This window comes from Sesamum indicum, linkage group LG6 (assembly GCF_026168435.1).
Source record: "Sesamum indicum cultivar Baizhima isolate 11 linkage group LG6, ASM2616843v1, whole genome shotgun sequence".
NCBI lineage: Eukaryota > Viridiplantae > Streptophyta > Magnoliopsida > Lamiales > Pedaliaceae > Sesamum > Sesamum indicum.
Window position 1 is genome coordinate 27,543,530 of NC_142662.1, and position 448,231 is coordinate 27,991,760.

A 448,231-nucleotide genomic window follows, 5' to 3' on the forward strand; every position below is an offset into this window, starting at 1 on the left:
TAAACTTTAACTTGTAGAAGTTTAAACTTATGCTTATGTTCCCTTCAAAATTTCTTTCCTCGCACCTAACAACTTTTTATGAGAGTTTTGACGAAAAAAGCTGAAAATCTGAAACTAATAAAAAAAATTACATAAAATTTTAATTTTGTCCATCATGTAATATTTTTATGTACATTTTTATACTTTGAAAGGGATAAAGATAATATATATATATGGGGATTGTGGTTAAAAATATTATATTTTTTTCTTATAATTACAAAATTATTTATATAAGCATGTTAAATGCGCAATAAATTTTAAAATTTATGTAAATTTTTTGCTAACGTCAATATTTTTTGTTCAAACCTAACAAAAATGGAGTCAGATGTAAGCAATGAATTTTTGGAGGAGCGTAAGTGTAATTTTAAAACTTATTTGGAGAAAGATATAATTTTACATTTTTAGCTTAACCCTAAATCTATTTTAATATTTAATATAATGATAAGATAATTATTTTTCCCCAAGTTAATTGAATATATTAGCGTTTATTTTAGTATATTTGTATTATTAAAATACTTCGATAACTAAACACCAATCGGTTCTAACTCAACAATTGCAGTTTCTGCTTTGAACCGGTTAGTATCGGTGCCAAGGCACAAAAATATTATATTTTACAATTTTAATAAAATTAAACATTATAAACCAAGTGTTTTTACAATTATACTTGTAAAATTTTAATTTATATAAAAACTTATTGCCCTTGGATTTACTTACCCTTTTTTTAAGTATATAAACTAAAGAATGAAGTATATGTCATCATGCCACTATTGTAGCACCCTCTAACAGACTATGACTATATCTCTCCTAAATATCATACTTAAATCATATTTATATTTGTAATTGTGCACATAATGCAATCCCTGCGGAGTATATATACAGACAAACACATAATCCCACCATCACCACAAGCGCAATTGACTCTCCATTCACAAGATTATATATATACATATAAAACATAACAAAATAAAGTTTTTATAATTAGTTTGCCACATCACCCATATTTTATGACTTTATACACTCCAATAACGTAATTTTCATTTTTACTATTGACTACGAAGAAAACTGTATAATGATTCGACCTGACTAAAATGCAAGGTTTGGACTTAGCCCTCGCTGGTTAAAATTTATATCTGAAAAAAATGTTAGCATCTTAGCTTGCAACTCAATAAACAAATAACTGACACTATCTTACATCAAATATAGTCTAGATAAAACAAAATGAACAACATATATATAATATAGTTAATTTAATTTTAGCATAATCAACTTTATCACATATCAAAACCAACTCATCACAAGGCAATACTCATCTTTTCCTAATCTGTTTACCAGAAGGTAATGTATTGTTGTTCTCCACCAACTTAATTTCACCATTTATTATATAATGTTTTAGTAAATCCCTTGACATGTTACGAAGGGTCATCAATCTTATTTTGCATCATAGCTCTTTCAATTCCTATCGTAGCTTTTTTTCATATATCATAGTTTTTTTATATAGCATCATAGTCTTTTCTTTTCAACTAGTAGACTTAATGCAAATAATCGGTCCAGCAGACCTAGTCCCAATGGCCCATGAGCAAGGTATCATGCCCATAGCCCATCTATTATACTAACATGGCAGGCTAATAAGCCAAATCCAATAGGATAACTCGCCAGATATTAGAGATGATAAGTTATACGTATTTCTAACACCAATGGGCAGAATGATTCTTAGAACAGGCCCACTTTAAAACTAGTTGGGCTTTAGCCGAGCCGAATAGCAATCAGGGTGGCCCAATAATGGAGAGAGTGGGATGATCTTTCAGAACAGGCCCATTTTGGAACTTATTCGGCTTCTGGTCAAGCCCATTAACAATCTCCTCTGCCCAATACGCAGAATAATGGGCCACGCTATTTTTTAGCATAGGCCTATTTTGAATTCTTGGGCTTTTAGTTATACCCATTAACAATCTCCGTGACCCAATAAAGGAGAGTAATGGGCTGCAATATTTTCAGACTTGAGGATTCTCTAAAAGAAACCGGACGTGAGCTTTAACAGCCACGCTGGCGATCCTAGATAACCACTAACCAACCAATGAGGATCGAAACTTATGAAGCCACGAGCAATCCGCGTGAACCACACTTCCACCGATAAGAAGACAGGTTATATCCCATATAAAATAATAAATATTTTTTTACGCTTTAAAATATATTATACATAATAATCAAATATATAAATTAATATATTATAATAAATAAATTAACTTAAATATATTATCGACCACAAAAAAAAAAAAGATATAGTTTGTTGTGGGTGAAAAATATATATATTTCTAATATATTAGTATAAAAGAGATATAGATGGAAATTGAGGTGAAGTGGTTCAAATATATATAAGGAATATTTTGATAAATTTAAAAAATTGATGTTGCAGTGTAAGTAATCAATTTTTGTGAGTAAAAATATTTTATTTTTTTACATAGTATAGATAAAAAAGTAGTTTAAATTACTAAAACTCCTATAAAGTATCAAAATGATTCTATTTGTATAATGAGATCCTTTAATTATTTGACATATTTATTTTTTAATTGGATATATTATTCATTTTCTAATTAAGGCTTGGTTTACTTTGGAAATCGACTAAGAATTAAGCTTAATTAACTAAATAATAAAATATTAATATTAATTATAAGCCATTTGTGTAGTTGTATAATTGGGTCCAACAGTCCAAGTAACCCAATCCACCAATTTTGGGGTTTTGTAACGGATCCTATTTACCAAAGTTAAACTATACTATGGGATAAGTAGTTTAGAGGGTGAGGACTACTATAGTTTAATTTTTTGTTAGAATTTCTTTTATATTAATTAATGGTGTGCATGCAGACTTAAATGGTTAATTATACCGTATTCCTAGATAATAAGAAAGAGATTAGGTTTGATGGAACATTTTATTATTTGATTAATATTAATCCAGGTAATTGATTTCATGACAAGATCTCATTAAATAGGGATGTATCTCAAAACCAAGTAAGTTTCCTTCTCAGTCAAATTTCTTATAATATTTGAGGATTCTGGTTGTAAATAAATATACAGTTTGTACATGTCTTTTTGAATCTTGGAACAAGAGTCATCCCTCAATCAAACACTCAAATCCTGCCCTTCCCTACTACTTCATCTTCTTCTCTTTCTCTCTCTCTGCTTACACACAGAAATCCCTGACAGCCGCAATAAGAATGCTCCCCGTTGCATGTTTTAGCATACTGTAAGAAGGCCAATTCTTATTCTTCTTTATTTCACCATCTTTATGTGATAACTATACACATACAACACACACACACATGAATATTTGATGATTGATCAAATGCTGATTCTTGGTTTAAACAGCAGTGGAATATGTAGCCCACATGGATATTTGTTTTTATGTATATGTGGAAATTGGATTTTCCTATGAAACTAAGTTTTTGGATGGAGATGCAGGACGGTATTTTTGAACTAGTTGATGGTGGTGATCAAGTCTGAGATGAGACGACGAAGCTCGTGCATAGTGTTGCGCCCTGTTTGTTTTCTCATTTTTCTGGTATGGTGCCTTCTTGCGACTAATTCTTCATTTTGTAACTCTTTTAGCTTACAAGTGCACACAGTAAGGCTTGAATGAGTGCTCAAGATTAGCACCCTTCTGCTTTTAATTAATTGTGTATACCATCCAAACATGCAGATGCTTGTGGTGTTGTCACTAGCTGGTTTGTTGATTCCATTGTGGATCAAAAGGGTTGCAGGAATTGAAAATGAAGTCAAGTTTATTGCCAACAACATCAATCAAGAATTACTCTCTGGAGTTCAGAGAACAGCTGCATTGTTCTCTCCTATTAATGCATCAACCATAAACTTAGCGCGAATGTTAAAATCGTCTTTGGGTAAAAATGACAGTCGTCACCACTCCAAGGCTGAATCAATGGTTAGTGTACAAGTATTCAGTTTCCATCAAGAGAGAAGAATATTAGACTTAAACTACATTTTGTTCTTTTTCTCCTTGTGAGTCTGTATTTTGGGTTCAACAACAATGCAGGTGGCCTCTACATTATTTCAAGCTTTATGGACAATTCCGAACCTAAGGCAGATTTCTTACATTGGGTTAGATGGCTTTCTCTTCGCGTACTATACCGACCAAGGGGATCAACCTTATGCATTGTACTCAAATTCTACATTTTCTTCTACACAAAATGACACAAAGAACTACACTTGGTACATACAGCCTGTAAATCGTGACACTGGAAAGTTATACGGTGAAGCAATTAAGTCTGCTCCATCAGCAGTAGTTAACTCAAGCTGGTTTCAAGAAGCATTGAAGAGTACAAACGGATATGCCTCAGTAGGGACCGGGTGGGCCAATTCTCAAGATCTTCTATTGCTTAGTACTGCTGCTATTGATGGAGGAAGTGCCGCTTCTTCAGGGTATTCGATGAAATCTCTTATCGACTTCTTGATTGGTCAAACAGCCTTTTATAATGGAAGCTTGTATTTGGCTACAAAGGATGGGAATGTGCTGACTCAAGGAATTCCAAACACTCGTATGATCTTAGCTGACAATAAAGTTTCCTTTCAGTTACTAGGACATGACGGTGATCGAGATAGTGCAGTGGGAAGCATTACGTGCCAATCCCACGACGCTGAGTCTATAGACACTACATTAAGCATCAGGGGCAGGAAGTATGTGATTAATTGCTCACCTGTTGAAATTGCAGGACTTCAACTGGTAAGTTTTCTCTTCACAGTAATTGGGCAATAAATTAGTATATCACTGATTCTCTGAACTTCTCTTCTCTATTCTTGTAAACAAACTGGATTCTTATTGCTAGTTTGAATATATATATCTAATCGCTGCATAAGCTTCTTCATCTGGTAGTGTTTGAATAGTTCTTCTCATTAGTATAATGTGAAATATTTTTATCTACATGTCTAATTATCTCTCTTTTTTTAAGGTATACGTGTTGGCACTGCCACACAACGGATTGTCAAGCTTGATTCACAAGAACATCAGATTGGCATTTGTTCTACTCATGTTGATGATTTGTGGTATGGTGATTACAACATGCACTTTCGTGTATATGATTGTTGAAGCGGCGAGAAGGGAGATGTATTTATGTGGTGCACTGATAAACCAAATGGAAGCAACCCAACAATCAGAAAGGAAAAGCATGAACAAAAGTCTTGCTTTTGCAACTGCAAGCCACGACGTCCGTGCTTCTTTAGCAGGCATCACAGGTCTGATAGAAATATGCCGGAGTGAAGTTTCTAAAAGGGAACCCTTACAATCAGAGTTGCTGACAAATTTACTGCAGATGGAAGCTTGTACGAGGGATCTTTTAGGTTGGTTTTTCTCCTTGCAGTGTTTACAAACACATCCTATGTATCATTTGATTGACACTAGTTCTTTGACATGTTTTAGGCATATTGAACTCCATTCTGGATACAAGTAAGATAGAAGCCGGAAAGATGCAGCTCGAGGAGGAAGAATTTGATATAGAACAGCTACTAGAAGATGTGGTTGATCTGTATCATCCTGTTGGTATGAAGAAAGGGGTGGATGTAATACTGGATCCATATGACGGCTCTATCACTAAATGTTCTCATGTTAGAGGTGACAGGGGCAAACTAAAACAGATTTTGAGCAACTTATTGAGTAATGCTGTGAAATTTACATCTGAAGGGCATGTGACAATTCGAGCATGGGCAAGAAAATCGAGTCTTGAAAATGAAATACTTGCTTCCAATCAAGAAAACTCAATGAGTTGTTTATGTTACTTGTTGTTTAAGAGTGAAAGAGCATACACTGAATCAGAAGTTGTGAATACTATCCAAAGGGATCCAAATCACATGGAATTTGTATTTGAGGTGAATGACACTGGAAAAGGGATTCCAAAGGAGAAGCAAAAATCTGTTTTTGAAAACTATGTTCAAGTCAAAGAGACGACACTTGGGCTAGAAGGCACTGGTTTAGGTCTTGGCATTGTTCAATCCCTGGTAAGCAACAATTTTTTTTAAGTAACTTTCAAGTTTGTGTTTAATAAGACAACTAGTGAGATAATATCTATTGTAAAGGAAACTAAATATGTTAGATCGACTAATAAATTGTATTTTGATTATTCAATTTCTAATTTTGATTGCATCTAGGTTCGTTTGATGGGTGGAGAGATAGGAATTGTGGATAAAGAAATTGGCAAAAGAGGAACTTGCTTTAGATTTAACGTGTTCTTCTTCAGTACATGCGAGCCACATGCTTCAACTCATGCAAGAACAACTGATATTGAGGCCATCTCAAGCGATTCTTTTCAGCACTCTGGGTCTATTTTCCGTATTCACAGCCCCAATACTGAATGGTCCCAAGTCATACTCTTCACTCAAAGTGATAAAAGGAGTAATATTTTGCAAAGTTTCATGCAGAGACTTGGAATAAAAGTGCATGTTGTCAAGAAACATGAACAACTTTCTCCAATCCTCAAGAGAATCAAGCAAAAGCTGAACCTATCCCACCATAGCTCGTCGAGGAAGTCTGAGGGAAGTTCAAGAAGTGATGAGCACACATCACGGGCGTCTAGTACACGATTCAAGGAAATTCCTCTGAGCACCTTGGATGGTATGGACAATATTTTACCCTCTCTAAAGAAACCTAATGTGTGGGGTGGTACATTTGCGTTCATTTTGATCGTGATTGACACAAGTAGAGGCCTGTTTAGAGAGATCAGCAGGGCTGTGGCTGAATTTAGAATGGACCTTAATGACAAATGTTGTTGTAGGGTTGTTTGGCTGGATAGACCAGATATGAGCAACACAAATTTTCAAGGTGTCGATGAAGATAAACTACCTGCATCGGATTTGGTCATCAAGAAGCCATTCCATGGATCCCGTTTGTACGAAACTATTAGGCTTTTGCCTGAATTCGGTGGGATGCCACCAAGAACAGGAGAATCCTCACATACTGTTGGAAAGTTTAATGTTAGAAACATTAATACTCTTGAAGCCAGCACGTCGTATGTGGTAGGTAACAGAAAGCCATTGATGGGGAAAAAAATCTTGGTGGCTGATGATGATCTTATAGGAAGAAAAATAGCCGAGCATGTGGTCTCACAGCTCGGTGCAAATATAGTTTCATGTGAAAATGGGGAAGAAGCTTGGAGGCTAGTCTGCAGAAATCTCATCAATGATGGAACAAATGGTGCTGGAGTTTCCAAGCTTTCAATACCTTTTGATTGTATCCTAATGGACTGTCAGGTATTAACATTACAAAATCTCTTATGTTTTAATCTTTTTCTTTTTTCTGTGTCGAAGAATTTGATTTATTAGTACTGAGATGATGAAAGTTATGTTTTGGTAGATGCCAATGATGGATGGGGTTGAAGCAACTAGGAGAATCAGAGAAGTGGAGAAAAGATATGGTGTTCACACACCAATCATAGCATTAACAGCGCACGACAAGGGAGAGGAGATGAAGAAGATGATTGAGGTTGGCGTAGATGATTATGTAACCAAACCACTCAATAGAGATAATTTTTTGAAAGCCATATCTCAGCTAATCATCAAAACATGAGATAGAATGTATTTTCCTTCCTTCCCAGCACACACTAGAGAAAGAATTAAGCATACTTTATTTTCATGATACCGTGTATGTATTAACTGTTATATATATTTATCTCCATCTATATCAACGTACCTCACACATAAGAGTAGTATAATTTGAAATGAATTATTTAACGCTGATGTTAAAAAATATCAATTAATCATTGATTAATTGCTTTAAATTTTTTCAACAGTACTTTTAATTTAATAAAATTGAGCAAATTTATGTGGGCTGTCTTTGTATTTTTTTTATTAAAATTTAAATGAATATTTTTTCACAATAAAAATAAGTACTTATGAGATTCATGCTTTTATAAACACTAGTAAAATAAACGCACATTGCCCGTGAAACATAATTCTTAACTTTTAATATTTAAATTTTTTTCTCCTTCCTATAATGTATATATAAGTAAAAGATTTTAATGAGAAATTTTGAAGAGAATATTGATATCTGAAATTGATTATTGACAATGAATTCCAATCTAATACTTATACATTTGGTTCTTCAAAATCGACGGTGAAGATTAATTTTGATGGTATGGTGATAAGCTTTCAAAAACTCTTTTGAAAATGTTATAAAACCTTCTAGACTTATACATAGAACATTTTTAAAACTTCTCTCAACTTTCATATTTGTCTAAAACTTTGCATCCATTTGTATGTATATAAAATATTCTAATTCTTTTTAATACTCTTAACTTCATGTTGCATTTATAGTGTATTATTAACCTCTAATTTGTCGTAGACCCTTTAAAACAATCATCTTGAAAGTTTTATTTTTCTACAAAAAAAAAATCTTATCAGCTCAAAATGTTTAAAATTCAAAAAAATTGAGTAATTTATATAGTGTAAGAGAGGCAAAGGGAAATGATATCATGTTCAATTGATCTGAATATAAAATTAATTATTCCATGATGGTAAGATCATGAAATCAATTTTTATGAAAATTTGTGTATGTATATTTTACCTTTTATCAAACTTGCTTTCTTTTGAAAAATTATATTGATATTTTGCATCATTTCTATAAAATAGATAATATTATCAAGGATTATAATACTTAAAAGACAATTTTCAATTTTCTCCCACAAATCAATATAATAATAATAATGACGCTCTACGTATTAATTAAATTATTTTAAAGTTTAAATCATAAAATTAATTTGAAAAAATCCATCATATCTTTTGCATATCCAATTACATCTAATCTAGAAATTTATGAATACTTTTGAATAAAATGTTGTTTAAAATATTGAATATATATATATATATATAGATTTTATATTGACTTGCATCTAATAATTCATTGCTCAATCAATTTTGTTTTGAATTGAATTCGAGTATGAAAATAATTCTTTAATAGAATAATTATAAAGTTACTGAGAAAGTATTATATCCCTGAAATAATAATAGGGATAATACTTTCCTCCCATGATAATTACACATAGAATTTTTGTAGTTTGAGAAATTATATGTAGTACCCTTAAAGTTTGCTTTCGTCTAACAAATAAGTCTCTTAGTTGGTCAAAATTCACTGAATTTGTTGATATTAACAAAAAAACTGAACGAAAATTAATGTTTACCCTCGATTGATTTATTGCAAGTCAAACAATTTTTTTCAAACTAAATTACCCTTATAACAATAAAGATATACCTCCTCATACGTGAAACTTATAAGAGTAATTTGATCGTAAAAAAATTTATTCAACTTGCAATAAGTCAGTAATAAGTCAATTGGGGGAAAATATAATTTTTTTATTTATTTTTTGTTAATATCAACAATCTCGATAATTTTTGACTAATTGAGAAACTTATTTGTTAGACGAAAGTAAATCTCAAGGGTGTTAGGTGTAATTTTTCAAACCACAAAGGTCTACATATAATTACACCAAATTTCATAGGAGAGAAGTATAACTATCCCATAATAATATACTTCCAAAATATGTAAAACACATCATGATTGCAATTACAGACAAAGAAGCAAGTTGCCTTAAAGTATTTGAAAAAAAGATGGTAATAAGAAAATATGATAAACTTAATAGTAAAATGCATATAATTTACTGCGACCTATACAAAGATTAAAAAAAAAAACTATTTCTCCTCAACCTTGTCATAAAAAAGTAAAAAAATTAAAATTACAGTCCCAGTAAATACAAAAATAATTGACTTAGTAATATAAAAACAAAGAAAATCGAGGAAAAGAATATAAAAAATAGAATTAACAAAATTCAAACAAAAGTTATATTAGATTAATTAAATGGTAATTATTGATCACATTTTGCAGAACAATTAGATTCTGAAACAAATTTATGACTTGTACAATTATTTCTTCAAAAAGTTAATATACCTAAAAATAAAACAATGTTAGTCATCCAGTTAGGCGTGGACCTCACTAAATAGTAGCAAGAAAGACTTATTAAGACTTGGACAAATGAAGAATCACACAACTAAAGTCAGACCAATGTTCATACTCTCTTAAAACTTGATATGTGGTCCTACAAAGTTATGAAGAACTAACAGTAGACAGTGATAATAAATTGACAGCAACAATTAAACAAACAGTTAAGGTGGGCGTAGGAGGAACCGGTTTTATATTGAGTGAGCGTAATAAGCACGGTGTTACAACTTTGAATATCAAGGTTCTTGCATTCCTATAGACAACAAATTTAAGATGTCTTGAGACTAGCCTCATTTCCTCTACCTTCAACTGCTTCAGACTAATTAGGATCTTATCATAATTGAGTACTCAGAGTTTTACAACACAGCACATTATCATTTGGATATTTTGTATTTAAGCCGGGGCCGAAAGATCGATGAGACAAAACTGGATCTGTGGGCTCCCAAGAAGAAAAGCTAAGAAGAAGGCATGCAGACCACTACAAGTCTAAAATGTTCTGAGTGAACCAGCTTGACAGGCGCTTCATCTTTCGCAAAAGCTCTGTATTTTTCTGAAAGTAAGATTCGGCATTTGATAGCATTACCTCAATGTCATGGTTCATAGCCTTCAGGCTTCTATAATAATTGTTTTCTACCCTTGACTTGATTATGTCCGGAGATAATGGAACAGGAAACCTGCAACATTTTCACATTCAATATATGGTTCACACACATGAAACACAGCATAAAGTTCTACCTGTTCATGAAATCCAGTTTCTGTGCGACTTCATTCAGTTTTATGATACCGTGCCTATCCTGTAACATCAACAAAATTCAAACAACAGACTCAGAATTCTTCATCTATTATTATAGAAAGATGCAAGTGTATCAGATGGGAAAGAAATACCTTATCTTTACTGGCTTTCTGCATCAATTCAGTTAAAGAACTTAGGATCTCCTCTTTCCTTTCATCATCAATGTTGGGTTGCTCCCATGACATGTCCGGATCATGCAGTTCCCAAGGAGAGTGACGACGGAAATCAGTATTGTCATTCTTGTATTTGACAAGATATCTTTCCCATGGACTTCCGGGGAAACCACTAGATTTGTCTTTGATGGCAGTAATGCGGCCCTCCCACCAAGCACCACCTTGATCACTCTCATCTCTCCACCACACCAGGCATTTATCCCTACTTGTCCAGCTTCTCTCCATAGCTGCTTCGTACCGTGTTCTTTCAACAATAAAATCCGGGAAGTCATCCAGCTCAGGCAGCATCAGTTGAAACTTTTGGCCGACTACACGAGAAGAAGTATCTATGAATCTAAGTTTGATGTCACAACAGCTCTCTCCAGAACCAGAATGGGTGGTATACTTGAGGTCTTCAACCAAACAAACTTCAACAGCTCCAATCTTATCTCCATACCTTAGCCAAGGACCAGGTTGAGATGTCTTACTCAACTCTAAGTAGTCCTGATGGCCCTAGATATTTTTAAAAGCCAAAGAATAGTCTTAAGTCACTTAGTTAACGAGAAGAACGAAGCATAAACAAAACTGAAAATTGACACAAAGTTAGTCTCTACCTGTTGCAAGTACACAACTTCATCTCCTAGCTGAGGGATGTAACGATATCCATCCTCCTGCTCTGACAACAATAGCCAATTTGTTTTTTTTGGCATACGGTGCATGTTTTTTTCAATCAAAGAACTCTTGTCTCCCCTATAGTAATTTTCTCTCTTGTTCCTAGAAGACCTAGATCTTCCAGCATGTCTGGATCCCTCTGCTGGGAAATGATCAATGGCTTTCTTGGAGGACTTCTCTGCACTTCTTGATGTACCTGGTTGTAGATATTCAGCACCCGTCTCCAAGTTACGGTTTGAACGACTAGTGTCCCGTGATGTAGCCTTCAACCTAAAGGATCTGGCTCTACGAGCTGAATCAGTGGCCATGTCAGGTGATTCTGCTCCTGTCTCTTGGTCATGGAAGCTGACATTTGGGTCACTTTCATAAACTTCATCACCATTGACATGGAATTGAGGCATACAATTTGGTTCATCTGGAGCATTGCCTGCCATTGGCACTCCAAAAACTGGTTTTTCCTCAACAGTAGAAGGCCTTTTAGATGTTGACTCACCTGCAGCACCTGAGGTGGCATCTGACTTGGTCTTGCCTTGAAGATAGGAAGGAGAGTCCCCTGGAAATTTCTTTGATTTTATTTTTACAGTTAACTTCTTTCTCAAATTGTTCTCTGGTACGAGAGAGTGTTTTGTGTCAACAGTAAGGCTATTAGATCCATGAAGATCAGAACCAGGTAAGTCTTTTTCCCCAATCCCAAAAGTTTGCTTGTTAAAAGAATCATGGTTCAACTGCGGATGAGGAGTTAGGACAGATAATGAAGGCTTATCTTCACCTTCTATCAGCGAGCATCCATTAGGTCTTACAGCATTCACATTCATTGGCACGAGATCTCCCAACTGTGTGCCATTTGACATGCGTATTTTGAACTTCCCCCAACTCACATTGGCATCACGGCCACTTGTGGATGTCCCCAACTCATTGCCAACTTCTGTTCGTTCTTCAACATCTCTGAGCTGAATTCCATAATCTTCCTTATCAACCACACCTGCAGAAGATGAACCTAGATCCCCTGATCTAGGATTAACCCTGTCTTCTTCCGGCTTTTCTTCGCAGCCACTCAAAGTTGAAGATGCAACACTCCCTTGACTCTTCAATTTGCCTACATTGTTCTCAGAAAGTGCAGGTGTTGTGCGACGATGAAGTGAAAATCTCACAACCAATTTCTTCTTGCTTCCAACACTGACCAGGGAATCAGGATGCTTAAGAGGTTTGACTACATCTTCAGACCCATCAGAAGACACCCTTTCAGAAGTTGAACATATATTTTGCTCATTCAGCAGGTTGTCACCACGTTGTCTTCTCTGAATGGCTAAACCTTCCATGGATGACTCACTATCTGACAAGTCACCTACTGAGCAATCTTCATCTTCTTCGTCTGCAGAAGCTTCTATCTGCGAAAAGTTATGGATTGCATTACGTGCGGCAACTCTCTGAGGTCTCAATGACTTTGATTTTGTAGACTTCCTTCTAGAGTTCTTCTGACCACTTTTCGATTTTTTATATCTTTTACTTCTGGATGAGGTCCCCTCTTGTTCATCCGAAATTCTCTTCTTAACACGTCTACCCGAAGAAGTCATCAACTCAACCTGAAAAAGAACATTTAACTTAGACAAAGCAAACCAAAAATATTTGATACCTCTGGAAATCAAGCTTACTTCTAGCAAAGCTTTCTTTCTTTTTGACCGGCGCATATTATCTTTTTGATTTCGTCTGACCTTTTCTTCACTACAATCTGAATCACTCAATTTGCTGTCACTAGGACAAGTTTGCTCATCACTAAAATATTCTTCAGTAATGTTGTACTCTGAGTCATTATCATCGTTCATGCCATCATTTTCAGGTTCCCAGTACATAGCATCCACATAATCTGGGAGTGGCTCAAGTACTACATCCAAATCTGCCAAAGGTAATATGTGGAACTCTGGGCCCATCCCAATATCTGTGCCAATAGCAAATTTTATGGATGAAGGACGCCACTCAATTCCCAGAGCGCCAAGTCGACGTCGCTGATACATACTCTGGTAAGGTTCTGGGTACGGAAGCATGCCTGTGATAATGAAACCATTAGAAGAATACGTTTGAAAGGAACCGATTACTGATTAAGTGTACTGGCAAATACACACACATATAATCACAAATATGCATCAGAGAAGTCATCACATACTTGAATCACACAACGGATCTTGCATATTTCTCCTGTATGGTGGAAGTTGTGTCTCCTGCATCAGATGCAACAAATTGAGATATTAAATAAACAAGAGGAAAAAGGAGAGGTTGGAGCCAAGATTAAATCTTTAACCAAATTACTCTGACATAATCTCAGCCCTCAGATATTCAAACTTGTCAAGCACAAAGGATGTCAAATACATTTCTTAACAAGTAATTTGTGGATACAGAATTCCAGTTCAAATAATGTTATTAACCAAATTCTTCCTCTTCTCTTTTGTACGAGGAAGGGGTGGGCGAGAATATCATCAATGTCTAGAATGCGGTATTGCATTTACACCTATCTTAACTTGGGAAAAGATAATACAGATGCAACTGAAAAATAAAGTTAAGTTCAGCAGCAGGTAAGCTTCTTCCTATTAGACGAGCAACAGGTTACAGAAGCAAACAAACAGAAACACGAACAACATAATTCAACTCAAATGGTAATTCTAAGAAACATATACTTCCAAATTATATAGTAGACATTATTCATTAATAAGTCACTTGGATCATTCACATTCCAAACAGCACGCGAACTTATCACTAAGATGCCCACCAGTCAGGCCTAAGTTAACTAGTCCATATGGACCTGGTTGAGCAAAAAATAGTAGGAGTGGAAGTTATTAATAGACTATCTTTTCTGAAGCTATGCCAAAAACCTCTCAAGAATCTATCCCCTTAACCTTTAAGTTTGCTTCTTTATATTCTTCTGAATTTTGTTGTGTGTTCCGAGTTACAGATGTAAAGGGGTCAGAGAGACAGAGACAGAGAGAAAAGTGAATGCTCCAGAATCTTAACAAAGAAGCTCCAAGAGTGACTGACTGTCAGGAGACTAGAAGTAATTTATATGACATTGTCTAACAGCCATCACGAACCAATAAGATTGTTACATAGTTTATTCCCCCATTTGAAGTGCCAAGGCCGCTATAACAAAAAGGACACCAAACTTAATCCTAAGAAACTGCAAAAGGACTGGAGTAGAAAAGAAAGCAAATGTAACATGATGTACAAGGCAAAAATACTAGTGAAGTACTTTAAATTGGCAAAAAGAGGAGGAGTATTGTCTTCAAAAGCACAATGACAATTAAGTTCAATCACCTGATCAACCACATTGCCATGAGTGTCCTGGGTAAGTGGGCGGTAATCCCCAAGGAAGAACTGTTTGGATATACAAACACAGAGACATAAGCCAGAATCATCATAATTGAGTCTATAAAACCCAACGAACAACAGAAATTAAAGTACCATTCCCCATACCTGATCATATTTGGCGTCTTTCTGGGACTCCCCTTCACCTGTGTTTAGCAGATATATTTGTCCTACATCATCTGAAAGCACTATTGATGTGCCATCCCTAGATTACCAAGAAACACCATTTTTAGTGACAAGGAGAAAGTGCATATGCATTCATGAGTTCAAATCATAGTTAGAGCAGACATGCGATTCAGCAGAGCAAACATGAAAATGTATTAGCGAACAATAGGGGATCAAGACTCATTGTACTGACTACTGAAAGAGTAATGCAAAACAGATCTAGTTCTCATAGATGTCACATCGGTAGAAAGGAAAACAGAAGGATCTAGAACAATCTATGAAGAAAGAAATTAGATGGTGTCACTTACTGTGAAAACTTCCCATCAACCAGCTTAAAGCGTCCGCCTATGTCATACACTCTTATAGGAATACCCTCCCATATCTAGGAATACATCACAGGGAATAGATAAAGATAGAAAGAACTAGGATTAAAGATTGCTGGATACGAGAGAACATGAACTTACATCCCACAATATAGTCTTCCCATCATACCCAGCACTCATAGCAATTCTTGGGTTAAAAGGATGGACATCCAAAACATAAGTCTGACATACAACAAAACAAAATTCTGAGAAGCAAGCAAAGGTTAATTGAAAACGATTGTCTTTGCAGAGACTTTTCTTAATTGAATAAGAACTGATGTGGCAGTTGGTGTGTGTATGATAATTATCCTCCACAAACACATAGTTATAGTATTTCTCCTCAATACTTACAGATGCTGTATGACCAGCCAAAGAGTGCACCAAGCTACCATCATTAGCATTCCAAACACATATCCTGTTATCTGTAAAGATATCTCAACCATAAACAAAGATTTCTAATCCTATAAAGATCAAACAGAAGAAATAAAAGCTTCATTGTCCAAACAATTAATTTTATTGGAATGAGAAGACTAATTTATTTATATTGTTAAACATTGTCAGTTAGAAATAACCATCTTTCTCTAATCTGTGATGGTATAATAAAGAATGCATATTTATGAAGCGTTAACACAGTTGCATCAATCAATCAACTACCATACAATTAAAATGTGGAATATATATAGCTTTATGTGCATATACATATACCTATATATATATATATAGAGAGAGAGAGAGAGAGTATAACTAATCATTTGATGTCTGGCAGTAATTCAAGTCGAGTAAAAGTTAAAATTATTAGGAATTTAATGATTGGTTCGTCTACAATAGGCATTTCTATGGACATGATGTTGATCATAATGTGACTTAACCACATAGTTGAAGCAAACTCAAATTGTCACTCTTCAGCACATAATCTGCAGATGTTGTTCAAGGATAAAGACATTAATACGGGCAATTAAAGATTTCCCATGTAAAATAGAATACCCATGATAGCAGCCAGCACAAAACGATTATCCAGGCTCCATATGATCATATTAACACCACGAGGAGTTGGAAGAAATCTCTGGCGTGGACCTCCTCTAGGGGGTTGAGGCGGCATAGGTGGAGGAGGAACTTTAAGATGATACGCCCGAACCCAGCGTCCAACCTTACCCTAAAAGGAAGAAATATTTCAGAAGAAAAACCAACCTTGTAAAATATACAGTGGTACGTCCACGTAAAATGTGAAGATCAAAAGTAAAACAGAAACATTTGCTAAAAGCATTTATTCAAAATTTTAAACTTATTCATACATTAAGCACTAAAATCTTAAGAGCCAGAAGAACTAACATGATATCTCCTTGATCTAGGTACCCAAATAATTGCACTGCCATCACGTGAACAGGTAACAATGTTGTCATGATTAAACCTGAGATTATGAAGGATGAATAACAAGTTATTCACAGGTCATAAGAACAAATAAGCTAAGCTAGTGAATAACCTGCACAAGAAGTGAAGCAAATGGAAGCAGTGTAATTAATGTGGATAGGCATATGAGTAATAACAAACCAGGAATTTTTAAATTTCGGAATGCTATCCTCAATAAAGGAATCAGATGGAGAAGATCGCGAAGCCACAGCACAGCCACTGTATGGGAAAGAACCAGTGAGACAACTGAAAATTTCAGGAGCCCTTAAGTAGTGACTTACTGACCTGAACTGAACGTAGTTTACATCATTCTCATGGCCAGCTAGTATGTCAATTTCATGACTTGGTTGGTCAGGATCTTCTATACTGGGTTTACAAGCACTCCAAACCTGCTTATTAGAAAGGGTCTTACTAATTTCTTCGATGCAAGGATTTGAATGAAGCAAGGGGGCAAGAAGAGAAGCATAAATCTAAAAGCTGTGTTCATATCATATTACAACATGCAGAATTTCACAATCTATTGACAAACATAACCACATGCGTCCACTTCCACAAAATTTGAAAGTTTATCATATAACTCCACTATAACATACTACATGCAAGCACAAGGACCCCAGATATACAAAGTACAACAAAAAGTTAACACTGAATGTCAAAACTTACTAATGTACTAGTAACTGTACACTGATTAAATAAATGCTTATTGTTAATAAGGAAAATATTTTGGCATTCACATTGTTCATGTCCAGGTAGCCAGGCACATAGCACAAACAGGAGGATATTATTCATACCCTTGCAAAAGTATCAGAGCTCCCAGTAACAAAGACAGTTCCATTAGCATTGAATGCACAACACAATATTTGGTGGCATGGTGAAGCAGCACTTGATGATGCACTAGCTGAAGGCAAAGCACTGCTCATTCCTACAATAATATAAGGTTGAATGTGTCCAATTATATTGGCTGCCAACAGAAACTAGACTTTAGACAAGGCATCATTGTACCAGTAGCGGCCTCTGTGGGCTTTGGGAGGTAAACACGAGGACGGCACTGGGAGTGTCTAGCATCCCAAATCCGACACGTTCCATCATCAGACGACCTAGTGAAAATAGTTGATTAATAAATAAAGGGAACTTCATGATAGCGCCATGTTAGAAGAGCATTTTATCCCCTCCTAGCTAATATTGAAAAGCAACATCATGTTCATGAATATGATATAGAAAAGAATCAAATATTCACAGCTCCACATAAGTTCTAAACTATTAACATGCCATTCATAATATATTGCATATTAAGAATAAGGAAAGCTAATATCTATCTAACACAAAAGGCAACTTCCTATTAAACAAAACACACTTCTTTTTAGAAAAACTTGATTTTAGCACTAAAGTAACAACAGCCAACTTTTTGTTATGTTATGTTGCACAACTTCCTTTATTTTTCCAGAAGTACATCTGGAGTCAAATCACCCACTGTATTATTATACTCTAATTTGACTTCCTGGAAAACACATATGACATACACTAGCATCACTTGGTGCAACTTCTTATGAAGTCTCTCATGGTAGTACCACAAAACTTCATCAATGGTATTGCCTTAGCGCACATGCTATAAATGGGCAACTACTCAGTCGTCAATTGGAGGGTTATCATATTGAAAAGCATTACAAAATTTTGCTTTACAAAATTTAAAAATTAATTTAAAAAAAATATGACACAGTGCTTGCAGTTAACAGTTTTGCTTTACGATATATATTATGCATATGATATATCACAATCCTACTAAAATTTCCATGAGGCACAATTATGCATATTATGAGAGCGTGCTGCGAAAGTTATTTTAGTGGGTCAAACTGAAGGGGATATTGTAATACCCCAAGTACCAGATCCTAATCTCAACTCAAAAAGAGGTACCTTGCAAAAGAAAACTAGGAGAGGCTGCACTAATATTGAGAAAGCCAAACAAGGGCAATTAAGGAGGATGACATGAAGTAATAACCAACCTCAGTGAGAGCTAAAGGACGACAGATCTCAAGATGTCAAGGAAACTACAGAAAAGGTGGACTTAACCTAATTGTGACACTTACTCAATGCCGATCTCTCAATCACACAATCATGCAAAAAAGATTTTGTGTGATATTTATGATGACCTATCTCTTTGTACTCATCAGTTCAGAATTTGAATCTGAAATTTATAACTCAAAATTTCAGGGAAATTACTCTTCACAGTTATGATTCAATAAAGTCACTATCAACAAAATAAATGCAGAAGATTCTGGCAATTCTCTCAGCACCGAAAATGAACTTGGCAGGAGATGAAAACAACAGTAGGTACATTAACTAATAAATGAGGACATAGAAGTCAAAGCAATAGCCATTAACTATTAAAGGCCAAAGCCAAATGCTTAAACAACTTCAGACTTCATTGAATTAAATGAAATGGTGGTAAAGTCATAACGAGGCTCACGATAAGAGATGATAGATAGCATTCGCCCTGGGATTAAAGGCAATGGCAGTAACAGCTCCGCTATGTCCACGAAGAACTGAAATAGGGTACCCATCTGGCAGTCGCCACTGTGAAAGATGACAACTCAGTTATTGAAGAGCTAAAGAGACTAAATGTTATCCTGGTTGGGGGTAAGAATCTTACAACTCGAATAGTGAAGTCATTTGATGCCGATGCCACTAAAGCATTATTGGAACTGACAGACAAATCTGTAATGTCGCCCTAGTAGTAATTAAAGGGATAAAAAAGGTTAAGCAAGCTAAAAGTGAATTGAACAAGTACCAATCTACCGGACATTTACCAAATATTCCATGTGTTTCATACTTACTTCATGCCCACGGCAGCTAGCTAGGCAAAATGCAGTTTCCATTGACCAAATCTTTACCAAACGGTCATCCGAACCAGTAATCACATAGCGACCAGAGCGATCAAATATTGCTACAAAATCCAATGTAGTGATGTAGCGAAACAACTATTGCATCATGGGAAAAGAAATTAACTGAATACCATTATGGCAGATGACTGACAGAAACGGGAATTGACTAAGTCATCATCTACGGGATAAAAGGCCCATCCATAGATGATAATCAGATGCCCTGGCAGTTGCTGTTAATTTGCTTCAGAGTATAAATGCATGAAAAGATTGTTGACCATTTGATGACTGGATTCTAAAAATATGCAATACATCCATTCAAAGTTCCAAAGTAAAACATACCACAATACACAGCATCCCTATGTCCTCTTAACTTCTTCATATTTTGCATCTTCAGCACCATAGTGGATGGTTTAGCAATGGCATAACATGCAAGGCGGATAGATGGAGAGCGATGGTGTTTGGAAAAGCCACCTCCAATTTCTCTCAAGCTAAGCCCTCGAACCTGATCAGCTTGCATATGAGGCCACCGGAGGTAAGATGGAAAATTCCTCGCTTGCTTATTTACTTTATTTCTCTCACCTGAATAGCATGTAAAACTGCTCAGAAATATATTTCTTCAATTTGCATGTATTTCCCCTCCTTTTTCTTTTTTGGGTGGGGGATTCAAAAGTTCATAATGAGTAGATTGCTTCAGCAGTCGTACAATGAAAAGTGATGAGACAACACTGAAAATTTGGATTTCTAAATGAGTTAATTCAGTCTGTGGTTTCATTAATCTCATCACGATTATGCTAAGGAATCTCAAATTAACAAAATAATGGATTAAGATGGGACCTCCCTCCCTCCCTCCACCTCCGGTCAAGTGTTTGAAATGAATCATCTTTGATACTAAAATTTCTAAATTACACGAATGATATTAGAATTGAAACTCTAAAATAAGATACATTAGACAATACTGTGAGATACATGCAGTTGGATTGCGTAATAATTGCTGGGTCAGCATGTTAGTTGGTGCATGTATTTTCTTCAATGAACTAAAACTATATTCCAAAAGCTGTGGTCACGATAATAAGTTTCAATTATAAGTACTCAAACTATTAATTGTTCCAGCAAATAGCAATCTATATAGTGCAAGGTATCAACCACCAGTCAGCCAGAAAGCCAAGTCAATAAGTCTGCAAACTAATGCATCAACAAATGATCCATCATTGACTAGAAAAGGAAAGCCAAATATTTTTCAATTGCTGAAGGAAAAGTAAACAAAATAAAACTAGGTCAAAGCATGAAATTGACATACATGACAACAAAGAAAAGGCCCCAGTTCCAAGTAGTGTAGGAACATCAGCAGCAGCTGGAGCAACTTTCCCCACCATACACCGTAAAGGAGGGGATGTTGTCAGTATCAGCTGTTTGAGCAGCTTGACCAAGTGATCCTTTTCAATGTGAGAGTACCTGGTAAAAGATCAAACGATTCAGTCAAACGAAACCACTTGCTTGCGGATAAAATCTTTCACCTTATCAAGGTATGGTTCCATTATTCAAAGGAGAGATGAAATATGCTAGAGGATGCTACTACTCATGTGACTTTCCTTCAATTGATACAAGCTAAATATCAGCATCGTAAGTATAAACATTAAACTTGTCTTGTGCCTGAATGCACACACATTCACAAAGAGAAGCTCCTAAAGAGAAAATAGTAAATATTCTACAATTGAGGGGGAAAAGCCAAAGCCATTTTCTTGAGGAGATGGAATTCCGCTTTGATCAAACTATTAAGAGAACTAGATCACTGTCAGATACAAGAAAAATATGGAGTATAAATTCACCTTCCGGCCAAATTGTCATAATTTAGAGGGAAGGAGTTCCCATCATCATTTTCATCCCTGCAGACTGAACCACTTCTTGAATACCAAGCATGATATCTTCTGGGTAAGAGGTCGTGTTCTAAAAGCTCCACCCAGAGTTGTCCAAATGTCTTTTGGCATGGCCCAGCAGATAGAAAATGCATGATCAAAAAATAAATTTCTCGGATGTCAAGGTCTACATCCATGGAAGCACAATCTGCAGGTTCCTCATGAGCTTCCATTTGAGCCTTTGTGTGTAACTTATTCAGAAGATTTACTGTACCCATGCCCACATTAGGTGCATCACCAAAACAAGTGTATTTCCTAAACTCCATTATATATGTAAAACCTGAAGCATATTAACAAGAATTCCTTCAGAAAATTTTATTCAAGTAAAAAGTGATGATTGCTGAACGAAACTAGCACAACAAAAGCAATGGCAAAAAAGGCAACCAAGTACATGAGAAGTTAAACTCTAGACAGATACTTGTGTATACATAGCAACCTTCAAAATCATATGATTATAAACTTAACCTAACTAGTCAACGCAAAAACCAAAATTTCTGTGACGGCGAATACAACTAAAAGATGTTGGAAAAGGTTGTCTGTGCTATTAATGAAAACCACAAGCCTAACCCTGCCAAAAAAGTAAATATAAACTGATACCAAACAATTAAGCGAATTTTCCTTTTTTTTTTTTTTTTGTGAGTGCATTACTATCATTCTCTCGACACATGTTAATAATACCAACCCATACAAACATAAAGTGTCAATATACGTTCATTGCAAGATTACATAAATATAAACATGATCATAACGGCTACATGAAACCAGAACCGTATAACTAACAAAAAGCCTCGTTTCAAACTAAATAGACTTCAACTAATACTTAAGTTTACGCAAGTAGATAGTCATGATACAGCAGCGCAAGTCTCTCCATGACGAAACCGAGCATTCGATCATTTAAATCCCATTCAAGGATACCTAAAATGACAGTTTATTACCATACTAATGCAGAAACGCATATTCAACTCCATCACAACTCTCATCATCAAAAAGCAAAAATTATGCAACTTTCTTGACTATCATGGTTTCACAAGTGTCAGCATACTATAATACGTAACTCAGGTAGGGCTTTTACTTCAATGAAGTACAAAGAGACTCTAGATTGATAAATCTATAACTATTTTCGCCATAAAACCCCACAATTTCATCAGAAAAATAGATTAACACAAAAAAATGTTGGCACTACAAACAATAGCACATAAAGATCTAATCAAGAAATGGATTAAGCTCTCTGATAAATCCCCATCGTTAGCTGCTAAAAAAAAACAAAAAGAAAAAGAAAGTTGGATGCATTCTCACTATACAAGCAACAAACTTCCACATAGACACGGACGGCCATAAAATTCGAGATTTTCGCGTCAGTTTTTGCCGCAAAATAAGAAGGAAATACTCCGAAAACAAAACGATTCTATTTACCGTAACAGTAGTTCAATAAAGAAGAACAGAGAAAAACGGATTCATATGCATTTGAAATCGGAGCACCGGAGGCGAGGTTCCGGTGGAGGAGGAGGGGTGAGGAAGGAGGTGACGAAATTGTTAACTAATAAAACAAAGAAGCGGAGATAATTTGATGAATATGATATTACTATTTGGTATATGGAGTTGGTCATTTTCCTTCCTTTGAAAGAGAGAACCGGATGGTGGTTCACAGGGTTATATTCGTCTATTCGGCAGTGGGTATGAATTCGAAGTAGCAGTTGAAACCCAAAATAAGTTTCAGGACAGAAATCCCAGGTACAAGAGGGAAAGTGAAAAGTCGTTATAATTTGGAAATTTTATAAATTAACATTAACATTAACATTAATCTGGTAATTTGCATAGCATTTCAACCCTTTTCTCCTTCCTTTTTCCTTCAGCCCATTATAAATATTACTAATACATTCTTTTTCAAAAATAATATTCAGTCTGCTTTATAAATTTTTGCCCCATTTCTCATCAACAACAAACAAAATAACATACGACTTAAAACCAATTAATAAGTAGGAACTAGGAAGGAGATAATAACAAAAATTGCTGTTTAACATCTAATTTCTGCTCCAAATCTTACAATCTTTGTTTGGGCTTTACGACTTGGGCCGCATATGATTGGACCTCCAACTAACATGACAGATTATGATTTATGCACAGTTGGCCGATAGGATTGGGCCTCCACTTGTGGGATCATGATATATGTAAGGCTGTGGCCACTAGCTCAGCCCATTATAAGGAATGCATATACAATTTCAATCATTCAATGTAATCTCGGTAATGATTTCCCTAATTAGTTGAAGTCTTGGTGACATTCATAACCACTCATGGCTGAATCAATTTTCTGATATTCTGATGGCCTGCACTGATCATGGATTAATACTAAAAAACCAGTTACGCATTCAAAGTAGAAACTGCAATTCACCGTCCACTCATTGCTCACCATGACACCCAATGCTTGTATAAAATAGTAAATAAGGCACACGAAGATCTTGAGCAAATTTTATGCTTATAAAATAGAAAAAGGACTGCACAGGGCATATGAATATGAACCAGTGCTTCAACAGCCTATCAAGTTCAAACCATTACAATCATTCGCCTACAGCTATTACAGAATGTTGCTAAGCTTGTCACCTATAACTCGTTCTAATAGATAACAATGTCACAGAATTACAATCATTAGTTATACACCTTGGAGGCAAACATCCAAGTCTTTGGCTTCAATCTGCAGAAGACCACACGATCTTGCATGTGGCAGCTGTCTTAAGCATCAATGAAACGGATGTCAAATGTGTTGGGATGGATCTGCCACACGTTCAAGGCTGCATATTCCTCCAAGCATTCTTTCAGCTGAGCTTCACTATATCCCTGTTGACAGCAAGTCATCAGGTTTCAGCCAATTAAAAGCAATATATAACCATGGTACATAGCAAGCTCTTAGGGATACGCAAAGGAAAACAATAGTTTTTGTGTATTTGACAAGCCTATTTCCTGCATGCTTTACGCATGGCATGAGATAATGTATATGATATTTTGACAAAAGGATTTATTCCATTACATAAATAAAGGAAATTTTAGTAATTAAAAGGGAAAAGCGAATGTATAATGATCGAGTTTCACTATTTACTGCTCCACTGACCAGACTAGAATAAAAGAAGTTGCGTTTCTATTTTCTAATTTAGTCTGAAATAGTTTTGTTTTTGCTGTCTTTGTTATGATAATAAATTACCGGTGTGGTTGAACCATGAGCCCGCCCACTCAGATAAACTAACTTCTCCTAGTTACAAGATGAAAATATGAGAGACCACCTCAATAAGCAGATCCCACCAAGTCCATAAACGTCTTGTCAGGCTTTTAGAAACATACCTTTCTTGAAATCCAGTTGAGAGCATGGGCATAGCTCACATCCATCCTGTTAGTTCTTGCAGCTTCATCACGTAAGATTGAATAAATATCAGAAATTGCATCCAGACCAGATTTTTGGCGGTCATCTGAATACAAAGAAAACTTCGACATTTGCATTAGCCTAAGTGCCTCATCCACATCACTCTGAGCAACATATTCGGAGAATCTGAGTCTTGCCAGAGCCTGAAAAAAAGATGAAAGTTTCATTAGCAATGGAAGTTCTGAGGAAAAGATGTGGTACATGATGATTAAACAAGTTCTCCATGAAAGGACACTGTATTAGTCAGCAGTCCACTTGAGTGATTAAATTAAATGTACATAATCTCATACTGCTTTTGACCCAAAACAAGATAAAGATGGCCATTGTCTTCTCAATGCTGTTAACTAAGGGGCAAGACCACTTAATTATTCTTGTTAATACACATTGGCCAATCAATAAACTAGGACGTACTGATGATATTTTAGAATTGTTGTTGACGAGAGCCATAACTAATGAATAGCACCTACCCATCAACACGGATTGGTTCATAAAATAAAACTTACCGCAGATATCCTAAGAATGCTGAGGAGAGTCCTAACTGTTGTATAAGAGTGGGGAGTGTTTGATTTCGCCTCTTCCTGCCTAATACTGGAATATGCACTTGCTATATATTCCTCCAACTCCCTTGGTACAGCAGGTGACAGTTTTCTTGCAGCCGAAATATATGCTCTAGTAGTCATGATAAGAATTCAGGTCCATGTGAGAGCATTTTCAACTCGGTTTATGATCAGGATACACATAAATGTGCAATAAAGAATATATACCCCTTTTTTCAAATTTTATTAAACTTAAATTGGGTATGAAGTAATTCAGAAGTAAAATATTTGTGGCTGATTTACCTAAGGACAGAAGGTTCAAGGGGAGTAAATCCAAGGTCTGGAGATTCCTTGGCCTGGTGGACATGGAGAACATGCCGGGCCATTTCAAGATCAGTATCCATATCTGCTCGGTCAAGAATCAACCACAGGAGATCAAATCTTGATAGAAGGGCAGGAGGCAGATTAATATTCTCTGCTGGTGTTCTCCTTAGATCATACCTCCCCCTAAGGCAAAAGGAGAATGTTGAATAATTAGACATGGCATGCAAAGCTTTAAGCAAGCCAAAAAGGGGGATCATACATCATTGCAACAATCCGAATGAGATTAGACTTGCATCTTAGCACAAAACCAAGGTTGCTATGCTGAGTTTATGAATAGTTTACCAGGCTGGATTAGCGGCAGCAAGGACAGCAGTCCGTGCATTCAGAGATGTAGTGATACCAGCTTTAGCAATACTAACAGTTTGCTGCTCCATTACTTCATGAATTGATGTGCGGTCTGATTCATCCATTTTATCAAACTCATCTATGGCACATATACCCATGTCCGCTAGAACCTGATGCAAGTATTGGAGCTTATGGTACCCTTTTAATGAAAGAAAGGCAGGAACAAGTGAAATTAGTAATACAAAGCACCCTCACCAGAGCTCCACCTTCCAAAACCATTTCATTTGTCACGGGATCCTTCTGAACAGCTGCAGTCAGACCAACTCCACTACTTCCTTTTCCAGTTGTGTACACACCTCTAGGTGCAACATTGATTATGTGTTTAAGAAGCTGACTTTTTGCAACACCAGGATCACCCATCAGGCATATATGTATGTCTCCTCTAATCTGCATTATCACATGAGAATACTTATTACAGTAGACATGGTACAAAAGTGTAAGATTTATAAAATGAAAACAGCTGCTCAACATATTTAATACTTCAAATTATGTTCAAAGATTTTCTTCTGCTACAAGACTACCCGCTAATTGAGGAGGAACGACAAAAACAACTATTATCAGAAACTCAGCATCCTCAACAGAAATACAGAAGTAATGCACAGAAAAAGTATTTCTATGCATTTACCTTCATCCCATCCTTTAATTTTCGATGAGGAGCACCAACTAGGAGAAGAAGAAGGGCCTTTTTAACATCTTCATGCCCAAAAATTTCTGGGGCCAAGGAGCGTGCCAATTTGTTATAAATATCACCATCCTCGGCTAAGCAAGCAATTTGTTCTTCTTCATCACCTCTAAGTTCGTATCTACACTTAAAAATCAATTAGTTCCACCAAAAAGCTATTCATCAGAAATTATGTGCTTTCATTAGACAAGAAACTGGAGTACATGCCCTATGAATGAGAAAAGACACTGATTTCAGATGGAAGTTGAGGATAGTTATCTTGACAGACTGACAGGAGAAAGAACGAATATATACACAGAACTTGATCCAATTATGATCATTAATCACAACTATTTTTCATATATAACAGACCCAATCAAATGAAATAATAATTTCAATAGGAGTCTTATGTGAAAGCCATTAGATTAATGTTTTTCTTTTCTCTCTCAATTAAGGTAAGATGGGATAAAATGGATTTCTCATTCTTTCTGCAACCTTATTCACTAACAATCCTTTATTCTTTCCGTGAATAATGACCTGGAGATTTAATTACAGTATTAGAACGGTGCTGGTTTTCAAATTGCAGCAGCCTTTCATATCTGTTGTTCCAAATTTGTTGTTTTCACAAAATTTAATAACTTTAACCAAGAGTAAGCATAAACAGATGAATATAGCAAATGTCTTACTCTTCATATTTTTTCTTGAAATGGGTGACAGACATGGCTTCCAAGTATGTATCTGCAATTAGTCCAGCCCGCATTGCCCTAAATCCAGTGTATGGGATTGGAAGAAATATTCCTGACAACTCAACAATGTCACCAGGAGCAACCTGCAGTATTAAGGACAACTTAGAGAGAAAAGATAATGACCAGATGCTGAAAGACGGTAAATGACCAGTAAAAAACTTTTCAACTGCTCTTGTCCAAGCATTGAGCTCTAGTACAAATAAGATTACTTGGAGAGTAAAAAATATGCCATATGGTTTTAGTAGATTAATGCATCCAAAGAAGACTTAACAAAGTATAGTCCATATTTTGATGCTTAAAATACCATGTTTACATTTGGTTCACACAGATGGGTATGGTGCACCCTTGTTTCCAAATTTGAACGAGCATATTTTGTACAGAATATTAACTAGATATAACTAGTTAAAATAGGTATGAACAGGCATTTTCTACAATTTTTAATAATTTGAGAAACCATCTTACCTCATATATAATATTTTTACCAAGTTTAACTTGAAATAACTTTTAAGTAAGCATGGCATTTGAACATTTACCAATACTAAGACCTCTATCCAGGTCCCATAATATTTGGCGCAAGTCATATCTAGTGTACTCAACTACATGATCCAGGCTCTCTCACTCTGTATTGTAGAGGTACACCAGATAGGTTCTGGAAACACTGAAAGAAAAATGACATCTGAAGACTTGCCCACTCAAGGAACCAGGTCCTGAACTTGTGTGATGTAGGCATGCACCAGAAAGGTTCTACAAACACCTAAAAGATTACAAATATCACTAACCTTCCTTGTTAGCTCTCCCCTGAAATGAACAGTCATTGTCCGAGGAATGTGACCTTTAGGGACATGTTCAGCTAGTTCTTGAATTTTTGCCTAAAAACAATGTTAAATTTTAGAAGAAAATTTTGGAAAGGACCTCCTGAATTTAATGGACATCGCAGGAAAATATTGACATATTCCAAACCTCCTGAAACTTCAGAAACTTAGATGCTCTGAGCTGCGGGATGAGGTTGCCTTTAGCATGATTTACTTTACATTGTTCAGATGGGCAATCAAATAGAGGCATATAAACCCGAGCAGTTACCTCCTGTTTCATATATAATAATAGGATTCTTATTTACCATATAAAGTTTAAGGATACTGAGAATCGACATTAAGCAGAGAACAAAACACAAAACCTGATAGATTTCAAATCCACACTCCTCACATGTATAGACAGCCACCTGCATCAGCGGTTTGACATCTGAGCGACGTGTCACAATGCCAGATATTCGCACAAGCTGCCCAATATATGAAGCCTTGACCTCCCTAATCGTGAAAGGTCGCCCTTTTGAAGATGCTCTAATATAAACTTCACTGGTTCCACAAAGAGACATTGTTAGTGGCCCTTCTCTTTCCTCAATAGATTCCTAGAAAAAGAATATACATTTCTCTATTTTCATTTTGGGTGTGTGCTATTTCGATCACATCAATTTTGGCATTGCTAGTTCATAAACATTGAAAAAGACATGTGATACAACACTATAAGCAAAAGTGAACTATTCCATTACCCACAAAACTTATTTATGCTTCCATAATCAGGCAATTAGTCGTTTCCATGTCCAACAGTTAATTTAACTAGCTACTAACCAAGACTTTGTACCAATGACAAATGTTAATAGTTTACATTTGAAACATCAATTTGATTAAACAATAGGAGCTTCAGGCTGATCCCAATGATTCTTACTAAAATCTTCTGATCTCTGGAGGCATCTTCTTTTGCGGATCAGAGCCACCACCATTTTCAGTTGTTTCCTCCGCCCTTTGAGTCATCAGAATATCATGGTCGTCATCCAGAAGCACCTCTGTTGGCTCTGGCAGTAGTTCATCAATCGCATTTGCAAACACATCAATATACCTCCGAGTATTTTCAGTGACTCGCCTCAAAAATTCTTCATCCAAATCCTTATACTAGTTTTTCCTCAAACAAAACAAGAACCTAATCAGAGATAATCCTTCACCTAAATTAGATAAGATACAACAGAGTCAGCAGTTGTGAGATTTTACATCAATTAAGTCTTCAAGCTCGATCTGGATGGCCTTAGTTTTCCGATTAGCAACATCTTGCTGAATATAAATAAGGAAAGAAACCAGCAATTAGGAAAGGCCAGATAAATTAATTCATTTTTTGATAGCTGAGCTACAAAGGAAGTAACTTACGAGGATGTTGATGTATTTAGCCTCGCCGTTTGGACCTGCAAAGTTTGTGAGGAAATCTTTCGCAATTTCTGCATCCAGGAAAATCCAATAATAATTAGAAAATATATACCCACACACATGCATGCATATACACACACAGAGAAGGAGATTTGCCGCTTGCCTTTGTCTTGTTTGAAGTTGAGGTCGTTCATGTCTCCGCTGTCAACTCCTCTCAGTAAGTGTGTATGCGTGTGTGAGTAAGTGAGACTCCGAGAGGGAGACTTTTTGAAAGGTTACTTCAAGCCTCCTCTCCTTATTCGAGAAGAAATTGACAAATTCGAGGGATGCGTTCAATCGGAGATTGCCTTACTGACTGAACACCTTCCCCATCTCTATTTTAGACAGATAGAGTTTTCACACAAACGCCTTGACTCGCCTATCCGAATCTGAATCCTCTACTTTCCTTGTTCGGGAGAGGGAGAGGGAGGGGCAGGGATTGGGCGGGGAGTTGGGGATTGGCGGCAAAATGAAGGGGATGGGGTATTACAGGAGGCTTTTTGGCGGGAAAGAGGAGAAAGCAACAAATTGCAATCGAGTCCTTCAAATTTCATTAATATCACATTGAGCCCAAGAAAGCTCTGAAAAGTGCCCTATTCTAATACCAATTTTTAAATATTCAAATTTATACTTTAATTCAATCAATTTTCTTCAATAAAATTCAATTATAATAGCAATTTTAATATTTTCTAATAAACTCATATTTACAAAGTTTTTTTTATCTCTTACATCACCCGTATTTTTTTCTAAACTTTTTTCTTCTCAAATTTCTTTTTTTTATTCTTTTCTCACACAATGTTGTTTCTTTTTACAAACTTCTGTTTTCTCCTTTTCTCATATCTGTACAACAGAACCTAGTGTATGATTTAAAATTGATTACTGCACCCCTTGGAAAGGAAAATTAATGACGAGAGTTGGGAAATTATACCGACCAAGGCATGAAACATGTCGCATTATGCTCTTGAAAGAAAAAGTTCGTGTACCTTTAAATAAGTTAAATATCAAACATAATAGAAATTAGATCAAACAAAACGAGGAGGGGAAATCGTTTTATACGTCGCACCATAACTTGTACTCAATTCTTAAGTTTTATAGGAGTAATACTATAGAGTTTCAACTAATTTTCCAACAATAATCCCAGATCAATTTTATGCACCCAGCGATGAAGTGTCCCACTGTATAGCAAATTCAGAAAAGCATGTACAACACAGGAGACAAATTTGGATATAAAAATGAAAAATAGCAAATTACAATTACAAAAAGCATACATATGTGGTTACAGATTTTGACACATCTATGTGCTTATAGCTTTTCTTATGCTACAAAAGCAAGCATATCATATCCTCGCTGAGACGTCCACCAATTAGATTCAGCAGTCCTCGACTTATCACAAATAGTTCAAGCATGCTGGGAATTCATTGCTGTGGCATGAGCAACAACTAGTTTGACATGTCCCCAGAATGCTCGATCCTAACTTGTATCAAATAAATCAAGCCAAGATTTGAGGGGAACATTTATGCTCAAGTTGAGTGACTAATACTTGAGAAGAATCATCATTCAAACAACAGTTAAGTGCATGACAACACTTCCTAATTTGACCTTTCCTCCTAAGAAGGCATGCTTTGCTCGGAAGTCTTGGCCAGCTTTGTTTGCACAAGTCTGTCCAAGATGGGAGGTTCCAAAGGAACCGGATCAAGACAACGCTCGGCAGTGCTAACGATAACCTGCTCAGTCAAAGTACATGAGTGTCTCGTGCAAATTTTAACATAGAAGCATTTTGGCAAAGATCAATGGCCTGAAACAAGGGTTTTTACCTCATCAAGCAGGAAATCAACAGCAGCTTCATCCTCAGCAATACGCTTTAAAGTAGACTTCAAAAAGTAAATGTCCAATTGAATTTGCTGGAATCCACTGCGGTTAAATGTCTGGAGCCGCACAAACTCTTGTAAACTCTTTAAGGAAAGTTTCACGATTGTTGTTACGACAGATTCCTGCATTTAAAAGCATTGTAAATACTGTTTTCTACCACATTAATATGCTTTACTTCTGTACAGGCTAAAATGCCCCAAACCTGTGTCTGCTCAACTTTTGTAAAAATTTCCATCTTCTGCTTGAACAGTTTAGCTAGATGTGTCTCTAGAAGTTGGCTTCTCGCCTTCTGTGTGTTTGACCTGTTCAGTCTATCATCCCTCAAAGGATTACTGCGTGAGGATGCAGTGCTCCCATTGCTGTCAGTACGTCGATGCTTACGAAGGATGCCTTGAGGCAAAATTTGCTTTACTTCAGTTCTTATTTCTTCAAACTGAAATGTGAAATCAATTTAAAACTTAGTTCAACAAAGATTTATTAATTGGTATAAAAAGCTTACTTTCGCTACTAAACAATTGCACTTATTGAAGACGAAGTTGAATAACAGGACCAGAACATTGCAAATGAATTATGAAAGATACAAGGCATGAAACACCAGTTGAGATTAATTACCTCTTGAAGAAGTAAATCCACAAACATATGCACTTCCCTTGGTTCTTTGTGCTAAGAAAGGAGGATTGGAATACATTATGAGACACATATTACAGAAGAAGAAAAGAAAATTCAAGAGATAAAAACTCACCTTGATCCAGTTGGGCGCTGCGAACCTCTTCTTCAAGAGAACTGATATTTTCTGAGTTCTCATATTTATGTACTGAAAACAACAGCAAGGTGTTAAAAGAGCTAATGCAGCTCCCAATCAATAGGAGGAAGCATTCATCAAAACAATCTCAGTAATGTGCAAATGCAATGTCCAGCTTGACCTTTGAACAATCATCACAAATTCGTCAATCGGTAAAAGCCGAAAAAAAAGAAAACAACTTACTGCAGAACAAAATACCAATTTAAAACTTAAAAAGCATTAAACTCTGTCCACCAACTAGGAAACTGAAGCAAGGCACTAAAGTACTACTATGGCATTTCGGCAAGCATTATGAAGAACATAACATCCTTGTTAGATGGCATATTGATGCACCTCAATCATTACTGGTACGTTAGATTTTGATCCAGATGTGTCAGTATATAGATGTATAAGATATAACAAATGTAAATTGATATCATTGCGTAAGATTTAGATCAAGAAAGCTCACAAGGTGCAAGAACATTTCACCAGCTGACCGAAAGATACGACAAATTTCTGCAGGAACAAATGCTGGACCATATTCAGACCCTCGAACACCACCACCAGAAAAAGAGGATGCTATTTCCTGAAAATCATATTAGCAATGTCATAGATGTCCAGAGCCTATTGAGGAATAGACATTTTAGACTACATAAATAAAGTTGGTTCCTTGCCTCAGTAATTCTTGGGATAGCACTTTGTTCAATAAAAAGAGACAATTGAGCCAGCACAAGAACAAGACCAGCAGCAATTTTATCGCCTGGCATCCGCTCTAGCAAATTCACTTCTTGACTGGCTACAGTACTCTTTCCAGAGAGCAAGCAGAAATAGTCATCAAGTTTCCTGAAGAAATCTTGAAAACCTTCTTGGACCCAATCAATTGTTAGATCTCTCAACTTCAGTAATAATTCTGAGTTTTCATCAAGAAGCCGTCTGAATTCCTGCTCAGAAATTATTCAGAAATTAGTTGGCCCCAGACATTTGAGATAAATGTATGAGTCTGAGAAGTAAGAGAATAAGACACTCCACTGAAGCGAAGCTGGAAATTCAGTGCACCACCATAAAATCATAAGACTGGCATTAACATGGAGAGAAAAGGATATCTTTCCAGTTCAAACACCTATTTTACTGATGCAACATTCTAATTCTTTTTCTCCCATCAACATATATCACATACTTCCCAAGTTTATGTGAAATACTAGCCAGTTTCTTAACCTAATATTCATATTGTATATTAACAAGGGGATCGGATCATGATACGATTTGACTTGAAATGATAACCCCTACCCAAAAGGGAAAGAAGAAAGATCTAAGCTCTCTAACAAACTTTTGATAAAGATAACAAGGAAAGGGGTTAATTCTTGATAAAATAATATAATTGTAACTTTGTCTTACCAGGAAGATATTCATACTGCCATGTAGAACTGCCTTTTGGCTGGCCTCAAGAGCTGCCTGCAAAGGATATTCTTCCTCTATTCCCTCCTTTTGTCTACCTTGGACTTTCATTACGGCATCTTCCAAATAAAGGGAAACCATAGTTGGTAACGACTAAGATGCAACAAGCTCATAATCTCCAAACTCCAATAATTAGTATATGTTTAGTCCATAACCAGATACAATGAGCAAATTCAACAAGTTAATAATCTCCAGACATAGTTCGTATACCAGGATTTTTTTTTTTTTGCCTGAACTAGCTGAAAAAATTACTATAAAACCATACTTAGAATCAAACGCACAAGAAATAAATATTTTAACACTTGTATGGTTTTAGTACTCATATTTTCTGCTCAGTACAAAGATGAGTAGAAATATAAAATATGATGTCCGTCATAGAGAGAAGGCTAGCAAAAAGAAATGCAGACAGAGATGTGCCTTTGAATTACTAAACACTTTGACAGTCTTGATATACAGCAAACTCGGTATAAACTAGCATCAGCACATAAGTTATAATTCTAATCTGAAAAGCTCAAATACATCCAATAAATGGAATAACTTGATCTACAATATATAAAAATAGAATACCTGAAATATGAAGCAGAAAATGACTAAACGCGCTAGATATATAGTCTTTGACAGCAACACGAGCAGACTGAAACCAATACGACAATCAACTTATCATAGTTTATACGATGCTTTGACCATGCCAGGTATATTCTCAGGTTTTAAGCATTGACAATGAGACCTGCAAAGCAAAGTCAGGTAGAGAAGCTTCAGGTAGCACTTCATCCAGCAGAAGCACATCACTCCAGATGACTCCTGGAAAATATAACAATTGTATTCATATGAGAAGTTCAGAACATGAACTAAATGTTAATGTCTTATAGTTACAAATATATATAATTCTTCATATAATGACTTAAAGGAAGAGGAAGACTGAGGTCAATCGAAGACTGAGGTCAATCAATAATGTCGTCACGGGGCATATAACTTTTGCGAAAAATTCCATGCATAGAACTAATGAAGATATAGTCAGGCCTCAAATTAGAATAGAAGGCAAAAGTGCTTGACCTTGTTTCATCTATGCTACTGAAATGGATCGATCATCAAAGAGTTCATAATTGGGGAAAAGGAAACAGAGGAAGAGCTGCTGAATAGAGAAAAGTGAGAGCTTAATGATCCTGTGGACCATAAGGAAGCCACATCCATGGTCAAACACAAATAAGTTAGCTTCCATACCCTCACTCTATCAGTGTATCTTGTGTCTAGATGGCAATATCCAATTTTCTAGTGGCCACTTAACCTTATGCAGAGTAGGTGGCACGCAACTAAAGAACGCCACTAAAGTAAATAAAGACGCCAAGACATGATTCCGGCAGAAAAATTATGTGCATTAATAACACATAATGCTTCAGTTTCCTTTCTGAAAATTTGAAAGAGTAACAAATGCATTTTAAATCTCTTCTGCATAACCTTGAGATTATAGCTCCGACTATTGAGCATGCTTAAAACATCTACAGTCCTGTCAGCATATCTTATGGTTTTTTGGCTTTTTAGTTCATTCATGCAAGCAAGACCCAAAAATAAACAGCTATAAGATTCGGAGCATTGAAAGTAGTAAGCATGAAGAAATGTGGTTAACTTACGAAGGATTGTCGTAAGATCTGCAGAGTGCTGCTTCTCAATTTGTTGATGAGTAGCCTCAAAGTGCCTAAGATTTAAGCAACACAAACAAATTCAAGCACAAACATAAGAACACCACCCTAATTCCAGCGTAAATGATGTACCCAAATGAAATTGATTAAGAAATGGGAACCATACTTCCTAACAAAGTCTTGTGCGAGTTTAGATAGTTGTGGTTCTGAATCCAAGAAAATTACTTTATAAGCACGAACAGCTTCCGCAAATTCACGAACAGAAGCCTGAAAAGTAATGTTTAGAAACTTAAATTGCAATGAGCAATAAAACATGGGAAAACAAAGGACCATCATTAAGATAGAAATTGGTAGTGTCCAAACTTCTTAAAAGCAAGAACAATAACAATAATTCTTCAAGTGCCTTGGGAAGTGTCAACTTTCAAGAACACCTCATTCTATCTTCTTCCACCAAACTGCGAGCTATACTTTCTAGAGAAGTGCTCATATCTGATGTATCCGATGCAGGCAAGTTTCCGCTTACACATTCAACCAAATTATTGAACCATTATCCAGAATTTCAAATATATGATAAAATAAATCAGGAGATGATATTTCCTTTATCACCTCATGTGCAGTGGCAGGAGCCGCATCAGGAACTCTTCCTGTGTCAGGAGACCCATTAACATCCACCGAAGAATTTGTCAATTCCTTGGAATCAAGGTTCAGGTCCACAAGGAACTGTTCCAACTTCTCAAACAATTTAACCTTCACGCTTTCAACCTATTCAAAGATGCAAAACTCTCAACAATACCACCACAATATAGATAAATTAGAGAGTGTGGGAATTCAAATTCTTTCTCATAACCAACACTATATATAAAATTCCAGAAAAAAAAGCCTAAGCTTAACAATCAAATATAATTATATTAAATTTGTAATGCAATAAGTGTGAGAACTAAAATTTTCTGATAATTGAAAAACAATCAATAGTATGATATAAAATTCTGAAATCAGTCTAAGTTTCACAATCAGATATACTAAGTTTGTAATGCATAATGCATAGACGAATCAGAAATGTCATTGAGAAGCTCTGCCAAAGATACAAACCGGAAAGTCCAACTGCTTAAGAAGCATGACAGCCTCGGCTCTTGCTTGTATGGACTCAGCATCTGAGAAAACCTTCCCCTGAAAGCAGTAGTAAGAAAATGAAATGTAATTTTTCTGGAAAATAACAATCTGAAAGGAGGTTCCATTTCAACCCATCCACCCCTATGCATGCACATACCCACGAGGAATGGTCCATATTCTTATACCTAAACGGAGCCTGCAGGAAACTATAAAGAGTAACTGCAGAACTCCAATGTTTAAGGAAGAATACTAAAAATCTGTTAGCTAATTTTAGCATTGAAATCAACCCGAATTTATTCTCTTCTATACAACAGACAGTCCCTACTCCATGCACCAATTACAGTTGAGGCATCAGAGTCTAAATAAGGTGCATGTGACCGATCCCAACTGGAAGGCATAAAATAGTTTCAGGGATATTTAATTTTTCATTTTTCTTGTCTTTCATTTCTTCAGAACCCAAAAGGCGGAGTTATGTACCATGTAAATTTGTTCTTCAACACTAGTTTTTTATTTCTATTACACAACAAGGACCAAAAGCACTTGCCAAAATGAATACTCCATGTCAAATTATGTTAAGTTAATTCTAACTGTTTTGGTGAGATAATGTCATTGGTCCTTCTCTCATTTTTTTCATGGATAGCCAGGATTTGTAACTGGCAACATCATTCGATTGCTTTGTTATGATTAGAGACCACTTTGAATGCTGTTGCCAACATTGTCATAACAATATAGACACCATGAGCTGGATAACACTTATCCATCCTCAATATGGATTGACAACTGACCATCCTCAGTTCAAGTGGTGAAGACTGACAAGTAAAAGAAAAGATGCCATACCTCCAAGTTGTTTATAATTATAGCAACTGCCTCTTCAGATTGTCGCATACAGTCTTGAAAAGAAGAATCTCCATATGCCTGGTAACATTATGAAACAGGTTAGAAATAGAATATTTTGATGAAATAAAGTTCAACATGATGACAATTAATATTACAGGCAAATAAAAATTGTTACAAGCAAACAGAATTCCAGGTCCAAAAATATGCAGTAAGAATATACCAACCTTGAAAATCGGCATGGCTCCAGTATAATACCTGACAGCATCGGCATAGGCTTCTGATTTGATACACTTCTCAAGTCTTGCAGGTAGATCATATATAAACTGCTTAACCATAAAAGATAAGTTTCTGTAACTTATATGGCAATTCACTGTATATTAGGATGAAAAACAAAATCTTCACAGATGGGAAACATAGAGATTCAATTCTTCGATTATTCCAGTCAATGCCTGATGCAGAGCAGGTTATTTCATAAATGAGGTTTGCCACAATTATCACATAATTTTCATCCTTGCTATACAAGTAACAGAACTTTTTTTGGTAGAAGTCATCCACCAGTTATTTTGTAAAATTCTATACCAGGCCACTGCATAGCAGGATAAGTATGGATAGAGTTACTAAACCGCGCGAATACCTGAACTTTGCGTAGAAGATTGCGGGTGCGATGCAACTTTTCTATATGCTCTCTCTTTTTAAAGAGAGAGGTGTTGACCCCATCACTTCTAGATTGCACAGACATTATCTGGAATATAAATCAGATACTTGATTGTCAGCAAATGGTGTTCCTTGCAATGTATCCTAAATTTGTATATCCAAAAACTGTCATTTGAAAGAAATAAAAAAAACTCTTTACCAAACACCTTTTCAAGAAGCCGTTCCATGTTTGTTTCCATGCCAACAATATTACTTTTCATCCTGGAAGCAGAGAAGATATTGGATCGGCATTGTAAGGAGATTACCATGCAAAGCAAAGTCATAAAAGTTTATACAAAATATTAGTCAACAAAAGAGTTGAGACTGTGCCCACTTAACATTCAAATTAAATTAGATAATTACCAAGAACTCATACTGATAGAAATCACAAAAATTGCACACATGTTCAACAAGTAAACTTAAACCACAATACAGAACTTTAATTCACTGATAGAACACCTTAATATTGTATCAGAAACAGGAAGATTACCTTTTGATTGTATCTGTTGCACTGATGAACTTGTTGTAATTCTCATACACCAACATTTGCAGGTCAGTGTCAAGATTTTTTATCTCAGCAGCCATTTCAACATGCTTCTGAAGAAGTCCTTCCATATTGGACTTTTGTACCTACACAGCCATTTAGAAACATAAGGGAAAACAATATGGATATAGAAATCTTAGCTTTCGGAATGTATGAGACAGAGCAAGTTCGAGGTGAGGGAAGAACAAACATAAGTGAATCACGCATATAAATGATCAATACTACCACATGAATCGAATGGATGAACCAATCCTTCACTTTCTCATCACAATAACTAAGATCCTGGTAAATGAACCAAACCGCTAATTTTACTACCGGATTTCACTCCAATTCCAAGTTCACAGATCCATGTATCTAGAAGACCACGTCTGCAAGAGACCTAAACAAATTCTCTTTTTCTTCCATTTTATATCCTCGGTACTCTAGCATTGCCACCGCGATTTAGCCAATCACACATACATAGGATTCATGGCTACATCCATCCAAATTTGAAAGAAAACACAAATTTCTGCCTCAATAGTCAACAGGTGATGCTTTAAGTCAAAAGATTTCCTCATGGACAAAGTCATTTGGAGTCATTCCTAAGTCCCAGCGACACACCGAAGCCAGAAGAAAGTCTTCCTAATCAACTTCAATTAGACAGATACACATTAAAATACAGCTGACAAAACGAAACAAATCATATTGCCAAGAAACATGACGATAATTGGTGAATCTCACGCATGAAAGCATTAACATTAATTAGAAGTTCCAGTTATATATTATGTCACTTAAAGTGTCTTCCAGATCCAAAATTCAAGCTGATGAACCAACATAAACCAAATTTCATCTAAGAAAGACGGAGCGAAGCTAAGATTGAGCATACGAGGAGATTCATGTACTGGTCGGCGTCAAATGAGGCGGTGTTGATGGTATCAAGTGTCGCGAATCTGGAGGAAGTGTTCGGCTGCTGCGATGACGCGGAAGAAGGATCCGGAGAATAGAAACTCGACAGGAGATCCCTCATTCTCTTGGCCTTGTCGTCCAACGTCGCTCCTCCTTCTACCTCCATTTTTAGCCCCTTAATTCTTTCTTCAGTTTCGCTTTCTTACTCAGGGGCAGGGACTTCGAAGTCTACCGCCGGCGGGATAAGTGAGGTACACGCTGAATTCATTTGACCGGACGGACTTAGTACTTCGTTTTTCATGATGCAGCAAATGCGACTTTTTTATTTCCTGAAAACGATTTTTACTTGCGTCGTGCGCTTACTTCAAATTATGCTTCAACACGCTCATTAGTCTGTAGCTCTTTTTCTTACTCTTTCTGTAACTCTTTTTTAGTATAATTACATTTATATCTTTGATTTATAATTTATTTGTATTAAATATTTTAATTTTTTTATAATTACAAAAATCACTTCTATCAAATAAAAAAAATAAAAATAATTTACGTACTATTGTTGACTTTTTATAAAATGTATATATAATTTAAGAAAATAAAAATAATTTGCATAAATAATGTTGATATTTCTAATAAGTATATTAAAAATAAATATCAAAATAATTTACATAAATAGACAATAAGATGCAATTATTCTTTTATGTTTAGATCTTAATTTCAATTAATTAAAGATATTGTATCATTTGAATTTTGTGGATTATTTTCCTTTTTCCCTAACGATTGTCTGAAATTTTAAATCAAAATGTATAGTTAACCTCGATTCTTCAGCCTTAGTTAAGTCCATCTTCCAATCCTATTAAATATGATATGTGGACTCTTTGGTGACTTGAGAGGCTTTGAATGCCTTAAAAATAATGTGAAACATATTTGATGGGCCTGAGGACAAAAAAGATTATTTCTTCCACAATTAAATAATTACTTCTATTAATTAATACTCAACAGGACGATATATGAGATGCTTGAGATTTCAGCATCAATCATATAATGAGTAAAACCCTAATTTTGTTTTAAAAAAATTATTTTGTCTCTGAAAAGCCTTAAAATTATAGTTTTACCTGAGATATTAGCGCTTTCCTTATTGGGTCGGGTCACGATTTGGGTTGGGTCTAGCTAGCAACCCAGGACACGTAGAAGACATCTATCGAACTAACAAAACCCCCAGTGTTACACTATAAATACTTCATGTCAGTGTATTTATGGTACACCATTTCTATTACTCTTTACTTTAGATCGTCAGGCTCGCTAACTCGTCAGCGACCTGCTTACATAACCTTGATACCAAATATTGACTTAAGCATCGGAGGGTTTTAGTTGGGGCCCACCCCAGCAAGCCTAACAATCTGCTTCTCTTTTCTCATGGCTCTTTCATTAGTATGAGAGAGATAGCGACCTCGAACCGCTTGGAGAACTAGTTCATCTAATCAAGGAGGTCGTGTAGATTTCGACTCGAATCGCCATCAAGGTTCAACTTTGACGGATCAAATCATTTTCAACCTCAAATCACATTGTATTATAAGTTAATATCAAATTTAAAGTATTTTATAATAAATTATAGATACCAATGAATATATGTTGCGCTCAAACTCATATGACCAAGCGTAGAAGTACAATAAGAGAATAAAAATTATGCTTGCAGTATTATTTTCTTTTCATCTCATTCGAGCAGATTAAGAGTCTATTTGATTGATGCAAAATATTTAGATCTAAAACAAATAAAATATATCTCAAACACATTTCTTTACTATACATGAAAAATATATATTAGATTAATTATTATCATTAATTTTTTTACCCCACACGTTTTACACATTTATCTCACAAATAATTACATATTTGACTTGGAAGGGTATGAATGATAGTTAGGATATACGACAAAGAAGCCTACATCAGCCTTCACGCCCTTTCAATTCAGCCCACCTTTTGATTGTTGCTACCACGGCAAGAAAACCAGCTTCCCAATTTTCAGCTGCACCGCGACTGTTGATTGTTGGACCTGCCGTCTGGCCGAATTGTTAACAATTGACGGAACTAGGCCACATAACGACCACAAACTAGAAGACAAAGGGCTCGTTTGGTTCGTGTGATAGAATTAAGTGTTATAGAAAATTAAATAATTATTAATTTTATCTTACATTATATAATGTTTGATTTGAGGTATTGCATGTGAGATATCTTATTTGATAATATAATTAGTGTTTGGTTGAAATGATTATAACGTATGATTAAATGAATACTATAAATGGTATCAATTTTTAAGGTATTTATATTTTTATATTATAGCTTGTGAATGGTTTAAAAAATATTAAATTATTTATTAAAATACAATTGCTTAAAATAAAATTAATTTGTGAAATATTTCCTTTTCTTTGTCAATATTTATAAAAAGCTGAAGTTGAGATATGTATTCAATTAAGTAAATAATGATAAAAACTCAAATATTTTTTAAATATAAAAAGAAAAAGAAGTAATATTTTTACTATATTTTATTAATCGAATTTTGATCATGAGAGAAAAGGGAAGGAATAAGCGTCTATTGATAATACTATTTACTCGTTGTTTCAGTCATCCACCGGCAACAAAAGAATTACACCGAGAGAATACAGAATTTGCTGGATTTTGATCAAAGAAATATGGGTGAAGGGGAGGAATAAGCACCTATAAAGTCACGAGGAAAAGAAAGAGAAAATGGGAGAAAGAGGGGAGAGGGTGGAGATGAGGACAGAGTCATAGGGTAATTTAGATAAAAAAAATAATTTTAACATGTAAGATTACTTATACCAATTAAATAGATTTGATTCATAATATTATGTATTGTGATTAATAAGATTAGGCCCGATATTGATTCATAACATGTAAGAGTTTAAGGAAATGATTCAATTTTTGTGAGATAAGAGAGAAATCAGTATATTTATTGTCCTAATTTCCTTCAACAATTATTTCCTCCTCTTAAATGCAGTTATATTTTTCTTAAAAAATGGTCTCAAGCTGAAAATAAATAATTTTTCTTTTCAACCAAAAGTACTTAACAATCACATATTAGGTACGTGCGATATACTATTAAATACCAAAAGTACTAATTTTTGTAAGTTACGAGGCTAAAAATACTAATTCCGTAGTGAATGAGACAAATAATGAAACGGGCATAACTAATAAAATAAAAAAATATTATTTTCTCAAAAATCGTACAACAGTTAAAAGTAGTATTTATATAATTATTGAATGGTTTTAGGTGGATATTTGATTGCGGAATATTTTTTTATTAGGGAGGGACTCTATATTTTTTATTTAATTGTATAGTATAAAAAGTAGTAAAAGGTGTGGTGAGAGGGAGAGCAGTAGATTGGCGGAATGAACCACATGTTCAGACCTCCTAGTATTAGTTTATCCTTTGGTCAAATAAGTAGATTTGGTTTACCGGTCAGCATAAGTAAACTACCATTCCTGAATTCCACAAAAAGGTAATAGTAATTTGAAGATTTTTCTGTTGTTTCAAGTTTTAACAATCTGATGCAATTGGGTTGCACTTTATATTAAAGGAAAAGTAGCGACATAGGAAAGTGCGCGTTCAAAAGATAACCTTTTCTTAAAGATAATGCTCCCTGCCTTACTGTACTGGCTACTATTTTAATTACACTTCTCTTTGCCCTTGTATAAATTAGTTGTTATGCCATTATCCATTTCAGATGCATATAATGAATAATTATTTAATTTTAAAATATATTATAAATAAAAATAAAATATATAGATCAAAATATTATATTTAAAATAAATAAATAAATAGAATTAATTTAAAGACAGTTCATCCTCCACACACACTGCTCCCAACAAAATATTTCAAGCTGAAAACCTCTCTTTTTCCTGTTGATTTATATTCTACAGAGTTTTTCTAAATATTTCTGATTTTTAGTAAATTTTAATTAAATAAATTATTCAACATTCTGACAAGATGGAGGGCAATTTTGTAACTTTAATATTATGGTAAAACAAGAAATTAATAAGTAAGTAGGAGTAAGGAATTAAATTAGAATAGAATATTACAAGGGAAGATTCCTAGTCCCAACCAATGGGCTTCAATTGCTTAGCTGTATTCCTATTAATATTCAGAGCGCACCCCACCCACCACTCCCTCTGGCGCCACTTCAAAACTTTTAATTAATCGTTTAATTTGATTCTCATTGATTAAATAATTATTTTCGACAAGCTACAAACCCCTCTTCCCTCACTATAAATACCCCCTCTCTTCACGCCAAAAACCTCTTTCGACACACTCCGGAGGCTTCTATAAGGTTAGAATTTCCTTTTCCTTTGCTTTCGTTTCTCATTGTTTTCCGTTTCATTCGTTTTCTTCTTTATTATTTCTTTTTTCTTTTGTTGGTTATTTACTGGTTTGATTTTGCTTTTGGTTTTTGATCCGCTGTGTTAACTTTTTTTTTTTTGTTGTTGATTTTGTTTTCGTCCGCAGATTGATCGGGAACAGATCTAGGTTTTTTGTACCGTAACTGCGACTAGACATTTAGAATTTGAAGACGTTGAATCTTGAGCATCGTTTCTATGTTTCTGTACTTTTGTCTGCGTGGGTTCTTATGACGTACGGCGTCCTGATGCGTCGAATTAGAATTCTCCACTCCTTCTCAGTAGTATTCCTGTACTGGTTCTATGTGTTTTCATGAACTAGCCTTCTGATCCTCTGTAACCTTGATTTGATAGCGTTAAGATTTAATTCTGCTGACCAATCGAACTCCTCAATTAGCCCTCATTTCATTAGAACAAAATCAACTGTACATACCCAATCAATTGTTCATTCATTTCTGGGAATGGCTTCAAAACAGCTGCCGACAAGCCCAGGTTCTGACCTGGATGAAAGAAAGAGGAAGCGGAAGTTGTCCAACCGGGAATCCGCTCGTAGGTCCCGGATGAGGAAGCAACAACACTTGGATGAGCTGATTGCCCAAGAGAGCAAGATGCAGGAGGAGAACAAGAAGCTCAGGCAGATGATTGATGGTGCTTCTGAGCTGTATATTAATTTTGCATCTGAGAATAATGTGCTGAGGGCTCAGGTGGCGGAGCTAACTGACCGCCTTAGATCGCTGAATTCTGTACTTCAAATTGCATCTGAGGTCAGCGGCCTGGCATTTGACATTCCGGATATCCCGGATACTTCGCTTGAGCCATGGCAGCTGCCTTGTCCGGTACAGCCCATCCCAGCTTCTGCTGATATGTTCCAGTACTGAAAAATGGTGGAAAGGATAATTGGTTTGAACGGCCCTTCTGATTCTCCAATGGTGGTTTTGAGTATATTAGTCTTAGTTATGATATTTGCTTTTAATGATGAGTCTGAGATCAGGTAGTGAGGGTTCTTGTATTATTAAGAAGTCTGTTAATTTAGTTTTGGAGTTAAAATATGTTTGCGATGGGCTTTGTCATGTTGGATGGATCTCCCTTGTAGCTATTATAATTTGTTTCTTGATTGATGGCTCACAAATAAATTTGTTTTAAGTTCTAAATTATTACAGTGATGGCGCACAATAAATCGAACCTGCTACATGGTTTGTTACTTGTACTCGTGTGTATGCTGGTTGATGGCATCTTTGTAACAAAGGTATTGTGTAATTAACGTGTTCCCCTTATCGTATTATGATATTTCTATAGATATTGTCCTATATTCTTGGGACTATCCTCAATTTTCTGCTATCTATGTCATAAATGTCGCAATGTTGTTTCTTTTAAGCTCTATAACGTGTTACTCCTTATTTCAACCAACATTTACCTTCTGCATCTATGCCACGCATGAAATAGGTCGAGGTTAAACACCCTAGTAAATTCAGACCACTATATAGATTATCAATCAGTACTATGAATTGTTTCTTCAGTTTAGTTGTGGAATTTCTGATATGGATTCTGTTCGGTTGTACAAATAGCTGTAAATCTAAATTTGGAATATTTCATGTAATTTGTAGTATAAATCATCAAACAGATTAATCACCAATAGCACTTACAGAGTATTGTATATGCTTTAATTAATCATCCCAAACGGATCCAAAGTGCTGTCACTAATACCTTCAAGATCAGAGTCCCAGACAACAGGTTTATACCCAAACCCATAACCACAATAACAGACTATAGCAATAATCAATTATCATAAGTGCGGCACTCATCGGTCTCCGGGTTGTCCTTGCAGAAATTCTCCAATGGATCCGACTCCTTCTGCTTGTCCCTCGCATGGCTGGCCGCCGCGCTCAGCTCCTCCACCTCATCCCACGCCGCCGCGCACTCGCCGCTGACGGGGTCGTCGGAGCAGGCTTCCTGTGCATTCTTGATGCTCTGCTCCACCTTATCCGAGATCTGATCAGGCGCAGCTGCCACTGGGCGGACGTACATCCGGCCGTGGCTAAATTGGGTGGTGCACCTCTTCCATGGGCTGTTGAGCAACGAAAACTTGACTGCATGAGGTTTTGAGGAATCTGATAGCTTGGCGAAGACTTTTGGGGTTGTGATACTAACTCCGGCCACCGCTGCCATTATCGAATTCTGACAAACTGCTACTCCTTTCTTCAGTGGTAAAGCGCCTAAAATCTTGTGAAGGTATATGATACTTGTTTCGGTGGGTCTTGCGAGGGTATATAATTGGGGAATGTGGTGAACTGTGGGCACATATTTCTTATCATTTCAGCACCAATCACAGATTTCCACGTATATCTCATGACGAGATATTATGTACAGAAATATCTTTTTTTTCTGTGTGATTGGTTTCTCTAACCAAACCTTGGTTCTTCATCATCTGTGCTGGTTGAGGTCTTTCTTTGGTTAATCATTCATTTTTCAAAAAGAGAAAAAAAAAAAATCTAAATGTGAACAAGAAAAGGAGGATATCAATTTGAACAGGCAAGTCAAAAACCTGGTCACCTTAATTTTGAGATGATTAAATTGTGAAAAAGAAAAAAGAAAGGGTGGAAAGTTTAATAGCAATTCCATTTCCACACACGTGTTACAATTGACAACACTTGCATTAGGATTCTTCTTTCATCACCCAAAACTGTTACCATCATACAATTGAGAATACGATAGAGTATACTGTAACAAATATCTCATGCATACTGGAAACTTGTCATTCTTCTTTTCTATTTATCTTTACTTTGGGCTTGGGCTTAGAAGTTTGCATTAATGTCACTAAGCCCAACCCAGTCAATCAGTTCCTTTATAGTACTTAGGAGTTTGACACACTGAGAATGTTATGCATTTCCTAGCTCTTTATTATCTTTCTCAATTCGTACCTGACGAAAATCAAACTTATTTTATGTTTCTATGTGGAATAATACAAACTGAGTAGCCTGTGTTTTCTGGTTTCATCTTTCTATACATCAATCTACGTGGTCTCTACGGGTATATAATAAATATTTTTTATATTATAAAATATGTTATAAATAAAAATAAAACATATAAATCAATATCTCGTAAATTAAAAAAAAATTAGTTTAAAAATATTATCAACACACCAACAAGTGATAATATTGGTTAAAAAATTAGCAGTTTTTATGAAGGAATAGATAAGATAGAAAAAATAAGCCAAGAAGAAACGGAAATATCTTAAAAAAGTTTTTGCAGTTCGAGTCATGTCCAAAAACCAGTACCAACTCTTGTTCAGTGTCATTGCAGGCCTCTGCCCGCTGCGGCCGCGCGTACCCAATCAAACCTCGCCGCAAAAGAGATTCCAAAAGGATTACACAATTACACCTGTGCTTTTTTTAACGCCATTATTACTTCATACTTGTACCTCCACACTAACACTAACATGCGCCTTCACAAAGTCTACCACCGCTTCTCTCTCTTTCATTTCCCCAAACCGCCTCTCCTCCTCTCCTCCACTCCTCACTTTCTCTCTCTAAATCCCTCTGCCCCTCCTCCGCTTCAATTCATCAGCCGTTCTTCATCAACTTCATCAGCTGCCCTTAGAGCCAAAGCTATGAGATTCCGGAACGTCGTTCCCGTCAACGCCTTTGAGAACGACGGCGCCTCTAACGGCGCCGCTCGTTCTTCATCCTCCACCACTGACTGTGAAGGTACCTAGTGGGTGGCAGACATGCCTGTCTTTTCAGCGTATCTAACTGCATTTTGAGAATACTATTTGCTCGTCAGCAGTTGGACTTGTATGTCGTTTCAGCTGAATTTCGATTGAATGTGCTGACACAGAGTGTATATAAGGAGAATATCGTGTTTTCTCTGGGAATTTGTTGTTTGTTTAAGCTTTTACTGCTTACTTCTGATCAGCAGCTCTTGATCTTGTTTTATGTAGTTAAAAAGGTTTATTTGATGTCTTCCTTTCTTACTTTATTTGTTCTGACTGTGAGCTTTTTTGTGTTGATGATTTTATCTTACTTGGTAGTGTCAATGCATTCTGCTTCATCTTTGCGGAGACACCTTTAATGTAGTTGATGACTGTTATTGAATCCATATGAATAAGAGTATTGCTAGAGGTAGTTCTGTCTTTCTTTGAAATAGTTCGGCTGAGTGTATTTTCAAAGTTTTGGCAATTTACCTCAGGAGGGCATGAGAAAGTTTTTGGTTGCTTTGCCTTGATCCTTGGTGGAATCTGTATGTCAATCGATACAGAATGATGTTCTTCTATTGGTAAAATCCTATGGATAGATTCTTATTTGTACTGCCTGGTGCATGGTTTTGCATTTCCAGAATTTCCGCAAGTCATGGAGCCGTCATTCTGTTGTTTCTGGATTGTCGGAACTGATGAGATTCATTAATACCATGCCCTGGATTTGTAGAAGGCATATTCTTGTCGTCAGCATGTATTTGTGTTTTAGCTGCATTATGCTTTGTGGAATACAGTGGCCTTAGCTGTTGGAAAATCTGCACTCTCTATTTGATTGGTCATAAGTAGGGTTTTTGCAAGGAACATGATGCGTCACTTACAGTCGTAATCTCATATCATCACCAACCTTCTATAACTATCTCTTTTACAAAATGCGTGCCAATTCATACTCTATGTTGCCATTTGGTATTGCTTCTATTGCATATCAATTGTAAATGCGCGTATCAAATACACCACCGATATCAGCATTTCTTCTGTCTTAACCTCCATCATCTCGATTTCTTAAACTTCGCATGCTTGCAGATTCATCCTCGGGAAATGGATATTGCCTTCCTCCACGGGAGATTAGAGATATTGTTGATGCACCACCGCTTCCAACACTATCATTCTCTCCCAATAGGGATAAAATACTATTCCTTAAGAGGAGGTCGTTACCTCCTTTGGCTGAATTGGCTAGACCCGAGGAAAAACTTGCTGGCGTCCGCATTGATGGAAAATGTAATTCGCGAAGTCGAATGTGAGTTAGAGAACACTGCTTGGACCATCTTGTGACCAAATCAGTGTTCTTTTTCACCAACCAACAGTGTGAAGGGCTTACGTATTGCTATTTTCTGGTTAACTCTTTTTACTGCTCTATATCAAGGACACTGACATTCATTTTCAGGTCATACTATACTGGCATTGGAATCTACCAGATAATGGATGATGGTACCTTGGGCCCTGAAAAAGAATTATCTGGGCTTCCAAGTGGTGCTAAAATCAATTTTGTCACATGGTAAGCTTGAAATGTTATGGTTGGTTTGTATCTTTGTCAAATTCATTTTTGGTCTCTCAAATGATTTTTGATGTTTGAGCAAGACATGCGCTTGTTTTATTTCAAACTAGCTGCCGTAGTACGCCTCCATGTGTACATATAATCAATAATATTCTATGTTTTAAACTATATTATGAATATATATAAACCAATACATTATATTTCTAAAAAGAAAAAAAAGAGAGAGAAAGAAAGCAACAAAGAGAAAAAGAAAATCAACTTAGGGGTATAATTGGTATAATGATAAAATTGGTGTTGCAGTGTCATAACCGTCGTTTGTGAGAGGAAAAGTCTTTTTCTTTTTATATAGTATAGACGAACTGGTACTATACACATAAATGTTAATTTCTCTTTTTGTCTGATGTACGAAGTCTTTCTTGTCTTCATTGTCCTCATGTCATTGGTAACTAATGGAATTCTAACAATCGAATAATGTAAAGTTTTTGTTCATCCTTTAACTCATTTTTCTTTTGCTCCAACAAGGTCAAATGATGGTAGCCATCTGGCCTTCAGTGTACGAACAGACGAGGTAACTTATTCCATTTAGTAATTCGTTGTAGTCTATAAATGTATCAATGTGCCTTGTCCATCTTGCTCAATAACTTCTTACTTTATGAGCAATGATTTTGTAGATACACCTACTTACTTGTTTTGCTTAAATGGCATGAATTATCTAGAATCTTGGTTCAACATAATCTTTGAATGTTCCAAATAAGAAGCAAATTCACTGATTTTTCTTGCTAATTCTTATCTTGTTTCATTTTTTCCAAATAAATGGCATGTCCTCTGACCGCTGATCTATGACTTTTACAACTAACCCTTGGACAGGAGGACGGCAGGAGTAGCATGCTAAAAGTATGGGTAGCTGATATTGAAGCGGGGCAGGCTAGACCCCTTTTTGAGGCACCAGATATTTTTCTAAATGCAGTTTTTGACAAGTATACTCCCATACATTTACTTAGATTTTTTACAGGTCTTTTCACTTTCTAATTTTCTCTCTTACTTTTTCTTCCCAGCTTTGTGTGGGTAAATAACTCAACCCTGTTGGTTTGTACTATTCCTCTATCTCGTGGAGGTCCTCCAAAGAAACCTCTGGTTCCTTCTGGTCCTAAGATCCAATCTAATGAACAAAAGGATATCATTCAAACAAGAACATATCAAGATCTTCTGAAAGATGAGTACGATGAAGATTTGTTTGATTACTATGGGACTTCACAACTTGTTCTGGTTACTCTGGATGGATCAGTTAAGCCAATTGGATCTCCAGCTATATATACGTCATTAGATCCATCTCCAGATGAAAAGTATATTATGATTAGTTCGATGCACAGGCCATATTCTTTTACTGTACCGTGTGGGCGATTCCCCCGAAAGGTTGATCTCTGGACAGCTGATGGGAAATTTCTAAGGGAACTTTGTGATTTACCGCTTGCTGAGGATATTCCCATTACACATAATAGTGTTAGAAGAGGAAAACGCTCAATCCATTGGAGAGCAGATAAGCCGTCAACACTTGTCTGGTATGCAATCTAGAGATTCCTGCATGTGGTATCTCTTTATTTGGAATAAGTCTGTAAACTTAATGAACTTCGCATTGAACTTGTGAAACTTCCAATGACCGACAATAGTCTATTTTCTTCCTTGCTATTGAAAGACATTGCTCTTTCAAATTGAATGTTTTTTGTAATTTGTTACTCATGGTTGAGCAGAACTATGATGTGCTAGGACTTCAAAAAGTTATATGCAGGTATTTCACATTTCAGCATTCATCTGAGTTAATGCAATAGGAGAAGATACAGTGCTCGTTGGCACAATAGTTTCTGCTTGTTTGATGGCGATTCCTCTATGAATTGATGATTTATGAAATTTCCAGTTCATGTAGTTTAATAGAGTTAGCAACGGAAGTAGACACTGATTGAAACTGGAACTCGACATTTTCCTATAAATTTTGGTACTTGCATCTGAGATTCTCCTTTGAGATAAAATATTTTTTGTCAATCTTTCTAGGTCTGTTGTTTATATAGGCCTTAACCAACCTGTTGATGATATTCCACATGATGACTAGTAATGCACAGTGATTTTGAATGGTTGGTGCATCTGACTCATTTTTTTACCTTATGAATAAGGGTTGAGACACAGGATGGTGGTGATGCCAAAATTGAAGTCTCTCCACGTGATATAATTTACACAGAACCTGCTGAGCCAAGGGAAAATGAGGAGCCAGTTGTTTTGCATAAACTCGATTTTCGCTATGGGTATGATTACAGTCTAATGTTTATCCATTACACTTTGGCTCACTAACTGGTAGATCATTTCGGATCCATGCATAACTGTAATATCTGTTTTATATTTGTTTTCGTAATGTGCATCATATAAGTGAGGCATGTGGACATCGGATCTGACAAGCTTCTTATGCACGCTAAGTATAATGACATATATATTTGGCATTGGACTCTTTTGCATAGTTTCAATAAAATAACACTATTTAATTTGCTGGAATTGTACTCCGACTGCTTCCTTGCTGATGCATTGCCAGACCACCCATACCACCATTTAATGCAAACCGTATCTTAAACTTCATTCGTTCTATTTTTTCTTTTAAATTTTGGATGAACTGTGAATGTCACGGTTCAATGATGCTAGTTACTAATTTTTGTGGACCACTTTTCTAGGAGTAGCCTAATAAATTATGTGAGTGACTCTGACATAGTCACATTTTTTAGAAATTATATCATTCTTTTGTTTGTTATATCATATGCTGACACCATCATTCTTGCTGATCCACAACTATTTGTGCTTTTAGGGGGATCTCATGGTGTGATGATTCTCTTGCATTAGTTTATGAATCTTGGTATAGAACACGGAGATTACGGACCTGGATTATATCACCTGGATGTGAGAGTGCGAGTCCTCGGATACTGTTTGATAGGTCTTCTGAAGATGTTTACTCAGACCCTGGTTCTCCGATGCTGCGGAAAACTTCTATAGGCACTTACGTGATTGCAAAAATCAAGAAGGAAAGTGATGAAGGCACATATCTCTTATTAAATGGAAGCGGTGCTACTCCACAAGGGAATATTCCCTTTTTGGATTTATTTAACATGTTAGTTTAACGTTTCTTTTGCTATTTATCCATCATTAACATCATAATGATCTCAATCTGACACGAGGAATTTCAGAAATACAGGTAATAAAGAACGAATATGGGAGAGCGACAAGGAGAAGTATTATGAGACTGTTGTTGCTCTGATGTGTGATCAGGATGAAGGGGACATATATGTTAATCAGTTGAGAGTATTAACTTCTAAAGAATCTAAAACTGAAAACACACAATATTTCATACTTAGTTGGCCAGAAAAGAAAGCAACACAGGTTACAAATTTTCCCCACCCGTATCCTCAGTTGTCTTCATTAAAGAAAGAGATGATTAGGTATCAGAGGAGCGATGGGGTTCAACTTACTGCGACCCTATATCTTCCACCTGATTATGATCCTGCAAGAGATGGACCCCTTCCATGTTTAATGTGGTCTTATCCTGGAGAGTTCAAAAGTAAAGATGCAGCTGGACAAGTACGTGGTTCTCCAAATGAGTTTGCCGGCATAGGTCCAACATCTCCCATGCTTTGGCTAGCAAGAAGGCATGTTTCTTTCCTTTTCACTTGCTTAAAGTCCTACCTCTTTGTTTCTAGCCAAGTTGCTCCGTGTTGACCTGTCCATCACACTTTTAATCTTACAGTTGGCATATTTGTGATCACTGCTTATTCTGCAGGTTTGCTATCTTATCAGGACCAACAATCCCTATCATTGGAGAGGGGAATGAAGAGGCAAATGATAGGTATCATGTTTTTATTCTGTTTCTGTTGAAGGCAATAGAAAATTTTCTTTCTTTCAAGAGTCCTGCAAATACTTCTATTCCTTCATGGATAGTGTACAAAGATCTTACTGGTCAATCAAACGTTTTAGGAAAATCTCATAGGAAATGTCCGACCTACCTCAAGGGGTACAGAAATAGCAAGGTTGTAATTCCTAGAATACTGATAACATGGTCGAATCAATTCTATTAATTCTAATCAATTGGATATTGTGTGGCTTTTGCTCTATCTTACAGCCGAAGTCTATATGGCTTACTGCCTTCTAGCTTTACACACCGTGCAAAATTCTTGTATTCCCTTAAGCAGCCATCGCTCCCAGTCATAATTTTCTTCAATCTTGAATTCTAGTTTCCATTTCCTGAGTTTTTGGCTTTGTTTTGGAAGATGCAAAATTGGAAGAATAAATATTTGTTTTATAGTTCCTGTGATATAAGTTACGTATTGGTTTTGGGCATTCAGGTCTTTTTCTGCATCACTATTGCTGGTTGCAGCAACAGCTGCTATGTATTAGTTGCTTGTAGCCGTTAACCCATTTTGTTAGAGCCGTCTGTGGCATGTATGGCATTCATAATCAATTTTATTGTTCATCAGGTATGTAGAGCAACTTGTTGCAAGTGCAGAGGCTGCAGTTGAGGAAGTTATTCGCCGGGGTGTATGTTTCTCCACTTCTCATATTATGGTAGCAATTTTTAAAGACAAGTAACACATTCTATGAGTATTTTGCTCTCTAGGTGGCTCATCCAGACAAAATTGCTGTTGGTGGTCATTCCTATGGGGCTTTCATGACTGCAAATCTCCTTGCTCATGCACCTCATCTTTTCTGCTGCGGGATTGCCCGCTCTGGAGCATATAACAGAACGCTTACACCATTTGGCTTCCAGGTAGTGCTTTAGTTTTGGTTGGTAATTATACAGTTTCTGCAGTTTAGTTAATGAATTGTGGTTATGCCTCCTCTCTCTCTCTCTATTTTTTTTTCTTTTTTGGCTTTATGCTAGGGGTTCCTGTGTTGCTATTTGATCTTTATTGTGTTCTTTTGTCCTGCATGATCTGGTGACTGTTGAATCTTTCCTATTGTAGAACGAGGATAGGACACTTTGGGAGGCCGTTGATACCTATGTTGAAATGAGCCCATTTATATCGGCTAATAAGATTAAGAAGCCTATCTTGCTTATCCATGGAGAAGAAGACAACAATCCAGGAACCTTGACAATGCAGGTGGGATATGGAAATAAAACTTCTCGGTCTTGTTCTGTTTTTAACACCCGCACTTGCACAGAACTTTTCTAGACAAGGGTGAGAATTATGCCAGTAATGCTTTGCAGCCTTTTTATGTTTTGCATTATTTTCTTTGTTCACATATTCAGAGTTTTCCCGTGCATTTTGCTACTTGTAATTTGTGCTGTTAAGAACTTGCAACTATCCTATAGCTGTTACTACTTTGCTGACCTCTCTTATTAAGTTTCTCCTTGCCCACAAATTCTGAGTTGAGTTATGTATTTAAATTGAACATGATGCAGTCAGATCGTTTCTACAATGCATTGAAAGGTCATGGTGCACTTTGTCGCTTGGTTATTCTTCCATTTGAGAGCCATGGCTATGCAGCACGAGAGAGTGTGATGCATGTCCTCTGGGAAACTGATAGGTGGCTGCAAAACTACTGTGTGACGGCTAATTCATCAGATGCTGGTGAAGACCCTAATGAGCATGAAGAAGATGCAAGCTGCAGCATATCAGATGGAGAAAGTAAAGTTGGTGCAGCTGGAGGAGTTGCAGAGCGGCCAGATCATGAAATTGATAAAATTCACACCATGCACAGGTCTTCATTGTGGTAACACTTCATCTCCTTCAGTTTTCAAAATTAACAGAATTGTTTCTTGGAAGCTTGTGCTTTAGGAATGATTATTTTCCAATGATTTACTGCTCCGTTAATATTTACTAACTGAAAAACAAGTAACTGTGTCAAAAAAAGCCGTGCAAAATCTTAGTATCAAAAGATCAGCTGTTCCCCCACATTCACTATCACATAGCAATCATGATAGGAACTGATTATGCCGTGATGATGATCTATCTTAATTGTTTTGGTCTAAAATATGGAAATAACACCAAGCGTCAGCATGTACTTTACTCAAATGATCTATGCTATTTTCATCTTTCTCTCCACCCTCATTGCTCGTGATCAGTGGCCCATATATTATTGTTAACTTTGCTGCTATCTAACCGCTGGTTTCTTATCTGAAGTTTTTGATATCCAAACTCTTATGCAGATACAATTGATATGATCCAGAAAAACTGATACTCTAAAGCTCTTGAAGCTTAAAGTGGATCAACTGTAGTTAACCCTACAGGTGAAATGCAGCTTAAGTTCTATGATATAGCTCCACTAACCAAATACTTGTATGTACCAAATAATTGAGGTTCTTCTCTTCTAAAATGATCTTTGCCAAAAAGGGGCAGTCCATTACCCTCTTCAGGATTTTGCTTTGGGTTCATCAGCAAATATTTATTGCCGGGAAGCAAATAAGTGGATTGAAGTTAATAATATTTATCGTCATTGATTTATGCTTTTGTAGTTGTCAATCCTCCATTTGCGTTGCGTCACTTTTGTCTTTTCGTTTTTGGAAAAGGGAACTGGAAGAACCAAAAGATAATAAATCGAAGTTGGGGGATTTCCTGTTTGAATAGCTTTCCTCATAAATGTACTCGCTAACAAGATACTATTGCAGTTGGGCGGACCCCGACTTGGTCGTCCACTATTTCACATTTGAATTTGTCTTGGGTGACACAAATGGACTTCATTTTGGGCGCGGCCTTAGGAGTTTCCATTGATACGTTTAGTAACTAAGCCCAAACCAGTCGAGGTCTTAGATTCTTGAATTTTCTATGCATATCTTCAACTTTTGGGATTATGCTTTCTTTCTCAAATTATTGTCTAAAAAAGATATTATAGTCAAGAATTAAATACTAATAAAAAGAGCCATTTCCTATTTGTTAAACACGGCTTTCAGATATTTCCTTTTTCATTTTGGGTTATCTTTTGTGTCTTCTTATCTACTCCTTCACAAAGGTTGTTTTTATCACCATAATATTTTGGGTGAATTATATTTTGCCATTCGAACTATGATTATTTTTATACTTTGGCATTAAATTTTTTTTTTTGTTGTCATTTATCATATTGATTTTACAAAATTTACACTTGGTCATTTATAACTATTTTTTAATTAAATTTTTATTCAAAAAACAATCGCATGCAATGCACATGAGATATTTAAGGGTCATATGATGTGATATTTTTCATATATGTGCAACATGTGATGTTTTTTTGGCAAAAAAATATTATATATGCTAAAGTGTAAATTTCGCAAAGTTGAGATGACTAGTTAATTCGAAAAAAAATTTCGATGTCAAAATATAAAAATGGATATAGTTCAAATGTCAATATGTAATTTAAACCACCCCAAATTTGTGATGAAGATGAATAGTTTGTATATAAAGAGATGAAATAAGCAAAATAGCAAATGAAGATAAACTTGCCGTGAAGCCCTCAACTTAAAAATGTTTTTTCTAACAAATTTAAAGTTTTTAAGCAACAAGCTGAAAAGTGATTTTATAAAACCATCGCAAGACTCCCTAACTGCCAGACGATAAAATACTAGACGAGAATGCCATACGTCCTGTATATGTAAAACCTTGTTTATGTAGATAAGTAATGCGTGTAACGTAATTAGATGATAATGACCTTTAGAAAATGAAGAAAGCAACAGAGGCGCGCAATGGGAGACATACTGACTAGCTTTTGCAACTCATTCATCAAACTCTGAAAAGGGCAAATACTTTCTAATGAACTTAGTCGCTTAAATCTTTTGTCAACTTCCATTGTATGTTCTTTCATAAAGTCCAGATATTCGGAAAAACCATACTGTAAAAGTTAGAAAGCAAATCAATGTAACTTTAGGCTATTGATTATTATTAGGACATCTCACAATTAGAGTTTGAGCTCTTTCAGCATCCAGTTGCCCTTACAAACACTAATCCCCGCGCCTTCCATCAACATATCCCTCGATGATAAAAACGAACAATTTTATGAGTAGCAGACTATCTCTAACTTTAAGAAGCAGCAAACAAGTAAATCCAACTAGCTCAGATCATCATCATTGACTATTCTGCCACAACATGGTGATTGTCTTGACAATTTCAACACCACGTAGACACGCCATACACACCCTACTTTTGATCAACAAAATATGTAATAACAAACATCCATCAATTAAGGAGATAAATCAAGCAGAGACGTCCAGTGACTCATTATGCAGTAAAACAGAACGAAGTAGGAACCAAAATCTGCTAGAACCCTTATAAGTCGACATGCAACAAGGAAAACAACATCAAATAATCAGCATTCCGTTACTTTGCATTTTGTGGAATGGGCTATTAGATGCATAAATTGATAACTAAGATGTAAACCAATTCTTCGTAACTCTTGAGTTGCGATCAAGAATTGTGCCTTATTCAATGGAATTGATGAATCAGGGCCATAATATTCACTAACTGCCACGCCTCCGTACCTGTAAATCCTAGCTCGCGTGAAATCAATTCATAGCATCGACGAAATGTCTGAGTACAATCACAAGGGACGCAAAACTGCCATGTCTGAGTACAACTCATACAACAAACAAATCAACAATAACTATACTCAAAACCCTGACTCTAAATCAGATTTAACCCAAAAGCAAAGAAGATTGAGCTTGAACGGAGCATCATATCATTTTAGCCTGAACTAAACTAGATTACTTTGCAGCCATGTATTAACCTCACCCAACCACTAAATTACATTTAAGCAAATCTGATTGTGTGGCAGGAAACATGAGCATGTACCTTTCCAATTAGACTCACAAGAAACAAGAAGACAATTGCAAGTTCTCAAGGAGTCCCATTGTAGAGTTCTGTCCCAACCACCCCCAACATCTATTGAAATTGTGTTCTCCTTGCCAAAGTTAACACAACTAAAAATGGAAAGAAATATAATCTAAATAGGTAACAAAATTCAGAATGTCTACATCAAAATGAAAACTATAGGGAATTCCTATTATTGAGAGGATAGCATCGGAGATCTGAAGGCTAGAGCGTGCGAGCAGCGAATAGAAATTCACTTCAATTCGAGAAACCATCAAATTGGTACTAAGATATCAATAACCCAATGAAAATTTTCATTTAGGTTTTGGCATCTCCTCTTTCTATAAATAGCCGCTCCAAGCCATTTCTTTCAATAGTATCTCAACGGATCAAATCTCCCAACACTTTCTCTCTGAGTTACCGATATTAACTTTTGCAATATTTAAATCATTAACCTACAGTAGTATGATTTAATCAGCATATTGAAACACACATGTTTGTTACCTTTTGTACTACAGCTTCTTACCGCAGGCTGTATGGCGTCAAGTGCATTTGGATGCCCCCTAACATATGAGAATAACTTGGAGCATGAACATAACACGAATTTTCCATGATAGGAGCAAGGGTATGGCCACAGTCATCACAAGTTGCCTAGATGCATTTCTACCATCCCCGCAATATAAAGCTTTAGAAAACATCATTATTTGCATGAATTTCATTAGAACTTGATATAATCCGCCTGACTTAACAAAATGAATCATTGCTTTGAAGCCATTACAAATGGAACATCAGGAATACTGGATGTAATTTTTTAACCTATAATTATATCAAATATCATGAAAGAAAAGTATAATTACCCCTAAAAGCATTGAAGGGTTGTTGAAATTTGAATAGATGAGCAATAAAAGCAGTAATAGTAATGAATAGAGTGAAGTGGTAGTTGTTGGCAGTCATATCCCCAAAATCAACTAATAATAATTAATTAATAAGAGTAAGAAGAGGAGTATAAAAATAAAATCCAGCATAGACATAGACCAATGACCACCAAAAATATCCAAATCTCTTTTCTCTCAAGTATAAAAGTCCAAACTAATACAGCCCATCATATTGGAATCTCCCCCTCACCCACCCACCCCCCTCCCCATAATTTCTCTCTTCACTCCACCTACTCGCTTAAACCATCCACAAAAACCAAATCTCTTTTTTTCCTTTGTCTCTGAAGAGAGAAAGAGAGAGAGAGAGAGAGTAGAAAATAGAAAAGAAAAGAGAAAAACTCCACACTCTTTTCACTCTCTATTTATTAAAGCCAAAGGTATTGGGAATTCGAAACATAAACAGAATACTTCTCTCTGCATTCATTCATGGCTTCCTTCCTCTGTTCCACCAAATTCTTCCTTCTCCTCATTCTCCTCTCCGCAGTCCCCATAGCTTACATTATTCACTCCGAGACGTCGCCGCCTCCCACTCACCTCTACCAGTACCACGCCCATGGATGGCTCCGGGAGTGCACCAAGTGGGACGATCTCAACCGTCGCTTCATCGTCTCTTTCTTCGAGGGCGGCTTCGGGGTGATCCCTGTCAAGGAAGACCAACCTACTGGCCTCGTCTTGGAGGAGATTCCCGTGGTCAACGCTGCCTTCGGGAAGAATTCCTCGCTCGGTTTGGTCGTTGACCGCCCTAGGAATCGCATGGTCTTGGTCATCGCCGATGTGATGGGAAACAAGTACAGCGCGGTGGCCGCTTATGATTTGACTACGTGGGATCAGCTTTTCCTCACCCAGCTCAGCGGACCAGGTGATTGATTCTTCCTTCCTGCAAGGCTGCAACTCTATGAATTTGTACTCTGAATGATGAGTATTTAATTATTTTCGTTAATCTTCAACTATATGCGGTTGGTACACAATTTTTCGCGATCATCTACTTGTGCAATATATCATCATGTCGGTGACCACTGATTAACGATTACTTTTTGTCGTGGTCGTCCAAGACCAAGATATTAATTTACCCCTTCATATTTGGGTTGAAGCATAGAGCTAATTTGACTAAAAATCAGTATAGCAAATTAGGGAGGCTAGTTGGCTTCCAAAATTTCTGAATGTTGTTATTTGCATGAACACGAGTTTTTTCACAACACGTTTTTTCTATATGTAGTCCTTCCTGACCCCCGAGTCACCAATAGGGGAAGCTGACCTCTATCCTACTAGGTGGAAGTTATTCCTTTGATCAAGAACGAAGTTATTCCTTGAATGCTGTTGAGCAATAGGGTCCTTCAACTAATTACACGGTGTTAATTAATTGTTCCTTTAGTCACCAGTGCTTACCAATAGGTAGGTCCATCCTCACCAAATTAATGCAGAGTCGGTGAAAGAAATGAATGATAGGGTTGATGCTGATGCTTGGTGTGGTGTATTTTCTTAAACTTCCACCTATAATGTCTTCATTTGGACTTGTTCTTTGGCAGAGAGTCTAGAGAATATGTTAATGTGGTCCTGTTCTTCCCAATGTTTTGCTCGTTGAAGATCTTTCCGAAACCTGGGACCTTTGTGATGGTCGCTTTTTGTACTATACGCCAACTTTTGTGCATTATATGACAAACAACATATGGTTTGATTGGCAATATGTAGGATATCATATGACTAGAAAGCTAATTCTGAGATATTATGGTAGTGTTAAAATAAATGTTTCCAATTAAACTAATGGTGTTGCTTTATCTGCAGAGGATGAAAAAGCATTTGCCGATGATGTAGCTGTTGATCCAGAGGGCAATTCATACATAACAGACACCAAGGCAAACAAGATTTGGAAGGTTGGAGTGAATGGAGAACTCCTGTACACCATTAAAAGCCCCCTCTTTGTTCCAAAAGAGTGGTACTATAACTTGGTTGGACTCAACGGAATTGTCTACCATCCAAATGGATACTTACTCGTCGTTCATACTCTGTCTGGCAATCTGTTCAAGGTTGAAATAGGAAAGGCAGATGAAGTCAAGGTGGTGAAGATAATCGGGGGTTCTTTGATTTTTGGAGATGGATTGGAGCTGTTGTCGCCCACGAAGCTTGTGGTTGCTGGAAACCCTTCAAGATTAGTCGAAAGCTCTGACGATTGGGAGACTGCTAGTGTTGTTGGCAAGTTCACCGGTGCCACTCACCGGATAGTCACTGCAGCAACAGTGAAGGATGGCAAGGTGTATCTAAACCACTTGGTTGGTTTGGGGTACCCCAAGAGAAAACATGTGCTTATTGAGGCTGTTTTCTCTTCGTAAAATGAGGTATTGAATGTGATGGTTAATAGGGTCAATTTGCTCAACTTTTTGTTAACAGGTAATTATGTTGTTTATGGGCTTGGTTCTTTGCCTTCTCTGAGTAATGCATAAAATATGTATGTGAATTAAGACGGCTACATTTTTCACATGCTTCCGGACTTTTTATCATACAGTTACTGTATTTTGTTTAGCACTAAATTTTTGGCAAAATTGAATCATACTATTGGTCAGCAGGGGGGCAAAGGGAGAGTGCTGGTCCAGTGGGCTAATAATATTACTGGTCAACGAGTTCAGTATATTTTTATCATATATTTGCAATTTATCTTCTTCTGGATTTGCCTAAATTTTGAATAGTATGTTAATATATTCTTAAAATCATATTTGAATTTATTCTTAGTAACTTTCTTCAATGTGAAATACTTATTCAATTATTTTTATTGATATATCTCTTCGTATATATTGTGAATTTTAATTTTTTAATATTTATGCAATATAATTTGAAGAATAAAATTTATTTGTATTATTAATTTAAAACATTCCTTTAATTTTTTTAAACACAGTTAAAAGTTTTATAAAATTAGTAAATAATTTATTTCACGTATAGCACGGGGACGCGGCAGTACATAATATATTTAAAAAATGATGCATTGAAAAGGAATCTAATCTATATAGATTAGATATGCATCAATTCGTAGCTTTTTAGAGCATAATTAACAGAACAAGTACGACGCCGTTACCTTCTAACCAAACGTGTGGGTGGGTGGGTGTTTTTTTCCCTAAGTTCCTCATCATTATCACTACTACAATACGCTTTTCTTATTATTAAATTTAAAAGTAATCAAATAAAAACCAAAATCATGTTGTTGAATGACATCGAATTGAATTTTTATTTTATTTAATATTTATTTTTTAAATTAAATACTTAACATAATTTTACTACATATAGAATAAAAAATATAGTATTTTTAAAATATTACGGAATTACATTATTTGGCCCAACCCACTTTAAATTCGAGGCATCTCTACTGCTGAAATTACTCCAGAAAAAATAAAATAGAAAATATATCAAACACCGCATTGTCCGTCTTTCGTATCTCATCACCATTTCTGTTTTTCTCAACAAAAACAAAAAAAAGGGAAAAATGAAAGGTGTTTTTATGGTCTGGGACAGGTCATGTGGCTTACAGCTTGACGCACGAGTCACGACGGCGTTCCCTGCAAAGAATTATCCGCCGGTACTTTCTCTACCAAAGAAATTCAGCAAAACTCCTTTCCATCTTAACACAGCTCTTCTCACAAACTAAAGAAATCGCAGTAACATTAGATTAAACAGATGTCAAAACTCTCTCTCCATCTTTGCCTTTCTCTGTTTTTATGGCAATCATATTTTAATATGGGGTTTCCTCACTTTACTCCTCCAACTTTGATTCTTTACATAACCAAATCTTAACAACTCTACAACTACTACTACCCATTTCTTCACTTAATTTCCCTTTCTCCAAACACTCTTAAGCACCACACTCACACCCAAGAAGGGAAGAAGAGATGGAGAAGCAGAGAAGTTTTTCCATCAAGCCCATCAGATTCTTGGTCTTCGCATTCACTCTCTCCTTCTCTGTAATCTTTCTCATTTTCTTCTCCACTTGGGTTGTTAAAACCCCCCCTTCACTCCACCTCCCAACCCACAATCTCGGTTTCAACACTACTTCTCTTTCTGTACAGACCCTGAGAGAGTTCAACACCACTTCTCCCGAATATCTACTGAAAACTTCAATCTTGTTAAGATCCCATTTTGAAAGAGATGAAAACTCTTCTCATATCGCTGATGTTTCAAGTCTTGAGGATGTTCAGAAAAGGGAAAGCGAAATTACAGTGGTGAAAGATGCAGAAAGCAGAGTCAGTTTGGTGACTGGTAATTCTAGTTTGAATCCTCTTGGTAGTAATCTTTCTGTAGATGGTGTTAATTCTTCATATAGTACTAATTCCACTGTGGATGATACTGGAGAATTGGGTCATGTAATATACACTGTTGGTAGTAACTCTTCTGGTGAAGAATTTCAAGAACTGAATGATGTAATAGACAGAGGTAATGTAGTGTTTGATAATTCCACTTCCGGGAAACAGGATATAGTGTCTGATAGCCCATTCGAGAGACAACATATTGAACTCAGAAATGATGTTGCGGAGAAGGATAAGTTGGATTGTGACATCACAAGAGGGAGGTGGGTGATTGATGGAAGCTATCCCTTGTACACAAATGTTACATGTCCCTTTATAGACGAAGGATTTAATTGTGAGGGTAATGGAAGGTTGGACAAAGATTACATGAAATGGAGGTGGCAGCCTCATGATTGTGACATTCCTAGGTAAGGCCTGGACCTCTTATCTGAGTTCAACTTTTGGTGAAAATTGTGGACAGTATTTAACTCTGATGAAGATCGAATGAGCCAGGTGAGGAAATTTTGAATGATAGTTATTGTGTAAATGCTTGTAGGTTCAATGCAACTAAAATGCTGGAGTTAATCAGAGGAAAGAGGTTAGTTTTTGTTGGTGATTCGATCAATAGAAATCAATGGGAATCCATGCTTTGTTTGTTGATGGGAGCAGTCAAAGATCCAACGAAGGTATACGAGACCCGTGGGAGGAAAATAACTAAAGAGAGGGGAAACTATTGTTTCAAGTTTGAGGTAACTGTGGTGAAAAATTTCACCAGACATCCTAACTTTGTGAAAATGGCAATATCTGTTCTGTATGTTGAGGCCTGAGGGCGTATTATTTCTTTTTCCTTTCTGCAGGATTATAAATGTACAGTTGAGTATTATCTTTCACATTTTCTAGTTCATGAGAGTAAGGCAAGAATAGGCAAGAAGCGAGGTCAGACGTTGCGTATTGACACTATAGATAAAGGGTCGTCAAGATGGAGAGGGGCTGATATTCTGGTATTCAACACTGCACATTGGTGGAACCATCACAAAACAAAGGCCGGGTGAGCCTCGTTCTTAAGATAAAACTCATTAACAACTGCAGAATTTCTGTCCATTTATAACTCAGTATATATAGTTATAATTCGAACCATCTCCAAAAGAATGATAGATAGCTTGTGATCCGCTTTGACTCTCAATAGTGTCAATGTCAATATGTTACTTCTGATATATACTTGACGAGATACTTAACAAACCACATTAATGCTTTATGTTTATACCAAGGCCTGTAATGTGTATGATGATGGGAATGTTGTTGTATCTAGAGTTTGTTTCCCTTTGAATTTGATTCAAGTTCATTGCAAGAGGGTTCCATGATATGATTCTTATCTGAAGCATTTGGTCTACATCCTTTGATCATAACAGGATTAACTACTACCAGGAAGGCGACCTAGTCCATCCTCGACTTGATGTTGCAGAGGCCTTCCGACGAGCTTTGTTGACATGGGCATCGTGGGTGGATAAGTACATAAATCCACGCAAAACTCTGATTTTCTTTAGAAGTTCTGCCCCTTCGCATTTCAGGTTCGTTGTGTAAATACTGTCAAAAACTCAAAATTTTGTTGTTCTCTTGATATCTAATTTGACTTGTTACCTTCCTGGACAGTGGGGGTCAATGGAACACTGGTGGCCATTGTAGAGAAGCTTTTCAACCCATTAACGAGAGTTTTACGTCTAATTACCCAGAAAGGAATTTGATTGTGGACGAAATAATACGACAGATGAAGAATCCCGTTACTTTACTGAACATAACACGTTTATCCGATTATAGGCCAGATGCTCATCCGTCCATATACGGGCGACAATCTGTGAATCCAGGTGTTGAAGATTGCAGCCATTGGTGCCTTCCTGGTGTCCCAGATACCTGGAATGAATTGCTGTACTATTATTTGCGGTTGAGAACAAAGGGCAATTTTGTAGACTAGAAATTACTTTTCTTATGTTCCTATTCTTTGATTCTGGTTTTGGCTGTTGCAAGAAAAGCCAGTCTATTTGCACACAGAAATTCCTAACTTTGAGTTGCTTCACTCTACCGACAGTCTCTCATTCTTTCTGTCTTTCACTGCTCTCAAAGCAATACTCATTACAGTACAAATTCTGATCCAAAATCACTTTAAGAAAATCCATGTAGAATTACAATACAAAATGTCAATTTCACTTTCTCAAATTTAAGGTCAAAACTTCTTTTGACAATTGAGAACTTTCAAACACAAAACTTGAAGGGAAAAATAACAGGCATCCATGGAATAGAACCAAATCCGTTAAACTCCATTTTAAATATATGAAATTACGTTTCATCAAATTCAATCGTATAATAAATTATATTTTTTTATAATTTTTTACTATATGATTAATTCAATTCCACCAAACTGAATGGAAAAATAAATAACCACCCTAAAGTTTGACTTCAAATTTTGATGTGATAAAATATAAATGGGCAACCTTATTCTATTTTAGGTCCTACCATCTTTTTCGCTGGCAGTGTCCCCTTGCCTAGCTGGGCTTACCCGATATCCAAGTATCCATGTCACCATCCATAAGAAACCTTTGACCACCCTAACCCCCCCTATCGCCACCGTCAAATAATACAACGACCACCCCAGAACATCCGCCACCGCGACATCCATCTTCAGTTCCGCCGTGACCCGAGGCAGCACCACCAGTGCCTCCGCTTCCTCCCTCAACCTCCGCCACCACAGATTACCAAAAGCAACGGCCAGCGCCATCTTCTCCGCCCACCAAAAACCCTCTCCTGAAAACCCGAAAATCGTCTCATCCACCACTGGTTTTACCACCATTTCCCGCCAGAAAACCGTCGTTTCATGCAATCCCAAAGCAAAAATCAATCTTCTGGGCAGAACTAATCTTCCCACTGTATAGCTATTTATTTCGGCTTCAACAGTCCCTTGAATCCCCAAACTCAAACAAACTTGCATCAAGAAAAGCAAAAGCCATGCGGCGTATAAACGATGGCGTTGGCTGATGATAAGCAACGCGTGTTTATGTCGAGTTAAGATCAAATGTGTGATTAGAGCTGCAACTGTAATGAGAGAAACAAGTAAACTGAGGACTAACGTTGTCCCGCTGTACAAGAACAGAGAGGTCAAAAAGGAAACTTCATTTTGTGGCTGGATTAATATATAATCATCGGCGAGCCCGACGGATAAGAAGTAGCGGGCGGTGGAGAGACGGGCGAGGAGGAGGAAAGAAAGGGGGAGGAGAAGGCTGAGGAAGGTGGTGGCGAGGACTCTGCAACCCTCTTTCAGGACGGCGGCGGCACCACCCCTTAGTTTCTGTGGGTGTTGATGAATGGAAGGCATTGGACAATGGATCAAGTAGCTAGATTTGTTTGAGGTTGAGGTATTCTGGATTGTCAGAATTCAACTGGTTGACATTTTCACAAGATTAGAAGGACTGATAATAATATTTGTAATTTCTGGCGTGTTAACCAACATTTAATCTGAACTGAATGCGTACCCGTACCCCCACTAAATCCTACAGACTTTAATTAATAATAATAATAATAATTGTTGGAATGTGCAAAATTTATATTCAAAGGTTGTTTAATTTAATTCTGCCACATTATCCCATCCTAATTATCACTTAATATACATAAATATATATAGAGAGTCAACAGAAACAAGAAGCGGATCGGCAGATTCATGACTTGTTAAACAAATTATATATATGTATGGATGTGATGCGATGAATTATAGATCTGATCTGACCTTCAAATTTAGATGTTCATTTATGCGTATTCACACCGCAAACACCATTTTCACAAAATACAACTACAATTTGCATATAGATATTATTAGAGTTTGAGTAGTCAATATGTAATTAAACTCCATCAACTCTTGTTAATTTCCCTGAAAATAGGATTGGGACCATACCATCCTACTTACATACAGGGCAGTTATCATACATAATATTTTCAAATTACTCCACCTCTTCTACAAGTCTTGTAGTAACAGGATGAATCTCGTATGATGATTTTGGCTCCTCACAGTATTGTACAACATGATTTTTGAATCAATTTTCTATAATAAGGTCATACATGTCTTTGCTTTTATAGCAACTTGTGTTTCATTCTTATATATATATATATATATGTCTAATGTATATGATGATAGATATAACAATACTTACTTTGTAATTAATCATTATAATCAACTTATCTGCAATTTAACTGACTTAAACTCAGCTAAATCGGATCTATGAACTCCGTCGAGAAAGGAAAAAGAACAGAAAAGAAAACCGAGTGCACAGATAAGTAATCCATTAGAGAGAGAGGTTTTGATTTGTATGTTTATGGAATAGAGTGGGTGGGAATATCCAAGTATTCTCTGGCTGAGGGTTATGATTCTGATTCATCCAAGGTTCTGCACGTGATTCCCCCAAATACCACTACCTTGTGTTAAACGTTCATCCATTTTTTCTTTTCTATTTTCAATAGTTTACACTTCCATTTGCGAGGTTGATGGAATAAACCAAACAAGACAATGCATGCATCTATCTGCATGCTGTTTCTCCTAATAACCTTGAAAACTGCCAGATTTTTCACATTTATTTATAATATTAGAGAAAGGTAAAATTACTAATTGATTCCCTTCAAATTTATCATAGTTATAATTATTTCAAAAATTACTACATCTCAAAATATTAATAATCATTTAACAAGTACTCTTCATGATATTCCATTGTAATGGTACATTTGTTAGATGATCGTTAATTTTTAGAGAATATTTGTACTTTTTTAAATAATAAAAAGATATTTATAATTATGACAGATCTTAAAAAAGTCCATTGTAGTTTACCCTTTAAACAATCTACTATCTTTTTTTTTCTTTCTTTTTTCGGCTATAGTATTGGAAATTATTTTATTTGATCTTTTATAATTAACAATAATTTTTTTTAAAAAAAAAGAAAGAAAAAAAGAAAGGAGGAGGCAGCAAGTATAGTAGTGGATATGGATGCTAGTAAGCCAAGAGTCCCTACTTGTTTGGAACTACCTAGTGTGTCTGCATTCCAAGATCCCATTATACATAGAAAGCAAGATTGAGTGATGAAGAATTGACAAACACAACTCCAAAATCATGCCATTCATTCTTTTTTGCAAATGGGATGGGACCTCATCTCATCTATTTTATTGGAAAACCCCACCAAATCCACTCACATAGAATGTGCACCCAATTTATGAAAATTTTGGCATTTTGCTTAATCATGGACAATATAATAATATCTTTTTGTGTGCAAATTTGTATGTGAATTACTACTCTTATTGGGGATGGTGGGTGGCGTGAAAAAGCACACTCATATCTGTGCGTGTGTGTGTGTGTTTCGTGTGGGGGAGGATCTTTATATTTATTGAGTGAAGAGAAAAGAGAGAAAGCAACTTGTGGGGTTTTGTCATCAATCTACTTATCTCTCTCTTTTTCTCTCTCATAATCAATTCAGTGCCTGATTTTTGATCTATCTATCTCTCCCCCTCCTCTCTTTATTGCTACTGCTGCTCCATTTTCTCAAGAAAATATCTCTTCCTGTGATCAAGCTTTCATGTAGAGTGAGAGTGAGTGAAGATAATATCCTGATACAGAAATCATGCAGGAAATTGATCAGACCGAACTGGAATCTAATTTGTCATCAAGAACAGAGAATCATGCGTCCAAGAAAAGGTAAGAAGAATCATTCTTTTCTAATTTCTGAAGATTGTGGAAAGTGATGAGTGTGTGTGTTTTGCAGAAAGATGGGTGAGAGGGTTGTGGTGGCTGTGAAAATAGCAGAAAATGATAAAAAGCAGCAGAGAAATGAAGGGCCGCCTTCTGATTGTTGGTCTTGGAGAAAATATGGTCAGAAACCCATCAAAGGATCGCCTTATCCTAGGTGTATTTTTCATTCGCAATCCTCTGTTTCTCTTCTTGCTTTCAACCTCCTTTACCATGGTGCTAAAACAGATCTTTTTCCAATTGAGTTTTCTTTCCATTTCCTTTGTCCCCCCCACCCCCCACCCTGCTTTACCTTCTACTTTTGGGCTTTCAAGTACAACCAACTTTCTTGATTGTTGCCTCTCCAAAAAAGATCTTTTTACAACTTGTATGGAATTATGAACTAAAATCAATTCTCCTTTTTATGTATTATTTCAGCTTTCCATACTTCCACCCAAAACACAAAACATGCAGAATATGTACAATCATCCTTGTCTGCAGACTAAAATGGAGTTTTTCATGCATTGCAGGGGATACTACAGATGCAGCACATCAAAGGGTTGTTCAGCTAAAAAACAAGTAGAAAGATGCAAAACAGATGCATCAATGCTCATAATCACCTACACATCAACCCACAATCATCCTGGCCCTGATTTCTCTTTACCCACCAATCAGAAACAAGAAGAGAAGGAGACTGATTCAGCCCCTGAATCCACTGATACTCAGCCCACAACTCCAAAACAAGAACAAGAAGCAGAGCTGATGCCTCAGGAAACCCCAGTAAGCAACTCTGAACATCAGTTCCAATACTCCCAATCTCCATTCAATTCCACCACCACAGACCACATCATTGTGAATCAAGAAAACCCTTTTCAAGAAAATCTGGAAACACATGGTGGGGTTTACAGTGAAGATCCCAAATCAGTGGTTTCTCATGATGCCGTCGAATTGTCATCACTCCTGAAACCAGAGGAGAATGACTTCTATGATGAGCTTGAGGAACTGCCCTCGTCTTCATTTTTCACAGCCTTCATGAGAAGCAGTTTCTGTGAGGAAACAATTACAGTAAACCCTTCTTGATCGCTGCGTGCATTTCCAAATTCCGTAGCTTTTCAGTCCCTAGAGATGTGTATATTTAGATTTTTAGTTCGCTTGTTCACATGGAAGAAACCCAGTTGCCACTGGCGGTTAGCTCAATTTCTGGCCCTGAACCTGACCCTGACCGTGACCCTTAGTGCTTTTGCTTTCTTTCACTTGATTCACGTGAAAAAAGAAAAAAACAAATTCTAACTCTGGTTTAGTAAGGTGTATATATATATATATACATACAGAGAGAGAGAGAGAGAGACAAGGAATCAGAAGCAAATAAAGCTATAAGTAGTAAATTTATGTACTCGTACTTTATTATCGTCTTCCAGACCCCAAAAGTCACAAACAGCACGAGGCTCACAGGATGTGCCCACTGCCCAAAGGATCTAATCATTTTTCCTAATATCTTTCCCCTGCTGTGGATCACTTAGTGGAGAATACTATATTCTATTCTCTTACAAAGTGGAGACAGTTTTCAGTGATCTGATGTATGACATCAGGAGATAGCTAACTGTTAAGCATCGAGTTCTGTAAATTCTGTTTCATTTTTACATACACACATATAAAGTAAAACTACAATTTAGAATAATCCAGACTGAACGACGATTACACCCATCAGTTTGAATCCTCTCAGCCCTTTGTTAATGTAGAAGCCACCTGTATTCTTGTGGATTTCCACATTGATCCAATGCCAAGTGCAACTCTATGCATCAACCCCGACAACCATCCGTGCCTTTCTATTCGCTTATCAAATTAGCCTCCCAAATATTCGTCATATCAAACATGTGCATCACCAAATCATCACAAAAGAACCTCACAGGAAAGAGAAAGACTGTATTGTGTATGGACCAGACTTGGCCAGGGCGAAGGGTTGCAGGGAAGATCTAGTGCAAGGATGCCACAGATGCAGGCATTATTCAGATTAACACAATCAATGTGTGTGCAGTTTTTGACTATAAAACAACAAAACTCGCAGCCAAGTGGGAAGCAAACTAGGGAATAAGAAACCAAGGTAATGATGGTGAAAACTCCACCGCAGAAATTCAAATCCATATCACATATAGAAGAGATTCATCCATTCCACGGGACTCCACTAAGTTGAGGATACTAGAAATTAACAATAGCCGCAAATGCAGTACGTTGACTTTCCTGAATTAGAAGATGCAACATTATGGCAATCATTCTATATTCTCTAGCCCTGAATTGAATCAAAATAACCTGCAATTTTGCTTTTGCGTAAAATGTGTTGAAGATTGAAGACCAAGCCCCTATTATTGCTCTGCTGCTGCAGCAAGTGGTTGAAGAGCTTTAAGAGGATTCAGGATGACACCGTCTATAAGACCATACTCTTTGGCTTCCTTAGCACTCATGAAAAAGTCACGATCTGTGTCTTGGTTGATCTTCTCTAGGCTTTGACCAGTGTGGTAGGCCAAATAACCATTTAAATTTGCTTTGTGATGCAACATTTCATTCGCCTAAGCACCAAGAATGGTCAAGACAAAGAATGAGAAGAGCGCTTGGTTTTAATGAAACAAAATGTTAAGCTGCTATTATAGAATCCATCGGATGACATATCCACCTAACTGGCAAAATTGTTCTGAGGTTAGTTTCAGCTGGTCTGAATATACATATATGTTCTACCCATTTGTTTCCCTTACTTTCTGTCCTTGATTTGGTATGAGTCGCATGATTCACATGTAGTATTTTGTAAGAAGAAATCACAGATGTAAAACCTAATCAAAGATAATTGTCAAACATTAATTACAAGACACAGTTACCTGAATGTCAATGTCAGTCTGCCCACCTTGTGCACCACCAAGAGGCTGATGGATCATTATTCTTGAATTGGGAAGGCTATATCTTTTTCCTTTAGTGATCATCAGGAAGAGGAGAATATAATAAACTTTGAGAAAGCAAGATACTATTATTGAAAATCAAACTCCTCAAATGCATTGAATCATATACCTTTCGTACCAGCACTCAATAGAAAAGCTCCCATGCTGCACACGAATACCGGGGATACAGTCAGTTTAAATCACAAAAGTACCTTGATATCATAAATCATAGAAATAGAGAACGCCAGAGGCCCAGTAGTGATTTCAATAAGCATTTAACAAGACTTGAAAGGTAAAATATACATCTGTAATACAGTAAACAATATTATCAAGTTCTCCAAAATTGATATAGAAGAAAAACATATATCCAGGTCTAAAGCTTTATAAACTCCTTGTGCGTGATGAAGCTAGAATCAAAATAATAATAATCTGAAGCTTTTGTATATGACCGCTCAAGAAAATCTAATTCATTGAATAGTGTAACAGAAACTTACAATAGCAGCATTTTGTTAAGGCTTGTAAGTTAAATTAATTGTTCAACAACTAGGTGCCCGTTAAAATGAAAGAATCAATCAGAATTTTGTTTTGATAGACGTAAATTACAGCGAATTATCCAACACAAGAGTCAATGCATCTTCACCTAGCTGCTAGTCCGACGCATACGGTTGAAACATCAGGCCTAATATGCCTCATTGTGTCAAATATAGCCATACCTAGAAGTAAGAGAAGCAAATGAGATATCGGAAAACTCAGCAACTAGAAATAATGATATAGAACAAGATGTATTACCAGCTGTAACCGATCCACCTGGAGAGTTCACATACATGACTATATCCTGTTCAATTACACAACATACTGATCAAAGTATTTACCTCATAATGATCTATATACAAGGAAATGTTCCACCAAAATGGCACAGTTTCTTGTGTCCATGTGGACCAAATGAGAATTTATATCAGTAAACTAACATGGGTTGGAAGCTTGATCGTAAAGCAGACTAAGAGGGAAACTATCATAATCACTACACTGTCTAGTTCACCAATCTTATTTTAGCATAGAATGTGATGACACAACTAATATGCTTCTTTCCTCTCTCTTTTGACTGATTTTATGGTTGTTTACTATGTCAGTTTTATCTTCCACTTTCCGGGGTGAACAATCATAAGATTGATTGAAATCAAGTGAAAGCACAAATATTACGTCAACATATTAACCCCTGAAACAGAAATATCAATGAAACCAATCAGAATTAATGGCAGCTTCGAGGCAATCAAATTGCACAGCATTTAACTTATTCTACAACCTTAATTGGTTATGCAGGTTAACTTAAAGTGAGCAAGTGTCCAATTTTATGCCATTTAAGGCCCCTTTTCGAACCCCTCTTTATAGTTTCCCTTCAATACCAAGAATTCAGAAAGTTACATGTGAAATAAAAAAAGAAAAAGATAAAAATATATACCTTAGTAGGATCCACAGCATCAAGATAGAGCAACTGGGCAACAATAATGTTAGCCATATCATCATCTACTGCTCCACCACATCGTATTATCCTCTACACATAAATTAGTTCAAACTTCAACATCAAACCACGGAAGACATACCAATAACTCAACACTTCTACTCAACCAAACGAAAATTGTCTCACATATTGAAAAAGTTGGCTGATAACACTCATAAAACGCTCTTGCACCATTGGAGGCGGACCCTGTGCCCCTTGTGCATATGCTGGAAAGTATGGTGATGAAGGAATTTGCAAATCATCCCTAGAAGCAACCAAAACACAGTGATTACCCCTTCATTATATAGTTGCATATGAGTGTCCTGCACCCTAGAGTGTAAAATTGAACTGTCTGATTTTGACAAATTCACTGTAACACCATGAACCAGATCATTCTAAATGCAAGTAACTCTGTTTATTACAAGCTAATAACTTAGTTTTCTGATTGCCCTTGAATCCCCTGGTTTCTAAAGTCAAACGGTGTATTCTTTTGAATAGTTTATTATACTGACTTTCCATAGCACGAAACATTTAAATTGTAACAGTATTTGTTATATTTCTGGAATAATATCATTCAAATGCTTTTCAACAAACTAACTAATTATTCACAGTTAAATTTGAGGGAGAACAACTGATTGGTGAAACAACACCGAGAAACATCCAGTCCGGAAGTCGTATAAACCGAAAAACTACATAAAAACCTTACCTAATCGACCAAATTCCATGGCGTGAGCTCTTCTCAGGTGCATAACGCTCTGGAGCGTACACAGCCTTCACCGTGGAGCTCCGGGGATTGGATTCCTTCAATTTCCCGGATAAGTCATACCTGGAAGGGAGGGGTTGGAAGGGGAGATAGAAGGTTTTGGATGAGTAAGGAGAGGAGTTGGGTTTCGGAGAGGAGAGATAAAGTGAAGACGTGTTAAATCTAAGGGAAGAAGAGACGCAAGAATGCGCCATTTGAGAGAGAGAGAGAGAGAGAGAGAGAGCGGGAGGCCTCTGCAATTAACAGCGGCGACGGTGAGTGGAAGAGAGGAAGATAGAGCGGGAGCGTGGGAGAGATTTTTTGTTGAGCGCCCGCTTCCGCTTAAACTCAATTATACTTTCTCTATGTGAAATTACTGGTGATTATTGTTTTTCATTGAGTACAACGCGACAATTTGGATGATTATAGCAATAATACTCACGCCACAACTTCAATGATAAAAGAATTCGCCAGAACCCATAAATTATAAGGAATTTACCAAGTCAAATTTTAATATTAACAAAGATCTCTTTGTTTCTCAAGTTAAAAAACAAGGCAAAGTCGGATTTATTTTTAAGATGAATGAATTCTCACGACTTCTTGAGAAAATGCATGGGACACTGATAATTGCTACATAACCAATACCAAGAGAAATGAAGCTTAATAACTCGGAATTTTAATACCAGAATAATGGCTCAAATAGATACAAAAAAAAAAAAGCTTCCTGCAAATATTAATTTTCGCAAAGGTCCATCTCAGAGTCGAAACTATTCTAATTCCTATTTCTACCTCGCGGCGTCTGAATGTAGAAATACGATTCAATGTGCAGGAATACTCGCATCAATCTAATAGAAGACAGCCACATTTTTAGCAGGCCTGCTCAGTATGCATCTTTTCATTGATTGCCTTGTAACACTGGAGACTGCAGAGCGGAAGCTTTGACTTGGAATCACGGTACTTATAAGCATTGGTACAAGCAGGACCGGCACACTTCTCTCGTGGAGGAGGATAACTGAAAATTCCAAGTCCATCAAAAAATAAGGGTCAATACATTGAATAATTTTGAAAAGTAGTAATGTTTTGAGAATGACCAACGCTTTTACCTGCAAGGCTTGGGATCAAAGAGTTTTGGCAAGCCCATCTCTTGTGGAAATGTGACAGTCGTCCCAGTGGGTCCCATCACCATCCGAATGGTGTTTGATGCAAGCATTTGAGCACTGACTGCCTTCTCCTGTTTTTATTTGTTTTTGTTAAAGCAAAGATATTCATGATTAATTTTCGTAAACACATCAAGCATAGCATGTTCCAAAGCTTTCACAGTACCTGAGCCAGCTCTTCCTGGCGCTTCTTTATCTTCTCCTCTCTCTTCTTCCTACTAGAATCTTGACCAAGTATTTTTCTAATTGCCTCTGCCTACAATTATAAAGTTACAGGTTCAGTTTTCGAAGTTAACTTTTGAAAATCTAAATAAAATACAGAAATAAAATGGTGTATAACATAAAAGTGAACCTCTGATTCACGGGCTGCTTTCTCGTTCTGCATTCTACGCCTCTGAGCAGCCTCAGCCTTCTTCAGTTGTTGCTCCACTTCTGACAGTTTCTCCTTTTGCTCTGTGTCACAGGAAGTCAGCAGAGACAAATTCAAATGAGCGATTCTAGGAAGAGATCCAAAGGTCATAAGACAAAAGGACTTTATACTGACTTCTAGGTGGAGCTGGTGGTAAACCATTTGGGAACTCGATGTGACTTGCACCAGATCCAGAAGAGGCATCCTTGCTTAGAAGGGCTCGCTGACGTGTTGTAAGAGCAAGTTCCCTCTTGTTTTCTGTTGGTAATTCCGACAGATCCTTCTTTTGTTTTTTCTTCTTCTTCCCTTCAGGCTCACCATCTGATAATTCTTCTTCCTCCTCGTAATCCATGTCACCCGATCTGGACTTCCTGGCATCTCGTCCAGACCTTCCAACATCTTCCATGTTGTCACACTTACCCCCCTTCTGAGGTTTTCTGGTTGACTGCATCTCTGAGTCCTTATATCCTGTTATCTTTGAAGTCTTAAGTTTCTCCAGGTACCGGATCTCATCATCTTCATCATCATCATCAAATTCCGCATCCAAAACCCGCCTCTTAGGCACCCTTTTGCTCTTACGAACTGAATCTGATTTATCTCCTTGCTTCTCAAAGGCATTCCTACCCAAGGTCCTTCCCATATCGTCCCTCACAGTACTGAAAGTACCTTTGGCGAAATCCTTCCACGGGATCCCTTGCAGGCCACTCTTCTTATCACGAGGTGGTGAATGATATTCATCGGAACTTTCCTGAAATGAACATGGAAAAAAAGGTAAAAACATACAATGAGTCAGCCACATAAATAAAATTTGTTAAATCACAATCATCTGTCTTGAATGCAGGAGATCCGTTTACCACACAAATATTAAATTCCCCTTAACGAATTAATCTTATATGCACTAAGTATATCAGCATGCATAAAATCCCAACAGAGACCCAATAAATTACATTTGCATTCTCGCCATCATCATGAAAATAATAATTTGAGATTATGAGAATATAAGCAATCTGGTAGAATATTCTAAGGATAAACTTCAATTAAAGACTCCTTTCCGAGGACAGTTTATATTTGAACATCACAACCAAAACACAGTTTTCATACGACAAAGTATTTGCCACTCAATTAAGTGACATGCAAATTCATTTGTTAAATGCTGAAACTCCAGCTGCATCGGCTCAGCAATTTTATCATCATCTCACTCGATAAGTTTGCTTATAATAGAATCCAGATTCTGCAGCTCTTAACAATGAAGGAACATCCACCTTGTTAAGTGCATAAAATTTTTGCCTATTAATCATAAATAAAGCAAATAACAGAGATGAAACCAACACCAGACCCAGTTGAATCAGTTTAGAAGATGAGTGTATGCCAAAAAGTTGTGATATCATAATCAGAGAAGAAGCAAAGATCACAACCTGAGGGTTCAGCCTCTGTCGTGGTGGCCGAGCATTATCTGACGATTGATTGGTCTTTGCTGAAGACCCGCTGCCTGATGCCCCATTAGAACTGGATTTGGTCTGAATTGTGCGTGTCACACCACCAACCTTTAACTTAACCTTTTTCAGTTTATTCTCATTTCCTGCTCCATCACTTGTTCCATTACTTAGAATCACATTTGATCCACTGTCTGATGCACTAACTGGTAATGATCTTGATACACACTGATTCAAATTGAACATCTTCCCCCCCGAGTTACCATCTCCAATATTCTCATCACTCGAAACCTTACTCATATCATCTGAGACCGGTGTTGATGACAAAGGGGATTGGTCAGGGAGCGACTGCGCCTCAGGTCTAGGTCGGCGTGATGTTTGGCTTCTCTTTTTCTTTATAGCAACTCCAATACCCTCCAATCGAGGAACCCTAGATTGATCCATTTTACTAAGATTCTTCAATACCAATATCACCTGTTGCCCACGTGCCAATTAAACCAGGTAGTGCATCAAGGTCTCTGTAAAGTGTAGACAACTTAACCATTAAACCAGATAAACACTCAATAGTGATTAAGCTTGCTTGTGGTAATCAAAATACAACAACAATAGAAGTTGTTTCAATGTATTGGAAGGAATAATAGTGCATGTAGCATAGGTAGGCCAAGTCTGCAATGACAGAACGGAAGGGTGTAACAGCAATCAAAATTATCAACCACAACAGGATCAATTAAACCAAACAATGGCTACAGCACTAATACCAAATGAACCCTTGGTAATTCAACCCAGACATCAAAATAAATCCCTCCCCCCTCCACCACACACCCAACTAGACACCAAGTAAAGAACATCAAAAGTAGCAAACCAATGCTGAGAGAGAGAGAAAGAGAGAGGCTCAACATACAAGAACAAAAGTATACAAATCAAATACACAAAAAAAGAAAAAAAACGTAATACACTGTGAAAAAAGTAGTTGATAAACAAAAACATCAATGCCTTTAATCCCACCTACAAATGTGTAAGAAAACAAACCGAATGAACTGTGCAAGATAAATCCAGAAATGGCCAATCCAAAGTCCCATATCGATAAGAAAGCAAGCATCAAAACATGTCATCACAACAAAGAAACCAAAAAAAGAAAAACTCGCAACATAACCCAAACTAACAATTAAATGCATTCCACTTCACACCCCCCATATAAATTCAGAGAGCCAACTCACAAAAAAAAAAAAAAAAAGTATGCACAGAGAGAAAATATAAAACAGACAGCCCCACATTGAGCGATCACGGCGAACCCAGATGCAAACACAGCTCGAACCAACAAATTCACCAAAATCCCCGAAATCCCACCAGAGGAAACTACTCAATTAAGAACCCCAGATAGAAATTATAAAAGCAACAGAAACAAAATAAAAAATAATAATAATAAAACAGAATTTTACCTAGCGACAAGAGAGGCGGAGAAGAAACAACAGTATGAGAAAGGGAGAAGGTGAAAAGAGGGAATAGAAGAAATAATTGAGGGCAAGGGATAATGGGTCGGTGAATAGAAGGACACACATAAGTGTATGTATTTTAGAGAGAGAAGGCGAGGAATATTAAGCGCTGTTTGGATGTTTGTGTTAGGGTTAGAGAAGATAGAGAGGATAGTGGTGTTGATATGGGTTACTATAGTAGTAAAGAAGACTCCCAATTTCTTCTCCATTTTTTTCACGCCTGTTTGTGTGTGAAATTTTTGTGTGTGTTTCTTTTAGGTGGGGGATATTTCAACTCGGTTTCACGACTCAGTAAGGTCCAGTCGAGTTGACTCTGCTCTTCTGTTTCTCTCTCTCCTCTCTCCCCCCTTTATTTTCCCCTCCTCTCTTCTACAATTTTGTGCTGCAACTCTGCGCGAAGGATAAGCTCCTACGCGCCCCCGGCCTATTTTAGTGACGTCTTGTCCCTTGCACGTGCAAGTTTTGACCTCCATCCAATATTTTTATCTTTTATATTTTTAGGAAAAATGAAACGCAAAATTATTATGGAATGCCCCCTTAATTTTAGGTTTTTCCAATTTTTGCCCCATGAACCTTTTTCTCCCTTTGCTAGAGAGTTCGCTATTTATTAGTTTACAGAAAAGAAAAAAAAGATAATATAATTAACTTGTTATCTTTTAGTATTGTATTCTTTGAATTATTAAACCAAACCCTCCTATTTATAGGGCATCAATTTCATTATCATACAAATTAGAAACAGTACAAATTCTATTTGAGTCAATCACTTACAAATTACCTTAGTTGAAGACTTGTTTGAGCATCAAATATTTTATTTTATCTTGATTTAGAAAATCCAATTGAACCATCTAATATCTTTAATGATAATATATTTTTGCAATTAACTGTAGTTTTTATTATTATCATATACATCTTTTGAAAGTGTTAAATATGAATCTATCAAAACTATACAATTCCGAAATAAGTAATAATTGAGCATTATATATATCCGATATCATTTTCAAAAAAATAAATGATTTGAGTTTCTAATATCATACATGTATAATGTTCTGGCACTTTGTTTTCTTTTTCTCTATTTGTTTTAGACATAACATTAAAATTATTTTGTAGATGGTAGACACGCTAATTTTTTTTATATTTTTACATAGGCTGCAAAACTAATTTAGATAAATTTAAGGGATGGATGAATAATATATTAAGATCCAATTTAATTAAGCTGATTAGGTTGAATAAGATTAACGAAACCCCAAGTGAGAGATGAAGTCCGTTACTAAATAGTATTGAGATGGGTTGAGTAGCTCAACTCAAATACTAAAATTGAAAATTACAAAATTGTCCATGATTTTCACCACCCAACCCTCTCGCCACCCCCTTTCTTCCACCTTTGGACATCTAAAAAAGATGAACGCTATAAAATATAAATGAATTATCAAATATTATATTGTATTTTTTATATGAAGAAATTTTAATTATATATTTAATTCAAACTTATTTTATTACCCAAATATCTCTTACCACCAAACCAGACGACAAGTACATATTAGTAATGGATTCAAGAAAAAAGAGGCAACCCCATAAACCCTGGTCCAGCTCATCCGGTTAAGCCGCCTACCTAAACGATTTCACCGCGCTGCTTTACAATTTACAGCAGTAATAATCAGTATTTTTGTACTCCTCTCCCAAACCTTTGCCACTGCCCTTAATCTCATTATACTCCCCCCAAATTCAATTCTAGGGTTTATTATTTCCCCGAGATGTCGAAACGAAAATTCGGATTCGAGGGCTTCGGCATTAATCGCCAAGCCACGTACAACTTCGAGCGATCCCAACCGCCTCAACGATTATATGTCCCTCCTTCCTCTCGCGGCGGTGGCGGGGATGACGACGCCGACCTTGACAATATTGAATACGCCGAGGACCGTGACACGTTAGACGACGATGTCCCTAACAACAACAACAACAACAACGGGGCTGCCGCTGATGAAGACGAAATTGATCCTCTGGACGCTTTTATGGAAGGACTGCAGGAGGAGATGAAGTCTGCGCCGCCACCAAAGGCGAAGGAGAAGTTGGATAGATACAAGGACGACGTGGAAGACGATCCAATGGAGAGCTTTCTGAAGGCGAAGAAGGATGTGGGGCTGCAATTGGCTGCAGATGCGCTGCACGCAGGATATAATTCAGACGAAGAGGTTTATGCTGCTGCAAAGGCGGTGGATGCAGGGCTGATTGAATATGATTCTGATGATAATCCTATTGTTCTTGATAAGAAGAAGATTGAGCCGATTCCCGCCCTTGATCACAGCTTAATTGATTACGAGCCATTTAATAAGGATTTCTATGAGGAGAAGGCTTCCATTTCAGGTAACTGAAAGTAAGCTAGTTTTTTCGCATATTATTTTACTTCTCTGAGAAGCTTCGCCTTTCAGGTTGTTGAACTAGTACTCTTAACTTATTCGTGTCAATCCTATTTAATGCTTTGATCTGAGATGGAAGTCATAAGCAAGTGTAAGGGGTTATGTTTAATTGCATTTTTTGTTTAACTGGCTTAAATTAGTAGTGGATTTTCTTTAAGTGATATGTAGTAACAAGTGTCAGTGAGACTGATTGATGAGAATGAACGAGAACACTTTGGAGTAATATTTATCCTACTAATAAGATATTGTAAGGCATTCTGTTGTGCTAGCAAAAAAGGGTCACGGTTATTGTGCTATATATAGATGGTGCTGCTGAAAAAGGGTCATAGTTTTTAAGGTTATTATGCATGGCTAACAAATCTTTTGTGCTTATTTGATTTCACTTTTCATATGGAGAGCATCTCATTAATGATCTTCTCAGGTATGAGTGATCAGGAGGTTGCCGAATACAGGAAGAGCTTAGCTATCCGTGTTTCGGGTTTTGATGTGCCACGGCCCATCAAGACTTTTGAAGATTGTGGATTTTCTGTGGAGCTAATGAAAGCCATAGCAAAACAAGCATATGAAAAACCCACACCAATACAGTGCCAAGCTTTACCTATTGTGCTTTCTGGAAGAGACGTAATTGGTATAGCAAAGACTGGTTCAGGAAAAACTGCTTCATTTGTACTTCCTATGGTTGTCCATATTATGGATCAACCTGAACTTCAGAAAGAGGAAGGCCCCATTGGAGTGATATGTGCACCTACTAGGGAACTAGCTCATCAAATATACTTAGAAGCTAAGAAATTTGCCAAAGCCTATGGTATCCGTGTCTCTGCAGTTTATGGTGGAATGTCTAAGCTCGAGCAGTTCAAGGAACTAAAGGCAGGATGTGAAATAGTCGTGGCTACTCCAGGGAGACTGATAGACATGATAAAAATGAAGGCACTGACAATGTTGAGAGCAACTTATTTAGTACTTGATGAGGCGGACCGAATGTTTGACCTTGGTTTTGAGCCACAGATAAGGTCGATAGTTGGCCAAATAAGGCCAGACCGCCAGACATTGCTCTTTTCAGCAACTATGCCTCGAAAAGTTGAAAAGCTAGCTAGTGAAATTCTCTCTGATCCTGTAAGGGTAACTGTAGGAGAGGTGGGTATGGCCAATGAGGATATTACCCAAGTTGTTCAAGTGATTGCATCAGATACAGAAAAACTGCCTTGGCTGCTTGAAAAGCTTCCTGGCATGATCGATGAAGGGGATGTTCTGGTTTTTGCTTCAAAAAAGGCCACGGTAGATGAAGTTGAATCAGAACTTGTGCAGAAGGGTTTTAAAGCTGCAGCACTTCATGGTGACAAAGATCAGGCTTCTCGTATGGAGGTACTGCAAAAGTTCAAATCTGGAACATACCATGTCCTTATTGCAACAGATGTTGCCGCACGCGGTCTTGACATCAAGTCAATTAAATCTGTGGTCAACTTTGATATTGCTAAAGACATGGACATGCATGTACACCGAATTGGAAGGACAGGTCGTGCTGGAGACAAAGATGGAACTGCATATACTCTTATAACACAAAAGGAGGCGAGATTTGCTGGTGAATTGGTTAACAGTTTGATAGCTGCTGGTCAAAACGTGTCGACGGAGCTCATGGATCTGGCTATGAAGGTAATTGGCAGTTTTAGTTTTACAGTTTTTAATTTGTTGAAAATATATGAACATAGACAAATCATATATTTTGTGCTTTTGGGATTTAAGATATTCCGAGGAAATGGTTATTTGGACCAAATAAGGGGTGGAAATTGTTCATAGGCATCTTCGCTTTTGGTGTAGGATTTTCCGAATTAAAATAAAGAAGCTTTTCTGTAATCTTGAACACCCCTCGGTTTCCTTGCTGAAATTGTAGCAATTGGTCATTTACTACAAACCATAATTATGATATAGGCAGAAGTTATAAGAAAAATGGGAAAATTGCTCAGTACTAGTCCAGCACACACTGGCTTTTTTTTTTCCCATGAATGGAGGCTTCATTTTTGTGCAGGAGGTTACTTCATTTAGGATCCATATGAAAAAGAGGACAAAAATGGAATGCTGCAGCAATTTATATATTTTATTGAGTGCAAAATCTAAGCAGCAGTCTTTCCTTTGTACTTATAGTTTTGTTCTGCAAGTATTTATGGTCTCCATGATGAAGATTTTTTTCACTACTTGTTGCATCCTTGGTTTTCGTGTTTCGTGGTTGAGTGACATTTGATCTGTAAATCATTAGGATGGAAGGTTCAGATCCAAACGTGATTCACGAAAAGGAGGTATGGAGTTCCGTTTTATATAATATGCTTATGATTCACTTCATATTGTTACAACAAGTTCTGGATTGTGGGAATCAACTAGTTCTTCTCAATAGTGCTTGTGTCAGTCCTTTTCCTGTGGTGGAGCTTATGGCATGATTGGTATATGGGAATAAGTTAGGAATGGAACAAGCATTCCTAAACTCATTCCAAAACACATGTTTGGTATAAATCATGATTAGGGTTACCTATTCCCTTAGGAATGCCCATTACCATAAGTATGGGATTAGGCATTCTCCTTCTTACCCATGGTTTTAGCTATTCCCAATAGATTGAGAATATATTATTTTTTATATTGCTAAAATAACCTTAAATAAAATTATAGTTAGAAGATTTGTAGTCACAAAATTATATATTATTTTAAATACGTTAAATGTAATGAGTATCAACATAAAATATTTAGGTACATGTTATCAAAATATAAAAGTATATAATATAAATAATTAAATTTTTAAATGTCTTATTAAATCTAAAATACCAAGTTAGTTAAATATTTATATGTATTTTACCAAATATTTAGTGTAAGTACAAAATATATACCGTATATTATTATTTATTCTATATATATATATGTTGGATACATATGCTAAAATTTATAAATCATAGGTATTTATTAGAAACTTAAATATACGATAACATCCATATTGTAAATTTATAATGAATTTAACTACCAAAATAATATTTCTATGTAATGAGAATTTGTGCAGTTGTGTTAATTTTTGAGTTTCATTACTATTTAGTATTCAAGAAACATATAAATGAGTAATTTGGAAAGTGTTTATTTAATTCCTTTTCTTATTCCTTTGGCATACCAGACGTATACGTGATATACTAAAATCATTCCTTCTCTACCTTTATTCCATTCCTATATTTATTCTTTTCCCACCCAAATTCATTCTTACATACCAATCGCCTCCTTAAAGATATAAGATGAATCAACCTGTATCTTATGCTACTGTTGCAGGTGGGAAAAGAGCTAAAGGAAGAGGAGGTGGTGGTAGAGGTGTTAGGGGTGTGGACTATGGTTTGGGCATCGGGTATAGTCCAGACTCAAATGCTGCATCCAGTGTCACTCCTACTCGTTCTGTAGCAGTTAATTCACTGAGGACTGGGATGATGGCACAATTCAGAAACAACTTTGTTCCTGCATCATCAAACTCCCAGAATCATTTTGTACAGAACAGTACAGGCGTACAAACCAATAAAAGAATGGTTTTACCTGGGTTTGTATCAGGTGGGACAATTGGTGGTGACATGCATGCTGTACAAATAAACAGTACAACCAGTGCTGCTTCTGCATCAAACACTATCTTGAATTCAAGAGAAATTGCAAAACAAACCCCCTCTGAAAGGTGACTTTCTTGTGGAGCTTTTCTTGTTTACTGTTTTGCCTGTGTGGATGATCATACATATTACAGCTCTTTATATGGCTTCTAGATGCATGGAACGTCCTAATTCAACGTCCACCATTCTAATGAAAATATGGGAGCTTGCTTGCTCGCTCTTGTGGGAATCTGGAGGAATAAAATGTTCTTTTTTTTTTTTTTTTCTATGTTCTGTTCAGTGAATATACCTACCTATACAATTGAAAAATGCTCCATGTGCGCTATTGGCATTTCTTGTCATGCGTCTCTTTTTGCTGCCAAATTAACTTCTTTTGTTGCTTACCTTCAGAGATAAAGCAAGAGAAAGAAGGAGACCCTCTGGCTGGGATCGCTAGTACGTAGAGGAATGAGATGTTTGTCCATAGAAGCAAACTGTGTTTTGGCTAAGTTCCATTGATGCTGTTGTATCTGTATTGATGGCCTGTATGTGCCCTCTGTGTTACGCATTTATTGTTTGGTTTAATTTTGCTTGTCATCCAATCTTTTTTATTAATAGGATATCTATTTACCAAATTATAGGTCTGGAGGGGTTATATGGGCTTCTGGCATAAATCATTAGGTAATTGAACTCCGCAAGTAGGAATGGCTATCAAAGTTATTTGCTTCACAAGAATGAACATGGTTCTACGATATTTCTACAATTGTCATTGAAACGGGCTTCTGCATCCAGTCTGAGTATGAAGACTTGTTAAGGAGCTTCTTTAACCAAGTTTGTTGGTCACATTGATTAATCTTTGGGAAGGTGAAAGTACGTATGATATTTGGTAAATCTTTATTAAGGCGAAATGTGTGGTGATTGTGGAGCTAGGGCAACGGTTTGCCTTAGTCATCTATAAGGCTTTAGATACTGAACTGAATGCCGTTTATATGCTTGGGAGTGAAGGAATTAAATGCTACAGTTATGTATGGGATTGGAATGGTGTGTGCTTCAACATCGCTGGTAACATGTGAACTAACAGCGATGTTTGTGTATTGCTCTCCTAATTGAGCATTATTCTATACTCTAATAATACAACATTGAGGAGTATTAGACTTTACTATTCAGCAGTCTAAGCCTTTGGACATCTTGACACGTCCATGGCAGCATTGACTTCTTTGCGTCGATTGGCAGTTGGGCATATGTGAAGGCATGGCTCCCTGAGTGCACTGTCATCTTCTGGTCGAGGAGGCGACACTCCAAATTTGAACTGACACAATGAACACATCCCAGATTGAGTAGATGATTTTGGTGAAATTTCACTTGATCATACTGTTCACTAAAACTACCATTTCCTGAAGATCATCATGTTTGTTTGTGACTTGTATGATATGGGTTGGACTTCATGCAAATGCAAACAGAACAATCATTTGTATATTCCTAAACCAAGATATCTGGAGAGATGAATATGCTTAATAGACTCGGGAACGGTTGGCTCATTTACCTCTTTTGGCTTACAACCGCCATAAGAGCAGTAGACTGACAATTTTCTTCATCTAGTCAAAATTGTGCCCGTCAAATAGTTTTCTTGGCTTACAATAGACTTTCAACCAAGTCCTTAGACCTCTTGGCTTATAGACATGCTTTAAGTCAAAGTCTTTAGCCGCAACAGGACTGGTAGCATCTTACCCCATTCTTCGATAGTGCAGAAGCTTATCTATTTTTAAAGTCAACAAAGGTAGAAATGTTACCTGACAACTATAATCGCTGAAGTTGGGCTCCATCACTAAAGGAACTCCCATGTACTCGTTGAAAAATGTCTGGCATGAAAACAAAAAATTCAGTAATATCATACGAAAATGAAAATGTATACCAAGAGAACATAGTACACGAGGAAAAAATATTTAAAATGGACAATGAACAAAAGGTCAGCAATGGTCATTTCCAATTTTTGACATTAGGGGTCTAAGTCATCACAAAAGGAAATGAAGTTTTATTGAGGCGAAAATGAAATGAACTTGGGAAGATAATAATGTGCAACCGACAGTTACCAACCTGCGTAGGAAGCTTACAGGTATTGATACATACACCTACACATTTGCTTTCCTCCAAATACTTGCATTTCTCAACGAAGACCTACATGGATGAATCCACCTCAGACTCGGATCAAACAGCTGATATCGGTATGTAAACAAGAATGTTAAAGTACTACCCCGCTAGACCACGAGGATCCATTAGGCAGATCGACCGAGTTAACAGTACATGTTCCCATGAGCCATTGACAAGAAATTGCAGTCACCCTTGCTTCCAGAAACTCAAGAAACCGATTCAGTTACACATCTTAAAATTCCATGAATCAGTAAACCACTCAAGTAAGCTCTCAGTTTCAAAAATATAGGCTGGATGTAGACTGCAAATGGAATTGGAAGACTCACCAACCATTTCAGCTGCCACTTTGCCTCCGGCAATGGGTGAAATAAGCATTTTATAGAGGTCTAGCAATAATGGAGGAAAGAGCGATCTTAATATCCGTACCTACCACACAAAGATATCATCATGGACAGCATAAAAGCAGTGACTTAAATTATAAAAACACAAAATTTAAAGGGATTTCAGGCAAGAAGATTGAATACTGCATCTAATCAGATTTAGAAACCTTCAACCACAGAGGTGTATGTAACTCATTTACCAGAAAGAGATAATACAAATAAGAAAACATAGTTAAGAAACAAACAAAAGGGGGATACCGAAGCTTTGGTAGCTTCAGAGTTGGATCGGCCAACCATTAACCGATGAGCGGCATCAATTAATCCATCATATCCAGGCTTCTCAGAGTCCCATCCAGTCTCCTGGCCATCAATTTCACAATTATTAACTCTAATCACCTGAACTACACATTACTCATCATATACAGAAAAGAACCATTCATTTAATCCACACGAGAAATGAAAGCACTAACCTCCACCATTTTGCTGCGAAACACGTTCATGAAAATATCATCAACCACCCCAGGCACATATTCTTTCCTTGAAGACTTCAACTCAACCGCATCTACCTGCAGGAAAAAGAAATTTGTTGAAGTAAACAGCAAAGAAGAAAGTCAAATTTAGCAAATCTCTGTCATTTTCATCATTCTATTTAAGAGAAGAGTTGAATCAAGTTTACGGAATTTGACCGGGCGGAGAAGCATGAAACTCGAGCAGAAGGCTTGAGTCTTGGAGAATGGAGTGAGGGGATTGAGAGGAGGGGGCGGTGATTGAGAAGCGCCATAGCCGAGAGAAGAGCGAGACCTTCAACCTGGTTAATACAATACAGTGGATATATAAAAATATATAATGTGTAAATTGAGATCTGACTTTGGGGAAATTTTAGTTGTGGATGGATTGAGGCATACTTAATTAATTATATGATAAGTGGAGACAGGGCCACGTGGATACAACACAGATTTAAAATTGCTAAAGTTAGTTTAGGCTTAGCAACAACAAACGCATTTCTAAATCTGTGTAAAGTCGCTAGACCTCTGGAGAAGACGACACTCAACTAGTTTCGCCTTCTTTCACTTCTAGCTCAATAAACCCTAACAAATAAACCCTTGCCAGGTAACTTTGGTATTATAGTGGATGATGATGGCGATTCCGAGCCGCCGATTCGCCACCGGAGCTTCTTCCTTCGTGCGGTGGCTCTCCACGGAGGCGAAGCCGGCCGCGGCGCAGCTCCAACAGGAGGACAGTCTGTACCGGAGATTGTCTAAATTAGGGCGTAATGAAGGAGCAGTAGCAAGTACCATAAATGAGTACATAAGGGAGGGCAGACCTGTCAAAAAATTTGAGCTCGATCTCTGTGTCAAGGAACTCCGTAAATACAAAAGATACAGCCACGCTCTCGAGGTGTGCACTCGTCTCTCTTTATCTGGTAGGTTTTGTAAGTGATTTTAATCTACTTGTTTAAAATAGTATATATGTAGAAAGGTGGGATACTTCTATTTTGTTTTTTTATTTTTTACAAGTCATATTGGAATATGACTTGACAGTTTCAGATTACACTGAGTTCAATGAAGGATTGCTGGTCTCTGGTCTGGCTGAGAAAGGCAATGCAATATTAGTGCTCGTATTGAGCCCGATGTACTTACAGTTGCTACGTTTTGTGTTTACAATTTTGAAGTAGTTTGTCTTTGTTTTCTTGTTTTGGTTTCAATTGGTTGATTATTTCATTTGGAGGGTTAAAATGATCGCTTGGAATGCATTGAGTTTGGTGTATTTGCCTGAATTACTGAGCTGGTTTAGCTTTCTTGTCTAAGCATTGCTGATGGTTTAAGTTTCCTTTCTGTGTTGATGTTGTTTCTCAATAGAGACTGATCCATTCACTGTGTTAATCCAGATAATAGAGTGGATGGAGGCTCGGAAGTTTAACTTTGGTCATAAAGATTGTGCAGTGCGCTTGGATCTGATAGGGAAAGCTAGGGGATTAGCTGCAGCTGAAAATTACTTCAGCGGCCTCTCTCCGTCTGCAAAAGTCCCTTGCACTTATGGATCACTTCTAAATTGCTACTGTAAGGTGAAGATGACTGATAAGGCCCTAAATCTCTTTAGTAAAATGCTCAAAGAGAACATGATATCCAAAGCACTGCCTTTTAACAATATTATGTCCCTGTTTATGAGATCAGGGCAGCCCGAGAAGGTGGCTTCCTTAGCAGAAGAAATGAAGAAAATGAATATTAAGCCAGACACCTTTACTTACAACTTATTGATGAATAGTCATTCTTGTTTAAATGATATTGAGGGAGTAGAAAGAGTTTTTGAAGAGATGAAACAAGAAAATGAAAAGCAATGTAATTGGACGACATATAGTAACATGGCAGTTCTCTATAACAGGGGTGGGCATCGGGAAAAAGCTGTGTTGGCTCTGAAAAATCTAGAGAAGGCAATGAGTTTGAAAGATCGTGAGGCATACCATTTCTTGATAAGCTTGTATGCTGGACTTTCTGATCTTCACAATGTTCATCGTATTTGGAAGTCCTTGAAGTCGTCAATGAGAACAGTGACAAATATGAGTTATCTTATCATGCTTCAAGCTCTTAGCAATCTGAATGACATAAGCGGGATGAAGAAATGCTACGAGGAATGGAGGTCAGTCTGTTCCAGTTATGACATTAGGTTGGCTAAAGTAGCTATTGGTGCTTACCTGGCACATGATATGCTTGGGGAAGCTGAGTCAGTCCTACAGGATGCACTTGAAAGATCAAACGGACCTTTCTTCAAGGCATGGGAAACATTCATGATTTTCTTTCTGAAAAAACATCAAATACAGCAAGCTTTGCAGTTCATGGAAATTGCTACATCTGAAGCTTGTGACAATGAATGGCGTCCGAGATGTGATACCATTGATGGATTTCTTAACCACTTTAAGGAACAGGGCGATGTCACTAGTGCTGAGGAATTCTACCAGTTCATGAAGAGGATAAATTGTGTCGATAGCCGTGTTTATGAATCACTACTTCAGACCTATGTGGCTGCTGGTAGAACACTGTCTGATATGCGTGCAAGGATTGAGGGGGATCGGGTTGAGATAAGTAGTAAGCTCCAAGATTTGCTTGCAAGTGTTTGCCCTGAATGATAATGCATGTATGTGGCTTCTTATCATATTCTCCAAGCCCGTGTGAACTCGGGATGGAGAGGATTCTGATGTCAAAGTATAGGTATTGAGCAATGAAATCGCATTCTTTAGAGATTTCACATAGGCAGAGTCAGGTACCAATAGCAAATTAGGTTCTGAAATTTTCACCAAGAACAAAAGTCTGAGTTAGATATCATGCACCTAAGTTGGAATTTGCGTGCTCATCAAGTTTGGGGGGTTCTCGAAAAGTTGACATTGCTGAATACTTGAATTGAGATTTTGGATTATTATTGTGGAATTCTCTGTATAGCAGCGACACTGTTTATCTTAAGCATAACTTGATAGTTGCAGCTTAAATTACACCGCACAAACATGAGAGACAATTTGAGCAGGAATATCCAAATGACAGAACCAGAAAAATGGATCGAATGACTTATATGCGCAAAAGTTATACTACTAGGGAACAAACACTTGCTGGATGACATCAAAATCTTTCCAAGCGCCACCAATGCATTTTGAGAAGAAAAGATAGTAGAAAACAAAAAGAAAAAGGAAAAAGCTAAAGCAAATTGTACAAATCGAGCAAATGAGCCCCTAGTGCACCAGAAGCAAGGACAGAAAGCTGCAAAAGTTTAGTGAAACAAGAAACCGCAGATGATAATGCCAAAAGGGCAGAGTAACTCAATGACGAGAAGCATTTTCTGATACCTCAGATGGCTTAATCCTATAAGGCTAGATGCTACCATGAAGTCACAGACATTAGTCATTACAACTTTTGCTTTAAGGTCACTTCTGTGATCCCTATGGGCGCTTTCGGCCGATAATGCTCATCCGTGTCTACTTCTTCAATTTCCTGAAATCCACATCATAAAATGATGCATTTAGTGTAGAAGTCCTCAAAGTTTCATTATTAACAGCCAGCTAAAGCAAAACGCACAAAAATTAGTTGTCAGCATAGGATTGAAGAGATATTAGCTTCTTGCCAACCCTATGTGATTTAAATTAGCGCAAGATATAAGATATAGGCTTGGGTTTAGAGGTTTCCAGGAATAATTCACAGATTGCTTTTGCAGCCTAAAATTTCAGTTCTGGTCAGTATCCGATTAGAAATTTAAAAACTAAAAACAAAAGTCATGAAACTGGCAAAAAGTTTACCTGGACAATATCTTCACCCTTGATAACACGTCCAAATACATTAATTTTCTCAGTTAGATCTGGGATTGGTGCTGTTGTGATGAAAAGATCGAATCCCCCACCATCAGGTTTCACCTTGGACGTGCCCAGCATAAAAGCTTCATGCTTCAGGCTAAAACAAGTAAAGAAGTTCAGTAGACATGGTTTATAAAAACAGAGGGTTTGAGAGGGAGAGAGAGACCTTGTATCAAGTTGATTGTAATGCTTTCCCCTTGAAGTCCAATCTTCAGTAGTTACGGGTCTATTAACATCACCTCCTTGAATAACAAAGTTCTTTATTACACGGTTAAAGAGCATTCCTTTGAAGCGTCCTTTCTGGCTGCAAATTATATTGGATAACAGAAACCATGCTAATTGAGGTTTTTACAACAAAGAAGCAACATAACCAGAATATGTTAATCGGTAAATCGAGCAGAAGATTTTCATTAACATAAATCAGAATAATAATTACAGCAGGGAGGGCGGAAAGACAGGCACTACAAGCAATGTATGCATAGAACAATGCAATTTATTTGGTAAATAATGAGTATAGTACATACCATGACTCAATAAATTCATCAACGACTTCAGGAGAACCTTCCTTGTAAAGTTCTACAGTTATTGACCCTTTTGAGGTGTTTATGACCTGCTAACGTGTGTTAGAATGTTCCTCGAAAGGAAAACATAAATACCAAAAAGAGCAGACAGGAAATGCAAGTGCGGAAAACTGCCAAAACAACCACGCCAAAGAAATCTAACCAGATTTTGGAACGAAAAAGTTATGAGCAAATAACTATACCATGATAATAATTGTTTTTAACTTCAATACTATAAAGCACTAGCATCACAATGGAAATTCAGTGCAAATTGCATGGAAACTACAAGGTATGAGTATAGGAAGTTCAATGTTGGGAATACATATTTTGATCTGTTTCATGCAAGTAATATATTCAATAAATCTATCAAGTGAAAAATCCAAAGAGATTCAATCCATCTATGAACTAGCATGCCAAGAAACTTACTGCATATTTGGGAACATCCACTTTCTTGGGTTCAGGAAAAGAACTATCATGCTGCAAAAGCAGAAAAAGACTATTCAGAAGAAAATGAAACGAAATGAACATACTGGCATAGTTCGCACTTGCTACCCTGGATGAATATTGACACGTATTTTTAATATTTAACAAAGTACAGTAGAAATCGAGGACTACATAATGGGCATTATAACTTGGAAACCCCATTTGCTGCCGTGAGAATCTAGAAAATATATGATGTAGGTACTGCAGAAATAATTACGGGGACAACCGTACCTCTACACCTGATAATATATCTTCTGCTTGAAATTTTGACCTGAGAGGATAAAAAGAAGGTTATCAGAAAATGCAATAGTTATTTAACAACCTTCTGTTTAGCATAAACAGATAAATATTTAGACCCATCAAATCTTCAAACTAATTCACCAACAACTATTCCTATGACTTATTCAAAACTGTTACTCCATGAAAACATCATTTGCTCTCTGTTTGAAGGGATGCATATTTTGGGGAAATCACTTCATCGTAATAATCTGTACAACCAAATGTGAATCCAAGCAATATATACAAACAAGGAGACTGCGGTACATTTAATAGTACAGTGAAACTAATATAATGTCTACTCTAAATATTACATCTTCATAAGACCATCAGCTCCAGAGAAATTCAAACCTAGTCTATGAACAATTCTCTGGTAGTTCTCTACTGAACACCCCTCAAATAATATTAAATCAATATAGTATCACGAGATTCATCTAGTTCTCAATATTCAATACAGAAAGATCACAAACAGATTAAGAAATTGGAACCTCGGTGTTCAAAAGAAGCAACATTATAAAATTAACAGAAAGAAAAATCATTCATAAGGAATTATTCTTGAAAATAAGAAAAGCACCTTCGAGTCCAGTGTCTGTAGGAAGCGAAAAGAAAAAATGCCATGACAACAATAATCAGGCCATAAATCACAAAAGTAGCAATACTGATTCGACTTGGTCCCTTCTTCTTTTTACTCTGTTGTAACAGAGCTTGAGGTTTGATCCTTGCCATTATGCCTTGACTCTAACTTCAAATCTTAAGCTCTAGAAAAGACAATCACGCATCAGGAACTGGAATTAGAATGCATCGGATGCTCAGGGCATAACCTTAGATTCAACAGAACCATACAAAACATTACATGGAAAACATCGAAAATCAGCAATATGATTTTTACGAAACTGTACCATACAAATCAAATACTCCGGAATCAAATTAACACTAAGAAACTCTAGCCTCAAAAGTATTAGAAGTTCAGCCGGATAAGAAACGCAAAACAATCGTAGATAGAAGCTAAAATCAATATCTAAATTTACATGAAAAAATAAACAGCAAATCAATTAAGTGGAAATGAAATTATGAATACAATAACGAGAAAGAAACAATACCTGATCCTGATCTATGCTAGGGCAAAGACGAGAAACGATTTCCTCAGTACCTCTGAACAAAATTATCGTCGAATCCCAGAAATCCTCACTGTTCTAAATTCCGCTTCAGGAATTTCTACTCTACTGTCCACTGCACACTATAGAAATTGAAGAGTTGAGATATATATAAAAATTCAGAAATGAATCACAGGCACAGCCATCGCGTGCGCGTCATATATGGGGTTCAACCTTTTTCTATTTTACCCGTTAATGACTAGATTGTAAACGACGGCGTCTTATGGAGGGACTTAAATTCCACCTTTGCCCTCTAAGATAAAGATAGTTCCTAATTCTCACTTAAACCTCTCCGATATTCAAATAGCAAAAAAAAATGTTGACTCGGATCGGATCCATCTACTTGTTCAAACTTCAATTTCTAGAACCCTTTTCTATGTTGAATTATCAAAATTAATTGTAAGTGTGATAATATATAACAAGCATATTATTTATTATCATGACGTATCATTGCATTTCATGCAAATTAAATATGATTTTATTGCTCTCAGTTGAATTATATGTGTCTATTCCTTCTTAGTTCTGATTCGTATAGACAGAAAATTGATTTGGGCCGAAAGTGCTCAAGATATATTTAAATAAATACAATTTTAACCAAAACCAACTTCTATATACATTTCATTTCTTCTTTTTTCCCACTATTAAACTAAATTGGTAAGTTTATTCATGATGTAGATCCAGCTTTCATTATTATAATCTACTGATGCATTCCTGTCAACAAGTTTTGAACATCTAAGTTTGGCTTGCCGCTGTTGAGCAATGCTCCAGATTCATTAACACGTACTGGAAAAACAGCAATCTCGTGACCAAATCTTATTGCCCTCATCAATTTGTGGTTGTTTTCTGAAACGAGCCACAAAGCATTCGTAACAATTGAACAGATCAAATGTGAATTTCAAACAAGGAAAGAAAACACAGCCAAGAACCAAGCCTAGTCTAGAGCAAAAACGGCTACACTACTCGTGTGCATGTAGAGTAAACCTAAAGAGTGTTCGTTGCTCTTATGTTAACCTACAGATTGTCCATCGGTACGAAGTTCCCAGTCCTGTTTATTCTTGAAAGCCTATGCACAATGAAAACGGTCATGCAGAAAGCCAACACCGAAAAGAGGAGAGAAAAGGCAGTGGCAACATTCCATGGGCTTCCATTGTTGGGCTCAGAACCGCCTGATATGAAATCAAGAAGAATCCAGTCACAGCTAATGGAATAATGAGCAGATCCATGCCATCGTCTGCCGAACATCGGATACCATAATGCAGCCGACATCTTACTAGATTTCCCGATTGTGAACTGAACATCCTGTGCCAATCAATAATGTAAACTATATAACGAAAGCTTGGACACAAACATAAAGATTTAGTCCGACGGCCACATGTTTCAGTAACAAAAGATCTTGAGTAAGTGGAATATTCATCTAAGCATGTAAGTATCTTTGGTAAAGGATATAAAGTCTCAATCAACACACATCCAGGAAGGATAACAAACAATTCAAAGCACGCTCACTATGGTGCATTCGATTTGTCAAGATGTTACCAACAAGGAATTACACCTTTTCTCTTTGTTTCAGTGTTGGTTTGAACTTGCTGATTAGCATCAAAGGAAGTTACCTGTTGAAGACGATCCATGGTTCTCAGAGGCCTCGAAAATTCAAAATAGTAAGTTCCCGTTCCATCACCCCCCGATGCATATGGGCTGTCATCCTTTATGAAGCCTGTGTGACGGAAAGTTAATAAGAAATTAACATTGACCCTGAGCATAAATCATCTTCAGGCAAATTGACAGTAGCAGACCTATTAGCATAGACAGGTTAACAGAAGCACGGCTATATGCCTGCAAACCATCCAAAACAGCCGTTAGGCAAAAGTGATTCTTTGTCTCAACGATTGCACCATGTCACAAAAAGGAAGGTCGGTGCTTTATCAACATGGTCCAGTTATGGAATTCATCCGAGGAAGATGAAAGTTGAGGCGATCTTCAATTTCAGATGAAAAAAGGAAAGAAAGAAGTGGGCTTGACTACTCTCTAATCTTCGGCTAGAACTTTTCAGATTGACTTGGCACCAGCACAATACACACAAAGAGACATGCATATATACAATTGTAGAGGAGTATGTGATGTGACCAATACAGTTATTTCAATTGATGAAAGTTTCAGAAAAAAGACCAAAATGGAGAAGAAAACATTTTATTTCTGGTACACTTACCTGAGTGATCAGTTAAGCTACTGTGCCACCATGATCCTTGCCAATCATTCTGTGCAGTGGTGTCATTACCTAATTTAAAGGGAAAAGAACATATCTATCATGAGAAAAGAGAAAAGTTACAAGGATTTAATCATCCAGGCATTCTTTAGTCTAGGACCTAAATGACAGAGTTAATGAGAAATACAGCAGGCAAACATATGAAACTAAACCAAATTTTGGAGCTAATATGCATCAGCAAATGAAGTCTGCCTTCATATTAACAAGTTACAATCTGGATGCATGATGCAGCATATGATTGTCTGCCTGCCATTGTCCAAAGGTAAGTTGCAAACACACCTGAGGGGCTCATCCCATCAAGGAATCGACAGTGTGGGTTCCAAGCATACACATCTACCAAATGGCCAAACCTGTTTTGATGACCAAAACATTGATAAAATGTTGGACTAAAGTAATCCACTAACCTACCACTTAGGAGAATATAGCATTAAACTACAGTACCTGTCACCTCCATATCCTTCTCTGTTGTCAATTGGATTTCCGCCATAGAGACGTCCTGGAATAGCATTGCCTAATGAGAAGTGCATAATGTCTACTTCATGGCCATGGCAAGTCTTGTTCGTGCAAGTACCTGGTCCTTGTTCACAGCCACCCATCTTACAGTAGATTCCTTAGTTCAATATATAGATCAATCGAAAAGTATAAGATTATAAGGCTAAACAAGGTTGAAGAGTAATTACTGACTTACTTTATGGTAGGATGCATTTTCACCAATTTGGAACATTAGAGCAACAGATGGACATTTCCTGCTGTCTCTGCATGAGACAGGAAAGAGAGAGATGAAGCTTCACATTAATATTGGCAAAGAAATTATTAATGATTAGGTCTGAATGAGAATAAGAGTTGAAGATTCAAGTAATAAGTCATAACCTTAAAATAATCTCAGAGAATTCATAACCAGTAGTAATCCAAATAATGAGAACAGAGATCATAATTTTGCAGGACAGTTACGATTTAAAACCTAGTTTGTTAACAACATCATAATTAGTCTCTGTGGCAAAAACAGGGGTCAATCAATTGTTTTAACCAATCCATCAAAACTCTCTAAGCAAATTAAGTGAGCAACAGTAAAACATAGCACAATTACTATACAAAAGGAAGAAAATAAACTATTAGACACTTGAAAACAATTCAACCTAATTAACCTTTACACTGGAATCTAGAAATCCATAATACATACACTAAAGAAAACAAAAAATCACCTGAAAAGCACTGAAATTACGGTTTCAAGAGAACAACAAACGACCAACAGAAGTCAACAATTACATTCCAAAACTATTCTCTAATCTTTCAATTTATTAAAAAAATAACAACAAAAAGAAAAAGAGCACAGGAACATAGATACACTTGTCGTATATAAGTATTTCCACTCAGTTCTAAATGAGCTACTGAAAATTCCAGAAATAATACCCTTGAGTATATCTATAGTATCCATTAACTTGTAACATGAAGTAGGCCTCTTTCCCGTCATGCACTGCCTAATAACGAAGGAAAACCACACAAATTAATACCAAACGACAAATTTGAACATATAAGTTAGCAGTGATTTTCCGAGCTCTGATCTGCCACCTTGAGAGTCATTTTTCCCTCACTATATTCTTTATCAGCATCCGGGTCTAAGGCGGGTAAGAGGGGGAAATTCGACCCTTCAACGTCCTTCCAATCGTCCACTTTCCCGTCGACTGTGATGATGCCGGGTATGAATTGAGCCCGGACACGGATCCCCGAGCCTTTATCGCAGTGCCAATCCCCGGACTCCGTGTGGGAGTTCACTCGGCCGAAAACTGCGGTTGCAATGAGAAGCGCCAAGACTCGAAGGCGAAGCATAGCCGACTTGGAGGAAGAAAATTCAAAGGCTTGGCGTTGGATTGCCGTTTTTATGTGCTTATTTGATAGTTTAGTTTCCAATTACACCTTCCAGAATATTTCATACCAGACCAAGAAAACATGAAAATAGCATTTTCTACCTTATTGTCGGGAGCTTTTCGAATCTAAACCCAAATCTTCAAATTTATATCCAAATTCCAAATAAAATAAGAAATTATACCAATCCTAATTATTCAAAATTTTTGGCAGGTAATGAATTGAGTACCAAATCTATTTAATATTCAGCTTCTAATTTTCGGAAATTTTGATATTCAATGTCAATTAATTAAATTGTACAGAGTATCGAATTATTTTTTTTCTATATTTTATAACTTGTCATTATATATATATATATATGTCTTTAATTTATAATATTACTTCAACTATTTTCTCAACCCTAAGTTGGGATATTGGATAATATGTTTGCTATTTTTTATTATTATCATAAATAATTGAGTTTAATGTAAACCCTGTGATATTGTAAATAATTAAATTATCTCTATTGAGAAAAAAATAACAATTTAACTTCCTATATTTTTTAAAATAAAGCAACTTGTCTCCCTGTCTTTGCTTTCTTTAAAAACACAGGGGATAAATTATTGTATTTTAAAAAATACAAACGACTAAATTACTATTTATTTTTTTTATAGGGAGATAATTTGCTCATTTACAATATTAAATGGATTGCTTGCGTTTTTTTTTTTTCTAAAATGATTACGCACTTCTATTTTATAATGAAAAAAAAAAAAAGAGTAAAACAACTGGGGATTTGACTTGTAATTGATAAGGAGGTGTAAGCGTTCTAATATCATAGATTGTTTTTGTAACTCATTACAAAAATGAGACATTTGATTTTATAAACCACTAAGTTCCGAATTCCTTATAGACAAAAAATGTGGAATAGCAATTCAAAGTACAAGCACAGGACAGAAAAGAATTAGGATACGTACAGAGATTTGAGAAAAGCTAGAAATACTAAACTATAAAATACAAATTTTAATTGTAAGCTGGGGAAGCAATTGTTGTGTTCAGCATGGGTGTGCTTATTAGTTGTATATATACATATCCAGTTTTGGTTTGAATTAGGTAGAGACAAATGGTTAATCTTTCCATTTCTTGAGAATGAGAATATATATGAGCATAATTTAGAGGTGGAAAGGATTTCAGGTCAGAGACAACACAAGTTATAATTGTAACATATTACATAACATATTAATTGGGTAAATAATTAGGTTTGTCTTTGATCAGTAGCCTTGGAGAGGATTGGTGTTTGGGAACAAAAGTAGGATGCATATTGCATAATGATGATGCTGCCAAACAAATATAATATAGACCCTAATCTTCCCTCTCAGATCCACTTAATTTGGCAGCTACGCACTACTGAGTTCCATCTTAAATTCAACGCCCTTTTTGATCGACGAACATTGAGAAAATATCTTCAGTGGTGTCACTTGTTCTAGTCTTGTGTTCCTCATCGTCGTCTCCAAGACTTAAGGTACTCCGGTGCATGGCGATGAGGCTATTCTGATCCATTTTTGGTTCGCTGTTTTCAGGATTATTTTTTCTGTTTTTCGTCCTTGAGGTTGTAGATCCCCCTTCATGGTTATCCTGGAGTTGAAGTGCCAATTCCAGGCTCCAAAGCACGTCACCCATTGTGGGCCGGTCGACCCCATGATCCGCCAAGCATTTCTCTGCTGTCTCCGCAAATTTCTTCAGACACTCCGGGTTGATCTTTCCTTTGAGTTGAGGATCAATGATATCTTCCAAAGTCTTGTTCCTTGCACATCGAAGAGCCCAATCTGCCAGGCTCACTTGCTCTTTTGGAAGGCTTGGATTCAGGGCTGGCCTAGCGCATAGTACCTCGAAGAGTACCACTCCAAATGAATAGACGTCCGACTTTTCTGTTAATTGTTGCCTTCTGAAGTATTCAGGGTCTAGGTAGCCGAAGCTGCCTTTTACCACAGTGCTAACATGGCCTTTGTTCATGTTGGGGCCTGTTTTTGAGAGCCCGAAATCAGAAACCTTGGCGACCCATTTGTCGTCCACGAGAATGTTTGTGGTCTTCACATCTCTATGGATGATGGTGTACTTTGCACCCGTGTGGAGATAGTGGAGGCCGCGGGCCGCCCCGATGCAAATCTCCAGCCTCTGCTTCCAGGAGAGGGTGGTTTTGTTTCCCTTGTAAATATGCTCCCTCAGTGTTCCCTTTCCCATGTAATCATAAACCAATATCATTTCTCCGTTGTCTTCACAAAATCCGATCAACGACACCAAATGCCTGTGCCTGAGCTGAGAAAGCATCTCGATTTCGGTCTGGAACTCGTTCACTCCTTGCTCCGAAGACGGGTTCGATCTCTTGATGGCCACTTGAGTATCGTTGTCAATGATGCCTTTGTACACTTTCCCGAATCCACCAACTCCAATGACGTTCGACTCGTCAAAATTCTTGGTGGCCGTCTTGATCTCCGCTAAGCTGAAGTAGCGGCAGTTGCTAGCAGCGTCATTTGAAATATAGACGCCGCCTTGACTTTTGCCGCCCATTGTAGAGGATTTGGACGCGGAATTATTGCTGGAATTCCAGGATATTGGCAACCAACTAGGCCCTGACGCCGGGTCTGCTCCAGGGACTCTCCTCTTCCTTTTGTAGGCCACCAGAATTATAACGGCTGCTATCCCAACTGCGGCGGCTCCTCCTGCTGCTCCGGTGATCACGACCGTCGAAGTTCCTGATTCTTTCTGATCAGATCCGAAAGACTTTGGCTCCATTTCAGCATCCTGATATTTCTTCATCAAATCTGACATGACAGGGTTAGGTCCCGCGAGATTGGATTTTGCATTGTCACTGAGCTTGAATATTTCTAATCCATTGAGAAGGGCATCAGCAAATTCAGGTTTCGATGCTTTGTAAGGATGAAGCGCCAGCCAGAGCTGATCGGTGTTGTTGTTGACATGAACTACATAATCCCTCTTGGTGGGAGCTGCGACCGAACCTGTCAACGCAAATACATCAATTTCACTTGCTGCAGTTTTGTTATTAACGAACACGTCGAAAACTCTCTGGTTGGTTCTCGTCATATCTGAATCACACCAATGCAACCTGAGAAGGTACATGAAACTAGGATCCACTTGGAAAATCCATGTCAAGTTGGCTACCGAGTTTACAGTCGCCTCAGGCCCCATCCTTCGGTAAGTCCTATAAACATCTAATGGTGCCATATAGGAAGGCAAACCTTTGTAATTCACTGTTACATTGGCTTGTGTGGCAACCCCATACCAGGCCCCGTATAAGTAGACGGTATCATCATACCAACTCCGCATCAGCCCATCGGAGTCGTTTGCCGGCGCAATATATTGCCCCCCCACGTTTAACCTAAACATGGTTTCCATGCTGCTGGCCTCGATGGGCACCGTTGAGGCTTGTTGATCATCATTGATGGATCCTGCAGCTGTGCCAGCCAAAACGGGATCCGCATCAAAAAGAGCAGGCGCAGAAATGACCTCAATGCCATTCACAAAGGCGAAAGAATTAGCATATTTATCAGATGGCTTGAAGGTGAGAGTAAGAGTGGGATCTTTGCCTGCAGCCAGATAGTATTCTTTGATGAAGTAGGCCTGAGAAAGTGCTTGGGCAGCCAAATATGAGCTAAAATTGCTCAACAAAGTGACCCTCCCGGCAGTGACCGAGAAATAAGAGTTGGATATGTTGAAATTGGGATAGGAAGAAGGATAGAAATGGAGGCGAAGCAAAGTGCGAGAGGTTGAATTCTGGAGGGGTAATAAGTAAGCTGTCTCGGATTTGAAAATCCTGGCGGTCATGTAAGGAACGGTAGAAGGTAATGAAGGGTCTTGGGTATCAGACTTGGTCATCACACCCTTATCAGGGGACAAAATGTATTTCTCGTCGGTCTCCCATGTTCGTTCATCGGCATCTTTCTCGCTGGCGGAAGAGCCACAGTTGAGGATCAATGCCTTGAGGCGATGATGACCATGACCAGGACCATGATGACCAGTACCATGAATACCGTTGAGGAGAAGAGAGAGGCTCAAAAGAGAAAGAAACAGTATGTGATTCTTGGCTTTCATTGCCACAAGATATTATATTAATTAGAAAAGAAGAAAAAGTGGCATACAGAAATTGGGCGAAGCTATTCCTGTATGCCTGAATTTTGTTTTTCTTTTTGGTTGTGGAACTTTTTCTTATTTGTTTTTTCTGTTTGGTCTTGCTCTTACGGATTTGAGTTTGAGACAGACCCTTTGTTGGTCTCCATGAAGGGATTCAAGGGTGGGTTTCCAAGACAACCTCCAAATGTTGGGAAATGTACAGTAAAGTAAAAAAGAAGAAAAAAAATTGATGTGTTTGATAATTCCTGTGGCTTTGTCGTTTCTGACATGGCTGTCTCTCTTCATCCATTGATGGGGTGAGATAAATTAGGCAGAAACCAACGAAGAGGAGTAAAAATCTCCACCCTTTTGAGGTTCATAATTATACTAATTTTGGGTCGTTCACAAATGAGGAATTCAACTCCATTCCTCAACCTTATATTTTGTTTTCTCATTAGTATTCTTGAATTGTATAAAATATTTTAATAGATATGATCCAATTCCAGGTTTTGTCATAAATATGAACATACACTTTAATTTAGTAGGTATATCCTTTATGGAATTTGACATATTTATACGTAATTTGATATGAATGTATTTATAAATATATGATAAAGCTGATCTATGGTGAATATAAAATTATAATTCAGCACAATCAATTAAAACTTCATTTGAGTAGATAGAATTATATCAAAATTAGTATAAAATGCTTATAATTTCAATGTAAATTTCTTTATTAATTACCTCTATTCTCATCTGCTTCAAGTTTCCCATTGCCCGATACATCATGTATGTCTTATCTTACAGAGCAAGAATGTGATCTGACCGTTAGTTTGTCCAGCGGGTAAGATACACGACCAGCCTGAGCGAGTATCGCAGAATCCAAAACTCAATTCTCCTTCTCCATATATTTAGGGCAAAATAAGAAGAGGCGGATAATACAATGTCCGAATATTGAAATCAGCAGCTGACTCATCTTCATCACTCTTTACTCTTTCCAAAAACAAAGGTTAAAATAAAACCAAAGAAGAGTCCTTTTGGTCACTGCTCTCTTTGTATGATCTTTTGCTCAATTTCTCTCTCTGGAATCTTTCATCTCTCTCAGTAGACTTAGACTGACAGACAAAAAAGGGTTAAATATTCCCCACCTTTTTATCTTCTCTCTTATGCAATGGCCTCCTCTACTCCGCCCCCGCACTGTACTCTGACCACCACCAAACCCTCCCATAACCACCACTTCCACCACCTCCAAAATCATCAGCGCCACCAGCGTAGTTCCTCTCACCAGCACCACAACTGGACCCCTCAAAAGTTTTCTTTGATCAACCATGCTTCTCATGCCGCTTCCCCTAGGCCTCCTCCCCCCTCCGCCACTGCCGCTGCCGCAGTTGGAAGCCCTAACTTCCCTTGTCTCTCCGCCGCTGATTTCACAGGTCGCCGCTCCACAAGATTTGTCTCAAAAATGCACTTTGGCCGCCCTAGGTCCACTGCCTCCAGCCGCCACTCCGCTGCTGCCGAGGAGGCGCTCTACCAAGCTATTAATTGTAATGGCGAGCTAAAAAGCATGGATGATATTTTACTTAGTTTTGAGTCGAAGCTTATTGCGTCTGACGATTATACCTTTTTGCTACGAGAGCTGGGGAATAGAGGGGATTGGTTGAAGGCGATGCAATGTTTTGAGTTTGCAATCAATCGCGAAAGGAGAAGGACTGAGCTGGGGAAATTGGCTAGCTCGATGATTAGTACTCTTGGTAGATTAGGCAAAGTTGATTTAGCCAAGAAAGTTTTTGAGAATGCAGTGCATGAAGGGTATGGAAATACTGTTTACGCTTATTCTGCTTTGATTAGTGCTTATGCAAAGAGTGGATACTGTGATGAGGCTATTAGGGTGTTCGAGAGTATGAAAGACTCCGGCTTGAAGCCAAATTTAGTGACTTATAATGCTTTGATTGATGCATGTGGAAAAGGGGGTGCAGATTATAAGAGGGCTTTGGAGATTTTTGATGAGATGTTGCAGAATGGGGTGCAACCAGATAGGATTACCTACAATTCACTTCTTGCAGTCTGTAGTGGTGCGGGGTTGTGGGAGAGCGCGAGGAGTTTGTTTGATGAGATGGTTTATAAGGGGATAGATCAAGATATATATACATATAATACCCTTTTGGATGCTGCATGTAGTGGTGGGCACATGGATGTGGCTTTTGATATAATGGCTGAGATGCCTGCAAAGAATATCCTGCCGAATGAGGTAACATATAGCACTATGATTCGTGGGTGTGCCAAGTCAGGGAGACTGGACAGGGCTCTGAATTTGTTCAATGAGATGAAGTTTGCGGGTATTAAATTGGACAGAGTGTCTTATAATACGTTGCTTGCTATTTATGCTAGTCTTGGCAGGTTTGATGAGGCTTTTGCTGTTGGTAAGGAGATGGAGAGCATTGGGATTAAGAAAGATGTTGTGACTTACAATGCTCTGCTGGATGGATTTGGTAAGCAGGGGATGTATGATAAGGTTAAGGAACTGTTTGCAGAAATGAAAAAGGAACATCTCTCTCCTAACTTGTTAACTTACTCAACATTAATCAGTGTTTATTCCAAAGGAGGTCTATACAAAGAGGCAATGGAGGTATACAGGGAATTCAAGCGACATGGTCTGAAGGCTGATGTCGTTTTCTACAGCAAACTGATTGATGCCCTGTGTAAGAAGGGGCTGGTGGAATCATCTGCATTCTTGCTTGATGAGATGATGATGGAAGGCATCCAACCTAATGTTGTTACTTACAACTCAATCATTAATGCCTTTGGTGTGTCAGAAAATGTTGATCTTTTAGAGTCTCAGATAGAATCCTCCAAAAAAATGGTGATTCAGCATATTCCCGACAGTGAGATCGAAGACAAAGAGGACAAAATAATAGAAGTTTTTAAGCAGTTGGCTTGTGGAAAATCAGGTCATGAAAAGCGTGATCAGAGGGGGCGAAAGGATTTCCGATGTGTTTTGGGCGTTTTCCGTAAGATGCATGAGATGGAAATAAAGCCCAATGTCGTTACCTTCTCAGCAATTCTTAATGCTTGCAGGTATCCTTGTTCTGCAGATTTTATCTATCTGTGCTAACTTGTGTAATTTTGCTACTAATATTCTATATTGTATTCTTCATGATACTTATTTCTTGTTTCTATCGAAGAATGAGCAAGTGGTACTTACTTCTCTATAGACACTAGAGTAGTTCTTGTTGGAGAAAACTATAAAGCATACATGAATCAAATTTAAGGCTTCAACTGGTTGTCTGCATCCTTGCAAAAACTATAGATTCCAGAATTTTATCAGTCAAGAGTTTCATAAATTGTCTGTGGTTGCAGCCGTTGTAATTCATTTGAAGAAGCTTCATTGCTACTAGAGGAATTGCGTCTCTTTGATAATCAAGTTTATGGAGTGGCACATGGGCTTCTCATGGGTTACAATGAGAAAACTTGGTCGCAAGCTCTATTGCTTTTTGATGAGGTGAAGCGAATGGACTCTTCAACAGCCTCTGCTTTTTACAATGCTTTGACTGACATGCTATGGCACTTTGGCCAGGTAATGTTATACAGATCAAATGCTGATGCTTGGAAATAATTATCTTAAGACGTTATTACAACTGTGTGGTTAATGCCCCTCCTGGGGTTCCCAGACTACCCTTTATTAGGCCATTGTACGCAGTTCAAATTCTTATTTCAAACTTCAATTTAAAGTTACAGTGATGAAATGTTTTAGTAGTTTAGTAATGAATGATAAATTTTTGATTCTTAAGATTATGAGATGGAGAGGTCTAAACTGACTGTATCTTTCTTTGCTGCGTTCCTAAAGTCAATGAGTCAAAGAACAATTTGTTTAGCGAAAGAGTTTAAAGAACAATTTCAGGTGCATGTTGGTCGTGAAAGTGGTACCTTGGCAGTTCAGCAGCAGAATGGCATCCTGGCAATTAATCATGATGAATTGTTAGCCTGCATCATTGTTAACAGTGAAATCTAGCCATTTGCCTCTGCTACCGTTCTGTCTTTGTTTGGTAATTTGTTTCTTATGGATTCTTAGATGGATCATATGTGCTAATACTCTTCTAATCAGGGGAATGGACATTGATTTTCCTGTTATACTCTGAGAATATATGAAGCATGGGAGCTCGGAAGATATTTATCTTTTTTGTTTGACTTAATACTGTAATACACTACTTGATGGTGAATTTTATTTTAGACCAGACATTAGAATTAGAACAGTAGTACGCATAAGGATTGCTGAAACAAAATATGATTTGAAATTTTCTTTCTATGTTCATTTTCCAGAAGAGAGGTGCTCAACTTGTGGTGCTCGAAGGAAAACGTCGAGAAGTATGGGAAAATACTTGGTCTGAGTCATGCCTGGATTTGCATCTTATGTCCTCTGGTGCAGCAAGGGCAATGGTTCATGCCTGGTTGCTGAATATCCGCTCTATCGTTTATGAAGGCCACGAGTTGCCAAAGCTGCTGAGGTATTTCTCTGAATTTATCAGACTTGTGATGGTTTCAATTGTGTGTTAAACAATTGGATTGCATTTTCATCAACTTGCAGCATATTGACGGGGTGGGGCAAGCACAGCAAAGTAGTGGGTGATGGTGCACTTAAGCGCACGGTTGAAGCTCTGCTCCTCAGCATAGGTGCGCCGTTTCGTGTTGCAAAGTGTAATATTGGGAGGTTTATATCAACTGGAGCCGTGGTGGCTGCTTGGTTGAGGGAATCAGGCACACTAAATGTGCTGGTTCTTCAGGATGCCAGAACCCATTCAGGCAGCAGAAGGTTTGACGTTGTCCCAAATTTACAAGAGTTACCATTGTAGTTATTAATGTAACTATTATGTATCATGTTACCAAGATTTTTATTGTGTAATAAATGTAAATTTAAAGTATTTTCTTTTGTCTTTGTCGATTTCAACGTCTTGTGATTTGGGTGATATGGAGAAATATGAAAAGAAAAGGCAACTGATTTTGTTCCAGAATTCCCACATAGAAAGAAATGAATGAACAACCTATACCAGCCGGTTTGCCCAAAAATGGGTCAATTATTCAGCATTAAAGATCAGGGCTGGTTGATGTCATTCCCCACAGGCCCGAAGCTATTAGACTGAGCAATGGATCAGTATAGCCCAAGTGGTTAGGCAAGATGTCAATGTGTACATGGCCTCTTACTCCTCCTTTATCCACCAGCCTTTATTCAATTTTCTCTTGGGGGACTATAATACATAAATCTTGCTGGGCAGTTGATTGTTTATGAAGACATATATGCCAGTACTGTACCTGGTCTCTAAATTTACCAGAAAGGGGTAGTGGAAAAAAAGAAGATTGTTTTTTAGAAAATCTGTTATTAATAGAAATAGATGAAGACTTAAGTTATTGAGCACGGGTTGTACCAGGGCTAAATGTGCAATTAATACGTAAGAAAAGTAAGAGTTGATTAAGTCAGACAACAATTCTCAAATACCCAAAGAAGGGAATATTTTTGTAAAAATTCTTATCCCAACTAAGTTTGGCGAACCATATTAATTATATAGCAATTGTGATACACTTATTTTATAATTGATTGGTTTCTTAACTATACATCAACCACAAATATAATTGATTCATGTTATATCAAATTTAAATTAGATTAGAATTTCTCTTGGAATTGGTAAATTTATGAACAAGTAAAGTCATCAATGAAATAAGAGATGAATACAATTAGTTTTGGTATATACATATATAGTAATAGTAATAACTAGATAGAGACTGTCGGTACAAGCGCTGAGATTGATATTTATTTTAAAAATTTTAGTAGTATGTATTTTCTCCTCCAATTGATGTATCTATGAGTATGAGAAAGGAGAGAATTATTAATCATTGTATGGTATACACCTATCCTATTAATTAAGGTTACGGAAAAGTCATGGGGGACAGAAATGAAGATGGGATGTTTATGTTGAGCGAAAATGATTAGTAAGGCATTGGGAATTAAGGTGGTTGAGAGTTAGAATGCAATAATACACATACATATATAAAATACACCGCCACATGATCAACGTTAAGGCAACTTTGAAAATCTATGTTTTATTGGTCGGAAAACGGGAACAACGTCTCTGTCTCAACTGCATGCATTTATGAAACATGTGCTGCTGTGCTCTATATATTCCACCAATCAGCTGATGTATTCTAAATAGCTATATCCGGGTTGCTCCATCACATTATTATTTCTGAGTAAAAGATGGGGAAGCCTAATTTCAAAAATGGTGGGTTTTTTGTTATGATCTTGTTATTGGGTATGTTTGTGGTGCAGAATGTTGATGGACGGAAGATTGAGAAAGAAACCTTTGGTGAAGGTGGCCTTGGTGGTGGTGGTGGCGGCGGCGGCGGACTAGGGGGAGGTGTTGGAGGTGGTGCTGGTGGAGGATTTGGCAAAGGTGGTGGACTTGGAGGAGGGGTAGGCGGTGGTGGTGGTGGTGGTGCAGGTGGTGGATTTGGTGGGGGAGTAGGTGGAGGTGGGGGTGCTGGTGTTGGAGGTGGTTTTGGTGGTGGAAAGGGTGGAGGTCTTGGGGGTGGAGCTGGTGGTGGTGCAGGAGGAGGATTTGGAGGTGGCAAGGGAGGTGGTGTTGGTGGTGGATTTGGAGGGGGCAAAGGTGGTGGCGGAGGCCTAGGAGGTGGATCAGGTGGTGGTGCAGGAGGAGGATTTGGCGGTGGTGGCGGTGCTGGTGGAGGATTTGGAGGTGGCAAAGGTGGTGGTGTTGGTGGAGGATTCGGTGGTGGCAAAGGTGGTGGTGCAGGAGGAGGATTGGGCGGTGGAGGTGGTGCTGGGGGTGGTGTTGGTGGAGGATTCGGTGGTGGCAAAGGTGGCGGTGCGGGAGGAGGATTAGGTGGTGGAGGTGGCGCTGGTGGAGGATTAGGTGGTGGAGGTGGCGTTGGTGGAGGATTTGGTGGAGGAGTAGGTGGTGGTGGAGGAATAGGAGGAGGCAGTGGTGGTGGTGCAGGAGGAGGATTTGGTGGAGGAGCTGGTGGTGGTGGAGGTTTCGGAGGAGGAGCTGGGGGAGGTGGAGGCTTTGGTGGCGGGCACTAGTTGGTCATTGTAAGCTTGGCAATTGGCATAGGACATAATAACGTCCAAAAAAGAGTGAAGAGTGCATGCATGGCGCGCTGCCTATGATGTGTTACTAATTAAACTTGTAATTCAGTTATCTTAAATAAAGTGATGGATGGATATGAAATTAATGGACCAAGTTTATTTATATATAGGGCAAAATATGAGTGCATTGTGTGTGATGCCTATGCTATCATTAACTTAGAAGATTGAATCATGAGAGGGAGAAGAAGTAATGATGCATGCAAATTTTTGTTTGCGGAAAGGCAAAAAAGAAAAAAACAAAGTATGAACCTATTCTAATGAAAAGCAAAGTCCCTTTTCAAAAGTAGATGGGCAGTGGCATCGGATTCCTCAAACTGCTCTAAAAGACAACAACATTAGGAACTATATATAACATAACATTAGTAGTGTGTGTGTCTCTAAAATATACACCTTGATGACATCATATTATGTATATTACATTCCAATAGTTGAGGTGAGGAAGAGGATATTCTTGTACGTTTTCTTCTTTGGTTGAGGAATTTATACGCATTCCATCCACTTGCATAAGAAATGTAGTAATAATGATGCAGAAAGGAAGGAAGTGAATATACCAAATGCAAAAGAGAAGAAGAGATATATACCCTCTGCACTGCACAACACACACAACTTGATCAAATATCAGCATCTTTTTTGTGGAAGAATATATATAATGGCCTAAAGAGGAGAATAACCTTGATTCTACTCTTTTTTCAAGAATTTCCAAAGATTCTTATTCAACTCATGTTCCGTTGAATTAAGTTAATTATGGATCAAATTTAAGTATATTGTACTTCTCATATAATTAGTTTAAATCCGATTAAATCTAATTTGAGCTAAATCTAATTCTACTTCCCACCGTTGCCCTTTCCTGGGCGATGCCCATGGTTTGGACGACGAAAACGTGAAAACACTCTTTTAGCTGTAGCTGGTCATGACCAAAAAACCACCAGTTTTGCTTGGTGGTCCAAAAATGCCCGACTTATTAATTTACTCGGTAAACTACTAAGGGCTTGTGTAGTTCATGCCGGATCAATCGTATTTCTAGCTAGAGCAATTGCGGGTCATCGCCTTAGTTTTTTTAATTTACTTCAATTTTATTTGAAAGTAACCTAGTTTTTAACTTATTATAAACTGAATTAATATATTAGATGATTAAAAAAAATGAGTTTATAATTAAACAAACTTAATAAAAATAATTGTTTAACTTCAAAAGTTTAACTACACACACAAGGAGTGTGCAGACTGCCCGTACAGTGTAGAGCCCAACCCTTAGGATAATTGTAATGCAAGTGGGCTCAAGTCATGAAAGCATAAAGATAAAGTTGCTAATTATATAGTGGGAAATGTTTCCTTAATTACTTAGGCCCAACAGAATAAATTCCACACTAGTATTATTATCACATTTAAAATTGAAAAAAAAAAAAAAGATCCTAAAATAAGTAATTTTAGATATAGATATTGAGATACAAAATGTAATATAGTAAAGCCGAGCTTTTTAATAAGATTAATCAAAATGAATTATCAACATTTCCTACGAAGCTAATAAATTATTAAACAAAGTGTTGGTATATTTCAGAAAATAGTTATTTGTTCATTTCCAACTATATAATAATGGGTTTGGTTGAGTTGAATTGAAGCATGTAATGTTAGAATATATATTTATATGTATTCCAGTTAGTGTGGAGTGTGGTGGGATTAGAAAACCACTAGAAAGTATTCACAACTTTGTTTTTAATCACTTCACCTTTTCTTCTTCTTCTTCTTCTTCGCTGCCACACATTCCATTTACTTCAAATTATTATTAGTTCCCAATGTTGAAACTGAAAATACACATTTTCTATCCAAAAACGCACTCAATTTCTTGCTCATTTCCTAATATTTGGTCTTGTTAGATATAAATCTTAAAAATGGAGTAAGAAATAATACTCGCCTCAATTTAGAACATGAAAATAGAATAACAAATCAAGAAATGGTCATACATAATAAATGTTTATATATATATATATGCGCCAATGAGGAGGTCACAAGTGTCAATAAAGTAATAAGCATGGTATTCAATTAGCCAAATCAGAGCTGATTCAGCCACCAGCCCCCCACCTACCACTATTAACTTAACCAAATCACTTACTTCATTTGCCTTCCTATATTCCCCACCCCACCCAAATAAATGTCATTTATAGGTATATTGAGATTTAAAAGAAATTATAAATAAAATGCATTGTCTTCAAAGGTGCAGTGATTGGGGATTCCAAAACCACATTAAATAATATAAAAATATGGTATATGGATTATGCAATAATTAGATCACATACTATTTGACTTTCCAACACATACAAAATTACAAATTTAAATCAAATATGTGACAAATGAAAATAATATTGTTTACTTGTTTGATTCGCCCAACTTAGTGCATAAAGTAGCAATTCCAAAATTAACATCTTTCATAAAATGATTACTTCTATTTGATTTGCACATATCAAATATTTCAATTCTGTCCATCAATCAATCTTTGATGTCCCTCATATTCCTGTTTGTTTGTTTGTGTTTTTATTTTTTATTTTGAAATTATTAAAATAAAAACTATGCTCGTTTATATAATATATTAATTTGATACTATAATTTAATATAAAATACAATGTCATCAACTAAATTAAATACATTCTCATTTCTCATAAAAAATTAAAAATGTTTAATAAACTGAAAATGAAGTGAAATATTATGATAATATAATAATTGTTTAGGGGTTTGATTAATAAATATAAAGCGTGGTACAAGAGTTGAGTTTCAAACTAATTAATAGAGAAGTTTCCAGTTTTGTGCAGTCCAGCAATTCCATCTTCCACACGACACTTCTCATACACTTCCCACCGCACACCTCCAACTCCTACCATAAAAATAAAATTAAAAATTAAAACTACATATTATGGTGAAACAAAATGGTGGGAAGTTGCTGGAAGAATGGGATGCATGCATGCATGGATGGATGGCCATCAAATGTTGAACCTCTCTCTCTCTCTCTCTCTGTCTGTGCTTAAGAATTTCTTTTGAAGCCAGTCATTTTCCAACTACTCCTCCGTTTCTCTTTCAGAAATGGTATAAAGGAGGAAGAAAGAAGCAGAGAGAGCATAAATAAAGCGCAGATAATAAAAATACCCAAATTTCATGCTCATCACCAACCGCCCTCTCTCTCTTATCTCTACACCTTTCTACTGATTCTTTCTTCTTTTTAATAATTCATTTCTTCCTGCACTTGCTCTTGCTCTTGCTCCTGGCCCCCCTCCCTACTCCTATTTTCTCTTTTTTCCCTTCCCCAACTCTATATATATCTCCCTTCACTTCATATTTTCATATGTGTTCAAACACACACCTCTCTTCTCTGTTTCTGTCTTCTTTTCTCTCTACTCTCCACTTGTTGTTGCACATTTCCACCTTTTGTACTCTCTTTATTCTTTTGAAGTAAAAAAAACCAACTCTTCTCCAGATTCCTCTAGTTTATACTTGTGTGTTCAGTGAGTTGAGTTGCTGTTTCTGATTTTCTGGCTTTTTGAATAAGCTTTCCTGTTTCGATTCATAGTCTCTGTTTCTTCCCATGGCGCCCCCCAGTGACCCCGTCAACTCAACTTTCAGCGTCCTCAAATCCAGCAAAACAGACAGTTTTTTTCAACTTCGTGATGGAAAACTCTCCGTCCGGGATTTTCCTTTACTCACTGAAATTCCCAGCAATGTCACTTTCAAACCCTTCTCCTCCGTGTGCCAATCCTCTGAGGCACCCCTTCCCCTGTTCCAGCGCGCCCACTCCCTGTCTTTCAAGGGCGGATTCCTCGGGTTCAGTCAGAACGCCTCCGCCGATCGCCTGACGAATTCCCTTGGTAAATTCACTGGCAGGGATTTCGTCAGCATTTTCAGGTTTAAAACCTGGTGGTCCACTCAATGGGTTGGGAAATCGGGTTCCGACGTACAGATGGAAACACAATGGGTGATGTTGGACGTACCCGAAATAAAGTCTTATGTTGTCGTAATCCCAATAGTTGAAGGAAAATTCAGATCGGCTCTTCATCCTGGTAAGGATGGCCACATGTTGATTTGTGCGGAGAGTGGCTCCACTCAAGTGAAAGCGTCGTCTTTCGATGCAATTGCCTACGTTCATGTCTCTGACAACCCTTACACTTTGATGAAAGAGGCTTACACTGCTGTTAGAGTTCATCTCAATACATTCAAGCTTATTGAAGAGAAAACACCACCACCCCTCGTGAATAAATTTGGTTGGTGCACTTGGGATGCCTTTTACTTGACTGTGGAGCCTGCTGGAATTTGGCATGGAGTAAAAGAATTTGCCGATGGAGGAATGTCTCCGAGGTTTCTGATCATCGATGATGGCTGGCAAAGCATCAATCTCGATGGACAGGATCCGCATGAGGACGCCAAGAACCTTGTACTAGGGGGAACTCAAATGACTGCCAGGCTTCACAGGCTTGATGAATGTGAAAAGTTCAGGAAATACAAGGGTGGATTGATGTTGGGGCCTGATCGTCCCCCGTTCGATCCCAAGAAGCCAAAGATGTTGATTTCTAAGGCTATTGAGATTGAAGTTGCTGAGAAATCCCGTGACAAGGCAGCTCAATCTGGGGTCACCGATTTGTCTCAGTTTGATGCTCAGATTGAGAAACTGCAGAAAGAATTGGACGAAATGTTTGGTGGTGGTGGAGAAGAAAAGGGTTCGAGCAAAGGGTGTGCAAGTTGCTCTTGCAAGTCTGAAAACTTTGGTATGAAAGCATTTACCAGAGATTTGAGGCAAAATTTCAAAGGGTTGGATGATATATATGTTTGGCATGCATTGGCTGGTGCCTGGGGAGGGGTCAGGCCTGGGGCAACTCATCTCAAATCCAAAATTCAGGCCTGCAAATTGTCTCCCGGACTCGATGGGACCATGACTGATCTTGCAGTGGTGAAAATCATCGAGGGCTCGATCGGACTTGTGGATCCCGATCAAGCTGATGATTTCTACGACTCCATGCACTCTTACCTTTCCAAAGTTGGGATTACAGGAGTGAAAGTTGATGTTATTCATGTAAGTACTTTGTATTCACCATCTTGTAAACTTCTTTCCCAATTCTGTTATTTCTGCCTTTATTAAGTGATTAAACCGATGATTCACATATTTTTCCAAACAGATGCTTGAATATGTTTCTGAAGAATATGGAGGCAGAGTTGAGCTGGCAAAGGCTTATTATAAAGGGCTCTCAAAGTCCCTTTCCAAGAACTTCAAGGGAACTGGGCTCATCTCCAGTATGCAGCAATGCAATGACTTCTTTTTACTTGGAACGGAACAGATATCCATGGGAAGAGTTGGTAGGAAAGCTTTCAACTTTTCCCCTTTTTTCTACTGTCACTCTGTGAACTTCTCTAAACTTTTCCTCCTTTGTGTATGTGTGCTTTTTATTTCTAAATAAATAGGGGACGATTTCTGGTTCCAAGACCCCAATGGTGACCCCATGGGAGTGTATTGGCTACAAGGGGTCCACATGATCCACTGTGCATACAACAGCATGTGGATGGGGCAATTCATCCAACCAGATTGGGACATGTTTCAATCTGACCATCTGTGTGCAAAATTCCATGCTGGCTCAAGGGCTATCTGTGGAGGTCCTGTTTATGTAAGTGATTCTTTGGGTGGCCATGATTTTGATCTTCTGAGGAAGCTGGTTTTCCCTGATGGTACTATTCCCAAGTGCATCCATTTTGCCCTCCCAACTAGAGACTGTCTCTTCAAGAACCCACTCTTTGACAACAAGACCATTCTCAAGATTTGGAACTTCAACAAGGTATAACCACCCTTCTCTGCTGCACAGAACAACTTGTATTCTCTAATCAAATTAACACAATGAGCCTAATTGTTTGTATTCGTTATAATTTAACAGTATGGAGGTGTCATTGGCGCTTTCAACTGCCAAGGAGCTGGTTGGGACCCCAAGGAACAAAGGATAAAGGGATACTCTCAATGCTACAAGCCGCTATCCGGTTCAGTTCATGCGAGTGACCTCGAGTGGGATCAGAAGAAAGAAGCAAACGAAATGGGAAAAGCAGAGGAATATGCAGTCTATCTGAGTGAGGAAGAGAAACTATTCTTAACAAAACCGGATTCTGATCCCATCTCAATCACCCTTCAGCCCTCAACGTTCGAGATCTTCAGCTTCGTCCCAATCAAGAAGATCGGTGAGGCTGTCAAGTTTGCGCCTATTGGACTAACCAACTTGTTCAATGCCGGAGGAACGATTCAGGGAGTTGTTTACGATGAATCCATAGCGAAAATTGAAGTGAAGGGCGAAGGAAACTTCTTGGCGTATTCAAGTGTTAAACCTAAGAAATCGTATGTGAATGGAGGTGAAGTGGGTTTCAAGTGGTCGGAAAATGGGAAGCTAGGATTGAACATTCCTTGGTATGAAGAGTGTGGTGGGATTTCTAACGTAACTTTTGTTTTCTGAAGGTGGAGGATGGGTGCCTGTTGCACGGGCTAACTGATGCTATGCCATATTAATTTTTAGTTTTGTATTGATACTATAAATAATTTTCCCATCTGAAAGGCCAAAAGTTGCCGTGGGAAATGGATGCTGATCAGTTGGGAGTTCTGTTATACAAGAATTTTCCTTTCAATTATTCTCAAATTAATTGTTATATGAATCTTGTGTGTGTTCATCAAACATATATATATATATATATATATATTCTCTCTCTTCTTTTCGGAATATCGATGATGAAGACTTGGCTTTTAATTAGCAGCTAGTACTAGTAGTTTGTGTGAAGAATTCTTGTATTCAGTTTTGTAGTGTGGGGCTTGCATGCTAGAGTTCCCAAACAAATGGACCATGAAAAGGAATTGGAAAACGAAATACAAGTGGGAGGTAATCCTGTTCTAACGTCTATTATGTTTTCTACTTCATTCAACATATAGGAATAAAAAATGACCACTATTGAGTTCTTCTGAATATTAATAGTGATGAGTACAATTGAGATTCCCATATTTTAGGGGAACATTTTAGAATCAAAATTAGTGAATAGGTTATAATTACAAACTGAGGCTCATGCTACATTCTTATGTCAAATCATCATCAACTAGCTTTTTCCTCTTACACAAATTTGACTAAAGTAATAAATACTACTCTTTTTTATTTCTATTTATAAAACTATATTATCAATTCTTGTATCTTAGTTGATCTAAATATTGATTTTATGTATATTAATTAAAATAATTCATATATGTATTCTACCTTTAGAAAGAAAGAAGAGAGCAGAAAATAATAGTCAGCTAATTAAAATCTTTAATATGTGGTTGGTTAATGTTTGGCAGTTGGTATACATACCAACCTAATTCACTAGAGAAAACGTAAGCACATTCAATTGTTGTTTGCTATGCATGTCCGGATGTTGATGCATGTGCCTAATTATTTACCCTTGGATCATATACCTAGCTTTTCTTTTCCCCCTAATATAAAAAAGAAATGAAAGCAAATTACTTGACTTTACCTTTATTTTAGTAGTTGCTGTAGTACTATTCTACTTTTAATTTCGTGCAATTCAAGAAAATTTAACAAATCTAGACAATTTTTTTACTAAAGCTAACTTGTAATATAAACCATAATTAATTAAGTGGTTTGAGTTCATAAAATCTTGAATTGATCATTACTCAATGTTTTAGTTTAGTAATCGGGACTAAGATTGAGGTCTCATGAAAAAGTTTGAAATTGTAGAATTGAATCCTACAGGACGTGTGAGAATTTATGTAAAAGTTATCTACTATTCTTAATATACTATTGTATAGTTGAATTGATGTAATAATTAAAAGAAAAAAAGATAAATCTTCACAAAATCTTGGAGAGATAATTAGCAAAGTGTCGGCAAGTTTATGTCGTGGGTTTGAAGTGGGACTGTTATGTTCAAAGAAAAAGTGTCATATATTGATAGGATATGAGGAGTGAGGACCCATCATAGAAATCCCACCAACTGTATAAAGGCAGTTGCTTCCAATAAATAAACTAGTCCTATGTTAGAAGAACAATCCGTCATTAACTAACATAACCGACACTTTATCCATAAAACAACTAACCTTAACCGACCTATTGACGTATATATATTACTTTTCCAACTTCTTCCTCAAGATATGGCTTTGATTTTGCACAAAATTGGTCCCATTCTTTTACTGCTTCTTAGACCTATCTTAAATTGATTGTTGTGCATGACACATATGCAAACCCAAGATCATGGAAAATTTAATTAACTTATTATATAATAAATATATTAATAATTTTGAACTTGAAGGTTTACTGTTTTTTTTTTTTTTTGAAAAAAAAAATCATGTCGGAATAAACTTGGATTTAATCAAATTTAGTTAGAATAATATCAAAAAGTTTTAATCTTGATCGAGTTTGTGGACTAAATACAGATCAATTATATGACAAGTGTAATATACTTAATATATGATCGATTTGATTCGATCAAATTGAATTCAAGTAAGAACTTTCCAATAACATCACTTGTTTAATCCTCGACAACTATCTTAAATAATTGTTTCTTGGTGGAGTTTTGGTTCTAGACATGCTTAAAGGCAGGGGTGGGCATGAGGGTGAATTGGTGAGGTCTTGTGTTTAGAAAAAGCAAGACAAACTCTACTCCCCAATCAAAAAAGGTGTAAGGTGAATTGGAGGAGATCAAGATTAGATTAACTGAATGTTGTCGTTTGGTACCTCTTCCACCTTCCCAGGAAACGAGTCAAACAGGTGTTTGCCGCTTATCCACTTGGTCAAGCTGTATGTGTGTTTTCAATTTCTATATACGTGTTTCATTTTTGTTTTCGGGTAGCAAAATTCAAATGTTCAGACGTACCAAACACAACATGCTCCCAACTAATAACTAACCAACGACTAACGTTAAGTAATATATCATGTCATTTTGATCTTTCTTTCTCAATCCATCACCCAATTGCATTTTAAAAAAAGGAGGAAATAAAAATCTAGGGTCTATCAGCTCAAAGAAAATCAAATATTCTAACACTAATATGACATACCAAAGAAATATTTTTCAATAAGATTTACAATGAATCCTTAATTAGTAGCATATGTACGTCTTTTTAAAATAAAACAGTACCGCAACAATCATTCATTTATTTAATATATTGGATAATTAGGTAGTAGATATGGGCTTTTACTGTTTCCGGGAACATAAAAATTCAGCCAGCCATTTGTATATATTAAAACTTTAAAGAGGCCCACCTGCAGATGAATTCAAACTGTATGCACATTATAAGACTTGAGACATATCGAGTCCATTGATTTTCTTATAGGACTCGTGAATCAATGCATTGGTTTATGCTTAAGAGTTAAAATGGTGAGCAAGAATTTGATGCTAAGTCGAACTTTGTTGGTTGTCCGAGTGAAGAGAAGTTGTCTTTGTCCAGAAGTTTAGAAGGAATGAAATGCTTCAAACTCCTGACACAATCAACTACTATAAAATATCTCAACTTAGTCATTATTATTCCATTATTTACGAGATTGAGAATTACATCATGAATCACTAGTCGTTCCTATTCAATTAGTTTTTCGAGTTTCATCAATGATCAAACAACATAATTAAATGGATCAACATCTTCCATCAGCGTCCAACATAGAAAGGAGAAAAACCAATTCTGAAGACCTAGAAATTAAGAAGATATTTGGGGAGATAGAAGAGATAGAGGATGCAGTTGAACGGAGTTTCAATCGTTTCAGGAACTTCGACATAATTAGCCATCCTCCTCGTGATCACCATTACTTGAGTTACAGGCCTCACGGTTTGGAAAAGACTGTTTGTGGATCTAATTTCAGCAGAAGGATTGAACAAGAATGGAGTCTATTGGCTGAAAACATACCGAATTCTATTTTCGTAAGGGCATATCAACATAGGATTGATCTACTGAGGGCAGCCATTATTGGCCCACCGGGCACTCCCTATCACCATTGCTTGTTCTTCTTCGACATATGTTTCCCGAGAAACTATCCATCTACTCCACCAAAGCTCCATTACCGCTCCTATAACCTTGATTTGAACCCAAGCCTATGGCGTGATGGCAGGGTTTGCCTTACCCCTTGTGAAACATGGTTCGACCGCCTGAAGCAGAATTGGCTAGGAAACAATAACAAAGGGAAGTGGAACCCTAATGAGTCTAATCTTCTGCAAGTTCTTAGAGGGATTCAGGATCTAATCTCGAGTTCAAGCCCACATTCTCTGGAGCATTCTCGTTTCATGTCAACGTGTGAGAAGATGATTAGGATTTTAAGACAACCTCCACAGGATTTTGAAGATTTCGTGGCGGGACACTTCAGGAAAAGGGCTCATCCAGTTTTGCTTAAATTCAAAGAAAACAATTATGACAGCAAGCTTATGATCGATCTGTTCGTGAGTTTGTTTAAGGCGTTTGAAACGAATGGAGCTTATTGCAAGCACCATCTAGATTTCTTGAGACCAAGAAACCAGCAAAATCAGTAATGCAAGATGTGGAAGCAGGAATCAGGAATAGCAAAGGCCATGAATATAGCGAAGAAGAACCTCCTAGGTCTCGTTAGACTCAAATTACTTTGATTTTACTGTTAGATTGGAGACTAATTAGTTTCAGGTTTCTGAATTCTATTTTATCTTGCAGTGATTGTGCATAGACTAGATCCTTAACATTGAGTTAGTGCTTCAATGTCTAAATACTAAACTTGATCAGTAATTTTAATCCTCTTAACTTGGACTTGGTGCTTCTGTGTGATGTGTTACTTTGACTTCATAGCCAATTACATATCTGCGATAATTAATATGTACTGCTTCAATTTGAAGCAGATTGTTAATATTAGTTTCAGTCTTTTGTTTGGAAACATAGCACTGATAAAATCAAGATTACCAAACAATATATATCCCTGCTTTTCCAGAACCAAGATAATTGGTCTTTGCCCAAAAGAATTGATTCTTGAGTCCTCATTATCAATATTTTCTGTTGAAGAAGCCAACAAAGATATACCACACCATCTCCTCTACAGAGTTAGTTTTAGAGTAAATTACAACAGGCTTTCCTAAAACTTATCATAATTATAAATACCTCCCCGTTGTTTGAAAAATTACAAATTGCTTCTTGTTGTAATCTACCCTTAAGATCATAAACTACACCGTCAAGTAGAAAGCATGTTTTCTGAATAGCACAGGGAAACACTATCTTTGCTTGTTTTGCAAGTTTTCTATGATTAAAATCAAATTCTAATTTCCTCAGTTCACTCAAGAAGATGGCAATAAACTTTCCACGACATAATCCATCAGAAGCGAAAAGAAATTCAATTATATCATATTTGGTGATTGATTATGAGTTGTTGGCAATTAAACCACAGAATACTCAGCTTCAGCTTCTGGGCAGCAAAGTAAGAGGGAGCAAACCAATTCAACTAGGTATCCAATCCACCGATAAAATTAAGACAAAGATCAAAACTTTGGAAAAAAAAGATGCCAAGTTCAATCCAACCATCCAATCCTCGTAAAGTTCCCCACAATTAGTGTAAGTAATGAATAATAAGAAAAAGGAAATGGAAGACCATAATCAGCACGGGTATCGGGTATTCATATTAATTAATTGTAGAAAAGAAATCTCATTCCCAAAATTTGTATTCTCCCATCAGCAACCGATCAAAGAATTCCATCAACAAATCGAATCAGATACAAAACGAATCAACAATTGATTATTACAATTAACACCAGGAAAAATTAGACTCGGAACCGGAGAACAAACCAGATCAATGAAAACCCTCCAAAGACAAAGACTTTCCTCTGCTACGGTAGCTGAATTGACGCGAACTGGCAGATAGGAGGAAGAATTGAATAGGCAAGCTCAAGAGTATCATTCGAAAAGACAGATTGCGAGTTTGTGCGTGAATCTAACATATATCGACGCCATTGAATTACAAGAGACGGGAAAATTGAGAATCCAAATCAGAGTCCCCCATCATAGGTATGCACTAAGGACGTTAGATTCACGCACAGACCTGAAATCTGCCTCTTCAGTTATCCATGTTTCCACAAACAAAGAGTTGAAACTAGGTCGCAGGATTGGCGACTGTTGGTAGCCAATATCTCATGCACCAAATGCGAAGCCCTAAAGCAGGTGATTTTCCCATTTATTTGGACATGGATGTTGGTATACAACTTTTTTACATTGCTATTGCTTGCTTCTTACCCTTTCTAAAATTGGGTGTTTGCCAGTGAAGAAGAGTAAGTCTGGGAAAGTCTCATGAACGAACATTCAACCGCTGAACCCAATCCAATTTTTAATACATCATTGAATATCGAACTAAGCCCACCACAGCCGGACCAATTAGAATTAAACTAAAGTCTTGGGTCCAACTGAATACGAAACAGGCTGTTCACCAATTGCATTTGGGCTGGATTAGCCCATACAGTCAAAATCTGTATTTGGATCGAATCTTAATTTGCTTGTGTGTCGATTCCAGTATTAAGTATCTTCAAATTCTGCAAATAATTTTATAATGGGTATTTTTAAATTTATTATAATTATAAATATCTATTAATTGTTTAAAAAATTATAAATAATCTTCTAAAATTAACGATCATTTAATACATTAGTTGTTTCGAGGGGGTATTTGTTAAGTGATTGTATCTGTAAGAGAGGTATTTATAATTTTTTAAATAATAATGGAATAATTGTAATTATGATAAATTTCAAAAAATTCCGTTATAATTTATTTTAACCCCCCACTCCCAATAGAAAAAAGAAAGAAAATACGAAATTATTTGCACCCCCTTCCCAAGATAGAACATTGATAGGTGTCTCCCTGTTCATGTTTTCACACTGATTATACCTTAATTTAAGAATCAGTTAAGTAATGCAGAATTTTAAATATTGTGTGTGTATTTTTTTTCTTTGGAAAATTTATGCAAGAAATTGGGTTTGTTAAAGAGAAAATGAATAATAGAAGAGGGAGGGGGCGGGGATGAAAGGAGCACAAACAATGGGGATATAATTAGATAAAGTTTGTTAATTGGGACCCAAAAATAAAATAATGAATGCTACTAATCTTTTATGTTATTTAAAAAAGCATGTGCATTAAGATGAATTAATAAGTAATGATGATGAATGGGTCTGAATTATAGTAGCTACAATTATGTTATCCTCATCATCCACTTTAATATAATAAGCTCATCATCCACCTCTGCTTCAATTCTCACCATCATGGCCCCTGATTTGTGTAGCAAAGTGCAGGTGGAGAGGAGGAGACGTCGTCCATACAGTATTAGGCCTCCTGGGCTTCAAAGGAAGGTGAGAATCCTGATTCCTAACTCTGAGTCCACCATGGGAATGGAAAGGGCTCTCAGAGACACAGCCCATTACATTTTGGCATTACAAATCAGAGTTGAAGTGATGAAGATTATGCTTCATCTGCTTCTGCTTCTCATCATCATCAACACTACTCCATACCTGCATACGTTGGACCTCCATTCTTTTTTCTTTATTTTCATTTGTTTTAATTGATCATGATCATGATACATATATTTCATGGTTTTGCTATAATTATTGTGTTGTTAGTTTCTTGTCTTGTTAATAATGATACTATAAAAGTAGAGACAAAGCAAAAAGCAGGTAAAAATGAGCATTATAGAATTAAAGCCACACTATATGTGAATATACTACATCTTCTTCATGTTTTCTAAATGGAAGAGATTATGGGGCATAAGCAACAATAATTTTAAGGTTGTAAGCCCAATTATATATATATGGGGCGGGGCAACAAGTTGCGACATTGATAATTAAATTGGGGATCCATGAAAACGTAATGGCGATGACTGAATCTGGTAGTACAACAGATATGAAATGGAGATTAGTCAACAGAAGAAGAATGTTTTTGTGGTGGAGGATGTGGGCGACATAATATGTTGTGTTCAATTGAATGTCCATGCAAATTAGTGTGTCATACAGTAGTAATGTATGGGGCGGGGAAGGCTTTGGTTTTCACGTGTAAACGGTCAACAATAGCAGCTGCTGGGGAGTCGTGATTCTGATTAATGAAGCTAAATAGAAAAAATGGTGACCCAATCTTACTTAAAATCCGGCATAATGAAGGGGGAGGCGCATCACACTAATATAATAACAACAATTTAAATCCCTTTACACGCATCCATCCACTATGCTATTGCTATTGCTACCCTGTCTTAATTACTACTATAGAAAACAAAACAAAACAAAACCTCTTAATTTGATTTGTTATTTGTAATTTTCTCCATTATTTCTCTTTCCTACTCCAAACCAACCCTACAATTCTACTTTATTATTTCAAATTTCAATTACTTGTATGTATTTCTGTGGCTGTCAACACACAACAACAACAATACTCATGCTTTCATACTCACCAACTCCATTCAATTCTAAACCCCCCATTGCATTCTTAATTCTCTTTGTAACAACAATAATTCCAACAATATATAAACATATAATTATAAACTCAACAAGTTCAAAATGTTACCATTTTATGAGTGAAGTGATTTAAAATGCTCCTCCTTTGATTTAAAACAAAATTATTATTATTATTGCCCAAATTGATGTCTTAGAATCCAAATTTTAATTTTGAAATAAAGTCACAATAATATAATAAAAAGTTGAAAAATGAATAGAGGCATGAGCGAGCCCTCTAACCCAACACACACTAAGCTAGGAGTAGGTGAAAGTCCATGTACAAATGAAGATGGGATGCAGAGAGGGAGGGAGCGTAGAATACAAGGCAAGGCAGAGAGGGGCACCCACACCCCCACACCAGAATATTCCCAAAACGCGTTAATAATGCATGGGTATTGGGTTACGGGCTGATGATGTCCACCCACTTATGTTTAATTTAATTATGATGATAATGAATTTTGTATTAGGAATATGTGATACATACATAACTGCACCTTGTTACTTATATTAATTAGGGATGATGAGAGAATGAGTTATAACCCATTCACAAGTAGATGGGAGGGGAGGGGAGGGGAGGGAAAGGGAAGGGGGGATTCACGCGTTTAAATTTGAATAAGTTAAAAGTTATTTGGAAAGATTTGGTTTTTAAATTGAACACGCAAAAAGGGGCCCTCTCTCTCTCTCTCTCTCTCTAGATATATATAAATAAATTAAAAAAAAGGGAGGGAGTGATGTGGAGTGTGTAGGCCATATATAATGAGCCCATTCCCATTCACTAAACATGCATGCCATCATATGAAGGAGGTTTCAACATTACTATTATTATTATGATTATGATTATGATTTTATGAGAGTTGAGTTTGAGGATTGAGGAATAATGAGCACTGAGGACTGAGGACTGAGGAGGAGCACATCAAACCAAATACTACTACTACTACCACCACCACCTTATACGTACCACCGACTCCTACTGATCATCACACCATTACAACACTACTCTCTCTCTCTCTCATGATTTATTGCTACTCAACTACCAATTTCCACCTCACTACATCATCATATATTCAAATTTACAATATTCTACACCTCCTCCTCTTTCACTACATTCAATTACCAAATACACAACACATTACTAGACCTTTATAGCCCAAAGTTGCGATTTCATATGGGGTGGGGGTGGAAATGGATATATGTTTCGGTGTGTGAAAGCTTGCAAGAAATAATATATAATAAAGGTGATGCAAAATCTTGACAGAGCACATGGGAATACAATGGAAAAAAGAGGAGGAGCCTTTTTTGCCGTAATCAGCTCATGTGTCAGTCGATCGCGTTCACACTTTAACTGGCTTACCCGTCAAAACTAACCTTTGAATTCAATACTCTACTCTTTTCTCCTGCACCTTCCCCTTCCCCTTCCATTTATTAATGCTTTTCTACCCTTTCTCCACACCCCAATATACCATTTTTACCACTTCCACTCTCCTCTTCTCTTTTCTACTTCCACACCCCCAAAATTCATTTCCTTCACTTTCTCTCTCTACCACACCCAAACATTAAATGAAAGACAGATTTTCAAGGTGAGTAAAACAGACTACTACTACTACTACTTCCAACACTCATCATCATCATCTATCTTCAATTCCTTCTTGGATCATTATCCAAATATGGAGTTGTTAGAGTACGGTGAAGCTGAAAAGAGCAGCAGCTCATTAGGGTTCATGGAGCTGCTGAGTATGCAAGACTTTGGCCCTTCTCTCTTTGATCTCTTGCAAGGGACTCTTATACCATCTGTGCAACTGCAAGTGGAACCCTTGCCTCAGGACCATTCACCTGAGCTGTTCCTCAATCCACCAACCACACCCAATTCTTCCTCTATTTCTTCAGAATCAACTGCTGGCCAGAATGATGAACAGACTAAAGAGATAGTGGATGGAGAAGAAGAGGAGGAGGAGGAGGAGGAGGAGGAAAATCACAAGACTAAGAAACTGTAAGTATATATGTCCTTATGCGCATACACATATATGGATATGGATGTACTTCTCTTGAACATACCTTAAATAATTAGCTACACATGTGGGGATATATGTATGTGTTTTGTGTACGTGTTGGTTTTGTTTCTTTTGACATCATGATGTGATTAGAGAAACACTTAACTGATATTATATATGTTTGCTATTTTGGGGTATGTGGGAACAGGTTGAAACCCAAGAAAACAGCGAGTCAGAAGAGGCAGAGAGAGCCAAGATTTGCTTTCATGACAAAGAGCGAGGTTGATCATCTGGAAGATGGCTACCGATGGAGAAAGTATGGCCAAAAAGCTGTCAAGAACAGCCCTTTTCCTAGGTGGGTACCTTCCGTTTCTCCTTCGCCCTTCATTATTAGTTAAATCTTCACCTGCTACCTAGCTAGGTGGAAATTACAGGAGATTTTCAGATTTAATTAGACCTTTATAGGAAACCCCACATAGACATATATATACATATATGTGTGTGTGAGTGTGTGTTCTTTCTATTATTAATGTAGTTTCTTATTGTCACATTTTTGCAGGAGCTATTATAGGTGCACAAGTGCATCATGTAATGTCAAAAAAAGGGTTGAGAGATCTTGCAATGATCCTAGCATTGTCGTCACAACATATGAAGGTCAACACACGCATCCAACCCCAGTAATGCCGCGGTCCCCTGCCGCTGTCCACGCGCTACCACCCTATTCCGCCTTCTCGGCCCCAGATGGTCCGTCTGCAGAAATGGTTCTATCTCATCCTCAACAACATTTCAATTTCTCAGTTCTCTTGAACTGTGGTTACACTCATGCAGGTCCCACCAACAACACTGTTAGTTCTGGTGGTGGTGGTGGACAAAGTTTGCGCTTTTGCTCTGATCAGTCTTCTGCTTTGCTGACTGACCATGGGCTTCTTCAAGATGTTGTGCCATGGTCGGCAACCAAAAAGGAAGAGTAGTAAACACTGAAGTTGATTTTGTATGATATGTCTTGCCTCTCATTACTGACCTATAGTAGGAAAAGTTTGTAGATTAATCTCTAGTATGTAGTCTTCTTTAGTCAAGACATGAGTAATCTTCTAGTACAAAAGTTGCAAAACCCTAATTGGTGAAGTATTCACCATTCGTTTCCATTATATTATACAAATGATAATTATGGTAGGGCGTTGTGCAATGCGGTATCTGATTCTGATGATTGATGGATAGGCCAAGAAACCTGAGATTTTCTTCTCTTAATTCCATAATCTTGTACTTTTAACTTCCACATCCGTGTCTTTCCTTTTATGTAGAGGGGAAGCGCGTTTAGTCTTTTGGCTCTGATGCTGAATATGGAAGGCTAGGGCTTCAGTTTCACCAAGAAGCTTTGTTCTAGTTGTCTGTGAACTGCAACGGTAGAAAACTCATTCTTAAAGAAGTGGGATCTCAGAAATATGATGAGAATTATGAGGGGAATATATAAGTAAAATTGAACATTACAAGTAGTGGACTTGGACCGAAAAGGTATCAGATGTCGATAACCAAGCTACCATTTTCATCTTTTTCTTTTTCATTTTTTGATGAAAAGGAACACTACAATGAAGAAAGAGATGATAGTAGAAGAAGACTTCAACAGCCAGTGCTGGATGCCGCCTCCTAGACAGCGTCCTTATCGTGCACACTCCTCGTGCTTGCCTAGTAGGACTTTCCTAATGTAAAAACATCTTTGCTGTTCTCGCACTGCAGTTGCACTTTGAGAAATTCATGCAGTGAAACATTTTCTTGTCATACACACACCACTCAGATATGTCCAAAGTAGTATTTCCGCTTGGAGGTCATCATCAGGAATGAATTATTTAACTCACCAATGACCCATCACTTACTGAAACAACGTGAAAAGATTACCCATTAATCGCTAAAAAGATCATGACCATCCACCATGTCCAAGTCATTCAGTACTTGTTTGGAAGACACTCGTACCTACCATGGCTATTTTTGACTGCTCAGATAAAATTAAAAATGGAAAGATCAACTGTTTTTGCAACTTTACTATCAACAAAGTTCCAAGAGTTCTTCAGCAAAGAGTAACTTCAACCAAATTAGTTAGACTTCATCCAGATATAGTAGTAGATTAATTCATGTGATGTTGAAGTGCTGTCAAGGGAACCCATTATCCATTGCTCGAGTTGGGTTTGAAAAAGTTGGTGAAAGAAATAGAAGCCTGGATACTTTTAGACCAAGCATGTTCCCATCCTAGGCATTTGAATGTTTAAGCTGTTATAGTAGAATGAATCATCATATAGGCTCAGGCACCCACATTCAGGCCGCATTTGCCTTTGCAATTGAAAGGTATTACTAATGCAAAGAGACACCTCACCTGACCGACCAAGCCCATAGGAAATCACTCCTCATGGAAATGCATGTCGAAGATTGGATGTGATGCATAAGAAACAGTATGAAACCTTTTGTAATTGGCAAGTGGTAAGAATTAGCAAGACACATGCCAACACAGTAGATAATATAACATAAATATACAAGTTGCCAAAACAACCATTATAAGTGAGCATGTCTAGGTCTTGTTGTTAAGAATCAGTGAAGGTTGCAATTAAGTGGGCATCCAGATAAGTACAGTGCACTTCCCCTCAATTTCACCAATTCCAGTAAAATGTTCACCACAAAACTTCTTCCTGGTCCATTGCTGCATGATAACACAAAAAGATTTTAGCATAATTTGACAAATTGGTAAATTCAGCTGACTCAACATTAAGGTGTCTTTATACCAAGTGAAACTTCTTAGCATCACAAACAGGTAAAAAGCAGTCGGTTCAAACTAACCATAGCAGGTGAAGGAGCTATATCTCAGGATGGCAGTAGACCCTGCTGCAACTCTTGTCATCGAGTTTCTGAGCTTCAGCTATGCCTTTTGTGCTTCAGACACCTCTGGGGAAGAATGGACGTGTAGTTTTGATTCCTGCAGCTGTTGTTGCTGGTCTTCAAAATTGTCCAGTTCTTGTTCATAAAGTGCATACTCCTCAGGCTTCTCCCACTAATGGCATATTATGGAGCCATCACAATCCAAGATAATCCAGATAATGGAGAACAAAAACTTTGCAGAAAGAGAAGGAGTTCTTACTCTGCTTTCACATGTTACACAATTATAATAATACAAGTCTCCATCAGGTGAGACATGCTCGCTCCAGTCACATTCTATAGTGTGTTCTATCTCGGCAACTGAATCACATGCATGAGACACAGGTGTAGTACCATTGCTTGTAATTGTTGTCGTCTTGCATCCTGAATGTGAAGACTGAAAATATACACGACAGGCATATTTACAACATGGAGTGAAGAAGTCAATGCAAATCATCTTTTTTTTGTTAAAGATGTTCCTCAAGTCACATTCATCACAAGACAAGAGACAAGAAGAAATCTCCCAGAAGCCCAGCACAGCAGACATGCAATTGAAATAGAATCTTTAATATAACTAGTCAAATCAATATGCAAGCATCAAGAACAAAAACATCAGAGTAAGTTGCCAACAAACCAATTGCAATTCAAATACTCCTTATAATAGATTAACCACAAGGAAAAAAATGCTTGCATGAAACACAACCCAGCACCACAACTTGTTAAGGGGAATAAACAACTTAATGCAATAGAGAGCAACTTAGATATCTTTATATGAAAACTAGCAGCAGAAGAAAGTTATATAAGTTTTATACACAGATCAGTAATTCTAGGTCTATGATAGGAATTCAGAAAACACCAGCACGTACAATTTCGCAAAATGTTAAGCTTATTGTAAAAATGAGTAACATATCGGAGAATGAGTGATATATCTCTTCCGCAGGCTATGTATGACCAGCAATAATATGTTACCTTCACGTGTTGTTTTTCATTAGATTGCATAGGCCCATTAGAAGGATCATTCATATATGGAGCAGGCCTGCAGAAAACGTACACAAAGCAACACGTAGATGAAGACCACAACAAAGATCAGTGACAAAAGAGGTATAATGCAGACAATAGATAACATATATGTAAATACAAAACTTTTTTTAATTTGTTTAGACTGTATTAGGCATTTCTCAAGCATGCAATCAAGTTTCTTGACAATTCTTATTTCTAGAATCTGTTATCTTGGTTCAAAAAAAGGATTATCTTTACAAAGAATTTAATCACTGTGTTTTACTACATCAGTGTAACTCTGTAGTAACTTTTATCAACATAATTGATGGTTTCCAAATATTATCAAATGCATTTTTTTTTGTGTGTGTGTGTGTCTGCATCCATTTTGTAATGGGAGAAAATCAGCTGTTAAACTAAAATGCTCAATTTGCCAGAACGGACCATTGGCAGTCCAGCAATTCGCAAAAAATAAGACGGTTACAAAAATTGCACATCTCTTCATCTTGGAAAAGGAATGCATACGATTACAGACACAAGACAACACTTTTACAAGATCTGCAATTGTCATCAGAAAAAACATCAGTTGCAAGGATTGCCAAAATTCATGGTACCTTGAATCCCCTATCCTTGGCTTCTTGGGATCTGCAAACCGAACTATCAGCGGTTGATCACATCCCTAAAGAAAAAGTATCTCAGGAATAACTTATTAACTATGAAGAAACAAAATAAAATAGAAAAAATTGCACACACATACACACGCATGCAAACATAGAAGGCTTACTCTCATCACAAATTTTCCATGTAAAGCCTGAATTGCAGCAGCTGCCATATGTCTAGAAGAAAATTGGACGAATGCACATCCTTTGAAGCCAGAAAAAGTTCACATGAGGAAAAAGTATAGAAAATCAATAGCGACAAGCAAGGATTTTCAATGTGCCAGAATCCAAGAGCCACAATAGCCAGAGCGACCAATGCGGACCAATCACAACAAAATGTAAAAGGATGGCTCTTTTCACAAATTCAAGATTTATATTGAGGCATTGAGAATAGACAGGAAAATAAACTAGTGGGATGGTGGGAGCAACCCCAATTTATTAGTCAAGCATTTTCTCAAGCCTCATGCAATCTCTTAACAAACTTAGCTGTGGAGTGCGAGAAATTACAAGGTACACACCTCGGTTTTGCTTGAATTCATCCCGGACAATGAAAATCTCTTCAATAACACCAAATGGCGAAAATATCTGGCGGCAAAAACATTCACTCAGACCTTTATTATCTAGGTTTCAAAAGTGACAAAGAAACAAAAACAATGTGTATCTGAAGTATTTATCTTAGTCTTAATCAAAAGCATGCAGAATTTTAAAATACAAACAAACAAGACCCTTTTTGAACAGAAGAACAGATTTGTCCTGCAACTGTTATAGCCAACATACATTTGAAACTAAGAAATGTAGCATCCCCACTAAACATCATGCCATTACAGTACCAACCATATCAGCAGAAAATATACAAATAGAGAAGTCATAGTCATATCCTGTTTTGGAACTTGTCCATGTGGACTGCTTAAAGTCAAACAACAAGCAAGGGCTACGTATAATTCTTATCAAGCTACAAGGGGCAAACAAGACAAAGGAGTAATGCAAGCCAGTGTTAAGCTGAGTGCACAGTATACGAATATAGGCATAATCATCAAAATGAGACAAGGTGTGAGACAGCAGAAAAGACCAGACCGCAACAGTATGTATAGGCAAATATCAACAAAGAAGCGACTAAAAGTTACATACTTCTTCAATTTCCCATTTTGAAGATTGTCTATTCAAGCAGCCAACATACAATTTGTGGACATGTGCACCAAAGCTCCCTACAGACAGAGAAAGGAATCAAACGGCAAGAGGCAAAAGAAATCTTTTTAAAGTCAGAAAGCATGCAAGCAGAAGTACCACTGCAAGCTTGTGTAAGAACTCACAATATGCAATATATAAAGTTAAACAAATGAAAATTTTAAATCATAATGGATGAGCATAATATACACTATTCATAGGAAAGAAATTCAATTATGAAACCTTAAGATTGGAAGAAGGCTGCATTCTCAATGCTGATAGCCCGATAGAATGGCTAGTGGCATGAAACTTGATAGATCTATTCATTTATCAAATTTCAAACAATAAAACAAATGACAAACAGGTTGTGACTCCACCAAGTGCACAAGAAACACTTTGATCCAGAAGAACATAACCATTTGGAGAGAAGGAATATAGACAAAGCAACACAAGAAAGAATATCTTCACATCACAAATATTCCCACCAGATATTCGGCAGTTAGATGGTGCACAAGAAATGATTCACAGATTTCCGCAACAATATATGTGGGGCATCCTAAAAAATCCAAATGAAATTCAGTTTCCAAAATGTTTCATCCTAAAGCATTAAGTAAAACCAAGTCAGAACGGCATTGCAAGAAAATCATGACAAACAAGACAGTAAAATTGTCATAGAGAAGATAATCACCAAGGCGTTCGCGTTCCCCGTCTGCATATTTAACTTTTATAGGAATCAATGCCTGGATAACATTGATGTATCACATAAATCAAAGGTATCTGGGGGAAAGCATCCATACTCTCGGAATCTGCAAGAAGTATGAGACAACTTACCCCAGGAAAAGTATATTGACTGTGAAATGCACCAATAGCTCGTTCAGCTTGCTCTATGGTTGCATACTTCACAAAGCAGCACTCTAGAAGAACATAAGACCAAGAAACTTAAGTTAAATACTTCGATATTGGAAAGAATGTTAAATTGTCCTTCCAGGTTTAGCAACAAGCGAGAATGTGCATACATTAAACAGCAGAGCATACAGCATCAACAGGTAGATAAGTAAGCAAAAGAAAACAGAATAGTCATGCATACAATAAAAAACATGGCAACAGTAATCAAAAGTAGATCATTCTATTAGAAAGAAGGCATGGGAAAAGCACCCAACTTAATTAAGTTTTCGAGGATTATTGCACGCGGAATTTTCCAACTCTTAGACATAAAGTCTGGTCAAGAAAGAGTATTCTGAGTAATCTAAACAGTTGAAAGAAACTTTATCTCTTCTGCATTTTGAAGGCAAATGATGCACATTCCTTGGATTAATGAGACAATAGGATTTTCTCTTCTACATTCTCCCATAGTTTATATGCTTCCCTTAGCATAACATAATCAAGATATTTAATCAATCAACAGATAGGAGCTCTAGGATACATTTGCAATGAGAACATATGAAACAAAATTGATGTGAAATCATACATAGATGTTCCACAGAATTGCCATATCATGGTAAAAGCATGATGAAATACTTAATCCAATAGTGATTTCCATTTAATTTCAAGTATCAAGGTCTTGTGAAACACTATTGTCTCATACCCTGCTGTAAACCGGTCCGTTTATCCTTGAGAAGAACAACCTCAAGAATGTGTCCATATTCTCCAAATACAGCGCCAATCTGAAAGTAAAAGATATCATTTATTTATACTCAGAAGTGCTAAGCATGATAATTTGCCAATATAAATATATTGAAAAGAAAAAACGAGATGAAACAAAATCAAAATTAAGTAATGCAACATGAACTTGAGGGTTAATTTAGGTCAGCAGTACTACTTACATCTTGTTCAGTAGCTTCTCTTGGAATTCCTACCACGTATAGCTTCACAAAACCGCCACAGTCAACACCGTCTGCAGAAGATTACAGTTAAAAATAGGGAGAAAACGAGGTTAAAAATCAGTAATTCAAAAACTAAAAGTTTTGTATTACTAGGGTGAGAAAGTAGTCTCTTCTGGCCCGAAAGGGGAAGCGAGTGATTGGAGCTGGCGTTGAGGTGGTAACCAGTTGAAGCATTCTGCTCGCTGTTCAAATTATGGTGGTGACGGTGGTCGGGTTGGTGGTAGTGATGGGCGCCGTGCAAGTGGTCTTGGCGAAAGTCGTGATAGTAGTGGGCACTGTCGGTAGGAAAAGATGACGTGGTAGCTAAGTGATCGGCGCGCCTCTCCCCTCCGTGTCTGTCCATCAATTTCCCGGAAGTATAAACAATCAGGTAAGTAGTATTCCAGCAGCCCTACCACAAGATTGGCCACAAACATACACCCACCCCACCCGTTTGAAGTTCCAATACTAATTATATACTTTTACATTTATTCTTTTCCTTTTTCATTTTTCAAAACATTCTCAAAAATTGGGAAAAAGGAGCTAATAAATCAGTAAATCACGCATATATCTCCTAATTATATATAAAAAAGAATATTAATAAAACATCATATATTAATTAATTAAAAGTATATATATTGTTAAAATAAGCTTCCTTCAAGCTTGAAGCAAAATTCGAACCCCAAACTTGATTGAAATTGAACCAATTATATCACAAACACAATGTATTTGTGTTTATAACCTAACAAAAATGACTAATCACACATAATATGATTGATTTGTCTAATTTAGAGAAAATTTTGTCTGAACTAACTAATGCTTCTTGCAAAAGATCAAGTCCTCCTTCAGATTCCAAGAAATACATTGAATGAGAATTGTTGGAAAATGTACATGCCTTTTAATCTTCCCATGAAACTTAAATAAATTATGCATTCACTCTCTTCACTATTAAACCTTTCTATAAATAGTGGTTAACGTCAGTGCAAAATTGTACGAAGATCAATTAATGGCCTCAAACAAATATGTGATTTCATTCTCAGGCGTTAGAATTGAAACGACGGTAACGGACAAGGCAGCCAGCGTCACCAACTGGGTGCAGGAAGTGCTTTCCATGTACGGTGGACAAAGTATCATAGTCGGCCTGGACTGCGAGTGGAAGCCCAACTCCTACGCCTTGGAGAACAACAAAATTGCAACACTCCAGCTCTGCGCGGACACCAAGTGTCTCATCCTCCAACTCTTTTACTTGGATTTCATTCCTCAGTCCCTCAAGAATTTCTTGGTTCATCCCAGTGTCACGTTTGTTGGAGTTGGAGTTGAGGATGATGCGTACAAGCTTCAGAAAGAGTATGGGCTGGTTTGCCCTGCTGTGACTGACATTCAAGAAATGGCTATGGCAAGTCACCCATTGGAATTCATTCGTAGGCCGGGGCTGAAGGACCTGGCTAGCTGGTTTGTGGGGCTTAACATGGCTAAGCCCATTCATGTTTGTCGGAGCAATTGGGAAGCTAGGAACTTGAGTCTGGACCAGATTGAGTATGCTTGTATTGATGCTTATGCTTCTTACAGGATTGGCCGTAAGCTTCTCAATGGACGTTGATTACCGATGTTTGTTTATGTTCTAATTCTCTATCTTTTCTGCTTGTTTGGCTGAATGATAAGAAAGGAAATGGAGTAATTTTAAGATATTATTTTCGTGTTTCTTATAATGATTTATTTAGAAAATAATTGGAATCTAGACAAAAGGAACATCAAATACTATCCAGGTTGGGCCTATGGGAATATTGGACCGTTGTTCATTTCGGTGACCCCATACGTTTGTCTGCCGCTTCGGCCCTACCGGGGATTGTGTTGCCCATATCCTGCTGTCGACCATCATCCCTGTTGACCAAAATTGTTTTTTAAGGTTGACTCATTTTCAAATTTTTGTTTAAACATTTGTATTGTGTATTAAAGAGGGTCATCTTAACAATTGTTTGTGAGCCTGCTAAGCTTGTAACTCATGTCCGCATATGCTGGTGATTATATTGCGACTATGTCCAACTTTGTTTAATTTAGATTCTATTTACGAAAACGGGATATGCTTTTCAAATAGATTAAATTTATTATTTAAAAAAAAAACATTCAAGATAAAAAAACCACCTTAGAATTGCTTTAATTATTCCAATGCATCAGACTTTGACACAACCTTTCAAACCATTATTCCTACATCAATTATATAAAAATGTAATAATCGAGATAGAAAATCTTAAGAATCTTAGATTATGTGGAAAAATAAAAAAAATAGTTTTAATTTAAAAACAATAAAAATTTATGTGTGTTCTTTTTTTTTTTTGTTTTTAATTTCTATAATGATAAAAAATTACTCAAAGCGGAGAGAAAAATAAATGAATACAAATACTAACATTGTGTTTGGATTCGTGTGGTGTTTTAAAAATAGAAAAAGAAAAATAGAGATAAGTAAGTGTGTGTTGAAAATAGATAATATGTTTAGATTTGTGTTTTGGGATTATTTAAAATATTTTAAAATAAGTGGTGTAGGTATAATGTTGAGATTTGGGAGATAAAAATCACGTCAAATCATATATTTTTATATATAAATATTTTATGTTTACTGTTGTATGTTTGGGAGACAAAAAATACTATTTATTATTAAATTATATCTGTTTTATATTATGTATATATATTATATATAAAAAATTGAAAAACAAAAAAATACGCAAATAAGATATAAAAATAAAAAAATAAACATTGAATGTACTTTATCTTATGTCGAAAAAGGCGATAATACAAATCCAAACAAAGCCTAAGGTTTTCAAGCTTTGGGAAATTTGGGTAAAATGTTTGAAACTTGTGGAAGAAATGAACGCAGCAAATTCTGGAATTATGGTTATTGGAAATATTAGGAAAAAGCAGTGGTGAAAAAAAAGAAAAACAACAACTCATAGCCAACGTGGAATGGATAAAATATGAAGTTTATAAAACCTCGACGTATAAAATGGTCCGGCCCAGCAATCGTCGGGCTACCCGACAAAGGTTGTCTGGTTGTTGCCTCTCCTCGCTTCATGACGTCATCTTCTCCTCTGTATTCATCCAATCCATCATTTCATACTTGTCCGTCCCGACGGACGTAAATATATTGAAGGGGAAAGAAGAGGCAATATAAGGAAAGTTGAATATGGGGGGTGGATAACTTCTTTCTCGAAACTTCACAAACCCTCCTTTTTTCCGTGCCTTGTCGCTGAATTTTGAGGTTTCCAAATATTGTTTCATAATTGGTACGCCCAATTTCTCCGTAATTTTATCTCATGTTTTTCTTTTTCATTTTCTTTTGGTATTTTTATTGTTCCTTTGTGGATTTCCGATTTCCAGCTGCATTATTTGTTTGGACAAACACTTGATGTTGAGTTTTATATGTTGTATTCTTTCGAGGGAAATTAATTGTCGAATGTTGTCTTCTTGGAGGCTCCTGTCCGGAATCCTGACATTTTGAAAGTTTTCATGATTTTTTAATTCCAGGAAATTTTGTTGCTTTGGAATTCTGCTGGGTTTTTTCTGAGCCCTGTTTATATTTTGGAGGTAAACTGAACATCTTGATAGGAAAAGTGAAAAATTGAGATCAGTGCATCCATTTGGTTGTTACATGCACGCTGTATGATTTGGACAACATAGAGAGATAATTTCAGGGGGAGAATTGACGAATTAAGCCCAGATAAGTATATAAATTAATGGAAAATGGAATATAGCAACTCAAAAGCAAAAGACGTCGTAGTTGATATTGAGAGTGGTGACGCAAGTCATGGAGCTAATGTCAAAAGAGATCCCGTTTCGAGTAAGGCGAAGAAATCATTGAACAGGCTTGTTGGTGGGATTTTGGGATACAATAAATCAGCCGAAAGTGAGCCCAGCATAAAGGCAGATGCCAGTTCTGCTGGAGGATTGGTTGAGGATCCACATGAGACGACGGCATTGTTGGCGGATAACAATCCAGGACAGCAGCCGTGTCAGGGGCTTTTTCCGCTTGCTGAAAAGGACCATGAGAAAGAGAGAAGGAAGGCTGGAAAAGTTAAAAAGGCTCCCAAACCGCCTCGGCCTCCTAAAGGTCCCTCCTTGGATGCTGCTGACATGAGGTTGATCAAAGAGATTTCTAAGATTGCTATGAAGAAGCGGGAGAGGATTGAACGTCTTAAAGCATATAAGAAGATGAAAGCAGCTAGATTGCCGCCACCCTCATCATCATCATCGTCGTCATTTTCACCATCTTCTGGTGGCACTATATCGGCCATGGTCATCACGATTCTCTTTATTCTTGTGCTAATCTTCCAAGGTATATCATCATATTCTCTTAGAAGTATTATATCTGCTGAATTCATACACAAATGGGAAGTAGTACATTCTGCTGATGTTGAAAACATCCTCCAAAATGGGAAGTAAATCAAATATATGGTGTACGACGCAAACCCTTCTTGAATGACTTCGTTATTCATATCTTGAAATCTTAATTTATTTTCATGCATCAGGGGTCATGAGTTGATATGTTTCAGAAGTTGGGAATTTGATGTTTCAGATGATGAAAACGTTTTACGTTTCGCTTTAGGAACTCCATGTCTAGACGTCACCTTGTGTTTTGATTTTCATTTTTATTCTGTATCCGTTTCAATTGAAGGCGGATGAACAGATAGATCTTAATGAGTTGTACAATTTGATTGTGTTAAGTTATGTCATGTCATTACTTATTAAGTTCCTCAAAGGGTCTCCCCATTTTGTCTGGTTTGGTGCTTGTAAGTTTTCAGATGTTGCACATTTATGCACCCAAGATAGATCAATTTTCACTGAGATAACATTGGGACAAAGAGGTTTTGCCTGCTGATATTTTTCACGGGGATTATGTTGCAGTTGACCTGAGCAAGAACAAACCTGGAATGGGTACTGCATTTTCCCTTTCAGGAACGTTACAGTTTAGACACTGGCAGGAACTATTGTTGAATATTTTCACAGTAGTGAAACTAGCAAGAGAGAGTTTTTTGCATATTTGAAATATGCTTGCTGAGATACCTTGTTGTTAGATAAAAAAAGTTAGGGCTTTGGTCACATTGCAAAGAGTCTCTCAAAGTAACCAATTTCTTGTGTGGTTTGCATGCCATCTATCAAACTTATAGAGCATCAAGATCTTGTAATCCATCCAAACACTCTGATGCTAAACGAAGCTGATAGTTGGCCTATCTTTGTATATTTGAATAGGTTGTTACAATGATGAATAATGTTGTTAGCTTTTGTGGTCAATTATTTCTCTGCAGGGCTTGGTTCCCTCGGTAGTTCAAATTTGGCACTCACGGAGGCTCCTCAACCAGCACCAGAGACAACAGACTTGTCGCCTATCCAGCTTTACAAAACTGTTATGTCGGATGATGGTGCTGCATCAAGTTTTCTGCCACCCAAGTCCGTACTACTTTTACCCCCCATTTTTCATTACTTGCTTCTCGTAAAATAATTAAATCCATCATTTATTTAACTTTGTCGATGCAGATCTAACAACTAGCTCTCTGGTTTTGGAGTTGTGTTTGCCTGGTAACAACGGATAATCTTGAAGTAGAAGAAAACAATTGAAGCCACAAGACACCGTTTCTGGAGACCAAACTCTAACTGAGGTGCAAATTGTTGCTCTGTGTGTGTATGCAGCAGCTGCTGGATTCTTGCAGTTGTTTTATTTTATTTATTTATTTTACAAGTTAACTTACGGAATATACGGAGGGGAAAGATAAGTTGTATTAAGAAGTTGAGAGTTTTCTTCTGAGGAGCAGAGTAAAATTACAAAATGTGATAGTGAGCTAAGGGTGCAAGGATGTGAAGATTAGGGAGAGTACAAAGCAACAGGGCACGAGTGTTGTCATAATTGTGAAGCTGATAATTGTTGTATTGTCCATTATCTCATAACATACTTTCTCTACACCATATCTATACTATATATTATTAATGAAGAAAAAGAAGAAGAGTGTGACTTTGATGTCTTGGTCTCTCACTTTTATTTTTGTCTCTCCATCTTGGTTGGTTTGGATCTCAAACTCGTTTATGGTCTTACAAAAAATTACAGCTTCTAATAGAATTAAATACAGAAACATAACTTCATCTAAAATTAAACATTGAGAATGGAAATAAAATCAAACAAAACTATTAATTTCTACAATAAAAAATAGTTTCCAATTGATAGGTGTTGAAGAGTAGTAAATGTTTGCCCAACTCGGAAGAAGCATGGACCAATGCAATTTCAATTTCATGTTCACCCATCTTTTGGAATAGTCCAATTGGATAAGGGGTAAAATTACTCCCTTCCTCGTGCCTTCTTCCCCTCATCCCCCCATGATGTCTTTGCTAAAAAAAGTCATCTTCTTCTCCAAAACAAGGTTTCTTCAAATGGCACCACAAGACCTATAATTTAACATGAATATTTATTTTTTTAATACTACTTTTTTATGATTTTGAATAAATATTTCTTAAAATTTTGACATTGTCATTTATTATGCATAAAGGATGGTAAAAATTAAATTACCAGTTATTCTTCATATAAATAAACCTGAGTTTGATCATTTTCAAAGATTAATTTAAATAAATTGTCTATAATTAATATCAATTTTATTTTTTTAATTTTATAGCAATTTATGGTTATCATTTGAATAACTGAATAAACGATACCTCAACCTCAAGCAATCCTTAGCAGTCACATCACAAATGGGCTTCGCTATTTGAATTTGGGCTGAGGCCCAAAATTTAAAAATGTCGGTTGCTTGGTAAACGCTGATAATAATAGGTTTATTAAAAATCCAGAAGCTCCCTCCGTTTAACGTAACTATATATTGGCGACCGCAAACCCTAACCATTCTTTTAGTTTCTCTCTCTAGGGTTTCGTCTTCCCCATCGGACCTTCTATATTATCTTCCGCTCTCCCTATTTGACGGACAAATTTATTGCCACGGCATTGGAGGAGGAACCTTAGGTAGATGGGAACGGAGAGGAAGAGGAAGGTGAGCCTGTTTGATGTAGTGGACGAGACGGCTGTTTCCGGGAAGATGTCCAGAGCCAACGGCGGGGGAACGGCCACTGCCGCGGTCGCTTCGACGATTAACAGGTGGAATGGAAGGCCTTATTCCCAGAGGTATTATGAGATTTTAGAGAAGAGGAAGTCTCTCCCTGTCTGGCACCAGAAAGAGGAGTTTTTGCAGGCGCTTAGAACCAATCAGACCCTAATTCTTGTCGGTGAAACTGGTAGTGGTAAAACCACTCAGGTTAGTATTCATGCACCTTATAGTTTTATGATGTTATATTTGAGTTCATAGACCCCTATCGTTAGGGATCTCAAGCTTTTGGAGCTAAGTATTTGCTTAAACCGCTGGCTTTAATGAAGCCTCGCATTATCGAGAGGATGTCGCAGTTTTTCATCTCCATATAAAACCAGCGAATTCCTGTGTTTTCTGGTTTGCGATTGCCAGCAAGTGGGAAACGTTTTAAGACGGTGGCATGAATATTTGTTTTTTTTCCCCGTGTGAGAGGCGGTCCCCTTCTCAAACCTTTGTGATAAGACGAAGTTTACAAGTTTGCATTTGCCACAAAGAGCAATGCATGGTGGAGATGGGGAGCTGCCTCTTGCTATCTATTGTGGTTATGGCAAGGAAAAGTATTTCCGGTTCATCCCCTTTTCAGTTCTCACACTTCCTATAAGTTTAATACATTATTCTCTTTCATCTCCTTGCTTACTTCTCCAACACCTGCAATTCTAAAATTAGCTTTTCTATTAATTGATTCTGCAACTTTATGACACTTCTCTAATTACGTTTCTACAATAACTTAGGTGGATTTTGTCTTATGCCAATATTTCCTTCCTTGAACTAATTAGTTGAGCTAGGGGATTGTATTTTAACGTTTTGGTTTTGTCACAGATTCCCCAGTTCGTACTGGATGCTGTAGAGATAGAGACTGCAGATAAACGTAGGAAGTTCATGGTTGGATGTACACAGCCTCGCAGGGTGGCTGCAATGTCTGTTTCAAGGAGGGTTGCTGAAGAGATGGATGTGACAATTGGAGAGGAAGTAGGTTATAGTATACGTTTCGAGGATTGTAGCAGTGCACGGACTGTATTAAAGTAAATTTTTTCATCATTTGGACCCTTCCTTTTTCAGTTTGTTTGTTGGAGTTCTTACTTGTCTTCCATTGCGATACTTTCCTGATACATCTCCTTCTATGTTTCAGGTACTTAACAGATGGTATGCTTTTAAGAGAAGCCATGACAGATCCATTGCTGGAGAGATATAAAGTGATAATTCTTGATGAGGCTCATGAGAGAACTTTGGCAACAGATGTTCTATTTGGGCTTCTGAAGGAAGTGTTGAAAAACAGACCTGACCTGAAACTAGTAGTTATGAGTGCCACTCTAGAGGCTGAAAAGTTTCAAGGCTACTTTTTTGGTGCACCACTCATGAAAGTTCCTGGAAGGCTTCATCCAGTCGAGATCTTTTATACCCAGGAGCCTGAGAGGGATTACCTCGAAGCTGCTATAAAGACTGTATATCAGATACATGCGTGTGAACCTCCTGGTGATATACTTGTTTTCCTGACCGGTGAAGAGGAAATCGAAGATGCATGTAAAAAATTAGCTAAGGAAATAGCTAATGCTGGGGATCAAGTAGGACCAGCTAAAATAGTGCCACTGTATTCAACACTTCCTCCAGCAATGCAGCAGAAGATTTTTGAACCCGCTCCACCTCCGGCTGTGGAAGGTGGTCCTCCAGGAAGAAAGATTGTTGTTTCTACAAATATTGCTGAAACCTCTTTGACAATTGATGGCATAGTTTATGTCATAGACCCTGGGTTTGCAAAACAAAAAGTCTACAATCCACGAATTCGTGTTGAGTCTCTGTTGGTTTCTCCTATATCAAAGGCTAGTGCCCATCAACGGTCAGGACGTGCTGGAAGAACGCAGCCTGGAAAATGTTTCAGGCTCTACACTGAAAAGAGTTTCCACAATGACCTTGCACCGCAGACCTATCCAGAGATATTAAGGTCAAACCTTGCGAACACTGTTCTAACTTTGAAAAAACTGGGGATAGATGATCTGGTGCATTTTGATTTTATGGATCCACCTGCTCCGGAGACTCTGATGAGAGCATTGGAGGTTCTGAATTACTTAGGAGCCCTCGATGATGATGGGAACTTGACCAAGTTGGGTGAAATCATGAGTGAGTTTCCCTTGGATCCTCAGATGGCGAAAATGCTGGTTGTCAGTCCAGAATTTAATTGTTCCAACGAGATCCTCTCTATATCTGCTATGCTTTCAGGTATGCAACTTTACTCTTTGTCTCAGTCTTGAGTATTGCCCCATATCTACAAAGAAGTAGATCCTCTTTGTCGAGTCTGTGCTTCATCATGTGTGAAGTCTGTGCTCTGGTTGTCATATATCTGCAGATATGGTTCCGCGGGTGGCAACCACAGATACTTAATTGCATACATGAGTGCAAAAGCACTCGTGTATCTTGTTGGTATCTGAGTGTCTGTTTAGGTTGTCATCAGCATCTCTTGTCTGGGTTTCATGCCTCCATTGGCATGTACCAAGGATTTCTAAGTAAGTGCTGATGCAGATAGTTGCAGTTTCTCAGTATTCTCTCATGAAGCAAATGGTGTCGTCTGGCCTCTATACATCTGCTGACCTTCCGTGGGCCTCCTCTGTGATAACCAATTTTTTCTCTAGTACCCAATTGCTTTGTCCGGCCTAGGGAGGCTCAAAAAGCTGCAGATGAAGCAAAAGCTCGTTTTGGGCACATCGACGGAGATCATCTCACGCTGTTGAATGTGTATCATGCTTACAAACAAAATAGTGAGTGATAGTTTCAATATCTCTTCATTTGGTTCCCCTTTTCTTGCTATATGTAGTGGTGCTAATATTTGCTCATAAATGTTGATGTGTAGAGGAAGATCCACAGTGGTGCTATGAGAATTTTATCAATCATAGAGCACTGAAGTCTGCAGACAATGTCAGACAGCAGCTAGCTCGCATTATGGCCAGATTCAATTTGAAGCTATGCAGTACAGACTTTAACAGCCGTGATTACTATGTGAATATCAGGAAGGCTATGCTGGCTGGATACTTTATGCAGGTTGCCCATTTAGAGCGGACTGGGCACTATCTAACTGTGAAAGACAACCAAGTATGTGCTCACAACAGTGCCCAATATTGCATTTAAAATGTCTAATATGTGTTCTACCATCCTGATCTTTTTATATGTTTCCTTCACCAATATTTATGGCATGAATTAACGTTGCAGGTTGTTCACTTACATCCTTCAAATTGCCTGGACCATAAGCCGGAGTGGGTTATCTACAATGAATATGTCCTAACAAGCAGGAACTTCATTCGTACAGTAACGGATATTCGTGGCGAATGGTCAGTTTCTGGTCACTATGTTTTGTGCTGTTGCATGGAAAATAGATTGCCACATGTGATATGTACATATTTTCTCCTTCTTGCAACTGTTATTACGAGGGGCTATAGGAGGTGATTGATGTAACCAAAATGTGCTGCTTTCTCCTCATGTCCATAGAATCTAGTTGAGTGACATCGTGATATGTTGATGCTTTTGTTTCTGATGGAGAAGGAATCATAAGTTGGAGTTAGAGTTGCTACTCCCTAATTTGTATAGAATGTCATCGACACACTCGACTTTAATCTTTCATTTCTTTCGAGGCTCTTATGGGTGTCTGTTGACTTTTCCCTTCTTTCATATTGGTGGAAATGGGTTGGTAATTTTGCGCTTTCAGTGTCCCCTTTCTACACCTTTTGTTCAGTTTCTTTTTGGTAGGCTGTTATATTCCTTTCATTTTTCCATGGAGTTCCATGATGATATTTCGTGTATATTTAAATATTTTTTCTATAGACTTCTGGTACTTGAGTACTTGGTGGTAACAAAGATGTTTTTTCCTATAGACTTCTGGTACTTCAAGTACTTGGTGGCAACAAAAATGAGAAAATTGATGAAAAGAGAGATAGATTAAAGGGGCCATTGTTAGGTGTGGTTTTTGCTCAAGTTGGTTATAGGAGTGAGTCTCTGCAGGATGGTGCATGATGGTCATGTTTGCTTCTTTTCATATTCTTTAAAAAAATCTGGGAATGGTTCTGTGTGGCAGGTGGTTTCCAGCACTTGTTTTCATATTTGTGTTTTTTGGTGAAATAGTAATTAAATTTTAATTTCGTCAGTAAGTGGTCTTGATCTCCATGATATGCTTTTTTGTTATTATATTCCATTTTTAAAATCTGTTTGGATTTCTTATTGTTTGTAGGTTGGTTGATGTCGCACCGCATTACTATGACCTTTCCAACTTTCCCAATTGTGAAGCAAAGCGCCAACTAGAGAAACTGTATAAGAAGCGGGAGAATGCGAGGGAAGAGAGCAGGAATAAGAAATGAAGTGATATGCGTGGAGGAAGACCTGAAGATCTTCATGGAAGTCTCCTCCGCATTTTGGTTGAGCACAACCCCCCCCCCCCCCCCCCTGGTGGAGCGCGCTTCAATGTTTCAAGTTCAAAGAATAGTGGCATATTATTGTAACATTCACATTAATCAGTTTGTATGGATGCTAAAATTGTGTACCCTGTGGTAATGAGTAATACAGCTTTTAAGTTTGGTGAACCCTGTTACAAAACAAACTACTTTAGCATCAGAATTGTCATTCCCACAATGGTAGAAGTGAAAAATGGAGTGATAAATGTGTAAGATGCCTGAATTGGGTACTCGTCTGTAGAATGATTCGGCGGATGGACCGGGAAAGGTGGCAAGTTCCCGAATATTCATCGGCCGTGTTGTGTTTATGGGTAGAAGAACTAAAAGGTAGTTCCATGGCTGATGTTGGGAATTTGTTCCATTAGATGTTGCTTAATGTTAGGCGACTGCGACTTGGGCATTTTCTTGTAATCATTTTATCTTTGATGCCATTATCTGACGGCTGATAATTTAAGTTGAATTTATGCAACTGTAGGCTGAATGTGGAGAAGTTATGATTTGTGGAATAGGTAAATGAGGGGGCATTGATGTTTGGGTGGTTTTGAAAACTACTTTAGTTGATCAGTGGTGTTATGTCAAATGTTTTAATGATTCATGTAGGATGTCAAAAACCATATGCGTATGAGAACATATATGAACGCCAATTACTAACCATGATTTTCTTTATTATATGCGGGGTAAGAAATTAAAAGATGTTTAAATAATTGAACCGAGAATATTGGTGCTTTCTGAGAACGTTTCGTGAGTTGCTAAAAGTTGAATTATTATTAATTGATATATTTTTGATAGTTATGGACATGTAATTTTTGTTATGAAGAACGGAAGACTTTAGATGGCTCATTCACCTTCACCACATAAATGTAATTTTATTTAAGAGAAGCAAAAGGCAGCCTTATATGGTCCAGTTGGCCCAACTAAGCATAAGTAGGCCCATCAAATTTGGATTTTGGTCTTATTCTGGCCCAACATAGATAGATAGATAGAGAGAGCTATTGGTATTGGAGTTTTCCATGAATAAAAGCCCACTAAGCCGAAGCGCGCTTAAATGCTCCACACTCTCCACAGACTCACTGCACTATACTGCTTGTCCGAATCTCCACCAAGTCCACTCCGCCGCCGTTGGCTCACGCCGGTGATTAATTCTACTTTGGATTTAATTTCGTTCTAGGTATTTCCTGTACACTTTGTAGTTCTCAGTCGACCTTGTGGTTGTTGCGTTGACCAGTTTAGGATTTTCTGCCCGGGTTACCCGGCGCCCCGCCCGACTCTTTCTTCCTTTTCTCTTATGCTTCGTGATTCACGAGATCGTTCGCTTCTTAGCTTCTGTTTCTTTTCAATTTGTTTCAATCTCTAGATTGTTTCACATTATTATTTGTATTTAGTCTGTTCTGTAAGTTTATTTGTATTTTTTGGCTTTGCCATTTTTGTTTCTAATGCGAACTGGGTACAGACTGTGGCGGGTTTAAGGCGTTTATGGGTTTGCATGTTATATTGTTCATGTGAAGGGGTGTCTCATATAGCTGTTTATTAAAATCCCGCATATTTTAACATCTCAGTACATAAAATTTGTCGACTGCGTCAACCGTAAAGGGATGGCTCAATTGCATGCAATCTCTTCGTGTTCTTCCACCAATCTACTTTTCAATGGTTCTCAACGAGGTAGTATTAATTATACGTGAATGGAGCTGAGTGAATAAAATACTTTTCCTCCTTACATGCGGTTTTAATTTTAAGTCTGTTCGTAATTTCTTAAAAATGTAGATTCAGCTAGAGTCTATGGCAGAGTTCACTGCCCCAAGAAAACGGCTTCAGAACAAGAGGTATTCTATATTATTTCCTATTGAGTTAATTGATCTTTTATGAATGGTATTATGATGGGCTGAGTTGCTGATATTTTTTCATTCCTCTTGTTGCCAGCTAGGAGTGAAAGCCAGCGAGTTTCACGGTCTTGCGATCTCTCAAAACAGAGATCACTTTGGTCTTGCTCGTGGCAATCATGGTATCAGCCTCATAGGGCCACACACCTTGTTCTATTCATCTAATTACCTTTGTTTCTTGGTTGGTTTTGGTTTAATGTCTTGCGAAACTATGTAAAGTTCTTCTAAAGATCAGCATGAGTTGAGAGAGCGGATTTTTCTAGTTTTCTACACAATGGTTGCATGTGTTGAAGTAAATCGCTCTGATGAGACCCCAGTTTCTTTGTGCATGTGGATGATTCTTTCAAATGTATCATGTACATATGCTCTAAAGAACCAGTGCACATATGTAATTATAAGATATGTCTGACCTTTGTTATTCCTAATCTCCAATGAAATTCGATGCAGCTATCCAAGCAGTTTTGGCTAGTGATAAGGAGGCTGTGACTTCTACTGGTGTAGATGGAAAATTGCTGGGTAAGAAGTTGAACAAAGTGGTCCTGGCCTATAGTGGTGGTTTAGATACCTCTGTTATTGTACCCTGGCTTAGGTATGTCTGTGATTCTTTGACGGCCAATTCTTTCTTCTTTTTCACTTTAATGTATACGAAATCGCATAATGATAGTTCAATATTGTACACTAGAGGGTGCTTCTACTATTTGTATTGTTGTTTGAAGATGGATATATTATTTTGATTCCTTCTGTGCCATTTTTCTAATCATGGCTCATTCTTTTGCGTCATATATTCAATGCCTGTGCAATAGAACTCTCAAATCCACATAAATGAGTTGCTATCTTGGTCCTACTTTGAAGATTGAGGTATTGATACTTACTAAATTATTTGAAGAGAATTGGTAGAACAAAATATGTCCCTGAATTTGAAGACATCATATCACAGACACATTCTAAGCAAGATGGTTGTTAGCTTTATGCAACTCCATTCTTTTTTCTGTGCTAAGAGGCTTCAGGCATATGATTTACAAGTCGTATAACCCCATACTTGGGAACAAGTGTGTCTGTGCAAAATGCCTTGGTGAGTAGTGTTAGCTGGGTCAACTTTTATGATGACTTGGTTAATTTGAGTGTTTGTTATTATGCTCCTTGGTGATTAATTCCGGTGATGTCCTTATCTGTGAGCCCCCGAAGTTAAGAAGTCTGAGATTGTATACATCAAAGACAAGAATGACTATTAGAATAAAGAACTCTATTCTTATCATTAAACCGTTCTATCAGGATATCCGTAACTTAGTGACTGCAGCATCTTAGAATGCTTCTCCCAGCCTGAATACACATATTGTTTATGGTGTTTTATGTTCTTTTACCGTCTTGTGCATTGCAGGGAGAATTATGGATGCGAGGTTGTTTGCTTCACTGCAGATGTCGGCCAAGTATGCGAAAAATAAATCTACACGACTGCATCTCTTTAAGAAAAACGGATATTTGTATTGAAGTACTTTTTAAGTTAGATATGTTGCGTACAATTATTTGTCTTGACATCGAAAATAGATGTAGGGGAACAAACATTTAGGTAGTGATGGTTTGGATATAAATTAATGTCTTGTTTTTTATCAAATCCTATGAACTTTAGGGGCTACAAGAATTGGAAGGTTTGGAAGAAAAGGCCAAGGCTAGTGGGGCATGTCAGCTAGTGGTGAAGGATTTGAAGGAGGAGTTTGTGAGAGATTTTATCTTTCCTTGCTTGCAAGCTGGTGCAATCTATGAGAGAAAATACTTGCTTGGGACTTCAATGGCTCGTCCAGTTATTGCAAAGGTACAGTGTAAAGATTACATAAAAGGAAAAGTGGAATTTCTTCAACATCCTCCAGTTATTATCGGTAAATTAATCTGTATCTGGAAATCTTATTTAAACTCCACTTGTTTGGTTATGTGATGACGTTATATCTCTAAGTTCCGAATTGCCCCTGCTTCCTGCTTGTATCTATGTCTAACTCGATCAAGCTTAATGCCATTTATCTGTATGTGTACGCTTCCTTCTCAGGCATAATGTTTCCTGATGGAGATAAGTTTCAGCATTTGTCCTTACTTTTGTTGTTTACTCTATATATGAATAGCATAATCAAATGCATTGACAATACAGGCAATGGTTGATGTTGCCAAAGAGGTTGGAGCTGATGCTGTTTCTCACGGATGTACTGGGAAAGGAAATGATCAGGTTGGCTTCATGACTTCTCCGAATATGTGCGGATTCTCGTTTAAGCTTTGCACTTTCAGCAACTTCCATTTTACTTCGGAAACTATTGTGAGTCTGTTCTTTTGTTGCAGGTCCGCTTTGAGCTCACTTTCTTTGCCCTGAATCCTGAACTCAGTGTTGTTGCTCCTTGGAGGGAATGGGAAATTAGGGGAAGAGAAGACGCAATTGAATATGCTAAAAAGCATAATGTGCCGGTTCCAGTGACAAAGAAATCTATCTATAGCAGAGATAGGAATCTGTGGCATCTCAGTCATGAGGTAATTGGTGAATTCCCTGTGCTGGAAGCTTCTAAAGGATGTTAATATTGGTTGAAAGTATTATTCTTTTATTTTTTAAACGCACACACCAATACATTCACGCACACGCCCAGGTTCGAACACAACCTCTTTGTGACTTCCTGTAACCGTGACAAGGAAAATTCCTTGTCACCTATGTGTTATGATTTTTGTAGCATCAGATTTAAAAACTCACTATAATAAGCATGGAGTATGCATCGTCTGACAAGCTATTTTTCATGAGTTTTCTATTCAAACTTGTTATTTTATATTTCTGCATATAAATCCATATTCTAAACAATGTAGAATTGTATGGTTTTCAAGGGAAACTACCCAGAGAAGAGTTGGCATAGATGTGTAAGCCATAAGCTAAGTAAGCACGTAAGCTAATTGAGGATTCATTTATATAATTAACATATGCAAGAATCTGGATTTAGATTTTAAGTTTCTTTCTGCTGTGATCATGAGTTGCAAATTGTTCTTTCTCATGGATCTTTAATATTGATGGGCTTGGTGCAATCTGATATTAAAGGGGGATATATTGGAGGACCCAGGAAAAGAGCCAAAGGAAGACATGTACATGATGACTGTTGATCCAAAAGAGGCACCCGATCAACCTGAGTGAGTTGCTATTGCTGTTTGTAAACTCCTGTTCATTGAGTGTTTTCTCCTGTGCAATAGATCCCTTTTCATTTCATTGATCATTTATACTTCAGTGATTACTTCTCTTATCCTTCATGTACACAATATAGGTATGTAAAAGTTGGTATATATCAAGGTCTCCCTGTTTCAATTAATGGAAAAGATCTGTCTCCCGCATCTCTACTTGCTGAGTTAAATGACATTGGTGGGAAGCATGGCATTGGGCGTATAGATATGGTTGAGAATCGGCTTGTTGGCATGAAAAGTCGTGGGGTTTATGAAACTCCTGGAGGAACTATCCTCTTCACTGCAGTGCGTGAACTTGAGTCTCTAACCCTTGATCGTGAAACCATGCAAACTAAGGATTTTCTTGCCCTGAAGTATGCTGAGTTAGTATATGCTGGCCGGTGGTTTGATCCACTTCGTGACTCAATGGATGCTTTTATGAAGGAAGTTACAAAGACTACTACCGGATCGGTAACTTTAAAACTCTACAAAGGATCTGTCAGTGTAACAGGCAGGGAAAGCCTCTATAGTCTGTACAGGGAAGACATCTCATCATTTGAGAGTGGGGATATCTACAATCAAGCTGATGCTGCTGGTTTTATCCGCCTCTATGGATTGCCTATGAGGGTTCGAGCTATGCGTGAGAGAGGCCTCTGATGTGTTTAGAGATCTAAGATTGTCTATGTTCTGTAGTTGGATTGACTTGGCATGTGATGTTGGCATTCTCACCTTTCTGCCCACCGGTTACAAACTTAAGGTGATAAGGGCAACTTGACTTATGATAATTATTAGTGGGAATTATCTTGGTCTTTGGTTTGATGGTTGCCTTTCTTGATTTTGAATTATTTATTTCAACCAATAACATGGAAAATGAGAGATCTTTTACTTAATTGGGTGTGCTTGAGAAGAGAACCTCAATTGCGACATTTCCACTAGTTAATAGGTATAGCATGTGAAGATTGCAATCGATGGTCCAAGTACTTCACAACAATCATGAGGCAATTGAAAAGAAGTAGTTTAGGTAAAAAGCTCACAAGACTTGCGTTAAAATACAGAAGGATGTGGTAAAATTGACGCACTACACAATTCAGTGGCACAAATTATAATAATGTCATATGATATATGATTCAGTAAAGAACGGGCGGGCGCTCTCTCTATTTACAAGATTCACAATTCTTAGAATAGAAGAGTAGTGGTTCCTGTACTGGCTCCTTTAACTTCAAAATAATGGCACTCAAATCAAATAGGGTGTTCTTTAAAGTTGAATTGCAATAAGGTCACCTTTTGATTGCAGATCGGAACTTGTACCAAATTCAACAGTCAACAACAGCACCTGGTTTTGCCCATTCACAAGGACCCGATTCTATGTCCAAACACCACATGCCAGCAGAGATGCTGTCAACATTATAGGTGGTAGTATTGAAGAATTACCCAGAGATTTTCATCATTTATTGATGGATTTTTCTGGATTTGGACCCTGCCAATTTGAATCCTATAACCATGCGGTTGCCTTCCTTCAGATTAGCGGACTACTTGAACTGCAAGTAAGAAATGCTAAACTTCCTAGCTTCTTCACCTGTTAGGATTGAGGAAATAAGTTACTGTAATGGACTCTACCACCCATCAACCCGTTCTCATTTCTTCATCAGCAAAAAATTAATCATCAAGATGCTGCTATAATCCAATCACTGGACTATACCTTGCAGCATTCATAAACAGTAAGGATGACCGGATATATGCCAGGAATTGTCCCGGAAACGGTCTGCTTTTTAGATTACCAGTCAACTGTGCATTTGGATGCTACATTGACAGGTCAGGGAGTTCATGTGCTTCAGCGCAACTGAATACAGAGACCATTTCAATTGTATGTATAACCAATCCATCTGGCTTTATCTGATGGCTGATAATAGTATCATCTTGTACAAAATTATGGATCAACTCTACATGACTGGAAAACAATCACGGCTTTCACCGACTGCATTGGCAGATCTCCACCAGTTTTGGTTAGGATCACAATTTTATCATGATGAAGTTCCAACATTGCGGTCAAAATCTTATAGCAGCTTAAGGAAGCTCCTATTAGGTTGCTATGCACAATGCATGTCAAATGAAACTGATGTTTCAACTGGCCTATTTCTGTCTTGTTTCTCCTCTCATTTTTTTCATCATCACAACATCTTTCTCTCATTCTATTCTTGGCTGTGGGGTTTCAGTGTGGCATCTATAAAGTACTCTCAGCCTTGAGAGTGTAGATGATAAGGCAAGATACCGAAAGTCTGGGAGTCCGTAGGGACAGCTAAGAAGCTGCCAGGCTGTAAAAACTTGTCAGGATATGAATAACCAACCCATCAGGTTATCAAGTGACACGTGAATTATATTCAATCCAACTCCCAGCCTTCTGTTTTCTAGCATGCCATTTTTGGACCATATTCTCCAGCTGAATCACAGCACTCCGAACTCCATTTGCACCATATATCTTGGATAGGACTGAGTAAACTGCAGGGTGATCTTGTTCCAGTTTGCATATTCCATTTGCTGCAATCTCACCAACCTCCAGACAGGAATGTAAGCCACAGGCCCCAAGCAATGAACCCCAAACAACGACATCAGGCTCAAAAGGCATCCTTTTAATTAATTCTTCTGCCTTTTCCAGCTGACCTGCCTTACCATATAGATCTACCATGCACGAGTAATGTTCCATCTCTGCTTGCATTCCATACTTTGCTTGCATGGAGTTGAAAAGCTCCTCACCTTCTTTAACCATTCCTCCATGCCCGCATGCTGAGAGAGCATTGATAAATGAGATCTCATCAGGAACAATACCACTCTTCACCATCCTCTCAAACTCCTCCAATGCCCTAGATGCAAGTCCATGTCTTGCATAACCTCCAATAATCGAGTTCCATGATACCAAATTTTTTATCACCATGGACTGAAATACACAAAATGCTGCCTCTATATCCCCACATTTCCCATACATGTCAACAAGGGATGTTGCTAAAACCACATCTAGAGGAATACCAAATTTCAAGATGCACGCATGAACTTGATTGCCCATAACAAGAGAGGAACAACCTGCGCAAGCATCTAAAACACTTGAAAAAGTATAATGATTAGGACGTGTTCCAGAGTTCATCATCAAGAGAAACATATCCAGAGCCTCCGCAAACTTCTCACATTGCACACAACCTCTAATCATGGCAGTCCATGAGACCACATCCTTTTCACTTAGCCTATCAAAAACTGCTCTTGCTTCACTGACCATCTTATTCTTCATATACCCATTAATCATGATACTCCAAGAAAAAGCATTTCTCTCGGGCATCTCATCAAAAGCCCTCTTAGCCTCACTTATCAAACCAAATTCCATATAACCCAAGATCAACACATTACAGGGCACCACATCTTTCTCTAAGATCTCATCAAACACTCTATGAAAACAATGGCAATTACCTAAACCAATGTATCCCCTCATTAAGGCAGACCCTAGATAAATGTTGAGATTAAGCCCAAAATGGATCACAAGAGCATGCAACTGTGGAATTAAAACATCAAACTCCGTATCAAAAAATGCGCTCATAAGTACAGAAAAAGTGAGCTCATTCGGCCTCGAACCATGTTCGATCATTTGAAGGAAATACTGGTGAGCTTTCTGCGGGTTTTGTGCATCCCGAAAACCTGAAAGCATGGTGTTCCAAGAAACGACGTCTCTTTGAGGCATCTGATCGAACAGTTTCTGGGCTTCTGAAATTTGACGGGTTTTAAAGCAGCCGTTGATCAAGGAGTTCCATGAGACGACGTTTCTCGAGTGGGAATACTCATCAAACAACTTGCGGGCTCCAACGACATTGCCGTCGCGGAGGCATTCATTGATCCTGTGGTTTAAGTTGACGGTGGAAAGCGTGAAAATGTGGAGGGGAGAAGCCCGAAAGAGGGGCGCAAATGCGCGCGGCAGGGGCATTGACTGGGGCGAGAGAGAGAGAGAGAGAGCGGAATATGTTTGAAACAAAGCTCATATTCTAATAATCATAGGTTAAATACACTTTACATTTTACCCCATCAACTGTACCTTGGGACTTGGATCATATTCATCTTCATGGGCTGCGCCTGAATTAATAAAATATAACTGTAAATCACATATATTTGTTCTAATCAAGAAAGGGTGAAGTTGAGTATAAGGTAAAAAATATTAAACAATCTTTGTGCATCATATATGGAAACTTACGTCCATAAACTCTAATAGAAAATAAGAGAAGATGCCTAAAAAGTGAAAACCTTCTTCCTTCACATCACAATAATGCTTCTTCTCTCTAAACGTTTGCTCATGCCATTAATTACAAGGATTGAAGTTTAACTGAACTCAGCAAAGTAGTTATTACACCTACCATCATCACCTACTTGCTTTCTTTTACATCATAAATAAATATGTCAATATGGATACATAGATGCTCAATTATTCTCACATAAACGTCCTTCTGCAAAATGGCAATTACGTTCCCAGTTTTTTCTCAGCTGCAGCCTGCAGTGCCATTACAACTGTTATCAAACTCAAGGCAAGCCATTGCTGCAACTCAGTATACATATGACTATGGCTTGGCTGCTCTTAGTGTTTGATACAGCGCATCAATTTCCACCTGCATTATGGTTGGCCTGACTATTAGAACGAGTAATGTTGGTTGATCGCAATAGCAAACTGGAAAGGGGAAGTGGTTACCTTATAATTTTTGAGCAGCCTGTCTCGTCTCTTCTTCAGCGTTGCTGTCACCAATTCCTTTTCAGACAATTCAAAAAGCTTAGGCTCCACAATTACACCTTTTATGTGCTCGAATCCTTTCAGCTGCTTTCACCAAGAAAATGAATCAGTTAGAGGATGAAATCCATCTTTCTCAACAACAATTTCAAGAATGATGTATTGGACCTTGTTTCTCTCAGCAGTGGACTTCAGCTCAAGGAGGATGTGATCTTTGAGCTGGTCAAGGGAGCATAAATCCATAAAGGATCCTTTCTGTCCATTCTGCTGTGCCCATTTCTTGGTGTTCTCCTCATTCGGTACCACAACAGAAACCAGCATCGACTTGAAGCTGTCTCCATACACCCATATCTAAAAGGAATGACGGGAAAAACACAATTAGGGAAATAGTTACGGATTTGAAAATGCCAAATTCTTACGCATTATCATTATGTGATGCTTACATCTTCAACAATAGGAGTAATGCCGTAAACTTTTTCCAAATATTCAAGAGCAACATACTCTCCCTGAGACAGCTTAATAAGATTCTTCTTTCGATCAATGATTTTTACGACTCCGTTGGGTAACATCTCTCCAATGTCACCTGAGAATAGTGATGGTTGATTAAACATTCGGTTAATTATATTTTTCGTTATGTCGTATAATGGTCTAATATAAAATGAAGAGAACCTGTGTGAAACCATCCATCCTTAATGGCTTCTTGCGTCAACTCCGGGTTCTTGTAGTATCCTGCAAATGTTGTTTTCCCTCTAAGGCATATTTCACCACGAGGAGGATCTGCAAGCGGATCATAGCCCATCTCTGGGACTTCTTCTAGACAGATCTCATTATATACAAATGACGCACCAACTGTACCAATCATGCACATCTCATCTGGAAAGCCGATAGTGGACAATCCACAACTCTCCGTCAGTCCTGCACAAATAACTTTGCATAAGCTCGAAGTGTAATACACACCTGAACTGCAGGATGACGTCATACTAGATAGCTTTCCAATTAGAACAGTAAGACACTGTCCAATAGCACTTTCATGTGATTGTGATTCAAAGGAAAACATAACGTAGCAAGTAACAATATGGTCGAACTTTACACCATATAATTGCACAATGCTTGAAGAGCTTTTTTCATCTCCTCTTGCATTTTTGGCCTATTCTAAATGGCATTTGCTTGTCCATTTTGGAACATAAAGAGTTTATACCGTAGCCTTGCACTACAAAAGCACAGGAAGTAACTCGAAGGAACTCCTCCACCTCACTGCTTAATGGTGCACCACCAGAGACTATCAGACGTATTCTGCCACCCAACCTGTTCTTGACCTTAAGAAAAGCAAATAAAACATGTTAGACACCAGGTTGTTTTCAGCTTCCCATCAGGACGAGATGGGGCAATGTAGGATCAATAACCAAGTAGTGTTATTGGGAAGATCAAGAGCTGGTTATTTTGCCCTTTCTGGAAGCTTGGCCTAAGGCATGATGGCAGCATTCAAAATGTAAATCAAATCAAATGACAGAAGACAAAGGCAACCTTCCCGAAAGCAAGTAGATCTGCCAAAGGTGATGCATCTTTCTGTTTGTACCCTCGATTCATCCAGTAAAGTTTGCTGTATCATGAGATGCAAAGATATTAATTTCATCACATGTGTTCACTTTCATACTTGTGCAAGGAGAAAATAGACTTATTGAAGACCAAGAATCCTAATAATAGACAAGTTACTACTATTTGTAAAGCATGTGGAAAATTTTTCTCCTCCTCCAGTTGAGTTCTTCAAGTGCTTTTAAGACTCCTGGAGAACAGATGAGAGCAACCATTAAACACCATTAGGCATATTGGTGCAAATAAATGAGCAGAAGCAAATATCTATGCCTTCATGAACTCGCTCAAAAACTCGAGGTACTCCTGCCAAAAATGTCGGCTTCAACTCCATCAGATCATCCCTTATTTCATTGATATCCTTCAACAGGAAGCAGAAGAAAGATGATCAGATATCAATGAATCGGCCACCAGAAATCAGGGCCTGAAAACTCTATTTGCTACTCCTTAGCCTTTAGAAATCAATTGTGGGAAACAAGAATTTCACATATCTTATTGTTTCAGATACAAAAGATGAATAAGTCAGAATGTCTTTTCCTACAAAATTACCATCCCTCTCTGACATCATGCTTGAGTTTTGAGCAACATTGATTTTTCACTTTTGTTTTTCCTTTTATTATAAAAGATTCTAGCTTTTGTTTCATTTGAGCATGGAATTAGGTTGGTTGCATTTTGCTGAATATATCTCCTAATATTTAATTTGTCTGCCAGCTAGCATTCACACCTATTGTCAAGAACGGATGCATCTGGTTGACAAAAGATTCATTTTCTCATGGCAATATGAGTGCAAATGAAATTAAGTTCTAGTAACTTACCCCATGGTAGTAGCCAACGGAAGCACCCTTGTGGAAGAAATATTCTTCAATCATACGATCGAGAATGTGAGCTAGGGGTAGGAACGATATGTACACATCATCCACTGTCATCTGTCAAGGGTCCAGACAGTAAGTAGTTCAATAACAGGTTAAAGAAAATAAAATTCCTCCTGCAGAACTTATAAGACTTCAATATTTATCACCCAGAATTCAGAAAAAACATATATGGTATCACGAATTATACAGCTGCCTCAACAGGTGATATCACTTTTGGAACTACTGAAGCTCACATGATAAAATCTTACAGAAAGTGGAGAAGGAGATTAACAAACCAGAAAAAAGAAAACTGTAATGAGTACAATGCTAGAAAATCAGACTACATTAAGAAGTTGCACTAACCTTATCTTCAAATTGATCCATGAAAAGATCCACACCTCTTATGTTCGTTGAAATGTTTTCATGGGTTAATATGACACCTTTAGGAGCACCACTGGTGCCACTAGTGTACATTATTGTGCAAATGCTAGATGGTTCTGGCGGTGAAATCTCAACTGGATTTTCTCTCCCCTGACACAAAGGAAGAGCAGATGCTAAGAAGCAAAATTATGCTCAGACCTAACGAAGTATTGAAAGATACTAATTAGCAAGGACAAACATATTTTCACTTCAAACAGTACTCGTGGTCACTAGAATATTCAATTGCAGCAACAAGGTAAAGGAGATGATAAATGGGTTAAAAGAAATTTACCATATTAAGGAATTCAGTCCAAGAACATGTCTTTATGCCAATACTGGCAGCCTTACCCTGCTGTTCCTCTGTTAATGAAGTGAAGCAAACAATCACTGCAACCAAAACAGAACTTGGTGAAAAGGTTTTCAGCAGGTACAAGTAATTCAGATTTACACTCACATTTTAGCCTTCGTGCATGAGTGCATTCAGGATTCAAAAGCTGCAATCAGGATTTGTTTAGAGTCAAGAACCCATTCCGAGAACGTAAACATAGGACTGATGCTGATAAACCAACATGAAAATACAGAATAAGTTTGTGATGCTCACTTCTTTCACTTTCTTATCTTGAACAAAAACAACATCAATCTCAGCATGATCTAATATGTAGTCAACTGCTCCCGTGCCTGCCATAACGAAAATCAGCAAGGTCATTTAATTTTTGAAGTTGCAGTTGAAAAATTATCCCAACTACTCGGGATCTTCTTATTCAGACCATATATATGGTAAAACTTTTGTATTGTCTCCAAAAAAGCCAAGAATTGACGAGAAATTGATGTTGAGAAACTTTTGGCAAACCATTTCATTTAGCAACGTCTTTCTCATTAATCTCCAGTAACTCAGGCACAAAAAATTGGAAACCATTCAGGTAATGCTGGTTTTTTATATTTATTCTAGAAAATTTTGAACTCACACATACTATAACTGAGAAAGATTAGCCCTGCTAAGGCACAAATAAGAGAGAGCTCAATCATTCCACATCAACACCAAGAATCCTATAGGTTGAATACAGAAATTCTAAAAACCATGCAAAAGAATGTAATCAATTAATCTGAAGTTACTTCCAAGAAAAGCAAGATGTTTACCAAGGGTATCATATAGAGGGACACAAATTAGGCTGTGGGCGTTGCAGGCCTGACAAGTTGATGTTAACACTTCAACAATTGAGATGAGGGAGAAAAAAAGAAAAAGAAACAGACATAAAAACCATTGGCGGAAAAAATTGAGGAAATCATTCCTAAACCGACCTCCATCGCCACAATCCACTGAGGACAATTGGAGCTGTAAATTCCAACTCGAGCACCCTATGATAAATAAGACAATTGATGAGTTCCATTAAAAAGGATATGGAGTTTATTTGATAATCCATTCAGTATCCATACTAATGCTTTATATGCATTTTCTTACAGGTTCAGAACCATGAGCACGCAAGGCAGAACCAGCATGCAGAGTTTCTTCGTACACTTCCTTGTAACTTTTCCATACATAAGGTCCCCACTGAAGGTGAAAGATTGAATCAGGATTTTCAACACAAATTTAGCCAAACTAATATACAAAAATACGACTGTCTAGTAGATTATATAATAGCAGTAGAATTAAAAATAGTGTTAACTTTATACCTTCCCGTTTACCAGCTCTCGCCATCCCAGCATCCTATTCCCAGAATGTTTCTCCGCTGATGCTCTGCACATGAAAACTTTGGTTTTGCTAATGAACTGGAAAGATAATCCTCTAAACAAAGTTCTTGATTGCAGAAAGACCTGCTAACAAGCTAGTGAAGTTTTAAGGAGTATAAACTTGCAAGACTATATTTGCTTTAAAATTTTAACTTTGCTAAGTATGCTACCAAGATCACCTGAAAATTTCCCAAGCAGTGGATAAATTAGGATCAACAGGTGGATAAGCATTTCCGGCCAGTAGATTCCGATAAACAGGACCGACTGATGGTTTCCCATCTCTGCCTTTCTTTCCTTCTTCTACCTTCACAGCAAATTTCTTCATTTTCTGCAGAAATTTCTCAAAGAATGCCTAAGCATAAGAGAAATGGTGCGGTGTAGAAGTCTACTAATTCAGAAAAAAAAAAGAAAAGAAAAAGAAACAGCAGACATAAGCAACAACAAGAAGTCTACTATTCCAGACGAAAAAATTCGATGTAAGCAAAAATTACGGTCATGGAAGAAACCGAAAGAAAGAACGTCACTGTTGACCCACCACCATAAATGGGGGCAGGACTACAGCCTTATTCTTAGTTGATCATAAATGCAGTTGGCTGACTTGTTATAATTAGCTGGGAAATTAAAATCAAAGAAAACTGGCCAACCAGAAAAGTTGATGCATGCTGAAATTTAACCATGACCTTTTCAAGATACAGTATTGGTACACCTGTCCGATTGTATTTGTGTGCCAAAATTAGTGTTAGGGGCTTGATGGTTAAGATGAAAAAGGATAGACGATCAAGTTTTACATACAAACCTGAGTTACGTGCAGCAAGAAGAAAGAAATCATAGAAGATATACATACATAGTGTTAGTATTCTTCGCAAAAACTACTAAAATGGCAGCACCAAAGAGTATCATAATCAGAAGTTTTCTTGGCAACTAAAAGAATTTCAAAGTAGAAGGAGAAGTTTTTGGCATCATCTCCAGAGAGAGAGAGAGTATCAATTAATGAAAAAGGAAACAGAAAAGATGGTGAGAAACCATGTGAAGATTCCAGTTTAGAAAAGAACTTACAGAGGAAAGCAGGTGTAAGGCAGCTTTGGTGATGAAGGTGGTGGAGAGGGAGAGGGTGAGAGGCCTTTAATACGCTGGGTGAGCAGAAACTCATAGCAAGTAAAAGCATATGTAAAGAATGATGGGGCAGTTGGAAATAGGTTGATTATTGGCAATAGGAGGCGAGACTCCAGAGATAGACTCTACCAATCATTCAATGCGCCACACCTTACAGCTGAGCTAAGGAATTTTAATCATCTTCCTTCAACTCATAAAAACTTTTAACAATTTTAGAGCCACAATTCAGTAGTCAAAGCTCAAACGTTCTAAGTTTCACATACGAAACTGATTACTCAAACTATTTTCTGTTAGCAATTTATACTTTTACTAATTAAAATTACTTTCGTAATGCCTTAAAATCTGAATATTATTTTATAGCTATAGAATTCTGAACTATCTGTCTTTATCATTAAGATTATGTATATGCTTTAAAATTAAAAGTTTAATGTTATCTCAACTGTTGCAAGATTTTTGTGGCCCCGCACGACTTTGTTCTTTTCTGGCACTAGTGAGACAGGACAGCACGAGATTTTTCTTCCTTGTAGTATCTTGGAGATATTACTTTCTTCAAGAATCTCTGGTACCCAATCGAGGAACAAGCGGGTTTTGTTAGAGATAGTTGTCAAAGGCACCCAAGAGGATTCAAGTAATATGTTTGTGGGGTATGGGGGGAAGGCATTAACAGGGCAGAGCCTAATAGCCTAATAGAGCTAATTTCGTTCACCACCCGTGGCCGTCTCTAATTAAAGGGACTGACGCTGACTATACCTATACTTATGCTACTATACCAACTAATATAAGGATCACTACATTCAAGCAAAATTTAAAAAATAATATAAGTTAATGGTGTGTTTACCGTGTTCAATATAAGGAATCAAGTCTGATACAAAACACTTTTAGCCCTATATAACTCAACCCATAAAAAATAATGGGTTGAAGCTCCACCGACGTGAGCTCAATGTTGATTATGTGAGTAAAAAATGCTCATCCGCAACATTAATGAAATTTCCAAGTAGAACAAGTAATTTCCTTTTAGGACATTATCAAGACAACTACCCGTCAACCACCACGTTAACGAATTTACTCTCACATGAAAGGAAATGCAATAGCAATACTGGTGAGTCCTCAGTAATGACATGACTTAAGAAGGAGAGGAGGACAGGTCCAAACTTTGAAGGGGTCTGTGTAATGTTAGGTGGACCAATTTAATGAGCAGCCCCTCCTCCTCTGTATTTATTCTATTTCATAACCATTTGATCCAGCAACCAAATCACGTCCATGAAGAATTTGCCCTGCTGTAAGCAATGGTTATGGGAAAGGCATTGCCATTGGTGTTATCAATTACAATAATGTTAGTAAGTGAACCAAATTCACAATAACATGCAGCTGATAGTTTGACGTTCAGAATAATGCCCAACTGTTGAAGTCGGTCATTACAAGAAGATGGAACTGAGTGCTGCTCCAGAATACGCACAATCGTTGAGAACAGAGCACAAAGCCTTGTTATCTTGTTGCACCCACAAAACAGAAACAGATGCATCATGAAAATCCCATGTCTGGAGTGGGACCACAATAGCTCTTCATATATTATTTTCTTCATTCTGTGTGATGCGTGCGTGCAGACGCAATCAACTTGTGATTAACTCTACAACAACTGAAACTTAAACTAACTCATACCAACAACAACATTAATAAACTAGTCGAAATTTGAAACAACTAACCACAAGTAGGAAAATGTTAACATCCTAAACTCTACTTGTTTCTTTTTATCATTTTAAAAAAAAAATTGATAAACTAATAGTACGTACATCTCCCATAGAACAGCCAATTAGTCCCACAGTTTTCTCTACGTATTTAACAATTACAGTATATTTTGATTATTTCAGAATGGATACACAGTGAAAACTCTCATTAATGAAGAAAGCAAATTAAAAAAAAGGCTAAGAACAGTAAAGTGGACAACTAGCGTTAACGTGTCAAGTAATGCATGCTTAAACCCCATGAGCAAGTATCAAGCTTCCCATCTCTTTGTTATTAGTAGACAGAAGGAACAAAAGTCGACATAAGTTGTTTCAGGTGGAGATGGGGGACAGTTGTAGAGGATCATTATCTTTGACATCATGTTTAAAAGGAGGGGCCCACTGCCTATGCTGGAACAGTCGAGGAGGTAGCGGGAGAAGACGGAGTCAACCATCAAAGCACACCAGTAAAAATGATGCCTTCCCAAGTCCCAACAGCGAAGGCGTGAACATCCTCGCTGACGTGGGAAAGGCCGGACGAGGATGATGTGATGGTGTTTTTATGGTCGGAGGGGGAGAGGCTTCTTGGAAGTCTAGCTGGAGAGTTGGCGGATAACCCCCACGTGCACCTCAAAGCTCACTTCTACTTGTGCGCCTATATCAAAGGGATTGTCTGTGGGAGAGGAATAGGAGTCATCATTTTCTTCCCCGCTTAAATTAGAGGCGAAGAGAGAATGTGAATATAGTAATAGATTGGGGGGGGTCTCCTACTTTTACTTCTACTTTGAGAGTGAAGAAGCAGTTCCAAATGGGATTTGGTTTGGACTCTGGATAGCGTCTGAGGGCTTCCATATCCATATGAATAAGAACCAGAGGCCAATCCTCACCATAGTTTCCGATTTTGATTTATAAAAACGGATCTGAAACATCTCCTACAAAAGAGAAAGCTGACTCGCATCATTGTTTCTAGTAACTGGCTGGGGAGGACTTCAAAGATCAGAGTCTTATATCAGCCAGTATTAGTACCTTATTTTTCATCACATTTATGTATGCGTAATAGAACAAACATTCACATGACTCACTGCAAGATGATCTTACTACTATGAGCTGAGCAGCCAGTCAGCAGTTGCATTACGTTATTGCTGAATGCAAACAACAGTAAATTTTCATTGAGATGCAAACATAAGGAACTTGCAACATAGTGCCTCACCACAAGCTGCTGTTAAAAGGAACTTGATAGAGCACAAACTAATGCACTGCTGTTGCCCTGCTCGTTACTGAAACAGCAACCCAATATCAACCCCCCCCCCCTCTCAGGTTAGAGCTCCCAATGGAAGCCTGATTTTCAAGCATCAGAACTAGTTCCCTTATATCATAAGCCTACTGCACAAAGCTACGAATGGTTCTTTACACGGTCATTACAGCAAATAAATTGAAATGGACTTAGGATCCTACTGTTGGAATAGAAAACAATCTAAGTGAGGAGCTTAGCACCTTTACAAGAGCTCGGAATATACAAACATCCAGCACTGGACTAGCCTTGTGACCTACACAGTTGTACTTCCCAATCAACAAGAGGCAAGAAGTATGACAAGGTTGCAGGATCTCCAGGGTTTCTATACTTATCACAACCTAGAAGCAGCTATGCCTTCAAAATCCCGCCCCACCTTGTTGATGCTTTCTTCAGTTTCCTTCAGTCTAGCCAGCAAAGAAGCAATCTCATCATCCTCCTTTTCCTTGGCTGATTCAGCAAGTGAAAGTTTTTGTTGCAACTTCCCTATATGCTCGTTGATCTCCCGTATCTCTTCATCAATCCTACTTTTCTCACGATTATGCTCTAAAATTTGGTTATTAAGTTTATCCACCTCATCTACAAGCCTTTCCTGTTTATCTTTCACGGAGAGCAACTCAGCTACACGTTCCCGTACAGCCCTAACATCAAACCCCTGTCTTTCCAAGTCAGCAAGTGTCTCCAGAATGTCATCTGTGATGCTTTTAGGATCATTGACCTGCAATCTGGAGGTTTTTTCCACCACACTGGAAAAGGTTACCATGTAACCTATAGCCAGGCCTTCCCGCGAACTTTCTCTAAAATTTTCTAAAGGCTGGAAATGTGGCCTTTGTGGTATCCTTTGGAAAACTTCCATGGACTCTATTGTTTTCCAAAGAACCGTGTTTTTCACAAAAGGCAAGCTTTGCTGCTCGCATGGAACTATTGAGCCTTCATCAACAGACACAGAAGCTCCCTTTCCATTTTCAGGCTGCTTCCCACCGTCCTCTTCTAACACAATGTTATCTCTTTGCTTCTCGCCATTTCCTATGCATTCCTCCATAGTGCTCACAGGAGACGGTCCTGTACAAAATTCAGTATCAATAGGAAGATTGTAAAATCTGGGAAGAATAATACTACATTTATAAGCTTACTTGAGCCATCAATAAAAGATGAAGAGTGCATCCCCTCAATCCACTTTGAAAGTGGTTCATCATCAAGCTCATTGCTGGGTGCATCACAGATAACTTTGTTTACTTCCACAGTGCAGTTAACTTCCATCATTTTCCTTCCAGATGAGTCTAACGAATCTATACAATATGAGAAAAAACAGCATCACCAACCACTAATAGCTCATTTAAAGAAAGAAGAAGGCATTAAGAAGTCGCAGCTGCTGTCTTTGTCTAAACCTTGAGAATCACTTGCTACACAAATAAACAAATCCCATAATATAACACTTATCTGAATTGATCAAACATCAGAGTGTAACTTCAATAATATATAAATAGCTCACCTTGAACTTGGAGTGCAATCTTTTCACCTCTAACCCGTCTTCTTCCTCTCTTAAATGAACTATTCTCTTGCACTGTGATGGAGTCTTTTACAACTTTTTCGTTATGCATTTTAGCAAAAGTTCTTTTCATAACACTTCCTTCTTTACTTTTGGGACCCGACCGACCATTAGTTAGTTTGTCATTGTTGAAAACCGTCTTCTCCTGATTACGTAGTGTGACCTCCATCACTTCCACTTCAAGAACTCTATGTGGTTCATCATCTTTTCTGTAGACATCATCTGAACCAACAACTCCATTTTCTACAATAAAAAGCTCTTATCTATATTCAACATTTAGAGAGAAAGGAAACATAGAAGATAAGGGAGAAAATGAAGAATAAGAGCACCAGCAAAAAGGAAGTTGTTATACCTGCCACTGAAGTTCGAATGCTTTCGATCTGCAGTTTTCGTGGCCTTCCCCTCTTTCTCCTCTCACTGAATTCAACAACTTCTAATTGCCTGCTATCCTACAATAGAGGGGGGGGGGGGGGAAGTAAAAATCATAGTTGTTAATAGCCACGGTGAGCCATGGCGCAAGGATCCCATCGAGCCATAGCGCACGGCGCGGAGAGAGCGGGTCACTGAATTTAGAATCATAAACAAATTGTTTGTTCTTTCCAAGTGAGAAAACCCAAAATCTCATAGTTTGTGTCAGCTGAATGGCAACATATACATTAATTCCATTAAAAATTCAAACCAAGAGGCATCATCGGCACACACATAATCTAGATTAAGAGGCTTTCATAGCATCTCCAGTTGCGGTAAAAATGGAGAGTATGAGGATGTACATGAAGAAGTACATAAACATCCACTTCTTTGATTGATGATGATAATGAAGGGAAAATAAAGTGCAATGCATAAAAAAAACCTCTAAAACCCATTTTTCTTTCCATCCAAGGTGCAGCAGAAAAGAAAAACAGAAATGGGTCAAAAGACATACCCTGAATTCAATTTTTAATTTTATGAACAAAGAGATGCCAAAATGGAGAATCTAGACAGCATAAAAGAAATTATATTTCTTATAAAATCATGGTGTCATCAAGGGGAAGTGCTAGAGAACTATTTTCCAAATAGCTACCAAACAGTAGTATACTTCCGCATGTACTGTCCACTTCTCCTTCATTGATCATAAAAGAATATCCTTGGAGAAACTACCTTGGTAACTTTGGTAATTCAACTTAAGAACCTCTTAGAACTTCGCCACTTCATTCGTCATCCATTATCCTTATATTTACATCACTCTTTCTCCAATTTCATTTTCTCTTTTTTTATTGCACTCTCTTTGGCATAATCAAGCATTAAATAAAACAAATAAAAAAAAAAGTAGAAACAAAAGCATCAATCTTGTAATCATAGTCACCTTCATTTTCAGAATTGTGGAATCATTAAGTTGCTGCATCTGGCCATTCCCAGGATTCATAATCAACTTGCTGCTGGAACGAGACCCTCTCTTACCCTTTCTTCCAAATTCAGAGCTACCCATTTCTGTACATGGCAAACCTATGATGACAGGACGCTCGCCTTCTTCTTTTACTTGCTCATTTTGAACAGGGGTTGTGTTTCCCAAAGCATCTGGCTCCTTCCCTGCAAATTAACTCCCAGTGTTGCTAATTGTTTAAAAATAAAAAATACAGTGGCATATTTTGAGAAATGGTTAAAAAATATTGTATACCTTCAATATTGAGTTCCAGACTTTCAAGTTGCAATTTTGGCTCATAGTCATAGCTGGATGTGAGGTTAACTACCTCTCCAAATTTTTCTGTTGCATCTATGTTTCTTTGCTTTCTCCGCTGCATGAGTTAATAACAGCAGATCCAGACAATAGAAATCAACGGTTCGAATACCAATGCAATAGAGAAAGGCTCAAATCATCAAACAGCAGGCCTACAGAGACAATGGTTCTACCAAACTGAGATGGTTAAAGGTAAAATCAGAAAGAAACGAAATGCAAATTTGGCATAATACACTCATTTTTTTTTTTTTGGTGGTTACTAAGGAAGGAAACTACTCAAGATCATCCAAAAAGAAAGCCCACAACCTTCTATGATGGATCCTCCCAAAAGGCAGCCTGGATAATGCACACTCATGGTTGCTGCAAATCATGTCTTGTTTCTATCTTTGCTTATTAAGTTAGACTTTAAATGTCTGATTGCCTTCTTATGGAACTACTCACATATCACTCACAGCCAACAAACACAATCTGCAACACTCTCTTTGAGTTCCGAAGCGGGCAAGAATAAACCCCATCCTGTGATTAGGAGGATTGAACTTAAAATGGAGGCACCAACTTAAGTGTCGAGAAGGTTTACCCTTTCATCAAGGGACAAGTATGACATCTGTCAAGTTTGAATAGTAAAATAATTCAAATGTATTATAGCAAATATATAACAGTAATTGTGACTTACAAGTCTCCTCCCCCAGGAAGGTTGATCCGAGGAACAATCCCCAGTAGCAGTTTGTCTTGCAGAGCTAGCTTTATAATTTATAGAGACTGGGCTTACAGAAACACACATCTCTTCAGTTGATCTATCATGGGTAACTTGTTGACTTGATCCAAGTACATTTCCTTCCTCGAGCTTTTTCAGAGGCTGAGAAAGAGCACCCCACGAATCAGATAAATTCTGTCTTCTTTTTATCACAGATGCAGTCATGTGTGACATTTTCTTATCATCAGAAGTTAGTTGCTCAAGCTGACCCTTCCTCAATGTCGATGAGGAGGGACTTTTTCTATCACAAGAGTCCTTCCTATCACCTGAATAGTTCACTGGACAGTGGCCACAGTGGCACTGGAATTTACAAGGGTGCGTGTCCATGCATTCCATCATCTGAAGATGGGAAACTCACATCCTGAGACAACTGAAAGGACTCATGGTATTTAACTACTAGCTAACAACTAAATGTGCACAAAGCACATCACTACCACTATCAAACCACAGAAAATCCAGTGACAGCAAAATCCCTCAACTCCATATAACCCATACTCTAATAGAATACGTTCAGACTACTCATGCATAAAAGAAAAGAACACATACACTATGCTGGAGTACAATATTTCTTATATATAATCAATTGAATGCTAAAGAAACACTGTATTTCTATGTAGAGTAAGCTTGATCATTCATACCAAAACATGACATAAGAATGCCGCTATATATCATATAAGAAAGCTTTAAACAAATAAATTGAATAGGCTAAAATGTTTCCATTGAGATTAAGAAGGAATAGAAGACACATAAGCCAAATCACTCACTCTCCCCCCAGTTTTTATTTTTTTACATACTTTTTCCTGTGATGAGGGTAGAGGGTGTGCTGTTTATGATCGGCTAACACAATATTTATTTTGCAAATAGACTATAACATTCAGTAATCAGAAACACAACTTGTCTTATTCCACATGCACAACAGAGATAAGCAGGGGAAATCCTGCTTCCATGATCTCGCAAGAGAATTTGTCACTATGGCATATAGAACAACTTAAATCGATTTTCAAGCTACATGCAATGAGAGATGGAAAACGAGAGAAATATTAGGGGGCAAAAAAAGAGTGGTTTTAAGCAACGAAGCAGGAAAAACCTGGGAAGAAGTGAACCATTTGCCGTCCTTCCATTCCATATGAGGTCTTAATTCTGACTGATAGAATTCCTTATCCCTTTTCATTTGCTTAAAGAATACAACATACCTACTATTCTCAAGCTCTTTTGTAATAACCCCACTCCACCAGCCAAAATTAAAGAATGCATCAACTTTTTCCAATAAATCAAAATTCTTCTCCTTGAGAAGCGGAGGGCAAGGTCTGAGATGGGGGGAGTCAATTGTTACTTTAAGTGCCTCAACCTTGTTATCAGTATCTTCACTACAGTACTCCACCACAAAAGCTCCTTTTCCCAAGTCTTCCTGAATCGTGGCTGGAAACCAAGCATCTCGACGATCTTCTCTGTCAAATGATACTTCTACTGTTCTCCCCACGTCAAACATTGATCCTGCTATATTCTTCAAAAAATTCAAGATGAACATGGGAATCAAACAAAAATTTAACAGTAAGATTATTGCATATACATCTGAAATTCAAAAACTACCCTTTTCAGGGTTTCTCTAAATTAACGCATTTAGTGGATAAATGGAAACAGATTCAATACATGAAAACTATCCTTGAACCCATTAAGATATAATTAATGTTATGCTACATGCTAACATAGCACATATATACATACAAATGAGTACGAGTGCGCATAAATTGAACATTCCTAAAAGATTAAGCAGGATACAAACCTACATAAACATAATAAGAAACACAATCACCCTAGACTCACACCCACCCACTATTTGTAAACCATGACTCCGCACCACAATTTAAAAAAAAAGAAGTACCATTTCTCAAACAATCAAGAGAGTAGAAATAGAATGTATCCATGAAGTAACAAGTCAAGAAACAAAACAATAAAAAATACTAAAAGCACTGGTACATAGAATGTAATATAAAGCTTCAGAACATAAAGTGGCAGGATCTCTAAGAAATTTCAGTTATCGAGCAAAATCCTCTGGAGAAACCGAATCACAAGCTGCAAGCATGACTTGGAGCAAGCAAACAACATAGTTAGAGAAACTAAATGAATTCATCCCCACAGAAAGACAAGCTCAAAAGGGAAGCAAAACAATGCATGCAAGAAGAATTGACAAAAAAAAAAAAAAAGGAACTGCAACAGTAGAAAGCAATAAAATAAGAAAACCCTAGAAATATGAAGTTAAAACAAACATCTCCAAGATGTTTGCCTCGTACCGGCAGATGGAAAGAATAAAATGAACAAATCAGTGATATAAAAAACTCAAACAAACTTTGGTGTACCTGCTTCCCGGGCCGGACCCAGCTCCCATTAACCCAATCCCAGTGAACCCTAAGTTCGGCGAGCCCAAATTCGAGCTCGTCGGGTGGGTATTGAAACGTTACGACGAACCTTTGACCACCTTCCACTACTCGGGATACGACACCTGTCCACCAACCATCCTTGTAAAAGGCGTCAACGACGTCGTCTGGTTCGAAACCCTTGACAATCTCTTGCAATGGCGGCGGGGGCCTCACGAAAGAGATGTCGACGTATTCTCTCAGGCGATCGGACCCATCTTCATCAGCCAACAAATCGATGTACTCGACGTAGAGTTTCTCGGATTTCTTTTTACTGCCTTTCTTTGGGGGTGGAAGAACGGTGGCAGAGAAAAAGACCCCTTTGAAGTCTTCCTCGTCAGTCCGGACTTCAACTAAAGAACCTTGGGGGAAGTGATGATGGTGGTGGTGGCGGCTGCTGCGACGGCGGTTGTGTGGGTGGTGAGGAGAGGAAGTTTGGGGAGAGCGGGGTTTGAGGGGTTGTAGATGCTTTGCAGCACCGCCCATGTTTTGAGTAAGGGGCTTAATGCACCCGCCCACCCGCCAAAAGCCCAACCCTAGAAACTCTACTTTCAAACCCCAAAGCAACGGTACCGCTTCTTCCAATTCCCAAACCCACTATTATTATTATTATTATCATTCTCCTTGTTTTCCATAGTTAGTTTAAAAATATAATATTTTTTTATGACTGAGGAGTTAGTAGTATTTTATGTTTCTACTAAGATTTTGTGATTTTTCAGAAATATATAACTACTTATTTAAGGAAATTAATTTTTATTTAGTTGTTTCTATAAACCATTTTAAATAAATAAATATAATTTGTCATATTTTATGGTGCTACTTTATAAGATCATATATTGTGTGAATATACGAACAATGTGCTAATGAGTTTACAATTGACCACGCCTCAAACTAATCACTGCTACATGCAAAGTTGCAAACGCAATAAGTATATGAAAAAGAATTATGGTATAAGATGAAAAAGAAACAATTGTAATAGTATGAGGAGATGAAAAAGAAAGAATTTATAATTGAGTACGGCTCAGTCTAATAATTGTCGCATGCGGACCCAACAAGCACATGAAAAAAAGAAACAATTGTAGTAATATGAGAAGATGAGAAAGAAAGAAGCTCGTACCGTACTGATAAAAGAAATATACAGTGAGTTGATAAATAAAAAATAAATATTGGTTTATAAAAAATATGAAACTTTATAAGAAAAGTGAGATGGGAGAAAAACATGGAGTAATAGATTGAACGAACCAAAGATATAATTACGAGATTATTAAAATAATTATTTTATCCTTTTTTTTTTAATGGAATGTATGAATTAAATAGTTTTATAATTATAATAGTATAAATGAATGAATTGAATTAGTATAATTCTCCCCCTCAATCAGTTCAAAAGTTTAACATGTAATATACATATCCATCATAGTTAGTAGGATGTAAGTGCCAAAAAAAGGGTTAAATCTGTCCAAAACTATTAAAGGTAAAAAGAAAACGTGATATATATATTATTATAATATCATCTTCAATTGATATTGTTTTCAATTTTCAATAACATGTCCACATATTAATTTCATTCAATCACACTCATTTTCTAAAATTAACCACATCTACATTTGCATGTCGGCCCCTCAACTCTTTTAAATTCGCAGAAGCAGAAGAGTATTAAATTCCCACGAGAACCACGATTGGAGGAGCTAAGGGCGAAAGGACTATGGCGTCCATGGCAGCAACAAGAAGCTTCGCCTTCTGCCTCTCCTCCAGATGCCCCAACACCAAATCTGCCCAATCCCAATCATTTGTACACCTCAATTTCAGGCTGATGAAACAAAATCATCGGAAACTCAACCTTGTAAAAGCCTCAGCGCCTGGATTGTACTCTGCCGACCAGTTCGACCTCACCTCAGAGAACGTAGACAAGGTGCTAGATAACGTCCGTCCTTACCTCATAGCTGACGGTGGAAACGTCGATGTTGTATCGGTTGAAGACGGAGTCGTGTCGCTCAAGCTCCAAGGTAAGCCCCATTCTTTCTTATACTTGTTCGTTCTTCACCTGTTCAGTCGTTTCTGGTTATCCAAGCTGCTGCTGGATTTGTGAAGTGGCATATATTACATCTTATTGTTATGGAATAATTAAGTATTTTCTGGTTGTAAGGAAGATTTCCGTAGGTTTTCTGATGTATAGAGTAAATTGAATGGTTAAACTACTTGGATTTGGGAACTCCTCTGTCGAAGAGCCTTCTGTACGCAGATCTCGAGATATTAGTAATTACATAACATCTAGAGTCCGGACATAAAAACGCCAGTGGGCTTGTGCCTGGATTAAAACCTGGAATGATATTCTCATTAGGCTCTCGTCCACTCGTAGATTCTTATTTCCCTTATCACCTTTACCTTTTGCGTTCTGATATATCTTGTAAACTTGTACTAGTTTGTGAGTCTATATTTGTGTTGCTCTACGGGAACCTTTAGTTCTTACAATGTTGAGATGGTGCTCATAACTGGCCAAAAGATCCTATTTGGTATACAATGATATATAGTTTACTTTGTCGTTGATGCATGTCAACATGGAAGAAAGAAAAATCGTGGCCTCGTGGATTGTTGCCTTGTTATTCAATCATTTGGGTACCCAGTTTTACGAATTTGGAGGTTTTTGGCATGGTGTAGGTAATATGGAAAATCCCCAACGGTTTTAGTAACACAAAGGAATTATAGGTTAGATAACTTAAAATGAAAAGGTATTCGGTTGTTTGGAATGGTTCCTATTTATAGATGAATTCTTTGACAAGTGGGTAACGGGCTGATAGGCCATTTGCAAGAAAAGATCTCCCATGCTCGTATAAAATGTGATTTTATGTGACAACATGCTATGCTCAGTCTGGACAAGCCTGCCAGACTTTGAACTTTCCCAGAGCTCTCTGCCTTAGAGTTCGAACAATAGAGCTTACAAATGTTGGTCACACTTCGCATTGTTGATGTGGTTATTTGGTTTTTTATAAATGTTAATTCTTAGTGTATTATTAGTAACTTAATTATAAAGTAATACTTCTTCCATCATCATGGAAGAAGCATAGTTCTCTATGTTTATCTGGAACTCGAGTCTTAGTGCTGAATAAAAATACATCCATTTGACAAGTATGATCCGAGGGTTTATTTATGCTTTACCAACAAATAGGAGCGTGTGGAAACTGTCCAAGCTCATCAACAACCATGACAATGGGAATTGAAAGAGTTCTCAAGGAAAAATTTGGAGATGCCATCAAGGATATACGTCAAGTATATGATGCGCAAATACTTGAGACTACTGTTGAGGTGAGTTTACAGTAGAAAAAGTTATGTTATTTATCAGACAAGCATATATCAGATAGCATAAACTTGTATGCATTGGTTCATCTACCTGCAGGCAGTGAACAGCCATCTAGACATCCTAAGACCAGCCATTAAAAACTATGGTGGGAGTGTAGAAGTGTTATCTCTTGTGGATGGGGACTGCCTCGTAAAGTATGTTGGACCTGATTCTATTGGATCAGGAATCAAAGCAGCCATCAAGGAGAGATTTCCAGACATCGCCAATATTGAGTTCACCAACTAGCTGCTTTTGGATGGTTAATTTAGCATATGGAACTTTATTTAGCTAAGATGGAGGTTCTCTACATGAAATGAAGTGATGGTGTTAGGTTAGGCGTGCAAATTTCATGTACATACAATGTATTTACGCCGTGAAAGTTCGCTGGTATCCCTTTGCTGCCATTGCTTGCTGAATGTATAGTTGCGATGCTGGTCATTCCCTAAAATATGATGTATACACGCACAAATAATCGGTGAGGTGGGTTTGTATTCCATCCCTCCGCTTTTGTTTATTTAGATGTCAGGGTACAAGTTTACTGCTTTAATGTACAATCCAAGTGATTCCATGGACCTATCCACAGTCTTCTTTGCTGCAGTTGTTGCCAAATTAATCTAGAAAGAAGAGATGCAGCATACATTCATCCGTTACTATTTTGGTTTTTAACCAAGGTCTGGAGGAGATTAATCCCTCTACCTGCGAGGACATATTTCATATGTTAATTCATGAAACACTATATCCTTTCCAATTGTTGCATAACCGTATGGATAAGACAGCACTAAAATTTCTAATCAGAGATCCTAGAAATTGAATTTAACAACATAACATACAATGGTGGATTTGTATTTTTTACAACATAAGAGCTAAGGACTACAGAGGAATAAAGGCCTTTACATAAGATAAATACGTGAGCATTCTCTAACACAATCATCTACTCCCAAATTTCTGTCAATCCTTCTTAGCCTTGCAGTTCTGCTTCTTGATATAGATATTATGCAACTCCTCCATAACCAAGAAAGCCAGCTTTAGAAGCTCAAACACAGTCCTCCACTAGAGCTCATTAAATGTGCAACTTGCAGTGCACAAGTTCAGCTGGCTGACAAAGCCATAACAGAATCCATTTAAAATCTCTAGCTACTTGTGTATGGATAAAAACAAGGAGAAGAAATATCTATTACATTTAATCTGAAGCCTTATACTTCCGTGGCCTTTTAGACTGAGCAGGTGATGATGGAGCCGGGCCCTTCAGAACCAACATGAAAATTGCAGTATCACTTTTTAGCCAGCTTAATGACGATAAGCAAAGAAAGAATAATAAATGAAAATTGAAGTGTACCTTGCGCTTCTGTTCCCTTTTGCCAAATCTTTCCCCTGAAATACAAAGCATAACAGGCAGGGCTCAAATAAGGAAAGTGAAAATAACGCGCCAAAGTTTAAGGTCAAATCTATATCGTCAATAGGGTTATTATTACCTCCAATGCTTAATGAATCAGGGGTAAAAGTCCGATCAAGATCCGCAGCTCGCAGTGACTGCTGCTGAACACAACAACATTTTGTGCATCAATGAACCCAAGACTATAGAGGAAGAAAATAAATTTAGTTGGCATTACCTACCTTGGGAGGTGTACCAGGAGTTTCAGTATATGAACCCTCACGAAATGATGAACCCTCTGCCTCCTTGTATTGCAGCTGTCATAAAAAGATTGAAGGTTAAGAAACAACCAAAAAACATGCCACAAACTTCTTGCCAAGACGATGAAGCAAAGGTTTGTAACTTCAGCCACTTCACTGCAGAATATCAAAGTAAAGAACATACTTGAGCAAAATACACCCTTAGCTCTGCAACATCACTTAATTATATGCATGGTTGACATACCTGCTTCTGAAGATTCAAAAGTGTCAGTATCTCTTTTCTTAATTCAAGATGCTCAGCACACACAGCTTTTGTGGGAACCTTTGGTTTTAAATTCACCTGCAAAACAACCCTACTAATTCAAAATCAGTCTCTATGCCCAAATTTGGGATCAACGACCTTCTAAAATTCAAATTCACTATGTCAAAATAATCATACGAAAAACTCAAAGGAAGAAAAACTTTTAAAAAACAAGTTATAGGACTCTAATTCTCCACAATACTGTGCTTCTGTTTCCGCAAAAAGTTCCAGGCCTCCTAGTCTCCTATGATTTTAGAAAAATAATTCCTTTCCAGAATTAGATAACTATGATGATGGGAGATAGAATCCTTTCACTGAAGTCTAGAGGAGAAATAAAGAAACAAAAGGAGAGCAGGTTTTATCCATAAGACGTCTTTCATCTGAGAAATAATAAGGTCCATTTTTTTATTATTTCAATAAAATCATCTTCATTTAGCTCTTTGATTTTTGCAAAATAGTTTTTCCTATCAACGTTTCATTATTTCAAGAGCTCTACATGTAAATCCTTCTTATTCTTACACCAACCTTTTTACATCTCAGTTTTTCTTTTATGATCTTTTATTGTTCTAATTTAATTGTCGCATCTTTAAAATACGCATAGCATTTCACATAAATTTTAAAATATCATGGGATTTACAGGCTTTAAGCTTCCCAACCCCAAGATGTGGAGTGCCATACTTAACCTTTGCCTTTTCCAATACTAATTAAAAGTAACATCTTCATCCTTCCAAATCTGGTATGGAGAATGATGAGATTATAAAAGAACAAAACAATATGAGATGCAATTTTACTGGCTAACACCTACCAATATTATTGAATGCGAAATAGTGTACTGAAAGTCGATATCAAATTATAGTCTTAAGGAGCAGAAAACACACCCCAAGATCTTGTAAAGTCTGCTCAACTCGTTTGATAGTCCGAAGTCCCGCTGATGAACTTGCAGCTTGCACCATTTGCTCAAGTGCATATGAGCGCAAGTAAACTCGTAGCTGCATAAATTTCTTGGTTAACAATACTAACAGAAAAAGTTTCTCCTAAAGCATGGCATTCAAAAACAAAAACGAGACTGCGCAAGGTGCGTGGACATATACAAATGAATTCTTCATGCGAAACCAAGATATAGATACACCACCGAACCCCCAGAAACAAGAAAAGAGGGGAAAAACCTGTCTTCTTAAAGCAATGAGCTTCCTTATGCACTTTTTTAAACTTAGAACTCAGATCCAGCAGAACAACATACCTTCTCATAAACATTACTTATCAACTAAATACAATTCGACTGGTATAGGTGCAACAAGTAGGAGCCAGAAAGGGAGCAGGAAGCGATGAGCAAAATCTAAGTAAAATCATATAGTTCCATAGAAACAATCCAATAATAACATATACCAGCTTAAAACAGAAAGAACATAGAAGGGAGAAAAGAAGAGTTTGCTATCATATATCTTATTTCAGGCATACCATGCGAAGAGAAGCAATAACTGAAGCAGTTTCTGACACTGGAGCTGTGATAGAAGAACTGGGAATCTGAGAATTTGTAGAAGGATTGACAGTATCAGCAGTAGCCTTATCAGCACCTAGTGATCCAATATCTGATAAGACTGGCAACTCCGACTCTTCAGAAGCCTAACAAACAAGGAAGAAATCACTTGATAAGACTCCAAAAATGACGCCAAAGCCCAGCAAGCAGACTTTGTCAATTAAGTCTATTAGATGAAATGATAATCTTGCAGAATAATTAGCACAAAGCATTTAATTTCACTTGATTTTATGCCTGTATTCCACAGGAAACTCAGGGGTTCCGGGGATTAAGGCAGACCTTACTAGCCTTCCGTGCCTCAGATATTTTCTTTGCTTGAGCAAGAACCTGAAAGTGGTAAAAGTTGAGAGTAAACCTAAAAAATACTAGTAAAAGATGAAACAAATATCATCCTGCCTATCACATATTAATGCTACCAGCAGATACAGTTACGCTGTTCAGACCTCAACATCCTTGCGCTCTTGCTGCTTTGTATGAGAGAGCAGCAGGTTCAATGCACGCTTCCTCTCTGTTTCTTGAGAAGCATTATAGGTCTCCTACACCATTGGAGGAAATTTAAACATAAGGAGACTGCCACAAAGTGGCATAGTTCAGCCCAAAAAAGCAATATGAGACAAACTATGACTACTGGAACATCCAACTAAAAAAATTAGAAAAGACCATTCTCAAAGCAAAGAGCCACATATGCACACCCAAGATATTGGTGTAGAGGATAAGCAACTTTATCAAACCTTCACAAGTGGATGCGTGGCGACATCGCCAGGAGATAGAGCCCTAGCAATCAAGATAGCTCGAGACACTGATCAAATCAACAAATGACATAAAAATCAGTTCTTAAGGATTGCAGACTTCAAATTGCTCAAGTTACTTGGTTATGTCTCCTTAAATGCACGCTTAAAGTGGTCCAATTTCTAATCAATAAGATAAAATACAGTGAGTACCACTATAATAACGATCCTTAAGCTCCTCCACAGTTTTTGATGACGGGAAACGGTCAGCTACCACAATGAAGCGGAGATCAAACCGTTCACACAAATCAAATAATTGATCTGTCTCTTCCTTGGTCCATGCCTAACGTGAGAATAGAGAGGTATGAACCCTTAGAAGTGTAATGGTATAGGAAAAAAAACTGACATAAGCGGGAAACTGAGTTTGATTGTAACTTTAACTTCTCTACAATAGCTCAAAATTGAACCACATTAACCTATGGTAGTTTAAAGTTAGTAACAAAAGTACTGAACACTCAAATTATATCTCTTTGGCAGTGGGGTTTAAGACTGAATACTTCTACGGGTCAGGTCAGTCTGGCAATTGTTGGTATAGGTTGAATGCATATCTGACACACATGAAGTCAATTTGTTTCTACAAATCGGTTTAGTCTTGCAAGATATGGTTAACACATGAAATCCAACTAAAATACTTTAATTACAGTTATAGATAATAGGTGAACATGAGATTGAGCAAAAAGTACAACCCCGACAGAAACCTATGCCCTCAAAAACTGGTTTTAACACCAACCAAATACCTAACATTTAATCAAAGTTGTACTAGTGTACACAGTTCACCCAATTCAGTCGCAAAAAGTAACCATTAGAGAGAAACCCATGGTCACTGTAGAAAGGCCACCACATCTATAAAGTTAGAGCTCATCATTCGCATAGATACTTGATCAAAAAATTGAACCAAAATAATTCTTGAAACATTTGATATTAAGCATGCACACACAAAAACAAAAATTACGTATGACAAGAGAACACAAATACTGCAAAACCAACCGCGGATACATACAGGATCAGTCAAATACTTCTCGTACTCCTCATCTGTGTACTTGAGCACATCAACAGACTGCATTGCATACATATTAGCAATTCATGCGTCATTAAATATAAAATTGAAGACCAATACTCAACAATATAAATATGATCCTCATATATTCGGAGGAAAGGTTTTGCATACTTTGTTGTACTTTGCAAATGAATAGTCACCGGTTGGTGGAATGCCATTTACAACTCGGACCTACAAACATAAGAGCTCAAGCACTTATCAGTCTTGCATGCACCGATATTAAAAGTGATTGCCTAAATCCGAAGGAACATACCCAATGGTAAAGCTGCAGGCTATCTTTCCTTGCAGAATTTGTAAAAGGAAGCCATTGCCAAGTGATCTGCGGAGGCAACTTTTTATCTCAAAAACTATATTTACAAGAAGCTTCAACAAATATGCAAGACGCATACATCGACTAGATATAAGCAACATGTAAACCTTCTCATTGTCGGATTGCGCTTTCCGTTTTAACTGATTCACATCAACCGCCGGCATCAGAGGCGCCAATCCACCTGTAAGGGCGTACACCTAGAGCATCCCGCGAAACTATTCAAATGCCATCAAATACTTCAACAAATTAGAGGAATAACTTAAAAAAACATAGTTTGAACCTCGCGCGAAATTCCATCAGGTTTCCTCTGAGATTCTTTGGGAGGCTTCGACTTCTTCTCCTGTATGGGCAATGCATTCTTAGGCAATCCTAATATATCCTTGGCATCCATCAGAGAATCCAAAGTTTTTCGCCTCAAAACAATAATATTTTTAGAAATCAAGTTTCCTCCATAAAAGCAAAGCAAGCGACGAAAGTTGAAACTCGCGACACAGTAGAAACCAAAAATGGAGAAGGGGGTGATATTTGAGATCGAATTCTTGGAAGTTGGAAGAAATTAGGGTTTAGAAGAGGAATTAGGGTTTTCGGAGGAAGAAGAGTAAGACGTGTTTGTGGAGAAGGAATGAGAGGGGAAGGTTAACAGGGAGATGAAAATGCTGTAATGGCCTCGAGTCCAAAAGTGAAGGCCCAATATTTGGTATTATTGGGGCAAGATAGAATTGGGTCTCAAGGCCTACTTCCTTCATACTGCTAATGAATAAAACTGTCTTGTTTGTTATTTTAACCATTAATTGATAAGCCGTAAATTCAAATAGAGGTGGGATTTGGAGTCGTATAATTTAAAAAGAGAAAGTATTGTGTTTATATAAATAATAAATATTGTAATGAATCAATGATTGGACATTCATTGTCCAAAACCCGCAAGCTTAAAGAGGAGTGAAGGCGCATGTTAATTGGGGTTGTGTCAATCAATGATCAAGTAGTCATATGTCACTCAGGAATAGATAAAGCTAAAAGCATGTACGTACATAATTAAGTGGTTAAATGATTAGATTAGAGAGGAGGGCTGAGGCTAATGCTCCACATGGCACACGATTAGAGTGTAATTAGGTAATGCATGTATGCATTATTATAATTCTATTTTATGGCCATCCAATTAATGTAGCTAGTCACATGAATGTGGGGATTCTTGTTCTACAACGGCCGGCCGGCAGCCAGCCACTAGTTATCAAATTATAATCACTGCACACTTTCCTTTGGATATACAGTAAAACCTCTATAAATTAATAACCTTGGGACCATGAAATTTTATTAATTTAGAGAGATATTAATTTATCGATAAATTAATATTTTATTAATTAAAAGAGAGACTTTTTAAATTCAACAAATTTAATATATATGTATTGAAAATAAATGAATTCATATATGTTTCATTGATTATATTCATGCATCAACCAATTCTTTGTAACTAATTAAATATATTCATGTATAATATCAATTCATTGTATACAATGAACTATTATATTCATGGACAAGTATCAATTCATTGAAATTGCTTAAAATTATACTTGTTTACATTAATTCGTTGCACTTAAATAACTATTATAGCCAATTAAATATATTAATGCATGATGAATGAAACATATGCTATATAAATCTCAATATGAAAATAAAATAATTCATAATACTCAACCATGTCTTCTCATCTAAAAGGCATGGCAAAATCATCCATGATCAAATGCGTAAAGCATTATAGACTTCATATTTAATATTTACAATTGTAATATTTATGAATTATTAATTTAGAGTTTTAATGGGACCTAATATTTATAAAGGAATTTTCTAAAAAATTATTATCTTATTATCTTATCGAATTTGATGATTTTTTACAAAGGCCCAAGTCGGGACCGGAAAATTTTATTATTTTAGAGAGTTTATTAATTTATAGAATATTAATTTATAGAGGTTTTACTGTATTCTTCTCTTTTATTCCTATGTTGATGATCAAGTTGGATAACTGCGCAATAACTGTGCACACACATTCTTTCTCTCTCTCTCTCTCCAATAATAATAATTAATTAAGCAACAATAAATAGAGAGATAGTAAGATCTAAAATAGGAGGAAAAAAAAAAAGGGATTAGTATTATTGTATATAGGCGAACAATCATTTCCCATGAATCTTATAATCTTTATTCTAAACCATTTTTTTTATAAGATAAGGTTTATGTCATAGAGAGATAGTAAGGTGAATATATGCAAGTTTTGGTGACATAATGAAACTCCACCACTAAGGAGTCAGTACCCATTCTTAAATAAATATTATATATATATATATATATATATAATTAGCCGGCCAAGAATGTATGAAGCATTATAATACATGCAAATGTTGGGAAACCCATAGAAAAGGTCGTTGGCTTCCCATAATAAAATTCATTACAACCGGGAAAAGTCGTGACACAGTTCCGACCACGTACGTTTTGGGATAGGTGAGAATAATTGAGGTAACTAAAAGCGTATGAACAATCTTATATATTTTTTTGAATGAATGTAGAGTTTTAAAGAGTAGTCGTGGGAATGTCAGAAAAGGTCAGCCGTTTTGGTGTCTGAAAATGCCGTGAAATAAGGGGGGGCAGGTCAGGGGGTTTCTCACATGTTGCAGCTTTTGTTTGCGGCTTGCATGTGGTGTGGTGGGCTTTGTGATTTATGATTGGCTTTTGGGTAAAGGAAATAATTAAATATAAATAAAGGTTTAAATTCCCAAAATGTGGGCAAGTGAAAGTCAAAGGTTAAACATAGAGTAGAATTGATTAATTGGTGCAAGTGTGAGCCCAGCAGCAACAGGAGGAGACGCGTTTTCCAATTGAATTTTGGTGACAAGAAAGTGGTAAAAAGTAGAATCCAAGGGGAGGGGACAGACGGCCGCTACAGTGTATTTTAACATCCGAGTCGGTGTGGGTGTTGCATTCACACACTCCTTGGTCAGACCTTTTCCCGTCCAACAGACATCGTCATCTCTGATTCGATTTCTTGGAATAAACATCAAAAAGGTATATATATTTTCTTGTCCCAAGATGGTTTAGTCGAGAGAGAGAGAGAGCGGTCACCAAACAGCTTTGAGTTAGCAGGCACTGGGTGTGTTTGATTGGATTAGTAAAACCCAAACGCCACATTGGCCTTATCAACATAATAACAAATTTAAGAAATTAATAGTTATAATAACATACTTTGAAGCTCTAATTGTTAGGGAAACAAAATTGTGGCCATATATACAACCAAATTAAATTACAAGTACTGTATTAGTGTTTTGATTTGAGTCAAATTAGCTGCTCATCCATCCAGAAGATTTTGCACGCGGGGAATCCATGTAATTGATATACACACAAGAGAGAGAGAGAGAGAGAAATACTTTCACTTTGAATATAAAAATCAAAGAACAAAGTTACTTGTGTGGACCAGTCAATTTACAACTATTAATTTCTCCACAAATTAATTAATTTATATATATATATATACGTATTCTGTCGGAACTCAATGGATTTTATTGTTGCTGCAGCATCATTAATTTCATTTCTCATCACCCCATATATATATATATATATATATACCAATTAATTATCTTCCTTGATTAAATTAATTATAGTTGTGTGTTTTTGTTTATCTTAATTCAAGAAACAAAAAAGAATCAGTAGCTAGTCACAAGTAGTGTTTTATATTTAATTATGAATAAAAAGATTTTATTTTATAAATGTTGTTATGAAGGCGGTGGGGGTCACCTCCCTACCTCTCTCTATTTAAACCCTCAAACTCAACCCAATACTTACCATTAACTTCAACACTTTTGCTGCTCTTATTCTTTTCATCATCACAATTAACAGAATGGTTGTCGCTTCTCCAGCTCCTCTGCGAACCAAAAAAGCTCGCCCCGCTGGGATTCCTGTCATAGATCTCAGTCTCGAGAGGTCAAAGCTCTGTGAATTGCTGGTTAAAGCATGCCAAGAATTCGGGGTTTTCCAGGTGGAGAATCATGGAGTTTCAAGAGAAATTATCTCCAGAGTTGAAAGGCAAGGGCAGGAGTTTTTCTCAAAGCCTGCATGCCAGAAGCAACGGGCCGGGCCTGCCGCTCCCTTTGGCTATGGCAGCAAGAACATCGGGTTTAATGGAGATAAAGGAGAGCTGGAGTATATTATCCTGGAAGCTAATCCTCATTCCATTTCTGAGAGATCCAAATCTATCTCCCCCCATCCTGCAAACTTCAGGTAATTCTTTCTTTCATTCTTCACCTTCATATTAAATAAACTTGTAGTGTTTCTATATATTTAATGAATTATGCAACTGATCTTGATCATTAATCCTGGACTTGCATGTACTAAATTCTTCTTTGGTTAGTCTGCATGCATTTTCTATTACAAATTAATTAATGTTTACTTTATATTTCAATTCAAATACGCTCAAACTTGGATAAAAATATGAGTACATGCATATATATATATATATATATATATTCCTGTATGTCACCAACCATGGAGAGTAGTGTTCAAGTCTTAATTTGACCTTTGGAACCAGTTGAATTTCAGAGCTTCCGTTGAAAAATCTACCAATTGAAATTTAAAAAAGTCGTTTTCTTGATTCATTCTTGATATATAGTTAATGCACTCATGCAACTATAATTAATTAATTAATAACAAGACCCATAGCAGTTTACGGCCCATTTCCGTTTCTTAATTAATTTATATTAATTATTCGTATCCATTAAATTAATTATTAGCGTGACCATAGGAATTGAGGCGTGTTATGCCATTTCCCTTGGAAAAGGCAGCAGTACTAATTAAATCTACCTACGTAGTACTCCACATTATAAAACGTATATATATATTAGAGGATACTTGAACGAACATAAATATATACATACTTGAGTATTAGCTAGGTATGATTAATATTTGCTACTCCATTGATTTATGCTGTTGCCCCTTTAGGCACATGGTGAAAAGGGCAGATTAAGCTCATGATATCTATCTATCTATATGATCCATTGGCTGTAATTAATGATAATGTCATGTTTAGTTGGTGTAGTTGGGGTCATAATTGAGGTTATTATGTGCAATTATAGCTGAATTATGGCATCAGCTCAACCCGGAAGTAAAGAGAGGGGTGGCTTTCTTTTCACATTTTCTGGCAAGGAAAACAGACAGATGAGTTTGAATTGGCAATCGGAATATTTGAATTGGTGTGTAGAAACAAAGATAAAGGATGAGAGCGGCTAGCTAGGCTATATATGTCGTGTAGTTTATGTGTCATGACTTGGGCTGGGGGTGCTGTGGGTAGCTAGCCAAAAAGTATCTGATGAGAGTAGTGGCCATTTGTCAACCCATCACTCATAATGGGACGGGATTCTAACTAAAAATGACAAAAGTCAATAGATGAATTGATGAGCTTCCCACTGCTAATGATGGAAACTAATACCTGGAAGCCAAATATGGGAAGACATAAAAAATTCTGCTGTCTTGTTTAAGGCAAACATGTACTATCTAGGTAATATTCAAAAGGGCTATGATTTTATATATTCTCATTATGACATGCTTTAACGCATTTGTGTTAATTATTTGCAGCTGTGCCGTGAATGATTATATAGACGCCGTCAGAAACCTGGCATGTGATATTCTTGAGATGTTGGCTCAAGGGCTATGGGTCCAAGATAAATCCATTTTTAGCAACCTCATCCGAGATCCAAATAGCGACTCATGCTTCAGGATTAATCACTATCCTTCACTACTCAATGTTGCTCATCATGACGATGATTGGATTAACCCCACCCCTTCATCCCAATTGTTTGATCATAATCATCCCAAAACTCGAATTGGTTTTGGAGAACATTCAGACCCTCAGATTCTCACAATCTTGCGATCCAACAATGTTGGTGGCCTTCAGATCTTGTCCCCAGATGGACTATGGGTTCCTATTCAGCCCGACTCAGATAAATTTTGTGTATTTGTAGGTGATGCCTTTCAGGTTAGTCTTTATAAGTTATTAATTATGTGACATTCCCTTTAATTTATGATATACAATATGTTATAGATATAACACTAATTGAATCATGGTTTTTGTAATTCATTTTATGAACTGCAGGCTATGAGTAATGGAAGATTTATGAGCGTGAGACATAGGGCGGTAGCAAACTCGGTGAAAGCAAGAATGTCAATGATGTATTTTGCAGCTCCAGCCCCAAATGCAAGCATATCTCCCATACCACAAATGGTGTCGTGTGAAAATCCAAGTCTCTACCGGCCTTTCACCTGGGCAGAGTACAAGGCCACCGCATATTCCTTAAGATTGGCTGATAATCGTCTCGATCTCTTTAGAAACTAGTTCACCATCCATCCGGAGTAATTAACTAGTTTGATGTATGTTTAATTAATGTTTGGCCATTAATTAATTGGCATGGATTAGGAGTAGGGCCCAGCTAGGTAGGTTGTACGTACGTAGTTGCACATGTAAATGTTGCATACATGTTAATTTAAAGAAAAGAAAAGTCAAGAATGTGCATGTACTGCTCATAATAGATATGCATAGGTTAGTTGAAGGGCAAAGTTTTGATGTGAGTGCTGCCCTCGTCTTCTTCAATTGGCATGCAGATAAATGATCAATCTAAAATTCTTTGGCAACTGTCAAATTACTCTACTTTGATTAAACCTAATTCGCCAATGTTTAGCAGAAGAGACACACATACATATATATATATGTATATTATGCGTTGCAGTACTTTCCTCATGAGTCACAATCATAATAAATTAAGTAATCGACCTAATTATACTCTCTCTCGAGAACTAACAAAGGACTAATGGGCCATATAAAACTTGCCCAATTATTAATTGTGTGATATATATATATATATATATATATATATAGGGTGGTTAATTATGTCCCTAAGCACATCAACATGACAGCTATTGCTTGCTATTGTCTAATCAATTTGACGGTTCAACTACGATCATCAACATATTATATATATAAATATTTATATCTTCAGCCGTTGCATTAAGAAACAGGAGCTATTATATATACTAATTGGTATCATGTCTACATCACTTGCTTTAATACTGATTTGAGCACAAAATGATCGCTGGATTAGGTTCAATTTGAGATCTTTAGACCTTGATTTTGCAAGCTTTAAATTGAGGATATGCAAAATAAATTGTTAGCATTTAAATGCTCAAATTAGTACTTGATTGGGAAAACTAATTAAAAGCACTGATAAAACAACAAACCAATGTGTATTCCAATTTCTCTTGTGTATTGATGTAATTAAAAGTTATTCTTTATATATTAGGATTTTTGTATTAATAGGCGACCTCCTCCAACCCTAGGGAGAAGGCCCAACCTTCACGGACTCCAGGTAGCTACCTGTCACCCTGCCTAATAGATGGCGTTATCCTCACGAATAGGGGTGGTTCCCTGCCCGTCGATGGCTCGAGGTTGCTTGTACTTCTTGGACCTCTTCCCCATTATGTGGATGGCACCAAGACGGGGGTGTGGAGGCTCGTAAGCTTCGACCTGGTCACCACTGGCCCTTCATTAACTCAAGCTCTCTAGATGTGCAGCAAACTCCGAGGGCCTATAGGTTTCTTGGGTCCTTTACCTGACTCCAGGCTTTTGACTGGTCTGTAGATTTTTAGGGGCATCAAATAGATAGTATATTAATTATTAATTTGGGTGAGTACGTACTTGTCAGTTCTCATTGTAGCTTAATTAAGTGAAGGTGGGTGTGAGTGGCCTTCAACGTCGAAGACGTGACAATTTAACAGTATTAATTAATAAAGTACCTCTCTGTATATGATGACAGTGCTTTAATTATGTGGTGGAGAACCCACAAAATCTTTGGCATGTGAGTTTGCTCCTGATGATTATTGGAGAAATTTATCATACAAAATAATTGAATTATTTGTCTCTCCAGAGCCAATAAATCAAGCAAATTGATATATGGGATTTGACTGTGACATATACACATTAATTGTTTCTTTTTATGCTTAAAGCTTTGTTAGTGACATTTTGTATTTTTGTGTTAGTGACATTTTGAATAAATGTGCCACTTCTTATCATTGTAGGACCAAAAACTGCATTTTTTTCCTAAAAAAAATGACAGATAAAATTGAAAAGTTTAAGATTAAGTAGATCACATGCAAGACATGAGATAGTTTCCGACCAGTTTAGCTTTTCTCCTAAATGTGTTATTTAATTAAATAACTAGGGTTGTTTAATATGAGAATAAGTGAGTTGGTAAGCAACTCCATTTTCCATGGGAGAAATAATTAATAGTAATGATGAAAAATATGGAATAATTGAAGCATTTGGAGATGCTTACTTGTTTTGGGAATTTGACGAAGCGTTTGGTGCATTAGGATTCTAATCTAATTATAGATAAAAACATGATTGCATGATCATCTCATCACATGAGTGCAGATGATGATGGATGCAGATGCCCACAACCACAAGTAGTGTTTGTTTTAGATACATTTGTGAATCTAAGACGACAGATGTAAAAACACATGCACTAATTAATTATCCTTGTTGGGTTTTAATAATTAATTGGGGGTGTAAGTGGAGTAAAACGTCCGAGCTGTTGCCCCAATTACTTCATACTAAATAATATCATTCATTTAGACACAACATAGTGTATAAGGTAATTTATTTAAATAAATGATTAATTAAAAGGGATAGAGTGAAGGGTCCATAAGCCAAGTGTCACCGTCGATATAATAGGTGCCAATAAAAGGCAGGGCCTCCTGGTCGGTGAGTGCTCTCGCCCACGGCACTCGCCCCGTCAGGTTAGATCCGGGGCCGCTGCATTTGTATTCTCCATAGTACACTTTCCTGTGTATAAATGGAAAAAATAGAGATTGAGTTACAAACAAATAACAAAGATATATAAGTAGGTAGTAGGTAGTGCGTGCAAAAGTACTGACTGGTGGCGTGATTGTTTGCCCCAATCACTCCATCCTTGGGGGAGAACAATCTTGTCCATGAAACTGTAAGAAAAGATGACCCGGGAATAATCGCCCCATGCTCGTCCAAGGTAAATGGAGCCGCCACCGCTCCCCGTTAAGCTACAGTTTTTGAATGAAAATCCACTTGATATTGATGAATTTGAGCGCTTTTGAGCTGTGACTGACGCCACTTTCTTGCTCACCGAATTCAAATAGCACTTCTGCATATTCATTACTAATTTATTATACATAACTAGTGTTTTTAGTATCAGTTAAAAATGAATTAATTACCTCGTAAAGTGATGTTCCGTATCCAAATATGAAATCAACGGAGCCCTGTATGAAGCAATTACTAAAATAGTGAAGCCCCTTGTGATCGTATAGCGTGTCTTGACTCCCGTAGAAACTGCAGTTATAAAACGCGGCCTTCGTCCCCGATATCCGCAGCGCCACCGCTTGTTCCCCCACCCTCCCCACCACGTGTGGGGCCGTGTTCTGCACTTTCACCAAACCCACCATTTTCTCTTACTCCTCTATTTACTCTACATTTATTAGCCCATCTTTCAAAACAACCTCTCTTTTTTTTCATTCCCATAATCTCCACTTGGGCTTAAAAACAAATACTATTTTTATTATTTTAGCATAATTACACCGTCCTCTATTGAGATTTGATATAATTACATATAAATTTTCTATTTTTGAAAAATTATATTTACTGTTTAATTTTTATTTTCATCTAATAGACAGATCCATTGATTAGTTAAAATTCACAAAATTTGCTGATATATAATTGACTTATTACTACTTATTATAGGTCAAGTAATAAATTTTTCTTGACCAAACTACCTTTATAACGGTGAAAATTTACTTTCTCATATGCATTAGTGCGTGAAAATGTATAATGGTAGTTTGATCAGAAAGAATTTATTTTGATATGCAATAAATCAATAATAAATCAATTTGAGGGTAAATTTGGATTTTTATTCAAGTTTTTTTTTTTACTTATATTTAGCAAATATTATAAATTTTGACTGATAAATGAATTTATTTATTAGATGAGAACAAAAATTAGGAGTACTAAATATAATTTTCTAAAGCACAAAAATTACAGTAAAACTTAGAGATGAAGGGTGTGATTATCCCAATTACATTTAGTTGGAAGACTAAAATATTGCAAAAGAAGATTATTGGAGCTCGAGTATGTATAGTTGAAATGAATTTTGTACCTAATTGAATTAATAAATGGTGGTGCAGAGTTCCTGAGCTAACCCGTGACTCATCATGTCCTTCCATCTCAATAATCTATCTATGATTTATATATAATATGATGGATCATGAATCATATTATATATAAAATTTAATGAACATTTTTTTATATTATGCAAAGTAGATGAAGAATGTGTAATGGAATTCCTCAAATCACATGCAAACAGACCAGCTACGTATATTATAATACTCTAGTGGCAAAATTAATTAGATATCCTTTTCTTTTTAAATTAAAAAAAAAAAAGACTTATGAATATATATATATATAGAGAGAGAGAGAGAGAGAGAGATATAGATATATATACCTCAAAATTGACGTTAATGGCTATAAAATAATCTGCATCAACGGCGACAGTAGCAGTTTGAAATGTCCTGAGCGGTGTCCCATCTCTTCCACTTACCGTAGAAGCGGTGTCGTTTCCTGTGATGGTTGGAGGATGGCTCCCGTTTCCTACAAATGTTATAAACCGCATTGTTCTTGGGATGTTCACCTTTTCCCTACGTTATTAATTTATAATTACATATACATAAACATGCAAATATAAGATGCATGTGATGATTGATTAATTAATGTTATATTACAACAAATTAGGTATATAGGTAGGTACGTACCTATAAACACCTGAATTTATACGTATCAAGACCCTGCGGTTATTGTATAAAGGGATGGTGTTGATTGCTTGTGTAATGGTGTTGAAATCAGCTGTGCCGTCTTGGCTAACACTTATTTCCATTCTGTTTATCTCAGCCATCCGCAGGCGGGTGGTGATTGATGATTGGGTGTTGAAATTCTTGTAACTTTGGAGGTGCGAGGATAGGGATAGGGAAGCGGGAGTTGAGAGGAGGAATAAGAGAATGATGGGTTGGAATAATGGATGCGTGAACATGATATGGGGGTGTGTGTGGAAGGGTAACAAGAGTGGACAATTCATACTAAATAACAATGCTGGACAGGAGATCTAGGTCCCAATTACCATTACCATTTTGAAGGCCATATATGATATGAGCGAGGTCCATGAAATCAAACTTCAAAGGATATATGATGATGATGATGATAGGGAGTGGATGTTAGCTGTATTCCATCTGATTTAAGAGGTATACGTCCACCACGACATGCTCTAGTGGTGGGTACAAACTACAAACATTTAGAAGACGAGCAGTAGGATTTTTGTACATGTCAATACTGTCAACTTCCAAATTCCCTTTCATTAATATATATATCTATATATCGTCATATTGGAGAAAGGGCGACGTCACTCCATACAAATTCACGATCAAAGGAGCACCACCATCATCATTAATGCCTACCCATTTCCATTCTTGGATATAGCCACTGATTATATCTTCCGTTTCCTAATTATTTTCCCTTAAAACTTAATAATTATGAGAAGATGCCAAAAGTAATATATCTTGTTTCAGCTGCAAGGCATGTGACTGAAAGCAGGCCAATTGCAATGAGTAGTGTGGAGGGATACATTAATGTCCCGATGGGCCTCTCTGGATGGACCTCTAAGCCCTCCAACTCAACACTAATTATGCATTTGAGGATGGGTTGAGTGCGAATCAAGTCTCTCCCTCAACTCCATTAACAAGTTGTAAATGTATGTTGGGCTTGGGAGAGAACACCGCAAACATAGCAACTATTTAGATTCCACACTCACCTCCTCTGCTTCTTTTTCTTCAATTACATTTACACCCTCCTCCGACAACTTGTGCAAATAAATCACTCACATATTATTTGTAAATTAGGAGACGTGAAATATAGGTGATTTCTTTGTAATATCTCATGACAAATTATTATTATTATCTCTTTTCCTTTCAAATCGTATAATATCAATATGTCACCAAACTAATTTATTTTAGATTGAAAATTAAAATCTCAACTTAATTTGTATGGTGGAGAGATGAGATGAGAAGAGAAATCCCGTGAAGTTGAACCAAACATCTTCATTCTACTCACAGTCACAGGCGGGCGGACATCAATCAATCGCTCACTCCTCTTCTAGCCTCTTCCAATACTCCAGAACCTTCCTATCACCCCACTCTCCACCCTTCCATCTCATCATCCCCACACGCGTCGCCCCACCATCCTAGATGATGATCCTACCACCAAAAATACAAACCACTCCCACTCTCTCTATATAACCACCACCTCTTCCCCATTCCTAACTCCGAGAAAAAACAATTAGGCCTTTCATTCTCTCTTTCCACCCAAGAGGAGAAGAATCCCAATCTGTTTTCTATCCCAAAAACATATATCCTATATACAAACAAACATAATTTCCTCATATTCGCCCTTATCTTGCTGGGTTTTTTTCAAATATGGCCCCTCAACATGTTTCCGCCGGAATTAAGGCAGTTGACTCCGCCAAACCGGCCGCCCTGCCAAACAGGGCTTATGTCACTTTCTTGGCGGGCAACGGGGATTATGTTAAAGGCGTTGTCGCCCTAGCTAAGGGGTTGAGGAAGGTGAAATCCGCTTACCCTCTTCTGGTGGCTGTGCTGCCTGATGTCCCCGCCGACCACCGCCGCCTATTGCTAGACCAGGGCTGCATCGTCAGGGAGATTGACCCCATTTACCCGCCGGAGAACCAAACGCAGTTTGCCATGGCGTATTACGTCATCAACTACTCCAAACTCCGTATCTGGGAGGTACGTACGTGGATCATAAAGGAGCTCTGTGTTTTCCACGTGTCCACGCGTGATATTTCTTGATTCCCACACATATCAAATTAATCAAATTTTTTATCCCCGAGGGAAAGGACCCTAGTTGCATGGATGCCCTAGTCGTGCTTGACAAATGATCTTCTTATGCATGGCCATGGGGATAAATATGGAACTATTGATTAATTGAATTAAAATAGCTATTCAGTGCAAGATTCTCTTCTCTCTTTTTTTTTTATTTATGGAATAACGAATATATGTGCCATTTACTCCAATTATTGGTTGGTTTTTGTGTAACGCGCTGTTTCATCTTGGGTGTGCAGTTTGTGGAATACAAGAAGATGGTGTACTTGGATGGTGATATCCAAGTGTATGATAACATAGATCATCTGTTTGAATTGGAGGACGGGTATTTCTATGCGGTGATGGATTGTTTCTGTGAGAAGACATGGAGCCACACCCCCCAATACAAACTTGGCTATTGCCAGCAGTGTCCGGAAAAGGTGAGATGGCCATCAGAGATGGGCCATCCACCTGCTCTTTACTTCAATGCTGGCATGTTTGTGTTTGAGCCCAATATATCTGTTTATGAGAAGCTCTTGTACACTCTCAAAATCACCCCTCCCACTCCTTTTGCTGAGCAGGTACGTATATATATATATATGTAATTATAATAATATGTTTACCTGATTCTTGTTATGAAAATGTTGCAATTTTTTTGAAGGGTCGTCAATTTTATTTTGCTGGGTTGAATTTATATGGCAGGATTTTTTGAACATGTTCTTTAAGGACATCTACAAACCGATTCCAAATGTGTACAATCTAGTTCTTGCCATGTTATGGCGGCATCCGGAGAATGTTGAGCTTGACCAAGTCAAAGTTGTTCACTATTGTGCGGCGGTGAGTGTTCAATTGCAAGTGTATGGTTTTCTTCTTGGGATTTGTATTGGTACTTAATGTCTGACTTCAATTGTTTGTATACATATGTAGGGCTCGAAGCCGTGGAGGTACGCCGGAACGGAAGACAACATGCAAAGAGAAGACATAAAAATGCTGGTCAAGAAGTGGTGGGACGTCTACAATGACGAAAGTTTGGACTCCAAGAAACCAGTGGTGCACAATGATGGAGCTATGGAATCGGGGACGTTGCAGCCTTTGATTGCAGCAGCTATGACTGAAGCCAATGCCCCAGCTGTGAAATATGTTGCGGCCCCTTCTGCTGCTTAACACCCCAGCTGTGTGTGGTATGTTGCGTCCCCTTCGGCTGCATAACACCCAGGAGGTGGCTGTACCAGAGCTCGTGTATATGTTAGAGAAAAAGAAAAAAAAAACGGGAAAAAAGGGCAATCTTTTGGCTTTCCCAATTCTTCGGAGGAGAAACATGGCTATAAAGGGTCATTGGAGGGCTAAAAGTTGTTGTAGTTTTGGTCTTTTGATTATTTTGGATCGTTTGTTTATCCAATCATGTAATTGGAAATCAACCGGTTGCTGCTAATTCTAAGACTAGGTATTGAGTTTCTGTGTTGCCTTTGAGTGGTGTTGGTTGCACTTTAAAAGTTTAATGGAATCCATAATTCTCTTCTTCCATAGCAATAAACTCTGGATGCTTGCTTATCACTTTTATCTTCAACAGAACCCTAAATTTGGAAATTTTTCATTGCAGAAACTAGGGGCAATATGGAGGCAGGAGACCTTTGGAACTGTTAAATGATTTGAACATTTCTGTACCGTCTGCCGGGTTGATGTTTAAACAAAAATATAGAGCAATATGATGTTGGGCATAGCGGGCAATGACACACGGAGGACCACAACTCGTCTAGGTGCATGTTCCAAGGCTTTCTTTTAGGTATACTATTTAACTAATCACTCTCAGTCATAGTGAACATCAGAAGCTTCTAACCATCAAGGAAAAGAACAATCAGATTCTCTAACCTGAAACTGTTCCATGCTATCATCACTATGCATTTACTAACTTCTGAACAAGTTAATTGGTTCATTTTAACAATCATTGACTTTTTAAGTTCAAAACCAATTGTAAATCGTTTGTCTCCTACTAGCCATCTCAACAGAGCAAGGGCGAGCCAGCAATTCTTATAATTAAGCATCATGGACTATGTAAAAGTTTAAGAATGCCCTCAAAGTGAAAGCATTGTAACCTGAATGTAAGCTCATTGCCAAGTATGGTCCTAAGCTCACAAAATAAGGAGAGGCCATGAAGTTTGACAAAAATCTACAATTTATTGAGAACTGCAAGGGAAAGATGACAATGTTTCTTAACAGGAGTCAAAATATGATAATGTTTCGTAAAAGGAGTCAAAATATGACGGTTTCTTAAAAGGAGTCATGGAAGACACATAAAGCTTCAGCAAGACGCAACAAATAAAAGAAGGCCTATGATGCATTTTCCCCTTGGACTGAGGGCTTCAAGCCTGCAAAACGCATTAAAAGGATTTTACTAACATAGACAGCTTAACTAAGCACCTGAAAGATTAAGCCTTTTCAAGTCCTACCTTGTTAGCAATGTTGTTTGAAAGCCAGTCCAGCCCCTCGTACAACCCTTCACCAGAAGTTGCACATGTGCTCTGGATGTACCTGCAATTTGGATGCAATATTTTGGGGTGGTCAAATGAAGATGCCTAACCTAGTAAGAAAAGGTAAAAATAAGGACATGAAAAGCATTATACCAATGGCGCTGGCGGAGGGAGTGAAGACCCAGCTTGTCAGTTATTTCAGCAGCATTCATTGCGTTGGGAAGATCTTGCTTGTTGGCAAACACCAGGAGAACAGCATCCCTCAATTCATCCTAACCAAGGGAATAGGCCAAGGTCAAAAAGTGGTAATGACAGGAGACTGTCAACTCCTACGTCATACAAGCCTTAGATTGGTAGAAATGAAATCATAACATCCACTATTCCAGGTTTGTTACAGAAATTTCACTTTTTCATCTTATTCTAGTCCCCTTCAATCCACCCCCCAACCCAACTGCACAAAAGAAAGAAAAGGGAAAACAAGGAATGTAACATTCGGGCCTCTCTTACCTCATTCAACATCCTGTGCAGTTCATCCCTTGCTTCAACAACACGGTCTCGGTCATTACTGTCAACAACAAAGATTAGGCCCTGAGTGTTCTGGAAATAATGCCTCCAGAGTGGACGGATCTGCATGGTAGTAAATACATCAAATTTGGACCAATAGTTCAAACTTGAAACTTGAAGGCACACAGGTTAACAATCAGCACATGAATGCCAATGCCAATGTACCGCAATGAATCTCTTGTTGAAATTGTTCAATAATATCATTCCTATTGTGAGCTTTTTAACAAACTTGTGAGGTAGCAAGGACGGCAAAGTTATGATTAAGAAGAGCAAGAACAGAAGAGGAATTCAAGCTTGTGCTACGTGCACCTAAACATTTTAACATACACGCACACACCAAAAGGCTACATTTGGCCTTTTGCTCTTCTTCATAAGTTGAGTAATTATAGTTATGACTAACTAAAACAAAGAACCAATACAGATAGACCGTCTGAAAAGCAGGACAACAAGGTTATTATGATTCATCAACAATGCTGATTGGCAAATTGATACTGAATTTGTTTCCCGGGATTTTTGTGGAGGCAGTTGATCACATGGCACTTCAATGTATTAGGAGGAAGAAAGAACTGGAAATGCATACCTTGTCCTGGCCCCCAACATCCCAAACAGTGAAGCTAATGTTTTTATATTCCACAGTCTCCACATTGAATCCTGAATAAACAATATGCCGGCCTTTAGATGAAACAGTTCTCAAACCAACTTAAAAGTTTGAGATATGATGAAGTTAAGTATCTGGTAGGATTCATTCCAACAATAACTATCAAACTTATAGTCGCTGCTACAGCAATGCCAACAACTGAAAGACAATTACACTAGTAAAACAACATCTACTAATAGACAAATATTAAGATTATAAAACTCAAGTAGACTAATAATTCAATTATTCATGCTGTAACAAGGAAAACTGAGATCTGGCCATTTTCTTCATAGAATAACTGAAGCTATCATAAATCAAAAATGAAAATGATGCTCCGACATTGTGACCAGATTGAATTTGATAAGACGAGAATCACTCATTTACAGGCTCCCTTTGGAAACAGTTAACCTCAAAGTGGGTGGACTTAATCAACCAAACAGGATAATCTATACCAACTCATGTGATTTTATGGCTGTTCTGTATGCTATCATGAACATATGCACTCAACTCAATCTAGTGACAGTAAGGAACGAAGCAGAACATATAATCGCATAATACTGCAGGAAACAAAAAGAATATGCACAGGCGTAGACTCACGAGAGTTAAGGATTTATAGCAAGACAAAATACAAGAAAATTCCAAGAATTCCTGGATGAGAGGAACTAGAACTCAGAAAGAGCATCGAAGACGATCATGTCAGCAGTAAGTTGTGATAGTAATACTGATAAACTGATAAATAAGGAAAACGAACACATTATTAGCCAAAAACTCACCAATAGTAGGAATTGTGGTGACAATTTCTCCAAGTTTGAGCTTGTAGAGAATGGTAGTTTTACCAGCAGCATCAAGACCAACCATTAATATGCGCATCTCTTTCTTGGCAAACAGCCGGCTGAAAAGCTTGGTGAAAGACAACCCCATCTCTGCAACTGCCATGCAGTATAAGGTAAGAGTACAAAATTAGCTCCAAATCACCTCATACAAACAAGTGATAATGATAATGATAAAGCTTTATTTTACCACAAAAGTAGTGTTTTCTGTCTGATAATATAAAAATACAGCCGGATTAGTATCAGAACATGGCGACTGTCTCATGTGAAGGCATTGTTTGGTTGCTAATATACATGCCAATAAAAAGATAATACTTAAGATCACCACAATTCGAATCTGCTAAAGAGCCCGCTAAATCCTGTACTCATAAAAAGATGAATCATGCCAACAAGAAATGGAGAGGACATGCAAACGATCTAGGCTGACAACGCATCAAGGACTGTCACACTACAATCTACACCTCATAAAATACTTGTATTTTCCAAATATTCAAGCAGGGACTATCAAACCCGACGTATCCGGAAAACATACTCATCCAGTTGAGTGAGGAAACACGAGATCTAAGATGAAGGTGATCAGATCGAGCATCAGACAGAAAAATTACAAACAATTAAAGTAAAAGGAGAAGTAGAAATTAGAATTCCATTTCAAAAAATCAGAAAAAAAAGAAAGTGCATAAACAATAACGATTTCAGAAGACGGAGGGCGAGGATCTATAAATTAATCGACTCATAATCTCGTCAAATATAACCATGAATGAACACATATCAAGAAAATGAGAATGAGTTGAATGAAGTGATGAACAGCACCTAGGGTTTTTGAAAATCTGTTACAAGGAGTAAAAATGGTAGAAAAATCAGAGAGGGTAAGGTGGATAAATACATACATTGAAGAGGAGCGGTGTGGATTGAGCGGAGTAGAGATCTCTCCAACCAGCAAAGAACGAGTCGTCTATTGGCGTATTATCTGAGCAAAGACGATATTTATAGTGCGGGTATTCATTTCGAGTCTTATTAGCGATACATATAATAATAATTCTTTTGTTCCTTTTTCTACAGCCAACCCACCTCCAATTTCTTTTTCTTTTTCCTCCGAAGAAATTTATAATACAACAATGTAAATAATTCATAAATCCAAAATGATCTATCAACCTATATATATATATATATATAATACTAAAAACAAACAATTTATATTTAGTTTTGGAACATAGATTTTGTTTATGTCATGTATATTTTGATTTCATGTTTCTTTTTAGTACATCGTGTTTGGGTTGGAGGAGAAATTAATGCAAATGGGCCGAGGACTTGAGCTTCTCGGAAGGTTATTTGCGTGGCGTGTTTCTTGTCAACCTGTATAGTATTGCTGCTTACGAGATGCAACTTACCTCAAGATGGTGAAAGAAAAACAAAAGTGGTTGATTAAGAACCTACGCATCCAAAGCCCAAAAAATGTGGTATAACAAGACACCCTGCATATTCAACAAATACGACTCTGAATGCTAAAATACAACTACTTACATCCATAAATTATGAAAAAACTCTTCCCACCTCCACACCAGCATATTTTATTAAATATTCATTTGAAAATTGTGCAACAATGCATATGCTACAGGATAGACTAGCTCTACTTCTTCTTCATCTGTTCTATTGCAAGACAGGGTTATAGCATAAGCTTGAGTAATATCTCCAGAGCAACTACCACTAAAGTTTAAAATTCCCAACTGAGGCAGCGGACTCAAAGTTCATCTAGAAACTCAAGCCGAGGATCCAGCAGAGAACATATCAGCCCTTCCTCCTGTCATTCTCTCAGCTTTTTCTCCACGCTCACCTGAATTAGTGTACCCCCAACGTCATATAAAGACAAAATAAGAGACAAACAAATAAAAGCAACAAAGTCTATACAGTATTGAAGATTCCTATTCTCCTCATTTACCTGTGCGAACTCTTATTATATCTGACACAGGAGTCACTGCACCAAATAACAGAACCAAAGAGCAATCAAGTCAAGCAACATTTATTTCTCTGTAGCACTCAATGATGGAAAAAGGAAATAGAATGGATGGAATAATGAGTTCCTGAGGATCAGAGTCCTCAAGACAACTCTAAGTTTGTAGCGGACAGCAATTGCTATTAAAAAATTAGCACATCATTGAAACCATATACTATAAAGTTCAATTCTATCATCTTACGGAAAATCTTGCCATCACCGATTTCTCCAGTTCTTGCCTCCTCTATTATCTTTTGAATGACCTCTTCAACCTAAGCCAAGAAAAGTTGAAATTAGCAATTTTCGATGAAGTTCAGGTGGAGAAAAAGTGGATGCTTAAATGTATTTCACAATGCTATACCTGATCTTTGCTCACAACAACCTCCATCTTAACTTTCACAACAAATTTGTCTTCAGAAAATTCAGAGCCTGAGGACGGCTGAATATTAGATGCATGAATTCAGGATAAGGCTTAGTTAAATACAATAAATGAATCCCATTTTAGTAACGGTTTTGAGAATGGAGTTAACATATCCAAAAACCTCTCTGTTGTCCCCCCACCCCAGGCAAGCATAACATGGTTTTGGGGTACAGTAGGTACTATCTCCTCCCTGGGGCTACAGTAACATGAGAAATGCATTTATATGATTAAGCCTTACAATATGAACTCTGAAAAATTATGCTTCAACATACCAGCATGTCTTTCTGTCGAGCCACCTTGAGCACCAAAGCCCCGTACATCAGAAACTGTAACCCCACGAATTCCCATTTTCAGCAAGGCCTTCATTATCATCCAGTAAAATTCTTGAGAAGCAAATCAATTTTCTCATAATACAAAACAAGCAATGAAGAACACATCTAGCTTAAAGAAATTCTGCTTTGGCATAAACTGATATGGATGGGTGTTCTAGGTTCAAGGGTAACAGTAGTTTCTTATGCTTTAAAATGGAATGATTTTCATTAGCATACTGTTTGAAAGTAAAAAGCCCACTATAATGACATTAGATCTTTCAGGAAATGATGATTAGAAAACAATCTCTCCCTAAGGCTAATGTCCGAAGTAAGAGATCTATTTGCCACCAATATAATGCACTAATTGGAACATTAGTAAGCATTATGATATCATGATGAATGTATGTCAGCATATTCAATATGCCAGTGGCGTTAATATTTCTATGAAAAGCTACACGTATTGAGATAGTGCTCGTGATATTTCTCCACAAGATTTGGTCTATGACCACCCTTCAAAATTCTTTCTAAGGTATATAAAGCATACATGTATACTAAACAAGAACAAGCCCTTGGCCAAAAATTCTCTAAATTGAGGTGACTTAAAACAGAGAAATCAATTAAAAGGCAGTAAAATTGAATAATCTCTTGAAGTCCACTCCAAGAAACATTTGTAACATGATAATAAGGGTTCAATCACCACTAAATGTTTTGAGGAACCATCTGATTTAATTCGTTCTCAATAGCCATGAAATGATCATCTTAGGGTGATCCTTTTGTCGACGGATGCTCCTATTACACTTGTAGATTATGGATCTACTACCAGAAATTCAATGCGTGATTTCAGCATTCAATGTGTATTCCTGAATAATCTCATTTTTCAATTATTCAACCATTTCATTTTACCAAGTTCAATGTTAGCCAGATTAGTCAACATTTATATGTTTCGATGCAACAAGAAGATGTTATTTGTAACAAGTAGTTTTGTTGGTTGGTTAATTGGTCACATTTTATTCATGAAATGGCTTGGATTGGTATTAGTCTGGATACGGCAAAATCAATCTATTAGATCGAATAAGTACCAGGCCTGAGAAAACCCCTGTATGGCTTCTTCGATTTCTCGATAAAGAGAAATATGACCAACAGTGGTTCGAATGTATATAAAAAGAATTTCTTTTTTTATACTTGTTACTATTAGATAGTGTCCATAAATCTCACAATAAGTGCCTAAAGATTAATCCTAACAAATATGAGAACTACATATGTTATCTATGCAAACTACACTACAAACGAGAAATTTCTTTGGCTTATGAACCAAAAATCCGACTTAAGATTAGAGCTATCTATGGAAAAACGAAAGTAGATGGATGCATGAGCAATGGGGATATCTGTGCAGCAAAACAGAGTTGAAGAAGCTTTACTATCAGATCACTAGGGTTTGAATAAATAATCTGCATGGATGGGCCAACTTGAAATGAAAAACGAAAACAAGGAAGCCTTAAATTTCACGAAACCAAAAGAAATGAAAAAGGAACCACTACAAAATTCAGCACATGATCCAGGCTGTACTCCAGCAATTGAAACAATTCAGTAGTCCTTACCGAAGAAACCTGCGGGATCCTCCAGGGTCTAAATTCTCATAGGTCCAGCAGCACCATGTGAAAAAATCACAACATCAAGAAGCATCAGCATTAGGGAATATAGAAACCTCGACTGACAGGCAGAAACACGAGGGAAGGTGAATATATTCAAGAAAATTTTCAGAAAGAAATATAGGACGAGAATTAGACCTTAGAATGGCTTCAACTTTGTAGAACTTGGCGTCAGGTATGTAATCTAAAACATAAAAACCATTCGACAAACAGTTGTGAGTTTAAATTGAGTAAAAAAGAAGGTAACAAGAATATGGGTGTGGTTGGCGGACCTGGAGAGTTGTGGGCTCTAACAACGGGAAGAGAAGAAGCATTTGCAGAGCGTTGGAGGGTGAGAGTGAGTTGAGAAGGGCGGAATAGAGTGAGGGCAGGGGTGAGTGATAAGGAAGGAAATTTAGGGAAATGTTGAAGAGGAGAGTGAAGGGAGTGGGCGTTGAGGGCGGTGGATATGGGAATTGAGGTAGAGGCCATGTTGAAGGAGCGGAGGAGTCGAGGAGGTGCGATTTCAGTCTAAAGTCTGCAAGTGCGGTGTGATGCGCGGAGGCGAGGACGACCTGCACGCCTTTCTCAATCTCACCATTGCGAATATAATATAATATAATAGCATTTTATTTTTAGCCAGTGTGTGTGTGTGTGTGTATTCTCAATTTCCCATTCCACCCCTCCAAATCCAATCTCCCTCCCTCCAAAATTAACTCTCAAATGTAATTTTAAATTCCAGATAAAGAAAATACAAATTTTGTATCTCTAAAATTATTATCATTTAAATAGTAGTTACATGTAATTATACAAAAATAAATAGGGAGTACTGCGTCTCTCTTTTTACTTTATATCTAATTTTCAGATTAAAAATATGTAAGCTATATATTTTTATTTATTATTAAATTAAACGAAAATCTTACTTTAAGGTGCCACAACAATATTTATATCAATTTGGAAAATCGTGTCATTTGTTTTATGTATATTTGTAAATAATAATAAAATTAAAAATAAAAAGTTTATTAGTTTCTTCTTATTAAAATAAGATTAAATTACGATGAGCTCCCATAAAATTTTGATATATTTACAAATACTCCTTATTTGTCGAAAAATTACTAATATTTTTCTCATTTCAATAGTTGTCCAACAATTACTCTGATTTGTTAGTCTTTGTTATATTTTTTATACATTGTTTATGGTGCATTCACCAAAATGTACTTATGAATTTTTAAAATTTTTTTTATGGATTAATTGAACATTTTCTTTAAAAGTTTTTATTTAAAAATACATAATAAGTTAATAATTTACCCTATCTAATAATTATATAATTTTATAAAATATTAAGGCGTCTTAATAATTTATCAAATTACAAGAGGTTATTTGCAATTATACATACCCACAGTGAGCTCGTTATAATTTACCTTCAAATCTAAATATATCAATTTATCTTCTCTCATTGATCGATATTCAATCCCTATTATTTATGTTTTTTGTTGTTGTAATGAACGATATTCATTAAATATAAAGTTATAAAATATTTTGTTTTAATAAAAATTAAACCGTAGGGGTCTGATTACAAAATACATATATTTTAAGAACATAATCATACTGTGAAAAATCTTAGGAGAGCTACTTATAATTTAAATAAACCTTGAGGGAAGTTTATATAATTTATAAATAATCTACCAGAAAATAAAGAATTTGGAAAAAATCCCCTATACATTATTATTTACTACAGACGGGCATTGTAATTTCACTTTATTTTTAAAATTATGCACTTGAAAAATTAAGATATTTTAATTTATTTTTCAAATATTTATATGTTTTTTGCAAATGTAATTTGGCAAAGTTGTGTATCCAACTTCACTTATTTTGTTGCACTGCTTTTATTTATTTACCATTTCAAGAGTTTGAAGGGGGAAACCGCAAAGTGACTGATCCTGCTCTCCAAAACAATGGCTGCCACCCAGGGACTGGAAGAAGATGAAGGCTTTGTTTACAGGATTAGCACCGCCCAGGAGTGGGAGGAGTTGCAGAGAACCCGCGCCACCTTTGGTGGAGATCTTGACAAATCAACTGGTTGCTTCCACCTCAGCAAGCTCCATCAGGTTCTTCTTCCTGTTACCCTATCCCTCAGCTTTCTCGCACATATCCCCCCCTTTCTTTTTTCCCAGTCATTATAATAGGAATTTTAAATGATTAATGCAATACTTTTTTGGAGGTTGATTTTTGTATCACAGTTCCCTGTAACGATACCTTTTTGTGCTTTTGATTCTGTAAGCGATTCATTCTGGACGTTGTGACCAATTTCCCTAGCTGGGAACGTTTAGCTGATAAATTTTCTGTTACAAAAGATTCTCAAATAAGTTTTGATTTAGTGAAACCATAAGTCTAATTATGCTTTATGATGCACGTAATTCAAACTCTTATGGACATTCTTTGGAAGGAAATTACAGTTTTAACTCCATGACAAACTGCTGTGTGCGAGTTGTTTCGATCTACTTATTTAGCAATATCTTCGGCTGATAACATTCATCTCATGGAAGGACTTTTGCTTATGACTGAGTTTTACAAATTATCATGTTTACATGCCTTTTGGGTGCCTTAGGATTTTCAACTAACATTCTTTGATAGAAAGCATGTGGAATTGGGGATTTTTTCTCAAAGACAAGTAAGCAACAACTCCAGAAATAATCTTTATACTGATTGCTTTAAATGCCAATATGCTATGTTACGATTTGTTGTGCTGAAATAACTGAATGAAATAAAATACAATCATCATGTTGTTTTAACAGCCAAAGTTTCCTTCTTTTCATTTCCTTTTCCAATTTTTACTGTTGCACTAGGATTTGCTGCTCGTAGATATATATACTTTTGCTAGTGATATAGTATCAGTTTTCGGGATGGATTTTTAGTCAAGCCTGGATCTTGGTTCTCTCTTTCTTTCTTGCCCCCTGCCCCCCTCTCTCTGTTTTTCTCTCTCATTTGTTTGTTTGTGGACATTTCTATAGTTCCATGGAGTCCCAGTTTACTTCAAATCTTGAAATTAATTTTGCAATTTGTTGCGTTCTTTGACCTGCAGGTCCAATCAACTTTGCAAAATTTTTTCTTGAATGTTAAGGAAGACCTATACCTACTCCAGATTGATGCTAAAAAGGTACTTTTACCGAATAACCTATTGGCTCATATAGCTCTACATGTGTTTAGTCATCTGAACTGGATACCTTTTATTGACAACATAAACTAGATGGATGGTTTTTTGTTATCTGTTAGATTGTATTGCCTGTAGCAAAGCTGTTCTATTTATATTTATATCACAGTACAGTATGTTTTATGATCTAACAAGTATTACCTATTGCAGCTTGGAAATGGTCTGATTTATGAAGCTGTGGACGAATCCAATGTATTTCCCCATTTCTATGGTCCATCTCGAAGTTTTAGTCCTCTTCCTCTAGATGCTGTCGTGAAGGCTGAGAAGCTGACCATCTCGGACGGCAAATTTAAGTGCAGCTTGCTGGATTGAATTATGTTTTTTTAGTTGTAATAAGAGCTTCGGTTTTTACTTAAAGTTGTAGTTATTCTGTATTGTGTTGCTTTATTCATATTCAGTTGTATGATAAATAAAAATGATTTCAGAACGCAAGATTTCTAGGGGAAGTATTGTTTTAAGCATTGCCTTTACATGTCTTAAAGAAACACATCTGGTCTAAAGGAAAGGTATGCACATATGATTAAAACATGAGAGCCTCAGATATGGCTCAATTCTACAGAAACAGCCTACTATGGAAGACTCAGCTCTGCATAAGGTTGAAAAGGTTCTTGACAAGAGGAGGAGATTGCTCAGTTCAATGAGAATCTGGGTGAAGGTCTGAATTCAAGCTCCTTTGACTGAATCCAGAGTGTAACCACTAACTGGTTAGTAAGGAAGTTGGAAAAAAAAGGAGAGGAGAATTACATGCTTCAAACTCTACATTCTTCTGGCATGTTAGATACTTACTTTTCAGGCTTTATCTACTGAATCATCGAACAAAGTGATCCTCAGACTAAATCAGTAAGTGGGTCTGGACGGTTTGGTGTATCTGTCAGCTGAATTATGGGGAAGAAGTCATATATTTGGATGGGATTGCGACAAAATGCATTGTTCCACCATCAAGAGGGATGATTCATTCACCACATAATGACATCCATTTTAGTGGCCACTGACCACATTGCCAAAACCTACCAAAGAATTAAAATATCTATATTTGCTTATATATTCATTCTCGTGTCACATTAGTTAATTGTCATCCTCTGGCAGAGCCATATATTTAAGCCATTCGCATGATGGTTAATGTGACAAGTTTTCTTCTCACAGCAAAAATGCCTCGTGACCAGGAAGTCCTCTTGTTTGCTTTCCTCGCATTCCTTGCTCTTATTTGTTGTCTCCCTTTTGTTGCTTGTCAATGCAACAAAAATCCAGTGATTTTCAATTTTGGGGACTCAAACTCTGACACTGGTGGCTATTCAGCTGCACTGGGATTCAACTTCGGATATCCTGACGGGCGCGCCTTCTTCCATCAACCAACTGGCCGACTATGTGATGGACGTTTAGTCATTGACTTCCTGTGTAAGCTACAAACACTTTGATCACCATATTTGTCTAGTTATTGTGACTGAGAAGTATTGTGGTATCGGCTTATGGATATGACTCTGATCTTGATTTGCAAGCCTATTGAATTTCCGGACGGTTACCGTTCATGCCTGTCTGCCATGGTTTATAAGATACTGTCTACGTTATTGATTGCTAACTTTGTATTTTAGCATCAGCATGCCTGCTAATTGTAGTAGTCTGTATTATTCTGATGATTTTGCACCCGTGAGTGGCAGAGATTCTGTGTTGATACAGCCTGGAAAACCTTTCTCTCCTCCTCTGTTTTATTCCTTTTTTCTGTTGTCTGAGGTGATGCACAAGTTGCATGTCGTATGCATGTATACCATGGAAAATTGCTCTCTCTAATTAAAATGGCTCGTGATAGTTGCATCTTGTATGCATGTGTACCTCCCAAAATCGCCCTCTATAATTAAAATGGTTCATCATGGTTGCCTGTTTGCCAGCATATACTTTTTGCTTATGCTGCCTATTGAACCTGAACGGAGTGTTGTATAGTCCGTGCCCGAAAGTAGATCAATGTAATTTGATGGCTTTTATGTTGTGCATCCCGTGAACCACCACCCGTACCATTTGAAGAAATTCCAGGGGATAGTCACATCAGACAGCCAAAACATCACAAATATCATGAATCTAATAGTTTATTTTTCCAACATCAACATAATCAAAGGGTAAAGTATTTCTAAGTGATATCCTTTCAACTTGCAAGTATGGATAGTTCCAACAAATAATAGCTGGATGGCATCACTACTAAAACACACTCTTACATCCTTCACATACTTCCCTGTTAATTCACAGGTGAAAGTCTGAAGACCAATTATTTGACTCCTTATCTGGACTCATTGGAACCTAACTTCACAAATGGTGTTAATTTTGCGATCAGCGGCTCAGCCACTTTCCCAAGATACGTCCCCTTCAGTTTGGACGTTCAGGTTCTTCAGTTCAGACGCTTTCACAACCGCTCTCTCGGGTTCCAGTCTAAGGGTACATATTAGCACCTTATGAATTTCAAATTATTACTGCTTTGAACTACGTACTTAATGTTTATCTTACACAAAACACTGCATCAGGTTTCAAAAATCTGGTTACCGAAGAGGATTTCAGAAACGCACTTTACACAATTGATATTGGACAAAATGATCTAACAGCTGCATTTAACTCCCTCTCATATGCTGACGTTGTTGCAAAAATCCCTTCTTTCATCTCTGAAATAAGGGATGCTATGTGGGTATGCTCATTTGAAAAAATTCTCCAGTCATTTGTTGTGTTATAGTCTATAATATGCTCATCAACATCATAGTGTAATGCATGCAGGCAATATACCTTGTTGGAGGAAAGAATTTCTGGGTGCATAATACAGGGCCACTGGGTTGTTTGCCTGAAAAGCTTGGCACGAGAAAAACCAACGCCACAGATTTTGATAAGTATGGATGCATTAAGTCTCTGAACGATGGTGCAAAAGTATTCAATGCCAAGCTAGACGGTCTTTGTCAAGAACTGCGGCAACAGATGAAGAATGTTAGTATTGTGTACGTGGATATGTACTCCATCAAATATGATCTCATTGCCAATTCTGCTGCGTATGGTGAGTGCTAGAAGTAGTATTTCTCTTTTGAGTAAGTCGTAGTGTTTTGGGCCTCATGCAAAGCAGCGTGGGTTATGAATGAATAGGTTTCAAGAATCCACTAATGGCATGTTGTGGGTACGGTGGAGCGCCGTACAACTACAATCCGGACATCAAGTGCCGGGACAGAGGATACGAGGTGTGCGAGCAAGAGTTGGCATACATAAGCTGGGATGGAGTTCATTACACGGAGACTGCCAATGCAATTATTGCCTCTAAAATACTCTCGACCAACTACTCTGTACCTCCTCTTGGCTTCAACTTCTTCTGTAACAAAGCTTGAACTTTCTGCAAATTAAAGCAATCATCAATAAAAGGAGTGTTGTTGGATTAACGACTGCAAGTAAATTAGTGTATCCTTGGTATTATATATTTTGGTAGTAATGGAAAGCAAGCAGAATATGAATGGATTTATGGATTATAATTAGTGATGCATACTGGTTCTTGCGTACGTACTAATCCATGTGTGAAAACTCCATATATTTGGTCTATTTTAAGCATTTATCTAAAAATTGTTTATGCAACTCGGAATAAATTAAGGTTCACTTTTTTCGTGAAATATGTTGAGAAAGATTACATTCTAGAGCTTAGAACGTTTCGTAAATAAAGATGGACATGTAGTGCGGGGATAGCTCAGTTGGGAGAGCGTCAGACTGAAGATCTGAAGGTCGCGTGTTCGATCCACGCTCACCGCATTCCGATGTATTTTTGGAATGAGAATGGTGTAACATCATACTTCCATTCTGGGCTTTCTAGTATGTTTATACGTAATGTCCTAATATGTATCAACTGATTGTTACCAGCACTAAAAAAATTCAACTGATTTTTAATGGAAACAGCACAAATATGTTGAGGGACAAAATGCAGTATCCATACAATTATTGTATTCTTATGTGATGGATGATTGTACAATTACAATTATTAATATCCATTTGGGTGAAGAAGACAAGCTAGGTGTGCTATTTTCTAATACCCTGCTTTTCTAAATTCATTAATTGCAAGAATGCAACCTGTTGTATTTTCTAATATTAGCGCAAAACCCACGACCTGCCATAACATTTTCAGTTTAGATAAATATGCAAGATTACATGCTTATAAGGTTCAACAAAAAATATTTATATATAATAAAATTACCTTTATATAGTGTTTTCAATTCAATGGGTTATTACTTGTTTAGAAAAATATTATAGATTCTTACATGGGTTTCTTGTGGAACATAGTACATTTTGACTTTATGAGTGCCAATAATTTTGGTATGAGTTATTTGTCCGATGTCTATGAGGGTATAGATAGATCCCAATTTTTGTTTTGTAAAAACTAGTCTGTTCATAATAACATATAGGCTTTGAATTTTTCATTCCCTCCCCATTTCAATGAGAAGAACGTAATACACCTCTACGATCAACAACTATATATCCTCCATTCCATATCTTTGTTTTCAGTTTTCATTCTAAAAATAGAGTCAGAAACTGGGCCATATAATAATAAGAGGTGGGCTTACTTGTTGGATCAACCTGAATGGGTGGATGATTCTAGACTAGAGAATGGGGAATATATCTATATCTATATGTAACAGGATGATGATTAGCACTTAGCAGCAACAAGAAATCAACACTTTGGAATTTGATATATCAACACCACAACATCAATTAGCAGTGCCCCTACCACTTGCTTTTAAAAAATGAGCAACCTTATTAATAGAGGTGGGCTTTTGTTCATGGCCTCAAATTTCTCAATCATGATTTCCAACCTACCAACCTATATATTAATTTACAGACATGGAAAAGAACTCAACCAATAAACTATATATTCCACACATAGTCATAGTAATGATTATTTACTCCTAACAATCTCTTCCTATGTCTTTTTGATAAATTGTTGTTTGCCCAGAGGAACAATCAATCTGTCATTGCACTCACAACCTTTAAAGTGGAAAGCAACACCCAATGCCTCCAAATTTCAAGTGAAACAAAAATAATACTATTTCCATATTGTCATTTGTTTGACTCTATAATTATTAATCATCGCTCTTTTATATTATTTTATTTTTTATGTATAAAATTTGGGTCAGTCGGCCCCACCCCGATAACATATGTATGTAAACCAAACCCCCAGTTGGAATTGGAATTGGAATTGTAATTGTTGATGATGATTAAAGCAACCGCCCCAATTGGCGGATTCAGGAACTCAGAGATTAAAACGCACCAACAAGCACAAGATTCATCAATAATAATAATATAGAATAGGGAGTATCATGGGAGTATTTCCGAGGAAAGTGTCCGAGACTATATATATCAATAAATTTGCCAATCTCTTTTTCTCCCAATTGTATGTTTGTTTCTTTCCTACCCTTTTTATCTTATTTTTTAAGAAATCTTTTTGCCTATTTCCTTTTTCCCTTTATTAAAGAAAAAAATAATTAATTAATTGAAAGAATGATATATAGGATAGTGAGGTGGGTGCAAATAATGGGAACATGCTTCTCCACCAATCTCTGCCAACCTTGAAATCAAACTAGCGCTTCAACCATCAATAAAAGAAGAAAAGCCATATATATATATATAGAGACTGGTTGTTGAAAGCTAAATTAAAGGCTCTGTGGCTAATAAAAAGTTGGGGTTTTTCTTTTTCAACTTTAATTGTGATGAGTGGGATTGATGATGAGATTGAGATTTGAGGATGGATGTGTGTGGATGCTTTCCTTATCTCAATATTTCAAGTGTATGTGGTTGTTTTAAAAACCCTTCAAATTATCTTCTTTTCCTTCGCAGACACACACACACACACATATATATATGTAAATTGAGTGTAATTTCTATACAGTAGCTACCTATGTGCGCCTATAAAGCTTCTTCAAGTCTTTATCATAATTTTCTTTCTTTTATGTCTTTGAACGGAATATATATATATTTCAAATGAATTGTATACGGCCAAAATTCCTACAAAATAGAAAATTTTAAGAATAGTAATGGGCAAGAATGTTTGTATTCATGTAACTTTTTGATATCTCAGATTATAAATAAAAAATACTTAATTAATATAGTAGAGGGATCCAGTGGATGTTTATAGATTTCCCTAACGTATATTGCGCTCTTTACATGAGTGCTCTCTATTATATATCACTTGCATTTAATTTATAGATGATGTGAAGTAGTATCCCTAATTTTAAAAGTGAAGTTGCTACCTATATCAATTATGTATGTACCCAAATTAATAAAACTGAATTCATGAGAAGACAAAAAGTTGGTAGTTGATATTAACAAGGATGGATAGATGGATGATGAGATTTTGGTATGGGAAGTAATTAACAATGTGGTTCCATATATACGTACAGTCATACACTGCCAGGCATAGGAAAATTGGTAAGTGCAAGATGGAAAAAAATTGAGGTGGTTGGTAATGGTAAGGAAAACATTAATTATTGGTTTATTAAATAATTATTAGTTTGGGTACTGATCAGAGTGCATGCACATGTATCTACGCGTTTCCTTCTTATTTCTTTCTTCTCACTTCATTGGCATTCACATGAAAAGTTTTGCTGTCATGCTACGTATTTTCATTTTTCACAAGTGTTGACCAATCCACTGTTTCAAATACATTAATCATCAACTTCATAATAATTATAATTATAATGATGAGAGGCATCTTTTTCTTGGACTCATCCCTCTCTTCATTACTATTTTTTTATGTTCCAAGAACTGAAGAGTTGTTTGGTTTCTTCTTTTCATATCAATGGATGATAGAGCAATAGCATATATACAACTTAAAACACACATACATATAATAGCAGTTGTTGTAGGTAGGGAATAGGGATTACTATTTATTGGGTTGCTGGGAATGACGGCGCCCGGATGGAAGTTCCATAATAAATTGAGCTTTATTCTTGGAAAAATAAGAAAATGTAATTTTGTATTTTATATATATATATATATATATATATATATGGTGGTACTGGTGACTTAATTTTCAGTTAGTAATTATGCCAAGACAACTAATAATCTAATTATTATTATAATAACAAATTAAAGTCAATTAGAGTAGTGGTGACAAATTAAGCAGAATTAATTGCATATATGGTAAAATGGTTGGTTCTGAATTCTGGGATGGATTTAACGTTGTCACTGCCAATCACTATGATAGATACATTAATCTTAAATGTACAAGATGTAATAAACACACATCACATATATATATATATATATATGGAGAATGGAGACAAGCAGCTTTAAACAAAGTGTTGATAGTAATTCAACATGCGAAAGCCAGCTTGTCCTCAACTCTATCTCTATCCTTCCTTCTTTCTCTACCAATAAATAAAAAAGCTTTCATTTATTTATATATATATATATATATAACAGCGCCACATTTTTCCAATTATTATTTATTAATTAACGCTACTTGTAGTTTGTATGGTGCATTCTGCTGCATCAACACTGTACATCCCTTTCACTCCTCCCTTTTTGACCCCCCTCATCCCTCTCTCCCTCAACTCTTTCTGCAGACTTAGCGAATAGCTTCCACTATATATTTGGCTCTTCCTCCCCTTCTTCTTCGCGCCCTCACATTCTTCTTTTCTCTTTTACTTACTTTAACTGCAAATACATTATAATAAGGTTTTGGGCTACCAAGATTCTTGAATCTCAACTCTTCTTCTTCTTCTTGTGTGCTGTCTGTGCTCTCTTCTTTCTTGCACTTAACTTCATCTGCCTTCTTCCCCACCAATCTTGATATAAAGTGTTCACATTTGTTCCAAGATTGAAATCTTCCAGTATCTAGATTGAAATCTCTCAAGTCCCAAGATTTGTTCATCTTGGCTGGAACATATATGTAGTTTCTACAAGGCAAGATTGGTATACCAAGTTCATGTAAATTCTTGGGGAAAGTTGAGCATTCCAATGGCAATGCTGATTCTCATTGCACTTGTCCGAGGATTTCCGTAGACATTTAGGAGTTCAAAACCGTTCCAACTCTTGACAACCCATCCATCCTCAAGGAAGATAATTTTACCGACTTTTCAAAAATGGAAGAATCATTTGTGCCCTTTCGTGGGATTAAGAATGACATTCAAGGGAGGATGCTCTGTTACAAGCAAGACTGGACTAGTGGCTTCAAGGCTGGTTTCAGGTATACTCTCAGTTTCTTGTATGCCCACCAATGATTTTCTTACAACTCTCTATCATTTATTCTATGCAAGTTAATTAGGATACTCGTACAAGAGTTTCTTTCTTCTTCTTCTTCTTCATCTTTATTTTTTCCAGTCCTTTTTCCCTTTCCTCCCCCCGTGTGTATATGTGTGTTTTCCAATTGTAATCTGCTTTTATGAAGTTGAGTTGAATCTTGGATAAGCAAAAGTTCCTTGCGGTGTAATAGTGTCCCGTTAATTTCAGGATACTGGCACCTACGACCTATATATTCTTTGCGTCTGCTATTCCAGTGATTTCATTTGGTGAACAACTGGAGAGAAATACAGGTCAGAAAATGTCCTTAAAAGTCTTGACATTGTTGTTGTTTAGATTCTTACATATTCCTTAGAATGTCATTGCAATTGTTCCTGATTAAGGACGAATTATTCGTATCTCTATCATTGGCATTGGCAATTATATAGGAATTACTACCTAGTCAACTCAAGAAAATAGTAAATGATGATATAAAGATGAGATCTTATGAAGGTATTGTAAGACTTCTCTTGACGCGTGTTACTTGAATTTTAATACATCAACGTTATAACCAACAATTGCAGATGGAGTTTTAACTGCCGTTCAGACTTTAGCATCCACTGCAGTTTGCGGAATTATACACTCAATCATTGGTGGGCAACCATTACTAATTTTGGGAGTTGCTGAGCCTACTGTCATAATGTACACCTTCATGTTCAACTTTGCTAAACAAAGACAGGATTTGGGTCGTGAAATGTTTCTTGCATGGAGTGGATGGTGAGCTTCATCTTTAGTTTGTATTCCATGAAGTGCTTTCTTTAGTTTAATCTGCTAACATTGTAAATGTAATTTGCCTAAATGTTTATCTTATCAAAAACTTTCAGGGTATGCGTTTGGACTGCAGCTTTGTTATTCTTGTTGGCTATTTTAGGAGCTTGCTCTATTATCAATAGGTTTACCCGTTTGGCTGGAGAATTGTTTGGAATGCTTATTGCCATGCTCTTCATGCAACAAGCAATCAAAGTAAGGAAACTGCATGGTCTTTCTTTTTTGTCTCAGTACCTCTATTCCTGTCATGAATGCCATCATTGGAATATCCTAAACCTAGCACTAAAAGATTCATGAGGTCTCAGCTCTAAGGGATTTCATCCTTTCGTTGACCTTTTTGATGATCCCATGATCAGGGACTTGTGGAAGAGTTCCGCATACCAAAAAGGGAAAATTCTAGCCTGACGGAGTATATGCCTTCCTGGCGGTTTGCTAATGGCATGTTTGGTTTGGTGCTGTCATTTGGTTTATTGCTAACTGCATTGAGAAGCCGAAAAGCAAGGTCATGGCGGTATGGGTCTGGTGAGTTTTATGTTACAAACAAGTTCATAGCAGAATCGAAAAGGCAACGACCACCTTTGATAATATTTAGAAGAGGATATAATCATTTATGATTTCCATACAGGTTGGCTCAGGAGCCTTATAGCTGACTATGGGGTACCACTGATGGTGTTGGTGTGGACAGGGGTATCCTACATACCTACTAAAAGCGTACCAGAAGGGATTCCAAGACGTCTCTTGAGCCCAAATCCATGGTCACCTGGTGCCTATGAGAACTGGACTGTGATAAAGGCAAGCATGTTGCTTAATATTTATTAACTAGTTTTCTTTATTTTCTTTCATGGCTTGAAAATTGATAATTTGTCGTAAAATTTTCAGGATATGCTGAATGTGCCCGTTCTCTACATACTTGGAGCTTTTATTCCTGCAACAATGATTGCAGTACTCTACTATTTTGACCACAGTGTTGCATCTCAGTTGGCTCAGCAGAAAGAATTCAATTTGAGAAAACCACCTTCTTTCCATTATGACTTACTGCTTCTTGGATTTCTGGTATGCAGAACTTGTTTTGTTGCCTGATCTTGTGCTTCTATAGTCTAATTTTCCTGATCTAAGATACAAAAGTCTTTTGTTTTTGTTGCCAGACTTTAATGTGTGGTCTTCTTGGCATTCCACCGTCAAATGGTGTAATACCACAGTCCCCAATGCATACAAAAAGTCTAGCTACTCTTAAACACCAGGTGATTTTCTTTTGTCTAACTCCCTTCACCATCTGTTATTGCTTCTATAAAGAAGGTCAACCTGGGGACTTTCTTGCTGTCATGTGGTGCTTTTAATTTAGCTACAGTGAGAATACAGAGATCCTCATATTTTGCTATTGCTGCCAAAAACAGTTCCTCGTAGCAGTCCTTCTGAACTTTTTTCATTGAATGTACAGTTACTCAGGAACCGACTAGTTGCTACAGCACGCCAGAGTATTAAAAAGAACGCAAGTTTGGGACAATTGTATGGAAACATGCAAGAAGCATACCAACAAATGCAGACTCCTCTCATCTACCAGGAGCCATCACATAGAGTATGCAGCCTACTCTTTCTTGTATTCCATGAAACAGAAAGTCACTATTTCATTGACTTGTGTGTTTTGACCATATGAGTCCTGATGCCGTCCAAGCATCTTTTAAATGTTCACATGTTGAGTTAGGAAGAAACTAAAATCAGTAAAAAACAAATAGGTATGAGTTCAGTAAATAAGAAGATAAAAGGGTTGGTCTTGAAGGGAGTTCAGGATCCTGTCACAAATTAGATACAGTGCAACAGATTTACTAAGACAAAATACATAAAATTTTCTCATCAGGGTCTGAAGGAGTTGAAAGAATCAACCATTCAGTTAGCCTCAAGCATGGGAAGCTTTGATGCTCCAGTTGATGAAACAGTTTTTGATGTCGACAAGGAGATTGATGATTTACTGCCTGTTGAGGTGAAAGAACAGCGTGTCAGCAACTTGCTGCAGGCCATTATGGTTGGAGGATGTGTTGCTGCGATGCCTGCCTTGAGAATGATCCCTACCTCCGTTCTCTGGGGATATTTTGCTTTCATGGCCATTGAAAGTTTACCTGGCAACCAGTTCTGGGAGAGGATATTACTGCTATTCACTGCACCAAGCAGAAGATACAAGTGCGTGCTTCAAATGCTTTGTAACCTTTTTTATTTATCAAAATACGTGCTACTAAACTTATTGTCTATGTAATTGGCAGGGTTTTGGAAGACTACCATGCCACCTTTGTGGAAACCGTGCCTTTCAAGACGATCGCGATGTTTACAATATTTCAGACGACATATTTGCTTCTTTGTTTTGGCCTCACATGGGTTCCAATTGCAGGGGTCCTATTCCCTCTGCTCATTATGCTTTTGGTCCCTGTAAGGCAATACATGCTGCCAAAGTTTTTTAAAGGGGTTCATCTTCAAGACTTGGATGCAGCAGATTATGAAGAGGCACCGGCAGTACCATTCAACATTCCAGCGGTAAGACATTTTCCACTTTCATGTTCACCAATAAACCTGAAAATCTTTTGGCATTTATTTGATAAGTCCAATTCTGCATTGCTCATGTTTGCAATTTAAATTCACGGATGCAGGAGGGAGAAGTAGGTGGTAGACTTTCTTTCGCTGAGGGAGGAGAGATTTTAGATGGAATTATTACTAGAAGTCGTGGTGAGATCAAGCATATCTGCAGTCCAAAGATCACAAGCTCATCAGCAACCCCTGCCAAAGACGGTAAACTCCAGAGCCCCCGTATATCAGAGAAAGCATACAGTCCACGGATTAGTGAACTGCGAGGAGAAAGAACTCCTCGCTCAGGCGGAAGAGGACCTCACAGTCCGTGGATGGGAGAAATAGGGGCATCTAATTTGGGGATAAGTCCTCGTAACCTGGCTTCAAACCAGTGAAAAAATTGATGCCTTTGTCCGTGGCAAGTTTGAAATAGTAATCATATGCTTTGTAGCTGGTGGTTTGGTTTGCTTGTGTTGTAAAATCTTTAGCAACTCCTATTCTATGGGAACCTGTATAATTAACCTCATGTTGATTCCTCGAGTGATAATAATACTAAGTCAAGTTATCCATTTTGTATTACTGCTGTGCATATGATCCCTTCTATATGTTGTACATTTCATATGACATCAATATGAGAATTTGTAGACCACAGACCTGACCATCAAAAAGGGGATAAAAGGACAAAAGAGGCAGATTTGTCTAGCTCCAGAGGCATCCTTTTTCCAGGGCCTTCGGCAGCCCCACATTTATGTACTGGCAATATTACTAAAAAAACATTGAGACCATTAGCTGCTTTTGCTGTCACAACTGTAGTTCCAACATCATGTTGACAATTCCCCTAATTCATTGCAGACTGTCCCTCCCTAGCACAAAAACAATAAGCTGTCATTTACATGATGAATTTGACGGACAAATCGAAAGTATAATTTCTTTAAGTGCCATTCAAGTGAATTGCATCATACTCTTTTCTAGGAAAATCTTATTAAAACTATTGACTTCATACCAAATGCTGATTTAATGGACACATTATGGCATGATTCTCACAGTTCCTGACCAACCAATGTAAACAAGTATTGATCTAAGTTAGTAGTGGAACCCATATTATGCTCACGTGGCATGATTCTCACACGTAAGTTGATATTGAACACTCAATGTAGATATGTGTTTGTCATTTTTCAGGAAAATAATTACAAGTTCTGAACTCAAATAAACTAGCGTGACTATATTTGTGGGACACTGTATAATCTCTTGGGCAGTAGATCAGTAATGTAGCAGAGTTATATTAGCAGCAGAAGCATTAGGTAATGTTCGCTGTCCTTCTCATATAGTGCAAGTGCATTGATCCTCTTAATTCACTTTAGTTGACATTTCTTAGGACGAAGACAACTCCTGGCTTAAAGTTGGTCTTATTGTCTGATGATTCTCGTTGTGGGAGAAAGGTGGCAGCAAATAAATCGGCAGACATCAATGATGCACTAGCTATGAACAACAGCATTACCATGTACACAGAAAAGGATAAAGCAGAGCTGCTTTACAAACAGTTGATGGGCAAACAAAAGCTGAGGTGAGAATTGAGTGAGAGAAGGGATGTGAAATAAATTCAAGATAAAAAAGGGGTCGTAGAGTGTTGATTGCATGGATGAATAAAGAGAATGTTGTGGTTTGCTAGCATTGACTTAACTAGGGAGTGGGAAACATTAAGGTCCCAGCTCTTGTAATAATGATACAATCTTTGTTCTTTGTTTTACTCATTTTGTTGTGGACGACCCTCAAAGACTTGACGAGGTGCAATATGTGTAGAGATTTGGTGTGCTTATGGATGATAAACCATAAAGAAGTGAAAAGCTTTTGTAAGTCTTAGTGCAATAAAATTACATTAAGAAGTATGGAATTTTGAAAAAATAAAAGATGATTAAAATCGATGGGAGGTTCTCATCTAAGCACTTTCGAAATACTTTGGTCAGCTTAAAATCGAGATAGAATGAGTCAAATTAAAAATATGTAATGAGGATGAATTACAAAAGGCGACGTGTGCGCGGATATTGTGGTACATGTTGTATTTTCTTTCCGAAAGAGGGTATTTAGGTCCTTTTGTTGACAATTATATCATACCCCTATCAGTAAGATTATGGCAACTAAAGTTGGGCAAGATTTGAATGCTCAACAAAAGAAAAGTGGTCTCATGACTTTTGGAAAGAAGAGAATCATGGATCCGTATTCCCTATTCCCTTCTTTTTATCACTGCAACTGCAAGCAAAACTATAATCATTCATTGTGATCAAGGAAAACCAGAAAAAGGCTATTACACACTTTGTTTTCCTATCTACTATTATTACAAAGTGAAGCACATCCAAAAGAAACTTGCCCCAAAAACGAGTCTCTTGGTTTTATGGATGTTTGCCCTGCCCTGCCAGCCCATTCTGCCTGGGCCTTAGGTGTGAGCCCAGCTTACTGACCACATGTATAAGAATGGGCCTCACAACATTAATTAAACAAACACGGGTAGGTCATGTGATGTCTATGTCTTGGTTGGTTTCCACTATTACCAAGTCGATGGATTTGGTTTCAGAGGTGAAGAAATCCCATTCCCTCCCACCTCCTCTTCTCCTTCTGGTCGATGGATATGCGTGATTAGCAGCACTCCCTTTCTCTTAAGATGCATGTATTGTTATTATTATTATTTTATTAATGAATGGGGGAGGGGGTACGTGAAGGTGAAAGGAGGGGGGTAAACAGACTGACAGCAAGTATGGAGTTGAAGGGAATAAAGTGTATGAATTTACTCAACTGCCAGCACAGGTGGTTATATAATACTTATAATAACGTGGAGTGGGGTGCATTAACTCATGTTCGAATTACCAAACCATTCGCACACAAATATTTCCAATTAATCCTTCGTTACTACTAAAGTCTAGGTGTGGTTGTTGGCAATTGGCATCATTGGAGGTCGAGGATGCTACTGTTACTGTGTCTGTCAATGATGGATGGGGTGGCCGAAAGCTGAAATTTTGAAAGCATGGGGCTGCAATTGCAAATGCAAATGAGTGGACAACCTGATCAAACTCCCACGGCCCAATTCAGGAACAACCAACATCATCTTTATCTTCTTCATGCAACTCAGGCAAATTAAACATCCTGCTGCCGCGCCCTTTAGTTTTCTTTTCTTTTTGTGGTGGAAATTAAAAAGGTGAGTGTTTCTTGGAATTTAGATGGATGGTGCGCCGACTGCATGCAACTTTTTCAGAGCACAACTCCCACTCTTTCATGCCTTTGGGCCCGCCACCGGCTGCGCGTGCAATAAGATACGAGAGAGCCTGCTGCCTACTCACTTTTAATTAGATTTCATTCTCTTTGTCTTACTTGGCTTCTCATCATCATCATCATGTTCTGTATCTCTTTGTGTCTCTCTTTGCATTGCACTATTTGCAACAACTTGTTTTTGATGATTGATAATAACCAAGTTTATACCATGTACTCATAACTATATATATGATGTTGAAATATTTGCAAACAGATACACACTGCGTATCCGCTTTTTCTTTCAAGACATTTCCAACATAAAACCTGTGGAACCGGGAATTTAATGGGCTCTAAGAATTATATAGTAGTGAATTGGAATCTATATTCGGGCTAAAATCTTGGATCATAACTCACAAGTGGAATAATCCGTTTGCCTCAAATATTCCTAAATGGGTGAAACTTGGGATTAGAAATTAGTCACATGAAATAGTGGAGGACAAGAATACCATCTTCACAAACAGCATCTCATAAGGAGGTTCCTAAGCATGCAACACAATGATAAACAAGCACAATCGATGAAGAGGGATTCATAATACGCCCCTCCTCCATCCATGATTTCATCCTAGCTATGTACACATATATATTATAGCTAGCAGAGATGAGGAGCGGAACCTAGTCTTTTAGCAATAGCCAATATCATTGTCCAAGACAGACTGCGGAATGCCCTCTAACAAGCAGGACACAGGTGGAATAGTTAATGTCTGCAGTTCTCCGTAAGCATTCCAACAAAAAGGATCCAAAACCACATCTCCTTTAGCCGGAAGCAGCTCTACATCCGAAATTGTTATGTTTGTGCATGGTACAGAATCACTGCAAGCAAAATGCATTGGTGGGCTTCTGATATCATAAGTTCCCTTGATCCCCACATACTGTATATCAGATAGATACACTGCTGACGTGCGATTCGCACAATCTTTGCTCAAGCAGTAGAACTGATCGATTATCATCGGGTTTCTGACGTTGTCCATGTGAATGTTCTCAAATGTCACGCCTGATACAGCTCCAGAACCTCCTTGCCATGTCTTGATCCTCACTCCGTTGTCTGAATTCTTTATCACAGAATCCCTAACTGTAATATTGGAAGCACAGGCACGCGAGTTGTGGTTGCCTAAGCTCCCTATGCTGATGAATCAAGAGAAAGGGCTCATTGAACTTGGAAGAACATAAATGGACAATGCTAATTGAAGAAATGAAAGGAATCTTGAACGATCATCGTATAAATACCTGATGCCGTGGCCTGGTCCGCATGTTAAATTCCTAATGTCTACATCATAGCAGCCTGATCCTATGGATACACAATCATCCCCTGGAATATATATAATCGTGTAATGAAATTATTAGAAAAGAAAATGTGGAAATGTGAGGGCAAATCAATAAATTGGGAGCTAATGTAATTGTACTAACCATTCGAGATTACTGAATTATATATTTCAACATTGTTTGTGTTCTCTATATGAATCCCATCTGTGTTGGGACTTAAAGCTGGAGCAGTTATGTGAATTGATTCTATATGAACATTCCTGCAGTTATCAAATCTGAAATGGAACTGTGGGCTGTTTCTAATCTTGAGTCCTTGGACTGTCAAATTGTTGCTCATAAAGAATCTTATAGCCTGCAATAATTAATATTAGATACCAACGTCAGAAAACCAGAAAACGATTTGTTTTATATACTCTTTTCTGCATCACTCACAATTGGACTATCACATGGTTCCCGCAGTGTAGTTCCGTTAGCTCCCTACATTCATTAGTGGAAACAGTCATCAGCAGAAAATAAGTTGAATAAGACACCTCTTTTCACAAAACTAAAATAAAATATGTATATATACCTTGTGAGGTTTGCAGGGTAAATTCCACCACTGCTCACCCCTGCCATCAATTAGACCTCCTCCTTGGAGCGACATCTCATCAACTCTATAGAAAACCAGCCACTGGCGCCTGCTGTAATTCTTCGGCCAGGAGTCCGGTCCATCAGGTGGCATTATAGTTCCATCAACCTTTTTTCAGTATATTTCATTAGTTTTGCACATTAAAGTTGTGTAAAAATCACAAGAGTCAGGAGGCTTGAGATCAAAATTAATCTTCAATGAAACAGTGTAACAACATGAAGTTACCCAAAAAACGAAGCCGCTTTCACAAGGACCAGTGAATATAGTAGACTGAATCATGAAAATGTAACCGTAGGGGACGAGTAGGATCCCGGCTTCAGTTTGGCAGGCACTATCCCATGCAGTCTTGAATGCTTCAGTATCATCTGTCACACCATCACCGACCGCACCAAAATTTCTAACGTCATATATACTGTTATGGTTGTTTGAATTTTCATCAGGAGATGGGGCAGAAGCCTCAGGGGGAGGCGAAGGAGGCATTGAAATTTGGGATGCGTGATGAGAATGCTTGTGTCTTCTGTGGTGGTGATGGTATCTGGCTTGCCCACCAAACATGATTACTCCAAAAGTGAAATAAAGGACGAGTACAAACAGACGAAACGCAACCATTCTTGTTTAGTAGGGAAACAGGATATTTGGGTACTGTCACAGTGAAAATTACTTGACAAGAGATGTTTGTTCCCTTTTTGTTGAGAACCAAGAGCCGGACCGAAAACAAGAACTGTGGATGTGGACAAATGAGTGAAAAGACAAGAAAGAAATGTGGATATGTAAGTTTCAGCAAGTAGAATGAAACTTTTAGAGCAACAAAACCAAGCACTAACAACAACCAGCTGGTGGCAGCATATATATAAACCGTGGAAAGACATGCAAAAGTAGGAAGGCTGAGTTCATGTATATATAATACAAGTGGATGTTCTTGGGAGATTTCTGTGAACCATACATGCATTTTTTTTAATGGTTTCGGTGCAAAAAAGAAAAAAAAAACGACCAGTTTGATATAAGACACTAGGCTTTTTGAGTGTGGAGGAAAAAGGTGTGCGGGAAAACCAGACATGAGAAGGGGGTGTAAGTATAACTATCAGTATCAGCCCCCCATGTTCTTCCCATAACTTCCCACTTACTCTGGTCCACTCCACTGTCACTCCCTCAGACCCTTTTTTCTGTAAAATTCTTACCGAATTGAATTGTTATTTGCTTAGAAAAGAATCAAGAATAGAGTCAGCAAAAAGTGGAACTATGTGTGTGACCTAGTCAGCATTAAAATTTTAGAGATACAGGACATGACATTCCTCTGCCTGCAGGCTGCAGGGCTCCTAGTCCTAGAGCAAACTAAAATATGCAGCATCTCCAAAGAAGATGCCATTAGCCTTAATTGAAAGCATAAAGCATTCAGTTCTATTATTCTATAAAGGCATGTCGACATAGCAACAATTGATACAAGAATTTAGCTATGTCATGAATCATTTATATGTATTTGGATATATAGTTAGGCGGAGGGATGATAAGGTTAATAATAAATCAAATGGTTAAAGGGATTGGAGTAATCGGTGCATTATAGTTTAGCACCAAACAAACTTCAAAGCAATTGTCAGACTCAGAATAGCTCTAAAAGAATAGAAAGGGGTGTTATAAAATATATTGGCAACAAACTCATAGGCACTATCTTTACTGATTCCGTGCCATTCACCAGCAGAAAGTGCTGCATATGGACACTAGTATGGATTGTGAATGACGATTACTGTTTCTTCCTCCTGACCGCCCCAGAGAGTGTCAAGCACTCGAAATTCTCGACTTTTGGGGTAAAATTGTTGGATAGACCAGATCTTGGATACACAATTCGGGTCCAATACAATATGTTTAGGTTGGAAGGATAACTAAAGAACAATCCTATTTGCACCAAGCAAAGGAAGCGGATTTCTGAGTTTATAGCTTCACTTTGGATTAAAGTATTGGAGTGTTAGAGTGTGTAGTGCATTATGATTTGCATTGATTGACATCCCTTCAAGCTACCACTTTTTCCTTTTTTACCTTTAACTTCACAATGGAAAAGAAAATTTTAGATGGGTGTCTTTCGGTGTGAGTTTGCTGTGCGCATTACTTTTCTTCTACATTGTCGCATGGGACAAGAGGGAGAGTGTGCCTTCATCTCCTCACCAACCCATTCATATTCATGCCTACAACAAAAAAAAAATAAAAGTAGATTAAGTGGTTGGTGCCACCATCTCAACTCATTCCAGTTTTTCTCTTTTTATTTATTTCCCTCCAAAGGCTGTTTGGGATAATTATATTTACACAAACAACTCTTTCCTTTTAAATAATTAGCGATACACCAACCAAAAACTTTATCATCATTTACATAAACCATCGCTGCTTTTCAAAAAAATTATACATACATTCCTAAAAAATATCAAACATTATTACACAAACTAATCTTACTTTTTTGAACAGTCAAGAGTGATTTCTTTAATTATAGAAAAGACTTGAGTGACTTATATAAACAAATCACATATCTTTGTGTGAAATTATAATTATCCCAAATATTTATCTTTTCAGTTCTCCTTCCTGAGATGTACAAGGGTATCACAAGCACGAAAACTAGAGAATATCCTCTTATATTTGTTTTTCTTTCTTTTCTTGGATTGGGCAGGGCATGATACAAGGGTCCAGCGTAGATGTAAAAACCCACCCACAGATCATTAGCATTTGCAGCCTTCTGCGGGATGTAATATAGTTTTGAAATGGGTATTCATAAAAATATGTGAAAAATGCCTATAATACCCTTAATGAAGAGCATTTCAATCCTTTCGCCCCATGGATCAACCTTCTCGATCATATGGGTCGGAGCAACCCTAACCCGAATCCAGATACCCGCTTCAAGAGAGTACCGTCCGATCTTGGACGTAAGCTAGCTGGATAAGGCCACGTGGCCCATTCAACTGTATGCACCTAAATCCTATAAATACAACAAAACGTCATAATCTGAGGTAACTAATTCCAAGTTCTTTTCAATCTAAACCTTTGATCGCAACATTTAACCTCGATCTACCTAACTTGAGCGTCGGAGGACCGTTGTCGGAGACGTGCCAGACGAGCTCACCGTTCTTGTCTTATTCTAAAAAACCCAACACTTGATCTTGGAGGAGTTAGTCACCTATGGGGAGGTCGTTCTTCTAGGTCGCTGAATTCGTGCAAGATCACATACCATATTGGAAAAGAGACCATTCTTTCAGTTTCAGGATCACAATCTCACAGAAACGCCTCTTAATGAACCATCAACCAGCAGCGCAGAAATCAGGAACGCCCAGCCAGATACTTTTGTGGCAATGCTTGCCAGAAAGTTGCAAATAATACATTAGAGGTCATGGAACCAATCATGATTTCGATTTGCACTGGTGAACAACATTCTTGAACTATCAGAAAACTGATTTCTCTTTACATTTACAACACCACTAGAGGAAGGTTAGCCTCAAAGGAAACAAACAATACAACTAAGCTCCATTTCAGCAACAATTACAGTTTTTCATCATTAAAATAAAAAATAAAAAATAAAAAATGGTCAGACAAGATAACTTTAGTAAAACGTTCTTGCTCTGCTACTACAACCAAATTTAATAAATACAAGAAACCTGCATGCCAAGAGAAGTAAGGAGATCATTTTGAACAAGGGGCTGCAAACATATTTCATGTCCTCCATAGCAAATCTATGCACGTAGTATATCTCCAAGAAATGCACATTGCTTTCTAGCATGCTCTGGGATAAGCTTCCCCAGCAACTCCGCTGGCACGCCCTTGATCTCTAATCACCCCAACAATTCAAGTTATATTTTTTTTAGGCACAGCAAATTTGGAAAGAAAACTAGATAGCAGAAAAGAAGCATCTGAAGGAGAAACTCACCATTTGGCTTAAAGTTGAACAAAGGTGGAACGAAGCGTCCATTTGGCAGTCGAACATTAGGATCACGCAACTCATCAAAGAATGGATGGATCAATGCCTCCAGCTGCATCACAAATAAACAACCACAACCAATATTCATGAGAATGTGTTCCAACATACATTATGTCAATGCCACAGTTATATGGGAATTCATTAACCAAAAATGCCTTGGCATAAAAGCAGAAAATCTACAAAGACATGATTAAACTGCAGAAAAAGTAAAAAAGGAGAATAAATTTTGCAAAAACTACAATACTTCAGTGTATCACTTTCCATTTGAGCTAGACAGAACCAATAAAATTGCACAACCTGGGTAGTAGCATCTAGAAACTACTACAGATAAACAGGCCACATCCCTACAGTCAAATAAAAAATGTACAAATGATTTTTACGTAGTACAAATATTGTTAATACTCACCGCAGTGCACCGCAGATTTGGAGAATATTGGAGTAGCCTTGAAACAAGATCCACTGCTTCTGGTGGCATGCGTTTGTGAAATATCTGAAGATGCCAAGTATGTCAAATCAAACACCGATTACAGACAATTTACACTAAAGGCAGAACAAGTACCAATATTCCACTACCTTGTGCCAAGGGTGAGCTTTTATCTGGGGGAATTTGAACTCGGTGTAATTGGGGTTCATACATTTGATCTCCTCCCTTGTTGGAGTTCCCAGGACCTACATACAAACAAACATGATTAAAAGTGACCAATCACTTACAGTATATAAGCCACATTGGACTATGAAATGCGATATAAATGTGATTTTATAAAATAAAAGTCAATGTTTCAATCCAGGTGCAAAGGAGTACAGTAAAGAATTGGACTGCCTCATGATTACCTTAATGATTTCAACAAGCTGATCAACACCACTCTCACCAGGAAAAAGGGGCTGAAATTTCCATAAGTAACTTTTTTTAGCAAATAAAACTAACCATCCTGAGAGTAATTGAAGAAAGAGACAACTGGTGCACCTACCTGCCCAAGCAATAATTCAGCCAAAACACATCCTGCAGACCAGATGTCAATAGCAGTAGTATACTCTGTCGCACCAAATATCAGTTCCGGAGCACGATAATACCTCGAGCATATATATGAAATATTTGGCTCTCCTTTAACCTACAAAATTTAGCCAAATCAGATAAAAATGATGTAACAAATACTAGCACTTGGAAGAGATATGCTGATCAGAGGGGAGATAATGACACGAACCAGTACTTTCGCACTTCCAAAATCACATAGTTTCACCTGGTGAGTATGTGGATTGACCTGTATATAACATGGAAATCAGTAAGTCCCTTAACATTGCAACAATGTACATCAAATGACTGCATCATAAACTTACCAATAAATTTTGAGGTTTGATATCCCTGTGGCATACTCCAATGCTACCATGGATATAAGCCAGTGCCCTGAAAATCTGCCAGGAAAAGATTTAACTTCAGAAATAAAACTTCACTGACCAAAACAAGTTAAACTAACTTAGACAGTACTTAAGCTCCTATGCAAAATGTCAACAAGAGAATGCAAGTGAAATTAAGTATACCTGATAAGCATAAAGTTTCACATATATCATTGGCATCCTCTGGCTCATCTTGTTGTAATGTCTAATTACCCTATGAACAGTCTCGGGAACATACTCCAAAACCAAGTTGAGGAAAAGTTCATCCTTCTCAGTCGTTGAAAAGAAACAATGCTTCAAAGACACAACATTAGGGTGGTCTAGAAGACGCATTGTTTGCAGCTCACGGTTCTTGTACCTCTTATCTTGAAGAACCTTTTTTATGGCAACTGTTTCACCTGTTTCCAGACATTTGGCCTGTAGAACATTGGGAGTCTTAAAAAGAAGGTCTAACTTTTGAACTGTCAGAAGCTATGGTCTTCCCTTTCACCGGAATAACGAGCATGGAAACAATAACCAGCTTACCTGAAACACTACTCCAAAAGATCCCTGCCCCACAATGCGCTCAGCCATATAGCTGATTGTCTGATAAGCCAAAGGTGAAAATATGTTAACAGACTGGAAAACAAGCTTACCAGTTTATCACAACTGAAATTGAAAAGCCCAAAGTCCACCTGTTTTGGCTGGCCGTTTCTGCCTCCAATTGTTGTCACTATTATATGACCAGTTTCCGTTCCATTACCATCTATAACAGCTGGTTCCATATCCTAAGAAATATGATAACAGTTATGATGTCCATCCAGGGATGAAGTGTGCTAAACAATTCAACCAAACATTGAAAGAGATGTAAAGATAAGGTCCCATACCTTGTCATCCCTGAGCTTCATCTCATTCATCTCATCTGGCAGCTTATCCAAACCACCAGCTTTTCTACTTGGATCTCTTACACCAGATGCAGGAGGTACACCTAAGGATGTCATACTTTTGTATTGTAGAAAACGAGCAGGTTTTCTGACCAATTATACCAGCCCAGATGAAGAACACAAATTGGGAACCTTCTGCAGCAGATTCAAGTTACAGTTACAAACTTACAACAAATATGGTGAATTAATCAAAGCACAAACTGCAAGAATTCCATGAAAATGCATCACTAAATTAGTCCTATGCATAATTATATCAAGCAGCAATATGATCCACCAAGAAGGCCATAGTTGAGTCAATGTAGCCGTGTTAGTTTCTTGGATTTCAAAGCCAACATAGATCAATTGAAGAAGCAATTTTTCATATTTTCTAGGGTATCACTGTGAGATACGCAGACCTCATTTATCAGAGGGCATAATTCAGGTGATGTTGTTGATTTTCGAACACCAGAGATTAAAAACATCAATATCAATTGGAGGGTAATCGGTTGAAGGGGCAATTACTGGAGGATTTAATGTCAAAATGACAAGGGAGGCAAAAGAAAAACTTAAACTAAACTCAAACAACAGATGCCTATGGCTTTCGAAATTACGAAACGGAAGGGAAAATCCCAGTGCACAGAGTAGTGTTAAGTTGCAGTAAGAACATAGAGATACAAAATCAACGGAATTAAATTGATGACTGAGGCCATTCTCAGCGAGATCTGGAAAGTAAAACAAGTATCATCAAGCCCACAGAAATCAATTATGCATCCAAAAAAAAGGTCCATACAAGAAGTAATAAAAGGTAACCAAGAAAATAATTTGTTGGTGTTATTCCAAATCACAAGAATATCCAAGGAAGATCAGAGAAGCAAAACCCTAGAACTATAACGAAAGAAACTTAAAATTAAAAGAGAGAGAGAGAGAGAGAAGCAACAGGCATTACACTAAAAAAAAAAAAAAAAGAAAAAACCCATGTATCCAACTCTGACACAAACATGAAACAAAAAAGAAGAAGGAAAGAATGATTACCAAGAAGAAGGAGAAATTAAGAAAGCAAGGTGGGTAGAGTTGTGAAGGAGTTGAGATTTGGTAAAAAATGAAGGGATTGGGAAAGGAAGGTGTTAAGAGTGGTGGAATCTGATTGATGTTTGGTTGGTTGGGCAAAGGCAAGCAAGAAAGCAGATATAACTTACCTCTTCTTCAATTCAATCTCAATGGTAATAATAATGGATTATAGAATGGGAAGGGCAGTCAGTCAGTCAGTCAACACAACAATGCGGCCCCCCCTCCCCCTCCCCATATAAAAGTAATTAATGATAATTGCAATTTGCAATCCCCAATCCCTATCTATTATTATTAATAATGGTGAAATGAAAATGAATTATTATTAGGGTAGTGGTAGTGGTATTGGTGCAGCAGCTGCTGCTACTTTTCCTGTCTTTTGACCGTTCAAACCCTCTTTTGCTTTTTCAAAATTCTCTCTCTCTCTCTCTCTCTCATACATTCACCACAAACCCTAACAACGCCTTCCATCCGCTCACTGCTGACTGGTCAACTCACCCCCAATTAATACACTCCAATCACCAATACCCCTCAAACTTTTTACACTATTTTCTTTTCAAATATCTGCAACTCAACTCTTTTCCACCCTTCCTCCTTTACCTTTTTTTTATTGGGATCAAATTTCAGACTATATATAAAAATAAAAAACAGCGAAAAGTAAAAGTTGAATGTATATAAGTTAACATATAAGGCAAAAATAACAAAAATTACATATTTTATTTTTATTTACTCCATTATTCATATGTATAATTTTTCTCCAATTCTTTTTTTCTTAATATTAATGTATAACTTTTTAGAAAAGACAATCAAACCATCAAAAAAACTATTACGTCGTCGATCATTGACAGTACTTTTATTTTATTTAAATTAAATAATTTAGAATAAATGCACAATATTTATTTTGATTAATATTTTTATTTTTATTTGATGAATATTTTTACTAATAAGATTTTCAATCTTTTTATATACTAAAATTATTTCAATATACTATCAAATTTACATTCTAATATAAAATAAAAAAATGATTAATCGGTAAAATTATAAAAATAAAATTTTCTTCTCAATTTATTTTTCGTGTATCAGGCAAAGGGAGTTGTTTAATGGGTCCAATGCGGGTTTGGTTTCAAAATTACTGGACCCAGGTTTGGTCTTAAGCGGATTGCGAGTTTTGTACCAAACCCACTCCGAACCCATCTCAAGTAATTTTAAAATATTATTTATTATTAATAGAAAATTATGATGTTACATGTAAATTCTTATATAGTTTTGGATATATCCAATTCTATATAAGAAATACAAAAAATAAAAATTAAATGAATGTATTATTTGTATTATATAATTTATTTTAGATAAAAAAAACTATGTTTATTTAAATTGAATAAATATATTATTTATATTATATAATTTATTGTATATCAAAAATATATCAAAGTATCTAAATATAAAATATTATTATTTATTGAGATAATAAAAAAATATTTGAATGTATTTTTTATATTATACAATTCATTTTAAATCAAAACCTAATGTTAAATCAAAATTTGAGGAGCGAGGCGGGGTTTCTTAAAGCGGGGCAGGTTTGGAGTGCGAGCAAATCCGCCCCATTGCTATTTCTATTCACTCCTCCCCTTTTCACCTATTATATTTTATCAATTTAGAGTCGGAGCAAACTCTAAATATTATTTATATCAATTTTAATAGTATTTTATAAAATTGTTAAAAATATAAATTTTGAACCTTTCCGTTGAAATAAGTTGGCATTAATTTTTTTAAGAAAAAAGATATTGTTTTTAAGTGAATATAATGAGTGGTATGAAATTAATATTTATAAAATGTTAATAAATAGTAGGAAATTGATAGGATGAGTAGTTTAATAGAAGTTAGATAGGATTGAAATTGAATATATATGTGGGGGTGGAATCCAATAGGAATTAGACATATGAATCATCAAATATGGTGGGGGTGGGGGTGGGGGTGGGGTAAGAAATGATGAGTCAAATTGCATAATTATATATACATATATGTATATAGCACATGCGATGGTGATGGAATCATAACATCCACATTCACCTCCTCATCAATTTGTGCTTATAATTCCTAATTCTGAAAACAAAATGGCAATACCTTACTATGAATTCAAATTAATTAGATAAAGTTGAGATGTTATATATAGTGATCATACACCTTTTCCTTCCTTGCCCAAATATCTAAGACTTCATTATTGCAACTTCTTTTAAACTAATAATTATCAAATAATTAAAACTATATACTACTTACCATACAACCTAATTCTATTTCTTTATTTTTATTATTTTCTTGGTGTGAAAGTAGGTAATATATTATTTTAAGCATATATATGATAATGATTACAACTATTATTAATATTAAATATAATATTAGGAGGTGCAGGTGTAGGGGTGTAGGCGTTGTGTTTGCATGGAGTTAGATATCCTCTAATCTTATCTGGTTTCCCAATCACCAATCATATGCATGCAACCCACCTCCGCATGGAGATAATCTTCCCACAACAAGTGTCATCCCATGACCTCAAGAGAACCAGCAGAAAGAGACTCCCTCACCACGAATGAGTGACTTTAAGTTCATGTAGATGAAAAAATTATTTTTGAACTATTCACTTGTAATAGGAGAAAACTCGAGTAGGAGCTTAACATATCCTTTCTCCTACGACTTTATAACTCGAACTTAAGCAATGAAATTAACTTTTCTGTCGTAGTTTAAAACTTCCCGATGCGGAGATCCCTGGAGTTTTCAGAGGTCCTTTGAGGCAATAAAAAGTTGACCGGGGATCCCACGATTGAAACTTCATCAAGATCCTCCCAACAATGTTAATCCCGAAAAACTTCGCTCCCCCTCCTTCTGAATTTGGTAAAAATCAAGTTTGGAGCATGAGCAAAAATATGCCTTAAAACAACACTCAACGAAAATAAATTGTAACAGAACAAAACAACAATTGAATAAGTTCATTGACTACACTTATAAATACAAAATATTTCCAATTTAGCATACCGAATTTTCAACCATGTAAGTAAATTCTTCTCCAAGAATAAAGTACCACCGAGTTAAATGCTAAAATTTCCAATCATATGAGTCGTGGAAAAATCACCCCTTGAGGCAAATGTCGAATTACTGCCAAAATATCTTATCATAAGCACTAAATGTCAAACTACATACCAAAAATTTCGACCATTTGAATCGTGAGAAAATCACCCTTGAGTTAAATAATGTCGAATTACATACCAAAATTTTCAACCATATGAGTTGGGAGAAAATTACCCCTTAAAGTAAGACCCGTATAATTCAAAATAAATAAATAAATAATGAGCTACTCGACCTACCCCAGGGTCTTGGGGGGCTTCGTCACCACAAGTAAGAGTTGTCAACTCTTCACCACCTACTGCGAAGTCGAGAAGAGGCGAACTCCTCTAAAAAAAATTTACACCCTAAAGAGGGATAGAATTAAAATACCTTCCATCATTGATACAGGAAGATAACTTGGTGATCGATCGCACCTTCCACAATGCATGGAAATCTTTTAGCGTAACGGGGAATATCATCTCTTGAAGATGACATCAAAATCCCTCAAAGCACATGAAAGAATTCGGAGTAAAGTTATTAAATAACCATGAATAACCTCTACAAATATAGATAGTGAATAAAAAATTTTTAAAAAGTACTCAGTGGTGGAGTGGTTGAGATCTCCACATTCCATCTTCCTTACATGGGACTTCAGCCTTGAGCCCGAGGTCCACCACCTTCGAGCTCAAGGCACAAGCTCGAGCTCGCCAGCTAAAGCTCCCGGTCTACCACTCTAGCTTGAGTGGAACCCTAGGCAATGCCTCGAGCTGGAACGAGTCTGGCCCTCTACATGTCCTCGAGCTGAAGTTCAAGACACCTTGGTTAGGGTCAACGCCTCAGCTAGCTATGCTAGCCTTAGGGCCCCACGCATACTCACGCACCCCAACGACTTGAGAGCAGTAAAACGACTCCCTACCCACCACTCCTATGTGTCAAACTCAAAACATTTTTCTCAAAAAAATATTTACTCTCGAACAAAATACAAGACCAAACATTAGATATTTCGTCCAATAGTGAGGGGCTATATGATGTATATGTTAGTAATACACATTTATTTATAAGGTTAAAAAACTAAATTTTTATATATAAGCCACACAATAAAATATATATCCTATCATACCACATAACTTCCAATACCACTATAAATACTCAAAATATTATTTTTTAACACAAAGTCACTATTCATTGAGGTGACCACTCAATACACTCTTTTTCAAAAATTCTCTCTCTATAATCATAACCTGATGAATCATTGTGTTGAGAGTAAAATTTTCATTCCATTATTTCATTAAAATCATAACCACATCAATATATATATATATATATACATGTTGTTTGTCATTTATGTATGCATAATTAATATATAATTTGTTAATGATAATGCAGTACTAGCTACATATCTATATATATGTGTATGTAGAAAACTGCTATCAATTATCTTTTCCATTAAGCAAAAAAAATTCAATTCATCAATTAATAACAATAGAAAAATGCAATATATATATATATAGATGAGTCCCATAATTAATATCCAACCAAAATATTTATCTTCTAACACTATATAGCTGGAAATAAGCAGTTGATCATATTAAATAATAATAGCCTTTGCGATCTCAATGATTAACAAGGTTGGTGGAATGGAATATATATATATATATATATGTGATTATAATGAAATTTGTAGTCTGGAAATATTGTCTGCATTAATTAATTATTACAAAAAAAGAAAAAGAAAAATCAAAGAAAGAGAATGTATAGGTAGAAAGTTCCATGGGAGGAGGGCTCGTTTCATTCATATATACCCATTTTCGACTTGTTCCATACACTACATTGTAATTTTTTGAATCAAACAAATTAAGGAATTGAAATTCATAAAATCAGTAATTAATTAATTGAAGTCAAATATACTACGACAACTAGGTACGTAGTCTTGCGTATGACAAACAGGCAGTGGCAGGCATCATTAATTTGGAAGAGTCAACGCGGGGGGCTATTTACGTCAATATGAGTTGGCGCGTGGGGGACCCACCTCCCGAAAACAAAACCTCCAAGTGTCCAGCTTAGAAGTTTCCAAACCCCTTCAACTTGCGCTTGCGTGTGGCATCATCCACCACCAACTCTGCAGAAACCGGCAGTTGTGCGTTAATGACAAGCCACGCCTACAGCTGAGACCCGCTTCCCACGACTGACTCTCTCTCTCTCTTACAGCCACAGCCCAAGAAATCAAGAATAATAAATAGTAATTGAAGGCCACTTGTTTTCAGTTTTGGTCATCTTTCTTTCTTTCTTTCTTTCCACACGCACACAAGAAATCCCAAGAAAGTCCCAGAAACAAAAACTCATCTTACCTCTCAATTTCCATCTATCTTTCCATTTTCCCAAGAAAAGAAAACAAATTAAACTGATCAAAGAAGAGCAGCAGAGCAGTTGATTGATTTTGTATGTGAGAAAAGAGAGAGTTTGGGAATTAGAGGAGCAAATATGGGAGCTGCAGAATTAGCTCAAGTGGTTGTCCCAAAGACTACTCAGACCATCCCTTTCCCTGCCTTGGATTTGGATGTGCCCTCTTCTCAACTTGTAAGCTTTTTCACTGCTTCCCTTCCCTTCTCAATTATATATGTTTTCCACAAATTCACTTGTACTTCCACCCAACAACAATTTAAGAAGAAAAAATCGAGGAAACTCATAATTCACCACGTATGATCATTTTTCAAGATGGATTAACATGAATTCCAGGCATTAATTTCCTGTATTTGCAATGAATCTATTTTGACATGCCAGTTTGTAATTATTTATGCCTGGCCTCTCAGGATGTTAAACCTCCAGAAACCCCTGTGCTGCAATTTGTTCCCAGCATTCGTTCTGGTAGTTTTGCTGATATTGGTCCCCGAAGGTACATGGAAGATGAGCACATAAGGATTGATGATCTATCTGCACACTTAGGCTCGCTCATCACTTTTCCTCAACCAAGTGCCTTCTATGGGGTTAGTCACTTTTTGCCCTTGTTTTGTTTCCGTCTCCATTGAGGTTATCATGCTCCCATCTCACCGCCTCATTTATATCTTGTTATTAGGTATTTGATGGTCATGGAGGACCTGAAGCAGCAGCCTATGTTAGAAAGAATGCTATCAGATTCTTTTTTGAAGATCCCAAGTTCCCACAAACTTCTCAACTTAATGATGCATTTCTACTAGAGGTTGAGAACTGTCTACGCAAAGGATTTCTTCTAGCAGACATGGCTTTGGCTGAGGACAGCAGTGTCAGCACTTCTTCTGGAACTACTGCTTTGACAGCTCTGGTCATCGGAAGGTATATTTCTCTTCTTACTCTCTTCATAAATTGGATTTCGTTAAGAAAACTTCTTCTGCTGACCAAGAATGGATGGTACAACACATCATAAAGCACACCTTTTTGAGCCCATGCTGAATGTTGCTATTCTGATGAAACTTGACCCCTTTCTGCTACTTTTTCTCGTGACTAAGTAACTCTTTACTTGAATACAGGCTTCTAATGGTGGCAAATGCCGGAGACTGCAGAGCAGTTCTCTGCCGGAAAGGCAAGGCCATCGACATGTCTCAAGATCACAGACCGAATTATGCATCGGAGAGGAGGCGTGTTGAGGAGTTGGGTGGGTTCATCGATGATGGTTATCTCAATGGTGTTCTCTCAGTTACTCGGGCTCTAGGAGACTGGGATATGAAGCTACCCCGGGGTTCTTCCTCGCCCCTTATTGCAGAGCCAGAATTTCGACAAATTATTTTGACAGAGGATGACGAATTCCTCATAATTGGATGTGATGGCATCTGGGACGTTATGTCTAGCCAGCAAGCAGTTAGTCTTGTGCGTCGTGGACTGAGACGGCATGATGACCCTGAGCAAAGCGCCAAGGACCTTGTGATGGAGGCGCTCCGGCTCAACACTTTTGACAATCTCACGGTCATCATTGTTTGTTTCAATTCCCTGGATCCCATCGAGACATCTTCAACACGACAAAAAAGACTCAGGTGTTGCAGCCTATCTGCAGAGGCTTTGAGCAGCTTGCGGAGTTTCTTGGACGGAAGCAGCGGCCGCTGATTGTATTTTAATCTTTTTCTCCACATTGCCCATTTATTTGAGGGAAGGAGGCTGTTTGTGACTGCTTAATCCGGTTGAGCAGTACAAGCAACTGTTAGCAGTTTTCTTTAGAAACTCTACCGTGTCATGTTTATCACTAATTGTACTGTGGCGTGGCGGAATCTGAGACTGAGAGTGGATGTACATAACAATTGGTTGGTAGGTAGGATGGGGGTGTAAAGATAGTGCCAATGGTGAAGGTTGATGATGACTTTAACAACCTTCATCTTGGAATTGTAGTCTATTGGTGTTGGCATATGATGATCCTTCAGCGTAAATAAAATCATATTCAGTTATTTCTCGATTTTCTGCAGGTTAACAGCAAACATCTCTGCCATCCATTATGTTTTTCTACATCTACTTATACAGGAAACATCTCTCTCTCTCTCTCTCTCTCTCTCTCTCTCTCTCTCTCTCTGTGTGTGTGGGATAAGGAGTTTTTGTCGCACAAGTACTGGCAGATTATGTAAAAAGTAAAACTTTTTTAACATTATGAAAACATGATTAGGAGCATAGGTCTTTGGAACTTGGAACATAACATAATGGAGAAAAGCAGCCAGGAATAGTAATATTCTCATTTCTCGCCTAAAGCCAATTGAAATATTTAAATAGTCGTGTTGTCTAGTCAACATTATGGGCCGCCTGTTAACATACCAACCAACTTGTAAGATAATGTCAAAATTTTCATGGATTGCTACGAATAACAACATGTAACCACAACAGCTACAACATAGATGGCCAAACTCATTTCTTTCAGTTTTCTCTCTTCCCTCACTAACACAAAACGTGGAAGCGCAACTCGGGAACGTGCGAGCTGGATGCTCTTGTTTTTAAAACTGCCAAAAACACATGCTATGCAATAGATAGGCTGTCACGGGGAATACCAAAAAGCATCTATAAAATGTGCAATAAAGAATTCAACTTTACACGTTATATGGCTGTGTCTCACAATTCTTCCATTTACTTCCACTTTGCGGATCTCAGCAATGAGAAAGAAAATTGGGAATGAACTCAATCACTAGGATATTATGCAGTTGATTCAGCTGAGTAGCTTTTTGCAAATCTTGCAAATCGTTCCAAACCTCGTAACAGCAAGCTTTCCAGAAAAGGTTGCAATGCCTATTTGAGCAGATCATAGTGAGATTAGTTGGACTGCAGAATTCCAGTTCAAGCCACAACAAAATACGTTATCAACCAGATAAATTCCAAGCTTTTTACAGCAATAACGGCCAATGCTAGATTACTTATAATTTGTCATAAAAACAAACAATTGTCACTTCACTTATTTAGTTAGAAATTAAATTGTAAGCAATGGCTTCTCCAGTAGAGTCAGAATACTTACAGATGCCACTGGAGTCAGCAGTTGAGGAACTTCATATGAAACAGTAAGCTGAAATATAAAAAAATCCAATGTGAAACATGTCGTAATTATCAAGTAGCTAAAACTGGTTCTGGACATCATTCTTGCTGCTGAACGACTTCAGTCTTTGCTTTCTTGTGACAAGTTTTTACATTTTTCACAAATATCTCTATCATGGAGAGGTCCTTGGATAAATATTTGAACTTATTTTACAGGAACTTATCAATGTTCACTTTGTTACCTATTCCAAATAAGGATGCATCATATTAGATACCACTGGAAATATAATTTACAGGCATATGTCACAAAAAGCAATACAGATAGAGCAATTAAAGAAATATAAAGTCAGATAGTTTGACGAAGCCATACTTCTACAACACAAGAACCAGCACCTTTAGGGAAAAACCTCACAGCTCCTCTGCAACATAAGTGCACAAAAACAGGGTCAAGCATAAGTTTAGGGAAGATGTCTTATTACATTTATTATTTTTGTGTGAAGATAAATATTTATTGAAATACTTCTTCCTTCATCTCTTATCCATGAAAATCTCATATACCATTCAGTTTCCAACAAGTCCTGATTGCATGAAAACACATTTCTTATAGGTGAAGTCACAAAACCTGATACCTAATTTCTAATGGTTCGATCAATAAAACAAGGACCAAAGAATGCATCAATGATCAAAACTTTGCAAATTAACAAAAATACAGCTCTGGCATTGATGTCATGCATTTTTACTGGAAAAAAGCATCTTGCTAATTCCCACATAAGATTTGTCAATCATAAAATTTCAATTACCTATTCGGAAGACCCTCAAGAGATCTCCAGTGGATTTTCTGGTTTGGTATAGGCTGCAAGAAAGTAGCCTCAGCGCAATACACCGTAAACAACAAAATTGCATTAAAGATGGTGAAAGAAGCAAGGTATTTAGCTCTACTTTTTTCCTTTAACAGTTACCTGCATATTTCGAGCAAGCCAAGAGAATTCTATATCACGTCCAAATGCTTTATACTTCAGTGACCATCGTGATAGGTCAGGTTTATCCTCTAGAATCTAAAACCAGAATTAGCATCAATTATCCAAGTTTAGAAAACTCAAGGTGCAATGAACTAGCTTGTAGCAAGATTTATTAATGACAAATGGAAGTGAGAAAACCAAATAGCGAAAAAATTTATATCTTGACCACTTTATGTCTCTGACAAATAATTCTCATCACACACAAAACATGCCCAAAATAGAATAGTTCAATGTTGAGAAAACTTGAAGAACTTCCCTTTTGAATTTGATTGATCGTCCATAGGAAAAATAGTGGGTATTTGATGAAATTTAAGGTAAGAAAAAGGGCAACATGAACATATATGGAGCTCAAAAGTGGACAAGGTGAAAAGGCAACTATTCCTCACCTTTACAGATGAAATGAAGGGCATCCACTGAGGAATGGCTTCACGATCAGAGTAACATTTATAAGCAACTGAAGTGGGCAAATCAATTTCCATCTTTACACTGCAATAGGAAATGGGACTCAACTTTTAAAGTACTTGATTACTTGGCTATTTCGATATATTACCAGATTAACCACTTCCATTAAATCAAATATCATCAAAATAAGAAATCACAACCATCAGTAATAAACCAACTTCCTCCGCATTCAAGAGGAGAAAAGAGAAAAAAGAAAAGGGAAATGGATTACGTGCAATCTTGCCATTCCATGACAGGAGAGATGGATCGTCGGAGTTTGACGCCGGTAAGGTAATAACGAGAGCCCCTTTTCCGGGGCGCATAATATTTGGTGAAGTTCCGGAGCTTGTTGGCGCAAAATTGGGAAGATAACGGTAGAAGGCTGGACTTTTCCGGGCAGAGGGTTCGCTGGTTAACTAGAGCTACCACCGGGGTTGCTGCAGCTACAGACATTTGCGGAAAGAAAGGAAGAGCCGTCGATCAGATGTATAGGGAGATTTTCAGACAGCCTATCAATTTTCACCGTACTATTTTAGGATTTGCGTGTAAAAGTATAGATTAAGGTACAGTTGGGTCGGGTTGCTGGCAGCGGTGACTGATTTAAATTTTTTTTTTTTTCTTAACAAAAATTGTGGCACCGGGTTTTAAGCTAGCGGTGCCACTCAAAATTTTAAAGTCCCCAAATCCACTGTAATTTCTTAATTTTTCTTTTCTTTGACAATTTTTAAATAATTGTCCCCTTATTCTTATCAATTATTTAACTAATTAGTTAAATTTCAAATATGTTATAAGCTCTTGAGATAAACTTTTAAGCCAAGCATTTTGTGAAAATTGTAATATATTGATGGGCTGTACCAGAAAATGGTAATAATAATAATTTCGAATAGAGATATAAATTAAGTTAGAAACCTCGTCCATGAAATATCTCTTATATCAATTTTGATTTCTTTCACAGAAAAAGAAAAAAAAAAAAAAGGGGGATGTCCTTCACCACATGAACAATCATTTACAAGGCGAATGCAAGTGATCATCTCTGTCCAGTATATGAAAGAAGGTACACTTGCAATAACTGAGAAATATGATGAGAGGGATTAGAGTTGAAATATGAACCCATCTATTAATACTTACAATTTTCTGGTTTCAATTGGAAGGAATAATTCCATGCAAATGCCCAGCAACGGAAAACTCAGTAAAAATAGGAGGAGATGATAGCAATAACAAGAAACTCAATATCTGTACCAATATACACCACATATTTGGCCTACTTTAGGCCCTCCCACTTTTCGCGTATCCAAGACACACACAATTGTACATAAACTGATTCCAGCAACAGCAGCAATCCTGTACCTCCTGAAAGAATAGAAGTCTGATTTGAGGGGAAATTTTTTAGAAAAAAGAAAGAAAAGATCATCAACTAACATCCACTCTGGAATACACAAAAATATGATCAGAAAGGAAATCCTTTATTCAAGTTCTTCTTCGAGGACTCTGCTAATCGTCTAATACATTTTGCACTCTTAAAGGTTGTCATCAATTCTTCAGCTACATTCTCAGGGTGACAAGTGATAAATGCTGATACAAACCGCTTATCCGACATCCTCAATGCTCTCAACAACGCAGGTCCCTTAATCTGAGGAACAATTCCCATATCTTCTATTTTACACGCCAGCTGGAAACGTGGTTTTAAGACAGTTTCCAAATTAAAGTACAGCAGGAATGGGTTTCGAAGTACCACATTGGCTGATAACCTCATTGTGCCCAGTATAAAAGTCATGTGTCTCTGAACTTTATCAATGGATAGTGTCAAAACAAGTGGAGAACGTCCAATAAGACCAAATATCTCATCCTCCAAAAGCCCATATTTCTCCATGTTCATCACCTTTTCACGGATGGTTTCTATGCGAGATATGGCAAAGAGGGAAACCACATGTTTATACATTTTGGATTCCTTTGAGACTCCAGTTTTACGGATGTAATCAATCTTCTCATCATCCAGGGTAGTTCGTGGAATCAAAGTGGGCCGAGACAGAAGCACAGTGATCAGGTCCCCTTTGCTAAGTCCCATCGATTCGTATATGGCAATGACAGGTTTGACTTTATTGTGGAAGTCATAGGTAAGAAGAGAAGGATTGCGTACAATAGCCTTGACTAGGACCTGCCTTGATCTAAACAATGCCTCAAGATATTCAAGGCGTTCATGCAACCAGACATTGATTTTGCAGTTGAGAAAGCGGGGACGACAATGTACCATTCTCACAAGGTCAGTGGATTTGATGCCCAAGTGAGAAAGTATTTCAAGCTTGGACTGAAGGATCTGAACGTCCATTTTACGTAAAGATGGACGTCGCTCAAAAATCTTGGATATATCACTCTCACTACAACCCCATTCTCTGAAAACACCAGCTGAGTCTTTAGTTTTGTCTCCAACACTAGCTAAATCTATCTGTTCATGTAGACTTTCACAAGCTGTGGTATTGAAAAGGCTAGACTTTATAACATAGGAAGGTGAACTGAAGGGCAATAACTCAAAATTCGGAAAGCGGATACCATCAGTCTTCTGCAGTTGATGTAGGCCCTGTAATTAATAACGACATAAATAATAGTTATTTATAAACCACTTCCAATATAATAAGTGAGAGCCAGAACCATTGGCACGTAATATACCGTGAGACTGCAATAACAGTTGGGAAAAAGTAATAGGTACAGAAGGAGACAAAGAACCAGCTATTCAAATCAAGTTCCTACATTTCTAATAGGTTCATGCCTGATTATCCTGTTTAAATATTAGTAGTAAAAGAGGGGCAAAATGAGGAATGGTTTCATAGAGCAACATATCATAAACTTAGGTGTCTAAGAAGCAAACGACTTGATACACAAACAAATCTTTAGTGCAGATACTTGAGTCCTACGAAGGGAAACAACTGGTTTCCAAGTAAGGCATCAGTTCAAATACTTCTCTTCCAAGTTCTAGGAGGAGAGGAGAACAATTGGTTTATTAATACTCATCACTTGAGATGCTTCTTTTTAATTGTTAAGACGGGGAAAAGATGGTCTTTTTTCACATTGCCAAAAGATATCATACACCCCCGTTTGATGCAAAGTTAAGAGGAACATATATAGTCAATCAGAAAGATGAGAAATTCCTAGCAACCCACTTGGCACACTGGGAGTCTGGTCAACGCAAAAATGCTATTTTCAGACAAACAAAAATGGGCTTCAGGGCTCATACATTGTAACTTGACGAAATTATAGCATAAAGAAAGAATTCATGAATAAACTCAGTAGAAATCATGGTTTCTTATTATTTTGATTGTAATTAGGAGAGAAAAATATAATTACAAAGAAACTAGATTAAGCATCCACCATAATCAATGAACCGAGTAGCAAACAAACATGAAATTCTCGGAAATAAAACATAAGAAGAATAAAAATAAGAAGACCATCATGGTAAGAGAGATTCACAAACTTTGAAATTTAAAAAAAGTGAGGGACATTAGGAATTATGAGTGATTGTGGAAGAACAGACCCGCACACAAAAACATGAAGTAGAAAGGAACTCACAGTAGAGAAAGAAGTGAAAAAATGGGAGGTGTGGTTGGGCAAGCGGCGAGCAGCACCTCTGTTAAGGACGTGCAAGAATACCATTTATTTAGGCAACAGACAGAGAGAAGGAGTTGGGTAGTTGTGCTGCTCAAGTAAAAGGAGCGGGTGTTGCGGTTGCGGTTGCTGTAGCTCCTTCACTCTGCATCTGCAAGTGAAAATGGGTTTTGAGGCGCCGTTGGACGACAAAAACTGCGTATGAGATCGGCTGTTGTGCAAAATGGGCTGCCAAATATTCATTCAGTTCGTATCTACCCTGCAGCCCACCAAAGTGTTGGGTTGTGGTTGCTTGAGGGTGAGGGAATAATGTGTATGTATTGTTTAGTTTAAATATAGGCCTAATAATCCCACCACAATTGATGGGAATTGTTTTTTTTACTCAAAGCTATAAATAGTAAATAGTAAATAGTAAATAGTAGTTACTAGTTAGCAGTGATTATGATCGAATCCAGAAAGAAATTGATTTTACTTTTAGATTAAATTCTTGAATAAGATAAAAAAAAAGTATACCAACTATTGTTGATACTGATAAATTAATTAATAATGCTGCAAGTTATTTCCTTTCTGCAAAAAGGAAAGCTCCGGTATAAAATTGAAGGAAAGAATGCAATTTAATCTTGAGATATTAGAAATGAGCAAAAAAATCCCATAGAGTATATATATACACACACTAGTAGCATTTAAAGTTGGACGGCATTGATTCGATGCAGCCATTACAAAATTAATTAATCACCCAAAAGTGGCAGTGATCACTTAGAGTTGATGAAATATTAACAAGAGCTAGGAATCTACATTTTAACTCCACCATCTAATCGTATTTAAAGTTTGATGCCATTCATTCAATGTACGTAGCCAAACACCCAAAAATTGCAATCTTTTAGAGTTGATGAAATATAGGAAATTGAAAACTTAACTCCACCATATAACATTAATATTCTAATTATTTTAAATGAATATGAATTCATACATATTGAATTAATTAAGATGTAATTCACTGAATTGTTGGGCATGCATGTTGAGTTATAAATTTAATTATAATAATATATATATATTACGTATTTCAAATAATATGAAATTAATTAATTAGGATTGGCGTAATCGATTAGTAAGAACAGGTAATTAAGTACGTTTGATTAAACTACAAGTGTTGCAAAATAATGAACAAGAAAGAAGTGGGATGAATTTAGACGTGAGGTATGGACAAAACACACATTTTTTAAAGTGATTGTCGCCTCCATTATAAGTTGCTACCCCGAATTGATATGGCAATTCACTTCTATGATACAACAAGCTCCCTCAAGTCTGCAAATAACAATTTCGAAAACTATCAATAACAAATACAAAATTTGTATATGGGAATACGGAATTCAAAAATAATATATGACATATGACACTTAGTATCTATGGACATTTTTAACTTTTTCTCAAATCATTATAATGTTTAAATTGCAAATTGATTCACAACTATTATAATATTTATGCCAAAAAGTTGCACAATTCTTTCAACCAATGGTTGATATTATGCAGAAAAGGTGCATAACTTTTCCAAGAAAAAGTCCAGTCTTATTTCTTCTATTTTTTGTCGAGAAATCCGAATTCAACTTTTACAATTAAATAAAAATTAATTTCAAAAATAGATAAATAAAATTATTTAGTTCGTTTTAAGTGCCAAGTGTGTGTGTATATATATATATATGTATATTTATTTATTTTCATCTCCAATTTTTCCTCCAAGTTCTATTTTAAAACTTAAGGAGACATATCTCATTATAAATCTTTTTAGATTTCTTTCTTCTGTTAATTTGGGAGATATTTTTATTTACAAGCTATTTCCATCGATAAGTACTTATTTAATTTTTATTTAGCGATAATTACACTCTCTTTTTCTAAAATTTGATATAACTAGACATAAATTTTTTGTGGTTTGAAAAATTACAACTAGCACCCTTAAAGTTTATTTCTCTCTAACAAATTAATAAGTTTCCTTTGTTAGTCAAAATTAACTGAATTTACTGATGTTAACAAAAAAAAAATGAATTAAATTAATATTTATCCTCGATTGATTTATTGCATATTAAAAAATTAAACTATACTAATAATAATGAAAATACATCCTTATATGTATTAACACGTGAATACATATGAGGGTAATCTGATCATAAAAAGATTAATTTGACCTACAATATCAGTAATAAGTCAATTAAAAGTAAATATATATTTTATTTTTTTATTTTTTTTATTAATATCATCAAATTAGATGAATTTTAATCAATGAATAGACTTATTTGTTAGATAAAAATAAATAATGTTAAATATATTTTTTTGAATCACAAAAAATTTACATATAACTACACCAAATGTCGAGACAAAGAATCGAAGTATAATTATCCCTTTTTATTTATTTATTGGTAGCTGCTAATTTAAGCATATGAAATATTAATATAGGTGCATTAGTTGTATCTCGAGCTTTGGATCCTACTCATCACCTACCTAATAACTAGCAGTGATAATAATTCATGTATTCTGTATTGTGTATTAAAAGGGCCGACTCCACTTGACAGCAGATCCAAGACATTACACACCCTACCCTTCTATCTATTATTCCTTATATTCACCAACATTACTAATCCTGCATCTCATTCTTCTCATCAACAACACCAACATGTCAAGGTCAGCTCTTTATTCAAATATATATCTCTATCTTCATCATAGTTAATTGATTTATATATATATATATATGTTCATTCATGATGATATTTAGGTTGAAGGGTAAAGTGGCACTCATCACCGGCGCCGCCAGTGGCATCGGCGAGGCCGCCGCAAGATTATTTGTTGAACATGGCGCCTCCGTGGTTGTGGCTGACATTCAAGATGAATTAGCCCATCAATTGCTGGATTCAATCAACTCGGAGAAGGTGAGTTATCATCACTGCGATGTAAGAGATGAGAAACAAGTGGCGGCCGCCGTTAGTTACACGGTGGACAAGTACGGGAGTCTGGATATCATGTTCAGCAACGCTGGAATAATCGGGCCTCTGACAAGCATATTGGATCTTGACATGGATGGATTGAACGAGGTTATGGCCACAAACGTACGTGGCGTGGCCGCCACTATAAAGCACGCCGCCCGGGTTATGGTGGATAGGAAGATAAAGGGGTCCATCATTTGCACGGCAAGCGTGGCGGCGTGCATCGGGGGAGCGGGGCCACACGCATATTCGGCTTCGAAACACGCAGTGGTGGGGCTGGTAAAGTCGGCATGCGGGGAGCTGGGGATGCATGGGATAAGAGTGAACTGCATTTCACCGTACGGGGTGGCGACGCCGCTAGCGTGCAAAGCGTATGGGCGGAAGCCGAGTGAAATAGAAGCCAACAGCAGTGCAGTGGGGAACTTGAAGGGAGTGGTATTGACGACAAAACAGGTAGCTGAGGCGGCATTGTTTTTGGCTTCGGAGGAGTCGAGTTATGTTAGCGGACAGAACTTGGCGGTGGACGGAGGGGTTACGGTGGTTAGCAACCGTTATGCGTCCTACTGAACTCAACTCACTCATCATCGATGATGATGATGATGCATTGCCGCCGGTGCTATTCTGATTTCAGTTGTTCTTTTCATCTATTTTTGTGAGGGTGTGGGTGTGGGTGTGGGTGTGGGTGTGGGTGTGGGTGTGTGTTTTTCTTTAATCAATAATAAAATAAATAAATATTGAAGGAGAAGAGTGGAATTTGAATGAATGGGGGATTGGGCATGTGAGTTTCCTAGTAATACGCGATGCATGTACGTTTGCGATTTTAAATTTGATGTGCAAAATTCATTCCAATATGAATGTCAACTCTTTTTGGTGCAGCTACCTCGTCTCCATCCTTATTTAATAATTCCAAATCAAACTACTTCTGCAGTAATTAATTTAAATAAATTTATCATCAGCCCACTCTCAATTTCAATCCTCTCTAAATCCTTCAATCAAAATCAAACCCTAATTGTGAGCTCAAACCAAAAGCACAGCCCACCCATGTAATTATCAAAATAACTAAATAAATAAAACAAGTCCAATCCAGCATCTATTCTATCTCCTTTGAATTTAAAAATACATTTACTAACAGCCCATTTAAGGGTTTAAAAACGTCCTAATACTAGACATTAATAATCTGAACCCATCCTAAGATGGATTTTTTGGATTGATCCATATTAGTTTTAAACCCACATAACCCAACTCATTATAGACCTTGATACGTCCTTGTACTTCTGGTCTTATTCTTTTGCAGTGTATGTATTGTATTTCGCAAAAGAAATATGGGGGTAAAAGAGCAACTTAAAGAAAGCAATCAAGGCTAAAGCTATTTCTTGGGCAATAATTGTTGTAGCAGGGTCTCAATCAACTTTGATCCAACCAATCAATATTAGAATAAATATATTAGACTTATTATGAAATGAATTATTTTTTTTTAAAATTATATATAATAAATTATATTTTGTTTGTGTAATTAATTCAAGTTTATGGCTAAAACTTCCCACCCCATGGGACTACTCTGTCTGCTTCCAGATTTCCCTAGTCCAATACATAATCACAATCTTCCGTTTCTCCCCACCTACTCTCTGCTATCTCTAATTATTATCCATTGTATTAGATCTGTATTGACTTCAATCTCTTCACACACGCGGAGGCTCTAAGGAAATCCAAATGGACAACTCCGACGCCAAAGAAATCCTGGGATTGAAATACTGGTTGCAGTGGCAAGTACTGGTTTGTGCACTCATCTTGCTCCTCACCACAGCCCTCGCCATCCTCCTGCTCCGCAAGAGGGGCAGTCGGGAAAGGGCCTCGCTCAAGCCCCCCGATCTCTGGACCCCATGCTGGAGGAACCTCCATCCTCGATGGCTTCTTTTCTACCGGGCTTTCGCCTTTATTGCTATGGCTTACTTGCTGTATCAGACTGTTGCTGCTTTCGGATTCTTTGTCTTCTTTTTCTACACCCAGTACGTTATTCGGGTTTCTTTCTTTCTCTCATCCAGCAAGTATATTTGTAGGTAGAATGCCCATTTGAAATAACATGGTAAACTTCAAGCTTTTTTACACTTGTTCGTTTTGTTTTAAATCACAAAGAAATGTTTTTCACATAATTTTCTACTGAATACATTTACTAAACCTCAATTTCCTAACCTGCAATTAGATGCTATAAAACAAGATTTCATGCAATATAGCCTTTAGGCAAATCATGGCATGAGAATGCTCGCAGAACAAATCCATACGCAAACCTCTGTAGCAATTCGGAATTTGGGATTCAGCCATGCCACCAAAAAAAACCCGAACCTATGCATTGCAATTTTAATTGAGTGGAAGTGGCTAATTTAAAAGCCTGCTTCACCTCATTTTTATGACTTTTAAGTTAGAAAAGATGAATAAGCATGTTCGTCCATACAAATATATTGAGACTTCACTTGCAAAAGCGTTTCCAAGTAGCAGGCAGAATGAAGATGATTAGATAATTAGGAAAATGTTATTCTTACATATGCCTAGGCATGAGGAAGAGGGGTGGAGAAACCAGGTTCATTTTTCCCATCCTTAGTCTTTCCTTCATCCTCTCAGTTTATAGTATTCCTTTGTTCAACTTACAGTGTATCTGCAAGCACCATCTGATTTTGTGTAACTTGCTTTGCAGGTGGACTTTTGCATTGGTCATGGTCTACTTTGCAGTATGTGCTTACATTAAAGTTTCCCTTTCAATTGTCTAGACTGTTAATGATGCAGTGATATACAGTTATTGCCCTTCACATTTGATCTGGATTACAGAATACGGACTTTTCTGAGTTATAATTGTTCAACTGCAGCTCGCTACCATTGTATCAATTCAGGGTTGTAGGATCTATGCCAGGAAACCTCTTGCTCAGACTGGGGAGCGAGATAAATTTATCAAAAAGGATTCAGAAGATATCGACTCTGGAAAACCTTCAGTCTCCAAACAGAGAAAAAGCAAAGGAGTTATCAAGTTAGAATTTCATCACAACCCAACCCCAACTGAGCAACTTGGATTTCTGGAGAATCTTTTGCAAATTATTTATCAGGTTAGTCAGTTAGTGCATTCAATTTCCATCTCTCTCTCTTTTCTTTCTTAATGTAGTTTGCAGGCATATTGACCTTGTATACTTGTACTTCCTATCCTTGTTCACAAGATGTTATGCCTCACCTAATGAGGATTAGTGATGAACACTTACCGATATGTCAACTGCACCTTACATCAGAATTAGGTCAAACAACTCTTAAAAGAGAGGTTATCTTTTTTTCCTGCTCCAGCAATTTACTTTTGGTTCTTAGAATCTCATGTGAAATGAGATAATCTAATGTAAAAGGGCAAACACCTAAAAAGAAAATAGGAGTAAAGATGGGCCTTTTATAGGTAATCGTTTGTATTATGTTTGCAAGGCCAGCCATGCACAATTGGTCCGGTTCCCATTTTTTGACGACTACTACAGATGTCTTTAGGATACAAACACATATGTCAACTGGTATGAATTGAATGATGTGGCTGCCTGAATTCCTCACTGTCATTGTTTCAGTTCTTAAGCATTTGATTCTTAATAGAGCTAGAACTTCCTAGTCATTCTTTCCTCCTGAATAAGCAAATGGCGATGAATGCTGAAATGCAATTCTTTATTTTGAGGTGGGTGCCATGCGATCTACATTCTACAGGCTACACGGCATTCCTAACAGATTTCAACTAATACTAGATATTTGTCTGTTAACAGACCTGTGCAGGTGCTGCTATGCTTACAGACATTGTCTTTTGGTGTCTTCTGCTCCCATTCATGACGGGTGAAGATTTTCAGCTTACCCTGGTGAGAATTTATCCTTTCTACATCTCTTAACTCCGGCCTCTGTTTATTTCTCCAAGTCTGAAGTCACGTATATCTCTGTTTTGTGTTCAAACTTCAGCTGTTTGATTTATTCTAGTGTTCCCAAATATTTAATTGACTGTTGAAAAAGTCAACTCAGGAAAGTTGAAGAACATGTTTGAGGCTGAATTCGCTACCAATATGCCCTTTTACTCTCTGTGTAGGGATGAGATGGTGAATAATCAGTAGGACCGTAACCTATATGTCTCCTGAACATAGTGGGAATTACATCATTAATAAATCGCGAACTAACAACCATAGGATCCCTTCATTCTACGTCCTTACCCATCAACATTCTTGTTGCGAAGTCTTAACATTTCATCTATGTCAACTAATGGCAGTTGATTGGATGCATGCATTCTGTAAATGCTGTTTTCCTTATCCTTGAGTCTGCTCTGAATCGTTTGGTAAGCTTTCGAGTTCCATCCTAATTTCTCCACCTCACTGCAGACTGACTTAATGGTTAGGTCCTTAACTATATTACATGTTTTGAGCTAATCAAGTTTATATCCATGTTTCAGCCGTTTACGTGGTTTGGTCTTGTCTATTTTGTGCTGTGGAGCTGTGCTTATGTTGTTTTCCAGTGGGTTCTTCATGCTTGTTGTTTTACATGGTAATTGAAGACCTCCCTATACCTTTTATACGGTTGTACTCATAGAATAACAAAGAATGTACATGATCCTTTTCAGTTAAACTCTTGAACACTTCACCAACTTCAAAGGGTCTTTGTGCAGGTGGCCATATCCTTTCTTCGATCTGTCAACTCCATGGGCTCCGCTCTGGTAAGAATTTTCCTCTTCAATTCTCACCACTTAAAAACTGCTCATCACCTCTCATACTGGAAATATAAAAATCTTCAGGTATCTTGCTTTGGGATTGGTTCATATTCCCTGCTACGGATTGTATGTACTGCTTAAGAAAGCAAAAAATGCAGCTTTCTCCACAATGTTTCCTCAGAAATTCGTGAGGTCAAATTAGTACTATACATCTTCAGAATATAGAGGCTGAAAAACAACTTATTTCTGAATTCTGTAAAGAATTCCCCATCTCAAAGATTTACTGAAATGTGGAATATGCAAGCACCAAACGGGCAAAAGGAAAATTTCTAACAGCCTCTCTCGCTTCGCAGGGCATCATCAGAGAAGAAACAGGTTTAAGCACACGACAAGGTTTGATATACTTGGAAGCCACGGATTTCATTGGGCATTCCAATAATCCATCTCGCACATTCTTGAAAGAAATTGGGTTACTTTAAAGAAATCATACACACCACTAGTGTTCATGTGGAACAACGTATTATCCATCCTCCAGGTTTATTCCGTTAGTTCTAGATTTTGCTATTCACCCACCAAGTGTAACTTTTTCCATAGTGCTAATTCCCAATAAAGAGGTAGAATTACAATTTCATAATCAATAGCATTGAGAGATGCACAAATGTCATTAAACTCTCACCTAATGACGAGAAAAGGCATACAACATCTTACATGATCAAACCATTTATCTTGAAATATATACATAAAAAAAAGCAACTTATTCAATCATCCTTCATACACATTATCATAAAAAATTAACTCTACCCAAGGATGGTATAAACAAAATCATCAATTGCTGCGCAGGTGCTCTTAGCAACAGAACACCGGAAATTCAGTCAAAACCAAATGAGAGATGCAGTTCAAATAATTACATCCATTCTACATTAGATAAAAGCAATCCATAGCTTATAAACCGAAATGCAAGCAAAGGCTCGACTCTCCGGGGGCATCAAACTTATACAAGATAGCATCTCAACAACTTGAGATGCTAAATAGTTTGGCCAACTTATCAGGGCTAAACAAACTTCATGCCAAGTATTGCACCATGAAAAGAATGAGCACCATCAACAACAAAGCATCTTTCCTTCGTTCAGAGAAAACAAACAATCAACATATAGAACATTGAAGTGTAGCACATATGAACTGATGCATGAGGAACTGTATACAGTCCTCTTTGATTCGAATCAAAATTTCAACTTTAGTTCAAGTTTCCATTCGCATTTGTTCATGAAACTACCCGTGTCCATTAGTGAAGAGGCAACACATAATACCCCAACGTAAATTCGGCGGGAACTAGTTAGATGCCACTAACAGACATCTTCCGTCAAAAAAACCCGCAAGTTAAAACAAGAATATAAACCCACCAATAACACGTTTAATTAAATGCACAGAGAGATGTAAAGTCAGACAACAGAATAATCTCCTCCGTCATGAACATCCACACACACACACATACACACACATATATTCCCATAATCATATCAAACATCGGCCAGAATTTTACCATCAAAATCCATTACTAATTCTGGATAGTGTAAAAAAATCTAACAAAATATAACACAGAGGCAGCATAAACTGTAAACAAAGTTAAAATTAAAATTTCAAAACATCACTTAAACCAAAATCCATAATTCCAAATACCTAGATAATTGTCATAAAAATCGTTCGCAAATGACGATGTAACTCAAAAAAAAAGAAAAAAAAGAAAAAACGCTCATGAGATAAATTCCAAAGCTCAATCACCACCGGCCTTGTTGTAGACGTATGTGAGCCCACACTTACCACAGTAGTGCCTGTCAAAATGATTGGCCATGAAAGTTCCAGCACCGCACTCGGCATTTGGACACTCTTTCCTCAACCTCTGCACCTTTCCCGAATCGTCAACCTTGTAAAACTGGAGAACAGCGAGCTTCACCTTCTTCTTCTTGTGCTTGATCTTCTTGGGCTTGGTGTAGGTCTTCTTCTTGCGCTTCTTAGCACCCCCACGAAGGCGGAGGACGAGGTGGAGAGTTGACTCCTTCTGAATGTTGTAGTCGGCGAGAGTGCGGCCGTCCTCGAGCTGCTTTCCGGCGAAGATGAGGCGCTGCTGGTCCGGAGGGATGCCTTCCTTGTCCTGGATCTTGGCCTTGACGTTGTCAATGGTATCGGAGGATTCGACCTCAAGGGTAATGGTCTTACCCGTTAGGGTTTTGACGAAGATCTGCATCTTCGCGGCGGAGGAATTCTCTGGGATAGGGTTTAGGCGTGGATGCAGTGGGATGTGAGAATAGGGAAGAAGGGAGAGGCGCCCTTAAATAGATTAGGGTTTTGATGATGGGTGGGCAGTGGGCTTTGAGAACTGAGTTGGACTAAGTTATTTATTGGGCCGACTTATGGGCTGATGAAAGGCAGCCCATTGAGATGTGCCTGAAATTCTTCGAGTGAGCCGGGTTTTCCAGTTGTCTTCTAAGCTTACAATCAAAAATGCAAAAAACAAAGCAGTGGAGTGGAGAGAGATTGTGGGGTAGGGTAGGGTTTAAGAAGAGCAAGGCAGGCAGGCAGGCAGGGGAGGGAGAAATGGCAAGTCACTGCAAATTTTGGCTCCCCAAGAAGAAGAGATTTTGTGCAAACTCCCCTCTCTTTGATTCTCCGTAATATCGCTCTCTCTTCACTCACACCCACACATACACCTACACGCACGCATTCATCTTCTCTTCCACTATGCCTTCCTACTCATGCTGTCTTCTTAATTTCAATGGTTTAGATTCTGCGGGAACCACACCCAGAGGTCTGATGCACACTGGATTCCCTGCCCAATCGACCCTTCTCAGTAATCCCTAACCATATCTCTTAATTTACGACCATTTACTGTAATCACCAGCACTAGCACTGATTTCTTTTGATAATAATAATAATTGTGCTTGCTTGACAGCTCTGTGCTTGAGGAAAATCTTCAAAGTCACTTGAACAGATGCCCATTGCTCAAACAAGCTCAGTCTCTCTCGTGTCAACCTTTCTACAAAAAGGGAATTAATGCTGGCAGAGAAGATGAAGAGGAAGAAGGAGAAGAAATGGACGTCCTCCCCAAAGATTCTATCGTTACTTCGGAGATGAAAAGGAGTGCGGTCTATGCCATGTCCGCGCCCAAATTCTTGGAATTGATTGCTAAGATCAAGTCCGTTCATGCATCGATATGCAATAGCATTCCAGATTCTTTCAGGATTCCAGAAGCTTGTAGCATTTGGACTAATAGAAAAGTTGACAAGTATTTGACGAACTTCACATCTTTATATATTTTTATGCAGATAGGAGTACCAATTGGACTTCAATTTCATTGAGTATATGCTGATTTCAGGAAATTACCGTATCAGGAGAAGCATGTTTTACAGCAGGCTTCAATTCTTGGGAATTTAGAAGAGTTTGGGGTGTTAAGAAAGGCTTCTTTGATTTCTAATGCAACAACTGAGCAGTGTGATTCTAATAGAGAGTCTGAGATGGATGCTGATGTTTCTGCAGTGGTTGAGTTTGGAGCTGGAAGAGGCTACTTGACACAGATGCTTGCTGATTGTTATGGGATCAAGAAGGTGTTATTGGTCGAGCGCAAGTCATATAAGTTGAAAGTGAGTTTACCTTAAACCAATTTTTGCCTTTTCTTATTGTGTATTGGCAGTAAAATGTGATGATTTGTTTGAGCATAGAATTTCAATACAATTGTCAACCAGATGAATGATTCTAATCTGTCGATCTGCTAACTGCTACTCTTAGGCTGATCGGAGTTTGCGACAGAAAGAGAGCTTAGTATTAGAGAGGTTGAGAATTGACAGTAAGGTTTCCTGATACTTGTTTTCACCAATGCTTGAAATCATAACTTGTTTAATTTTTTTCCATGTTAGATTCTTTTGCTGTTTGTTTTATGTCTTGGAAAATGCATGAATGATAAGCTTCCTAGACTGTATGTAAGAAAGAAGCTCCCTACGTACTTGAATGTCACTCAGCAATATGTCACAAAAAGATTTTATATGATTGAATACAAGTGTGTCACTCAATTAACCTAGGTAGGATCAAATACTAAATGGCTGAATTCTTTTCGGAGTGGTTTTTGCACTTCCAGACCAACCGACTTATTGTCATACTTTTGTTTCTGTGCTCGTGCTTTCCACTTTCTTCATCCAGTGTTGTTCTAGTCGGTCCTTTTTAGCAGATATAAATGGTAAACACATCACCTAAGAACTTGGATCCATGTATGAGTAAATATAACTTAAGGTGATACTGAAAGTACTTTCTATATCTTTGATTAACTTAAATAAAATCTTGAGAATTTTGTTAAGCTAAACCTGATGGACTTGCATGACAATTTTGTTCATAATACAAGATTCAAGCTTCATCAGCTAATGTCATACAGTTTTCTACTGATTCTGGAAGTGTTTGGGCATGCCAGTTGTATTTGTTGTGTATCTGTTTCATCCCAAGGTTAATTTAGTTTTGGACTCATTTCTGAACATTATATTTGATTATATTAATGTCCTAAATTGGCAGTTGAGGATCTGAATCTGAATGCTGTAGAATCATTACAAGGAGTAGGCTATATGGCAATTGGCAAACACCTCTGTGGACCTGCAACAGGTAATTGAAATTTTTGCAGCTGGTGATCCTGTATTTATTGCCATCGGATGGGCTTATTACATGTATTGCAATTTGATCCAGATGTGACCTTAAGATGCTGCATTCGCCAATGCTCCAATGAAAATACTGATGCTCAGTCCCAGGCCAGTTGTTACCTGCGAGGCTTAGCTATTGCTACATGTTGCCATCATCTCTGCCAGTGGAAAAATTACATAAGTAAATCAACTGAAACTGTTATTCTACTTTATTTATGAATACTGTTTCTGTACACAATTTTGTCTGCATCTGGTGTATATGAATGAATGGTGGCATACACACTGTTATCGCCCTGCAGATAAGAGATATATATCTGAATTGGGTTTCTCAAAGGAAGATTTCAATGCCATTTCATGGTTTACCAGCTGGGCAGTTGATGCAGATCATGGCGCAGAATTTTCTGTCACCAATTGCTCGGCCCAACTTGAGATCATGTATGCCATTTACTCGTTTTTGTTCTTACTGTTGTTGTTCAGATGGGCGTGCCATTCGACATTCAGTTGAATTCTAATAGGATGTTTATCTGCATCCCTGTCCAATTTTTGGTTTTCTCACAAATCTTACTTTGACGAGGTTGCTCCACTCCTCCTACAGGAGTGAGAAGAAAAAGGGGTGGATGGAGTCAGAATTATGCGGAGTTGGAGATATAGTGAGGAGTATGCAGGGCATTGATAGGGCAGCGTTGGGGTACATGTGCAAGGATATCATTGATGGTGGAAGGCTGATGTGGGTCAAGGCACAAGGATTAAAATCGGAGCTTGTCAAGTATGTTCCTAGTAGCATTTCTCCTGAAAACCACCTCTTGGTTGCCAGGTAGAATATGTTCCGCTTTCCAGCCCCCATATGTTATGGGATTCTGAGGAATTTTATGTAGTAGTCATATTTCTATAGCATGTATGTTTATCTGGTTTTTGCTCCAATAACTTGTTTTTTGATTGAAAAGAGTGAACATGTAGTCATATTTCTTGTATTTTCTTCAGTTTAATGATTGGTTGACAAGAGACGCATGGGAGAGGAATCAGGAATGTGATTGCAAAACATGAAAAGTGAGTATATTATGCATTTTTCTGGAAATGGTGTTCCACTTCACTTGCACCACAAAATTATTATTGACATATAAGATAATAATAGTATGTTAATTATTTATTTAGACTAAAAGCAAAAATGAATTCCGTCTCTACCCATACATTCATTCCGAAATCAGAAGACAAGACATTTTACCCCCAAACAGAAAAAGAATATCATAAGAAACAGATAAAGTTGAAGGCAGAAGTGAGATCATCGCTTACGCATTGGGCCCATCTTAATTATCTCCTTCTTTCTCACCCAGCCCCGGCGGCGGCCCCAGACGACGATAAGTTAAGCCGAACCCGCTTCCACTTTTTCTGTCATTATCTGCCTCTCTTCTCTTTATTACTCCTGCTATTGCTATACTTATATATATTATATACAATATTGAACCGAATCGTTCTTGCTTTCCACTTAAACATCTTGTATGTAAAAATATAAAGGACTTCAGTGACATCTATTCCATCAAATATAATATAACATGTTTTTTGGTATAAAAATTAAAATATACTAGTATTTATTCAAAATTTATTATTGCACTTCTCCATCTTTTTGGTTTTTTTGCAAGGGTAATCTCGATCTAAATTGGAAGTATAGTTTTGTATTTTTTGTACTAATACTGTAATTTGTAATGCTTAATATATATATATATATATTTATTTATTTATTTTTTTGTACATTGCAAATAAAAGGAAAAGGTTGTATTGAGAATGTCACGCCCACGCATTCTAGTGAAGCAACTTCTTCTCTATCATTATCTGCCTCTCTGCTGCATATCTGCTCCACTACTTGGGAGTGACTTCCACTGCAACTCGCCTCTCCCTCCACCGCTGCCTGCCCGCTTCATATATAAATCCCGTCTACCTCAAGCCCTATTCTCAATTACCACCACCCACTGCTTTTATGGAACCCACTGGAACTATTGTCTTCACCTCCGTCGGCAGACCCTATTACGGATTCGATCTTTTCTCCCTCCAGCTCCCTTCCAATTTGGATGCCTCCTTGCTTGATTTCAGCTCCGAGCACCCCCTCACCGACGGTATATCCATCAATTTTAACGGCCAGTTTGTTGATGAGGGCAAGACTCTTGTTTATATCTCCGAGAGAACGGGGTCCGCCAGGATTTTCTTGAATTCACCTGGAAACGCGAATCCCCAACTACTCCATTCTCCACCCGAAAGCCTCTTCCATGATCGTCCTCTTATCAAGAACCACCGCCTCTACTTCATTTCGGCTCATGAACCGCCGGAGAAGCCCTTAAGGAGCTGGTCCGCTCTTTACTCCACCCGCCTCCATGAGAAGACAGCTGTTCGGCTAACACCTTACGGTTCTGTTGATTACAGCCCAGCCATCTCACACTCTGGGAACCTTATTGCCGTGGCTTCGTATGGCCCTCGATCTTGGAGCGGTGAATTCCATGATCTCCAAACGGATATTGTCGTTTTTCAGGAATCCGACCCGACCACGCGTGTTGTAGTGTGCCAGCACGGCGGCTGGCCTACGTGGTCCGGGGACTCTACCCTGTATTTCCATCGCCAATCCGATGATGGATGGTGGTGCATCTTCAGAGCTGAATTACCGGACAATATTTTCGCATCCCCTGGCGGATTACTTGCACCCATTCGTGTCACTCCGCCCGGTGTTCACTGCTTCACGCCTGCAGCTATGCACAACAGCAAAAGAATCGTCGTAGCTACTAGACGAAAGGGCAAGAATTATCGCCACATTGAGATTTTCGATGTTGAGTCTCACAAGTTCTATCCGGTGACAGAGCTGCTCAACCCCAATTTCCACCATTACAATCCGTTTGTTTCTCCAGAATCTACTTTTCTTGGTTATCATCGATTCAGAGGGGAGGGAGCCCCTGGCGAATCCACGATTCCACACCTTGACCCGGTGACTAGTCCAGTTCAAGGGCTTCGCATGCTCAGGCTCAATGGTTCTTTCCCTGCCTTTTCACCCTCGGGTGATCTTATAGTATTCAATCGTGATTTTGATCTGAATCCGGGCCTCAGAATTGTCAGAGCTGATGGTTCGAATCGCTGGACATTGTTTGAGGATCGCACAGCCTTTTATAATGCGTGGAGCCCGGCTGATGAAAATGTCATCTTCACGTCTATCGGGCCTATCTTTCAGTCGCCGAGAGCAAGTGTACAGATTGCTCGAGTCACGTTTGATCCGGAGCATCTATCAAATGATCGTGATAAGATCCCTGTGGATATCAAAATTCTGACAAAAGAAGAGACGGGTAACAATGGCTTTCCTTCTTGCTCGCCCGATGGGAAATCTGTTGTATTCCGGTCAGGACGTTCGGGGCACAAAAATCTGTACATAGTTGATGCAATTAAGGGGGAGGTTGAGGGTGGAATCCGTCAACTTACGGAAGGGCCATGGATTGATACAATGCCGAGCTGGTCACCCAATGGGGAACTGATTGCATTCTCTTCAAATCGACACAACCCGGATAATGTGGATGCATTTGGAATATACTTGATCAAACCAGACGGCACAGGTCTTAGGAGAGTTAAAGTGGCCGAATTTGAAGAAGAGCGGGAGAGGCTAAACCATGTGTGCTTCAGTGGAGATGGAGAGTGGCTGCTATTTGCGGCAAATTTGGGTGGAGTGACGGTGGAGCCAGTGGCGCTTCCGAACCATTTCCAGCCATACGGGGACTTGTACTTAGTGAGGTTGGATGGGAGTGGTTTGCGGAGACTGACATGGAATGGATACGAGAATGGGACGCCGGCATGGCACCCAAACAGAGTGTTGGGAGGAGCTGAGGAGCTAAAATTGTGTGGATTGTCTTTGGGAGGAGGGAAGAAGGGGGAGGAGGAATTGAAGGGGCAATTTGATGAACCCTTGTGGATCAAATGTGATTTCTGAACTTAGCATGCCAGTGTTAGTGCCATTATTATGTTGTATTAAGTGGTAGAAGTAGTAATGATAACAATAAAATGGGGAATGCTGGAAGCATATTCTGCTATACAAGGAAAAAGTGCTTGTTGATGTCCGGTGTGGTTGTTGAAGTTGTCTGTAATTTGCATGTTTTCAATTTCCTCATAATAATTAGCGTGTTGAAGGCAATATTCTCAACACATCATCGTCTTATACATGAACATGATTGAATTGTTTGACAAGAAGCATGAGTTTGTGGTGAGTTGTCTCATTCCCTTAACCCAAAAACTAAAACAATCTCAGCTCGATTGTTTGCAGTTCCAATACAATTCTAGCTCCAACAAAATTTTGGAAAAAATTACAAATCTTGTCTATTTTTTTTTTAATTATTGATAGACTATCATTATTATTGTTATTCAACTACTATAAACCAACCAGCAAACATTTTGTTGCCTTTGAAGTTTTGTACGACTGCATAAAAGTTTATTATTTCAACCTGCTCATATTTTTCTCATCAAAAAGAAAAATTATCTCAAACAAATTTCACTGCTCTCAATAATAATATATCATGTCACATGTAATTAACCCAATATCTTGTACACTTTACATTAACTATCATCATTATAAAAAAAATCTTTATCTAAACTAAATCACTTCATCTCGTTCTTTTGATTGAAGCGAGATAAGATAAAAATGAAATTATAAGCTATGCCAGTCATCAATCTTCATAAATACTTTGATTTATTTTCAGCCACACAACCACTACCTCAGTTTTCAATTATTTTCTGCCAAATTTGACTAGGATCAAAATCCCTATTTATACATAATTTTTTCATTTATATATTGGTTGATTTTGCGGGGTCTTATTTTGCTTGATCCACAAGTCTTTATTTCTTTGCCTTTATGTTGTGTATTTGGACCCATAAATTTTAAATCCATTCTACTTATTTGGATAATTTTATATATTAAAGTATTTAAAAATTTTCAATTCTCATTTTGAGTTATATTTAATAATATATTTATGGACTTTAAATTCTTTTTAATACAAAATTATGTAAAAGTATTTTTTCAAATCCATCATTTAAATCTAAATTCATTCATCCAAATGAAACCCTATTGAAATTTCAATCTTTCTTTTCCCCAGACAATTAATCTTTGGACCAGGCTCATTAGTATAAATATATATATATATATATTAATCGTTGTGACACATCATTTGTGCGTGCATATAATGAATACATTTTTATATACTTTAAAATATATTTAAAATAAAAATAAAATATATAAATCAATAGATTAAATAAAAATAAAAAAGAAATAAAGAAAAACTAATTTATAAATTAATGTAAAAATTTAGAAAGCTAAATAAAGTAGTTATTTTATCGATTAAAGAACATTTTTTACTTTTAAAAAAATTGGTGCATCGATGTCATTAACCATCGCTTGTAAGCGTATAATACCTTTTATTTTTACATAGTATATATCATGTCATGTATTATATATTTTGATACAAGGGGAATAATAAGAATTGAAGAAGATGGTTGTAATTTATTTTTTTAGTTTTTGAATTTCTATTCGGATTTTAAATCTATAACATACATACATTTGATTGGTTTTCATTCCAAATACGCGAGTTATGTATTTCACCACATTCACTCAGTTTAGTCTCACATGACATATTCCTAGCCCCTCTCATTTCACAAATTCTCACATTACATCACAAACCCTAGGAAAACTACAAATAACCCTCCCTGCATACTCCAATTATCACCTTCACCCACAAATCACCGTTTCCACTTTTCAATTATTATACTATTGTTTTCCTTTTCCCCCTAAAAGAAATTGTGCTTTGTCTCTGGAAACCCTAGATTCATCCTCTTCTCCTTACCTGCGGTTACGCATTCGATCCGGTATTTGGAGGCCATGGACGATAGCTGCGCGGTCTGCGCGGAAAGCTTGGAGTGGGTGGCCTACGGAGCTTGCGGCCACAAGGATGTCTGCTCCACTTGCGTCGCTCGCCTCCGATTCATCTGCGATGATCGTCGCTGCTGTATTTGCAAGACCGAAGCCGGCCTCGTTTTTGTCACTAAGGTTCTTTCTTGTGGATTCCAGACTCTTTTTTATCTCTTTGGCCTTGCGCCTATATGCCAAACTATTAGTTAATTGGATTAGATCTTGTTCAGTCCGAGTTTCCGTGTCAAGTTAAGTTGGTTATGGATGCAATTTTAATCATTTACTTCTGTCAGAAGAAAGTGAAAAATATGTCCTATATTTGATTGCATACTCGAGTTTTGCTACAAAGAATCAGGAGAAATTTTCTTTTAGTGATAAAATATTTTTACTGTGCGTTGACATTGTTGGCTGAGTTAGTTTCTACTGTTCTTGGCTGCAATAGGCCTTGGGAGATTACACCAAGACAATCAGTGACTTCTCTCTATTGCCTTCTGAAGTGAAAGAGGGCAGAGTGGGGCAGTACTGGTATCATGAAGACACGCAAGCCCTTTTTGATGATTTGGATCACTACAAGATGATCAAGGCCATGTGCAGGCTTTCTTGCAGTGTATGTGATAAAATGGAGGACCAACTGGATGATGGTTCCAGGAGGAGAGCAAAGTTTAGGAACATTGAGCAGCTAAAGGGTCACCTGTTCCATAAGCATAGGTTGCTTATGTGCAGCCTGTGCTTGGAAGGAAGAAAGGTCCGACATTGCTTTCTTTGATATTCTGTTTCCTTAGGTTTATCTCTTATAGGTAAATTCTAACTGAAATACAGATATTTCATGATCTACACATAGAGGACACACAATGATAAAACTGCTAAGTAACAAGAGGAATATGCTGATTTATATCTGCCTTTGAGACTTAATATTTTGAAATGAGCAGAATATTTTCCAGAATTGTAATAATGCTAGAAACACATTATAACAGTTAAGCCTGTGATCCTAGAATTGATATCTTTTAGATATGCACATTGTCTAAATAACATGCTAAATGTATTCTAGTGCTTGTTTGGGTTCAATAGTTGGATTTGGCAGATAACTTGTCAGTAGCCTGGAACCTGTTTCTGCAGGCCTACTATGAGCATATGGTTGCTTGCAAGATTGATGAATGCACCATAGAATGTCTTGGTTGACGCCCCTCTAATATAGTCTTTTCTAAAAGCTAAATGCCTAATGGTGACTTCTCATCAATCTTTATGACAAGGAGTTCTGGTAGATGCAATGACCCGACAAGATGTTATTGGATTTTCAGGTTTTCATTTGTGAGCAAAAGTTGTATACTAGATCACAGCTGACGCAACATATAAATACGGGTGATTCAGAGGTGGATGGAAGTGAAAGTGAAAGAGGTGGCTTCACTGGGCATCCCATGTGTGAATTCTGCCGAACACCATTTTATGGGGACAATGAGCTTTATACACATATGTCTACTGAACATTATACTTGTCATATATGTCAAAGGTATTGAGTTCATTTTTCGGTTGAGAATACAAAACGAGTTAACTGGTCCCACATGGAATGGGGAATAATGTTATCCTTTATGTGCAGGCAGCATCCAGGACAATATGAGTACTACAAGAATTATGATGACCTGGAGGTAGAGCATTATAGAGCCTATTATCTGGAGTTTTCATTTGATTTTCCTTATTACTTGAAATAACTTGTCTTTCTCAGATGCACTTCCGTCGAGATCATTTCCTATGTGAGGATGAGGGATGTCTTGGCAAAAAGTTCATTGTCTTCCAGTCTGAAGCTGAATTGAAGGTTAGCTATTAGCACATGTGCTGAGAATAGGTTTGTTCTGTTTGTATTGTTTCATACTGGTTGATCCTTTTCTTTTTCTTGTGTGTGTCTCAGAGGCACAATACTTTGGAGCATGGAGGGCGCATGTCCCGTTCAAAGCGCAGTGCTGCTCTTCAGGCATGTTTCTCCACCTGTAACCCATAAGCTGACTTCACAATAAACATGTTCCTTTGTCATTTCATCTTTCTACTTATTTCCTCCTTTCCCTGAGTTTGTTCTATGGGGTTGGGAGGTGGGGGTTGAGGGTAAACGGTCACCCCTTTTCATTTGGAGGGCATACATCTCTCATTCAAATTGACCATCTATGTTTGCTTCCATTTTTCCGTAATGGCATGATGATGTTCACTTGTCTGTAATTTGTGTAGATACCAACCAGTTTCCGTTACAGACGAAGTAGTGAGCAAGAGAATCGTCGTGGAAGAGCGCGCACATTCCTGCGGGATCCTTCGGATAGTGAACTTTCTTTAGCGATCCAAGCAAGTCTTGAGACTGCAAGTGCTGCACCATCTAGTAGTCGGGCTACCACTGATCATGCAGAAGTTACTGATGTTGAATCACTTATTCCACCTCTTGAGTCTATAGGCATCACAGACTCTGAGCCACCTTCAAGGTACCTGCAAGCGCTGTCTCAAAGATCAAGAAGTGGAGCACTTGGAGAATCTTCATTTCCTCCACTGCCAGTGGCTTCTTCAAGTAATCAGAATTCTAATCCTGATGTTCCCAAGAAAACTATGGCTGCACATCTCCGCCACCAAGGCAACAGGAAGGCTAATACCTCAAGTTCAGCTCCTGCTTGGCCTGCAGCTAGTCGCACACCTGCACAGCCAGTTATTAACCCTCATGGTTGGCCGTCAATAAATGCTGTTTCTGGATCAGCATCTAGTTCTGGACAAAGCAGAGCGGCAGCTGAAGTTGGACCTGCGTCATCTAGTTATTTAACTTCTGCTCAGGCTCGGCCGGCATCTAATTCATCTTTTGCTGGTTCTTTAGTTTCATCGAGGACTTCTGGAAGCAAAGGCCGGATCAGTCATTCGTCATCAGCACCTAATCTTTCTGAACGGGAATTTCTTGAGTCTTCAAGCTCTGATTTCCCTCCAGTTTCAGCAGCACAGACACTCAAGTCACCTGCAGCTGACCAGGCTTTGAAGAATGTAGATGATGTTCATACAGCAAACAAATCTCTGGTGGAGAAAATGCGTGTTGCTTTAGGATTTAATGAAGACAAATTCACTGCTTTCAAAGACATATCTGGTGAATACCGCCAAGGGTCTATGGATGCCGAGACATATCTAGCATATGTGGAGCAGTTTGGTTTGTCTCATCTTGTTCCAGAGATGGCTAGACTACTACCTAATGCTCAGAAGCAGAAAGAGCTGATTGAGGCCTACAATGTTAATATCGCATACAATGCTTCGAATGGTTGGAGTAATGGCATAAAAGATGGTGATGGGAGTTCCAGAAAAGGGAAAGGCAAATCTGTAGATGCGGGTAAAGGCGAGTCTGTAGATGCGGGTAAAGGCGAGTCTGTAGATGCTGGAAACAGCACCATTAGAAACAACATAGCTGATAATGTTATCAGCACTGTCAAAGAACTACAATCAAGCTTCAGAGTTTCAGAAGAAGAGGTTGAAGTGTTGTCAAAGGATGGATATCGAGGTGGCAGGGGCAAATCGAAAGCTGTGGTTGGTGATTCACTACTAGGATCTAGTGGACCTGGTGAATCTACAAAATTGAAGAACCAGAATGAGTCATTATCTGCTGGTGGTGGAGCTAATCAAAACTCAGGTAATGGTGATGGGAAAAGTAAGCAAAGGAAGAAAACCTCAAAATTTCACAGAGTTCGCCTTGGTGATGGCTCTGTTGAAGCACTCTTGCATCAAAAGAATACCGACCCTGATCCGGATCCTGGTCCAAATTTAAAGGAATCCTCTTCTGTTGGGCCAAATAATCCTAGTGAAAGTTTGCCTGCTCGTGGGGTGTGGAGAAATGGTGGAGGTCAGAAGCTATTTGCATTGACTTCAAAAGGGCCTAAAAACTGAATCTGGACGAGGGAATGAGTTGACAATTTGTAGAAACTTATATCAACCATCTGCTCATGTTCAGTCTTCTTTATTCCGAGCTGGGCTGGTTTTTTTTGATTGGTTTGCCTTGGTGTATCAGTGCGGAGGGGAGAAAGGCTTTTGCCCGGACTGCTTTGATGAAGTTTTGATTGATTCTGGTTCATATACTTGTATTTTTTATTTAAGCAAAATATTTGGAGGTACTCACACAACGATGGAAATAATGATCTTTCATCTTTATACCAGATGTTCTTGCGTTATTGGTCCTAACATTCTTGATGTCTACTTGTGCTTCTGGTATGTACAGTACGGAATTCTGTGCCGGCTTTATGGAAGATTTCCCCTAAACTGAGTTCAGTAGGCTTAAGCGTTTAGAAAGAGCAATGACAATATAATCAGCTTTTCAATAGGAACCGCCTAATTGCGCATATGAAAGGGAATGAGTTAAAGCATTTGGTTTTCTCGTTCTAAGTGCAGCGGACAGGTCATTACAAGGTTCAAGTCAAGTCTTGCATGCCTCTACAATATGATCAAAAGCTGTCTTGACATGTTACTAATATATGTTTCTATCACTTAACTATTGAACAAAGCAAAGCAAGGATGGAAACAAGGGACGGGAGCACAGTCGCTATCACGGCAATTATAAAGTATTAAGTAACTGCAGCAAACAATTTCGGTTTACAATCCATTCCAATAACATAAAACACATAGATTGAGTAGTATTTACAGTGGGCTGATCAATATACAAACGATGTGACAACATAGATGATATATGGGGCAGAAATTTGGAGCAAGAGAAAATAATCAGGCGATGGGACATGGAGTTGTGAAGTCAGCCAAAGGTTTTCTCACTGCTGTAGCACATATACAGGAAGCCGTCTTCATCCTTAAATGAGTCGTAAACAGACTCAATCAAGCTCGCTGGCAAAAGAAGAAACGGGACAGAAAATAAGTTGGGAGTATTTCTAGAAATTAACGAGATGTTCATTCTTACATACATGTCTGTGGTAATGTGTTCTTGACAAACACAAAGAGAGCTTTCCCAGGAGCCAGATGGAGTCTGCCACTGAGGATGTGGATAAATTGGCCAACAGACATATCACGAGGTACTAGGAATCTGTTGCCACCCACATTACCAAAAACAAAGAAACAAAATATATCAACTCCACTCCTGCCTGAGTAATAAATACATACATTCATCAATACTAATAATACTAAACCATGGGAAGAAGCTTAACAACTAACCTAAATCCAGGGATAGAAATGAAAGCAATACATACATACATACAAGGAAATTCGCATATTTCAGTAAGAAGCAGAATGTGAGCTCTCGGAATAAGTAAGTTGAAATGAAAAGACAAATAAAATTTAAATAAATAAATAAAAAAGACTCACTTCTTCTTCTCCATCTCAGGAAGGTCAGATTTTGTATACCTTTCAGCCACAACCTGTAACAGACTCAACCAAACCACTAAATCATTAATTACATGCAAAAGTTACCGTTGCACACACAACCAAAGTTACCGTTGCCCACACAACCAACGTTACCGTTGCCCGGAAAAGGTGTGCGTTATATACAGCAGGCAATTAGCCGTTGAAGGCATGTAAGGAAAGTAGTTCACCTTTTATTTGGGATCACATATGCAATCAAGAAATCCGTTTGTTTGTTTGTTTATACTTACAGGGACTCGATCGGGGTACTTGGCAATAATCTCCTGTGATTCTTGCACTCTTTCCTCTGTAATTCAGTAGGTGTTAATCCAATTAGCATTTCTATCCAGAAAGAAATCCGTCATTCGGATGGTGCCCTAAAGGAAAAGACAAGGGAGACAAAGGCACGTACCCAAACAGAACTCTTCCTTGAAGGCTTTGGTCTTGGCTTTGCCCATCTTCGATTCTTCTCCCGATCACGACTCGGAGTCAGCAAACCACCGGAGAAGACAAGACTGGAGAATTTCAGATGATTGAATTTCGAGGGCCGACGCTGCCGTACTGTACTTCCCAATATAAATTAAAAGTAACTTGTGATCCAAATTTTCCTTTGACCCAGTAATATACAATAATTTTCGCCGCCTGGTATCACAGGCGGGGATAGCTCAGTTGGGAGAGCGTCAGACTGAAGATCTGAAGGTCGCGTGTTCGATCCACGCTCACCGCATAAAATATTCATCTTTTTTATCATTCGTCTTCTACCAATTCTTTTTTACTTCTTAAACCCCTCTACAATGCAAAACCTTCAGCACACCATACCTCGCTACCTTGTCCTTGTCCGCGGAAACTTGTAGCCGCGGCCATGAGAGTGTCGGAGCAAAGTCAGTGGCAGCTCCTCCCTCAGCAGTATCTTGGAGAAATCTCAGCTCTCTGTTTCCTCCGTCTTCCCGCTTATCTCTGTTCTCTCCCTCTCCTCCTCGCTGGTTCTTTCCCGAACCCCTACATACACACACACACACACACACACTTGTGATTGATCCCAAACTTATGATGACTTCATATTAACCTTGTATTTTCATCCCACAGGTACTGGTTCGCAGATTCTGGTGTATGATTTGGTGAGTGGAAAAATAATAAGGTTGTTTCCAGTCTTTGAAGGGATTCGTGTCCATGGGATCTCTGTGGAGCATTTTCACAAACCGCTGCCGGGTTCTGCTCTTGCTTTCCGGATTGCTGTCTTTGGGGAAAGGAGAGTGAAACTTTTTAACTTGCAAATTGAATCTGATAGCTTACAGAAACCTTTTCTGGATACGGGATTGACTCTTATCCACTCGCTGCCCAAATTTGGCCATTGGGTTTTGGATGTTTGCTTCTTGAAGGTGTCAATTCTTGCAATATCACTAATGCGTTATTAGTTAATTTATCTTCGGCCAGAGTAGTTTCTTTTCTTTTCTCTTTTCAATTGTAGTTGAACGGTGCAACTTCAAATGAGGATGCGTGTCATCTTGCCATTGGATGTAGCGACAATTCCATATACTTCTGGGATATTTTGAGATGTGACATATTTTCTGAAGTTAAATGTGCAGGTAAGATGTTGTTCATCTGCCATTCCTTTTACCTTTGAGATATGATTTTATAAAGTGCTCTACTAGAGCAGGAAGCAGTTAGAACGTACTAAGATTGCCTATGAACATAGAATTTTTGGATAAAGTGCAAAAAAGGAGTGTCTGCAAGAGCTGGCCATATATGACTTTCAATGACAATGTTATTGTCTTTCCTTTTTTTTTTTTTTTCCCTGTTTCTTCTTGAGTACCCATTTTGTTATTCTTAGATTGCGCAATTTTTGCAGCAAAAAATTATATTTGAAGTTTTGCCAGAAACATTGAATTTGTAGTTGATTAGTTTCTGTATATAGCATGCTAGATGTTATACCTTACATATATCTCTTACCTAGCAAAAACGGTTTGATGGCTTACTGCGTGTATTCCTCTACCACGCAATTCTTAGAGAGGTGCCTATTATACTCCATGAGGATGTTGGGAAATGATATTGAATCTCTCCGCATTGCATCTGGTACTATCTTCAATGAGGTAACTTATACACATTCTTAGTGTTCAACTTGTCCCTGCTACTCAGTCACTCCTCTCCGTATGGGTAGTCAAAGCTTTTATTTCAATGAAATTCTTACTGTTGTTTTACTTGTCTTATTCTTTTGGCTGCTACTAATTTAGAAGTAAATGTGTTAAGTTCTCTCATTCATCTCAGTAGATTAACAGGATATAATACCTTCTACTTTGAAATTTCGTAAATGGTTATGTACTTAACTTTAGATTGTATATCAAAAGCCCTGCTATTTAAATATTGGATGTATAGAGTTATGTTTGTACATGCAAATTATGTTAACCTCTGAAGACGACTCAGCTTCCACTGTGTATAAAAAGACAATGCTGTAAACATTTCCTTGTAATAGGTAAGTTGATTTTCTCAAAGACTTGTAATTGATACTAGATAGAGCAGAGTGAAATATGATGATGCACAACATGTATGCATAATTTTTGTCCCGATCCATGTGTTACCCTGATGTGTTATTGCCTACTTGCTCCAGTAGTAATGTGTCTGCTTGTCCATATGGTATGACATCAATATCTGTCGTCTGTATCTGATTCTTAGTTATTATTAGGTTTTCTTAATGAATTGGCACTTTGCTATATTCTGGCTTTCCTGGAATTCAGGAGATCTACCTCATGTTTCTCCAACTGCGGACCTAGTGCATGCTTACATTATTTCTGAAATCCTTTGCTGTGATCACCAGAAAATGGCTGTGGCTTAGAAGTTTCTAATTTCAATTTTTCCACGCGAAAATTGAATTTTGATGAAGCTGAAGAATGTCTTTGTTTTGGCAGATTGTTGTTTGGAAAGTGGTTCATCAGAATCATTCTACAAGGCTTAGTAGTAATGAGGAAGACCATGTACCATTAACTAGTAATGAGAACTTTATTCCTGGTTCCAAGTACAAGGATGCTCTTATAAGTAGGCTTGTAGGCCATGAAGGTTCAGTGTTCCGCATCGCGTGGTTCTCTAACGGAATGAAGCTTGTCACTGTTTCTGATGATCGTAGGTAGGTCATATTCATCTATTCACGTTATTAGCTGACTTACTAAAGAACCAAAAAATACTTGATTCATAGCTCTTCATGGTATGTCATTTCTTGATTAGTTCAGTGCTCGTATTTGGGAGGTTCAGGCTGACAAAGGAGTTTCATGCAAGGATAGGGTCAATCACTTGGCAGGCCCTGTTCTATTTGGACACAGTGCCAGAATTTGGGACTGCTGTATATATGACTCTGTAAGCTTGCTTCATAACTTTATTATGCTTTTGTATGTATGTTAGTGTATACATGTATATTGGATGGGGATAAGCTTGGCTTGTACTCCGGTAACCTTAGTCCATGCTCCTCCTCTTTGATTTTTCTTTATCGACCAGGATCTATGTTACATTGATTTTCTCGTGGCTGGTATCGCCTCTATGTGCACCATAATTCTTTGTTTTTGTTCTTTTATCATCTTGTAAGGTGAGGTAGACATGCTACTCTTACTGTAGTAGTCTGACCAAATCCATCATGGCTTAGCTGATTGCCATAACTCAACTGGAAGAAAGGGAAGAACAAAAAGAGCCCCTCAGTCTAAGTCTCTTGGTTTTGCTTGTACTATCATGTGTTCAACTTATTTTCAATATGTTTTTGGATTTGTTAAGAAGAATATTTCATTCATGCTTTAGTTTGACCTCAAATAATTCTATGTGTCCTAAGTCTTTTCCAGCTGGTAATTTTGAAATTGGAATCTCCTCAAAAGTATCCATTCCTTGTGGCAATTAGGATTGCTCTAGCAAATACTACTACCTGCCAAAGCTTGACGTGATGTCTAGCAATAACCTCTAGTAGTGGTCAGATTTGCCCAATTTAGTCTGGTTAAATCCAGAAAGTGCTCTCTCCAATTGATAAAAACTTGAAATCAGGGAGCTGGCATAACTCTTAGCTGAGAGTAAATAACTATGAGCTTAATGGTGTATTCATGCACGCATGTTAACTTACTCATAAAGCAAGTTGCTCCTGGCTGGATTCTGGTTGCACATTACCTGTGCTTGCCTTGTCAGCTTCTGGAAACTGTTCTTTATTTCCAGTCATTTTTAAATTTGATATTGTGTTTGCTTGTGTTCTGCAACAAAGCATGTTTTGTGTGTATGTGTTTTTGATACACTTTGCAGATAAGCACAAAGAAACTGGATTTTGCTTTATTAACTGATTATTGGCTTGTTGAACTGCTCAGCTAATTATCACTGCCGGTGAGGACTGTACATGCCGTGTTTGGGATCATGATGGCAGAGAACTTAATGTGATCAAGGAGCACATGTAAGCTGTGAAAGTTTCACCAAGATGTGGATGTTATAGATACCTATTCTTGGATGTCTCTATTTGTTTTGCATGTATCACTGTATCAGTTAACTAATTCAGTTTGTAAAGGTTTTTGCCGAAGAACTTTATTTCCACATTCATTTGGTGAAATATCATTTGCATCCTGCTCTGAAATATTTCAGTTTGTGCATAGGAATTGGCTTCTTCTTGGTAAATCTTTCATTTTCGTTATATATGGTGAAAGTGATATCTTAGACCTTCAACTTGGTTATTCACTCAATGCTTCATTTCTGAATCTCACAGTTAAAATTTCAATGTTGTTATTTTCTGCAGTGGGAGGGGTGTATGGCGATGTTTGTATGATCCCTGCTCTTCACTTCTTGTCACTGCTGGTTTTGATTCTGCGATAAAGCTTCACCAGATTTATACATCTTCTAAGGAATTAGAAGAAACCACTGTGTCTGAAGATTTCAGTGACAGAAAGGAACTTTTTGCTCTTTCTTTACCCAATTTGTCAGGGCGTGGTGGGCTCATGGACAGGTATCTTCGCATGAATACCGTAAATCATTTGGAAAATTTGAAAAATCAATTGAAACCATACATTGTTGTTTATGTTCTCAAGTATAATCACACACTTGCAACAACAGTATGCAGATATCCTAAACCACGGTTGCCCCACTTTCATCACTTTCTCATTGCTTTCCCAGATACCTTTATTTGTGTTGTTAGTAGTGCCAAAAGATGGGTTTGATGAGGCATTAGTAGTTTGTTCGTGCTGTTCCTCAGTACTATAATAATGTAAGTAGACATAAACCTTTTCACGTTTCTGTTGATGTAGTATAACAAGTGATCATGAGAATACAAGTCTCGAGGTCTCAGTTTTATCTGATGTGTGTTACTTTTCTGCATGCTGATATTATTTGATGAGATTTTTACTTCCTCTGGGCCTCTGGCTGCATTAAAATGTTTTTGTATACACACTTCTTGTTTGTTGTTATTTTTGCTTAGTACAGAAATATATAGGTCTCCCTTATTTTAGAGGTGAAAAATATTAGAGATCGACAATGCCTCATGCACGGGGGGCTACCTTGCATAATTCTTACTCTGGGGCTACCTTTGATGGTCTGTGCACTTTTGTATTTGACATTGGAGTGAATGGTGGAAAAAATACAAAGTATGAACCATATGTGACGAAGGTAAGAACTCTAGAATTGGGTAAATTGACTTGATGAACCTGACTGGTGTGGGTTTAGATTTGTGGATGTCTTTATGTGCAAAGTTTCTTTTTTCCTTTCTGAGTAAGTACGTGTTATGGAGTTTGTAAAATATTTTATCAGTTTACTTATTATTATTATTTTTAATTTGTATGTCTATTGTACTGTTACTCTATTCTGCCTACTTGCTTCAGGGTTTCTGACCCCTCAAGCACTCTTGCAGCAAAAGTGAATATGTCCGCTGTGTACACTTCTCACGTGAAGATTCTCTATATGTGGCTACCAACAATGGCTACTTGTACCATGCAAGTCTATTTAATAGTGAGGCCGTGAAATGGACGGAACTTGCCCGCATCAGTGTGGAAGCACCAATCATTTGTATGGACTTATTGTCAAAATTTTCCTACCCCTCTGGTGGACTTGAAGATTGGATTGCTGTTGGAGATGGTAAAGGGAGAATGACAATCATCCTAGTTGTTGGAACTGGTGGGAGCCCCAAGGTTGAATTTACTTTCACTTGGGCAGCTGAAAAGGAGAGGCATCTCTTGGGCGCTTATTGGTGCAAGTCACTGGAAAATAGGTAGTAGATAGGTGCCAAACAACAATATTTGTAGTGATGTTCCAGTGTCAACTTACACAATTAAGGATTTGATCACAACTACATTAAGATTACTTGAAATTAATTACTCGAATACTCTACATATCTAGGTTTTCCTTTCTTTAGCCGGTTGTCTTATGTTAGGACACTAACTGAGAACTATGTTACATATAAATCAACTCAAGGAAACCATTAACCCATCGGCCATATGTCAGATTAACCCTTTACATATAAATTGCTCATTTTTTTTGCATATCCCACATATAAGAGGTCATGAATTGTCATTTTACTATATGTAATTCATGGTTTTACTGCTAGTACACACGTATCTCTATATTCTTTATCATATTTTCTGGTGATTCTGCATGCAGGTTCATCTTCACTTCTGATCCTTGTGGCAGATTGAAGCTATGGAAGTTATGCGACAATTTGCATTCTGCTTCTCTCATTGGTAGAGGAAGCTCTGATGTATCCTTAATTGCAGAATATGCTTCATGCTTTGGAATGCGGATAATGTGTGTGGATGCTTCATTTGATGCAGAGGTGAATATCTTTAACATTATATTTTCTCTTAGTCTCTTTCTTTGGATTATTTTTCTTATTGAGAACAGTTCCTGCACTAAAACTAGCAGACATTCTGTGAATACGGTAAATAAGATGAGGCAATGTTCTGAATCTTAAAATGCAGATGCCTAGTTTGAAAGTTTTTTGCTTACCACTTGTCATAATGAAGTGCATGATTTCACAGTAGAAGCCTGTGAAGATTATAAGTAGTTTTGTTGATATGAACTACCATATATGACTCAAATTTATTTGTCTACAGTTGCTGGTATGTGGGGATATTCGTGGTAATCTCCTACTATTTTCTTTGCCAAGAGGGCTACTCTGCGCTACTGTTGTTGCTGCAGAAGTAAAAGAATATCCAGTGAATTATTTCAAAGGTGCTCATGGAGTATCCAGTGTGAGCAGTGTTTCTATTTGTAGTCCTTCTGATCAAGTTGAAATACGCTCGGTATGAGATCAATCCTGAAAGTCTTGATTGTGTAATTTGTAATTTCAATATTCACTCCCTTCTCCAGCGATGCTTAAATAACAAATAACTACAATGAAACGGCCATATAAACTAATAAAGAAAATATGCTTCCCTTGCTTGTAATGTATCAAGATATTATGCAAATTTGTCTTTCTAGCACATGGCAACTTAATCCAAAGTTTGTCCATCTAATCACAAACCCTACCCACAGACGGGAGCAGATGGATGCATATGCTACTTGCAGCACAACAGAGATATGCTTAATTTGGAATTTATAGGGATGAAGCAAGTAAAAGAATTAAGTGCAATCCGGTCTGTCTTCACCACCACTGACCATTCTGATGATTCTGCTGTTGGAAACTATGCAGTTGGTTTTGCATCAGCAAATTTCATAATATGGAATTTAACTACAGGGACAAAGGTGCTCTCTCTCCTCTCCCCCTCTTTTATCTGTCTGTCTATCTATCAACGGAAAGACCAAGATTATTGTCGCTTAAATATTATTTATCAGAAAAATAGATTCGAGTTTTCTGAGCAGTCTATCATCTTTTAGCCAGACTTAGGTTAAGTTATTTATGTCAAGTTAGTGCAGAGGAGGCTTATATTTTCCTCATCAAGCTGGAAGGTTAAGTTCCTTAGCACAAGTGTACATCAATTTTGACTATATGTCTGAATGTTCACGTGATCTTACTATGCATGTCGGGATGTTTGCCAAAGGTGCTAGACATTACATGTGGTGGTTGGCGACGTCCTCATTCATATTATCTTGGTGACTTGCCAGAGATGATGAACTGTTTTTCTTTTGTTAAGGTATATTCTCAAGTTTCCTTTATGCCTATTCTTTAATATCAAATTTAGATATTTTTACCTTTCTCTAGTTGTTGAAAATATAGTCTGATGCCTGAGTGGAGAGTCTTTTAAAGAGCAAATGTTTATCCAGGATATCTACTAAGATGAGATTAGAGATGGTTGTCCATATTCATTAGTCACCTAAAACAAGGTCCTTTATCATCTAGTCACTTGGGAATGAAAGGTTGAAAAATATCTTATTTCCATATTTTTAACAAGTATGATGCATCATCTGAGAAACTCATTATTTTAAAGCAGGTGTTTATCCAAGATGTCACTTAAATGGGTTTAGAGATGGGTGTCTGTATTCACTAATCACTTAAAAGGTCAGCGATCTAATCAGTTGGGAATGAGAGTTTAAGAAAGACCACGTTCCCTGTCTACAAGTGTGATGCATCATCTGAGGAACTCATTATTTTAAAGCAAGTGTTTATCCAAGATGTCACTTAAATGGGTTTAGAGATGGGTGTCTGTATTCACTAATCACTTAAAAGGTCAGCGATCTAATCAGTTGGGAATGAGAGTTTAAAAAAGACCACGTTCCCTGTCTACAGTTGTGATGCATCATCTGAGGAACTCATTACTTTATTTTTTGATATGATTTTGCCTCTTTATTTTATCAGATGAGAACTGAATTCCCCAACTTCTTATATAGGAGTAAAGTTTATTGGGATCTGATGTTAGTGATTGGGACATGGCATTTTTTCCTAGCACATGCTTGGTTAATTGCTATTCTTCCTTTAAGATAAAAGCATCTCTTAAAGATCTTATACTGCTACTTCTGAGGGTACAATGTAGTCGGGATTTCAGATGCAAGCAACAGTGACGTGATTATCATTTTCATACCATTGAGTTTATCATTTTTGTAGTATTTTACCCCACATATGATAGCATGCAATCTCACCATCCCTTCTGGCAGGATGATGTCATATATATTCATAGGCACTGGGTACCAGAAAGTGATAGGCAGATATATCCTCGGAATCTGCATGTGCAGTTTCATGGCAGGGAGGTACATTCCCTATGCTTTATCTGTGGAGATTCATTGTGTAGTTCAGATGAAGATCAGGGATTGGTTTCTGGATCTAGTTGGATTGCAACTGGTTGTGAAGATGGAACCGTCCGATTAACTAGGTAGTTAATTTTTTTCCCTTGTTTACTAGGGAAAAATCTGACATAAACCTGGGGCAATGTGGCTTGTAGTCTTTAAATTCTATAATTCACCTTGCACTTCTATCCTTCTCAAAGTAATGGTGCAGTAAAATTTTCAGGTATAAACCAGGCATGGAGAATTGGCTGTCTTCCCAACATCTCGGGGAACATGTTGGTGGATCTGCTGTACGATCAGTATGCTCTGTGTCAAAGATGCATATATTTGTGCCTGAATCCAGTGGCATGCCTAATGTAGTCTATAGACAAAATGGAACCTTCGAGGATAGAGATCCTTTTATTTTGATATCTGTTGGAGCAAAACGGGTTGTTACTGCATGGAAACAAATGATTATCATGAGCAACAAAGGAGTGGACTCTGTGTGCAGAGAGACAGACAAGAAAAATGAAAATAACATGACAGGTCCATCTACTGAGACCATGCCTTCATTCTCTTTCCAGTGGCTCTCCACTGATATGCCATTCAAACACACTAGTTATGTGAAAAGAAAATACACCAAAGAAGTCCTTGAAACAGATGAAGATCTTAGCACGAGAACATCAGATTCTGTTCCTATTGAACTGCTTTCTTCAAGGTGCAGGAAGAAGGAAGCAAACTTGTGTCCAGAAGATGATCTTGAAAATGACTGGAGATACCTAGATGTTACTGCTTTTCTTGTTAAAGAATATGGCTCAAGGTCCGTTCAAGTTACAGTTAGTTCTTATTTTCGTTTCGCCTTTCATTGAAGTGCTGTTAATGCATTGGTGAAAGTGTTTCTTCTGTAGGATATCTGTCTGTTTTGTTATTGTTGCTTGTTCAGATGCTACAGTCACACTGAGGGCTCTTGTGTTGCCTTTCCGGCTTTGGTAAGTGTTGCATTGTCCAAGAATTCATTTCAAGAGGATTTCAGACTGTTACAATATTATAATATAGCATTCCTTTTCTCTTGTCTATTACATTACCATAGAATAGTTAGTCTGTTTCTCTTCTCTAATAAAGGTCACAAATGGGAATCTTTTGGTAATTAATTTTCCCTTGCCCAATATCTCTCCATCTCAACTTCATGGCAGGTGCGATGTTGCCTTATTGGCTCCCTTGTCATCACCTGTGCTAGCTCTGCAGCATGTTGTCATTCCTAAGGTTTTGCCATCTAATGGTTAGTATCATAATATGTTGAGAATTTGAGATATAATTTCAACAATTTGGAAATTAATTTCTGTAAACAATAAATCTGGTTTTGTCATCACTTTTGATTGATGCTTTGGACAACTTTCTGTAAACAAAACTGCAGTTTTTCGGTTTTGGTTCATCTACTTGCACTGAGCTTTATATCTTAATATAATATCACAGAACACCTGTAATACACTATTAATACAATTTATATTATTGTTTTATTCATAAGTTCAACTTCAAGTTCATTGCTTCTAGAATGGCTCAATAGTACATGTTACTGAAGATACAGCACTATGTTTGGATTCATGTTCATTTTCAATAGAATAATTTTTGGAAAATGATTTGAAAAGATTCTTCAGGGAATGTGTTAAGATGAAATGGGTTTTGATTACTTAGGTCAAAGTGTGATGGGTTGAGTTTGATTGGCATTTCATTCTGAGAAAACACATGTTTGTATTCTTGATTTGAGAAAAGTAAAGAAATACTCCGTAAATAGAGTGTAAGCTTTCGAAAAATACGCTGTAGGCTTTGAGAATATAGCTTTTTGGGGGGGATATTCTCAGGTCAATTTCAGAAAATGAGGAGACAAACACATTTTCAGACTGGAAATGTAAACTTTGATAAAGGAAACCCCCATGCAAATGGCATGGAATTGTGAAGAAACTCATGACCTCTATCTTGGACTTTGTGATGCAGAATGATCAAATCCATAGAGTACACATTTACTTCGAGTGTTGCCAATACTTTCAGTATGATCATAATTTCACATTTTGGCCTTGTTCAATTGAATTATTTCTTCAACTTGAAAAATGCAACATAGCGACTATCCATTTCTTGTTATCTGGATCTTTCTTGATGTTTTATAGTTGTTCCTCAATACCAGGAAACATACAAACTGGAAGTCTTTACTTGGCAATTACTGGATCTACTGATGGAAGTATTGGAATCTGGGATCTGACCAAATGTGTTGAAAACTTTATGCGGCAAATATCAGGCCTTCAAATGGAAAACTGCATGGAATTACAGAAACGGCCACGCACTGGTAGAGGAAGCCAAGGGGGGCGATGGTGGCGGTCTATAGGCAGTCACAGTGCAAAGAAGAAACCACACAATAGCGATTTGATTGGAAAAACTCAAACTGGTTTATACTATGTTGGAAGAACAGAATCTGACAATAAAATGGAAAACCATGTGCAAGGAACATTTGAAACATCTCTTTCTGGAAAAAGTAATGCTCAGGTTCCTTTCCAAGTCGACAATCAGGCTTCATTTGTTTCCGTAAGAAAAAAGGATGATTTATCACCAGAAGCTAGTGTATTGGTAGCTATGCATGTCTTAGGTAATGTACACCAGTCTGGGGTCAATTGCCTTAATGTCTCAGATGTTCAGGACCTTAGATCAGCTGACTCTAGGTTCTCCTTCTATGTTATAAGTGGAGGCGACGATCAGGCAATTAATTGTCTCCGATGTGATTTGAAAATAAATCCTGTGCTAGAGACCTGTCCGAATATGTCCATGAAAATTCATTGCACCACTCTGCCAGTGGCTGCAAACAACTACAATGGCCATTGTCTGATCAAAAACCATCAGATGCAGTTCTATAATGTGGATAAAATCATCTCGGCTCACAGCTCTGCTGTCAAAGGTACTTTTGACCAGTATTTGTTTCCAATTCTCATCTGTTTTTCTACGCTTTCCGTAAATTGAGAGGAACTTGAGTTCATGAAGGATGAAGTATAAGGAACTCTGCACGTTTGCTATTTTTCCCTAGTAATTTAATTTGTTTGTCCAGTAATATTTGACATGTTCATCTGAACTTCCTTTTGATTATGATTAATATTCGAAAAGGTTTCTTCTTGTTACAAGATGTAGTGTTGCTTGTGGTTGTGTATTTCATATATTGTGATGCAAAATGTGGTGTTGGAACAGAAGTTAGCTATTTCATATTTTATGATGCATAGGTGTCGTTCAATCTCTGTATTACAAGTAGGCCTCGTGTCAACGGGTGGGTGTCGACCTACCCGGACCCGGACCCGGACCCAACAAATATGCATAACAATTTTTTCATCCCTACGCATACCCTGCCCTATAAAATACTCATAGGGTCTTAGCCAAATTATATCCAAAAGAATTGGGTAGGGTTTAGGTCTTACCCATTTGAGACCCATTTGTTTTTCTTTTTTCTTTTACAATATGTTTTTAAAAAAATCTAAAATTTGAAATTTACATTAAAGGCAAATAATGTATGTTACTAAATTAACTAATTATGGATCAATATGAAAAGCTCTAGCATATCTGGTCAAAATTTCAATACGTAATTAATATAAGTAAAATATGTAATGAAATGATTATATTATTTAATTTTTTAAATATTAAATAAATTAGTCGATTGATTTACTAAAAGTTTACAAAATTCAATAATTTTAAATTAATATATAAGTGAACATCTTTGGGATTAGACTATACCAATACTGATGGGTATTTTAGAGTATTAGACCCTACTCATACCCACTCATTTAATTTTATGGGTCTAGGGTAGAGTAGGGTAGGGTCTTCTACCCATTGGTTAGGGTATTGGTGTGGGTATGAACAAAGTAATGCCTACCCATTGACAAGCCTAATTACAAGTATTGGTTTCCTGACTTGTGATAGTCTTGAGCAACATCCTCTTCTTCCTTTGGCTTGGGAGAAAGTAAAATGGATGCTGACAAATGATATCTTGTTTCCTTTTTGAATCAAAGGAGTATGGACGGATGGGATTTGGGTTTTCTCTGTTGGTCTTGATCAGCGTGTCCGGTGTTGGAAACTTGGTAATGATAGATTATCTGAGTTTGCCCATTTAATCATTAGTGTGCCGGAGCCAGAAGCATTGGATGTTAGAACCTGTGGCAGGTGAGTGAAATTATTTATAGTTGTGATAGTTTTGTTTTTTCTCCTCACCTTCCTTACTGTGTCCTCCGTTGTTTGTTTGTCCATTCAGAAATCATTATCAGATTGCAGTTGCTGGAAGAGGGATGCAGATGATTGAATTCTGCCCATCCAATGGGATGAGTAGTGTAAAATAGAAGCTTCTTTCTGGGGAATTTCTAATATGTGGGCTAGATCATTATTGTAAGAGATTCTACCCTCTTTTAAACAATGAACGATCTGCTCTTTTGGTAAAGTTCAGAATTTTGTTGGCTGTGTTCTTGTATTTTCTAGCAAAATTCAAGGCATGTTCTTTGTCCAAGATGACCTTATTCGCTGTTATCTCTCTCTCTGTTTTCTTTCCTTGACATGCAGTTATCTAGGGTCCCTCTCTCTCTCTCTCTGTTTTCTTTCCTTGACATGCAGTTATCTAGGGTCCCAGTGAAGGTTTTAGTTATAGGAAATGCTGAATTCTATCAATTCATTGAAATTGCTGATGCAGTTTACCTTTACTATGTTCACCTTGTAGTTGTGTTTTAATACCACAGTAATCTATACTGTACTGCTTTAAATTGCTCCTGTTTCTTGGTGGTCATTTTAAGCATGAAACAAATAAGCTGTAATATGAACTGCCAGTATTTGGGAATCAATGTTTAATATTTTCATGCTCATATAAAAGAGACAACTCTAATTGCAGATAAGAAGTTGTTACAGAACCCGTTCCTCTTTATGCACTATTTAATAATATATGTATTGGGTATCAATTCTCGTGAAGTAGTTCTGCTACATTTTCTGTTATTTCCATTTGGTGCAATTAACAGTTAGTGACACAACTATAAAGGCAAACAAATCTTCTATTTTGACTTTGCTTCCTAAGTCATCCTTGGCTGAATACCTGCGGCGGAAGGAATTAACTTGAAAGGCTAGAAACCTCTTGTACAAGGTATATTGAATGCATGAAAATATCAAAGCTTATGAGATTATCTGGACTGGCATTGTGTGTGGAGCATATTTGACTAGTTGAGCATCATAATGTGATGTTCAAACATGAAATTCAAGGAATAGCATAATCTCTTTCTTTTTTGATTGGGATTTCTTCACCTTGTTGGTTATTATAGGATCAATCAAGTTATTGCTCTCACCATGGTTGCAGAGTTATAATTGCAACGGTGCACATGGAAAGCAACTGGTTTCCAAATATGTTCACCATGATCTGGGCCTTGCGTTGAGGATGATTTGGAATCAGTAGCATTCTTAGTGTGGAGTTTGGGTAGAGTGCACTCGATGATAGCCCCATTGAGCGGCCAATGCTTGGAGATCAGATGGAGAGCCCCCAAGTGGGTGTTTGTGAGAGGAGAGAGGATCCAATGGATGTGTGAGGGTTTTACATTTTATAATTGAAGCCTTGAAATTGAATGTGAATTGAGGCTGACGAGCCATCTCCTATAACTGGACCAAGAGTTTTGCATGTCCCCAAGCTTTTGGAAGTTGGTCACCTTCGAATGGGTTTATGCACATCTCTTTTTGTAGTATTTGCTTCCAATGTTGGGTGGCAGACCAAAACTCAAGTGCCGACTGCTACTGGTGATTGTCCTTTTGTCTTCTTAGATGTTTCATTTTTTATCAGAAAACCAATCTGACCAATAAAGATAATCATAGAATTATCAAATATAACTGAGAAAACTTATGGAATATGTCTACGATGCAAAACATAATTGATTAAAGAAAATGAAAATAACCAAAGATAATTGCAAAACCTAGCATATGGCACTAATAACTTCATTAATGGCTGCTAAATGCTATGTTATGCATTCGTTGTTGTACAGGGTCACATCTAAGATTATGTTTCTTTCTTTTTCCCACTTTGACAGGCCAATTTTGGAGATGGGGTGAGCTGGTGTCTGGTTTTATGATTTAGCATATAATTACATATACTCATTAAAATCCCAGAAGATGTTGGTCTGGTCTGAAATCCAAGGAGTAGATGTTCAGAGTTGTTTTCTGAGCGCAACTGTAGGAGTTTGTGTTTTACAACTCCTTTTGTTTTGTGAAGCTAATTAGATATGGGGCACGCCGCACAAGTGCTGTTACTCTGTATATATTGATTCTCTGACGACGACTAGGAAAATTATCCACTTCCCTCAATTATTCAGTTTTTCTTCAACATAAAATTATCAAGCTTAACCTATGGAATTAGAACATGTTCCAATTCTTTCGCAGAAAAGCTATATTCGTCTGGATTACAAGTTGAAATTCTTGGGCATCAACTGCAGCTTATTCACATTCCCTTTTGGAGTACCCTTCAATTATTTTTAGGTGTAGATCCATTGTTGGTAGAATCTCATCAACTGCAACTGATTGCTCATCATTCCACCAGCTTTGATACATTTTTGGCCAAATTTCTTAACCTTGTTTTTAGCACCGGCTGGGAACCCCCTTACAAGATCTTCAGTACATTGGGAAACAAATACGAGCGACATCAAAGATTGCATCCGCTCGTCCAACAACTTAGTGATAATAAAAGGTAAAAACAAGACAGGATAAATAACTAAAATGAAAGCAACGCATTTAGTGGGTTGATTTGTGGACATGGTCAAGAGCCCACCAAATAGTTCTCATGTGCCATCCTTTCACAAATAAATTACATAGGGTAACTGCAACAATTTACATACATAGTGAAGCTGCTTTGATACTCCAATCCAGAAAAGAGAAACAATTTGATAAAGCTCTTAAATTATTGTTACACTTACGGATTCTGAAATCTTCTCTAAACAGCTATTTATACCAAGTGCTTCGGTACTACATTTTGAGGGTGCACACAAACAAAAAAACAAATTAGGTTATCTTTGTCACACTCATTATCAAGTTGACCTCAGCTGGAACCATATTCCAACATCTCCCAACTGAATGGACGGAAGACAAACAGAACTCGAGGTAAGCTCTTCATAAGAATAGCCACACAAACACATACGGCAGCTATGGCCAACATGGAGAGCATCGCAGGCCTGTAAAGCAGAGTTCGACTCCCAGTTCTATAGGCCATATTCTGAGCACAAACACCACAAGGTCGCTGAATGCCTTTTATTCCAATCTCAAAACTAGCAGGAGGTTCCATATTTGGCTTCTGATTGATGCTGCTATCTGAAACAGTGTCAGATATGTCGACAACTACATGCCCAGAAGATACTCTTCTGTTGATTTTCCTCTGGACCAGGTGAATATAAGAGTAGTGTCCTCTCAGTCGAGCATAATCTTCAGGGGTGAATCCTGTGCTGTCAAGGGCACTCTTCCATGCTCCAATTCCCACCTGAAAAGACGGAAAATTATAAAGACGTGCTGTACATTGTACATATTCAAGTAGAATGGCTGTGGAAGTCGGTCACACCTAGTCCACCGATACAGTTGAGTGCTACTAAGATTGCTTTATTTTTAAAACTAAATTATATGAGCACTGGTTTTGCAATGTTCTTTGAAGCTTGCGGCGATGGAACCAGCCATTCGGGGCAGTCTCTACCACTTACAGGACACACAAAAGAATTGCAGGAAAGAAGAACAAGATTACCTTTCCAGGATCATCAGTCAAAGCATCCAAAATATCTTCAGATCCATCCCTACCAGCTGCTACATGAAGAGGGGTCAGACCTCCAGGTCCTGCAACATCAGGTCTAAACAAGGAACTCTTGTCAATTTCAACCAGGGATTGGTATTCTGAACTTAGTTCATCTGCTACTTCCTCAGGGACATATCTCAACAGCATCTCCACTAGAGACCTTGAATTTCTCCGCACTGCTCGATGCAGCAGACCCATCTCAGACAGAGCAAACTTCACGAAAGGCTGCTCTCCACCACTCACTATCCCATAGAAAAGAATATCCAGGAGCTTATTTACAACAGAACACCAGTCATGATCCATCGAAAACTCAACAAGATACTTGAACCGTTCAAAGGGAAACGAGCCCAAATTAGGACCTTCATGACCAAATCGCAGCTTTGACTGCAATTTATGGAGAAGCCATCCCATTTCATGTATAAACTCCATAGCTTGGTTTCGCGCATAAAATCTCCCTCTGTGTAAATTATCTATATCTGTCAATTCTATTTCTTTCTCTAGCATACAAATCTCAGTGCAAACATCATCCTCGCACACTATGAACGGAAAGAAGCTGCTACTGAGACCATGGTCTTCAACCTGAATGTGAGGAATAACAACAGGTCAGCGAGAAGGAATAGCAGTACTTTCTAAATCAGAAAATATATATTATTCACATTGCATCCATTCAGGCGGTTCATGAGACTACAGCTTTTGTGTAACAAAAAGACGAATTTTCATGATGTAGAAGTTCCTCAGTTAGCAACTCAAGTCATTGCGAAGGAACCATCATCTGAACAGCATTCATGCTGTATTACCAGTATACAATACTTGATGCACCAGATGTTAAAACAGAATTTGCCTCATATGATGAGCAATTTTATTATATGCAGACTAAATTAGTACCTCAATAAAACCTCTTCCTGTAACTGCAGGCACCGAACAGGAAAACTTAAGATATTGAACACTCCCCTCAAGGCCATCAACGTGTTCCACCAACTCAGTACTGGCTTCCACATAATTTCCATCCAGTGCACAGAGTAACCTAGCATACCGAGGATAAAATAAAATCTCAGTATCATAATGGTTTCATCAAAACAATGATGATCACATAATAATATCCTAAGCTTGGGATATATTGCAGGAAATGCCTATATATATTACTTCCTCTATTAGATCCATGAATAAAACAAGCATAGGCTCGGAGCATGTCAATTGACAATGCATACCTCGTGGAAGGTCGCGATAAATTAATGCCTTTGACAAAGAATTGAGCTTGCCCAGAGGATGCCACAGCAATAGGTTTAACACTCAGAATTGTGGTATAGTTATCAGTCCCAAGAGGCAAAGATGTGTTAACAACTACCTGACCTGCATTGCCAAATAGGTCCAAGTATCATATCCTCAAACAAATGTCTAAATACAGATATTCAAAACCATGAGAGAACATATGAGAGAAAGGTATTGGAAGAACAGAATGGGACCCAACCATTGTAAACAAATGCCATCTGATTCTGCACCCTGGCATAGATCCAACCCGTGCTCCAAAAATATACATCATCATAGATATTCAAAAGCCTATTTAGACTGGAGCTCAGATCACAATAGAGCTAACAAAACAAAAAGAAAATGGAAAAAAGGAATAATTAGAACTCAGCAATTACATAAGTTCTAAAACGAATGTGGGGCCATAAGTCCATAATGATGTTTCAAAAGTATTAGCAGAAACCATACCTCCTCCCAGGAAGATTCAGACAGACGAAGATATATAGTCAAAATGACACAGCCTGGCCTAATGTAGCTCTCTATGTCAGTAGGACTATGGGATAACCAATCAAATATCTGGAAGTTCAAAATTCACATATTCAAACTGTCAGAGAGAAAGATGTAGAGGGTGAATGGGAAGGGAGAAGCACTCACGAAAAGAAAATATAACCAGTTCTCTTAATAGAGATGTATGAGTTAACAAACATCGTAGAAATCAAAAGGTACCTGCGCTCTTAAAACAATGGGAAAATCACTAGGCTCTTTGCCAAATAGTTTGAAAACAATGCGATCTGTGTGGCTCTGTAACAAAATAGATGAAAAGAATAGAACATAAATATAATAAACAATAAAAGCAGGTAAAAAATATTCGATGCTAATACTAAAGAAAATGATCTAGTTTGACAGAAGTTATCCCTGGATAACATAACATCATAATAAGGATTAAAAAGCAAGAATTCTGGCATAGCCAACACAACTTGATCTAGTGAACAACATCTTTCATACTTAGTCGGTACCCAAGTCGATGGACACGTATAATTTCCCGGTTTTTGACAAAATGTATCAAAAAACGACTTTGAACTTGCCAATCTTGATTTTGTTTGCTCATCTCAGACGGCTGATGGGAGTCATGGGCTCTACAATCACAATAAACCTCTAAGACAAGACAATCCTTAGACTTCAATGTACCGAGGACAACAGAAAGAAATATAATAACAGAAGAGCATACAGATATATGCTGAACAAATGATATACATCATGAGTGAATAAATTTATCTCATAGAAAACAAGGAAAAGTTCTTCAAGAGATGGGAATTTAGATGTCACTTTGACATTTTAAGAGAAAAGCTCTTTTCCATCTAATAGATCCAGTGGCTTCTAAGAGAATGTTAAATTAGAATAGAATATACCTGAGCCTCTCCGCTGGAACTGGATGGTGACTGTGCAGATGCAGAATCTGAATTTCCACTAGTCTGAGGAGGACTTGACTGATGAGATTCTTGTTGCGCCCACGAAGGACACCCAATCCCTAGACCCTGTGGAACGGTTGATCTTTCTATGTCGTCCATACCATCATCAGAATCAACATAAATGTCATTCAGATCAAAATTGTTGAGTTTGCTCCTCCCACCAGAAGTCTCCCTGCCTTGATCATAAATTTGAGAAGTGGCCTGGGTGTGTAACACGATTCCCGGCCTTTGAGAACTGGCTTGCAGATCCCCAATTTTTCTTGGCATTTCATCACCAGTAGTTGTACAATGTTCCTGCATAGATCTTTGTCCTAGAGAATCATTTGAGAGCAACGCAGGTACGGACTCTGAGTTTCCCAGTGAAGGCAAATTATTGAGCAAGTCTTGAGATTCCTGTAGATGCGCAGATATGTTTCTTCGGAAGGGTCCCTGACTGGCAAGGGTTTGCAGAAGATGAGACAGGAGATCCTGATCATCTGTCTGGTTCGACCTATTGGCTGAAAGACATGGAAATCAGAAGGCAATCAATGTTGGAGTTGTCATAGGCCTCAAATGATCAAAATAATGAATCACAAGCAGCTCTGCAAATCATGTCATGAGTCACGATTTTCTCTTAGACAGGGAGGCATCGTTTGCTTACAGTGCATGTTGGAGAGTATCTTCAGTATGCTCATCAACAGATAACCACTTGCCTGGTTGTCATTGATTGGACTACTATTACTGACATTCTCTGTCTGTGTTTTCCTCCTCCTTTTATTGTGGCCAGCCAAGCGCCGACGGCAGCTTCTCTTTCCTTCGTCAAACTCTTGAAGTGCATGGAACCTGGTTAATCAAAGAATCATTCAATACCACCACTCACAAAAATGTAAGTTCATATAAGAACTATGAACCTATTGCTTCCAAGAGTACAGAAGTACCAAGCTCTGGGAGTGTGCGAGGCAAAAAACTTCTGCTTCTTGAGAGAAGATACATGTATGCCATAAATACAGTTACAGACATGAATCGATTTCCAAAGATGACAAGTACAGTTTCATCTAAAAACCCTTTTTTTTTTTTTTTTCCATCTTTTCCAATTTCATTCAGTACCATCTAACAAACATGCGGATTGGATCAATTAGCAATTCGTGAATCTTTTGCTTCCATATTCCTCAGGGGTACCAAGTATTGGAGAGGCTATGTTAAGATCACATCTTTGTTCCAGCCCTGACGTCATTCTCCAGTACCAATAGCCATTTGAATGTTAAAATGGCGTTGGACGTGACAAACATATTACCAAAGAATAAAAACTGACCTGCTGCACTGCTGGCAGAACCGCTGCATTTGATTTGCTACGAGTGCCTTGCTAGCCTTGGAATGCATCTCACAGACCTTATGTCGTCGATGGTAGTCTTTAGCCTTGCTCAGATCAGCCCCGCAATCGTCAACCTGACAAACTGCACGATTGGGCGTAGGGGCAGCCAACTTGGTCTTCTTCCCGGTTGTTGGTTCCGTGTTGGCGGACACTGCGTATCCTCGTCCACCAAGGTTGAGAGTAAGATTATCAGCAGACAAATTATTGTCTTGGACCCTCCTCTTCTTCTCCAATTCCCTGTTATCCTTGACAGTGGGTTGATCCAGTTCATCAGAAAAGGAGGAACAACTGTTGGAGGAAGCAACAGTAGTGGTGAGTTGAGTCTGGAGGGGGAACAACTGTCTGCTCTGAAAATTAGAGGAAGTGGGATGGAGAGGGGTAGCGATGAAGAGGTCCCCATCCCATCTCCAATCGTTGGGATCCCACTCGATGCCTCGTTTGGCCATAGCTCGCAAATCTGTGGAGGGCATACCATAATAAAGCTGAGGTTGGGCTCCAAATCTAGCCTCCTCCATAAAAGGGGATGAAGAGGCAGCAAAGGAGAGTAGGGAGAGTTGGGAAGTCTTGAGTTGAGGAATGAATCAGGTAGGGGAGGCGCAGAAAGAGTAGCCGGAGAGCTCCATGAATCGGAAATGGAACACCAAAAAGAAAGAGTTAATCGGGAGGAAGAGAAGAATAAAGTAAAGACAAGTTGGGAGGTTGGGGGGGGGGGGGGGCGGTGGCGAAAGGTGCGGATGGGGTGGGGAGGGAGAGAGAGAGAGAGAGAGATGGTAAGTGGTAAGTAGTAAGTGGTAAGTGGTGAGTGGTGGTTTTTGTTTCTTTAGTTGGTCTACTTTTTTGTATTGGGGGGTGGGGTCATATTTTTGGTACATAACCCTCTCTCTCTCTCTCTCTCTGTACCCTTTTTTCTTTTTATAATTAATAATTTACTTAAATGTTGAGTACATGTGCAGATGCATTGATGATGATGATGATGATGATGAAGATGATGATGGGCATGGGCAGGGAAGCCCCTCTCTCTACTCTCTACACATTAAAATAAATATCGAAATTCCATACTATATATTTGAATTTTTATTGTGTAGGTAAGTAATTAGGAATTAGGAATTAGGTTAGAGGGAATAGAATAAGTGGTGAGAAAATAAGGAGGGATTTGGAAATAAGGCGACACTAGAGTGGGAGTGTCCGAGTGGGGTTAGAAATACTATAAAAATTTAATAATAATAACATATGGTAGATTATGATAATTAATTTTGATTTGTAACAATGATGATGATGAGACATCCAAAGTGTCTAACTCTAACACCACATGCTGATGCGGGTGGTCTCTTGTCTTGGCCGCCTTCCCCTTCCCCTTCCCCTTCCAATATAGTTTTCCAGATAAGCGGTTGTTACCTACCTCCAATGTAATTAAGACAAAGACAGAGCAGAGTAGATCAGCTCTGTCTGAGTTTTGTACATTTTGAGAATTATTTATTTAAAGTTTAAACAACACACATAAGGGATTTGGGGACTAAATACATTGTCCAAATCGTTACTTATTGTTTCTTTCTCTGCCAATCATTGCAAATTTCATGATTGTTTTATTCATTAGAGTAATTACATATTTATTTATTATTATTATTATTATTATTTTAAAAGGGTATAATAATATATATGTATATGAAAAAATATTAGGAGAAGGTTGGATTGGATTGGAGAGGGGGGAAAATGGTTAATGGGGAATGGTGATGTGATGTTGGAGAAAAATTAGGGAAGAAGAGGAACAATCAAAAAAAAAAAAAGTGGATGGAAATCACTTATTCTTTGTATTCCATAAGCATGAGACATTTCCTTGAGAGCAGGGTGGGTGGGAAGTGGGCACATGAGATGAGACAACCCACGTACGTACCCCCACCCAATCAACCAATGTTAATAATTATGCCCCCTTCTTTTCTTCTTTCAAGGATTTAGACCAAATTCAATCCTCATAAAATAATTATTATGTAAAAGCATATTGGATTATTAAACATAATTATAACAATGTAATGATTAATAATAATAATAATTATTATTATTATGAGCAGAGATGATGATGATATATATATATATAGTTGGGGAAACACAAAAGAGAGATCTTTAAGTCGTAGTTAACATGCAAGCAATTGATTGTGGTTTTGATGAGTTAGGTTGGGAGCGGACAAGAAGTCTGTGTGGCACATGCACCCTTATTCGCTCATACATATATGTATGTATGTATATGTATTTTACTTACTACCTGCGATGTTGCCTTGCCATGTGTCTTGTCTTGTCTTGTGGTGTCAGCTTTCATGAAGTGAAGTGATGATGAATGAATGTCAACTGTGAATTTTTGATGCATGATGATTCAGAGATAGAGAGAGAGAGAGAGAGAGAGATTTTATTCGTTGGAGTTGGGGTGAGGTCCGGCAGTTTTTTTAAAAAATAGAATGCAATACAGAACAGAATGAATAAATGAAAAGTGGAGGACAGGGAAGGGACATTATTTGTCCATTTGCATTATTTCGCCTAATTTCTTCCGTCTTTATCGCCGCCTTCCAATTTCGAATTCTCTCTTTTTTCGCCCCTCCCACTTTCCCTCTTTCCTCTCTCCCCCCCAAGAAAGAGTGTGTGTTTGTGTGTTTTTGGCGTTGCACAGATTGGATTTCAGTTAAAATTTGTGTATTGCTCCGCCTCCGTTAGTCCATCATTCTCTGCTTTACTGGGTATTGTTTCTCATCAATCGCTCTCATTTCTTATTTTCCCCCCCTTTTTTTTTTGTTGTTTTAAATTAATACTAGACTAGTGTCAAATCCCTTTTTCACATGAATGAATGAATTTCTTCATCTATTACTTCCTTCTCTTCTGTCCAGTGCCAACTGATTTCAACCTCAACTCCCTCCTCATGTTTGTTTTACTACTCCATATAATTGCATGCTATCCCACATCCCTTTCTGTCCCACCTCCTTCCCGGACTAGCTCTTCACTTGCGCATACCATACCATTCTCCTTTATACCAAATTTCAGTGATAATGATACGCTCTTCTTCAACTTGCCTTTCTACATATTCATACACTAACATTAAGCAGATTATTTAACGCTGATGCTTTTGAGTACAGTCCCCCACAACAAGGAGCTGATTTGCCAACCTGGGAATAACTTTGGTACCCTTCCCATGTATTAATAATACTAGTCTTTCAGTAATTAACGTGCATTGCTTCAAAAAGGGATGACGCAATGCTTGTTGTCTGTCTGATTTTTGGCGGCTAATTCTGGAACATGCTTCGTTTACTCTCTTGCTGAAACTTTTGTATTTATATGGGTTTCGTGCTGTAAATTACATTTACAATTACAATTATCTCACTCGCACACAGGTTCCATGTCCCTGGTACATATATAGTCCAGTAAAAACCTTGGGCTGCCAACTAAATTAGTAATTGCTCTCCACACTCATCTTTGTCATTTACACAATCCTTGCTCTCATTTACATTAGCATATAAATGTCTACGCAGAGTCACAGCTCTAAAATTAGGATAATCTGACTTAGATCTATGGACTAACTGCATAATGTCCTTCTTTCAAGGGTGATATTTGACCTTTCGGCTGATTCTTGTATGCTTTTTTAATCCAATACACCAGTAACACCACACATCTCCTTGAGATCATTTTTCAAGATTTAAAAAAATACGTTATGAGCTTCTCTTCTTGCTCATAGGACAGAAAAGCACATTGAAGGAGATCCTTTGCTGGAAAGAATATGAGTTGTTTTAGCTGTTGCCAAGAGGATGAGATCAACAAACATGCTGATGGTGGAGGCGAGTACACAGTAAAAAATTCAGCTGGTAATTCAACAGCCCCTATAGTTAGTGGTTCATGTCTTGCACCCGACAGCTTAATATATCTTTTATCTTTATGTGCATTTTAACCTGCTCTGAGTGTGGTGTTTTTCTTGGTTAGCTTTCATGAAGTTTATATGCTTGATGTTTGAAATTGTGAACTCGACCTTCCTGTTCATATCTGGGACCTTAGCTGTTGGCTTCTCAACTCTCCGAAGGATCATTAGGTTTTAGGTTCTAACGCTTTGTGTATTAGGACAAGTCAGAGGTGTTGATTCAATCAGGGTCCCTGATTAGGTGGTTTTATGCTTGCAAAAGCATTCTGTTTGTTCATACAAAAGCGTACTTTGTTATTTTGGGCATCATGATTCGCTTTGTTTCGTTGTTACCAAGAAAATTAGTAAAAACTAAGATCAGTTATTCTGGTAGGGAAAGATGGAGGCTATCAAAATACCGAAGCTGCATCAAAAGCTCAAGCTGTGAAAGTCCAGCCCATTGCAGTTCCCTCAATTCCAGTGGATGAACTCAAGGAAGTTACAAGTAACTTTAGCACAGATTCCTTAATAGGGGAAGGCTCGTATGGAAGAGTGTATTATGGAGTTCTTAAGAATGACCGAGCTGCAGCTATAAAGAAATTGGATACAAGCAAACAACCAGATGACGAATTCTTAGCTCAGGTTTGTTTTGAATATGGAATCTAATTCTTGTTTCAGGAATTAGGTATTAAGCATTGAAAAGATCGTACTTTTGAATTTGCAGGTGTCAATGGTTTCAAGGCTAAAACACGAAAACTTTGTGGAACTACTTGGTTATTGTGCCGATGGAAATCAACGTATTCTTGCATATGAATTTGCGTCTAATGGATCTCTTCACGATATTCTTCATGGTATGTTGAATAACACTTGCTACAGTATAGTTATGTTCTTTCACTTATTTTTCCTCCCATTTAATTCTTGTGGACAATATTTCATATGTAACATCATGATTATGTTCTAATATTGCTTCTATTTTCTTTCATCCCATGAATGCAGTCACTTTCGTATACAGGCCATTTGATTTGCTTTTATTCAGCTGAATTTCAGGATGTATTATGCACTACAGGATGCCATTTTTTCTCATGATAAAAATAAAACCTATACTCATCCCCAACCCTTTAATAGTGCGAAAAAGAAAGAAGGAAAAGCAGCAAGTCTTTTACATTTGCTGAGGTATAAATTTAATTTCTCTACATTTTTTTTAGGAAGAAAAGGCGTTAAAGGAGCACAACCTGGTCCAGTTCTTTCTTGGGCTCAACGCGTGAAAATTGCTGTTGCAGCTGCTAAGGGCCTTGAATATCTTCATGAAAAAGCAGAGCCTCACATCGTCCACCGTGATATTAAGTCCAGCAATGTACTAATATTTGATGATGATGTAGCTAAGATTGCTGACTTTGATTTATCAAATCAAGCTCCTGATATGGCAGCACGTCTTCACTCAACTCGCGTCCTTGGGACGTTTGGGTATCACGCTCCAGAGTAAGCTGCTTTGGGTGTCACATATGTCTCTCTTTTGCTACCTCCTTTATTACCCCTCCACCGTCACTCTTGGTTTGGAACCTAAAAAGTTAGCACTTTGCTGCATAAACAAATCCATATTTGTACACCCACATAGAAAGATTGATATAAACCTTTGTCATCCTTTCCAGAAAATAAGTTTCTTGAAGGCCTCACCTTTTGACTCTTAAATAATGTCATTGATGTGATCTTACCTGTTGGTGTATTTTTTCTATTTTGTGTTTTGGCAGATACGCAATGACTGGACAGCTGAACTCAAAGAGTGACGTATACAGCTTCGGTGTTGTCCTTCTGGAGCTTCTCACTGGGCGCAAACCTGTTGATCACACATTACCTCGTGGACAGCAAAGTTTAGTGACATGGGTACTCTCTTTTTTTCCATTTTAATTATTTCCTTCTTTCAAATTTTAGCTTATAACCTCGTCTCCCTGTTCTTACATTACTTTGCTCTGTGATTCTGTTGTATTTTTCAGGCTACACCAAAACTGAGTGAAGATAAGGTCCGGCAATGTGTTGACAGTAGACTGGGAGTAGATTACCCACCTAAGGCTGTTGCTAAGGTAATTATGTACTCTAATGATAATAAATAGCTGAATTGCCATTTTTATGTCAATTTTATGCCATCTTCTGCGCAACATTTGTTACAGCAGAATGTCATTATTGTGAAGCCTTCTTGCAAGTTTTTATGACCCAACTGCTGTGTTATTGGTCTGATGTAATTTGCTGATTTCTAATGTTTCCCGCTAACATGTCAATGCCTAATAGAGGCTAGGAGAAGGTGCTTGACATATATGTGTATACATTCATATGTATCTAGGTGGTGTTGAAATGAATTGGGAGGTAAAGAGAGTATTGTATTGTTACCATCCAATTGATGTATTCTGACTGTAGCTACTATGTTTTGAATCCAGATGGCTGCTGTTGCCGCTTTATGTGTACAATATGAAGCTGATTTTCGGCCAAACATGAGCATTGTAGTCAAAGCACTCCAGCCCCTTCTAAATACTCGTCCAGGACCAGCTGATGAAAATGGTGGCCTAACATGAGAGGTGGATTGAAGCTACATCCCGTTGAGCAGGAGAGTCGATAAATGTTGCCAAGAGAAATTCCGTCTACCCAAATTATAATGAAGGAATCAGCGTGGTCCTCATTGTTTATATAATGTATGATTATTTGTATTCATGGACAGTAGAGGCGCTGATGCATATAACATTTGATTGAACAACTTTTTGGTTGGTCATATGGGTGTAATTAATAATCAAGTTTTGTATGCAAGGGGAAATGCGGAACGAGAAAATACAAGTGAAGTGGCATATCAATAAACCAGGGTAAAAATATGAAATCAGTTTTAGAATACGTGAAATAAACAAGTATTCAGAGGAAGACAAATGTGCACTAGCCAAGATTACAGAGACAAATGTGTGATGGGGATAGGGATGGCGTCGTGATCGTGATTTAATACATAAAGCATTGGGCAGCGAGGACAGGGGGAGACATATGCAGAGCAATTGTAATTTGTGAACAGGGGGTACAAGTCTGCAAAACAAGATTGGAGTAGAGGGCATCTTCATAAATACGTTACTTCAAAAGCATTTCCGGCGCTCCCGTTCAGTAAAAAATTCTGGAGAATTATCCTCAAATTTTACTATTGATTTAATTTTGATCCTTAAACTGTAGTTTTTTTTTTTCCCGAATTTGATTCTTTTAGTAATTGCACTTGTTCCTCTTGCCCAACTTTACAGACAACTAATGGAAATGATCAAATTCAAAAAAAATATTGACAGTTTGAGAATCAAAATTATCATAATCAAATTAGCGGATAAGTTCGAGGATGGAAAGTGTAATTCGTCCTAAACATCCTCCGCTCAATATTATTTATTTCAAAACCCCAAAAACCCCTCCGTTTCTTTAGGCGGGCCGGAAACCCCATTCCAGAATAAAATTCATTTGCCTTTGATGCCATTGCTGCTGGGTTGAGTAGGGTGATGGCGGGTGATGAACAGGCGCCGGCGGCCAACAACCTCATTGGCGCCGCCACCGGAGTGGAGCCCCAGTATAAGATCGCCAAGACCTCCGTTTGGTGGGACATAGAGAACTGCCAGGTGCCTAAAGCTTGCGACCCCCATGTGATTGCCCAGAACATAAGCTCTGCCCTTGTCAAAATGAATTATTGTGGACCTGTCACCATCTCGGCGTATGGCGATACCACCCGCATTCCCACCTCCATCCAACACGCCCTCTCCAGCACCGGCATCGCTCTCAACCACGTCCCCGCCGGTATTTCTCTCCTTCTACACACACACACACACACACATAATATCTGTATCATCAAAGGAGCAACGTGTCTGTGTAATTTCTTACCATCCTTCCCTCTATTCTGAGAGCATATATGGGGACTCCAAAATGAATTTGTCCTATAGCTGCCACCTGGATGGTTTTTTGCTTCTTGTTTTTTGATGGTTGTCAATCACTTGAGACTTTGATTTCTTTGTTCTTGGATATTGATTACTTATTTATGTATTTTGGAGCGACGAAGGAGATTGTAAGTGCTGCTATATGATTTAAAATGCTTGAGTTTTCGTGCACATTCATCTTTAGGAGATTTTGGGTTGTTATATGGTTTAGAGTTTACTTGGCACAATTAGATTGTGTAGTGCTTATGCTGAAGTTCAGTCAGAAGTTCTCAAGGAAAATAAAATTCTATTGGTTCTTGTCAATGTACATATATATATATATGTATATATGATGTTTGATAGCATTAGTTGATAATTTGCTCATGTGTGCTTGACAAACAGGGGTAAAAGATGCAAGTGACAAGAAAATATTAGTTGACATGCTATTCTGGGCAGTCGACAATCCTGCCCCAGCAAATTATTTGCTTATCTCCGGTGACAGGGATTTTTCAAATGCTCTCCATCAATTACGCATGCGAAGATATAATATCCTTCTGGCACAGCCCACTAAAGCATCTGTTGCTCTTGTTGCTGCAGCTAAGTGTGTATGGTACTGGACAAGCCTTGTCTATGGGGGTTCGCCTTTCACTAGTATTGAACATTCAGATGGTATTAATGCTTCTCAACAAGAAATGAAGCAGACTTCTGTCTGTCAAAACATTCTTTCAAATGAACCTGCTTCTACCAATGCTGTTATTCTTGCTTCAGAAGGCCAGAAGTTCCCTGGTCCTGGAAGGATTGCTGATAGCTACCTTAAACTACCATCCTTTTCAAAAGCTGCCAATCGCGCTAACATAACAAGGATGACAAGTTTGCCCATTAAACTTGAAGAAAGGAAAGACATGCAGTTTTCTCGTCAACCAGAAAGTATACCAGCAAAACAGTTTATAACAGCACCTCACGAGTTCTTCGGTGCAGCCACAAAAGCCATCGCATCGAGTAGGTCTGCTCCAAATCTAATTCCCACCATTATCAATACCTCATTTAGCAACTCAACTAACCTTAATGACAATTTGCACAATCAGTTCATACAGCCTCGACCTCCTTATGCTCCAGAAAATTTGGTTCCCTACAATTCTCAAAATAATAGTTTTCATCCAGCTCCTGCAAGATCAGATGGACCTACAGTTTCTGCAGCATTGTCTGCTGCACTCCCAGATGTTAGCAAGCTTAGCATGTCTAATTACCCTGGTTTCTACCAGAATGACCCAGTTTTAATTCGTCAAAGTGGAGAAGATTCTAGGTCTAAGTCCATTGTATCTCTGAAACCTATTAGTTCTTTCTTAGATGATAATGGCAGCGATAAGTGCGATAGCCAGATGATTTTCTCTGAGAATGTGGATGGTAAGTATCTTCATTCTAAACTTCCTATTTCCTCATCTTCTTCTGTGCCTGGTGTGTGGGGAAGTCAAGGATGCCAACCGCCGCCTGAATATGTACAAGGCCTTATAGGTGTTATCTTACTAGCTTTGAATACTCTGAAAGTTGAGAAGATTGCACCTTCAGAAGCTAATATAACCGACTGTATTCGCTATGGTGATCCAAAATACCGCTACACTGATGTAAGAAAGGCTTTAAAATGTGCACTTGACCAACAAATGATAGTCAAGCAACATTTAGGTAAGATGGAGCTTTATGTTGGTAGGATTGAGAGGTTATGGATATGTGAGAATCCTATCGGTGGTAATACTGAACAGTACCCAAAAACAACCTGGGCTGCAATTCAGAAGTTCCTAACTTCCCCAGGTGGGCGTTCGGCATTTATAGCATCTGAATGCAGGTAACAGTATGCTGATATTTAATCGCTTCCATTTCCTAAATGTATTTGGCTCTGCAATTGATTGCTGATATCATTGCTTCTACTTCTAGGTATGAAGCAGCCTTGATTCTTAGAAATTCATGCTTAAAAACAACCCCCTTGGGTGAGGTATTTCGGATCTTGAATATGATAATTTCCATGAAGAAATGGATCAAGCATACACAAGGGGGATGGCAACCTATTGCTATAACTCTTTTAGAAACTAAACAAGATACTGGTGGTGGTTCTTGATATGGAGCATCTGGTAATGTAATGCCCAAAATTGGGCCTTGGAATTATGGTGGTTATGTAAAATTTTTCTGCTTTCCTCCTATTGCTTAGCATGATGAGGTCTTGGAATTATGGTGGTAAGAGCTGGTGTGTTCATTGTGCCGACAATTCCCATATATATGATATAACTCAAAATGAGGGTGAACTTTCACATTATGCCCATTGAAACAGGAATCTATTCCCTCAATTCAATTCATGTAGCATACAATTGTATTACATTGTATTTATATATTTGTACAGAGTTAAACTGCATGGTGTGTGAGCTCACGGGAGAAAAGGATTGTAAGAAGGTTGAGCCTCCTTTTGTCTTCGATAAGCCCTGAGATTCGAAAAATACCAAATCATCAAAACAAGTTGAATAAAATCGACTTTGAAACCAACATTTTGATATAGAGAATACCTGGAAGCAGTTGATCCACCAAGCGTAAGTGCTCCCAAAATTATGACAAGGAAAGGAACAGAAGCAAGTCTCATGTTTCTTTGTCCACGGTGTGCTCTTGGAACTCCAGTTTTCACAACCCGAGAATATGATGCTGGTGATTGGTGAAGGATCAATCAACATTATAGTAATTCTTGTTTGATGATTGCCATTACTAAACCAGAAGGAAATACCTGTTGGCTGAATTCTTCCATTTCCTCCTGTGACAGACGTAAATACATAAGTTGCATATTTTATTTTATTTTTTGAATTAACAGCCACATGCTGCGAAAGGTATGAGAAACATCTTCCTGTTCTTCATATAAACAGAAAAGAAACAGTAATTTGGACCCATCAGGAATGATGAGCCCATTTAGTAAAAACTGGAAGATAAACGTATCAAATAGCCTAAATGATTCTCAAAGTCAAAGCTGTTGTAGGAGAATAAGTAGCAAAGCATTCATTTCATTTGAATTTGGAAGCGAGGGTGAGGCCATTTTCCTCACTTTCTTAAAAGAGTGTAAAACTAAAAAATAATTAATTTACCAGTGTTGGTGAAGAAAGAATAGGCTTCTGAGATCTGCATTAAGTTTAAACACCAACAAATTAGCACAGAAATAATTGGTTTTAGGAAAGTGCAAAATTGTGGTTACCAATTTGAATTTGGACTCAGCCTCAGGTTTGAGATGAGGGGGAAATCGATCAGGATGAGTTTGCCAAGCTTTCCTTCTGTATGCAGCTTTAATCTACAAAATTGAATTTGAGATTGACAGAGACAATTAGGACGGAAGATGGAGGGAGGGAGGGAGAGGGACCTGAGTTGGGGAGGGAATAGAATTAGGGGGGAAACCCAGCAAGATTTTGGCCTCGTCGCTTCTCATATCATCTACTGCTGCTACTATGCAGTCTCTCAACTCCAATTCCCTTTTTCTCAACTTAGTTTGTGTCTGGGGTGGGGGTGGGGTGGGGGTTCAGACTTCAGATCCTGCAGTGCAGTCAAGTCTTTGCTTGAATCCAATTCCAATTCCTCTTTCTCAAACTCTCTCCCTGGGGTGGGGTGGGGTGGCCATCCTATTCTATTCTTGGTCCTGGATGGGTGATCCCCCAGCCTCCACGTCCACTTCCACTTTCTGCTCAACCACTTCACATTTATGATCCACTGTATGTTTTGCTTTCATTAAAGATTTTCATTAACCAAATATAAATATCACTGAACAAATATACAAATTTCACATATTTATATTTAATTTGAGCAATTTAAATTAGTTGGTCAAAATTAAAGTAATAACACCTGGGAGGTAGGAATTATAGTTTGAATGAAGGTATTTAAAAAATACAACTTTTGTTTATGCTTCTCTTAAATAAACATGAAAAAAGTTGGTGTGAAGGTGTTTATTGCAGTTTAATGTATATACATCTTATAATTAACAATAAAGAGGATATATATATATATATATAATTAGTTATTGTTTGTTCCTAGAAATATGATTGTGAATGAGAAGAAAGTGGGGGATGGATGGTAAATATGAAAAGAAAAGTTGAAAGGTTAAAATTTGTTGGAATTGGAGGCCATCCAGAAATGTCGGGATGTAAATTAGAGTACAAGGAGTGAAAGGGGTGTGGAGGTGAGTAGTATATAAACTACTCTACCCTGCGTTTCCATATCAATCAAATATAGTACACTACATGATACATGTAAAAAGGGGTGGTTGAGTTTCCAGTCTTTTCTTTTTTATTTTCTCTATATATCAATAACACAACCACCACCACTCTGCTGTATCATGTATGTATGTATGTATAAGAATAACCAAATTGTTTTAAGTGTTAATTACGTGTGTAATCATCACACATAGTACAGTAGGGTACGTACGTTTTATTATCAAAACAGCAAGAGCATCAATCTAGCTAGCTACCTGAAATCAACATGGCGGTTGGGAAGATCGCTGTGTCTCTGGTGTCCGTCATGCTCGTCATTGGTGTCGTCATCGGAGTCGTGGTTATGGTGAAAAGCAATGGGTCCTCTGATTCCCAAGAATCCCAAACCCGTATGCCCTCTATGAAGATGGTCACCTCCATCTGTGAGCTTACTAATTACAAGGAAGCCTGTGCCGGCAGCCTTGAATCTGTCGCCAAGAACAATTCTGCCACTGCCAACGATTACATTCTCGCCGTCGTTGAGTCCACTCTCAACGAGGTCAAGAAATCATCTGAGGCCACCTCCAAGGTTGTCGTCAACAAGGACACCGATGAACTCAATCATGTGGCCGTCCAGGACTGCAAGGACTTCCTGGATTATGCCGTTGATACACTTCAGAAGTCCATCTCCCTGGTGGGCGGTAGCGACATGGAAACCCTTGAGGAACGGGCGCACGAGCTCCTTAGCTGGATGACCGCCGTTTATGCCTTTCACACCACCTGCCTGGATCAAATTGAGAACCCCGAGTATAAAGCTGCCGTCGCCAATGGCACCCACAATTCCACCCAACTCAGCCACAATGCCGTCAACATTGTCGCTGAGCTCCCTCAAATATTGACCCTCTTCAACTATCAGCCTATTCATCAGAATGTCACCACGGTAATTACCTCAGGAAGTGGTCGTCGTCGTCTCATGTCCGCCAACCACCACGATGAATATCCCAGCTGGTTTGGACCTGCGGAGCGGAAGCTATTGGCGAAGCGCGGAGGTATCATTCCCAACGCCGTGGTTGCCAAGGACGGGAGCGGGCGTTTCAAGACCATTGGTGCTGCCATTGCAGCATGCCCCGACAACAACAAAGGCAGATTCATCATTTACGTCAAGGCCGGTATTTATCGGGAGCAGGTCATAGTCACCAAGAAGAAGACCAACATCTTTATCTATGGAGACGGTATTGGGAGGACAATCGTAGCTGGGAACAAAAATTATGGAATTATGAATATTGGGACAATGCATACGGCAACATTCGGTAAGTAATCATCATAATGTACATAATATATGCACATGCATGATGACTTGAATAATTAATATTAGTTTGATTATAATAAGTCTACTGCATATATATACCTTATACCTTATATCTCATATATATATATATATGTGTGTGTGTGCAGCTAACGAGGCAACTGGATTCATTGCCCGGGGCATAACATTCAGCAATGAGGCCGGTCCACAGGGGCACCAAGCTGTTGCTTTCAGGTCCGTAGGCGACATGTCGGCCATGTTTGATTGCAGCTTCGAGGGTCACCAAGACACTTTGTACTACCAGTTTCTGCGTCAATTCTACCGCAACTGCCGCATTTACGGAACCATCGATTTCATCTTCGGAAAGGGGGACGCAGTGATCCAGGACAGCGAGATAGTTGTGAGGAGACCGTTGCCAAAACAGTTCAACACGGTAACAGCTGATGGAAGAGAAATCCCTCGAGGGAGCAACGGGTTGGTGATCCAAAACTGCAGGATTATCCCGGACAAGTTTCTTTTCCCAATCAGGTTCCAAGTGCCGTCATATCTGGGGCGTCCATGGACACGTGAAGCACTGACAGTGGTGATGCAGAGCGAGTTGGGTGATTTCATCAGGCCAGAAGGGTGGAAGCTGTGGGACGGTAGCAATAACCACAAGAGTTGCGAGATGTATGAGTTTGGAAACAGGGGACCGGGAGCAAGAACGGATAGGAGGAACAGGGAATTCTCAAAGTTCAAAGTTCTGGGACCCAACCAGGCAGCCAAATACACACCTGGCATATTTCTTGCAGGAAACCAATGGTTGCCACAAACTGGTGTTCCCTTCAGGCTAGGCTTCTGATCACTCTTAAAATACAAACCACGTACCCTACCTACGTACAATCGCTTGTTTCTATTATGTTTAATTTGTTATATATTGTATGTTGAATAATTAAATGTCTTTGAGTATGAGAGGAACTACTCTGACTCTGACTCACACCCACACTTTCTCTCTCTAAATTTATATATATAATTGTTCAATCTGGACTTGAAGGAATTGTTCACGCTTTAAAGTTGGTTGGGTTGGGTGATTCAATTTCAGATCATTTCCGAGTCTTTCCTGAATAAGGTTGTGAAAGGTTTTGTTATTAAAATAGAATTTTTCAAGAAAAAATATATATATATATATTATAGGGTATCTATTAATTGATGTAAGGACAAAACCTAGTTTTAAAAGTTTTTATTTAAAATGACTTAAATTAATTGATGTAAAATTGTAAAGATTTAAAAATGGAAAGCAACTTAATTAAGAATTTAACATAAATAGATGGAGTAAGAAATTAATGATGAGAAAGAATAATTAATAAAAAGTTAATTAACTATTTATATTTATAGAAATAAATGTATGTGGCAAATTAGAATTAAACCAGCTTTTCCATCTCATATGACATGTAAAATATTGGTTGGTTTTCATTTTAAATAATATGATATGATGTGTAAATATATATTTTATATTCTTATATTATATATGTTTATTCTATGAACAAGAGATATACAGGCAACTCTTATTTTCTTAAAAGTTTTATATATTAATTAGTTACAGTATAATTTGCAGGTTTTATATATATTTGTTATATATTATCTGAAGATTCGTACATATTTGAAATCGAGCAAGATATAAGAATATGGACCATTTTTTAACATCACGAAAGATTATTTACAAAGACAAAACTTACAAATAAGTCGATCAAATTGGGCCACTAAAAAATGGAGAGCAAAATTAAAAGTTGACATGAAATTACCAAAAGTGGTACGTACAAGTGTAAAAGTAATTTTTAAAATGCTTTGCAAGGTGAGTGAAACCGCATATTTACACTTAAATCATGATCCACTCAGAGCAACCAATGACTTTTGCTGCTGAGCACATCAGATAATGACCTTACTCTTTTAAACCATACAAATATATATATATATATATTGACTGTGCTTGCCACACCAAATATGTAATCAAACATATTATTCTCATCTTTCAACCATCTCTTATTTTCACTTCCAATGTGTTATGCTGCGTCTTCTCATCCAATCACCAGCTCTATATGTTATACAATGCCAAGCAACTTCCCAATCACTCTACCTATCTCACATTCACACTTCACAAAGTTTCTACACAATCCACAAATAATACACAAACTGCAAAAAACTCAATGCCCCAAAGCTACCTACCTGTACACTCCAACCTTCCCTTAATTTGTATCATCACTATTGTCCTACATCAGTGAATAAACAGAGTGAAAACTTCAAATGCTATTATAAATGGTTCTCCAACAGATCAGGAAGCGTAATCTTCCCAGAGTTATTGCGATCAAGCTTGTTGAACTGATCGCATATCTGCAGGATATCTTTTTCCCTAATCTTCCCCATCTCTTTCAGCTTGTAAATCACATATTCTGATTTACTGTATCAATACACAGATGCAATGTTTAGTTCTCAATGGCGGATAAACAACTCATATGATTAATTAACACAAACTGTAGGTGATGCAGAAAATTCATGAAACATGGAGGCATAACAATAGACGACTTCTGGAATATCACCATATAATTTGTAAAGACCACCAAATCCAGACCATGGCTGCTTTGAGAAAGCAAAAGGGATGAAATGTTCCATCATCAGTTGGTAGTTATATTGTATATCTGAAGCACCTAAGACAAAGATCCCCCGATTTATCTAATAATCTTAAAAGGAGCTCCAACATTATCAACCATGAACATTACAAATTTCATTGTCTTTCCCCTGTTAAATAGGCAACAAGATACTTGATCCACAGGGACCACAATTTTATGAAATTATTCCATCATTTCATCTAAATAATGTCATGTGGAAAGACAACTCCATACCAGAGACTACAAATGCAATGTTGTATTAAGCACTCATCATTGATTGGACATATTGGTTTTACCAACACAAAGGTCCCTTGATAGGAGCCAACACATTAAACTCATAAACCAAGAATCTAAAGATTAATAGCGATCAGACTCCTGTAATATACTCATAATAGTATAATACCATTTCACATCTCAGTAATTGTTTCCTTGGAACAAAATATCATCATATGGAATTCGTAAAGTATTGAAACTAGACATTCATGGTTAATCAAGAATGGAAATGCATGCAGCAGTGGAAATGAATTTACTCTACAATGCATAATCACTCAAATTGACAGTGTTTAGAGTCTTCTCTCAATTACCTATAACCCAAAGATTACAACTCTTTTGTTTCTCTCTCAATACAAAAATTACGAGTCCACAGTATAGCTATCCAACAAATGGGAACCAAAGTCAAGAATGAAGAACAAACAAAATTCTTTCCTTTTAAAAGAATAGTGCACATCAAGCTTCTCGTATTTGTCAACGATTGGAAAGAAAAATGTAGCATTCACTGTTCACTCAAACGTAATTACTATCTGGAGTTGAGTCCCAATATTGTATTTTGAGCGCCACATCAATTTCCCATGATCTTAAGGTCTACCATATTGATGATCATCAGCATCTAATCAACACTAGTAAGGACTGCGGGGTCAAAGCCAAAAAGCGTATGCCAGCAGACACAGACATAAATTGCAAGGAAGGAAAAAGCTATACGTACATGAAAACATATCGGAAAGTCGAAACTAAAAGTTTGAGAAGCAAAACTAAAAAATGTGATTATGCAATTAAGTTGGTGAAAAGTGATAAGAGGAATGAAGTTGCAATTGCCTACCTAATAAAGCCATTGTTGTTTATGTCAGCAGCCAGCAAGTCCTCCACAGTAATACCTCGATGCAACACCCAATTACTGATCTTGCGGTGCCTCTTGTCAATCCTGGCTTCTGCCAGATATAGAAATGCCCTGGCCACGGCAAGCGTGGACAATAATAGCCATATGGACGCAAATAATCTTCCCGGGAGAGTCTTGAATGCCCTGTCTCCATATCCCACCGTCGTCACTGACATGACTGATAAATACACGGAATCCACCCAATCCAGACGCTCCACAAAGTACAAAACTAGCGTCCCCATACCAATACACAGCACGACCACCCCCAGAGCCAAGCCTACCTTAAGTCTAATCCTCATTCTGCCCTTGGCCACGTCCACTATATAGTTCCTGGCAGAAAATCTGGGGTTGTGCTCCGGATGTTGACCCTGCTGTTGGGGCGCCGCCTTAATGCCGGCAAGGATCATATTCTCCTGCAGGTCAAGCACGTAATTGACAACCCCAGTAAGTAGAATATCGATGAATCCAAAGCCCACGAGCACAAAAACACAAGCAAAGACTTTAGTGAGCGGCGTCAAGGGGGCGATGTCACCGTAGCCTATGGTGCACATGGTGACGATACAGAAATAAAGAGCGTCGACGACAGGGTGAGTCTCGGCGCCGGAGAAATGGTCCCGGTTGAAAGAGTAGATAATAACGCCGAGGGAGAGGTAGAGGAGGAGCAAAAGAGCGGCTTGTCGGAGGAGAGAAGAGGAATCGGAATGGGGATGGGGGTTGGAAGAGTGATGGGGGGAGCGGAAATCTTTCATTACAGCCATGGCGGGGGCAGTTTTGCAGCGTTGAATTTTCTTGCGGGCCCAGGAGGAAGAGGAAGGGGGATGAGGTGGAGAAGGAGGAGTATCGAGGGAGGAGGATTGGTGGTGGTGGTCATCATCTAGATAATCGTGTTGTTGGTAAATAAGAGGAAGAGAATATGTGGTGTTGGTGGGGATTGGGAAGGAGTGAGGAGAGATATCGAGGTTGAAATCGTGGAGTTGAGGAGGAGTAGGGAGGAGTAATGGGTCGGTGGCTGCTGCTGCTGCTGCCATTCATAAATCGGAAAAGGGATCGGACTCTGGAAATTGCAGCAAAAACTGGAAAGTGAAAGTGAAGAGTAAACAAAATAAGGGGTGTGTGTGTGTGTATTTCTTACAGAATGAATGAACGAATCAATGTCTCTCTCTCTCTCTCTCTCTATCTCACACACACATGAAAGAGAGAGAAGAAAAGGGATTATAATAAGTTGTGATTGATTAGAAGATTAATAATAAGATCAGAAGGATGGATGGGTTGGATTGGGGGAAGAAAGAGAAGTGAATAGCTATAGAACCAATAAAAACTCGCCACCTCTTAAGAAACAGACATATTCAGACACACTTTCCATTTTATAATAAAATAAAGGATTAAATACATATCAACACCATAGCCCAAAATACTATAGTTTTTATCCTTTATAATGAAGATGATCGCCGCCGGATTTGGAGTGAGAGCCCATAGTCATTTTGAGGGAATCTAGTTGTGTCAAGACCTTGGCGAAGCCCTCAACGAAGTGGATCTTTTTATAGTTCAAATATGGATACGGACTGCTGGTCTGCCGGTTGTTCTCATGAACAAGTAGCTAGCTGAAACAATTGGTAACTCAATTAAAAGGTTTTTCTTTACTGATCTTGCTTGATTGGGAGCTCGAGGTAAACTTGATAAAAAATTTTCGATTCATGATATTAAATGCTTTTTTTGTGATTTTTAGGTGGAGGACGTTAGCTATTTTTTTTTAAGGTGTTCATTCGCCGAACAAATTTGGATACTCTCTAAATGGCAAGTGAGTCCATCGTTGGTCCCACTTGTTGATTAGAGAGTGGTTCTTGCAAATCTCAAATGCAAATTTCAATCTCTTTCCGGACTAGGAGACCCAACACCAGTTCCTCATCACATGGGTCATCATTCTTGAAAGCATCTGGAAAGCTTGCAATGAGAAGACTCACGCAAAGTAACCTCCCACCCCAATGGAAGTTACGAGAGTCATTTTAAAAAAAGTGGAAGAGCATTGTTCAGTGAGGATGTCGAAGCATATTAATCAACAAGTCCACTGTGTCTGGCAGCCCCCTCCGACAGGTTGGTATAAAGTTAGTATTGATGCTTCTTTTTTGGATGGAAAATCATTTGCTGTTTTTGTTGGCCGAGATCATAATGAAAACATTTTCCTGTTGGAAGCATGTGAGAGCTTTGCCTATAATCCTACAACTGCTGAGGTCTGAGCACTTTGACTGGCAACCACAAAGTTGCATGAACTTAATGTGGAGCAGTGCATTTTTTAATTGGACTCTGTTGATGCCATCAAATAGATCATGAATCAGGAAGAACAAGTGGATAGAGCTGCAGCAGTTGATGTTTTGGAAATTAGGAGGATTTGGAATTTGGATCTAAATTGGACTTTTAGAAAAATTCCAAGGCTCTGTAATAAATTTGTTCATGGTGTGGCTAAGTGGGCACACGGAGCAATTTGGACGGACCAATCCCACCCCCTCTCTTCCCAAGTGATGTATTTTGTGATAAGGGGCAAGACCTCTTGGACTGATTTTTGTGGAATGAAAGAAACCATATCAATAAAAAAAATAAGAAATAGTGCATTTACACCCCTAACTATGAAACATAATAAAATGATCCCTCATGATATACACTAATTTTTTATAATGAAAATGCCCTTATTATTTCCACCCTTAAAATATTTCTATTACTACAATCATTCTCTTAAAATATAATCTGAATTATTATAAATTTTTTTATTTAAAATAAATACTATCCAAAATTTATAATTTTACACTGAGTATAGAATCTGTATAAACTCAATAAATTTACATTCTTATATTTTTTATACAACTGATGAAAAACTTATATAATTTTTGCTTGTATTTTTATATATTGAACTTTTTTTAAAAATAAATTATCAATAGAAAATTTGAAATATTACATCAAACATATATATACTGTAAAATCTACAAATTTATAATATAATTAAGAAATAATATTCTATACTTTTTAAGTAATGATATAATATATTTTTTATTATGTGGACATGTAACTGAATAAAAATTTATAAATTATATAACATACTTTTTTTATAATATTATATGCATTATATATTGACACATATTTACATGTACTTTTTAGCATAATTTATTTAGTTTACAAAGATATATTAAGCTTATAAATGTTTTTTGTATTCAATAATTTATAAAAAAATTATAAATTATAAATATTATTTTTAAAATAAAATATGAGTAAATTTTAAATCACTAAAAATAGTTTGAGGAGATATTTTAATAAAATATATTTTAGGGAGTAGAATAAAAAGGTAATGGGGTAAGTGAGAAGGGTATTTTTATGTTATCGATGCCAAATTATCTTATTAAGGATGTTTTTATTATCTCTCATATTTTAAGAATGTAAATAAGATAAAATGCATAAAAGTGTATTTAACCCTAAAATAAATAAATATTGGGGTTTGGGAGAGTATGAGGAGGTTGGGGTTGGCAGAGCGAGTGATGAGGAGTTGAGTCTAGTCTAGTCTGACTCAACTCACGACATTTCAATTTATATTTTCAACTAATCTAAATACTAGTACTACTTCTTCTTACAATGCAAAATGCTCATCACTCATTCAAATAATAACTTGACGTGTCTCTGCACATAATTGTATTATGTTAATAATTAATATGGGTGTATAAATATGTTATGTTGGAGGAGGATTGTACATATAATACGGTGGATTATTAATTAAAATTTCAAAGGTTGTAGTAGAGTAGACTTAGTTAATGGATATTTAAGTTTGGGGCACTGAGGCCCAGTTTATGGTTGTGGGCCGGCCTAATCCTCCAAACCAATTGCTTTGGCAGCCCTTACGCAATGAGTATGGAGAGGTAGAGGTAAGAAAGAGAGGAGACAGGAGCGGAAAAGGCCTAAGCCGAAGGGAAAAGGGGTTTGCAATTGCAGGTGAAGAAGCAATTCTCCAATTCAAATTCAAAACACACACACACAGACACCATTAAAAGCAGCCTTCAACCTTGACTTGACTCCACTCCCATCATCATCATTAATTCATAAGCTAATCTCCCTCCCTCCCTCCACTCAAATATGTATATATGATCTCATTATGGATGATATTTTGATTAAGGGTGAAAATATCTATCCTACATATAATAACAGCGGGTAGGGGTAGGGGTAGGGGTAGGTGGGAAGTAGAAAAGGTAAAATTAAGAATTATTAGCAGCTGCTGATTGCAATCTTGTTTCAGCATTACGTATCATCATCATATATATACATATAAATGGAAAATGTCAACGAAAAGGGTGTAACAATTTTCAATTTATTTGAACGAGAGAATCTCTCAACTCCTTTGGTGGAGCTTTGACAAATTCAATCACATCCCACACTGCACGTCTCTCTCCCACCTACCCATTTTTAATTAGTTAGATAAAGAAAGAATTGGGAGTTGGTCCTTGTAATTTTGTTCCCAATTCCAGCAGGAAAAGGATCCTCCCTCCCTCCACGTTAAATTAATTACCAAGTCTCATCAATCCACTTTTCTTCAGTACTCGTCATTCTTCTTTTTGGTTTCTATTTCCCCCCCATACACTCGCATTAAAAAAAAAAAAAAAACAATTGAATGATTGCTTCAACTTACCCTTCACATCACATGCCTAAAACTTATATAACTAACCAATTCCTTCCTAATTACCCTATTCATCAATCTTTATTATTGTTTTTTTTCAAAAGACAAGTTAATCAATCATTAAGTTGGATAAAATTACAGTGCACCCAATTAATTCCAATATGTAAATTTTGGTATACTATCTTAATCAGAAATAATTAACATGCATGCTAATGCTAATGCTAATGCTAGTGTTTTGGATGGCTAATTATAGTTTGATTAAGTGAATCTAATGTGTCGTGCTTCTACGCCTACCCATGCCCCAAACCAATTAACTATTGCTCCACTAATTATATCAATCATATATTCATGTGAATTTTTTCTCAAGCCTGCTTCCACATTATTCTTCATTTATTTAACTAGTAATTGAGACAGAGAGTTGGTGAAAAATCTATATACATATATATATTCCTGATTCATAAAAAGAGTAACAAAGAATCTCATATTTTTTACATATATATATATCATCATATATAAAAACAGACATGTTTTGCTCTATATCAGAATATGTATATGTGATGAAAGATGTCAACATTTAATTAAATTAATAAAGAGAAAATAATTAAACAAGGGAAAGAGGATGTCATGTTGAGGCATTAAGTAATGTGGTTTTGAAGTATTAATTAGATAGTTGAAAAATTAATGAGAAAAAATAGAATAGAAGGGAATGAATGAGGATTCATGTGAAAACAATGACCAAATAAGCACAAGTTGATAAAAAAAAAAAAAAAGTGGGAGAATCTGGTGGGTGGGTGGGTAGGTAGGTGGGTGGTGGTGTGGAACACCCGAACAAGTTTGACTCTGACAAAAAAGAGGGGGGGTAAAAACGCAATATCTTGAAATTTTGTGCAGTTATTTACATACATGTGCTGATTATTAGTATTATAGTGGGAATATATGAATGTTGAGGAGGAGGTGATGATGAGCTGAGCTACCCCACTACGTACAACAAGTTGGAACTCAATAATAGACCAATAGACTTGAACTAGTCACTAGTCCTCTTCTACTGCACATAAACACTCCCACTACTATTAACTGTTGATATTCATCTTTAATAGAAATAAGACAAAAAAAGGCATATATATGATGTTGGGTGGGTAAGTAATTATAAAAACTCCATTTTATTAATTATTAGTTTCTCTGTCAATTTCATATCTTAGTTGTTTAATATATGGAGTGGATGGTGAGAGAAAGAGATTGGTTTACTTCATCTAATTTCTCTCTCTTCTATTTCAGTATTTCTGACCAAACCCCCTTTTTCTTTTTCTAATTTTTGTTTTCCACCGTTGACATTTATGTTTTTCTGATAAATGAGTATGAACTAACACTTTGTTATCATTCCATTAATAATCAATCCCATCTTAATGAATACTAAACAGTATTACTACTTTTATGAAAAGCTACTGATAGATAATTAAAGTGAATGTAGCTCATCAACTTCTCATAGATATGCCGCTGCTGCCATCTCATGCATCATTTATTAATAAGATAGAAGATGAAGATGAAATTAGGCAATACCAGAAAAAGACATATGGATGGGATCCGCAAAAACACAGTAAAAGTTGTGGCTGAAATGAAATGGTCAAAGTTTTCATCACTTCCTACGCGTTCTTCTTTGTTTTTTTTCCTCCGTAATGTAATGTAATGTAATGGAAAAACAGCTGTATCTATGGTATCTGCTGCTGAAATGGTCTTCAACCCAACTTTTGACCCTCTACTTGAGATTTATTTTTGTTTTATATATATATATATATGTACATATTTCTTTATTGTTTACATATATATATATATCACATGACTATGCATATATTGATTGAGTTCAATAATCATAATATCAATTGTGCATATATATAATATATTCTTGAGCTTGGCAAAGCGTTTAATAATTAATCAAAATTATTATAGTTATTAATAAAATCGAAAATTCAAAATTCAAACTTGGTTGAAATAAAAGAAATGATCAATCATGAGCACCTCCTTGGAAGCTACCCAGCCTACCAACTTATGCTCCTTTCGACGTTCCTACATAATAATACATGTTATCAATGTCATCGATATATATTAGTTGCTTCCCCTGCCACTCTTGAATTCGTCGTCCTCTCCAAACTCAAACTCTCTCTCTCTGTCGTGCCTTCATTTTCATTTCCTCACCATTCTTGTTTACACCAAATAATGAATTAAACAAGGCGAGGCCACTCAATTCTATTCATTCATTATTCATTATTCATTATTATTCATATATATCATCATCTGCATTGGGCCGGTTGAGTTGTGTGGATGCCTGTAGAAGAAGAGGCTTTTGCCGGCAGAGGCCAAAACAATATGGAAGCACAGAGCGAGAATGCCGAGCAGCAGCAGCACACAAAGGACAATGACAATGCTGCTGTTCCATTTTACAAGCTCTTCATATTTTCTGATTGGTGGGACAAATTCTTGATGCTGCTGGGAACCCTTGGTGCCATTGGCAACGGCCTCAACTCCCCACTCATGGCATTACTCTTTGGCGAACTTGCTGATGCTTTTGGTACATCTCAAAATGATAAAGTACTTCCTGTTGTTTGCAAGGTAGTATTCAAGAAATAAACCCACCTCTCTTTCTCTCTCATCTCTACTCTATATATGACTACTAATTAGCATCATTTATGTATTTCTTGTTATATAATAGGTTTCACTAAAACTTGTGTATGTCGCTTTGGGCTGCGGTGCAGCAGCATTCCTTCGTAAGTACACTATATATAATCTCCTACCATTACCAGCATGCACCTCCAATATTGAAGTTAATTCTGATCAATTATATATATATATATATTCATTCATTCAAACTTGGAAATTAACAAGGTGGTTTATGCATGTATGTATATGGTGATGATGATGATGATCTTAATTATGCAGAGGTGGCATGTTGGATGATAACTGGAGAGAGACAGGCTGCACGAATTAGGAGTCTCTATCTCAAAACTATTTTGCAGCAAGATATTGCTTTCTTTGATAAGGAAGTACATACAGGGGAAGTCATTGGAAGAATGTCCGGTGACACTGTTCTTATTCAAGATGCCATGGGCGAGAAGGTCATTCATGCATACACAATCCTATCCTTAATATACCCTTAACATATACATAAAAACATGCATCCAATCCAATACATAATAACTCACCAATTCATTAGTTATGCAGGTTGGGAAGTTCGTGCAGTTAATGTCCACATTCTTTGGCGGCTTTGTGATTGCCTTTACCAAAGGGTGGCTCCTCACCCTCGTCATGCTCTCATCCATTCCTCCACTCATGATATCCGGCGGTATCATGTCCCAGGTTGTATCCCGGATGGCCTCCCGCGGTCAAAATGCATATGCCGACGCTGCAGTTATTGTTGAACAGACTATTGGCGCCATTAGAACTGTGAGTTGTCACTTAATTATACTAATACTTAATAGCATTCTTAAGTAATCAGTTATCTGAAAATATGCAGTTTCAGCACCCTAATTTCCATTGTAATTAAACTGTCTAGTTGATTCCTACATGTCCAGGTTGCCTCATTTACAGGAGAGAAGCAAGCAGTGTCCAATTATGGCAAGTCCCTTGAAAAAGCTTATAAATCAGCTGTGCATGAGGGGCTGGCTACTGGACTTGGTCTTGGATCAGTTATGTTTATGATGTTCTGCAGTTATGCTTTGGCCGTTTGGTATGGCGGCAAGATGATCTTGGAGAAGGGTCATTCAGGGGGCGAAATATTTACTGTTATTGTCGCAGTTTTAACTGGTTCACTGTGAGTATAGTCCAAATAAATAATTATTCATCTACTTCTCAAATCTCTGTGTCTGTATTCTTTAACATGATATATGTCTGTTTCAGGTCTCTGGGACAAGCATCACCTTGCATGACAGCATTTGCGGCAGGTCGAGCTGCAGCCTTCAAGATGTTTGAGACTATAGATAGGAAGCCCGAGATAGATCCATTTGATCCCAGGGGCAAGATATTGAGCGACATCTGTGGGGATATAGAACTTAGAGATGTTTATTTTAGCTATCCAGCCAGACCAACTGAGGAAATATTCAGCGGCTTTTCTTTGTTTATCCCTCGTGGCACAACCGCGGCATTAGTTGGACAGAGTGGGAGTGGCAAGTCAACTGTGATTAGTTTGATAGAGAGGTTTTACGATCCACAGGGCGGTGAGGTTCTAATTGATGGGATTAATCTCAAAGAATTCCAGCTCAAGTGGATTAGGTCGAAAATTGGTCTGGTCAGCCAAGAACCTGTACTTTTTATGGGTAGCATCAAGGATAACATTGCATACGGAAGGGAAGGTGCAACTGATCAAGAGATTAGAGCAGCAGCGGAGCTGGCGAATGCTGCTAAATTTATTGATAAATTGCCCAAGGTTCTTTTTTTTTTTTTTTTTTAATGCTCGGGCAACAAGCATGATGATTCAACCATGTTTAGCCTTCTAGGATCCTTTGTTGACTGCTAAACTTTGCCGTGCAGGGCTTGGACACCATGGTTGGTGAACATGGGACTCAGCTTTCTGGTGGACAGAAGCAAAGAATCGCCATAGCCAGAGCAATTTTAAAAGACCCTCGAATTTTGCTTTTGGATGAGGCAACTAGTGCACTAGATGCAGAATCTGAGAGAATTGTTCAAGAGGCTCTTGACCGGATTATGGTTAACAGAACAACTGTTATAGTTGCTCATCGTTTGACCACAGTTAGAAATGCCAACATCATTGCCGTCATTCACAAAGGAAAGATGGTCGAAAAAGGTCAATTCCAAATACCTTCATCCTCTTATCTTTTGCTTACGGAAGCTAATGACGAAACACGTATTGAATAACAATTTTCAAGAGTTAACAAACTATATTACGTGATTGCAGAAGACTTAAACATTAATGGCAAATAAGATGTGCTGTGTATTTATGTATTTGGGGGTGAGAGTTCAGTACTTTAACTGGCTGTCTTTCTTTCTCTTCCAGAGAAAGGACAAAAAAAATAAATGAATATTGATCATCACAAGGAAAACCTAACATTTGCAGTGTATATCTGATAATTTACAATCAGGTACACATTCTGAACTTCTGGAAGACCCTGAAGGAGCGTATTCTCAGCTTATACGATTGCAAGAAGCACATAAAGATGAAGAGGAACCCATTGATGAGCCTGAACCAGTTTACAGTAACGAATATAGTAGGCAGGCGAGCCAAAGAGCATCACTTCTCCATGCAATTAGTCGGAGATCCTCTAGGCCAAGAAGTGGAAGCCACCGTTCACTATCAATCACATTCGACCTATCCAGGGGGCTTAGTGTTTCGCGAAGTGAATATGATGATCTCGAAACTGATGAACCCAATAAGCATCCAAAAGTCCCAATAAGCCGACTCATTGCTCTCAACAAGCCTGAGGCACCAGCTTTAACAGCAGGAGCTCTATCAGCAATCCTAAATGGGGCAATAGTTCCATTTTTTGGCATATTACTTTCCCTCGTCATTAAGACTTTCTACGAGCCGCCACATAAGTTAAGGCAGGACTCAAGATTCTGGGCGCTGATGTTTGTGGTTCTTGGCGTGGTGTCATTAGTTGCATATCCATTGAGGACATATTTTTTCGGCATTGCTGGTTGTAGGTTGATAAGGAGAATTAGGATGATGTGTTTTGAGAAGGTGGTTAATATGGAGGTTGGTTGGTTTGATGAGCCTCAAAACTCAAGTGGAGTAATTGGTGCAAGGCTTTCGGCTGATGCGGCTACAATTCGTGCTTTAGTGGGTGATGCACTGGCACAATTGGTTCAGGATCTTGCAGCAGCAGTAGTGGGATTGGTTATAGCTTTTATCGCATGCTGGCAGTTGGCACTTATCGTCCTTGGTATGGTACCTCTGATAGCATTAAATGGAATTGTGCAACTCAAATTCATGACCGGCTTCAGCGCAGACGCAAAGGTAGTTCAAGACTTGGGATAACAGAACTTTTTAACATACATAGGATAAACAAAATTTTGATTGTGCATACTAAAACAGACTTATATAACCTTCCCTCATTGTTTGCCTTTATGTTTGTAGGTGATGTATGAAGAAGCAAGTCAAGTGGCTAATGATGCTGTTGGAACTATAAGAACAGTGGCTTCTTATTGTGCAGAAGACAAGGTAATGGAAGTATACAGAAAGAAGTGTGAAGGCCCGGTGAAGTTAGGTATAAGGCAAGGATTGATTAGTGGAACAGGTTTTGGTCTGTCGTTGGCCTTGGTGTTCTTTGCCTATGCCACGGCTTTCTATGCAGGAGCACGGCTTGTTGAGGCTGGAAAAACAACATTTGCAGATGTGTTTCGTGTAAGTATGCTGCACTTTCTCGGTAATACTTTTGAAGAATATTATTTAGATCCAACGAGGAGGAAATCTGAGAATAACCTTGATTATTCACATCCTGCAGGTTTTCTTTGCTCTAACCATGGCTGCAGTGGCCATATCTCAATCAAGCACATTCGCCCCAGATTCAAGCAAGGCCAAGAGCGCGACTGCTTCTATATTTGCCATCCTAGACAGAAAATCAGACATTGATCCAAGTGATGAATCTGGCACGACACTAGAAAATCTCAGGGGAGAAATTGAATTAAGACACATCAGTTTCAAGTACCCTACTAGGCCTAATGTTAGAATTTTCCGGGACCTCTCATTGACAATTCACAGTGGCAAGGTATAGTCCATAACTCTTGTTCATCTCGTTGTTTCATTAGTTGCACCTGAAGAAACTATCTTATACAGAGTTTTACGTAAGGACTTTAAAAATACTAATTAGTATATAATGCATACATTTGTGGGACGTTTCAGACTGTTGCTCTGGTTGGAGAAAGTGGAAGTGGAAAGTCGACTGTGGTTTCTTTATTGCAAAGGTTTTACGATCCTGATTCAGGTGTGATCACGATTGATGGGATTGATATTCAGAAGTTCCAGCTGAAATGGCTAAGGCAGCAGATGGGACTTGTGGGGCAAGAGCCAATCTTGTTTAATGAAACAATCCGAGATAACATTGCTTACGGCAAGGAAGGGAACGCAACAGAAGCAGAAATCATAGCTGCAGCCGAACTAGCAAATGCCCACAAATTCATCAGCGGATTGCAACAGGTTAATTTTAACAACCGGGAATTTCTTCATGAAAAAAACACCGCCTGATTCATTCATTAGTTAATTATCATCACAGTGCAAGAAATGCTGAGACAAATTAATTAACAATGGTGCAGGGATATGATACAATGGTGGGGGAGAGAGGAGTTCAATTGTCAGGAGGACAGAAACAGCGAATAGCGATAGCACGGGCGATCATAAAAGCCCCAAAGATACTGTTATTAGATGAGGCTACCAGTGCATTGGATGCTGAGTCTGAAAGAGTAGTTCAAGATGCACTGGATCGCGTAATGGTTAACAGGACAACAGTAGTTGTGGCTCACAGATTATCAACCATCAAGGGAGCAGACCTTATTGCTGTGGTTAAGAATGGAGTAATCGTGGAGAAAGGGAAGCACGACTCTCTAATCAATATCAAAGACGGTTTCTACGCATCACTCGTGGCGCTCCACATGGCTGCTTCATCTTAATTAATAATCGTCTTCTTGAACAACGACTTGTTGGAATTTTATATATAATGAAGAATATGGAGGGGTGAACAAGTATGAGTATAGTTAGAGGAGAATAGGTAGTTAAGATGGTGGTGCAATAAATTAATTAAGAGCCATAGTGTAGCTAGCTAGTGAAAGTGAAATTACATATAAGTGTATATATATGGACTCAAAATCAGTATATATATATATATATATCAGCTTTGATGATTCGTTGCACTGAACTGATGGATTTGTCCTCTTTCTTTTTCAGTAAATTGAATAAAAAAGATCCAAATTTCATTGTTCGTTTTGATTCAACAGAAAGACCATACGTATGTACGATCTCTCTTGCTTTTGCGGTAACCTTTTCTGTGTTAACATCATACACATAATTAGCGATTTGTAGAATTAGGACCAAATCGATCTAAGAGTAGTTGTTGACATGAATTCAGATGTCTGACCACATATGATGTATATAGTTTTTTTGATGATTAATTATTCGAATTAATTATATAGTCATATGGTCTGTAGTCGATCTGTACTGTATGGGATCCACTCCGAGTCCGAATTGTGGTGATGGAAATAAAGCTGTATTTGAAGCAAGAAGAGAAGTTTTAGAAAGCTGCATATGTTTTCCAAACAATGCGGGATTCAGTGAGATTCTGATGCGTGTCTGTGATTGTGTTAGTATAAATAGCTAGCTATATTGAGAAGGGTAGCTGCAAGATTACAATATATAATAATAATAATAGATATTGGTGTCCTTGAATTGTGGTGCGGCAGTAATTGGTACGTAAAACCCCCTTTTCTTTTGGTAATTGTTCATCTTCATATAGACTAATTAATTTTTATGGTGTTGTTCAACTAAACGTAATTTTAGTTTCAAATCTTATAATGATTGGCAGATGGGATCAATGGATTTTGTGAGGAAACCAATCAAGATCCACAAAAAAGTTAAACTCGGCAACTGGTACAAAAAGTTGATGAGACCATTGAGACCTCTCTTTACAAAGTTGTTTACGGCACAAGCACCTCAACCTTTGAGAGAGGAGAACCTAGCTTTCATGGTCATACCACTTTCTTTCTTTAGTACTTATATGCTCTGGCATTTAGTTAGTTTTTAACACATTATTGCAGACTTGTATTGTAAAAGTGGATGCTAGCAAACCGGGATGGCAAAAGGCAGTATTAGCAGTACTCAGGAATTGCAAAGGTAGGATTAATGGGTGAGGTAGGTAGTGCTTGGTGTGGTTTATATGCTCAAATTAAACCAAAAATTTTATGTGTATAGGTGCACGCTTCAAAATGGATCAAAATGGAGTGGTGGAAGTATCCGGGATAGCTCATCCAAATCAACTGCTGAAGAAGATAGGCAAAGCCAGTCGTCTAGAGCTTCATTGGTTTCAATTTGGAGAGTGTTCCAGTAATCTTTTTATGCCAGAAACTAACAAGGATCCTGCACCAAAAAACCCCAATCCCTATAATACCTTTCCTCCATATGGATATCCTTATCAACCACCACAAATGTTCAACCCTTATACTCCATACTAGACATCACCACTTCACCTACGTACACCATTGTCATCATCATCATCTCTTTTGCTTATATTTCTAGGATTCTTCTTTCTGCTAATGCCAACGACATTTTACTTGATGTGAATTTGACAACCCTACTATATATTCTCTGTTTCCCTAATGACTTGTCTGTTTCTTTCTATCTAATAGTCTATATATGTTACCGATGGCGGGGAATTAACTACTCTAATCTAACTCATATTACTCAACTAATAATTTAATTAGGAATTAACAAGAATAAACTAAACTTGTTATTTTACTTGAATATTTGATCGGGTTACAATCAAACTATGCAGCAAAGGATAGCTGTGATCTAAAGCAAAGAATCTTCCCTTCTACAATAGATACTTTTTCCAAGAAAGATTCATCGTCCTTGTGTTACAAAGAGAGGTCCTATTTATACTAACTCGCTAAATTAGGTAATTATGGAATTTTTACTATCTCGCCCCTCATTCCTGGATGTAGGCATGGATGGAAACTTCTTGAAGGCTAGTTCGGTCTCCCCATTAATGCCTTGATTCCTTTGATGAAGCCATGATCCCCTTAACCTTGCTACTACTGCCGTAATTAAACTTTGACTTTCCCCAAATCAAACTTCTCATTAATAGGAAATATTGCATATATCTTGACTTATTTCCTTTCCATATCACTAACTTTTGCTGCTAATCAAGATGGTTTCTTGATTTACATGTATTTGAAATCCAAATATGATCTTGTCAACTAATGCACTCGAATCCCTTTGCCCTTGGCATCAAATCGAGTAAGTGCTGAATTACTTCATGCCACTAATACTCTACTACACAATTTAATCCAGAACCTGATGCTTTCCCTTTATTATTTGCTTGTAAATCATTTGATTACACCTAACATCGATTGTGAATGGTTACCTACCACACAATTTTTTCAAATACTTCTAAGCCAAGCTGCAAAAGAATTGCATAATAGAATGTGCTGAATTCAATTCGTCATAAAATCTTGAAAACCATCCAAACATTCCATGTAGTTTTTCTGTTTGTAGTAATCTGTTAGGCCCAGATTTCTTCCCATGGAATTCGCTGTAACCAGAATCTCCAGGAAGTTGGTTCCACCATCAGGGCCAACACCATCAGTGGTGCTTGAATTATCAGTGGTTGACAGGTTACTGGTTCTACATTGCAATGCTCGAACACTGCATGTGTTTAAACATGGACTGACCGCAGCAAAGGTCATGCGTGAAGCCTTGGGCTGACTTTCTGCCACAGCATATGTGATGGACTTGGAGCAGCACAATTCCTTAATGCAGTGGGAGAATTTGCGAGGGGTGCAGAGCAACTGAGTGTCACACCTGTGTGGTCAGAGACTTCCTTCCGTCGCCACCGCCTCCTCCTCTTCATCCTAACCCGGCGGTCCCTCCAACAATTCCTATTCCGGATTAGGTACACAGGGCTCTACTGTTATCCCGGTTGCCATACTCTCCTCTCCACCATGGTGCGTCCAACACCAACATCTCCAACCTCTGCTTCAACACATCAACCATTACATAATATTATATTTCTTCACTATTTGGGAATCAATTTCATGTGTGTAAATGCAATCCTGGATTATATTTATCTCAAACTGGCAACTAGGAGTGTCAGAGCTGCCTCCAACGATACTACTCCAACTGTCAAGTTAAGTAACGGTCTTGAAGTCATTAGGTCGGTCATTAAATATTGGATTTTGGGAGGGTTTGGCCCACCTAAACACACGAATCCTACCGGTTTTGGGCCTTGCTTTGGAAGAGGGCCCACGATTGCACATCAACCAATCAATTAATAATAGGATTAAATGTACTTTGCAACCCAAAATTATGAATAAAGTGCATTTATACCTCTAAACTATAAAACGTACTAAAATGGTCCCTCATGATATATATATATATTTTTTATGATAAGAATTTTCTTACTATTTACACCCTTAAAATATCTCTATTACAATCATTTTCCTAAATATAATCTGAATTATTATAAGTTTTTTATTTAAAATAAACACTATTCAAAACTTATAATTTTTATATTGAGTATGAAATCTATATAAGCTCCATACATTTATAATTTTTATATTTTTTTTACACTATTAGTAAAAATTATATAATTTGTGCCTTTGTTGTTATATATATTGAACTTTTTTTAAAAATAATTATCAACACAAATTCAAAATACTACATCAAACATATATATACTATAAAATATGCAAATCTATAATTAGTATATAATATTCTATATTTTTTTAAATAATGATATGATATATTTTTATTATGTGGAGATGTAATTGAATAAAAATTATATAAGTTATATAACATATTTTTTCTATAATATTATATGCATTATGTTTTGACACATATTTACATGAAATTTTTAACATAATTTATTTACTTTATAAAATATATTAGCATATATTGAGATTGTAAATACTTTTTGTGTTCCATAATTTATAAAAAAATATAAATTATAAATATTAATTTTTAAAATAAAATGTGAGTATAATTTTAAATCACTAAAAACAATTTGAGGGAGATATTATAATTAAATATATTTTAGGAAATGCGAAGGGCATTTTTTTTTTATCAATGTCAATTATTATATTAGGGATGATTTTATAACTTTTTTATATTTTATGGGTGTAAATAAAATAAAATATGTAATTGAAGAGTGTAAAGTATATATAACCCTTAAATAATATAGTATTAATTGTAGGAATGGAAGAAAAATAGGTTGTATGTTTGGGGTTTTGCGGAAGTTGAGTCCACGAAGTGAAACCAACTGTAGGTTACGATTTGATTCCAATCGCATTAAAACTTTAGCATTGGAAAAGTGAAGAGTGTTGGAAGAGGTGCGACGCGATTGGAGGGTGTTGTGTTCTGTTCCGCACTCTCACCCTCCACATCACTACTGCAGCAATAGATTTATATTATTATTATTATTATTATTATAGGTGTGGTGTGCCAAATAATTTATAAAATCATTATAGAATGAAAATGAAAAGCATTTGCAAAGCAGACATGATTTAATGGGTAATTAGTTGGTGGGGTGGGGCCGTACTTAGTATGATTAATAAGTATGTGTATGTGTATGTGTATTCCTTCATTTGAAAGATTAATAATAGTAATTAGTATGATGGAGAAGAAATTAGGTATAGATATATAGACAAGAACTGCTCTAATTAATTCAGGTATTCTTAATTATTTCTTACAAATAAATCAATAACAAAGAGTTATTGGTGAGTTGTGCATCACAAATCCATTCATCTATATCTATATATTCATTGTATGTAAAGTAAAGTTGTTTAACATGGGATGCGATGCCCAATTATTCTATTTACTAACTTTTATCTATTGATTATTACTAATAATAGTTTATTTGTAGGAGAGCAGAGTGCAGAGTGCAGACTCTTACTGTAAAACACAAAACTGACACAAATGATAGTATATAATTGGAATTCATTTCCCCAGAATCCAGCTTTTGTGTATTTATGATGATGAGGAGGAGAGGATGATGGGCTACTGAGACAAACCTTACCAGCTATGGCTATGATGAGTGGGTGATCAGTTGTTAGTAGGGTGGAGGAGGAAGGAACTATAAATAAATAATACTATTATTACTAAATTCATCCACATATGTTACTGTTGCAGTAATTACATAAAACACACCGCACACTCTCCAAATTATTACATGGAAAGATGGACAAAGTCTTTGACCACATTGCATTGCAGATTGCAGATGGAAATGTTAATATATTTTTTAATGCTTCCTCATCAAGCCACCTTTTATTCCAATTCCAACACCAACCCCAACCCCTCCTCTATAAAGTAATCAAATTTTAGTTCAAGGAATGGATCTGCTGTGCTAAAGACGTTATGTAGTTGTGCAGTTGCAAAGCTTTCCTTTCCTTAGTTCAGACTCAGCCCCCACCCTCACCCTCACCTTCCTCATCCTCACCTCAACAGGTACACACCTCTTCTCTTATTTTTATTACCTTCTCTCTTTCTTCTTTCTGTTTATGGACAAAACTCTCCTACTTTCCCTCTCACAATCTCTCTCTTCATCTCGCCTTTCTTTTAACACCCTATTTATTGATTACTGGTCTTATAAATAGAGATAGTGCATCTTTTGGGCACTAGTACACCAGTGGATGATCCTCCTCCTCGTTATATAAATTTGTAGTTGGGTAGCTGGACTGCATCTCTTTTCATGTTCCGATAAAGGCGCCGTCTTTCTTTCTCTTTTTTGGTTCAGTTGCTGTTGCCAGTTGTGCGTGTTTCCCATTCCTCTGCTCTGCTTTCTATGAAAATGAAAATTACATCACCTTTTGGATTGTAACACCCAACTTTCAATCTTTCCTGCCTCCTTCTCTGCCTCTCTCTTACTCCTCATTTCCATATTATTTCCATTGATTTGTGTTTACAGGCAGATTATAGAGCCCAGCCCACAAGTTGAGTAAGCAGCTTTGGTGTCTGCTACGATGTCAGCAGACACTTCATCAACAAATGAGGCGTCCACATCTGCAACCCATCCTGATGCCGCTAAAACTTCTGGCGTTGATGGAAGCAGAGATCACAACAGAAACCAGACCGCAACTGCAGTGCCCTTTTATAAGCTATTTGCCTTTGCTGATTCCATTGACAAAATATTAATGATTGTTGGTACAATTGGCGCCATCGGCAACGGCTTGTCCCTTCCGCTTATGACAATCCTTTTCGGGGACTTGATTGATTCTTTCGGCCAAACCCAAACCAAAGACGTTGTCTCAGCTGTCTCAAAGGTAAACCTCCACACTTGTTCATTAATATGTTTCCTACATTTTTCTCAAATCCATATTTGTTTCTGTGGTATCCGTTTCATACAATAAATATTTATGTTGGTTTCTCATACTCAACCCGAACCCCGTTGCAGGTAGCACTAAAGTTTGTGTATTTGGCGCTGGGATGTGGTGTAGCAGCATTTCTGCGTAAGTGCATCCAACCACGTTAAATATAGAATTAGTTGGTGCTGATCAGGTCAACAAAAACTCCTTTTTAATGTCTTGCAGAGGTGGCTTGCTGGATGATCACTGGTGAAAGACAAGCAGCACGCATTAGGAGTCTCTATCTGAGAACAATTTTAAGACAAGATGTCGCTTTCTTTGATAAGGAAACTAATACAGGAGAAGTAATTGGAAGAATGTCCGGTGACACTGTACTAATTCAAGATGCCATGGGTGAGAAGGTATTACTCCTCGTGTGCTATTGATATTTTGTTAATACCAATACAATGACATGTTTTATTTTATAGACAGATTGTGTCAAGCCATTTTATTTTCTTTTCTCTTTTTTGGTATTTACTGTTATGCTGCAGGTTGGAAAGTTTATACAGCTGTTAGCAACATTCGTGGGAGGCTTTGTGATTGCATTTATTAAAGGATGGCTCCTTACCCTTGTCATGCTATCATCTATTCCTTTGCTCGTAATATCTGGCGGAATCATGTCCCATGTCCTATCCAAGATGGCATCTCGTGGCCAAAATGCATATGCTAAGGCTGCAATTGTGGTTGAACAGACAATTGGCGCCATCAGAACTGTATGCCACTAATGTAGAATTTAGTTTGCACCTGCATCAAAACAAAATATACTTCTATTCAGACTTTACCCTTCACCTTTTTTCTGCCCGTAGAATAACCTAACCTTGGAAAACCCATCCAGGTTGCCTCATTTACTGGGGAAAAGCAAGCTGTGTCTGACTATGAAAAGTCCCTTGTGGAGGCCTACAAATCAGGTGTACATGAAGGGTGGGCTAGTGGATTAGGATTCGGATCGGTTATGTTCATTCTATTCTGCAGTTATGCCTTGGCTATTTGGTTTGGTGGAAAGATGATCTTGGAGAAGGGTTATACAGGGGGAGAAGTGCTTAATGTGATTATTGCAGTGCTAACTGGTTCCATGTGAGTAGTACTTGCAACTTTTCTTAACTTGTATATGTTTGTTTTATTCACTTTCTGGACTTTGTCATGACATAATAATGTCTCGATGTGTTTCTTTCTTCTCATTCCAGGTCCCTAGGACAGGCATCTCCTTGCATGACCGCGTTTGCAGCAGGTCAGGCTGCAGCCTTCAAGATGTTTGAAACTATAAGCAGGAAACCTGCAATAGATGCATATGATACCAGAGGGAAAATACTCGAGGACATTCGTGGGGACATAGAACTAAGAGATGTCTATTTTAGCTATCCTGCCAGACCAAATGAACAAATATTCAGAGGCTTCTCTCTATTCATCCCTAGTGGCACGACAGCAGCTTTGGTTGGACAGAGTGGAAGTGGGAAATCAACCGTGATAAGTTTGATTGAGAGATTTTATGATCCAGAGCTTGGTGAAGTATTAATTGATGGAATCAATCTTAAAGAGTTCCAGCTCAAGTGGATTAGGTCAAAACTTGGTCTTGTCAGCCAAGAACCAGTGCTTTTCACAGCCAGCATTAAAGATAATATTGCATATGGAAAGGATGATGCAACTACTGAGGAAATAAGAATGGCAGCAGAACTAGCAAATGCTGCTAAATTCATTGATAAACTGCCCCAGGTTTATTGTCATTTTGAATTTACATGTTTCTTTTTTTCCATCCTTGATTTCTCGTACCTGGCCTGCTGTGTAAGCATGTGTATGGAACACCTGTTTTGTCCTAAACTTTTCTCTAGTTACTAAACCCCAGAGGTCAGTTTATGCTTAATTGCTGTTTAATGCAAATTTCCCACAGGGCCTTGATACCATGGTTGGTGAACATGGAACTCAGCTTTCTGGTGGACAGAAACAGAGAGTTGCAATAGCCCGAGCAATTCTGAAGGATCCCAGAATCCTACTCTTGGATGAGGCTACAAGTGCACTAGATGCAGAATCTGAGAGAATTGTGCAAGAGGCATTAGACAGGATTATGGTAAACAGGACAACAGTCATTGTTGCTCATCGTTTAACTACAGTTAGGAATGCTCATATGATTGCAGTCATCCATCAGGGAAAGATTGTTGAAAAAGGTATCCTACAAGTAGAATCATGCTAATTTTTGCACTGCTTGGGAGATTGCCAATGAGAGAGCGAGCACAGTTACAAGATTCATCAGTCGTTTATTGGCTTTATTAAATTGTTATTAGAGATCCATACACTATTTCAGTTTCATATACCATAAATGCTGTTTTCCACTGAACAAGGAAGATAAGACAACTTCCAAAGAGAATTCCCACTTAACAATTCTCCTGGAGTTTAAAGAAGACTATCTGGATTAACTAAGTTCAATGGCGCAGGCACACATGCTGAACTACTCCAGGATCCTGAAGGGGCGTATTCTCAGCTCATACGCTTACAAGAAGCAAATAAAGACTTGGAACACATTGATGAAAAAGAAAAATCAGACATCTCGATGGATTCTGGTCGACACTCGAGTCAAAAAATGTCATTCGTGCGCTCCCTTAGTAGAGGGTCCTCCGGAAGAGGAAGTAGCAGCCGTCATCAATCATTATCATTTGGTCTACCTGCAAGGCTTCATGTTTCCGATTCCACATTAGAAAATGCATATGTGGCTTCCCCTGAAACATCTGAAAAGCCTCCGAAAGTCCCCATTCGCCGCCTTGCCTGTCTAAATAAGCCCGAAGTACCTGTGCTGATACTGGGTGCTCTAGCTGCGATTGTTAATGGTGCAATAATGCCTGTTTTTGGTATATTAATTTCAAGTGTGATAAAAACGTTTTATGAGACGCCGCATAAGTTACGCAAGGATTCAAAATTCTGGGCCTTCATGTTTGTGGCCCTTGGGGCGGCATCATTAATTGCATATCCAGGAAGGACATATCTCTTTGGAGTGGCAGGGAATAAGTTGATCAGGAGAATAAGATTAATGTGCTTTGAGAGGGTGGTTAACACGGAGGTTGGTTGGTTTGATGAGCCCGAACATTCAAGTGGTGTGATTGGAGCAAGACTATCTGCTGATGCTGCTAGCGTTCGTGCTCTAGTTGGTGATGCACTTGCACAGATGGTTCAAGATTTATCCTCGGCAGTTGTGGGACTGGCTATTGCTTTTGAAGCAAGTTGGCAGTTGGCACTTATCATCCTTGCTATGATACCTCTGATAGGACTGAGTGGATACGTGCAGATTAGGTTCATCAAAGGGTTCAGTGCAGACGCAAAGGTTTTTATTGCTCATCCTTTACTAATTAGATATATTTAGGCAATGAAGTGAGTTGCAGACATATTTTCTAAACAATCTGACATATGTTGGCGCTTGTGTCCTCTGAATGTTTGCAGGCGATGTACGAGGAAGCAAGTCAAGTAGCTAATGACGCTGTTGGTAGTATAAGAACAATTGCTTCCTTCTGTGCAGAAGAGAAGGTAATGGGAATGTACAAAAACAAGTGTGAAGGCCCAATGAGAAATGGGATTAGACAAGGAGTGGTTAGTGGAATAGGGTTTGGTTTATCTTTTGGGTTGCTGTTTCTGGTGTATGCTACAAGCTTTTATGCGGGAGCTCGACTTGTTGAGGATGGCAAAATTACATTTACAGATGTATTCCGTGTAAGTGCTCAGTCCACCACATCATGATCATACAAACTTACTGGCTTGCTTCTGTTTAAAGTTTTGTACTACATATATGTAAATGTTGCAGGTTTTCTTTGCTCTAACTATGGCAGCAATAGCAATCTCCCAATCAAGTTCATTAGCTCCTGACTCAAGCAAAGCTAAGAGCGCAGCTGCTTCTATATTTTCTATTCTTGACAGAAAATCTAAGATTGATCCAAGTGATGAGTCTGGGGTGAAGCTAGAAAGTTTGAAGGGAGAAATTGAACTGAGACACGTGAGTTTCAAGTATCCTAGTAGGCCTGATGTTCAGATTTTCCGGGACCTTTCCCTGGCAATTCGCAGTGGCAAGGTATGCTTCCTAAGTTTGATTTAGGAATCAAGTAAATTTTGTTGTTGGGTGATGACATATGCAGTGATGTTTCTTTCAGACAGTTGCTTTGGTAGGGGAAAGTGGAAGTGGGAAATCAACTGTGATATCGTTATTGCAAAGATTCTATGATCCTGACTCGGGCGTGATTACAATAGATGGAATTGAGATTGACAAATTCCAATTGAAATGGCTGAGACAGCAGATGGGACTTGTCAGCCAAGAGCCTGTTTTGTTTAATGGTACGATCCGTGCCAACATCGCATATGGAAAGCAAGGAAATGCAAGCGAGGCAGAAATCACAGCTGCAGCTGAGCTGTCGAATGCCCACAAATTCATCAGTGGGCTGGCACAGGGATATGATACGATGGTGGGAGAACGAGGGGTCCAACTCTCTGGCGGACAAAAGCAGCGTGTTGCCATTGCACGGGCCATCATAAAAAGTCCCAAGATACTACTACTAGACGAGGCAACCAGTGCATTGGATGCCGAATCGGAGAGGGTAGTTCAGGATGCACTAGATCGAGTAATGGTGAACCGGACTACGGTGGTCGTGGCTCACAGGTTATCAACCATCAAGGGAGCAGATGTTATCGCTGTTGTCAAGAATGGAGTTATAGTTGAGAAAGGGAAGCACGACACTCTAATCAACATCAAAGATGGCTTTTACGCATCATTAGTCGCACTTCACATGACTGCTGCCTCTTAATTTTCTTATAATTGATAAAATGGGTCTACTCGTCTAATTTTGAGTTTTGTCTCTTGGCTAGGACTAGGTTGATGGAATCGGATTATCATCAACTTATATTCCAGTATCTGTTTACTGCATTCTACTACTCCATCTCTCAACACGATTTCTTTTTTTTTGTGACAAAGTCCTGCTAGTTCCTTTTGATGATTATTATTATAGTAAAAAAAATAATACTAGCGTACCATATCAAAAAAAAATAACAACACTAGTGTAATGGTGAAACATGCGGGATCCATTGCCGTTTGACTGCGAGATGTGTGGGACCGCGGGTCGTCGGAGCTTGATGACGCAAGGGATGACGTATTTCCTCATCCACTCACCAATGACCAATGTGATTGTTCTTATTAAAAGAGTGTCTCCAATTTCCAATACTGAGCAAGACTAGCTACAACATCCCACCCCCAACTCAGAAAAGCCGAGCATACAATTACAATTTCACAACCCGCCAACCCCCCCATATATTAATTTGAGGGAAATCGAACAACGTGGAGTGTTAACTCGGTCCAACATCACCCCAATTGCTCATCATCTTACTTATATCCCAACACCACAAACTCACGAAAACAAATTCACTTATCCTCCTCGCTTTCATCATCACTATATGAAACCAGACCACTGATGCTCACACACCTGGACACATCCATATCGCTATATGTTTTTTGGGTGGTTTCCCCAGCTTCCTTCCTATCACCTGTTGGTGTTTCTCCCGAATCTCCATTTTCCACTTTTGCTTTCTTCACTTTGATTATCATGCCTAAAGGACGACCTTCACGATTCTTCCTTCCTGCTACTGAATTTTTATCCTACAAAAAAAAAAATAGATAAAAAGCATTTCAGACTTGATATAAGCCATACGCATTTAACTGTACCGCTATGAGATCGTAAATTTGTACTCCTTAAATATCATTACCAAAGGCCTACTATTTAAGTGATGTTTAACCACACGAATTCTTCAAGTGGTTGCAGGTCCTAACAATTGAGGCATCTATCTAAAAGTTCTTTGAGCTAGTCCGACTCCCAAGCATCCTGTGTCGATTACAGTATAATAAATAACTCACTGTTGGAAGCTTTTATGTCGTCTACAGTCACTCTAACCCAATTTTCACAATACACTGAAAAAACATGCATTTACAAATATTCTCAGTTCATCATCCAGTATTGCTATCAAAGGACGAGCAACATGGAGACAAAAGTATGGTCATAGTCAGAGGTAACAAGAAGACACCTGACAAATCTCACAAACTACATGCCCAAGTCATAAATTTTCACGTGTTTGACATCTCCTAACAAGTATATTACGAAGTTCAATGTCTCCCATTTACTCAAGAACCCTTAAATCTTGTTTCTATTTTGAAGACATAACACTGATAATTGGGCATAATGGAAAGACAAATTTTTATTTGGAGATCTAGGTATTATACCAAAATCTAGCGTCCTGGTATAAACCAAGATTCAAAAGATTGACAAAACTCAGCCATGAGTACAACTCAACCATTTAAGATCCTTAATGTAAAACCCACGATTGATCCAAGAACTCGTGTAAACTGGTTCTTTCTTTGCAGATCACTTCTAATACACAACCGAACTCATTCCATCTCAGTAAATGCAACCACAGAATCAGTATCCAGAGGCTTCACGGGAAATTTCCTAAGCACCAACCTTTCATGGTGTAATTCTTTTACTCATCTTTGCTTCATCTTCCTCTTCCTCAATAATTTTATTTAAACACATCTTGGTGTTTTGGCAACACTTTCAACATAGGGACAAATAGTCAATTTTGCAACAATTTCGATCTATTCTGAACTAGAGAAATTTACCCACCAATGATCTTCCGCAGGCACAAGAGTCTTTCTCTATCAAAGGGCCGATACGGAATCTTCCTGAATAAAGTCGGGAAAACTAATCGATTACATTTCTGAACCTTGTACGTATAATGTTACTGTTGAAGGATGAAGCATAATACAAACTCATACCATCTCCCCGAAGGCATCAACCTTCGTATCAGAATTGGGGTGCCAGATTATTTCTGGCATCCTTTTCCACCCACCAGCCCACTCACTGCTGGCTACTCCTGTTTAAATACTCTGGTTAATTTTTTCTACATACCAGTCTCAATCTCCAGAACCCTCAAGGCTTAAATCATACTCGACTATGATGCCTCCTCTTGCCTCCACCCATTACTGTCATTGTGCAGTCAAATTGTGCCAGATACCACAGTCCCCTTCTCAGATTACAATAAGTATGTTAACAAATTAGTATATTCATCAGACAAAATGAACAAATAATTGTACTTTCTTCTAGCATTACCTATTGGACTATACAAACATTTCCAAACCCAAACTTTCACAACATTTCAAAGTAGATTTAATCTGAAAAAATTAATCCTCATATGTGAATATGAAATATACCCTCACAAAGACGGGCAGAAAATATAAAGCAGCTTGATCCTATGCTACCAAACACTTCATCATATCATTCCAACTGTACCTGCCCCCAACACCTCTCTAGCCTCTATCTACCCCCACCCCCAATTATGGAGATCCATCATGCTATGCCTGCTTTCTTCTTGCATTACTTATTTGACTCTACAAACATTTCCAAACTCAAAATATTGCCAGGCTTCGAAGTAGATCTATCTGAAGAAATCAATTATCATATGTGAATACGAAATATAGCCTCACAAAGCCAGGCAAAAAATATAAAGCAGCTTGATCCTATGCAACCAAACACTTCTTCATATTATCTCAAGCCTCCGCCCACCCACACCCACCAACGTAAACAAGCATACGCACTCTCAAAGATGATGGGGGAAAGGGGGGATAAATGAAGAGAGGAAAAGCTGGTCCCTTACTGGGACACTTAGTTAATGAAAAGAATTGTTACATCTAAATGCATAAACACAAGTCATGTACGTGACCACGTGCAACCACCTGACTTTTTGGAACTGGAGGTGTCTCCTTTAGCTCACGTACAACTTCAGATTGTGATGCCACTGCTGCCTAGAAGCCAAAAGTGGAGATAATGTTGATTTTATGTTATATGCCAAATTGATATCAAATGACCAGGTTCAAGGTTATAGGAAATACACCTGAAAACCACGCAGCTGTTTCTCTTCTTCGTCAGCCATTTGACGTTCGAATTCTCTTCTCGACTGCAAGGAGAGAAAAGCCAAATCAGAAACTTGACACAAACAAACTATCCCGACAGTAAGTATACATGAAAGTGAGCGCCAGTTTACTCTAAAACGTATAGATGCATACAGGGTAAACCTAGAGAATAAAGAGACCCATGGAGAAAAAAGCACTTCATTCTGACACCATCTTGAATTCAAACTTCAACTTGGTGACAGCACATCAGTCGGACCAGAACCAATAATCATGGCTCTAAACGCATTTTGTCACTCTGAAATTTTTACTTTTCAATCTTTTTGCTTGTTCTTTTCCAATTTGGTACTAGGTTCACCAGTTATTAGATACTATGAGGGGCAAGGAATGGTATCAGTGATGACAAAGCAGATGGCATTGAGTATCAGCATCAGCAAAAACCTTAACCATGTGTTTCCTAGAACTGACATTTTATATTTATAATATCCATTTGATGTTAGGTCAACCAACTAAATGCCTCCAAAGGAATTGGACAGCTAAACCACAGAAAGGAAAAATCATTTGCATGATTTAGAATCCACTGGTTATAAATTGTCTTAAAAGATGGAGTCAAGGACTCTCAGAAGATTTAAACTCTCTTTTTGTTTTTCTCTTTCTCTATTTTCCACAGAAAAACTATTGTTTATTTTCTCAGCTACGCCTGATTTTTCAGTCCTCCAAGATCTCCTATGCAATTTTGGAGCATGTAATATCATGTGTGCCAAGCAACAGTAACAAATGGTGTGAATTCAGTGAGAATGGCTAGTTCATGCAAGCATTTTACAACTTTGTTATTTCTGTAATAATTAAAAAATCAATAGCAGACAGAGAGTCACCAGTTCTAATTTTTCTAGAAATTCAGTCTCATCTTCGTCCAGAGCTTTTGGTGGTCCTGCAAGTCAAATATCAATGCAAAGCCACTGTCAAAAGCAAGACCTGGATCTTTGTCACCAAAAGGCTCACTCTTAGTAAACAGAAACAATTAAGTTATGATGCACAGCTTCAATTACCTAAACTATTGCAACACAAAAGCCAGGGAAAGAGATGCATTATCAAAAAGTTCAACTAGTAAACTAGTTATTGTTCAGGTCTGGAATGATGCCATTCTCAGGTCAAAACTATATTAATGTTTCCCAAGGGAAAGAAAATATTTTAACACAACATTCCAATAACTCAAGGTGATGTATATTTGCAGAAAAAAAATCAAGAACTCACTATGCTTGAAGCGTTCATTGAATTCAGCATCTTTCTTATCTTTATTCTCCTTTAGAATCTGCAATTTCCAAGAAGAAAGTAAAGCTCAAGCTAGAAGTCTGAATCTGAGAACCTATGAGCAGAGATGTAAAAATGGCTTGCACACACTAAGACATGCACAAGACGGAAGACCACGAAAGAAAAGACCAATTCAGAAGTGTCTGAGCTGAAAGGACATTCATAATATTTGTCACAGGTGTACTCTAACTGGATACTGAGCGGTTCAGTAACTTCAGCCTGGGAGTTCAGTGAAATAGAACTGCTAACCAGTTACCAGCAGTTGAGATTGTACGGAAAATAAAACTGGAACTACAAGAAACATGATGAATTCTCGAGTAGAGTTGAACCAGAAACTGACTTAATCTCAAAGACATTGACTTGCAGTAGGATAGAAAGATGCCATGCCAAGAACTATAGTCATATTGTGTCATGCTTTTGGTGAGAAACGCGACTTCAGATGCTAACCATGGGATGGAGAAGATAAATGGGAGCTGTTCGATCAAAGGTTTGATTCAAATTGGGGCTAAATTAAACTCTCGCGCAGATGACGACGACGTGTCAGGAGGATTAGGGCACGGCTGAATTAGGGAAGAAATCGGGAATTTCAACTCTGTTGCTAAATCCCTAGAAGGACCGACAAGCGGACACGTGGAAGCCAACAAAGGTGCGTAGCTGGCGCAGCTATAGAGTTGTTGTTTTGTGCTTTTGAAGCTTAAGAGGAGTATGAGCAGATCAGAGCAAGCTGGAGAAGAAAAGTTGAGAGCAACATTTTTTAGAAATTAATTGTAGCTTTTCATTTTTTACTTTTTTGTCGATTTTGGCTGCTGTATGTAAAAGGGCAGAGACAACACCTTTACCAGCAAGTTTTGGAAGGAGTTATTTGATCTCGTTGGGGTTTCTTTGGATATGTCTTCTACGTACCATGCAGAAAGTGATGGGTAGATAGAAAGGATCAACCAATGTCTGGAGAATTATTTAAGATGTATGTGTCACCAACAACCAAAAAAGTGGATGAACTAGCTTACCCTTGCAGAATTCTGGTTGAATACCAATTTTCACACAGGTCTTAAACCCAGTCCCTTTCAGGTTCTCTATGGTTATCCTACCATCTAACTATATAGGCCTTACTGCAGAACCACGATATTGATGTTGGAGGTAATTCAGGTAAGGATCAAAATCACTCAATTATTAAAGGAGAACTGCAGCTAGCAGAAAACATAATGAAGATATACGCAAACAAGAAAAGGACGGAGAGGGAGTTTGAGGTAGGAGATGAGGTATTTCTTAAGCTCCAACCTTACACATAGACAAGCTTAGCACTCAGAAAACAACTCAAATTATCTGCCAAATACTTTGGACCCTATAAAGTGCTGGAAAGAATTGGTAAAGTTGCCTGTAAACTCAATCTACCCCCTGGGTCCAAAATTCACCCTGTTTTCCATGTGTCACTGCTGAAGAAAAAGACTGGAGCTAAGTATTTCCCTTCACTGAATTTGCCCGAGCTTGAAGATGATGTCTTCAAGATTTATCGAGCTGCTACCCTAGCTAGGAGATTCATTCCGCGTAATAATGTGGGAGTTCCTCAAGTTCTTATCCAATTGTCACATTCTTCACCAGAACAGGCCACCTGGGAAGATTATAAAGTAATTGAGGCAAAGCTCCCAAGGTTCATTCCTTGGGGACAAGGAAGAAAAAAGGGGGAAGGAATGTCACGGTTTTGGGGACAAACGCGACTTTAGATGTTGACCATGGAACGGAGAAGATAAATGGGAGTTGTTCGATCAAAGGTTTGATTCAAATTGGGGCTAAATTAAACTCTCCCGCAGATGACGACATCGTCTCAGGAGGATTAAGGCACGGCCGAATTGGGGAAGAAATTGGGGATTTCAACTTTGCTGCTAAATCCCTAGAAGGACCGACAAGCGGACACGTGAGAGCCAACAAAGATGCATAGCTGGCGAAGCTATGGAGTTGCAGTTTTGTGCTTTTGAAGCTTAAGAGGAGGATGAGCAGATGAGATCAAGATGAAGAAAAGTTGAGAACGACATTTTTAGAAATCAATTGTAGCTTTTCACTTTTTACTTTTTTGTCGATTTTGGCTGCTGCAACTCCATGTAAAAGGGAAGAGAGACATTTTCTTGGGGATTATTGTGAAATGAACTAAGTTTATGTCTTTCTCCCAACACGGTGTGTTCTTATCTTTTCTCCCATCCCCTTCTGTTCTTAAGTTTTTTTTCCAGAATTTATTCTTGAATGTTAGAAATTGACATCAGCAATAGCAAAACTTTGACAGTGCATATAAACGTAAAGGAAAATTGTGTCAGTATCCAAGACATGTTCCAACTTAGAGTGTGTTAAACGAATCATAAAAATCATAACGAAGGAGTGAAATTTAATGCAAAACACAATATAAAATAATGGCGGCGGAAAGTTATAATAGGGAGAGGCAGACCTCGTAAAGTGACCTATCTCTCTGAGCAGTACCATCGTCTACTCGAGCTCCCCGAGTCCTTCGAGCTTCTTCCAACTGAACTCGCTCATTATTTTAGCTTTTGTTATGCCAACGGGATTAACTGGAAAAAATTACGGGAGAAAGAAATAATAAAATGATATCAAAAGTTAGGGAAACCTGATCTTCGGAAACGAAGTTCATCAGCCTTAGTGGCGGCGGCATCTCATCATCCGCCATCCGCAAATACCTTCCCGCGCCGGGCGCGACTCACCCCGTTTTTTTCACTTAGAAGAAACAGAAACCCGCCAAACGGGACTCATATGTCGCGCTTGTTGGCGAAAGAGGATTTATTGTTGCAGCGTTGTCTTCTGTCAAGTTCTTAGAGTCGTGCTTATTTTTCTAGGGCGGTTTGACGTGTCTGCATTTGCACTTGGAAATAAAATATTGATAAAGCGTTATAACTTCTTTTTTAGCACATGAATCCTACTAAAAAATTAGATTCAATTTATTAATTAATCGGAGCGCAATTCAAATAGGAGAGTACAAGGATTTTAGCATTTGGAGGCTTAATTATCACAAGCTACTTTAAAAGGGTGGGACACTCCAATTGGCTAGGACAGTTCCTTAACGAGCGAATTCTGACACTCACTGTACTCCCCCATCTTTCGCCTAATGAGTTCGGGCTGGGAAGCTCCGGGACAATCTCCTTCCCCTGTTATTCCCCCTTGCTTCTTTTAGTACTTTCCTCTAGCCATAGTGCGTACATTGATCGTAGTTAATTGACTGTTAGCACAACAGTCACTGTACTCCCCCGTCTCTCGCCTACTGAGTGCGGGTACGTAAGCTCCGGGTCAGTCTCCTCCCCTATTGTTCGCCCTTGCTTCCTACAGTACTTTCCTCTAGCCCGGTCAGTCTCCTTCCCCTCCCCTTGATTCCTATAGTACTTTCCTCTCCTCCCCTGTTGTTCGCCCTTGCTTCCTATAGTACTTTCCTCTAGCCCGGTCAGTCTCCTTCCCCTCCCCTTGATTCCTATAGTACTTTCCTCTAGCAATAATGCGTACATTGACCGTAGTTAATTAACCGTTAGCACAAATCTTAGCCAGATGATCATGAGAGCAAATATAACAAGGAATTTAAGACGAATCGAACAATGATTCTGCACCTGCATTTTCTGCAGACAAGTTGCACGATAATCTTTTATAGCCAAAAATTTCAACTCACAGCCATAGCTAGCTATGAACTTCTATCAATTTTCTCCCATCTCCCATAGGCTACAACCAATTCTTTGATGGTTAGGCGAGAACTGATGTGCAACTTTTCCAGATGATCTCCAGTAATTTAATAGCCTTGTTTTGGAACGGACTTCATTGCAAATTATTCCATAATATCCACAGCAGGTTTACTAAAATACTTGTCTTCAGAGTGATTTTCAGAAAAAACAACACACCACTTTTTAGGACATCGGCATTTTCGAAGGTAAAACCAACCGAGTGCTGGGGTCTTCGAGATCCCACATGCAATACCAAGAAAGGTAGTATATCACTGCTTAATTTGCAAGAGGAAAGAAAATAACAATAGTTACAGATTTATTGTCAAGACCGGTACATGTAGACAGCGCAAGGCCCATAAACTAGGATGTTAGCCTCTAGTTGTTAAATCTCACACTAGAAACATCAATACTTCCAGTTTTTGCATAACACTCTTTGCTTGCCTATTCAGTGGCATCCTCCAAAATTCATCATCCTTGGGGGCAAACCAGACACACAAGAGCATGTCAAATGCAGTTTATTCATCAGAACAATCCCCAATACTTTTCAACAAGCTGCAAAAGCAAAGATTATCGTCAGTCAGATGGATGTTAAGCCCCTACTGTAGCCGACAACCAACCCCCTCCATTCCTAATAATTCAAAAAGCAAATTATACATCCTAAATTAATTATTTTTTTCACAGGTGCTAAGTTGGAAGAGACTGAAAAAATCAAATCCAAGTTTACTGATGAGTGTTTGCAACCATATATTTGGAAAAGAGGGAGGAGCTTACAAGCTCCAAATCCAAGAGACAGAACAGAACATCACCATTTATATTAGAAAACCTCCCAAGCTCCCCTAGTCCAATCAATAATATGACTGAAATATCTTGTTACAGAGTAACCTCATCACAAAGAGAAAAAAATGGCTCCACTTGTGCCCTTGACTCATATTGCTTCAAGACCTAGTAACATTACGCACATTCACTTCATTGAGCATCTTGTTCTTTGATGGCACAACCTCACAAAGAATCAAGAAACCATTTCCAGTAGATATGTGGGAAATGGGAAGGCTAAGAAGAAAGGGAGCTAGTTGAAGTAAGGGGAGAAGAGAGTGGTAGCAGAGAGGGGAATCTACTAGGTTTAAAGGGCTAAGAGCATCTCCGTCTAAACAAATTGAATTTTGGAAGCATTGTGCCCATTTGTCAACTTGATTAAGTTCTATTGAATTTTAAGAATCCAGATACTCTAGCCAGGTGACAAGACAGTACCAGAATCTAAACACAGCTATCAGTAATATGTGACTTAAAAAAGCACAAAGGTATGTGATTGGATTTTCTAGTGAAGCAGACATCTCGGATATAAAAGAAATCCAAGTAGTAATTTCAAATTATTCCTTTTTCAACCCAGTTTTACCACTTACGGATCAGAAAAGAAAAATGCAGCTAAGGTTTCTGTCCTTTCTGTTGGTACTAACCTTTGCATAACCAGCAAAATAAAGTTGAGGGGATAGAATAAGTATTCATCTCTTACATCATTCCATTCAATTCACCTCCAAATTGGTAACCCTATGTGATCAAGGTACATGAAATTAAGATTCTCAAATTATGCCTGTTAAAAGCTATCTATAAAATCATCCATTCAAGCATCCACAATGGAACATGTCACCATGCTAGACTGAGAAAATCTGGTGCTTCGATTCTAAATTCATGTCTGTTTACTCCGATAAAGAATTTACATGACATTTCCTCATACCACTCCACACACTTTTCATTTATAAAATTAACTAGTAGAATAAGATCTGAGCTACTGGGAGCTGATTATCAAACATCAGCAGACATCCATATATGCTTGGCAAGAAAAGAGACCAGTCACGGAGTCACCAAGTAGAGTATAAATCATAAAGGCCTTTTTATCATCATTCTATTTATCCTTCCAGTCGCCTGAAATATATATATGTGTGTGTGTGTGTGTCAACAAGAAATGCACTTCCCATGTTTTACTACTTCTGCATAAAATATATTGCTCATGCTTCAAATAGCAATTATTTCTCACATAGTATTACAAAAACTCTCTTCATGATTCGATGACGCACCTCCTCATTCTCGCTGAAGCATCTTGCAAGTCACTCCATCATGGACAAGCTGAGTAATTGCGTCTCTTAACCTGACATAATCATCAAGAGTATTGTACACTTGATGAGAAATCCGGGCATACCCAGTTACACAGCCATCCCCATCCGTGGCTCCAATGTGCCCATCTCTTGGCATCTGATAATATATGGGTACTTCAACACCAAAATGATCTCTCAAGTGTGATCTCAAGTTCAGTGCATCATCGTCACTCAAAATTCCCAACCTTGAAGGCAATCCAACCATAGCCATGCTTGGACACATCTCCGGAGGTGAACCAAGATTTGTTCCCCAAGCTTTGGCCAACATTTGGCCCATCTCCACAACTTTGTCATGGTTCCTCTTCCGAATACCCTCAAGGCCTCCTTCAAACCTATTCGTAAATTCAAAAACTTCAGGAATAACCAGCTGAGAGCTGTAGTCCCGTGTGCCAATCCACGCGCTCTCAATGGCCAGTCCATTCCCATATTCATGTGACACTACAGGGTGGTGCAAATCATGCGATAAGGGTGACTTTCGACAGTACAAAAAGGCAACGGAAGGAGGACAGAAAAACCACTTATGCAAATTGCTAACATAAAAATCAGCCCCAATTTCCTTGACATCTATATGAACATTACCAATAGCATGGGCAGCATCTACGAATACACGCTCCACACCTTCCTCTCTACAAATCTTAACCAGTTCACGAGCAGGAATTACAACACAAGGCATTGATGTTATATGATCAATTATTGCTAACCTCACTTTCTTACCATTGGCCCTACCCCTAGCCAAGCCTTTCCTAAACTCAGCTATGATTTCTTCATTGGAATTTACAGGGAAGGGCAGGTGAACCACGATAACGGAGCCGCCAGCTCGGGTAACATAGGCCTCGATGGACTTCTTAACAGCCTGGAAAGCGCAGTGGAGCATGACAACAGCATCACCTTTCTGGAAACGACCTTCGGCGAAGGCCCAGCCAACATGCTGAAGAACAATGGCAGCAGCAGTGGTGGCATTATCTACGATGGAGACCTCATCTACGTGGTCGGCATTAATGAGGTCTTTGATGATGGAACGGGAGTGGATGATTTGGCGCTGGAGGTGGTTGAAGAAGAAATCGTCAGGCTGACGCAGGAAGCGGAGCTGCCAGCTCTTCTGGGCGGCGATGATGGAAGCAGGACAGCTGCCAAAACTGCCGTTATTGATTCGGGCGATACCGGGCTGGTGGTGGGCGAACTCCTCCAGAATTTGGGAATCGGTTATGAAGGAGAGCTTGGGCTTCTTGGGGACGTGGCTGTTGTCGCCGTTGGAGGCGGCTCGAGGGTCTTCGGGGCCGGCAGGAGGATCCATATGCAAAAAGGAAGATTAGGGCTAGGGTTTGGAGCCGGCAAGTTTACCGTTCAGGCGTGTCTGATTTCATTGCGGTGGGGGCCGTACTAAGTTGGGAAAGAGACTCACAATTAGACGTGTCCTTATCTTGTGCAGCCAAATGCGTACGCGATTTTTCACCCACTAAGCTAAATACGTTATGTCCTTCTTACTGCATCAATACAAATATCACAAAATTCATACCTCAATATTATTTTTTAATTTCATTTAAGAAAAGGCCACTAATGATACTTGGAATTTTAATTTTATAATCTTTAATATTTAGTTTTCATTTTATTTAATCAATCGAATACTATATTCTAGTTGGTTAATTATATTCACAACATTTTACAATATTAAGTTTTTATAATTAAACAAGAAACAAATTTTATGAACTCTAAATATCTGATGTTGATCATAATGATATTTTCAACTTACAAAATTATTATTTGAATAGTGCAATATTAAAAAATTTGAAACTATCAAAACTAATGATGCAATATGACAATTTTCTTAAGTAATTATAACAAAATAAATATAAATAAAAAGTATAAAATTTTGTAATAATCAATATATTATGAAAATTTTATATGCAACCCCTGTTGTACCTCCCAACTAAAATAATGTGTAAAAATATACTTAAGTGGTACGGTATTCATTTAGGAAACACAACCACAAAGAAAAATTATCATTTACTACTAAACTGTATTCAAATTAGTTTACATGTTCTTAAACTTGTGCACCTAGCAACATTGTCTTCTTGAATTTGGAATCCCTCTGTTGGGGGCTGGTGTTCAAGATGCAATAGACACGCATTTTATCCATTCAAATAATCAAATTAAAGTTATTTTCATTCAAAATATTAATATCTACTATGTTTTAAAGTCTATTTTTTTTTTATTATATGAAAATCTAATATATTAACCATACAAAGTACAACCCAAATAATACAACACTCACCGCCTTTGACGACCAAAATTGTAATGCTGTTTCTTAAAACTGTTGAAACCATATTTGATCACAGTGATTTTCATAAAACAAAATTAAAGTTATTTGTGTTTTGAAACCACATATGCAACAGTTTTTGTCTCCTATAAAACCAAATATATCCCGAAATGCAATTTGGAATAACTAAAAGTGTTAATTATTAGGTTATAGTGTGAGTGTGACGTGGTCTTATCCCCCCAACACCATCCTCTCCTATCTTTTCTGTGAATTTCAGACCTCATCTCTTTACCCCTTAATTCTCACACAATTGAAGCTGAAGCCGTGCGCCACCCCAGCAGCATTCAGCCAACCCACGCATCTCCTATTCTCTCCCAAATATACATATTAATACTCCGCCTTTTTCTTACTTCTTCCGCAATCCACCATGGCAGCTGCACCGCCAGTTGCCAGCCATCGTCCTTCCCTCAGCCTCCCCCTCCTTTCTCCCAAATTCTCCCTCTCCCACTCTACCAATTTGCTGGACTTCGACTTTCTCATTATCCCCCCCAAACTAAGGAGTATTGCTGGAAGATCGAGAGTTCGAGCGCGTAGGAGATTGTATGCCGGTCCTGGTCCGGTTGCGGCATTGGGTGGACTCCTTGGCGGGATTTTCGGCACTGGCACAGATACTGGAGAGTCCACCAGAAACCTCTATGCTACCACCGTTGCGCTCATCAATCAGATGGAGCCTGAGATTTCGTCTCTCTCCGATTCCCAGTTGAGGGAAAGGACCTCCGCGTTGCAAGAACGTGCTAGTCGCGGTGATTCCTTGGACTCCCTTTTACCCGTACGTCCGCTCATCTTCAATCTTAGCAGCAAGTTTTTTCTCTACCCAGAACTGGTTGCTATTGCTTGTTTTTCAGTATGCTTCACTTTTCCAAGCATGGGAAGTCGTTTAGTTTGATGTCCGGGAACTGGTTGGAAAACCGTATACCGTTTTGAAAGTCTCAACCCCTGGCTGCTAATTCTATAGAAACACTAAAAAGTTTCTTGTGATTTATCTCTGATTACTAAAATTAGAACGTGAATAGAGTCAGCTCTTACGGCAGTCCCATCTGCTAATTTGTTTTCTTGCAGGAAGCATTTTCCATAGTGAGAGAGGCTTCTAAAAGGGTTCTAGGCCTTCGGCCGTTTGACGTACAATTAATAGGTTTGTTCTCTACTTGGAGACTTATCAATCTTCGATGTCTTTTTTGTTGACAAATTAGAGTCCAAGTGTATACCTGTAGCCATCCCCCGAACACCCCAATGGTTACTTTTTCACACTTGAGGTGTTAGGTTCGAAACCCATTGCACGCATGTGTGATGAGCGGGCGGCCGCCTGTGTTTAAAAACCTCATCACACACATTAATTGCCATGTTTTTAAAGTGGAAAGGAGGGAGGTGGCAATTTTGGCAAATGCACAAATTTTCTGGTGCTAACTGTTCCTGACTCCTTGCTCTTCCTGCATGCTGCATAGGTGGTATGGTTCTCCACAAAGGAGAAATAGCTGAAATGAAAACAGGAGAAGGAAAAACACTTGTTGCCATATTGCCTGCTTTTCTAAATGCATTGGTTGGGAAAGGAGTTCATGTTGTTACTGTTAATGATTATTTGGCTCGACGAGATTGCGAATGGGTCGGTCAAGTTCCACGTTTTCTTGGATTGAAGGTTGGCTTAATTCAGCGTACGTGTTGCACATGACTTGTTCATACCCCACTACTGGAAGGCAGCTTATAGTTCCTTCCATTTACATCAAAGATTTTGGCTTTAATTTCATGTTTTTGAGTAAGCATACTTCTTGAAACACCAGTAAACTGGTTGCTATCATTTCTTAATTCTTTTGAACTTTTAAGTTCCTAGACCTAACCTGCTCTTGCCAATTTATATGGTATAAATAACAATCATTAGGATTTGAGGTAAGCCTTAGCTACAACAGCTAATCCCACTAATTAATTCATGCAAATACTGTTTCGCCCCAAACTGAAGCTTAAAAACATGTTGTGGAGTGGACAGCCGTGCATAATATCCCAGTTGTATTACAAATATAAATTGCGCACAACTCTTAAACATCCTGCAGAAACATGCTAACTGGGTTTATAATTTCACCTATGATGCAGATAGTATCTGTTATAGAAACTGTTTAATCCACAACCACCTTATCTACATGTGGTCAATTCAAATGTCGTACTAATAGATCATACTTGTTTGGCGATTCATTTTGCAATTTCAAGTCCTCATGACACCTGGCCTGGTGATGCTTCTCAACATATTTATGTTTTTAACCCAGCTCATCAGAATTCATCCTACATGTTCAAGAAACTATTCTTTTTCCTCCCCTTCTTCCTCCTTTTATCTATCTCATTTCCCGCCTCTCTTTTCTCTTCTGTTCTAGCGCAGCTTGAAGTGCATGCTCCAACATTCTCTTCTTTTAGTTTCTTTCTATTCGAAACAGTGACTACCCTCTGACATTTAGTTAATGATGGCAGAGAATATGACAAGTGAACAAAGGAGGGAAAACTACCTATGTGACATCACATATGTTACAAACAGTGAGTTGGGCTTTGATTATTTAAGAGATAATCTTGCCACGGAAAGTAGTTCTTTTGCTTTGTAAATATTTTTATAAATCTATTCGTATGCTTACTGAACGTATCGGTGATGCATGCTTGTCTGAAATGGTTTGTTGATCTTACAGAGCGTTGATGAACTTGTCTTGAGGCCTTTCAATTACTGTGTCATCGATGAGGTTGATTCTATTCTCATTGATGAAGCAAGGACTCCTCTCATCATATCAGGATCTGCGGAAAAACCAAGTGATCGTTACTACAAAGCTGCTAAGATTGCCTCGGCCTTTGAGCGAGATATACATTATACTGTAAGAAACTCAAGTTACTGGAATAATTGTTTCTGATGTTTAATTCACTTAAAAGAGAACCAGTCTTAGGTTATTGCTTCCTGCTCAGCTTGTTACTACACAAAATATGAGGACATAAGTTATTTTGGTTTGAGTGAGCAATGTTACTCAAATGTAATCAAAACCCATTATAGGTTGCAAATTATTAGTGGACAAGAAGTATCTACAGTATCTGTTCGTCATGAAGAGATCAGAATACACCATGATTGGTTCTATGTTTTAGCTAGAGATGAGATATAACAACTTTTGACTAAAACTATTATAACTTATGCAGGTAGATGAGAAACAAAAAACAGTTTTACTTACAGAACAGGGTTATGCAGATGCTGAAGAAATTCTGGATGTAAAAGATTTATATGATCCAAGAGAGCAATGGGCATCGTACATATTAAATGCAATAAAAGCTAAGGAACTTTTTCTTAAAGATGTAAACTATATAATCAGAGGCAAGGAGGTTCTCATAGTGGATGAGTTTACTGGACGAGTAATGCAGGTAAGTCTCATGCTTTTTCTTACCCAAGAGGGTAATGTACATTTTTCTATGAATCTCTCTACTTCTCCCTCTCTCCCATCACACTCCACTGTTATCTGCCTATCTCACTCTATTTCCTTTTGTTTATAGCTTGCGTGTATGTTGCATGTGGCAGCTTTGAGCTTTTATTTCAGAAATTTGTGTGTAGTTGGTGATTGGTTTGCTCAATTGTTGTTCTTGTGTCTTAATTGTTATCTTATGGTGGCCTAGTCAATGACATAAATTTTTGTACTTTCCATAGCATAAAGGGATAACTAATAACTATCAACAAAGTCCTTGAGGTTTAGTCATATTATAGCCTACACTCTGAATTTTTGGAAATATACATGATTACGTTCAGATCCCTGTCATATAAGTTCAAACTATGGATTCTCCACCACTCCTTTTCCAGCTTCAAACTAGATGATGTTGGCCAAAAAAATCAATGTTATTCTAGAAGCACCCTCTGACTTTTGCTTCTTGGTTTTGACCTGTGTTAATGGTAAAATAATGCTTTCCCCACGTGTGTAATTCACATGTTTATGGCATAGTTTGTAATTTTCACTTACCATAGGGTGTCTAGATTTATGGCATAGTTTGTAGGCTTATTACTTCTTCTTTTTGTTTCTTTTGTCTTTTAGATAATATTACTCTTTATTTCATTTTTATTCTTAGTTTCTCTTTGTTTTTCATTTTATGTATAATGATTCAAATTTTATGTATTGCTATTTAGCTACTGTAAAATAATTAATAATCTAAATTAATGAATAAAACTTTAAGTATTTGACTAACTAAATTTTGGTTACATATTTAATTAATCAAGCAAAATAAATTTTTAAAAATAGATTCTTCTTTTAAATTTTCACCTGATTAAAAATGAATTAGTGAGTAAGTGAATAATTCAATGTTATTAAATATATGAAGAATCAAGTAATATGTATAAGGGAGAGAGATGAGATGAAAGGGGATGGGGGTTTATGAAATTGGAAACTTAAGGAGTACATTTGTACATTCAACATTTTATGTTTTTGGCTTCTTTTGGCCGTATTTTGAGTGGAAAAGAAGTTTTTATTCTCCTTTTGATTACTTTATCATCCTACAAATGGCTGATTAGTTGCATGTAATTCTCGAAAATTGAGAATAAACTGCATAAGTAACAAGACTTAGTGTAAGCTCTCGGATACAAGGATCAACCATGGCTGCTTTCTGCATTTTTATGAAGTATAACCATGTTTGTTTTTTACTTCATTCTTATGATTCTAGTGGTATTGCAACTTTATAAGGTACTGTAAGACGGGCTTATATGTTGTTTTATTATAACTTATAACGGATCTTTCTTTTAGTTTGTTTCTTCGTCAGTTTGTCATATCATTAGTAACTTGTTTGTTTTAAAATAACTAATTGCGCATTACTTGTGACTTCTTATATTGGTTTTAGTTGGATTACAATCACTGTAGGCTCTTGATAGTTTTTAAACTTGGCTGATAATCACAAATTTGCTAAATGAGATTCTTTTGAAACTTCTAGTTTTATTCAGATTCTAAGAACCAAATTGGGTTATTTGAAAAGTTATTCTTTCTGCTGGTGGATTTTTTACATTTTCCTGTTATGATTTTTTCTTTCACATTCAATTAGAACATGAGTCTTCTAGTTATTTCCTCCTATTTCTGAGAATTAAATGTAGAGTTGATTACATTGTTCATAGGGGCGACGTTGGAGTGACGGACTTCACCAGGCAGTTGAAGCAAAAGAAGGCCTGCCCATACAAAATGAAACTGTGACCTTGGCTTCAATTAGCTACCAGAACTTCTTTCTTCAGGTTTGTGTATCATCTTCAGTAATTTGTGCAGATGCAGATTGTAATTTATGTGTGTATGGTGGGGCTAGTCCTTTCTCACTACTGAAGTTTTTTCTGATGTTTGACTTTGATGGTTGATGTAGTTTCCAAAACTTTGTGGCATGACTGGCACTGCTGCTACTGAGAGTGCAGAATTTGAGAGCATATACAAGCTGAAAGTTACAATTGTTCCCACAAACAAGCCCATGATAAGAAAGGTTCATTCCTGTGCATGCCTTTGCATCATGCAAGTGATGAATCTTTTTGTTGCTTTTGTATTGTTTGGGCTTAGATTTCAAAACCTAGGAAATGAAAAGGATTTGGAAAATGTCTCTCCTAGGAGGGATGGAAGAAGGGAGGGACAAGAAAAGAGAAAATCTGAAATGAATTCAAACCAGTAACTTTTCATTTAATGTGATATTAGTTGCAAATAACATTGAAAAAATTCAGAACATAGTTTCTTAATCTCATGATTTTTGAAGTTTGGAATATAGTGAAAAAAATGCACTGGAAGATGAGAGGGGAGATGTGATTGACACAACATGATTTATTGATTCTGCTCTTTAAAACCACATTTTCCTTGCATGTGCAGAAATCTAGGTGATATGTACCACATCGCTGTAATTTTATGTTAGCATGCAGGTGTTAGGTAATTAATTTTTTTTTTTTTTGGGTGGGTGGGTGGTAATTAGCAATCATAAAGAAAAAGAATAGGTCTGCGGCAAATGCTGCCCCTTTTTTTCCTTCCCATTTCTGTCTTACTTCTTGCGTCACAATTAAGAGCTTCTAGTAACTTCTACTGTTTCCCACACCCCAAAGGATGAATCAGATGTAGTGTTCCGAGCAACTACAGGAAAATGGCGAGCAGTTGTAGTAGAGATATCTCGGATGAATAAAACAGGTCGGCCGGTGCTTGTTGGTACAACTAGTGTTGAGCAGAGTGATGCATTATCTAAACAGCTACGTGAAGCTGGAATTCAGCATGAGGTTAGCATAACATCCTCTGATATTTTACATTTTAATGATTCTATTTTGTTACAATGATGATGCAAAACTTGTTATCTTTTTTCTCTTCTACCGGAGGAACATCTACTTAACACGATATCTTTAAAGGTTCTGAATGCAAAACCAGAAAATGTGGAAAGAGAAGCTGAAATTGTGGCGCAAAGTGGACGTCTTGGGGCGGTTACAATTGCAACAAACATGGCTGGCCGTGGTACTGACATAATCCTTGGTGGTAATGCAGAATTTATGGCGAGACTGAAGTTACGAGAGATGTTGATGCCAAGGTATCTCCTCAGCCTTGACCTTACAACGTCGAAATAAAAGTGATATTTGTATTAATTTGATGAATACACACATACAAGCACTATCCTGTTATTTATATTTTAAAAAGGATCCATTAGAATCCTTAACTAATTCCAAGCAAAGTTGCCTTTCTGATCTATATGCAGAGCATGCTTGTATATGAAGCTTTATGTAAAGACACATGCTCAGTTAGATGGGGTTGGATAACTGTGTTGCAATTTTAAGAGAAATGAGATGTTTTGGTGCAAAGGCAACACCACTTTACAAGAAGCATTCTAAGAATATGCAAGATATTTATTACCCATTTTATGGTTTACATTGTCAATGACTGATTAAAGTGATGCAGAGTTGTAAGGCCAGCTGAAGGAGTTTTTGTTTCTGTAAAGAAACCTCCTCCAAAGAAAACATGGAAGGTTGGAATTATTTAATGTATCTGGATCTTGTTTCATCTTTTCTGTTGTCTTGTGCATCTTCTGATATTGATTCATGGAATCAAATTCCTTCCAGGTTAATGAGAGCCTGTTTCCGTGCACACTATCCAATGAAAACTCCAAATTGGCGGAGGAAGCCGTACAGTTTGCTGCCAAAACATGGGGTCGGAGGTCATTGACTGAGCTTGAGGCAGAAGAGTGGCTGTCATATTCTTGTGAAAAGGTGAAATTTGGTAACAGAGTGGGTCCTTACAAGCTGAAGCATGATTTGACTGCAGTTGGAGGATAAATTGGGCAGGCATATGTACTTGCTCATATAATATTTAGTAACTAATAAATCTAAAATATGAATATCTAGGGACCTGTTCAGGATGAAGTAATATCAAAGCTGCGCAGTGCATTTCTGGAAATTGTTAAAGAATATAAGGTTTACACGGAGAAAGAGAGGGAGAAGGTGATGTTCCATAAGTTTCGTCCTTAAGGCAATTGTTGGCTTCTCTTTACTCTTTAGGATGATTTCTTTTTGGCCCCAAAGAGTTATTTGTCTCTTTTATTTGATTTTATTTAATTGGCCGTGATAGGTTGTCTCAGCTGGTGGGCTTCATGTTGTGGGTACAGAACGTCATGAGTCACGCCGAATTGATAATCAGGTTTACTTTATATCCTCCTCATGTTCAGGCATGATATATTGCCTCATTTGTGAAGAGAATGTGGTGCTTCATTAACTTTTCTGTTTTATCTGCCTTCCATTTCTTCCAATTCTATGTTGTTAATGCGTGTGCAGCTGCGTGGTCGTAGTGGAAGACAGGGAGACCCGGGAAGTTCCCGATTCTTTCTTAGTCTTGAAGATAACATTTTTCGCATATTTGGTGGAGATCGAATTCAGGTATTCTTTGGCTTCGAGCATTTTATTCCTGTTAATATGGTAGTAAAGAGGTTAATGCTATTGTTGCATCTAGGGTTTGATGAGAGCGTTTAGAGTTGAAGACTTGCCAATTGAATCCAAGATGCTGACAAAAGCACTAGATGAAGCTCAGAGAAAAGTGGAGAATTACTTTTTCGATATTAGAAAGCAATTATTTGAATACGATGAGGTTTTGAACAGCCAAAGAGATCGAGTATACACAGAGAGGAGGAGGGCCTTAGAATCTGATGATCTCGAATCCCTCCTAATTGAATATGCTGAATTGACAATGGATGATATACTAGAGGTAACAATCTGCTTGATTCTGTTCTCAGTCATGTGTTCTTGATGCTTTGGTACACAACGGCTGTAATATTTGTTTGTACTTCTCGATAATGCATATAGGCAAATATTGGTTCTGATGCTCCCAGGGAAAATTGGGATTTTGAGAAGCTTATAGCAAAACTTCAACAGTAAGTTGAATCCTTCACTTCTGCAATTATGCAAAGCCAGTTTATTGCTTCATTTTAAAGTTTGTCTTACCAACTAGCTAACACTGTCCTTACTTCTGCCACTTATGCGGCCTCGGGTATCCTGGTATGTGTCAAAAGACGCAAAAAGTGTCTGGCTTTGTTGCAAGTCTTGTTACACTGTTCATTTATAAATTTTTCAATTAAATCAACAAGTGGGTTATCACTTACTTGGGCAGATTCTAATTCCGATCTTTCATCTTGCTTTGGTCCCTTTCAAGGGAATGTCTTGGGTTATACATACCTCTTGATGGAAATAGCTAAACCAACTCCTCCCTTCATCTTGTACACTTAGAGAAACTTCCACTCCAGCGGACCTATTTTAAGTATTTAAACACTCATGGAATACTCCAAATATTAGTCTTTACTGTTGCTTTCTTTCCTTTCATCTACTGTTGAGATCCTGAACTTTTGTCTTCCTTCATCTTTATTTGCACCAGTAGGAATAGCACACTACCGAGTTTGTAACTTGGTGTCTCGCTAACTGAAGGTTATACAAATTGTCCATAGACATAAGCCCTTTCTTGCTGAACCATGTAAATCTTTATCTTTTTGTGTATTTCTAGTTCTTTGTTGCTTTTCTCAACAGAGACCAGACTATTTCAATAATAACTCTTTCTTTTGCTTCTTTGTAGGTATTGCTATCTTTTAAATGATTTAACTCCTGAGTTGTTGGAAGGTAAATGTTCCACTTATGAGGAGTTAAGAGATTATCTTCACCTTCGTGGACGTGAAGCATATCTGCAGAAAAGGGTTAGTTCTCTGTTGTGGGGGCCTTCTAGCCTCGTTTGTCCCAAGATGACATGACTCTGTAATAACCAGCCTAGTCAAGCATACTATTACTTGTGTTATTAAAGAACTGTTTATATGCTATTGGCTTTATCTCAATTTGAATAAGCAGAGAAGATTCGACACATGTTTCCAGTTGCCTTGTAAATGTGTCTCTTTTATTCTCCTGTTTATGGATTATTGTTCCTCTCTCATGCGCCAGGAAATAGTGGAGAAAGAGGCTCCAGGTTTGATGAAAGAAGCAGAAAAGTTCCTAATATTGACCAACATTGATCGATTATGGAAGGAACACCTGCAAGCTTTAAAGTTCGTTCAGCAAGCTGTAGGTTTACGGGGATATGCACAGAGGGATCCACTCATTGAGTACAAACTTGAAGGATACAATCTATTTGTAGAAATGATGGCACGGATAAGAAGGAATGTCATATATTCTATTTACCAGGTATTGTTGAATCGTCATATTTTATGCCAGTATCACTGCTTTCACCCTCCAAGTGCAGGGTACCATGTAAAAGGATAAATGGCGCATCATATCTTCCCCCTCTTCCCACTCCATTGAACATTCCCTCTGCATTGCCTGCTTCAAGGTACTCCCATACACAGACTGATAGCAACTCTAACCATATCTCTTGGATGTTGTCAGTTCAAACCTGTCTTGGTAAAGGAGCCAAACAACGTGGAGCGTGGGAAAGAAGTTAAGCTCAACACCAGTGGAAAGGAAAGTGATTATAATATTCCTGATCTACCTACCACGCCCTCTTCATCAACTGTTGGTCAGTAAATCCAGAATTTGAGTCAGAAATATAAGCTGTACTATTAGTTGTATAACAGATTGTGAATAAAGTGTAGAAGGTTGCACCGAGAAGTGTTTCGACAGTTGTATCAATGTAATTGAAATGTAGAGGGATGTGGAAAATCGAACGCAGAGGGAACATAGTGCTATCCGCTTTAGTTGTTGAACTTTTGCTTTTGCCATCTATTGCTAAATCAGATGAGGTCTATAGATTAAAACCGAAACATACTGGTAATGCGAATGCATGGTGGCCCTTCTATTGTAGGGATGAATTTCCTTTGTGCTTTGCCTGGCATAAAAATTTGGGGAGACAGAGCGGGAATGACAAATGTGTTGGTGGGTAATCCATTTTTGTTGCCTGTTCAGAATTCTGCCAGAAAAACAGGGTTCAAGAAATTTAGTTAAGGGATCATAAATGTGGATCAATGTCTATTCTTGGACTAAGTTATCAAGTACAATGTAGGAATAGAAACATGAGATGTATGAGCATATTTTGATTTTTTAATATTTAGGTTATGAAACTAAATATGGTACAACGAAGGCATGGATAAATCTGTCGTGTGTAAATAAAAATCTCCTGGTCAATATCTTACAAATATGAGGATAAAAAAATGAGATATTTCTCAAAGGCTGAGAATATAACATAAGTTGCAGTGATTTGCGTTGCTATCTGGGAGAAGCCTCATTGCCGTTACTCTTCAATACAGAGCATAAGACCTGTCTGGATATGTAAGTCTCGAGCTCTCTGGAGACCTGAGTCAACTTCAAATCGAAATCACTTCTGTATCTGTGCTTAGGCGATGGCACAGTTGTAGTTCCATGCTGCAGTTGCACTGGAGAACAGGAAAGTCGTCTTCTTGGACTGGAGAAGTGTCGAGGTGAGTTTATAAGTCTCCCTTTGGCGATCAGAGGCGTCATATCTTTATCTGGTTTCATAAGTGGTCCACTCTTTGTTTCCAGCGGTAGGGGCTTCATTGGATCACTTTCTACCATCGGTTTTTGTCTCACAAGCCTTTCCCTGGCTTTCCCGGCAGCAAATAGGGCCTTTTCTCGGCTCAGGTTGATTAGTTTCCATGGATCAATGCTTGCACGGAAACCTTGCTTTTTATTCAACATAGATGATGAGGAGGAGGAGGAGTCTGCTTCTCCATCATCAATCCTTATGGCCAATTTTTGTGGGTTCTGAAACTTGCAACAGGTTGTTTACGGTTAGTATTGTTATGTTGTAAGATTTATTTGCCATAAACTGAAGAAAGATAGTTCCTAATTATACCCCACCTGCTGCATTTTTCCTTCTTTGCATATGATCCGTGGTATAAATGCATGTTTTTGAGCTGAATCTGAGTCGCTACTCTCATCACCCTCCTCGTCATCAGAAGAAAAGTCTGAATCTTCAAGCGACTCTAGTTCCATAGACTGGTTCTCTTCTTTCATTGCTAAAATGTAATCATAGGTTGAGATTCCCTGCAAAGATTCAGTTTCAAACATGTTAACAAATTCCAATTTCGATGCCTTTCGTTGATTAAGTCATAGTACAAATGGGAATCCCTGTTTCTGCTGTACCTTTCTAATGAGAAGTACATGAAAGAAAAAAAGTTGTCCAAGTGCAGCTGTGCTATATGTTGTCAGCAAAACGAATATAACCTGCGAGTAGAAAAACGAAAAAAGGCTGTTGTATATTCAGACGCTTGATCAAGTATGAATTGTTTGATTTCAAAGGAGAAGAATGAGGGATATTACGGATAAGGCAGCAAGAACTCCTCTAGGGAATTTTACATAGTGTCTTTTGTTTAACTCCTGTTCTATACTCTTGCTGTCAGCAAAGCACCTAACGAATACTGCCACTGCAGTTCCTCCTTCTATGATAAGCTGAAGCAATAAGAATTGTGTAGCAGTTAGCAGCATGTGAACGTGAACACGGTTGAAATGGTACATCATCAGAGAATGCTTGTGAGAACATGAGAAATTGACTAACCATGACCAAGACAAAAATCATCAAAAGAATGAAGGTTGTGTAATTCTTCTTCCCAACACAGTTGTTCAACCACTGAAACAATTCAAATATGAACAATCAGCCAACAATAAAAAGAAAAAAGTAGAAGAAGAAGAATGCAATATCTCTAATTCAAGACATGATATCCTACTCTGCAGTGGTGATCAAATCCCTCAACACAACGGTTGCAAGTCCGACAATGTTTACTATACCTGTAAACCTGAGGAATGACAAGTTGAAAAAGGCATTTAATAGCTAAAAGACACTCATGGAAGTTGAACTCAATAGGTAACGCCACTATCTTTTCCACCTCAAAATCACATAGGGAGCAAAAAGAGATGTCATCGTCTTTTGGATTAGGAGTAAGAGAATCGTCCTCAAGGACAAGGGGAAATGGGATAAGGGGCTCCATCTGAATTTTAGTATTCCAAGGATCTAAATACTTCCTTCTTATCCAAGTCCTAAGGATCTTGCGCTCCATCCTCTTGAAGAATCTCAACAAAATCCGGCTGAAAATGTATCCATAATTAAGCTTTGGAAGCCCAATGGAATTGTTGCCCTTCCTCTTCTTCTTTCTAAATCTAAATCTGCTCTTGTCACCAGGATCTATGGCCGCACACCTAATAAACAGAAGAGCAACACAAAGTGCCTACACATTGCAAGAAAGGAGAAAAGTACAATTGTTAAATTGTTGAAGCAAAAAAGATGGGCGGGTAAAAGATTTGAATATATACCGCAAAGGAGAAGGCAGTGTTCACTGTGATCTCTGCAATTCTGTTGCCAAGGAAAAGGCCAAGAAAGCAATAAAAGGCAGCAACTAGGAAACAGAAAACTGATATCCCCACAATCTGCAGTATTTTTGGAGATTAGAAGAACAAAAAACAACAATTCTTGAAGAATAGATGGCTGCCATCAGCGTTAATGACTACCTGTAAAGGGTGTAGAGGGCGTTGCCAGCCATGGGGCCTGGCGGCGGATGAGGAGATGGACATGGACAGGGAGTTGTGTGACAGTGTGCGAGCTAAACTCAAGCGACGAGTTTATGGTTTTTGGAGGAATGGTAGTGAACAAGTCAAGTAGTGATGCTGCTAAATAAAACAAAATTAAATTGAGATGAAACTTTGAATCAGCCACCCAACGCCAACGGTCACTCGTTTGAATTTGAAAGCAAAACATTAGCCGTACCGTATCTCTATCTTACACTTACAGGCCCACCAAGAAAGTACCTGGGCCCGTACGTATCTGTATCTTACACTTACAGGCCCACCAAGTAAGTACCTGGGCGTTATTCTTTTTATTTATGTTCCAGTTATGGTACTTGGGCCGACCCTTCAACCCATCGTTATAATGTTTCCGATCAATCATGAAACTCCACTTTCTTCGGCACAGCACAATCTGCGTAATCCCATTGAGTTGACTTCTCAAAGAGCAATATGGTCCAGAAAATAAAAATTACGAACACACAAACCCCCCCACCCCCCTCCACATATATTATTACGAGGATAAATTACATTTTATCATTGAAATTATATTTATTTTTATATTTTGGGATTTAAATTTTATAGCAAAATACAAAATTTCATAAAATTAAAATGTTAAATTAACATAATTTTTTTTAAATATCACAATATAAAAATAATTATAATTCGAATAGCAAAATACAATAATCCTTATTATTATTCCCCACCCGAGTGCCGGCCGGGCTTTGACCATTTCATACTTAACAGGACAGAAATGGTTTAATCTCAAATAGTTCCAATACAAAGCAAGCACTACTCCTTGGACCATGTGACTTAAATAAAGAGTAAAAGAAATGCGATGTGTCGACATTTCCACTATCGTAGACTCCTCTCACTCCGAATTGGTCCACTCTTGTGCATGCTCAACCTCAGCTCATTACACACAATCTCTATGAAAATTTCTAGTGGAGCTGTACATATCACAAAATTGAAAATTTCAAGTGGGGTTGTACGTCGCAATGCATGTTAGGTTACTTTGAGAGAGAGAGAGAAATATGATTGTTGATAGATGATGGAACTTTGACCGATGACTTGGACTCCAATTAATTCATGAGAATACTTGTAGTATATATAGTGGAGATACTGCAGCCAAAGATCATGAATAACTCCACAACAGCAAGTCAGCAACGACAAACATAATGGTCAGGCGATGTTGCTTTTTGCCGCTAGTGGTGTTAGCTTGCAATTTAACAATCTGCACCAGTTGGGCCTTCTCCATTTCCTCAATCCTTAGCAAAGAGCTCTTCCATTCCATCTTCCTACACAAGGATGACGCAGCTTGCCCTGCCAAAGACTTCTTCACTTACGAGTCTTTCGTGCAGGCATCAAGGTGCTTCCCAAGCTTCGGAAACACCGGAAACTTAGCTACTAGGAAGCGAGAAATCGCAGCATTTCTCGCTCAAATCTCCCACGAGACAACTGGAGGATGGGCTACTGCACCCGATGGCCCCTATGCGTGGGGTCTCTGCTTCAAGGAGGAGGTCAGTCCTCAGAGTGATTACTGTGATTCCACCAACACCCGATGGCCTTGCTCCCCCGGCAAATCCTACAAAGGAAGAGGCCCTATTCAACTATCCTGGTAAGCTAGTGGTAGTGGACACATGCATACATACACGCTATGCATATTTATTAGCCTAACCCCCTTACTAACATTTGATATATGGTATCGTCTGCAGGAACTACAACTATGGACCAGCAGGAAGAGCCTTGGGATTTGACGGTCTTCATAACCCGGAAATAGTGTCCAACAATTCTGTCATCTCATGGAAAACCGCCCTATGGTTTTGGATGACGGAGCAGAAGCCCAAGCCCTCTTGTCATAACGTCATAATTGGACGATACCTTCCCACAAAGCAGGATGTGGCGGCTAACCGCACCGTTGGTTTTGGCCTCCTTACGAATATTATAAATGGGGGACTCGAATGCGGAATTCCCACCGATGCCCGGGTCTACGATCGGATCGGATACTTCCAACGATATGCCAACATCTTTAGTGTGGACACCGGGCCTAACTTGGATTGCCAATATCAAAAACCCTTCTGATTTCAACTAATATTATTTATAGAGCAATAATGAGTAGTCTCTTATACAAAAAGTGCCTGTCTTTATGATGTCTGAATAGGCCCCTTCAACAGCATGTCAATCATATAACAAATATAACTGCCCACTCATCTATGTATGGCTTCAACTTTTCCTCCATCAGAGCTGCTAGTACAATTAACTTCTCCAATCAACAATAATGCCACACACCAATACACACAACACTTGCTGTACATATATACATCAACATGGAGTGGAAAGATTTCAGAACAAATATTGGCATAAACATTGAGTGTAGAAACATCATGAATAATTAAATAAAATGGATATCATCTTTGACATATATGGAAATGCTACGTTTGGTACTTGGTACAAGGTCTGAGATATAATTCTGTATATGCTAGTGGATGTTCAACTCCAAATATCGTGATCTACTCAACTCCAAGAGGTCAATTGCATTCCTTCTTGAAAAAAATTAAGAAACAAACTCCCGCCATTTGCTATTGGTCTTAAAACAATTTAACTAATCCTAAAACTTGGAACCAAATATAGTTCACCTATATACACATTGTGACAGATAATCTGTCACCTCTTCTGCAACATCATATGCACCCTCCACGCATCTGCCCAACGCTACACCGGACACATAGTTACCCCCTAGAAAGAGACCTTTAAAACCACCATTACTGAGAGCATTTTGTGCAGTATCCAACACATCCAAGTGACCAATCATAAATTGTGGAATAGCTTGTGGCCACACACGTACCCCCAGGACAAGTGGATCTGGTGCATTAGTATTTATGAGCATCTTCCTGAGGTCACGATCCACCGAGTCCACAAGTTGGCTCTTCGTCTGATCAAAGAACAAGTAATGAGGAAACAATCCATGTGAGAAATGACAATATGGAAACTGAAAAATGCTCTTTAACAGAGTTCAAGGAGCACATGCATAGAAGTACGCTAACACTGAAATTCTTCACCGTCATACACCAATATCAAGCATAAGCAATTGTGCTTTCAGTGCAGCAAAGTCAATTGCTCTTCTAATAAGCAGTTCGTATTTGGGTTGGAATATCATAGGTAGCTCTTTTAAGCAACTTATTACACGGGTAACTTAATCGGACTTGGCTTAAGCCATAACCTCAAGTTAGGCGCATTTTTAAACAAAATCAAACTGAGGAGTTTTAGAATATAATCTAACGTGGAATACGTCACACTGTTCATGTCAAGAGCTGCACTAAACTTGAAAGCGCACATTTCTAACTGAGTAGCATCAGATTAGTTTATACACTTTAAGGGATCTCTAGAATTTGATTGACAGGTATGCCAAAGTTTACAAACGTGACTTTGGATAAAGTTCGTGGAAATGTGGAAATTGATTGAAATCGCTTCTCCAATAATATTCTTTTGGATAATGAAATTTGACAATTAAGGAGGGATCCTTATGTATTGGAATTTGGAATTTTGTTGATTCTACTAACTGGAGTCACAAAGAGGTATCTCTTGTATAGCCTCTGTGAATTTACTACATATTCCTTTCAAGGGTTGAACAAACTCGGTCTAAAGCACACAAACATACAGGTGTGCTTTAGTTCCCAAATTTTGTGTACCTTCAACGTAATTCCGGGATTGGTTGCTCCTCCAATGTAGTTCAAAAGAAGAACCCTCCCGGGTGGTGCACGGTTAGGAAAAAGAGATGAGCTGTATATAGTTCCTGCAGTATAAAATGAAACAATAAAGAGGTTATATCTGTGGTATAGAAAGTTTTATTCTTGCACCCAGCCAAAAATCCCAGTAAGCCATATTCAAGACAAATTAATACCCATGACTTTAACAGCAAAGTCCATGATACTAGTTCTTTTCTGGATAATTGAAATACATAGCAGATTTACCCAAAGTTTCCACTCCTTGGGAACGGGGATGCAACTGCCCAAACCCCTTTAGTTCACCATCAATCAAACACTCTTTACGAATTGCTTCTTTTGGATAGGAAATGGTGACTGCAGCAACTGGTGGATAATATAATTTTAATAATGCATCTGCTGCAACAGCCTGCAAACAACGGGCATACGGTTATGCAACAAATCCATTTTAGGCATGGTGAAGAAAAATACACACTCAAATCAAATAGCATGACATAAAACATTACGTTTAGAATAATAATTATTCCTGAAGCAACCACATGTACATGAAGAATATAAAATCACCAGCATAACCTATTAACAAAGCTAATAAACAAACACCTATAAAGTACACACTAATACAGCACAATGAATTGCTACAGAACCATTCCATTTTATTTTTGCATGCACTTAATAGATGTTCTTCTCTCATCAAAACAAAAAAAAAGAAAAAAATTGCCACTGGTACATTGAATGTGATTCCAGAAGATCCTCTTTCGCCACATGTACCATTAACAGCAGTTCCACTTCCAGAAACAAAGCAAGCAAAAGTATGTGACGGTAGCCCTTCCGTGGAAAAGCCAAAACATAGCAATCCGGTTTGCTGCAGTTTGTCTTCTGCAATGTCTGTAAACCGCCACTTCATAACTGATGCTAAAAATGGAATAGAGGGACTAAATTTGGTCCTCCATTAGTTTTTCTTTTTAACCTTACAGTAGGCTAACCCTTTATTTTCTAAGGTAACCTGGTTTGCGGCAATGTGCGTTTCCTTTGTGCACATTCTGTCAGACATGAGAAATTACTAATGGGTTTGTACAAATCCAAGTCAAAGCTTTCTGTCTGTTTCTTAATGGCCCATCATGAGAGGGCCAGGACTATACATGGATACGAGCATATCGCTGCAGAAAGTTTGTTTAGATTTCAAGATCTTTTTCAATCAAAAGTTACTCATAACTTTGTAACTTTAAGTTTGACTGAAGACTTGATCCCTCAATTAATTCCAGCACATCCCCCAATATAATGGTTGTTTTTCTTCTCTTTTTTCCTCCTTTCTGGTGTGAATCGGTAGGAGGAGAGTTTGATAACATTTCTCTACACATAAGTTTCCAAGAAATAAGTCCACAGAGGGGGGGAAAAAAAGGAAAACATACTGCATGATTTCTCTACACATAATTGAACAAAAAATAAGTCAAGTGAAAATATAAAGAGAACACACCGAAAGTGGGCGTAACATTGTGCTTGCAACATAGGATGGAACAGTCAGTACAACACTTCTACTCCGCAGAGAAACCAATCCACCAGGAGTTTCATAGGTCAACGAATATCCTCCATTCTCCAGGGTAGTGATAGTCGTTAGTCTCCATGACAACTTGACTTTGTTTCCTAAGCTAGAAACACGAACACCCATGGGCAAACAAATATGGAACTATAAGTTGTCCCTCTTCTCCCTCAGTATTTGCTTCTTTATCAACAAACAACTATAGTATGCATAGTCGCAATGGCATTGACTTTTGCAAAACTAAGTCATCACACATTGTTACCTTTTCTGCATTTATTTCTAAAAGAATTTTGACATATATCTACAACGATACCTAAGACAGGCAAGTGCCTGTCTGGATTTGAAAATCTAAGACGTATGTCGCATCCCTTCATATTGAATTTCTCTTTTTTCAAAAGAAAGCTGTCATTTGAGTTCAATTTTTTATGGAAATTGAAAAACCTAAATTTAACAATGGCTTGCTAAGCAGAATGAGCATACAAAAAAGAAATCTAAATGTGGAAATAAGAAATTCCATATGTATTTCTTTGAAATGAAAGGACAAGTACCTGGACGAAATTGCATTAGGCAACATGGCCAGGCCCCTTCTGAATGATCCAACCGTTTGACCTTTTGGTTTTGGTAAGCGCCTGCAAATGTACTCAATCAAATTTCTGAGTATTCATGCACAATTACGACAAAGAGAAACAAGCAATGGCTTGATAAGCATTTCCATACGGATCTCGAGGTGCCCTAGGACTACTAGATTTCTCCTGGATTGCTTTAAAGGTTCCACCAATGATGCTACCACCATTTTTCTCCAGTTTCCAGACTTTCCCGAATGCTGCTTTCATGCTCAGTTTTGATGGATCACCAGCATAAACACCTGTATAGAGAAGAAAAATGTGACATAATAATGCTTTATCCATACCATATCTAAAAATATAAATACCTCTAAAAGTTTCTTTCATTTTTTGGTTCCACTAAACTAATTTTAAAATATTATTATTTTTAAGGTAAGAATGTAAAATAACATACTTATTAATTACTTTTTATATTTATTAACTCTCATTAATTACTTTTGTATTTATTAATTCACATTAATAGTTTTTTTACATTACATTCACATTGTAGTAACTTACTGGAATAAGACCCTTACAATATAACATGAAATCACTAGACAAATCGAACGGGTGCACCTGAAGTTTTATCTCAATCTCTATTATTCCAAAATGTGAATGTTTCTTCAATTTTTTTGTGAGACTGATATTTCTGTATAATAAAATTATATTCAATGGTATTTATGTATCTTATTATCATAATACGTTGTGTTCTACAATAGGCAAAATTACAATTTTCGTCATGTATGTTGGGGGTGGCAATCATCAATTACCAAGGCAATGGCAATTTTAGTTCTGAAATTTATGATTTTGTAGCAATTTCAGCCCTTCTGGCAAAAAACAACCTGAAATCCGCTGGAGCAATTGGGGGTTCTTGGTAATTGGAGAATTTTTTCCAAATGAACGGGAAAATTGCACTTGGCAACTTATAGCAACCATCTCTAGCCATTTTGAAGAAGATTGAACACACTTTTGGTTGCAAATCAAATGTTGAAATTCAAGAAGAAATACCCATAAATGTCTTCAATGTCCTCCAAAATGGCAAGAGATGGTTGCCACATAAGCTACAATGTGCAATTATCCGGCTTATTTCGTAAAGAATCCCCAATTCCCAAAAATTCTCAATTGCTCCGGCGGGTTTCCTGGTGATTTTCATCAAAAGAATTGAAATGCCTTAGTTAAAGAACGACGGTTGCCACTCCCCCAAGATTCAAACTAAATTGAAATTTTGCCTTTTGTAATATTTTAATAACTTGTAATACATTAAACTTAAACTTTGCTTGGTAATAAGTTATAAGTTCATTGAACTACATAATCTTTTCAATAAAATTACTATTCGTAAGTGATTTTTAATTATATCTGTTTATGCATATATATACTTATTTATTTTGAAAAAATATATACACTTGATTACGTCTACATCTACGTAGTTTGAAATATTTAATGTTTATTAACTGTTTGCAACAAGAAAAATATGAAGACAAATTCATTCCCATCGAAGTAAACTTGATCTGCACTATAAGACGGAGTTCCAAAATGATATCATTTGAAAATATTTGAATAAGAGTTATGGCAAAACATTCTTTTTATCTAATGAAACACATTTGAATTGAGTAATATGGATGATTTTCAAAACAAATTTATTTCTTGTTTATATTTTTGCCCACATCAATCATGCATGAAAAACAACACACAGTATAATTTGTTAAGATATTTTATGAAGGCATATTTTGACAAAACTCTTAAAGCCATACATATAGACTTTATAGATGTAATAATGATTTTTTTTTTTAATTCTTCAATTTTGTTGTGCAGAAGGCCGTAATAATATTACATTTTCAGCAGAAGAAGTACAATACAACAATGCAATTTGTTAGCAACAAAGTCAGTTACAAGTGAAAGAAAAAAATAATAATACATGACAAAAGGTCCACCAATTTTGACAAAACTTAAACTCATGATCATGTTATTGTTGATAATTAGTCCTATTTGGATTTTATATGTAGATTTAGGAGGTTGAATATTGATAGTACTATGAATTTGAAAAACTACTTTGACATAAAAGTAAAAGTAATAACTATAATATGTTTTACGATGTGCATTTTCCTTAGAGAATTTGCTTCATCATAAGAAATTTTTATGAGAATATAAAATATTTATGTTTCAATTTGATACCTCCAATTATTGTGTCTCATCCGCATGAATGAATGTAACTTTTAATGTTTTTGTAAGAAAAAGAATATAACCCATGTTTTAAATTACTTTGTTTCATACTTTTAAGTTTTGTTTTTACCGTTAATTATAAAAGAAAAATATAATAGTGTACATCTAGCTAGGTTAAATAAATGATCATAAAAATAAATATTAGCTTCAAACTCAAAAACACTGCTGAATATTATTCTCCTCAAACTATTAATGACAAAAACTAAAATTATCAATATTCTTCTACAACCGAGTGTGAAGATACAACAATTTAACTATAAAATAGTTAGAACTCATCAATGAAAGATATTTACTACTAAAGAAAAATCGACAATAAGAATTAACAAATTATTCTAATAATAAAAAAGTCAAAAGTACAATTGCGTACATAAAAAGTTGCACTAAGGATGAAAATCAAAAGTAAAACCTCTAATATTGAAAAATTAAGTATAGATATGTTTGAGTATATAGATCTTTTATCATGAATATATTTTTTGAAAAGTTATGTATCAGAAGAGTGAAAACATCCTACAGAATATCTAAGACAAATATATTAATTTGAAAAAATAAAAGTTTTTGTAGTACTAATAAACTGTTATTGTTATTTATTCATATTCTTGACCATACTAAATAAAATATTTCCTGATATATTAAATTATATTGTCATAGTTTTTCATGAACTTAATCTTTTTCTACGAACACTTGCAATATGTGCAACGCACGTATATTTACTAGTTCCCTGAAAAGTACAAATGATATTGGAAATACTACAAGCATTCTCAAAGATAAGGTATTGACCTTGTGACATTGATATGCTGAATTAAGCTTCTGGGAAAAAAAAAGAAGGAAAACCATTATGAGATATTCGAATGATGATCCTCTTATGTCCAAAATATTGTCAAGTACTTTGATGCAGGTGGTGATCTCTAAGCAGAGGTATGACTTCATGTTCCATACATCTCTTTAGAAAAGTATTTAAGTGTGCATCATAAAAGATCCTGTCTTCACTGTGTGATAAAGTGTTGGTCATATTGACAATTCATGCCCTTAGAGCTAATTGTTTAAGGGCATGAGCATAAAATTGCGTTTGTCTTGCCTTTTGAGGGCACAGCTACACTTCTCTTGTTCACTCGTACAATTCAAGCATGAGTAAAACAAAAGGCAAAACACTTTATCTTAGCCTTCCATCCAAACTCTCTTCCCCAGACTTTGAATTTCGACACTTGGTATATCCTCGTTATGAGCCTTGCTCCTTAGTTTCTCACCATCTTGGATTAAATAAAATAGTTATTCCTAAATTATGACGACGTTAGAAAATAAGGATTGAACTTAATGAAGAATAATAAATTAATCGCTTGTGTGAATATTTCAAGTTTATAGATGAAGTTAGAACGACAAGTGACCTAGCCCAATCCATGAACCCAGCTTCTGCTAAGCTTCTGGAAAGTACAGTGTGTTTGGTTGCAAAGACTCAAACATTGAGAATAGAAAAGTAGAATAACATTTTTGGCATATCAATGATTCGCTCTATTTGCTATATAGGAATGCACATAGTCCTTTTATTATGAATATAAAGGATGATCGTTTACATGTCAAGTGCCATTTTCGTTTTCCCTTTATCAAGAGACAACAATACAGTCCTAACAGACATACACACTATAATGGAAACAGATTTTCCTGCCATAGGCATTTTGTTTTCCATCCTAGTACTTCAAGTACAATTGCCTGGGGCTCAACGACTACTTTCACATGCATTGAGAGTGTCCAAACAGGCAGGTATAAAAATAAGTTTGGAGCTTATGCATACTAGACTTGGTTTTAAAGCTGCCAGAGAGTGTTGTCTGCATTTGCTATGAACTAACAAGACCTGACATAATTTAACAATGATATAGTAACACAATCAGAAAGCAGTTGAGAGATACTAGTAAGGCAAAATTTCATAAGACATTTTTAAGTTCACAACAATTTCTAAACAAAGAAATTTCTCCAATTCCCAAGACTTTAAGTGCCTTCCATAGGTCTAGGTTTTGCTTTTGTCTATCAAAGCAGAGCATGCCAGTTAAAAGATCATAAGTGGAATAAGAGAGGAGTACCAGAGCAAAATGGCTCTATTAAGCGTTCAAACACTTCACTGCCGAGGTTACGCCTGACAAACTCTTCAACTGATTCCTCGTGACCCTGTTACCTTTGACATGTCTCAGAGATGAGAATAAACGTAGTATAATGTACGAAACAAGAAAAAGGAGAGCGGGAAGCACAAACTGGTGGGGGTGGGCGAAGACCAATGGCACCGAAACCAGCTCTGAGCTTTCCAGGAAAGCTCATCAGATCGAAGAATGGCAAGTCCATAGGCTTGGAGGGCACTGGCCTCAGCTTGCTATTCCACAGCACGAAGCGAGGCGCATTTGGGTCTCCCAACACCAATTCATCTTTCAAACCACTGTCCACCTGCAATATAAATTTTACTAACGAAAAATTTCACAGAGACAGAGTAGAACCGTTGCACGGTGAGAATCTAAAATGCGGCGAAAGAAAAATAAGTAATGAGCAACACACCGCCATAGTGAGCATCGGGTCCGAGGGCTGGAAGCTGTTGGGGCCTTCTTCCCACAGATAGCCGTCCCTTTCCACGGTGGTTATGTTTCCACCGACACGCTCTCTGGCCTCCGTCACCATCAGATTCGAGTTAGCATGCTTCGTGGCCAAGGCCTGGGCGATACACAGGCCGCTGATGCCAGCCCCGACAATCACGCAGTCTACCATTGATTTCTGACTGTCGTTTTCTGAAGAAGAGGAAACAGCGGGCGGACCCTCGGCAATGGAACATCGGATTCTCCCGATACCGCTAGTATGGCGAGGGGTTGCGAATGGACTGAATTGGGAAGAAGGCGATAGAGGCTTAAAGGAGATGAAAGCGGGGAAATGGATGTGGACGCCGGTGAGACTAGCCATTGAGAGAAATTGAAGTTGAAACTTGAAACTTGTGCCGGCGTGGTATACCCTGCACCTGAGAAGAGAAGAGGGGAAAGAAAAAAACCGGAGACTTATCTCCACGTGGAGGGACAGGAATACGAGATCGGATTCATCATCTGTACCGATGGCCCTATAGTCTAGGAGTTTGATCCTTTTCATGCCAAAATTTTGTAGCGAAGACCGTTTTATGCCAAAATGAATAATTAACGTGTTTTATACATTAATGTTCACAGAGAATGCGGGTAAAAGTTCATTTTGGTTCTGATTTTTCTAAACAACTTCACAATCATTTATGTATTTTTCATTTAATTATAAGTTTATCTGTTTGATGAACTTCAGTATTAATTCCAATCAAATTATACGATTTCTCTAATTGTCATTTTAAAAAGTTGACTTTAATTATTTTGATCCCCACATTATAATTTACATTTTTAATGTGCTTGCATACAAGATTGCATGGGAAAAAGTTAGTTTTATTATGTCCTAATATTAATAAATATATGTAATTTTGAGTTTTAAATTTATAAAATATTCAAATTATTATATTTATATCTCACCATGCAAGTGTCCTAAAGTCAAAAATATATATTTCTTGTATGAAAAAAGATATTGATAATTTTGTCAAGAGTAAGTGAAATTATATGTTAATTTTTGTTTTAGGTGTTTTGAAACTAAACAAAAAATAATAATAATTGAAATTTAAAATTGCTAATAAAAAAACTATTTTTATAATGATGATAGTTTTATTTTATTAAGGGGTAGTTTTAATATTTCATAATATTTTTTGGAATTACTGGCATATCTTTAAATTTAAGATAAAATTATCGTATACTAATTCAATACTTCATCCAATAAAAGATTACATAATCCTAAAACTATATATCTGAAATTTTATGATTCATTAATTATACCACTTCAATTCTATTACATAAAATAAACGGAGCCTTATTTAATTAGATATGTATATATAAATAGATAGTTAAAGTGATAAACTGAAATTGTCATACGATATTGGGTTGTCCACAATTATGATAAATGCCACACCCAAAATTTATCGGCCTCATATGTTTTATTTAAAAAAACCTTTAGATACAATTAAATTATTAAATGAGATTATTCTCCAAATATTGTCTCCTATTTACGTTCTATTTAATCTATTGATTATATATGCGTGGGTTAGAACAATCTCAATTGTATATCTATACTATTATAAATGAAAACATTTTGTTATATCAATTTTTAAATATTTAAATTTACCCTTTATTTTATTTTTTCCTTTAAATTTTTTTTATCAAATTAATAATTTAACGTTATTTTTTCTTTTAACCACCCACTATTTTATATTTTTCTCTCACTTTTATTTTTTTATACCTATTATAATTTATTATTTTTATAACTTTTTTCTTATAATCTCACACCAAGATTTATTTTATATGCCCGTAAGGAATCGCATGGGATGAAAAACTAGTATATATATAAGAATAGTCTTTTGATCAATTGACTTTATAAATAAATTTTGATAAATTCTCTTATACAAGAATAGTCGTTCCTACAAAAATTTTGATAATAAATTATCAATATGAGTAAAATAAATTAACTTTAAATATTAATAAATTCAAGTGATCGAAGGAATTGGTATTGTCAAATACCCAAAGAACCTAACGACATATTTGTTTTCGGATGTATGTAGATTAGAGCATACTCTATCTTCTAACTAGCAGAGGCGTTCTCATCACGGAGGTTTGCACCATCAATTGCCACTCGGATTCCAATTATTCTGTTCGGCCAATGGTAAATTGTCCATATATTTCCAACATCTTTATTAATTTAAGTTTACATTTACTATTGAAAATTTTATTTATGCTAAATATTAACAATGTTTTACATATTCTTCGTATAATGATAGGTGCATTTCACAAGAAGCTATCGGGTGTGTTTTCCTCCACCCCTTTTGAATATTTTCTTTAATAAATAGGTTTTGGCAATTTTTTGTACCATTTTATAGATGACAGAGATGGGATGTAAGTTTAGATGATTATATAAACTTTTGTGTACATATTAATAATTTTTTATGATGGTATAAATTTATCTATATACATTAGTGATGTTTTTCTTTTCTTTTCTATCGTATATAATTTTGTTTATTAATTTTTTTTAATTAATCATGAATGTTAAAAAAAAATTGACATACCAATAAATTGAAAACACCAATAGAGTGCTCTTTATAATAATATGGAAGATAAAGATATAGATAGATGGATAAAATATTTATAATTTTTTATTATTTAATAAAAATATATATATATAATAATAAGTTAATTATTAAATCTATAAAAAAATAGTGACAATAAAATTAAATGAAAATTAAAAAAAAAGAATAACTATTGAAAGATAATGAGGGAAAGTTAAGTTAATAAATAAATTAATAAAATTCAATTAAGTATTAAAATTAATATACTAAAATAGTTGAGAAACCGATTCACCTTTCTTCAATTATATATAACAAGCATATGTGGTACACAATTAATTTGAAATTTTAAAAAACTTATTCTTATGTTAAAAATATATTAATTAGAATAATAAAGTCTATACTACTATAAAAGAAAATCTTTTGATCGTACTAATTTTAGATTGCTCCAATTTACCCATCATTTTATTTATTCGCTTTCAAAATATTTGGTCAGATTAGTAATCCAATATTTTTAATAATTTTATAATTATTATTTTTTCTCTTAACTATCCACTACCCCATATGTCTCTCTCACCTTACTTCTCTATATTTTATTATAATTTATTCTTTTAACAATTTTTTTTTCTTATCATCTCACATCAATGTTCTTTTTATATGCACACGCGAACCGAGTGAGACGATAACTAATTATTATAAAAGAATTTTTTTTTGTTATACTAATTTTTGAATACACAAATCTACCTTTTATTTTATTTTCTTCCTTTAAATTTTTTTGGTCAAATTAGTGATTTTAATATTTTTTAATAATTTTACATTATATATTTTTTTTCTCCTACCCACCCACTACTCCACATTATTATCTCACTTTTACTTTTCCACATTTATTATAATTTATTCTTTCATAAACTTTTTTTCTTATCATCTCACACCAAGGTTTTATAATGTTATAAAAGAAAACTTTTTGGTCCTACCAGCTTTAGATTGCTTCAATTTACCTTTCATTTCATTTCTTCTCTTTGAAAATATTTGGCTAGATTAGTAATTTCAATATTTTAAATAATTTTATAAGTATTTTTTCTCTTAAATACCCACTACTCCGCATTTCTCTCACCTTACTTCTCTATATTTACTATATTTATAATTATGATTTATTCTTTTACCAAATTTCTTTTTTTTTTTTTTTTTATCATCGCACACCAATGTTCCTTTTATATGCTCGTGGAAACTGATATGATAACTAGTATAAAAGAAAGCCTATTGATCGTACCAAATTTTGATTGTCCCATTTTTTCCTTTCATTTATTTTATTATTTCAAAAAATAATTATCCATACTAGTAATTTTAATATTTTTTAATTATTTATAATCATAAATTTTGCTTTTTCCCTCAACCCACTACTCAATTTTTTTCTCTCATGTTCTTCATATATTTTGCCACGAACTTTCATAATTTTAATAAACTCTATTATAATTATTCTTTTCTCTCTCACATAGTCACATTCTCTATATTTATTTTTTTCTGACAAGCTTCTATATTTTTAATAAATTCATAATTATAATTTTTTTCTTACTTCACTCCGTATTTCTTTTTCATTATCTCACTATATTTTGTATCTTTTTATATATTTTTTTTTCTCTCACATTATAATTTTTTATATATTTGTAGGAATCACGTGCAACAATAATTAGTAATAAAAAAATATACAAATAAAAGAAGAAAAAGAGATGTGAAAGTTGAGAGAAGAGAATGGAAAGTTAAGAGATTGAGAAAAATGAAAGTTGAGAAAAAAATTAATTAAATATTAAAAAATAAAAATTAACATATTAAAATTAAGTGTGATACTAAAAATGTGCTCTCATTATATACAATATAAATAGATATATAGTATAGATATAATATAGGTAATGTATACATTATATAGATTATATCGAGTTCTTAAAAAGAAAAAAAAAACGAGGGGCATATTTGTCTAGGCAATGAAACTGGGTACTGGGCGCACATGCGCACAGTGGTCTATAATAGCATTCTGGGGCCGTTAACGATGAGAAATACGCGAGTTCCGGACTGGTCTTTCCCGCCTCATTTCTCCATTTATCTCCGTCACGGCATCACGTTCTTCCGCTACTCCAGTACCCCCTGCAACAGTTCTCATGATCTGTTCCACTTTTGGATTCAAACCCGAAATATAAATAGAAACGGTTTCGCCTTACGTACATGTCTTGCATCAGAATCTCACAGCATCAACGAATATAATCGGTGTTACTGTAAGGAGCATTCCTCGTCTATATTATTTTCAGTTTTTGATCTGGAATGTGGATGAGAATGCCTTGTAACTTGTTCCGTGCATTTATATTTGTTTGAGTTTATATAGCAGCTTGTCCCTCGTCGATTTTGTGCATGTCCTGAGCTCCTGTTCACTATAATTAAACATCTGGAAAGAATTCCAGATCTGAATATCTTTTCATAGCTCAAATTGCTTACGGTTCAAAGTTTTAGGGGCTAACTTTTGTTTTTCTATGCCGAAATTCGAAAGCACCAGTTCCGTGTACAGAGGTCGAGTGTATCTCCATTTATTTTCCTTGTTTATAATAGATTTTGTAGTCCTTCAAACATTTAGGAAATATCACGAGGATGATTTTATATTCTAGTTTATTTTTAATTTAGATCCAGCAAATTCTGCTGAAGCTGCGAACATGGATGTTGGTAGACAGACTAATCCTCAACAGGTGAGTAATACGTGCCAACTACCAATCCTCATCAAACATTCTATCCATGGCGTATTATTCATGCTTATTTCCAGCTCGTTTAGCTCCTCTTAGCAGTTCATATGAAAGCTGGATACTTATTGGCTTTCTGTAATTTACACTGATAGGAACCGGTGAGTGAGTGTAGGAGTTTCAGCAGCAATCACCGCTGCTGCAGCCAATCCAGGAAGATCTCTATAGGAGTTCTCATTGATTCTATTTCCAAGGCAGATAGAAAACATATCAATCAATCAGTGATGCAAATTGCAGAAAAAGGAACTTCTAGCAAAGGGAATTGCGTCAAAGATCGTGAAGGACATACTCCACTTGTGGAAAAACATGTGACAGACTTGAAGAAGGATACCTCCCCTTGGGTTTCTACTAGATCTTTCAACCCAAAAGGATCTTCTTCAGTTGCAGGTCACGATACACAACATACTCCAAGTTTCCCAGTCATAAGCAGAACACGTCCCAGATCAAAACTATTAGGGAGAGCATCTGGAGCTCATGTTCTTAAGCTTTTTGCTGGTAAGACTGGCTTAGAAGCTAATGAATGCAGGCAGAAGACTTGCGGTAAAGCTACTTATTCCAGGGAGGCTGAGAAAATTAGTAATGAAGAGCATGTAGAGCACTTTGTTTCTTCAACTGAACCTGGAGTTCAGCTAGAAAAAAAACAGGTAGAGGATAAAGATAGGAAAACAGAAACTGGGGGCCGAGAAACTTTGAGAATGAAGCTCTGGGAAATCTTAGGAAATGTTTCTTCATCGAACAAGCAGTGTCTCAGCTCTGTCGAGTTGCACCCAGATCAAGAGAGGGATGGGACACAGAGTCCTATTGAAAAGAGAAATCCTAATTCAGACACAATTGAGAGTGACTCTGAAATGCATACTTTCATGAGACCATTGACTTGTTCACTTGCGCAGAAGAAAGCTTCCAGTAAAAACCAACATAACAAAATTGAAGCCACAAAAACTACTAGCCACTGCAAAGAATGTCCACAAAAGAGAATATTCTCATTCAGAGGAGATTGGTCTGGAAGATTGTATGATAGTTCCAATGATGATTCATTGCCTTCCAAGAGAAACAAGATTGAGAGAGAGATCTCTGTAATGGAGACACAGTGGGGCCAAAAGTACGAAACTGCAGGGGAGAGACAGCAACCACAAAATAAAACTAGACCGATACCAGCTGTCGAGAAACCAATGGTGCATAAAGATAAAGTTGGCCATGCTAACAGTACCAGTGACAGGAGAAATGATGTCCTTGTTGACCGGAAAAGTGGTACACATAAAAATAATTCTTTTGAGAATCCACTTAATCTGATGACTGAGCAGAAGGATGTTGAGCAGCCAGCAGATGAGATCTCAAACTTGAATGATCAGCAAAAAGACATAACTGATTCTTTGTTGAAGAACAAAAAGAACTCTGTATGTGATCCTTCGACTGCCACTTTTGAGATCAAATCACCTGGCTGTTTACTGAAAAGTAAGCAGGGAAAACTTCATGGTCAGTGTCCTGCTCAGAGAATATCTAACATGGGTGGTATCCGAAGCTTCAAAAGTTTATTGAATTTAGAACCAGGTGACTGTACACCAATTATGCAAATGGGATCATCTGTATCCTTGATAGTTCAGTAACAAAAGCTAATTAAGTGGCACTCATCACAATCTTAGCGGTTACACTATATTCATTTTGCTCTTCTTTAACAAATTTTAAGGATGGTGGATACGAGCTAAACGATATTCATCTTATGAAACCAAGCTTTATCATGGAAGAAGACAGTGAAAACCAGATGTCCAAATTGTCTACTGATGCAACGGGTTCTGACAGTTCACAGGATGACTCACACATAAAAGGTTACAATAAACATTGAAGTAATATCATAAATCACCATCTACTTTGCTCATTTGTGCAGAACCTGTTAAATTTCCTGCTGAGATATATGATCGCACACATATGCATGATTGTTCTCTAATATAACACTCGGATGATCTATGTCATCATTTTACCTCATAATTAGACTTAGTTCTGACTAGCATCCGGACATGGTTTGACAATGAAAAATATATATTCACTTTGATTTAAAAGAACATGATATTCATGTCTTCACAAACCTTTTGCTCATGCAACACCCAAAGCATGCCTGTTCAGAAACAGCACATGCTGGCCTGTAGATTATGTGAGATGCCTTAGGTTGTTTTTTCATCAGTAAGCTGCAGTATCACATAATCCGGAAATCTTTTGTTTGAGACATGTTAATATCATGCCATGGATGTGCAGTTTGCAGGGAATCAGGGCAATTATCTCCTGAATTCTACATTGCTGAGGAGTTTCTATGTGGTCCTGATAGAAGTGTAGGCAACAAAAAAGATGTTGAAGTGACTGGGTGTAGTCCTATGTCAGAGTCACTAAAAGGTTTATCAATTCTAACGAAACAACCGCCTAGTACTTCCTGCTCTAGTTGTCCCGGCTATTCATTAAAAACATCTTTCTTTCTCCCATGTGAGTAATTTTACTTTTCACCTCTGCAGGGATTCATGACAGCGAGCTTCAAATGTACTTGGAATTGAATCAAAACGATGGACTGGCTAGGTATTCTTGTGTCTGTTGAGTAGAGAAACTATATTAGGGAATAGAAATCAATAACCATTTTCCTTTTTGTTCTCTGATGTTTCATATCCCTACTTTCAGTGCTGTAAAACTACTTGCTGTAGCTTTAGATCGTTTTAAAACCAAAGTCAAGTCAACGAGTAATAAAAGATCTGCTGAAATTTTGCTGGCTGCTGCTGAGGAAGTATTTTTGCTGTTGCAGAATGCCGACTCTCAGATCAAAACAGATGTGTAAGTATTTGATATGATGGATTCCTTCTGCGGAGGTGTCTCTTTTGTGAGCATGATAACGTTTGTTTCTTTCAGGGGAAAGCTAGCCAATCTTAGTCAATCCAAAAGGAAGCAGCTGGAAACTAGACTTGAAGGTGTGTGTTCCAAAAAGCTAAGCTTGATAACTCGATTGGGTTATAGTCTTTTGGGCTAACCTATATTGTCTTTGAAATTTTCACATGGGTTCAAAAATTTATCGAGCTTGTGTTAATGAACATGATCAGGAATGTATAGCTAACTAAGCTTGATAACTTGATTAAGTAATGGACTTCCTGGACCAATATATATTACTTTTAAGCATATCCATATGCAAGCTTAATACCAGATCCCAATAGACTACTGGCGCCTAGTAACCTCTTTTGTAAAAATACCAGAGCCCAATAGGGTAACTAGGGTGTAACTACCCTTTTTGTAAAAAATTAATGCATTTAAGAGTACATTTCATAATTGTGAGGGATTATGCAGGATTATGAGGGATTATGCAGGATCTCTAGATGTTTCACTTCAGCTGAATAACCTTGATATTGTTGTATAAGGTTAGTATAAGCAAGTCCTTAACATGTTACTTACGTTGCTTGAGCCAGGCCTGGGCGTGTGAAGAGTGCTAATGACCCTTGATACATTGCATGCGTATGCATACATCGATTTTGATTTACCCCCACAACTATCACAAGCACCAAATTCTGATATAGCTTTTGGAGAGATGGCTTTTCTCAACCAACAAGAATGAACCTCCACCCTGGCCGAGCCACCCCTCTCTTAACATTCCAAGACACCTCCCTCCTAGAATTTCTGGCTTTCACCTTGCTATCGTGTTTAACTGTGCTTCTAAAACAAGACAGTTCTTCTCAGTCTTCGATGTGCTATACAAATATGTTCCACTATTTCTTAAATGCATTAGAGACCAATTATGAAATGTACTCTTAATATTCATTCATGGAGATCAGTGACTGTTGACATTTAGTGGCATTAAGTTAAGGGTTTGGTTGGAAAATTTATGGCGATATTTCTGCTCTTGATGCGTTAGTTATTGTATCTGTCCTGCAGAGCAACAGGAACATTTCCTTGGAATATATAAAAGATTCAAAGAAGAAGTTGATCGGCACCTGCAGGATTATGACAAGATAAATGAAGATCTAGAAGAACATGAGATTGAGATTAAAAGAACTGCAGAAAGACAAAGTATGAAAATTTAAAACCCCTACTAGAGATGTTATCCAATTTCAATGATAATTTGCCTGCGAAGTTCCTGACACATTCGTCCATTGATAATATGCATATATTTGACTAGTATAAACTTTTTATGCTTTGCTATGCAAGAAAATAGCATTCATGTATTTATGTTTTAAGTCAAAACATGTAATAGAACGAACAGTTCATCTAGTGTCTCTACTTTATATCACTCAATCAATTCGAAATGAAAATTGTGGAGCTTGCTGTTATCAAAGCTTTATATCCATTCTTGAGGATGTATTGCTGAATGCATAGCATCCTTCGGGTACTCTTGTACATATCCAATTTCCACATATAAGAAAGTGAATGACTGGATAAGAATGAAGGAAAGCATGTCTGGCTTGACTTTTATAGTGTTAGCTGACAACATATTGCTTCTTAAGCTATTAGACACGAATTACACCACTTGTCTAAGTTAATTCTTGGTGTTTTGATATGCCTAGCTTTTGTATTTTGATGATGATATTACTGCTTGTTCCTTGTCTTAGCTGAAACTGAATTAACATATAAAAGAGGCTACAATGTTTTATTGTTGTTTTATTTGCTGCATTTTCTTTAGCATTTACCCTTGAGTTAAGTAAGGACAGCTAGAAGGTATAATCGTTGCATCCATTGGATGTACTTCTAGAGCTACTGCAATAGCTGATAATCACGAGTCCTTTTATCATATGATGATAGCTGTTTTGTGTTACTGAACAAGTCTGACTTGTATTATTTCTTACTTGGCATTCTTAGGAGCAGCCCAGAAAAAGTTTCTCTTGCAGTTGGAGCAAGCTATCAAGGTTCAACTTGATGAAGCTGAAAGCAGAATCACCACTGTCCAGGAAGTGAGTTTGTTTCATTTAAAAGTGGAACTTGTCAAATTTTATATTTCTAAGATTCCAGCGGGCAGGAGTATATCTGAAATAGAAACTCCTTACGTACTGCATGGAAGTACTTGGGTAAGATAATAAGCTAGACATTCGCATAGTAGTGATTCTCCATATCTGAACAAGAGAAGCTGGAAGTATGGAACTTTCTCTTTTAACCTCAAAGCCAAACAATGGAAGAAACCAACAGAAAAGAATGACTTTCTGGACTCTGAATTGAACTGTCTGTTACTTTATAAGACTATTTAAGATGTTATATAATTGGTGTTGTTAAGCTATTGTCTTGCTTTATGTACATATCCATATGAACAAGTTAATCTTGAAAAAAGTGTGGGTCATCTGAATGTTGGGTTGGAATGTGTCAACAAAAAGCCTTAATCACAAAGTATTTTGCAGGCTATCTTTTTCAGATTGTTGCATATTTACCACTTCAATGAAAATAAAACTCGTAATTATGGTACCTTACCCGAGAAAGAAAAAGAAAGTACAAAAGTAAACTCGTAACCTATGGCCTATAATAGTTGAGATCATTTTTTCTTTTGCAGTTGGCTAGGAAGAAGATGCTTCAATTGAAACTCTTGGTAGCTGAATGCATAAAACATGGGGCCTTTGGTTGACATAATTTTCACTATTGATGCCAAGTGTGTAGATTGTCCTAACGTGGACATGATGCTATGGATTTCTCGATTATGCTAGAGCTAATGGTACCGTAACTCCCTATTTTATGCCTAAGAGTGACCTGTATCCTTTTGCTTAGAGTGAATTATCTTGTCTAGGTGTACCTAGCTCTTTCATCATCACACTTGTATGTTTGTGAACAATTTGCGTTTCACAGGATCTGATCTTTTCTTTGAAATTACTCTGGCTGTGGTTCTGTTAGTGGTATACTCACTACAGGATATCTTTCCAGATTATACATGATTACCAATTCTGACATGATACTAACTTTTTTCGTTGCTGAATTTCTCTAAAGCAGGACTAATGTTATCCAATGTTGCAAGTTAAGCAGTAGAATTTATTGAAGTCTGATCTTTTTGCTTCTATTTGAACCTTCTGTGAATTGGTTGCTTCATGCAGGCATCAGTAGTGTGGATGTGTCTGTCTCAGTTTTGCTGTAAACAAGCGCAGTATATGTTGCCCTGATGTTTTATCAATTAAATAAGTTTACTGTTTTATCAATCTGCTGTTGGCAAAGTGAATTTCTATATATATATATATACATATATATATATATATATATATTTTTTTTTCAATTTTGGAGGTGGGGAATCTGTTCAATGATGGGTCTAATTGTGGTGGTATATAGTGTCAATGAAATTTGTACCCGTCTCCTGCTGACATGCTTAGATAATTTAACCACCAATCCCACAATGTAACGGTAGCTTCAACAACCCTGAATGATGCTTGTAGTATGTATGTTTCCCTGTAGCATGTCTGACAGCCTATGCTTAAACTCTGTTACCAAGTAGTGCTTGAAGAATAGTCTAGTCTCTGGGGGTAACTTAAGGAACAGAGGGTGGGAACAATGGGTTCTTCTAGATGTCAAGCTTGCAGGATGGTGGTTCTCAGAGTGCGGTTATATGGAGGATCAATCAAGAAAGAAGCATGAACGTGCTAATAATTGGGGGGCTTAATGAAGTGGTATTGAGCTTCTGATCTAGCTACATGACGTCACATTTCTGAAACAAAAGGTGGAGAAGAATAGCGAGTAGTGGGCCTCTCTATCTGGGTACATTGCATGTTTTCATTCTTTTCTTAGATTAGATGGTAGATTTTGAGTTGTACATCTGGTACCCTTTGAGGAATCATCCATGTCCAGCTTTATCCATCCATCCATGTATAGCGGTTTCCATTTGACCGTTTTGATGTGTCATTGGCGAACTGCTGTGGTAGATGGTGATAGGGAATACAGCTTTGGCAATGATTTTGGTAGGGCCAAAGCAAGAGAGGTCGGCAAAACGAAAGGGGGTTTGTGCTTTCCTCTTGAAGTGGGATCCGACCAAGAAGATAGGCACAAGTGGCATACTCTCTGTTCCGGAATGAGGTTTGGATCATTTCCAGAATGTAGCAAATCAGTCTCCTGGGATTGTCTTTTCTTGATCCATACGTTTAAACTTTTCTGTTCTGAGAGACGGATTTCGCAAAAATTAAACTCAATGACTGGCACTAATGAATGCAGCTGGACTCGGCTTATAGATTCGAGTGGATCATAGGACAGCTTCTTCAGAAGTTCACTTGGCAGAAGAATTGGTAGTCTATTTATCTTCCTTTTCAACCCCAAAGGTAAAGCGTTCCCAGTGGGAAATTGCAGGAATTCGGAGTTGGGAGACAGTAAACAAATGGGCATGTGATATTGCCATTCTACAAGCAAAGATTCATAAGGGAGGATTCTTAAAAGTAAAAATGGAACTTAGTGCCAGTAGTCGTTGACAATTCCCAAGCAGGTTATCAAAGTGAAGGGAGAGAGAAACATGGATCCACCACACACGGTTCCCTCATCTCAGACATCAATGTTTCCAGGAATACTTGTATTTTGTTGTACTCTGAATGCGTTGTATCTCTGGCATCAAATATATGAGTACAGTGACCTATCTGTATCCAACTCTTCCCAGGTTTTTTCCTTAACCCTTTCTCCTTTATTAGAACTCTGACCCTTGAGGCATCTTTCCATTTCTTTGTTGATGCATACATGTTGGACAAAAGTATATGGTAACCAGAATCTTCCAACTTATCTTGGAGAATTTCTTTAGCAAGAAGATAGGCAGGCTCCACCATGTTGTGAACTCGACAAGCAGCAAGCAAACATCCCAGGACATTACCATCTGGTTCCTCGGGCATTGTTCTGATGAAGTTGCATGCATCACAAATGTGCCCTGCTCTACCAAGCAGGTCTACCATGCATGAGTAGTGTTCCATATTTGGGAGTATGCCATAACTATTAATCATGGAAATGTAAAGAGACCGACCCTCATCTACCAGGCCTGCATGACTACAAGCAGACAGGAGTCCAACAAAAGTTGCCTTACTTGGCTTCATTGCTAAAGATTTCATTTCATCAAAGAGGACCAATGCTTGCTTTCCATACCCATGGAATCCGTAGGCAGAAATGATCGTGTTATAAGATACAATATCCTTTTCCATCATGTGATCAAACACCTTAAGTCCATGCCCTAGGTATCCGCATTTACAGTACATATCAATAAGTGAATTGCCGACTGAAACAGCTCCGATAAGACTGCTTCTAATCGCATGGCAGTGAACTTCCATACCCTGTTTAAGTGCCCCCATTTTGGTACAGATTGGAAGGATGCTGACCAAAGTGATGCAATTTGGTTTACATTTAGACTTCCATATCTTCCTAAAGACACTGAGAGCCAAATTAAAGTTTTCACAAGCAGCATGCCCAGCAATTGCCGAATTCCAAACCATGATGTCCCAATCTGACCAAAGGCTTAAAAGAACTTCGAGTCCTCCCGCTAAGCCACAGCTTGAGTACATTTCGATGAGCGCACAGCTGACAACAACATCAGAGTCAAATCCCTTTTTCAGGATAAAGCCATGCATCACTTTTCCGTGTTCTGATAAGTTGAGTTTGCCAAGTGTAGGAAGAATACTTGCCACAATGATTGCACTAGGTTTTACACCCAGATTTATCATCTCTAAGTAGAGCACAAGGCTCCTTTCATACTCACAATTCTGTGAATAGCCAGCTATTAATGTGCTCCAAGATACAACATCTTTACAAGGCATTCTGCAAAATACACTGTAAGCTTGGTGAGTATCCCCGAATTTACAGTACATATCCATGACAGCATTGGAAACAAACAAATCACAGTGGAAACCACTCTTCAGAGCACAGCCTTGCAAAGCCATTCCCTCTTGCCTGGCTCCCAATCGACCGCAGGCTGGAAGAATAGCTGCCATAACAACTGAATCAGGGTCTGTCCCTTCGCGTCTCATTGTGTTGAACAAATACAGTGCTTCCTGCCCATGCCCCTGATGTATCGTTCCACATATCATAGCAGTCCAAGAAGCCAAGTCTCTCTCTTTCTGAGGCATATCATCGAATACCATCCGTGCTTCATCCAAGCTTCCACATTTTGCAAACATGTCTATCAGAGCGCATTTTGTATAGACGTTGGGCTTAAAGCAGTAGTGAACCTCAGCAGAACGGATCAGATCATGCGTCTTTCTACCCTCTTCGAGGGCACATAATTCTGAACAAGCTTTTAAGATTAGCGGGCAAGTGTAATTATCAGGCATGAAGCCAAGTTTGAATACCAAGTGATTAAAGAAGTGAATTGCTTGGGAAAAGTGTGCAGAGTCCACATAGGCCCGAAGAATAGCATTACAGGCAATGTTGTGGACGCAGTGGAGTCTGCCAAAGGCGAGCAAGGCTTCCTCGAGACAGCCCAGTTGGGCATAGACTTGCACCAGCCGCGAACCCAAGAGTGATGCTGGGCCAGCTATGTCGCTGTCGGGGTTGAGGATGCTGCCAACCAGCATGAGTGCATGTAATCTTCTGGCTTCTTGTAGATGGGAATGGGTTGGCGATCTCTTGAGAAGAGAGGAGAGAGATTCATTGAATGACGACCAAGAGTGGGAACCGCCACCTTTGCCAAGCATAAACGGTTTTTGTTTGGTGGTTGGAAGATTCTGACGGCTAAGCAGCAGAGATGTTCTACTTCTGAGAAAATCTGTAGCGATGAATCGCATGGGGAATTTGCACATTCAGAAGTCAAGACAAATACAGAGCCACCTACTCGCTTCCTCACCCTTTAACTTACGTATGAAGGCACTAATATTAACCAGCACACCGCTGCTCCCTCCTCCAGAATACTTTGGCAAACAGTAGCTTCAACCATCACAACATAGCTACTCCATCTTTTAACCAGGAATTCTCCTGTTTCTTTTTTAGGGGAAAAAAAAAAAGCAGTAGTAAAAAGGAGAAGATAGTCACTATGCATGCTTATGTATGTTATGCACAAGGGAATTGAGTGTACAATGTTACTAGGTTACAGTGCTCATTCGCATTTCTTGCCTATGACAGATTCCACAGTAGTTAGCAATTTCCAGAAAAATAAAACAAAATACACAAAACACTAGAAAAGAAGCTGAGTTAGCCATGAAATATAAAGTCAAGCAGCTTCAAGGCTGCCCTCTTTTGACATGCGTTTATTGCCAACTGGTCTTAGACAACAGTCTGCCTCTGATTCCATGGCTAGCCCCTCCTTGAGATTAAGATTTGAAAGACCATTGCTCAAAGTTCTTTCCGAAAACTCTGACGGTCCAGTAGATCTATCAAACCCAGTTTCTGCCATAACTTGATTCATTTCACTTTTAATTTCCAGCTGTAGTTTGCTTAATTCACCTTCTATATCTTCATCATCTACCTCTGTATATGTTGCCTTTGATCCTACAAAATTATCATCAAAGATTGTTAGACAGGTATGTATTTATTCAACTATCGACTAAAGAATGTTCAGTCCAGTGCCACAGCAAAGGGTTGAATGTGATTTCCAGTTCAGGAACCTTGGTTTATCACCTGTCCTTCTAGACAGCCACTCTCTCATTGAGTGCCACATGAACAAAAAGAATTGTTTAATACTAATACTCAAGAAATGGAACACATTTCAGAAAGATTTAGCAAAATTTCCATTTCAACTGCAAAGAAAATAGTTATATATTATAAATGTAGCATGGACAAGAGAGGGAGAGACCAAGACACTACTAAGGTAATCTTTTATAGTATGATTAAAGAAATCTATTATGCTGACGAACCATCTGCCATGAGTTGGGTCGCCAGGTTTGATACCCGAGCAAAAATAAAAAATTAATTCAAGACATTCTCATGAAAGCTCCCTGTCTGATCAGGAACCTTGATGAGTTTCAGTTGTCTTCCAGGAAAAAAGCTAGCCACTTGACGAGACATAGAACAGAAGAACTTGGGTTAGCCATCTTAGTCATTATAAATCATGCAACATTCTTCAGCAAAACAACGTTCCTGATTAGTTAACACAACTGAGGTGCAACCGAAATATGATGATGGAAATTACCTAAAGCATCATCTAGTCGTTTCAGTGAATCAATGTTATCATCAACTTCCTGCAGGCACAGCTCAACTTCTTCAAGACTGATTTGGTTTTCCAGTAAAGCATGTTTGCTGCTTTGCATGGCCTCCAAAACCTGCATCAGACATCATGTGTGAAAATGCTGGCCGGGGGTAATAAGTTGTTGAAGAATGAAGTAATAATCCATATGAAAATGATGGAGTCGACTTCAACAACTATAGATTATACCAAGCATCACCAGAGAATTGCCAACTCTTTTATGTCACAGAAAACAAACCAAAAGACAATGTGTAAGACAATATGATCATGATGAACAAACCTTTTTAGAGGACTCGGTATCTGCGATAACCTGAAGTACTTTCTCCACCTGGTCCAATAGTGCCATGCATCTTTCTCTACTCTGAGATGCCATCTTTAGTTCTTTTGCATATCTCAGGGCAACTCGCTTGTTTCCAGATTTAAGAGAAGCTAAAGCTGAATTCCTGTTTCTTCACAGAGCCCCAATGGTATTGCAACGAGCTTATATCTCAAGAAGAAAAAGAGAGAGAAAAACCCAAGGCCATTACTAAGTAGGGGATGGTGTATACCAAGAGTAAATTTTTCCTTGAACTCTGCCTTTCGATTAACATAAATGTCCAGGGATATGCATTGGTATCCTATTAAAGAATTATATGAACGGATTTTTTTTAAATTTTCTACTTGACATCTTAATTTTTACTCTAGAGGCATGCTTAAGCTTGTTGCTAGTTGCAGATTCACAAATCCATCAAGCTTGGCACCCATAGACGAAAGAAGTTATGAGATTCTTACTTTTGGTAGCACTTATCAATCACATCAAGCTGCTGCTCAAGCTTTTCTGCAGTCCAAGTTAAGTGCAGCAAAGTGTAATCCACACTTGAGTCACTAGAAACTGCTCCAGGAGCAAGAAAGACTTTCACTCCCTGTACGACGAAAAAGGGGAGAATGAAAGAAATTATTCCTCTCAACCATACCAGTTACCAGGATTTTAGAGGAATAAGAGAAACTTTTCCCAGCTGAAATAATGATGCTGATGATAGAATGGCTCCGTTTGCAGGCAGAAGTTGGGCTGGAATCAGAGTCTCCATATGCAAAATATACCCTTCTAATAAGAAGCTTTTAACATGGCATCCTACTGAGATCTTGAATTAACCTCTAATAATCTCAAAATGACAAATATCCACATTGAAAACAAGAAATGAAACTACCTCTATCGGATCAGCTCGGTTAACAATTAGTCGTCTTGCTCTGTCGTGTGCTGACAAGTAACCTAAAATTGCAAGAGCTTCCCTCGATCCTAGACATACATCCTGAAACTTTCTCATGGTTATGACACAAGAAGTCGTCCAATAGTTTTCCGACAATTTGTTGACTACTTCAAGGGCTTGCTCCTATGCACAAGGTGCCGCGAGTAATTAAGCACGATCACTTTGGAATTCGAAAAAGAACAAAAAGAGAGAGCCGAAAATTTGAGAAAGAACAGTAGTAGAACAAACAAGAATGATGGAGGAAAATGAAGTAGCGGACCTCCAAGAGTGGTGCAAGAATATAATAATCTCCGGGAGGGAGACTATAGTCATTACTCGCCCCAAAAAGATCTAGCGCTCTGCGGAAAATGTGAGAGAGACGGGCGGTTGAGGAAGTTGGGTGGGGCGACAATAAGTCTCCAGCGCGATGCATTTCAAGCAGGACGTGATCGAGGCACAAAGGGGACAAGCCAGCTCGGCGGAACCAGAGGCGCTTGACGCGGGAAGGGCGGATGATGAAGATGTGAAGGTGACGAGCAACCTTGAGAATCAAATCCCTCCAGAAACTGTAGAGTGGCGACCAATCAGACCTCTGTCCGCTCAGGGCCTTGAATCTCGCTCGAATCTTCGCCTCGTCATCCCAATCCCCCACCTCATTCCGAACAAAATCCGCCACAACCGCCGCTTCCTTCTCCTCCTCTTCTTCTCTTTCCCTGTCTTCCATACAACAGATGACTATAATATTATTCTAGTTTCATGATCCGAAAATAGGTGGAGAGCATTAATTTTGTAAATTCATTAGTATTATACTCTGTATTCCCCTAAAATGAACTTCTCAATTGTAATTTCTCCCCTTTCTTTCATAATTACTACCACTTCAGTTTCGAATTATCTCCTTTATTAAACTTTGAAAAGTCTATTTCTACTATTCATCTACACCACACCAAAAAAAAAAAAAAGTAGTTAGAACTATCAACTTCGAATGTCTCGTCTAAAAAAAAACCTTCAGAAAAGTCCCCGACTTATCCATCATTAAAACTGACTACAAGACTTAAAATTTAATATAATTAATCATTGTGACATATTTTTTAAAATATAGGTGTAATATAGTTAATTGGCCTTTTCGAAGTCAGCACAACAATCGATCAACTTTTTATTTTGCTCAACAAAATACTCTAGCAATATTACAAATTTAGAAGGAAGCAAATATACTGATTATATACGTAAAATGGAGAAAAAATATAACAAAACATTATCAAAATACACAGTTGAACTGAAAAGAGAAACAATTTACCAGCTATAAAGAATAATTATATTATAAATGAAAAGCAAATAATTTATGTCCATTCTCCACTTTTCTCCTGTTTTTTGCTTTTATTTCTTTTACTCAACAGGGTCATCTGACCTTTTCATTCCGGCTACACTGTACTGAAAGATGAAAACAATTACATCTCAAAATAGTCTTGACGAGTTACATCCACAAGAAATACACTCAAATAATATCTATTCATCAATTAAATTGAACTTGTCGACAACATTTGACCACTATCTTCACCAAAGTGATAATTCTCGTAAACGTCAAGTAGAAGCTCCCTACATGGAACAACAGCTCGGAGCTTGATGCACGCAAGGAAAGCACCTGAAAGCTTCCTGTGCAGGCTGTATGCCTCTTCTGGTGGGGGCGTTAGCCTGTGCCTGAGCATTGTTGCCCCAAGGTTCGAAATGCTTTGAGTAATATTGGTTGATCCAAAATCATAGCCTCCGCGCTTGGCAAATGGCAGCCCCACAACAAAACCTGCCTGGACATGAGCCTCCAACATAATTTCAGATTCCTTTCCTGTAAGAAATCCAAGTCTCCTTGACATCTCAAGCACTGTCTCTCTGTCACTATTTGCACAAGCAAGAACCTGATTCAATCATATCAGACAGTCAAGATTTCTCAGCATTTTTTCCTCATGGTTCAATATCCTGTTTGTATCATTCAAAATAGAAATCAACTCTGGCTGGAAAGGGAGAACTGAAGCCAAGTAACTAGAACAGAAGTCATGCCACATATCCATTACATAGAAACTTAGTTCCCACATAAATTAAATTTCCCTCCCTTGAGATTCAGCGTATTACATGTAGATCCCTATGGTTCAGTGAATTTTGACCAACGGAGCGATCTATTTGTTACATAGAAACATATGTCCGGAGTACTACATGTAATTTTCCAGACCACAAGGGATTTATGTGTAACTACGTCAAACCTCAGGTGAGGCCAATGTACTTATCGCTAAATTAAATGCCTGATATAAGTTGCTAAAGATGCCTGAGATAGATTGTGTGCTAAAAGCAATCATTCATGATTCACCATGTGGAAACTTCTTCAGGATTAAGCATAACAGTTAGCAGATCTTTGACAAAAACATGAGAATGTTTAATCCTGCATCTAAAAGTAAATGGGGAGAAAAGTGATGCATCTTACCATCCGTAAGTAATCATCCACGAAATGTTTTGGGTAGTCCCTAGCTGCTCCAAAATCTATAAGATTGATTGATTTACCCGTCTCATCATATAAAAAGTTACTCCAGTTAGGATCAGTCTGCTTGGGATAAGGCAGAAAGAGAAGTATCAAAAAGGGAGAAAATAAAATAAGAAGTAACATACTTGCATAAACACATTCAGAGCAGATGCATGACTGCTCTTTTTACTAAACTTCAAGTTTAAAAATCAAGTTCTGACTGTAGTTACGATCATATAGGAGGAACAAAAGGGTTATAATCATACCTTTCAAGATGGAGAAAAAACAATACTCGTCCACCCACAACAATTTTTTGACAATACTTCTGAAACTATAAATCTTTTACAACTTATCATTGATATATGGAGCAAACCAGGAAATCGTTTTGCGAGGATGGAGCCATACGCCAATTTTATATTTTGCCAAGCAGGTCCAAGCATGGAGAAAAAAGAAAGGCTTAATACTCCCTATATTATGTTTTCAAAAGGAAAACTGCGTCAACCTACAGAAAGTGTACTTCTATTCACTACTCAGATTATGTTAAATGTCATTTTGCTCACAATCAAAGACATCCTTCTCCGTAGTGATTTCTCATTTATCAGTATTGCCCATCCACGTATCACAAGGATAGCAACAGCGGAAGTGGAGAACATGTGGAACAGAGCAATTTACTTCCACACACACACAAAAAAAAACCCCGGATTTCTGTACATTTCTCACATGCTAAAATACAACTCCCTGATGTCCAGTGAAAATCCCGTATGTTGCATTTCTCCCAACTCAAGTAAACAATAATCCACTTCTTTATTGACTTTAATCTCCATTATAAGAAACTACCTTATCAACCATTATTTATTCTGCATATGCCCAGATGATCGAGCTACCAGCGAAGAAAAAAAGAGTGGGCATTGTCAACCCAACTTCCAAGATATTCAGCTAAATTATGTTTAAAACACACTTAAGTCATTTAAAAGGAGCATCAGATTTAAACAAAGGCAGCTCAGTGGATCTGAACACTGCCACCATACTGTTTTCTTTGGAAAAGGAATGGAATTGTCAATACCTAAGATTGATTAAATCCGAAGCACACAAAGCTCTTGGACAAAGTTGAAGTTGTCAAACTGAAATGTTTAGGTTTTTCCTGTTCCTAGCATCTTATTTAAATTCTCCATGCGCTACAGCAACTAATATCAGAAGCACGCTTTAGTTACAGCAGACAGCTCAAGCTTGGTAGACCTTTTAATTATTTCCGAGGAAGAATTGATGCTTAAACCACTTCACTCTAGAAGTTAGAAAGAAAAAGAAAGCATATCGTAATAAGAGGAACAGTATATAAAGCATGCCTGCATGAACCGGAAGATAAATAACTCCATCAAAGTAAGCTCAAGTAACTTTTTCCCAACATAATTGCGAGTTTCTTGGTCTAGCAATGCCACCTTATCAATCGGAACACCTGTAATCAAGAAGAAGGGGGAAAGAAGAAAAAAACATCATCACTACTCATTATAAGCTATGAATTGAATTAATATTAAGTTGCAACAGAGTCGAGAAAGTATCAGTTAAAGCTAATATGGCAATGAGACCAATCAGTAAAGATGCTACTGTGTGCATCTAGGACGTTGCATAGGTGTCAGAAAGCATTGAAACTGAATTGCATGACATTTTCCTTTCCAACAAGTGTGTTTTTTAAAAAACCAAAAAAAAAAATGGAAGGGCACATGTCAATCAGGTAAAATCTAAAATAAAACAACACAAATGAATGAATGAATAATTTTGTAAAAAGGTAAACTTTACTTTGATTTCTAGAAACATTTCCTCTGTCTTTCCCTTCACAAACGAACCAAGCATACCAATTTCTTACTCCTCGACTAAATCCAAGGTCCATACACAGGAGAAAGGAGTAAGGACTATTATCGTTTTTCTATCACTGCTAAAATATCTCTTTCATGTGTAGAGAAAGCAAGAAAGAGATAAGGAAGACATACCATGAACTAATTCTGTGGTTAACACTCTTTTACTGGATAAATCATCCACCACAAATGGAACATATAATCCTTTTACATTGGTCAGCAGACTACGAAACCTTTTCTGATTTTTGGCCTCCAGTTCATAGTCACATTCACGAGAAAGTTCTTCCTTTGCAACCTGTGAAGGAATTCCAGCATAAAGCTTGCACACTTGCATGGCATCATAAATTATTTTTATCCTTAAATGGGGTTAACTTAGTCTTTTTTAGCACAATCAAAACAAGAACGGGATTCTGGAAACCACAAGCAGGCCAGTGAGGCAAGCTCAAACGCAATAAGAACATTTCTTTAAGGAAAAAGAACATTGTGTTTGCTTCAACAGGATCCTCAAAAAACTTGAACATCCTCAAGAAACCAGATGTTGCACACGAAACACGAAAATTTTAGAAGACAAAGGCCCATGCTTGCTTTCACAGCCACGATACTAATATGGGAAACATTTATAAATGTAAGCACCATGATGCAAATTAAAGGTTAATCATGAAATGCAAAAGCTTTACCTTCATTGCATTGTCAATATACAGTTTTTCTGGCATCAAGTTTGTATAAGTTAACAGCAATTTGACATTCTCAATATCACTTTCAATGCTATCGGCAACTCCAGGGTACTGAATTTTCACTGCAACCTCCAAACCATCTTTTGTGACAGCCCTGTGAACCTAAAAGTGATTTTTAAAAGAATCAGGAGGATTTTAAAAGAACAGGAGCTGGAATACAACAGCTCTAAAACTTATAAAATCTCAAAGCATGTCTATTCTAAAACATAAGGAAATCTGACTCGAAATGACATGAAGTGAATCAAAGATAATAATAAGATTATGGTACTTTCCATCACCTGTCCTATACTTGCTGCAGCCATTGGTTCATAGTCGAAACTCATCAATTTATATGACCAGTTGGGACCCAATTCGGCATCCAAGACCTGATTGAGCTGATTCCTTGGCATCCTATCTGCACCCTGACGGACAATGTCCAAAGCTGCCAAGATCTGCAAGTGAAAAGGAGCTAGCGCCATTAATCAGATATCAAAAAATTATAGTTCCAAAAGGATATCAAAATATCAGCGAGAGTTTTTTCGTACTTCTAAAGAAAACCAGATACCTGGTCTGGAAATAATAACAAAATGTTCAGGGTTGAAGGAGCCTACTGAAACTAGAACTTCCACTATCACAAATGCTGCTGTCATCTGCATTTCATAATTTGCTTTTTTGCAATGGTATTATCATTGCCACTTAAACTTGGTTCCCGAGGTTTATTGTACTCAAAGATGTTTGAGAGCCTAAAAATCAGTCATCTTATTCATTAATTGTCTTCTTCCAAAACAACATCCTCTCTTCAATTTTTTGGGTCAAAGAATTTCTCACTTGCAATGATGTCAGAATGTATAATAATTTCAATTTGGTGCTCCATGCAAGAAATCATCCATTATAAAAATCATGCGACTACTAAATCAACCAGTGCATCAATAAATTCCCTCATCAAGAACATCCAATTTCCACCTTTCTTATCCTTTAAATATCACAAACAAGAGCTTCTATCTGTCTCCCACAAGTAAGATTCCATAATAGTTGACCATTCATTAAAAGTTACTCTTTTAGCAGACAAACTTGGATAAGGCAAGAGTTTCCAGAATCCATCATTAACAGGAAAAAATTTCCCAACAAAAAAACAAACTCTCTGTGACTTTATTTTTTCTTAACAAACCTCATCTTTATGGTTACAATGTACAACTTGGTTCCAATAAAAGTTTAGATAAAACTTGAGCCTAGATTCAAGGTCTAAGCCAATCTGGCAAATTAAGATATCTGATGCGTCAAACATGTGCAGTAAAACATAGTCATAGATTTCACACCCATATCACAATTATCTTCCAAAAGTAATTGAGTATGTATCTTTCATCAGCGCACACACAAGCACATACATATATGAATTCATAATCTAGACAAATATGCATTTATGCAAGTAACGTACCGGTGCAGGTACAAGAGATTCATCTTGGATGCTCAACATTTGGCCTAACTTGAGAGCTGCTCCACGCATTCTGCATAATGCAAGGGCTAAACGTTCTGCATTTCTCTCAGACAAGAATGGGGAAAGGGCATGTTGGTCGTTTTTCGAGTTATGTGTACCAAACATAATCCTCTTCGCAGACTCCTGAAGTGTGCCCCATGCAAGACCAGCTCCAAGCCCGGCAAACCTTCAATCATATGTCATTCAATACTTGACTGAACCTTATTGAAGCTCAATGTAAAACTTTGGTCACACAATTTACAATTAAGGTAATGGGAATCCACAATCATTTAGGGAACTGCACTAACAAAAAGATAGGTGCTAATAACTGAAAATGACCAGTTGAAAAAGAATGAAGGCAAATTAACCTAGTATAAGTCGCATAAAAAAGTATATGCAGTATGGATAGAACAAACAGAAAATAACATGAAAGAGATGGATTCATCTATACAAATATATGAGCCATGTACTTTGACGTAAATATATATTTTTTTCTCAACCACTCATTAGGTACTATCATATGCAATATCGAGTAATAGCCAAATAATTTCATAGATACTTCACAAAGGCTTATCATATTTTATATTCTCTCTGAACCCAGTTAAGTACCTAAAGGTCCAGTTGCAAACAGGAATGCATTTTTCACCCATTTTTTGGTTTCGAAGTTTTTTTAGGAGATTCATGAAAAGGAGAAAATCTCTTTCTGCTGGATTTTTTTTTAAATCATATCTTTTTACTTCACAGTGCTCCAATATAAATATTTCTTGCAGAATTAAAAGGATTCAAGAATTGTCTCGATTTTCACTTACTCTAAAGGAGGTGTGTATCTACTTGAGCTTAACCGAACAAGTTCCTCCCATCCTTCACTTTTGTTCTATGCTATCACCAGAAGCTTAAACCTTGAGCACCACACCACAGCGGCACACATGCATACTAATCTTTGCAACCTACCTAGGTTCTTTCCAAGCTCCTGACTTTTATAAAGAGGCCGATTGATTTAAGCAATATAAATGACTAGAATGACGGATTGACTTACCCTATCGCTCTGGAGAAAGGGGTAGAAGGAACTCTCCTCTCCCTGGGCTTCCTTTGCTTCGAGGTACTCACAACCCCGTCCATTATGGCGGCATTTGAGGTCGAGGGGCCATCTTGCAGATCTGCATCTAAGGAAGTTTGAAAATCTGCATTGACGGAACCATTCGAGATGGAGGGGGCAACCATTTGTAAAGTTCCGTCGGCATCGGGCTTCACTTGGGCCTCGGATTTCGGAGGCGGATTATCAGCATCATCCATGAAGTTGAACACGCTGCCTGTATTCCTATGGGCATCATCACTACTGTCAACCTGAGGTGCCCGAGTGTCGAGACTTCGGAGCTTGCCTCTAGTTAGTCCCGCGAAGTCCGCGGCAGAGAGAATCGAGGCCTTGATTAGGGTTTCCAATTGAGCACTACGGGGGACGCTGACGCCCTCCTTAGCCACCAGAGATAACCCATTCACCAATCTCGCTATGTCCTTCAAAGATATCATCGCACTTGTACTGTCCGTCAATAACAACGCACCTTACTTTAATTCAGTGAAATTTCAATCAATCAGCACAAACATCAACATGCGACGGGCAGCTGTCCAACTCCGAAAACGACGGCTATCCAAAAGGATAAAAAACGGAAAGACCTCCCTTTGAGGAGCTGGGATCCGGTGTCAACATCATGGTGTTGGCTTTACGTGTGCATTCTTCGTCGTCAAAACTTAAAAACAGCTAACGACTAACCACCAGTCCCAAGACCGACTTGATTTTGCATTGCTTGCCTATGGAGTTTTTTCCTTTTTTTCTTTTGGCGTTACCCCTCTTATTAGTAGCTATTTTACTATTCACAACTATACCTTTTATTTTCTTCAAAAACAATATCAACAAGTTTTCATAATTTTTGTCGGATTAAAGTTATTTTTAGTTATCTGATTATACTCTATTTACATTTTAATTCATATTTTTTTTGGATGGTGAAAAGTTTATGTAGTTTTTTAATTAACGATATTTTAGAATACATTTTACCAAAAAATTTTAAAACTATCAAAAAATGACACATGAACCTCACATATTAATTTAAATTGGGATAGAAAATGTAATCGACTAACTATGATGTGGCTTTAAAGATGATGTTTCCTTGAAGAAAATGTAATCGACTAACTATGAAGTGAACGTAAGAAAAGATAAGATGGTTGCAATTCTTACCGTGACACCTCGATCAAACACTCATAAGCCTTTATACTGAAATTAATGCTAAAAAATGAGAGAGAACTCAAGAGAGAAAAGGGTGTTTTTTTTGGTAGTGTGTAAAATGGCAGAACACCAGCCTATTTATAGCCATGGATAACCGGCTGCCATTTAACAACCTCTTAATGCAGTAGGTGTAACAACCTGCAGTTTCAATTCTGCCATAAAGGCATTGAAATGCAGCTTCTAAAATTGAAATGTTTTTTTTCCTGGCATTGATTCAAAATTTAAACTATTCCAAATATTTTTGGAACAATATATATATATATATATATATATATCCTGAAAACTAAGATATTCGCCCAAACGCCTAGAGTTGGAGTGGGGTCAGATCGAGACAACACATGTGTGGGCACCCCTATGTTTACTCTAGTCTCCATAACACTTCAAATACAATTTTGGACTTGAACTTAATTCCAATAAACTTTACCAAAACGAAAAAAATAATAAACATTATTCACTTAATTGCATTTCATGCTCCGAAAAAAGGGGCAGGGTCATTTAGTCTTTGTGTCGGTATCCAGGCACAAAACAGGCATTGATGTTTATATTTTACAAGACGCATCAAGAATAATAAATCTTCCATACCCTGATACCAAATCTCACTAAGTCAGATTCCTGAACACGGAATCTTCAAATGAACCAGTACAGTACACCAGGTCATGTTAGACCACTTTCATTTCAGTAGATGCATTGTTCATTTCTCGATTTCTCATTACTTATTGAAGATGAAAGATTGACACCTGTACATCACATTGGTTCTACATTTTATCCAGTCACCTGTCGATTCTAAGGTTATTACAAAGATGGCCGAGTTCAGGCCTTGCATCCATCCAAGCAGTGAATTTCATCTCATTTGCTGAAGTGCTGTACAGATAGGATCTAAATGCTATCAGGAAGAAGTATCGCCTGCACACACAAAAACTAGAAAATGTGACCAAGCAAAAAGTGGGAGCTTCTTGGTGTATATATACACTAAATAGTAGGATCCAAATGCACTCTATAGTTAGTAGGCAAAAAGCATATGCTACTGAAAGATCCTAAAACCAACCAGTTTAAGTCGAAACTAGAACGCATACTAGGCTGGTAGCATGCAATTTAAAATTGACTAGGACTAATAAGCAGTATGAAAAAGTATAACCAGAGGTAATACAATGGATGAAACATTAAAAAGGCACAACATCCTGCTGCAAGGTAGAATAATCTATGTTACAAACTATGAACGTATTAACTACTCTGGAAAAGAAACTAACCTTAAAGCCTTAATGCCCATATCCACAAGGTATGCTCGGTGTTCATCGCTATCATTAGACAGCTTTTCAAGTTCCTTGCTGTAGTATAGAATGTCATCTCTCAAATGTCCAGCCCCAGAACACCTTTAAAACAGAAAAATGAACTTGACGACTACAGAAAGGATTTTTAGACCAATAACTAGAAACAAATTCATCACCAAATAACACTGTGGAAAACCTACAGTTTATATCAAAGAGGGTTGACCCAAGTATCTGCTTTTTCTCTATCATTTTCTAAAACATTGGTTGCACATACTTCATGTTACCAGTTCTTTTCCATCTTCGGCACTATTTACATCCATACTGAATGCCTAGTATGCTATGTACAAAGTCAAACTGTATAAGTTAATGCCTAACTTGATCTGTTATGTTATTCCTCTGAACAACTTTGATATTGTAAAACTTTAAAACCATAGCAATTGTTAATTTGTCAAATCTTATGTTATTTATTAATTGTTTCATATTATGTCATTTGTTACCTAACTGTTGAGCACTGAATTAAGAAAAATGTTCAAGATGAATGGTAAGCAGTACGATCTGGACGTCAATTTTATATGGAGGTAAACATTGCTTGAAACTTCTTTGGTTCTGGAACTTATGACACCAAAATCAAAAATCAAAGATGATTGGCTTTTCTGTTAAGAAGGTGGTGGGAAATTGAAGCTTGAGATGCAGTGTCATGAGTCAACCACTAGTGATGAATGGCTTTGTAAGGGCATCTTCCTGAAGTCACATGGCTGGTGAAAAACTTCGTTATATTTTCAGTGAGAATGAACAGTGATAATTTCATGGTGAAAGAGAGTGCTAGAGCACATGTTCCAGTCGCAAAAGAATAAAGCAGCAATAAGATTCTAATGCACACCAAATTACCTAGTAGGTATGGATGGAAAAATATCTTATGTTCTCTAGGTAGAGCAGTATAGGATGTTTCACTTGAAGAGATGGCTACTTTTCCTGAAAGAATTGTGGTGTGGAGTAATTACAACGGAAGTGATTGTATGAAATGATGAATGCAATGGTAGAGTTAGTGTGTCATATGAGGGTCATTAACTTCAAGAGTCTAGGAGATCACTGTGTCAATGAGAAAGTTATCCAACAATCTCCTGATTCTAAATAAACCCAGCTAGTTTAGTTTTTAAGTCTTTTGGACTCCTTTGAGGTCGGCCAACTGATATAGCTGAAAATAGCTAAGCGCAGCTTAATCGATCATTCTTCTTTGCAGATCGCCGCCTCCCATTCAACTTTCTGTTACTCTACTAAAGTCTTTAAAGAATGATAATGAAAATTAAAATACATCGGCTTCTCTTCTTCAAGTGATGTTTTAAATACTGCAAGTAAATTTTTAGACAAAGTGACAAGCATGGTTTATGCACAATACTGTAAAAATCCTGGACATTCATCTCATGGCTAATTACATAACCTAGTTGCAAGGTCAAATGACCAAAAGAAGTTTGATACAAAGGGTGATTGCTTGGACACAATGTATATGGATATGTATGCACAATGATCAATAGAACAAGAAAACGACTATGGCAAAATGTATTAACTGAAACATTTTCAGTTACCTATTCAGTCATGTAAATAAGGCAGGTATGTTGTAATAACTATGTATTCTTATGTACTTGGTTTTGATCTTATTTCCAGGTAATACTTTCATTTGAAACTAGAAATATACTGTTTCATCCATTCTAGATGCTTGATTATAGTTTTTCTAGAATACCTCTAATTCAGATGCAGATCAAAGCATGAATTCATCCTTTAGCTTAAACATGCATCAAGGACATACAGAGAAATACACCTAATGTCTAAAGAAGACCATACTTATCTATAACCGAGTCAACATCTGCTTTGCTCTCAGGACCTTGAACAAGAACTCTAATTAGGCTTAGTATGTCCCTGTAATCCCCCATTTTGCGTGCTTCCTCATCAGAATTGGAAAATTCTTCCTGCGAATTAGACGAACATGGACTTGCAATATATCGTGAGACACGTGAAGTTAATGCTGCCTCTGCTTCAAGTTTTATACAAATTATAGCCATAGCATAAGCAACCCCTCCGAATCCTGTGTGTGATACAAAAAGATAAGATCCTGCAGAGCTGTAAGGGATACAAGAAGGCAAGACAGCAGCTTTAGTGTCCATGATATCGTTGGCAAGACAATGATAGATGAAAAAGAGGCTGTCACAAGAATGCTAGTATCTTAATACTATGTCAATTGACACATGCACTACGAAGATATGAAAATCATAAAAAGCAAATTGTATGCAATAGTTAGATGCAATCAAAATATAAAAGGTTGAAAAAATTCATGTATATGTTAAAACTAACTTCCCAAAGCAGGATTTTATCCCTATCTGAGACAAAGCAATTAGCCTGATTACATAGCATGAATACCTTAATTCTAATTTGAAAATATCGGCTAGAAAGTTTTAGTTGGAAAAATAGAGCCTTTTCTTTAGTAGTCATTAATAGAAGGGTCAACAGCAAATATTGGACAATATGCTTAGTTTTCCATGATGCAATGCCGTATGCCGACAACTTAAAAGCTCTAGTCCGGATGCATACAGCAATATCATCTAAAACCAGGTATGAGCACACATTACTGGATGGTAAAAACCAGATTTAGTACTTACTCCTCCTTACAGTATTGGATTGAATCAACATCTGAAGCTAGGGCTTCTCTCTCTCTAGTTAACGGGGTCCTCTTATATGCTATATTGTAGCCTTCATGCTTCAGAGCTGCATACACCTCTGCAGGAGTCTTAATATCATCTACAAAGATATTCTCCCAGTACCCTACGACACTAGCCTGTTGTAATGCAGGATTATATTCTTCACGGTGTAAAAGCATTCTACCACCAGATTGTCTAATCTCTGAAATTATATCTTCTTTCAAACGTGCCTCCATGTGTTCCACCTGTAAAATGGAACAAGATGAGAAAATTAATATCTATTTACTTCATCAGCTGTTTTATCTTGTGAACAACATTTTGCAGTGATGGCATACCACAGGACCAGTGATTCCTATGTGCTTCAGAGTATCAACAGGCTTATTGAGTTCCCTAAGAACAAAAGGCGTGTTGTTGATATAAACAACAGCCTCTTCCCGGAGATCTGTTAAAACTACTTTCTGAGGATCACTTCCTTCTGCTGTGGGCTTGGCACCTAAATAGGCTAACATCTCTTTTGCACCTGCAATTGTGGGGGTTGCCATGCTATACACGGGGTATCCATCAACCTTGAAAGACAGAAATCTCAAGAATGAGATATCCTTCCATTTATTATTATAAAAAACTTAAAATTTAAAATATTAGTTTGAGACAGTGAACTAGTTCATACACCATTAAGTGATATTTAGCAAACAAAATAGTGAGGCAAAATTCATGTCTCTCATGATATTTAGCAAACAAAATAGTAAGGCAAAATTCATGTCTCTCATAACTGAATACAGCCCAAGTTTCTTAATTACTCGGACAAAGATGTTTAAATCAAACAAGGAAAATACTTAAGATACAAAACCAGCATTCAACATCTTTACTTTACTGGCGTAGCATTCTTTATATGAGAAGTCTACTTTATTCAGAAATATAACTTCCCTTGAAATTTTCAAACTCAAACTCACACTGGTATTCAAGGTTAAGTTATCAAATATACATTTAATAATCACCTAAACTTGATACAGTTACAGAGATGAATCTATACATCTCAGGTTTCCTGTTCATTGAATAAATTTGACCTCTCTGGGTACCTTGTAGACATGTGGTGCGCCATGAATTTGTATGTTGCTAGAAGTTCTTTGACCAGGAAAGAAATACATCTTAAGAATAGAACCTTTCCCCAAAACTGAACCATTACGGTCCTTCACAATTGCCTCCATAACAGCATCTCCATGTTGAGATTCATGTGGAGCTCTCAGTTCCTCCTGCATTTAGAAACCTAACAAACAGTCAATGAGAAGGCAAAAGAAAAACATGCAAACCCCCTGATATTTTGCGTAATGAAAGAAGCTTTACAGGGACAGTAAAGAATCGGCCAGGCCTCAGTCTGATGGACCATTTCATTGCTTGAACCTCTGGTCTCTGGTGTAACCAACTCTTAAAGGTCATTCTGGACTTTCCCTGTCCGCAAAATCCGTCAAACTCTTCGCTTCCCAGATATGCTGCAAAAGCAATTAAACGGAAATAACGCTCCAAATACTCAGCACCACGGTTTAAAGCTACTCTCCTTTCTCTAGGCTCTACATGCTGCTGATTAAAGAGCTGTCTGTATTGCAAGACAGCTTGGCGTATATTCTGCAATGCCGAACATCGATCTATTATAGAATCTAATGCTTCTCGGCATTCCACTCCATTATCAAATAATCTTGTAATCTTCCACAGCAATAAGATGTCATTAATCCCAAATGAACGACCTGAATCTTCTGTGGTCCTATGTTTTCCAGAAATACACATCGATGAAGAAAGCTGATTTTCACTTTCATTGTCACTGTGACAGCCCAGCTCTTTGTGTGATGGGTCACCAACACACACTCTAATAGGCCTCCCATAGTCGATTCGGAGTTTCAGAAGACAAGCGATAACAGTACCTGTTGTTGTCCTTCCAATCCCCATCTGTAGAACTTCATATCACTAATTAGCCAGCACAAACAGCTACTATATACAACCAGAAAAGTTAAACAAAACTGTGAAGGACTCTTCCGTGATAACTGGCTGAATGAACCTTAAAACAATATTTACCTGGCAGTTAAAAACAAAAGCTGTGTCCTTGGAAGCAGATATAATATTCATGGCCAATGTGTCAAAATCAGAACCCTTGGGAGCTTTTCCATCAGTTATTGGAACACGAGCATATTTGATGGGGAAACCATCTTCTTCAAAGCACCTAAATACCTCCCTAGGGGTCTGAACAGCTGGCAGGCTCACATGTTCCCAAGCATCCGATATTTGTCCATCATCAGTTTCATGGATAACCATTATAGCACCTTGATAACGTTCAGCTTCTCGCAAAATATCATCTTTCAGCCTAGCTTCCATGCGCTCAACTCTTTCACAATCAATCCCCTTCAAAGACATTCTAGCACATTAGCATCTCAAGGGAATTGTTTAGATAGTATACTGCCTCAGAAAATATCGAATAATATATTCTTCTAACGTACACTGGAAAGGAGAACCAGTACAACGAGAAAATTTTGAAACAATAAAGTTATAATTCAAACAGATTTTTAAATAAGAATAATAATATAACAACAGACTTCTTCTAAGAGGAGCTGCAGAGACCAACTTGTTTTTCATTTTATTAAAAAATATTTACTGTTATAGCAGAATCAGATGGTTTTCCCAGAAGATGAATGTCGAGAGCAGAGCTGGGACACATTCATCCTACAACCCCACTTGAAAACAGAAATAAGGTGTTACAATGTAATGAGTGCATCTATCCATGGTTTACAATCCAAATTAGCAAGAAGATCAACGTTAAAGCTGATAAAACCATTAGATCATCAATGACAATGAAGTAGCACAAACAGCACGCAGCACAGGAAGATGGGACCAATCTTCTACACATTCCGGAGTATGTTAAAATCCTTCCTTTAGAGGTAAGATGGAAGAGAGGGATAAGCCTAACAATATTCATCGTCATTAATGAGCTACTTAACTGTACAAAGAGGTTACTCCAAAAATGCAAGCTAAGTAGTCAGCAACCCAGGTTACAAACAACTTTGATGAAGATTGCAACAGCTCAACTGAACAGCATTTTTCGCTCTTCACAGTCGCAATAAAGGATTTTTGTTACCAATATCTCAAAGTAAAATGTTTAAAATACTGATATTGCTTCGATCCTAACAAACGAGAAAAATCAAGGTGATGCTGCCGCAGGTCCCAAGGTTCAGAGTGAGGATATTTACAACTACAATCTTAATCACATTTTGCAGCTCAATCTCCAGCCAGTATTCCAAGCAATTTCTATCTATGCATCCTCCAAGATTATTGTTGACAATTAAAAGAAGAAATACATATGTTCAGGTTAAGGTTGTTGTACAACCAATCCAATGTCGACAAGGAACTTTCATCATTAGAGGTACAGCCTAAAACAAAAAGAATATGGAAATTCTATTATAAAGGGACATCATGGTTTCCATGGCTCTGCCTATTCTCTTATACGGAAGCTGATGTGTCTCCAATTTCTCTCAATCTATTTGAGATTGGGTTAATGTCTGCTTCATGAGAGCATTTTCTCTCAGATAGAAAAGGAAGCCATGCATGGCATGGCTTTTCTCAAGGACCGTTTTTACGTCAATCTTTTTTTTCTTTTTCTCCATTCACTACTCTTGTTTGAAGAGGATATTGAGGAAAATGGAGATAACAAGCAATATGTCAATTTATTACATTAGGTTTAATGTGCAAGGCCAAAAAAAATGTTGTTGTTTTGCAGGTCTGCTAGTTCAGAAATCATTGAATATGATGTTATACCGTGTATTCCAGCATATTTTTGTACGGCCTTTCAACTTCACGAAGAACAAATGGTTTTCCATTGATGTAAACAACAGGTTCTTCTCTCATATTGTGCCAGAATACTGGACGGCCACCTTTAGAGCTTCCAATCCTTTGAATGACTGAACGAATTCCATCAATAGTTGGATTAGCAACACCATAAACTGGAAATCCAGGAATTTCACGGAAGTTAGGAGCACCCTCCAGTCTTTCTGGTAAAGAAGGATGTTGACAACCAGGACAGTGGTCACTTTTAAGAACTGTTTGACTACCAAGAACCTCTCCATTCCTTAAAGCAGCAACTTGACTCATCTCTAAAGGGCGACCATCAGCGGATACAGCACTCTTTGCTAGAGCTGGTTTCAGATTGGCATAACCAAGCGCCCCCATCGGGTCTCTCCTCAGCAATCTGCAGACGACATCACACGCAGTCTAACATGATTTTGATATTTTATGAATCATTTTCTGTACCAAATTCTAAAAAATACTTTGCAGCAAGATCTTTTTAATTTCAAGGTAGAACTGACATTAGAAAAAACCAGATTCCGTAAAATTTAAAGCAATAAGCAACACAGGTCCCTCAGAGGAGACCCATGAAATCATTCTCATCTTGCCATACTCTGCGTAGATGTTTGTCCAACCACGATCAAATGTCCAATCACGCAAGATATTGCTAGTCATAAGTCCTAAAGATTTCTTTTAACCTGTGGATTTCATCAATTTCTAATCTGACATCTTTTTAGTGAACATAGTATATTACTACCCCAAGACCTCAACTATTGTGCTGGCAAACTGAAAGAAATTTGATCAATTCTTTGTGATTTTCATTACATGGGTTGAACTACCTGAAGTTTGTGCTGATATAGCTTTTATTGTCTAGGCAACTAAATATATACATTTCACTAAAGCATCAAAACCATATTTTAAACACAGTGTCTCCTAGAAAAATAGTGGTAATGTGATTGCATTTGCCGAAGAACAATAAGTAGCTTGTATATATACAATGTTCAGGATGCTTACATAAGGAGATTCAGGAGAGATTACCAAGAAAAGATTCTTACATTAATGTAATTGAAAGAGCTCATAGCATCATATTGACACTTATAATATCTGCAAACTTCAACATTACCTGCGCAGTATGCTATATAGCTCTGGTCTAGCTCTCATCCACTCAGTGAAACTGCATTTACCAGGAGATATAGGATGAAGAGCTTCTCTTTCTGTATGGAGATATACTGCAAAGCAAATAAGGAAATAATATCTCTCCAAGTACTCCACAAAAAAGGAAAGAGATGCTTCCCTCTTCATTTCATCAGCTTGACACAAAATACTACTTCGATAACAAGCAATAGCTTCACGTAGATTCTGTAATAAAAAACGACAAAATGGTGGTACAAAGAGGTATTAGTATTATCTCAAGTATTTATTCCAACTAGAACTGAACAAAGTACCCCACGCGAGTATTGAGACTAGTACCTGCATAGAGGCACATTTGTCAATGACTTTATCAACCTGTCTTTTGCCTTCAACACCACCCTTAAGGCACATCATTAGTCAATATAAATTCAAAAGATAAATACCTTTTAGTTGAAATACTGTGGCCTTAGGAACAAGCTGTTATCTGTACCTCTAGAACTCTAATAAGGCTTCTAATGACTGCATATTCTCCCCGACGGATAGATTCCTCTGTATTTGGTAAATCGGGAGTAATAGTAGAACAGCAATCAGAAACTTTTCCCATGGAATTGCTTCGTGGAATACCTATACATGGATATATCAGATACAAAAGAAAGATACATATATATATATATATTCTACCAATAGAGAAGCTATTAAAGGTGAAAGATATGTGTATGCGTCCATTGATTCCCTTATCCCAAAGAATACAAGAACCAGTGCACACAGACAGCAAAGTACTGAGGGTTCAGTATCATTAAATTTATGGGTAAATTACAATAGGCTCCCATAAGGTTTGCGTTGATTACAAACATCCCTCATTGTTTGACAAATTGCAAATACCCCCTAAAGTTACAAATACCCTAATAAATATCCCCATACAATTAGGGGTGTAAATGAGTCAAGCTCGACCATTTTTGGTGAGCTCAAGCTCAAGCCTGACGAACTCTTATATATTGAGCTCAAGCTCGAACTCCTACCAAAATTGTTATATTTTTTTAATAAAATTATATTGTTATAAATAAATACTATTAAATATTATTATATTAACTGTAATGAAATATTAAATATATGGTATAATATTTTGATTTATTGTTATAAATATAAACTATTAATTAGTTTAGTAGTATATAATTAGTAAAAATACAGAAAATATATATACATCAAATTTAATAAAATACTTGCATATAATTTTGTATAGTATTAATATTAATAAGAAATAAATATAAGTTATTTTTAAAAGTTCTTGATCTTATTATATTAAAAAAAAAGTTTAAGAGACGAATTTTTTAAACCAAAGTACAAACATAGTGATTGATCTTATTATATATATAATAAAATAACAATAAAAATAATTAAAATTGTTCAACCATCATCATCATCATCATCATCGTTGTTATTACTATTATTACTGTTATTATTATTATGATGATGATGATGATGTTTAGATTAATTCATGGGAACCACAAAATTTTGACATAAATTTATAAGTAATAAAATACAGATGGCATACTATGCACATTGATATAAATATAAAACTCACAAATAGATCTAAAAAATTATAAGTTAATTGTTAGAATTTGACAATTTTAAAAAGTATAAGAGATTAAAAATGGATATTAAAATATAACATAAAATTTATATGTGTCACATTAAATAATTATTTTAAAAAGAATATCAAAACTTACTAAATGCTGATTAAGCTTGATTTTGTATAAAGATTAAATGTTATATAAAAGTACCATTGTTTATTATTATCTAAAATCAAAATATATGATATTGATTAATATATATGGTCAATTTTGAGTATAAAGTTGATAAAGTATTGAATATAAAATTAAACATATAAAAATTTTAAAAATAAAAATATTTATGAAAAAAATAAAGAAAAATGGAAAAAGCCTGCTCGCGAGGTTATGAACAGAGTATATAGAGCTCGAGCTCGAGCTTGAGCTCAACTGGCTCGACTCAAGCTCGAAAAACTCGAGCTCAACTTGAGCTTAAAATAGCTCCTTGAGCAGGCTAGACTCATGTGCCACCCCTACATAGAATGCGCTGTCACAAGGGGGTATTTGTAATTTTTAATTGTAGCTATGGCAAACTTCAGAGAAGCCCGTTATAATTTATCCTAAATTGATAACATTTTCCTAGTAGAGCTATGATTTCATTCTAAGAATCTGACCTATGATATGTTCTTAAATCTCATCTTAACATCTTTAGAAGGCCTTCGGGTTCTTATTTACTAATCCCAGCTCGCAGGAGGGAATTCAAGACAGAATCTGGACATAATAGAACATGGTACAATTCCGATTCTAACATTCAGCAATAGAAAATTCAGTAATGTTTTCAGCAAATTTCAACATAATTCAGTAATTTAAGCAAATTTCAAGATTTGACACATTTTAAGAATTGCAACAACAATTCTGCAAAAGAAATCAAGAAAATGGAAAAAAGAAAACAAGAAACAGAAATTCAGCCCCTAAAGGTACTGCATTCTTCGCAAGGAAAGTGTAAATAATGAAATATGATTAAAAAAATAGATCACGTTTGATTAACTTATCTGTTAGCTTAGTTTGTTATTGGTTGTGTAACAGTGAGGATTAGCAGTTAACTGGGAAATATATAAAAAGCTAAAACAGACAAAAAGATCAGTTCTTTTATGCTAGTAAAATCAAATGCTCTTACTTCTCTCAGTTCTCTCTTTATCAGGATCTCCCCCCCATGAATACTCTGTTAAACTGAAACTTACTAGCTGGAACTGAACCAAGTGTGTTAGAATCATTCAATTCTCAGACAGAATACCAATCAGATCAATTATGATACACCAACTCTTTGAAGAATGGAAATGAAAGTCTAAGAAGAAACTGAAGAATTTCGAAATGGGCTCATTCTTGTGGTGCAAAATGTAAATCAGCGAAAAATTCAAGCTGTTTCAACAGGAACCCAGTGAAGCTGCTTTCATGCCTATAAATCCAACGAGAAGGTGTCATGCATCGAACAGAAGTGGTGTTGCACGATGACTGAACCAAAACTTCCGCCCTTGATTCAGAAAGGGAACAAATGGTATTTGACTGATGGGTGCGAAGCATTTCTTTAACAAATTCTAAATTGATCAATGTTAAGGTTTTAATTGTCGGGACTTCTGCATTTATTGAATACATGGATTGAAGTGAAACTCTGAAGGTGATCACTGTTTCCAGTTTTCTGAAAGCAATGGTTTGAGTTCGAGTTTCTAACTTCTAAAAGTAATTCAAGAAATGGCTTGAAAGCACATGTGGCGGTACTGCTGCCACCCTGGAGCCACCCATAGCAATAACAAGTCAATATCCCATGTTCCCACAGTTACAGGATTGAATATTTTAAAGCAGCAAAATGAAACCATAGGCACAAGAAAATCGTGATGGGTCTGGAAGAAGGACGAAAATGCTTGTTCTTGAAATCAACTCAATTTCTCAAGGCTGAAATGAAAAGATTTCAGTTTGTACTCTTAGATCCTTGGAACAAGGATCATTTCAGGAGGAAATAGAGTAAGGATCTCGTTCTCCACAAGAGAAGTGTAACTAGCTAAATACAAATCAGAAAATAAAAAATTACGTTTGATTAACACAACTGTTTAGTTAATCAGCCAGCAGTGTGTAATAATTAGAATTAGCAGATAACCGAAATACATAAAAGGCTGTAACAGAAGCAAACTGACTGGTTTTGTATGCTAGTAAAATCAATTTGTTCCTGATTCCTTTTGTTCTCTCCTTGAATGTCTCTCGCTCTTTTTCTCTATCAACCCTCAGTTATGGAATCTGAAATTATGATTCTAGATACAGGGAAAAGAAAAGAAAAAAGAACAAGAAAAAGGGAGACAACGATGTAGTACGAAAGCTGAAGCCTCGGAAAATAAAAGAGAAGGAAGAATGAAGATAAGAGACACAACTACAAAAGGAAGAGAGGAAGCTGAATGGTGTGTCCATCAATAACAGTGTGGACCTAGGTCTACTGAGATAGTCTAAACTAGTCCCAAATCACATTGATCCTGATCCAGAAGGACCAGATCATGGAAGGACACCATGAATTGAGTTTGAAATCTAAGCATGCTCATGCTCTTACAAGCTTATTTTTAATTCAAAAGGGAATGTCAAGTCGAAATAAAAATGCTGATCACAAATTAGTTCTTTCTCCCATGAATTTCTGGGTTACGAGAAAAGTAAATTAGAGATGCATGTGGTAGGCGAAAACATGAAGCATATCTTAAGTCAGATCAGGATATAAAGCAATAAAAGATCACCTGAAGCTCCAATTCGGTTAATATAAATGAGTGTAGCAATCACCATCCCTGTAGTTGTTCTTCCACGCCCCATTTGGCAATTAAACACAATCTCTGTCCTTACATTTGCTTGAGAAATTTTACGAACCTAAACAATGGAGAATGTGGAGAACAATGTAATATTGACATCTCCAGCATGTTAATGACCCAAGTTCAATATCATCTTTACAAAGAATAAATTATTACGCAATTACATACATCATAATACTAGCTGGCGGGAACCTCTTTAAATACTAGAAAACGCTCTCACCCCAAGTTTTCAATTTGAGGTTGAGGATGCATATCAGACAGGCAACTTATATTACACATTCCGTAGCTGCATTTTTGTTGGTTCCATGCTGGATTACATGAATTTGGAAGAGTTATTGGAGATTTCTCTCATGAGGTTGTAGCTTAGTTGTTTGTACATAATTTTACTTATATTATTTTTGTTTCCATTGTGGAAAGGAAACAGTTTCTAATTTCAATGCTTTAGGCCTAAAGACACTTTCAAATGATAAGCCTTGCCCGCATTCACTTATAAATAAGCCCATTTGAATTTGGGCGAAGCATTAGGTGAGTTGAAAATATGAAAATCTAAAGCATTTATATCCTTTTACCTTCATAAATGATGTTTAAATCCCAAAATTCTCATTTTATGTACATTGAAAGAGTATATTTGGAATGTAACGTACGTGAATAACCATTGCACACAAAAAGAGCATCACGCGATCTATGTTGTATGGAATAATAGGATGGGTAGGCTGATCTATGTTTCAAGCAAATACATTGGATCTTCTAGAATGACATGCAGCTGAAATTTGGTGATTGCGGGGATCCACGGACAAGTATCCACATTAATTTCTCATAAAAGATATACGGGCATCCAAATGCAAACAACAAGTTAAAAGCTTGTATCATATTTTTTATCCACTTTTTGCATTTGACGTTGCTTCTCATTTCAGATGAAATAGCATGGGGGCCTAGGCCAAATGACATTGATGGGCTTCAGAACAGAGTGCAAGCCACATGACTCTTGGGGCAATGGCATTATGCATCAGGTAAGAAAAACGTAGCAATGTTCCAAAACATATAGCACTGAGCATGCTGAATATTACAAGTGATTCTAAGGACACCAGCAATGAAGTTTTAAATTCATCTAGACTTCAAAATGAGAGACTAACCAGAATATCAAAATCCTGCTCTTTAGGAGACTTCTCATCCGTTATAGGAACACGTTCATAGTCAACAAGGTACTGATGTGTCAATTCCTCATACACCTAGCTTGGAGAAGAAATTAGGATATGATAAGCAAACGCTTCATATTTCTAATTTTAAAAGGTATGGGTACCTGTAGTGGTGTTTTCACGGAGTCATGTGAAACTGGTTCCCACTGATCCACCATCTGACCATCTGGCAGTTCATCAGTCACAAGGATTTTATTTCCATATCTGTTGATTCAGATTATGTAAAATGAATTTGTACCAGAGTGAGCAGTGACCGAAAGAACAACAAAAAGAAGACAACAGGACAAATAAATCTAAAAAGGATAACAAACAAAGAAATGCAGAATACCTCGCAGCTTCCATGAGGACATCTTCTTTCAGTCTATCTTCCATTTGCTCTAATCTAGCCCTGTTAATACCCTACTTTTATTTGAAAAACAAATACTGATGAAGAGGCTGAATATGGAAATGCAAAATCAAACTTGACGAGATTATATGAAGAAAACATAGCAAGATAATATCCAAAACTCTAGATACAGCCAGTTAAGCTTAGATAAAGATGTCATCTTAGAATGAGGAAGGCAGCAAGTAGGAACCTATTTCTGTTTTTGATTTCAATAAAACCATGTTAGAGAATGTCCTACATATGCTGTGCAGAAAGGTATAGGTTGCCGTAGGATGCATAATACCAAATCGTAATAACTACGGATTGACAAGAAGCAAACATGAGAGATTATGGGATGATAGAGGAAAAAAATTGCAGGCTTTATGCTGACTTGACTGAACGAACGAATTCCTAGATTTTTAAACTGACACCACAGAAACGAGCTGTCATTGTCTTCTCCAGGTCCAGGTTACTGCCATGTTTATAAGGACCAATGTATGATGAGCATTTTGAAACATAGAGATCAATGCAATGGATGCTATATTCCTAAAAGACCATGAAGCTACCGACAACCAGTAATATGCACCAGCGGAGGAAAAAAAAAAAGAATGGGTAAGAACAGCGAGGAATATGAAAGATAGTGCAACAGTAAAATGGAAATATGAAAGGAAGAATCAACCTAAATGCCTTTCGATGAGGAAATCACAAGGAAGCAGGAAGTCTAACTACAGCCATATCCACATTTTAATCTAGTTCTTCCTAAATTTTCTTGCTACTGATAGAACACATATTTACAGTATCCTAATTAAGCAGTTCCATTCATATCTAGGAAGAAAAGATAAGAAAAATAATCCTCATGTAACCTGCATAGCTACAAGAAAATGCAAAAGTAAAAGAGATAAGGCAAGATTTCAGGGATCACACACCGTATATTCAAGATTAGAAAAGGGCTGCTCCACATCGCGCAGAACAAAAGGTCGACTGTTAATGTAAACCACCTGTTTCATTTACACAGGAACCAATAAATGAAATGGAAAGCTCCGACAAGTCTTTTACGAATAACTCAATAATACAGCTGACTTCCACTTCCAGCATGCAAGATGCGACAGCTTGATCAATAAACAAGAAGTATTATCTAATGCCTCATTTTTCATGCTTGTCAACACAAGCATTGGTGTTAAAGGCATAATCATGATAAGAAAATATCCAGAGGAAGATAATGGTTCCAAAACTACAAAATAATGTCAATCATGATCTTCCTACAATAGCATCTCTTAGGAACATTTGAACTACTACAATACTTCACTTTACAGCAATCACAGGGTGTCTGTATGTTTTGTATCCCTTAACTCTTCATATGTACAAACTAAGACATGGCTGTAGCATCTAAGGAATTCGATTGAGTAATTATTGTCATTCCATAATCCTTGAATTCTGAATGCCTGACAAAACAAAAATACAACTTCTGACAAAATAATAAATTAATAATATTTAAAAATACGTCTCATCTTAATATGTGAGGTTTTGTCCCATTGTGACAAGGATTGGTTACCCATTTTATGTCAATAGTCACTAAAATACGAAGATATAAAAAAGCAAAATAAGTGGAATCTTATGGCCAATATCCTTTTCCATGATTGGCGAAACCATACTTTTAACATTATTAGGCCCATTATATTATTATTATTATTATTATTATTGTTATTATTATTATTATTGTTATTATTATTATTATTGTTATTATTATTATTAATTATTATTATTGTTATATTTATTAATTATTATTATTATTATTACTGTTGTTAGTACTACTACTACTACTATTATTATTATTATGACATGTTTCATTGCACCCTCTACCCCCCATCTATCAAACCCACTAACTCAACCCTCACCATCATGGAAAAATAAGCACTAACAAGTCAAGCAGCAAGAAGATTCTTGAATAGAAGTCTCACGTCATGCGCCTTTAATATGTCTGGAGATCGACGGAAACATATGACCCAAGCATATGAAAATTAAAAAATTTAAAACTTAACAAATTTCAAAGGTAAACTATAGCTACCTCCCCTAATGTTTGGCATAATTACGAATATCCCTCGTTGTTAGAAAAATTACAAATACCCCCCCTCAAATGGAAAATAATTAATCTCCTAGATGGTGAAGTGGACATTACTATTTTACCCTTCCTAAAATCTTTTAAAAAATAAAAAGAATAAATTATAAAAAAATATTGAGGATGGTTAAAAAATAACCAATAAGAAATATTAATCCATAAAAAAATTTTAGAAAATTCTAAACAAAATATATAAAATTTTAATTTATAATCCAAAAGGACATTTTGGTCAATCACCCCAAAATTTGGATGGAGCCCTAACAGAAAGACTAGTTATACAAACGTTAAAATTATGGGGTATTTGTAATTTTTCAACAATATGGATGTATTTATAATAATGCCAAACCTTAGGGGAGGTGGCTATTCCAAAATGAGGAAAAATTAGTGTTTTACAGAAAATAAGTGATATCAAATATTTCAGCTACTTTTGGCATCGTTATTGGTTTATGGAAACCCACAGCAAGTGAAGAGGACAAACTGAGAAGATAGAAATGGAATATGCATACAATTGCTAGGAGCAGCCTAACTAAGGTTGTTCACCTCTCTTGTGTTTAATGGAATGTACCACCATATTAATTGTTTCAATGAAAACAAAGTAATTATTCTTAACGTACATTAAGAAGGATGAAACTATACTGTAGCCACAGCTTCTTCAACAAATAAAATTTTTTGTTAGATTCCTTCCACAAATGAAATAGTTTTGGAACAATACTTATATTAGGTGTTAGAAGGTTAAGAAGTACCAGACAAACATGCACACCTTAGGGAACAGATTCTGGATGCCACATGGTCTGCCCATCACCCAATGTCCAAACTCGTGCAAAACTCATGGTGTAATAAAAAATAGGATTCTGGCCATTAGTTTACATTTCACATCTTCAAGCTTATTATATTTGTACTTAACATCCAATAGGAAAATCAATAATCAAGTTGGCCAATTTTGGACTTGTCTAATTGCATCCTCTCCCAACTAACCCCCTTCCTGACTCTGAAGCATCATGGAAAATAGGCATCAAAATCTTACTATCTATACAAGTTCAAAACCAATGTCCTTAAATGGAAAGCATAAGAATGATGCAGATTTGGCAGCTGTAGAGATTAAGGAAACATATGACAGAAGTGGACTAAAATTCAAAGTTTACCATTTCATAAACCTGGAAATTGGGAAATTAGTATTTCCACAAAAATAAGTGAAAAAATCAAATACTTTAAGCTACTTGTGGCATAGATATCACTCAGAGTTCCGTTAATGGGAAGCCCTAGAGGATAATATGACCAAGTGAGATGATAGAAATAGAATTCCTAGTGGGATTATATTTAAGATATTATCCGCTTTTTAGCGATATCGCTAATGCTGGCCAAATGGGGTCCAAGAAATCAGTAGAGGCTTATAGTTTGTTCCCATTGTACAGGCAGTATATTGGTTTTTCTGTTAATTGTATACGTCAAAGGAGCCACGGCAATATTGTAGAAGTTATTCTTTTTTTATGTACATTAATAACTCTTACAGACAACAAATGCTCAAGCAATAACACTGTGCCAAGCAAGAAGAAAATTAGTTTGAAATTAATCTAATACCTAAACTTTCACTAGGACACAATTTACTATGGGCACAAATAAATTCCACGTGTAGCAACTCCTTTTCATTATCTTAGAAACACGTTCCTGCATGGTTTACTATCAACATAAAGAGCAGAAGACAATCTCATTCAAGAAAATCAATAGGCTTCGAATTCAAAAACGTAGTTCCATTCTTAAGCGTCTGACACTTACTATTGCTAATTCACATTCTTTGAAACATCAATTCATTTAGGAATCTGAGTGCTATGTATATCACATGAAGAAAGGTTTAAAAGATATAGAGGCATATACAAAATGATGGACATTGTAACATCGGAATCAACGCAAGTAGTAATGAATGTTCAAGCAATAACACTGTGTCAAGCACGAAGAAATTAGTGTGAAATCAATCTAATACCTATACTTTCACTAGGACACAATTTACTACGTGCACAAATAAATTCCATGTATAGCAACTCCTTGTCATTATCTTAGAAACAAGTTCCTGCATGGTTTACTATCAACATAAAGAGCAGAAGACAATCTCATTCCAAGAAAATCAATAGCTTTGAATTCAAAAAGGTAGTTCCCTTCTTAAGCATCTGACACTTACTATTGCTAATTCACATTTTTTGAAACATCAAGTTATTTAGGAAGAATCTGAGTGCTATGTATATCACATGAAGAAAGGTTTAAAAGATATTGAGGCATATACAAAATGATGGACATTGGTAACATCAGAATCAAGGCAAGTAGTAATTGTTTACATTGCGATATCATAGTATATATATATAATTGGGTAAAACAAAAAGAGCAGGCAGCACGCATAACTACTCTATATGTTGCAATTAATCACAACAATAGAAGATCTCTAACATGAGCAGAATTGCTTCAGATGATAAAAGGAAGAGACAAAAAAGGAGATTAAAGTTCTATTCAAAGACCAATAGGGAGCTATAGCAGCCATGTTCTTGACAAGTTAAAGATTTATTGTAAATAGAAGCTCACTGAATTGAATAAATAGGTAACAGTTTACAGGCATGTACATGATTTTAAGAATTCACTATGTTCCTGTCCATATGTAAGGTTAGTATTATGCAAGACAAAAGTAATTAAAGCAACAGTACTATGTAATGAGGTGATTTTTTGGGGAAAAATGATAAAGAGAAGAAAACGGACAAATAATTGAATTTCCTTATTATTTCATTGTGAAATTGACATATTAAAATATAATATTGTTGGACGTTTTCTTCAGAGTTCCAGGAATGAATATAATTTGATCCTGATGCTCAATATGTTTGAAATGTTATCCACGTGGAACACGTGTCATGTTTATCTTTGTGACTATCAGAATACAACGTCATTGCTGGATTTGCAACAAGGATGTAAAAACAAAGCCTAAACCAATAAGTCAAACCGGAGGGAAGCACCCATTGACTTGTGAAAACTTTCGTATTTCTCTCATTCTAGTGCACAAGAAGATTTGGGGAAACAAGAGTGCACCAGGAGTTGGCAACTGTGATTATATTCTCTATCAGACTACAAAAAGATATAGCAATTGCATTATAAATCATTTACTAAAATAATAAATATAGGGCACATAAATGCAAACAAAAATGTTGCAAGCAGAAAAGCAAGTACAACCAAAATTGAAAGAAGAAAGACAAACGAAATCTTAGAACTTGTTAAAGAAGACACAAAGGACCACTTTTATAAATTTAGGAGTTCAACTTTAAAGTCAATGCCCTGTAGGGAAACGGGAACATAGGATTCACACCTACTTCTACAGCAGCTAACCTTTTGAACATTTTACATCTTGTCGTAAAGCTATAAGATATTAATGGGATTTCAAAATAAAAGTGAGATCAAACATGCAATATTCAATTTATCATTGTTCAGTAAGCAAACAAATCTTCTAGTTATTTCACACAACTTTCCAAGATAAGGAATTTGTATTGGCAACTAAAAAGTGAAAATTTACCGGTTCCTCACGAAGGTTTATCCAAAGTACACGAATTTGCTCCCCATTCATGTGAGCTCCAATGTGCTTGAGAACATTTCGGATGCCATCAATAGTTGGAATAGCAACACCATGAACAGGCAATGAATTTGCCTGCCGCATTCAGGGATAAAGAGAGTTGACATAAGCAATAATATGTTAGAAGATTTCAAAATATTGTGGGTGATCTTAAAAATATAACATCGACTGAGAAAAACATGAGTACTTAACACCTCCTTCTAATAATAAACAAGACAGACCATAGTCAAATGAAACACGAAGCAATCACTGCAAAAGAAGTATGAGACAGATAGCTATCAGTAATCTTGAGTTCAAAAATCATGAAACAGAAGCCCCGCGGGGGGGGGGGGGGGGGATGGGATGAAAAGGAAGTAGGAAAATGCATTGGCGCATATTTTTAAAGGAAACAAGACAATAGGAAGGTAATCAGGGTAGCGAAGGAGAAACCTTGCGGTAATTGGGGGCACCGTCAATATGGGGAACCAAGCGTTTGTTGTGGCAGCCAGGAAAATGGTCGCTCTTGAGAATGGTTTTCTTACCGAGCACGGATCCATCTCTTTGTTTTATTACTTGCTCGGGCTCCTTTGGTATCGACATGCTTACCATTAATTGTGCACAGGCGAAGCGGGTTTCTTTTCCTCTATCCTCGATTTACAGCCCGCGCAATTGACCACCAAGAATTTAAGATGCCCAGGCCTTTCACCGATTCCCAAGCACTGGTTTTGTGGGGGAGGGATTCCACTTACCTAATGACCCAACTTGAAGAAGAAACCAAGGAGAGGTTGGATAATTAAGAGTGAGAGTGTAAATAGAAAAGAATTTTTTCTGGCAGCCATTTCCCTTACTTACCTACCTTATAACGGTAGAAATAATAGTCTCAAATAGTAGCAATTAATTCTTCATTCACAATTCAACAACAAAGCGCACATCATAAAACAGGGGGAAAACGAAAGGAGCTTCAGCATCTTGGATCACTTTCCGGATTCTCTCTCTCAGTTAAAGGAGAAAGGTGAAACCCACCCATGTCCCATGTGCATCAGCATTCCGAGTTTCCAACGTGAAAACCGTGCGCTACTACTTGTCGCAGGAACCGCCACCTGCACGAGGCCACAAACTGGCTTCTTAACATAACAGATAGGGAATATGCTTTTCATTGCTTCATTTTACCTTTTCTTTTTTTTTTTTATTATTATTATTTACTGGACTAGTATCTTTTTTTCCCGGTTACGCATACTTGTACCACAGTTCCCTTTTTGCTTTTGAGTTTTGACTATTATATGGCTTTCAACTCAATTATTAGTTTTGATTTTTTCAAAAAAAGAATTGCTCTGATTCTCCATAGATGCATAAAAGTCTACAGGTATTGAATAATAATATCTAAAATCCGCATGTTCATATAAATTTGTCTTTCCCCGGCAAGGGAGTACTTCTTTAGGAGTCATATTTGTGTGTTTATCCAAGGGATCGTGCAGCAGGATACTCTGTGCAAGGTGCAATACTCCGAGACTAGATCATACTTCATAGGCTGTAATTGCTATTGTTAAAACATGTCGGTTGTTTGTTTGAAGTGCCTGACAAAACCCTATGATTTATCCGAACAACATAGAGCTCGGACGACCCAGAATATGAAAAAGAAGAAGCATAAGAAAATAGGAAAACAAAAGAGAGAAGACAACCTTTTCCATCATAACTATATCTGGACAATGTTATAACAGTTCCTAACAAAGAAACAATGCAACTGATGCTCATCAAACCCCAACAGTAGAGCATGCTCGTTATTCTTTCGGCCTTTAACACAAATTCCTAGAACAATGCAGCATTTAACACAAAGTCCTAGAACAACACAACATCCATGTCCATTTTGCCATATATCAAATCAAGTGTCCTAGTGATCCTTGGTCTCAAACTGAGGCATCACGTGATACATCCACATGGCCATGCTCAATGATCAAGTTTCTTGTCGAAGGTAATCCTGCCACAGCACCTACTTCAATGCCACACTCATTTGTTCCTCTTCTGATCATGAAGTATCCATCCTGTCAACCAATAAGTTATTCAATATTAAAAATTGCCTCATATTCAACACAAGAACTGAACAGCAAAGACTAAAAGAAAGGACATAATATTTTCTATCTTCAGTCGTATGATTATGCAGGAGTAATTGCCCAACCAAAAGAGTTCCAACATCCATCTTAAAAGTACAACTGAAGACCCACAATTACAGTGTGTTAACATATGATGGACAAATTTCCTCATTTCAGCTTAAGCGACAAGTAAAGATCTTGAATGTTTCAACAGATTACATACATCACCCCAGCTTCTGTTCCACTGATTTGCTAAAAGCTGCAAGACGAGTAAAAAGTAAGTGTACCATCCAGCTATACTGTCAAATTTGAATCTTAAAGATCTTTAAACGGCCAATAGTTACCCAGTAGTCCTGCCCATCATCATTAGTTCCCCAACCTATTAGCTTAACAGCATGACCTCCCATCTTATCGCCTGTTATGTGCTTGTAAACTCCTGACTTGTAATGAGCAAAATCCTGCAATCAAGGGAGAAAAGGCCAAATTAACTTGCCAAATAATATTCTCGAGTTTAACATAGATTTGAGTTAACAATGAAATTTAAGCTGCCTCAAAGACAAATATTAAAGCAGTAAGGAATCCTGATGAGTAACAAGAATATCAATCAGAATTCTGTATCTTACTCAAAACTGAATAATCAGAAGTTTACATCCCTTTTACCTCGTAGACAGTGAAAGAAACCTCAACTGGTCCATTCATGAAAATTTCTGCCATTATACTATAGGGATCCGAACTAATCCTATATGCATCGACACCAAAGTGCTTTGACTCTTCCCAGAGCATGTTTCCTTTTTTGCATCTCTTCTCGCACACAGGGGTGGGGTATACAGGCTCACAACCCGGGTGGAAGCATCCAATATTATCAAAGTAAGGATCACACTGCCAGAGAGAAACTTCATCAATCTCTAGCATACGCATATGCACATAGTACAAATTCAAATTGATGAACAGCCATGAGGAAGCGGCTATATCTAGGGACTGGCAGTTGTCAATGGAAAACTAACTTTGTTGCATAACAATAGATGCATTTAGTTATCTATACTTGGTCAGTCGACATGTTCTGATGACATTCTAAACAATATGACTCCTGTTTCTTGCAACAGAGAATGCTACCTCTTCAGTCACAACACCAGTATGGACAAAGTATCGCCATGCTGATATGGGATAGCCTCCATCACAACCATCACCACACATAAAGCCGCAGCATGCTAAAAGATCATTGACTGAGAGAGAGATATTCTACAAAACAGAGAATGTATTCAATAGTTATGCTTATGCTTATAATTCTTTTACAAATATAAGTTGTTGACCAAGAATGGAGATTTGAGGTTTATCACTTAACCATGCCAAAGTGAATGCAGAAGCGATCAGACAGAGCCTCAACAGCACCAAAAGCCCAACAAGAACCACAATGTCCCTAACAAGTAGAAACCTGGGTCAGGTAAGAATCTGCATATTCTGTCTGAGAATAAAGAAAGAAAGTGACAGAGAACTGAAGCAAGTTACCTGATCTTTGATTTGAGATGTTTTGAATGAAGACGAATCAGACAGGGAAGGGAGAAGAACAAAAGGCATTAGCACGTATCTGACAGAAAACATAAGAATAAAGATCAGATAACTGACCAAGAATTTTCCCGATTGTGCTGCATTGGGGCCAAACTGTTCGTGCATCAAACTTTTTTGGCAACTTCAGACCTTTTCTGTGAGTAACAACAGGAATTCCCTTCAAATCACCATCTGGGATCGGTTTAACTCCAAGAAGGTGCATAAATTGGCCAACCTGCGGATCAATTATTATCAATGACTTTGTCATGTATATTATTTATTTGTATTTTGTTGGGGGAAAGTGGAGTTAAGTGTTGTCGTGGAAGGTCTATTAGAATAAGTCGATAAGATATCTAATTCTTGGTAAGGTATTTTAGTAGGAACTTACAGTATAGTTGGTAAATCGAGGGTTCATAGCAGCTTTCCATCCGGCTTGAGCATTATCATTAATTAATTCAATAACGGATTCCTGCATGGTGATTTGCTGTTCAACCTGACTACAAAAATGAAAAAGGTACTTCTTTTTGAGTTTGTACAAGTACCTGAAGGATCCTACTGTTAACTTTTAGTTGAAGATCCGTCTTCCCTTCACTGACCTGCAGCACAGGATTTTGGAGCAACTCTGGATACTTGATATAATTATAAATACATGGATTATTTACATCCACCTCCCATGACATTAAAAGTTTTCGCATCCACTCTTCTGAAGTTTGTAATTATTGGAGTACCTCCCTCTCGTGTTATAGTAAAAAATTCTAGTAAGTTTTAGGAGCAAAGTCCCTAAATGATGTAAAGAACATAGATTATCAATTAATAATAAAATCTTTTATATATTTTGAACTTCATATTTTAGATTTTGTTCTCACATTTATTTTGAGCATAGTGTATTTAAAGGGTGACTTCGCTTAATGTTTCCAAAAGTACTCAGTCTTCACAGCAAAAATAGTTTATACTCTTTGTTTAGTAGATGTACATTGAAGTTCAGTTGTGATCTTTTAGTTATTTTTAAAACTTTTGCATTTTAAAAGCTAATTGTTTTGTTACTATACATTTTTTTCATATTTAATCCATGTTCTCTCAAGTAACTGAAAAGGGCGAAAGATTCGGTTTCATTTTTATCTTATAATACGCATTCAAAAAGATGATTTGTGAAATACTTCTCATAAAATTAATCACTGTTATTTAAATCGTCGAAAGTCTTAAAATTAAATTTCCCGTTCTCATATCTTTTTTTAAAATATATAATATTTCATCATGTGCTAAATTAAAATATTTGTGTTTGACTGAAGAGAGTTTCAAAGTTTAAACAGTTCTTTTGAAAGCAGGGCAATGAGAGTTCATCTACAGCTGAAATAGTTAAGAACTGATCCCTTCTTTTAATTCTAGCTAACATCCTGAACAGACCTAGGAAGATAAACAAGAGAAATGAAAAAATATGTTCCAGTAAGAGGGTTGAACACAAAGTTCTCAGGAAACTGAAGCTGAGCATGTTTTAACCTGAACCCCATAAATAAATTGACTTAAATTACATATTATTGCTGCCATATCCGAATCCAAGTTTGGCCTAATTGCACACGAACTATATACTTGGTCTACATTAAACTAAATCGAAGAAATGGTCGAAGAAAACATTTCACCGATTATAGAAGCTCTAAACAGCAAGCGATGTAAGATGCCAGGTGAGTTGGATTTGAACATGGAAGCATGAAAGGCAGTAAACGAGCCGGAAAAAGGGAAAGGACTGTAAACCTGTAGCTGAATCGCGAAGATAACCTCTAGAAGTAGAAGGACGATCAACAAGCAGATTCTAACCCCGGACGTTGCTGCCATTCGTCCCTCGAGATTGACTGCCAAGAGTCGTCTGGGCAAGAAACAGTGAAAGGAGATGTTATCTTAGGCGCATCTATCTATGACGATCAATTATTGGCCTCAACTGACGTCAGGCGTCTTGCATAAAAGGAGAGATAATTACATTATGTTTGTATTAATATTTTGGGTGATTTTGTTTTGAGATATATGTTATCTTCGAATTTATATTTTAATATAATATAAAATATTATAAAATAAGTGGTGTAGGTTTGATATTGAAATTTGGGAGACAGGAGTTACTGTTCATTGTCAAATCATGTTTTTTAATATATATATTTATTAATATATATGTGTATGTATATAGTATTTTGTTTGTTAGTGAAATATAATATATATATATTTATGTTAAGTAATTTTTTTTATTAAGGCATTTCTTTTTATATTTTAAATAATAATTATAATTTTAATGCATAATTAAATACATTGTAGTATTGTCTCCAAAATGATTTTGTTAGACTTTATCTTTGGAATGAAAAAACATAATATATAAAATTTAAATAAAAAATCTAGAATCAAGTATGTATTATTGGTATATTGTCCTCACTTTTCAAATTTCTCAAATATTTCATTGAAATAGGAAAAATTACGAGTACAAAAGATTTAAATGGTTTAAGTTGAAAAAATTTGTAATCAAACGTTAAATGCACTATATAACATGTTGAAAATACATTCATTAGACTTTCATATATGAACTGATAAATTCTAATAGATAATTGAAGTAATAAAAATACGAATTAGGTATATAGTACTGATATATTGTCAGTAGTGTACGTAACTGCTACAATATTTCCGTTTGGTATAAACGTTTTAAATATTTTAACCAAGTAGCATTGATAGTAAATATTAATAAAAAAACATTAAAAAAAAGGAGAGAGAGAGAGAGAAGAAAGAAGGAAGATTAAAGAAAAGAAAGAGAAAAAGCTGCACACGGTGACAGAAAAGAAATAAGAGAGAGAAAAGAAATCTTAAAAAAAGAGAGAATAAAGAAAAGAAAAAATCAAAATTAATTACTGCACCTAGTGAAGGTGTGCAGACACAAAACAAAACATAGGGTTATAGTTTTAGTCCCGAAAAAATCCAGGGACCCCATGTATTAATAAAAATATTTAAAAAACCTTTTCATAAAAAATTAAAGTATCAATTATCTTCATGATATAAAATAAAGTTCTAAAAAATTCCTTCATGCAGAAATTGAATCACACGCGCTTTGATTGCGAATTGACTATGAAGTACATCTATACACCCAAAGTTTTCAGAATTTTAACAGTATTGACCCTTTAATCAAATCCCTTTGCTATTCTTTGATAATCTATCTTTTATGCTCAGAATTAGGCCTAACATGCTTTCCAAATAAATTAAATCCTCATAAATTCATACCTTATTTTGACCGCCTTGTTTTATGGTATTCAAGTTCTCGGTTTTATGGACTTCCTTCAACCACACTACCACAGTAGATGGTTCGCAGGCACTAGGCTCCTTCAGCAACAAACATCACAACCCTATTTCGTTTCGTATCTTAGGGCGTAAAAGAAATTCTAATATAAGGACTTAATATAATTTTTGACAAATAAGTTGAACAGAAGTCTTACTCTTGTTGAAGAAATATATGAAATATTACATAAACATTATATCCTTCGTTGGAGGAGACAACTCTTTAGCCTCTTTATGATAGAGGGTTTGACTCGTCGGGAAAACCCCCATAAGAATTTTGAAAATATAAAGACTCAGAATTCGAAATATTATGCTTTGAAGAGTTGGAGAAATTTCTTATGGGGAAACAAGAATAGGAACGGGAATAGGAACAACACATCCAAAGTGAGGAGAGGTCGCGAAAGACCCAGAATTAGACTAAAATCGGAATTAGAGAAAGGCATGAGTACCTTCAGTAGGATAGTCGATATCAAGACTCTGGAGGTAGAGACTGGCGGCTAGCAGAAGCAATGATGGGGATCGTTAATTTTGAAAGGTGCTTATTTATAGGAAAGAGTGTTGAGATGCACGCCTAGTGAAAATGTAGGAGATGAGGACATGTTTCACATACCAACGAAGATCCATGTTACAAACTGAAGAACGTGACTGTTCATCTTCTCCTAAGGTAAACCAAGGACCCACGCATAAGATACACGAGTTGGGTCTTCGGAGCCCAGATCCGCTCGTTGACCCGAAAAAGCTACCCTTTTTGAACGACTTGATGCTCCACCGTGTTATTAAGAGCAACGAACGCTCAGATGATGACATGTGGCGTATTGTATACCAGGGGTCTATAAATACTTCAAATATAAATCATATGAGGTAATGTACATTTATTTTATTCACCTTTGAACTTGTAGATCGCATATTTCTATCTTGATTTGAACTAATTTGAGCGTCAAAGGGTTTTAACTGGGGATGAACCCGACTAGTCTAACGTACATCAACACGTGTTTATTTCTCATGACCCATTTACGATTTGGGGCGGAAACGTGACGTGCTTGATTTGCCAGAGAGATCGCATATTTCGATGCAAATCACTATAAGTATAAAATATTAGTTAATTCTATATACTTTTTTTTTTAAATAGGAGTGATGAACTATTTTTAATTGAAATAAATTGATTAGAATCATTCCTAACAAACATCAATATCTTGAAATAAATTGATTACAATCATTCTTATCGAATTTTGATATCTAACGAAAACCATTACAACAATCCTGATCAATAATATTGACACATACTATTTAAAGTAGAAACAACACCTACTATTCAATAAATATAACATCCCACGCATAAAATAGGGTTTGAACCATTATCTCTAAAATGGGGCTAGCTAGACCTCATTGGCTAGATAATACTATATGCTGTACGCTATTATTTGATCTATGTCTCCAATTTTTATGCTACTTTGATAGATATCCAAATATATAAACATGTCCATACAACAGTAAACATCTAATTAATTTAATATTTCAAATAATATATTATATTTAATGAGACTTTGTATTTTATTTATTTATATTTTTAATGATACTTATGAGATATTGTAGCGCCCCCTACTCGCTACATCTAATTATTACTATTTCATCCTTTCTTTAATCAGAACTCATTTTATAAGTAATTCTCTTTCAACTCATAAAATAAATTCTAATTTATCAGCATAATATATATACCACAAAAGGTATTAGATATCACCAAAAGTTCAAATTTACCCCCACTAGATGTCCTCATGTACATAACCTCAAGGAATATCATACCGCAACTTAAAATACAAATCCCGACAAAAGACCAGAATATTTAACAACCCAATAATCAAAACTCTGACTTCAGAAGTCACGGCTGACCCACCTAATAAAGACGACGGCACCGCTCAAAGTCCAATGTGGCTCATTAGTGTGACCTATCTCCTGAAAAGTACGTGGCAAGGAATGAGCTGCCTACTCAATAAGTATAGCTGATCAATTTATATATATACACAAACAAAAATTCATGTACATGCAGTCATACCGACAACAGTCATTCATCATACAACAACATCAGATATAAGCAACAATACATACTCACAGCTGTAAATCAATCCACGACATAATATTCATTCGTTATCGTTTATTAGTTAAGGGCCCCACTTACTCTAACTAGAGTACATCAGTCAATGGTCTCGCCGGCCATCATCATATCATATACAGCACAGGATACTCGTTGTGTGATATCCCCACACTCTTTTACTTCAGCTGTGTAGCAATATAGCACAGGACATCACAACATGGTACCCCCACACCACCCCAGTGTGTAGCTAACAAGCACAGGATATTCCCTGCTGCCCCGGAATACCTCGGTACCCTACGCGCCATGGTATCTAGCTTAATTCACATATTTTTCATATCTCGATATCAATCACATTTTCATAAACCATTGACTGTGTTTCCAACTAGGTAAGCATCATCTTTTATTTCCATTCACAATCGTCATTCTATTCCTTATAATAATCACTTTCTCAATAACAACTCCCAATTAGATTTCATCAACAATCAATTATATGATTATCACATAATCATATCCCGCATATCTCTACATTACCATCACACACCACATAGTAACAATTTCACCAATATTCAAATAATCCACAACTAATTATGTAAACAATCAATATACGAAAGCCACGTATAATAATATAAAGCCAAGTCCATGATCGCATCCAAGAAACCAATATATATAATATATACAATACTACACACACACACACACACATATATATATATATATATAAATCCAATTAGCTATACTTACCTTATATCCCAAAATGCTTCTATTTTACGAGGGACTGCTCAACCCTCTACCTTGTCGTCACGTCCTATAATAAATTATAATACGTATAATCAATATATTTAATTTACCAAATAATTCATAAGAATTCACTTAATCAAACCCCTTATATATTTATAACTATCATTTTTAATAACATTCGTAAATTATATTACCATTGAAACCTCATTTTTCTCTTTAATAACATAATATTCCTAAAATATAACTTCCGAAGTATTTCTATGAATTTTCTGTCAATTTACCGTTGCTATACAATTTAATTAAGCAACAATACATAGAATTACATATTTGGTTAATCATTCCAATGGAATTGTAAAAATTAACTATAAGGATAATTAAATCTAACAAATCAAATAATTTAATTGCTCAACTATATCATTTTTATAGCAATTGTGATATTTAATACGATACTAATTTAAATAGTCAAAATCATAAAATACTCCGATTAAATAGTTCACCGCTCAATATAATCAACATTTAATAAATGAACTAATTGAATAATATAATTATATGAATTAATAAAAATTAAAATGCAATTTCTTACCTCTGTTTTTCTTCCTGTTGTCCGAGAGAAAATTGCAATTTCTATAAAGGTGTGTGTGTGCGCATTGCTGTGTGTGTTTTGTGAGTGTGTGTGTTTTTTAAAATGAGATGGAGTAAAGAAGAGGACCCACCGCCTCACTTCAAACTCTCTCTCTCCTCATTCATTATATATATATATATAAATATATTAATTATTTATGTACATAAAACATTATTATTATTTTATATTTAATTAAACTTTTCTTAAAATACCAATTATATCCTTTTCATTTTCTTGATTACTATAATTTGCACCAAATATTATAACGAACTCCAATTTAATCCGTTCAAGTGTTATTATATTCCAAATTCAATCTATAATTTATTTAATAATTAAATTTAAGTTTCTAATAATTACCAATTAGTCTTCTAATTACGTGAAAAATTCTACGGACGTTACATATATATAAATGAGTTATTTGCAAATTTTTTATTATGACGCTTTTTTATTCCAAAGCATAGGTTTAAGTCTACGAATTTCCCAATCCTTCACATTGGTGCCTTATCTTTCTCCACCATTTCCACCATCCGACTCCATTTATTTCCTTTCTCCTCGAGAACAAGAACCAAAAGAATACCGTTTCTTTGCGTCGTCGTTGTCCCCTCAGCCGATGACCTCACACTGCCTCTCCTCATTCCCATGTCATTGTTGTCACGAACTTTTTATTAAATTTGGTGAATGATATTTGTTTGTCTTTAATCAGTAGTTTAGAAAATTAATTTTTTTTTCTAATAACAATACCATTGAAATAATTTTGATCCTTCTTATTTCATGAATTACACTTTTAGTTCTTGAATTTATTAATTTTTAATACAGATGATTCCAATCATTAAATTATCGTCAAACACTAACGAAAATGCATGCATGAAGTGCACGTAAACTTGAAAAATAGAAGAAATAGACTTAAAATTTTAACATATTGCAATCTAATATGCAAGTTACTTAAGTCTAGATTAGTTTATTAAGGGAGGTTATAACCTCGCTTGAATTTATTATTTATTTATGTATCAGTATATGGAACATGAACACGGATATATAACTAATTAACAATAATATGTGTACCATTAATCTTTTGAAACAGTAGTTGAGATACCATCTATCATCTCCCTATTGAATTTACTGCTTTTTTAGTTTTGAGTGGTGTTACATATATGAATGCGTTCTTTACAGTGAAAAACTGCAACTTTTTGAAATTCAACATACTCAAAATAATTTTAAAACACTCCTTTTTTTTTTGGAGTAATAGGAAAACCTGTAAAGAAGAAAAAAAAAGGAATTTGGCCGAAAGGGTAGACGTGGAATAATAGTTGACGTGGCAGGAGATAGGCGAGGTCGGCGCGAGTTTGCCGTGCGCGAGAACGTGTAAGCAAGCGGTGGAGGTATGGCGTGCCACATCGGACTTGCTATAACTACCAACTTACAATCGCAAATCCTGATTTAATTACCGGGAGAGAAGAAGAAGGGCTACTTTTCCGCCTCAAAAATCCTCGGGTGCTGCCTCTCTCGCCATTCAGTTCAAGGTCAGGGCGGAAGGTGCAGCAGGCGATGACATCTTTAAAGCCCGCCCGGGGGGGTTATGCTTATTCCTGTCCACATAAAATTAGCTGTCCACAAAAAAGACATCCAGGTCGCACTTGGTTTGCAGCGAGTCATTCTTCTCGCAAATCCAAACTCAAAAGTATTTTGTACAGGAAAAACCTTCTAACTCCCGGTCCGCCATTTATGGACCTCATTAGCTCAATCAACAAGTCCCCAAGATCATCTCTGTTTCATCATATCGGCGATCTTGATTCGATCTCCCAATCACACCAGACAAACAGTTACCACGTTCACCCTCTACTCAAGCAAGATCAGGCTATGGAGGAGGAGGAGGAGGAAGAATATATTAATTCTCAAAAACTTGATCAATGGGTCAGAGATTCTGCAGTTGAGGTGACTACATAATTTCTGTAAGAATTAAATTTATCTTTTTCCTTCTCCTTAGTTTTATTTTCCATATTCCATCCGCACGACGACCTATGTAATATCACTTCCACGTACTTGCATTGTTCACCACGCCACAAAGGTTTGACCGACCTAACCTCGTCTATGCGCTTCCACTGTTTGCAGATTGTTCATAATCTTGATGAAGCCCCTTTTCTTGTCCACATCTACTGTAATGGCAACGGTACTAATGGAGACGGATCTACACCAAAGATGAGGATTAAAACGGTTAAAGAAAAGGCTATAGCAGATAACTGGCCCATGATTCAAGAAAAATGGAGAGGAGGACGCGGCATCCCAAATGGTGTTATCTTAGTGGAAGAACTTACGACTCCATTAGGTGAACCAGAAACCTCCGAAGAAATTGTAGAAAAATTGGATTTGAATAATCAACCATGCTCTTCAACAAAATTGTGGGGGATACTCATCCAAGGAAAAGGAAAAAGCTGTACAGCCTGTTACCTTCTTAAGACTAGTCAGGTTCAGTGTGTCGCGGGATTATGCACGCATTTTTGTTTGTTGAGGGTTGAGTGTTTAGTAGAACATGCAGATATTCAACTTAAGAAGGCCTGGCTGCAAATGGGTTAATTTCCTTCAGTAGGACCACTTTGTGGACTCTATGTTGTATAGATGGTCAACAAAATACATCTCGAATTGCATATGGATTTTCATCCACAATTTTAAGGGCCTGAGAGCGAGCGATATTATTGGTCACTAACTCTTAACAATTAAGGGCTTTGTCCCAAGACCAATTCCATAACTTCGCCAAAGTTGTCCATTCCTCGAGATTGTGTCTAGGGTGGCAAATGAGTCGAGCTAGTCCGTGAGTTTGAAAAATTCAAGTTCGAGCTCGAGCTCGAGCTCAAAAAAGGCTGTTCATCGGCTCGCGAGCTGGTGAATATTTTTTATTTTTTTTATATTTTATTTTTGAATTCTTTATATATTTAATTTTATATTTAATATTTAATCAGTTTTATAATCAAAATTGACCACATATTATAATTATTAATCAATATTATACATTTTATTTTAGATAATAATAAATTATGATACTTTTATTTATACATTAAATCTTTATACAAAAATAAATTTAATCAACAACTTAGTAAATTATAATATTTTTTATAATTAAAATTATTGTTTAATATTATATATAGAACTTTATGTTATATTTTAATATATATTTGTATTACGTTAACATTTTTTAAATTGATAAGTAATTGACTTATGATTTTTTATTATTTATAAATTTATGTCAAAATTTAGTAATTCCTATGAATTAATCTAAAAATCATAATAATAACAACAACAACAACAATAATAATAATGATGATGATGATGGTTGAACAATTTTAATTATTATTTTATTATATATAATGAGATTAAAAAGTTTAATCAATAATTACGATATCTTAAAATTCGAACACCTGATTCATACGAAATTTAAATATATACAAGACTGTGTCCATTAGATCATATCAGACGGTATAATTTAAAATCACATGGCTTAATTCAACGATACACCGTCTTGAATGATTATATTTATGTTCCGAATACGATATCTCGACATCTGTATATCCAATAAGTCTAAAATTTTACCAAATGTATTTTTTTGTAAGTTTTATCATATATAACGGTTTGATCTGAATTTTGATGGTCCGATTAACCCATGTTGTTCAACAATGTAAGATGATAATTACATCAATGTTATACTAATATTTATAAATATATAAATTTTGCAGATTGTGAATATATATTAATTTCAACTATATCTATGTAAAAAGTTTATGATTTGATCTCATAATTTAAAATAATAATAATAATAATAATATTTTTTGATACCATATAGCCATGACTGAAGGTCATGGAGGATCGAAGAAAAATCATGAAAATTTAAATCCAGCCATGAGGCGGTAGGAAGAACCGACCATGTAGGCGAAATGCACAACAGTAAAAAGATAAATCCGACCATGTAGGCGGTAGGGAAAACTGTCCATTTAGGTGGAATGCATAAAAAAGAATATTTTTTATTATGATAAATATAAAGAGAAACGAATAACATAAGGAAAGACTAAGTTGGGAACCTTTTACATTGATTTAAACTAATAGGTATGAATTTTGGTCAGAAAATACCACACTAAAGCCCAAAAATTAGCGCCAAAAAACGGCAAAACCAGGCAGTAATGGCAAGGCCGACCTCATTCATACCCATAGTTTAAGCCGACGACCCAGGGAGCCTTATCATTAAGTTCCTTCAATTTCTCCTTATCTTTATTAGTAATGAAAAATACTCTTTATATATATATATATATACATCTATATAACCATGCTATCTCTATTATAGTTGAATAATTCAGCAGCAACAATTTAACCTTGCATTAGGCTAACAAAAAACAGAAACAAGAATGAAAATAACAAATGCAAAAGTTAAATAAGAAAACTTACAGGTGGTTTGTAACTCTTCTTATGCCAAATGAAACTTTTTATAACTAAGGAAAGAGAAAGAAATTACAAGTGCAAGTGCCTCAGCTTCAATACATGAAGGCTTCCGAGGAATCTGTAAAAAGGGGGGAGAAGGTTATATTTATAACCAGTGGGTTCGGACTTGAAATCAATTTTTCACGTCCGCATGGCTTTCATCTGTCAAGTGTCATCTCATTGTCGACACGTGTCATTTGGTCAATTCTGTTGACTTGCTCTGCTGTCACTTCATTTCTTCATAAATCTGGAGAAGCTACTTCCTTCTGATTCTGATCCCGATTGCTTGTGATCCTCTTTGTCTTCAGATGATTCTGAAATGTCCATTTTTTATTTTCCTTTTAATGTCTCCCGGATTCCTTTAAATAGATTATCAAGAAATTCTTCTTGAGAAAATTCTTCAAATGGATTTTGAGCTTCCCCAGCTAGACTAGAAAATTTATTTTCTCCATTTTTACTTGAGGTCTCCATGGGAGAAGCAATTCCTGAAAGATTCTTTTTCAAATCATTCTGCATTTGCTTGAGGTATTCCTCAATCATTTGGTCTTTCGTGATTACCCATTTTCTTATTCAGAATTCTTTAGGAGATACGCTCAAAAGGATTGGGTGTTTGATTTTCTTCTTTTTCTGTAAGAACTTTATATTCTTGTAATTTTTCCTCCATCTCATTGATGATTTCTTGACCATAGTATTTCTTGGTCTCGGGATCAATTTGCATTAATTTGTTCCAAAAATTTGAACAAAACCTTCGAGAACAGTCCCAGTAAACATACATGGTTTTTTATAAAAAGCCTACAAAGAAAACATACATGGTTTTTAAAAATTTGTCTAACTTAATTTAATAAATATATTAATTGAAAACATTGAATTTGTACAATCTTGTAACAAATTTAATAAAATAGGTTCATTGAGTTCTAAAATTATTAATTAATTTTGTATGTAATCTATTATTTAGATTTAATTAAAATCCAAATATTTTATCTATATATTTATATATCTTGTCTACATTTTATATATAAATACATAAAAATATACTATTTTAAGAGTATGAGCATCACATATTTATATTCCTTATAAACAAAAATATAGGTATACAAAAAGTCACTAAAACATTAAATTAGTATACCAATTTTTTTATAAATTTTATTTTATATGTAATAAAAAAATATATAAAGAAAATAGAGACTAAATATATCCAATTAAATTCACGTGGGATTAATAATTATTCTATCTAATTTTTCAGTGAGATAAATAAGTTGATAATTAACAGAAATGATCTAATACTTTTAACTAAAAATAATATAATTAGAAGAGCACAACAAAGATCATTACAATTCGACAATGTGTAATTTATTGAGGAGTACAAGTTTAATTAATTATGTTCAATATAATTCATACTAAATTAATAACTTAGATAAAAAATTAGGTTTGAATAATTTATTTATATTTCATACACATGCGTCTCAATTTATGTAATATTTTAAAAGTTTTGAACCAGTAATTTGGAGAATAATTATTTTTATGCCCGAATTCAATTCAAAATAAAAAAGATATATATGTTTCTAATCTTTTAATGAGTCTTTATAAAGAAGTATTCTATTTTTGACATGAGATCAATGTACTTGGATATGTGGAAGATATGATGCATTTTCTCAAATTACTTTTATAATTTAAACTTTAAAATATGATAAAATTAGATTATATATATTTATTGCATGGGACAAAATCGAACAACTTCTTATATGTATTATAATACTTTATAATATTATGTCAAATATCAACATAATTATTCTAAAGCAAAATGATTTTGATATAAAATAAAATATAGGTAATACAAATTTTGAAAAGAATTGATCTCATAACTTTACTATCATAAATAATTAATTTAATATGTGAATCAATTAGAAATGAATGTCATCTCTCTTGCATTGGATATATTACTCAGTGTTTTTGATTTTTAAACTTCTTGAATTGAAAGGATATTTAATTTTCTTTTCATTTTACTAGGAAAAAAAATCAAGAAAAATGTATATATATAGACAACTTCCAAAAATGACATGTTTTAAAAAATCTACAAGGGTATAGAGGTTGATATTAAAAGCACTAAATGTGATGCATATGGCCCAACCCTAAGAAAAATAAAGAGTTCAAGGCCACCCAACATTTTAATCGCGAGCCCCCCAATAAGTCCCTCAAAGCAGGTACCCTCAAAGCCGTAGACTTCCTGGAGGTTAGGGCTCTCTAGTGGCTAAGAGTTCTCGCTATTTTAATCGCGAGCCCCCCAATAAGTCCCTCAAAGCAGGTACCCTCAAAGCCGTAGACTTCCTGGAGGTTAGGGCTCTCTAGTGGCTAAGAGTTCTCGCTAGTGAAAGGTCTCCCCCAACTCGAAAATAGATATTCAAAAGTAAACCTATATGAAGCCGCATCCTCCGCGCTCCCAACTTATTAAGCGCTAAATTTGTTTCGTCCATCTTGATTTACTTTTATAATATAATTGGGCCCAACAGTCATTTTACGTTTCTTGAACCTCGCTGAAAGAGTCTAACGGTTAAATTATGTTTCTTGAAAGCACGTTATTAGGTCCAACCAACGGATATATTTTGTTTATTGAATCTCACTGTAACACATTGTAAAGCCCAACACATGAATCATTGTCCTTTTTTTGTTTCCTTCTACTTTCAAACTTTCCTTCTGTAGGTCCAAACTTAACCCTGAGACCCAATTAACCAAAATTCTTTTTCACATCTTTTTTCTTTGGTTATAGCTTTTCATATTACAGAATTGATACGGGATGTTTCTGGAAGGTAATTGGACTAGACCCCAACAAAATGTGGAGCTGGTTCGAATTCAAACAAATAAAAAATGGAACTAATGGTGGGTTTTTAAAATTAGGATCCATATGGGTCCATGTATGTCCCAATCCTTAAGAACCCACTCTGGTAAAATATATATGGAAAAATTGCATAAAACCCTCATATGTTTTCAATATTTAGCTAAAAACCCTCTATGTTAAAAGAATAGGCAAAAAAACCCTATGTTTTTCAACATGTTTCATACTCTCCCCTTCCGTTAGATAAACCCTAACGGCGTTAAGTTTTTGCTAAATTGACCGTTATACCCTTTTTATAACAACCATTGATCTTTGAATGTAAAAAAATAAACGGTCCAGACTATAAGTAATTTAAATATATTTTTTATTTATATATATTTATATATACATTATATATAACGTATATATATTATATATACTATTTCTTCAAAATCTTCTCTCTAAGATTTCGGCGTCGTATGAAAGAATTTTCGGCCATGACTTATACCATTAGAATCCTCTCCTCAAGGCGAACATATTGAACTTTCATTGACCGGAGAGACTGGGCTCCGAGCACGATCATCAAAACTTCTTGGCTTCGATTCGTCGTCGTCCGGATGAATTTCGACATGGGACCAAGCTTGCCCATTTCATCAAGTTTTTGCTGAGATCCAAAAAGTTTAAATTTATTTCTACAGTAAAATTTGTCGCCGTCGATTGCCGCTGTTGGGATGAATCATGGACTAAGACTACCACCGTTCGACTCCTCTCGTCGAGAAGATTCCAACGAGACCAATCTTGCCCATTTTTATTACCGTCGACGACTCGTTGGCGTCGAAGAAGATGACGTTGAAGAATAAAAATTATTTAATTTAACAAAATTTAAAAATAATAAAAAAATATTTAGTATAATATTTTATATAAGTTAAAAAATTGGTATAATTTTTAAGTATTTTTATATTTGTTTAGTATATTTTTATAAATAAATACTAAAATATATTTAAATTAAATAGTAATTTAGTAAAGTATTTAATTTAATAAAATTTAAAAATAATAAAAAATATTAAATGTTTAATTTAAATATATATTAATAGTTTTAATAAAATATTTTATATAAGTTAAAAAAGATATAAATTTTAGGTATTTTTATATTTATTTAGTATATTTTATATATAAATATTAAAATATATTTAAATTATATAATAATTTAATTTAATTAATAATATATAATATTGTAAGTGATTTTTTATTTATATTCAAAGAAAATTATTTAATTTAACAAAATTTAGAAAAAGTAAAAAATATTAAATATTTATTTTAAATATATATTAATAATTTTATTATAACATTTTATAAAAGTTAAAAAATCTGATATAATTTTTAGGATTGTTATATTGAGATAGTATATTTTATAAATAAATATTAAAATATATTTAAATTAAATAATAATTTAATTTAATTAATAATATATAATATCATAAGTGATTTTTATTTATATTCAAATAAAAGGGGCAAATTGGAAATTTGCCCACTTAAAATCCTATTTTTGTGTAGTATGTTTGTGAGAAGATGTTAAGGTGTGTATGTATTGGAGGAGAAGGGCATTTTGGACCAGAAAGGCTGAAATAAGGTAAAAAAAAAAGCCCCTACTCTCATTTTCACCCTGTGTACAACACCTTCTGTCAGTTTTGGATTTTTGCAGGGTTTCAAAATTCACAGGTCTTTTATGGCTATTTATTTAATACAGGTAAGTTTTGTGCATAACACAGGGGGTATTATGCAATTTTCCCAATATATATATTTATATTATTAATTTTTCTTCATTTATAAGTTTGTCTTCTCATACCCAATTTACCCTCAGGCCCATGCTTTTTCACTCACATTTTCAAAATGGTACGTAATGTTTATGGGGTGATAATTGAACTGGTACCCGATAGAACTCATGCGGGTTCAGGTTCAAAAAATGGAGAACAGAACAAGTAGCGGGTTCTTAAAATTAGGATATGTCCAGGTCCATAGTGAGACCTAGATCCTAAAAGACCCACCTTGGTAATATATATATATATATATGTATATATTTAATTATTTTAAAACTTTTCTTCACTTATTAGTTTGTCTTCACTTCTCCAAATTGCAATGCGCTAAAGTTTGACCATTAACAAAATATTAGCTTATTTTATTCATTTATTGTTAATTATTTGTTCAACATCAATCAATTATAAAGTCATACCAAAATACTCGACAATGAGGACGATAAAGATGTTATTATCAGTATTGTTTAGATTGTTTTGTTAAAATACCCAACGGTCATATTGCATTTCTTGAACCTTGCTGAAAGAGTCCAACGATTAAATGATGTTTCTTCAAAACACGTTATAAGGCCCAACCAATGGATATATTTTTTTTACTGAATCTTACTGTAACACATTGTAAGGCCCAACACAGGAATCATTGTCCTTTTTTTGTTTCCTTCTATTTTCAAATTTTTCTTCTGTAGGCCCAAACTTAACCCTAAAACTCAATTAACTAAAATTCTTTTTAACATCTTTTTTCTTTGATTATAGCTTTCATATTACAGAATTGGTACGGGATGTTCTCGGGTGGTAATTGGACCAGAACCCGATAGAATTCGGAGTTGGTTCGGATTCCAAAATATAAAAGATGGAACTAATGGTGGGTTCTTAAAATTAGTATCCGCATGGGTCCATGCACGTCCCAATTCTTAAGAACCCACTCAGGTAAAATGTATATATATATATATATATTAATCTTTTTTTTCATTTATGCTTTTTCTCTCTCATTTTAAAAATGGTACGTGATGTTTAGCGGGTTGCAATTAAACTAGAACTCGATAAAACTCAGGTGTGTTCAGGTTCAAAAAATTGGAAACAGAACAAGTAGCTGATTCTTAGGGTTTAGGGTTTAGGGTTTAGGGTTTAGGGTTTAGGGTTTAGGGTTTAGGGTTTAGGGTTTAGGGTTTAGGGTTTAGGGTTTAGGGTTTAGGGTTTAGGGTTTAGGGTTTAGGGTTTAGGGTTTAGGGTTTAGGGTTTAGGGTTTAGGGTTTAGGGTTTAGGGTTTAGGGTTTAGGGTTTAGGGTTTAGGGTTTAGGGTTTAGGGTTTAGGGTTTAGGGTTTAGGGTTTAGGGTTTAGGGTTTAGGGTTTAGGGTTTAGGGTTTAGGGTTTAGGGTTTAGGGTTTAGGGTTTAGGGTTTAGGGTTTAGGGTTTAGGGTTTAGGGTTTAGGGTTTAGGGTTTAGGGTTTAGGGTTTAGGGTTTAGGGTTTAGGGTTTAGGGTTTAGGGTTTAGGGTTTAGGGTTTAGGGTTTAGGGTTTAGGGTTTAGGGTTTAGGGTTTAGGGTTTAGGGTTTAGGGTTTAGGGTTTAGGGTTTAGGGTTTAGGGTTTAGGGTTTAGGGTTTAGGGTTTAGGGTTTAGGGTTTAGGGTTTAGGGTTTAGGGTTTAGGGTTTAGGGTTTAGGGTTTAGGGTTTAGGGTTTAGGGTTTAGGGTTTAGGGTTTAGGGTTTAGGGTTTAGGGTTTAGGGTTTAGGGTTTAGGGTTTAGGGTTTAGGGTTTAGGGTTTAGGGTTTAGGGTTTAGGGTTTAGGGTTTAGGGTTTAGGGTTTAGGGTTTAGGGTTTAGGGTTTAGGGTTTAGGGTTTAGGGTTTAGGGTTTAGGGTTTAGGGTTTAGGGTTTAGGGTTTAGGGTTTAGGGTTTAGGGTTTAGGGTTTAGGGTTTAGGGTTTAGGGTTTAGGGTTTAGGGTTTAGGGTTTAGGGTTTAGGGTTTAGGGTTTAGGGTTTAGGGTTTAGGGTTTAGGGTTTAGGGTTTAGGGTTTAGGGTTTAGGGTTTAGGGTTTAGGGTTTAGGGTTTAGGGTTTAGGGTTTAGGGTTTAGGGTTTAGGGTTTAGGGTTTAGGGTTTAGGGTTTAGGGTTTAGGGTTTAGGGTTTAGGGTTTAGGGTTTAGGGTTTAGGGTTTAGGGTTTAGGGTTTAGGGTTTAGGGTTTAGGGTTTAGGGTTTAGGGTTTAGGGTTTAGGGTTTAGGGTTTAGGGTTTAGGGTTTAGGGTTTAGGGTTTAGGGTTTAGGGTTTAGGGTTTAGGGTTTAGGGTTTAGGGTTTAGGGTTTAGGGTTTAGGGTTTAGGGTTTAGGGTTTAGGGTTTAGGGTTTAGGGTTTAGGGTTTAGGGTTTAGGGTTTAGGGTTTAGGGTTTAGGGTTTAGGGTTTAGGGTTTAGGGTTTAGGGTTTAGGGTTTAGGGTTTAGGGTTTAGGGTTTAGGGTTTAGGGTTTAGGGTTTAGGGTTTAGGGTTTAGGGTTTAGGGTTTAGGGTTTAGGGTTTAGGGTTTAGGGTTTAGGGTTTAGGGTTTAGGGTTTAGGGTTTAGGGTTTAGGGTTTAGGGTTTAGGGTTTAGGGTTTAGGGTTTAGGGTTTAGGGTTTAGGGTTTAGGGTTTAGGGTTTAGGGTTTAGGGTTTAGGGTTTAGGGTTTAGGGTTTAGGGTTTAGGGTTTAGGGTTTAGGGTTTAGGGTTTAGGGTTTAGGGTTTAGGGTTTAGGGTTTAGGGTTTAGGGTTTAGGGTTTAGGGTTTAGGGTTTAGGGTTTAGGGTTTAGGGTTTAGGGTTTAGGGTTTAGGGTTTAGGGTTTAGGGTTTAGGGTTTAGGGTTTAGGGTTTAGGGTTTAGGGTTTAGGGTTTAGGGTTTAGGGTTTAGGGTTTAGGGTTTAGGGTTTAGGGTTTAGGGTTTAGGGTTTAGGGTTTAGGGTTTAGGGTTTAGGGTTTAGGGTTTAGGGTTTAGGGTTTAGGGTTTAGGGTTTAGGGTTTAGGGTTTAGGGTTTAGGGTTTAGGGTTTAGGGTTTAGGGTTTAGGGTTTAGGGTTTAGGGTTTAGGGTTTAGGGTTTAGGGTTTAGGGTTTAGGGTTTAGGGTTTAGGGTTTAGGGTTTAGGGTTTAGGGTTTAGGGTTTAGGGTTTAGGGTTTAGGGTTTAGGGTTTAGGGTTTAGGGTTTAGGGTTTAGGGTTTAGGGTTTAGGGTTTAGGGTTTAGGGTTTAGGGTTTAGGGTTTAGGGTTTAGGGTTTAGGGTTTAGGGTTTAGGGTTTAGGGTTTAGGGTTTAGGGTTTAGGGTTTAGGGTTTAGGGTTTAGGGTTTAGGGTTTAGGGTTTAGGGTTTAGGGTTTAGGGTTTAGGGTTTAGGGTTTAGGGTTTAGGGTTTAGGGTTTAGGGTTTAGGGTTTAGGGTTTAGGGTTTAGGGTTTAGGGTTTAGGGTTTAGGGTTTAGGGTTTAGGGTTTAGGGTTTAGGGTTTAGGGTTTAGGGTTTAGGGTTTAGGGTTTAGGGTTTAGGGTTTAGGGTTTAGGGTTTAGGGTTTAGGGTTTAGGGTTTAGGGTTTAGGGTTTAGGGTTTAGGGTTTAGGGTTTAGGGTTTAGGGTTTAGGGTTTAGGGTTTAGGGTTTAGGGTTTAGGGTTTAGGGTTTAGGGTTTAGGGTTTAGGGTTTAGGGTTTAGGGTTTAGGGTTTAGGGTTTAGGGTTTAGGGTTTAGGGTTTAGGGTTTAGGGTTTAGGGTTTAGGGTTTAGGGTTTAGGGTTTAGGGTTTAGGGTTTAGGGTTTAGGGTTTAGGGTTTAGGGTTTAGGGTTTAGGGTTTAGGGTTTAGGGTTTAGGGTTTAGGGTTTAGGGTTTAGGGTTTAGGGTTTAGGGTTTAGGGTTTAGGGTTTAGGGTTTAGGGTTTAGGGTTTAGGGTTTAGGGTTTAGGGTTTAGGGTTTAGGGTTTAGGGTTTAGGGTTTAGGGTTTAGGGTTTAGGGTTTAGGGTTTAGGGTTTAGGGTTTAGGGTTTAGGGTTTAGGGTTTAGGGTTTAGGGTTTAGGGTTTAGGGTTTAGGGTTTAGGGTTTAGGGTTTAGGGTTTAGGGTTTAGGGTTTAGGGTTTAGGGTTTAGGGTTTAGGGTTTAGGGTTTAGGGTTTAGGGTTTAGGGTTTAGGGTTTAGGGTTTAGGGTTTAGGGTTTAGGGTTTAGGGTTTAGGGTTTAGGGTTTAGGGTTTAGGGTTTAGGGTTTAGGGTTTAGGGTTTAGGGTTTAGGGTTTAGGGTTTAGGGTTTAGGGTTTAGGGTTTAGGGTTTAGGGTTTAGGGTTTAGGGTTTAGGGTTTAGGGTTTAGGGTTTAGGGTTTAGGGTTTAGGGTTTAGGGTTTAGGGTTTAGGGTTTAGGGTTTAGGGTTTAGGGTTTAGGGTTTAGGGTTTAGGGTTTAGGGTTTAGGGTTTAGGGTTTAGGGTTTAGGGTTTAGGGTTTAGGGTTTAGGGTTTAGGGTTTAGGGTTTAGGGTTTAGGGTTTAGGGTTTAGGGTTTAGGGTTTAGGGTTTAGGGTTTAGGGTTTAGGGTTTAGGGTTTAGGGTTTAGGGTTTAGGGTTTAGGGTTTAGGGTTTAGGGTTTAGGGTTTAGGGTTTAGGGTTTAGGGTTTAGGGTTTAGGGTTTAGGGTTTAGGGTTTAGGGTTTAGGGTTTAGGGTTTAGGGTTTAGGGTTTAGGGTTTAGGGTTTAGGGTTTAGGGTTTAGGGTTTAGGGTTTAGGGTTTAGGGTTTAGGGTTTAGGGTTTAGGGTTTAGGGTTTAGGGTTTAGGGTTTAGGGTTTAGGGTTTAGGGTTTAGGGTTTAGGGTTTAGGGTTTAGGGTTTAGGGTTTAGGGTTTAGGGTTTAGGGTTTAGGGTTTAGGGTTTAGGGTTTAGGGTTTAGGGTTTAGGGTTTAGGGTTTAGGGTTTAGGGTTTAGGGTTTAGGGTTTAGGGTTTAGGGTTTAGGGTTTAGGGTTTAGGGTTTAGGGTTTAGGGTTTAGGGTTTAGGGTTTAGGGTTTAGGGTTTAGGGTTTAGGGTTTAGGGTTTAGGGTTTAGGGTTTAGGGTTTAGGGTTTAGGGTTTAGGGTTTAGGGTTTAGGGTTTAGGGTTTAGGGTTTAGGGTTTAGGGTTTAGGGTTTAGGGTTTAGGGTTTAGGGTTTAGGGTTTAGGGTTTAGGGTTTAGGGTTTAGGGTTTAGGGTTTAGGGTTTAGGGTTTAGGGTTTAGGGTTTAGGGTTTAGGGTTTAGGGTTTAGGGTTTAGGGTTTAGGGTTTAGGGTTTAGGGTTTAGGGTTTAGGGTTTAGGGTTTAGGGTTTAGGGTTTAGGGTTTAGGGTTTAGGGTTTAGGGTTTAGGGTTTAGGGTTTAGGGTTTAGGGTTTAGGGTTTAGGGTTTAGGGTTTAGGGTTTAGGGTTTAGGGTTTAGGGTTTAGGGTTTAGGGTTTAGGGTTTAGGGTTTAGGGTTTAGGGTTTAGGGTTTAGGGTTTAGGGTTTAGGGTTTAGGGTTTAGGGTTTAGGGTTTAGGGTTTAGGGTTTAGGGTTTAGGGTTTAGGGTTTAGGGTTTAGGGTTTAGGGTTTAGGGTTTAGGGTTTAGGGTTTAGGGTTTAGGGTTTAGGGTTTAGGGTTTAGGGTTTAGGGTTTAGGGTTTAGGGTTTAGGGTTTAGGGTTTAGGGTTTAGGGTTTAGGGTTTAGGGTTTAGGGTTTAGGGTTTAGGGTTTAGGGTTTAGGGTTTAGGGTTTAGGGTTTAGGGTTTAGGGTTTAGGGTTTAGGGTTTAGGGTTTAGGGTTTAGGGTTTAGGGTTTAGGGTTTAGGGTTTAGGGTTTAGGGTTTAGGGTTTAGGGTTTAGGGTTTAGGGTTTAGGGTTTAGGGTTTAGGGTTTAGGGTTTAGGGTTTAGGGTTTAGGGTTTAGGGTTTAGGGTTTAGGGTTTAGGGTTTAGGGTTTAGGGTTTAGGGTTTAGGGTTTAGGGTTTAGGGTTTAGGGTTTAGGGTTTAGGGTTTAGGGTTTAGGGTTTAGGGTTTAGGGTTTAGGGTTTAGGGTTTAGGGTTTAGGGTTTAGGGTTTAGGGTTTAGGGTTTAGGGTTTAGGGTTTAGGGTTTAGGGTTTAGGGTTTAGGGTTTAGGGTTTAGGGTTTAGGGTTTAGGGTTTAGGGTTTAGGGTTTAGGGTTTAGGGTTTAGGGTTTAGGGTTTAGGGTTTAGGGTTTAGGGTTTAGGGTTTAGGGTTTAGGGTTTAGGGTTTAGGGTTTAGGGTTTAGGGTTTAGGGTTTAGGGTTTAGGGTTTAGGGTTTAGGGTTTAGGGTTTAGGGTTTAGGGTTTAGGGTTTAGGGTTTAGGGTTTAGGGTTTAGGGTTTAGGGTTTAGGGTTTAGGGTTTAGGGTTTAGGGTTTAGGGTTTAGGGTTTAGGGTTTAGGGTTTAGGGTTTAGGGTTTAGGGTTTAGGGTTTAGGGTTTAGGGTTTAGGGTTTAGGGTTTAGGGTTTAGGGTTTAGGGTTTAGGGTTTAGGGTTTAGGGTTTAGGGTTTAGGGTTTAGGGTTTAGGGTTTAGGGTTTAGGGTTTAGGGTTTAGGGTTTAGGGTTTAGGGTTTAGGGTTTAGGGTTTAGGGTTTAGGGTTTAGGGTTTAGGGTTTAGGGTTTAGGGTTTAGGGTTTAGGGTTTAGGGTTTAGGGTTTAGGGTTTAGGGTTTAGGGTTTAGGGTTTAGGGTTTAGGGTTTAGGGTTTAGGGTTTAGGGTTTAGGGTTTAGGGTTTAGGGTTTAGGGTTTAGGGTTTAGGGTTTAGGGTTTAGGGTTTAGGGTTTAGGGTTTAGGGTTTAGGGTTTAGGGTTTAGGGTTTAGGGTTTAGGGTTTAGGGTTTAGGGTTTAGGGTTTAGGGTTTAGGGTTTAGGGTTTAGGGTTTAGGGTTTAGGGTTTAGGGTTTAGGGTTTAGGGTTTAGGGTTTAGGGTTTAGGGTTTAGGGTTTAGGGTTTAGGGTTTAGGGTTTAGGGTTTAGGGTTTAGGGTTTAGGGTTTAGGGTTTAGGGTTTAGGGTTTAGGGTTTAGGGTTTAGGGTTTAGGGTTTAGGGTTTAGGGTTTAGGGTTTAGGGTTTAGGGTTTAGGGTTTAGGGTTTAGGGTTTAGGGTTTAGGGTTTAGGGTTTAGGGTTTAGGGTTTAGGGTTTAGGGTTTAGGGTTTAGGGTTTAGGGTTTAGGGTTTAGGGTTTAGGGTTTAGGGTTTAGGGTTTAGGGTTTAGGGTTTAGGGTTTAGGGTTTAGGGTTTAGGGTTTAGGGTTTAGGGTTTAGGGTTTAGGGTTTAGGGTTTAGGGTTTAGGGTTTAGGGTTTAGGGTTTAGGGTTTAGGGTTTAGGGTTTAGGGTTTAGGGTTTAGGGTTTAGGGTTTAGGGTTTAGGGTTTAGGGTTTAGGGTTTAGGGTTTAGGGTTTAGGGTTTAGGGTTTAGGGTTTAGGGTTTAGGGTTTAGGGTTTAGGGTTTAGGGTTTAGGGTTTAGGGTTTAGGGTTTAGGGTTTAGGGTTTAGGGTTTAGGGTTTAGGGTTTAGGGTTTAGGGTTTAGGGTTTAGGGTTTAGGGTTTAGGGTTTAGGGTTTAGGGTTTAGGGTTTAGGGTTTAGGGTTTAGGGTTTAGGGTTTAGGGTTTAGGGTTTAGGGTTTAGGGTTTAGGGTTTAGGGTTTAGGGTTTAGGGTTTAGGGTTTAGGGTTTAGGGTTTAGGGTTTAGGGTTTAGGGTTTAGGGTTTAGGGTTTAGGGTTTAGGGTTTAGGGTTTAGGGTTTAGGGTTTAGGGTTTAGGGTTTAGGGTTTAGGGTTTAGGGTTTAGGGTTTAGGGTTTAGGGTTTAGGGTTTAGGGTTTAGGGTTTAGGGTTTAGGGTTTAGGGTTTAGGGTTTAGGGTTTAGGGTTTAGGGTTTAGGGTTTAGGGTTTAGGGTTTAGGGTTTAGGGTTTAGGGTTTAGGGTTTAGGGTTTAGGGTTTAGGGTTTAGGGTTTAGGGTTTAGGGTTTAGGGTTTAGGGTTTAGGGTTTAGGGTTTAGGGTTTAGGGTTTAGGGTTTAGGGTTTAGGGTTTAGGGTTTAGGGTTTAGGGTTTAGGGTTTAGGGTTTAGGGTTTAGGGTTTAGGGTTTAGGGTTTAGGGTTTAGGGTTTAGGGTTTAGGGTTTAGGGTTTAGGGTTTAGGGTTTAGGGTTTAGGGTTTAGGGTTTAGGGTTTAGGGTTTAGGGTTTAGGGTTTAGGGTTTAGGGTTTAGGGTTTAGGGTTTAGGGTTTAGGGTTTAGGGTTTAGGGTTTAGGGTTTAGGGTTTAGGGTTTAGGGTTTAGGGTTTAGGGTTTAGGGTTTAGGGTTTAGGGTTTAGGGTTTAGGGTTTAGGGTTTAGGGTTTAGGGTTTAGGGTTTAGGGTTTAGGGTTTAGGGTTTAGGGTTTAGGGTTTAGGGTTTAGGGTTTAGGGTTTAGGGTTTAGGGTTTAGGGTTTAGGGTTTAGGGTTTAGGGTTTAGGGTTTAGGGTTTAGGGTTTAGGGTTTAGGGTTTAGGGTTTAGGGTTTAGGGTTTAGGGTTTAGGGTTTAGGGTTTAGGGTTTAGGGTTTAGGGTTTAGGGTTTAGGGTTTAGGGTTTAGGGTTTAGGGTTTAGGGTTTAGGGTTTAGGGTTTAGGGTTTAGGGTTTAGGGTTTAGGGTTTAGGGTTTAGGGTTTAGGGTTTAGGGTTTAGGGTTTAGGGTTTAGGGTTTAGGGTTTAGGGTTTAGGGTTTAGGGTTTAGGGTTTAGGGTTTAGGGTTTAGGGTTTAGGGTTTAGGGTTTAGGGTTTAGGGTTTAGGGTTTAGGGTTTAGGGTTTAGGGTTTAGGGTTTAGGGTTTAGGGTTTAGGGTTTAGGGTTTAGGGTTTAGGGTTTAGGGTTTAGGGTTTAGGGTTTAGGGTTTAGGGTTTAGGGTTTAGGGTTTAGGGTTTAGGGTTTAGGGTTTAGGGTTTAGGGTTTAGGGTTTAGGGTTTAGGGTTTAGGGTTTAGGGTTTAGGGTTTAGGGTTTAGGGTTTAGGGTTTAGGGTTTAGGGTTTAGGGTTTAGGGTTTAGGGTTTAGGGTTTAGGGTTTAGGGTTTAGGGTTTAGGGTTTAGGGTTTAGGGTTTAGGGTTTAGGGTTTAGGGTTTAGGGTTTAGGGTTTAGGGTTTAGGGTTTAGGGTTTAGGGTTTAGGGTTTAGGGTTTAGGGTTTAGGGTTTAGGGTTTAGGGTTTAGGGTTTAGGGTTTAGGGTTTAGGGTTTAGGGTTTAGGGTTTAGGGTTTAGGGTTTAGGGTTTAGGGTTTAGGGTTTAGGGTTTAGGGTTTAGGGTTTAGGGTTTAGGGTTTAGGGTTTAGGGTTTAGGGTTTAGGGTTTAGGGTTTAGGGTTTAGGGTTTAGGGTTTAGGGTTTAGGGTTTAGGGTTTAGGGTTTAGGGTTTAGGGTTTAGGGTTTAGGGTTTAGGGTTTAGGGTTTAGGGTTTAGGGTTTAGGGTTTAGGGTTTAGGGTTTAGGGTTTAGGGTTTAGGGTTTAGGGTTTAGGGTTTAGGGTTTAGGGTTTAGGGTTTAGGGTTTAGGGTTTAGGGTTTAGGGTTTAGGGTTTAGGGTTTAGGGTTTAGGGTTTAGGGTTTAGGGTTTAGGGTTTAGGGTTTAGGGTTTAGGGTTTAGGGTTTAGGGTTTAGGGTTTAGGGTTTAGGGTTTAGGGTTTAGGGTTTAGGGTTTAGGGTTTAGGGTTTAGGGTTTAGGGTTTAGGGTTTAGGGTTTAGGGTTTAGGGTTTAGGGTTTAGGGTTTAGGGTTTAGGGTTTAGGGTTTAGGGTTTAGGGTTTAGGGTTTAGGGTTTAGGGTTTAGGGTTTAGGGTTTAGGGTTTAGGGTTTAGGGTTTAGGGTTTAGGGTTTAGGGTTTAGGGTTTAGGGTTTAGGGTTTAGGGTTTAGGGTTTAGGGTTTAGGGTTTAGGGTTTAGGGTTTAGGGTTTAGGGTTTAGGGTTTAGGGTTTAGGGTTTAGGGTTTAGGGTTTAGGGTTTAGGGTTTAGGGTTTAGGGTTTAGGGTTTAGGGTTTAGGGTTTAGGGTTTAGGGTTTAGGGTTTAGGGTTTAGGGTTTAGGGTTTAGGGTTTAGGGTTTAGGGTTTAGGGTTTAGGGTTTAGGGTTTAGGGTTTAGGGTTTAGGGTTTAGGGTTTAGGGTTTAGGGTTTAGGGTTTAGGGTTTAGGGTTTAGGGTTTAGGGTTTAGGGTTTAGGGTTTAGGGTTTAGGGTTTAGGGTTTAGGGTTTAGGGTTTAGGGTTTAGGGTTTAGGGTTTAGGGTTTAGGGTTTAGGGTTTAGGGTTTAGGGTTTAGGGTTTAGGGTTTAGGGTTTAGGGTTTAGGGTTTAGGGTTTAGGGTTTAGGGTTTAGGGTTTAGGGTTTAGGGTTTAGGGTTTAGGGTTTAGGGTTTAGGGTTTAGGGTTTAGGGTTTAGGGTTTAGGGTTTAGGGTTTAGGGTTTAGGGTTTAGGGTTTAGGGTTTAGGGTTTAGGGTTTAGGGTTTAGGGTTTAGGGTTTAGGGTTTAGGGTTTAGGGTTTAGGGTTTAGGGTTTAGGGTTTAGGGTTTAGGGTTTAGGGTTTAGGGTTTAGGGTTTAGGGTTTAGGGTTTAGGGTTTAGGGTTTAGGGTTTAGGGTTTAGGGTTTAGGGTTTAGGGTTTAGGGTTTAGGGTTTAGGGTTTAGGGTTTAGGGTTTAGGGTTTAGGGTTTAGGGTTTAGGGTTTAGGGTTTAGGGTTTAGGGTTTAGGGTTTAGGGTTTAGGGTTTAGGGTTTAGGGTTTAGGGTTTAGGGTTTAGGGTTTAGGGTTTAGGGTTTAGGGTTTAGGGTTTAGGGTTTAGGGTTTAGGGTTTAGGGTTTAGGGTTTAGGGTTTAGGGTTTAGGGTTTAGGGTTTAGGGTTTAGGGTTTAGGGTTTAGGGTTTAGGGTTTAGGGTTTAGGGTTTAGGGTTTAGGGTTTAGGGTTTAGGGTTTAGGGTTTAGGGTTTAGGGTTTAGGGTTTAGGGTTTAGGGTTTAGGGTTTAGGGTTTAGGGTTTAGGGTTTAGGGTTTAGGGTTTAGGGTTTAGGGTTTAGGGTTTAGGGTTTAGGGTTTAGGGTTTAGGGTTTAGGGTTTAGGGTTTAGGGTTTAGGGTTTAGGGTTTAGGGTTTAGGGTTTAGGGTTTAGGGTTTAGGGTTTAGGGTTTAGGGTTTAGGGTTTAGGGTTTAGGGTTTAGGGTTTAGGGTTTAGGGTTTAGGGTTTAGGGTTTAGGGTTTAGGGTTTAGGGTTTAGGGTTTAGGGTTTAGGGTTTAGGGTTTAGGGTTTAGGGTTTAGGGTTTAGGGTTTAGGGTTTAGGGTTTAGGGTTTAGGGTTTAGGGTTTAGGGTTTAGGGTTTAGGGTTTAGGGTTTAGGGTTTAGGGTTTAGGGTTTAGGGTTTAGGGTTTAGGGTTTAGGGTTTAGGGTTTAGGGTTTAGGGTTTAGGGTTTAGGGTTTAGGGTTTAGGGTTTAGGGTTTAGGGTTTAGGGTTTAGGGTTTAGGGTTTAGGGTTTAGGGTTTAGGGTTTAGGGTTTAGGGTTTAGGGTTTAGGGTTTAGGGTTTAGGGTTTAGGGTTTAGGGTTTAGGGTTTAGGGTTTAGGGTTTAGGGTTTAGGGTTTAGGGTTTAGGGTTTAGGGTTTAGGGTTTAGGGTTTAGGGTTTAGGGTTTAGGGTTTAGGGTTTAGGGTTTAGGGTTTAGGGTTTAGGGTTTAGGGTTTAGGGTTTAGGGTTTAGGGTTTAGGGTTTAGGGTTTAGGGTTTAGGGTTTAGGGTTTAGGGTTTAGGGTTTAGGGTTTAGGGTTTAGGGTTTAGGGTTTAGGGTTTAGGGTTTAGGGTTTAGGGTTTAGGGTTTAGGGTTTAGGGTTTAGGGTTTAGGGTTTAGGGTTTAGGGTTTAGGGTTTAGGGTTTAGGGTTTAGGGTTTAGGGTTTAGGGTTTAGGGTTTAGGGTTTAGGGTTTAGGGTTTAGGGTTTAGGGTTTAGGGTTTAGGGTTTAGGGTTTAGGGTTTAGGGTTTAGGGTTTAGGGTTTAGGGTTTAGGGTTTAGGGTTTAGGGTTTAGGGTTTAGGGTTTAGGGTTTAGGGTTTAGGGTTTAGGGTTTAGGGTTTAGGGTTTAGGGTTTAGGGTTTAGGGTTTAGGGTTTAGGGTTTAGGGTTTAGGGTTTAGGGTTTAGGGTTTAGGGTTTAGGGTTTAGGGTTTAGGGTTTAGGGTTTAGGGTTTAGGGTTTAGGGTTTAGGGTTTAGGGTTTAGGGTTTAGGGTTTAGGGTTTAGGGTTTAGGGTTTAGGGTTTAGGGTTTAGGGTTTAGGGTTTAGGGTTTAGGGTTTAGGGTTTAGGGTTTAGGGTTTAGGGTTTAGGGTTTAGGGTTTAGGGTTTAGGGTTTAGGGTTTAGGGTTTAGGGTTTAGGGTTTAGGGTTTAGGGTTTAGGGTTTAGGGTTTAGGGTTTAGGGTTTAGGGTTTAGGGTTTAGGGTTTAGGGTTTAGGGTTTAGGGTTTAGGGTTTAGGGTTTAGGGTTTAGGGTTTAGGGTTTAGGGTTTAGGGTTTAGGGTTTAGGGTTTAGGGTTTAGGGTTTAGGGTTTAGGGTTTAGGGTTTAGGGTTTAGGGTTTAGGGTTTAGGGTTTAGGGTTTAGGGTTTAGGGTTTAGGGTTTAGGGTTTAGGGTTTAGGGTTTAGGGTTTAGGGTTTAGGGTTTAGGGTTTAGGGTTTAGGGTTTAGGGTTTAGGGTTTAGGGTTTAGGGTTTAGGGTTTAGGGTTTAGGGTTTAGGGTTTAGGGTTTAGGGTTTAGGGTTTAGGGTTTAGGGTTTAGGGTTTAGGGTTTAGGGTTTAGGGTTTAGGGTTTAGGGTTTAGGGTTTAGGGTTTAGGGTTTAGGGTTTAGGGTTTAGGGTTTAGGGTTTAGGGTTTAGGGTTTAGGGTTTAGGGTTTAGGGTTTAGGGTTTAGGGTTTAGGGTTTAGGGTTTAGGGTTTAGGGTTTAGGGTTTAGGGTTTAGGGTTTAGGGTTTAGGGTTTAGGGTTTAGGGTTTAGGGTTTAGGGTTTAGGGTTTAGGGTTTAGGGTTTAGGGTTTAGGGTTTAGGGTTTAGGGTTTAGGGTTTAGGGTTTAGGGTTTAGGGTTTAGGGTTTAGGGTTTAGGGTTTAGGGTTTAGGGTTTAGGGTTTAGGGTTTAGGGTTTAGGGTTTAGGGTTTAGGGTTTAGGGTTTAGGGTTTAGGGTTTAGGGTTTAGGGTTTAGGGTTTAGGGTTTAGGGTTTAGGGTTTAGGGTTTAGGGTTTAGGGTTTAGGGTTTAGGGTTTAGGGTTTAGGGTTTAGGGTTTAGGGTTTAGGGTTTAGGGTTTAGGGTTTAGGGTTTAGGGTTTAGGGTTTAGGGTTTAGGGTTTAGGGTTTAGGGTTTAGGGTTTAGGGTTTAGGGTTTAGGGTTTAGGGTTTAGGGTTTAGGGTTTAGGGTTTAGGGTTTAGGGTTTAGGGTTTAGGGTTTAGGGTTTAGGGTTTAGGGTTTCAGGGTTTAGGGTTTAGGGTTTAGGGTTTAGGGTTTAGGGTTTAGGGTTTAGGGTTTAGGGTTTAGGGTTTAGGGTTTAGGGTTTAGGGTTTAGGGTTTAGGGTTTAGGGTTTAGGGTTTAGGGTTTAGGGTTTAGGGTTTAGGGTTTAGGGTTTAGGGTTTAGGGTTTAGGGTTTAGGGTTTAGGGTTTAGGGTTTAGGGTTTAGGGTTTAGGGTTTAGGGTTTAGGGTTTAGGGTTTAGGGTTTAGGGTTTAGGGTTTAGGGTTTAGGGTTTAGGGTTTAGGGTTTAGGGTTTAGGGTTTAGGGTTTAGGGTTTAGGGTTTAGGGTTTAGGGTTTAGGGTTTAGGGTTTAGGGTTTAGGGTTTAGGGTTTAGGGTTTAGGGTTTAGGGTTTAGGGTTTAGGGTTTAGGGTTTAGGGTTTAGGGTTTAGGGTTTAGGGTTTAGGGTTTAGGGTTTAGGGTTTAGGGTTTAGGGTTTAGGGTTTAGGGTTTAGGGTTTAGGGTTTAGGGTTTAGGGTTTAGGGTTTAGGGTTTAGGGTTTAGGGTTTAGGGTTTAGGGTTTAGGGTTTAGGGTTTAGGGTTTAGGGTTTAGGGTTTAGGGTTTAGGGTTTAGGGTTTAGGGTTTAGGGTTTAGGGTTTAGGGTTTAGGGTTTAGGGTTTAGGGTTTAGGGTTTAGGGTTTAGGGTTTAGGGTTTAGGGTTTAGGGTTTAGGGTTTAGGGTTTAGGGTTTAGGGTTTAGGGTTTAGGGTTTAGGGTTTAGGGTTTAGGGTTTAGGGTTTAGGGTTTAGGGTTTAGGGTTTAGGGTTTAGGGTTTAGGGTTTAGGGTTTAGGGTTTAGGGTTTAGGGTTTAGGGTTTAGGGTTTAGGGTTTAGGGTTTAGGGTTTAGGGTTTAGGGTTTAGGGTTTAGGGTTTAGGGTTTAGGGTTTAGGGTTTAGGGTTTAGGGTTTAGGGTTTAGGGTTTAGGGTTTAGGGTTTAGGGTTTAGGGTTTAGGGTTTAGGGTTTAGGGTTTAGGGTTTAGGGTTTAGGGTTTAGGGTTTAGGGTTTAGGGTTTAGGGTTTAGGGTTTAGGGTTTAGGGTTTAGGGTTTAGGGTTTAGGGTTTAGGGTTTAGGGTTTAGGGTTTAGGGTTTAGGGTTTAGGGTTTAGGGTTTAGGGTTTAGGGTTTAGGGTTTAGGGTTTAGGGTTTAGGGTTTAGGGTTTAGGGTTTAGGGTTTAGGGTTTAGGGTTTAGGGTTTAGGGTTTAGGGTTTAGGGTTTAGGGTTTAGGGTTTAGGGTTTAGGGTTTAGGGTTTAGGGTTTAGGGTTTAGGGTTTAGGGTTTAGGGTTTAGGGTTTAGGGTTTAGGGTTTAGGGTTTAGGGTTTAGGGTTTAGGGTTTAGGGTTTAGGGTTTAGGGTTTAGGGTTTAGGGTTTAGGGTTTAGGGTTTAGGGTTTAGGGTTTAGGGTTTAGGGTTTAGGGTTTAGGGTTTAGGGTTTAGGGTTTAGGGTTTAGGGTTTAGGGTTTAGGGTTTAGGGTTTAGGGTTTAGGGTTTAGGGTTTAGGGTTTAGGGTTTAGGGTTTAGGGTTTAGGGTTTAGGGTTTAGGGTTTAGGGTTTAGGGTTTAGGGTTTAGGGTTTAGGGTTTAGGGTTTAGGGTTTAGGGTTTAGGGTTTAGGGTTTAGGGTTTAGGGTTTAGGGTTTAGGGTTTAGGGTTTAGGGTTTAGGGTTTAGGGTTTAGGGTTTAGGGTTTAGGGTTTAGGGTTTAGGGTTTAGGGTTTAGGGTTTAGGGTTTAGGGTTTAGGGTTTAGGGTTTAGGGTTTAGGGTTTAGGGTTTAGGGTTTAGGGTTTAGGGTTTAGGGTTTAGGGTTTAGGGTTTAGGGTTTAGGGTTTAGGGTTTAGGGTTTAGGGTTTAGGGTTTAGGGTTTAGGGTTTAGGGTTTAGGGTTTAGGGTTTAGGGTTTAGGGTTTAGGGTTTAGGGTTTAGGGTTTAGGGTTTAGGGTTTAGGGTTTAGGGTTTAGGGTTTAGGGTTTAGGGTTTAGGGTTTAGGGTTTAGGGTTTAGGGTTTAGGGTTTAGGGTTTAGGGTTTAGGGTTTAGGGTTTAGGGTTTAGGGTTTAGGGTTTAGGGTTTAGGGTTTAGGGTTTAGGGTTTAGGGTTTAGGGTTTAGGGTTTAGGGTTTAGGGTTTAGGGTTTAGGGTTTAGGGTTTAGGGTTTAGGGTTTAGGGTTTAGGGTTTAGGGTTTAGGGTTTAGGGTTTAGGGTTTAGGGTTTAGGGTTTAGGGTTTAGGGTTTAGGGTTTAGGGTTTAGGGTTTAGGGTTTAGGGTTTAGGGTTTAGGGTTTAGGGTTTAGGGTTTAGGGTTTAGGGTTTAGGGTTTAGGGTTTAGGGTTTAGGGTTTAGGGTTTAGGGTTTAGGGTTTAGGGTTTAGGGTTTAGGGTTTAGGGTTTAGGGTTTAGGGTTTAGGGTTTAGGGTTTAGGGTTTAGGGTTTAGGGTTTAGGGTTTAGGGTTTAGGGTTTAGGGTTTAGGGTTTAGGGTTTAGGGTTTAGGGTTTAGGGTTTAGGGTTTAGGGTTTAGGGTTTAGGGTTTAGGGTTTAGGGTTTAGGGTTTAGGGTTTAGGGTTTAGGGTTTAGGGTTTAGGGTTTAGGGTTTAGGGTTTAGGGTTTAGGGTTTAGGGTTTAGGGTTTAGGGTTTAGGGTTTAGGGTTTAGGGTTTAGGGTTTAGGGTTTAGGGTTTAGGGTTTAGGGTTTAGGGTTTAGGGTTTAGGGTTTAGGGTTTAGGGTTTAGGGTTTAGGGTTTAGGGTTTAGGGTTTAGGGTTTAGGGTTTAGGGTTTAGGGTTTAGGGTTTAGGGTTTAGGGTTTAGGGTTTAGGGTTTAGGGTTTAGGGTTTAGGGTTTAGGGTTTAGGGTTTAGGGTTTAGGGTTTAGGGTTTAGGGTTTAGGGTTTAGGGTTTAGGGTTTAGGGTTTAGGGTTTAGGGTTTAGGGTTTAGGGTTTAGGGTTTAGGGTTTAGGGTTTAGGGTTTAGGGTTTAGGGTTTAGGGTTTAGGGTTTAGGGTTTAGGGTTTAGGGTTTAGGGTTTAGGGTTTAGGGTTTAGGGTTTAGGGTTTAGGGTTTAGGGTTTAGGGTTTAGGGTTTAGGGTTTAGGGTTTAGGGTTTAGGGTTTAGGGTTTAGGGTTTAGGGTTTAGGGTTTAGGGTTTAGGGTTTAGGGTTTAGGGTTTAGGGTTTAGGGTTTAGGGTTTAGGGTTTAGGGTTTAGGGTTTAGGGTTTAGGGTTTAGGGTTTAGGGTTTAGGGTTTAGGGTTTAGGGTTTAGGGTTTAGGGTTTAGGGTTTAGGGTTTAGGGTTTAGGGTTTAGGGTTTAGGGTTTAGGGTTTAGGGTTTAGGGTTTAGGGTTTAGGGTTTAGGGTTTAGGGTTTAGGGTTTAGGGTTTAGGGTTTAGGGTTTAGGGTTTAGGGTTTAGGGTTTAGGGTTTAGGGTTTAGGGTTTAGGGTTTAGGGTTTAGGGTTTAGGGTTTAGGGTTTAGGGTTTAGGGTTTAGGGTTTAGGGTTTAGGGTTTAGGGTTTAGGGTTTAGGGTTTAGGGTTTAGGGTTTAGGGTTTAGGGTTTAGGGTTTAGGGTTTAGGGTTTAGGGTTTAGGGTTTAGGGTTTAGGGTTTAGGGTTTAGGGTTTAGGGTTTAGGGTTTAGGGTTTAGGGTTTAGGGTTTAGGGTTTAGGGTTTAGGGTTTAGGGTTTAGGGTTTAGGGTTTAGGGTTTAGGGTTTAGGGTTTAGGGTTTAGGGTTTAGGGTTTAGGGTTTAGGGTTTAGGGTTTAGGGTTTAGGGTTTAGGGTTTAGGGTTTAGGGTTTAGGGTTTAGGGTTTAGGGTTTAGGGTTTAGGGTTTAGGGTTTAGGGTTTAGGGTTTAGGGTTTAGGGTTTAGGGTTTAGGGTTTAGGGTTTAGGGTTTAGGGTTTAGGGTTTAGGGTTTAGGGTTTAGGGTTTAGGGTTTAGGGTTTAGGGTTTAGGGTTTAGGGTTTAGGGTTTAGGGTTTAGGGTTTAGGGTTTAGGGTTTAGGGTTTAGGGTTTAGGGTTTAGGGTTTAGGGTTTAGGGTTTAGGGTTTAGGGTTTAGGGTTTAGGGTTTAGGGTTTAGGGTTTAGGGTTTAGGGTTTAGGGTTTAGGGTTTAGGGTTTAGGGTTTAGGGTTTAGGGTTTAGGGTTTAGGGTTTAGGGTTTAGGGTTTAGGGTTTAGGGTTTAGGGTTTAGGGTTTAGGGTTTAGGGTTTAGGGTTTAGGGTTTAGGGTTTAGGGTTTAGGGTTTAGGGTTTAGGGTTTAGGGTTTAGGGTTTAGGGTTTAGGGTTTAGGGTTTAGGGTTTAGGGTTTAGGGTTTAGGGTTTAGGGTTTAGGGTTTAGGGTTTAGGGTTTAGGGTTTAGGGTTTAGGGTTTAGGGTTTAGGGTTTAGGGTTTAGGGTTTAGGGTTTAGGGTTTAGGGTTTAGGGTTTAGGGTTTAGGGTTTAGGGTTTAGGGTTTAGGGTTTAGGGTTTAGGGTTTAGGGTTTAGGGTTTAGGGTTTAGGGTTTAGGGTTTAGGGTTTAGGGTTTAGGGTTTAGGGTTTAGGGTTTAGGGTTTAGGGTTTAGGGTTTAGGGTTTAGGGTTTAGGGTTTAGGGTTTAGGGTTTAGGGTTTAGGGTTTAGGGTTTAGGGTTTAGGGTTTAGGGTTTAGGGTTTAGGGTTTAGGGTTTAGGGTTTAGGGTTTAGGGTTTAGGGTTTAGGGTTTAGGGTTTAGGGTTTAGGGTTTAGGGTTTAGGGTTTAGGGTTTAGGGTTTAGGGTTTAGGGTTTAGGGTTTAGGGTTTAGGGTTTAGGGTTTAGGGTTTAGGGTTTAGGGTTTAGGGTTTAGGGTTTAGGGTTTAGGGTTTAGGGTTTAGGGTTTAGGGTTTAGGGTTTAGGGTTTAGGGTTTAGGGTTTAGGGTTTAGGGTTTAGGGTTTAGGGTTTAGGGTTTAGGGTTTAGGGTTTAGGGTTTAGGGTTTAGGGTTTAGGGTTTAGGGTTTAGGGTTTAGGGTTTAGGGTTTAGGGTTTAGGGTTTAGGGTTTAGGGTTTAGGGTTTAGGGTTTAGGGTTTAGGGTTTAGGGTTTAGGGTTTAGGGTTTAGGGTTTAGGGTTTAGGGTTTAGGGTTTAGGGTTTAGGGTTT

General features: G+C 37.3%; 75 protein-coding genes, 3 long non-coding RNA genes and 2 other non-coding genes across 129 annotated transcripts; 42 read left to right on the forward strand and 38 right to left on the reverse strand.

Moving 5' to 3' along the window:
- The first annotated feature begins 3,517 nt into the window (after window positions 1-3,517).
- Window positions 3,518-7,652, forward strand: CKI1 (Signal transduction histidine kinase). The gene is made up of 7 exons (XM_011081657.2): window positions 3,518-3,595; window positions 3,734-3,973; window positions 4,085-4,771; window positions 4,998-5,385; window positions 5,465-6,039; window positions 6,190-7,287; window positions 7,391-7,652. The coding sequence occupies exons 1-7, from the start codon at window positions 3,518-3,520 to the stop codon at window positions 7,601-7,603; spliced, it is 3,279 nt and encodes a 1,092-aa protein (XP_011079959.2). The 3' UTR covers window positions 7,604-7,652.
- Window positions 7,653-10,203: 2,551 nt separating this feature from the next.
- Window positions 10,204-23,379, reverse strand: LOC105163049 (uncharacterized). The gene is made up of 24 exons (XM_088881536.1): window positions 23,138-23,379; window positions 21,638-22,004; window positions 21,109-21,263; window positions 20,151-20,390; window positions 19,764-19,873; window positions 19,580-19,657; window positions 19,397-19,503; window positions 17,935-18,029; window positions 17,724-17,854; window positions 17,218-17,321; window positions 17,074-17,151; window positions 16,855-16,933; window positions 16,510-16,678; window positions 15,877-15,947; window positions 15,628-15,708; window positions 15,472-15,545; window positions 15,107-15,203; window positions 14,948-15,007; window positions 13,806-13,860; window positions 13,297-13,688; window positions 11,587-13,227; window positions 10,913-11,485; window positions 10,763-10,821; window positions 10,204-10,701 (listed from the first exon to the last, which is right to left on the reverse strand). Exons 2-24 carry the CDS (start codon window positions 21,988-21,990, stop codon window positions 10,506-10,508), a joined length of 4,998 nt encoding a protein of 1,665 aa, XP_088737662.1. The 5' UTR covers window positions 21,991-22,004; window positions 23,138-23,379; the 3' UTR covers window positions 10,204-10,505.
- An 801-nt stretch (window positions 23,380-24,180) lies between these two features.
- Window positions 24,181-30,501, reverse strand: PRL (Minichromosome maintenance (MCM2/3/5) family protein). The gene is made up of 15 exons (XM_011081255.3): window positions 30,161-30,501; window positions 30,001-30,068; window positions 29,848-29,907; window positions 29,528-29,751; window positions 28,980-29,157; window positions 28,766-28,888; window positions 28,585-28,674; window positions 27,746-27,888; window positions 27,024-27,201; window positions 26,594-26,785; window positions 26,336-26,508; window positions 25,973-26,176; window positions 25,637-25,802; window positions 25,055-25,276; window positions 24,181-24,556 (listed from the first exon to the last, which is right to left on the reverse strand). Exons 1-15 carry the CDS (start codon window positions 30,189-30,191, stop codon window positions 24,452-24,454), a joined length of 2,157 nt encoding a protein of 718 aa, XP_011079557.1. The 5' UTR covers window positions 30,192-30,501; the 3' UTR covers window positions 24,181-24,451.
- Window positions 30,502-31,237: 736 nt separating this feature from the next.
- LOC105163046 (Vps51/Vps67 family (components of vesicular transport) protein) lies at window positions 31,238-40,149 on the reverse strand. 2 transcript variants are annotated; one of them, XM_011081254.3, is made up of 20 exons: window positions 39,828-40,149; window positions 38,909-39,048; window positions 38,586-38,640; window positions 38,360-38,467; window positions 37,950-38,048; window positions 37,726-37,803; window positions 36,868-36,945; window positions 36,385-36,540; window positions 35,945-36,045; window positions 35,770-35,834; window positions 34,869-34,942; window positions 34,709-34,775; window positions 34,082-34,200; window positions 33,361-33,627; window positions 33,156-33,272; window positions 32,648-32,719; window positions 32,518-32,568; window positions 32,108-32,338; window positions 31,851-32,027; window positions 31,238-31,760 (listed from the first exon to the last, which is right to left on the reverse strand). In XM_011081254.3, exons 1-20 carry the CDS (start codon window positions 40,011-40,013, stop codon window positions 31,644-31,646), a joined length of 2,358 nt encoding a protein of 785 aa, XP_011079556.1. In that variant the 5' UTR covers window positions 40,014-40,149; the 3' UTR covers window positions 31,238-31,643. The 2 variants fall into 2 exon arrangements, with proteins under 2 accessions (XP_011079556.1, XP_088737676.1); XM_088881550.1 differs by lacking the exon at window positions 39,828-40,149 and having other exon boundaries at window positions 38,579-38,640; window positions 38,909-38,968.
- A 3,881-nt stretch (window positions 40,150-44,030) lies between these two features.
- On the forward strand, window positions 44,031-45,408 carry BZIP53 (basic region/leucine zipper motif 53). Its single transcript, XM_011081252.3, has 2 exons — window positions 44,031-44,187; window positions 44,364-45,408. The coding sequence occupies exon 2, from the start codon at window positions 44,716-44,718 to the stop codon at window positions 45,130-45,132; it is 417 nt and encodes a 138-aa protein (XP_011079554.1). The 5' UTR covers window positions 44,031-44,187; window positions 44,364-44,715; the 3' UTR covers window positions 45,133-45,408.
- A 414-nt stretch (window positions 45,409-45,822) lies between these two features.
- On the reverse strand, window positions 45,823-46,498 carry LOC105163045 (calvin cycle protein CP12-1, chloroplastic). Its single transcript, XM_011081253.3, has one exon. The coding sequence runs from the start codon at window positions 46,418-46,420 to the stop codon at window positions 46,031-46,033; it is 390 nt and encodes a 129-aa protein (XP_011079555.1). The 5' UTR covers window positions 46,421-46,498; the 3' UTR covers window positions 45,823-46,030.
- A 1,023-nt stretch (window positions 46,499-47,521) lies between these two features.
- Window positions 47,522-55,967, forward strand: LOC105163043 (Prolyl oligopeptidase family protein). Of its 3 annotated transcripts, none has more exons than XM_020694800.2 (15): window positions 47,522-47,958; window positions 49,026-49,239; window positions 49,387-49,497; window positions 50,020-50,065; window positions 50,365-50,474; window positions 50,553-51,056; window positions 51,663-51,791; window positions 52,340-52,639; window positions 52,716-53,174; window positions 53,306-53,371; window positions 54,000-54,060; window positions 54,140-54,289; window positions 54,486-54,623; window positions 54,926-55,224; window positions 55,673-55,967. In XM_020694800.2, the coding sequence occupies exons 1-15, from the start codon at window positions 47,691-47,693 to the stop codon at window positions 55,680-55,682; spliced, it is 2,865 nt and encodes a 954-aa protein (XP_020550459.1). In that variant the 5' UTR covers window positions 47,522-47,690; the 3' UTR covers window positions 55,683-55,967. The 3 variants fall into 3 exon arrangements, with proteins under 3 accessions (XP_020550459.1, XP_011079552.1, XP_088737218.1); XM_011081250.3 differs by having other exon boundaries at window positions 47,524-47,958; window positions 54,926-55,236; XM_088881092.1 differs by lacking the exon at window positions 55,673-55,967 and having other exon boundaries at window positions 47,526-47,958; window positions 54,926-55,331.
- A 3,542-nt stretch (window positions 55,968-59,509) lies between these two features.
- On the forward strand, window positions 59,510-61,758 carry LOC105163042 (Calcium-dependent phosphotriesterase superfamily protein). The gene is made up of 2 exons (XM_011081249.3): window positions 59,510-60,092; window positions 61,016-61,758. Exons 1-2 carry the CDS (start codon window positions 59,660-59,662, stop codon window positions 61,558-61,560), a joined length of 978 nt encoding a protein of 325 aa, XP_011079551.2. The 5' UTR covers window positions 59,510-59,659; the 3' UTR covers window positions 61,561-61,758.
- Window positions 61,759-62,684: 926 nt separating this feature from the next.
- Window positions 62,685-65,574, forward strand: TBL6 (TRICHOME BIREFRINGENCE-LIKE 6). The gene is made up of 5 exons (XM_011081248.3): window positions 62,685-63,926; window positions 64,055-64,247; window positions 64,356-64,546; window positions 64,908-65,066; window positions 65,149-65,574. The coding sequence occupies exons 1-5, from the start codon at window positions 63,106-63,108 to the stop codon at window positions 65,465-65,467; spliced, it is 1,683 nt and encodes a 560-aa protein (XP_011079550.1). The 5' UTR covers window positions 62,685-63,105; the 3' UTR covers window positions 65,468-65,574.
- A 215-nt stretch (window positions 65,575-65,789) lies between these two features.
- LOC105163344 (uncharacterized) lies at window positions 65,790-66,954 on the reverse strand. Its single transcript, XM_088882294.1, has one exon. The coding sequence runs from the start codon at window positions 66,860-66,862 to the stop codon at window positions 65,996-65,998; it is 867 nt and encodes a 288-aa protein (XP_088738420.1). The 5' UTR covers window positions 66,863-66,954; the 3' UTR covers window positions 65,790-65,995.
- Window positions 66,955-68,875: 1,921 nt separating this feature from the next.
- LOC105163040 (uncharacterized) lies at window positions 68,876-70,444 on the forward strand. The gene is made up of 3 exons (XM_011081247.3): window positions 68,876-69,217; window positions 69,285-69,425; window positions 69,778-70,444. Exons 1-3 carry the CDS (start codon window positions 69,144-69,146, stop codon window positions 70,325-70,327), a joined length of 765 nt encoding a protein of 254 aa, XP_011079549.1. The 5' UTR covers window positions 68,876-69,143; the 3' UTR covers window positions 70,328-70,444.
- Window positions 70,445-71,349: 905 nt separating this feature from the next.
- On the reverse strand, window positions 71,350-74,784 carry LOC105163039 (ATP-dependent Clp protease proteolytic subunit 5, chloroplastic). Its single transcript, XM_088881300.1, has 8 exons — window positions 74,376-74,784; window positions 73,817-73,934; window positions 73,631-73,723; window positions 72,961-73,006; window positions 72,812-72,884; window positions 72,302-72,336; window positions 72,115-72,203; window positions 71,350-71,811 (listed from the first exon to the last, which is right to left on the reverse strand). The coding sequence occupies exons 1-8, from the start codon at window positions 74,624-74,626 to the stop codon at window positions 71,608-71,610; spliced, it is 909 nt and encodes a 302-aa protein (XP_088737426.1). The 5' UTR covers window positions 74,627-74,784; the 3' UTR covers window positions 71,350-71,607.
- Window positions 74,785-75,065: 281 nt separating this feature from the next.
- On the reverse strand, window positions 75,066-78,991 carry LOC105163038 (uncharacterized). The gene is made up of 7 exons (XM_011081244.3): window positions 78,850-78,991; window positions 77,393-77,928; window positions 76,113-76,725; window positions 75,921-76,021; window positions 75,735-75,824; window positions 75,515-75,642; window positions 75,066-75,423 (listed from the first exon to the last, which is right to left on the reverse strand). Exons 2-7 carry the CDS (start codon window positions 77,852-77,854, stop codon window positions 75,279-75,281), a joined length of 1,539 nt encoding a protein of 512 aa, XP_011079546.1. The 5' UTR covers window positions 77,855-77,928; window positions 78,850-78,991; the 3' UTR covers window positions 75,066-75,278.
- Window positions 78,992-80,538: 1,547 nt separating this feature from the next.
- LOC105163033 (P-loop containing nucleoside triphosphate hydrolases superfamily protein) lies at window positions 80,539-86,069 on the forward strand. Of its 3 annotated transcripts, XR_847886.3 has the most exons (6): window positions 80,549-81,264; window positions 81,739-82,967; window positions 83,569-83,608; window positions 84,612-84,999; window positions 85,322-85,455; window positions 85,552-86,069. XR_847886.3 is itself a non-coding variant. In XM_011081236.3 (5 exons), the coding sequence occupies exons 1-5, from the start codon at window positions 80,655-80,657 to the stop codon at window positions 85,365-85,367; spliced, it is 2,313 nt and encodes a 770-aa protein (XP_011079538.1). In that variant the 5' UTR covers window positions 80,549-80,654; the 3' UTR covers window positions 85,368-85,495. The 3 variants fall into 3 exon arrangements, 2 of the variants coding, with proteins under 2 accessions (XP_011079539.1, XP_011079538.1); XM_011081236.3 differs by lacking the exon at window positions 85,552-86,069 and having other exon boundaries at window positions 85,322-85,495; XM_011081237.3 differs by lacking the exons at window positions 83,569-83,608; window positions 85,322-85,455; window positions 85,552-86,069 and having other exon boundaries at window positions 80,539-81,264; window positions 84,612-84,880.
- LOC105163034 (beta-carotene isomerase D27) lies at window positions 85,878-88,607 on the reverse strand. Of its 3 annotated transcripts, none has more exons than XM_088882007.1 (9): window positions 88,468-88,607; window positions 88,125-88,246; window positions 87,909-88,004; window positions 87,697-87,798; window positions 87,385-87,484; window positions 87,162-87,253; window positions 87,005-87,085; window positions 86,701-86,769; window positions 85,878-86,219 (listed from the first exon to the last, which is right to left on the reverse strand). In XM_088882007.1, exons 2-9 carry the CDS (start codon window positions 88,137-88,139, stop codon window positions 86,082-86,084), a joined length of 693 nt encoding a protein of 230 aa, XP_088738133.1. In that variant the 5' UTR covers window positions 88,140-88,246; window positions 88,468-88,607; the 3' UTR covers window positions 85,878-86,081. The 3 variants fall into 3 exon arrangements, with proteins under 3 accessions (XP_088738133.1, XP_011079540.1, XP_088738134.1); XM_011081238.3 differs by having other exon boundaries at window positions 88,115-88,246; XM_088882008.1 differs by lacking the exon at window positions 88,468-88,607 and having other exon boundaries at window positions 88,115-88,263.
- LOC105163035 (pentatricopeptide repeat-containing protein At1g02370, mitochondrial) lies at window positions 88,570-90,860 on the forward strand. Of its 2 annotated transcripts, none has more exons than XM_011081241.3 (2): window positions 88,570-88,836; window positions 89,327-90,860. In XM_011081241.3, the coding sequence occupies exons 1-2, from the start codon at window positions 88,570-88,572 to the stop codon at window positions 90,560-90,562; spliced, it is 1,503 nt and encodes a 500-aa protein (XP_011079543.1). In that variant the 3' UTR covers window positions 90,563-90,860. The 2 variants fall into 2 exon arrangements, with proteins under 2 accessions (XP_011079543.1, XP_020550367.1); XM_020694708.2 differs by having other exon boundaries at window positions 88,723-88,861.
- Window positions 90,861-90,965: 105 nt separating this feature from the next.
- LOC105163036 (Cyclophilin-like peptidyl-prolyl cis-trans isomerase family protein) lies at window positions 90,966-94,429 on the reverse strand. Of its 2 annotated transcripts, XM_011081242.3 has the most exons (8): window positions 94,191-94,427; window positions 93,665-93,848; window positions 93,046-93,085; window positions 92,758-92,808; window positions 92,296-92,381; window positions 91,938-92,075; window positions 91,718-91,868; window positions 90,966-91,415 (listed from the first exon to the last, which is right to left on the reverse strand). In XM_011081242.3, exons 2-8 carry the CDS (start codon window positions 93,814-93,816, stop codon window positions 91,329-91,331), a joined length of 705 nt encoding a protein of 234 aa, XP_011079544.1. In that variant the 5' UTR covers window positions 93,817-93,848; window positions 94,191-94,427; the 3' UTR covers window positions 90,966-91,328. The 2 variants fall into 2 exon arrangements, with proteins under 2 accessions (XP_011079544.1, XP_011079545.1); XM_011081243.3 differs by lacking the exon at window positions 92,758-92,808 and having other exon boundaries at window positions 94,191-94,429.
- Window positions 94,430-95,028: 599 nt separating this feature from the next.
- On the reverse strand, window positions 95,029-98,432 carry LOC105163032 (uncharacterized). The gene is made up of 8 exons (XM_011081235.3): window positions 98,074-98,432; window positions 97,915-97,982; window positions 97,193-97,259; window positions 96,946-97,100; window positions 96,784-96,854; window positions 96,448-96,516; window positions 95,852-95,955; window positions 95,029-95,543 (listed from the first exon to the last, which is right to left on the reverse strand). The coding sequence occupies exons 1-8, from the start codon at window positions 98,329-98,331 to the stop codon at window positions 95,256-95,258; spliced, it is 1,080 nt and encodes a 359-aa protein (XP_011079537.1). The 5' UTR covers window positions 98,332-98,432; the 3' UTR covers window positions 95,029-95,255.
- Window positions 98,433-99,639: 1,207 nt separating this feature from the next.
- Window positions 99,640-102,716, reverse strand: LOC105163031 (receptor-like protein kinase ANXUR2). Its single transcript, XM_011081233.3, has one exon. It carries the CDS (start codon window positions 102,451-102,453, stop codon window positions 99,769-99,771), a length of 2,685 nt encoding a protein of 894 aa, XP_011079535.1. The 5' UTR covers window positions 102,454-102,716; the 3' UTR covers window positions 99,640-99,768.
- Window positions 102,717-103,427: 711 nt separating this feature from the next.
- GUN1 (s uncoupled 1) lies at window positions 103,428-107,387 on the forward strand. Its single transcript, XM_011081232.3, has 4 exons — window positions 103,428-105,546; window positions 105,829-106,045; window positions 106,789-106,973; window positions 107,054-107,387. Exons 1-4 carry the CDS (start codon window positions 103,643-103,645, stop codon window positions 107,316-107,318), a joined length of 2,571 nt encoding a protein of 856 aa, XP_011079534.1. The 5' UTR covers window positions 103,428-103,642; the 3' UTR covers window positions 107,319-107,387.
- An 868-nt stretch (window positions 107,388-108,255) lies between these two features.
- On the forward strand, window positions 108,256-109,709 carry LOC105163342 (uncharacterized). The gene has a single exon (XM_011081655.2). The coding sequence runs from the start codon at window positions 108,716-108,718 to the stop codon at window positions 109,559-109,561; it is 846 nt and encodes a 281-aa protein (XP_011079957.1). The 5' UTR covers window positions 108,256-108,715; the 3' UTR covers window positions 109,562-109,709.
- A 3,043-nt stretch (window positions 109,710-112,752) lies between these two features.
- STS (stachyose synthase) lies at window positions 112,753-116,257 on the forward strand. The gene is made up of 4 exons (XM_011081231.3): window positions 112,753-114,674; window positions 114,778-114,955; window positions 115,061-115,428; window positions 115,525-116,257. Exons 1-4 carry the CDS (start codon window positions 113,196-113,198, stop codon window positions 116,086-116,088), a joined length of 2,589 nt encoding a protein of 862 aa, XP_011079533.1. The 5' UTR covers window positions 112,753-113,195; the 3' UTR covers window positions 116,089-116,257.
- A 2,964-nt stretch (window positions 116,258-119,221) lies between these two features.
- LOC105163341 (putative ubiquitin-conjugating enzyme E2 38) lies at window positions 119,222-120,284 on the forward strand. Its single transcript, XM_011081654.3, has one exon. It carries the CDS (start codon window positions 119,231-119,233, stop codon window positions 120,119-120,121), a length of 891 nt encoding a protein of 296 aa, XP_011079956.1. The 5' UTR covers window positions 119,222-119,230; the 3' UTR covers window positions 120,122-120,284.
- A 5,311-nt stretch (window positions 120,285-125,595) lies between these two features.
- WRKY23 (WRKY DNA-binding protein 23) lies at window positions 125,596-127,228 on the forward strand. Its single transcript, XM_011081230.3, has 3 exons — window positions 125,596-126,054; window positions 126,264-126,410; window positions 126,615-127,228. Exons 1-3 carry the CDS (start codon window positions 125,732-125,734, stop codon window positions 127,024-127,026), a joined length of 882 nt encoding a protein of 293 aa, XP_011079532.1. The 5' UTR covers window positions 125,596-125,731; the 3' UTR covers window positions 127,027-127,228.
- A 1,232-nt stretch (window positions 127,229-128,460) lies between these two features.
- On the reverse strand, window positions 128,461-134,101 carry LOC105163027 (flowering time control protein-related / FCA gamma-like protein). The gene is made up of 13 exons (XM_088881373.1): window positions 133,746-134,101; window positions 133,596-133,666; window positions 133,358-133,436; window positions 132,604-132,686; window positions 132,461-132,512; window positions 131,737-131,813; window positions 131,127-131,193; window positions 130,734-130,813; window positions 130,564-130,628; window positions 129,923-129,989; window positions 129,177-129,350; window positions 128,879-129,089; window positions 128,461-128,741 (listed from the first exon to the last, which is right to left on the reverse strand). The coding sequence occupies exons 1-12, from the start codon at window positions 133,996-133,998 to the stop codon at window positions 128,958-128,960; spliced, it is 1,200 nt and encodes a 399-aa protein (XP_088737499.1). The 5' UTR covers window positions 133,999-134,101; the 3' UTR covers window positions 128,461-128,741; window positions 128,879-128,957.
- Window positions 134,102-134,602: 501 nt separating this feature from the next.
- LOC105163026 (3'-5' exonuclease-like) lies at window positions 134,603-135,322 on the forward strand. Its single transcript, XM_011081228.3, has one exon. It carries the CDS (start codon window positions 134,641-134,643, stop codon window positions 135,232-135,234), a length of 594 nt encoding a protein of 197 aa, XP_011079530.1. The 5' UTR covers window positions 134,603-134,640; the 3' UTR covers window positions 135,235-135,322.
- Window positions 135,323-136,634: 1,312 nt separating this feature from the next.
- LOC105163025 (uncharacterized) lies at window positions 136,635-139,638 on the forward strand. Its single transcript, XM_011081226.3, has 4 exons — window positions 136,635-136,912; window positions 137,154-137,961; window positions 138,932-139,073; window positions 139,161-139,638. The coding sequence occupies exons 2-4, from the start codon at window positions 137,370-137,372 to the stop codon at window positions 139,171-139,173; spliced, it is 747 nt and encodes a 248-aa protein (XP_011079528.1). The 5' UTR covers window positions 136,635-136,912; window positions 137,154-137,369; the 3' UTR covers window positions 139,174-139,638.
- An 840-nt stretch (window positions 139,639-140,478) lies between these two features.
- On the forward strand, window positions 140,479-145,305 carry LOC105163024 (putative pre-mRNA-splicing factor ATP-dependent RNA helicase DEAH2). The gene is made up of 7 exons (XM_088881740.1): window positions 140,479-140,914; window positions 141,566-141,768; window positions 141,876-142,960; window positions 143,371-143,496; window positions 143,589-143,827; window positions 143,945-144,063; window positions 144,957-145,305. The coding sequence occupies exons 1-7, from the start codon at window positions 140,630-140,632 to the stop codon at window positions 145,081-145,083; spliced, it is 2,184 nt and encodes a 727-aa protein (XP_088737866.1). The 5' UTR covers window positions 140,479-140,629; the 3' UTR covers window positions 145,084-145,305.
- Window positions 145,306-146,186: 881 nt separating this feature from the next.
- Window positions 146,187-151,046, forward strand: LOC105163023 (argininosuccinate synthase, chloroplastic). 2 transcript variants are annotated; one of them, XM_011081224.3, is made up of 11 exons: window positions 146,187-146,344; window positions 146,733-146,835; window positions 146,938-146,996; window positions 147,094-147,175; window positions 147,501-147,642; window positions 148,432-148,480; window positions 148,681-148,863; window positions 149,191-149,265; window positions 149,376-149,561; window positions 150,112-150,200; window positions 150,332-151,046. In XM_011081224.3, the coding sequence occupies exons 2-11, from the start codon at window positions 146,769-146,771 to the stop codon at window positions 150,882-150,884; spliced, it is 1,485 nt and encodes a 494-aa protein (XP_011079526.1). In that variant the 5' UTR covers window positions 146,187-146,344; window positions 146,733-146,768; the 3' UTR covers window positions 150,885-151,046. The 2 variants fall into 2 exon arrangements, with proteins under 2 accessions (XP_011079526.1, XP_011079525.1); XM_011081223.3 differs by having other exon boundaries at window positions 146,193-146,308.
- Window positions 151,047-151,289: 243 nt separating this feature from the next.
- Window positions 151,290-154,351, reverse strand: LOC105163020 (pentatricopeptide repeat-containing protein At2g21090). The gene has a single exon (XM_020695174.2). The coding sequence runs from the start codon at window positions 154,186-154,188 to the stop codon at window positions 152,584-152,586; it is 1,605 nt and encodes a 534-aa protein (XP_020550833.1). The 5' UTR covers window positions 154,189-154,351; the 3' UTR covers window positions 151,290-152,583.
- Window positions 154,352-154,484: 133 nt separating this feature from the next.
- Window positions 154,485-160,830, reverse strand: LOC105163021 (long chain acyl-CoA synthetase 1). The gene is made up of 20 exons (XM_011081222.3): window positions 160,623-160,830; window positions 159,746-159,894; window positions 159,510-159,573; window positions 159,298-159,387; window positions 159,138-159,194; window positions 158,976-159,024; window positions 158,440-158,516; window positions 158,293-158,332; window positions 158,131-158,225; window positions 157,782-157,949; window positions 157,383-157,493; window positions 156,841-156,928; window positions 156,694-156,760; window positions 156,502-156,577; window positions 156,176-156,293; window positions 155,647-155,892; window positions 155,421-155,560; window positions 155,146-155,328; window positions 154,942-155,064; window positions 154,485-154,861 (listed from the first exon to the last, which is right to left on the reverse strand). Exons 2-20 carry the CDS (start codon window positions 159,889-159,891, stop codon window positions 154,814-154,816), a joined length of 1,986 nt encoding a protein of 661 aa, XP_011079524.1. The 5' UTR covers window positions 159,892-159,894; window positions 160,623-160,830; the 3' UTR covers window positions 154,485-154,813.
- Window positions 160,831-163,742: 2,912 nt separating this feature from the next.
- Window positions 163,743-170,702, reverse strand: LOC105163019 (DUF724 domain-containing protein 6). 3 transcript variants are annotated; one of them, XM_011081218.3, is made up of 9 exons: window positions 170,066-170,702; window positions 168,796-169,212; window positions 167,628-168,047; window positions 166,895-167,012; window positions 166,583-166,806; window positions 165,593-165,689; window positions 165,184-165,483; window positions 164,825-164,980; window positions 163,743-164,753 (listed from the first exon to the last, which is right to left on the reverse strand). In XM_011081218.3, the coding sequence occupies exons 1-9, from the start codon at window positions 170,606-170,608 to the stop codon at window positions 164,026-164,028; spliced, it is 3,003 nt and encodes a 1,000-aa protein (XP_011079520.1). In that variant the 5' UTR covers window positions 170,609-170,702; the 3' UTR covers window positions 163,743-164,025. The 3 variants fall into 3 exon arrangements, with proteins under 3 accessions (XP_011079520.1, XP_011079521.1, XP_011079522.1); XM_011081219.3 differs by having other exon boundaries at window positions 167,628-167,810; window positions 170,066-170,701; XM_011081220.3 differs by having other exon boundaries at window positions 168,796-169,205; window positions 170,066-170,207.
- Window positions 170,703-171,765: 1,063 nt separating this feature from the next.
- NFU1 (NFU domain protein 1) lies at window positions 171,766-174,030 on the forward strand. Its single transcript, XM_011081217.3, has 3 exons — window positions 171,766-172,125; window positions 173,286-173,422; window positions 173,514-174,030. The coding sequence occupies exons 1-3, from the start codon at window positions 171,825-171,827 to the stop codon at window positions 173,700-173,702; spliced, it is 627 nt and encodes a 208-aa protein (XP_011079519.1). The 5' UTR covers window positions 171,766-171,824; the 3' UTR covers window positions 173,703-174,030.
- Window positions 174,031-174,235: 205 nt separating this feature from the next.
- Window positions 174,236-179,745, reverse strand: LOC105163017 (myb-like transcription factor family protein). Of its 9 annotated transcripts, none has more exons than XM_020694675.2 (17): window positions 179,362-179,743; window positions 179,189-179,278; window positions 179,025-179,090; window positions 178,883-178,942; window positions 178,715-178,771; window positions 177,868-177,997; window positions 177,658-177,725; window positions 177,370-177,462; window positions 177,206-177,253; window positions 176,848-177,012; window positions 176,268-176,378; window positions 175,333-175,428; window positions 175,071-175,145; window positions 174,929-174,992; window positions 174,793-174,827; window positions 174,635-174,699; window positions 174,236-174,548 (listed from the first exon to the last, which is right to left on the reverse strand). In XM_020694675.2, exons 1-16 carry the CDS (start codon window positions 179,470-179,472, stop codon window positions 174,637-174,639), a joined length of 1,332 nt encoding a protein of 443 aa, XP_020550334.1. In that variant the 5' UTR covers window positions 179,473-179,743; the 3' UTR covers window positions 174,236-174,548; window positions 174,635-174,636. The 9 variants fall into 9 exon arrangements, with proteins under 9 accessions (XP_020550334.1, XP_020550335.1, XP_011079518.1 ...); XM_020694676.2 differs by having other exon boundaries at window positions 174,236-174,552; window positions 174,929-174,989; window positions 179,362-179,742; XM_011081216.3 differs by having other exon boundaries at window positions 174,236-174,552; window positions 179,362-179,741.
- Window positions 179,746-182,897: 3,152 nt separating this feature from the next.
- LOC105163016 (gibberellin 2-beta-dioxygenase 2) lies at window positions 182,898-185,752 on the forward strand. Its single transcript, XM_011081214.3, has 3 exons — window positions 182,898-183,341; window positions 184,692-185,091; window positions 185,209-185,752. Exons 1-3 carry the CDS (start codon window positions 182,962-182,964, stop codon window positions 185,446-185,448), a joined length of 1,020 nt encoding a protein of 339 aa, XP_011079516.1. The 5' UTR covers window positions 182,898-182,961; the 3' UTR covers window positions 185,449-185,752.
- Window positions 185,753-187,712: 1,960 nt separating this feature from the next.
- LOC105163015 (putative pectinesterase 53) lies at window positions 187,713-190,360 on the reverse strand. Its single transcript, XM_011081213.3, has 5 exons — window positions 189,942-190,360; window positions 189,635-189,827; window positions 188,355-188,558; window positions 188,043-188,284; window positions 187,713-187,950 (listed from the first exon to the last, which is right to left on the reverse strand). The coding sequence occupies exons 1-5, from the start codon at window positions 190,259-190,261 to the stop codon at window positions 187,785-187,787; spliced, it is 1,125 nt and encodes a 374-aa protein (XP_011079515.1). The 5' UTR covers window positions 190,262-190,360; the 3' UTR covers window positions 187,713-187,784.
- Window positions 190,361-191,343: 983 nt separating this feature from the next.
- GOLS1 (galactinol synthase 1) lies at window positions 191,344-193,610 on the forward strand. The gene is made up of 4 exons (XM_011081210.3): window positions 191,344-191,981; window positions 192,317-192,637; window positions 192,759-192,893; window positions 192,984-193,610. The coding sequence occupies exons 1-4, from the start codon at window positions 191,652-191,654 to the stop codon at window positions 193,218-193,220; spliced, it is 1,023 nt and encodes a 340-aa protein (XP_011079512.1). The 5' UTR covers window positions 191,344-191,651; the 3' UTR covers window positions 193,221-193,610.
- Window positions 193,611-194,211: 601 nt separating this feature from the next.
- On the reverse strand, window positions 194,212-197,597 carry LOC105163014 (ADP-ribosylation factor). 2 transcript variants are annotated; one of them, XM_011081211.3, is made up of 7 exons: window positions 197,443-197,597; window positions 196,499-196,654; window positions 195,669-195,739; window positions 195,032-195,151; window positions 194,678-194,796; window positions 194,504-194,585; window positions 194,212-194,422 (listed from the first exon to the last, which is right to left on the reverse strand). In XM_011081211.3, the coding sequence occupies exons 2-7, from the start codon at window positions 196,644-196,646 to the stop codon at window positions 194,417-194,419; spliced, it is 546 nt and encodes a 181-aa protein (XP_011079513.1). In that variant the 5' UTR covers window positions 196,647-196,654; window positions 197,443-197,597; the 3' UTR covers window positions 194,212-194,416. The 2 variants fall into 2 exon arrangements, with proteins under 2 accessions (XP_011079513.1, XP_088737944.1); XM_088881818.1 differs by having other exon boundaries at window positions 197,366-197,497.
- Window positions 197,598-198,085: 488 nt separating this feature from the next.
- On the reverse strand, window positions 198,086-201,522 carry GLB1 (nitrogen regulatory P-II-like protein). The gene is made up of 8 exons (XM_011081209.3): window positions 201,199-201,522; window positions 201,065-201,110; window positions 200,876-200,903; window positions 199,239-199,326; window positions 198,907-198,974; window positions 198,748-198,817; window positions 198,492-198,527; window positions 198,086-198,386 (listed from the first exon to the last, which is right to left on the reverse strand). The coding sequence occupies exons 1-8, from the start codon at window positions 201,395-201,397 to the stop codon at window positions 198,313-198,315; spliced, it is 609 nt and encodes a 202-aa protein (XP_011079511.1). The 5' UTR covers window positions 201,398-201,522; the 3' UTR covers window positions 198,086-198,312.
- Window positions 201,523-202,774: 1,252 nt separating this feature from the next.
- On the forward strand, window positions 202,775-204,574 carry LOC105163010 (dihydroorotate dehydrogenase). The gene is made up of 3 exons (XM_011081208.3): window positions 202,775-203,013; window positions 203,988-204,062; window positions 204,267-204,574. The coding sequence occupies exons 1-3, from the start codon at window positions 202,861-202,863 to the stop codon at window positions 204,426-204,428; spliced, it is 390 nt and encodes a 129-aa protein (XP_011079510.1). The 5' UTR covers window positions 202,775-202,860; the 3' UTR covers window positions 204,429-204,574.
- Window positions 204,575-205,175: 601 nt separating this feature from the next.
- Window positions 205,176-207,511, forward strand: LOC105163009 (GDSL esterase/lipase At1g09390). The gene is made up of 5 exons (XM_011081207.3): window positions 205,176-205,511; window positions 206,352-206,537; window positions 206,624-206,781; window positions 206,868-207,138; window positions 207,225-207,511. The coding sequence occupies exons 1-5, from the start codon at window positions 205,226-205,228 to the stop codon at window positions 207,458-207,460; spliced, it is 1,137 nt and encodes a 378-aa protein (XP_011079509.2). The 5' UTR covers window positions 205,176-205,225; the 3' UTR covers window positions 207,461-207,511.
- Window positions 207,512-207,799: 288 nt separating this feature from the next.
- On the forward strand, window positions 207,800-207,872 carry TRNAF-GAA (transfer RNA phenylalanine (anticodon GAA)). Its single transcript has one exon. It is a non-coding gene; the product is annotated as a tRNA-Phe (tRNA).
- A 3,725-nt stretch (window positions 207,873-211,597) lies between these two features.
- On the forward strand, window positions 211,598-216,293 carry LOC105163008 (putative boron transporter 2). The gene is made up of 12 exons (XM_011081206.3): window positions 211,598-212,301; window positions 212,565-212,647; window positions 212,918-213,110; window positions 213,218-213,356; window positions 213,518-213,683; window positions 213,787-213,953; window positions 214,041-214,214; window positions 214,307-214,402; window positions 214,600-214,737; window positions 215,017-215,336; window positions 215,417-215,684; window positions 215,798-216,293. The coding sequence occupies exons 1-12, from the start codon at window positions 212,198-212,200 to the stop codon at window positions 216,107-216,109; spliced, it is 2,160 nt and encodes a 719-aa protein (XP_011079508.1). The 5' UTR covers window positions 211,598-212,197; the 3' UTR covers window positions 216,110-216,293.
- Window positions 216,294-219,457: 3,164 nt separating this feature from the next.
- Window positions 219,458-223,057, reverse strand: LOC105163007 (Pectin lyase-like superfamily protein). The gene is made up of 6 exons (XM_011081205.3): window positions 221,128-223,057; window positions 220,843-221,010; window positions 220,707-220,751; window positions 220,419-220,626; window positions 220,239-220,320; window positions 219,458-220,136 (listed from the first exon to the last, which is right to left on the reverse strand). The coding sequence occupies exons 1-6, from the start codon at window positions 221,509-221,511 to the stop codon at window positions 219,635-219,637; spliced, it is 1,389 nt and encodes a 462-aa protein (XP_011079507.1). The 5' UTR covers window positions 221,512-223,057; the 3' UTR covers window positions 219,458-219,634.
- A 1,231-nt stretch (window positions 223,058-224,288) lies between these two features.
- On the reverse strand, window positions 224,289-228,335 carry LOC105163006 (shaggy-related protein kinase alpha). Of its 2 annotated transcripts, none has more exons than XM_020694730.2 (13): window positions 228,178-228,335; window positions 227,110-227,298; window positions 226,918-227,010; window positions 226,769-226,828; window positions 226,388-226,660; window positions 226,187-226,261; window positions 226,054-226,110; window positions 225,820-225,960; window positions 225,683-225,733; window positions 225,425-225,520; window positions 225,258-225,341; window positions 224,801-224,903; window positions 224,289-224,701 (listed from the first exon to the last, which is right to left on the reverse strand). In XM_020694730.2, exons 2-13 carry the CDS (start codon window positions 227,221-227,223, stop codon window positions 224,607-224,609), a joined length of 1,242 nt encoding a protein of 413 aa, XP_020550389.1. In that variant the 5' UTR covers window positions 227,224-227,298; window positions 228,178-228,335; the 3' UTR covers window positions 224,289-224,606. The 2 variants fall into 2 exon arrangements, with proteins under 2 accessions (XP_020550389.1, XP_011079505.1); XM_011081203.3 differs by having other exon boundaries at window positions 227,110-227,301.
- Window positions 228,336-233,552: 5,217 nt separating this feature from the next.
- On the forward strand, window positions 233,553-235,715 carry LOC105163005 (Protein phosphatase 2C family protein). Its single transcript, XM_011081202.3, has 4 exons — window positions 233,553-233,883; window positions 234,117-234,290; window positions 234,380-234,615; window positions 234,810-235,715. The coding sequence occupies exons 1-4, from the start codon at window positions 233,788-233,790 to the stop codon at window positions 235,378-235,380; spliced, it is 1,077 nt and encodes a 358-aa protein (XP_011079504.1). The 5' UTR covers window positions 233,553-233,787; the 3' UTR covers window positions 235,381-235,715.
- Window positions 235,716-236,288: 573 nt separating this feature from the next.
- On the reverse strand, window positions 236,289-238,844 carry LOC105163003 (Polyketide cyclase / dehydrase and lipid transport protein). Of its 2 annotated transcripts, XM_011081198.3 has the most exons (7): window positions 238,471-238,841; window positions 238,184-238,283; window positions 237,738-237,833; window positions 237,579-237,631; window positions 237,149-237,197; window positions 236,762-236,809; window positions 236,289-236,538 (listed from the first exon to the last, which is right to left on the reverse strand). In XM_011081198.3, the coding sequence occupies exons 1-7, from the start codon at window positions 238,689-238,691 to the stop codon at window positions 236,446-236,448; spliced, it is 660 nt and encodes a 219-aa protein (XP_011079500.1). In that variant the 5' UTR covers window positions 238,692-238,841; the 3' UTR covers window positions 236,289-236,445. The 2 variants fall into 2 exon arrangements, with proteins under 2 accessions (XP_011079500.1, XP_011079501.1); XM_011081199.3 differs by lacking the exon at window positions 236,762-236,809 and having other exon boundaries at window positions 238,471-238,844.
- A 600-nt stretch (window positions 238,845-239,444) lies between these two features.
- On the reverse strand, window positions 239,445-242,120 carry LOC105163002 (transcription termination factor MTERF15, mitochondrial-like). Its single transcript, XM_011081197.3, has 2 exons — window positions 241,800-242,120; window positions 239,445-240,813 (listed from the first exon to the last, which is right to left on the reverse strand). The coding sequence occupies exons 1-2, from the start codon at window positions 241,881-241,883 to the stop codon at window positions 239,686-239,688; spliced, it is 1,212 nt and encodes a 403-aa protein (XP_011079499.1). The 5' UTR covers window positions 241,884-242,120; the 3' UTR covers window positions 239,445-239,685.
- A 2,234-nt stretch (window positions 242,121-244,354) lies between these two features.
- Window positions 244,355-245,686, forward strand: LOC105163001 (short-chain dehydrogenase reductase 3b-like). Its single transcript, XM_020694653.2, has 2 exons — window positions 244,355-244,508; window positions 244,600-245,686. Exons 1-2 carry the CDS (start codon window positions 244,501-244,503, stop codon window positions 245,372-245,374), a joined length of 783 nt encoding a protein of 260 aa, XP_020550312.2. The 5' UTR covers window positions 244,355-244,500; the 3' UTR covers window positions 245,375-245,686.
- A 640-nt stretch (window positions 245,687-246,326) lies between these two features.
- On the forward strand, window positions 246,327-250,137 carry LOC105163000 (uncharacterized). 3 transcript variants are annotated; one of them, XM_011081193.3, is made up of 9 exons: window positions 246,330-246,813; window positions 247,497-247,530; window positions 247,666-247,899; window positions 248,581-248,670; window positions 249,069-249,134; window positions 249,249-249,340; window positions 249,462-249,509; window positions 249,588-249,695; window positions 249,857-250,137. In XM_011081193.3, exons 1-9 carry the CDS (start codon window positions 246,518-246,520, stop codon window positions 249,882-249,884), a joined length of 996 nt encoding a protein of 331 aa, XP_011079495.1. In that variant the 5' UTR covers window positions 246,330-246,517; the 3' UTR covers window positions 249,885-250,137. The 3 variants fall into 3 exon arrangements, with proteins under 3 accessions (XP_011079496.1, XP_088737963.1, XP_011079495.1); XM_011081194.3 differs by lacking the exon at window positions 249,069-249,134 and having other exon boundaries at window positions 246,327-246,813; XM_088881837.1 differs by lacking the exon at window positions 249,588-249,695 and having other exon boundaries at window positions 246,328-246,813.
- A 975-nt stretch (window positions 250,138-251,112) lies between these two features.
- On the reverse strand, window positions 251,113-251,816 carry LOC105162998 (ubiquitin-ribosomal protein eS31 fusion protein). The gene has a single exon (XM_011081189.3). It carries the CDS (start codon window positions 251,743-251,745, stop codon window positions 251,275-251,277), a length of 471 nt encoding a protein of 156 aa, XP_011079491.2. The 5' UTR covers window positions 251,746-251,816; the 3' UTR covers window positions 251,113-251,274.
- A 174-nt stretch (window positions 251,817-251,990) lies between these two features.
- Window positions 251,991-256,076, forward strand: LOC105162999 (methyltransferase). 4 transcript variants are annotated; one of them, XR_002287275.2, is made up of 11 exons: window positions 251,991-252,169; window positions 252,283-252,348; window positions 252,451-252,783; window positions 252,874-253,138; window positions 253,284-253,341; window positions 254,055-254,141; window positions 254,223-254,357; window positions 254,476-254,611; window positions 254,751-254,990; window positions 255,158-255,223; window positions 255,938-256,076. XR_002287275.2 is itself a non-coding variant. In XM_011081190.3 (10 exons), exons 1-10 carry the CDS (start codon window positions 252,003-252,005, stop codon window positions 255,171-255,173), a joined length of 1,503 nt encoding a protein of 500 aa, XP_011079492.1. In that variant the 5' UTR covers window positions 251,991-252,002; the 3' UTR covers window positions 255,174-255,251. The 4 variants fall into 4 exon arrangements, 3 of the variants coding, with proteins under 3 accessions (XP_011079492.1, XP_011079494.1, XP_088737962.1); XM_011081190.3 differs by lacking the exon at window positions 255,938-256,076 and having other exon boundaries at window positions 255,158-255,251; XM_011081192.3 differs by lacking the exon at window positions 255,938-256,076 and having other exon boundaries at window positions 251,992-252,169; window positions 254,772-254,990; window positions 255,158-255,251.
- Window positions 256,077-256,148: 72 nt separating this feature from the next.
- LOC105162997 (tolB protein-like protein) lies at window positions 256,149-258,340 on the forward strand. The gene has a single exon (XM_011081188.3). The coding sequence runs from the start codon at window positions 256,149-256,151 to the stop codon at window positions 258,126-258,128; it is 1,980 nt and encodes a 659-aa protein (XP_011079490.1). The 3' UTR covers window positions 258,129-258,340.
- Window positions 258,341-259,799: 1,459 nt separating this feature from the next.
- LOC105162995 (RING/U-box superfamily protein) lies at window positions 259,800-264,272 on the forward strand. Its single transcript, XM_011081187.3, has 7 exons — window positions 259,800-260,231; window positions 260,536-260,838; window positions 261,392-261,600; window positions 261,688-261,736; window positions 261,814-261,903; window positions 261,997-262,059; window positions 262,308-264,272. The coding sequence occupies exons 1-7, from the start codon at window positions 260,064-260,066 to the stop codon at window positions 263,979-263,981; spliced, it is 2,556 nt and encodes an 851-aa protein (XP_011079489.1). The 5' UTR covers window positions 259,800-260,063; the 3' UTR covers window positions 263,982-264,272.
- Window positions 264,273-264,631: 359 nt separating this feature from the next.
- LOC105163340 (autophagy-related protein 8i) lies at window positions 264,632-266,005 on the reverse strand. The gene is made up of 5 exons (XM_011081653.3): window positions 265,846-266,005; window positions 265,685-265,740; window positions 265,398-265,450; window positions 265,001-265,119; window positions 264,632-264,923 (listed from the first exon to the last, which is right to left on the reverse strand). The coding sequence occupies exons 1-5, from the start codon at window positions 265,889-265,891 to the stop codon at window positions 264,835-264,837; spliced, it is 363 nt and encodes a 120-aa protein (XP_011079955.2). The 5' UTR covers window positions 265,892-266,005; the 3' UTR covers window positions 264,632-264,834.
- Window positions 266,006-266,087: 82 nt separating this feature from the next.
- Window positions 266,088-266,160, forward strand: TRNAF-GAA (transfer RNA phenylalanine (anticodon GAA)). Its single transcript has one exon. It is a non-coding gene; the product is annotated as a tRNA-Phe (tRNA).
- LOC105162994 (Transducin family protein / WD-40 repeat family protein) lies at window positions 266,148-280,300 on the forward strand. Of its 5 annotated transcripts, none has more exons than XR_016065973.1 (21): window positions 266,148-266,416; window positions 266,520-266,812; window positions 266,902-267,019; window positions 267,441-267,523; window positions 268,337-268,551; window positions 268,655-268,778; window positions 269,759-269,841; window positions 270,178-270,384; window positions 271,282-271,638; window positions 272,028-272,199; window positions 272,480-272,668; window positions 272,901-273,110; window positions 273,407-273,499; window positions 274,458-274,672; window positions 274,810-275,385; window positions 275,474-275,554; window positions 275,759-275,844; window positions 276,745-277,506; window positions 278,603-278,753; window positions 278,842-279,711; window positions 279,887-280,300. XR_016065973.1 is itself a non-coding variant. In XM_011081186.3 (21 exons), the coding sequence occupies exons 1-20, from the start codon at window positions 266,296-266,298 to the stop codon at window positions 278,924-278,926; spliced, it is 4,221 nt and encodes a 1,406-aa protein (XP_011079488.1). In that variant the 5' UTR covers window positions 266,148-266,295; the 3' UTR covers window positions 278,927-278,972; window positions 279,887-280,300. The 5 variants fall into 5 exon arrangements, 3 of the variants coding, with proteins under 3 accessions (XP_011079488.1, XP_011079487.1, XP_088737930.1); XR_016065974.1 differs by having other exon boundaries at window positions 279,922-280,300; XM_011081186.3 differs by having other exon boundaries at window positions 278,842-278,972.
- Window positions 280,301-281,470: 1,170 nt separating this feature from the next.
- Window positions 281,471-287,152, reverse strand: LOC105162993 (squamosa promoter-binding-like protein 1). The gene is made up of 10 exons (XM_011081184.3): window positions 286,384-287,152; window positions 285,733-285,914; window positions 285,033-285,589; window positions 284,350-284,424; window positions 284,092-284,199; window positions 283,847-283,967; window positions 283,587-283,728; window positions 283,264-283,402; window positions 282,331-282,957; window positions 281,471-282,075 (listed from the first exon to the last, which is right to left on the reverse strand). The coding sequence occupies exons 1-10, from the start codon at window positions 286,956-286,958 to the stop codon at window positions 281,641-281,643; spliced, it is 2,961 nt and encodes a 986-aa protein (XP_011079486.1). The 5' UTR covers window positions 286,959-287,152; the 3' UTR covers window positions 281,471-281,640.
- Window positions 287,153-288,651: 1,499 nt separating this feature from the next.
- LOC105162992 (Protein kinase superfamily protein) lies at window positions 288,652-293,099 on the forward strand. 5 transcript variants are annotated; one of them, XM_088881807.1, is made up of 9 exons: window positions 288,819-289,166; window positions 289,560-289,604; window positions 290,156-290,282; window positions 290,706-290,953; window positions 291,036-291,162; window positions 291,517-291,790; window positions 292,060-292,192; window positions 292,303-292,389; window positions 292,741-293,099. In XM_088881807.1, exons 3-9 carry the CDS (start codon window positions 290,198-290,200, stop codon window positions 292,873-292,875), a joined length of 1,089 nt encoding a protein of 362 aa, XP_088737933.1. In that variant the 5' UTR covers window positions 288,819-289,166; window positions 289,560-289,604; window positions 290,156-290,197; the 3' UTR covers window positions 292,876-293,099. The 5 variants fall into 5 exon arrangements, with proteins under 5 accessions (XP_088737935.1, XP_088737933.1, XP_088737934.1 ...); XM_088881808.1 differs by having other exon boundaries at window positions 290,161-290,282; XM_088881809.1 differs by lacking the exons at window positions 288,819-289,166; window positions 289,560-289,604 and adding an exon at window positions 288,652-288,670.
- Window positions 293,100-293,226: 127 nt separating this feature from the next.
- LOC105162991 (uncharacterized) lies at window positions 293,227-296,412 on the forward strand. The gene is made up of 3 exons (XM_011081182.3): window positions 293,227-294,106; window positions 294,625-296,062; window positions 296,152-296,412. The coding sequence occupies exons 1-3, from the start codon at window positions 293,815-293,817 to the stop codon at window positions 296,330-296,332; spliced, it is 1,911 nt and encodes a 636-aa protein (XP_011079484.1). The 5' UTR covers window positions 293,227-293,814; the 3' UTR covers window positions 296,333-296,412.
- A 112-nt stretch (window positions 296,413-296,524) lies between these two features.
- LOC105162990 (Chaperone DnaJ-domain superfamily protein) lies at window positions 296,525-297,928 on the reverse strand. Of its 2 annotated transcripts, XM_011081181.3 has the most exons (6): window positions 297,605-297,925; window positions 297,443-297,535; window positions 297,336-297,369; window positions 296,984-297,010; window positions 296,772-296,904; window positions 296,525-296,690 (listed from the first exon to the last, which is right to left on the reverse strand). In XM_011081181.3, the coding sequence occupies exons 1-6, from the start codon at window positions 297,668-297,670 to the stop codon at window positions 296,636-296,638; spliced, it is 408 nt and encodes a 135-aa protein (XP_011079483.1). In that variant the 5' UTR covers window positions 297,671-297,925; the 3' UTR covers window positions 296,525-296,635. The 2 variants fall into 2 exon arrangements, with proteins under 2 accessions (XP_011079483.1, XP_011079482.1); XM_011081180.3 differs by having other exon boundaries at window positions 296,772-297,010; window positions 297,605-297,928.
- A 513-nt stretch (window positions 297,929-298,441) lies between these two features.
- On the forward strand, window positions 298,442-300,754 carry LOC105162989 (pectinesterase 4). The gene is made up of 2 exons (XM_011081178.3): window positions 298,442-299,734; window positions 299,880-300,754. Exons 1-2 carry the CDS (start codon window positions 298,714-298,716, stop codon window positions 300,569-300,571), a joined length of 1,713 nt encoding a protein of 570 aa, XP_011079480.1. The 5' UTR covers window positions 298,442-298,713; the 3' UTR covers window positions 300,572-300,754.
- Window positions 300,755-301,709: 955 nt separating this feature from the next.
- On the reverse strand, window positions 301,710-304,747 carry KCO5 (Ca2+ activated outward rectifying K+ channel 5). The gene is made up of 2 exons (XM_011081177.3): window positions 303,469-304,747; window positions 301,710-302,164 (listed from the first exon to the last, which is right to left on the reverse strand). Exons 1-2 carry the CDS (start codon window positions 304,551-304,553, stop codon window positions 302,017-302,019), a joined length of 1,233 nt encoding a protein of 410 aa, XP_011079479.1. The 5' UTR covers window positions 304,554-304,747; the 3' UTR covers window positions 301,710-302,016.
- A 5,534-nt stretch (window positions 304,748-310,281) lies between these two features.
- LOC105162987 (ABC transporter B family member 4) lies at window positions 310,282-316,092 on the forward strand. Its single transcript, XM_011081176.3, has 12 exons — window positions 310,282-310,777; window positions 310,878-310,932; window positions 311,105-311,280; window positions 311,387-311,608; window positions 311,737-311,975; window positions 312,062-312,587; window positions 312,692-312,965; window positions 313,261-314,135; window positions 314,256-314,522; window positions 314,623-314,886; window positions 315,021-315,314; window positions 315,431-316,092. The coding sequence occupies exons 1-12, from the start codon at window positions 310,490-310,492 to the stop codon at window positions 315,782-315,784; spliced, it is 3,834 nt and encodes a 1,277-aa protein (XP_011079478.1). The 5' UTR covers window positions 310,282-310,489; the 3' UTR covers window positions 315,785-316,092.
- Window positions 316,093-321,167: 5,075 nt separating this feature from the next.
- Window positions 321,168-327,160, forward strand: LOC105162985 (ABC transporter B family member 4). Its single transcript, XM_011081173.3, has 12 exons — window positions 321,168-321,326; window positions 321,787-322,141; window positions 322,273-322,327; window positions 322,409-322,584; window positions 322,714-322,935; window positions 323,058-323,296; window positions 323,407-323,932; window positions 324,108-324,381; window positions 324,649-325,529; window positions 325,646-325,912; window positions 326,004-326,267; window positions 326,347-327,160. Exons 2-12 carry the CDS (start codon window positions 321,842-321,844, stop codon window positions 326,992-326,994), a joined length of 3,852 nt encoding a protein of 1,283 aa, XP_011079475.1. The 5' UTR covers window positions 321,168-321,326; window positions 321,787-321,841; the 3' UTR covers window positions 326,995-327,160.
- A 10-nt stretch (window positions 327,161-327,170) lies between these two features.
- Window positions 327,171-334,308, reverse strand: LOC105162986 (NEFA-interacting nuclear protein). 2 transcript variants are annotated; one of them, XR_016066005.1, is made up of 9 exons: window positions 334,063-334,308; window positions 333,886-333,960; window positions 331,395-331,452; window positions 331,016-331,071; window positions 330,125-330,187; window positions 329,967-330,035; window positions 329,010-329,257; window positions 328,858-328,916; window positions 327,665-327,839 (listed from the first exon to the last, which is right to left on the reverse strand). XR_016066005.1 is itself a non-coding variant. In XM_011081175.3 (7 exons), the coding sequence occupies exons 1-7, from the start codon at window positions 334,120-334,122 to the stop codon at window positions 327,606-327,608; spliced, it is 615 nt and encodes a 204-aa protein (XP_011079477.2). In that variant the 5' UTR covers window positions 334,123-334,304; the 3' UTR covers window positions 327,171-327,605. The 2 variants fall into 2 exon arrangements, 1 of the variants encoding a protein (XP_011079477.2); XM_011081175.3 differs by lacking the exons at window positions 328,858-328,916; window positions 329,010-329,257 and having other exon boundaries at window positions 327,171-327,839; window positions 334,063-334,304.
- Window positions 334,309-335,400: 1,092 nt separating this feature from the next.
- LCD (Pyridoxal phosphate (PLP)-dependent transferases superfamily protein) lies at window positions 335,401-338,758 on the reverse strand. Its single transcript, XM_011081172.3, has 2 exons — window positions 337,228-338,758; window positions 335,401-335,707 (listed from the first exon to the last, which is right to left on the reverse strand). Exon 1 carries the CDS (start codon window positions 338,597-338,599, stop codon window positions 337,232-337,234), a length of 1,368 nt encoding a protein of 455 aa, XP_011079474.1. The 5' UTR covers window positions 338,600-338,758; the 3' UTR covers window positions 335,401-335,707; window positions 337,228-337,231.
- Window positions 338,759-339,779: 1,021 nt separating this feature from the next.
- On the forward strand, window positions 339,780-349,828 carry AGY1 (Albino or Glassy Yellow 1). 7 transcript variants are annotated; one of them, XM_088881686.1, is made up of 20 exons: window positions 339,787-340,391; window positions 340,682-340,754; window positions 341,065-341,271; window positions 342,074-342,176; window positions 342,282-342,462; window positions 342,776-342,994; window positions 344,718-344,831; window positions 344,954-345,067; window positions 345,669-345,836; window positions 345,963-346,138; window positions 346,504-346,570; window positions 346,665-346,811; window positions 346,947-347,042; window positions 347,170-347,238; window positions 347,373-347,474; window positions 347,548-347,799; window positions 347,898-347,965; window positions 348,658-348,775; window positions 349,014-349,253; window positions 349,455-349,828. In XM_088881686.1, exons 1-20 carry the CDS (start codon window positions 339,990-339,992, stop codon window positions 349,590-349,592), a joined length of 3,054 nt encoding a protein of 1,017 aa, XP_088737812.1. In that variant the 5' UTR covers window positions 339,787-339,989; the 3' UTR covers window positions 349,593-349,828. The 7 variants fall into 7 exon arrangements, 6 of the variants coding, with proteins under 6 accessions (XP_088737812.1, XP_020550416.1, XP_088737813.1 ...); XM_020694757.2 differs by lacking the exon at window positions 342,074-342,176 and having other exon boundaries at window positions 341,065-341,255; window positions 342,283-342,462; XR_016065938.1 differs by lacking the exons at window positions 347,898-347,965; window positions 349,455-349,828 and having other exon boundaries at window positions 339,780-340,391; window positions 349,014-349,154.
- A 320-nt stretch (window positions 349,829-350,148) lies between these two features.
- LOC105162981 (DHHC-type zinc finger family protein) lies at window positions 350,149-352,733 on the reverse strand. 2 transcript variants are annotated; one of them, XM_011081167.3, is made up of 9 exons: window positions 352,527-352,731; window positions 352,332-352,445; window positions 351,908-352,246; window positions 351,749-351,817; window positions 351,580-351,651; window positions 351,345-351,473; window positions 351,168-351,248; window positions 350,883-351,068; window positions 350,149-350,786 (listed from the first exon to the last, which is right to left on the reverse strand). In XM_011081167.3, exons 1-9 carry the CDS (start codon window positions 352,587-352,589, stop codon window positions 350,271-350,273), a joined length of 1,569 nt encoding a protein of 522 aa, XP_011079469.1. In that variant the 5' UTR covers window positions 352,590-352,731; the 3' UTR covers window positions 350,149-350,270. The 2 variants fall into 2 exon arrangements, with proteins under 2 accessions (XP_011079469.1, XP_088737817.1); XM_088881691.1 differs by having other exon boundaries at window positions 351,749-352,246; window positions 352,527-352,733.
- On the forward strand, window positions 350,341-350,881 carry LOC148787973 (uncharacterized). Its single transcript, XR_016065939.1, has 2 exons — window positions 350,341-350,482; window positions 350,565-350,881. It is a non-coding gene; the product is annotated as an uncharacterized LOC148787973 (long non-coding RNA).
- A 988-nt stretch (window positions 352,734-353,721) lies between the features above and the next one.
- Window positions 353,722-354,815, forward strand: LOC105162980 (Chitinase family protein). Its single transcript, XM_011081163.3, has 2 exons — window positions 353,722-354,195; window positions 354,293-354,815. Exons 1-2 carry the CDS (start codon window positions 353,756-353,758, stop codon window positions 354,657-354,659), a joined length of 807 nt encoding a protein of 268 aa, XP_011079465.1. The 5' UTR covers window positions 353,722-353,755; the 3' UTR covers window positions 354,660-354,815.
- A 129-nt stretch (window positions 354,816-354,944) lies between these two features.
- On the reverse strand, window positions 354,945-363,771 carry PPOX (Flavin containing amine oxidoreductase family). The gene is made up of 9 exons (XM_011081162.3): window positions 363,194-363,771; window positions 362,900-363,085; window positions 362,731-362,815; window positions 358,554-358,701; window positions 358,385-358,465; window positions 357,774-357,945; window positions 356,549-356,708; window positions 356,267-356,370; window positions 354,945-355,509 (listed from the first exon to the last, which is right to left on the reverse strand). Exons 1-9 carry the CDS (start codon window positions 363,767-363,769, stop codon window positions 355,210-355,212), a joined length of 1,812 nt encoding a protein of 603 aa, XP_011079464.1. The 5' UTR covers window positions 363,770-363,771; the 3' UTR covers window positions 354,945-355,209.
- Window positions 363,772-367,866: 4,095 nt separating this feature from the next.
- Window positions 367,867-374,763, forward strand: ASY3 (asynaptic protein). 2 transcript variants are annotated; one of them, XM_011081652.3, is made up of 11 exons: window positions 367,867-368,065; window positions 368,466-368,527; window positions 368,674-370,161; window positions 370,263-370,401; window positions 370,826-370,960; window positions 371,077-371,137; window positions 371,237-371,386; window positions 371,462-371,520; window positions 372,473-372,607; window positions 373,394-373,485; window positions 374,073-374,763. In XM_011081652.3, the coding sequence occupies exons 2-11, from the start codon at window positions 368,495-368,497 to the stop codon at window positions 374,142-374,144; spliced, it is 2,364 nt and encodes a 787-aa protein (XP_011079954.1). In that variant the 5' UTR covers window positions 367,867-368,065; window positions 368,466-368,494; the 3' UTR covers window positions 374,145-374,763. The 2 variants fall into 2 exon arrangements, with proteins under 2 accessions (XP_011079954.1, XP_088737322.1); XM_088881196.1 differs by having other exon boundaries at window positions 373,400-373,485.
- Window positions 374,764-374,818: 55 nt separating this feature from the next.
- Window positions 374,819-378,343, reverse strand: LOC105163338 (pentatricopeptide repeat-containing protein At5g27110-like). Its single transcript, XM_011081651.2, has one exon. The coding sequence runs from the start codon at window positions 378,256-378,258 to the stop codon at window positions 375,976-375,978; it is 2,283 nt and encodes a 760-aa protein (XP_011079953.2). The 5' UTR covers window positions 378,259-378,343; the 3' UTR covers window positions 374,819-375,975.
- Window positions 378,344-378,480: 137 nt separating this feature from the next.
- LOC105162976 (SNF7 family protein) lies at window positions 378,481-381,818 on the reverse strand. Of its 2 annotated transcripts, none has more exons than XM_011081159.3 (6): window positions 381,144-381,818; window positions 380,825-381,007; window positions 380,409-380,539; window positions 379,918-380,080; window positions 379,584-379,713; window positions 378,481-378,943 (listed from the first exon to the last, which is right to left on the reverse strand). In XM_011081159.3, exons 1-6 carry the CDS (start codon window positions 381,585-381,587, stop codon window positions 378,666-378,668), a joined length of 1,329 nt encoding a protein of 442 aa, XP_011079461.1. In that variant the 5' UTR covers window positions 381,588-381,818; the 3' UTR covers window positions 378,481-378,665. The 2 variants fall into 2 exon arrangements, with proteins under 2 accessions (XP_011079461.1, XP_088737304.1); XM_088881178.1 differs by having other exon boundaries at window positions 379,918-380,086; window positions 381,144-381,817.
- Window positions 381,819-382,152: 334 nt separating this feature from the next.
- Window positions 382,153-389,322, reverse strand: ABC1 (ABC transporter 1). The gene is made up of 8 exons (XM_011081160.3): window positions 388,440-389,322; window positions 387,365-387,590; window positions 386,229-386,381; window positions 385,894-386,052; window positions 385,352-385,511; window positions 384,710-384,819; window positions 383,331-383,447; window positions 382,153-382,770 (listed from the first exon to the last, which is right to left on the reverse strand). Exons 1-8 carry the CDS (start codon window positions 388,928-388,930, stop codon window positions 382,378-382,380), a joined length of 1,809 nt encoding a protein of 602 aa, XP_011079462.1. The 5' UTR covers window positions 388,931-389,322; the 3' UTR covers window positions 382,153-382,377.
- A 797-nt stretch (window positions 389,323-390,119) lies between these two features.
- LOC105162978 (metal ion-binding protein) lies at window positions 390,120-411,367 on the reverse strand. 2 transcript variants are annotated; one of them, XM_088881934.1, is made up of 19 exons: window positions 410,683-411,365; window positions 410,197-410,328; window positions 405,466-405,537; window positions 404,504-404,574; window positions 404,280-404,379; window positions 404,113-404,208; window positions 402,911-403,037; window positions 399,083-399,216; window positions 398,932-398,991; window positions 398,585-398,820; window positions 397,435-397,864; window positions 395,704-396,027; window positions 394,981-395,577; window positions 394,716-394,889; window positions 393,975-394,205; window positions 393,601-393,884; window positions 392,789-393,064; window positions 390,929-391,051; window positions 390,120-390,584 (listed from the first exon to the last, which is right to left on the reverse strand). In XM_088881934.1, exons 1-19 carry the CDS (start codon window positions 410,839-410,841, stop codon window positions 390,452-390,454), a joined length of 3,759 nt encoding a protein of 1,252 aa, XP_088738060.1. In that variant the 5' UTR covers window positions 410,842-411,365; the 3' UTR covers window positions 390,120-390,451. The 2 variants fall into 2 exon arrangements, with proteins under 2 accessions (XP_088738060.1, XP_088738061.1); XM_088881935.1 differs by lacking the exons at window positions 390,120-390,584; window positions 390,929-391,051 and having other exon boundaries at window positions 392,842-393,029; window positions 410,683-411,367.
- A 535-nt stretch (window positions 411,368-411,902) lies between these two features.
- LOC105162975 (Cysteine proteinases superfamily protein) lies at window positions 411,903-415,780 on the reverse strand. Its single transcript, XM_088881936.1, has 10 exons — window positions 415,614-415,780; window positions 414,407-414,460; window positions 414,253-414,333; window positions 413,917-414,099; window positions 413,662-413,736; window positions 413,433-413,558; window positions 412,980-413,198; window positions 412,664-412,777; window positions 412,543-412,578; window positions 411,903-412,271 (listed from the first exon to the last, which is right to left on the reverse strand). Exons 1-10 carry the CDS (start codon window positions 415,692-415,694, stop codon window positions 412,137-412,139), a joined length of 1,104 nt encoding a protein of 367 aa, XP_088738062.1. The 5' UTR covers window positions 415,695-415,780; the 3' UTR covers window positions 411,903-412,136.
- A 3,097-nt stretch (window positions 415,781-418,877) lies between these two features.
- Window positions 418,878-420,656, reverse strand: LOC148787974 (uncharacterized). The gene is made up of 3 exons (XR_016066150.1): window positions 420,575-420,656; window positions 419,995-420,058; window positions 418,878-419,114 (listed from the first exon to the last, which is right to left on the reverse strand). It is a non-coding gene; the product is annotated as an uncharacterized LOC148787974 (long non-coding RNA).
- A 1,065-nt stretch (window positions 420,657-421,721) lies between these two features.
- LOC105162974 (uncharacterized) lies at window positions 421,722-423,298 on the forward strand. Of its 2 annotated transcripts, none has more exons than XR_847884.3 (2): window positions 421,722-422,562; window positions 422,723-423,298. It is a non-coding gene; the product is annotated as an uncharacterized LOC105162974 (long non-coding RNA). The 2 variants fall into 2 exon arrangements; XR_016065783.1 differs by having other exon boundaries at window positions 421,722-422,545.
- Window positions 423,299-448,231: the final 24,933 nt, after the last annotated feature.

Excerpts from the sequence above, each read along its gene's own strand:
- CKI1 (XM_011081657.2), top strand. The coding sequence starts at position 3,518 with ATGGTGGTGATCAAGTCTGAGATGAGACGACGAAGCTCGTGCATAGTG. Across the intron at positions 3,974-4,084 it reads ACTCCAAGGCTGAATCAATG|GTGGCCTCTACATTATTTCA; the intron begins GTTAGTGTACAA and ends ACAACAATGCAG. Across the intron at positions 4,772-4,997 it reads AAATTGCAGGACTTCAACTG|GTATACGTGTTGGCACTGCC; the intron begins GTAAGTTTTCTC and ends TCTTTTTTTAAG.
- LOC105163049 (XM_088881536.1), bottom strand. The coding sequence starts at position 21,990 with ATGGAGTTTAGGAAATACACTTGTTTTGGTGATGCACCTAATGTGGGC. Across the intron at positions 21,264-21,637 it reads TATGACAATTTGGCCGGAAG|GTACTCTCACATTGAAAAGG; the intron begins GTGAATTTATAC and ends ATCTTTTACCAG. Across the intron at positions 15,546-15,627 it reads GGAAGACTATATTGTGGGAT|ATATGGGAGGGTATTCCTAT; the intron begins GTAAGTTCATGT and ends ATGTATTCCTAG.
- PRL (XM_011081255.3), bottom strand. The coding sequence starts at position 30,191 with ATGAACGACCTCAACTTCAAACAAGACAAAG. Across the intron at positions 26,177-26,335 it reads GCTGCCGCTAATCCAGCCTG|GGGGAGGTATGATCTAAGGA; the intron begins GTAAACTATTCA and ends CTTTTGCCTTAG. Across the intron at positions 24,557-25,054 it reads TCAACTGGATTTCAAGAAAG|GGATATAGTGAAGCTCAGCT; the intron begins GTATGTTTCTAA and ends TGCTGTCAACAG.
- LOC105163046 (XM_011081254.3), bottom strand. The coding sequence starts at position 40,013 with ATGGAGGTAGAAGGAGGAGCGACGTTGGACGACAAGGCCAAGAGAATG. Across the intron at positions 38,468-38,585 it reads TGGAACGGCTTCTTGAAAAG|ATAATGTCTGTGCAATCTAG; the intron begins GTGTTTGGTAAA and ends TTTATATTCCAG. Across the intron at positions 34,776-34,868 it reads TACCTGACTTTGCTTTGCAG|TCTGCTCGTGTTGCTGTCAA; the intron begins GTCTCATTGTCA and ends TATTGGTTTCAG.
- BZIP53 (XM_011081252.3), top strand. The coding sequence starts at position 44,716 with ATGGCTTCAAAACAGCTGCCGACAAGCCCAGGTTCTGACCTGGATGAA.
- LOC105163045 (XM_011081253.3), bottom strand. The coding sequence starts at position 46,420 with ATGGCAGCGGTGGCCGGAGTTAGTATCACAACCCCAAAAGTCTTCGCC.
- LOC105163043 (XM_088881092.1), top strand. The coding sequence starts at position 47,691 with ATGCGCCTTCACAAAGTCTACCACCGCTTCTCTCTCTTTCATTTCCCC. Across the intron at positions 51,792-52,339 it reads AAACTCGATTTTCGCTATGG|GGGGATCTCATGGTGTGATG; the intron begins GTATGATTACAG and ends TTGTGCTTTTAG. Across the intron at positions 53,372-53,999 it reads AATGAAGAGGCAAATGATAG|GTATGTAGAGCAACTTGTTG; the intron begins GTATCATGTTTT and ends ATTGTTCATCAG.
- LOC105163042 (XM_011081249.3), top strand. The coding sequence starts at position 59,660 with ATGGCTTCCTTCCTCTGTTCCACCAAATTCTTCCTTCTCCTCATTCTC. Across the intron at positions 60,093-61,015 it reads CACCCAGCTCAGCGGACCAG|AGGATGAAAAAGCATTTGCC; the intron begins GTGATTGATTCT and ends CTTTATCTGCAG.
- TBL6 (XM_011081248.3), top strand. The coding sequence starts at position 63,106 with ATGGAGAAGCAGAGAAGTTTTTCCATCAAGCCCATCAGATTCTTGGTC. Across the intron at positions 64,547-64,907 it reads CATCACAAAACAAAGGCCGG|GATTAACTACTACCAGGAAG; the intron begins GTGAGCCTCGTT and ends TGATCATAACAG. Across the intron at positions 65,067-65,148 it reads TCTGCCCCTTCGCATTTCAG|TGGGGGTCAATGGAACACTG; the intron begins GTTCGTTGTGTA and ends CTTCCTGGACAG.
- LOC105163344 (XM_088882294.1), bottom strand. The coding sequence starts at position 66,862 with ATGCCTTCCATTCATCAACACCCACAGAAACTAAGGGGTGGTGCCGCC.
- LOC105163040 (XM_011081247.3), top strand. The coding sequence starts at position 69,144 with ATGCAGGAAATTGATCAGACCGAACTGGAATCTAATTTGTCATCAAGA. Across the intron at positions 69,218-69,284 it reads AATCATGCGTCCAAGAAAAG|AAAGATGGGTGAGAGGGTTG; the intron begins GTAAGAAGAATC and ends TGTGTTTTGCAG. Across the intron at positions 69,426-69,777 it reads AAAGGATCGCCTTATCCTAG|GGGATACTACAGATGCAGCA; the intron begins GTGTATTTTTCA and ends CATGCATTGCAG.
- LOC105163039 (XM_088881300.1), bottom strand. The coding sequence starts at position 74,626 with ATGGCGCATTCTTGCGTCTCTTCTTCCCTTAGATTTAACACGTCTTCA. Across the intron at positions 73,724-73,816 it reads TCAGCCAACTTTTTCAATAT|AGGATAATACGATGTGGTGG; the intron begins GTGAGACAATTT and ends ATTTATGTGTAG. Across the intron at positions 72,337-72,811 it reads TGCGTCGGACTAGCAGCTAG|CATGGGAGCTTTTCTATTGA; the intron begins GTGAAGATGCAT and ends ATTCGTGTGCAG.
- LOC105163038 (XM_011081244.3), bottom strand. The coding sequence starts at position 77,854 with ATGGATCAATCTAGGGTTCCTCGATTGGAGGGTATTGGAGTTGCTATA. Across the intron at positions 76,022-76,112 it reads ACCACCAGCTCCACCTAGAA|AGCAAAAGGAGAAACTGTCA; the intron begins GTCAGTATAAAG and ends CCTGTGACACAG. Across the intron at positions 75,643-75,734 it reads GCCAGGAAGAGCTGGCTCAG|GAGAAGGCAGTCAGTGCTCA; the intron begins GTACTGTGAAAG and ends AAATAAAAACAG.
- LOC105163033 (XM_011081236.3), top strand. The coding sequence starts at position 80,655 with ATGTCGAAACGAAAATTCGGATTCGAGGGCTTCGGCATTAATCGCCAA. Across the intron at positions 81,265-81,738 it reads GGAGAAGGCTTCCATTTCAG|GTATGAGTGATCAGGAGGTT; the intron begins GTAACTGAAAGT and ends TGATCTTCTCAG. Across the intron at positions 85,000-85,321 it reads AAACAAACCCCCTCTGAAAG|AGATAAAGCAAGAGAAAGAA; the intron begins GTGACTTTCTTG and ends GCTTACCTTCAG.
- LOC105163034 (XM_011081238.3), bottom strand. The coding sequence starts at position 88,219 with ATGGCGCTTCTCAATCACCGCCCCCTCCTCTCAATCCCCTCACTCCAT. Across the intron at positions 88,005-88,114 it reads TCTCCGCCCGGTCAAATTCC|GTAGATGCGGTTGAGTTGAA; the intron begins GTAAACTTGATT and ends TTTTTCCTGCAG. Across the intron at positions 87,799-87,908 it reads TTCGCAGCAAAATGGTGGAG|GAGACTGGATGGGACTCTGA; the intron begins GTTAGTGCTTTC and ends ATTGATGGCCAG.
- LOC105163035 (XM_011081241.3), top strand. The coding sequence starts at position 88,570 with ATGATGATGGCGATTCCGAGCCGCCGATTCGCCACCGGAGCTTCTTCC. Across the intron at positions 88,837-89,326 it reads GATACAGCCACGCTCTCGAG|ATAATAGAGTGGATGGAGGC; the intron begins GTGTGCACTCGT and ends GTGTTAATCCAG.
- LOC105163036 (XM_011081242.3), bottom strand. The coding sequence starts at position 93,816 with ATGGCAAGGATCAAACCTCAAGCTCTGTTACAACAGAGTAAAAAGAAG. Across the intron at positions 91,869-91,937 it reads TACAATCAACTTGATACAAG|CCTGAAGCATGAAGCTTTTA; the intron begins GTCTCTCTCTCC and ends TACTTGTTTTAG. Across the intron at positions 91,416-91,717 it reads AGGGTGAAGATATTGTCCAG|GAAATTGAAGAAGTAGACAC; the intron begins GTAAACTTTTTG and ends TGTGGATTTCAG.
- LOC105163032 (XM_011081235.3), bottom strand. The coding sequence starts at position 98,331 with ATGCTTCGCCTTCGAGTCTTGGCGCTTCTCATTGCAACCGCAGTTTTC. Across the intron at positions 97,983-98,073 it reads AGGGAAAAATGACTCTCAAG|GCAGTGCATGACGGGAAAGA; the intron begins GTGGCAGATCAG and ends CTTCGTTATTAG. Across the intron at positions 95,544-95,851 it reads CCATGGATCGTCTTCAACAG|GATGTTCAGTTCACAATCGG; the intron begins GTAACTTCCTTT and ends TGATTGGCACAG.
- LOC105163031 (XM_011081233.3), bottom strand. The coding sequence starts at position 102,453 with ATGAAAGCCAAGAATCACATACTGTTTCTTTCTCTTTTGAGCCTCTCT.
- GUN1 (XM_011081232.3), top strand. The coding sequence starts at position 103,643 with ATGGCCTCCTCTACTCCGCCCCCGCACTGTACTCTGACCACCACCAAA. Across the intron at positions 106,046-106,788 it reads TGCTATGGCACTTTGGCCAG|AAGAGAGGTGCTCAACTTGT; the intron begins GTAATGTTATAC and ends TTCATTTTCCAG. Across the intron at positions 106,974-107,053 it reads GAGTTGCCAAAGCTGCTGAG|CATATTGACGGGGTGGGGCA; the intron begins GTATTTCTCTGA and ends ATCAACTTGCAG.
- LOC105163342 (XM_011081655.2), top strand. The coding sequence starts at position 108,716 with ATGGGGAAGCCTAATTTCAAAAATGGTGGGTTTTTTGTTATGATCTTG.
- STS (XM_011081231.3), top strand. The coding sequence starts at position 113,196 with ATGGCGCCCCCCAGTGACCCCGTCAACTCAACTTTCAGCGTCCTCAAA. Across the intron at positions 114,675-114,777 it reads TGAAAGTTGATGTTATTCAT|ATGCTTGAATATGTTTCTGA; the intron begins GTAAGTACTTTG and ends TTTTCCAAACAG. Across the intron at positions 115,429-115,524 it reads AGATTTGGAACTTCAACAAG|TATGGAGGTGTCATTGGCGC; the intron begins GTATAACCACCC and ends ATAATTTAACAG.
- LOC105163341 (XM_011081654.3), top strand. The coding sequence starts at position 119,231 with ATGGATCAACATCTTCCATCAGCGTCCAACATAGAAAGGAGAAAAACC.
- WRKY23 (XM_011081230.3), top strand. The coding sequence starts at position 125,732 with ATGGAGTTGTTAGAGTACGGTGAAGCTGAAAAGAGCAGCAGCTCATTA. Across the intron at positions 126,055-126,263 it reads AATCACAAGACTAAGAAACT|GTTGAAACCCAAGAAAACAG; the intron begins GTAAGTATATAT and ends ATGTGGGAACAG. Across the intron at positions 126,411-126,614 it reads AAGAACAGCCCTTTTCCTAG|GAGCTATTATAGGTGCACAA; the intron begins GTGGGTACCTTC and ends ACATTTTTGCAG.
- LOC105163027 (XM_088881373.1), bottom strand. The coding sequence starts at position 133,998 with ATGGACAGACACGGAGGGGAGAGGCGCGCCGATCACTTAGCTACCACG. Across the intron at positions 130,814-131,126 it reads TGAATTCAAGCAAAACCGAG|GATGTGCATTCGTCCAATTT; the intron begins GTGTGTACCTTG and ends CTGGCTTCAAAG. Across the intron at positions 130,629-130,733 it reads ATGGAAAATTTGTGATGAGA|GGATGTGATCAACCGCTGAT; the intron begins GTAAGCCTTCTA and ends CTTTTTCTTTAG.
- LOC105163026 (XM_011081228.3), top strand. The coding sequence starts at position 134,641 with ATGGCCTCAAACAAATATGTGATTTCATTCTCAGGCGTTAGAATTGAA.
- LOC105163025 (XM_011081226.3), top strand. The coding sequence starts at position 137,370 with ATGGAATATAGCAACTCAAAAGCAAAAGACGTCGTAGTTGATATTGAG. Across the intron at positions 137,962-138,931 it reads TCTTGTGCTAATCTTCCAAG|GGCTTGGTTCCCTCGGTAGT; the intron begins GTATATCATCAT and ends ATTTCTCTGCAG.
- LOC105163024 (XM_088881740.1), top strand. The coding sequence starts at position 140,630 with ATGGGAACGGAGAGGAAGAGGAAGGTGAGCCTGTTTGATGTAGTGGAC. Across the intron at positions 142,961-143,370 it reads TATATCTGCTATGCTTTCAG|TACCCAATTGCTTTGTCCGG; the intron begins GTATGCAACTTT and ends TTTTTTCTCTAG. Across the intron at positions 143,828-143,944 it reads TAACTGTGAAAGACAACCAA|GTTGTTCACTTACATCCTTC; the intron begins GTATGTGCTCAC and ends TTAACGTTGCAG.
- LOC105163023 (XM_011081223.3), top strand. The coding sequence starts at position 146,222 with ATGCTCCACACTCTCCACAGACTCACTGCACTATACTGCTTGTCCGAA. Across the intron at positions 147,176-147,500 it reads TCTTGCTCGTGGCAATCATG|CTATCCAAGCAGTTTTGGCT; the intron begins GTATCAGCCTCA and ends AATTCGATGCAG. Across the intron at positions 148,864-149,190 it reads CTCGTCCAGTTATTGCAAAG|GCAATGGTTGATGTTGCCAA; the intron begins GTACAGTGTAAA and ends TTGACAATACAG.
- LOC105163020 (XM_020695174.2), bottom strand. The coding sequence starts at position 154,188 with ATGCCCCTGCCGCGCGCATTTGCGCCCCTCTTTCGGGCTTCTCCCCTC.
- LOC105163021 (XM_011081222.3), bottom strand. The coding sequence starts at position 159,891 with ATGAAGAAATTTGCTGTGAAGGTAGAAGAAGGAAAGAAAGGCAGAGAT. Across the intron at positions 159,195-159,297 it reads GTGCTCATGGTTCTGAACCT|GGTGCTCGAGTTGGAATTTA; the intron begins GTAAGAAAATGC and ends TATTTATCATAG. Across the intron at positions 156,578-156,693 it reads TTCCACATGCTTTACAAATA|CAAACTTTACTGGATGAATC; the intron begins GTAGTAACTTGT and ends CTCATGATACAG.
- LOC105163019 (XM_011081218.3), bottom strand. The coding sequence starts at position 170,608 with ATGGGCGGTGCTGCAAAGCATCTACAACCCCTCAAACCCCGCTCTCCC. Across the intron at positions 166,807-166,894 it reads TCTGGAACTCAATATTGAAG|GGAAGGAGCCAGATGCTTTG; the intron begins GTATACAATATT and ends GTTAATTTGCAG. Across the intron at positions 165,690-166,582 it reads CCACAATTCTGAAAATGAAG|GATAGCAGGCAATTAGAAGT; the intron begins GTGACTATGATT and ends CCTCTATTGTAG.
- NFU1 (XM_011081217.3), top strand. The coding sequence starts at position 171,825 with ATGGCGTCCATGGCAGCAACAAGAAGCTTCGCCTTCTGCCTCTCCTCC. Across the intron at positions 172,126-173,285 it reads CGTGTCGCTCAAGCTCCAAG|GAGCGTGTGGAAACTGTCCA; the intron begins GTAAGCCCCATT and ends ACCAACAAATAG. Across the intron at positions 173,423-173,513 it reads TACTTGAGACTACTGTTGAG|GCAGTGAACAGCCATCTAGA; the intron begins GTGAGTTTACAG and ends ATCTACCTGCAG.
- LOC105163017 (XM_088881715.1), bottom strand. The coding sequence starts at position 179,472 with ATGGATGCCAAGGATATATTAGGATTGCCTAAGAATGCATTGCCCATA. Across the intron at positions 177,726-177,867 it reads TAAGGATCGTTATTATAGTG|TGTCTCGAGCTATCTTGATT; the intron begins GTACTCACTGTA and ends TGATTTGATCAG. Across the intron at positions 177,013-177,205 it reads AGGCACGGAAGGCTAGTAAG|GCTTCTGAAGAGTCGGAGTT; the intron begins GTCTGCCTTAAT and ends CTTGTTTGTTAG.
- LOC105163016 (XM_011081214.3), top strand. The coding sequence starts at position 182,962 with ATGGTTGTCGCTTCTCCAGCTCCTCTGCGAACCAAAAAAGCTCGCCCC. Across the intron at positions 183,342-184,691 it reads CCCCATCCTGCAAACTTCAG|CTGTGCCGTGAATGATTATA; the intron begins GTAATTCTTTCT and ends AATTATTTGCAG. Across the intron at positions 185,092-185,208 it reads TTGTAGGTGATGCCTTTCAG|GCTATGAGTAATGGAAGATT; the intron begins GTTAGTCTTTAT and ends TATGAACTGCAG.
- LOC105163015 (XM_011081213.3), bottom strand. The coding sequence starts at position 190,261 with ATGAATTGTCCACTCTTGTTACCCTTCCACACACACCCCCATATCATG. Across the intron at positions 189,828-189,941 it reads ATAAATTCAGGTGTTTATAG|GGAAAAGGTGAACATCCCAA; the intron begins GTACGTACCTAC and ends TTAATAACGTAG. Across the intron at positions 188,559-189,634 it reads CCATTAACGTCAATTTTGAG|AACACGGCCCCACACGTGGT; the intron begins GTATATATATCT and ends GTGAAAGTGCAG.
- GOLS1 (XM_011081210.3), top strand. The coding sequence starts at position 191,652 with ATGGCCCCTCAACATGTTTCCGCCGGAATTAAGGCAGTTGACTCCGCC. Across the intron at positions 191,982-192,316 it reads CCAAACTCCGTATCTGGGAG|TTTGTGGAATACAAGAAGAT; the intron begins GTACGTACGTGG and ends TTGGGTGTGCAG. Across the intron at positions 192,894-192,983 it reads TTGTTCACTATTGTGCGGCG|GGCTCGAAGCCGTGGAGGTA; the intron begins GTGAGTGTTCAA and ends ATACATATGTAG.
- LOC105163014 (XM_088881818.1), bottom strand. The coding sequence starts at position 197,444 with ATGTATGTATTTATCCACCTTACCCTCTCTGATTTTTCTACCATTTTT. Across the intron at positions 196,655-197,365 it reads CAGATTTTCAAAAACCCTAG|TTGCAGAGATGGGGTTGTCT; the intron begins GTGCTGTTCATC and ends ACTGCATGGCAG. Across the intron at positions 194,586-194,677 it reads TCCCTCCGCCAGCGCCATTG|GTACATCCAGAGCACATGTG; the intron begins GTATAATGCTTT and ends TCCAAATTGCAG.
- GLB1 (XM_011081209.3), bottom strand. The coding sequence starts at position 201,397 with ATGGCCTCTACCTCAATTCCCATATCCACCGCCCTCAACGCCCACTCC. Across the intron at positions 201,111-201,198 it reads TAGAGCCCACAACTCTCCAG|ATTACATACCTGACGCCAAG; the intron begins GTCCGCCAACCA and ends TTTATGTTTTAG. Across the intron at positions 200,904-201,064 it reads AAAGTTGAAGCCATTCTAAG|ACCCTGGAGGATCCCGCAGG; the intron begins GTCTAATTCTCG and ends ATGAGAATTTAG.
- LOC105163010 (XM_011081208.3), top strand. The coding sequence starts at position 202,861 with ATGGCTGCCACCCAGGGACTGGAAGAAGATGAAGGCTTTGTTTACAGG. Across the intron at positions 203,014-203,987 it reads ACCTCAGCAAGCTCCATCAG|GTCCAATCAACTTTGCAAAA; the intron begins GTTCTTCTTCCT and ends TTTGACCTGCAG. Across the intron at positions 204,063-204,266 it reads TCCAGATTGATGCTAAAAAG|CTTGGAAATGGTCTGATTTA; the intron begins GTACTTTTACCG and ends TACCTATTGCAG.
- LOC105163009 (XM_011081207.3), top strand. The coding sequence starts at position 205,226 with ATGATGGTTAATGTGACAAGTTTTCTTCTCACAGCAAAAATGCCTCGT. Across the intron at positions 206,538-206,623 it reads TCTCGGGTTCCAGTCTAAGG|GTTTCAAAAATCTGGTTACC; the intron begins GTACATATTAGC and ends ACACTGCATCAG. Across the intron at positions 206,782-206,867 it reads AAATAAGGGATGCTATGTGG|GCAATATACCTTGTTGGAGG; the intron begins GTATGCTCATTT and ends TAATGCATGCAG.
- LOC105163008 (XM_011081206.3), top strand. The coding sequence starts at position 212,198 with ATGGAAGAATCATTTGTGCCCTTTCGTGGGATTAAGAATGACATTCAA. Across the intron at positions 212,648-212,917 it reads ACAACTGGAGAGAAATACAG|ATGGAGTTTTAACTGCCGTT; the intron begins GTCAGAAAATGT and ends CAACAATTGCAG. Across the intron at positions 213,954-214,040 it reads AGAACTGGACTGTGATAAAG|GATATGCTGAATGTGCCCGT; the intron begins GCAAGCATGTTG and ends TAAAATTTTCAG.
- LOC105163007 (XM_011081205.3), bottom strand. The coding sequence starts at position 221,511 with ATGGTTGCGTTTCGTCTGTTTGTACTCGTCCTTTATTTCACTTTTGGA. Across the intron at positions 221,011-221,127 it reads AAAGCGGCTTCGTTTTTTGG|GTTGATGGAACTATAATGCC; the intron begins GTAACTTCATGT and ends TACTGAAAAAAG. Across the intron at positions 220,321-220,418 it reads TAATTCAGTAATCTCGAATG|GGGATGATTGTGTATCCATA; the intron begins GTTAGTACAATT and ends TATATATTCCAG.
- LOC105163006 (XM_020694730.2), bottom strand. The coding sequence starts at position 227,223 with ATGACATCCTTAGGTGTACCTCCTGCATCTGGTGTAAGAGATCCAAGT. Across the intron at positions 226,661-226,768 it reads CTTTTGGAGTAGTGTTTCAG|GCCAAATGTCTGGAAACAGG; the intron begins GTAAGCTGGTTA and ends AATGTTCTACAG. Across the intron at positions 225,521-225,682 it reads AGCTTGTTGAAATCATTAAG|GTCCTGGGAACTCCAACAAG; the intron begins GTAATCATGAGG and ends GTTTGTATGTAG.
- LOC105163005 (XM_011081202.3), top strand. The coding sequence starts at position 233,788 with ATGGGAGCTGCAGAATTAGCTCAAGTGGTTGTCCCAAAGACTACTCAG. Across the intron at positions 233,884-234,116 it reads ATGTGCCCTCTTCTCAACTT|GATGTTAAACCTCCAGAAAC; the intron begins GTAAGCTTTTTC and ends CTGGCCTCTCAG. Across the intron at positions 234,616-234,809 it reads ACAGCTCTGGTCATCGGAAG|GCTTCTAATGGTGGCAAATG; the intron begins GTATATTTCTCT and ends ACTTGAATACAG.
- LOC105163003 (XM_011081198.3), bottom strand. The coding sequence starts at position 238,691 with ATGTCTGTAGCTGCAGCAACCCCGGTGGTAGCTCTAGTTAACCAGCGA. Across the intron at positions 237,198-237,578 it reads CTTGAGGGTCTTCCGAATAG|AGGAGCTGTGAGGTTTTTCC; the intron begins GTAATTGAAATT and ends CTTATGTTGCAG. Across the intron at positions 236,539-236,761 it reads TGCTGACTCCAGTGGCATCT|GCATTGCAACCTTTTCTGGA; the intron begins GTAAGTATTCTG and ends CTGCTCAAATAG.
- LOC105163002 (XM_011081197.3), bottom strand. The coding sequence starts at position 241,883 with ATGGTATTCTTGCACGTCCTTAACAGAGGTGCTGCTCGCCGCTTGCCC. Across the intron at positions 240,814-241,799 it reads TTTTCACTTCTTTCTCTACT|GGCCTACATCAACTGCAGAA; the intron begins GTGAGTTCCTTT and ends TATTAATTACAG.
- LOC105163000 (XM_011081193.3), top strand. The coding sequence starts at position 246,518 with ATGGACAACTCCGACGCCAAAGAAATCCTGGGATTGAAATACTGGTTG. Across the intron at positions 249,135-249,248 it reads AGTCTGCTCTGAATCGTTTG|CCGTTTACGTGGTTTGGTCT; the intron begins GTAAGCTTTCGA and ends TCCATGTTTCAG. Across the intron at positions 249,510-249,587 it reads ACTCCATGGGCTCCGCTCTG|GTATCTTGCTTTGGGATTGG; the intron begins GTAAGAATTTTC and ends AAAAATCTTCAG.
- LOC105162998 (XM_011081189.3), bottom strand. The coding sequence starts at position 251,745 with ATGCAGATCTTCGTCAAAACCCTAACGGGTAAGACCATTACCCTTGAG.
- LOC105162999 (XM_011081190.3), top strand. The coding sequence starts at position 252,003 with ATGCAAAAAACAAAGCAGTGGAGTGGAGAGAGATTGTGGGGTAGGGTA. Across the intron at positions 252,170-252,282 it reads TCCCCTCTCTTTGATTCTCC|ATTCTGCGGGAACCACACCC; the intron begins GTAATATCGCTC and ends TCAATGGTTTAG. Across the intron at positions 254,612-254,750 it reads TCGGCCCAACTTGAGATCAT|GTTGCTCCACTCCTCCTACA; the intron begins GTATGCCATTTA and ends TACTTTGACGAG.
- LOC105162997 (XM_011081188.3), top strand. The coding sequence starts at position 256,149 with ATGGAACCCACTGGAACTATTGTCTTCACCTCCGTCGGCAGACCCTAT.
- LOC105162995 (XM_011081187.3), top strand. The coding sequence starts at position 260,064 with ATGGACGATAGCTGCGCGGTCTGCGCGGAAAGCTTGGAGTGGGTGGCC. Across the intron at positions 260,839-261,391 it reads TGTGCTTGGAAGGAAGAAAG|GTTTTCATTTGTGAGCAAAA; the intron begins GTCCGACATTGC and ends TTGGATTTTCAG. Across the intron at positions 261,737-261,813 it reads AGAATTATGATGACCTGGAG|ATGCACTTCCGTCGAGATCA; the intron begins GTAGAGCATTAT and ends TGTCTTTCTCAG.
- LOC105163340 (XM_011081653.3), bottom strand. The coding sequence starts at position 265,891 with ATGGGCAAAGCCAAGACCAAAGCCTTCAAGGAAGAGTTCTGTTTGG. Across the intron at positions 265,741-265,845 it reads CAAGGAAGAGTTCTGTTTGG|AGGAAAGAGTGCAAGAATCA; the intron begins GTACGTGCCTTT and ends ACTGAATTACAG. Across the intron at positions 265,120-265,397 it reads CCTGAGATGGAGAAGAAGAA|ATTCCTAGTACCTCGTGATA; the intron begins GTGAGTCTTTTT and ends GGGTGGCAACAG.
- LOC105162994 (XM_011081186.3), top strand. The coding sequence starts at position 266,296 with ATGAGAGTGTCGGAGCAAAGTCAGTGGCAGCTCCTCCCTCAGCAGTAT. Across the intron at positions 272,669-272,900 it reads ATCAAGTTGAAATACGCTCG|ACGGGAGCAGATGGATGCAT; the intron begins GTATGAGATCAA and ends CCCTACCCACAG. Across the intron at positions 274,673-274,809 it reads GGAACCGTCCGATTAACTAG|GTATAAACCAGGCATGGAGA; the intron begins GTAGTTAATTTT and ends TAAAATTTTCAG.
- LOC105162993 (XM_011081184.3), bottom strand. The coding sequence starts at position 286,958 with ATGGAGGAGGCTAGATTTGGAGCCCAACCTCAGCTTTATTATGGTATG. Across the intron at positions 284,200-284,349 it reads CCATTGTTTTAAGAGCGCAG|ATATTTGATTGGTTATCCCA; the intron begins GTACCTTTTGAT and ends TTGAACTTCCAG. Across the intron at positions 283,403-283,586 it reads TTATCGCGACCTTCCACGAG|GTTACTCTGTGCACTGGATG; the intron begins GTATGCATTGTC and ends TCGGTATGCTAG.
- LOC105162992 (XM_088881809.1), top strand. The coding sequence starts at position 290,198 with ATGAGTTGTTTTAGCTGTTGCCAAGAGGATGAGATCAACAAACATGCT. Across the intron at positions 290,283-290,705 it reads CACAGTAAAAAATTCAGCTG|GGAAAGATGGAGGCTATCAA; the intron begins GTAATTCAACAG and ends TTATTCTGGTAG. Across the intron at positions 292,390-292,740 it reads CACCTAAGGCTGTTGCTAAG|ATGGCTGCTGTTGCCGCTTT; the intron begins GTAATTATGTAC and ends TTTTGAATCCAG.
- LOC105162991 (XM_011081182.3), top strand. The coding sequence starts at position 293,815 with ATGGCGGGTGATGAACAGGCGCCGGCGGCCAACAACCTCATTGGCGCC. Across the intron at positions 294,107-294,624 it reads TCTCAACCACGTCCCCGCCG|GGGTAAAAGATGCAAGTGAC; the intron begins GTATTTCTCTCC and ends CTTGACAAACAG. Across the intron at positions 296,063-296,151 it reads TTTATAGCATCTGAATGCAG|GTATGAAGCAGCCTTGATTC; the intron begins GTAACAGTATGC and ends TTCTACTTCTAG.
- LOC105162990 (XM_011081180.3), bottom strand. The coding sequence starts at position 297,670 with ATGAGAAGCGACGAGGCCAAAATCTTGCTGGGTTTCCCCCCTAATTCT. Across the intron at positions 297,536-297,604 it reads CTATTCCCTCCCCAACTCAG|ATTAAAGCTGCATACAGAAG; the intron begins GTCCCTCTCCCT and ends TCAATTTTGTAG. Across the intron at positions 297,370-297,442 it reads CTGAGTCCAAATTCAAATTG|ATCTCAGAAGCCTATTCTTT; the intron begins GTAACCACAATT and ends AACTTAATGCAG.
- LOC105162989 (XM_011081178.3), top strand. The coding sequence starts at position 298,714 with ATGGCGGTTGGGAAGATCGCTGTGTCTCTGGTGTCCGTCATGCTCGTC. Across the intron at positions 299,735-299,879 it reads AATGCATACGGCAACATTCG|CTAACGAGGCAACTGGATTC; the intron begins GTAAGTAATCAT and ends GTGTGTGTGCAG.
- KCO5 (XM_011081177.3), bottom strand. The coding sequence starts at position 304,553 with ATGGCAGCAGCAGCAGCAGCCACCGACCCATTACTCCTCCCTACTCCT. Across the intron at positions 302,165-303,468 it reads AACAACAATGGCTTTATTAG|TAAATCAGAATATGTGATTT; the intron begins GTAGGCAATTGC and ends GTATTGATACAG.
- LOC105162987 (XM_011081176.3), top strand. The coding sequence starts at position 310,490 with ATGCCTGTAGAAGAAGAGGCTTTTGCCGGCAGAGGCCAAAACAATATG. Across the intron at positions 312,966-313,260 it reads AGGAAAGATGGTCGAAAAAG|GTACACATTCTGAACTTCTG; the intron begins GTCAATTCCAAA and ends ATTTACAATCAG. Across the intron at positions 314,523-314,622 it reads CATTTGCAGATGTGTTTCGT|GTTTTCTTTGCTCTAACCAT; the intron begins GTAAGTATGCTG and ends CACATCCTGCAG.
- LOC105162985 (XM_011081173.3), top strand. The coding sequence starts at position 321,842 with ATGTCAGCAGACACTTCATCAACAAATGAGGCGTCCACATCTGCAACC. Across the intron at positions 325,530-325,645 it reads GGTTCAGTGCAGACGCAAAG|GCGATGTACGAGGAAGCAAG; the intron begins GTTTTTATTGCT and ends GAATGTTTGCAG. Across the intron at positions 326,268-326,346 it reads TGGCAATTCGCAGTGGCAAG|ACAGTTGCTTTGGTAGGGGA; the intron begins GTATGCTTCCTA and ends TGTTTCTTTCAG.
- LOC105162986 (XM_011081175.3), bottom strand. The coding sequence starts at position 334,122 with ATGGCGGATGATGAGATGCCGCCGCCACTAAGGCTGATGAACTTCGTT. Across the intron at positions 333,961-334,062 it reads ACTTCGTTTCCGAAGATCAG|TTGGAAGAAGCTCGAAGGAC; the intron begins GTTTCCCTAACT and ends GAGCGAGTTCAG. Across the intron at positions 331,072-331,394 it reads CAATGAACGCTTCAAGCATA|GACCACCAAAAGCTCTGGAC; the intron begins GTGAGTTCTTGA and ends TTTGACTTGCAG.
- LCD (XM_011081172.3), bottom strand. The coding sequence starts at position 338,599 with ATGGATCCTCCTGCCGGCCCCGAAGACCCTCGAGCCGCCTCCAACGGC.
- AGY1 (XM_088881686.1), top strand. The coding sequence starts at position 339,990 with ATGGCAGCTGCACCGCCAGTTGCCAGCCATCGTCCTTCCCTCAGCCTC. Across the intron at positions 340,755-341,064 it reads GTTTGACGTACAATTAATAG|GTGGTATGGTTCTCCACAAA; the intron begins GTTTGTTCTCTA and ends CATGCTGCATAG. Across the intron at positions 348,776-349,013 it reads AAGCATATCTGCAGAAAAGG|GAAATAGTGGAGAAAGAGGC; the intron begins GTTAGTTCTCTG and ends CTCATGCGCCAG.
- LOC105162981 (XM_088881691.1), bottom strand. The coding sequence starts at position 352,589 with ATGTCCATCTCCTCATCCGCCGCCAGGCCCCATGGCTGGCAACGCCCT. Across the intron at positions 352,446-352,526 it reads GCCCTCTACACCCTTTACAG|ATTGTGGGGATATCAGTTTT; the intron begins GTAGTCATTAAC and ends AAAATACTGCAG. Across the intron at positions 352,247-352,331 it reads ACACTGCCTTCTCCTTTGCG|GCACTTTGTGTTGCTCTTCT; the intron begins GTATATATTCAA and ends TGCAATGTGTAG.
- LOC105162980 (XM_011081163.3), top strand. The coding sequence starts at position 353,756 with ATGGTCAGGCGATGTTGCTTTTTGCCGCTAGTGGTGTTAGCTTGCAAT. Across the intron at positions 354,196-354,292 it reads GGCCCTATTCAACTATCCTG|GAACTACAACTATGGACCAG; the intron begins GTAAGCTAGTGG and ends TATCGTCTGCAG.
- PPOX (XM_011081162.3), bottom strand. The coding sequence starts at position 363,769 with ATGAAAAGGATCAAACTCCTAGACTATAGGGCCATCGGTACAGATGAT. Across the intron at positions 358,702-362,730 it reads AATAGAGCCATTTTGCTCTG|GTGTTTATGCTGGTGATCCA; the intron begins GTACTCCTCTCT and ends TTCTCTATACAG. Across the intron at positions 358,466-358,553 it reads CCTAGGGCACCTCGAGATCC|GCGCTTACCAAAACCAAAAG; the intron begins GTATGGAAATGC and ends GTACATTTGCAG.
- ASY3 (XM_011081652.3), top strand. The coding sequence starts at position 368,495 with ATGGATGTTGGTAGACAGACTAATCCTCAACAG. Across the intron at positions 370,162-370,262 it reads TTATGCAAATGGGATCATCT|GATGGTGGATACGAGCTAAA; the intron begins GTATCCTTGATA and ends ACAAATTTTAAG. Across the intron at positions 373,486-374,072 it reads GAATCACCACTGTCCAGGAA|TTGGCTAGGAAGAAGATGCT; the intron begins GTGAGTTTGTTT and ends TTTCTTTTGCAG.
- LOC105163338 (XM_011081651.2), bottom strand. The coding sequence starts at position 378,258 with ATGTGCAAATTCCCCATGCGATTCATCGCTACAGATTTTCTCAGAAGT.
- LOC105162976 (XM_088881178.1), bottom strand. The coding sequence starts at position 381,587 with ATGGAAGACAGGGAAAGAGAAGAAGAGGAGGAGAAGGAAGCGGCGGTT. Across the intron at positions 381,008-381,143 it reads TTCTTGCACCACTCTTGGAG|GAGCAAGCCCTTGAAGTAGT; the intron begins GTCCGCTACTTC and ends CCTTGTGCATAG. Across the intron at positions 379,714-379,917 it reads ATACCGAGTCCTCTAAAAAG|GTTTTGGAGGCCATGCAAAG; the intron begins GTTTGTTCATCA and ends TGTCTGATGCAG.
- ABC1 (XM_011081160.3), bottom strand. The coding sequence starts at position 388,930 with ATGATATCTTTGAAGGACATAGCGAGATTGGTGAATGGGTTATCTCTG. Across the intron at positions 387,591-388,439 it reads CCTTTCTCCAGAGCGATAGG|GTTTGCCGGGCTTGGAGCTG; the intron begins GTAAGTCAATCC and ends ATATGATTGAAG. Across the intron at positions 386,053-386,228 it reads CTGCAGCAAGTATAGGACAG|GTTCACAGGGCTGTCACAAA; the intron begins GTGATGGAAAGT and ends AATCACTTTTAG.
- LOC105162978 (XM_088881934.1), bottom strand. The coding sequence starts at position 410,841 with ATGGTAAGCATGTCGATACCAAAGGAGCCCGAGCAAGTAATAAAACAA. Across the intron at positions 398,821-398,931 it reads ACAAATGTGCCTCTATGCAG|AATCTACGTGAAGCTATTGC; the intron begins GTACTAGTCTCA and ends TTTTTATTACAG. Across the intron at positions 391,052-392,788 it reads GTTGACTCGGTTATAGATAA|GTGTTCTGGGGCTGGACATT; the intron begins GTATGGTCTTCT and ends TCTGTTTTAAAG.
- LOC105162975 (XM_088881936.1), bottom strand. The coding sequence starts at position 415,694 with ATGGCAGCAACGTCCGGGGTTAGAATCTGCTTGTTGATCGTCCTTCTA. Across the intron at positions 414,461-415,613 it reads TCTTCGCGATTCAGCTACAG|GTCAGTGAAGGGAAGACGGA; the intron begins GTTTACAGTCCT and ends CCTGTGCTGCAG. Across the intron at positions 413,559-413,661 it reads TCTGCATTCACTTTGGCATG|AATATCTCTCTCTCAGTCAA; the intron begins GTTAAGTGATAA and ends TCTGTTTTGTAG.